Source organism: Python bivittatus, unplaced genomic scaffold (genome assembly GCF_059951505.1).
Source record: "Python bivittatus isolate LINGU-HERP-01145 unplaced genomic scaffold, Pbiv_v1 ctg000080_np1212, whole genome shotgun sequence".
NCBI lineage: Eukaryota > Metazoa > Chordata > Lepidosauria > Squamata > Pythonidae > Python > Python bivittatus.
In genome coordinates, this window is record NW_028277035.1 from 6,904,296 (window position 1) to 7,481,011 (window position 576,716).

At 37.8% G+C, this 576,716-nt stretch overlaps 5 protein-coding genes and 1 long non-coding RNA gene across 13 annotated transcripts; 3 read left to right on the forward strand and 3 right to left on the reverse strand.

Annotated features, from left to right (window-relative positions):
• Positions 1-34,076: 34,076 nt before the first annotated feature.
• LOC148216613 (uncharacterized) lies at positions 34,077-52,948 on the reverse strand. Its single transcript, XR_015795041.1, has 3 exons — positions 52,722-52,948; positions 37,787-37,851; positions 34,077-34,995 (listed from the first exon to the last, which is right to left on the reverse strand). It is a non-coding gene; the product is annotated as an uncharacterized LOC148216613 (long non-coding RNA).
• A 39,039-nt stretch (positions 52,949-91,987) lies between these two features.
• FN3K (fructosamine 3 kinase) lies at positions 91,988-100,792 on the forward strand. The gene is made up of 6 exons (XM_007441914.3): positions 91,988-92,369; positions 93,989-94,140; positions 95,484-95,575; positions 96,501-96,577; positions 96,987-97,109; positions 98,336-100,792. Exons 1-6 carry the CDS (start codon positions 92,229-92,231, stop codon positions 98,672-98,674), a joined length of 924 nt encoding a protein of 307 aa, XP_007441976.1. The 5' UTR covers positions 91,988-92,228; the 3' UTR covers positions 98,675-100,792.
• A 5,324-nt stretch (positions 100,793-106,116) lies between these two features.
• Positions 106,117-289,650, forward strand: TBCD (tubulin folding cofactor D). 3 transcript variants are annotated; one of them, XM_088133455.1, is made up of 40 exons: positions 106,117-106,236; positions 108,774-108,990; positions 119,209-119,259; positions 120,771-120,868; positions 125,884-125,985; positions 127,264-127,410; positions 128,071-128,126; positions 132,048-132,180; positions 146,279-146,324; positions 148,647-148,779; positions 151,553-151,701; positions 154,273-154,333; positions 155,525-155,599; positions 161,772-161,866; positions 198,439-198,595; positions 206,353-206,410; positions 211,637-211,666; positions 226,070-226,155; positions 231,424-231,504; positions 232,577-232,650; positions 234,048-234,165; positions 237,334-237,394; positions 237,751-237,773; positions 244,848-244,879; positions 246,875-246,937; positions 247,894-247,964; positions 249,264-249,345; positions 251,835-251,950; positions 256,081-256,169; positions 258,540-258,680; positions 264,212-264,295; positions 264,794-264,952; positions 265,503-265,641; positions 273,296-273,417; positions 277,736-277,813; positions 280,230-280,319; positions 284,325-284,412; positions 285,157-285,266; positions 287,113-287,197; positions 289,223-289,650. In XM_088133455.1, exons 2-40 carry the CDS (start codon positions 108,798-108,800, stop codon positions 289,229-289,231), a joined length of 3,585 nt encoding a protein of 1,194 aa, XP_087989581.1. In that variant the 5' UTR covers positions 106,117-106,236; positions 108,774-108,797; the 3' UTR covers positions 289,232-289,650. The 3 variants fall into 3 exon arrangements, with proteins under 3 accessions (XP_087989581.1, XP_087989579.1, XP_087989580.1); XM_088133453.1 differs by having other exon boundaries at positions 247,894-247,970; positions 289,223-289,649; XM_088133454.1 differs by lacking the exon at positions 106,117-106,236 and adding an exon at positions 106,309-106,531 and having other exon boundaries at positions 247,894-247,970; positions 289,223-289,649.
• ZNF750 (zinc finger protein 750) lies at positions 164,247-177,055 on the reverse strand. The gene is made up of 3 exons (XM_007432396.4): positions 176,656-177,055; positions 168,651-170,243; positions 164,247-166,523 (listed from the first exon to the last, which is right to left on the reverse strand). Exons 2-3 carry the CDS (start codon positions 170,057-170,059, stop codon positions 165,815-165,817), a joined length of 2,118 nt encoding a protein of 705 aa, XP_007432458.1. The 5' UTR covers positions 170,060-170,243; positions 176,656-177,055; the 3' UTR covers positions 164,247-165,814.
• QTGAL (queuosine-tRNA galactosyltransferase) lies at positions 284,411-470,389 on the reverse strand. Of its 6 annotated transcripts, XR_015794688.1 has the most exons (14): positions 469,397-470,385; positions 466,970-467,086; positions 466,750-466,849; positions 458,947-459,011; positions 441,086-441,151; positions 416,485-416,580; positions 347,849-347,944; positions 337,322-337,446; positions 321,177-321,312; positions 306,341-306,409; positions 304,805-304,879; positions 294,835-294,889; positions 285,037-285,152; positions 284,411-284,635 (listed from the first exon to the last, which is right to left on the reverse strand). XR_015794688.1 is itself a non-coding variant. In XM_088133457.1 (13 exons), exons 1-13 carry the CDS (start codon positions 469,592-469,594, stop codon positions 284,604-284,606), a joined length of 1,230 nt encoding a protein of 409 aa, XP_087989583.1. In that variant the 5' UTR covers positions 469,595-470,385; the 3' UTR covers positions 284,411-284,603. The 6 variants fall into 6 exon arrangements, 3 of the variants coding, with proteins under 3 accessions (XP_087989583.1, XP_087989582.1, XP_087989584.1); XR_015794690.1 differs by lacking the exon at positions 416,485-416,580 and having other exon boundaries at positions 469,397-470,389; XM_088133457.1 differs by lacking the exon at positions 285,037-285,152.
• A 24,646-nt stretch (positions 470,390-495,035) lies between these two features.
• Positions 495,036-532,129, forward strand: METRNL (meteorin like, glial cell differentiation regulator). The gene is made up of 4 exons (XM_007431193.3): positions 495,036-495,355; positions 502,302-502,687; positions 524,424-524,483; positions 527,340-532,129. Exons 1-4 carry the CDS (start codon positions 495,225-495,227, stop codon positions 527,654-527,656), a joined length of 894 nt encoding a protein of 297 aa, XP_007431255.1. The 5' UTR covers positions 495,036-495,224; the 3' UTR covers positions 527,657-532,129.
• Positions 532,130-576,716: the final 44,587 nt, after the last annotated feature.

The window sequence follows — 576,716 nt, forward strand, 5'->3', positions numbered from 1 at the left end:
TGTGGGCAAGAAACCCTTAGAAGAAATGGAGTTGCAATCATAGTCAATAAGAGAGTGGGAAAGGCAGTAATGGGGTACAACCTCAAAAACGACAGAATGATCTCAGTGCGTATCCAAGGCAAACCATTCAATATCACAGTCATCCAAGTCTATGCCCCAACCACTGATGCTGAAGAAGCTGAGGTTGACCGCTTCTATGAAGACCTACAACATCTTCTAGAACTAGCACCAAAAAAAGATGTCCTTTTCATCATAGGGGATTGGAATGCTAAAGTAGGAAGTCAAGGAGTAATCGGAATAACAGGCAAGTTTGGCCTTGGAGTACAAAATGAAGCAGGGCAAAGGCTAATAGAGTTCTGTCAAGAGAACAAGCTAGTCATAGCAAACACTCTTTTCCAACAACACAAGAGACGACTCTACACATGGACATCACCAGATGGTCAATACCGAAACCAGATTGATTACATACTTTGCAGCCAAAGATGGAGAAGCTCTATACAGACAGCAAAAACAAGACCAGGAGCTGACTGTGGCTCAGATCATGAGCTTCTTACTGCAAAATTTAGGCTTAAATTGAAGAATGTAGGGAAAACCACTAGACCACTCAGGTATGACTTAGATCATATTCCTTGTGAGTACACAGTGAAGGTGATGAATAGATTTAGAGGATTAGATTTGGTAGACAGAGTGCCTGAAGAACTATGGACGGAGGTCCGTAACATTGTACAGGAGGCAGCAACTAAAACCATCCCAAAGAAAAAGAAATGCAAGAAAGCAAAATGGCTGTCTGATGAGGCTTTACAAATAGCTGTGGAAAGAAGGAATGCGAAAAGCAAGGGTGAAAGGGAAAGATATAAGCAACTGAATGCAGATTTCCAGAGAATAGCAAGGAGAGATAAGAAAGCCTTCTTAAATGAACAATGCAAAGAAATTGAGGAAAACAATAGAATGGGGAAGACTAGAGATCTCTTCAAGAAAATTGGAGATATGAAAGGAACGTTTAGTGCAAAGATGGGCATGATAAAGGACAAAAAAGGCAGGGACCTAACAGAAGCAGAAGAGATTAAGAAGAGGTGGCAAGAATACACAGAAGAACTATACAAGAAAGATCTTAATGTCCCTGATGTCCACGCTGGTGTGATCGCTGACCTTGAGCCAGACATCCTAGAGAGTGAAGTCAAGTGGGCCTTAGGAAGCATTGCTAACAACAAAGCTAGTGGAGATGACAGTATTCCAGCTGAGTTATTTAAAATACTAAAAGACGATGGTGTTAAAGTGCTGCACTCAATATGCCAGCAAGTTTGGAAAACGCAACAGTGGCCACGGGATTGGAAAAGGTCAGTTTACGTTCCAATTCCAAAGAAGGGCAATGCCAAAGAATGCTCAAACTATCGCACAATTGCACTCATTTCACATGCTAGCAAGGTTATGCTCAAAATCCTACAAGCTAGGCTTCAGCAATACATGAACCGAGAACTACCGGATGTACAAGCTGGGTTTCGAAGAGGCAGAGGAACTAGAGATCAAATCGCCAACATTCGCTGGATCATGGAGAAAGCACGAGAGTTCCAGAAAAATATCTACTTCTGCTTCATTGACTATGCAAAAGCCTTTGATTGTGTGGATCACAACAAACTGTGGCAAATTCTTAAAGAGATGGGAGTACCAGACCACCTTACCTGTCTCCTGAGAAATCTGTATGCAGGCCAAGAAGCAACAGTTAGAACCAGTCACGGAACAACCGATTGGTTCAAAATAGGGAAAGGTGTACGACAAGGCTGTATACTGTCACCCTGCTTATTTAACCTATATGCAGAGTACATCATGAGAAATGCCAGGCTGGAAGAATCACAAGCCGGAATTAAGATTGCAGGGAGAATCATCAACAACCTCAGATATGCAGACGATACCACCCTAATGGCAGAAAGTGAAGAAGAACTAAAGAGCCTCTTGATGAGGGTGAAAGAGGAGAGTGCGAAAGCTGGTTTGAAACTCAACATTAAAAAAACTAAGATCATGGCATCTGGACCCATCAATTCCTGGCAAATAGAAGGGGTAGAAATGGAAGCAGTAACAGACTTCATTTATTTGGGCTCCAAGATCACCGCAGATGGAGACTGCAGCCATGAAATTAAAAGACGCTTGCTCCTTGGGAGGAAAGCTATGGCAAGCCTAGATAGCATATTAAAAAGCAGAGACGTCACCTTGCCGACAAAGATCCGCATAGTCAAAGCTATGGTTTTTCCAGTAGTAATGTATGGCTGTGAGAGCTGGACCATAAAGAAGGCGGAGCGCCGAAGAATTGATGCCTTTGAACTGTGGTGCTGGAGAAGACTCTTGAGAGTCCCCTGGACTGCTAGGAGGTCAAACCAGTCAATCTTAAAGGAAATCAACCATGATTGCTCATTGGAAGGATCGATAATGAAGCTCAAGCTCAGATACTTTGGTCACCTAATGCGAAGAGAGGACTCTTTGGAAAAGACCCTGATGCTGGGAAAGATTGAAGGCAAAAGGAGAAGAGGACGGCAGAGGATGAGATGGTTAGATAGCATCACTGAAGCAATGAGCATGAAACTGAGCAAACTCAGGGAGGCAGTGAAGGACCGGAAGGCCTGGCGCAGTATGGTTCATGGGGTCACGGAGAGTCGGACACGACTTAACGACTAAACAACAACAAAACCAGGATGGAGGTACAAGGGAAAGCACTTTTTCACTGATGGCGCCAAAGGTCAATTTCCACCTGGGATTTAATATTCCCTCTGTTTACACACTTTTAAGAAGGCCTTAAAAACTCTTCACCGCCTTATTTACTGGGATCTGAGATTGCAGTGAATGGTCATAAAAGAGCTCTTCAAATCACAGTGTTTACTCAAGGAAAATGCCAAGTGTTGGGCTGTTTTTTTTTATTTTTATTTTTTTTAAAAAGGCAATTTCCATGCTTTGAATCATTTGGAAGGGAGTAGAAAAAAAAATAACCAGTGGGATAATGTACTTATATAGATCCACAGTAATGTCACTTTTCAAATGTGACATTCTAGGACTGTGCAGCAGATTCAAAAGGAGAACAGAGGATGCAGAGCACTGGGGTACCTCAAGGGACTGTCCTGGGCCCAGTGCTCTTCAATATTTTTATAAATTACTTAGACATGGGGATAGAAGGGATATGCTTATCAAATCTGCAAATGACACGGAGCTGGGGGGATTTCAAAGACAGACTCAAGGTTCAAAAGGATTTTGTTAGTCTTGAACAGCAGTCTTCAAATACTTGAGGGGCTCTCACAAGGAAGATGGTGTGGATTTGTTCTCCACAGTGCTCAAGGGTAACACAAGTACAAATGGGTGAAACATTACATGAACAGATCAAAAATCAAAATAAGGAGGAGCTTTTTGACCATGACAGCTATTAAGCAGTGGAACAGCCTGCCTCCAGGGCTTGTGGGTGTTCCACCATTGGAAGATTATAAACAAAGACTGGACAGCCGTTTTTCAGGGGTGGTTTGAGAACTTCTGCCCTGGGCAGGGTGTCAGGCTAGAACACTTCCAATGTCCCTTCCAAGCCTATGATTCTATGATTTTCAAGGACTATTAGTCTTGATGGCTATTTACTGTTTTCAAAATCCCAGGCAACCTACCCTAAAAACCAGCTGCTAGGAACAAGAGTGGAAGAAGGCTTCCACTATCCCATCCACATTTGTGAACTTCCTGGATGCATTTGATTGACAGAATGCTGGGCTAGATAAGATGTTGGCTTGATATAACAAGGTTCCTTTAAGGTCACATTTCTGAGCTTCCTTTAGATTGTTTTATCTGCATTTTTATGGGGGAGTACGATTTTTGTGGGTCTGAGAATTTTATATTTTCTGTTCTAGGGCTGGTTGTGTTCCATGTTTGGTGGGGCGGCGGGGGGGGGGGGGGTGAGTTAGTTGTTGTTGCTTAAAAGGCATTGCTCCATAACTGGAATTTCTCTGGAACTGAAATCATTCCATAATCCGTAGATTGCGTCACCAGAATCAGCAAAAGGGTGCTAAGCTATACTGGCCACAATTCCTTCCAGTTCTACAGACTGTTCTGATGTTCTTTCCTGACATTGCTTCCATCTATGTTGAACTTTGCCTGTTAAAACTAAATTTCCATGACCCAACGTTCTCATCATCAAATAAAACCACCCCCAATGATACAAAAATACATGTCTGCCTAATAAACAGTTATTTTCTAAAGCAGTGAGATTTTCACACAGCCTCAGCCATTTCCCTCTTGCAACAGATTCCCAAGCCCCTCTCCGATTTTAAACTATGCCAGAAATGGGGATTCCTCTCCGTCCCTTGGGAGATTACTCTGCAGACTCATAGACTGCATTGCCAGGAAGATATGAGGATTTCCCCATATCCAACCTCTGTTTGGCATTGCTGGATTCAGAATTATTCCATGATTCCTAAGCAATATCTCTCTGGGTTGGTTCCTCTTATCTAGGTTGTAATCTGTTGTAATAGCTTCAAATTATAAGTATGAGAAAAAAGTAACCTTGTTGCTGATCGTTGAGCATTTTTGACACTCTTAAAAATTCCCATCAGTCTACTGACAACATAACCATTCAGCATTCTTTCTAAACTCTCACAGTGCATGCTGTTAACGGAATCAGAAACTCCCAAATACATTCTTTTCCCCATAGCCAGTTATCTTGTTAAATTGTTTCATCATATTCAATTCAGGCTCAGCAAAGCTTGTTTAATTTAATCATCTCTCAGGTTCCACTAGAACTCGTTACATTAAGGAAATAAGGGTCAATTAGGGGAATGTGCATAAAAATATGTACACATTTTCATGCAAACTTATGGGGGAGGCAAAGAGCAAAGCAATGCTAAAATGGGCTGAAAGTAACATATGGCTCTAAATTAACCAGATAGATTTTCCATTCACAGTAGATGCATGTCATGCTTTTGACCCTTCAAGTAAAACCCTAGAATATCTGCAAGCACAAAAACCCTTTAGATATTAAAATGACACATCCACAATGTGCCAGCACCAATACCAACATTTATGTTGATACAAAATAGCCTTCTCTGCTTCTTTCCTTAAATGTTCTTTCTACCATGAAGCTCTAGAGGTCGCTAACTTGCTGTTTTATTTCCAGATGTGCATTTTGTCCCCTGATGCTCTGCAAGTCACCCAGGATCATCCCCTAGCATACAACAAAAACGATGACTCTCTAAGGCCAACCCTAATAGTAACAACTGGCAGAGTACAAAAGAAGGTCTGAAGTAAGAAGTTCTACTTGGAAAAGGAATTATCAGCCAATACCAATACCAATGAACCCCTTCATAGGTGGACCTGGCTTTAATCACTGAACTGTTGCTTCCGTGGAAGTAAAACTGTGGAAATGAAAACATAACATCTTCATTCCAAAGAGTCCAAAAGGTACGCTGTTCTTCATATCAGCTCAAAACAGGGGTATGCTAACTCTGGTTCCAAGACCAGAGTCCCCCAAAGAAGCAAGGATATAATGTCCATACAAGTCTAGTGGAAAAAGAGGATAGAGCTACAATGTCTTTAACGGATGTGTAAAAGAGGCTATTTTAAGTGCTGATTGTCTCAATTCTGCCCAAATTCCCACCGCATAACTGAAGAATAAACTTGCCCTTGTTTGCATCTGGTCGCCTTAAAGAAACCAGTTATCACTTTCCAACCAGGACCGTGCCTACTCACAAAATTCATCACAGCCCTTCTCCTTGGATGCTGCACCCTACTGCTCTGGCGGATGTTGACTTGATTTAAGGCACATATCCTATCTTTCGTATATCACAAAACTCAAAGCAGCACAGATGGAGTTTCTTATTTTCTGGCAGCAGCTAACATAGACCTGCTTAGCTTCAGCAAGGTGTCAGCATCATCTGTTTTCAGCCTTGCATCCTGATGGTCCCAGGATCCCATTCACAGCATAGCCTGTTCCTGGAAGTTTGAAAATCCTCTTCTCTCCCATTAAGCTTACCTTGCATATTTAATTTTAAATGTTATGGTTTAATTGCATGCCACCCATCAAAACCAAATTTTCCCAAATGAAATTCCAGGTTCTGTTTTGTGTTGTATTCTGCACTAACTTGGAGCTGTTTAAAGCCCTTACATAAACACACACACACACACACACAGCCCTCTTCAAGTGCAAAAGCTAATGGTTTCTAGCTCTGTGCTCATTTCTTCACCAACACAACATGTTGTTAGTTTGACCAGAGGACCTCACTGAATGGCCTGAACTGTGTTATCCAATGCCAACAACTCTTGCGTCTTGTAGGGTTGGTTTTAACTAAGAAGACGCCTTGGGGTACAGCTTCTCAATCTCCATGGCAAGGCTGTGGGGAGCCAGAGCAACATTGCCGTGCTCCGCTGGGCTGAGGCAGAGGCCTCCCAGCACAACTCTGCCAAGAATCCATTATCTTCTCCAGATGCTGCTTTTCCTTTGCACAAAGGGCAGCATTTGACACAATAAGCCAACTCTTTGTGACATTCTTCTGGAGGGGCAAAAGAGCCCACAATAAATAGAAACATCTTTACCCCCTGAACATGTACAATGCAAGGCAGAGGGGAAGTATTCTCTGGACCTGATGTTATACCAGCGGGTAGGGGCATGGAAATGCACACAAGAACACATTTTCTGGATAGAAGTTTCATCCTCCATTAACTCAGAGCAAAATGTATCCTGAGCAATAAAAAGCACAGGTGCTGTATGATATATTAACACTTTCTTGAATAGGATCAGGAAGGTGTTGCATCTTACATCTCTGTGCCATCTGCCATAATGATTATAAATAGAGGTTAGAGAAACAGAACATAATGAAATTTCATGGAGATAAATGTGAAGTTCTTCGCTTAGAAAAAAGAAATCAAATACATCAAGTACACATGTATAGGATGGGGATACCTGGCTTTTAATAGTATGTGTGAAAAGGATCTTTGCACTGTAAATGATCACAAGTGAACCGTGAGTCAGCAATAGGGTGGCATTACAAGAAAGGTGAATGTAATTTTTGGCTGCATTTTTTATTTATCTATTTATCCACATTTACAGGCTGCCCAGCTCCTTAGCAACTCTGGGAGGCTTACAAGTAAAAATAATACAAAGAGACACAAATTAAAAAGGACCCTGGCCAACTGGAAGAACAATATTCCCAGCCATTTGGCAGATACAACAAATGTAAGAAGTCATGTGGGGGCGGGGGGACACATCTCTATCCCAAGGCCTGGGAGAACAACGAGGTTTTTAACAGTTTCCCAAACATCACAAGGGTAGGAGCTGTGCAAATCTCTGCGGGGGACATCATTCCAGAGGGAAGGTGCTGCAACAGAGAGGGATGGCTTTAAAGGTCCCATGGATGGCTTTAAAGGTGATAACCAGCCCCTCAAACTGCACTGAGAAGCCAATTGGTAACCATTGCAATTCACAAAGCAGTGGGGTCACCTGAGCATAATGTGATGCTCCTAACACTGCCTGAGCAACCACATTCTGGTGCAACTGTAGCTTCTAGATGGTCTTCAAGCACAGACCCATGTAGAACTAATTACAGTAATCCAATTGTGAGGTAACCAGGGTCTGAGTGGCTGTCTGAATGGCATTCCTTCCTGAAAGGCTACAACTGGTACACAGACATACCTGTGGAAAGGCCTTCTTGACCACAACTGCTACCTGCTCTTTGAGCAGGAGCTGAGAGTCCAAGATCATCCTCAGATTGCACACCACTCTTGAGTAGAAATGCAACCCCACTGAGAATTAAGGATGTAATATGCCCAGAACTGGGGGTCCCAAATAAGCATGGGCACTTGATCTTGTCATGACTGAGCCTGTGTCTGTTTCTCCCATCCAGACGTGCACAGTCTCCAGGCCCTGGGCTAAGATCACAGCATCACTTGGCTGGCCTGGGGTCAAGTTGCATAACATATATTCAGCACACTGGCCCCAAACATATCCAGTTCTTTCAAAACTTTCTGCATGGAAGGTTGTTTCTGGTAGCTCTTGACTATCTTTTGCTCTTATTCTGTGCCTATTCCAATATGTCTATATGTAGCAATAAGAATTGGAGTGGAAAGAAACAATCAGTTTATGACTGAGAAGGCTTCTATCAATATTTCAGCCACCGTAGCCATTGCTGAAAAGCCTGGAAGTTGAAATCCACATTTGGTATGTCCCCAAGTTGGAAGACAGTGTTCTAGATGAGCCTTGCTTCATTAATGGAACTTTATAAGAGGTCCAGACATTTTCTATTTGTAATTCCTCTTGTGATTTCCAATCACTTGTTTTGTTTTTCCTTACCAATAGAACTTCTATATCTAGCATTTTCTGTATCACTTTGCTGCCATCTAGTGTTTGTCTGGAGCTTTGCAGCTGAGATCTGGAAGCCTTGCAGTGAACCATGCTGGTTGGGTTGACATCATGTATCCACTAACTAGCCAACTACTTTTTACAGCAGAGAACCCAGGTAGTAGAATCTCAAGTAGCCTATAGGTGAAGTATTTTTGCCTAAGAAACTGAGCTTCTTATGAATGATAGTAAACTCCTAGCCAAGCCTTCCTTATGAGCCTAGGAAGCTGGGGGGACTCTAGAAGTTTAGGTTAAAAAGCTGCCAGTTAGTGGAAAACCTATGTACCGGCTCAATCCAGTGACTTTGCCTTATTTTCTGCCTGAGTTGGTTTTCCTGCATTTTACTTCCTTTGCCTATCACTATCTGGGATTCAGAAAGATAGTGGGAAGTAGCACTGTTTCGGTGGACCCTATGCAGTTTTGTCCCAAGCAAACTGCCTGGTCTATGTAAGATTCAGAATATAGTGAGGAAATAATAGGATGGGAACTGTTCTAAGATGATACACTACAATGCTTCAAAGCAGGTGGGAGAAGACTGCCATTTTATCACTCCTCTGAAAACTCCTGGCAGCCAGGTCAAGCTAATTTTTTTTCTTAACTTTATTAATAATTTGGAGAGGGTTCAGTGGGAAAACATTTCTAAAAACATCTCCTACCTGTGGCTATAATCTGTTCCACTATCTCAGGATATTTCCTACCCCTCTTCCATTCTCATGCATGTGTAGACCAGAGCTAAACTGCACACACACACACACACACACCCAACACATATTGCAGAGATAGTAACAATTGGGCAACAAAGCACTGGAAAGCAATTGCTGTGGTAACTGATCTAATGGATGTATATTTATGTTCTGTACCAGCAAGAACATGCTGTCCAAAGAAGAGCTTAAAATCAAGGACTGGAAAGGATAAATGCCCATCATATGTTACATTGTGAGCCACCCAGAGTCAGTTTGGACTCAGGCAGAGCATAAATTGAAATAAATAAATACATACATACATAAATAAATCAATCCTTTAAAATCTGCTGGATAATGACTGTCACTTTAAAGAGGAGAACGTTATCTGTAGCTCTGAGATAAATGTAGAGTTGTGTGTCTTTGCTTCCTAGACTGCTAGGCATTTTCAGAGCTGCAGAAATGAAGTTTTCCTTTCAGTGGATATGCTAATTTTAAGCTTGTTTGAAGCAGTTGTCACATGTTGGCAATTTTCCATATTTGATCCTACTCAGAAATATAAGATGCCACTCCCCAGACTTTTCCTGTTAGTAGGTCTTAATTGGTCCAAAGTCTACCCACTTCTTAGTTTTGAATGCCAGGACTTGTTATTCTAACAATATGTTAGAATATATCTATGTACAATATGTACATTATGTATCTATCATACACCAGTGAATAATTAAAGAATCTTTGGAATAAGTATGTTTTCCTCACTGTCTGGTCATCATGACCAACTTCCAACATTTAGAAAGTGTGTTTTGAACAGAGGATTTGAATTCCAGGTAGGCTGAGACCTAGACTTTCTTAGCATGTAAGCATTAGACTACTGTGTAATTTTTGTCATGACTATAGTAGGTGAAAATCAGTGAAATTCAAGTTACTATATATCCTGTATTTTTGCACTGAAAGCCAATTATTTTGCAAACATGGACATCATACTTCATGTGCACTGGAGTTTATGCTAAATACTAATGTGCAAACCTTACTTTTTAGGCATTAAGTCTTCTTATTTTTTTTAATTCCTACACAGGAAAGAACAAAGGTCAAGTAGAAGGAGTTTAGCCTAGCCTTTTTCTTGATATTTTAACTTTTCTACATAATTTCTTTTTTTTTTTCTACAAAAGCATTCCAATATGTAACTCTCCACCAACAACTTGCTGCAGAAACTATCTTGCCACAGGATGAACAATTTATCTAGACTGGGATTTATAAGAACATTCAGTAAAAAAAGATGGGAACATTAGTTCAATGAGAAATAACCACATGATCTAATCTGGTAGATTTATCATCCCAAAGATTTAGAACTGAAGAGCCAGAGCCCTAGAGTCATACCAGGTATTATTGCAAATAAACTATTACAACACACTTTATGTAAAGTGCATTGCAATAGTCTATTTGCAATAAGACCTGGTATTATTTTGAAGACCACTATTTTGAAAAGAATTCAGCTGCTAAAGCTGATCCAGAATGCAGCAGCATGAGCCATGATGGTCAGATCTCATTATGCCCACTTCTTCAATACTGGTTGCCAGGAAGCTTCTGGGTGCACTTCAAGGTGTTGGCTATTACTTATAAATCCCTACATGGCATAAGGTCTAGTTATATGAGGGAATAGCTGTCTCTCATAATATTTACCCATCCTGTACAATTAGACAATGTCATTTATTGGGACACAGAAAGCAGACCTTCTCTGTGGTAGCACCCGCCTCTGGAATTGCATCCCCAAGGGAGATCTGCTTGCCTTCTACCCTACCAGCCCTCAAGAGAGCTCCAAAAAGGGGGTTCTTCCCTTGGCCCTTTGATTGGGGAGTCTGGCAAGTCCCTCTAGGTAGTGGGTGATATGGGGAATTGTTTCTTTTTTCACTGTTTCCTCAGGCCGATTGTGCTTTTTCATATCATGGTTTTGGTTCCCCCCACCCGAGTTTTTAATTTTGTGAAACCACCCAGAGTTGTTTTTGGAGTTGGGCGGTCTAGAATTGGATAAGTAAATAAATGAATAAATATTAGCTTTAATGCTTCAGCTGCTTAACCGAAGCATTCTAGATTTGCGCTACCCAAGTTGCAAAGTTTACAGTATCTCTTTGCTGTCACCTAGTGGTCCTCTGGAATTTTGCACCCCAGATATGGTGGCAGTCATTCTAGAGGAAATTCAAAGAGTAAGGGTTCTGCAACATTTCATTATTTGGGATTAGAGCATCCCACCGTTATAAAGGAAAAGAGGAGTATGCATTCAAAGTGAACAGCATAATTTGGAAAAGCACATTGTTATTTCTGGAAAGGATTCTGTGGTTTGCAATTTACAACCTCTGTGAAAAGCTTCAGCTATTTACACAATCCCAGCCTTGAATTGGCAGCTGGAATATGCCTGTTCTTGTTTGGCTTGCAGGCTTGTTAAGCAAAATGTGCAAATGCTCAACTATCTGTCTTTTGCTGTATAGTATGTATTAGTTAATGTACCCTGGATAAATGATTTGTGATTGAAATTATAAAAGCCTGTTACAGCTTTGAAAACAGTAAAGAAATATCTATTTCTGCGTGATTTAATGCAAGATTTGAATCAAAACCCTAAGTTCCTTGTAATTTTCTTGAAACAAGTAACGTTAAAACATAATAGATGGGGGATTCTTGAACAATCTTTCTGGAATAACAAGGTTAGTGAGCATGAGAAGCTTGAAAACCAAAGAATGATGCAGGAATTTTCACCTTGCCTTAGAAACATCTTATGAAATGACATGTTTGATTTTTTGTCTTCAAGAGAAATAGTTTTTCTTTCAGGGTCAAAAGTTTGTTTTGACTTTTCTCCTCATCAGAAGGACTTCTGACCAATGAGATTCTCACTTTTCACTTTCTTCTGTTGGTCAGCCAGAACCAGTGCTAGGACACTCAGATGCATTTGATACAACCTAGAAGCCTGTATTTGACAGACCACTGGAAGCCCCTCGAAATAGCTTCTGTGGGGAGACTAGTGGTACCTCACGGATAACATCCATCACCTGAAGCACATCCATAACATTACCAGACACTTCCAGGAAGTGGAAGGAGTAGAAGACTGCTTTCCAGGACATGTTTGGACTAGCACCAGAAACAGGCAAGTACAGGAGCAGCTTCTGTTGGCTTTTACGTGGTAGATGGCCCTTTGAAGAACCAGGAATTCCAACTGCCACCTCCACGTGGAATGCTTACCAGGGAATGCTCACCCAATGGTTGCAGCTCTTTCTGCCTCTGTTGGACAATATTTTCATACTAAAAAGGATGAACTGAGCTAGGCCCACCAGCAACTCTCTTTTTCTCCTAAGGAAAGAGCCTTTTTAAATAAAATACTTTGCAAGCCATAAAGGAATTGAGATGTGTACTATTTAGGGTCTCTGCAAAAACAAATAAAACGGTTGTTACAGAACAAGTACTTAGAAGAAAATGCAATGGAAAACTCTTGGGAGAACACTGTGTTTTAATAGGGTATGTGTATAGAGCATCACTGTTGGTCTGCTGAAGACTGTGCTCTAACAGAGCAAAAATGCATCCGCATTCCTTCAGGGTAAAAATATTCATGGGCAGACTTCATAACACAATCACAATCATTTTTCCTCCTCTCTTTTTTCCCATTGTAGTTTCTAGAAGTTCCCCTCACTTGTTTAAACTACTGATTGTTCTATCACAGAATCATAGAATTATAAGGGGCCTGAGAGGATACCTAGACCAGCCCCTAATTTCATGCAGAATCTGCTGAAGAACCTACTGGTATTAGCTTGAAAAAGAACAATTATGACCATAACCTTTTTATTCCTTCATGCACAGGAATCTACTTTAGATCAAATCACACTACTGAGTGTCATCTCTGCACTGACTGGCAGCTGCTATTGAAGCCATACATAAGGGTCTTTTTCAGCCCTGGGGACTGAACTTGGGAGATACCTTACCTATGGAGAGCATGCACTCTGCCACTGATCTGTGACCCTTTCCCAAAGTATGGGAGGCAACACTTTCTCCACAATGAGCTCCTCAATAGGAAAGCAACCATAGTTTATGATAGAGGCAAATGCTTTCATGCAGAAAGTCTTAGGTTCAGCCTCAGCATCTCCAGTTAGAAGAATCAGATAACAGGTGATGGGAAAGGACTTCTGAAAATCCAGATAGAGTTGCTGCTGATATCACCTGATAACCCTGGGCTGGATGAACTAATAGACTGATATTCCAGAGGCTTCCTGACAGCTAACTTAAGGTTAAACTCAGCATGGCTTTATTCCACCTTTGATTGGGACAACTGCAGAAGGGCAAATTGACAGGTACACGATGGCCCAAAGCAGATCCAATGTGTGATATGGGGATTGTCAAGGATTTCTACCAGGAATAGCAATTAAACTCTCTCTTCACTCTGCCTTCCCAAGCAGACACTAGAAGGTTAAATAAGTAATTTACTGCAGAGAATTAGGAAGTCATACGTATAAAGACATTCTCCATCTAACAACACACAGGAACTCTGCTGTCTCTGTTAGGTCCCAGGTTTAAATCTTAAATCTTGGGCCTTCCTCTCCTCTCTTTTCCAATCAATGGTCATGTAGCTGCTTGTTTTTCTTCCATCTGTCCCTTATTTACAAAGTAGCTTTCACTGATGTGAGAAAACAGATATTTCTGGCTCACCAGCAGCAACTCTTAACAGTCTGGATGATTTAACACTTTGTCCCCTGTTACAGCCATAATTTAAATAACCAGTGTCAGCTATTTGTTCAGAAACAAAGCAAACAAAAACAGCTACACAGGAGTTTGCCCATTCTGCATCTATTTTACTCTCAGAAGGCTTCATAGAAGCTTCCTCACAAATGGCAAGAAGTACTTGGACTTTGGAACTTCCTTTTCCTAATACAGTGTTAATATTTTGAGCATTTATTATCTGGAACAGCATGCCCCCCGTCCCTTTAAGCCCCTTTTTATAATATTGAAATATAATGAAAGTGTCAGAACGTTTATGATTTGTTTGGGGGGAAAAACCCACTTTATTTGGCATTGTTTGTATGGTCACGCTATTTTCTTGTAAACGACTCTGTATATTTTTTGTGTAAAAAAGTAGTATAAATATTTCAAAACCAGTAAAGAAGCATTAAAGATACATTTTAAAGGCACAAAAAGGATAAACAGCAAAGAGGCTTACAGAGTAGAAAGCGCAAGTCCTTAATTCGTCCCCTTTCCCAGCCCCCCCAATATCTGAAGCCTCTTTATGAGTAATGACGGGGGATAGTAGCGGTTCTGATAGGTAGTTGAAGAGCGACTGGTACAAAATGATTCCTTCTTTTCAGAGAACCGGTTACTATTGGACTGGGCACATAAACGTAATCAGTGGCTTACCACCTCTTTGTTCCCTGCAGCAACAACAAAAACATTGGATTATATCTTTATTACAAGGCATTTGACTTGTTTTAATAATGACAGCATCTTCTCCCCCTTTCAAATATGTTTAACATTCAAATACAATGAGCCAATACAACATTTCTTAATTCCAGGAATATGCTAAGCTGAGAATTGCTAAACATTGCACAGCAAAACAAGACACCAGAAAGTTAGGATTTTAGATTGCCACAAGTGTTTCAGTTTAAACAGAAACAGATTTGCAGCATTAAATATTTCACAAACCATGATGAAGATGGCAGACTGGGTCCAGTGAGGCCTCTGCTGCTGCCTGACTGTCACCAGATTGCAAAACCTCTGGCCTACAAGGCTGAGCAGTATCTTTGGCATAAAAGTTGTTGTAAAGATTTCCAGCTTAACTGACTAGAAGAGTTAGGATACAGATTCTTCCAAATATTATTCTAAATCATTCAGATACTCATATTGCCTTATTGTGGTAACAGAGCATTAGTGATAAAGCCCATAGACTAAAGAATAGCATTGCTTATAGGAGCATACTGAGGGACAGGAGATAACGGGGACGTGATGAAATATTACAGCAAGAAATGAACCGTTTCTTCTACGTCAGTCCTCCCCAACCAGGTCCTCCAGTGGTATGAAGACTCCAGGGCCCTACATTCTGGGAGCTACCATCCCAACGCATTTAGAGGACATCCCAGGTTGGGAACGGCTGTGACTGTACACATTCCTGCCCAGACACACCCATGCGGCCCCACCCTCCTTTACTCTGTGCCTGCTGTGCTGTGCCCAGTGTTGCAAAGTGACCCTGTGCTGGATGGATAGTGAGGTTCTTGACGGCTTATCACATGGCACGATGCCACAGAGCCCTGGCTTGGCAGAATCAGAGACCCAGGGTCAAGTGAGGTGATGAGAACAGGGCCCTGGGAGCCTCCAGCCAAAGTAGAAGATGAGTTGTTGTTCAGTCTTGTGCAGAATGCAGGCCCTACCAAACAATTAATGGGAAAAGCCATCACATTTATTGCGAGGAAACAAAATTTGTGATTGCTACGGCAATGACATCATTGCCTGCACTGCCAGTATAAATAGCATTTGGAAGACTCGTTTGTTTTGTGCTATTTAAAATTATTTAGTGTGGGAGTCTGTTTCAACTGGTGGGGGGGGGGAGAATGCACACAGGCACATACACACAGTGAGGTAGCCATGTTCATGTTTATCTTAAATGTTTATTTATAAAATTGGTGTCCCCTGTACCTAAAATGGACATATTCTACTCTAAAACACAGTATAATGATGGGAAAACAGTATTTTATGGACTGTCATTTCTCTCCCTATTTTTATAAAATCATTTATAAACATGCACACAAATAAATGTTCATAGACAGAACAGAGTTCCAAGCAAAGAGCTGATATTGTGATATACAAAAGGCTATACAGTGTGCGTGTGTGTATGTATGTATATGTATGTATATATATCAGATATATGTATATATATATATATCAGGAACAGCACACAATCAGCATGATTCCGAGCATATTTACTGAATAGCCAGTCTTAAGGAATTCAGTGGGAGTTATTCTTCCTAAGTAAGTGTGCTTACACTTTCAAGTATCTTAAATGAGAAATGCATATTTTAAAAGGGAGGGGTTAGTTCACTGCAAACATCATGCCCCTACTCTTGAAGTAAGCATTATGTTTTGGAAATACTCAGCAACAAATGAAAAATACTAGCTATCACCCTTGAGGGCCAAGCTATGCTTATGGGCGATGTGCTGATGAGGAATGATATTCTGCACAATCTTGGATTGCATGCTTTTTGTAAATTTCCATGCATGTTCTAGGAAACCTTTAGTAGGGACAAGACTCTCTAGGGCTAGTCCAGATGGATCTTGGAATATACCTAAATCCTCTTCATGACACCTGCTTCCACAAGAATACCCATGTTCGTCCCTGTTGTGCAATCAATCTTTCCTTTCTTCTTAAGCCTTAGCTTTTTGTTGTTGATGTTGTTGTTGTTGTAAATGTTGTTTCTAGTGCATGTGTCCAAAACAAACAGCTCAAGGACAGCAAACAATGGCAGGAGAGAGAGGAGGGAATAGCACACAGACCTACATCAGCTTCTGCTCCTTTGGCTGCTCACCTAATCCTGTGGCCACAAGGGACTAGAGAAATCCAGCAGTTCTGTGGCCAAGAATGTAGCATTACCTTGATCTCTGCACAGGCTGAAAAGCTGGTCAGCGACTGAAGTATCACAACAAAGATCTGGAGGCCTCATGCTTCTCTGAGCTGAAAAGCCTGGGCAGGAATAGCAGAATCAGAAAGATGTGTCTTCACCAGTTTAACTGGTCAGAGACAAAGGAAATCATTTTCTTTGCCATTAGAAGCACATACCTTAATTTCTAGTGGTATGTCTATCCTGGGATTTTTTCATGGAAACTGATGGATATTTTTATGCTACTATTCTTTATTGTTCCGTTTTAAAATTATCTTTCAGGAAGGATTTATTCATATAATCTAGCTTCTTTGATGGGTATTGTCATGATGAGGATAGAGGCAGGAACATGTAGATTTGTAACCACCAACTCTACTGTCTGCAACATTGCTAATCCCAGGAAGCAAGACAGGAGTAGAGATTTAGACAAAATATGGACAGTTATCATACACCATAAATATCCTTAAATATTAAGCTGATATAGGTAGTCCTCACTTAGCAGCCACAATTGGGACAGGCAGCTTACAACCTTACTTCCCGTTTGGTCATTAAGTGAAGCACTGTGGTCACTAAGCTAAAAATCATGCAACTGGAACTTACGATTTTACTTCCACTTTCTCTATTAACCCTGCTTGTCACAAGCAGGTTGCAAAGCATGCAAATACCGATCATGTGATCATGGGATGCTGCAATGGTCATACATGCAAAGATGGGTCACAAAGTTTTTTTTAGCACCAGTGTAACTTTGAACAGTCTCTGCACGAAGGAGTAGGTAAGCGAGGATTACCTGTATCACATTTACAAGTTATATATTATATATTTAGCCCAGGTTGGTTCCTTTCATGTGAATAATGTGGCACAACTGACCACAGATCCTGATCATGGGGAGAGGAAGAAGCAAATCACTTTAAAAGTTTCTGTCTGTCTGTCTGTTGTGGGAGAGAGAGAGAGGGTTTTGGTCAGCCCCAAAACCTATATATGCTCAGATGTGTAAGATAGTTGCCGAGACCGAAGAGGTGGCAAGGACAACCATTGATGAATGATTTTGCAGAACCACCATAACAATTAGTGCTTTGGCTGTTGTGGACTGCAAACACCTCTCCTTTCCCACCTATAGAAGAGGGCAGAACCCAGCAGTATGAATGGCACAGTAGTAATGAAAGGACAGGCAATGCAATGCGAATTCAGACATGTGGTATACTGCAACAGCATAGCTTGGACGACAGTGTGCACTGGCTGTCTGGTAGGGCTCATAGAAGTGTCAGAAAAAGAAAGAACAGATGTTATGAGATTAAAACAAAGATTTATTTAAACTAAGCCTTAACATGCAGATCAGAAAAACATTTGACATCACTGTTAAATCATCAAAAGTTGTTTGGCATTGGATTCATTAATGTATTCGTTTTCCTTATCCTTTTAAAAAATTTTCTTACTCTGTTGTACTGTTTTCTGTGCTAAGTTATATCACAAAAGCACAGTCTTTAAGGACTGATCAGTCTGGAAACTGATTCCTCGACTGCTTCTCATTATACTTGTAAATCCCTGGTGTTCTTTAGAATACAGACACTGAGACTTATATCTGCCTAATCACACCCTATAGGAAGAACTCTCAGTAGGAAAAATGAACAGGAACTCTTACCCAGCCTAGGAAAGTAATATAAAACCCACGCTTTAAAATACTTTAAAATGTCTATAAATGTTGACATCCGTGTTGCTGAACACAACACAACACAACACAACACAAATCAACTGGGAATTGTGGAATCAGGGCAAAATATATCCACTTTTGGCTGGTGTGGGTCTTCCGGGTTGTGTGACCGTGAACACGGCCACACAGCCCGGAAGACCCACACCAGCCATCGGATGCCGGCCGTGAAAGCCTTCGACAATACATATCCACTTTTCATCAATTCAATGATAAAAATCATTTTAATACGTGAACTTTGAGATTTTGCTGTCTTCAAGAGTTCTCAGCTTCTCAAGTTTTTTTTACTGTATGAAAAAAAAATCTTATTTATTTATTTGATTTTTTTCCCCGCCCTTAGTTTTAGTCAACAAAAGGAGGTGTATGTAGCTAATGCTCCTGCCTGCTGTTTACCCCACAACAACATCCCTTTGATATTCCAGGAAACTGATACTCTATTTAGCACTGTGGTATACTAAATGGTTACAAAGCATGGGAGAAAAATTCTGCCCCCTCTTTGTTTGCCCATACTATCCATATTCTTCTATCTTTAACCCTAATTATTTTGTTTTGTTTTGTTGTGTTTTGTTCTTGTACAATATAAATACTGAAGCTACTTATATCTTCCCCAAACGGTCAGGTTCCCAGACCTTTTGAGAAGGACAATGGAATTATAACTACACAGTAGACGAATTAAAAAAGAGCTATAAACAATATTTCCCTGATTCAAGTTTCATGTTTGTCATAAATGTAATATAAAGTTAACTTGTAGTATACATTTAGTAAATGTGGATGTTACTGACCTACCTGCAAGGTTATAGTAAGAAGTACTGAGAACAAATGTAAACTGAATATACTAAAGTGTAGCATTGTGATTTCTAGGTAGAAAAATGACAGAATTTATGAGATGAAGGTCAATAAACAGCTCCCAGACTGAAACTCAGTTGGCCTAATATTTGAATAGTGCCTTAGTGGGCTGAGTTGTCACATTCAGATCTGGCTCTAAACTTTCCTCTGGTTCAGGATTCTGTGGAACTGAGATTTCAGTTTCAACAGTTCCATATATTTACAGACTAGAGATGAGCAGGACACAGCTGGAGGGCTTCACAGACAGCTCTCTGGCTGCAATGTGTGGAAGGATTTCTAAAACACGAAGCAGCTGTGTACAGAAGCCCAGGGAGCTGTCCCAATTCAGAGTCTTCTTTTCCAGGGCTAGTAAAGAACAGAGCACTGTGTGGCATTGCAGCCTGGGTAGAGGAAAGTTAGGCCCACAGACCCCTTCAGCCTGTTGGATGATCTCTGAATATTTACTATCACTTTTGCAAACCTACCTCAAGTAGATACAGTGAGGAAAGAAAGGCAATGGTTTCATACTGGCTGCATGAAGCTCTTTGGAAGAAAATCAGGATGGAACTGAGAGAAATCTATCCTCTCATTCTGAGAAACACTGGACACAAATGGATATTGGTTATGTTTAGGTTCAGATTCTCTCTTCAAAAAAAGAGAAGGAACATAATGAGCTCATTTATAACACAGCAAGCAAAAACATGGGTTTAGATTGAAGCTAATTGTTTGAGGGGACAAAAGATGATCCTGTGCAAGGTAATGACAGGTAGCATCACATATATGGGTGGGCCTGGGATTTTGGTTTGTTGGAGGGAAGTCTGGGATGCGGGAATCCTCTGCATTTTTATGTATGGTAGCCAATTTTCAGACTTATATATGAGCATCTGTAGGGAAAGGGTATGGGGAAAATTATGAAATGTGTGTGATGTCATCATACAAATGCTGTAACTTACTTGTATCAGATGTCAGGATGCCAGTACATAATCATGACAGGGTCATCTTTTGACATAATGGTTGTTTGCTGCCGACACTGCTAAGGCCCGTTTTTTGCTCCTGTGCTTGGAAGTAAATGTGTTTCTAAACACAGTCCCCTGGGCATTCCCGAATACTCCCCAAAGTCTTGGAACCAGTTTGCTACAGGCCATGATTGTCTTGACCACATCTGCCAAGATCTCTGGATGAGCTAAACAATGCTCTCACCAGCTGACCAACAGGAGAGTGCAAAACTCAGTATCCAGATTGCAGCCTGCTTTCCATTCTTTTCCTTGCTGCATGCTTCATTTCTTTTGCTCAGTGAGTTTTAAAAAATGGTCACTCTACTACACTTCTGCTTAGTTCAACTACCCAAAAGGGACAACAATGTGTACTTATGTGGGTACATAGGCTCTTTGGGCTGATACAAGTGCCCTGTATGGAAGGCTCTTACTTCATTCAACAGAGTGCACTTCAAGATATGGAAGACTGCAGTCCTCATCTCTGAATCTTCAAATATACTCCCAAGAAATTGGAGGCTATCTAATATTCCTAGCAAAAAGTATACCTTAAATCAGTGTTTCTTGAACTTTTTTCTCTCTTTCTCCCTTCCCACTTTTAAAAATTATGGAGGATCCCAAAATAGCTTTTGTTTGTACAGGTTATACTTATCAATATTTGCCATATTAAAAATTAAAATTGACTTATTCGCTGCCCCTACTGCTTCTCACAATTGTTTGATGGGATTTTAATATTGTATTATTTTTCAACATAGACTGGGAAATAATTTTGATTCTGTGGACACTGAGAGGGTCTTGGGGGACCCCAAGGAGTCCTAGGACCACACTTTAAGAAACACTGCTTTAAATCATTTAAATTAAAAGATTTAAATCATCATCACATAACTACTCTTCCTAGCCTAGTGTAGATAGTGGGCACAAATGACTATACCCATGAACACTATAGGTTGCACAAACTAGTTGCAGAATCAACATGTAGCAGCCTGTGCATTTGATTCATGAATATGCACTTTTGCAGAACTATTAAGAACCACCATGTAGGCATTCCATAAAGATGAAGGGATACATGCAATAAAGTATATCAGATTATTGAAGTCAATCCTGGTTGCATGATATATGAAATGCTGTTTCTATTCCAGGTCTTTCTGGCTAAACGGATTATCCCAGTTAGGAGGGAAAATGGATGAAAGAGAGATAAAACATTGGCTGATGACTAAGTGATGACGACAGCTGGATGCCCTGTGAAATTACCACAATGAACCATTGCCAGTGCACATAAAAAGATCCATCTGGAAGCAGCAATAATTATAAGCACATTTATTACATTTACTCCTATGGAGGCATTTCCATGTCACCTTTCAGTTTTTCATCTGAATCCAATATTCAGATAGTATTAAACCTCTATCTTTTTCATCCAGTTTGATCCTTGACACCCCCAAGATTTTGAAAATTCATGCAAGTCCAATAAATATGAGAACTGTGGTATGGAAACTATAAAGCACATTCCTCTATAAAAGATTAGAAAATAGCTTAGGGAATTTTATCAGAGACATTGTTGCTCCTGTCTTGCCTTTTTTTCCAGGTACCAAATATTTACCATTTCATATAAGACTGCAAAATGTCCCACATAAGATTTAATAGTGTAAACCCACATATGAGTGCTACCAGTTGCTCTTTAATGGTGCATGAGAAGTTTTGAGTTTGATGACAGGTAATTTACCTGCTACAGGTTGTGAACAGTTATGGCCCTTCTATCCAATAATTTTTGACAGTGTTTAGAACTGGGCATGCGGCTACTTTGTTGCTTGGCTTACTGTACGACATGCATGCAATAATGATAAAATTGATAAAATTCCCTAAGCTATTTTCTAATCTTTTATAGAGGAATGTGCTTTAAAGTTTCCATCCCACATTTCTCATATTTATTGGACTTGCATGAATATATATCTTCTTTGTCACTGAGAAGAAAAATTGGCAACTTTTTTCTAGGAAAGCCAGACCTACATATTGATCTACAGACTTGGGGACCTCTTTCCACACAGACGCTGCACTCATCTTCTTGCCTCAGCAAAGCAGATAGACAGGAGAGAATGAATTAGTCTTTAAATAAGCATTTTAATCAAAGGTTTGTGTCAAGCAGATGAAAGGCGAACCTACTTTAGTGGTGAAATGACAGGTGATGTGAAAGTACCGTCTGTACACTCTACTCACATGGGCAAGTGCTGGGTTCTAAAAAGGTAAGTGTGCATACATGAACTAGCCTTACTAAAATGTCAACCAAATGAATGGATTTCTGGGAAGCATTTAAAATCTGAAAGATTTAGATCAGTGTTTCTCAACCTTGGCAACTTTCAGTTGTGTGGACTTCAACTCCCAGAATTCCCCAGCCAGCAAGTTGTGGAGTTGAAGTCCACACATCTGAAAGTTGCCAAGGTTGAGAAACACTGATTTAGATCAACTGCCCTCAGTCTGGTTCCTCCAGGCTATAATTCTCAACCAGAATGATCAAGATTCTATTACTCCCAGTACATAATTCCACCAATTTGGAAAAATAACACACATAATCAGCCCAGTCACTTGCATTTTTGTATTTCCTTGACTTACATTATAGGATTTTACAGCATTTGGCTTTGTAGAGTTTATCTGCCTAGGAAGAGAGAACAGCATTCTGTACTGCTGGAAACATCACTAGCAAATAACCATTTTTTTTAAGTAAAAGATTCTGGAGATATGAATAATAGAAATAGGGTTTGAGCTTTGTATATTAAAGGGATGGAAATAGGTAACTGTAACTCTTCCAAACTAGAATTATTTGATCTGGTGTTTCTGGACATAATTAAAACAATTGAACTGGGTAACATTATAGAAAATTTTAACTACAGTAATTTTGTCTCTTTTTATGAGTTGTTCATATTTCTCTCTGCACTGCCATTCCAGGGAACATCTCATGTCTCTTTACAATTATGGGTGGTGTCCATTAGTTTCAGTAGATCACCTAATTCTTCCAAACCACAAATTATCTCAGTTTGCTAATAGTGAAAATTGTTGCTCCAATTACTTGCAAAGATTACAGGAGCTTATTATGTTATTTAATCAAGCAATTTTTCTTTGTAAAATAACATTCTGTCAGGGGTTTAGAAAGTAAAATTTCTGGTGTTTTCTGAGACTTGTTCCATTCTTTGTTTTTTTTTAAATCTAGCTGATTGGATTGGAACTGGACTCTACACTCAAGCACAAAGCATAGCAGCTGAGTTCACTGGCTCTGCTAAACCACAGCAAGGCTTGTTCAGTTCTGGCTTTGGAAGAGAAGCGTCAGACGGGGCACAGAAAAGCCTCCCACTGCCTTTCTAATTAGCACAATGATCAGACCAGTCTGCCTGAGAAGGCCCATGAGTAGAAAACATTCTCACACTCCTCATAAGGTAAACCAAGCTTTAATAAGGGAGAGAAGCAATAGCTAAGGAGAGTCATCCCCAACCAAGACAATTCCCATAAGGGTCATAGGAAAATCCAGGGGAGAATGAGGAGCACAAACATCTGTGAGGGGACAGTGGGGCAAGCAATGTTAGGTACATCATGACTCCATTGCACAAATTATGAGAATTACATACTATATGTTCTTTGCCTTATCATGTGACTATTGTAAATTATGTAACTCATTTCACTGGTGGGATGGTGTCACAACATATATGATATCATCATGAGAACACCAAAAAGGGCATACAAAAAGAATCTAGGGCACATCCCTGGCCTCAAGATCATGCAATCAGGCACTGGAAAACAGGGCAGCTCTCCCCCCCTCCGTCATCTTCTATGCTGGACACTCCACTGGTGATTATTCCCTATTTGATTTCATCACCAGTTAAAGGAATTGCAGGAGATATGCAACCAATGGACTTGTGAGATATTTAGGCTGCCAAGATTCCAGCTGTAGACTTCAAAATGGCAACCAGGGCTTTTTTAGGCACTCTTTTTCTTGGAGCATTAGGTAAGTAAAATGGGATAAGTGGTTTGTTTTTGATGTTCCCACCATACAGCTTACCTGAGTGGAGTTAGTCTAACCCTGTTTAAGCCTGGGTCTCTGTTTAGTTGACTGGATCAATTGAAGTAGAGAGCCAAGGAGATAGCCTTGAAGCAATATTCAGAAGCCATTATGTAAACAAAGAGGATAGAAGCATTCTTTAAGTCTTGGGAAAGGACAGAGTATTAAGAGAGTAAGGATGACTCCTCCCTGATTCACTGGGGTATAAGAGGGAGGGAAGGAAAAGGATAATCAGACTTGCAAGGTTCTGTTGTTATAACCTATCTCAATCAAGTGTAATTCTGATCTTCCTGTGGAGTGTGTTTCCTGATCTGCTGTCCCTCAAAAAGGTGACATCTGATTCCCTTTTCATGTTCCCATGACACCTTCATTCTTCTGTTAAGTGTTTTGTGGGAACAGGGGCAATGTATAAACCTGTTATGATAAGCTGAGATTCCTAGTTTATTCTAGTTTACTTTGAATTGCCACTTTCTATCAGCTCTATTACTGCTTGTAAAACCTCTCATATTCTATTTGTGTTGCCTAATCAAACTCAGTGCTTCTACATTATTTCTCCTCATTGCCCAGATTCTTCTGATTACAGACAGTCCCATCCTTCTCCATAATTTAGTTTCTGGCTGGCTTTCCTGAGGCAAAGTTCAAATCTCCTTGTCAATACAAAGGAGGTCTGAGTTTATGGAAATCCTCATGAACTGGGCAAGACACTGTATAGCCTGCACTGCCAGGACTTGCTGTCCTACATGCTAACTACAAGAGCAATTCTTAGCCACCAAAATCAGGGATGTTATGCAGGCCCTTCCAGATAAACCCAACTTGCTTAGCTGATAGTGTATAAACTGTTTATCAGCTTTTGTGCATTCTCTGTGCAACAGGATGGCTGTTGTTCTTGGAATCCTGTTTGGTCATAATATTTAGAAGAGGGCTCTGATAATAAGATAAGCTGCTCACCCACCACAGATGGCTCTGGAGACACACAGCTTAGCCAACATTCTAAAGGGAGTGAATAAACTTGTAAGTAATGCAAGTGGTTGTAAGTGGTTTGGGTGAAATGTCACATGGAAGGCTGCACAGGCATGTCTGTTCCAAGGCGTTTGAATTTATAGAATTCAATGATAAAAAAGCCAACTTCAGCTTTAAGTTTCCTTAAACAAATGTGCACCATATCCAGTACCATTCTGCCACCTGACCTGAAAACCAAGGATGCTTTTTTTCTGCCAGCAAAGATCCTCCACTTGGCAGGCATGCTGCATTACTAACCTGGGACTAAAAATACAGTGGCAGCTGGATAAGACCTTTGTTATCACCATTCCTCTCTAATAGGCTATGTTTATACATGTTTATTTAAAAAAACATCTCACTGACTTCAGCAGGACTTCCTGACAGCAAGTGTGGCTTGGATTACAGACCAGTGCTAACAAGGCTTTTTCAAGAGGCCATTGATTTTCTTTAGGATCAAAACTAAATACATAAAGCTAATACATAAATGCAGAGCAGAAATGTCCTCCCACTTCCTTGTTTTGCCTGGCCTAGAGCCATCATACCTATGCCCATATTGAAGTGTTCTTAGCTGATTTATCTCTAACTATGGTGCACAGTGATCTGCTTATAAGGATACCTGTCCTTTAGAAGCAGTCCAATCTAAATTTCTCAGATCTCCTGCTCTATTACAACTGCACTTCTCTGCCTAGAGCTCGAAGGCATCTCTGTCAAAGCCAGCTTATGACTTTGTTGGTAGAAGGTACCGGCTTAAGCAGACCTTTGAGGAAGAATCTTTAGCTGAATTAGTATTGACAGACAAGCACCAGTCTCCTTGGAAGAAACAAATAACAGCAGCTGACCTGGTTTACTGTGGGCTCACCCCCCAATGCGTGGCCTGGACAAACCTTGGAAAGAACTTAAGTAGAGACTCTTTGACCTTGATATACCAAGAAGCAGAACTAATATCTCACATCACCATGACAACAAACCCTCATACCCTCCATTTACCATCCCTCAGTATTTTCATCAAGTACCTCTCCTATCACATAGTAGGGCTTTCACTTTGGCACCTTTTGACATACCTTATCTGGAGGATCCATATATCTGTTCCAATCCCAAAGTCAAGACAGTACTGCATATACTTCTGAAATGCCCTATTTATGATCCTGGAAGGTAGAATTCATTTCCTCTGTAATCATCTCACATGGCAATTGTGCACTGCTTTCCAAACAATGAGGACTGGTAGCCAAATTTTGTCCTGCTGCAATGACAGTCAGGAGTTACTAGAGCTGAGTATAGCTGAGTCTCAGGTAGGAATAGGCTTTTTAGTGGATATCTGCATTCTGTATTCTTTTCTGATCCTTTTGTCTTTGTCTATGACTACATATTTTAATAAATTTAAATTTTATCTGTATCTGTTGAGAGAGATACATGCTTGTGTAAAACACTATGAACCCTATGAGACAAACAGGTTTTGATTCTTCAAGATGCTAAATACACATTCAGTTATTCCATTCAATATAATTCAAACTGTGTGGAGAGAAAAAGCAGGGCTGTGTATTTACTTATTTAAATTTGTTATAGCCTCCCAGCTCCAATGAACTCTGGGTAGCATGCAAGACCCAAAAATCCATATAAACAGATAAAATATAAAGCCACACAGAGGACTCGGACTAAAATGATCTTAAAAGCAACACAAATCAAACAAAACAAAACAGAGCCCCCCAAACTACAATCATATACTAACTAATTCAGCCAGCCCAGGAGAGTAATGAATAAAGATTACTATAGGCCAGAAACACAGAATATCAGTTGTGTCAATTGATTCCTCTGATGTGTCTTACTCTATAAGATATTGCATGTGTACTAATGTGAACTACGCTATAATGTAGGTTGTTCTGATGGAAAATAATTATTTTGTAGCTTTTTTTTTTAATGTGTTCCCCCCTTAAGCTAACTTTTGTCTGCTTATGCAAGTGCTGAGAAAAAGAAAAAGCCCAAAGAATTGCTGATAAAGAGAGAAGTTATTCATAGTGTTCTTTTACATGTAACCATACCAGTGAACTTTCATTTTTTATTAAAAAGTTCATTTTTTATACAATCAAAACCAAGGGTCTATTAAATAGTGTATCACCATGCTTTGGTGATGATGGCAGCAACAAAAGAAACATGGTTACCAGAAAGTCCAACATTTTGCCCCCTCCCAAATAAAAATGCTAAAATCTTATGGAGGTGAAATCTCAGAAGACCGCATGCGATCAATGTTTCTTTCTGAGTGACAACACCCCGTTATAACCTCCGATCATCCAATGGATTTGCTCTCATCACTTTTAGGTTATCCAGATCTATTTGTTCCAGATGTCTTACGCTTTTGAAAACTTGTTAAGTTTTGCCTGCCATTTTCTGTCTGTTCCCTTAAACTTTAAGCCTATCTTGCTGCCAAAGTCATATGGCTGTCCAAAAGTGGCAGATTTGTTTGAGAGTTCTGAGAGCAAGTTGTGTTTCTTTTGCTCCAGCCTCATATCCAAACACATTTGGGTTGGGCCTCTTTATTGCATCTCCTAATTGTTTAGATTTATGAGGCATCTACCGTAACTTCTAAGACAGCATTTAAAATCCCTTGTTCTGTTTAATTCATTCCTTTTTTCCTGGTGTTTATGGTTCCAACTCAGCAAGTATAACTGTGCTATTGCCAACATTCTGTTTCTTCTCCACGTTGCAAGGCAGGTCTATGGAATGTATCCCCTCCTTTTTTTTAAAAACCAAAAAAAAAAAGAATGTCTGCACTCACCTCCCTACTTCCTAATCCTTTCACGCAGACCAAGGTGAAGCAAGCAAACATGCATTGTTTTTGTACAGATCCCCAGACAAAAAGGTGCTTTTTCAAGGATTAATGAAAACATTCCCTAGTTTGGATCTCAACTGAGTAAGATCATTACTTTTTTGTAGTTGTATAGCTCTTTATGTAGTATGATGGCTGGTCGGTAAAACATGGATTTATGTTCAAATCTTCAAATCAAATCTTGCCCATAGAATATCAGAATAGCTTTGTACACACCATTATATTGCAAAAGTAATACCAAGACTAATGTAATCAAAGCAAGGGCAGTCGATCAATCAACTGTGGTCCTTGACACTACTCAGTAATCAGTACTACCTCCTTATTTTGCACATGCTGACTGTTGACAAAACAGAGATTGCGGGTAATGCTTTGTAACAGCATCTAGAAGGCTACAGGTTGTCCATGACCAATGATGTAATGTTGTCACCAGTGTGGGCAGTATTAAAACTAAAGATACTTGATGCACCCGGTTTGTTCCATATTTTAGCTGAAAAGCAGGAAAAATAGCACCCCCAAGAACTGGCATTTTTGCCACTGAATCTGATGAAACAAACACATGTTGACTTTGTGCAGTTGTGTGGTCTAGTGTGGTTGTCTGGTGGTGTCCTCCAGCTTAGAAAATGACATGCAGCCTATGAACTTACAGCCCTGGTCTATTTTAACTGGAAGAAGTTCTCTAGCTTTTCAGATTAGACATATTCCCAGTCCTATCTAGAGTTATCACAAAGTGTACCTAAGAATTTCTATTTGCAAAGTGCTCTTGGGTGGACCTATGACACTTCCTCTAAACTCTGATATTTCTGTTTTTCTCATATTGATTCCCCAGTTCATTTTCTAAGCTGATTGAACAGAGCAGAACCAGAACAAAAGCAATGGCGACACTATGTACATTCCTACCCCTCATCAAAGAACCAGAGGAGACTTTCACCTTCTGCCCTTTCTCTCCTTGCCTAGCAAATTTCTCCCTTCGCTTTAGTTAAAGGGTGATCCAATACTGGCAGAGTTTTAGATGTGTAAAAGATGTCATAAAAGGCAAATACTATCTTGAGTTTATTTTATTCCCCCATCGCCCATTAAAGTAAAGGGAATAGACGATGCAGAAGAGCTAGCATGGAGATCCAGGAAAGGGGGCCATTTCTTTTCAATCTTTCAACACTTGGGATTAATTTCAGTCTTCTGATTATTTGGGTTAATCATTTCCCCCCTCTTGTTTATGCCTCTTAGTTCTATCACATCCTTTCAACAATTAAATAATTTGAATTGTTCCTGGAACCAAAGTGCCACACAGCATATGATAGTTTTATAAAAATTTCCGGAGCAATGTTCTTTCTGTCTTGTAATAGTTTTTTCATGCTGATAAGTGCCTTTTGGTCAACTACAGCATGCTGTGCAGAGTGATTTCTCCTTTGAAAATCTGGCAAGTCAAATTAGCTGGGCAAGGGCATGAGATGCATGTTGGTGTGGACATGTGGGTAACAACACTAAGCTCTTATCTTAGAAATCACTATTCTCAGCCAAGGTGACACACAGTGCGAGTATTGTGTTTGGGGAGAGAGAGAGAGAGAAAGTATCAGACCCTTTGATAATTTTCACTATAAATGGTAAAGACTCCAAACTCCAGCTTTCTTGGGAAGTTTTTAGTCAACTTCAATTTTTATTTGGCTGAGAAAACATTCTTTTATTTTGACATCACATGCATCCCCTTTTATCATAGGGATAAAAAGTATCTTTTATCTAGACAGAATGCATCAAGTTGCAGAATGACTCATCAAATGAATCTATTCTATAAATTAAGCCAGAAAACAAGCGTCTCTGAGCCTTGGCAGTGTCTAAATGTCAGGCCCAGGGTGCAGAGCAATAAACAAGGATCTGCACTTTCTCAGTGTCAGGGCAGCCAACAGGAGAGATGGAGGTTAGCAGTCTTGGTCCCTCCAGTCAGGTTGCCATATTGCAACTTGGAGATCATGCTGGTCTCTGCTTAACAGGAAGATGCAGCCCCAGTTTCTCCAGCCAAGTTTTCTACTAGCTACACACCATCATTGCCTTTCTTCTGTTCTGCTTTAGAGCAAAATAAAAGCTCTGTTTCACTGGCAGGGTGGCACAAAACAAGGCAGTACTGGGGGGAAAGAGGGAAGATCCTCTTTGTTAGGCATGTTCCATGCTTTGTGTCATGTTTCAGGAAATACTATACAATGTTAAACCAAAGGACAGAATCTAGATTAGCTGATGTTGTCAGTTCTCTACAGCTGGAAGAGAAGAATGGTAATTCCTTATTTGTTTTGAACTCATGCCTTTTGCTAAGTTTAAGACTGGAAAAATATCATCTCTAAGTGTGGTCTTGTGAGCCTTGCAGCTTGTAGAGATCTTGTAGGCAGAACAGCTGCTGTGGCCACAAAGGGAATGAATCAATTTCTGTGCATTTGTAATGGGATTTTCCAGAGATTAAGATTTGGGGGATCATGAACATGAGTGATCATAGGGTGATGCCTCTGAATATAGGTTTCAAGAAAGCTTTGGTGATTTAGGCATATGTGCAAAGAGGGAGGGGAACTGAGTAACCAGGAAGACAGCACAGTCAAGAGGGAAGTGATTGAACGGTAGGGAATATGATGCAAGGCACATGTTGGACTTGGAGCTAACAGGACTGGATTCAAATCCTGGATGAAACACAAATTTGCTTAATTGCCTTGAACAAGACATCATTTTTCAATCTCACTAGATTGTTTTGAGGACTAGAGGCTATAAAAACTTAGGCTTTAAAAATGTTTTATATAAAACAGCCAATAATTATAATAATGAATGACGGTTTCGAGACTTGACTCAAAGCCTGCAGACACTGACAGGCCTTGCCTCTGGAACATTATTTACTGATCGGGAAATCCAGTATATTTAAGGCAGCTTTCCACAACCTGTCACCCATTAGAAGTGCTGGAACAACTACTAGAACTCTAGAAGTCATTGCCTCAATACATCTTGAAGTCAACAGGTTGGAGTAGGCTAATCTGACCTTAGACTTCACTAGAAAGGGTCATGCACTTTGCATCTTCATGTACTTTGCATATATATTTAATAATCAACCTAGCTGGCACCACATGCTAATTACAATTGTCCTGAAATAGTTTTAATGCACAAAAAGAATAGGCTAGCTGGATTTATAGATAATTCTGCATAGCTGTTACTAGACATTGTCACAGTCTTCACAGCTTGCAACAAACTTCTGCATGCCACATAGGGAAACTGTAACTGCCCTTTATCAATACCCACATCTATGCCCAAATTTCCTTTACATTCTTGGTCTTTTACCAAGTAGGAAAACAACAGCAGATAATATATCTTGGTCACAGAGAAATACCTCCATATAAGTTAAAATGGGAACTAACTAAATATTAAAGTTTGCCAAGTGACAGAAAATGGGGCAGTTAAACTGGAGTTAAACTGCTTTCCATCCTGTAGTCTAATGCCTGGCCAAGCAATGGATCCTGAACTTCAAAGCAAAACGAAGCAGCTAATTGACATCCTTTGCAAATTTATTTACCTTAAAGCTAGAAGACAGATACTCTCCTTTAGCCCCCTTGCAAAGTCTATTGCAAGTTCCAGGGGGAAACATACAGAAGATGCATCTTTTTTCAGTCCAGCAATAGCATGGTATATGGCAACACAGTGGAGAAAATTTCTTCCTCCCCCCCCCCTTTTCTTTCTACGTGACTGAAAGAGGAATGCTCTTTAAAGTACCAGTAATGCATAGTAAGGGGAAGGGCTGGAAATGAACAGATGCAGTTAAGGAACACTGAAGGCCGCAGGTACAGGTATGTCTGTACTGATCCTGATAACATACCCTTGGAACCACACATTCTAACTATTGGAGTTCTCCAGAGACTGAGGCAGACTGTACCAAACAGACTCCTCCATGAGAGATAACTCCATAACCCACAGATTCCACAGGCAAGACTTTGCCGTCCAAAGCCCAGAACACATACACCCACACCCCACACTTCTCCAGTCCATCCTAGAGAATTCCTGTAAAGCTATTGGATTAAGATTCAAAGATGAAGGCAATAGGGGCAATGCTTTGATAGTGCTGTTTGGGACAACTGTGGAATGTTATGGGCTTTTTCCATAGCTGTTTCTTCTCAAGATTGCTTGCAACAGCAGAATGATGCAATAGCTTAAACCAAAGCCCTTAGTTGCTCCAGGCAAGGACAGGTAGACTGGGGAGCAATTATGAAATGTTTAGCCATAAATCATGCTTAAGACATTTAGCCTTCTGTTGGCTACATCTAAGCCAAAACAAAGTAAAGAAAGTCCACTGTATTGGAGTTAGGCTCCTTGGTTGTTCTAGCTATCTATCTATCTTCTTAACTTCAGATTCCAAATATTCCATTTATAAACGTAATGGGATAGCAGGAAAGTGGAAGTTGCTTTAACATGCAGGCTGGCTGGGAATTCTGGGAATTGAAGTCCAACATATCTGAAGATCACCAGTTAGAGAAGGTTGTCATAGATGTAACACCTACAAGACATAGACCATGAATAAATCCCTCTAATTCAACCCTGAGTTTGAGGATTGAGTTGCTTTAGCTGCTTACCTCATAAGTATTGGATCCTGCAGCATAGGTCAAAAACTGCTGGTGCTAGTATATTTTCCTGGGGTTTAGTGGCTGCATGCAGGCAACCCTTGGAAATGTGATTTGGTGAATCATTTGGAAACAGCCATTGATAATTGGATGTCTGTTAGCAATTAGTTCTGCCATAATGGTTGTAGCTTAGCAAAGTGAGCTATGAGCCAGGAGACCTTTGGTTCATATCTTTCCCCAGCCATGAATACACTTGTTGCCTAGGCAACCTAGTTTATCTTAGTCTTCAATCTACAATAGAAGAGGATAATAGTACTGATCTTCCTTACAGCCTCTGCTGTTAAGATGAATGATTATATACATGTGTGTGTGTTCAAATGCTTGAAATGCACTATATTATTACTGCAACGTCTTGTGGGGTTGAACCCTTAGGACACAAGTCCATGCAAGAGTCTTACTGAGTTTCCAATTGACATTGTAGTGCTGCACCAAAACCACTGCAGAGAATCCCCTCAAAATTACCATGCTATGATGAATGAGAACATCATGCCAACATGAAGCCATGCTCTTAATCCAATTCAGAGTTTTATAAAATATGTCAGTTTTAGATAATAAACAAAAACAGCTGTAGTTTTATTTTCATGGATGCTTCTGAAGACACAAGTTAAGAAAGGAGCATAGCAGCAGCACAACTTTGGAGTTTCTTGGGTACTTCTTTAAAAAGGCAAGACAAATATTATCAACAGAGTTCAAATGTTTTTAATGACATTGTCCTATGATTTCCATAACAGCCTAATATGCAAATGCTTAAACTTGAAACTTTTGCAGATAAGACAAAGTGGTATAAAAGCTTTATAGCTTAATTTTATATATCAGGTTGCTGTTAAAAGCTTCAGCCACAGGATTAGTAAAATGATAGTAACCCAAAGGAACCTTCAGAGTTAGGAAAGAAATTTGTAATTGACCCAATTGATGGAGATGCCAGCCTTCCCAGCCATATTGCCCTCCAGTTATGCTGAGGTTACAAGTGCCCAAATATTCTTATAGTTGAAATCCAAAGGCTGGAGAAGGCTGTTTTAGACAATGGCAATTCTCTGACAAAGCAAAGGAGATAAATGGGTGCATCACCCTTACAACCACAAGAAATAAACATTAGAAGAGTTCTGATCATGTAGTTCTACTCATTCAACAAGCTCCTAAACTGAATATCACATTAACTCCTGATATTTCTGCTAGTCAAAAATACATGATGGCTCACAATTTTGCTTTCAAGGAGCTAACAGGCTGCACAGTCCTGACAGCCGCATGCAGCTGTTCCATATCACTAGGAAAACAGCTAGCCAGCTGCTGCCTTTGATAGGGATGTAGTGTTCAGAAACCCTATGGGATATGAACCATGCTGGTAGCATAAAAGAGCATACCCAGAACCTATAATATCTAACACAAATACATGAGTAGATGATGGGGAATGAGGGTGGGCAGAACCATGAGATTTGACCAAATGAATATCTTTTATAAATCAGATTGCTGAGTTAAGGTCACAAATTCACTTTAGCAAAAGTATGATTACTTCTTTGACTCTTTCAGCTTCTTTTCAAGGCATTGAGGAGATGTGACGTCTTAGTTTTGCCGTATCAGCAGGCATGGATGAGCAATGCAGATGAACATGCTTAGATGGTTTAACTGATTGCTAAAATTGCCAAGGCAAAAATATTAGCTCCAGAAAGGTCTTGCTCCCCACTCCCCCAATGCTTTTTTTGCCAATTCAGATCATGCTGTGTATTCCATCATGGCATGACATAATGAAGTATAAGACATGGGCATAACTTATCTTTACATGATGTCACATTATTGTAACTTACACATCTGTACTATATGCCTGCTGCGGAGGGAGGCTAGAAGAGTCTAATAAACAATGACCAGAGTGCAAAAGCCAGACTTTTCCTGCAGGAAACTCAAAACATTTATTCTGGATGACTCTAGAGGCTGGCAGTTAAAGGCAATAAATACAGATTGGATTTCATAGTGTGCAGAGTAAAATTCTCATTTATTAATAATATCACTGCTTGTGATCTGACATTACCAAAAGAGATGTTGCAACACAATATCTGAGTAATGGAGGCCTAATAGTATTTTCTTCATCCCTGGCTGGAAGAGAGCTGGCTGCATTAATCAGTCTTGGGGATAAAAGAAAGAAAAATGCTAGATGGGTTCCTAAAGAGTGTGGAAGGCCTATGCTCCACCAGAAAATGAATGATCAATTCATGGTGCAAGTATGGAAGAACCTTAGTAAGATGCTTGAATTCATTATAGTTCTTCCAGACAGCCACGTTCCTCCCTTCTGCCTTATCAGTCCTGTGCTGCATCATAGACCAGATGCAGAGAAAGAAGAAATTCCTAGAGAAAAGCAATGGCAATGTTAAGAACGAAACATGAAAAAAGCATGAAGAATGCTAGCATATGTCAAGAATTTTGCTGACCCAAAGTATGTTGACAGCCTGAGCAACAGAACAGAACTGTAATCTAGGAGGGCAGACTGGCTGAAGTTAGCTGCACAACTGCGGCTGGGCCACTATCTTTATTGGAACCACCTGAAGTTAGAAAGTCTACCATCATGTGCTTTAAAAGACTAGTGTAAATGAGAGCAATTTTGAAGACAGTAATGACCAAATATTGCCCTTGCCGTAGACATAATTAAGCTTCCTCCTGCTTGTTATCTTTTTTATTCTGCCTCAACCCTATCTGTGATTTTTATTTCTCCAGGAACACCACTTTTTGCAATCCAAACATTTCCTCCTTTGCCATCACTTATATTTAATATGAACCGGGATGCTCATCACCCCGTTGTTATTGCTTATTTTCTTACATTAATGCAAACAAAAGATCAACAGTCTTTTTTAAGCTGAATTACCTTTTGTGATTGGCCATTACTTTTTCATATGGGCATTTTCTACCCCTAATTATAATGAAGAAAAAAACAATCTTGATTTAAAAACAGCAACAAACATAGGTAGAATGAACCATGATTCAAGCATGAGATGGACAGAAAGAAAGTCTGCTAAAAAAATATTATTCAAGTGGAAGCCAACTGGTTTACACTGAGCTTTCACACTAGGCCCCATGATTATTGTGTATCATTAGAGCAAAATGTAAGGCACTCTTGTCTGCAGCATATAATTAATTTTGCTTCCTATCAGCTTCAGAGCTTCCCTGCAGAGATCACAATGTTCTCTTTATCTCCACCAGTGATGAGGAAGATCATGGGTTGTTCTGACACCTCATAAGCATGGCTTCCTTTAACAGGTTACAGGCTATTCTATAAAACACTGCCATGTACTGTACAAGAAGAAAGATTTGCTTGGATTTGCAAGAAGTGCTTCTGTGCCAACTTCCTCCAACATGTTTTACAACTGACCTGCAAAGAATGTGTGTCATTGAATAGGATATACAGCCCTAGAGAACATAAAATATAGCTCCATTGTTTAATAATCTCCCATCAGCAAGATCGGCGAGACAAAGTGAAGGTGATCTTACTGAGATAACTCCATCTAGTGTGTTAGAAAGAACAGCTTTGCTACTTTCACCAGCGGAATATTCTTATAAATTCGCTCAGTTTGTCAGAACAGTGCACAAGGGGTCATTTAATGTACTGACAACAGCAGCGTGCAAATTCTTCAGCATTTGGCCACACGCTAAGCGAACACTCTGGATAGCTTCACAGTCAGATTAAAATGCCAGAGCAATCACTGATGGTGCACTTGAAATGTGCTCACTAATTTATTAAGTTTATTCTCCGCAAGCTTGGAGACATCAGAAAGTTGAATTTCTAAATGACACCGTTAAGAAGATGTGGCTACACATAGTTTCAAATCAGGTTAGATTTGCCAGATAATTTACTAAGATGATGTCAAAATAGCTACCCTGGAATTAGAAAACAATCTAAAAGATCTTCTGGACACATTTGACAATGGACACAATCAGACACAACACAATCTCAATCTAGAGCTCCTGGTATACTGCTTTTTGCATTGCCCATTCCATTCCAGATTTATAATCATGTATTTTCTACTTGGTAACTGACAATCATAGAAAGAATGACAGAACTAGATAGTTTGAATGGACCTTAGACACCATCAATATTATATTCCACTACATTGCTTTATGGTGAACATCTTTGCATCCCCATCTACAAGGCAGTAATTATCTAGGCTGCTTTGACATCATGGAATAGTTATTAATTAATGCATTTCTCAGAAACAGATTGTTATTTAAACAGTCCAATTTATACCCCAGTTTGCTGTATCTAACTTGTAACCTGCTTGTGACGTGTAACAATTCCATACTTACAGGAATTAGAAGGAAGTTGCAGTTTAGAAACATGCTATAAATAAATTGGTTGATTGTGAATAGAATTTTTACTATTGTAACAGAGATAATTCTGACACTATTCACACTCCTTACCAGATTAAGAGGGTAAAGATTTTATACTGCATGTATGGATCTATTAATGTATCTGTAAGCAGGTAAACAACAATAAAAAGTATCATCAATAAATAGAAAATAAAATAAGAAAAAAATCTAGCATCAACAAATACAAAAGCCAATAACTGGGGGGGGGGGGACCAACTAATAAGCAGAACTAATTAACTAGATAATTACTGCCTTGTAAGTGAGGATGCAGAGATGTTCACCATAAAGCAATGTAGTGGAATATAATATTAATGGTGTCTAATAATTAAATAAATGTCATACCAAAACCACTTTAACTTCTCAGTTAAAGGCTATTAGGATCACAGCAAGAAAATTCTCCCATTTTACTACAGTTCCCAAAGCCCTTGTCCATAAAGCAATCCAGCCCATAACTGATGAGAAGAACACGTTCCCCCTCAACAAAATATTTATCATTTTCACAAAATCAACTCAGCCATAACTGCCACTAACCATGGCTAAGACGTTTATCCATCAGGCCAGAGTCAGCCAGCACAGAAAATCAAGGCCAGCCCTAGTTTGCTGGATAATAGCCATCCTGTTGTCATCCTGATGGTTGTCTAGCTGACCAATTCCTATTCATTTGCCTGTTTTACGATTTTACAAAAGTATTGATAAAAAACCTCACTGCAACCTACTGGCTGTGCATATAAAATGAATGGGGGCAGAACAGATGGTATAATCAGGGAGGAAACAATACCTTAGTCAAGGAACCATCAGTAAGGAAGCCATACCCCCATTAAGACTGGCAGGGCAAGCTATTATCTGTAAAAAAAAAAAAAAAAAAAAAACAGCAAATCTGATGGTGTTATCTAGCTGGGTAATGAAATGTCTGCAAGAAAACAACCAAGCTCAGAGAACACCAAGAATCTGACAGAGATGATATAGCTAGAGTTGCTCAATTGTTATGTTCATTTTAATTGGCTGCATTTGTGCCTGGAAGGAAGGAAGAACCATGCATAAACTTTTTGTTCTGAGACTAGGTAATATGAGGAGCTTAGGCTGAAGAAAGTAAATGTACTACACCATAACTACTGTTGCTTCTGATTTGAATGGCATGCTAACTTGGTGTATTATGCAAATGATTAACCTACCAAGTGACGTGGGGTACTTACTCCAAATAATCTGAGCTAATTTACATTGTGAAATGGATTTGGTTTCAATGCAGTCTCCCTTTTATTAACTTTTATTTTCTTGCTCATCTTCTTTTCTGCTGGGAACTGAAATTCCAGTAAGCAGTTCATCCTGCAACATGCTTCCACCCACTTAGGATCCCACTGAAAGCCAAGCTTTTTGCGTGCACCTGACAAGCAACAGGGCTTTCCTTTGTGCAGCAGACTTCTCCAATCTGGTGCTCTCCAGATACGTTGGATTAAAACTGTCATTGTGCGTATTGTTCTATAGGCAATGGATCACTCAACCCCCCAACAGTAGAGCAAACTAAGTAGGGTTAACTCCTCACAGGAAACAGGAACATTTTGCTGTTCAAGATAAGCCTGTGTATACAGCTTTAAGTAAGGCAACAACACAATATATTTTTGTCCTTGGTTGCCAGATAAATCATCAAAAGACACAGTATTAATGGGGTTTCACCAGACCCAAGGAAATGCAGTAGCCCCACATGAACTAGTGCATCATGAACTACAACCTGTAGCAAAAGTGATGGAAAGAAAGAGGAAGTTGGGTAAACTTCCCCCTGCCACCAACCTCTCCTCCCATTTGCAGTGGCACTAACCCTGATTAGGCTTCTGAAGATTTTTAAAATAGTTGTTTCTTCTCTCCGAGGGGAGGGGGAAGAAAAGGAAGCAATAGTCTTCCCACCTTCTTTGCAGGGGCTGGCAACACTTTGAAGTGGCTCCTCCTCATTTTCACTGAGTCATTGGAGATTGTGTGGCACCAGAGCATAATACTAAGTCAAGGGCTCAGGCAAGCAAGCAGCTGACTTGGTCAACCATGTTGTGTAAATGTGGCCAATGACAGCAGGTTGCCCAAGGGCCCCCACAAAAATTGGAGCTCATTCTATGTAACAGTCACAAGTTTTTCCTTTAAAGGTAACGAGAATTTCTGATAAGCAAAAGAGGGTTTTGATCTGTGATCTCTGATTTTAGTATGAAAAATTCTAGGGCAGTGTTTCTCAACCTTGGCCACTTTAAGATGTGTGGGCTTCAACTCCCAGAATTCCCCAGCCAGCATGCTGGCTGGGGAATTCTGGGAGTTGAAGCCCACACATCTTAAAGTGGCCAAATTTGGACAACACTGTTCTAGAAGGATGGACTCCGAAGAGCTGTTCCAGCCTGAATTCTGCAGTTAGGGGTAACCTGTTACAAACATGATGACTGGTTGTATGCCTGCCCCAAGGTCCAGTATTAGCTTATGAGTCCAGACAGCAAGATTCTATGCTACGAAGGCTAAAAGACTGATACTGCAGCATTGGAAAGCTAAAGGTATGGCCCTATCTATTCAATGACTGGATTGTACTTGCTACTTATGAGCAGATTGCCTATAGACGTAGACTTTGTACGGACAAGTATAATGAAGTAAGGGACTCATTTATACAAAATACAGTGGGTTAACATTATATGTATATATGTATGTATGTATGTATGAGAAATAAATATGCACTTGAATAATATTTGCATTAGATAAGTATACAGTATATAGAATTGTAACTGTTTAGTGTTATAATGACAATGACGTATCATACTATGTTTTTTTTCTTTGTTGTACTTTTCCCTTTTGTTGTAAAGCACTTTTAATGTGTTTTTTTTCCTTTTACTATATATGTATCTCCATGATTATTATCATTGTTTTGCTATTTTTTCTTGTCTTTTTTTGTTATTAATTACAAAGCAATAAAAAATAAAGATTCTATGCTATGAAAACTTTCTGCTAACTTTTCTGTTTTTCCCTTTATTTTTAGCTAATCAAACTTGCCTTTTGATTTTATTTTTAGTTTAGAATGTCTGGATAGAAGTGAGGTAGGGATAATAAGATATATCTTGGTTAAATAGAGAAACTTGGGAAAGGAACAGTATGACCCCTAACCAATGATTTCCTGTCTTTTTAGGCAAAGCTGCCAACTGAGATATCTTGATGGAAACATGAATGGAGAAGATTTTTTTCCTCTTCTGCTTGAAGAAAGTTTTTACATAAGTATGAGAATTGCTATAATGACATGGAAGGTCTACAATCTGCTTTGGCTGACTTTGCAGAAACTTTATATAATCAAGAAACATTCTTTCTATAAGCAAATGAACCATTGTGCAAATGCCTTGAAAGATGTGCTTCATAATCTGTGGGAGAGTGTAGGAGGACCTCTCTCCAAATCAGTAAAGCAGCTTGCAAGCTGGAAAAAGATTGGCTGTGCAGGTGCATTCATGAGGAGACAGCCACAAGCAATTTCCAAGCAACCTGAAAAGAGGACATGACTGCTTTGATGATTCCAAGAGTTACTCTGTACACATGCCTGCATGTTGTGATACACCTCTCAAAGCCTTTGAACAGTTCTAATGAAGAAACATTCACACAAACCTTTCCAATTTAGCATACCAGAAAGAACATATGATAAAGTGAACGGGCTTGAATTATGGAATGTTTTGTGTGAATATGGAATCAAAATTTGGTTGCAGAATATATATGAAGTAAAGCATGTATTTGAATAAATTGAATACTGAGCAAATAGTTCAATACTGAGCAGGGAATAAGAAAAAGATGTGTGATGTCCTCTTGGTTGTTTCATAATATTTTTGGGTAAATGTGCAAGGAATGCTGTAAGAAGCATGTTGGTTAAGAATATAAATATACTATGTACTTTCGTATGCAGAGGATGTTACATTGTGAAAGCCAGAATAATCTGCAGCAAATGTCAGATACATTACAAGATGCAACAACGAGAATGAATCGGAAAATGAATATCTCAAAGACCAAGGTAGTTGTGCTTGACATGGAAAAAGGAATAAACAATCCCAAGTTGACCATAAATGGTGAAAAACTAGAACAAGTAGATGAATTTGTGTAACTTGATAAAAATGTTTCCTAAAGAACAGAAAATGGATGGAGAATTTTTAAGAAGTACAAATGCTGGTAGAAAGATAGATAGTAGTATGTGAACTGTAGTGAGGAATGAATGTTTGTCAAAAAAAATAAAAAATGGCTGTGTATAAAAGCATGTACAAGAGAAGATTTCCACACTAACTGGTAACTGTTCTGAAAACAAAATGCAAGAGAAGCCTGGTCTGCCTTCTCAAAGAATCAGTGTCCTCCTGATTATATCAAAAGCACAGAATTGCCTATAAGTCAGTTCTGCATTTCAAAGTCAAGATACTGCTAGAATTCTTGTGTATCACTGCAACATCCTATTAACTCAAGCTCAGAGAGAATTGTTCCTTGCTATCTTTCTCTAGGTCTGTTTCTAAGGAGATCTGACATTGATTCTAGCAAGTCCTCTAATTTCTCTTCTATGGAGGCAATGTTGTATTGCCCTTTTAGATGTAGACCACGATTACTGGCTCTCTTGGAACACTGCTGAGTGCTGAACAGGTCATCAATGACTTATTCCACTATAAGACTCAAGTGGACTTGCCCCAAAAGCAAGTAAATGCAGTATCTAAAATAAATATTTACCTTAAGCCATCTCCCAGAAGATAGCAATTGGGGCAAATTCAATTGTCTGCTACTAGTGGCTCCAGTTCCTGCAATAATACTGCTTCCTACTCCTGGTTTCTTACCTGATAAATATGATGAAACTCCAGAACAATTTACAGCTTTCATCCATCACAATGAGCTATAAATCTGCTTCAGACCTAGTGAATTTCCACAAAATATTTTCAGGTGGGATTTATACTTGGATTCTTGACAGATGGAACTGCCAAATGGCAATTACAATTATAGACAATGATAGCCCTGTGTTGGACAATTATGCAAACTTCATGATTAAATCAAGATTGGCTTTTGATGATTCTTCCAGAAGAGTAACAACTAAGCATAAAATATGCAGATTATGTCAAGTTAAACTTAGAATGCAGGTGTATATAGCTGATGTTCAACTTAACACAATGTTAACTTAATTAAAGTTAACTTAACACATGTTGAACTAGTTAACTTTAATTGATCAATTTAAAAAGGGCTTTTCTAGTGAATTCAGGGATAAGCTAATATGACAAAGAACACCAGACAACTTAGAGGTGCTATTCCAACATGCTGGCAATTATAGATGGGAAGTTAGAAAACTATCCTATCTACCCCATTTCCATCTTCTATCCCTGGCTTTTTGAATTGTTCAGGTATTGTACCAGTGCAGCTAGGGGTAGGCAAAATACCACCATCCCAATGAGATATAGAAAAAAAATGCAGAAGCCTACTTAGTCTCTGTCTGTATTGAATATTTTTGCTCCTTATGAACAATCTGGATTTCTGATTTTGAAACCAGAGAATGACCCTTTTCCCACTCTATGCCAAATTTGAATGCTGAACCTTTGGAGTAGGCAGGCACATTCCTGACTTTTAGGAATAAGCATGCACGTAACAGCAATAAGAGTTGGATATATGTGTTCAGATAGAACACTCTCAAAGTTCCTCTCCCAATTTTTCCTCCCCCATTTCTTGGGACGGGAGAACTGCCTTACAATAACTGCCTGCATAGTTCTCCTTCCCTTAGAGAAGAAGTCTTGAAATTTTGTCATGATAACAAGCCTGCAAGGCATTTTGGAGTTTTAAAGCAACATACCTATTGATGCAGAATTTTTGTTGATAGACCCCTTGGTGCTCTCTGAGCTTGGTTGTTTGCTTACAGATATTTCATTACCCAACCAGGTAACATCATCATTCTCTTCTATTGGATTTTTGTTGGTATCATGTCAGACCTGATGCTAAAGCCTATATTCTACTTGTCACCATGCAAAACCTTTCACAATTAAACTCTAACCATTACACCCCCTTCCTTATCTGAAAGGATGTAGGAATACTATCACTTAGTTTAGATTCTACCATATGTCAAGGAACTAGACACTATATTGGTAGTTATAGATCTTTTCTCAAGGATGGCGCATTTCATACCCTGTAGGGGCCTCCTCCTTCATTGGAAACTGTGTGTTAAGCTTCATTTGTCCTAAGCACATCACTCACAATTTGATGAGATACAGAGAACAAATGGAGCAATACTAAGCAATGCAATATATGCATTGCTATGTGAATTACAAACAAGATAACTGGCCTGAACTTTTGCCTCTAGCTGAATTTGCATATAATTGCATTAATTCCATTCTTGCGTGTCACCTTTTCAGACTTCTTATGGTGACACCTGTCTCTATTGTCTACTCTTCCCATCCCCATTCTAGAGGCCTCAAACTTCCTACAAAAACTTCAGGGAGTGTAGTAAAATCTCAAGAAACGTCTAGATCTCACCAAGGCTTCTTACAAATGTACTATTGATTGCCATCACCAAGAATGCCCTCGTATTGATGCTGGGGATCATATATAGCTCTCAACCAGATTTTTACCTTTCACATGTCCCTCTAAAAGTTACATGCTAAATTCCTCTCTAGTCCTGAATCTATTGCTAGGAACATCTGATACAGTGTTCCCATCCACTTTGCTATAATGAAATGAGAATTGGGTATTTCAGGAGAAATGTAAAGATAAGTTGAATGCAGTAGGAATGGGATATTTAAGAAATATATGTAGTAAAACCAAAGACAATAAAGAATTAATGGATGCAGAATCATTGTGTGTTGAATACAAAAGTGAATGGTCTGCATGACAAAAGTGTAAAGAGGTGGTTTTGTCAGGCAGAAAGAATGAAAGAGGACTGAATTGCAGGCCAAAGATATGAAGGAAGAGTGAATGGGTCAATACAAATGGGAAAACTGAGAATGTGTATAAGTATGAGCATTCTTTCCACTCTGCTATACAGAAGTGAAATTTGAGTGCGTCTGGAGAAACATAAAAGTTGAAGTATTAAAGTATTTAATAAGTGCATGGTGAAACAAGAGTCATTCAGGTGCTGAATGAATGTGGATTCACTATAAAAGTGAGGGGCTAGTAGAAAAGAAGTGTGTTAAAGTGGTTTGGTCATGTGGAGAGAATGAATGAAATCTGATAATTGGATTAGGTGGCAGGCCTATATATCATTACCGGGAAGGAAGCTTCATTAAACTCAGTGGCACTTACTTCAGAATAGGCCAATAGGGTTGCAATGCAATTTTTTTGCACCAATCATTATGCAGAAGATGTGAGACATGTGAATGGGGCAACCGAGAAGCCAGGTAATGTCTTGTTTACATTCTGAGTTTTTGGCAAGCGCTAAAGGATGTAGTTTCAGGCTTTAGGAATGAACTTCCTCCCTCAGAGTGTTTCTCAGATAAATGTCCAAGAGGGCACACATCTGTATTCTATGTGCATGCAAATATGTGCACATAAAAAGATACCATTCCACTATTTTACATGCCAAAGAGGCTTATTCTGAACCATTAATATGATAGTGTACAAAAATATGTTTTTCCAACTAGTGCTGCCTCTTTATTTTTATATTGATTGATTGATCAATTTTTAATTTTAATCTGACTCTTCTGTAGCAGGTGATGGGCTTCCCATCTTTATTCTCACATTTCAGTCAGCTAAATTAGGCTGAGACATAGCAAGTGGCCCAAAGACCTCTAGCAAGGCATGGGGAGGAGAGAATTTGGTGTTCCACCTTAGACAGTCAAGGGCCTTGGGCTGGCCTCTTTCCTATCCTATTCAATTGTTGTGTCTAAAGCAATAAGTCAGTGCGTGTCTTTCTATGGTGTGCATTTGAGAAACTTTCTCTGTGTTTATATTTCCTGTGCCAGCATGCTGCATGCTGTAAAAAGTGAAGTGATAATTGTGAGCTTATGTTTGTGTTTTAGTTTTCTACCATGGACAAAATATTTGCCTTTTGTTTCAGGAATGCGTGGAAGATGCTTTCCACTAAAATATGTAATAAATGTTTCTTCGTTGTTGTCCATCAAATAGTGTTCGCTGTCCTACCATCCTGGGTCTGTGTGTGTGTAGTATTGGAGGTAAAGAAATGGTACAGCAGCTTGCTAAGCAAGCACCACCCTGTCCTTGATACAGCCCTGAGAGCAGGACAGTTCTTATTTCTTAGGTTTAGAACCTAGAGCAGTGTTTCTCAACCTTGTCAACTTTAAGATGTGTGGGCTTCAACTCCCAGAATTCCCCAGCCAGCATTCTGGGAGTTGAAGCCCACACATCTTAAAGTTGACAAGGTTGAGAAACTGACCTAGAGTATATATTTTCCTTGCTGTTTCACTGATTTATTTTTCTGTGTGGCAAAAAAAAAAAAAAAAAGGAAGACTATGATTACTTCTTTAGAGAAAGACATTTCTAAAATCTCATCCTGGTATTTTGAATCTGTTGCTGGGATGGGGAGATACAAGGTAGGTACAAAGGGTTCCCAATGAGGAGGACACATCTGACATCATATTGATGATTTACATTTAATTCTCCCCTTTCTAACAAAAACATGGCAGCTATGGGAAGTTCTTATATTTTAAGTTTGGTACTGTAGCACAAATGATCTGAGATCCAGATTAAGGAATGTATAAGACCCTGTGTAATTACGTATTTGAGAGAAAATTTGTCTAGGATTTTCATGGAAGAATGAATGAATGAATGAATGGTCTATACTTCCACTTTTCAGGTGGGAAATGGATTGCATATTTGCTGGGGCTCGGGGGCGGGGAACACCCCAATTCAGCAAATGTTGCAAATTTGATCCAGTAATTACAGGAGAAGTTGCTTTGTGGCTGGCTACTGTTCCAACTTTATTTTAGTAAACCACTGTGCTTACCTATTAGCATGTATACTATAGAGTGAGTCCCATTTAACTAAATCATGCTTACTTCTCATACTCAGACACATGACAATAGTATTCCTTATATTTTTCACTGCAGGGTCAGTGAATATAGTTTATGTGAAATTAGAGAGTTCTAGGAAGCTGAGCAGGCAAATATAAACAATACTTTTTTCTAGTACAAGTTTTTACAAATAGGGTTATACAATAAGAATAGGTTAATACACTATGACTTTATATTTTTCCCAAGCTACTTTAATCACTGTCTCTAGTTTGGAGAGGTACATTTAACACTGTTTCCTTGAATATGAGCTGATGGAAGAATGATCTTCTCATGTCGTAAGGGGTTGTCCAACTAATGCATTAGTTAATGTTAGCAGCAGAACTCTGTGAGGGGCAAGGAAGAAATTAGTGATTTTTTTTTAATGGCAACAGAAGTGTACATGTGTCTGTGTGTGGACCAGATACATGGCAGAACCTAGCTAATCTCGAATGATCTCAAAAAGCAACTGAGGTCTGGACCTGGTTAGTACTTGGATGGGAGACCACCAGGGCTTAGCCTAGACTAGGAAGCTGGTGGGTGGGTGGGAGGTGGGTAAATAGAAAGGAACACAATGGTAAACTATTTCTGTATTGCAAAGAAAACTACAACGCTGTGTCCATGAAGTCACCAGGAATCAATCTTGATTCTACAACTATGCAGTGTGTGGGTACATTTCTGGAAAACCCAAAACCAACTAGTTGCTATCCCAATTCACTTCAACATAAAATATTTTTTTCTGTCTCCTTTTCCCCAAATTAATACAGCCAGTTTTCAGTTGCTTAAGAAGTTAATAAACGGTTCTTGCAAATGGAGTTCTACTTAATGGAGCATCTAGTCATGCATTCTCCAGCACCACTTCTATATCACAAATTGTTTTGCCAGGAATCTGTGTCTTTATTTATAATTTTACTGGATGGCTTTAACAGAAATCAACTTCCCTCAACCTTTGTCTATAACCTAGATGTAACAACAAGAATATTAGCCTACCCTTACAGCAGGATGATCTTTCACACCCATTCAAACACAAAACACTTCCCAGCTGCATGGATTGACCAGTGTTGTAACCATGGCTCAATCTGTGGAATGCCCTGTTTCCACGGTCCACTAACCATGGATTCTCTTCAGTGCCTAAGCTAGTGTGACAGATGCTGGGTGGTATCAGAATGGCAATGCAGGGCCTTGCAGAAATATGGCCTTTCAAGAAATATCAATAATGGCAGCATTAGGACAAACAGGAGTAGATGGTTAAAGAAGGAGTCAGGGAGGCCATGGACATTTATGGAAGCCCATAATATATACCCTGGAGGGATGTCAGAAAAACTGTGAAATAATGCATATGAAATACTTTGGGAAACATGCTGTACAAATCCTAAATATTACTGTTTACTCTTCTTTAATTGGAACATCTCAGGTTGCATGATATTATTTTATTATTATATTATATTATTATACACTCTTGAATTTTTGAAGGTCTCTCAAGACCTGGTTATGTCAGCAAGCCTGGGGACCCCAGGGGACAGGTGAACTAGTGAAGTGGCTGTATTATTAACATCCCTTTGCCTATTATTTTCTTTTTCTGTTTTAGTCCTGTTTTTATAGTTTTTAATGTTTTTAATAATTACAATATAATGGTTTTACATAATTGTCTATATATTTATTGCTTTATTGGATTGTTATATGCTGCCCAGAGTCACTTTTTGTGGCCATATAAATGTGATAAATAAATAAATAAACTTTAATGGATGGAGGGGAAATCTAACTTTATGGTTCCTAACATGGTACTTCCAACCTCTTGTCCCATCCTCACCCACCTTCTAAATATTACTTTAAATGTTGATATGTTCCATAGCAAAAAGGTCAATCTGTGGCTGCATCTTCATTTCTCAGAACACTTTTGGCCTTCATAATTTTAAATAAAACCCAAGGCATTGTCTGGCAATATGCCCACCTGTTCAGGAAAAAAAAAATGAAGCCAAGTCTGAGATGTGGAGGATGTTCTGCTTGCATTATGTATGCTGCCTACATATTGTTTCTGCCTAGGTACACAAGTAACCTTTTGCTTATTTATTTGTGTCTTTCTCTGACCATTACCAATCTGCCCTCTATGTGAAAGAGTTGGTTTGAAACATTTGATAGCTACCTAATTGGGCATATGAAATTATCCAAACCCATCCCTGGTTTAAAATAGACAGCAAGCTCAAATGGGTTTCACAGTGTCAAAATAGGGTTGACAAACTGAGGGGTGACAAACTGAGTCACTGACCAAAAATCAAAAGAAACAGAGAATCTGGACATAAATCTAAAAAGGAGAGGGACAGAACAATAGTTTGGGGGCCTGAGCAAGATCTGTGTATCACCTGAGTAGTCTTACAGTAGTGATACAACTATTTTTTGCTTGCCAGAGGTTCAGTAGATAAATAAGCATCTGCTTTCATTTCGGTATCCCTTGTGACATCAGAAATCCCTACATAATGACTTGCTTGCTAGTCTTGAGAACATTTGTGATGTGCATTGCATAAAATTTCAGTAATAATAATGCAGAAGTTGCTTTTACATTTAATAAGCCATTTGCCATAGGCTACCCTCATCTGACACCTTCCTTGTATGCTGACCACACTAGCTGGATATTTTAAGAGTTGTAGTCCAATATGACTGATTGGCAGAAGATTTGGGAAGACTGGCTGACAATAAGCCTTCTGACTTTTTTCTGGTGAGCAACTGAACAGAGTAAGCGGGATGGCTTTGAAAGATCACTTAGGAACCCAAGAGAAATCTGGAATGGAATCAGGTATGCATGGATAAAAATGAGAAGATACATGAATCAAGAAACAGTCATCTGATCTTGGAAAAGGGAATGAGTAAATGCATGAGATCCATGCTGAACACTTGGTTTATATTCCCTGTTAGCTATCATTTCAGGGTTTATGGTCAGATCTTGTTAGTGAATTCCTAGAGTGAGATACGCAAAGGCATGTCCAAATGAGGCCCGACATCTCCAAGTTGGATTAGAACATAAAAGATGTGTACGTGGGTCTTTTTCTGCCTGTCTAGTGGGCTGAGGCCTAGTGGCAATAGGCAGCCTTGAATGCAATGAGGGAATGCTCTGGCATGGTCTAGAGCACAGCCCCAACGTCCAGAACAGTATGTTTTATCCTCATTACATGTTTTATGAAATGTTGTTGGCACAAATGTGAAATTATTTGGCTGTGTATTCATGGATCTGGCAAATCAAAACTGTAAGTTTAGCATCTCCTCTTTAAAAAGGAAAATGAAGTTGGATATTTTTAGCTACTCATTGTTAGCTGGAGAACAAAGCCATAGCTATGTTATTTCGTCTTTTGGTATTTGACTGTCAAATCCTTCTATAGTTAAGACATGGCTGTTTGTTAGCCCAGTAATCCCTGGAGGGTAAGAACATTATGCCTATAGGCAGCACACCAAAAACTAATAGCATCAAATACAACCAGCCCAGTTTCCATACACAATAGCTCTTGGGTCAGGCAGTAGCTGTACTTAACTGTCAGCAGGCAACTCTCATATAGACTTGTAAACACTAGTTACTCTCAACGCCTATTAATGCAAATTACAGTGATGAGGAATTGATTTAACTCTGGGGAGGAAAACATCTGATTTTGATAGATCATCGCAAGCAGTCAAGCCTGAGATGATCTAAACACTATCAGCTAATTATGTTGCACGATTCACTGGAGCCAGAGAATCTTTCTGAAGAAAAAATGCATTACTTAGGGCACATTCTCATGAACCCTTAATATAGATTAGAAATCCTTAAAACACGACAACACTTTAGTTCACACAGCTATAGTGGCCCAAACCCTTTAAGTTCCAGGCTCATCAATTTTAATTTCTTTCACTATTCAATTAATTTCCTAAACTTCTAGTAGATTGTGAGAGAGGGGTTCAAATTAAAACATTCATTTGTTTGCTTTAGTGGTTTGATTTGATTCTGGAGTGTTTTCTTTTGTTTTACTTATATGCATCAGCATTTCTTCATCACATTTCAAGCTCAAGGTCTGTAATTAAAAACAAAAAGCAGCTAAACTAAAATAAATAGAAGTAGCATTAAAAAAAGATAATTTACATTATATAATGACAACAGCAAGAAAGCTAGGCTTACCGACTAATGCAGAAGAAAAGGATAAGCACCATAAAAGGTCTATCAAAGGATGATTTTCTTTTGCTTTCTGGAAGAGATGGGGGCAATTAGCTTGACAAGCAAGGAAATTCAAGGAGCTAAATGCCATCACCGAGAAGGCTCTGTCATGTACATTTGAGTATGCTAAGACAGTGGCAGGAAAATCTCTTTAATTGTCCCAGCTTTTTCCAAAGAGCTGTGGACAGTGTAGTATAAAATTTGTACTGGAAATTTTGTATTATAAGATGTCAGTGCACTAGCATCTCTGAATTGTTTCAACGAGATGGGTGGTGACAAATTTGATAGATAGATAGATAGATAGATAGATAGATAGATAGATAGATAGATAGATAGATAGATAGATAGATAAATCTCCACCAGTTCAAAGTACAAATGTTCAGGGGTTTTGACTGAGTGCTAGTGTTGATTAATAGGAAATGATTGACAAAAATTTGAAAAAGCGAAAAACAATATTTTTGATCCCAACATTTATACAAGCAAAAAGGTAATTTAGGCACATTTAGGTATGCTACAAAAACTTTTGTCTCTGAAAATAGTAATGAAGAGCTGCTCAGAATGGGGGGGAAAACATATTTTTGAGATATTATTTTCTACAGAGGGGACTACAAAGCATTCTGCATATAATTCTAGGAAAACAGTGCAGTCAACCTGGTAATTTAACAGTAGACTTTCTGTAAGGGGAGAAGAGTACAACCATTTGTCAACTGCATAACCCCCCCCCCCGAAAGAAAACAGGACAGGGTATGTAGCTGAAAAGGATGATATGTGCAGGACTCTGATCTTAGGAGCGTAGCTCCTCATCCTGACATTTCCTTAAGCATACAACTGAACTCTTTGTAACATATAAATATTTAGCTGCTGCTAGAAGAGTGCTTTTAAAGGTATTAACCCAGGCCACCAACCCATCTCCCCTCCCCAGGGTGTTAACAGTATCCTCATCTTTGTAGGTGTATCTCTTTAATCAGGGACAGCATGAAGTTATTCTGACAAGCCTTGGGCAAAACAAGAAATTATATGAGAACAAAGCAACAAGGGTTCCTAAGCACCGTGGATTTGAGAATGGTGTAAGATGCGGCTTGTTTTCTGTGAGTAATAAGCAGGGAATTGTTAGGACTGCACAGAATTCTTCATACACTGATGGTCATGATGCAGAAGGCAAGTAACAAATAACACAATTCTGTTTTCAGACTTTGAATATAACAAATAAAAGAGTGTGACTTGATCGTATTTAGATTTTCAAAATTGCCAATGTTGGGGAAAGTCATTATTTTTCTAAACCACTGACTCAGCCTAAGAAAGCAAAAATGAAAAAAAAAGTTTTCCAACAGATAGAACTATTCTTCACCCTTCATTAAATATTCTTTCACACAGATTTGCCTTAAAATTCCCAAACGTTTTTACTAAAGGTCAATGCCTTTTAGTGTGAAAAGTTGACACTTCAGAACATTTGATCTGAAAGAACTCTGATTTCTACAGAAAGTTAATAACATGCACACTGGTTCTTATTTTAATGCTTTTTGCAGTGCAGGAATTGAGAAGTCACTGATGAGAATATCCTCAGGCCTCAGCAGAATACTGAGACGTATATTTTAATTTCAGATTCTCAAAAAACATATACTGTATCCATGGTTCAATATCCTTACAATATGTCAGCACACTCTGCATGTATACTTGTGGGGTGTGTGTGTGTGTGTGTGGTTATAATTAATTATAAAAATGATGTTCACATTCTCCAAGTATGTGTTTATCCCATCACGTACCTCTCTAATATGTACATTTCTTGTGTAGTCTCCACATCCTTAGCCAACAGTTAAAATACCACTACTTTCTATGCATCTATAGATACATATATAATCCTGTATGCTAATTCAAACTAAAACTTTCAACTGTGCAACTATATATGCACAGAATATATAATTAATAATTCATGTTGATATATATCTATATCTATATCTCTGTGTGTGTGTGTGTGTGTGTATACACATATACATACACATACATACAATGCACAGTCTGGAAGCAGAGATAGATATGACTCTGACTGTACACAGTGTTCAATGTACCAGGTAGAGCTAGAGCTATTATTATTATTATTATTATTATTATTATTATTATTATTATTCCTGAGACTTTTGGGAAGGAGAGGGGAAAGCAACCAATAAATACCCAGTATAAGTGTCCTATTCCCTCAGTGCATAAAACTCAGAGATTTGTGCATACTGCGAATATATGATTACATTACAGTATGGAAGAGAAAACAGCATGTGGGAGAGAAAAATAAGCTATTAGGAAGCATAAATTACCTGCAAGGACTTTCAGCTGTACTACAGGTTTTCGGCAAAGCTCTTGAAACTGACTTCTTGGTTTCGCTGAGAAGTATGCCCACATTTAATAAAGAACAATGATGTTTGCTTTTGAATTTGAGGCACGGCAAGATCTGGTTTAAAACAGAGTGAAAGGAGCTGGTGCAGATGGAATTAGGCAAACTCTGGGAGCTGCTTTTCCAAAAATAACTTAACTTCTTGTAACCCAGATCTGAACAGAGACAAAATGAGTATCTGGAGGTCTTCCTTGCAGGCACTCCTTACCTGTGACAGAAGATGGCAATGGGGTAGTTGAATTGCTTTCCCCTCGCTTGGTTATGTCACTAGGAGATGGGGAATGTATCCAAGCTCATGAAGAGGAAGCAGTTTGTTTATTGCACGTATGCCACACTCATCGAGGTTGCAGAATCTGAATGAATCTCCCACACCTTCATGTATGAGAAAGGCTAATCAGGAAAGTCAGTGGGAATAGAATACTTTGCCCTGCTTGGGTGGAAAGCCTACCAGAGCCTTTGGGGCAGATCCCCAAGCTGTAGCTGTCTTGCATTTGGAAGAGTTAAAGAGAAGAAAAAGGAGGAGCTTCTTTTCCCACAGCTCAGATAACAGCAAAACCCACTCTGTTTTGTTTCAGTCGTGCTCCGGATCTTACCCGAATGCTTGAATGTTTTACATTCAAGAATTAGGGTGAGACCCAGAGCACAACTGAATTTTGTCAGGCCTAGACGTTGCAATGAGTATTGTTTCCATTGATTCAAACAGGAGCTCAGATTAAACAATTGCAAGATTGCACTGCAAAACTTACTAAAGCTGTTGACTATAGGAGGACCTTACAAGAAGTGAGGCTTTAGTGAGCGAGGAAACTGCTGGCAGGTGTTCAGTGATAAGTAGAGGAGAGAAGTAGGCAAGGAGATGGAACATGTGAGGGACATCTCAGTGATTTTTTTTTTTAGATTTTTTAAGTCCTGCCTTTATTATTTTTATAAATAACTCAAGGTGGTAAACATACCTAATACTGTGGAGTCCTTGGGGTTCTCTGAACTTGGTTGTTTTCTTGCAAACACCAACAGACTATTACAACCACATGGCATCTCTGTAGCACACAAACCACAGCCCTCCAAAACATCTTAAGTAAACCAAAAGACCCAGTAGCCCAAGAAGAAAAAACAGGAGTCATCTACAACATACAGTGTAAGGACTGTAACAACCACTATGTAGGACAGACAGGCAGAAAGCTAGCAAAGCACATCCATGAACAGTCATGGACATGACAACTCTTTAATCTCACAACACATGGACAGACATAACCATAGTTTCAACTGGGAAACTGTCAGCATCTTAGGCCAAGCTAAATCCAAAAATGTGAGGGAATTCCTGGAAGCTTGGCTTTCAGGCAGGGCAGCCATCAACAGGCAAATAAACAACATCTACCCACTATTCAAAAGAGACAATAAAAAGGAAACAAAAGACCAGAACATCTCCTCACCAGCAATCATCACCCAGATAAACAGAGATTAACACCAAGATTATCACCAGACATACAATCAAGCAGTAAACAATACCAGAATCAAGGAACTACCGGGGGGGGGGGGGACACCAACACAGGCAGGGCAAGCCACTGCATATAAACAGAGAGCAAACTCCACTCCATTCTAGCACTGAAGATGTTACTTAGATGGGTAACGAAATGTTCACAAGAAAACAACCAAGAGAGGCGAATATGTGTAGCTCAGGGTTCAGCTGTGGAGTCCTTGGGGTTCTCTGAGCTTGGTTCTTTTCTTGCAAACATTTCATTACCCAGCTAGGGTATGGTGAAGATGTTAATCTTCAGTGCTAGAATGGGATGGGCACACCACCAGGCACACAATCAAGCAGTGAACAATATACTAATCAAGGAACTACCAGAGGAACAAAACAAAACCTCTATCCCCACCAACACTGGCAGGGCATGCTACAGTATATAAACAGAGGGCAAACCCCATCTCATTCTAGCACTGAAGATGTTACCTAGCCGGGTAATGAAACATTTACAAGAAAAGAACCAAGCTCAGAGAACCCTAAGGACTCTACAGTTCAACCCTGAGCTACACACATTCTCTTCTATTGATATACCTAATAATCCTTCCTCCTCCTATTTTCCCCACAACAACAGCAACCCTGTGAGGTGAGCTGGGCTGAGAGAGAGTGACTGCCCCAAAGTCACCCAGCTGGCTTTCATGCCTCAGGTGGGACTCCTGGTTTCTAGACTGGAGCCTTAATCACTAGACCAAACTGGCTCTCCAGTTTTGGGGGATTTGGGGACTGAAGTAAATTCTTTCAAGCCAGTATTAAGCTATGAGGTTAGTGAAGTAAGAGACAAAGACAATGTCATGAGAATATATATAGGTAACTGGGATATTATGCCTTATAGTAATGCACTATGCATTATTTTTATGACATTGTCTTTGTCTCATTCACAGCCCATGTCTATGGTAGCTTAATGTTGTGTTTAGCTGCTTTTCTCTTTTCTCCCAACACAATTTTGGCTGTGTAGATAATCTGGCGAGTTTCATTGATGATGTGGTTGCTGACATGGCCATGGGTTGGATCTGCCCAGCTCTCCTTTGGGTTGTTGTCAGGATCCTTCCTTCCCTCCAGTTGCTGGGAACTGTTTTTCATAGCCATTTTGGCTTGATCTCCAGGGCAAACTGGAGACTTTGCATATGCAGAGGTATCTGCACAGGCTACACACAAGCACAACTTTAGTGCTACATATACACAAGCTAGATATAAGCACAGGTTTAGTGCTTTTTTTAAAAAAATAAAAATAAAAAGCACTAGATCTGTGTTTAAAAAACAGAATGCTAGTCTTATGTTGCAGAGAAATCAATATACACTGGTTCCATTGTGTATTGCTGGTTTTATCACAAATGAGATATCACAAATCACATTTCAGGGTTTTGTTTTTTTCTGCTTCTATATTAAGAGTTTTTGTACAGCCATACTTTTTGCTGTTTTTGTTACTCTGGGGGAATAGTGCCACCTTGGCCACCAAACAGCTATAGCTGCTTAATGTCGGCACTACTGTTCCCTTATAGCACTAGTCAAGGATGGAGTTTACTTGTGAGGTGCTCCTTTGCACTTCACCCTTTACCCTTCTTCCACATCTATATCCTGTCAGCTGAACTATTTTTGAACATGAGTTTAACACTAGAGTGCTACAGTTGTATTGGTCTTGCAATCTCAGAGCAATTTTACTGGTCCAACAAGTCCAGATATTTGTCTATACTTACCCAACTGTGTCTCACTCCACATTAGGGAGAGGGATTGATGGTTGTTTTCCCCCCAGAAGATGATGGTTAGTGGCAGGGGAAACAAAGCTGGGCGGATTCACCAATCCTTTTCCTCAACTTGTCTCCCATTAAAAGCTGTAAGGACAGCAATACAGGTAGTCCTTGCTTAATAATGGTAATTGGGACTGGCAACTCCATCACTAAGCAACACAGTCGTAAAGTGTGATGTCATGTGATTGCGCTGACATACAACAGAAGTTGCGGTAGTTCTGGTTGTGGTCATCAAGTGCGATGTCACATGATCGCCATTTGCGACCTCCTGCCAGCTTCCCCATTGACTTTGCTTGTCGGGAGCTGGCAGTGAAGGTTGCAAATGGTGATTACATGACCGGAGGATGCTGTAATCATCGTAATTACTGCCAGTTGCCAAGTTGCTAGCTAAAACTGATTGCAATATTTGGCCATATTGCTGAAATCTACAATTCCAAATATTTTTTCATACTTCAACTGTGCCTACCTATGTCATAGAAAATTTAGAAGTACAACACTGAAGTGAAGAACCATGTTTATTACAACGATTGTTGGGTGCCTGCTTTACCAGAAAGAGGGACCCCAAACAATGGGAAAGATTTTTTATAGAAGTTGAGGGCTACAAGGCGGGAAATCCTAAGGATCTGATTGGCTAGGCAAGTCCTTGCCTGTGTACCTGTGATGAGTTTTATTGTTAGGCAAAATGGGCCTTTCCGGAGGGCAGCAGAGCTGGGGAATGCCATTGTTAAAGGAGATGGATACTGAGGTCTTCAGCTGATGGAGGATGGAGGTTGGGGTTTCTCTAGGTTGCAATTTCCTTGTAAGGGCTGTACTATGGGCTGTACTGTGAACTGGTGAGGAGGCTTCTATTCTTTGATTTAGATGGGATTGCAGGGGGGCTTTGTCTGGGGGCAGGGAGGGTCAGTTTGGGTCTGATAGGATTAGGCAAAGAAATAGGAATAGTTTGGGTCTGATGGGGTCAGGCAAAGAGAGCAGTTGGGTTTGACCCTGGTCATTGCTAAAATACAGGGAGGAAAAGGGATGCAGCCTCCATTTTGTTTGTCAGATTTATTTTTTCCACTACACCTAGAACTAGTGTCTTTTCAATTGAAACATTCTGGATGGTACTGCACTGCACAAATCACTTTCAATTACTGTAGCAAATATCTAGTATCATTTAGTATCTCCAGCTCAATAAGCTAGTAGTTTGGGGGACAGAATGGTTTTACTGCCTGCCTAAAAATTTGCTTACAAAGTGAGCCCTACTTTATGTAACATTGGAGAAACACCTTTGCAGCAAGCACTGCCCCCAAATAGCTTAACAGATCCCTTCTACACATCAAAAAGTGTTGCTGTGTATGTCTATGTGCATGTTTTGGGGGGCATCAAGTAGGCTTGATTACAATCATATACATTAGAAAGAAAGGTTGTTCTGAAAGTAATTGGAACTTCATGATATAAATACGTTTAACATCATGAAAGGAATATTGAAGGAACAGAAACATTTGGAAATGCAACTCAGAGTTTGGAGCACTATTTAAAAAATTGGAGCAAACATCTGTCTGGAATTCCTGACCAAGTTTGTGGAAGATACAGTGGGAGCCTCCCCTGCTCGCTTTCCTAGTGACAAAATGCAGAACCTACTGAATTTCTAAAATTACTTTATCAGAGTGGGAGCAATTCTGAATCCACAAAAATGAAAAGAGACTTGTGCCCTTAAGTTGTTAATTAAAGTAGGTGCTCAGAAACACATTTCAAACAAACCCACACACTTCAGCTATCCAAACTAAAATAGGACATATATTTTTTATTAAAAAGTATGGAAGGAACTTTTGTTTGATCAAAGGGGGCTTCTATACTTTTTGGAGACTACTATAACAGCTTATTCTGGAATCCCATTACATGTGTTGCATCCTTAATTAATAGTTAATATGGGGGTTGAGGAATCTATGGAGGCCTCAGTACTGTTTCCAAGTTCAACCTACTGCAGAATATGTTTTACATTTTTTGTTTATTTTTGTCATTCTACTTTACTGGTCTGGATTCCTTCCTTGCAAATTTTCTTCAAGTAGCCCTATAAGTGGGCACTTACTGAAAACTAGGTTATTTTCAGGCAGGAATAGAAACATGCCCCAATTAATGCAGGTCATAACTTCTGAAACATTCCTGTTTGTATTCTGTCTTAGGGCATCACCAATAGAAGGTGTTTATTTCTTCTTGTTCTCTTTTCAGGGTCTCGGGTAAACTGAGTACTAGCTATCTACTTAGAGGGAAAATATGTTAAAGTTTCCCCCTTAAACTCTGTTAGCTATATCTGGTTGTTTACTGAGTCTGCTCCCTGAAAACTGGCTGCCTTATATTCTTCTTGCTGTCTCTACAGCAGTCCCTGCTTGTTTAGCAGTAAGAGATCACTCAATCATCCACCATGGGCAATTACAGTAATACAATACATCTATTTTGGTCTTTGACTGGCAAAAAAAAAGCATTAACAGTGTACCATATGAAAAGGCAGTGATTGCGCAGGTAAAAGGTAGGAGCAATAAAAGCGACCTATTAGCTCTAAAGCTACAGTTCATACTATTCTATGTAGAAAGCTGAAAGAGTAAGAATAAACAGCAGCATCAAAGCTGTAAAATGGAATAACTAGAACATGACAGCATGAGGGCATTAGAGTCAATGTTAAGTAGGGGAATGTAAATTAGTCTGTGTGTCCTGGTAACTAGTGAGAAACAAGGGATGTTGATGGCAATGGGATTAACTCCATGCGAAATAGGTGCAAAATGGGTAGCCCATCAGCAACCCTTGTGCTCCTCACACTAGGTGGGGCCCAAAGGCTCAAGGATCATTTTATCTCTCAACCTTAAGCCTCACAAATGAGTCTTGGAGCCTTTGCACATTCTCAGTGAAAATGTCTTCTCTTCCCTTAGCACTATTAATTTCAGGAAGGAGTTAAAGCCCGATTCTGGTAACTTTTTGATTGTTTCCAATCTGATTAAGGGCCCTTTCTATTTTCAAAGAAAAAAAATTAGCATGTTCTAAATGACTAACTACATCATGCAAAGACAGAGGATGATGAATAAGCATATTACTTCTGCCTCTGCTTTTTAAAAATTTTCTTCATGCACATAGTGAAGTAGGGAACAGACTTCTACATCTCCACTTCAGAGATTTTAGGCTCAAAGAAAGGAAAAGAAATGTCTCCTCTCTGTCATCTAGTGGTCATCCAGGTTTCTGCAGTTCAGATCTAGTAGCCCTACTTCCTGTTGTTCTATGGGGGAGGGGGCTATTGCAACTGTTTCTATCATTCCAATTAATTATAATAAGATAATGAAGTGATTATGTAATACAGCAGCCTTCCCCAACTTGAAGTTGGGACTACTCCAGAATTTCAGAGATCACCTACATACACAAATTACACTTCAGACCTGATCCATTCTGCAAATGAGCAGGGTTTTTAAAAATTGTTTTTAGGTATTGCATATTAAACATATATCGTGCTTTTAGTACTGTACAGACAGCAAGTAACTAACACCATTGAATTAAACACATTTCCATAAAAAAGAGAAAGGGATTCCACTGTGTGTAGTAAAGATGTAAATAGCCCCCACTTTCATCTGTACAGATCTATAGAAGAAAATTGGGTTTCTTTTTCCTGTCCTCTTCTTAATTTTAATCATGTTGAAAGTTTATTCAGTAACTAATCAGCAGCCATAGTTTTTAATTTTTGTCTGTGGAAAGAGTCTTCTCAGGAAAGTTACTTTCTCCTGGTTAAAGTTCTGTTGATTTTTGCAGAAGATTGCAAATTATTTGGTAAAGGAATTAAGTACAGGACAGCGTGCATCTTTTTCCAGGCCCTTGAATACTTGGGCAAAAGTAGCAAATGGGATTAGAACATTTGCAATTAGAAATTCCCCTTCATGGATCACTGCCTTGTCGTGGCGAAGGGGCTTGCGTAACTCAGTGAAGCCATGAGCTATATCGTGCAGGGCCACCCAAGACGGACAGGTCATGACAGAGAGTTCTGACAAAATGTGGTCCACTGGAGAAGGAAATGGCAACCCACTCCAGTATCCTTGCCAAGAAAACCCCATGGACAATGTTAAAAGGCTAAAAGATATGACGCCGGAAGATGAGCCCCTCAGGTCGGAAGGTGTCCAATATGCTACTGGGGAAGAGCGGAGGGCAATTCCAAGTAGCTCCAGAAAGAGTGAAGCGGCTGGGCCAAAGCCGAAAGGACGTTCAGCTGTGGATGTATCTGGAAGCGAAAAGAAGGTCCGATGCTGTAAAGATCAATATTGTATAGGTACCTGGAATGTAAGATCTATGAACCAAGGCAAGCTGGATGTGGTCAAACATGAGATGACAAGATTGAACATCGACATCTTGGGAATCAGCGAACTGAAATGGATGGGAATAGGTGAATTTAATTCGGGTGACCATTATATCTACTACTGTGGGCAAGAAACCCTTAGAAGAAATGGAGTTGCACTCACAGTCAATAAGAAAGTGGGAAAGGCAGTAATGGGGTACAACCTCAAAAACGACAGAATGATCTCAGTGCGTATCCAAGGCAAACCATTCAATATCACAGTCATCCAAGTCTGTGCCCCAACCACTGATGCTGAAGAAGCTGAAGTTGACCGCTTCTATGAAGACCTACAACACCTTCTAGAACTAGCACCAAAAAAAGATGTCCTTTTCATCATAGGGATTGGAATGCTAAAGTAGGAAGTCAAGGAGTAATCGGAATAACAGGCAAGTTTGGCCTTGGAGTACAAAATGAAGCAGGGCAAAGGCTAATAGAGTTCTGTCAAGAGAACAAGCTAGTCATAGCAAACACTCTTTTCCAACAACACAAGAGACGACTCTACACATGGACATCACCAGATGGTCAATACCGAAACCAGATTGATTATATACTTTGCAGCCAAAGATGGAGAAGCTCTATACAGACAGCAAAAACAAGACCAGGAGCTGACTGTGGCTCAGATCATGAGCTTCTTACTGCAAAATTTAGGCTTAAATTGAAGAATGTAGGGAAAACCACTAGACCACTCAGGTATGACTTAGATCATATTCCTTGTGAGTACACAGTGAAGGTGATGAATAGATTTAGAGGATTAGATTTGGTAGACAGAGTGCCTGAAGAACTATGGACGGAGGTCCGTAACATTGTACAGGAGGCAGCAACTAAAACCATCCCAAAGAAAAAGAAATTCAAGAAAGCAAAATGGCTGTCTGATGAGGCTTTACAAATAGCTGTGGAAAGAAGGAATGCGAAAAGCAAGGGTGAAAGGGAAAGATATAAACAACTGAATGCAGATTTCCAGAGAATAGCAAGGAGAGATAAGAAGGCCTTCTTAAATGAACAATGCAAAGAAATTGAGGAAAACAATAGAATGGGGAAGACTAGAGATCTCTACAAGAAAATTGGAGATATGAAAGGAACGTTTAGTGCAAAGATGGGCATGATAAAGGACAAAAAGGCAGGGACCTAACAGAAGCAGAAGAGATTAAGAAGCGGTGGCAAGAATACACAGAAGAACTATACAAGAAAGATCTTAATGTCCCTGATGTCCACGCTGGTGTGATCACTGACCTTGAGCCAGACATCCTAGAGAGTGAAGTCAAGTGGGCCTTAGGAAGCATTGCTAACAACAAAGCTAGTGGAGATGACAGTATTCCAGCTGAGTTATTTAAAATACTAAAAGATGATGGTGTTAAAGTGCTGCACTCAATATGCCAGCAAGTTTGGAAAACGCAACAGTGGCCACGGGATTGGAAAAGGTCAGTTTATGTTCCAATTCCAAAGAAGGGCAACGCCAAAGAATGCTCAAACTATCGCACAATTGCACTCATTTCACATGCTAGCAAGGTTATGCTCAAAATCCTACAAGCTAGGCTTCAGCAATATATGAACCGAGAACTACTGGATGTACAAGCTGGGTTTCGAAGAGGCAGAGGAACTAGAGATCAAATCGCCAACATTCGCTGGATCATGGAGAAAGCACGAGAGTTCCAGAAAAATATCTACTTCTGCTTCATTGACTATGCAAAAGCCTTTGATTGTGTGGATCACAACAAACTGTGGCAAATTCTTAAAGAGATGGGAGTACCAGACCACCTTACCTGTCTCCTGAGAAATCTGTATGCGGGCCAAGAAGCAACAGTTAGAACCGGTCATGGAACAACCGATTGGTTCAAAATAGGGAAAGGTGTACGACAAGGCTGTATACTGTCACCCTGCTTATTTAACCTATATGCAGAGTACATCATGAGAAATGCCAGGCTGGAAGAATCACAAGCCGGAATCAAGATTGCAGGGAGAATCATCAACAACCTCAGATATGCAGACGATACCACCCTAATGGCAGAAAGTGAAGAAGAACTAAAGAGCCTCTTGATGAGGGTGAAAGAGGAGAGTGCAAAAGCTGGCTTGAAACTCAACATTAAAAAAACTAAGATCATGGCATCTGGACCCATCAATTCCTGGCAAATAGAAGGGGTAGAAATGGAAGCAGTAACAGGCTTCATTTATTTGGGCTCCAAGATCACCGCAGACGGAGACTGCAGCCATGAAATTAAAAGACGCTTGCTTCTTGGGAGGAAAGCTATGGCAAGCCTAGATAGCATATTAAAAAGCAGAGACGTCACCTTGCCGACAAAGATCTGCATAGTCAAAGCTATGTTTTTTCCAGTAGTAATGTATGGCTGTGAGAGCTGGACCATAAAAAAGGCCGAGCGCCGAAGAATTGATGCCTTTGAACTGTGGTGCTGGAGAAGACTCTTGAGAGTCCCCTGGACTGCTAGGAGGTCAAACCAGTCAATCTTAAAGGAAATCAACCCTGATTGCTCATTGGAAGGATCGATAATGAAGCTCAAGCTCAGATATTTTGGTCACCTAATGCGAAGAGAGATCTCTTTGGAGAAGACCCTGATGCTGGGAAAGATTGAAGGCAAAAGGAGAAGAGGACGGCAGAGGATGAGATGGTTAGATAGCATCACTGAAGCAATGAGCATGAAACTGAGCAAACTCAGGGAGGCAGTGAAGGACAGGAAGGCCTGGCGCAATATGGTTCATGGGGTCACGAAGAGTCGGACACGACTTAACGACTAAACAACAACAACAAATTAGAAATTGATTTCTTCTTATTTAAAGTTAATTGAATGTAATTATAGTGAATATGATTGCTTCCCAGTCACATATTTACTAACTTTCCTCTTCTGTCAAATTAAGAATTACAGTTAGGTAACAACCACCATAGCTAAGGCTTCAGAGGTGTCACATGGTTCTAACCTGGGGCTTCCAGGCATGCATTTATAGTGTGCAAAAATCCAAGGAGTGAACTGGGTCAGCTCCAGCACACATTTTTTACATCCACTTCATGGCTGTATGGCTGAATTGTAAGGACTGTTAAGGTTGTGGCAAACTTGAAATAAACCTCAATATTTGCAGGAATTGGCTCCATCTCATTGCCTTTAGAAATATTTCTTTTCCTGCTATACAATTTGTAGAGCTCTTAGTTTTGATGTAAATACTTCCTCTTTCTCCAGCTTCAGTCTGCCACCTGCATCCTTTTTACCAACAGAGATTATCCTCATGCTGGAAAAGTCATGGATGGAGCTGTAGCTAAATGCAACAAGTCAATCAACAAGACAAAAGACAAAACAGGTATACTGCAATCACATTGCTCTGTATCTACTTAAATCATTTTCATGTGTGTCAAGTTCATTTTATGTTCTTTTCAGAATTGTTTCAAACAAATATTTCTATCACAATTTATTATTATTAATATTAAAAAGTTTATTCAATAGAGTTATTTCCGTAATTGGCTCAGCTGTAGGCAATAATATTTACTGCTCACTTTCCCAAAATGAATATACCTCTTAGCAGATCAAAGGGATTTTCTGCTAGACAGAGTTGCCACATCTATGCTGCAAAATTCTGGATGTCTTTCAATGAGTGCAATTTGAATGTTTACAGCCTAGTTGCAAGCTTCTCATGGAAGGTTGGGAATGCCTGTCAGGACTGCCATTTTGTTTCTTCAGATGCTTAATCCTTATGTTAAACTCTCTTCAGGTATTTAGGATAGCCATCTGAGTAGTGTAAATCCCCCAGTTATAACTGGGGTGCTTGGAGCTGGGAGAGTTTTGACTCCTGTACATCCAAAATTCTTCCACAGCTCTGAACTGCCCCCTTTTTACCTTTCTTGTCATCAGAGGTCCAACTCTGAAAAACTAAGTGAGGCAGAACTTTCTATGAGTAGTAAGGGGAGAATTTGAAATCAAATCCCCTACATGGATGGATGTTTCATTCTCATATATATATTCAACAGATGAACCTCTGTTCTCAGAGGATTTATAGATGTTATCTGATATATTCTATGGCCTTGGGATGTCTTCCCAACATTCATATCATTGGATTGGTAAGTGTATACATTTGTATAGTACAGCATTGGTAAGTGTATACATTTAGTTTAAATAGCCAACTTTTCTTTTTCCCTTGTCAAGTTATTATTATATGGTGTGAAAGCTATGATTAATTAGTATTAAAAATACTGAGTTTCTACACTCTATGATCTCAGGCCAACCATAGTATCTCAGATATTGTTACACTAATTAACAGTATCTTGCGTTAGTGTGACCAGTAGGTAAGGATGATGGGAGTTGTAAATTAGTAAAATTTAAGATCATTGTTTTTAGTAACTATAATTATCTAAATTATAATTTGCCTATTTGCTTCTAACCATAGTTTCAACATGTGATTTGGCATAAAATACAAGGGTTGAATGACAAGTAATGGCTCCAATGTTTTAACTCATCAACAGATGTCAGTACTGATGTTCCTGTAATGGAAGGCATGTGTGAGGAGGATCCTGGAATGGAAGATCAAGGCTATCAGGAGGGAGGGAGTACATTCCAGGAGAGGGTACAGGCAAGTGCTTTCTCAGCCCCCAGCAAGACCGTGAGAAGAAGAAGAGGCTTAGGCTAGCCCTTCCCTAGAGTCTCACGGGATATATCCACTAGTTGCTTTAGCATAGATTTAGTCGGGTGAGATTCTGTCTTTATGGTATAGGCTAATAAAAGAACTGGACTGGACTGGACTGGACTGGACTGCCTCATTATTGTTCTTGGGCTGGGCCTGACAGTTCTAGAAGCTCTAATATAACTTTTAGCATCTGTTGGTAGGAGGTTGCTGTGAGAAAAGGTTAGGTTACTATTGTTCATGAAATGGAGGTCTGCAGTGAGTACTTGTCAGTGCTCTTTAAGCAATGTATCATGATTGAATTTTTTATTGCTGAAGGAGTCATCATTATGAGCTAGAAATGAAGCATTAGTTCATGGATTATAATAAGGCTTCATCAGCAATGGAAAAAAAATTAAAACTCAGGCCACAGCAGGAAAACTCATGGTTACATTTTGGGGACATAGATGGTATAATTCACATGGAGTTCCTTGAACCTGGCACCCTATCAACTGAAAGCTACATTTTAACACTCAAAACTTTGAAACAATGATTATACAGAGTTCAAAAGCCAAAGAATGAAATTTTGCTGCAACATGACAATGCTAAACTTCATTGCAAGCCACCCAAGATGCAGTTGTGAAGTTGGATTTCACCATCTTGCCCATACACCATACAGTCCATTTTCTCCCAAAATTAAAAGAATACCTTTGTGGACATCTGTTTGATTTAGATTAAGAGATGGAAAAGACTGTCAGGGCCTGGTTAAGAAGACAAAGTGTGGAATTCTTTCATGATGGCTTTAAGAAGCTTGCCCATTGTTGGCAGAAGTGTATAGCGAATGGTGGTGATTATGTGGAGAAGTAAATGCAGGTAACAAAAGAACTCATTTCAAGGATTATTTTCCTATTTCATTTATCAAAATATCCCTATTAAAGCTAAAGTTTTGGCAGTGGAGGCATTTCTTTTCATTCAACTCTCATATGTTTTGTCTATCTAATATTTGTACTAGATGGTTATTGGCCAAAACTATTACAGAAGTAATAATTTTTCAAAATATAAAGAAAGAGGATGGAATATATAAGCTTATGAGGTGTATCCATTCATCAAAACTAACTTTGAGTATTAGACAATATTTTACATTTGTGCTGATGTAATTAGTTGTAAGTCTAGGTTGTCTAAAACACATCCATATTGCACTAGCTGAGAAAATCCATGTGGGCATTAATTAAAATGTGACTCTTGCCTAATCAATAGTTCTATTTATAAAGGATAAGCAATTTGTAGAATCCTTCCTTTTTTCAACAAGCTTGATTTGCAGTTAGATAATCTGTGCTAGAGTGTGAAATATTGCCCTGGCAGCATGTGTGCTCAGTTCAGTTAACTGATCCTACTTCTTGTAAGTTTGCACCCATATATTTGCTTTCCAGTTGCTGTGCAGTTATAGACGGGAGCATATCTGCTCTACTAAGTTGCTGTGTGGTATGAGCCACCAATAGTAGTTTCTGGAGCGCAGGAACAGATGACAATGTCTTCTATTGCCCCCAACCCACCATGAATTTGACCTCTGCCTGTATCTTCTTGCTTCATGTTGAAAGTAGTATTCTGTACTGTTGCTGTCCAGTTTGTCTGCTGTACTTTACGCAAATCTATGTGCTTTGATCCCCAGTTCAAACCCAGCAGAATCTTTAAAAAAAAATTACTATTTTTCTTTCCCTGAGCAACTTACTTTTCCTGTAGCCTTTAAAAAAATAGTAAGTCCACTTCTGCACTGTTTCACTGTTTTTCCAATCAGCTGTGGTAGAAGGAACTCCCCCCCCCCCCCCAGCTATTTGAGAACTGAAGGGAAATCCTCTACCTTAAGTGACTGGAAAGACAATGAAATAGTACACTGGTAGATGTTTTTTAAAAAGCAGTAAAGTGGATATCTCTGGGGAAAAATAATCTAAAAAACCATCATTCTAGTTTTGCCTATCATATAAGTATTATAAACACTATACTACAGGTAATCCCCAGTTTGAGAACAAGTTCCTTTCCCAGGGTCTGTCCTTAAGTTGAATTTGTATGTAAGCTGGTACAGTATTATTGTATAATACTGTATAAGTAGTATTGTGTAATTAATTTGAACTATTGTGTATTTAACTCAAATCATTGTGTATTTAACTCAAATTTTGCTACAATAGGCTCTGTTCTTAACTATGAGTCCTCCTTAAACTGGGCGTTCTTAACCTGGGGACTACCTGTACTGAGAAAGACCTGTAACATAAGCAGTAGCAGACCCTACTATAATTTTTATTTGAAAGATGATTGTTGTGGCTGCATATGTGTGCATTTTGGTGCTTTGACTTTGTATATATACATGTAATTTAATTGTGTGTAGATATATTTTATGTGTGTGTTTACACATACAGTATATCTCTAGTAAGACTCACCCACAGAAAGGAAAAGATCCCCAATTTCTTTGCTGGCACTGAACATTTGGAAGGCATAGCAGCAGAGGAATTATCCAGTTACCCAATTCATTGTGGACTGAACACTTGGCAACTCACTTCCAATCGAGGTTTAGAGTTCAGGCAGCATCAGCACAGAATAGGAGCAGCTTAAGGATATGATGCAGATATGCCATGAGCATGAACATACAGTTTATCTAGGCTCATGAATCTCTCCCATGTGTCACCATTCCTATTCAAAGAGCAAAAACTCCCCTTGCTTTGATGTCTACATGCTTAAAACAGGAATACAGAGAGATTGTATACAAATTGAGAACAGAGGACAATTTAGTTAAAGAAGACATGTGGAAGAAACGATCTATTCTAGTTCTTCCATTATCTCCTAGACATTTTGAATTATAGATTACTTCATTCTGTCCAGTGACAACTGAATTGTAATTAAATCTGCTCCAATCTGTTTCATCCAAAAGTTTAGAACCCAGATAGCAAGGCCAATTACAGGCCACTTCCTTGAACCCTATAGCAGAGGACACATTTTCTTAGTGCAGTGAGCATCACTTACCAGTATCCTCCTTTTTCCCCTGGCCAGGGTCTATAAATAGCACCCCCCCAAAAAAAGTCAGGCAACAGAAAGATAAGTATGCAGGGCATATGTAGTCAGAAGCAAGCCTAGTTTTATATACATTATTAGGCAACCTCTTTCTCCCAGTGTGACAGCATAGGACCATTTGTATGAAAAAGCAAAATAGCCACCTCATTGCTTTTTCAAAACATATACAAAAGTGAATTTTGCTTGTAGGAGGGCTGGAGCACCTCTGGAAATCAAGATAAATCTGCTTATACACACATGGCATAATTTGTAGAGAAGGCAAGGTTTATACAAGAAATTGAAGCTTTAAACCTCAAGTACCATAAATAGTATATTTTAAGGCTTCAAGTCAGTTGTAGGCTGGGGGCCAGATCCCTTATTTGGCAGCTGTCGTCATTTTATGATTTATTAAAATGAAGTAACAAAGCGAGACATAACTATTAACAAGGGTGTTTGCAGCATCAGTGGAATATTCCAAAAGCTGGTTTCTTTGCCTTTAATCTTCAAATATCTTGATAGGAAAAGTCTTTCTTCTGCAGGGTGAAGAGGAACAAGATGCAGCCCCCATTCCTTCTGGTAGCGCGAGACAAGTGACCCGGGGTTCAGCTTTATCTTTATTGTTTCTGTTACTTTAAACAAAAAGGAAATGTTCAATAAAAAAATTAGCAACTTTTTTTTAATGCAGAAGGTTTTGCTAAAATGCACGTGTGCTTTGATGCATCAGGTCTGCAGGCAGAAAATGACAGGGTTCATAGGACTTACTGGAAACAGGCCCAGCAAGACCTGGTTAGAGGACAGCAGAATGAACCATATACAGATACTGTTACATTTGCATAATAATGGCTTATGAATAAGTCACCATTTGTTGGATTCACACAGCACACTAAGCCACAAACTTTCAAACTACCATATGGCTTAGCATGTGATATGAACTTGGCCACTGAATGGAGTACAAAATAGGCTACAGTTTTACTGGTTGTTGATACAGGCTATATTCCCAAAATACAATCGTATTTTTTACACCTTAGTTACACCTTAGTTACAGTGCATTTGGTGTAATTTTAGCTAACTGCACACAACTCTTTATCTTTGGATTTACCAAGCTGTCAAATGCTAGATAGCTGCTCAGGATGTTTGATGGTACAGCATCTGGGTCAAAGTGATTCAATGGCCATACAGAGAATTTGAATGCACAGATTAAAGATGGTGAGTAAAGGATTAAAAATGGCATGTTCACTCATTTAAGTTTGTAGCCAAATGTATTACGCAAGCAAGGTCATTGAGATCAACATGATATAGATTATGAATATGATCATGGATCAACCTGCCTGCTGACTAGATTTACCATCCAGCCTCCTTGCTAGATTAGCATGAGTAGTGGCAAGGATGTTATAGGTTCATCCTGATGTAAATGATCACATCCTGATCATGTATGTTGATCCTGCAGCTTGGATGCACCAATGTGCAAAATGGACTGAAGCCTGGGACTTCATCCTCCATCTCCCAGACAGTTCCTTTATGAGAATGGGGTACCAAAACTCTGCTTATCCATATGATTGTTTGAGCCCCAGGGCCTCAATGCTTTGTTTGGAACTTACAATATGCCTCAAAAAATAGTACCACGCTGAGTATAACTGTGCAGAAGCATTATATCACGCTGAGTATAACTGTGCAGAAGCATAAGATAGCTGACAGCCATTTTATATGGCATGTATACATTTTGCCAAGAAATGTCCTATTCCTAAGACCCCATTTAGAAGCATACTTGGAACAAGACATCGTTAAAATTGTAGTACTATGCCTGCAGATAAAATTATGGGAGAAGAAGTTTGTGCCTGTAGGTAAAATTCCTTCAGTCCCCTTGAATGAAAAGCTGGCTGATATCTGTAGCAATCACGATAGATTGCTGATGGATGGATAGAGAGGTTGGTCCTTGGGGTCTTTGGATGCTGGCAAGTGATTCCCAAGGCTTTCCCTGGGCTGATGGTCATACAACAGAATGAGGAGCAGAAATTGCTGCTCACCCCTTCTCTTGCATCCAATGTGCCACACAAAATGGTGTCTTAGGAATAGGACATTTCTTCTATAATTAACTAGATTGCTTCAGACTAGATTGCTTTTTCTGAACAATGAAAAATGCAAATCATTTAGCATTGCTAGATATGGTGGCAAGGGGCAAGGAGAATGAAAATGCTTGAAAACAAATAGGATAATTTCCCAAGTTCATAGCAATATCTTTTCTTATTTTCACCAATCATATGTATGTAAGTTAGGCTTAAGTTAGAAACAATGCCTGCTTCCTTGATATGTATACTAATGCACTGTGTTCTAGGCATTATCTGCCTATACTTATCTTGATGACACAGTATTGTCCAACTGCCTTCAGCATCAGATCTCTTAACTTTCTAGTATATGTCAAGTTTTAACATTCTAAATTTCAAGAGCAGAAAGTACAGAATTTTCAAACAGCAAGATGTCCATACATGTGAAAGCCAGGTATTTTTCTTGGTTATAAGAAAATGTGTAATTTAAAGTTAAGTTGACAAATACTAAACAACTGGATGTCAAGGAAATAGCCAATTTCAGAAATCCTTGTTGCTTAGACAAGTGCTGAAATGCTTTGTTTGAAGAAGAAATGAACATTCCAAAAAGAAATTGTAATTTGTATTATGGGATTTTACAAGAATAAGGTCCATATTAGGGAGAACTGAAGAGGAAGAAAAGCTGAGGTAAAGGAAAGATATATAGGTAACAGTATGCTCCACCAGGTAGACATTTTTCTGCCCAGCTTGAGGCTGAAATGATTTCATTTTACTTTTATAAGAATTGTTGGACACAGAAATGTGTGTAGTGTTTGGCATATGTTTTATGAAAAATTTCTTTGCATCTAACCTCTCAGAATAGAGGACATACCTTTTAGAAAGAAATCTGGGTATGTTGGATTAAATCCTTCAATTTCATCCCAGCATGAATTTTCTTTGACTATGTTATTGAGAATTATAGGAACTGGAGTCCAAAATATCTGGATTGCAGATATATTGACTCACACACATTTTGTCTTAAACTTTCTTCACTGTTGATATTTAAGCAGTAACCTTTATATCTATCTATCTATCTATCTATCTATCTATCTATCTATCTATCTATCTATCTATCTATCTATCTATCTTACTCTGAAAAACATCATGGATATTGGTGGCAATTTTTGATAGGATATATTTTCCATATTTAATCAGTTTTTAAATTTATTTTATCTGTAAACAGCAAGAATGTTTATCTTTAAATTCCAGAGCATTTCCATACATACATACATACATACATACATACATACATACATACATACATACATTTAATATTGTGGACTATACTGGAAAATGATATAAAACAAGCTCGTCTTTGTCAGCCAAGCTCACAGTTTCTTCCTTGGGAAGGTTTCAATTCAAGGAATAGTCACTTTTTTAAAAAAACAGACAAGGAACTACTTATTATTCCAGGAAGCAATGCTACAAGTTATGTGGAAAGTCTCATATCCACTAAACTCCCCACAAAATTCAGTGACAACTTGAGTTCCTATATAATATAATAGAAGGATGGCACATCTCCCAAGCTCACAAGAAGAAGCATTTATTTTGAACAATCAAGTACAATGTCAAGCTGGCTTAAGATAGGGAAAATGTCCATCTGAAAGTTAATAAACCAAGCTTCCAATATATATGAAGACAGGTTCACCCTCCCTGTGGCTCCAGAGAGTTAGCCACTTGGGAAAACACCCAATTCTGAGGAAAAATGAAAAGCAGATTAGAATAGTTTAGTCTTATTCTAGTCTGTTTTTTCATTATTTCTTCTCCCCTCACAGAGGCTTCCAGACAGGGTGGGAGTCTTTGGTTGTGTCTGAACAAAAATTACAGTAAATAGAATAATGGCTGGAGAGACCTATGTTTGGGATAAGTACAAATTACAGAAGAGCAGAAAAGGAGTAAATCAGGGATAAAAGGTCCATAAGGAAAACTTCAGAGGCCCCAGAAATGTCTGGACCAAATACCCTTTTCTTGTCCTGGGTTATGCACTGAGAGTTTCAATGGATTGGAGGAAGCTTCTAGGAGGTGTTTGGGACATTTATTAAGCCACAGCTAGCTTGATGGTTGGAAGGGAAGGGAACATCAGGATGAGTCAAAGGAGGGAGAAGAAAATGTCAGCGTTATTTATAATTTTGAATTCTAGGAGACTATTTTTCAAATTTAAGATTAATAAATTGGGAGGGGGGTTCTAGTCACACACTTTTTTAAAAAAAATTGAATGAACCATCTTTACAGTAAATATACAAGCAATTAGCTGGACCTGGGACTTAAAAGAATTGCTTCCCTGACGGTTGCTTTGGGGTCCATATGAGGAGGTAGTTCCTTCTGGAGCCCTTTAGAGAGACCTTTGAGCTAAAGGCATCCCACTTTTATTTTTTAAGCAAGTGTGGGTTCTAGAAGGGGCAAAGAGAGGAGAAGGGTTGTGGCTTGGTGTTAAGAGATGTGTCAGGATAGAGTAAGGCATGGAAAATGGTTAAATGTTGATGGCAGAGCAAGACACAGTTGGAGGCTGAAGGGTGGTAACCTAACCAAGTTGACAGTGATAGTAGCTCCTTCAACTTGAAAGCCCTGCTCTTTAATGCTAGAATGGTTGCTAAGTAAAACATAAATTATTTCAGGACTTAATCCCAGAGGAATGCACTGACTTGACATTCATTTCTCCCAGCTTTGTTTATCAGGCTACTCTGTGGTTCAGCAGGCAAAGACCAGCAGGTGAGGAGGTGGAGGGATTGTGATCTATAGAAATTCTGTCTTGTTCACTATATGCTCCATCTGGCAATCTGTCAGTTTTGGGTGCACGTTGGTGAAAGTGGGTGGCCAGGGCAGTGGAGGGCTACCATTATGCTGTACAAGCTATTACCTAACAGGTTCTTTTCCTGAGCTGAGGTGATCTCAGGCATGGCATGGGGTTATCCTATATCCCTTGTCTTGTGGGATTTCTATTGGCCAGAGTAGCTCAGGATTTTATGTAATTCATTATGAGAATGGGCCTGTCCCAGGTGATATCTGGTCTTATATATCACAGACAGCATATTTGGATCTGGTTTTGTTTTGAAGGAAGTTGGTATCGTGCATATGGAGGATACCTGTATGATTCCACTGTCATAGGCAGATCACACACTAGTCAGTTTTAGGGCTCATGCTTGTGTTCCCCTAAACACACCACATACTCCAGTAACCTCCTTTTCTTTTTAGTAAAATTGGCTTCATAATAGTACTGTTCTCACTGCCCCAGCCCACAGCTGTAAAAGCTTAGACTTGTCCATCACCATTCCAGTAATTAATTAATTAATTGGATTTGTTAAGGCTGCCTAGCTCCAAGAAGAATCTAGGCAACATACAATAAGTCCGATACCTAAATTAAAAACACGACTAAAAATTACATGAATACCCAGACCAAAACAGCACTCCCCAGCATGCAGTGTAGTGCTTTCCCTCTTCTTCTGATGCAATTTTGGCTATGGATGTCATCTAGAATGTCATTTTGTCAGTAATGTGGTTGCTGAAGCAATCAGGAGTAGGATGAGGATGCAGTTAAATTATATACTGGGACTATCCTTGAAAAATGTTTGGAAGTTGCATCTGGTGGAAAATGTGGCAAGTAGGATACTAATTAGTACAAGTTAGAGGGATGCTTGTACTGAAAGATTCAAACAGATTGCCAGTTGCTTACCAGGCACAATTTAAGGTTTTGGTCTCACAGGATAATTATCTAACAGAGTGCCTGTTTGGGCATTTACGGCTGTGAAGGAGACACCTCTTTATGCCTTTATGCCCACTGTCCAACACTCTTATTTCTATGGGACAGGACTGCCTCCTGCATTCTTCCCAGTTCATGGAATGCACTCCCTTTGGGGTTGCATTTGGCCATTTAGAAAATCTGTAAAGATGCACCTGTTTGGCTAGGCTTTTTAATTGTTGATTTTAGGATGTAGTTTATTGTTCATCTGTGTGATTTAAGTTTTATATTCTGCGTTCATTTTAAAGATTTGTTTGCCGCTTTGAGAGCTTGCCAGAGCAGAAGCATAGAGTGTAAATCAAACACAGCATAAAAACATGTTGTTCTCATGTTTACATATAAGACATTGTGATAAACTGCCATAATCTTTATTTAAGATAATTTTCAGTATTTTTAGTGGCTGTTTCTCAACTCCAGAATCTCCTCATTGAAGAAACCTGAAAACCCATACTTTTGTTAGCCTCTAAAATGTAACCTTGATTTCTAGTGAGGTCCATTTTGATATACCTAACCTGTTTATTTCACATGCTTCCACTAAATGAGATTCTCTGCTGATCAATTTTTCTTAACATAACTGCCAAAGCCCTTGCAAAAATATCACTGCTGCCTACAGCAATGGTATATTCTCCAATTAGAAGAGCTCAGCTCCTAGGTGACTATATGATCACATCCATGTACAGTAGTTCTCCTGGCAGTAATACAGAAGTTGCCTTTTATTGCCTTTTTTCCAGTTTTTTTTTTTTTTTTAACTTCCCAGACCAGCTTCCCAGCCTTCAATTCCCAGATAGTCCTTGATCCAAATACTAACCAACCTGGCCTGGCCCAGCCCAGCCCTACTTAGGCTTTGAGCTCAGACAAGTTTAGCCAGGTGCTGCCACCTGCTGAGAACCTCAGAAATTAGAAGTGCACTAACTGGTAACCTGAATGTTACTAGGAAAATCTGCCTACTAAGGGATGAATTAGTTTTAAAAGTTTTGTTTTAGCTAGGAAATTAGGCTTAATAGTTACACCATTCTACGAAAGTATATTTCTGAAACTAGCTGAGACTATGGAAGGTCACAGTACTTAACACACTGGGGCTAATCGTACTTCAAATAAAAATATACTTTGAAGATGTTTGTATATTTTCTTGATTGCCCGATGCTATCTACGCTGTATTCTTGAGAGTGAGGTCAGAATGTAATCAGATCGTGTTCCTAGGATTTCTGGATCTTGACTAAATACGACCTTATAACTTTTTTACAATTTGTGTGCCTTCACCTAAAGCATCTCACCATTTATAATTTAGCTAACATTCAGTGTTTTGTTTTTATGCCTAACACTGTGTCTTTCATTCTGTTTTCTGAGTTGTTTAAGGAGGCAATGATCTAATACTTTAAGCTGTAAGTCTTTTTATATTAATAGTAAGATTCCATGTTGACACAGGACCAAGTCACAAGCCAACATAATTACAGGACTTTGAATTATTATTAACTGTTTCTATTAAATGAAGGCATGGAAAAAGAGGATTGGGATCAGGGGCGGAAAAAAAAAACCTAACCAGGAAGAGGAAAGGACAGTGGCAATATAAATGTTCAGCAGTATCTGCAGAAGCAGAAATATGGGCCATGGTGTTCTCCCCCAGTAGAGGAAGAAACAGTGATGCCTTACTAGCCAGACATCAGAACCTCCTAACTGTAGTAGCAACCAATGTTTCTGCTGAGATAAGAATGAATGTCACTTCTCAGTGATTGGGTTTGCATATTGCATTAAGTCATGTGGTTTGTCTGATATTGGCTTGGTATGCTATTTGAACCCAGCCACAATGGTTTATCAACCATAGTTTAGCATAATATATAGAATTAAGCCATCAGTCAGATGCCTTGGGAATTGATCAGGTCTGAAGTGATTTGCTCCTTATTCTACATAAAAAGACCCACTTAACCATTAAAACACTGTACTTTCTTTTTTATTGTAGCAGGCTTGTGACTAGCAATAATGGTATATTCTAAATCTTACAGCTGATGAAGAGACAAGCTGATCCATGCAGTTTTTGCAATCATTTTTAAAAGCAGTCAGATCTGGTAGAGTAGTAAGTTAAATATTTGGGGAGGGGGGAGAAATGGAGCCAGAGGTTTTGGCTCAACTAATCTATTGAACAATAATGGCAAACTGAATGTTCTAGCAAGGATCAGCTTTTATGTTTTAAGGGTAAGGCTTTGGAGTTGCATTACTTGACATCAGCACTTTGTGCTAGAGAACACGCAGCCAGGAGACACTTCTAATGTAGTTTGGGATACAAGATAAAAGTAAAGGCCTGACTCCAGGTGACTACATGGATACTTCTGTGTAGTCTTCCTCACAATGATATGGAAGTATTTGCCGTGGTCTCTTTTGGCATGTTTTTCTTTTCCCACTTTCCAGTCCAGCCTATAGCTCAGAGGTTTTCTGCTGGACTCTTATTCAAGTTTTAACCAAATTGAATCCTGTTTATTTTTTCTGAGGTCAATCAAGGTTAGCTAGATGCTGCTACCTATTTTGATGAAGCATGAGAACTGCTATGCATATATAAGGGATAAGGCCCCTTCCTCATCAGAAAATTAGTACAGGATTAAAGTGTTAAGTAGCTCTGAGATATCATGCCCTTCTGTTAACATGACATTCAATCACCTAAATATACCCAAGAATTCTCCTGAACAGGAAACTAAGGAAGCCTACCTCAATCCATGGTCTTCCTTTTTCCTGCCTGCAATTTTTATGTGCATATTTTGTGACTAAGACTCACCTATTTAACCCTGCATGGTTCTGTGTTTTCTTCTAATGCTTATACACTCACAATTTCCCTAAAACTTCATTTCCTAGAGAATTTAAACGATGCTCTTACCCCTCCTGCTCTGCACCTCCCCCTTTTTGTTGACTATTTTATATTTCACCATCCAGAAATGCATTCAACAGAATGTAACTAAAAGTGTTCCCCTATGTGAAAAGTAAAATTTTATTATGGGGGAGTGAAGTTGCTATTAACCAGTAATGTCATTATGGCTACCAGATCTGGATTGCAAAAATCCAGACAATAGCAAAAAGAGTTACCAAAAACTAACTCTTTGCTACCACTTAGTAGTCAGCCAGATTTTTGCAGCCCATATCTTATTCTGCACAGAAATATTTGAACCTAACATCAGGCTGTGATCCAGAAGAATTAGTGTCATGGTCTCAGAAACAGTATCATGATTGAGTCCCCTTTCCCCTAATACCAATCACAAATTTTTTGCTCCTTTCCTTTTGCCTGGCTCTGCACAGCTAGTGCAGGTGAACTGCAACTACTGCCTGCTAGACCAAGAGGAATTTTCAAGTTAGAGGACAGGAAGCTGCCAGTAGTTGCAAGTAGTTAGAGGACAGGTTTTAACTCAACAGATAGTAAATGCTGCCACCTGGAGGAAGACTGCACTATCCCAACAGCATCACCGTAGAAGGGAAAGGGTTTTCACAGAAGGCAAGCTCTCTTTTGGGATGAAGCAAAGCACAAATCTGCAGATTTGAAATAGTTTAACAGCTGTTCTTACTCCCTAGAGAACCCTGAGAATTGTAGTGCTATGAGGGGGAAGGCTAAGCATTCTGCATCTTTCCCAAACTATAATTCTAGGAATCTTTGGAGGAAGTTATGACACTTAAACTAATATAAAACCAATAGGCTGCATCTACGCGACACATTAAATTTGTAAACAAGATTAACTAACTATAAGTAATGTGTTCATACACCTTACACAATATTACTCTAATAGGTAATATTACAAATAGCCAAGCTCATTTCTGCAGGGATGAGGTGTGTCCTACATGTTACATTTTTCAAAGAAAGAACCAAGCAAAAACTTTATTTCATATTAATATCAAACAATTCATTAGTGGAGGGAACAGAGAATAGCTTACCTTGAAGTTCTGGCCTGCCACTTTGGAGCAACCTAAGTGCACAGCCTCACTTGATGAGATGCCCTTAATATGGAAAACATTTTTCAATAGTGAGAAAACTCATTTTATTCTCAGGGGAGAAGGGGAAAGATTCTTAGAGTTGTTGCTTATTCTTTTTGCACATGGTACAGAATTTAAAGGAGGCATTTAAAGGAAGTTGCAAGGCTCTGCGTAAAAGTCCGAAAAGGAACTGTTGTGTAATATTTACCTTCTCTGCTTCGTACTAACACTGTAGGGACCTTCCTTGTGGTTCATTTCCCCTCAGCAGTTTAGACCAAATCCAGGACATCCTTAAAATATTAAGTAGAAGCTGTGGATGTAGAATCAGCTTTCCATAAGGGTATGGTAGTCCCTGGGTTAAGAACGCCTGGGTTACAGACAACCCATAGTTAAGAATGGAGCCTATTGTAGCAAAATTTGAGCTAAATACACAATGATTCAAGCTAAAAACACAATGGTTTGAGTTCATTATACAATACTACTTATACAATATTATACAGTAATACTATTCTGGCTTACGTAATTCAACTTAAGGACAGACCTTGGGAACGGAACTCATTCTTAAACTGGGGACTACCTGTATTGTAATTGTCCATTGCAATACATACAGATATTATCTCTGGGTTGTGAAAATTTAGTGGTTGTATAAATTTTTTCAGCCCAGATATGTTAGCCATACAATAAATAATAATTTAATGCATTTGTGAACCAGGCAGTGAACCAAGGTTTATGGTATAATGAATGAGATAAACCCAGGCAATGGCTCATGCTAAGCCATCACCAAGCAAGCCATGTGATGGCTTAGAATGACGTGTAAAGTCAGCCAGGTTCTTTGCGTGTACACACTGCTCTTTTTTGTGAAAAGAAGGGCAATGAAGAAAAAGAAGATGATGTCAGAGGAAGAAAGAGATAGTTTAGGACATCCAGTTGGGATATGTTATTGTCTGTTAGGATACAGAACCAATTTGGAGTTCATACATTTTCAGTTTTCTAGCTTGTCTTAATGACTAAAGTACTAGGTGACGTATCTGTGATAACAGAATCATCACAGTAAAACTATTAAGTAATAGCTTTGATTGCCAAATGAAAAATCTGCCCTGTGAAGCATAATGACACAACTATTTGTGAGATCAGTAGTTTGTTGCTTTGTTTTTATGGTGATTGTCTGGCTGCTATGCAAACAGTTTCCATCATCCATATTGCTCTGGCTTGGACTGCCCTTGATTGCCTTGTTCTTTTACACTCACACACGTTTGATTCACATTCACTGATTTCTCAGTTTCCAATTACGGGAAGGAGAGAGAGCCCTGGCATTTTGGAAACAACAATCCAAGGAAAACCCTATGTGAGACGTTATCTAGAATCTCAGTAGTCGTTATGAGCAATAGCATATGGGCTAGGTTAAAGTTGGGAAGAAGAGGGATCAATCCCCTTCACTCTGCGTACTTGGCAGGGTGATGTCTCTGAAATCAGATGCTGTCTCTGCATCCATCCAGTTTTGAAAGATTATTTTGAGTTTCACATATTTCTTTGCAAACAAAAATGTCTATTTCTAGATTTGTTGTCCCTGACTTGGTTAGGATTCAGACTGGGGAATGTAAGGCTGCCTGCCAGCACTAGAATTAAGCAATACTAGCTTTGGTTGACATGGCAGGACACAGACTGGTGGATGATAGTTGTTGTTGGTTTTTTTCCTTGTCCAAAATGAGAGTGTACCCAAGAAACCTCTGTAGTGCAGAAACAAAGGAGGGGATGCATTTTTAGTTTCAACTGAACCAATAGTATTGCTAAAATGGCCTAGCTGTCCTTTTATTGGCCTGGTAGAAGAACTGGGACAGGTCTGCTGCTTCCAGAACAACGAATATCTTTTCAGTTGTGCCACTGTGGGTGATTGTTTAACCTGCCATTATGATCAAATCAGGTAATTGGGAATGGCTGAACCAGGGTCTCCACAGATATCTACAACTCAAAGTCGAAAATACTTTCACTCTGGATCTTTCCCCTTTCAGTCAGTATATCAGTATGACAGATGCCCAGGAATTCTATCCTTTCTAGGATAACTGAAAGTCTGTAGAATAATATTATACCTAAAAGCAGAGCAAGACTGTGCTCTCAACCAATCCCTGCAAAATCTTGCAGGGAAAAACATGTTTAAATTCTGCAAGGGCAGATTCTGTGAACTTTTTGCCAGTGTCAAATTCTGCAGGGAGAAATTTGAGATTTTGTGATCAGGCTATGATTGATAAATAAATGCTGTTCTCTTTACTTTACATTTGAAAAATCTGCTTACCTTACCATGGCCTTTCTTTGTTTCCTTATAAACAGTAAGAGAAATGAAGTACTAGAAGACATAAAGAGATGGAACTAGCAGAAGCAGTAGTAGTAGGTACTGGATCTGAGTGTTTAATTAATTTTCTGTTTGAACGTACTACCTTAATTGCCAAACTTATTTAAGATATCTGGAAATAATATGTTGCAAATAGTCAGTCTATTTAAACAATCTACAGATTATAACAAATTACAATATTATTTTAAAATCCAAAATTATATGACTTTCTTAATCAGTCTCAACATCCCCATATGAATTAACATCAATTTGCTTCCTTAATGTAATAGCACCAGTTAAGAACTTTGCCACTGCAAACAGTTCCATAATCATGAATAACGTAGATAACAAAAGAAGGTGATGAACGTGAAACATGGTGTAATAGTGGTAACAAGGGCATTTACAGATGACTCTCACAATGTCTTTTCAGGTTCTATTTTTAAATGCAATGCATTCAAATATTCCAGTCTTTTTCATTTTAACATGGAAGCTACAGTGATATTTTCAGTTAAGATTTATATTACATGCTTGTTGCATGAGTATAAACACTGAGTAAACAAAGACTATACACTAGGGACATAGAACTCAGTGAGGCTTATTATAAATGAATATTTATGTATTTATTTAACTATTTTTATAGTTTACCCTAACTCCAAAGGACTCTGGGTGACATACAAGTATCAAAAATTGATCATAAAACAAAAATATACATTTCCAAGTAAATTACCACAATAGGCATCACCACTCAAATGAACTGGTCCCAAATGCATGTTGCACGCTGAAATAGAACAGTTTGTTTCTGGAAAGCTAACAAAGTAGGGACCATACGTATTTTGAGAGGGTGGAGGCTCCCAAATGGAGAAGGCCTGCTACATAATCTACCTCCCATGTTCTTCTCTTGGGGTAAAATATGCTCTGCAGGCCCTCCCTATGTGACCAGATCAGGTGGGCAGATTCAGTTCAGACAAGATGTTACCTGATGTATTCTGATGCTGCACTAGAAAAAACTTTAAAGCTAATAACCAGCACTATGAATTGGACCTAGAAGCTTCCTGGTAGTCAATACAGAAGCTTTAAAACTGGTGTTATTTGAGATTGGCAGGACTGACCTGCCAGTACCTTAGCCACTGCATTTTCAACCAGTTGCTGCTTCTGGGTTGTCTCCCAAGGCAGCCTCACATAAAGCCTGTGGCAGTAGTCTAATTGGACAGCAATCAAGGTGTGAGAGACTGACATCAGAGCATGCTGGTCTGGGAAGGCTGTTAAGTGGTGCATCAGCCAGAGCTGAATGAACTGGCTATGGCTCTGTTTGCTGCTTATGTAGGAGCCAAGAGTCCAGGGGGACCTCCAAGTCGTGAACCCCCTCTTCAGCAGGGAGCATGGATCCGGTCCAGATTAACTACTGGAGCTGATGTCATTGGATTACTGAAATGTTTACAGATGACAAGTGGCTCCATTCTTGGAAGGATTTAATCTGAGCTTGCTTTGCCCCATCCAGATTGTAAACATTCTTGAAGTATTTCTAGTCCAGTCTAATCTACTGCCAAAGATTTTTAGATAATCTTTTATGGTGGGTTCGCACAATATACTAGGCTAAAATGTCCTTGGCTAGCTAATGGTTTAGTGTATTGTACATATCCAGCTCATGCAAGCATGTTAATTATTAAACCATAATTCAGTGTTATTATGAGTATAGTCTTTTAAAGCAACCTAGTAAATAGCATTATTGGAGATGGGTACCTTAAGAAGACTTCAAAATCTGCATTAGATGACAAAATTTTAGCAGATGCACTATAGCTACAGGGTTTAGCTGCTTGACTTTGTAATATGTGAGAAGGATACATAATTTGCTTGTCTGAATGTATACTCTGCTAAAACTAGTTTCCAGAAAAACTAGGCATTTATGCAGTATGTGTTTTAAAATAAACCAGCAACTCTGTAGCACGTTCCTCTCAAAAGAAGAACTCTGTAGAACGTGAAGAACTCATCAACCACTTTAGTCTTGGGAGCACATAGGCACGTAGGCACACACAGTGCACTTTTCATTGTGTTTTTTATTGATCTTGAAAGGGCTCCAGTGTACTAATGATAACACAGGCTAATCCAGAGTGGGAGGAAAACTGAAGGAATGCGTCTGGAGAGAGAAGTCTAGACGTTCCATTAAAGCAGAAACCCCGTCCCTATATGCCCCCATGTCTCAGTCACTACAGACTCTGGCAGCAGTTAGAGACAGAAGACCAAACTTAAGAGTCACAGGGACTATTGAGGAAAAGGAATGACGTTTAGAGATATCACTTGGGTTAGGACATGGAGGCCGCAGCCCTGTCTGCACTCACCTGAGAGTAAATCCCATTGAGCTTAGTGGCACTTACTTCTAAGCAGATATGCATAAGACTGCATTCCTAACATGCTGTTATTTAAATAAATAGAAGAAACAAATCCCTTAAAAACTACACCATTTTGTTTTAGGATGAACAAGAACCACATACTCCCACCAACTAAAAAGGAATTGGACATTGAGGTAACTGGAAGAAGGTGCTCACTGCTTTCATGTACGGAGAAAGCTGAAAACAACAAAATATTAAGTCAGGTTTTTTTTAACCATGGCTTGTTGAACAAACTATTGGATCTTTACCCATAATGGATGGGTTAACATAGCATGCTACACTAAAACTAAGAAATCAGATCATGCCTTAGTATTATTGTGATCAGGCCACCATCAAAACCTGCACTGTAATTAAGGCTATTGGTTGAAAGTTCAGGGACAGGACAGCTATGTGATGGAAAAGGCTACCTAAATAGTCTATTAGCCTTTGAGTAAGAAACCTCCTTTTAGCCTTTTCTGTGTTTTCATAGAATACATATTTCTTTGCCGGACCTGCCACATACTGTGTAAACAGACCTTTGGGTAATTCTTTACAGCTGACACGTTTTTGCTAACAAATCTTAAAGTCCATTTGTCTCATAAGAAAGGTTCATTCCATGCAAAAATGAGTACTCTGCTCAGCCTAAGCAGTGACCTCTGACAGTGCAAATATAAAAAGAATAAAGTCTGGCCTATGCTGGATTTCAGCTATGGTTGCCTCAGAGAAGTCACAGTATGTACGGTGGATTTTGTTTTGTTTTTAATGCTAGCTACAGTATACATTAAATTTAAATTAACTAGATGCCAGTTGAGAGTCAGTTTGGTGTAGTGGTTAAGGCACCATGTTAGAAACTGGGAGACTGTGAGTTCTAGTCCTGCCTTAGGCTCAAAGCCAGCTGGGTGACCTTGGGCCAGCCACTCTCTCTCAGCCCCAGGAAGCAGGCAAGGGCAAACCACTTCTGTAATCTTGCCAAGAAAATTGCAGGGATGTGTCCAGGCAGTCACCAGGAGTCAACACGGATTCAAAGGCACCAAAAAAAAAAAAAAAAGTCAATTAGCACTGGCTTTTTATCTATTATTATTAAGTGCCATCAAGTTGGTCCTGACTTTTAATGACCGCTAATTATCCGTTTTTTTCCCCCTTGGCTACCCATGGTATTCTCGGGAATCTTCTCCAACACCAAAGCTCAAAAGTATTGATACTCTTTCTATCCTGCTTCTTCAAAGTCCAAGTTTTGCTTCTATAGAGTGTCACAAGGAAAACCATTGCTTGAATGATTCCGATCTTTGTAGATGCATGTCACAGCAACTGAATATTTTTTCCAAGGCCTTCATTGTTATCCTACCAAGTGTACCATATTACTTGACTGCTGGTTCCTTTACTGTTGATTAATTATTTGACTTTTTGCCATCAAGGTGATGTTGATTCTTAGCAACCAGTTAGGCAGACCTTCTCCAGGAAGATCTGCCCCCAACCTGGCTCTTCAGGTCTTCCAATGCTTCACCCATTGCCACTATAATTAAGTCCATCCACCTTGTTACAGGCTATCCTCTTTTTGTTTGTTCCACTTTTCTCCATGTTATGGACTTATCAAGAGAACTAGTTTTTCACATAATATATCCACAATATGATAACTTGAGCCCAGTCATTTGTGACTTGAGTGAGAACTCTGGATTGATTTTATGATTCATTCCCCTCCCCCCCAGCTATCCACAGGTTTCTCAGGAATATTCTCTGGCACCAAACTATGTTGCTTCTTCCAACTCCAACTTTCACTGATACAGAGTGTCACAGGGAAAACCATTACCTGTATGATTCTGATCTTTGTAGGTCTAAACATATCACAATACAATAATATCTTTTCCAAGGGCTTCATTGCTATCCTACCAAGTAGTAACCTGAGGCAAGGAACTCACCAAGTTTGTGAATACATTGCTAATTTCCAGTTGTATGTACACAGGAATAATTTTGTCCTGATCAATCAATTTCAGGAAGGATTTTCCAATGAACTGAGGGATGAATTAGTAAGACTGGGAATGCCAGAGAATTTGGAAGAGTTACTTCAGCTTTTGTGGTAAATGATGGCAGACTGGAGGAGGGGAAGCATGAAGGGAAGAACAGAGGGAGGCAGTTTTACATATTTTCACCACCTCTTCTTGACTCCAACAGCATGGACCCTTTGCAAATAGGAGTGATGAAGAGATCCCTCTCTGCAGTAGAGGCACAATGAAGGCAAGAGCTTGGTCTGTGTTTTTACTGTGGACACTGGAGCATGTAGTGGTTTGTCCTCCTGTCTGGAGTGGTGGTTTGTCCTGCTTTGCTTCCTTGCTCTGAACTGACTGGAAAGTATCACACTTGTGGAGATTTAGGGCACCTTATGTGGGAACCCCACCAACTGATTCTTCTTCTTTCTCTGTGACTGAAGGACAACTGTTTCATAACATTTATATGTTCCTTTCCCTCTGCAGGACATGATGGAGTGTTCAAAACATTGCATTGTTTGCTCAGAGACTTCTGCTGGCCAAGGATGAAAGTGGATATGTAAGATTATGTATCATCCTGTAATCTCTGTCATTGGGCCAAGGCCATCACTGCAAAGCCAGCTGGTTTGCTCTAGATACTCTCCTTTCCTACTGGATCAATGGACACAGTTTTTCTGGATTTTATTACCAGTCTTCCAGATGCACAAGGTTATATGGCAATTTTGGTGGTAGTGGACCTGTTTACAAGATGACTTATTTTATTCTATGCAAGGGGCTACCATCTGCTTTGGAGATTCATCATGTTTTTCAGTAACGGGGCTTAGTCATGATCTCAGATTGGGGCTCTCAATTTACATCCAGGTTTGGAAAAGCCCCATTCACTTGCTGGATATTTATATTAAATTGTCATCATATTATCTTCCACAAATGGCTGGGAAATGAACGGGAAATCAGAGAGGACTACTGCTATGGTAGAAGAATCTTTGTGTTGTTACATTTCCCATCAGCAGAACAATTGCCCTAATGGCAGCCTTGTGAGATAGTCCAGACAAGGAAGCATGCCCAGATGAACTTATTTTACTTTATTGTAAGGTTCCATTAACAGAATCTTGCAAGTCTGAAATCACATTTCTCCCCTGTCGCCTTTACAGCCCCAGAAACTAGGTAGGGTCCCTTCTGAGATGTTTGCCATGCCCACATTCCTTTTGCAGGCTAAGCTGCCTCTTATCCGACCATTCTCCTGGCTGTGGCTCTTCCCTGTGTCTCCCAAGGTCATTCCCACACACCATTACACCTAATTGGTTGATATTTGCAGAATTTGCATATAACAACTCTTTGAATTCCTCAGCCAGCACGCCTCCCTCTCAAACAGTTTATGGCTATAATCCCCACCATTTGCCCTCTAAAACTCTGGCTTGTATGGTTTTGCAAGCCCCTAATTTTCTCCAAGAGAAACAAAGCAGTACAACTCATCTTAAAAGAAGGGTTAACTTTGTCCAAGGCTACTTACTTACAAATGTTCAACAGATGAGTATAGGTGTCAGCCCCGCTAGGTAGATTAGACCACAAAACCAACTCCACAAGAAGGCTTAAACTACTTGAGACTGGATATCATAAGAGATTTTTGCAGGTCTGATTGTGCTGTTTCTCCTCCCCTTTTCTCCAGTGAATCAGGGAGGCATTTGCCTGAGTCACTTCTGAATGTTATTTCTCTGGACTTAAAAATTGTTTTAGCCCCTTTTGCCTAGGTAACAGTTCTTGCATATTTTTGTCAAGGTCATCTTCCTTTCTCTTTTCATCAGGCATGAAAGGGTCAAGACTGCTATGGGGATTTGGTAATGCTTTCCACTAAGATTTTACCCTCTTCCTGTCTATCAAAGAAAATAGACTTGGAACTTATTTCCCTTTTCCATGTAATTAGATTGGATCAACTTAGTGGCCTGTTTGCAATTGCCCGACTTAATGAAAGGACACCTGGTGTTTCATCAGTCTTTCTTGTGCAGCCCCTTACATTCAGCATCGTTCCCTCCTCTACCAGTTCTCACAGGTGGGGAAGAGCAATGTGTATGGTGGAGTGTATTTTGGATTCTAAACGCAGGAGGGGGAAGTTTGAATATTCGATTCACTGGAAGGGCTAACCCGGACATGGAACAATCCTAGAACATGGCACAGGATGTTCACACAGCACAACTTGTCTGCCAGGTCCATCTGAAATAACCATGCAAGCCCTGTTTCCCTGAACAGCCTCCAGACTCACCAGGCTGATGACCAGGAAGGGAAAATTCCTGCCACTTCAATCTCTCCAGTTCATCTAAATCTTCCGTCTCAGACTTGTCTGTTGATCATGATGAGTTACCTGGCTCGTTGTCATGCATGGGGGGAAGATTGGGCTGAAGTAGAAAGGGGCTTTGACAGTCTTTCAAGAGTCCTAACCACATTCAAGTACTTTCCTAGAGACTCCTGTTTCCTGACCTTGTTTACCTTGAACTCCTTATCTCTTGTAATGGCTCTTTGAAATTCTTTATTAAGTTCCTTCCTGCATTCTTTATCTTTCTTGACTTTGGCTCCTCTTCTCTTTATTTATTTATTTGATTTATATGGCTGCCCATCTAATACAATATAACCCTGGACTGCTCAAAACAGCAAAATACCCAGAAAAATAAAACAAGAGCCCCACAGAATTAAAACCACCACACATAACCAAGACACCATAGCACTCCCATCCAAGTACACATGTGTATGGCTCAACTGGTCCATCCTGGTCTAGTATCTGGAGGAAGAGCCAGGTCTTCATGGCCTTCTGGAAGGCCAAGAGGATAGGGTCCCTCCGGATTTTGGTGGGAGGCTGATCCAAAGGGCAAGCACTGCCATTTCATATGTTTGCTTAAATTTCTCACTGTTCTCTTTTTGATGATATCATCAGCTTCATCCAACTATTATTTTCTTGGTATTCCCTTTCCTTTTGACCCATCCAGTCTTCCTTTATTTTGTAATTAAATCCTCAGTAATTTTTTTCTGACACATTATTATACATTTTGAAAGAATAAAAGAAATAGGTGATACAGGTAAGAAACTACCAGTTTGTTTCTGGGTCCAATTCAAAGTGTTGGTCATCACCTTTAAAGCCCTTCTTGGCACAGGACCAGGTTATCTCAGTCCAGCAGAAGGGGCAGGTTGCAGACCCCACCAGTCAAGGAATTTTGATCGGTGGGGTCTAGGCAGAGAGCCTTTTCTGCTGCAGCTCCCGCCCTATGGAACATCCTGCATCCTGAGATCTGGTGTGCCCCCTCCCTCATGGCCTTCAGGAAAGGGATTAAATCCTGGCTCTGCCAGAAGGCCTGGGGGCTGGAGGGGGGCCCGCACCTGTGGAGATGGCTGGTGGGGTGATGGGTTTGTCCCCCCCCCAACATCTTGCAGGTTTTTAGGGCTAAAAATTATAGGAGGTTTTTAGGGCATTTTAATATATGTTTTTTAATTATTTATAGATTTTATCCATGGTTGGAGGGACTTGTGTTTTTTCTTTTTTATTATTGTGAGCTGCCCAGAGTCACCCGTTGGGGGAGATGGGCGGCATATGGGGGAGATGGGCGGCATACAAATTTGATAATAAATAAATAAATAAAATCAGGTACAGGTACAGAAATACAGGCAGATAAGTAACAAATCTGAACTATATAAAACTGATATATTTTAATACCTCATTGGAAGCTTATAGTATTATGTTTCATATCCATTTTCTAATCAAAACCCATATGTCCCTTATAGCTATATTGGAGATAGCCAGAAGTCACTTTCTGTTTCATTTTTCTATCTATTTTCACTATTTTAGTTTTCGTCTTTTTTGTTACAGTTCTATCCTCTTTCTTTGCTGTACTCTCTGTTTTGTATTTTAATTGTACTTTCTATATAATACAATAAAGTTTTTATTTAAAAAAACCCATATGTCCCTGTTGAACTTTAAACTAAAAATATTTGGTTAACACAGTTCAAATCATTAAAACAAGAGATAGGGAATAATGCATGAAATCAGTACTATAAATTATACATCAAGTTAAGGTACTCATCCGTTCTTTCTATGTCATCATAGAATTCTATGTCACCTTAGTATATTTTTTTCATACTGGTGACTGACTTTGGTTTTAAATCTGCATTCATTCAGCACCCATTCATTCTTCATCGTATCTCTTCTGTTCTTAAACCTAATTAATACATACTGACACTATACAGTATTTATGCTGTAATTTTTTTCTTCTTGGGTTCTTGAGGTTCTCTAAGTTTTTCTTCTTCCTTCCTTCCTTCCTTCCTTCCTTCCTTCCTTCCTTCCTTCCTTCCTTCCTTCCTTCCTTCCTTCCTTCCTTTCTTTGCAGTTGTTTCATTATCAGTTTGCTGGCTGTTTATATGTGGTAGCTTGTCCTTCCAGCCTTGACTGAGGCATTGTTTCTCCTTTCATTGGTCTTTGAATGGGAAGCTATTATGGAACTTTCAATATGTAGTACTTGTATACTGGATAAGTCACAGCAACAGCATCAACTTCAGGTATGCCTGACTGAGCAGCTCATAATACAAGGCAATATAAAAATAACAATCTCTATAAAACAGTAAAGAGATGCCCTATCTTGTCAACACAAAACAAATATCATACACTGAGCAGGGAATCCAACATTAAGCAATAACAAAAGTACTGAGCATTTGTACATCACTTTCTGCCCACTGATCACCCCACGGTCCATCAGTACGGCAATTTCCAGACCTTATAGAAGTCACTAATATGGAGAGCCATCCGCTTGGAAGGGCACAGTTGTGCTCAAGAGAATGAGATAAGAACTAACTATGAGACCCTTTATATTGACTTGAGCTATCTAGTCCAACACTATTATCTTCAGTGGGTGAAGGCTGATTATCCTTATTTCTGCAGTGATTCTCATGAGGAAGCACACTCATTGCTAATATAGATCCAACTACATGTGTAAATTCTTCTTGAGGATTGGGGGTCTATAAGTCAAGAATTAATCTAATTGACTTTGACAATAGCCCAGGTCGTGTATTAACAATAAAGTTTCTAATTTCTTATTCAGCCTTTTCAGCTTGATTGCAGACTGCACTAAGCAGCTGAATTTGCACATCAGTGCTTGGTTTGGGTTTAGTATTAGTTTGGGTTTAGCACTGGTTTATCATGATGTATGAATCCAGCCATAGTTGTAGGTAAATCTGATTCATGTCTCAGTGCCTTGTGTGAACCACATCTCCATGTTTTATTCAACAAAACATGATTAAAACAAACTGTTCTGATCTTATGCAAAGATATCTGTGAATTGGGTGGCCATACAAATTACTTAAACGAATACATAAACAAATTTAACAGATGGTTCAATGGTCACATTCCCCCATGGACAATTCTCCACAGAGTACTGGTCTTTCAGGGACCCCTTTGGATCAGCTCCCAGATTTGGTTAAGCACCAGAGGAGATTAGGATTTAGGTGGCTGTCATGTGGATGGTTATAGCCATTAAATGAATGGGGCAATTAATGCTAGGCATAGATTAAAAAGGCTAGAGCGACACATGCCAAATGACACAAGGCACTTGGGACAGAACATGTACCATGACTTAGTGTGATATACAAGCCCATCCTAACTGGCTGTTGGATCAGTCAGTATCAAAGATATCTCCCTTCCCCTTTTAGAAGGAAGATTAAAAGAGGAAGTAGACATGTGGTTGGTACACCTCTTTTTTTTCTTTTTTTTTCAGAATTTCTGTTTCAGCGAGCCTTTAGCATGCAAATGATTTTGGATATTTTCCAACAGAGAAAACTACACTGTAGAGATAATATTTCTTTCTTAACATTTATCCAATTTTTTCACATTCCATCACATTCTCCTACTATTCTGGCATGTTCTAGTGTGACAGGAATAAAAACTAAAAAGCAGCTACTGTATGCAGATAAGGGCAGGCTGGTTCTGAATGGGAGAGGTTGCAAAGGAAAGAGATTACATTACCCCCCCACCCCACCCCACCCCACCCCAGTAGACCCATTTGTTTTCTGTGCATTTGAATGGCTTTTCCCATGGAGAAAAGTCAGCTGCAGCACTCAATGACAATATATCCATTGATGTGATCTCCAGATGGGCAGTTCTGAGACTTTATGTGCTACTGTGATTTTAGTTTTCCATCCCAAACTAATACTGAGTTTGGAAAATGAAGGTGGAAAGGATGCAGTGAAGAATATTGCTGCTGCTTTCTTGTTCCCTCCCAATCAGAACACTGCATCTTGGCTTGGAGACAAGAAGTAACGCTTACCCCTTCCTTCCTTCCTTCTCTCTCTCTTCTTTCAAAATTGTGATTTCCTAAAGCAATAGATACTGGATCTGTCTCCTTTTGTGGAAATGAATCCAATACATATGCTAAGGAAATGATTATAACCCACAGTGTTCACTCAAACATGAATTCTTATCAACCCACAACACTGTCTGAATTTAAGATGCTATTTTTTTCATCTCTGCATGTGCCTGCCTTCAAGACAGTCTTGACTTGTCCATGCAGTTTGTCTTGGCAACACTTTTCAGAAGTGGATTGCCACTGCCTGCTTCCTAGGACTGAGAGACAGTGACTTGCCAAAGTCACCCAGCTGGGTTTGTGCCCAAGGTAGGACTAGAACTCACAGTATCCAGTTTCTAGCCCAGTGCCTTTAACCACTTAATCCAACTGGCTCTCCTTAGTGCCACATTAAATTCAAGGTATTTATATGATTTACCATATTTGTTAAAGACCCCACTCTTACATTTCTGGGTGTAACACCTGTGTGTGTTGAAGCTGCAATGACTTGCAAAAAGGCTCTGGTCACAATGGAGGTCATGAATTTACAAGCTACACTGGACCCTTCCACCAAGACATGGAGGTTGAAATCACCCCAAACCCCAGAGCTCAGAAACTCCAACACCAGCCCACAAATAACATTCAAGAACTCTCAAAGGGCCTCTGCTGGGCAGGCAGGTGGACAGTACACCACCAGCTGTCCCAGCTTGCCGAAATTGCACACAGTGACACTTGCAATCAGTTACTTCAAAGCAGCATCCCTTGCTATGGCTAGAGACTCACAAATTACCCAGGTACCCACCTGTTCAACTTTGGTGTTGTGGCTGATGCAGGAACTGAAACCCAGGAGAGGCGATATCTGATGGATGATGAGTCTTCATCCATTTCACTCCCCAACCAGGTCTCAGTAATACGTACCAGGTCACCATACTTGACCATCAATATATCATAAATGGACAATCTTATTTCAAAGAGACCTCCGGCATCAGCCATCAGGGGCCAGATTGCTTGTCCCCCTTCTGTAATGGCAGTCCTATAATCTAAAATACAATACGTCTAGTATTGCAAAGGAAAGTCATTTTAACTTAAAATTCAATAAAACCAGTTTCAGCTTTTATGAATTATAGATGCAGGAAGTTGCAGAAAGACAACCTATAAGATCGGCATCTTTCTTATTCTGTTGACATACAATTGTCCATCTGCAACCCCCTATTCCGTAAAACTTTTGCTGTACTTGAAATTGAAGGGTGCTCCCCCTAGGAACTAGCTGGCTATTACCATGTAATCTAGCTCCAAATAAAATAGGGAGGAGCTACAGAAGAGTCCACAGCAAAACCGTAAAATTGGCGAATTACAATGACCAGGCGCCCTCGGAGGACTTTCAGGAGCCCTCCCAACCCCACCCGACAGCGGCGTAAGAGCCCATTTTATTGCAAAGAATGACTGGTTTTTATTTGCTTTTTAGTCTACAGTAACGCTGCTTTCCTTTGGACGAGAAGCGCGCTATTTTGCACAGCGATCTCCAGACCTCCGGCGCTCGCTGACCGCGCTCCTCCCTCCTCCCTCCCCTCGGCCGCCCGCAAAGCCGCAGTACAGTATTTGATTTCTTGCGTTTCAGTTTACGTTTGGCCGCAAAGAGATGAGTGACAGAGCCCTAGTACAAATATGCCGTGGTGGCTGAAGGCGAGGGATCCTAAAGGGACAGGCGGCATTTAACAGCCATGGAAAACCTGTTGAAATCTGAACTGAAAACCAGCGTTTTGAAGCTCTTGGCTTGCTCGAGAGGAGGGTACATATGCCAAGGACAAGCCTATGAGACCGACAGAGGACGAGTGTTTGTTAAAAGCAGCACCAAGCCCCAGGTTATCGATAGGGACAGCTCTGTTAGCTACTGAAATACTGCCGTTGGGAAGGCTTGGGGACGAGGGGGGCAGTCAGCTGGTAGCGGCCGCGATAGTCGTCCTGTGACACAACTGTTCGTTTTGGTTTTGCGCTTGCAGAAAAGGGTGCAGAGGGTGGGCGAGGCGAGTTGCGTTTAGGGGTGTTTCGATTTTCTCCGCAGCTTGATCAGGGCCTGTTTTGCGGGGGGGGGGAGGGGGGAATACATGTTCCGCGATTCGACCGTGGGGTGAAATCAGTGGAGGTAGTCCTGGACATTTGCAGTCATCATATAATTAGCCCTTCTGCTCTAGTCCTCATGAACTCTCCCACTATGCAAACATTTGATTAAATTTTGGAACCTGCACAGATTTATTGTGATGGAGACCTGTCTCCTGGTTTGTCATTCTTTCAAAGCACTTTCAGTACTGGGAATTTGGACGTCAATGAATAATAATAATTTGTCTGAGATGGGTGGCTATATACATGGGATATATTCATGAATATAATAAATGAATTAAACTTGTATGCTGTCTGACTCTCAGTGACTCTAGGCAGCTCACAACAATCAAAGAAATTACAATAAAAACAATAAAAACAAATACAATCAAATACTAATTATTTTCTCTGAGAAAAGAAGTTTTATTTTCTATATGAAGCAAATAGAAAAATACATTTGATTTTTTTTTACAGAGTTTGATAGTTATTAAGATGTATGTTTTTTAAGGATTTTTAAAAGTTAATGCTGACCATGGATGTTTTAATGGTGGTTGTATTCTTTGCATGCTCTCATATCCATTCCTAAGAACATTCTTGTTGATAACCAGTATATCGAAATTTATTTATATGCCAGCAAATGTTTTCTCTATTTTTTTAATACAAGTTGATAATTTTGCCATTAGTTTATTGCAGGAGTAAAAAAACATGGGTTGATGGACATATTAGGAATTATAAGAGCATGTTGTTAGTACTTTCATAAAATGGTCACAAATCACCCTTTTATGAAAGGGCAGATTCAGGATCTCTCCTCATCCTATACTCTCTAAAGATGTGCTCCAGCTTCCTTTTGTGAGCCACTTCCAAACAAAAAACTGAGTTACATTTATCCACCATTTTTATTTTCTAAGAATGCCTATTTGGGCCCAGAGACATTTTCTGAAATAAAGAGACTGGAGCTTTCTTTAGCAGTATGTTCTAACTTCTTGTTTATTGATTTTGTTAATGTTTGTGAATTGGAAGGATCTAAAACAACCAGGAAGAGCAGAGTGCTTGGCATGGGTCAAAGAAGGGCCTATGGGCAACTGAGTGCCTATTTCTGACATACGTGTTTACTGTGCAAGGCTTCCTTCACCTGCTCCTGGATTTTATTCCAATGTTTGGGGTATATTTATTTTTGTTTTGGGGAGATGATAAGTTCAGGTTTAAAGAAATGCTATTCCTGTATAACAGTTCTGTTGAAATGTTACTAAACTGGACTGTATTTATATTTTAAAGAATTGACTGAATTCTTCAAACACAAATCAAAGAAACAACTCTTTTTCTGTCCTGTGGAATCCTAATGTGCAACCAATTTTCATTAAGTTATATTCTTCTTTCTGACCAGGCTAGGACTATGTTTGAGGGTGAAATGGCAAGTTTAACAGCAATTCAGCAAACCAACAGTATACGGGTTCCTCAGCCAATTAAAGTGATGGATCTTCCTGGAGGTGGAGCAGCATTTGCTATGGAGTATCTAAAAATGAAAAGCCTCAACAAGTATGTTAAAGGCCTCATTTTAGGATGTTGCTTCTCCAAATTAACGTCCCTGTTCTTTTCTTTTGCAATGGCAGTTCTGAAAAGAGCCTATATGTTACTGCCATGAAACAGTGTCTCACTGGGAGTAAAATAAATTCTAGGATGGGGATTTTCAGGTTTTCTTGGGCTGTGGAAAGCTAAGTTTCCTGAAACCCCTGATCAAGAGGCAAACCTCTACGGACAGAAAATTTGTAATAAAACAACTTGTACTGATTGCTGCTAATTGTCATCTGTCTGTAACAAAAAGACTGATTAGGAGATTCCTGCCATGTCCATCAGAAACTTTCCATTTGACCTTGCTTCAAGTTCTAGCAGGGCTGGGTCAGAACATAGTTTGAAAAATCCTGTTCTGGGTATTAACAAACTCACATTCATAACAGATCATAGGATGATTTCAGTGAAGTTATGCCAGCATGGAATTCCTCCCTTTACTCACATATGTACCCTGTATGATGACAATCATATATATGGTATCTGTCAGGGTCGGAGAATCTACTTTGTCTGGAATATCTTGGCTGGATTGGCCAAGTGGAAGCATTCAAACATCCCAAGGTTCATTTCATCTGTTAACTCTCCACATCATGTCTGGTATTATGTCCACATCATGGCTGGTATGATGTCTTGCTCCAGTGTGGACACACAATCATTTGGAGGGGCCAGTCATAGCAGTATGAGAGCTTCCTTATGGTATTGCTACTGACATTTTGATAAGGTACCTTGAAACCAGGCAGGATGAATGTAATACCTACAGAAATTTCTCATAAGGAAGATGTGGGCAACTTGCCCCCCTTAATGGTATTTCAGTTATCTTTTGTCAAGTGATGAAATGAAAAAGAAATTTGCCCCTCTTCTGGAAGCTCACAGCAAAGGGAGCAGGAAGGGGGGAGACCGGGGAGGTAAAGAATGGGATGTCAGAAATAAAGAGAGTATATCCAGATCAAGAACTTACCATGGTGATTCAATTTCCCCGACAGATTATCTTCTGAGAAAATATGGCGCTCAATGAAAGAGAAAAATAAATACTCAAGGATCTTCCTCCATTGTGCAGTGTTTCAACCATATTTGAATGGGTTCACATCCATGTTAAGCTAAAAGAGTAACCTTGTGTGAAATGGGTGGCTATATAAATATATATATATAAATAAATAAATAAATAAATAAATATCTTATTGAATGTGTTGTGCAAATACAGTAATTGTTTTCTAAATTATATATGTGTGTGCATGCATTTATATAAAATCTGTTCAGGCTGGTTTGAAACTGCATGATCCACAACTTTGGAATTTGTTTTCCTGTCCTTCTAGATACTCAGCAAAACTTGGAGAACAAATAGCAGATCTTCATCTTTACAATAAAAAAAATGGAGAAAAACTAAGGAAAGAAGAACAAACAATTGGTATCATATAGATGTTATGAACTATGAGTTACTTATAATTAACAAGATTTGGGCATAACTTCTAGATGGAGGCTGATGTGTTAAAGATATTAAATTGTATATATAAGATATTGAATTGTATTTATTGTATTAAAGATATTGAAATGTATACGTAAGCAATTAATATTATGCCCCATTTTCCTTTCTTTTGCACAAAGAATTCTTTCTTTCCTATAATACTGCTGCTTGCTTCTGTTCTATCAGAAAATGGACATTATTGCTGACCCTGCAAAAGTATATACACAGAACAACCTGGATGCCAGATCAGGCATAAGTACTGTATTCTGCAATACTTATTCCAAGAATTTTAACTCCCACATTATACAGGTAGTCCTCACCAACCGCAGTTGGGACTGGCAACTTAAGTGATGCAGTCATAAAATGAAATGTCATGTGATCGCACCTGACTTATGACATCAGTTCTGGTTGTGGTCATTACGCGAATCACTGTGGGTTATTAAGCGTGATGTCACATGATTGTGACTTGCAACTTCCTGCCAGCTTCCCCATTGACTTGTCGGAAGCTGGCTGTGAAGGTCACAAATGGCAATCACATGACCATGGGATGCTGCAACCGTTGTAAATGTGCACCAGTTGCCAAGTGCTCGAATTGCGATCATGTGAATGTGAGGATGTTGTGACAGCCACAACTTCGAGGACCAGTCATAAGTCTCCCTTTTCAGTGCCATTGTAACTTCGAATGGGTACTGAACGAGTGGTCAATAAGCAAGGACTACTTGTGTACTATTTAAGGCTGCATTCTGAGAACTATTTCTTGATATGGAATTCAGTAGAATTCATTTATGAGTTGCTTAATAAGTAGAGAAAACATGCGTTTCTCATTTTCCTGTTTGCAACCTAACTTTTGTCAGTTTATTTTGATTAGGTGTAGGCCAGACAGAACCTTACTATGTGGATAAATTTGGATTTTATGTAGTTACCTGCTGTGGCTATATAACTCAGGTAAGTTCTTTGTACAAACTATATGACATAAGATGCAGAGTGTTAATTGCAAAGCTGTCCTCTCCTTCTAGACTACTGAACTTAAATTATTTAGGTATTTTTATACCTGGTAGGTATAAGGAAGCAAGGGAGTAAGTCTTTTCTTAAACAGTTATAATCATTCTGCCTTGTGACCTGCGTCTAAAGCCCAACATTATTTCTACCATTGTAACTGGCCATACAAAAATGGTTTTTGTAGAGAGTGTATACAGTTTTTGTACTGATTTTTTGCTAAGGGACATTGTGGCTGGAATTTTGCACAGGATTTATTGAAGGTGATTGCCACAAAAATCAAGTGTTCAAAGAAGGCAATCTTATGCTCTGGTTGATAACTTCATAGCATTATTTTTCCACTATTTTTATTTTGCAGGTCAATGACTGGCAAAATGACTGGCCTACTTTTTTTATTCGACACCGCCTCCAAGCCCAAATGGATTTAATTGAAAGAGATTATGGAGACAGAGAAGCAAGACAGTTGTGGGAACAGCTAAAGGTAGGAGGAAAATGCTAGAATGCCATATTAAAGCAGCAGAAAATGTCAGAATGCCTGCCTCTGACAAGATCCAAGTATGCATTTCTGTCTCTGCATCACTCTACCAGCTTTTATTACAGCTATGAGATTTTCTTCCCAAGTAGTTCACTTCTCTGGCAGATTGGTCGATTTATTCGTTTTATTTGTCCACTGCTCTTCAACGTATTTTTTTCCAGCTATGATTTGATTGCCCTACAGTCTTTTTGGGATGACTTGGATATCATTTTTTCCCTCCAAGCCTGTCTTACAAGTGAAATGTAAGAAAATGGGTATACAAATCAGAACTGAAACCTGTTTACTGAAAGGATGAGCCCAAACTTGGTCTGTCCTATTGCATTCATAATACAGGACTGCATTTCATATAACTGTACTAACTCTTGTATTATTTGCATCTTTTTTTTATCTATATTAAATCTGGTTTAATGAAGTTGGTAGACATCTTACTGTTTAAGTCACATATCTAGATCTGCTCATTCCAAACATTCAAGGTGAATAACTAAAGTTCTGGATTTGTGTTCATGAATTGAATGCTATCCACCTTTAGCTCCTGTCTGTCATAACTCCTTGCCAGACTAACATGTGATGAAACAATTTGGTGAGGCTCTCTTCTGCAAAAGTGTTCATTTCACACAGCATATCTCTAGAACCAAGCTTTCATTTTGTACTTTTCATTTTTCTAGATGAAAAGTACACAGAGTATTTAAAAAGCAAATAGGCCTTCTACAGGACAGCTGCTGATCCTGAATCAGTTTCCCAAGGAGACAAAGATTTTGCATCCTTGTAATCCTCCTTCCCATTGCTTCCAGTCTGTCTCTCAGCCTCTGCCTCTGTCAAACTTTCTATAGTACATTTATCTCTCTCTCAACAGCCTGTGATCTAAAATCATTCTAAAATCGGAAAAAAACACTCAAAAGCAATTACAAAGATTGTCCCAGAAGTTAAGAAAGTCTCACACTACCCTTTTCATCTTATCAGGCTAAGCCATAGTGTGAAGCCCAACAGTGCCAGTAAAAGCAACAAAATTTGTAATATATCCAGTTTACAAACTGGGATTAAAAATAAAAACATAAGATTTAGAATTTTATGAATGTTCTGCTATATGCCTTGTAGTTTCCTCAGTAAAAAAAAATGTTCTTATTTCCTTTGGCCACTTTTTAAGGTATGTGTTTTTGTAATGCTTTTTACAGCCAAAGATTCCAGAGATGTTTTGTGACCTGGAAATCATTCCTGCACTCATTCATGGGGACCTGTGGTCAGGAAATGTAGCTGAAGACGACTCTGGACCAATTGTCTTTGACCCAACTTGTTTCTATGGCCATTCAGAATTTGAACTTGCAAGTGCTATAATGTTTGGTGGATTTAGTAGCTCTTTCTTCTCTGCTTATCACAGCAAAATCCCTAAGGCTCCAGGCTTTGAAAAACGCAATAGCCTTTATAAGTTATTTAACTACATAAACCACTGGAACCATTTTGGTACAGAATTTCGGGGACCTTCTCTTAATGTAATGCAAAGACTTTTAAAATAAGTGTTATGCGCAGTCATTTTAGTAAGTGATTCTTGGTTTGGTACCTGTTGCTTCAAATATGATGCATCAGAATAGTTACCTAGAAGATAGAAAGAGTTAAATTGTTGTCGTATACATCTGCTTCCTCACAAATTCTTGCAGTGGGCTTATAATAATTGCATGCTATAATTATCAATTGGTATAAAGATAATTATTTCAAAAACAGCTCATCCTCATGTCCCCTTAAATAAACATGCCCCAGTAACAGTTTTGTGACAGATCTTCATGATATTGCCTTCATTGTATCCCCAGCCTACATCTGAGGCAGCTTAAAGTTGTCTCCAGCTGTTCTAGTTTTAAAGTAATGTTTTCCCTCTTCTCCCAACCCAGCTTTTGCCACAAATATATTGCATGCTTCATTAGTTGAGGTGGTTGCTGTGGGCATTTCCCTCCCACCAGTCACTGTACTCTGCTCTCCGTGATCATTTGGGCTTTCACTGCAGGAGAGACCAGACATCTGGGTTCTGCAGAAGCATCTCCATTAGTCTGACTGACACTTTTCAAACTGTTTTTTGGGTCTAATGCAGGATCCTTACAAACACGGGTTTAGTGCTCTCTTGAGGGAGTGGCAGTCCTGTGTCAATTTAAGGTCAGTTTAAATGAGGAAACAGAGCCAGGTTCTCTTAGTTATGCTTTGCTTGTTCTGTCACCAGGGAATGTCTTACAGGTTTTCTGCTGTTCTGCTAACAAGGGGTTTCACATGGCTGATTCTTACTGTTTTTATTACTTTGGGGGGGAAGTTCCCAGTTTTCATACTCCATTCTGGCTTCATGGCAACCCACAAGCCACTTCTGCTGAACTGAACTGGACTCACTGCTAGCACTCTCTTTGCCTAGCAGCATTAGTCAAGGATGAATCTTGTTCATACTTGATCCTTCTCTCCCATTTCACCTGACACCCCTCTCCCATGCCTGGGATCTGTTAGTTCAGCAACTAGACTGGTGGCTAAATATGCTATTCTAACCCATCTATAGTCATCTCACCCCATAAGGGAAGATTGGTATTTATCTGCTGGCAGGCAGTGCTCAGTGGGATTGGGAGAATTCACTAGACACTTTCCTTAACTTGTCCCCATTAAAAGAGTAAGGGCAGCACCAGTTGCTGGCTTCATTACTGTGCCAGAATAGGGTTCAGTAATTGGGGCATACTTTTCTGCTGGTTCAAGGACTGATGGATAGCATTTTAAGACAGCCATCTATTTCTGCCTTGAGTTAAAGAGAGAACCTTGCTGGCTAAGAATTCAGGGTATTACAATCTACACATATCCAGAATGTACCAGATTGGAAATGACTATATTATGCTACATCTGCACTGACTATGCTATTCCTTTCAGGCAACTTTGTTATTGCTTACCTTGTGCCAACATGTCAAAAACTGTATTGGCTGCTGGGACATATGGATAGTCAAGTGGAAAAGACTTGTGGAAGATGTACATGGTAACTGCAGCGAGATTACTATATGCATAAAGGTGGAATGGTTGAAGATGACAGAACTTGCATAAATGGCAAAACATACTTGTTTGATTAGGGAAAATACAACAAATACATTTTATTAGTGACCAGAAACCCTTTATGGACTTTTTGCTGAAAAGGGAAAGAAATGAACTAGTGATTTATGGATTTGATGATTAGAAAGGGGAAAATATGGGAAGAAGGGAATTATGATGTAATGTTAAAGAGGGAGGATAGATGATAAATTTATTTGTAACTGCTGTAAAGAAGATTGGAAGTCAATCCCTTATATATTTTCTTTTCTTTCTTCGGTGTATCTTTTTTTACTTATTCACTTGCTCTGCTTTTTTTCTTTTTTTCTTTACTTCTTTTACTTTTCTTTAAAAGTATAAAAATTTAGAACTAGTATAAACATTTAGTACTAGGATATATGCTGTTAATCCTTCAAGGACTCATGCAACGCTGATAGAAGTAGCCAATCCTGCTAATATTTTAATTCTTAGTGATTCTGTTCCAAGATAGTAATCCAAAACAAATAATGAAGTTCCAGTGTTCATATCTTCCCATTTTTTCTCCATCTAAGAAGAATTACTTTAAAATACAGAAATGCAGAGAAAATTATGTATTTCTCTAGTCACTGATTCCCATACTACTTCAGGATTCATTTGATCACTGTGCTGCATTTACTTATTATATCTTATTTGAAAAATTATTCTAATGTCTCCTTTCCGCTAGAAAAAAAGTTGCATTGTTATTTTATAAGATTATTGCACTTTAGTAGTCCTAGCATCTCTAAGAAAATTTATAGAATAGGATGTTGAAAATAATTAACAATCTTTGAAATGTATATTAGAAATGCATATATGGTAAATCAAATAAAAATGATTTGAGGGAAAATTCTTTATAGTGGTTGATGGCCTCAGAATTATGCAGGAACATAGATTAACTATTTATTGAAAGAAAACATTTAATATTTATGATTGCTCTTTTTCTAAAAATATATTGTTATTATATTTTTAAGAGGGCATGCTGGCGAAATTCCTCAGTAATATTCATTGACCCCAATCAGTGAATTCCCAGATAAATCAGTATAGGTCCTTGGTTCTAATATTTTACTTTTTTTTTTCTTTTACAAAGTTCTTGTATCACAAGAGTAACGCTATGGATAAGCTCACAATATGTAATAATACAGAGTTTGAATGAAAGTTCCTGTACATATAATGTGGAATCTAAATAAAGCACAGCTTTATTTACATCATTTGAAACTAGAGTTCTTATAACTATAAACTTAGGCATCTAACTTCTTATGAGTTTGAAATCAAAATTGTAGTTTCTCCGCATTTGGGGTACTTTCTCCTCTTTCAAGCTTAATTGCCAGGCAAGTGAGGGGGAAGAAATCGGCTGCAGTCCAAATGGAAAAACCTCACAGCTTACATGGGGCTTACAGGCTAAATATTCACCACCATCGTTTTAAGAGTTTATAATAAATGGGATTAAATATGACTTTCATACAGTATACAGGAATGTTTAAAGAAGGAAAAAAAGGGGGAAAAAGAATCTTTTCCCCATTTTCTGCTACACTGAACAGGAAACAGGGATTTGATGGTCTCAATTACACCTTCCAGCTCTGGTTCTGTGAATCTATGAATCTACATTTTGTCCTATTGACATGATAATCTCAAGGGGATAGATAACAAGCAAGAAACTGCTTATTCTCTCTTAAAACCTATAGCTAACCAAGGTTTCACCTTACAATTAACACTAATATAGTGGTGCTGCATTTTGAAGACTTGTTGAACTGTAGAGGAGTAGCTGAGTCACATGAAGTGAAGATGAGATGGCAGTGTACAGATTCTGTAACTCACACAAAGATAAATGTGTTGTATGATTAACGCCTGCCTGCCAATCTCAGTATATTTTTACTTGGAAAGACAGTTACTTTTTGGGATTTCAGAAAGAGGTCCTTTACATCAGCTGCTCCCTGATCTTTTTGGCACAGCAGGTGAAGACCTAAGGGGAGTGAGAAGGAAAAAGGCCCATTATTTCTTTCTGGACAGGACTATAAGATTCTATCAAACTAGATGGAACACTTATGACCAAATCACTTACGAGGCTAAAATCATAATTAGGCAAACTTTTTTTTTAATCGAAAGAGATGAAGGTGGAGTATGATTTTCATTTGGATGACAATGAATAGGAAGAGGAAGTTTAACATCTTCCTCCTTGATATACTTCAGTTGAAGCTGCCACCCCCATTACTCCCCAGCACACTCCTTTCAGTAGTGTCAATGGGACCTTTCCCCCCCTCCTGGAATCAACAGCAATTACAGAGAACAGTGAATTTCCTTTTACGTTCCCTTGAAACATCCTGTTTAGATCTCTCAAACTTCTGTAACCTTAATGTGAAGATACTGAGCTCAACTCCTAGTGACTACATGCCTAAAATGGAAACTTGGAAGTGCTTGTCAAGCTTTGTAAGCAATTTGTCACAGATCAAATCACTATGATATGAACTTAAAGCAATTCCCCTATGTTTCTATTCCACAGAAATATCCAGGATAAATTAAAAATCTTCAAAGCCACGCTATCTTAAGAAATCTTGGCAAACAAGATTTTAAGCTGCAACAATTACTTAAATATGGCCATGCTAGATCAAAGAAAAGTCCCAACACTGATTATTATCTTGCTGTACCCTCATTTCATTCCTCCATTTGGTGGATGACCTAATACTGCCAGAGTTACTGAAAGGACATGTCTATGGGTGGGCCTCTTTCTTTGCCCTCTTTTTCACCCATATCAACCATACACTCTTAATGCCAGGTGACTGGACCTGATCTAAGAATAGTGACAACTGTTACACTATTGTCTAGTTACTCTATTAAGCATACCTAGTAAATTATATGCCCCCTTCTTGTATTATAAGCTATTGGATTGGCTGGAGTAGGGAGGGCAGATCCACAATGGATCAGTGTGCCATCTTACCATTTCTAATAGAGAAACATGCATATGGCCAACACCCTCCCCCATCCCCATATGTTGCCTTCATTAGCTTAAAATTGCCCTTCAGTTCTATTCCAAGGGACAAACTATGGTGGAAGCTGTCCCTCACATCTATAGGTTGGTAGCTACTCTCCTTAATTAGGCTGCTGTATAAAAATACAGTGACCCAAAGTTAGATGGGACAGAGCTGAAAACCTTACTGTGGACATTCCAATCCACTGAGGAGTGAAGCAGTGTTGTATTCTAACTCCCTTGTTGAATATGTACGTGAATTCAGTGGTAGCTGCCTTAACCGGAAAGGAATTCCATGATCCTAAACTCAGTGACATGCATTTGGCAGTACTGCAGATAATGTGGCAGTTCTTTTGCTTACACAGGTGGCCCTGAGAGGAATTTTGTAAGGGGAAAGGACTTACAGTCTGGAAGACCTAATCACTACAAACATCAATGGCAAATTGGAAATAATAAAACTGAACAAGTTCCAGCTTGTAAATATCTTGGCATAATTTTTCAAGCCTTCAGAGCTTGGTGGGAACAAATTACAGCCATTTCTCCCAGAAGCACCAAGGCAATTCTACACTTTTTCATTCCAAAGGAGGAAGATGCATGCCTGCCTCCATCAAGATTTTTAATGCTAAAACTATATCCCAAATCTGTACAGTGCACAGTATTGTGCCTACAATAATTCAAAGCCCTTAGATGTTGTTTAATCTAGGTTTTTTATGAGCACTCTTCTGCATCCCATGCTGTGTTTCAGATGTATGGAAATTGGTAATGATTCCACTGGAGATGAGAGTCCACTTTGCCCACTTTCTTACTGGCTTAAATTTCTGTTTTCCAGTGGCTCACTGGACCATTAATTCTCTTTGATGGATTTTTATCAAGGTGGAAAAAAAAATCTCAGCTGACTTGTATTACTGTGGCCTTTCTATATGCTAGTTTAGAGGGAGCTAAAGCTGAAATCTGTCAAAGAGTCTTTGACTGCACAGCAGATGGATTTTGGGTGTTACAGGGCAGTGGGTTCCAATATGGAAATCTTGTATACCCACAAACTACTTATTCAGCTTTGTTTGCACAGCGTACTACAGAGCATTTTCTGCAGCTCATTTCAACACCTTACCCCTAGTAGTACTAAATGGGAGGGGCACAGTAGGACCTCATTCACTGAGAGATGCTGCCCTTGTGGTCAGAATGAACCTAAGAATCTGTCACATGTATTTTCCCACTGCCTTTTTTACATCATTTTACATACAGAGATACCTTAACTGCCTCACAAAAAAACCCCACATCTGTTATGGGAGGCGGTTCATTTCCTACTTATAGATTAGAACTCTACCATCATCTATAGATTTGCTAAGTTTCTATGTGCAGTGATTTCCATAAGAAGGCACAAGATGTCCTAATCCTGGAGTGATGACATTATGAAGTTTTTCTTTTCTTTTTTATCATATTTTATTCTATTTCTATTTTATCTTGTATTTTATACTGTTTTATTGTATCTTACTCATTTTTTTTTCTTTTCTCCGTTTTTTAATTCTTCAGTTTTAGGTTTTATATGACTGTTTTGTTATATTTGGTGTTGCTTCTGTATATTTATGCTTGCTGGTCATTGACCATAATGAAATAAATTTGATTTGGTTCACAGAAATATCCAATATAAATAAAAAAATCTTCAAAGACTGAAGTGATATTTTAAGAAATCTTGGCAAGATTTTAAGCTACAATTATTTAAATACTGCCATATTAAAGCAGACAAAAGTCCCACTACAGTGTCTTCAATAACATTCAGAAGTTGCCCCAGAAAACCTTGCAGGCCATATCTGGATCTCATATTGTGAATAATAAGTGTAATTTACAAACCTAGCCTTTAGGACAAAGTGTATCAGGAAATTTCTAGTACATGTGAACAGGCGGCGTTGGGTGAAATATGACATTCTTTTCCATTCAAAGAGAGAATGACCTTGGCTTTGGTGTTAACATCTATCTGGTACTATTAAGTATGGAGTTCCACTGGGTCCCATCTTTGTTTAAAATCTCTTTAATTTTTTTAAAGGAACACTGTATATAAAAATACCTCTTAACATTTGCCTTTACTTCACCACTGACATCCATGTATATGCTTCCCATTCAAAGGTTCTAATGCAGATATCATGACTCTAATGCAGTTATGTATGTAGAGTTAGCTTGCTTGATCTTTTAGAATTTAATTATGCCTTTTCTCCATTATTATTATTAATTAAATTTATTATGGCCACCCACTCCAAAAGACTATGTTATTAACATATATTGTTAGACTGTTCTTTAATTGAATAAGAGTATGTTCTTATTCTGGATATGAATTCACTTATGACTCTGGACCAGCCAGTTTGTAAGTTACCTCTCAAGGTAGTCTCAGTATAACATGGGTATGTGAGAAGGGAATCATTAATTTATTTTTTCTATTTTTAGAAAATAGATATATGTACGTGTGTGCGCGCATCTATCCATCCATCCATCCATCCATCCATCCATCCATCCATCCATCCATCTTTTTTGTTTCCTGGGCCGATTCTATAATAGAAAAAACAAATATAACATCCTTTCTAAAAAACAAAACAAAACCCACAGTACAATCACGAGGTGCACCGTCCTGACTTCCCTCCTTGGAAGAAAGGGATAACTATTCTCCGTCGTTCTTGTCTGAGTTGCCTACCGTCCTCATCCTTTAACCTTTACTGGCGCTGGGTCTGGGTCTGTACCATTTCTATAAAATGCATTTGATGAGAAGCTGGTGTTGCCGCCCGGCCTGGCGTGGGGCAAAACAGCTGCTTTGCTACTTCGGGACTGAGAGAAAGCTGGGGAGAAGCGCTAGGAAAGGACGCATCACCAACAACCCCCTCCGAGCTCATCGGCAACCGTGCGCCACTGCCGGCTCCTTCCTTTTCGCTCCCTCCCTTTCGCTAGGCTCCTCCTCCTCCTCCTCCTGAAGGCGGAACTCCCTGACGTTTTCAGCCTTTCTGTCCCACCCGAGGAGCCGTACTGCGGAGGTCTGGCCTTGATAGGCACCAACGACAAGCCGCGTGGGTTGTTAAGGTAATGAAAGCTTCGCTGGGGCGGGAAGAGGGCCTGGTCCCTTGATGGCCCTCAGGGGGTCGTCCGGCCTCTGCGACAGGCGCGGTGGGAAGGCGGGCTGGCTGGAAGGAGACTGGGGCGTTGGGAGGCGCGGAGCGTTGTCTGGAAGGGGAAGGGATGTGGGCCGGTCCGCCCAGGGAACATTCCCTGGAGGAAGGATGCAGGGCGTCCCCAGGAAGGCAGTTCGCTGCCTGAGTCTAAAACCGTCCTATTCCACAGCTGCTGCTTCAGGAACCGCATTTAAGTCTCTGCCAAGGTGTGGCGAGAAATAAAATCGAGGGAGTGTGTCTAAGCGTGGGTAGAGTGCGTTTTACTTTTGGATATCTGTGCTTCCGTACCCAGCCCTTGGAAACATCGGCATCACAAGAAAGATCGTTTAGTGCAACTGGGTGACATTTAGAAGGTGTAGGCCTGCTGTAATTCAAATTTTATTTGAAAAGCACACTGATTTTCAGAGCCATCCGATTTCTGCAGATTGAGGATGGGGGAAGCTGCTTTATACAGTTTCCATCTAGCAAACAGTAACAAATGCTAGGATTTTAGGCAGCTTTTCCATGGGTGATGCTGAAAAGATAGACAAGAATATCCACAAGAAGGAATTGGGGCTCACTTAAGGTTCATTGGAAATTATGGATGCTGCAAATAAGTATTGACTAGATTGGACCCTATTGAAATTAAGGGAACCTAAACATGAGTTATAAATAAAACATGGAATGGATAGTGAAAGGAAAATCAAGGGGCCAAAGAAACAGATGAGATGGGTAATATTGCTTATTTAGTATACTTCCTGGAGACTTTCTTATTTGTTAGATTTAGATCCTAGCTTGCCTTCAGTAGCTGGAGTGATGTATGTAGTGCTTCCTCCTCCCTTGTTTCCCCACAACAACCCTGTGTGTTTGGTTGGAGCTGAAAGTGAGTGAATGACCCAAAGTTACATACTGAAAAGATTACATATATGTGTGGACATATATATGTGTTTGTACCAGTGCTTGTGTGTCTATATGTGCAGCCTTCATCCCACACATTGCATACGGCCTTTGGGATTAAGGTTAGCCTTTTGTATTCTAAAGATAGTACTTAAATAAAGTTCATGGTACAAAATGAAATGGGGCTGAAGAGGTATAGAGCTATATAATTAAAGATCATAAGTGTAGTTTTTTTTCATCAGTTAATCTTATGTGAGGGATAAAATGGAAATTTGACATACTAGCGTGTAGAAAAAAATAACATAGAGTAGTAAGTTTTTAATTAAGAGGTGTATTCTCAAAAATATATTTGAGAGTTAAGGCACTTAGGTTACCCAGATATAAATGACTGAATTTGATTTTTGTCTTAACCAAATATTCAGTCATAAAAAAAAACAAAAAACAAAAAGTGTGCATGAAGTCCATTAGTGGAGGAGGGGGCATTAAACATTAACTTTTAAGTTTGTCTATAAGCATGAACCATACAAACCATACAACAGCTTCATGACTGTTGCTTACGTTTATGTTATTGTGTTGTTTTTAAATGTAAGCCATCCAGAATCACTATTGTGAGATGGGGAGGTATATAAATTGAAAAACAAACAAAAAAAAATTGTCTGCAAAGACATAGCCTATCCGTATTACATAATAAATGCTGTAACAGAAAAAATGCCATTGATATATTGGCCTACATAGATATTCTCTGCATTATTCTTTGTATCTTATTAAGCTTTTAAATTGTAATGCCACCCAGAATCATTTGCAGTTGGGTGGCCTAGAAATGTGACAAATAGCTTTCAGAACTTGTTATGATATACCCATGGCCCAGTGCTTCAGTCCTACCCATCTTGAGGCAGTGTAATTTATCTGATTTCCACTTCTTTTTTGGGGCATTCCATATTTTTCAAAATAAATTCAGTGCTTTATTTATAATAATCTTCACCATGTACGGATTTTAGTGGATCTCAGTCATGTCAGTATCCATTCTTAATTCCTGTTAATTTTCTGAATAGTATATTACAACAAAACCAAGAAAAAAGTCTCACACTTCATTAAAGTTTCAGTTATTTGCTATGGACAGTCTTAATTCTTGTCTCATTATGACCATTTCCTAGGTCTACCTTGGGGATTAAATCTGTACCCTCTGGATACAAAGCAGATGTTCTTCACCATAGTTAAAGGATTTCCAAAGTTATTTATACTCAAAACCAGTGATAACTAGGTATTTTACATAGCAATCTTGTAGTTCCATAGTACAGTATAGGTATTTGACGAATTTGGGAGAAGAGGTGGGAGGGGGGATTGTCATACATTTTAAGAGAAATAACTTTTCTTTGTGCATTACTGTTAATTGTTTTTATTTTGAAGAAGGAATAGTCACAGTCCAGTTTGGATCAAAGAGTCTTAGACACTCACTGAAATAAATGAATTTTAAGTGTACTTCTGTTATGGATTATTATTGTGAAACACATTAATAGTATTTAATTATTTATTTAACTAACATTAAATGTTAATTTGTTTTCATTTTACTAGGAAAATAATTTATCAGGAAAGGAGATGGTTTTAAAAGAGATGAACAATGATGGGTTTGAACAAGAGGACAACAAATGCATGGAGCCTGATGTCATTGCCAAGGGAAACATACTTGAGAGTTTTACAGAGAGTCAAGAAACTCAGGAGTTGATTAATCATCTTAGATTGGCATATGAAGATTTGACACTGCGAGAAAAAGTTCTTGAAAAATTTAAAGGTATGAGATAATATTTGTAAATAAATCAAAGTAAACCATATGGTCCATAGAAAAATTCATCTTGGTCAGGATCTTATATATGTACACACGTGTATATTTGTCTACAAGATTGGAATTGTTATTTCCATCTTTTGCCAAGTGCGGTTCAAGAGTAACAAGTATTATTAACAATTATTCATCTCCCCTTATTTACTAACTCAGTAGGACTACAATCCTAAATATATTTTCCAGATCATCAATAAAGAAGAACTTAAATCTGAATAAATATGTATAAAATTGTTCTCTCAGCCTCAGCCTGCTTTTTTCAACTGAAATAAGCTCTTAAATTTCCATTAGGAAGACTAATGACTTTCTACATATACTATTATTGCTTCAGCTTTATTAATAGCAGACATACTATTTGTTTTTGAAGAGTTAATTAATGTTTGATACAAAGCAACATTGCAATAGATTCCTGATCACTGCAAGATTGCAATTGTATTCTTGCAATTGTGCGTCTACATAAAGAGTTATTTTCAGAAAACATTTTGGCGCTGAAATAATTATTGCTTCTTGCATTTTCTGTCTTTAGACTGTAGTCTATGTATCATTTATATGGGACTGAATCCAGCAGTATTTTTTAAAGTAAACCTTCATAGGCTTAGCCTTAAAGTTTCTAATTTTCCTTTATTTGATGTCTGCTAGGTAATTATTTGCAAACATGTTCTTAAATTATTGCATTTAAGAGCTGATGAGGTTTATTAAAAATTGATGGGCTTCCAACAAATTTAATTTAAAAAAAATAACATTTAAGATCCTAGTTTGTTAAATATATAGTCCCATAATGATATCCTAAATTACTTTGAAAATTGTTTGAACCCATAGGAACAGATATTTGAGAGAACTGAGTGAGGGCCTGTAGAGAAATTGGGGAAGTAGGAAAGTCCTGTTCTATAAAATTTATTTCATTCATAGAAGAATAATGAAGATCTTAGCCATTACTTTTTTGTTAGCTTTGTTACATCATAATCTTTTTTATGGTATCATAGTAAATCTTTACAAATAGTACAGGTAGTCTTTGCTTACTGACTGCTCGTTCAGCAACCATTCAAAGTTACAACGGTGCTGAAAAAGGAGATTTACAACTGGTCCTCAAACTTGCAGCTGTCACACCATACCCACAGTCATGTGATTGCAATTTGGGTGCTTGGCAACTGGCACACGTTTATGATGGTCACAGCGTCCCACACTCATGTGACTACCATTTGCGACTTCCACAGCCAGTGTCTGACAAGCAAAGTCAGTGGGGAAGCTGGCAGGAACTTGGAAATTGCAGTCATGTGACATCACACTTAATGTCTGGGGGTGATTCGCTTAACAACCACAGCTGGAACCGACATCATAAGTCAGGTGCTGTCACATGATGTTTCATTTTACGATCATGTCACTTAGTGATGGAATTGATAGTCCCAATTGCAGCCAGTAAGTGAGGACTGCCTATACATGTTTTAGTGATTGATTTTTAAAAAATTGATCCAATACATTATTAACTTGATTAGAGGGAAGATTTCTATCTGGGTCATTACATTCCTATAGGTAATTAATATCATCTAGGAATAAGCCAGCGTTGTAGACTCCATCAACCCTTTGCTATTTTAAACCTGTTTTAGAAAACCTCATTCATTCATTCATTCATTCATTCCTTTCTTTCTTTCTTTCTTTCTTTCTTTCTTTCTTTCTTTCTTTCTTTCTTTCTTTCTTTCTTTCTTTCTTTCTTTCTTTTCATTCATTCATTCATTCAATTAATATGTTGGCCATCTCCCCCAGAGGGTGCCTCTGGGCGGTTCACAGTTAAAATAAAACCCCAAATAGTTAAAAATAGAAATATCCTCATTAATTTAGTTAAAAAGTCGAACTATATAAAAAGACCATATACATAAAAAGGCTAAAAACATTCAAGATGGTGGGGGGGGGTTAGAATCATTTACCCCACGAGCTAATTCCAATGGTGTGAGCCCCCATCTGGCCCCCAGGCCATCTGGCATAGCCAAGATTTCACATTTTGCCTGAAGGCCACGAGAGTGGGCGCACACTGCACCTTGGGTAGTAAGTTGTTTCATAGAGCGGGGGCCACGGCAGAAAAGGCGCTCTTCCTAGACCCCCCCAGTTGAAATTCCTTGACTGATGGGGTCCGCAACATGCCCCTTCTGCCAGACCGAGTGGGGTGGGCTGATATAATGGAAGCGAGATGGCTCCTCAGATAACCTGGTCCTGTGCCGTGAAGGGCTTTAAAGGTAATAACCAACACCCTGAATTGGACCTGGAAGCAAACCGGCAACCGATGCACCTCGCGTAGCAGAGGTGTTATATGGACCCCCCTGGGGTCATTCATTTTGCGCCAGCTGTAGCTTCTGGATATTCTTCAAGGGAAGCCCCATGTAGAGTGCATTGCAGTAATCCAACCAGAAGGTGATCAGGGCATGAATGACTGAGCGGAGAGCCTCCCGATCCAGGAAGGGGTATAACTGATGCACAACATGAACTTGTGCAAAGGCCTTCCTAGCTACAACTGCCACTTGCTCTTCGAGCAGGAGTTGTGTATCTAGGAGGACCCCCAGATTACGCACCAGGTCTGTCTGGGCTAGTGCAACCCCATCAAGAACCAAAGATGATAAACTTCTAGATTTTGAGGCTCCCTGTACCCACAGCCACTCCATCTTATCAGGGTTCAGTTGAAGCCTGTTGTCCCCCATCGAGGCCCTTATAGCCTTCAGGCACCGCAAAATGGTAGCCACAGCATCACTTAGGTCACCAGGGATGGAGATATATAATTGACCTGGCGCCAGATGATCTCACCCAATGGTTTCATGTAGATGTTAAGTAGGAGCAGCGAGAGCACTGAACCCCCAGGCACCCCACAAAGTAGGGGCCACGGGTTGGACCTCTCACTCCAGTTGGGATCAGCCTTGGAGAAAGGAGCCGAACCAGTACAGAACTGTGCCACCCAGCCCCAGCTCCAGCACCCAACCCAAAAGGATACCATGATCAATGGTATCGAAAGCCACTGAGAGGTCAAGAAGAGCAAGGATGGATACACTACCCCCATCCCCTTCTTGCCAGAGATCATCTAAAAGTGTGACCAATGCTGTTTCTGTGCCATAACCAGGCTTGAAACCTGACTGATAGGGGTCAAGATAATCCGTTTCCTCTAGGATCCTCTGAAGCTGTTGCATGACCACCTTTTCCACCACCTTTCCTAAGAAGGGAAGGTGGGAAACTGGGCAAAAATTGTCCAGAAGAGTGGAATCTAGTGATGGTTTCTTGAGGAGGGGGCAGACCAGGGCTTCCTTAAAAGACTTCAGGAACACCCTCTCCTGCAAGGATGAATTGACCACCGCCAGTACCCACCCAAATGTCACCTCCCTGGTGGCTTTAACAACCAGGAGGGACAAGGATCTAAAATACAAGTAGCCACGCTAACACCCCCGAGGACCATGTCCGCTTCCTCAGGTCCAACAGGATCAAACCGTACCCAGATAACTGGGTAAGTCTGCTCCCCAGGCATCTCCACTGGGCCTGCCTCATGCTTGGCTTCCAACTGAGAATGGATCTGAGTGATTTTATCCATCAGATGTTCAGCAAATTCCTCTGCATGACCCTGTAGGTGGTCCTTCGAGCCGTCCCTACCCAGGAGGGACTGGAGCTGCCGGGTGACACTCTGCGGATGCAATAAGAGTGGAGAAATAAATAAACTTGATATCCTATATATTTCAATAGCCATTGAACCAGTTGTCCTGTTTGATCTTCCCTTTTTTTCAAGAATGTACATATAACTTCCTTTTGTCTGAGTTACTACTATTGAAATTAATTAGAAGATAAGCTACCAAATTCTTAATGTAACTGGGGTCCTTTAGGTCATTAACCACTTTTCAAAAGAAGAGTAAAATAATAATTTAGCACTTTGTATGCATCGTAATTATTTCTTCCCTTCATTTTTTGGATAAGTTATATGGCTTCAAGAGTACCAGAGTAGGGTTTCTTTTCCTGTACATTCTTTTACGATAGATAGATAGATAGATAGATAGATAGATAGATAGATAGATAGATAGATAGATAGATTGATTACAACTAACTCTAATGGCTTAATTACACTTAATTTGAATGATTAATTCTGCTCCAAGCTGGGTTTATCATGGATTTTAATAAGCTCTGACCTGGAATTCATCAGGAAGCTGTACTCTCAGTGTAAAAAGTTGCAATGCTCATTTTTTATTTGTAATGCTCTTTTGAAAACAAATCAACTTTTGGTTACTTTGCATATACTTCTATAATTATTATAAGCATTTTTTTCCCTAGCATATTACATTTGTTTTGCTTTTTTTTGGTCAGTTTTTGTCCTTCGAGCTTTCCTAAATTTTATTTCTGCAGTCACACATGCTACAGATTTCTTCTTAACACAACAAAATCTTTCTATATTTTGTAGCACTGGTGACTCACAGTTGCTCAGGATATGCTGCTCTCTATGCAAACAAAACTGAGAAGAACTTAGAAAATGATTGATGGAAGAAAATTCAGAAGCTAATTTTTTTGGGATATAGTGATGATGTCATTGTTAAAATTGTGTTAAACTACATGCCAATAGTTTCCTATTATAGTATGTTTTTGAATGTGAACCAATAAAAACTTTTTTTTTAAATTTTAAACAATAATCATACTGACATCAGAAGATCTTTATTTCCAAATTAGGGCTTTCAAATAATCCTTTGGATATAGCACTGAGACAGCATTGATCATAATTGTTTATGATCTTTGGCAGGATTGGGGTGGTGTCCTTTAATACCATTGATCATAGTACCCTTCTGAGCTGACTTAAGGGGTTTGGAGTGTGGGGCACAATGTTGTGGTGGCTCTCTTCCTTCCTCTGGGCCGGTTCCAGGCAGTGTTAGTAGAAGGGGAGAGATCTAGCCCTATACCCACAGTTTGTGGAGCCCTTCAGGCTCTACACTTTCCTTGCTCCAATTTAACATGTACATAAACCACTTGGTGAGGTCATCTGTCAGCATGAGGTTAGGTATCTGGGGATTTTCCATTTTTAGATCTGGATACAGTAGTACTCCCCCAAACAGAACTGGTGTGCAATTTAGGAGTCTTCTTAGACTCTTGGCTCTTGCTTGAAGAGCAGATGATAGTTGGGAGGCCCTTGCACAAAACAATCTTGTGTGCCAGTTGTGCCCATTCCTGATTCAGGAGGCCCACTCATCATCACTGATGTCTTGGTTAACTCCCAGTTGGATTGTTGCAACACACTCTATGTGAAACTTTTCTTTGAAGACCATCTGGAAGCTGCCACTGGTTCAGAATGAAGTGGTGCAGGTAATTATGGGAACACCATGGTTATGCAAGTACCATCACTTTGTGAACTGCACTAGCTCCTACTAGGCTTCTGGATGCAATTCAAGATGTTAGTTACTACCTATAGAGTTGTTCATGCACAAGGCTAGGTTACTTGTGGGACTACCTATCTCCAATTGTTTGCGTCTGCCTTTGAGATCTGAAGCATACTCCAGGTTCTTTCTATAAAAACGTCATGTGGTTGGATCCAGGATTCTTTTGCATACCCCCTCAAGATTCAGGTGACCTAACACTTCTGGCTTTCTATAAGGCTTTGAAGACCTGGGTTTTCCTCCAGGCAATGGGCCAAGATGCTGGATGAGCACATCTGTAATGGTTGGAATATTGAATGAATGTGGGTTGACCTTGAGTTATATTGTTTTCTTCTATGTTACTTTTATCTTGCTGGCTTTGTCTTTGGTTTTAATCCTATGTTAGCCACCTAGAGTTGCAATTTGCAAGTTGAGTAGCCATATAAATTGACTAAATGAATGAATAAATAAATAGATTGACACTGTCCAAATATATTGTATATGAGGGTTAAAAAGCATATTTTGTTGGCTTGTTTATTCAGCATTGTTATTCAATTATTTAATTGATCTTGGATTGCCATCTAGTGATGACTTACCATATTACAGTAGTTGCTGCAACAGTATATACAATCATGGGAGGCATTCAGGGTGCTGCTTCTCAGATTGCTGGGTGAGAGACCCTGTTTATTAAGTTGGGCACTAAGAGGGATCAGTTGGGACTGTTGTTGTTGTACCTGCTGCATAGCAACCTCCCTGCCTGAGCTTCTTGACTCTATAGCCGGGTTGGTGGTAGAGTTCCCCAAGCTCTTGATTGAGGTCTTGGGAGTTCCCCAAGCTCTTGATTGAGGTCTTGGGAGACCTCAATTTACCTTCTTTGGGCTGGGGTCTGAGGTAGCTTAGGAGTTCATGGCCACCATAACAGCCATGGGCCTTGGAGGGAGTAATAGTTGGCTAGCCCCCTAAAGGCCTGGTGTTGCCGCCTTGAACCATCGGCCTCCTGGATTTTTTTTTTCCTTTTATTTCTGTAAACGTGTACTGGTATAGATTTTAATTGTACATCTATTTATTGTTTTAATATGTTGTGAGCCGCCCAGAGTCCCCCATTGGGGGGAGATGGGTGGGGACAAGTTTAATAAATAAATTGAATAAATAAATACTGAGATTCACCTACAGGGTCGCTGTGAGGAATATGCTGTGCATCTAGCTTTAGGGGAGAACCTGTGGAGGGTATGGGGACTAAGTCCTACATGGTTATCTGGGGAGAGTTCAATCCTGTTGCACCTGAGGAAGTGAACAGGGCTCTTGCAGCTGCTAGTTTGGCCACTTCTGTGTTAGATTTGTGCCCCTCCTGTCTGGTTAAGGCTGCCTAGGAGGGGATGCGTGATTGGGTCTGGGTGGTGGTTAATTCTTCTTTGAGGGAGGAGGTACAGTATTTCCTTTGGCTCTTAAGAAGGCAGTGGTGTGCCCTTTCCTCAGGGCCATCACTTGATCCAACCAGTCTGGACAGTTTTTGTCCAGTTTCCAACCTCTCCTTTTTAGGAAAGGTTGTGGAGAAAGCAATCACGTGGCAGCTTCAAAGGACCCTGGATGAAGTGGATTATCTGGACCCTTTTCAGTCAGGGTTCGGGCCAGGCTACAGGACTGAGACAGCATTGGTTGCGCTGGTAGAAGTGGGATGGGGGTAGTGCATCCATCCTTGCTTTTCTTGACCTCTTAGTGGCTTTCTGTGATGGAATGGACTTATGAAGGCCATGCTCAGGGAGATAAGCATGTTCTTAGCCCCCAGCAGGAGCGTGGGAAGTTCAAGAAGATGAGGCTGGCACCTCCCTAAGGAATTCACGGTGTTGTGGCTGGCTGGCTTGGGTTCAGTCTGGTGAGATTCTGTCCTGAGGTGGAAGCTAATAAACGCAACAGAACTGTATTTGCATTGTCTTGTGGAGTTCTTTGGGCTGAACCTGACACTTTCAGAGCCGTTGATCATGGTATCTTTCTGGACTGGTTTCAGGAGTTGGGGGTAGGCAGCATTGGGTTGTGCTGGTTCTCCTCCTTCCTCCAGGGTTGGTTCCAGTTGGTGTTGATGAGGGGGAGAGATCTAGCCCATGGCTCCTAATTTGTGGAGTACCCCTGGGCTTGGTTCTCTCTCCTCTCCTATTTAGCATCTACATGAGGCTGCTTGGTGAGGTGATCCGATGGTTTGGGGTGTATTATCAATATGTTGATGATACCCAGCTTTATCTCCACCCTGGACCACCTGAGTGATGCTGTGGGTGTCCTGTCCAGTGCCTGGAGGCTGTAGGGGCCTGGATGGGGCGCACTGGGCTTCAAGTCAACCCAAGCAAGACTGAGTGGCTTTGGGTATTTGGGCCTTCTGGTGACAAGGTTTTTCCATCTTTGGTCCTGGGTGAGGTGGCACTGCCCCAGATGGACCCAGTGTGCATTCTGGGGGTCCTCTTGGACTCATGGTTCCTGCTAGAAGACCAGGTGGCAACCAAGGCTGCGAGGACCTTTGCATGCCTTTGGCTTGTGTGCCGGCTGTGCCCATTCCTGGACCTGGAGGCTTTGCTCAAAGTCACTCATGCCTCCGTGATCTCTCATCTGGATTACTGCAATGTGCTCTACGTGGGGTTGCCCTTGAATAGCATTGAGAAGCTTCAGCTGGTGCAGAATGTGGCTGCATGGGTAGTAAATGGTGTTGGATATTCAACACATGTAACACCACTGCTGTGTGAGCTGCATTAACTGCCGGTGTGTTTCTGGGTACAATTCAAGGTGCTGGTTATTATCTTTAAAGCCGTTCATGATTTGGCATCAGGTTACATAAGGGACTGTCTTCTCCCAGTTGTTTCTGCCTGTCCAATTAGGTCCAGTGGGTTGGGCATGTTACAGGCCCTGTCAGCCAAGGTATGATGGCTGGCAGGGACTAGGAGATGTGCCTTCTCCGCTGTAGCCCCTGCCCTGTGGAACATTATCCCTTCAGAGATTAGGATGACCCTGACCCTGTTGGCCTTTCGTAAAGCCTCAAAGACCTGGTTATGTGCCTCTTGGACCCCAAGTGTGTTAAAGGCCCCATTTCCTGACTATATTGACATCTATGGCAATAATTTTACTCAGCAACCATACATATTTATTTTGTATTGGCTGTAACTGTTTTTAATTGTTTTATGTTTTTACGATTTTTCGTCACCCAGAATCACTTGCTGAGATGGGTAGCTATAGAAATCAAATAAACAAACAAACAAAACAAAACAAAACAAAACTAATTTCCCTTAAGCTGTCAGAGTAGAGAAATACAGATGTTATATCATGGCCCCGTGTATGGGATTTTATATGACTTCCACTGCCCCTTAGGGGGAATTCCTCTATTTTTATGCAGTGTATATCCTGTGTGGTGTTTTCAGTTACATTGACCACCAGGAGGCAGGCACTATATCTGGCAAGTTCCAGACAGAACAAAAGTGGTCACATAGTGCTTGCCTCCTGTGGTTAGTGTAACATAATACAGGGAAAGTGCACTGACCATAAATGGATGAATATAATTCTATACAAGATTAGCACATTAGCACATTTTTTGTAATAACGGTACTTTGCCATTTAAGAATGGCATTCATTGGTACGTACAAATATTTACAGGTAAATGAAATGGAGTAAAGCATGTTAGGGAAAGGAAATCCTCTTTCTAGCCCAATTTTATAGAATGACTCTAGGGAATTTATTGAAGGGGTAGGCAAACTATTTGTGGGTGAGGGCCTACACCTATTTTTAATCATTTTTGGGGCAGCCAGGATTCTCAATGGCCACAAATCTGATATGCCATCACTGGAGGATCAGGGCTAGAATTTTTGGCCTGTTTCCCCTGTTTTTGGGAAAGTAAGAGGTTATGTTTTAATGTTCATATTGTGTTAAGCTTGCTGGAGCTTGCTATCTTCACCAAAAATAAGTAAGAAACTGCAGTATCATAACTGATTTTGTAGGATTCTAGAGGATGCAGGAAAAGGGCTGTAGGGTGATTAGTGTTCTGTAGGCAATGCTCTGCCCATTCTGGGTTTACTGGAACAGCTTTGCAAACTTTGGGATTTTAAAGCTTCAGAAAAGGAGGAGAAAATGAAATAGCCTAGTATGGTCTAGCTATCCAGAGTTAGCCTTTGCCACAAATCCCAAGGGTCCTGTTTACATAACCTCCTTGATCCCCTTCTTTTTCTAACACATGCTGTAAACAAGATCCAGAACAAAAGGTCTCATTGGGATATATATCATTAGTTTGTACCCTTGAGTTATTCATTTTAAATTTTTAATATAAAATGTGTATCATTTTGCTTTGATCATTATTAGAATGCTATTTATAACATATTTAAACAATAGCTCTCATGTAGGAATGTTTACACTGCCTGTTGTTCAGCAAGTGTAGTTTATTTAAGTTATATGCTAATTTTTGTACAATGAACCATGCCCATAATAAACATAAACGTCAAGTATCACGGCTGGAAAACAATTTATTATAAAACATAACAAATTCAAAAAGACAAAAAATTCTGTACATGTAATTCAAGTTAATTATTAAACTACTTAGACATAATGTATAAGAAATTCAAAGGAAGAACAAAGTTAAAAATAGCATGAGAAATCAAAATGAAAGAATGTATCCCAACCCTTAGTACTGTCTATTAATTTGCTGTACTTTAAAAAGTCACAGCAAGTTTACTTAATTAGAATTCAGAAATCTTAGGGAAGACTTTTCTCAGCAAAGCCAAACCATTAATATGTCATTTTTATGTAACAAATTGGTTGATAACTGAGTATGTTTTTTGTTTGTTTTCAGTTATAATGGATAAATATCAGGAACAACCTCATCTTTTGGATCCTCATTTAGGTAAATACTGAGATTTTGTAAACTTTTCATAAAAATCTCAATTTTCTATTAGCATGTATGATGCTGATTTTTTTTTTCTACTATGGATAGTAGAATATTCTTTCTGATCCGGTGTTTGGAACTTTTCTGTCTAGAAATACACTTGCCTCTGACAGCAGCTTTTCTAAAAAGAATTGATACAGCTCCATTTTCATATCATTAATAGAAATTAAGACAGAAAGGAATAGGAGAGAGCAGTTTCATTTTACAGTAAATATCCATCTAGAAAACAAGAGCTCGTCCCAGAGGCTTTCTGGGAACCTTTTGTTTCCAAAAGTGAAAAAGGAGTGTGTGTGTATGTGTGTGTAGAAATTGTGATTACTTTGTTGAAAACTTGGTGCAATTCTCTTGTTTCTTTGTAAGGCAAGTCCTTACAGAAAAAGAAGTAGTGCATGTCTCTCTGTTAGCCCTTTCCTTCACCATGTTGAATTTTGACTAAGACAATGGCAAGTGCTTCTTACCAAGCAAGTACCCCATTTGAGTTGTAGGCCAGCTCTACTATTCCTGTTGAAAGTGTATCAGGAGTGTGAGATAGAACATTTCTTTCTATCTTGTGGACACTTACTTGACAAATGAGGAAGCTCATATCAGGTAAGAATTAATCATTCACCTCTCACCTAATCTGAAAAGGAGAAGATAGGATTTGGAAAAACCAAATTCAGATCTAGAAATGACTATCAATTGATTATGTGCTATCAAGTGTTTTCCAACTCCTAGCAACCACATAGATTTTCTCCTTGTCAGCCTACCATTATCCAATATTAAGACTACAGTATTAGGACTGAAATAGGATAGTGAAACATTGTGATACCACATTTATCTTCCTTTGCCTGTTTTCCCTTGTCTTACAAAATCTGATAAGTAAAGTTTGACCATTGTTTTCTCATATCTTTTTTTATTATATTACATTTGCTTTTTCAGAGCATCACTGATGGATTAAAAGATATCGTAATACGTTTTGCTTTAAACAAACGATACTCAAGACTACAGTTAAAATGTGATAGAATCACAAAATCACAAAACTAGAATGGTCCTTAGAACTCATCTAGTCCAATCTCCTGCTTAGTGCAGGACCCTCTAGAGATCTCTGACAGATGATCATTGGCCTTTCTCTGAAGACCTCCAGCAAAGAAAAACTCACCCCTTTGTGTGGTAGCCTCTTCCACTGGCTCACCATTCATGCAGTTAGAAGGTTTCTGCTGGTATCTGTTCTCTTCAGCCCATTGGTTCTGGTTCTCCCCTTTGGGCAATAGGGAATAAGTCCACTCCCTCCCTCTTCTTTGTGACTACCCTTCAGATACTTGAAGACTGTCACTGTATCAGTAACAGCTACACGTGTTTTCCATGAAATTTGTTCTCATATGTATTTGTGAGGCTGTTCAGTGGGAGACAGAAAGCCAAGGAGTGACAAAAAAAAGTGACAAACTAATGCTTCCCTCATTGCCTCACCCATTTGCCTCTGATTTTTCTAGAGTGGATGTTGAATTTGCTGCTAGATATTATCCAAGATGAAGCATCTCCTCCTCCTTTAATCCATCTGGCCTTTCAGTTTCTCTACATTATTTCAAAGGTAAAACTAAATTATAATATATTAGTAATACAGTTTTACTGCTACTCTCAAATCAGATAAAAGAGTGACAGTAAGTCGTAACATAATTAAAGTTATATGAATAGTTTGGAACGCTGAAAGTCTGTATTTCTGCAATGTCTCATGGAGAGGATATATCCATAAAGCACTAGGCTTTATAGGGTTGCTTTTTCACAGTTTGTAATTGAAAAGTTAGTAGTTTATTAGAAAGTTGCAATCTTTCCTATAAAATTCTTCCTAATATTTATGTCCAGTGTTCTTTGCAAGCATGTTACTGATAACAGTTACATAGTTATGGATCATTCCTTAGCCCTTTGCCTCAGGATTACCTCCCCATATTTTATCCCTTTGTATGTGGATTGCAAATATGTAAAATGAGTATGTTGAATGTCTTGGAGAATGACACACCAATAGGATAGTAAAAAGAAAAGTTAGATGATGGGCATTCATGCCCTATTTACCTGCCTATCTATGTAGTCAGTTAGGTTGGCAGGCATGAATGAGGAAGCTTTTTTGCCAATGGCTCCATATTACTCCCCTTCATGGATCACTGCCTTGTCGTGGCGAAGGGGCTTGCATAACTCAGTGAGCTATACCGTGCAGGGCTACTGGACAGGTCATGACAGAGAGTTCTGACAAAATGTGGTCCACTGGAGAAGGAAATGGCAATCCACTCCAGTATCCTTGCCAAGAAAACCCCATGGACAATGTTAAAAGGCTAAAAGATATGACGCCGGAAGATGAGCCCCTCAGGTCGGAAGGTGTCCAATATGCTACTGGGGAAGAGCGGAGGGCAGTTCCAAGTAGCTCCATAAAGAGTGAAGCGGCTGAGCCAAAGCCGAAAGGATGTTCAGCTGTGGATGTATCTCGAAGTGAAAAGAAGGTCCGATGCTGTAAAGAACAATATTGTATAGGTAACTGGAATGTAAGATCTATGAACCAAGGCAAGCTGGATGTGGTCAAACATCAGATGACAAGATTGAACCTCGACATCTTGGGAATCAGCGAATTGAAATGGACGGGAATGGGTGAATTTAATTCGGGTGACCATTATATCTACTACTGTGGCCAAGAAACCCTTAGAAGAAATGGAGTTGCACTCATAGTCAATAAGAGAGTGGGAAAGGCAGTAATGGGGTACAACCTCAAAAACGACAGAATGTTCTCAATGCGTATCCAAGGCAAACCATTCAACATCACAGTAATCCAAGTCTATGCCCCAACCACTGATGCCGAAGAAGCTGAAGTTGACCGGTTCTATGAAGAACTACAATACCTTCTAGAACTAGCACCAAAAAAAGATGTCCTTTTCATCATAGGGGATTGGAATGCTAAAGTAGGAAGTCAAGGAGTAATCGGAATAACAGGCAAGTTTGGCCTTGGAGTACAAAATGAAGCAGGGCAAAGGCTAATAGAGTTCTGTCAAGAGAACAAGCTAGTCATAGCAAACACTCTTTTCCAACAACACAAGAGACGACTCTACACATGGACATCACCAGATGGTCAATACCGAAACCAGATTGATTACATACTTTGCAGCCAAAGATGGAGAAGCTCTATACAGACAGCAAAAACAAGACCAGGAGCTGACTGTGGCTCAGATCATGAGCTTCTTACTGCAAAATTTAGGCTTAAATTGAAGAATGTAGGGAAAACCACTAGACCACTCAGGTATGACTTAGATCATATTCCTTGTGAGTACACAGTGAAGGTGATGAACAGATTTAGAGGATTAGATTTGGTAGACAGAGTGCCTGAAGAACTATGGACGGAGGTCTGTAACATTGTACAGGAGGCAGCAACTAAAACCATCCCAAAGAAAAAGAAATGCAAGAAAGCAAAATGGCTGTCTGATGAGGCTTTACAAATAGCTGTGGAAAGAAGGAATGTGAAAAGCAAGGGTGAAAGGGAAAGATATAAGCAACTGAATGCAGACTTCCAGAGAATAGCAAGGAGAGATAAGAAGGCCTTCTTAAATGAACAATGCAAAGAAATTGAGGAAAACAATAGAATGAGGAAGACTAGAGATCTCTTCAAGGAAATTGGAGATATCAAAGGAACGTTTAGTGCAAAGATGGGCATGATAAAGGACAAAAAAGGCAGGGACCTAACAGAAGCAGAAGAGATTAAGAAGAGGTGGCAAGAATACACAGAAGAACTATACAAGAAAGATCTTAATGTCCCTGATGTCCATGCTGGTGTGGTCACTGACCTTGAGCCAGACATCCTAGAGAGTGAAGTCAAGTGGGCCTTAGGAAGCATTGCTAACAACAAAGCTAGTGGAGATGACAGTATTCCAGCTGAGTTATTTAAAATACTAAAAGATGATGCTGTTAAAGTGCTGCACTCAATATGCCAGCAAGTTTGGAAGACGCAACAGTGGCCACGGGATTGAAAAAGGTCAGTTTATGTTCCAATTCCAAAGAAGGGCAATGCCAAAGAATGCTTAAACTATTGCACAATTGCACTCATTTCACATGCTAGCAAGGTTATGCTCAAAATCCTACAAGCTAGGCTTCAGCAGTACGTGAACCGAGAACTACCGGATGTACAAGCTGGGTTTCGAAGAGGCAGAGGAACTAGAGATCAAATCGCCAACATTCGCTGGATCATGGAGAAAGCACGAGAGTTCCAGAAAAACATCTACTTCTGCTTCATTGACTATGCAAAAGCCTTTGATTGTGTGGATCACAACAAACTGTGGCAAATTCTTAAAGAGATGGGGGTACCAGACCATCTTACCTGTCTCCTGAGAAATCTGTATGCGGGCCAAGAAGCAACAGTTAGAACCGGTCACGGAACAACCGATTGGTTCAAAATAGGGAAAGGAGTATGACAAGGCTGTATACTGTCACCCTGCTTATTTAACCTATATGCAGAGTACATCATGAGAAATGCCAGGCTGGAAGAATCACAAGCCGGAATTAAGATTGCAGGGAGAATCATCAATAACCTCAGATATGCAGACAATACCACCCTGATGGCAGAAAGTGAAGAAGAACTAAAGAGCCTCTTGATGAGGGTGAAAGAGGAGAGTGCGAAAGCTGGCTTGAAACTCAACATTAAAAAAACCTAAGATCATGGCATCTGGACCCATCAATTCCTGGCAAATAGAAGGGGTGGAAACGGAAGCAGTAACAGGCTTCATTTATTTGGGCTCCAAGATCACCGCAGACAGAGACTGCAGCCATGAAATTAAAAGACGGTTGCTCCTTGGGAGGAAAGCTATGGCAAACCTAGATAGCATATTAAAAAGCAGAGACGTCACCTTGCCGACAAAGATCCGCATAGTCAAAGCTATGGTTTTTCCAGTAGTAATGTATGGCTGTGAGAGCTGGACCATAAAGAAGGCGGAGCGCCGAAGAATTGATGCCTTTGAACTGTGGTGCTGGAGAAGACTCTTGAGAGTCCCCTGGACTGCTAGGAGGTCAAACCAGTCAATCTTAAAGGAAATCAACCATGATTGCTCATTGGAAGGATCGATAATGAAGCTCAAGCTCAGATACTTTGGTCACCTAATGCGAAGAGAGGACTCTTTGGAAAAGACCCTGATGCTGGGAAAGATTGAAGGCAAAAGGAGAAGAGGACGGCAGAGGATGAGATGGTTAGATTGCATCACTGAAGTGATGAGCATGAAACTGAGCAAACTCAGGGAGGCAGTGAAGGACAGGAAGGCCTGGTGCAATATGGTTCATGTCAGGATTTTCATTCTCATGGGAAAGGATTCATCCCGTTATGTTTACAACAATAACAAATAATTTTTTGGCTACAGAGATCATGTGAAAAACACCTGTTATTGTGTGTTGTGTATTGTGCTATTTACTGCCACCTATTGGCGTGTGTATACTAGTTACCCAGTGGGGGTGGCATAGAGCTATAATACAAGGAGAGGAAAATGTGCAGCCTCTCTGAGTAGTTGTTAGTTGTTTTAGTGTTAGCCACTATGTAGGTTTTATGGGCTACGTAGTTGTAACAAAGTACCAAGTAGTGTACCTCTTCTCTAAGAGTTTGTAGCTAGAGATTTTGTTAAGCTTGTGTTGCTAATAAGTCTTGGATGCTACATTACATGAGAAGATGTGTTTTTCTTTGTATTTTGTATGATATTTGCATTTTATGGATTTTTGCATTTGTATCAATAAACACCAGTTAGTATATCTTTTCTGACTGGATTTCTTTGTGAAACAAGAAATGGACATTGCATTGTGTTTGCTTTCATGGCTAATATTTTCCTGGAGTTTTTGCTGCGCTCTGCACAAACAGGAGTGTTTGTGATTATCACTCTGCCCGACAGTTCATGGGGTCATGAAGAGTCGGACACGACTTAACGACTGAACAACAACAACAACCATATTACTGCGAGCCCTTAAATTGGTTCTACAGACCTATTTGTTTACTATTACTTTTTATTTGACTCTTACATATATGTAATTTCAACTGTAATCTTTTTATATTTTTTACTATTGTTATTGATACTTTGCGACTCTTATCACTGTGTTGGTTATATTTAACACAATAATAGTGAACCTATGACATGCCACAGTATTTTGGGTGACACACCAGTGTTCCCCAACACCTGACAACAACTGTTCTCCCTGTTTGAGTTACCAAAGAAACTGAGTTTCTCTTACTCGTACATCATTTTTGTAATTATTTGACGTTTCTTTATATAATACATAGCACCACACATGATTGGACTGTATTTTTTTAAATAAATGAATATGTAAAGAATTGTTTATCTTTGTTCGGGGTGGGGTGACGCATCAGCAGAGTCAAGTTAGGCATTTTCCAAATTTTTGACATGCCGAGCCCAAAAAGTTCGCCATCACTGATCTAACATAAACAGTTTGCATATTGCAAATGTATAACTTGAAAGCTCCCTTGAGAGACTGTTACTTTAAAGAACGATGTAAAAATATTAGATAAACAATTAAACTTATTTTTACATTTCCTTAATTGGAGATTAATCATTAAATAGGAAATCCTTTTTTTTCACCTAGGTACGAGGATATAAAACTTTCCTGCGACTATTTCCTCATGAAGTAGCAGACGTACAGCCTGTTGTAGATATGCTTGTATGTCAGAATCCAAAAGAATATGAGGTATGTTCTTGTTACTTAAGGCACTCTCTATGAATGAGCTCATCCCATTATAGCTGTCACTGTCCTCACTAAAAGCAGACCCTGGCTGCTGAAAGGTTTCCCAAGACTTGGTATATTCAAGCCTCTTGCTGTCAGTGTGACTACAGAGATGATGAACGAATTGCTTTGTGTAAGCAGTTTTTTGCATGTTTATTTATATAGCTTCCCATTTTGTGGATGGGTCTTTTCAATTGTGGTGTAGACTTGCCTAGTATCTTTGCTAGCTTTTCTTTCTTGTCTTCATCTCCCAGCCACTTAAAGCTCAGTTGCTGAATTTTGACATCATATATGCTTGTATTTGTATAGAGATTTTAAAGAATATTTTGTTGATGCTATGTATTGATTTTTAAAATATTTTATGTACTTATCTTTGTATTTCTTTGTACCTTGTGCAGAGAATTATTGTTAGAATTATATTAGTGTAATTGGTGTATTAGAATATAAAAAATATCTTTGCCTTCATTTATACTGTTTGAATGCAAGCCTATTATATTTCCATATTATGATGCCTTTTTGATGGTTCAACCTAACCAAAAAGAGAGATACAGTATAAGGGTGGTGTTAGGATGAGACACAATCTTCGTTACTTCACCTCCCACCCTCCTCCACTTCATGAACTAGGTTTGGATTCAATACTTGTTCAATAAAATGTTAAGAAAACCAAGCCTTGGCCATTTTGGCTACTTAGGTGTAGTTTAGCTTTGATGAATGCTAATCATTCTGCCTGAAGACATAAATACATTGTCACAATTCATATTTGTTTCTGAGTTGCAATTTGAAAATTACTAGCTATTAACTTGGTAAAATGACCTGGGAATGGCAAACTCGTTTCAGAACCGTTTATGGGTTTTTGCAAGAGATACACAAAATATATTGAATGCAAAATGTTTTGATCTTAAAATATTTTTTTCAAGTTTGAAATAGGTTGATCTAGTCTCCATGGAAATGTTCAAGCTAGGACCACTTCACACGTCAGAACCCGTTTTGAGATTGAAATGTTTTGCATTCAAAATATTTTTGCATACCTCCAGTGTTTATATTGATATTGACTTAATTTTTTTTGTTCAATAAGACCCAAATCCTTCTAGAACCAAACATGCCTCATTTTTTCTTATATTTGCCTTAATTTGTCATCTAGATTTTGCAAGTAGAAATAGTTTTTGCACTGCACGTTTTCTGAGAACATTCATTATGTATTTTATTGTTGTTTTTCTGATTCTGTTTCTTTTGTCTTGTTAGACCTGGGAGACTCGTTACATGCTCTTGTTGTGGTTATCTGTAACATGTTTGATCCCATTTGATTTGGTACGGCTAGATGGAAATATCTCTTCCCTAGAAGGATGCCCTCGTGTATCAACAATGGATCGAATCCTGACAATAGCAAAAGTGAGTATTTATTTATAGTTGCATAAAGTCATGATTTATAGAACCGTTTCTTTTGCTTGGAAAAAGTGATTGTATCTTATACATAAAGGCAGTTGCTTTTCTGCTGGTTCTGGATACCCCTATGCAGTCTTGTTATACAAACTATCATAATCATTCAAGATAATTGTGTACTACTTGATTTACTGTTGAACTTGATCTGGAGAAATCTCATTTATATGATCAGTTTTGATAAAGAAGGTTTGTGTCCTTTAAAAAGTCACTGTGTCTTTGTTCAGTGTTGCATACTGTACTTTATTTTATATTTCTAACATCGTAGTAGAAATATGTATGTTCTGATTCTTTGCATATATAGTCTTGAAAAAGAAAATGCAGTGGGCAATTAAAATAAACCATTCATAAGACACTTTTGAAGACAGGCTTGTTTACAAGTGCCTATCCTTCACATCTTTGTCTTTTGCAAATTTATTGGTACTTCATTTAAATGCCAGCTTAACACTGTGTATACAATTACATCCTTGAATTTTCCTTCTGAGATTTCAACTTATCATCCATTCTGACTTGCATACTGTATATATATTAAGTGAAGCTTTTTCATATAAATACTTTGTATAATCAATTTTAATGTAGTAAATTTCAACTCAGATTCCTTTTTACTTTTAGTCATACCTTATTGTAAGTGATAAGTCTCGTGATGCAGCAGCGGTCTTGGTCTCAAAGTAAGTTTCTTTCTTTTTTAAGTTACATTCTAAACAGAATGTAAGAATTTTTAAAAGAATGATTACACATATTAATGTACTATTACCAATAAGCCTAGAGTTATTTGTTCCAATGGGCAGTCATATACATTTGTGAAATAAATAAATAAACAAACCAACCAACCAACCAACCAACCAACAAACAAGCACTCAAGCCAATACAGGTATTCCCCAGTTTAAGAACGTGTTCCTTTCCCAAGGTCTGTCCTCAAGTCAAATTTGTATTTAAGCTGGAACAGTATTATAGTATAATACTATATAAGTAGTATTGTGTAATGAACTCAAATGACTATGTATTTAACTTGAATCTTTGTATATTTAACTTGAATTTTGCTACAATAAGTTCCATTCTTAACTATGGGTCTGTAAGCTGGGCGGTCTTAACCCAGGGACTACCTGTATACATAATAGAAGCGTGACAATTTGCTTCAGAGTAAGAAGTAAACTTACTGATGGTGACAACTGTGTGGTGATTTCCCTTATTATAAGGAAGGGGTAAGCCTTGAGACTTTTCTTGTAGCAAAAATTGCTCAAAAGTATTTTTCTACTGCTACCCCTCCCAATGGCAGTGGCAATATGACAAACCAATGTGGGTGTGTAGTGGAGTGCTGGTGGGTCTCTGTATGTGTAAATGCTGTCTATATGTGACAGAGTGTATCTGTAATGAAAGATGGGGAAATCAGGGTGTGGTCACCAGTTTTGGTAACAAAATGTGTAGAAATATGGAGCCCCCAGACCTGTTTTTTTTTCTTAGTGAAGGGAGTGGAAATTGTGTCTTAGTGATCTGGAGTCACTCTGCTTCCAAGAAAGATTACTATAAATTTTCATTTCTCTCCACCTCTGCTGTAAGAAGTCAGAATGGGAGACAGGGCCTGCCAGCCACAAACATGCCTTTGGCTGCAACATTATTAAGCTTTGTTATAACTAATAGAGGGCCTAAGGAAGATAACTTATATCTCAACATTATCTTTTCTCTTAACATTTCCTGGTTAACTCCCAACATTCCATGGCTTCTGGAGACCACTAAGTACACTCAATCCACATATGACTGATTCTTTATCCCCTCCTCACCACCCCACAAATGTTTGAGCACCCCTGGAGCATGATGATAACTTTCTACCTTCCTAGTGATCTTGTTCGGCTGCAGTCTTCACAGTGTTGAACTACTTCAGATCATTATTATAAGAAATGATTGTACATATAAATGACATTCAAGTATTTCAGTATCATGGAAATTTAATGAATTATTCCAAATTAAATACAGTATTTTTCATAACTGTGCTAAAGAGAGAGATGTGATAATTGGGTTATTAAGGATTTCTATCAAATCATCTGACTTAATGGGATTTGTTTTTTTAACATTTTAACAATCAGTAAAAATAATAATAATATGATGATGATAATGATGAGCCATTAAGTTGGTGTCAACTCTAAGCAACTGCACAGATAAATTTCCTCCATGACAATCTGTCCCTAACCTGGTCTTTCAGGCCTTTTAACAGTATGCCCATCACCATCATAACTGAGTCCATCCCCCTTGCTGCCGGTCATCCTCTTCTTCCCTTTGCTTCTACCTTTCCCAGCATTAGAGCCTTCTCTAGAGAGCTCTGCCTTTGCATAATGTGTCCAGAGTAGGATAATTTGAGATTAAAATAAAAGATATAATAGTCTACAAATGAAATGCATTTGTCTTTTGTATTAAGGGTATGCAAGGAAAACTAATAGGGTTTAAGATACTATCCCAATATTTGTTAAAAACCTCCCAATGGCTCAATTCTCCCTCTTCTGTCCACATTGATTTTTCTTATATTAACAAGAAAATTGTGACAAAGATACATGATGTAGGTTGTTCTCTCCAGGTGAATGATTGCTTTTTCTTTGACTAATTATTTTTTATATTTTATTTTTATTGTGGTTTGCTACCCAGAATTGTTTGAAATCAAATGGCCTTACAAATAAATGCATTTATAAATTATTTTAATAATGCTTTGTTTGGTCTAGTGGTTAAGGCGTCAGGCTAGAAACTAGGAGACTGTGAGTTCTAGTCCCACTTTAGGCATGAACGATGGCTGGGTGACTTTGGGCCAGTCACTCTCTCTCACCCCACAACCTTGGGGTCGGGCAACAAGCTGCTCAATCAATTCCTGTTGCAACCAATGGATCAACATTTGGTTGACCTGAAAAAAGTGGACCCTGCATCTGTGGGAACAACACTAGGAAGAAAAAAAAAATGCTTTACAACTACATCTAATAATGCTTTACATTTTCTACAGGCTTTACACTGACAAAATTGTTCAGAACTTACAACTTAGCTCCAGTATATAGTGAGGATATATTAAAATGTGATTTTTAAAAATATTTCATGTAGCAAATGAATCTAACTTCACTGAATATGAGTATGTAATCTAGGGCCACGTATGCTCTGAAAATGGTTCAAAAGTCTTTGGACCTCATATAATTACAGTATCTCCCTGCTTTTCTTTAAAGCATCCCATTTTTTTCAGGCTTCTGGGCAAGGCTGAAAAAAGATGTACATGTTTCAATGAATAAATGAGAGGTGCTGTGCTTATGTGAGATTTGAAGCAATTCTTCCAAATCATTTTTGAAATATGCAGTTTATGTTAAGTGCCATGGAGTATTGGAATGGCTTTAGTGACATCTAGTGACAAGAAGTTTGAGCAAATCCAACTTTATATATTGCTTTGGATTTGCAGGAAGTATTGCAAATCCATTTAAAATATATTTGATAAAACAATGCAGTATTATAGATATGAAGATTCCACATTAGGATTGCTTTTGTGAAAGAAAGTCAGAAATCAGAGATTGATCCTACAGTTTCCTGTAACATTCATTTCGAAGAACCACGGAAATTACCTTTTGCTCCTGGGGCTGTTTGTTTTTATTTTTTCTGTTAGCTTTATATCTCACCTTTCAAAGAGGATCCCAAGAGATTGTACATAGTATTCCTTTCTCCTGTTTTTCCCCACAAAGCATTTGAGGTAGGTTGAACTGAGAGAGTGTGACTGGCCCAAAGTCATCCAGTGAGCTTCTGTGGTTGTGAATGAACTAGAACCTGGGTGTTCTTGGTGCCAGACCAATACCATAACAATACTGGCTTTCTAACCTATCCTTAGCAATCCTTGAACTGGAAAAAAAGTCTCAAAACAAGTCTTCCTTGTTTTGCTGCTAGCTTTTATATAATGTCACACCAGGTGGCAGGTCCATGCAAATGTAGCTACTCTCAAACAAACAAACAACCCCTCCCCCCCCCCAAAGGGTTGGAGCTTGTAAAGATTTGAATGGGAAATCATCAGGAAATTTCTGGTCTGTAGGCTAGGTGGGGAAGGTAAAAAAACAAAACAAAACAAAAAAAACAGGAAGAAGATAATGACAAATTACTTCCATGTTGTTACCAAGAAAACTACATGAATGTGTCCATGTAATCACTCTGCACTGAGATGAGCTTGAGGGAGATTTACCTTCCCAAGTAGTAGGAAAAGAAGATTTACAGAAAGTTAACTCCTTTTCTGAAAATTCTGTGTTATGAGAAAACAGGAAATACACTTTTTAAAGCATGTTTTCAAAAAGTGATCATATTATAATTGAATGTGTTTTTATTTTCCTTTCCTTTGCCCCACCATTTCAAGACCATTTCAGTGTGAATTATGACAATTCATATTTCTGGGTTATGACCTTCTTTAGAAAAGATAGAGTTAAAGAACTGACAGCTGGAATGTTCCCAACTGAAATATGTTGGAAAGCATCCATTGGACAATTGCCTTCAGGAACAAAAACCAGTTTGGCTAACAGGAAAAATGTGTTACCAGTTGAATTGCCCTGAATAGGTAACTTGCAACGTGTGTGTTTTTTCTTTCTGTGTAGGTTTATTACCCGCCCTGATGTCAGACAAAAAAGAATGGCAGACTTCCTGGACTGGACCCTTTCAACATTGTCTAAATCCTCTTTTCAGACTATTGAGGGGACTATTGTAATGGATGGCATGCTTCAGGCCCTGGTAAACAATTGCCTTCAAAGTTACTGTAATCCCGTTTTTTCTTTTTAAAGTTATTTTTAACTGCCAACTCCCTTAACCTTTGGAGGCACTTCAGAGTATAGCTATATGAATTGTATGTGGCTGCCAGGCACAACATAGAACAAAATTCCTCTGCTATCCTAAGTTGCATGGGAGAAGGCTTCAGCATATGTGGCAAGAGAAATCTGCAAAGTTCTCTCCCTTATATAATGATAAAAGGTATTGGAGCACTTTGGGCCAGTATGAGATGCATCATCCCTGAAGAATATTTACTTTTGCTGCAAAGACAAAGGGTTGCATTTTTCATATCAATTGACAAAAAACGGTTTAGATAATGATAATCATTCATAGGCATTATTAATTACTTATTTAGTTTTGAATGATGTGAAACTCTTTACAAAACAGCTGAGGTAAACAGACATCTCAATATAATATAATGGATTACTAGTCTGAGAATGAGAGGTATTCCTATGCACTTTCTTCTTCTTTCCTGCTATATGTAGCTTTAACACTTCTAACTTGGCTTATTCAACTACCAATCTGTGACAACTGAGCTGTAAAACTGTGGTTTATGTGCTACTAATTAACCTTAATGTATCCATATCCATAATGTATGTTTTTTATATAATATATTGGCATAAATGTGTGAAATTTTTATGGCCAGTTGCCTTATATGTATACTCATCACATCAATTTTGTGTGTGTTACAGTGCATTCAGTGATGAAGAAGACACTTAAGAAAACAATATTCTTTTATTCATCCTCTACCTTGTTGTTCATTATTAAAACCATTGACTCATAGAGTTCTTTTAAAAATAGGAACAAATTAACTAGAGAAAGAGCTATTGGAGTAGTGGGCTTTGTCTGCTCGTGATGTCCTAGTATGTGGTTGAACATGCTGGGACATATCTCAACAAGTAGGGTCTCAGACTGAAGTATTGGATATTCGTTTGCTTTCTAAACTCAAGGGTAGAAATTAAGAATAAAGTCTGTTTCTATCTGCTCCATCCTTCAACTGTAGAAATCTACTGTGATTATGTGAAAGTGTAATACTAGTGAAACTAATTTTTCTGTTAGTAGAAAGAAAACTCACTCACATGCTTTTCTTTGTTCTTTAAAGGAAGAGGAAAGAGAAACGTGTTAGATTTCAGGTTGGCAAAGTTTAAGAGTTAAAAGTTTTCCTCCTTTATTTAACAAAGCCTGCTACTGCTTGATGAAACTTGTAGGCTGTATATTACTTTAATGTTAGTCATAAGTCCTTTGTTGTATGTGGTTTTATTCCACCTGTTATTAGTGTGTGTTAAGTGAAACAGGTGAAAACTTAACAAGTTGAATCGAAACTCAAATGAGATATAATTTTCTTGAAACTAGAAACTTGCTCATAAAGATATTTTCCTTTCTTTACAGAAATGGCTCAAGTATTGAGCAACTTTATTGATTTGGTTGCTCACTTAGCTTTTTTTTTTTTGAAGCACATTGATTGTGCTGTTACTGGTTTTTGAATGTCTTCAGTATCTTTTTCCCTTTCATGATTAAAGGTTAAGTTATAAGCAATAGCCAACTGGTATTGCAGTCAATATTAGAAAAATATTTTAGAAAAAAACAACAACTTATAAATGTAAATCAAATTAATCTTGATTACTATATTTACTCAACTAGCATTTATATAATTGTATAATTTTGTATTAGTTATCCTTTTCATAGATAACAGTGTTTTGGTTATTAGGCTAATTTTGAATGAAATTCCCTTCCTAAAATAATTGGTTTAAGTAGGATGTTAATCTGGCTCTTCCATTTTTGAATGGTCCAGTTTTTGTGGCTTTAAAATGCTAAATGGTAACAGAAATTGAGGTTTGTCTGTGGTTTTGGCTATCCTTTCATGATCTTTCATGGGTCTGTTCTTCTCAGTTGCAACAAAATTGGTTTGTGATCCCAGCATACTTTGGACAAGTATAGATAGCAGGCAATGGCTACTTTCCAGTATTTCTTTTTCCTGAGTTACAACATAGAGTACTCCAACCTTGGCATATCTGAGAAGGAAATAGAAATCAGTGCTCTGGATCAAAGAATGTGAAAATAAATATTTAGAAATTTCTTTTTAAAAAATAAAGCAAACTTATTTGTCTTAATCCATCCATGAAGTTACAGATATTTTACTATTAGTAGTAAGTAGTAGTTGGAAAAAAATAGTCTTCTCCCAAATGCTCATTTTTTTCCTCAGAGCATTTTTTTCAGTACCATTTACGATGACTATGGAATAAAGGTAATTGTTGGTGGAGAGTAGGAGGAAGATGACACTGAAGCTGAGGAAAACCTTATTTAGTTAAGATTATCCTGTGAGTCTAGGTTCAATATGTGATATCTCCAGCTAAACAATATTTTTGATATCAGGTTGGTAGAAAATTTCTGAGATCTTGAAATATAGATTGCCAGATGCATAATGGTATAATAGTACTGGACTAAATATATAATTATTGGCATGAAATAAGTTTTGAATAATAAATGTCCTGGGCCAGATGCCACATAATAATTTCACATTTCAGAATTTAGCTGCTCCTTAAATGTTTGAAGTAAAAAATAGTTTTAATATATATTGAAGGTGATTATGGAATAGACATTAAAATAGCATACCAAAATGGAATCAGGCATTATATACAGAATTGGCCTTATTAAAAAAAATGTGATGGTCAAATGCATTATAATGATTTCATCTCAGAAAATCAATTTGCTCAGCTATTTAGGCAGTAGTTTTATATCCAAGTGATTCATCCTCAGCTAAAATATGTAAACTCTTAGAGAGCGTTTATATTTTTTTCTGCTGTGGATCTACATATTTCAAATTTGACATCATTGTGCTTATGTGAGCTTTCTTCAATACCTTACAACATGTACAACAGGGATCAAGATATCCATGGCCCTCCAGATGTTGTTAAGCTAAAATTCGAAACAGCTCCAACTAGGCTGGCCAGGAATGAAATTTAGCAAATTTGGGGAGCCTCTGTTTTCCAATCCTGATGTTACCAAAAAAAAAAAAAGAAAGAAAGAAAGAAAGAAAGAAAATCATTTCACTGAGATTCCATGTTTATTTGTAGAGTTTATTATAGAAAGTATTAGCAAAGCTGATTCTACCTCATAGAATTAAAGTACCAGTGCATTTAAATCAATGCAAGATGTCCCATTTTGATTGTTATGTTTTCTTAGTGAGGACAAGAGACTTGAATAGGCAAACATAAGAGCCACTCTAGAAATATTTCTTCCTGAATTAGTTGAGACAAGATTGTATACTACTGTTTAATTCATCTTTTTAAGACATACTGCTAAATACTGACAGTTCTTGTTGAAACATGCACTATGTGTTTCACAACATGATTCTACTTATGGGCTTGTTCTTTTGCACCTGTTGATAGGACACCTGTTGTGAAAGAATGTATTACTAACAGGTAGCACAACTTTATCTCTTTCAAGTATAGGTTTGAAATATGTCACGTCTGTGTTATAATTAAAAGGGAGCATTATTTGTGGAGTGTATGCTCTATATGTTTACTGGTGATGCTTACCTTCGGTAACTATATCAGTGATTCACAACTGCCTGGTGGGTGGGTGCCTATGATAAGGCAAATACTGATTTTAAAAATACAAAACCAAACTCCAGACTGCAGCAAGGGAGGGAAATGTTAATAGCCCTTAATCTTTCATATGTGCATGTTCAGTATATGAATGTTAGAACATTACATTTGACCTGTAATATGTAATATTGTGTGTAGTTTAGCCATGAGATTTTGGTATAGATGCTGTGTGTGTGCATGTATATACAACTGGTTTCAAACCTACCATTTATCTAATTGTAAGAAACATCTGTTTTAAATTATAAGGTCTTCAGATCGGTAGACTTGTTTTTAAACCTGCCCCATATACTAGCAAATGTTTTGCTAGCCCTGCAGGGTGTAGCACTCTAGCTTGCATGACAGGGATGTCCTCATCTTGGAGTAGCCTGGGGCATAGAAACTTATTAAGTTATAGTTAATTTCTTTTATTAGAGATACATTATACAAATATGAGTAATAGCTTTAAAATAAAGCATCCTAGCCAGTAAGTAAGTAAAATGGCATGTATTAAGAGCTATTTTTATTTGCGTCAAAGAAAAGACATTTTCTCTGCGAGCTTTTCAGGCTTTAACCATTGTTTGGTAATAACTGTGTGCTCTTGTAGATTATGCCCCAGGTAAGAGATAGCCCTGCTATGCAGTCTTTAGTCTTAGAGGCACAAAAACAAATCTGTAGCTCTGAGTATTGAACATAACCTTTGATAGCTTTTAACTCATTGTAAATATCTAGATTTCAAACCATGATCTGAAGTTTTGTTGCCTTCATTTACTTAGAATTAGCAAACGTATCTGTCAATTAGGAAAGTGCAGCATAGGGTTCTAAGCTGCTTCCCTCCTTCTCCCTTTTCAATTTGCCATTAAAATAGAGGCTCAAATAGCGTGCAATTTTCCCTTTTTACCACCAGTGCATTTCCAAGCTACAATCACAATTTGGATGTCATCCATTTTAGAGTCTTTTTATATGGGATTACATTTATTTCACTCAAATCTCTGTGAATTGATGTGAATGCTCATTTCAGTTAGGAATATAGGAATGTGTTATTTTGAGTCAGACAATAGATCCATCTAGCTTAGTAATGCCTGCTCTGACTGAAAACACTGTCCAGGATGTTTGACAGACAACTTTAATCTCTGCCTATAAATTGTATCAAGCTACTGTTCATAGAAATGTTCTGTATATTTTTGTAGTATTTTAACTTAATTTTTATAGCGTTCAATTTGGAAAAGCTATTGTGGTGTAGCAGTTGGAATGTTGGATTAGAAGCGAAGAGTTGCTGGTTAAAATTCCTGCTCAATCATGAAACTCACTGGGTGATTTGGACCAGTTACTGAGGAACACAGAATATGAAACCATAATGTGGTTTGCTTACTTTTTGGATTAGCTTTGTTGATTATGGTGTATTATGGTTTGTTCAACAAACATAGTTTAGAATTATTGTCCTATCTGTAAGAATATATTCCCAGCCCAACCTATGTCATAGAATTCTAGTGATTTTTTGCTGGGGGAAAGAGCAAGGAATCCTGAGTACGTGCCTCGAGTATCTGGTAGAAGGGCAGAATGTAAATACAATACATAAATATATTTAGGTAGACAACTTGAATCATGATTTAGACTCTGAAGGCCATGGACTTAAGGAAATTACTAGAAGGGGGTTTTCTCATCCCTTATGCTCCTTTTGCCCCCTGTAGCCCCTCTGGAAGGTCAGTGGCCCTTCAGTCAAGTAGACTGGAAGATTGGAAGAAGCAGAGAGAAGAAAAAAAATAAATTGAAAAAAAAAGGTCCCTTGCTTTTGTTCAACCTAACCTATCTCCTTTCCCAGCCGGTACCTTGTATTGTGTCTACATTTCTTGGCAATCTTCTGGCAATTGTAGAAGGAAAATGCTAGGATAATGCTAGAATGGGCTGTGTTCACAGTCACTCATGCCCTAGTCACCTCCAGATTGGACTACTGTAATGCACTCTACATGGGGCTGCCATGAAGAATATCTGGAAGCTTCAATTGGTGCAGAATGCGGTGGCACAACAGTTACGTGTGCTCCTAGAAGAGCACGTATTACACCTCTGTTTCGCGAGTTGCATTGGCTGCCAGTATGCTTCCAGGTCCTATTCAAGGGGCTGGTGTTTACCTTTAAAACACTTCATGGCATGGGGACGGGTTATCTGAGGGACCGCCTTTCCCCGATTACATCAGCCTGTCTCATTAGATCTGGCAGGGAAGGTATGCTACAGGTTCCATTGGCCAGGTATGTGCATTTGGTGGGTCCCAGGAGGCAGGCCTTCTCTGCCTTGGCTCCCTCCTTCTGGAATCTTCGCCCCACTGAAATTAGGCTTGCCCCTTCCCTGCTTTCATTTCAGAAGTCCTTCAAGATCTGGTTATATCATCAGGTCTGGGGGTCTTTGGGAACCAGAGACATTCTTAGATATCTCTACTATGATTGATATTCTGTTCTCTCTGTGGGGATTGTATATTTTAAATTTTTTGATGATATTTCCATTTTAATAATTTTTATTTTTTATAATTATTGTTTTTTAAAAATTTATTTGCTGTTTTCTTAATTCTTGTTCACCACCCAGAGTTGCTTTTTATGAGATGGGCGGTTATATAAATGTGACAAATAAATAAAATAAATAATGATTTTCTATAAGTTTCCTTGCATTCACAATTTGGATGTTTTTATCCTTTCCTCTTCCTAACACATTCTGTATCTCTTACACAGAGTTTCCAGAGTATATGAGAATAGGAAATATTTTGTTGATAGTGAAAGCCTTAGAATGCTAATGATAACCAGATTAAATGAAGCCTTTAGAGTGAAATGTTCCTTTTCCAAAACAGTATGGACTTCATTTCTTTGAGACGGGACTTTCTTTTACAATAGTTTACCACTTGATAATTTCTTGTTGTTTAGTTGTGCTTCTGGTAAAGTAAGTTGAACAAATAATCCTAGGAACAGTGACTTGTCTGCTTGACCTCTTAGAGGTGCTGAAGAGTAATTATGGCATTTTCAATCCTCCCTTAAGGTTGGGCATATCTGTTGCTCATAGTTTATTGGAGCCAGAGGGTAACTACAGATTCTCATCTGTGTGGCAGCAAGATGTGCCTGCTGCCAAGTAATCATGCCACTTTTAATAGTGATGATTTGTATAGCTTGGGGAAGATGTCCCAGAGGTAATGCTGATTCTTACATCTTACAAAGACAAAGTCTACGTGGGTTATACAGACAATTAGGAGGTGTGTCAGGTTTTTCCCTGATTACTAAGAAACTAGTTTTTGTTTGTATCTTGCATCATGTTATTTCAAAAGCAACAGAACCAGATCTGATATTTCTATTGCTAGGATACGCCAATGGTTTTCTCTAATTTGTAGGTAGTATAATTATTTAAAGGAGAGGTAGCTGGATTCCTCTCAACAGGTTGGTTAGTATTACATGTCCCCACAAATGCTGAAGAAATGTGATGTAACTTAGAAATGCCCAAGGCATATAGTTGGCACTTTAACATCTTTGCATGAAGTGCTGTGGACGTGAAAGGTTCTAAACAGGTGGCAAAATCAACTTATTGACTTCCTAAAAATAGTTTTGATGTTGCTTGTGTTATAAAAGGAATTTTAGTTTAATGGATATCTTTGAATCTTTTTATCACCTCCAGAAACAAGCCACAGATGTGTAAATTCAATACTTCTTAATAATTTCAGATAATTCAGATAATATTACTGAATCTCTGTGTATGATATTTGGCTATTATTTGATATATACAGTCCACAGTTTAAGAATGAGTTCTGTTCCCAAGGTCTGTCCTTAAGTCGAATTTGTTTGTAAGCTGGAGCAGTATTATTGTATAATACTGTATGAGTAGTATTGAGTAATTAATTCGAACCATTGTGTATTTAATGCAAATCATTGTGTATTTAACTCGAATTTTGCTACAGTGGGCTCTGTTCTTAACTATGGTTTGTCCTTAAACCGGGTGTTTTCAACCTGGGGACTACCTGTACAACATTTATTTAAATAATTTAACTATTATGAAATTAAACATGTTTGCTTGAGCATCTTTCACAAAGAAGTTCATGAGTTGAAATTTAAGTAAACCTTTATATTGAGTTTGATGATAAATAAGTAGCTTTGATGATGAATAAGTAGGTCATCCCTGCTTAATGTCATTGTAGGTAGTCCTTGAGTTATGACCATTTGTTCAGCAACTGTTAGAAGTTGTGGCAGCACTGAACGAATGGTACTTATGCCTGGTCCCTGAAGTTACAGATGTAGCAGCGCCCCTGCAGTCACATGATCAAAATTTGGGCACTTGGCGCCCACTTGCACTTACAACCGCAGGGGCACTTCAACTCTCCCCACCTGCCTATTTCCCTCCCATCTCTGTCCTTTTGGCTTTCCTGCACAGCAGCACTTCTCAGTGGTGCTGAGGCTGAAGTAAAGGCCTGGGGCCTTTAGCAGTCTCTGCTGGCTGCCATTGCCCCTGGGCCTCTACTTCAGCCCCAGTGCTGCTGCTGCTGCCGCCGAGGAGTGCTGCCTAAAGCCCTGTGCCACACCCAGTGCCACAGCGCAACCTCCCTGCCACCCTGTGCTCCACAGGCCCTGCCATGCCCAGCTGACCTTAGCCATCTTCCTCCTGCTGCTGTTGAGGTATGTCCAGCCTGGCCCTACGCAGGGCAGCTGCTGGCTACGCATGAGGCTTTCTTCCTGAGGCTGCTTGCGCCATTCTCCAAATAGCACGCCCCATTATTGCGATGCTTCGGACGGCCTTCTGAAGCATTGTGAAAATAGGGCACGCTATTTGGAGAATGGTGGTTACGCTGTTCTCACAATGCTTCAGAAGGCCTCAGAAGCTTTCTGAAGGCTTTCCAAAGCATCATGGGAACGGGGTGCGATGAAATGAAGAGAAATGGGGTGTGAAGAAATGAAGAGAAATAAAATACTATGACAATATTTGAATGAACTAAAGATTAAGACCGTTAGAAGTAAAAGGAAGGAATATAAAGTTGTTTATTTCATCAAGGTTAAAATGAGAGATGTTACTTCTGGTTACCTTTTATGGACTTTCTGCTGACATCAGGACTGAAAAGATGATGTTTTATGCATGTGTTTATAGGTAAAAGATGGGATATGGGATGAAGAGATAAATGTTTGTAACTTTAGAGAGGGTGAAAAGTTACTAAATTTATTTATACTTGTGATGAAGGTTGGAAGTCACTTCTTTATATATTCCTTTTTTTCTTTCTTTATTATATTCTTACTTTTCTCTTTTTTCTTTCTTTTTCCTTGCACTTTTTACTCTTTCTCTCTATTCTGTTTTCTTTCTTTAAGTTTGTATTTGATTTTACTATTATAATCAAAATTCTTAATTTAAAAAGTATGTGTGTGTGTATGTGTGTATGTGTGTGTGTGTGTGTGTATAAAAATTAAAAGTGTGTTTTGAGTTAAACTTCTCCAGTGTTAACAGTGAATAATCAAGATCTGTTAACCTAGCATATGCTTTATTTAAAAATCATAAACTGCTCCTAATCCTCAGTGTTCCCCATGCTTCGTAATGTTGTGTTCATTCATGCTACATTTAAGATCACAAAATGCAGTTCATTAAAAACTAAAACAAAGCAGGTGCATAGCCTCAGGGACTTTTTGTTGCATTTACACCATAGCTGACATTACTTAAATCCATAAATAGCTGTTACATATGTGGAAATATTTTTGGGGTTGGGCTATACTCCTTTAACTTTAACTCCTGGCCATATTTATCTGAAAGCGTTCCTTCCGATTACAGTGATGAAACACAACATTCAGATAAAGTATTTAGTTTAGTGTCTGGATGAATGTTTAGACAATTCTAAACATTTAGTTATTTCAAGCCCTATTTTAAATATTTTCACTGAGTTAAATAAAAGATTCAGAAAAATTATATTGCATGGCTCTATTAAACTTTGTTTTTGTGTCATGGGTTGATTCACAGAATGAGTTAGTGAATACTATATTTACAGATAGCAAATCTATAGCAAGACAATTCCATCCCCCAGTAAATACCTATGAATTGGGGAGGAGGGTATCTTAAACTTACTAAATAGAAGACTGTTGTTGAAAACAAAGGAATGGGGTGGAGGTTCAAATGACTGCAAAGATGGGTGTCTTAAGTTTAACCTTAGCTTGGGAGGGTCTCCTTGCCACCTGAATTTAGGTGTTACATCCCTTCCTTTCCTTGTGCAGCTACCCTTTTCCTTACCCTACCTCCATCTTGTTATACATATCATTAATTGGCAGATTTCTTTTCTAGAAATCATATGGTAATGATCACTAACTTTTTTTTTAAGAGGAATTGGATAAATTCATGGGTAACAGGTCTATTGGAGATGTTATTCTTGCAAATTCTGTTATCTCCAGCTTGGGGAAACAACTGTGCAAGTGCGATACGTCTCCATCTCTGTGAACACCCCAGAGTCATTTGGATCAGTACTGTGAGAAAATGCTGGACCAGGATGGGTCTTGAGCCAATTTAGCAGGGTTCTTTTTGTTTTATGTTCTTATGTTTTACTTACTTGCTAGAAGAAGGGATGCATATGAGTGCATGTGAGTATATTTATGTTTCTCTCTGTGTTAGAGAATGTTTAGTATATGGAGATCAATTAATGTTATAAATGGGCACCTTTTTTACAGGCACTTTTAATAAGTATTAATGAAGTTACTAAAAAGTTTGGTTTTTGTCCTTCCTCTGTCCTTTTATGGAGTGTGACTTCTGCCAGGTATATATTTATGGGTGGGAAGAATCTTCAGGATTAATTTCAGTTGGAGTTGTAGTCCTAGGATGACAAGGTGTGAAGTGAAACATTGTGTTTATCATATTTTCTCTAGTCTTCATTTATGTGGAGACCATTTTAAATTTAGGATTGTGTTCCTTTTAGGTAAATATGGTAGATTGGAGATGTCTTGACAAGTACTTTGAAAAAAAAAAGTGGAATGTTTACTTGCAGCTTCTCATGTTTATGCTTGTTTAATTACTGTAATCCTGGTTTCAGTCAATTTAGACAGTGTAGAAGTATGTAATATTTCCAAGAAATATACATGTAATTCCTTCCAGATCCAAGGATTTATTTCCAAGTAATAATTTCAAAGATGATAAATAAATAAGCTTTTATTAATACAGAGATTCTGAAACTGGTTTTAAGTTGCCCTGTGTCCTCATTGGATTTGGTTAAACAGATGTTAAACATCACCAGCCCAATATTGCAAATAGTAGCCATAATTATTTTGAGTTGATGCATGTTGTGCAAGATCCTTGGGTGTAACTAGAAATGTGCAGTTTGGGTGGACATCAGTTACTGTGTCTCATAGCATCACAGTCATGAGATTTACATTTAATTATAGTTTAACTAGATAAAATAAGGGAAGATTGTTAAGTAACTTAAATAGTACAATGTGTTGTGGACTCATTGCATCTTGCCCTTGGAAGTACAAAATAAAACCTAAGGAGGAGGAGGAGGAGGAGAAACAACAACAACAACAACAACAACAACAACAACAACAACAACAGTGGACTACCTAGTTAGCTGCTGCAAGAAGATTGCACAGACTGACTACAAACAATGACATGACAAATGGAATATCTGCAGGAAATACCATTTGCCTGTAAGCAAGAACTGCTGGGACCACAAAACAGACAAAGTAATAGAAAATGAAGAAGCTAAAGTACTCTGGGACTTTAGAATTCAACCAGACAAGCACCTGCCACACAACACCCCAACCTTAACAATTGTTGATAAGAAAGACAAAAAAATCTGGACAGTGGATATTGCAATACCTGAAACAGCTGAATAGAAGAGAAAGAACGGGAGAATATCACAAAATACAAAGACCTGCAAATAGAAGTAGAATGACTACAGCAAAAGAAAGCAAAGATAGTACCAATATTTATAGGCACCTTAGGTACAATCCCAAAACATCTGGAGCACCTTTTTAAGACCATCGGCATTGACAAAATCACCATCAGACAATTGCAAAAGGCAACTTTACTTGGAACAGTTTATATCCTGTGACAATGCCTTTAACCCCATCAAACAACAACATCTGCCTATCCATGGTCCTTGGGAAGGACTCGATAGGTGTTACATGGGCATACTGGGGCATGCCCATTACTGCTTCCACAGGTGGCCTTCAAGAGTAGCCCCATGTAGAGAGCATTGCAGTAGCCAAGCTGCAAGGTGACTAGGGCACGAGTGACTGTCTGAAGAACCCCCCGATCTAGGAAAGGGGACAACTGGCACACCAGATGAAGTTGTGCAGAGGCCTTCCTAGCCACAGTTGACACCTGCTCTCCCCCCCCCCCCCATGTTCTAGGCTAATGCAGAACCCGAATCCCAGGTGGGCACATTTCCAAGAGGGGACCCCCCTATGCCCAACCACATCTTCGTAAGACATGCCAGGTTGGCTCCCTCTTCCAAGAAACTATCATGGATGAGGCAGTTTTATTATACATAGACCTGGCATTCAAAAGCAACAACTGAAGTCCAGGGCCACCAAGGATCCCTTTCCAGGCAGTCAGAGCAGAAACTAGGGTCAGACTGCAGGATTGCTTTCAAGCAGTGGGCCCAGTGTCCCCAAGTGAGGTACCCTTGGATTTCTGCCATATCTTCCTCTGCCGATCACTCTTGAAATGGCCCTGCCTGCACCTCAGCTCCCCCTTCCAGGTCTGGAAGACATATCCAATCCTCCCTCCACCAGATAATTCTCCTATAACTCACCCTGACCCACTAGGAACTCAGTCACCCCTAACCACACTTGCCTCAAGGTACTCAGCAGTCCAAGCCTGAGCGGGAAAACAAAACAAAACCACATGGAAAGGTTCCACACACATCCTCCCTAACCCCCCTGAACAGAGTAGGCACCCTAATGATGACACAGGCTGAAAGGCCTAGGGCAGCCAGAACCACAAGGCCAATGGGGTGTGTGTGTGTGTGCAAAAGACCAAAAGCCACCAAATCTATGAAGAAGAATTGGAATGTTAAGATCCTGTTCTTCCATTTTCTTTGAACATTTGTATTCTGCTGCAAAGTATTTTGCATTCCATTTTGAAGAGCTTCCTATAATATTTTCTACTCCATTTTATCAAATGTCCTATTATATAGGGGGTTCTTGTTCTCACATCCTAGAATAGCCATTACTGATAACGTGTATGTTGAATGTTAGTTATGTCTAACTTTGTGTTGTTTCCTCTGTTACCTTCCTTTCATATGAAAGAAGTGAATTGCAAAATCATGCAAAACCAATAGAATTTTAAAGTTTGTGCTATTAGGGAGACACTAAACCTAGAATATAATATTCTGTTTCAGCTATGATGAATTTTAAATATTTGATGGTTTATTCTGGAAGAGATAAGTCAATAGTAAACAGGATAGGCAGGTTTTCATCATATATTAGGCATTGGGCTAATGATAATATATTCATTTTCATAATCAACCAGAAGACCACCAGATTATGAATAATTAATATAGACCACAAAGTGTTTCTGTTTATTTCATGTTTATTTACAGAATGTTAGTTCCATTTTCAACAAGGACCACCAGTGTTTTTACTCCTATTCTACTGTACCCTATCCTATAAACTGATTTTCTTTTTCTTTTTCTCTGTCAGTTGCTTTTGTCCCACTCTCCTCTTGTCTTCTAACCCATCTTCCTATAAGGAAGTGTTCAGTTAACGATTTAGTTGCATTCCACTAAAGCAGTTGTCTACCATTTCACTTCACTTCACTTCACTTCACTTCACTTCACTTCACTTCACTTCACTTCACTTCACTTCACTTCACTTCACTTCACTGCAACTGCAACTGCAACTGCAACTTCAACTTCAACTTCAACTTCAACTTCAACTTCAACTTCAACTTCAACTTCTATTTTATTTTGTTTTGTTTTGTTTTGTTTTGTTTTGTTTTGTTTTGTTTTGTTTTGTTTTGTTTTGTTTTGTTTTGTTTTATTTTATTTTATTTTATTTTACCTAGAGCTGTAACCTTTGATAGAACTTCGCAGTGGAATTTTGGTTATTGAGCAGCTTACAAATGTAATATATTTAAGTTGTATATCCTGCTTTTTCTCAGGATGCTCAAGGTAGTGGGTGTCTCTGATTTCAGTCTATAATCACATCATTATACCACACCACACTACACTACTCTGGCTCTCGAGTTTTAAACTTTAAGCAAAGAAACCTTTGCTTTCTCTTTATTCTATTGTGCAAGTCTTTGCATTTGAGCTAATAGCTGTTCTTGGTTGATGTATTCATCATTAAGTGTCAGCCTGACCCTAATTTAGCCTCCCAGAAGCTTTAATGTGATCATAAATACATATTAAAGTTATGTACTGTGGTTAAGATTATTATAGTATGACAGAAAATCTTGGAACATTACTTCTTGATACTCATATTTCAAAATTTCGGTTAATATTTGTATTTCGTTTGTTCAGTAATATATTTTTCTTTTACCTTTCTTAGGCACAACTTTTTAAACATGGCAAAAGGGAAGATTGTTTACCATATGGTAAGACTCTTCATGGTACCATGAACATAAAGATCAGAACAGAATAAACATGATACAGAGTTCCGATAGTTATAGTGTTAAGATTTTATACTTCTCTTGACTCTCCTGTTTAAAATCAATGACTGGAATCCTGAAAACCACAGCTAGAAATAAGCTCATACAAGGGGGCTTTCTTGTCTCCTCCTTCCCTCTGTATCTTCAAAAACCTTCTGTGGAACTTCTTGTATAGTGTGGAGTGCACTGCATGAGTAGTTAACTAATACTTGGTAGAAGTGTCTTATACAAGAGCGCCAATCAGGAACTGTTTTTCCCAGTCATTTGTGCCCTGTCCTAAACTTTTAGAATGTTACTGTAATCATCTGAAGATAATTTGCATATTAATACAGGAAGTCTGAGGCAAAGCTTATTTGGAGATCAGGTTTGAGAACTCAGTCTAGTAGACAGACACATAAGGATAAAATCCTGCCAAATGCTCTTCTATCTGAACACTTTTCGGTTTAATGTATACAGGGACTCATTTATTTATTTAGATTTTTTTATCCTGCCTTTCCTATTTTTATAAATAACTCAAAGTGGCGAACATACCTAATACTGCTTCCTCCTCCTATTTTCCCCACAACAATAACAACCCTGTGAGATGAGTTGGGCTGAGAGTGAGTGTCAGGCCCAAAGTCACCCAGCTGGCTTTCATGCCTAAGGCAGGACTAGAACTCCTGCTTTTTTTTTTTTTTTTAATTTATTTGAAAACAAAAAAATCTTATCTGCATCTATTGACTTTTCAAAATGGATACAATTAGACGGAAGGGGATTGTGGTGTTCCTTTCTATGGAGATGGCTGATTTGGACAGAGCTCAGTAGAATTGATCAATTTATATTGGAATTACAAAGGAGCTTCTCAAGTTTAAGAATATCAGATCTTGGAAGTATGCCCGAGGTGTCCAGAAGTATTCTACCAATCCCAAATTAACATGGATTGATCTTTACAGTTATACTCATCATTGAATTCTGTTTTAGTATAAATATAGGAAAACATCTGTACCTATTCTTAGTTCTTGATATTAACATTTTTTACTCTGCTTATGCCAATAATAATTCCATTTACTGCTGTTAAATGGGAATGTGATTATGTTCTAATAGTGTATCTTGAGCTCTAAGCTAGGTTTAAATACATTAGGTATCATAGCAACTTTTAAAATCAGTACATTTTATTCTGTATGGTGGAAAAATGATTGTTATCAGCCTTTTCCCCTTTCTCTTTGACCTTTAGTAATACCTTAATCTCAAGCATCTTTTAACTCCCCAATTTTGCTGTAGGACTATTCAGATATAAAAGAGAATTATTTTTCCTTCATTTTCTATCAGTTTATAATATATCCAGTTTTTGGCAGTGAAACATAGTCTGAAGCCTAAGGTCATTTCTTGGAGTAAGTAATTTGTGTATTGAATAATAAAAAAAATATTACTTAGTTAGACAAGCATTCCCAATTCTTTTGGCCTACAGATGGCTATATTGGAGGCTGATTAACAGCTGAGGGATATAAACAATCGGAATGCACCCATTCACCAGAATGCTAATTGAGACCCACCCTCTCCTACCCTTTTAACTTAATTTTTTTTTTTCCTGTGTAGGGGGGCACACTTAGGGTATTGTGTATAATAGCCATCTATCAAGCTTTGGAGGGATCTATTTGAGGCTCAAAGGCATTCTTAAAATAACATGGAGACTGACACTTCACTATCAGCATTCTAGATTCCTCTTTTTGAAAGATTAATAGTTAAGAAAGGAATAAGGTGAGGAGGAGACCATTGTGTATCCCCAGATGGCAAGCTGAAGTCCTGGAATTCTGGACTCTGGACATCCTAAAGTACATTATTATGTTAGATTATATTAATAAGTTTATCAATAATAAAAAGGGGAGTGTGAGTCCAGGTAATTAACTGAAAGATAGGTTGTGGCTGTACCTGCTATAAAATGTGGACTCAGTTGAAACTATAGGCTGCTTAATGCAATAGGTTTTCTGGAAAACGTTGCCTAAATATTTTATTTTATACCGTGCACTGATTTTGTTTTCCTAATAAGTCAAGCCAGTCTTTGTGGGGAACTATGGAACTGGGACCAAATGCTTACCTTCAGTGCAGTGTGAATGTCTTAAGTGTCAGAACTAATTTTCTTTTTATAAAGAACTTACTTTTGTATTGGTACTAAAAGCTGAGCATATGTTTCATAGTCTTCTGCTGAAAATGTTTTAATGTGTCTCTTACACATTATACAGTGGACAAAAAATGGAGAAATTTATTGATAGAGAAATTTATTCATTATAGCTTCTACCGTGCTTGAATGTCTTGATAACTGCAAGCTGTTTGAAAGTAACCAAACGATTCTTCGCAAGCTGGGAGTGAAACTTGTTCAGCGACTTGGTCTTACATTTCTTAAGCCAAAGGTGGCAAAGTGGAGGTTTGTTCTTTTCATAGTCATGTTTTTACTTGCCTTCTTTCCTTTTATTAGGCTAACCTGAGTTGTAAGATCTATCATTAATAGGAGTAGATAAGTAATAAATCATCTCTCATTCATTTGATGACGAGAAATTCTGGTTTAGTAATATTTGTGTAGGAACTTTGGCATTCCGTAGGTATAAGCAACTTCTTCCTCTATAGAGTTAATTTATATTACTTCACATTTTCCACAGTTTATTTTACAGTTAAATCTTCCTTTCAAAGTTAAATTTAGGATTATGGAGAAAAACAAATCCTAGGTGGTTTATTGTTTTAAAAAGATGCTATAAAGCTATGATATAAATGCCCCTTCCCTTCTATATTTCCCTTTGCCTTACTCTCCTTGAACAAAGGTACCACTGCTGAAAAACATAATCAGGCTGCTAAATTTTTCTTCCCGCTAAAGCACTCATTGTAACACTAGGAATAGCAAGAATAAAGGGCATGTAAAGAAAGGGAAGAGGGAGGGAAGGGAGGGCAGAGAGAGATTAAACAGCATAGAAAATAAACAGAGCACAAAAAGTAGAAATACAGGTAATCTTTGGTTAACGATGGCAATTGGGACCAGAATTTCTGTTGCTAAGCAACGTGATCATAAAGTGTGACATCACATGACCACACTGCTTAATGGCAGCAGTTCTGGTACTTCCGACTGCCATTGTTAAGTGAATCCTGCACCGTCATTAAGCATAATGTCATGTAGTTGCCATTTGCAACCTTCTGCCAGCTTCCCCATTGACTTTGCTTGTTGGAAGCTGGCACTGAAGGTTGCAAATGGCAATTACGTGACCCCTCTTCCAAAGCCATAAAACATTCACATCTATCTCCTTAATTAAAAACCACTATGCTATGATCTACCCTTACTGTGATAATTTCTTGTCCTTCTCTCCTTATGCTTTGGTTGTTGCTATCTGTGGCTTGTTGCAGGCTTTATTGCTTCAGTCCGTTTGCACCTCTGCTGTGCCCCATTTGTTTGGGCCAGATTAGGTCCTCCAACTTGCTGTTCAGTCAGAACTGAATACTGCCAGATGGAGGTCAGTAACTCTCTAGCGAAATGGCAGTCAGGGTCTTGAAAAGGCTGCACTTGTTGCCCCCACAAATAATTTGCACTTACAACGGTTGCAGCAATCATGTGATTGCCATTTGCGACCTTTCCTGCTGGCTTCCTACAAGCAAAGTCAATGGGGAAGCTGGCAGGGAAGGTCACAAGTCGCTCCTGTAAATTGCTCCTGCTCCTGCCACTTTTTCTCTCAAGAAGCCCTGCTACAGAGTATGAGATCCCTGGGATCTCATACTCTGTAGCATGCACCTGCCCACAGTACCCCCTTCCTGCCCTCCATAGTACATGCCTGCATGCCTGGCTGCCCTTGCACCAGGCTGTAGCATCCCCCTGCCTAGCTGCGCTTATACAAGGATGCAGCACCCCCTACCCCCCACCCACTCATCCCATGCTTCAATATCCACCTGCTTATCCATCCAAACTCCATAGTGCTCACTCCCCTGCCTGGCCGTGCTCATGCCAGGCTGCAGCATCCACCTGGATGCCCACCCACCCCTCCCCCCGTCCTGGCTGCACTCTGTAGCACTCACCCACTCGCTGGCCTGCTTGTGAGCTGCCTCAAGAAAGGCTTGTTGTGACCAGGACTTGCAACTTCCTGCCGGCTTCCCCATTGACTTTGCTTGTTGGAAGCTGGCAGGAAGTCACATGTCCTCACTTAATAATGGCAACTGGTAGTGCCAGGATTAAGTGATGCAGTCACATGACATTGCACTTTATGACCATATCGCTTAGCGATGGAAATTCCGGCCCCAATTACCATTGTTAAGGGAGGACTACCTGTATATATTTCTGAAAAGATTATCAATGCTTTTATTATCAAATTATCAAAATTGTACTTATTGCTTAAAACAGGGGCTGGCCAACTTTTTCTTTAATAGACTAGATCCTATCCCTCCTCCACCTCTGCGAGTGTGGCTGACAGGTCTTCAGGTGAAGGAATGCAGTAGCCAGCAAGAATGGCACCGGTCTGTCACTTCTGGGACGCCCTGCCCCTCAGCTTTGCCCCTCAGCCCTTGGAGCTCAGCTGAGGCTTGGACCTGGTTATCTGGTGTCCACCTGCCAATTCTTGTGGGCCATACAAAAACAGGCAGTGTGCCAGATTTTGCTTATGGGCCATGGTTTTTTACCTCTGGCTTAAAGAAGTAACAAGTACCAAAGTGAACTAATATGGATTATATATTAGTTACTAAAAGGAAATATATTAATGCTTTTTATTAATAAAACAAAAAATAAATATGTGATAAAACAGATACCAACAGATTTTTAAACATTAGGCAGTTTGCTTCAGTAATAATGGAAAAAAAGAGTGATTCTTAAGTTATAAACTGTGTCCACAAAGCCTGAGTTTATATTGCACATTCTTCTGTATTTAACTATATTCATATTTAAATATAAATATTTGCATTATATTTAAGAAATAAATTATATGTTAATGTATAGGTATTTTATTGGTGAAATGACTTCTAGATAGTTCTATGTGAGACGTGGATAACAAAATGTTAGCACAAATTTTCCTCACAAGTTATTTAACCAATAAGTGACAGTTATGAAAACCTGCACTCTGTAAATACTTGATATTCATTTTTAAAATATACTTTATGGATATTTTGAAGGTAATGCATAGAAAATTCCATGCTGTACTAAAAATATAACCGTGGTAAAATTGTGTTTCTAGGTATCAACGGGGATTCCGATCATTAGCTGCAAATCTGCAGTTTTCTGCTGGAGGTCCCATTCCACATAAAACAGAAAATGTAGCAGTTATCACAGGAGATGAGGAAGAAGAGGAATATGATATTCCAGGAGAGGTTGAAAATGTTATAGGTATGTTTGATCAAAAATAGATCTGATATCCTGACCAATGTGGTTTATGAATATGATTTACTCATTCGTATATTTATTCCTTAAGTTATCTGGGAGGTAAGAATGTAAACAATTTTGGGTTATTTCTGTTTAATAGCTTAGAAAAATATTGTTTATATCTAGGTGTCATACTTTTGATTCTTTCTCTTCTCCCATCTTTAATTAATGGTAGAATCTGTCATTGTGTTGGTATTAATATGAAATTTAAAAAAGGGCAACTTTATAATCTTTTTCATCCTATGGAGATTTTGCCAAAAAGTCATCAACTGTGTTCTAAATTCATTTGATGATTTGTTGATAGGACTGAGCTATTTATTTGGTTTATGGCAGACCATTTTTTGGATTTTATTTAGGTATAATTTGAAGACTTTATTACACTGATATATATATGATACAATTGACAGTAGCATTAACCTTGTGATTTTCATTGTAGGAGATAGATGTAATATGCATAGTCTTTCTTCTTTTGGTTAAAAGAGCAGTATAAAAATTAAAAATTGAAGTTGCTTTACTTGTGAATTTCCACTTGCCATTTTTAGAGAAACTATATTTGCTTGACCACTCAATTGCTGCACAGTGTTATAATTTCTGAGGTATTACAGAATGATAGCTTGAAAACTTTCATGAACTAATTCTGTAGGACAGGCATAGTTAATCTGTACGAAGCCATGCCAGTAAAAACTTGCATATCTATACTTTTTTTTAAAAAAAAAAGGTTAAAGAAAGGTTTAAAGGACTACCTTTAAATGTGATCAAAAAGAAAAAAGCTACCATTTTTGTACCACCTCTTTCATCAAGGGACACTCTGGGTAAGCTTGGCTTCTGATAACTAAAGGAGCTGTCAGGCCCAGCCCAAGAACAGTGATGAGGCAGTCTAGTCCAATATAGTTCTTTTATTAGCTTGCTTCTAATAGACAGAATCTTGCCAGACTAAACCTAGTGGATATACCCCGTGAGACTCTAGGGAGGGGTTGTCCTAATTCAAAACAATGTCAAGAACAATAACCAAAAAGCGCAAATAACACCAATACAATAAAATACACAAAATATTGTTAGCTATCTTTAATTCAGATATAAATCAAGTTAATAACAACTTCAATAACAAACCAGCTGAATAAACCACGTGGATTAAGCTATCAAAGACCCAACCCTTTGATTTGTAAAATATGTTTCCAACTCTTAGTCTATGATATTACGTAAGATTAAAATATCCATTTTTCCCAGTATAAATTTGCTGACAATATTTGTTTATTTCTGAACATTATACTTCAGTTTCTAACTTGATTCACCTGATTAATGTGTTCAGGCAAGTTTGGATGCTCTGTTAATTGATTTAAGTCAGAACTGATGACAATAGGCAAAGACTTGTTTTAATACATTAATTATTATTTTCATATATGAACTGAATTTATTTATTTAGGTGTTCTTATTCCATGTGATATTTATCAAACAATTACATTAAATATGAATAAGATAGATAGAAGAGGGTTCTTTGAATATTCCTTAAGCATATAGCCCACCTTTCATTCAGAAGCTTAAGTTAATTAAACCCTTTTTCTATGGGGTAAGTTAACACTCATAATAAATGTAATTCCCAGGATATTTTATATTTTGCCTTGAATTCATTTTTATCTGTCTATGCGTAGAACATTTTCAAAAATTCAGTATGTTGCTATTAAATTTTTATCAAGTTCTTCAGATCCAAAAAGTTTGGTTTTCCAAATCCTGAATTATACCATTATGCGTATCTTCTGACAGATTTTAGACAATTTCACTCAGTGTAAATTCTCCTTCCTGAGCACTCTGTTTATTCACACACAGCATTGCCCTGCTTTGAATTCAAAAGATAATAGAGTTAGACATAATTCCTGCCATTTTACATCAAATTGAATATTTCTGTATACTATCTTGAAAAAAATTTAGGCTGGATTGAGAATTAAAAAAAAAAAAATCCTGGCAGAAGGAAATGACAGATCACTTTCATGATACTGCCAAGACAGCTATATAGTTGTGCTGATGTAATGGATGGCATGAGCAAGGAAGATACTGGAATGGAGGATCAAGGTTATCAGGAGGGAGGGGGAACATTCCAGACCAAGCACTTTTTCAGTCCATAGCAGGAACGTGGGAAGACAAAGAGGATGAGTGCCTCCCCACTTTCATGCGCCATTTTGAATGTTCCGGCATAATTAATTTTGTCTTCATTCTTTTTAAGGACATGTGCTTAGACTCCTTTGTGCCTTGTTCAGCTAAATAAACAAACAAACAAACAAACAAACCAGCAAACAAACTATATTTTCTTTGCAAAATCATGTTTAGAAACAAGACATGATCCTCCATCACTCCAGTAAGATTTGTCTCCTAATGATGCTAGAGATGATGAAGTGCTAAGAGAAAGCAACAAGTTCCTCCCCCCTCACTGGAAAGAGGCTTGGGCTGGAAAAGAATGTGACAAATATATGTTGGATGGCAATAGTATAAATGTTTGGTTGCCTTTAATTCATGTTATGATTTTAAAACATTTTTTCACAGAGCAATTATTGATTGGATTGAAAGACAAAGATACTGTTGTCAGATGGTCTGCGGCAAAAGGGTATGTGCCCTTGAGTTAAACTAATTTACACAACTTAATCTGTAAATATTGGTAACTAGAAAGATACAGAACACAGTGCTATTAAATGCCCTGTTTAGTACAGCAAAACAACATGGGCTAATTTATGGACTTGCTTGCTTGCTGTCAATATTTACTTTTTTTCGTTTTGGGATTGTATTATATTCGAAATTATGAAGTCTTTTTCCTGTCCTTTATTTATTTATTTAGCATTTGAGTATGTATATACAATTTCCTATTTTAAAAATCTTGAACCCATTTTCAGTCATTATAAAAATACATGAAAATAAATAAATAAATTCAGTGCTCATTTTATCTCCACTTCTGTTTTCCAAAGCCTCTTGAGTTACTCTTGAACAATGAAAAGCAATTGCAAATAATGTAAGGATTTACTGGGGCTTGGTGTGTATCTTCCCTTCTTCTGCTAAATGCACCAAAGACTATCATAGGAACATATCTGAAATGTACTTATAGGGGTTTGATCTGGGTATTATCTAGTGATGGGAGAATTAGTTCCATCAAGTTTCCTATTTCCTTGCTGGATGATTTGTCCAGTATTATAAACACAGAAAAAACTTACCTGTCTGTAAGAGATTTTGATCTTTTTCTGAATCTTTCTGTGACAGAGAAGTGCATTTTAGGGATATGGCATATGAAATACAGTGTTTTTTTTCATCCTGAAATAGGAAAAAAAGTAGCAAAAGCTCCCCCCAAAATTTCACGTCTCAGAAATTATAACAATTAAAAACCTCCTAACACAAAATGATGCTTCGTTTATTAAGGGATAAGGCATACAGCCTTCACAGGTAGTGAGTCCAAACTTTTAAACTGCTATCTTTGGAAAAGAGTAAGTGAAAATCTAAAATAAAATAATTAGGTATATCTGCATTGCAAATGGTGCTTACTTTCTTACAGAATATAAAGATTTAAATGCAGTAGAATATTAGAGGTTATCTGCTTAGGCTTGCCTGTGCTATAGAGAATGCAGACATAGAAATCTGAACTATTTAAACTTCAGTTTAAATTAAATTTGTTAGACCAATATATTCCAGAATTATAGATTTAAGTTTCAAAATTACAAATTTCAAATTTCAGCAGCATAGGTATTGATATGTTGAATATGACAGACATAGACTGTTGAAAGTCTTAATGAAGTGCTATTGCTTTTTTTAGGATTGGCAGGCTGACTGGAAGGCTGCCGAAAGAGTTAGCTGATGATGTTGTTGGGTCTGTATTAGACTGCTTCAGGTAATATTTTATTGATTGATTGATTGATTGATTGATTGAATTTGTCAGCGCCCATCTCATTAAATAACTCTGGGCAGTTAACAAAACAATTAAAATCAATTAAAATTACAATATTACAATAAGAAATACAAAATAAAAAGATACAAAGTAATTGGTGATCACTCAGGGAGTGTCATCGAGGTGCTAGCCATCCACAGGATTGGGTAGAGTTGTTATCTCCCCATGCAAGCTGGCAGAGCCAGGTCTTCAATTTTTTCTGGAAGGCCGGTAGGGTAGGGGCCTGCCTCACCTCTCGGGGGAGAATGTTCCAAAGGGTGGGAGCAACAGCAGAGAAGGTTCTCCTCCTGGGCCCCACCAGTCGACATTCTCTTGCTGACAGGACCTGCAACATGCCCTCTCTGCCTTACTGGGTGGAACGGGTTGATGTGATGGGGGTAAGACGGTCCCTCGGGTAACCTGGACCCATGCCATGTACGACTTTAAAGGCGATAACCAACACTTTGAATTGGACCCAGAAGCAGACTGGGACACAATGCAGCTCACATAGTAAAGGTGTTATATCCGCCGTTCTTGGGGCACTCAAAATTATCCGCATGGCCACATTTTGGACCAGCTGTAGCTTCCAGATACTCTTCAAAGGTAGCCCCATGTAGAGCACATTGCAATAGTCTAGCTGAAAGATGACCAGGGCATGAGTGACTGACTGGAGAGCCTCCTGATCCAGGAAGGGGCGTAACTGGTGTACCACACAAAGGTGGGCAAAGGCTCTCCTGGCCACGACTGCCACCTGCTCCTCAAGCAGCAGTTGTGAGTCCAGGAGGACCCCCAGATTACACACCGGGTCCATCCAGGGCAGTGCAACTCTGTCCAAAACAGAAGATGGTAAATCCTTGGATACAGAGGGGCCTCCAATCCCTCTTACCAGGGTTCAGCTGAAGCCTGTTGCACCCCATCCAGATCCCCACAGCCTCCAGGCACCACGAAAGGGTGGTCACGCCATCACTCACCTCACCCGGGATGGAGATGTATAACAGGGTATCATCAGCATATTGATGATAACTCATCCCATGGTGATGCAGGTATCACCCAGTGGTTTCATGTAGATGTTAAAAAGGAGTGGAGAGAGTACCGAACCCTGGGGCACCCCAGAAAGGAGCGGCTGCGAGCTGGACCTCTTGCCCCCAATCAATACCAATTGGGATCGACATTGTAGGAAGGAAGACAATCAGCGCAAAACTGTGCTGTCCACTCCCAATTCCCCAAGTCGACCCAAAAACATACCATGGTTGAAATGGTATCGAAAGCTGAGAGGTCAAGAAGAGCAAGGATGGATGCACTACCCCCATCCCACTCCCGCCAGAGATCATCTGTGAGTGCGACCAGTGCTATTTCCATCCTGTATCTGGGCCTGAAACCTGACTGAAAAGGGTCCAGATAATCTGATTCCTCCAGGATCCTCTGGAGCTGCAACAGTACCACCTTCTCAACCACCTTCTGTAAAAAGGGGAGGTGGGAGACTGGATGAAAATTGTCCAGTATGATGGGATCCAGTGATGGCTTCTTGAGGAGGGGGTGCATCAGCGCCTCCTTAAAGGCAGCTGGAAATACCCCCTCCCTCAAGGATGAATTCACCATTGCGTGGACCCACCCACATGTCACCTCCCAGGAAGCTTTAACTAGCCAGGAGGGACATGGATTTAGTTGACAAATGGTGGCATTGACTGTCTGAAGGACCCTGTTTACTTCCTTAGGTTCAACAGGATCAAACTGTTCCCAGATAACAGGGTAAGAACATACCCTGGCCATCTCTATAGACCATGCCTCATGCTTGGTATCTAACTGGAACTGGATCTGAGCGATTTTATCCTCTGGATGCCTAGAAAACTCCTGTGTGCAGCCCTGTAAATGGGCTACTGAGTCCCCCTTTCCCAAAAGAGATCGGGTGATCTTGAACAGGGCCACTGGGCGGCATTCTGCAGATGCAAGAGTGGAGAAATATTGACATTTCACCACTCTTACCGCCACAAGGTAGGCCTTAATAGCGGCTCTAGCTTGTGTTTGGTTAGGTTTGGTCCTTGTTTTCCTCCAGCGGCGCTCTAGACTTCTTTTAACCCTTTTCAAAACCCTCAACTCCTCCGTAAGCCATGGGGAGTGTCGCGTTCAATGGATCAAGAGAGGTCACATGAGCGCGATCTTGTCCAAGGTATTGGCTGCTTTCCTATTCCAGGTAGCAGCCAAGGCCTCCACTGGACGGTGCAGCAGACTCTTGGGTATAACCCCCAGCTCCCTTTGGAACCCAATTGGGTCCATCAGTTGCTGGGGGTGGACTGATTGAATGGGTCTTACCTCCCTGCAAATTTTGCATTGTGTTGAACATTCTTTAGATCTCAGAAAACTGGTACAACATTACTGTAGAAATGCAAATTTTATCCACAAAATATTTCTCAAGCAGAAGCATAAAAGTTAGATTGCAAAGAATGGAAAGATATCTTTAAAAACTCAACCCCTTGTACCCCAGTATGTAATTTAGTGATTGGATTTGATATCTACATATAGATGTAGGAAAGAACGTACATTTTTGGTCTCCCATCTAATAAAATGCTACAATAGAGTTAGGAATTGTGCAAAATAAAAAAAAAAAGATGAATAGAGTTTCCAAAGTTAGGCTACATGAGTTATGCTCCAGGGCCACATGATGCCCCCAAAACCCATTTTTGCAGCTCCTGGTGTCTTCTTCTGCCAAAGTCAGTCATGTAATTTCTCCCCATTTTGGGACAAGATGTAGAGAAAGCCCTTTAATAGGCAAACATGGTTAACAAGATGTACTTGTCCAAACTCAGGAAAAAGATTTGAAAACAAGTATTGAATATTTGATGTTGTCCAGTGTTGATTGAGAGGGTTTTTTTGTCCTTGGTTACTAATTGGCTGACAAACAATGGAGGAGAAATGTTGCAGAAATGTTGTTTGTTTTTTGAGAACACTACATTTCTTTAAACAGTGAGCCCATTATATAGCACAAATACTTCTTTAAAAATAGACAAATTTCATGTATATAAGCCACGCATAAATCAGTGGTGGGCAACTTTTTTTGATCAGTGGGCAGATTTTTCAGTTTGTGGGGGGGTTCATGCCAAAAGCTGTCGAGAGGCAGTAGTATGTTGGGGATGTCACTGGAATGGGCAGAGACCCTGACCTATTGTTTCTAAACCCCGACATAGCGGCCTATTTAATTGTAAAAATAAAGAAGCAAGAAAAATGGCACTACTAAAAATTGCCATTTTGCAGTTTAATTTCAGTGCTATGGGGTAAAGAGAGAAGGGTGCATGTAGGCAGCAGATTCATCATCCTTGGCATAAATGATCAACCATAAACATTTATAAATATCCATCTTGCTTTCTAACTGAAGACATTAGGATTTAATAATTGATTTATTTTGAATTTTGTTAGCTTTTAATAACCTTTAGTATGGTTATTAAAGTATAACAATTTTTTAAAAAATCAATCATTAAATCCTAATGTCTTCAATAGAATTTTCATTAATTTTATTGTGGTGAATTAATTAACAATATGAAAAAGTGACATACAGTGGGGCAAAAAAGTATTTAGTCAGCCACCAATTGTGCAAGTTCTCCCACTTAAAAAGATGAGAGGCCTGTAATTTTCATCATAGGTATACCTCAACTATGAGAGACAAAATGGGGAAAAAAAAATCCAGAAAACCACATTGTCTGATTTTTAAAGAATTTATTTGCAAATCATGGTGGAAAATCAGTATTTGGTCACCTACAAACAAGCAAGATGTCTGGCTCTCACAGACCTGTAACTACTTCTTTAAGAGGCTCCTCTGTCCTCCACTCATTACCTGTAGTAATGGCACCTGTTTGACCTTGTTATCAGTATAAAAGACACCTGTCCACAACCTCAAACAGTCACACTCCAAACTCCACTATGGCCAAGACCAAAGAGCCATTGAAGGACACCAGAAACAAAATTGTAGACCTGCACCAGGCTGGGAAGACTGAATCTGCAATAGGCAAGCAGCTTGGTGTGAAGAAATCAACTGTGGGAGCAATAATTAGAAAATGGAAGACATACAAGACCACTGATAATCTCCCTTGATCTGGGGCTCCATGCAAGATCTCACCCCATGGGGTCAAAATGATCACAAGAACAGTGAGCAAAAATCCCAGAACCACACGGGGGGACCTAGTGAATGACCTGCAGAGAGCTGGGACCAAAGTAACAAAGGCTACCATCAGTAACACACTACGCTGCCAGGGACTCAAATCCTGCAGTGCCAGATGTGTCCCCCTGCTTAAGCCAGTACATGTCCGGGCCCGTCTGAAGTTTGCTAGAGAGCATTTGGATGATCCAGAAGAGGACTGGGAGAATGTCATATGGTCAGATGAAACCAAAGTAGAATGTTTTGGTCTAAACTCAACTCGTGTTTGGAGGAGAGAGAATGCTGAGTTGCATCCAAAGACACCATACCTACTGTGAAGCATGGGGGTGGAAACATCATGCTTTGGGGCTGTTTTTCTGCAAAGGGACCAGGACGACTGATCCGTGTAAAGGAAAGAATGAATGGGGCCATGTATCGTGAAATTTTGAGTGAACACCTCCTTCCATCAGCAAGGGCATTGAAGATGAAACGTGGCTGGGTCTTTCAGCATGACAATGATCCCAAACACACCGCCCCGGCAAGGAAGGAGTGGCTTCGTAAGAAGCATTTCAAGGTCCTGGAGTGGCCTAGCCAGTCTCCAGATCTCAACCCCATGGAAAACCTTTGGAGGGAGTTGAAAGTCCGTGTTGCCCAGCGACAGCCCCAAAACATCACTGCTCTAGAGGAGATCTGCATGGAGGAATGGGCCAAAATACCAGCAACAGTGTGTGACAACCTTGTGAAGACTTACAGAAAACGTTTGACCTCTGTCATTGCCAACAAAGGATATATAAGAAAGTATTGAGATGAACTTTTGATATTGACCAAATACTTATTTTCCACCATGATTTGCAAATAAATTCTTTAAAAATCAGACAATGTGGTTTTCTGGATTTTTTCCCCCATTTTGTCTCTCATAGTTGAGGTATACCTATGATGAAAATTACAGGCCTCTCTCATCTTTTTAAGTGGGAGAACTTGCACAATTGGTGGCTGACTAAATACTTTTTTGCCCCACTGTATGTATATGTATATACTAAATTAAAGTAATATAACTTCACATTTTATAATCATAATTTAAAAAGGAAAAAAAATGGGTCTAGCAAATTATGTTATACACAAAACAGTTCCTCAGAAATGTTGCCAATATTGCTTGAAACTCTTCCTTTCTCCTTTGTCAGCATCTAAATGATTTTTTTTTCCTTGACAAACAGCACAGATCAGCAATTCATTGCTACAAATGAGATGTAGATTTCATCTTTCAATGCTGTGTAATTCTTTTCACCATTCTCTGTACCTGGAAAATCTACTATTCTCGATAGATAACCTGCTTTTTCTTGACTGAGAAACAGTTGATTATTGACATCTGAACAGGCCAAAATATTAAACCATATTTTCAAATTGGTTAAATATTTTGTTTTATTCTAAAAATGATACTTACTTTCTTGGTGCCTTTTTGATTTGAATCTTATTTTTTTTCCCTATTCCAAACTAGTTACAGTGCTTCAGAAAACAACCTCAATTTAAGTGTGTCTTTTTGTGGGCTAAGAGGTTTCAAATTCTTATAGTGTCTGTTTTCTGTAGAGCCGTGGTTCCCAAATTGTGTGTTGTGGCTCCAGGGCACCTCAGCAAACTCACATGAGCGCCGCAGGATTGCAAATTATCAGTTTAGGCCTAGGGTCATGAAAAAATGACTGAGACATCAAGGGCACCATGAACCGACAAAGTTTGGGAAACTCTGCTATTGATCATAAAAAGACAATTGTTTTTAATAACAGGATTTAAAAAAAAAATTTACAACAATGCAACTTGCAAAAAAGAAGAAAAGTACAGTGTCACTGTAATTTTTGTCTGATTGACTCATACTGCATTATATTTAAGGAAAATTTAATCTGATTTTGTGTTGTGCTGCACAATTACACAGCACCGTGTAAGACCCTTTCTTTGGCAAGCACATTAAAATAAGAACTAAGATAAATCATCTTAAAATCCTGTTTTCTAAAACTCTAGTTTTCAGGAAACTGATAATGCTTGGCATGGTGGATGTTTGGCACTGGCTGAATTGGGAAGAAGAGGATTGTTACTACCTTCCCGACTATCAGATGGTAAGTGTTTTGTAACCTGAGTTAAGCACAAACACACACACACACACACACACACACACAGACACCCAAAAACGAAACAAAACAAAAGCTTTTGGTTTGGTAGAATTATATGTTAGTAAACAGAGCCAGCTTTAGGCTATGGCCAGGTAGGCACTAGCCTAGGTTTCCAAAGCTTAGGGGTTACCATTGCTGACCCTCCTTCTGAATAGTTCTAAATGTGCACATTTTCTCATCAGTGGGAGGTGGTACCATCAGTCACTGTGGCCTAGGGGTGCCATATACCCTTGAGCTGGTGCTGTTTGTATGTTCAAACTCTGAGAGAGATTTACATCATGGCCACTTGGACATTCCTCTCTTATCATTTAAGATAATGACCTCCTTGCCAGTGTACTCCCTTAGTAAAAGACTTCTGTAGATTTCTGTAATATTATTCTGGTCTCTTCAGTAAAAGAAACCTAGAGAGAGTCCTGCTTTCTGTTGAAGTGGGATGCCAAGAGTGTTGTGGCTCCAGGGCATCTCAGAAAACTCACATGAGTGCTGCAGGTTTGTAAATTATCACTTTAGGCCTAGGGTCGTTGACAATGTCTTATATGATAGCTATAGCACTTTTCTACTCCAATGCTTTTTATACTCTCTATAAAATATTTAAGTGGTATTTCTTACTGCTGACTCATGTTTGGTAGGCTTGCAGATTTACCATCTTTTTTGAATCTTCAGTTTTCTTTGCCCATATTGTGACATATGTCAACTTTTGCTATTACTTCTTTTTTAACTTCCTTCAGGCATGAGGTGTTGCATTGTGCTATCCCTTGAAATGTTTTGAAAAGTGTTTGAAACATGTATTTGCTTCACCCAGCTGTACCAGAATAGAAAAGAAATGAGAGTTCACATGCTTCTCATTACATTTACTTTTGGTTTCAGTTCTTTATGTAAGCAGCCTACATCTAAGATTTTCTAATGTGGGATTATGGGAGAATGCTTTTCAGTGACTAAACTCAGATTTCCGAAGCGTCTGTCATGAGTTTTACTCCTTCCTTCCTTCCTTCCTTCCTTCCTTCCTTCCTTCCTTCCTTCCTTCCTTCCTTCCTTCCTTCCTTCCTTCCTTCCTACCTTCCTACCTTCCTACCTTCCTACCTTCCTACCTTCACTTTTTTTTTTGGGCTGGCTCAGGCTCTTTTCGTCAGAGTCAGATACGTCTATGAGGCTGATAGAGTGGATGGGGTGAAAGTTAGTACACTGAGACAGAATCCCAGTGGGATAAAATTCTCTGTAAATTAGTAGTTCCCTGGTCGAAATTTGGCACATATCTTGCCTTGTATGGGTTGTTCTCTTTCTGTTCATTATGGTGTTCCCCTTGAAGATAATGTGGAAGCTACAGTTATGCAAATGCAGCAGCTAAATTGTTTGGACACTATTTAGAGAAACTATTTTACTTTTCTTAAAGTATTGTGCTAGTTGCCAGTAAACCTCTGGCCCAAATTCAAGATATTAGTGATGACATTGATTGGGATTTTAGTATTTGGGAAAATTGGGAAATATTTGGGAAATATGGATTAACTGTGATTTCAATTTCATATTGAAAGCCATGCTGTAAGCACCTGCAGGTTGCTTGTGCCTTGGTCCTGACAAAATTGTGTCCCCAAAACTGGGCTTACATGGAACTGGAAGTCTCCACTGTCTGTCCTGAATGTCTAGCTTGACCCTTACCGTCCTCCAATGTTTTAAAACTTGTCCTAAAATACTATTGTGGTAGTACTTACTGTTTTTTAATAACCCCCATTTACTATGTTTTTTGTTAACTTTAAAGTTGGCCTCAAGATCTGTTATTGAAAGGTTTTGTTCTTCAAGCACCAGGCCTCATAATCAAAGAAGCCAAAAAAGAATTTGAACCCACATTTTCCCATACCAAGTCTAGCACTGTCTTTGCTGCTGACAATTTTTTTTATCAAACTGCCCTAGTTTCATCTGAGTTATTCATGTAGTCCTCAGTTAACAACCATTCAGCAACTGTACGAAGTTACGATGAGAATGAATGAGAAGACTTACAGCTGGTCCTTGCAGCATCCCTGTGGTCATGTGATTGGGATTGGGCACTTGGCAAGTGGCTTGCAATTATGACATCGCAGCATCCCATGATCCCATGATTGTCATTTGCAACCTTCCCTGCTGGCTTCCAACAAGCAAACTCAATGGGGAAGCCAGCGGGAGGTTGCAATGGTGATCACATTATGACACGCTTAACAACCATGCAAGATTCGCTTAATGACCACAACTGGAACTCCCACTGTAAGTCGGCGTGGTCAAGTGATGTTGTGCTTTACAACCGCATCCCTTAGCAATGAAGTTGCCAGTCCCAAATACTGTCATTAACTGAGGACTACCTGTACTATCTTCACTAATCACTTATCATAGCTGGCCAATTCTCTATTGGTTTGAGATTTTAAGTCCTCTGGTTAATTTTCATACTATTTTTAGATTCTGTATAGAACCCTTGTAAATATTGGGATACTTGAGCAATTTGACCTTTCTGAATTCTGGTCAAAAGAAAGAGAAGGAGCTGTTATGATCTACACTTTTCAGCACTTCTCTGAATTTTGTAGATTTTGGTGCTAAAAATATAACAAGAAAGAAAGATGTATTTTAGGATGAAATATACTAAAAATGCATATACTTAGGTAAATTATACTTATAAAGGTATATTTTGCTGGAAAATATTCAATATTATGTACATAAATAACATTTAAATACAGATTTTAATAGACATTTGATTTTTGTGCAAAATGTAAAATGTACTTTATAGCAGAAATGGAATGGAATATACTGAACAAATGCAATATTGGTATGAACCAGAAATAGAATGATCTATTTATCCCTAGCTAAACATTGTTACAGCTGATATTTGCAAAGATACATGATTTGTAACTTTCTGAGGAATATTCTCAATGATACTGAAGATTTATCTGCTTCAGCTTTTATGGTTTGTTTCTTTGCAAGCTATTTTTTTGCAACTACAATATACATCGTTTTATTGTAAACAGGAAAAATGACTATTGTGTAACTTGTGAAATGGAAAATTGTTACCAACAAGTTTATGAAACATTCTCTGATCCCAATAGACTGAGCATACTGTTACTTTAATGTTACAGACTCGTATCGATGCAAAATATAGAATTAACACCACAGGATTCTTTCTAATATGGATTGAAATAAATAATTTCTTGGTTGTATTTGTCCGGGTACTTGGTACTTTAGTTACAGTTAACTAAACATGTAAGCACTTGTGTGGGAAACCTCTACATTGTTAGATTTAGGTCCTAAATTTTAATTAATTTGATTAATTTAGGACGTAAAATTTATACCATAACGTCTTTACATTGGGTCATTTGATGTGGGAAAAACACAATACCAAATCTGTATTTTAGTAAGGTTTAATATGAGTGCTCCAATATATTATCAACCAGAATTCAATAACATTAAGCTTAAGCAATTGGAAATTTTCATTCTTCAAATGTTGATAACACAACAAAAATATACTGAACAACAACATAAAATAAAAAGATTTGAAAATGAAGTAAGTCAGAGACAGAATAGAACACTCTTATATCAGGAATCAGATATCTGTGCTTCTACAAGCTGTATCTTTACAATAAAATGTTTTCCCAATAGTGCATTTAACAAGCAAGTTTCTACAATAGTGCATTTAAGAAATTGTCATTTAGCTTCAGTTTTACATTTAAATGTTTACTTAAAAAAAAGATAATTATAAGACATTTCAGTTACTTTAAAACATATATACAATTTTAAAGACATTTTAATATTTACATAGTTCAACTGAATGGAATAAATGAGTCTGCAAACTAAAAAATAAAAATTGATACTGAAAAGAATGTCTAGCTTTCTGCTGGATAACGTACATATGAACTCTATTATGTATTTGGTGGAACAATATTATGATATCCTTGTTCTCTTTCTCAGAGTGAATACTCGACTGCATTCGTTCGTTCGTATTCTTTTGGTTCCTTGCTGTGGTTTTGTTGCTTCTCTGTGATTGGTCCTTTTATGTCCTTTTGTTTTCTGACTACAGTGATTATTCTGGGTTTCTGATGGTTCAGGGATGGAATCTGCATACTGAGAATTGCTGTCTTGATTACTTTTCTCTGCACTCTCTTTTTGAACTGTACTTGGACTGTAGGCAGCTAACTGACAGAGAGCAACAGCTGCAGTTTGTTTCTGTTCATCACAACTCTCAATTGTCCTTGGTTCCTGCACTTCTTTTATAGGCATCACAGTAAGAGACTTACTGAAGGAACCTTTGTCTGTTTGATTCTTAGGGTTACATATATCTGTCCCCAAATCTTTATTTTCAGCTTTTAGAGAGTTATGATCTTTAGTTTCATATGATGAGCCCTGGAGAGATAAATTTACATGATAGTTGTCCTTCACTGAAAGATTCAAAGGCATTTCCTGCAGTTCCATGCAGTTCTGTTTTTCTATTTGGAGAGTGCTTGTGTATGTATGTACATCAGTAAGATTTGCATCTGGTTTCTTGGAAAGATTAAGCGGTGTTATCCCTGAATCGTCTTCAGAACTGGACAAAGGATCCTCATTACTATCACTTCCATGCTGTAGATTTTCATTTTCATTAGTGATGTCACTACTAAGAGGAAAAATGGAAAATTTTATTGTGTAATTAGGCAAAATACCTAAATAGGAATAATAGACATTTTGAATTAGAAATGAAACAAATTGCTTTTACATAAGCTATTAGAAAAATTCTATCATTTGTTACACACACACACACACACACACAGAGTTGCAAATGCATTTGTTTATCTGGTTAATGTTTTTGCATGTGGGAGACCTAGTTTTAAATCTCAGTTGAGATCTGAACGATTCATACATTTTGGCTAATCTTCATGAGAAGATTGTTAAGATGATTAAATTAAAAAAAAATGTTGAAGCCAAACTGAACATGTGGGATATACTGAGAAAGATATTTTCAATTACAGCAATTAAGTGTTATGGTTATATGATCAATGTGCATTCCAGGTACTGTGCATTGCATATAAATGTTGCAAGGGCTTTCAGATAATTGTGTAGAAAATAAGTAACTGTCCACCTTGGAGAGGCCTACTATGGGCATATAAGGATTTTTTAAAAATGTAAAATAATAAACGTTAGTATTTATTGAACGTGAGGCAAGTTAGAAGCACAGAATGGGAAAGAGCCATTTGGACCATTGATATATACTGTCTGTTCTAAAACGTTTTATATTTATATATGTCTGTCTGTCTATCTATTCCTATCTTCTAGTTTTTAAGCAAGAAACAACAATTTTACATAAAAAAATTTTTTACAGGTGAACTACTATGTATCCTGTGGTATTGGAGATTAGGAGTTACTGAAATCACAAGTCTGGTTCTTTTCTGTTGCCATTTTCATAGTCTAGAACAGCCTTCCTCAGCTAGAGTTCCACATAATCCTGCGGTTCCACAAGAGGTTGCTAGGGGTTCCACAAGTTTTTTGTTTTTTGTTTAATTTGCATGGCACGCAGTGCTATTCCTTGGAGTGATGGGAACTTATATGCACTATGACTCAATAGCCAGCCTGCTGGTTTGCTGTTATAAATGTTGTAAAACATGGATTGTGTAGGTTAGAAGTGAATTGAATTGAGAAGTTTTTGTATTTTTTGTGAGTTTTATGCAGGCGTTCCCCTGAGACCTGAAACTTATTTCAAGGGTTCCTCCAAGATAAAAAGCTTGAAAAAGGCTAGTCTAGAATCTGCTTTCATGAGAAGGAATATTTCATGCCTAATCCTAATTTTATTAGTATTTTCAATAAAAAATGTTACATTATTCCAAAGGTTCTCTTGGTCTGTTGCTTATATTGACTGGACTTTGCATCATATTACTATTTTTGCATAATTTATTATCATACACTGGTTAGGGTAGAAAAATGATATATAAGTATAAATTCAGTAAATGTCTTTGTATGTATAAATAACTGGATAAATGGCAGCATTTAAGTTAACAATCCTGTGCATGCTTAAACATTTGATTCACTATTTACATGGTGCTTGTATCTGAGTAAATATGCATAAGGCTAGGCTATGAAGCAAAGAATAAAATTAAGACAAAAAAAGGGACTTGATAATTTTATACTGTTGTTGGAATGTTTACTTTAGCACAACAACATTATTTACTAGAATCCCTAGTAACTTTCATGTTTTATCCTGTCTTTTGCCATGCATACCCCATTCACTTGTTATTTATTTTAGGATAATAAAATAATTATAGAATAAACTGTGCTGAGACATTTCTTTGAAAGGCAAAGGTAGGAAGTCAATTGACCTGCATTCCAGTGCCTCCCCATTCTCCCCCCAAAAACCCTGCTGTCCTCACTCTGTTTCTTTACTGGATAGGGAGAAGAGAAATGTTTTTCTCCCCATTCAGCACTCAGAACAGCAAGTTATTAGAGTAGGACCAAGCAAAGAAGAGGTGATGATGATCTTAAGAGGAAAAAAGTCTGAATTGGGATAGCTCTGGCCTTGCTCACTGGTATGTAACCCTTGCCAGAATATCCCCCCCCCCTTTAAAATAAACTCTCCCACCCAGCTATATATAGTTGCAGCCCATGTATTTCCTACTTGCTATGTGTTTTCCAGTTTGACAAGTAATGAAGTATGTCCTAAGAGGCCCTATGTAATGTATCTTGAGGGCATGTTTGCTTTCACCATAGAATTTAGCAGGAAAAAAAAGGTTTAAAAGATCATTTGACATTTTACCTTCTAGGAGAATTTCCTCTGTCTTCCTTTGATACAGACAGAGGAGGTTGGTCTGTACTTTTCCTCACAGGCCTGAATGCTGTAAAGCTTTCTTCAGGTTGATCACATTTGTTAATAATTGAAGATGACTTATTAGAAAGATCAAATAAGACTTCACAACTATGGCTAGTCTGAGTGAAGTTTGTTGGGCTGGGTCTTCCTGGAGATCCAGTTGCCGCACTTCCAGCACGAGGGCTCATTTTCGCATTTTCTCTTTCATTTTGATCTTCTTTGGGATTACCTTTGGCATGCAGCATAGGAATTTCTTTTTCATAGTCAGCTGTTTTTTTATGAGAATTTTGTGACGATAACCTGGCTGGACTTGAAGAATGTGGATAGAGCAACGTTGTTTCGTCCATTAAATGAGAATTTGTGTCTCTGTTAATATCTGCAATATGTGGTAACCTGTAAAATGCTGATTCTGTTGGTCTACAAAATCCGTATGGCACTGAAAGATTTGGATGATACTGTTGGAATAAGCGGTAGTGTTCATATGTTGCTGGATTTACTGGTTTAGGAAGTGGTCCTGGATGAGGAAGAAAAGGTCTTTGATCTTGAGAGCTGTAGACAGACAACACTGAACTTTCACACTCATGAGAATTTCCTGATAGGAAGTAAGGTGCATAGATAGCTAATCCATGTTCATACAACGAAGGTGAATACTCTGGAATCATGGGTTGTACATAAGATGGAATGGAACTGAAGCCTTTTGCAGGTGTAATTTTATGAGTAAACTCTGGAGAAATAATTGTGGTACCTGTTTTCCACAGATTGTTTGGAGCATGAAAGGCTGACTTCATTTGAAAAGAAGAGCCTTTATTTGAATCGGAAAGAGAAGTTAATTGAGATATATCATTATTGTCCTTATTGTGCCGATGCTCTCCCACTGGAACAAATGCAGAAGGTCTTATGATGCCTTCCAGACCAGACTGCACATTGATTGTACTTTCTTCTTCATTACAGATAAGAGTTAATTCCTTTTCAGTGGATGGTTTTGGCCCATGCACTGATATATTTGTCACTTGGTTTTGAATTTCCATATTTTCCTTGGAATCATCTTTGGCAAATGCATATTGAGGTTTAGAATCAAAATTTGAGAGGGCTTTAGAAGAAGTTGGTTTGGCTGCAGTGTCTGCCTGACTGATCTGCTTAGGCTCCAAAGAATTTGACTTTGAACATTTGATAACGCGATCTTGTTCTGTCACCAACGTAATTGAGTTTTTGCACAGCCCATACTTCATATGGTTAAAAAGATGTGATTTCTCATTGCAGGTAAAGGGGCACTGAAAGCACTTGTATTTAAATGGTTTTCCTGGGGGTCTGGGGATATAATGAGGTTTTTTTGGTTTACGCTCTTTGAGGAGGCTCATCTTCTATTCTGATGTTTATGTTTAGGATTTGCCTTATGCCAATTAGTTAACAGAGCTTTAGTTCATTTAAAGTTAGTCTCTGCTTTTTAGACTTTCTTCCAGCAAAAGGAAGACCTTTCCAAAGGATTTGATATGAAGCCAGTTTTGGAAGTGTCAGGAAATAACAGCACTTGCAAACAGGAAACTGTAATACAAAAATTAGCATTAGAAATATTAGAGCCTTTTTTTCCTATAAGGATCAAGGATATGTACAAATCTGTCTTCTGGTCCTGGAACATTCTGGTGTCATTTATTTATTTAGAATATATTCATTATGTAAATATTCCACCTTTCCTCCTGAGCTGAAGCTGAATACATAGCATTTCCATTTTTTTTCTCCACAGCAACAACCCTGTGGATTAGGTTGGACTGAGAGAGAGTGACTGGCCCAAAGTCACCCAGTGAGTTTCTATGGCTGAGAGTGGTCTTAAACCTGGATCTTCCTGCTTCTAGTCTAAAACCTTAAGCATTCCATCATCCTGGCTCTGAATGTTTCATTTTTCTCTGGAATGTACCTGAATACTATGAATCACTTTCTGTTCTGGAAGATTCACTTCTTGAAAATGACATGGTATTTATGCAATGGCTAAATTTGTATGTTCTGGGAGAAAAATTGAAATATTCAGGAAAACAGCAGAATTTCTGGAACTGAACAAAACTGAACAACCCTACGGGGAAATAGAGTCTTCTGAGAAAGGGTATAAGTAGGTCATGAGGATGAAGTTTGTTCCCAGTATACTGTCTTTGAGTGGAGATGTGATTTAGCTGTCTTGTTTAATAGCCACTTACTGAACTATTTTTTTTCCTGAATGCTTTTCAAAAGCCACATTAGTGACATTAATGTGTAGTGTAAAGTAATACATCACAATTTTGCTGATAATTCTCAATTTACTATTTCTTTTTCTCCTAAATTCAGAGAAACAGTTACTCAGAATCATTGTCTGATACTGTACTAGTATTAGCAATAAACTGGCAAAGGGAAAACAAATGGAAGCTTAATGCACATAAGACAAAGGTGTTAAAACATGAGGAATCAGCCCATCTTGAGTGAAGCTACACTTTTTTTAGAAAACTCAGGTCTATAGTTAGTACTCCAGGATTCATTTTCAAACCTTTATGCCTTGTTGTTCATTGCTAGAAGTATATTGATACAAATAAGGCCAGGGTACCAACTATCTATTTCCTCAAAAATTTTAAATCTAATCATATCTCATTCAGATCTGGCTTGGAAAAACAAAGATTTCAGCTCTAGAATGCTGCATCTAATTTATTGATTGAATCTGGTTACAAGCAGCATGCAATACAAATATAAAAATAGTCTTAAGATTTCCAAGCATAATTTAAAATGCTGGGTATAACCTGTAATTTTATATATGATTTGGTATAAGAAAACACATTCATTATAAAGGTCTACCTGGATTTTTAAGAAGCTTGAGGGGGATTTTTTTTCTTTTATCACCATCATCATCGTAACAGGGATCTTTGGTGGAAATGTGAAAGAGGATGTATGAAGACAAGCTTTTGACCCTTTAGTTAACATCAGTAGAGGTGAAATAGATTTTAAGTGGCTGGTATGGTTTATTTATTTTATTTATTTGCCCTTTTCATTTCTGTGAAGTATATATATTTTGAAATGTTTTATATATTATTATTAGCCATCTTTATCCCATTTGTCATGGAAAGATATAAAATTAATGAATTCTAAATATTGCTTTTTGTTGTTTCTGAATGTAGTACTTATTAGTTTCATTGGATGACTCTGCCAGTATTATGAGGAAAAGTTTTGTATTTATTCATTCTCAGATCACATACAGGTCTGTTATGTTTCTTTTTAATCTTTTTTTCTGAATTTAAAATTCCAAATATTTTAATTTTTGTTTGTAGAGAGGGTACTTTATTCCTTAGAATATTGTAGTTGCTTTACCTTATCCAAGACCGTACTTGTTTTGATAGGGTATTTCAAAAGTTACCCTATAGATTTATGTAAAGGAATTTATCAGAGGTAGCTTCTAATTTCCATAACTTATTCCAGTATTCTACAGTATAGTATTGATCCCCCCACCCCCCGGTATACATTGCATTTACATTTTAGTGAGTTATCACCACAGTTCTAAAAATATCTTTCCTGGGGAAGACATAGTTCTATAAGATAAGATACAGCCATTTATATGTGAAATTGTAATTCTGTGCTTTAGTATGGAACACTGAATCTCATTTGCCTTTTTGCCACACATTCCTCACTGTAAAGAGTTCTTCATCATTTGGTGTGGATTTCACCATCCTGAATAACTTGATGCCATGTTCAGACTTAACTGTCTCAGTGTTTATCCCTGAAACTGAACGAATTACAAGAAATGTGAAGCTAATTCAGAAGAACCTTAGCCTTTACAAACAAGATTGCCCTAAGGGGAAGCTCCTATGTCTGGAGTAGCACCCTAATTAACTGACCTGAGGTTCAGGGGTGTCTCCTACCTGAAATTCCTGTTGAATTAATTAAAGAAAATTCATACAAACAGCAGTGGAAGAATATCCTCTCAGGATGTGACAAGGAAAAGATGAAAGCAGAGGGAGAGGGAACTGTAGGTGGATGAGACTATGTGAAGAGAAGGCAGGTCCTGGTAACAAAAGTAGAAGCTTGAGCATAATCCAGTTCAGCCAGTTAGGGAAAGAGGAAGAGATTCCATACTGGGGAGAAGTAGGGTGGAGTGGGATTGACTGCATCCTGAGAGCTGACCCAGCGCTACTAGAGAGCAAACAAGCTTTTTAAGCAGCCTAAGCAAATATTTAAGGACCAGCTAGTATGCATAATTTGCAACATCCCACAGTGAGTCTAATGTTAAGTTCTTAAAATGACATCTTGTTGCAATTTCTTTGTTGGTTTCTAATTATGTTACTAATGAACTCACTTGTGTAGCATGGCTGGTCTATAAGGTATAAAAGAGAGTCTAGCATCCATTGATTTATAGAGGCATAATCTACTTGCTTTCTCTTAGAAATAAAACAAATGGATACTTTTAATACAGGCTGGTGATTTGCTCGGCAGATAAGTCAGACGGGCTTGTATTAACTTGTTCCATTATGTGTGCTGAGTCTGAAGGCGTGAGAATCTCTCAGAGTCATGTTCTCATGATTTTATAGATGTGTTATGGCAGAGATCTAAAAAGTGATGATTTCATCATGAACTGTAAGCACTATTATCAAAATGATGACTGTTGCAAAACCACATACTGTATCTGTGTTACCCGAAACTACAATAATACAGGGAAGTTGATGGCTTTATAATTTCTTGAAAACTTGAAATCACATTTATAATATTTTTACATTGAAAATATTAGATATTTCATATTCATTTTAGTTTGTAATTTAAATTACAAACTAAAATGAATATGAAATATCTAATATTTTCAATGTAAAATATTATAAATGTGATTACAAATAAAAGATAAATATGAGATTTGTGATTCCTTGAAACAAATATATCTCAACAAAACTTTATGTGGGTCTTATTGGATTTTTAAACTGGCTTCACACGTGTGAAGGAAAATTCACACCTACACACACATACACACATATTTTACAATATCACATCTCTTGTTATTTTTAAGCTTGCGGCTTTTCTGTCAGGTATAAGAGGTTGACACTTCATTTACAATATCAAAGTGTGTATCATTCTAAATGAGTTTTGCCTCCATTTAGTTCATTACATACTGGTTTATTAATGATATTGCTAGAAACACTTTTCCATAAAACATGAAAACGTTAATTCTGTTTTCTCCTGATATAGGTTAGAATCTAAAGAAATATTGAAAGGATGCTAAAGAAGAGTGTGGCATTTTTTTCCCAACAGCTCTTTCCAAATTTAGAGTGCTTCAAGTGGGTGCCATTTAGTATAGGGGCTATTTGAAAATCATAAGCCCTAGGATGAGTGGCTCTTTGGATCCCAACTATAGAAATTATATAAAATAGAACTGCAGTTTGGAAGACACTTAAAATAGTCACTGAATGTTAGTATATTAGCTTTGTGACATAGTTCTTTGAATTAATTTCTACGTGCTCATTTATTTGGACAATATTAACAGAAAATAAATGCACATCATAAACTGACAAAATAGTGCCCAATCAATGCAATTTTAATTTTAGATAATGGTGTGCAACCAAAATGAAAGATTTGGGGAGTTCAGCTTATACCTGATGTACCTTTGTGCTAGCTTTGCATGAGGAGAGCTATGTTAGTCTATAGTAGCCAAAAATGAGGAGTCTGATAGCAACTTTTCAGACTAATACATTTTATTAAATGGCATAAGCTTTCATGAACTGAAGCTAGTAGCATTATCAGAGGCATAAAATAGCATCTGATGACATGAACTGCACTTCACAAAAGCTTATGCCTTTTAATAAAATTTGTTAGTCTGAAAAGGTACTACCAGATTCCTTCTCACTTTTGTGCTAACTTGCAAGTCTCTATACAAATAATACTTCAAGTTACTGTTGCCACAACAAACTGTCCCCCAGGTTTACAAAGCCAATAAGCATCAGCAAATTGAATTTGTATTCTGATATAAGGGTATAATACAGTAGATTATTACTCAATATGCACCATTAATTCTTGAAGAACCAAAAAGGGGGGAAGAAAAGCAGTATGTGTTTCCTTGCTATAACTAAATTGCTATTAATTTAACGCACAGTTAAAGCAAACTTGGAATTTTCTGTGCTTAACTAATATGTTTATGGGTAACTTGCATCTCAGTTTCTGAGAGGTATATCTTTCTAGTAACAGACAACTTAATAATCAAACTCTTTTGAAATGATCAACCTCTTTAGTTATTTCAAGTAGAGAAAGACAAATACTGGGCACAAAATAATCTTTACAGCAGAGTCTATGTAAATAATAATATGTGTTTTATTAAATTTATTTCCCTTTGAATAAATATAGGATTTCAGCCTTAAGCATTCCATAATATACTTAATTGGATATAAACACTTCTGAACTTGGAGAACTTAACCAAGGTGAAGAAAAATAGGTATTGCTAAATCTGAATTATGCCTAGTATATAAAATCATTAATTGCCATTCTTATCTTTAAAAAAGGAATATTATCTGAAGATGGTAATAATAGAGCTAAAATGAAATACATACTGCTATTTTTGTGAAGCAAAACAGTGTAAGCTGAAATAGTACTAGTGCTAGATAGTTAGATATATGCGGACAAATATTTTCAGATTCCACCACTCTTTCCCTGCTTCTCGGGTTAAACTCAGGTTGAACTTGTAAAGGTGTAAGCCTTTATAGATTTATGAGTAAATCTGAAGTCTTGCTTGGCCTTACACATCTTAAAAAAAGTCAAAAGCTGTGTTAATTTCTATTAGCCTTTATTAATATAGGGGCAAATATTTTGAATTAAGCACTGAAAAATAATAAACATCATACTTTCCCAATATGCAATATTTCATTTTTTTAAATATTCAAAAGCACTGTTTCAAAATATTCTTTATAGCACATTGGTGTAATGATCTTGCTTAATAGATCATAACTACGGCTGGCTATGCAACCATTTTTAAGGAACATTAATATGCATATGCTCAGCTGCTGTTGCAGCTTTCTTTTTTATGATATTGATCTAGCTGACGAGTCCTTGCTGGGGTGGAGCATTTAGAAGGGCATGCTATGATTAAAATATTGTGATGTGGCATTATTGCATAACTTAAAATCATGCCACTGTCACTTATCCAGCATTTTGCAAGAACAAGATTTCTGGGTTTTATTCCAGCCCAGATTTTCTAATAATTAACTGCTCCACCCTTCTGGATTGCTAATGTTTAAAACTAAAGTGAGTGATTTTATAAAAATAAAACTGTTTTGCATGCTTGACGATGGAGATAAAATGAGAGAAAGGACAAAGTCTATAGAAGTCAGCGTGAACTGTAACAAAAAGGAATTAATATCTATAAGTTGCATGCATAGGAAGTATTTGGTTCCACAATTTTAAAACAACTTCAGACCATTTTATATTAATCACAATAGTTCTTCATTTTTTTATTTTCCAAAGTATAATATGTAAATTAGCAATGCAACAATATATTCTTCTCTCATATACTTCATACATATAATATACACATTTATTAACGAAGTCTCAACTATGACAGGCATAGCAGCCAATACTAAACTCATTTTGAGTAAATCAGAAAACTTGGCTTCTTAAGTTAAATATTTAAACAGGTCAGAATGCTTCACTTGACTAGACTGTAATGTGTTAAATAGGGGAGTTTTAAAGTTTATTTTACACTGAACATTAAACAATGAGTTCAGCTTACCAATAGCTATAGTAGCATCTTAACTTGGACAAAGAAATACAGTAAATAGACAAGCTTTTGTACAGATTTAAACAACAAATTACAACTATATCATAAATATCTTTTTAGGAATAATGCACCTGTGCTGGAAAAACCCTCTCTTGGCAGAAAGGCAGAAATACATCTAACTAACATTACTTTAGTTAGCTGATTGCTTTTTCTTTTAAATCATTTTGTAAATCGTTTGGTGATTCAAAGTTAGCTTACCTGTGAGTTTGGGAACTCAGATCCAAGTTGTTCTGGGCTATTAAACTGCTGCTGTCAGTGTTGAGAGAGAAGTACCTGTTTGCTGCCTGATTAAGTGAAACTGAAGGAGGCTGTTTCAATGGGAGGGACTTAAAAGTGTAGGAGTTAAGCCCTGAGGGTGTAGAGATGCACCTGATATTATTTCAGCCTGAAGCTACAGTTCATGTGTTTCCCTCTATTGCTTTCATTCAATGTTACCTCAGCATTTGAGCTCTGAAGCAGAACTTTTGTCATGCTTGTTGCCTACTACAAGCAGTGTTTGTGTTGCTCACTGTCAAGGGGAATGGAACCTGACCCAGACTGTTTCTCAGTTTAAAATCTTTGAAACCATTTCTAAGTGAAAGGCAATTCATAATTAAGACTAAAGGATCATTGCAGGCTGCAACCCAGGATGTTACTTGGTTTGCATTTTCTTATCCTGATCTTTCAGGGAGAATACTTGTATTCTGCAACACAGCTTCTTTTTCTTCGCCACTCTTTCCCTTTCCCCTCCCCAATAAGTTTGTCCTCATGATAACTTCTGTCCAGAAATGGCAAGACTGTGTGTTGTAGAAACCTGCCAAAGCTTGTCAGTAGCTGGCAGCCGTATGGCTGTAAATGGAACAGAGTCATTTCAGTAGGACATTGATTAAGTTAATTTTTTCTTTCACAGTCACTAAGCATACTGTATGACAATTGTACTATTATTACTTGATTATTGTGTGCTATTGTATATGTGAATAAACAGCAATTCAGCCTGGCAAAAAGGGAAAAAATCAATTTAATGCCTGAGCGTCCAGTTTACAGGAGGGCCATTTGTTGTCAGAACCCATTTCTACTTGTCCTGTGTTTTCCTGGCACTTTTCTTAGCACAGAAATCCATTAAGGAGGCAAAGATGGAGTAGTTGCATAATATAGCTTGATTCTTAGTGCTAGGAGTTAGTGCCAGGATGCTGCTTGAGAGGGATAGAATTACGTGCAAAGACTTAATATAGTAATACAACTTTCTGTTAAGGGTGGAGACTTCAGGCAAAATTCTCTTTGTCTTTTTTCTAACTGATGGAAGCCTATCATTCATGGATGGATGGATGGATGGATGGATGGATGGATGGATGGAAGGAAGGAAGGAAGGAAGGAAGGAAGGAAGGAAGGAAGGAAGGAAGGAAGGAAGGAAGGAGAAAAAAGAAAGAATGAATTATGTTCTGCAGTCAGTGTGTTTTGTATTTTCAAATCTACATGCAAGATGCTGATTCCATTGAATTAATTATATGTTCTATGTTTTTTTTCTTTTGTGCAATTATTGTTTGACCATAACAATAATTGCACATCTTTAAATAGAAAGGTTTTAGTTCTAATGGTTTGTTTTCTGATTGTTCTATGGTAGTGTTCTCCATAATAATGACCTCTAGATATGATACACTCTTTGATTCCCATCATCCCAGATCAGCACTGGTATAAGACAACTTGTCTGGTAGATACTGGAATTGTAGTCCATTATATCTGGAACATTATAGGGAAGGCTGGGCTAGAGCCCAGAGTGAATATTAAATTTGAAAAAAGTATGCTTTTAAATGAAAAAAAAAAAAGGAATCTGCCCCATATTTTCAAAAAGCATATTCCTTAATGGTATTTTTTACAATTTCCACATGATCCTGTGACCTGAAAGGAACTCCTCTCACTAGTGCTTTACAAGAAATGGATGTGCTTAAGCAATTGTGCCAATCCTTCCTGACTGACTGATTTGCAGATATTTAGTTGTAATGGAGTGTGGTTTTGTAATATGTACCTGGCAGTAATTTAAATGCCCCTCCAGCTGAAAATAATGTTGCATATTGGGTAATTGAATTCAGTGTCAACCCTCATAGCTTTCATGGGCTATGAAATTATCAATACAGTATGCTAAACTAAGAAGTGTATCTTGAAGGCCTTGCCAATGGGGCATGCTCCCTTTACTCTTTCCATTCTAAAGTGAAGACAAAATAGGTGGCATAATTTTTCCTTATTTACATAGAACATGCTTTCAGACATAGCTGCCGCTAACCACAGTTTAGCTGCTTACACACCCAATAGCTCTTTTCTTCAAATTGTCCTTGGTTTGTTTTCTAATGAATATGTCATTCAAACCTAGAGTGATGACTATTCTGCTTCAGAAGAAGACTAAAATGGAAATCATAAAGAAGCTTACAGAAACCTGGATTCCTCTGGCTTCTTTTGACAATGAATAATTATAGAAAATTATAAAGCACATGAAATAGTTTGCAGACCAATATCTGGGAATGGGGAGAGAGCCACCAGGCCTATACATTGTTAAAATGTGGTTGGCAGCTGTGCTTTGTAAATGTGTTTATCTTGCTATCAGAAGAAAAGATCTACAAATAGTGATAGTTTGTTTTTCAGATTGATGCAAAAATAAGAGAAGTATTGAAAGCCATTTCTTTCTTTCTGTTTAAGTCATTTATGTGGAGAAATCTGTTGAGGACTTGTAAGATGGCATATACAAGCCTTTACCTCAACTTACTTTATTTCATTGTGTTGTGTTACAGATGAAGCCCAGACAGCATATGTTCTATAATTTAAATCCCCCTCAAAATTCTGCATCAATCTGGTATAATTTAAGCAAAGTTGTCTATATTTACAAATTCTTGCAGTCACAGAGAGGGACAAACTGCTATGCTCTGTTGCTTTTCATCCCTAACACCAAAGAAGTAACTGATATTGTTTGCTGAATGAGGGTGAGCATGATCAGATTAAATACAGATAGAACAGAGGCACTGTTAATCAGTAGAAAATCAGGCTTGGTGATTAAGATTCAGCCTGTTCTGGAAGGGCTTGCACTTCTCTTGTCAGGTTGCCACCTAGGAGTATTTCTTGATTCAGCACTACTTTGGGGTGGCGGTGGTTCCAGGTGGCAGTGCTAACAAACAGCATGTTTACACAGTCACATTCAGAGTGTCAGCTACAACTTTTCCTGAGCTAGGCTATTGCAGTGTGTGCTATGTGGAGCTATCTTTGAAGAGAGCTTAACTGTCAGTGCACAGTACTGTGATCACATCACTCCTACACTGAAAGACCTGTGGTGGTTGCTAAAATCAATTAATGCTAGGTTTAACTGTTAATGCCTTCAGTGCCACCCGCCTCGTCATTAACCTGGCAGGCCATTACAGTCTATAGGAGTAGCCCTTCTAAGGATGCACAAGCTTGTAGAAAACCAAATGTTATATAAGTGGAAAGGAGCCTTCTCCTTTGTCAGTGCCAAGGTATGAAATGTACTTCCTTTGCTGTCCCTGCTTTGAGAAAGTGTGTCAAGACGAAAGCTTTAAATTTAGTGTTTTAAGTTAAGAACGTTTTGATTATAATATTTTGTTTCATATTAGCAATTATTATATGTTCTACCTTTAATTATATGCAATTTATTCTGTATTTTATTTACTATTAGTTATTTGATGTGCTATTCTTTCTTTTAAAAGGAGAGATATAAATTCAGTAAATAATAGTAGAAATAATGATGCATTGCTCAGATGTATCAGCTTCTGCCTACAATCTTTAAAAATTTCACCATACCTAGCCTACAGCTTTCAAATCTATAATCATCTGCTGCAATTTGGTGTGTGTACTTTAAAGTAAACTTTTTTAGGAAGCTGATCCTAAATTCAGCCCCTTGCTCAATTTTTTATTTTGTGTTTACAAGGAATGGACAGAATATCTCAAGTATTCTTTCCTAATGTGGGATCTCATTGTTATATTGAACAGGGCAGATTTAAGGGGCTGTCTGCTTTAGGTCTCCTTGAATCTATTCCTCTCTATGCTCTGTATGTCAGAACAATCCCCTGCTGTTGCTAGTTTCTTGTGCCCATTCTGCTTGCTATGTTGATGGCTAAAGCAGCTACTGTCTGTACTACTGCTTTTTCTCTGCACAGTCTGAATGGATGAGACAGATAAACAATGGAGGAAAGGCAGGGCTGGGCATAATGAGCAATGATGGCTGCTGCAGAGACTGCAGAGAGGAATTCTGCCCTGCCACTCTGGGCTTCCTACCATTGCTTGTGGGTGGGAGGCAGTGGAGAGTGAACAGCAACTAGGGAGAGGTGATCAAATTAACACTGTTTATTTGGACTTCCAAAAAGCTTTTGACAAAGTCCCTCACCAAAGTCTCTTGAAAAAACTTAGTAGTTATGAGTTAAGAAGGAAGATTCTCACACAGATAGGTAACTGGCTAGAACTCAGGAAACAGAGGGTAGAAATACATGGAGATCAAGATATAACTTCTAGAAGGAGGAGAAGGACTCTCATGATGATGGACTTTGTTCTCAGTTTCTGTGTGTGCTGTGCGTATTTGAAATGGAAACAATTACTGCAGAAATCTTGTAGCATGACATTAAAAAGGATAATAGCTGTTTGTCGTTCTCTGCCAAGGGAAGCATAGGTTTCTCTGAAGAAGAATTTTAAAAAATAAAGTATGTTTCCAGTCATCTATCATGTTTTATCTAGATGCATCATTAGCGTTTGGTGTAGGTTCTGTGGGTTCTGTATTTCATGTTGAACAGTTTTAATCTCTAATTTTGCAGGAATCTTTCTTCAATATTAATCTAGGGCTCTGAGTATTAGGATAGGGAGGGTCCTCCAAACTTGGCATACCAAATTCCTTAAACTTGCTCTGCTGAACCCTGTAGGTGAGATACTGACATGCCTCTGCAACACATTACAGAGTTCCAAAAACATGTTACCCATTTCTACTGATGGGAGGCACATGTGTTCCACACTAGAGCCTGCTGCCTTTCCTTAGTATTGTGCTCACTTTTAATTATTAAAACTGGTCCTGCATTAATCTTGTTTTTGTAAGTATATTATTTAGTTCAATTTATATTACAATTGTATGAAAGAACCAACTAGCAGAAGGCTTTTGTGTTGCCACACATGACATTTTATGATGTCTTTTCTCAAGTGAGATTCTTAGTTCTGTTGTTTGTTACTCTTCAATAAATGGTTCAAGGGCTTAGACTTTTTTGTACCACTACATATCCTTTTTCAAAAAAAATGGGCATTTGGGCTTAGATCTTAGAAGTCTTGTGGATTCTGAGGTTGCCATTGAAATACATAACTTTTTCAATATATTTATTATGACTGAAAAAGGAACATGTATTTCAGATTAGATAATTTTACCTTGAGTGCTAAATCTTTCCCCAGATAGGTGGATGGTGGTGGAAAAGACAGTAAGATTACAGAGAAGCTTGAGATCAAGCACTAGATCATATAGATGAGAATTCAAAGATAAATGCAAATATAAAAACATAGGCAAAAGGTTAAGTTTCAAGGCATTAATAGAAGATTGAAGGAACTAGAAGCAGATGAAAGGTGAAGAGCAGGTATCTTCTATTTATTTAATAAATATAATTTATTAAATTTATATAATTTATTAAATTTATATAATTTATATAAATTTATAAAATTTATATAAATTTAATAAATAAATAAATATCTATTTATTATATATACGTAAACCGTCTCTTAAGGCAACCTGTAAAATGCTGTTGGTACAAAATGTAGCTGTCAGGTTGTTAGCATGTGAGAACAACTATTGCAATATTACATCAATTCTCCAGGTGCTGAACTGGCTACCAGTAGGTTTCCAATTCCAGTTCAAAGTGCTACTGACCTATGAAACCCAGTGTGGCTTGGCTCAGGCACATCTCCTCCAGGTATAATCTGTCTATCCCAGGCATGCAAGCTGAGAGGAGGTGCTTAGTTTCCTACTCCCTGCCAGGGATCAAAAGAATATTGCCTCAAAGGCTGTCCTCTGCAGAGGCCCCCTCAGTCTGGAACACTTTATTCTCACAGGTATGCCAAGTACCCTCCTTTTTTCCCTTCTTAAAATAGGCAGTCAGCTAAAATAATTGAAGCTAAGAGTCAGTTAACTCTCTTCAGAAGTGAACAGCAATTTAGTGAGGATCTTTTTCTACAAGGCCTAGTCAGGTCAGGACAAACACGTATTGCTCATAATCAAAAGCCTTTATTTTTTTTAAAAGTCAAAGACTCAAAGTTATAAAATGCTTCAAAGTCACATTTACCAATGCAGAAAATAATTGTTACGTACTGTTCGTCAGTTATAAGTGAGCAAAAATTATCAGCATCCCCTTGTGAATGGTGTTTGAGAAAGAGACAGCCATGTGGTGACAAGTGGAGAAATGAAGTGTGCCATGTGACTGACTGACTGCTTTGCTGCTTATGAAAAACAAATTCCACACAGGATCATATATTTATTTGTGTGATCCCTGTAGAGGTCATTTGCCCTAGATTCCGTCATCTTAAAATAAATACTACTCCTAGTCAATAAGGTCATCACTAAGGAGATTGCTTTAGAAGAGCTGAGAGCACTCCACTTTGTTTTCTTTTTGAACCAGAAGCAGGTGGGTTTTTTAAATGTTGTAGAAATCCAGACTACGGGTTGTACTGGGACTTAGTGTTAAGAGACATATCAGAGAGACAGGGTATGTGAGATCCAGAAAATAGCCTGGAAGTAAACACTGAAGTAATAAATAGCAGGGGAGATATGGTATGATGATGCAACTTGGATGTTGCAAAGAAGTGCATGCTGCTGGCTGGTCTGCCTTGCTTTCCTATTGTAGTCTAACCAAGGAAGTCAGGGTGACACTAAAAATGATCTAAAAGGTGGCCAACCTAAAAGTCCTGCTCTTCAAGAGGTAAAACATCTGCTACCTGCATGTACTCCATGACAACAATACACGTGTCCCAATTGATATCTGGCTCCATGCATGCTACAGAGTGCGCATTCAATTTGATGTTCTATTTGTGTGAAGCTTGTAATGGATACTAAATATTACTTCCAGGTCAGTTTTAGATTTATAGCTGATCCAGATCTTTGCATGGATAGAAGATTGTTAAAGCGGAAGAATTTCTGGAACAAACTAGGCTGAGCATATATTCAGGTCTATTTAATGCAGCAGTCAGTGTTTGCTTCTTTGCCTTTACCAGTATTACTTTTCCCTATTCTGAGGCATTTCTTCCACTAAGATGTTGGGGGAGGAGGGAGCAGGAACTGTTGGGTTAGTTTGCAACATTCTCTGCAGATAAAGTTGATCAGATCTATATCAAGCTGAGCTTTGGTATTAGGACTATTTTCTTATTATGTCAGAGAGTAAGAAATGGACTGTTATTGATTTTTTTCCTTTTAATTTGTATCTTTGTAAGCCACTCTGATAAATTTTGGATTGAGCAGCATATACATTTTAAAGAAAGAATTATAGTAAATATGAAGGTAACTTAAAATAAACCATGAATCTTTACTTTTCAGATGTTGCTAATTTGAAGTGGACTGGTGAAGAGACCAGTGTACAGGTACATGGAATCAATAGATTTAGGCCATTGGTGAGCCATGTTTGAGAGTCCCTAAGGACTGGCTATGGTTTCTTTAAGAAAGTTAATTTGTTCTCTTTTTTATGTTTGTCAGTCTGAAGAAAGCTAGGGAAGTGATGCTGGCCCCTGGGCATGATCCCAGTGCATCTAAGAGGTTATTAAAAGCCAGCCACTCCCTGGAAGTGGTAGCTTCTGGGCAGACCTGCTCAACTGGGCTGTAGCTGAAGTAGAGCAAAACGTGCAGGTGCAGTAGGTATTGTATTAAACTGGAGGCAATAGAATAAAATACCTGGATATGCAAGTTCAGGGAGCACAGCCTCAGAGACAGGATGCTTCTTGTTTTCTTCATTAATAGATATAACTGGTCCTGGAAAATTGACCTAGAAAAGCTGGTAGCTGTTTTCCACTGTTGAGGTGAACTTATTGTACTTTCATCTAGTATTGTATAATTATTACATACATATGGACCAATCACCTAATAGGTGACACCCTTCAAAAGAGGATGAGTGCAATAATCATATTGGAGGCGATATAATTCTAGGTTTTATGCAGTGTTGATTGTTATCATTGTTAACAACATTTTGTACATTGCAATTGGTGCAAAATAATGCCAGTGTGTCTTGGAATGTCATTAAAAAAAAGAGTGTCACTTATTTCTCTTTCAACTGGCTCAAAATGCATAGGTTTGTATAATGTACTAAAGGGCCTGCATCTCTTAAAGCAGGCTATAACTTCTGACATTAGATTTGTCTGTGGAATTCTAATTTAACAGAAAAATATTTTCATTACTAATAAATTATAGGGATTTATAAATATATCATTATGTCATTCCTAACAGAAAAGAGATAAGTGAGATTGGGCAGAATTGGGTGTGCTTTGGGTTCATCTAGTGGAATCCAGGAAGCAGGCCTTCTCTGTTGTAAGGCCTGGAATGATATCCCCCGCCAGAGATCCAGATGGCTCCACCCTCATGATGTTCAGGAAACTATTGAAGAACTGGCTATTCTCCCAGGCTTTGGGTGGGGTGATGATTGTGCCTCAGTTGGATTTTTTGTTTGGTGAAGTGGTTAAGGCACCAGGCTAGACACCAGGAAACTGAGTTCTAGTCCTGCCATAGGCACAAAGCCATATATATTAGGCTGCTTAAGATTTCTTTTTGTATTTTTCCTTTTTAATTGTAAGCCACTCAGAGTCATTGGGAATCAGACAGCCTCTAAATTATAAATCTTATATATTATATAAGTCTTAATATTGTACTATTTCACATAATGTAACCAGGTTTCTACATATTTTTAGTTATTGTTAATCCAGTGCATCTCCACTTGCATATCTCATTTTAAATTACATTTCATGAAGTCACTGAGCTTTAATGGAAAGAGACTTTACCTTATAACATCCCGATAAACAGCAAAAACTATTTTAAGACTAGCTGTACCCCAAACTTGTGAAGATTTTACACAATCCCTTCCTGTGTGCTTTTCCAGTTCCGCTTGCACAATGGTTGACTTACATTTAACACCTTTTGAAGCACTCTTTTGTCCTCCTTAATGACTTGTAATCTCCTACTTTGGTGGGATATTACAAGTCTGAGCAAGTTAGCTAGTCTAGGCAATTTTGGGGGCAAAAATACAGCAGTTTGATGCTTGATGGGTCTTAAACTTATGATTCATAGAAAATAAGAATTACCATATTCTGGATCACTTTGGTATATGTTTAGGGGGTCATGCTGTCGAGAGCTAGAATGTTAATCTACTCTTGAACATAATTTAACAGCTAATGTGCTACGTGGTATAGGTGAACAAAACAGGAGCATGTGGTTATTCTTCCTGTATAACAGATGCAGATAGTTTGGTCAGTGGTTCATTTTGCCCAGTATTCTCAACAGTTTTCCTCATCACATTAGGAGAATATGCATTTACAAGATACAAAAGCAGAGTATGAGAAAACCTGCTCACTTGTACATCCTTTGCTCTCTGCTGTTTTTTTGAGCACCCCCAATATTAGGAGTCTTATATTCTTATGTTTTTATTCTACAGTTGATTTTTTGTTTTCTTTCCATGTTTTGGAGTCCTTAGAGTCTGATTTGGCTTGATTCAATAGCATTGAAAGAAGGAATGACTTCCATTTGTTTCCATGACGATTTTATAGAAGTCAACAGGAATACAATAGATATTTGAGGAAAGGAGTTAAAGAACACTCACCAGGGTTTCTCTCTGTCTTCTCTTCTCTTCTCTTCTCTTCTCTTCTCTTCTCTTCTCTTCTCTTCTCTTCTCTTCTCTTCTCTTCTCTTCTCTTCTCTTCTCTTCTCTTCTCTTCTCTTCTCTTCTCTTCTCTTCTCTTCTCTTCTCTTCTCTTCTCTTCCTTCCCTTCCCTTCCCTTCCCTTCCCTTCCCTTCCCTTCCCTTCCCTTCCCTTCCCTTCCCTTCTCTTTCCTCTCCCCTCATTCTCCTCCAGTATTAATTAATATTACTTCAGTTATATGAACTAATTGTTTTATTCAGGAACCTGCCCGTCTTTTGGAGTGAGGCTTTTGGCAGATACACATCTCTCTCTCTCTCTCTCTCTCTCACACACACACACACACACACGCACGCACATGCACACACTCATGCATGATATGATATGCTTACACATATACAATTACACATATACAATTATTACACATTATTGGATGATGGTTCTCCAAAATTAATTTCAGCTGGCGTTGGCTACTCTACTTGAAAAAGATGGGGAAGCTGGCCATTGCACATAATTCTTCTACTTGTTTATACTTTTTCTTTCTATTCTTCCTTGGGGGCAGACTTGATTTCAAGGTTGCTTCCCTTCCAGGTATTTGTATCATGCCTCTCATTTATTTATATGACCATTTGATCATAAACAATTAAATGTTATTTAATAACAATAATATATGAACAAATAGTAGAGGACATGATAAGATGTTTCTCTCTAAACAGATATAACAACAAAATTCCTTCCCCTGCTTAATTATAGAATGATTGGATTGTTGCAAGGGATGTCATTTTTTCTTCTTCTCCCCTTTTTGTTTTCTTTGACTTCTTTTTATCTGGTCCAACTGTCAACTGCCTTTCTCATTTCCCTGCCACCTTTTTCAATTATCTCAGTTTTATTGTTCTCTTCCTAAAAAGAAAGTGGTCGATTAATCCCTTACTCACATTCCAACAGAACAACAAAATACTCTTTCATCATAGCTTTCCAGATGAATTGCCATAACTTTAAAATCCATAGTTGTGTAATATTTTTATCAGCAACAACCAAAATAGTGCAAATGAACCTACAAACTTTTAGCTTTTTCAGAAGTCATCAAGCAAAATGTTATAAAAACAGGGGAAAGCAAAACAAGAATGAGGAGTGTCTCCAAATTAAGCCAAATGTTGAACCTTGAACTTTTAGTTTAGAGTCTAGATGTTAGGGACTGAATACTTCATTAGCATTAAGTATTATTAGTATATGATTACATTAAATATCAAGTCATATAGCTGTAAAATTATTTTAAAATAGTACTGGGTATTTCTAGAATATCTTTCTTCTTTGTTTATCCATTTCCTTATTCTACTGTTAATTACATTGAAAAACTACCCTGATCAAAATTGTATAAGATCCATCATTTTTGTCCTCTTGCTCTTTCCTTGCTATTTTTGGAAGTGATAATACAACAGATAATGCTAGATTGAAGTGGGCCCCATTTCCTTTCTTTACTACAAGTATATTATATTAATTGTTCCAGTGTTTAAACCACACAATCTTGTTCCATATTTGTTGATATAGAACAGTTAAGTAAATAAAATAAAAGTTATTTTAACTTTCTCTAGTCCTGCAGATATACAGTGAGCATTTCATCTGCATCTGTTCTTTTTTGACAACTTTCTAGTTGTCTTAAATATATTGTCTCTCTACAAATGTTCCTATCATTCTGAAAAAATTTACAATAGTTTCAGTATAGCCTTTCCATGCTCCTTTAATCTCATTTGCCTATTAAGTCTCTTCTGTCATTCTCAAGAGTAATTCTCATCTTAGCTATACATTTTCCAGTGAATGCTCTGACTTTAAAAAGATCTCTCATTTTTCTTTTTTTGTTTTATTCCCCTACTCCTTAACATTTTTGATTGAAATGTAAGAACACTTATCTTTTCCCATAGGTCCTTGAATGGGTTTTTTTCACATATGCTAAGCATTTTCAACTGATTCCTTACACTGATCTTAAATTTGACTGTATGTCCCCCAGAACATATTTTGCTGGTACATTTTTGTCTCTTTAATTTTCTAAGTCTACCTTGCATATTTGCTACCAGTAATTCAGTATTTTCCACAATTTATACCCAGAAATGTCTGAGAGATTAAATTGGACTTCTCCATCATCTGTTTCCTATTATAGAATCAATTTGTTTCTGTCCATCCAGTGATGTCCATTTGTAGTCTGAGTATGTTGCTTGAGGCAAGTATTAGTAATAAATAATTCTTTTCACAAAACTTGATTAACTTTTCTCTTGCATTGTTGCATTCACCATATCAAATTCTTGCTTTGATTACTCTTCTTTGATTTCTTCACTTTTTGCATTCTAATCACTCATTAGTAATGATATACCCTTTATTAATGTTGCATCTAGCATCTCTTGCAATTTACCTTCAGTGACCTGCTCCATTGCAACTGTAGTAGTAAGAATTCTTTACTAGTTAGTACATGTTCTGATGCATTTGACGCTAATGAGTAGAAGTACATTGGAATTCTCCTCAGTTCTTATTTCTTTCTCCTTTTTTCTCTGATTTTAGGTCTTATCAATTTCCCAGAACAGAGCATTCTTGCAATTAATAGGAACCAGTTTATATGGAGTAGTAATCCTCATTTTAAATGTTCAAGAAGTCTCATGAATACCAAATGGTTGCTATATTGGATATAGTAATTTGATCTAAAATTATAAAGCAGAAATGGTTTCTGAGTAGGAAAAAACAATTTCATGTAGGACAGACCTGTGAGACTAAAAGCAATTCACCTTCTTAAGATCATGAACACATAGCAGATAGAGTCTTTCCCTGCCCAGTCATTCTGTCCATGCTCCATACTCCCAGTGCACACACTTCAGCTTGCCCCATTCTCCTCCTGGATCATTTCATAGCAGATATGTTCTTCCCCTTTCGTCATACCAGTTTAACCTCTAGTCTTCCCTACCCCAATCCGAATATCCCCAGTAGTCTCTTTGGGTTGTTGCTCTCTAATGATAGTCTTGGATCACAAACCATCCCAAACTTTTCTCTCACTGCCCCATTGCCATACCTAAACCTCTCTTTCTAAAAGTCAGTAGTAGTTAAGACTACCTATTCCATCTCTTTTGTTTGTTGGGTGATCAGTTTTGCTTCATGATCTGCCAACCTTGATCCCAAGAATGTGCTTGGGTTCCACTGGGTCCAGTGGTATTCTGTGGAATAAAATAACAGGACACTGGAGGCCTGCTCTTAAGTTTGAAGTGCTCATTGACATGTGTTGTTGTTTGTTTTAATCAATAATACAAAATCATAGGTCACTTCACAGATACAGAAGAAGATGTCTACAGGTAGAATGTTATCCACAAAGACAGTATTGCTAAGCCCTATTATAAACCTTTCTTGGTATCGGATGCTGATTCTGACTAAACAAATAGTAAACTCAGAAACTCATGTCTACAAACCAATTTTTCTTGCGTGGACTGAACCAAGGAAGAAAAAACAATGACGTCTATAAGTTTAGAATAACAATTAATCCTAAAATGAATTGCCAAAAGTTAAATTTCCCTATAAAATGGCTCCATTCTTTGTGGAGAGGAATTTCATATACACATTGTTCATTAGTCAGTTTGGGAGTGGTGGTCAAAGGTTCCCTTGGTGTAAGTCCTTCTAATTAAATACCTAGGAAATCTCACAGTCAGCTGTCTGGAGTCACTGATGGTTTTTGACTGAATTTTTATGTTTTATTGAAGAAATTTGTAAGACTGCCCAACTCATAGTTTATGACTCTGGGAGGCATACATCAATAAAATGCAGACAAGTTATGCTGGATTGGACCTAAAATATAGTAGTATTCTTCCATAATTGCTGGTCAGATGCCTCTGGGACATCCACAAGCAAAAGTTAAGTTCAGTAGTACTTTCCTACTCACAAAACCAAGCAGTTGATACTGAAAGTACTTTTGCCTTCATTGAGGTAATATTTATCCATTGTGATGAGCAGATAAAATAGACACATAGTGTCTGAAATGCCTTCTGCTTTTCTTTCTCAGCTCATGAAAGTTGACCAAAGAAATGTTCGTATACTATTTGACACTTGTGGTCAAATTGATATTATGAAGTATTTTCAATCTTGACTTATATTTTCTTAAGTACAGACCAATATAGTGAATTAAGCTGCACTATCATAATGAACAAGTTTTAATTTGTAATTGCTATTGCATAAGCTCTAATATTGGTAGTAGGAATGTTTAATCTTCACAAGAGGTAGTATGATACTTCTCAAAAAATGCCTGCGGGAACTTTTTCCATGTTCCTGCATAACCAGTTAAATTCATTTTTTTAACAATTTATTCAACATGTTGAAGAACCTGTTAAACTACATTTTTCAGGATAGTGCTATTGCTGTTATTTTTTTTTTTTTCCCAAAAAACGTAGAGGAGAATACCAAGCTATTAGTTCTGCTGTGTGGCTTTCCCATGGAGAGTAATCTGTGTGGGTGGTTTTTTGTTTTTTTGCATTTCTTTAATTGTTGTGTTAATGGGTATTTTCAGGTGTCTAAAAAAGGTTGCTTTTTTTTCCCATTTCTTTTTTGCTAGATCTCTTTTATCTCTATTTTGTGGTAATAGTGCATATTTTTCCTAGTGCAAAAGATGGAGCTTTTAAGATAATTTATGGTAATTGCCATTCTGTTCTTCTCCAGAGGAGCAATCCGTAGCAAACCAGGAAATTTGATCTGTCCATTCATTTTCCTTCTTGCTGTTGAATTTGCTGTTGGTGAGAGAGATTGGGAGAGAGATTTGTTTGTCAATAAAATGAATTCCACCTCAGTTAAAGATTTTGGAGGCATTGTTTATGGCTTATAAGGAAGTTCATTAAATTCATATTATCTCTGTGTTGGACTAATGAGCTTGAATGTCCTGTCCAGATAATTTTAACATAAAACTGGCTAAAAAAATAATAATTAAAATTTATTAAATTAAATAAATACATTTTGTCACACAAGGAAAAAAAAATGACATTTCATGTTTTGTATTTGTTATTAATGGAGAAGCATGGAGGTTTGGGGCTGCAAATCAAATTTAAAATTTGAGACTGGTGAAAGTGGCCAGAAACCAGGACCAGCTCCTTTGGGACATGCAGGAATAGGGTTAAAATTAATTCTAGAAAGCAAATAGGCCAGTGATGTGCTAGGGCCTGCCAATCAAGTGCAGGCCCTGGGCAATGGACAAGGAAGATCCCTGGAGGGAGAGCTCAGCAGAGAATGCAGCATTGTCTTTTCCCTAGCCCCAAGTGGCAGAGTACAGCCAGAAGTGCGTCCTTGTTCTTGCCAGTTGGGTAGGAATGGCCTTCCATCCTCCTTCACATCAGAAGATAGGCTGCCCTCTCAGCCAAGTGTATCTGGATTGCTGAGAAATGCTGCCATTTCTGCTACTTGCTGCCTCTGACCACCTTTCTCAAAGTTGCCATTCACTTGCAACTGACTAATGGGTATGGAGCACATGGAGGCCCCTGAAGGACACTGGCTGGGGCTGGCAGAGGGAAGACACTAGGAAGTAATTAGAAGGCTATGGCAGGAAGGCAAGTGGGGATGCCCGCTTCCCCTACCATTGCCACTGCCACAGCTCCTTGCACCCAGTGGTGAGCCAACAAGCACCAACCTGAGCTGTGACAAGAACCTGGATACTGAGCTAGGAATGTAGCAGCCCCTCAGCTTATCTGCTTAAGCCCAGAGCTGTGCTGTCTTCTTAGCAAGGCTCCATAGTGCCTAACTGAGATCAGCAAATGGTCATCCTATTTCAGGCTGTTGCTCGCCTGCTGTGTGTGTTAATATGGTTCAGGCCACACAGAAAAATCTGGAAGGCAATGTATGAAGGACTGTAGGTTTGGGACCCCTGCATTTGACATGGTCTAAGTAAATCCTTTTGGCCTTAAAATGAGGCTAATACAACAATAAAAATGCATTACATATATTTGATCCCTCAGAGAATGATCAGTAGAAGTTGATTACAACCATCCTGCTGTTGGGTACCTAACAACATTGGAAGGAGAGATCTATCCTTGATTGGCAGCAAAGGTCGCTAATATGTGCTGTTCATCAACATTCTTTTTTAGAGAAAGGAAGGGACAAGGAAGCAGACTTTTTTAGAGACAAGGAAGAAGGTTGTAAGCAACTTTTTTTGGTGGTGTTGGTGTTCTATTTATAACACAATTTATAGGCCTTTTTAAAAAAAACAGTACTTATTGATGTTGGGATTCTGTGGATTCTTTAATTTTGTGGTGTGTATTTGTGTTTTTTCTTTAGCATAATACACTAAAATAAAGTATAAAGCAGAGGTTCTTTTTGTATTTGTGTTTATTTTATTTATTTATTTATTTAATTTGTCCCCGCCCATCTCCCCACAATGGGGGACTCTGGGCGGCTTACAACACACTAAAAAACATAAATACCATTAAAAGTTATAAAAACCAAGCATTAAAAAATAAAAAAACTAAAAAATCCAAGAGGCCGATGGGGGCCACACCAGGCCGCTAAGGGGCCAGCCAACCCCATTTCTGATATCCTCCCTCCCTGCCCCAGGCCAGATGGCAGAGCCAGGTCTTCAAAGCCCTCCGAAAGGCCTGGAGTGAGGGAGCCTGTCTCACCTCCGGGGGCAAGATGTTCCAAAGGGCGGGGGCCACAGCAGAGAAGGCCCGCCTTCTGGACCCCGCTAATCGAAGTTCTTTTACCGCGGGGATCCGAAGCATGCCCTCTCTGTGAGATCGGGTGGGACGGGTAGAGATCGTGGGGGCGAGGCGGTCCTTCAGGTAGCCTGGCCCCATGCCATGTAGGGCTTTAAAGGTGATAACCAACACCTTGAATTGGACCCGGAAGCAAACTGGTACCCAGTGCAGCTCACGGAGCAGAGGTGTTATATGGGTCCTTTTTCAGGCCCCAAAAATTGCTCGCGCGGCCACATTCTGGACCAGCTGAAGCTTCCGGATATTCTTCAAGGGTAGCCCCATGTAGAGCGCATTGCAGTAGTCTATCTGGGAGATAACGAGGGCATGAGTGACTGTCCGCAAGGCATCCCGATCCAGGAAAGGGCGTAACTGGTGCACAACCCGAAGCTGTGCAAAAGCCCTCCTGGCCACGGCTGCCACCTGCTCTTCAAGCAGGAGTCATGAGTCCAGGAGGACCCCCAAATTACACACTGGGTCTGTCTGGGGCAGTGCTACCCCATCCAGAACCAAGGATGACAACATCCCGGATACAGAGGAGCCATTAACCCACAGCCACTCTGTCTTGCCAGGGTTCAGCCGGAGCCTGTTGTTCCCCATCCAGACCCTCACAGCCTCCAGGCACCGCGAGAGGGCGGAAACGGCATCACTTACCTCACCAGGGATGGAAATGTATAATTGAATATCATCAGCATACTGATGATATCTCATCCATGATGACGGATGATCTCACCCAGCGGCTTCATATAGATGTTGAAAAGGAGCAGAGAGAGAACCGAACCCTGCGGCACCCCACAAAGGTGGGGCCGAGGATGGGACCTCTCGCTCCCTATCACCACCGATTGGGATCGGCCCCGGAGAAAGGAGGTGAACCAGCACAGAACTGTGCCGCCCACCCCCATATCCCTGAGCCGTCCCAATAGGATACCATGGTCGACGGTATCGAACGCTGCTGAGAGATCAAGGAGAGCAAGGATGGTCGCACTACCACCATCCCGCTCCCTCCAGAGATCATCCATAAGTGCGACCAATGCCGTTTCCATTCCATAGCCGGGCCTGAAACCTGACTGATAAGGGTCCAGATAATCCGTTTCCTCCAGGACCCTTTGGAGCTGCGAAGCCACCACTTTCTCAACCACCTTCCCCAAGAAGGGGAGGTGGGAGACTGGACAAAAATTGTCCAGTACAGTGGGATCCAGGGAAGGCCTCTTGAGGAGGGGGTGCACCAACGCCTCTTTGAAGGGTGCTGGAAACACTCCCTCCTGCAAGGATGCCTTAACCATTGCCTGGATCCAACCACATGTCCCCTCCCGAGCTGCTTTCACCAGCCAGGAGGGGCATGGGTCCAGATGATGGCCCTCACAGACCGAAGGATCCTGTCCACTTCCTCAGGAACAACAGGATCAAACCGTTCCCAGCTAACTGGGCAAGGACGATCCCCCGGTATCTCCCCAGACCCTGCACCACACTCGGAGTCCAACATGGAATGAATCCAAGTGATTTTATCCTGCAGGTGCTCTGCAAATTCCTCCGTGCGGCCCTGCAACTGCACCACCACATCCCCCTTACCCAGGAGGGACCTGGTGATGCCAAACAGGACCACCGGGTGGCACTCTGCAGATGCAATAAGGGCGAAGTATTGGCGCTTCGCCGCCCTTATTGCCACAATGTAGGCCTTAATAGCGGCTCTAACATGTGTTCGGTTGGATTCAGTCCGTGTCTTCCTCCAGCGGCGCTCTAGATGTCTCTTAACCCTCTTCAGCACCCTCAATTCCTCCATAAACCACGGGGAGTGTCGGGGCCGACGTGGCAAGAGAGGTCGCAAAGGTGCGATCCTGTCCAAGGCCCCGGCCGCCTCTCTAAGTATATTGTAATATTTCAGCATTTTAAAATAGTGCTATTAGTATCACAGACTACGTGTCCACACCAACTGAGAAATAGACATTTCTCATTTCAGACTTGAAAGTTGATGAGTATTACGAGGGATTCTAAACACTGCTACAGACACAATAGGGGAACCACAAGAATGCTAGGGCTTGATAAGAGAACTTTCTGTGTTCTCCATTCCATCATAGCAGAAAGAAAAATTAATAATAATAGTAATAATTCATAAAATGCTTTTAACTGTTAAGATGCTTTGCATGTATTATCTTAAAGTAGTTCATTTCCCTTATTTCAAGTACTGAAATTGAGAGAATGTATTTCCTCAGTCTTTTAACTGTTAAACCATAGAACCTCTAATGAAAACAGGGAGAGTGGAACTCTTTTCAGGGCTGTATTTATTACTAAACATGTGACGTGTGAAATGCATATATCTCTTCCTTCCCCACCTTTACCCTGTATTCACTCATTCAGTGAGATTTGGATGGCAAATCATGACCAAGTGAGGAATATACAAAAATTAAGTGACTTCTTTCCCTTTCAAGCTGTTGTTTCTGTAGGCTATAGCAGTTGATTAAATTACAGTTCAGTAAGCATTGTGTTTAAACTATATAACCTGACTGGCAGATGCCAAGAGGAAGCTTTTTAGGGAAACCCGTGCAGTTGGTAGACTTTGGCAGCATACCATTAGAACTGTGTGAAAGATTTAATTCAAAAATTTGTTCAACTGAAAAAAAAAAATCACAAGCTGCTGGGTGGTTATTGAATTGCTAAGACTTTTTTTTATAGTATAATAGAAAGGTTTTAAATTTTGGAGAATGTGTCTAAACTAATCTGTTGCTGGTTATGTTTTGGAACTAAAATATGCCCCTCCCCACTTTATTTTTAATTGCTATGTTAAAGAATCATTTGACTCATCAAATGTGCAACTACTTTTATCGGAGGGGCCCCATTTTCTTGAACTATCATTTGAAATATTGGTTGTGGTTATGCAAAATGGTAACAGAATTCCAAAGAACCCTGGCATAAGCCTTTAGAAGTGTGTATGCTGATACATAGCATTCAGTGATTAGCTCCTTACCTCTTCTCACTTATGAAAATGCCTTTGTTAAAAACACTTAGGGTTATATCAAATTCTATCTTGTCACTCGTTACTGTAAGCTTGTAAATCTTCAAGCGCTTGCCTTCAGATCCTTATTGTTAGGAAGGGTGCTCATGAAACAAATAGAAGTTGTCTTCTGATCTTGGAACAAAACATTCCTACTCAGAGTATTCTGTTGAATCCTCTTCAAGCTTTTTGTGTTCCAGGAGAACAAAATTTAAAATAATGTCATTGTTCCACCATAGGAAATAATATGAACTTAGTAAGTCCCTTATGTCCTCGTTTTTCATCTTAGGGCCACCAGAACAGGTGAAATGGTAGTCTATGGTTAATGTTGATGACCATTTCACCTGCTGGTTAATTAGTCAGAAATTGAGCTTTAAAAATACTATTTTTTAAAGTCCTCTTAATCGTGAAAACAGCAGTTAACGCAGTTTTATAGCTTGCCTGCACTGTCACAGAAATGATTGCAGCAACAGATTCAGTACAATGCAACTCATAAACAACATGGTGACAACAAAAATACGTATCTCTGGCTGGCAGCTGGAGGCTTCTTCCTAATCCACGTGCACGATATACACTTTTCACATTTAGAAACCTATGCAGAAAGGTCAATAATAACAAAAGCAACATAGAATTTTTTTTCAATATAACTTCCTGAAAGCTGAACAGCATAGCAGCATTATCTAAAGTGATTATTTACAATATTCACTTTTGCATTTGGCAGCTTCCCTGAAAAACAAAGAACAAAACATATGGAACATACAAGAACAACAACATTACATTACTTCCCATAACTTCTAACCTGCTGTAAAGACTACAGAATAGTATTAAACTCACCAGTAGATAGGCAGCAATAAGTGCTTAACTGACTCTGTCATCAACACCCTTTCCTGCACCTACTGACACCAGCGAGTGGTTGTAGGGATGGAACCTGTGATTGTGGTGTACTGATTAATGTATTCTTCAAATCCCATGGATTGAAGGGGCAAAACAAGGTAATACGTTAGGGAAAGCAACCAGAGTGTAAGTTCTTGAATTCTTTCCAATTCTTTTACCAGTGATGGCCTTAGAAGGTGTCTGCTTTCTTCTGAATAATAATAATATAACGTGTTCAGTCAGAGTGTGTGTGTATTTCTACTCACTCCTTGTGTTGAGTCTCTGTGTCTGTGTGTGCATGGCATGGCCTCAGTACACTCAGATCTGGAGCAGGGGGAAGAGGGAGGGGCTTAGAACGGAGCAGTCACCAACATTCCAAACTGCTGTGCTATAGTGATGTTTCTGCCGTAGCTGTATTGGCTGTTTTTTAAAGAATTCTCCTCATAAGCAGCTTCAAACTTTATTTATTTATTTTGCTGGTTTCCGTCCAGTATTTGGTCCCATTCTGTTGGTGGGCAGACAGATGGACAGAATCCTGATTCCTTTTACATAACACCTTTCCAACCCTGATTTCAGTGGGAAACAATAGAAAACTATCAGCCAATTGGTGGGCATCAGAATTTAAAAACATTTATTTATTTATCAAATTGACACAAGGCGTTTTGTTCTGAAGTTGAAACATTTAGGGCAGTTTCAAGCTCAGGACACTTTGCATACTACTTTGTTTGTTAAGAACAGCTCACCAGGACTTTATGTATCGATTTATGTAATGGGCTCCACCACAATTCTTAGAAAATAAGAAAGACAGATAGCTACAACTCAGAGTTTTATTTGAAAGCATGCTGATCTATCATAGAAAGACAAAGCTGCTTGGAGCAGCCTGGGCTACGAGGAATTAATCTCATCCACTGTGTGCTTACTCAGTTCCTTTGTGCCCAGTGGCCCAAAAAGGTTGTCAACAACTGTGCTTAGAAAGAACAACAACAACAACAAAGTCTGCTTCTTTGTTAAATTTTAGTTTTACTAGGTGAAATTCAACTGTTTCTATCAGCATAACATGTAATTGCAAAAAGGATTTGTCTGAAATGTACAGTTTCTCTGTTTCTTCAAACTCTGCTGTAGAGGACTGGGGACAATATAGATTTGTGGGGTGCCTAAAAACAAGCAGCCCAGTTGATTAATGCCAAAGGGCATTTGAGACGGCATTTGAGTCACACGGTAGTCAACCAGTTGTACTCAGAAAGCTAGCAGTCATGAAGCGTTCTGTTATTCCAGAGCAGCTACTGTATACCTAAAATATGCTGCTTGTGACGCAGGATATATATAATCTGTACCCATCAGGGTTACTGGCCATTGGCATCCTGTTCTTTAATTAACAGCGGATAGAAAAGCTTGCAGTGCGAAAGATACACTATCCTGAAGTCCCCATTGTATCTTTAAAGTGTCTTATCTGTTAGGATATTGTAAACTTGACTTACATCCATAAATTGAATAATTAGTAAAAAGATAACTAGTTCAATCCACTGTGAATTTTCTCAGAATCAAGTTCTACAACTGTTTCGTGTATGTTTCATGTACCTTCTTTTAAAATTTCCAGTTGTTCCTGTGATTTTGAAAGGACTGACTTACGATGAGAAGCGGGGAGCTTGCAGTGTTGGCTCCAACGTACGGGATTCTGCTTGTTATGTATGCTGGGCTTTTGCTCGTGCCTATGACCCTTTAGAACTGAGGCCTTTTGTTAATCAGATTGCCAGGTAAGTTATTAAAATGAAATATCAGTTTCTTTAAATAAAAGAGTTCTCAGGAAATGAATAATGTAACAACATTTCATATTAATGGTACTTAAAAGTCAGACAGTTAGCACAAAGCACACGAGAATTTCCCCCTTTCTTCTACCTACGGAATATTTTGTTCTTAATAATGAGACATGTTGGTGGATTTCTGGAACATCTACAGCTTTACTTCCGTTTTGTTCAAGAAACAATGATAGGCTTCTTAAACTATCAAATTATCCTTGAGAAAGCCATTTTACTTTTTACCAGAATTGTGCATAATATGCTGTTTTTAGCAAAATAAATACCATTTGTTTTTCAAGTCTAAACAGTTACATTAGCTGTACATTAAATAACACTTTCTAGCATCTGCCTAAGGTTTAGCTTTTAAAGTTACAATGTTATCAGCAAAATATTGAATAAGAAAAAAGATTGCTTATAAGTATAATAAATGTACTGTTTACTTTTTTCTCCCGTCAAAGATTCTTTATTTTAAATTTAAATTTTATTTCTTACATTAATACTGTAACTTTTTTTGGCTTACCATCTCAGTGGAAACTTCAGATTAGATTAGGTTAAACTCCTGACCTATCAGCCTTATCTGAAAGGAATTTTAAAAAGAATAAAATATAATTTAATAAGTACAGGTATTACTATAATGTGACTCAATTTCAGATATTATCCTTTGTTTGCAGAAAAGGCACGGAAGCCTCTGCAAGTTGTGCTTCATTTAGAGGTCTCATGACATATTTAAAAGACCTTAAATTGTTATTTGGTGTTGAATATAAAAGAACTGGAAAAATGTTGATAACCATATCTTGATATATTAAATCTCAATTTAAATCTTTGCTTAGGTAGGCCTTATACTTGCTGATATAAAGCAGACATTTTATCTTAGGAAAACTGTTTAAAGGTAAACTTTTCTCTACAGAGAAAAGTTGTTTACTAGTATAATAGATGAATATATAAGCTACTGTCTTATTATATCCCTGTTAGAACGGCTGCAATAGCATTAAGTAGCCATCAGACCAAACTTAGGATGTTGGTATTATTTAAAATATCTGAAGTACTTGGGTTCAGGATATATAAGAGAACATCTCCAAGAATATCTCCAATATAGATCTGCCTAACTTCTGCAATTATCAGCGGAGGTCCTCTTGATTGTGCTACATCCTATCGTTTCTTATTTGAAAACACCACTCTCTGGAGATAGACCAAGTGCCAACATAGTTACAATTTAGGCATATGCTTAAACTCTAGATTCTCCTTGGCACCGAGTAGCGCATGACAGTATTTTCACTACATTTGGGCATCAATTATATTTATCTGTCTTATTTTGTGCATTTCATGTTCTTTTATACTCTCTAATAAATGTTTCAGTGTATTACCTGGAGATACATGGTATGAGAGGCAGTTTATACATTGATTTTGGACAAATCCTGCCTCCTGTACTCAGGAATTTATTATTTCCTATAAAATAGGCAATATTGTTTTTCTTTTCTGCCTTTTTTGCCAAGAGTTTAAAAAAAAATCCTTAAAAATTCTTGGGAGAGGCAGGAGAAGTTGTTCTGTCTGCCAAGAGAGTGGGTTAGTCTGTTTGATTTCCTTTTCTGTCTTTCCCTTCTCTTTAAAGCCCCACATGCCTGCTCACAGGGGTTCAAAACCTTCCTCCATCTTACAGCTTTAGGTGCAATTCTGGAATAAACCGGGTGACCATGCAGCACCAGTCAGGTAACTAAACAACATTTCCTGGTCATTGGCTTAGCCCTGCAAGTGTAGCTATAAGGAGCTGCAAGAAGAAAAGCTCCCATACCACTGCAGATATAAAAACACAGCGGATTGTTTGAAAGTTACAGAGAAGGGAAAAAAGAAAAGAAAGGACAACATTTCTAAAGTTTAAAGAAGAGAAGAAATACACACAAGATGTCTTTCCCATTCTTCCCATTGAAAATTTCAAAATAAATTTTAACATTTGCCCATTTTTGTTCATTTGTCTTTTAATTTACCTCTAAATTTCACAAAGAAGGCAAATCAACAGTGAGGCACAAAGCAACATAAAATTTTAAAATAAATAGTGAGAAAATTTTGAAGTCAAATATATTTAAATCATATTATAGAAAATCAGTCCTGTAGTTCAGATTGTATCAGCTGCATTAAGCCAGTTTGATAACTTATGTTATCACAGAAACTTTAGATTTTACAAAAACTCTATAGGTGGAATCAAATATCTTATGGTAGTCTTGCTGGAGAACGCAGTGTCTTTACCCCCTTAGTAATCACACAATAATTTGTACACTTTTATATGATTTTTATGACAAATCCTTTTTGTTTTAATTGAGTCTGTAACAAGAACATCATTGCAAATAATCTTATCTCAATAATATTTTTTAATTAAAACATGTGGTATAGCTGCCAGATCAATTTTTTAACCTAAAGTCTAAAGGTTTTGTTGACTGTCTGAAATTTACCCAAAGAAGTTTCATTATGTGCTTATGAAGCTAACTGGAACTGTGCCTATGAAAAAAGTTCTTCTGCTAAAGTGGCTCTACACTGAGAAAAGTTTTGGTTTTTTTGTTTTGGGGTTGTTGTTGTTTTTTTGCTTTTCCAGTTGTAATAATTTAGTGTGGGAGCTCAGCAATAAAGCTCTGTGTTGAGAATCAGGAACTTTTGCAGCATGACGCACAGTTTCAGCTGTATTAGTATACCTTGGTTTACAGCCAGTAACAGTAATCACATATCTTTTCTTTCTTGTCTCTTAGTTCTAGCCTTAGGTGTGTCACTCTTTCTGTCTGAGAAGAGTCATCTGTTTAGCCACAAACAAATTGTTGCTATCTTTTTAGAAAAGAACAGTTCACTGCTCTGAACAAATCTTCTGAGAATTCATAGTTGCACTGCGTTTGTGTTCAGGTTTAGCCAAGTGATCTCAGATAATGATATTATTCAAAATATTTGTAATTATTTTATCTAACGTGTATGTAGTACTGCTGCTGTAATCCTATTAAGTTTACATTTTAAACTTTGTTGCAGTTCTACTAGAGCTTACAAAATTTAAAAACTCACCTAGGCATTGGCTCCTAATGATTGGAAATGCCCTGCTCAAATGTAGAGCAGTTAGCAATGACAGACCTAGTTGTCTCAAGGATGGCTAGAAAGCTGGGATTTTCTGCTTCTCATTTAACTTTTTGAAACCAAAAAATTAAAAAAAAGGGAGAGAGAAGTCTAGTCAGTATCTGTGTACTTGGAATAGAATTTGGGGTGGTTTATCCCCTCCAATCCACTTTTTCAAGTTCACTCACCATGTAGCTCCATTAGTTTGGACTAAAAGTAATTTCTTCTAATACCTCTAATACATCCATACATTAATTGGATTTAGCTGTTTGCATGGTATGATAATCAGTTAAGCATATTCTATGGACACATCAAATGTAACGAAAAAAAAAGGCAGTTCAAAAAATTGAATATGTCAAAGTAAATTCCAGCACATAACATTCCCTGATTGTGGTAGGGAAATCCATAAAAGCAGAATTAAGTGGATTGTTATTAGTGAGTGTGGATAAGAAAACGATCAGAAAAATCATTAAAGAATGCTGATAGGGGTGACTGTTATGGCTATTTTGTAATGTAGTAAAAATCTTGTTTTAAAAATATAGGTAACTGCCAAATAATATAATATTTTTATGGTTTACCCAAAAGCTTCTTTGCAGGAGGTTACTGTATAATGCTGAGTTTCTGTAATTATTAAAGAGACTTAAGATATCATTTACTTAAAAGTTCTGTTTAGTTTAATTGCTGGATAATTTTGTTGCTTTGGCAGTGGTGAGGGAGCTGACAGATAAAAATAATTAGAACTGAAGTTTACTCTTGAGAAGATGGGAAAACTCCTTTATCTGTGCTTCAGAATAGGACCATATTTCATCTCAGAAAAATTGGTCGAAGTGTGGGAGTGCAGGCAATTTAGTCTTCCCTGGAGTACTGCGTGGTGAGAAGAAAAGAGAGGTGTGTCTCTCATGTAAATGGAGCCACTTGGCCCTAGGGCAAGATTAGCCTGCAGAATCAGGAAATATGAATATTGCTCAAAGCTACATCTTGTGCTCTGATGAAATGCTGAGAATCATTTCTACAGAAATATGTTTGTTGCCTGACAAGTTCATTCTCAAGAGCAATTTCTGTTACATATTAAGTGAATTTGCACTCCATAACTGCATTTTCTACATCAGCATGTTTGGATTTTGTGGTTAAAGATGTTTTCAAAATAGACTAATGAGATTCTTCAAAATGCAAGCTTATTAGCTTATTCCTAAAGTTCTCAGAATGGCTCTGGCATTGATTCTGTCCCTTTGGTTCATTTCTGACTTTCCCCACTTATTTCCCTTTTTGTCCATGCCCAGTGCAATAGTATGTGCTTTAGCAGCCTGCAAGAAACTTCTCAGTGGACTGCTGGGAAACACTGTCACATGGGGGTGGGGGGTGGGGGTGGGATCTTTCCACAGTCAAATAAGCAGACCCCAGAAGAGCAGAGAGCAGATCACAGGGCAGTTTCCTTTGGAGGAAGAGTATTCCTCACACTTCCAGGATGCTGGAGGAGAAGGGAAGCCTCATCATTCTCTCTACCAGTGAAGCCTCATCAGAAAGTTTGGGAGGAAAGGAGATTGAGGCTCCCCTGTCCCTTCAGAGAACCCAGCGAGGAGTTGTACCTATAGCATATGTGTATGTATGTGAATGAATATGTCTTCATGTTCATGTGTAGAACAACAGTCCTCCAGCCTAGTCAATGCCAGAGGGTTGGCCATCTTTGGCTTATATACTTTTTGAAGGGCAAATCATATCGTACATTTACACCTCTGTTGAGTAACAATCTAGAGACAGTCCACTTTATTACGTGTGAATAAAAGAATCTGGTTTGTTCTGAAAGGAAGAAGCCAAAAAAAGAAACAGTAGTGATTTTAGAGTTTATCCTTTATTGTCCTTGGACCAGACTAGAGACTCATTTCTTGATATGCTGAATAAAACACAAAGGAATGTATTTATATTTGTTAGGTTTTCATGGTCATTAAAGAAGCTGGTGAACAGAGTTGTGGTAATGTATGGCTAATAATAAGTCCTGTATGATTTATCAATAGAGATAGTTTCATTTTAAGTGTATGTCTCATCTTACAACGGTAAGAAAATGTACTGCTGAGATTTGGCAGTTGAGCTGCCAGATTTTGTTGGTTGAGACAGAAAAGGCTCCATGCCATAAAAATGTGATTCAAGATTTGCCAGTGTCCGTACTGACTTGTAAGTATGGGCAATCTGTCATCTTTTGTGCAGCAGGATTGCCTGCAGAGATCAAGTTAATTTTTTTCTTCCTCTAACATTCCTAATCGAGATGAGAAATAATGATCCTTCTTCCTAGCTAAGCTAACAAAAATAAAGTACAGAATACCGAAAATGAAACCTAGTTCTTATTGTTACTAAATGTAATTAACAGTTAAAAACCTGATGAAAAAGGTGTGTCTTTTAAGGAGTTTCTGGTGAGATTGCATAGAGTTCCCAAGGTAGTACATGGCATATTCAGGGAATGATACAGATGAAGGCCCTTTCCTGTGTGCCAGATGCAGGGGCATTTTCAGCAAGCCTTTTCTGGAAGTATTACCTTATAATGAGAGCAATAGTCTGCTGGGTTAATTAAGACCTAAGCCATCTGGGACTAAAAGCAGAGTTGTTTACAATGTTTTGAATGTGAATCAGTTGTTTTAACTTTGGAATGGGCTGCTGTGACCATTCTGGGGGTGGTCTGAGTTTGAAACAGGAGTTTCAGGCTCAGAATTGGGGTTGGGTATTGTTTGAGCATGAAACACATTTGGGATGGTTTTCTATTAATTAGCAGCTTAAGTGCCACATTTTTTACGAGTTGCAACTTCAGTTTTAAAGGAAGCCTTACACTGAATTTATTTTTTAATTACATCTTTAATATACCACTATATCCCAAGATTCTGTGTGGTTTACCAGTAGGAAATGCAATACAGTCTTAATAAAAATGGCAGCTCAGTGTCACTACTAAAATCCCACCTAAACCAAATTGTTTTCCCTTTCTTGAAGAAGGGTAGTAATGAGGGGGCCAGGCTCAGCTCTGAGAGCAAAGTGTTCTAGAGTGTCAGGGCCACCACTGGTCATGTCAAGATATAACCATGGTGTGAGTAACCTAGTTCCAGGTATATACATGTGTGGTATGGATAGAGTTAGGATCAGAGTTGGTGGATATTCTATTTTGCCAGATCGACTGCCAAGGCACTGGCTTTCAGGGTTTGAATTATTCTGATTATTAGGCTACTGTGCTTTCAAAAAGTCATATGACTACTAATCTTTAAATCGAAACCTTGGTACTAGTCCCTTATAGTTCATAGTTGGATTTTAATACAACAAGATTTGAAATTCTTAAAATCAAATCGCATTAGCTTTTTTAGTTTTATCTCCAGAGCCATGAAAAGTACAGATTTGTTTAAAATACTGTCTTAGTGTTTTGTTATGTATTCACATGACACATTTATTACCTATCCTCTCCTTATCTATCTATCTATCTATCTATCTATCTATCTATCTATCTATCTATCATATTTATATAGCCACCCATCTCACACAAGGTTGTGATAAAATGTTTAATAAATTTTAAAACACTACAGAAATGTATCTTGTATATTTCTGAAGGGAAGACATTGTTTGCTATAAATCAGGTACAATTTACTATGTCTACGTTGTAAAAATAATGTGGAATAAGATAAATAAATAAATAAATAAATAAATAAGGTAATTACAAATGTTTTGCGGTTTATGAAAGAAATTCCATTTTCATTTACATGGGGGAATCCTGGTGGAATGTAGTAAAAATAAACAGTAGGGGATATCCTAGGTGCCATAGTGTTAAATGGACATATATGCTCAATTGTGTATCACAGTGCCTTGCTCTAGACCAGTCTACAACATTCACTGTTGTGACCTGGTCTTTCTGCAGAACATGCTCTTACTTATCTCCAGTTATACTGTACACATTTCTGATGTAATGAAAACAGCCTGATGATTACTTCATATTTTCACATTGGCTTTGCTGTAAGGAAGGCAAAAACCTATCCTCACATCCCCATTCAGAAGTCTGGTAAGCTCTTTTTCTAATATACAAACTGAGGGACTAAAACCTAGCATACAAATCAACCCTCTTGTGGATCTGCTCTTCTTTTTATGATGCACTAGAGTTGCTCAGCTGTAGCTCACAAAACCTCATGCCTCATCATAAAATGTGTGAGTCTGAAAAGATGCTACCAGACTCCTGATTTTTGCTATAGACTAACATGGCTTTCCTCCTACAATGTTTAAAGTTTTCCCTTTTTAAGCCTGTGCTGCAATTAGCTAGTATTGAATGATGGAGTATCCTATCTTATAAATGAAGATCATCTTAAGATAATTATTTGGAAAAAATGCAAATCAGGAGCAGAAATAATGTGCATGTGTTGATGTAATGGATTTAAATCGAGTGCTTTCTTTCACTATTACTATAGTGAGCTGTAAACCAAATACAGATTTTGAAATTTACCAACATGTCTTAGCCAATAGTGACTGCAGCTAGTATGGTCCATTAGACAAAGATGATAGCTCTTCTCTTTTACTCTTCAAAAGACAAATTTTGTCAAATTGTTCATTGTTTATACACACATGCACACACACACAACATACACAAAGTTTTTTCTTTTCCTTTCTCTTTTCAGTGCCCTGATTATAGCTGCTATATATGACCGTGATGTTAACTGCAGAAGAGCAGCCTCGGTAAGTTAAATTGTAATCTGTGGGACAATAATAACGTATTGAGATGATCTTCCTTGGCAGTACATTATGTTGTTCAATAGCTTTTTCCTACTGCTACCTCAATTTGTCATATTTTTTTTAATAATTTCATTCTTGCAATACAGATTTGAATGAAATTTGTAGGAGGAGGCCTTTGAAGTTCGGCATTCATTATGAGAAAACCATTTCTCTTCAATATTTTATTTCCAAGATTTACCTAAAAATTAGAAAATTATATCTCATGACTCATTTTTCATATGCAAAGTGTTGTCTTGGTATTATTGTCTTTATAACAGGTCAGTATGCCAATTGTATAAAGGAACTGCCAAGACTGAAAGATCAGAGTGACCTTTCTATTATGCCACTGGGTAGTTTTGATTTCAGTCTAAGTTTTTAACATATGTAGAAGAGGATCTTTAAATGGTTTTGCGAGTACAGTAGCTTCTTCATTGTCAATCTGTCAGTGGGACTTACAGGAAACATAAGGATCAACAGATTGTATTAACACAGTAATGGACTTGGCAGGATAGGGTGACAAGGCAGAGTGAAGAAAAACTTCATTTCTTTTCTCCCACATGCTCTGCTGGGAGGAATCTCCCTTTCTTCTTCTCCCTGGCTCTGTTTTCTGAGAGAAAGTCAGCAGGCTCAATTCAATCCTGGATTTGGAACTGACCTTTAAAGAAAGTGTTAGGCCTTCTGTAGATACTACTGTCAGACCCTCTATTCCTTACCTTCATTTTAACATAAACACATTTCTGTTGTCTATTATATTATCAAATGTAAAGTCTAAAAATCTGAAGCTAGTCAATTTAGCAGTCTGGTTCTTTAATAGCTGTCTCCTGTATATTTTTAGTTAATTTACCAATTTCTGCTGTGGTCATTATTCATTCAAGCTGGAAATCTTAGATGAGTTGTTTTTTCTTTTTCTACAGAAGTTTAAATAGCATTAGCTTCTCTGTTGGATCTCTTACTTTTCCATATAGAGTATCTCAAATCTCCTGCCAACTTTTCAGTTTACAATAATCAATCAGTTGACACACCACTATAATTTTGATTGTAGATGCCCAGGCTGATAATGGTGAATTAATTTTTTTTCTCATCTTCTATATAAACTACTTCTTGGATTAAAAAAAAAGATCATTTACTATTTTCCTATTGTCAGCTAGCACTTCAGTTTTCATGTAGATTTGTTTAAGAAATCAATTACATTGTAATGCCATATGTATTTCTTCTTGAAGGGTAATGTTTATTGTGAAATACTGAGTTACGTATTATAATTGTTATCCTTTTTTCTCAGTTTTTCCATAATCTGAAACAATTTCATGGTAATTATTTGTATACTCTGAAACAAATATCACTTTGTCATATGATCACTTTCAGATGCATGTAACTATTTAATATAAATGTTAAATACAAATTAAATATTTCTTGTAATATCTACAATATTGATTGGGAGTTAAATCAGGAATTAGTAAATTAAAAGGTTGCTATTATTTCAGTTTATTAGAATGAAAATTGTGTTTTCCCATGACAAAACAAAAGATAGAGGTAGAAATAAGTAGCCAATAGCATTTTGGATATTTACCAACAGTTCAAGCTTAGACAGATATAATATGACTCAACACCAAAAAGAAGAATTAATTAACTAGTTCCTTCTCTCACTCTTCCAACAAAGTCATAGTTTCATTCAAATTTAGTCTACATATGGTTTTATATGCCTGCTGAATTCATTTTTCCCCAAATTATTGGTTTCAGAGAGTAAAACAAATTGATGAGAATAATTTACATAATATAAGACTTCTTAATTTGAAAAGATGGGCAGGCTATATTGTGAAATTAAAAATACACTAAACTGCTCCAAGATATGTGCTCAGTTCTCTTTTGATGTCTGTGAGAATTATGTGCAGTTTTAGGAATAGGCTGAGTTGCCATCTTTGCAGTATATCCTAATGGTAGAAGAAGCTTATGTGAAGGCAGTTTCTGCTAATTACTGAAATTCACTGTGTATCTATCACTTATACTGTTTTATTGATTTAAATTAGATGATCATAGATGAACTGTCTGGAAACATCATCTATTTTTTACAAACCCACTCCATCATAGCAAATGAGATACAGGTAGTTCTTGCTTAACGACCACAACAGGGACTGGAAAAATGATTGCTAAGTGGGGTGGTCGTTAAGTGAGTCACCACATGACTGCACCTGATTTTACGAACATTTTTATGACAGTCATTAAACAGATCACCATGGTTGTTAAGTGAATTGCATGGTTGTTAAGTGAATCCAGCTTCCCCAATGGACGTTTTGCTAGAATTCGCTTAATGACCACGTGATTTGCTTAACTGTGGTGATTCACTTAATGACTGTATAAAAAAGGTAGCAAATCACAATCATGTGACCACGGAGGATGGTGCAATAGTTTGCGATGGTCATAAGTGCAAGTACAAGTCATAAAGCACTTTTTCTGAGGCAGTTGTAACTTTGAACAAATGGTTGTTAAACAAGGACTACCTGTATATTTTATTATTTAATTGTTATTTTAAAAGTATATGCAAAAATATTTCACTTTTAGCTAATATATATATATATATATATATATATATATATATATATATATATATATATATATATATATATACACACATACATACATACATACACATACATACATACAGTGGTACCTCGGGATATGAACACCTCTACTAACGAACTTTTTGGGTTACGACCAGCTCCGGCCGCAAAAATTTACCTCGATGTGCGAACTCCGCCTCGGGGTATGGTCATTTTTCCGCCCTGACACATGGTCCGCGGCCATTTTTCCGCCCCTGACACGTGGTCTGCAGCCATTTTCCCACTGCACTGCGCGGCGCCCGGCCGTTCTCCTGCCACGCCGCGCCGCGCCTGGCCGTTCTCCCGCCGCGCGGCGCCCGGCCGTTCTCCCGCCGTGCCGCGTGTCGCCCGGCCTTTTTCCCGCCGTGCCGCGCGGCGCCCGGCCGTTCTCCCGCCCCTGATGCGTGGTCCGCGGACACCAGAACGGATTAACGGTAATTACATTGAACCTTATGGGAAAATTTGCTTCGGGGTGCGACCAAATTCGGAGGGCGGAACGGATTAACCAGATTTACATTGAACCCTATGGGGAAATTTGCATCAGGTTACGACCAACTTGGGATATGCCCAGAGCCACAGAACGCATTAAGTTCGTATCCCGAGGTACCACTGTATATATATGTGTGTGTGTGTGTGTGTGTGTGTGTGTGTATGTATGTATGTATGTGTATATATATATATATATATATATATATATATATATATATATGGTGGAATGTGTGCATGTATGTGTGTATGTATGTGTATAGAGAGAGAGAGTGAGTATGTGCAGAGACATGTTTTGATATAGGTCAGATGGACATGGAAACCCATTGAAATCAATTGGTTTATTCATGAATACAGTAAACTGATTCTATAATAAACAGCATATTTAATTTAGTATATTTAAATAAATTTACTCAAGAAATTGAATATGGCATTGTGTGAACTAAATAGATAGCAAGGCTTTGCTAAAGTTGAGTAGAGGCCTTGAGATTGTTTTAATCCCACAAAGCTCTGTGCTGTGGATTTAGCAAGGCATAGGACAGAGGAGTTATAAACAGAATGTAACCCCTAAAAAGAAAAAAATGCTCCTCTGTTTCCTCTGTTACAGTGGAGGAGGAAGACTGAAATAGCTCTGTGGAAACATGTTGGGCCACTTGGATCGCCCTTATTGTTGGCATGTTTCACCTTCATTGTTCTTACACAGAAACTCTACCATACTCACCCCTTTCTCCTTTCCCTCAGTTCCCTCAGACATACAGTAACCACCTAGACTGTCAGAAAAATTAGTTTTTGATGACAGATACAGATATATAAACACACACACAAAACACACATATACGAACACACACCTACACATACACACACTTTTTTTTTCAGAAGAAAGAGCCAGCAGAAACCTAGAATTTATTTGAGTTTCAGCAGCTTTTTCCCCCCTATAGTATTTGAAAGCTTATTCACTTTGGAGTATTTTTTATTCAGGATGTACCTTATTGATTCATTAAAATGCTTTTCTGAAAAATGAGTAAGTATTATGTGGGTTGCTTTGGAATTACCAGAGAAATCAAGGACAAGATCAAAAGTTTAGGGAACAGAAGATTTCTTCTTGATTTCATGAGATTCATTATTGCATTCTTGGGCTTTTAAGTCCATCTCTTGAGCACCCTCACTGGGAGATCTGTGACATTACATTGGGTGATATAGATAATGTTACCATCATGGATTGAATTTCTGACACAATATGTAGTAAAACTATCATCTGTTTGGGCTCATAGTTAGAAAGTTTCATGGCAAAAGTCAATTGGCAAAGTCATACCAGCCTATTAAATTAAGGGTGAAGTTGTCTGTCAATATTGTCATGTTAAATTTGTACAATATGTTATCAGATGGGCAAAAAGTTTGTAAGCAAACATTTGTGTCAACTAAGTATGTATTTTGAGCTCAGTTATTTAGAGAAAATAAGAGTTCAACATTTCACTTCTGCCAAATACTTGAACCTTAGCATAATTTGTTGGGATCAGTCAAGTTGGCTTATCTCCTTTTTCCCTCTGATACAGTATTGAAATTTAAGATTTGAGTTAAAAAAAATGGCAAAAAGAATAATGATCGATCCAAAGTTTATGTCTGAATATTTTGAATTTCAGAACTTATTTATGAAGTTTATAAATGAATGATAAATAACTCCAAGCAAGTTAGTGCTATCTGTCATGTCATATAAATGCAAAAATTAGAAATGCAAAAACATTAAATTTACAAGACATAGGCTTTATGGAAATAGTCTGGAAAATCTGTCTCAGTAGCTGTATTCTAAGGGCATTGCCTTTTCATTTCTACTGGGAGCATTGTATCAGCAATGAAGGCCACTGTTCCAGGTGTGCCTGATCTTAATAAACACCCGTTCTTAAACTGTTCGCATACAGTATATAAATTTTAAAGAGCATTAGCACACAGCAACTGCCTAAGGGCATATTCAGCCAACAAAGTTGACTTTTCATTTTAAAATAAAGCCCATGGGTCATTTATATTGCAGCATGTTTGTTTTGAATTCATGAACTGGTATTTATCTGCAAGCAAACCTGACTCATTTTTGTATGTTTGTTCTCTCTGTTCTTAGGCTGCCTTCCAGGAGAATGTTGGTAGACAGGTAAGGTAACTTAGAAAAGACACAAACCCTTTCATTTAATTTCTTGTAAACCCACTGTAGCATAAAATTAAGCATAGGTGCTTTGTCACTTCTAGCAGCTTATAGGAGGTTTGGTGAATTTGGATAAATTTAAAATTTTAAAATTATCTTCCATTCTTAAAAATGAAATTATGTTTCAGAAATTATGATGTTTCAGAATATTTTTCTGAACTGAATCTTCAGCTTTTCAGAAATCAGCATGCCCAAATACTATTTCTTATAGTTTAGCACTATTCTAAAGTTTCTACTGGATTCATCTATATATCTGTATCTACACACACACACACGTACACACACACATGTATATGTATAAGTATATGTATGTATGTTAGGACATATCTATGGCATGATAGCTTTTTTCCAGTTCTCAAGAATAGTCATTTTCCCCAACTTTCATATAAGTCTTTGTTGCTCCAAAAATGACTAGCATTATCCAGACAGAAACATCATCCAATCTAAGTGATTTGACTCTATAGGGAATATCTATGAGAAGAGAAGGGGAATGTATTTTGCTCAAATAAATATGAATTTTTAAAACAGGAAAACAATATTGTGGCATGCTATATGAAACTATTTCCTTTTTGCATATGGAAGGCTATATGATAAAGAGTGAATATTTACACAATATTCACTATTAAATAAAATAAAAGTATAGATTTCAGGAACAACTTTTAACATTTGTTGATAAAAATGAGATTTCCTGGTGGGTATATTATAGAATATTTCCTCCCTCCCTCCCTCCCTCTTCTATATATTCTGTGTGCCTGCCTGCAACAGTTATATAAATATATGACTAGCAATTTGGGTTATACAGTTAGGACTAGGGATGTGCAGAATATTTTGGTCTCAGAGTTTCCAACATCAAAATGTCTGTTTTGAGTGGCCTATGCATGGAAGAAAACACAAATTTGTTTTGACACTAGAACAAAGCTTCTCTATTTTAAGAGACATTGTTTTGAATTTTCCAACTTTTCGAAGCATTACAGTTGAGTTGGGCTGTTTTGTACCTTGTGATTGGACTGCTTTTTTCCAAAATTTTTCTAGTTTAACCAGTACAGCACCATGTCCCTGTTCCTATTGGTTTACCTTGGATGGTGTGGGGTGGGAGCAGAGCATTTAAAAAAAATCACATGGCCAGATAGAAAAAGAAGACTTTTTACAGCAGTTAGCCTCCCACTCTGCCTGAGAAATTACTGCTCTTCTTCTTCTTCTTCTTCTTCTTCTTCTTCTTCTTCTTCTTCTTCTTCTTCTTCTTCTTCTTCTTCTTCTTCTTCTTCTTCTTCTTCTTCTTCTTCTTCTTCTTCTTCTTCTTCTTCTTCTTCTTCTTCCTGAAAACAAAAACAAAAACAAAAAACTTTGCTATGGAGAACCTAGACTTCATAGGAATATAAACGATAGGTTGCATCTGTGGTTAATGCTCTACTGCTGAGGTTGAATAATTGAAACAACAAATAGTTGTTTGAAACCTTGCTTGCTTATCAGTAGTTACCCTTATGAAGAACCAAAAATATTAGTTACTTTTCCTGGGCTGGCATCTGGCAGGCAGTTTGCAAAGATAATACAGAAAATTCAACACAGAGATTATTTAAAAGAAAAATTAAGGGAGTTACCTTAATTGATGATATGAAAGAATTTAACTGTGCTCTTTGTCCCGTAAACTGAGATATGCTATTTTGCTCTGAGTTTAAAGTACTTTTCTGATTCAATAAGATGTAACTGTAAGCCTTCCTATATATATTTGAAGCATTCCAGAAAATATAAAAAGAATAAACATGTATATTCCAATTATACAATACCATCTCTCTCTCTCTCTCTCTCTCTCTCTCTCTCAAAAAGTGAGTGAGATATACAGTACAATAATAAATTAATAAAAAGCTATTAATCTGTAAAATGTTTTTAAAATATCCAGAAGAAAGTTGTATCCAAACTTGAAAGATAGTATTTTTTGCTTTACCCCATGGTTGATAAATCCATAGTTCTTCATATAGGTATAAATCCCAAATTGCTGGTATTACGTTAAAAAGTACATCCATAGTTTAAATTGTATTGAACTTGGTAATACCATATCCACTTACGAATATAGTGGAGAAAGCCCATATCATAGGAGTAAGTGTCCCTTCACCCATTTTATATTTCCAGTATAATGAGGTTGATAGCCAACTCTTTTTAAGCATTCTCTGATGTGTTCGATAAACATGACGGGGGAAAAAAGGTTGTTGCATTAATCTCATCTTAAAATCATGAGAAACATACTTTCTGTTCTTTAAAACCTGTAAACCATTGATTTGTTAATATGAATATTCCAACTTTTCAGAGTTCTTTCAAATAAATATTATCTATATTAATGATATTCTTAGTTTATTAAAAAATAAACATTTTTTTAAATTGTTAAAATAAAAATAATTCAAACAGATAACAGTATTGACAATAATTCAGGAGTTTTAAATGATACTTGTGCACGGAACCAAACTGTAAAATGAAAAGAATTTTCAATTTATACTGCCATTTCACAGTTCCTAAATTCTTAAGACTGCTTCCAAGCAATTTATTGATGACATTCTACAATACAGTTTGTTTCCAGACTTCAACAGCAAGTTGCATTGCTAAATTTTGATGTCATAGTTTGCTGATTCCTTACTTAGGAATCCTACCATCAAACTATAGGTATGAGAAGCTCCTTAATGTAGAAACCCTCTTAATCTACATCTCTGTGTTTCCTTCTTTTTAACCTCTGGAGACTCAGAGTTATAATCTTAATTAATTTCTAAATTACCTTTGTTTCTCTGCAGTTTATCTTGTTGGTCTTTTTGGCTGCAGGGTAATGTAAGAGCCTTTTGATGATTACTGAAGCAACTCAGCATTTCTCCCTCTTAGAGAGCTGTGCATGCCTGTAATGGCAGCTACTTGAGCATTTGGCCCCTTTAGTTCTGACTAAACATCCATAGGGCTGGGATTTGAAGCTCTAATTGATAGATTTGAAGCTTTGACTCTTATACACATAAAGTTTTATGAATGCTGAAAGTACTACTTTTCAGAAAATCTTCATATCTAACTTTGCCTTACATTCTGCTGTTCTATTGATTCTGCTTTGAATATTTGGAGAAATTATTGTTACCCTTCCTTGTCTGAAACCTCCCTTTTCTTATCAGGGAATAAACCTTTCAAGAACATAAATAACTAGGTAGAATATAACTTAATAGAGGGACAGAGCTTTGTCCCTCTGAGATACTCCATTACTTTTGTTGGAAGACAAATTGCCATTTATTAAGTAGAGCTCTTAGAAGCTAGCACATTTACCAATATTCATAATAATGTAGTTTATGTAACGTTAAGCAGAAGACTGCCCTTGTAAGGCAGTTGGGAAGAAGGAACAATAATAAGACTGGGACTGTCCCAGAAAAATAAAGTAGAAGAAAATTGTCCCATTCTTTATCATCTGTCTGAAAATATATTGCAGAGGGACCTCGTTCAGCTATTCTTTACCCAGCCTTTTGAATTATTATTTTGCACCTCTCTGGATTCTAGAGAAAAACAAAATAGTTCCTGTTGGTTCAGAATTTATCCATGTTGAATTTTTTACAAATCTTCAGAGAAGAATAAAAACAGAGTAATGGTAGTATTAAGATTTTCATGTCATTTAATTTGTATAGAAATTATCCCCCCCTCCCTCCCTCCCTTCCTTCCTTCCTTCCTTCCTAAGCTGCATGTGGATTTTTTTTTATAGATGACTAGGGAAAAGAAGAGTCTAGTTTTGCTCCATTAGCCTCTGATTATATTGTGGATCCTAAAAATGCAGTTTGTTGAATAAACCCTTTATTAGAATGCCCCGTTGCATTATGTGTTATGGCTGGTTTAAATGATCTGCCACCTTATTATGGGCACCTGTTCCTTGGTAAATTATTTATTTAATATTATAGTTTTACTCTTTCAGCATATGTACTGAATTGCCTAGGATTATTTTAATTAAAAATGCACCCAAATTCTTCCCTCAAAGGATAGTTCCAGATTGATTCCTTTTAAATTGCTCTTTTCTGTTCTATACTTGCTTTGTTGTTCACTGCACAGAGTCTTGATTGGGCAATCTACAAATATGTAAATTAATAAATAAAATGTACTTCCCTTCACAACAGAAGCTAGCGCCTTACTTAAAAGTAAAATTATGTATCATATTCCATGCAATGTAAGATCACATATTTACCATTTTAAATGTTGTCACTCCTGTCTCTGGATTAAGACCATGAGTCTTATAGGCTGCAAGAAAATTATATTCTTTCCTTTTGCCTATCAGTGCAAGAAAGAGCTAACATGGCCTTAATTTTCAATGAAGATGGCCAGATTGAAAGAATTATTTTGTTGGATCTACAGTAGTAAAAACCAGAAGAGTTTAAGCTCTTCCCTGCCTAACACAGGCTTAGTCTTGATTATGCTATCCTGCAGCAACAATTTATAATTGAAATGATAGATGCTTAAACCTTTAGTTTAACATAATTTAGACCAACTCTCATAATTAATATTCAGTGTGACAAAATACCAAATGAAAAGAGAAAAAGACATAAATGCAACGTAGGTGAAATATGCCTTTTCTTCTCAAGAGGCCCCATGATATCCTCTATAGGCCTTTAGCATATTTTTTTTCTGGATAGCTCTGGGCTGCCAAGTGACCTTCAGGATGAAGCCCTGGATTGTAGCTACCATTTCTATTTAAGAATGGGACATGACTCACAAAGCATTCTTTGATACAAAGATGATGTTAGAATCTATTTACTTTGTAGCTCACCATCTTCCTTTGAAAAACTAAGGAGGACAAACACTTTAATTACATCCTCACTGAAGTCTCCATGGCAATGAGCTTAGAAATCTGGGTTGTTTGTACCCACATTTGGTTTTCTTTTTGTTTTTAATATCTAGTACATGTCCATGCTTGGTATATTCAATCTTTGCTGCCTTAGGAATTTGCCAACTTTTGTATTTAATGTTAGTACTGACTCCTACCTGTTCTGAAATCCAAGCCACTCCTTTAGACGTCTCTACACCCTGAGGTGGCTGTTACCACACCCTCCATTGACTATTTCTCACTGAGATGGCAAAATAGTCTGGTTCACCTGGTGAGTATGGTAGTGGTAGAGAGAGGGATGCTTAAAAGTGCAATTTAGCTTAGTTCTTTATTCTATCAATACAATTTCAGTTCTAGTCATTTGGCTATTGTTTGGAGATATGTCTTATTTTTTGATTACAGCTGAATGTGAGGTTGTTTTTTTTTCAGCCAGATTGCCTTTCATAAATTATCAAGCTATGCTTGAAGCCCCAGCTTATGATCTCTTGTACCCAGCTTCTTATCTTGCTCAGATGTTGATACTTAGCACATATATAGGTCATATGTCTTGAACCTCAACAACAACAAAAATTTCGGTTGGTTTTTCAAAGAAAGTAAAGGGAATTTTTAAATGCAAGAGTGAACATAGACTGTGGTGTGTCCCAAACAGAAGTGTGGCAAACGTGTAGGATGTTCAGTTCTGTATGTTGTCATCCCAACAGTTTTTATAATGGCAAAACTACCTGTCTCATTATCAAGAAATGGTATGAGTAAACACCCTACTCTGACTTCATCTTTTTTCAAGTGGGTGGTGTTCTCAGCTTCCCAACTTGAAATGTTGACATAGTTGAGGTAATTTAAATTTATTAGAGTCTATGTCCAAATCGTCAAGAGCTGCTGCAAATTTATGTGGTTATGCTATTTCAAAATAAAGTACACAATAATCATAAGAACATAAAAACATAAGATCCTTCCTGGATCAGGCCATAGATCCATCTAGTTCATCATTCTGGGTTACACAGTGTCCAGCTGGATGGATTTGAGAAGTTTACAAGCATAGACTAAAGGGCAATAGCCTCTTTCCACTGTTACTTCCAAGTAGCCAATGATAGCCTGATCCTCTATGGACTTGTTCAGTCTCCTTTTAGAACCATAGTTGCTGGAAGGAAATTTCATAGTTTAACTATGTATTGGGTGAAAAAAAAATTTTTTTTGTCAGTTCTAAATTTCCCTCCATTTAGTTTCAATGGATGACCTTGGTTGTAGAAGTGGTTGTAAAATAGGGAGAAAAACCCTTTCTTTCCACATCACTTATGCAAGGCAGGATTTCATATATTTCTGTCTCCCCTTATTGTCTTTTATTCCAAGCTAAAGAGACAGAATTGCTGGAATCTTTGTTCATAAGAAGGTTGGTCCACCCTTTAAGAATTTTGGCTACCTTTTTTTTTGCAATGTTTTTAGATCTATATTATCCAATATAAGGCATGGTGACCAGAAATGTGCACATTATTCAAAGTGTGTTCTCAGTATGCTTTCCCCCCGCTTTATTAATTGGCAGCTTGGTTTTCAGTTCACTTCAAAACCCTGCACATTGGTTTGATATTTTCACAAAGTTATCCAGCATGACTCCAAAGTCTGTCAGCTGTCAGTCAGCTTAGAATGTCTTAATGTATACAGTTAAATAATTTTTTTATTTGCTATATAAGTAGTTGGGATTTTTGGTATGAACAAAATAATTTTATACTGTTCACATTGAAAGGCATTGGCCATTTTGAAGCCCATTTGCCCAGTTTGAAGAGATCCTTTTGGAGTTCTTCATAGTTCTACATTGATTTTCTTATGTTCCACACTTTGCAGCTGTAGATCATTGCTTCTCTTAATTTTGCTTGTTGAATTGCATGGAGAACCTCATCTGGTTCGATTTTTGGTAATGTTGAATATACATTGGAATAATGGTATTTTGGAAACCCTATTTATTTTTAGTTATTCCAAATAAATTAGTAAACCAGAAAGCTAGGGGGATATCTAGAATGTTGAGATAAAATAATTTTGAAAATAAATTTTTCACAGTAAGTTGGCTGGTCAAGTGGGAAATCCCTTAAAGAATTTGATTTACTGTGAAATTTCTCCACTTGGCATATCTTACATTGTGCATAGCTCTGTGGTTACAAGAGCTTTCTTAAAGAAAGCAGTTAGCCTCCCTCTAGGGCCGCTCTTTGAGTGAGAAGGGTGGTGACTAAATTTGAAATATAAATAAATAAAATATTTTAAAAACCTTAAAATAGCTTCTGTAATCATTGAAAGATGATTCATCTTTCAAGAATGTTCATTGGTCCACTTCTTTTTCATATTGCTGAAGTTCTGGGCTACCTTCAAATGCTCTATGAAAAAATGGTATCTTCTCTATCTCCAATTTAGCTCAAGTTTGTTTCAGAGTCCTTCAGAGAAGATATTTGAATCACAAATATAGCTAAAATACCTGCTCTGTATACTTTTTATCTTACAGTTATGAAATCTTAGGCTATTATATAAATTAGAATGGAAGACCTAATCAGGCATCACATATAAGCTGGTTGCTAAAATCCCCTTTGTGGGCAAGGTGCTTGAAGCTGTGGTTTCTGATCACTTCCAGGTATATTTGGATGAGACTCATTTTACTGATCCATTTAAATCTGGTTTCAAACACAATTTTATTTTTTTATAATTTTTATTAGAAATTTTCATAGAAATAAGATAAACAAAACAATATAAAGTAAAATTAAAGAAAAAGAAAAGTATGAAGTGAGAAATGAAGAAAAGTGATTAAGAAATACAAATAGAAAAAAAGAAGAGATATATAAAGAAGTTACTTCTGACTTTCTTTACAGCAGTTACAAACTTATCTTCTCTCCTCCCTCATTAAAGTTACATCATAATTGACTTCATCCCGTATTCAACCCTTTTTAATCAGCAAATCCATAAATCACAATTTCATTTTCTTTCATTTTCAGCAGAAAGTCCATAAGAGGTTTTTTGTCTTTAGTAAAACTACTTCTTGTCTTGTCCCTGATCAAACAGGTCAATTTTGCCATTCCATCATCTTCACTATCCATTCCTCCATTGTGGGTATTTCTGTATTTTTCCATCTTTGTGCATATAATAGTCTTGCTGCAGTTAGCATATACAAACCCAATCTTCTGTAGGGCTTTTCTAATTGGTTATCCATAAGTCCCAGTAAGAAAAGTTCTGGTTTCATCTGTATATTAGTCTTTAAAATTCTTTGCATCATTGCCATGCACGGTAAAATGTCTCTTCATGTTTTCCATATTTCCAACACTGATTAGAAGTACCTATACACATCTTAGATAATTTCTCTGGTGTCATATACCAGCAGTACATAATTTTATAAAAATTCTCAAATTGTAACACGATGTGAATTTCAGTCCTTTTAACCATATTCTTTCCCATTGGTCCATCTGTATATTATAATCAAAATTCTTAGTCAATTTTATCATGCACTCTTTAACTTGTTCTTCTTCCATTTCAAATCTCAACAAAAGTTTATACATTTTAGCAATTACATGTTCATCATTTGTGCACAATTCAATTTCTAATTCTGTTTTGCATTTCTTGATTCCAATTACTTTCTTATCTATATTAAATCTCTTAATTATGCATATGAAAACCACTGAAAACTAAATCCCTCTGTGGTCAGTTGTTCTCTTGACTTCATTTTAAGTTCCCTCTGTTCCTGTAACAGCAAATCTTGATACATTAGCTAGTGACTTTCCTGTGCAAAAGTATTTCCTATGTAGATGTTACTGCATATACTTGAGACACTTTTCTCTCTATGTGACTAATCGTGTTCTGGAAAAAAAGCCATAAAAGGATTTGAAGAATCTCCAGGTCAGTGATGAAGATTGCAGCCTAGAACATTAACAGTTTATGCAAAATAGAAAAACTTGTGAAGTCTGCCAAGGAGTTGGAGAGATTACAAATTGATATCCTAGGGATAAATGAGATGTGTTGGAAAAGATCTGGGTAACTTGATACAATAAATGAAGGAATATTTTATTCTGGAATTAGTAATATGCATTATGCTTAAGTTAGTAAAAGAATAGGAACTAATCACCTTAATGGGCCATTTAAATGGGGAGGGATAATTATGAAGATCTGATAGTTGAATATGGCCTGGGTATTAGAAATGAATCTGGTGATCATCTGGTACAGTTGATGAAGAACAACAATATACAGTTACCAGTATTTCTGTAAATTAATATTTAGGGGATTATATACTTGGGAATCATCTACAGATATACAAGAACATATGGTCAGAAATCAAATAGATTTTATTTTCATTAATAAAAGATTTAAGATGAAAAAACATGCAGGAGCAAATATAGATTCTAATAATAATCCAGTAGTGGCTGAAATGAGAGAAGATTGAAAATCATCAAACAGATAAAGGAAAGTGGTAGAATTTATAGGAATAAACTGTAGCATCACAGAAATTATTGCAGAAATAAAACAAAGTATAGATATTATTAACAACAATAACAGGTATAATGTAAAAGAAAACCAAAAAGTGGTTAATACTCAATACAAATACATAAGAAAAATCTCAAGTAAAAACAGATAAAAGGGAAATGGATTGCAAACACAATCTTAGAGCTAATAGAAGAATGGCATAAAATTAAAAACCTAAATAAGGAAAAATACAAATAAATGCACCAGAAGATCAGGAGACATCTTCAAAAGAAAAATGGGTAAATAGTAGATGCAGTGAAATTGAATATATAATACTGGAAGCTACTGTATGTGTGAAACTTTTAACATACCAAAAAAAAAAAAATGATATTACAGGTGCACACAGAACTCCAAAAGCCAATCTTTTAGATGAAGAATGGAGAAAAATAATTGATATTGGAAAAACAATATGCATGGCAATGGAGCACCTCATCATAATTACATAAACATAGATGCAGGATGTTATATATGTAGAGAAGAAGTAAAATAGGCAATTAAAAGATTGAAAATGGCAAGGTGATAGGACTTGCTAGTGTCTGTGCAGAAATATTAAAATTAATGGACAAAAATGGCATGGATCTTCTAACAAAATTGTTCAGTGTAATCTATATACAAAGATTATTCCAGTTGATTAGCTATTATCTACCTTAATGTGATGGAATGGAATTATGAAGGCCAAGCTCAGGGAGACAAACATTTTCTTAGCTCGCCAGAACCGTGTGGGAGGATCAAGACTGGCATCTCCCTGAGGAATTCACACTGTTGTGGTTGGAGGACTTTGGGAACTGGGGTTTTAGTCTGGAAGATCCTTGCTAGAGGTTGTAGCTAATAAACATAGCTGAACTGAATTAGCATTGTCTCTTGGAGTTCCTTGGGCTAGGCCTGACACTTAATTACATTTCCTACAATTCTTAACATGATCAAATACAATGAATATCATACAGTAGGTTTGATGGGTCATGTTTTAAAAATATTTCTTAAAATAATAATACAATAGGATTATTGGAAACATGTAGCTGTGAACCCAGTTTAGACTCAGGAATGGATCTGGTACCAGAGATGCCCTTTTTAATATTAAAAAAACTAGTAGAACATTGTAAAGATATGAAAGTGGATATTTGCCCATGTATCATTGACTATGAAAAGAAATCATTGAGTGGAACAAGGCAAATTGTGAGATATATTGAAAACTATAAGGTTGCATATGCATTACTATGAATTTATACTGGAAGCAAATTGGAAGTATTAAAGTAAAAAGAAAATCAACAAAACAATTTCAGATATTACATGGAGTATGACTAAAATGTGCATTATCACCCTTGCCATTTAATAAGCATTTTGAAGGTCCTTACAAATAATCTTTAAAAGAATGTTATGAGTTATAAATATTACTGGGACAATAATAAATTATGTCATGCAAGTAAATCTTAGGGGATGGATGGATGGATGGATGGATGGATGGATGGATGGATGGATGGATGGACGCTTTTTGAAAAATAAACTTCTTTGTTGTTAGTACTTAAAGCTGGAACTTCGTTGGCAGATTATATGCTGTATGTGTTTTGTATGAAGTAGATGCATGGACAGTGACTCAAATGACAGTTAAGAGAATAGAAGCCTTTTCAATGTGGACTTTATATTATTACTTAAAATATCATGGATTGAACATATACAGAATGAGATTGCACTTCAGAGAATAGGCAAAGGTAGAGAAATTGTGAATACTATCAAGAGAAGGGAATATCAATATTTAGGACATGTGACACAATGAGATATAACTAATAATACAAGGAAAGATTCAATAGAAATACAGAGCTGGAAGGTGATGCATATCCTGGCTAAAAAATCTATGTACTATATTTGACAAAAATAAAATGTCCTTGTTTTGGACAATAACATTAAAAGAACAAATGGCATTGATAGTTTCCAACGTCCAGTAGGAGAAGTCACTAAAAAAGAGAGAGAGTGAGAGAAAGAGAGAGATAAATTTTTGGGGGCAATTTATTTCCAGTGCCTGGTGGATCTCTCTTTTTTGCAACCACAACTCTGTTTTAGCAGAGGATCTTCTCTGGATGGTTATCCTGTTGAATAATATAAGAGGTGCATTAAATTTTTGCCCGAGTATTTTTGGAAGTTTATAATGAAGCCTTTTTAAACTCTGTTTTTCTATGTAACTCTTCTCTGATTTTGAAGCCTGGTAAAAACCTTTCTGACTCTACAAGATACCATTTGATTCCTTTGATAAAACATTGAGATAAAATACTAACAACAACACTGATGTGTAGACTATGGGATATTCAGAAAAATTGCAGTCAGAAGTAGTAGTCTTATTGAATGTGAAAAAGACCATTAATATGGTACCATAGACATTTTTGAAGCATGTTTTGGTAGGATATGGATTGCCTCTATATTTTTAATTAAACGGGTCAACATATGGTTTCTATTTCTTCTGCTAGGAGTATTACAAAGGAAATTAATTCATCCATTAAAATATCAAGGAGAAATCCATTACAATATCATGCAGAAATATCCTTACTTTGGCTTTAGAATTTTTAGGCAAATGGAAGACATTTTGGATGTAACCGTGGCTGGAATTGAGCATAAAACATTATGATAATATAGTCTATCTAATTGATAATTACTGTATGTGCAGCTTGAAACAAAAAATGTCATTGTTCTGTATTTAGACTAAACACCTTGTGGCTTAGAAGAACAACCAGAACATTCTGGACAGGTCATGATCCAAACTGAAGTCATTTAGGTTCATCTGGAATCTGGCCAAGACAAATCTGGAGAGGTCATAAGGGGCAAATTATGGCAAGGCTGGTATGTCTTGTCCTCTCTCCCTTCTGTCCACTTCCCATTCTTCCCAACATATTATTTCCTCTTAATCTCCCCTTAGCCACTGTCACTCTTGAATTCAAGTGTAGCACACCTGCCAAGCCCACCCAGGCCCATCCAGCATTTCATGTTTTTTCTTTACCTGTTGCTGCTGCCCTGCCTGTACTAACCCCTCCCACCAGCCCTATCTCTCCACTACCACATACCACTGTCCTTCCTTTTTCTCACTAACTCCCATCCTTGAAGACTTTTGCCAAAGTACACATGCTTTAGATTCAGGTATGGACCAAACATGCATGCTCTAGTTCCATGCATAAATAAATTGTGTATGGTTTGGCCTGCTCAGAGACTGATGCATACATAGAACACTCTGTGCACTGAATGTTTTGCACATCCCTAGTTATACAGTATTGCCTCATTTAGATAGCTGGGTTGGTCTTTATCCATATTATTACTAGATACAGCAAACACTAAAAATGTTTCTACATAACTGTTTACATATGCTGGCTAACCTTGGCAAATAGAATAGGAATTCTTGAGTCTAAATGATACTGCAATGGAAGTGAGTAGGTGCTCTTTTGCAACATTTAAGAACCCAAAATGTCTGCTTTGCTTTGAAGGATTTATTTGGGAAATATAGTTGCTGTGATAAATACATTTTATACTTTGATCATTTAAAAAAAAATCTTATTACATGTGGCACGCATGTAATGTCTATTACATAATAGTACAAATTATACCATAATTATAACAAAATTATTTATAACAAAATTATTTATAAATAAAACTGAAAGCAACTTTTGGTTGTATGGAGACAAATGAAATATCAGAGTTAACATATGGAATAAGTAGATTTCCCAATATTCTAGCGGCAGTGTATAATTTGTAATAAGGAGGAGTACAGAGAATTAAGTAGGCCTTCTCAGTTTTTGGTTTGGGATGACTTTTCCCTTGGTGCTGACATTATCATTATTTTTTACCAAGTTAATACCTGGCTATTTATTCTAGTGGTGTGTTTAGTTGATTGTAAAATAGAATGGGTTTTCTTTGTTTGTTTCATACTATATGAGTTTTTTAAAAAAATTATTATTTTATTTCTTGGCTGTGGTATGCTTAAAGTGTGTATCTAAAGCACATTTTTATCCATGAAGGATGTACTGATTTACCTTCCTGAATACTTCTGGTTTTTATATACTTTACATTTTTTCTATATTGATTTGTCTTATGGTTAGTATTTATATTGATCTGCATAATTTTACTTTTAATATGAATTTATGGAGATGAGGAATTATATGCCACTCAGTTGGCTTTGACTGGAACAGCTTATAAGCATTGTCAATAAATAAACAAATAATCACATAGAATAAGGTCATTAACTATCAGCAATGTCTTTTCGGATAGTGCTCTTCGAGGGCTGCAGAGAAGTATAAAAAGTTCACAATTGTTCTCAAGTATTCTTAAATTCTGAGTATAGTTAGTAAGGGTGTATAAGCCATCCCTTTCTCCCTACATCCATGCATTTTACTCGTCCTTTTATCCCTTCTTCTCTCTGGTCTTGTTATGAGATCTGAAGGAGGCTTGTTCTCACATTCACTGAATGCAAATACTATGCTTTATCTGGAATGGAGCCTTGATAAAGTGTGGAGAGCTATATTGTTATTCAGGTAAACACAAATCTACTTCCTTTTTCTTTTTTTCTCAGAATGAGCTCAGGGAAATGTAGGAGAAGATGGGATGTGGGGATGTTGAAGACAGGGTCACCATATATCCAGTACACAGTTTAGCTTTCAGATATTCATTAAAATGCATGAAGAAGGCTGTACTCTGAACTATTTGTAGTCTTCTGGTTTATTGAGATTTCAGTAGGAATTACTGAAAACTAAGCTAGATTGTAGTTGCACCCGAATTCTGTTACCTATTTGGCTACCTTTTTATTCATATCCAAGCAGCTGAAGAATACTGAATATGCTTCACAATTTTGTCTTAGCAATTTTAATACTTGTCTTCTGCTAGCCAGTACTTTTTGGAAATGAAGTTGCAATAATTACCATCAACAATTTCATTCTATGGTTGAATTTATAAAGCAGAATACTGTATATTTTATTTTTTCAGAGGAGTGTTATTCTAATTGTGTGGTAGCAACGTTTCAAAGTACAAATTTGGAATCATGTATAATCTGTATTTTTCTCTACTAACTTTCATAGGGTACTTTTCCACATGGAATTGACATTGTAACTACAGCTGATTATTTTGCTGTTGGTAACAGAGCTAATTGTTTTCTTAATATAAGGTAAGAATAACTTAAATGTAAAGCAAACGCAGAAACATAAAAGTGTTGTTCTTTAAAATTTATCTTCATGCTTCTACTTGTGGCCATGTTAATTTATAACGCTGGGAGAAGATGAGCATGGTTCTACAGTACTCTTTGTTGAGTGAACTGTGAAATGCTAGCATTTTATCGTTTTTAGATTAGAACAGTCTAATCAGAAGAAATTTCAGAGTCCACATAATCAAATTCTTGATTTAGAAGAAAGACTGGGTATAAGAGAAGATCTATCTGTTAGGCAGGATTTCATGGTAGTGAGGTCATGAGGTAGTAAGTTATCTTTGCTAGCATTGAAGTATGTCATATCCAAAGGCTCAGGAGCCCAACAGGAATCTGATGTAGACTGAATGTGAACAAACCCTAATTCAAAAGAGACCCTCTACACCCCTTTTATGACTTTCCAGCCTGAGAATGTAAGCCTCAGATTATCTGAATGCTCAGATTCAAATATTTTCTTAGTTTTTACTGTTTCCCAGACATGCAAATGTTTCATACTTCAGAAAGGGCCAGGGACTTTTAAACTACAGCAAACAAGGGGAGCTAAGAAATTCAGCCTTCTTAAGACCTCTGTTGTGCACAGGCAAGTGCTTAAAGAACGCCAAAATGTCCCTTAAAACTCACTGCTCAAAGCAACACTTTGTTTTGGCAGTACACATAACAGAAGTGTTGTCTGTACATGTACCTACATGCTCAGACAGCATGGAGAAGCTCTTGAAATATCCGCACTGCATTTCTGAGAGGATGCGGTGCTTGGACACTTCAAGCTCTAGTTTAGATGGCCCTTCACAGAGCAACTGTCTTTACAGTTCTTAAAGTGTTGTGTTCTGACAGAGCTCAGATCTGCCTCTAGCACTCATTATGAGTATCTGTCCTTATCCAGCTTTCCTGCCTTTTCTGACTGGATTGAGACAGAATGCAGCCTTTAGTTTTGACTGTTTCCATAGTTGGGAGAGAGGATGATTTAATATAGCTCTTTTCTGGAAATATTTAAATGTTACACGTCAGATTTTTTTTTTCTGACATAGCAGAGTATTCAAAACTATAATACCATACTCTGAAATGATTTGGCCAAACTCTTACCAATTCAGCCTGTGTAACTATAGATCAGGTCTAAACCAAAATGTACCCTGACCATCAGGTTGAATTCTCAAATCTGTGGAATAAAATCCACATAGCCACTTGAATATGAGTGGACTAATGGTGAGGTGAATGATCCTGGTTGAAGATTTTGCAAGCTTCTGTTTTGTGGGAGGACCCATGTCCAAGAAAGGAGGCCTTTAGGAAAGAAGATCTCTCTGTTCTAGGTAGGTGGCACATTCTTCATAAATATAGTCTGACTTCTTGCCTGGGCTTTGTGAGAACTCCTGCTTTAGGAAGAAAGTATCTTAACATATTAAAAAGTTGAAGAGTGTGCTCTCTTATTTCTGTTACATAGGTCCTAAGTTACAGTATTTCTGATCCTTTAATCTGTAAGGATTAACACTTTTCCATGGTACTCCACCCTTCTTTCCTACACCTTCTTCCTACACACAGCCAGTTTCTCAACTCCTTTTTCCGTGGCTAAAGAAAAACAAGAGAATGCCAGTGGGGCAGGCGGCAGTTCTTTCCAGTTTTTCTTAAACTGCTGGCTAAGAATAATGATAATTATGGGTTATTTAATATGACCTGAAATACAAAGTTTCCATTCTTTGGAAAAGGTGATGATCAGATTTGATAGTAATATGCTCAAAGATTTGATGGTAACCCTCATGATTCTTACTGATTGCTGACTTAGAGGCTTGGCCTTCTGTAGGATTGACAAATTCTTTTAGGATGGCTTTTTAAGTGATGCACACATAAATGAAAAGGTCTGACTCCATGATAGGGGATTTTTATTAAGGAATTTCCTGGCTTTTTTCCTTTTACTCTGTTCTCTCCCCAGTCTTCCTCAATGCATTCCTTCCTCTTTTGGAAGGAATAGAAAAATTTGGGACCTTTGGGTTCTAGTTTTCCACAGGGGCTCTTCCATCTTCCTTAATGCTGGCCTGTTTGCCAGTGTTTTAGGGCTCTGCTTTTCAGACCCCAGCATGATTCAAGGTTACAGACTGCTTGTCCAGAGACATGGCTGTAATTATTCCCTTTCCTTTTGCTGTTTGGGGTTGGCCATTGGTCTCCTTTGGTTGGCCAAGGTTGCTTTGCTTTGTGCCAGGAACTATAACTGACCTTGGTTACTGGTGGCTGCTTCTGCATGTCTGTTTATCCAGGTGAGCTGCTCTTCTGCTCGTTCAAACAGCTGTTTTCAACTTTCTTTTTCCAAATCGTAGCATATACGATATGAGAAAAGACAACGAGGGAGGTATGCCAGCAGTCTTCAAATACTTGAAAGGATGTCATGTAAAAAGGTCAAGGCCTATTATCTCCTGTTTTAGAGTAAATGATACAAAATAACAGATTTAAGTTACAGGAAGGAAGATTCCAGTTGATTGTTAAAAAAGAACTTCCTAACAGGAAGTTAAGAGTAATTTGTTAGTAGAACTAATTACGCAGAGAATGGAAGCTTCCCCTTCACCTGGTGTGTTCATCTCTCTGAGATGCTTTAATTAGGGTTTCTATATTCAGCAGGAATTGATGGCCTAAATGGTCTCTTTGAACTTTATAGTTCTATCCTATGATTTTGTGCATATAGCACTAATCAAAGAATTGAAGAAGAGAAAGGTCAGGAATCAACAGTTAATTCTAAAGTTGTTTTATTTGCTTCTAAAGTTAATTTTATATATGGATTTAAGGCAGCATCTATTAATTCTTATGGTTGGAGGAATGGTACTGTCTCAGTCAACTGGTAATCCAGTGACAACTCAGTTTGTATCCAATACTGAATATTATTTGTTTTCCTAATGCTGTGAATTCTTAGTTGGAAAGTAGAGTTGATATATGTAAGCTTCTCTGTTTTGGTTCATGCTGCACAGTTACCCTAATTCTGCATTTTTATAATTTATTTATATTTATTTATACATCACATTTATATAGCCGCCCATGTCACAAAGTGACTCTGGGTGGCATACAACAATTAAAATAAAATACCAAATAAATAAAAACAGGCATTACCTGTTATTATTCTGTTATTATCAGAATAAAAGTTCTTATCAGAATAAGATAAAAAGTTATTATCAGAATAAAAATGTAATCACAAATAATGTATAAGTAAAAAAAATGCCACAGATGAAACTAATGGGCAATGGAATTTGATGTGCTTGAAAGAAAAATAGGATTTTAAGAAGCAACTTCATTTTAACTGCAGTTATTCTAGCAAACAACAGTAAGGAAAAGGTACTGCAATAATTTATGTCCCATTTAATCTTGTGCAGAAGATCACAGTTATATGTTTTTAAACTAGATTTGAGTGTTCATAATCATTGCTCCTAAATATTTAAATCTCCCTAGACTAATATTGTATAACTTAAAATCCTATAAGTTAAAAACCTGTAAATTCTTGAAGCTGCTTCTATGATTTTATCAATAGCAGAAAATTTATCAAATTTTATTTCTAAACCTGCTACTGGATAAAATTTAGATATGTAATCAAATTTCAATTGACATGCATCTCTCTGGATTTTAAGAAAACATGAATTTATAATCTGCAATAATTGATTACAAAATATTCTGTTTTCTATATTTTGAATAGTTTTTATAATCTATAATAGAACAAAATTGGTTAGAGAGGGCATTCTTGTGAAATACATGGATGTCTAATCTACTGATTCTAATCACTACTTGAGCTCGTAAATATAACTGATTTAATTATAAAGACGAACATGTGTCTTATCTTGATAGCAGTATACCCTCTTATGAATCACAAGCACTATACTTTAAATATTGGAGGTGTAACAGATGGTTATTGCCCTCCAGTTTCTTGCTTGTGAGTTTCCAGAGTATGCTCTATGAAGCAAATTTTGCACCATATGGGCCTTTTTATAGTCTAGTGAAAAAAATGGGAAAAAAATATTTCTTTTAAAATTGATGGTATACAAATCTTTGACAGAACTACTGGTAGTCCTTGACTTACGACCATTCATTTAGTGACCATACGAAGTTACGATGGCACTGAAAAAAGTGACTTATGACCGATCCTTGCACTTACGACCATTGCAGCATATCTGTGCTCACCTGATCAAAATTTGGGTGCTTGGCAACTGGCGTGTATTTATGACAGTTCTAGTGTCCCAGGGTCATGTGATTGCCATTTGTGACCTTCCCAGCTGGCTTCTGACAAGGAAAATCAATGAGGAACTACATGATTTGATTAACAACCGTGTGATTTGCTTAACGACTGCCACAAAAAATGTCATAACTGCCCTACGAACAGTCACTCATGCCCTCGTTATCTCCCAGATAGACTACTGCAATGCGCTCTACATGGGGCTACCCTTGAAGAATATTCGGAAGCTCCAGCTGGTCCAGAATGCGGCCGCGCGAGCAATTTTTGGGGCCCGAAGAAGGACCCATATAACACCTTTGCTCCGTGAGCTGCATTGGGTACCGGTTTGCTTCCGGGTCCAATTCAAGGTGTTGGTTATCACCTTTAAAGCCCTACATGGCATGGGGCCAGGCTACCTGAAGGACCGCCTCGCCCCCACGATCTCAACCCGTCCCACCCGAACTCACAGAGAGAGCATGCTTCAGATCCCCACGGTAAAAGAACTTCATTTAGCGGGATCCAGAAGGCAGGCCTTCTCCGCCGTGGCCCCCGCCCTCTGGAACATCTTGCCCCCGGAGGTGAGACAGGCTCCCTCACTCCAGGCCTTTCGGAGGGATTTGAAGACCTGGCTCTGCCATCTGGCCTGGGGCAGGGAGGGAGGATATCAGAAATGGGGTTGGCTGGCCCCTTAGCGGCCTGGTGTGGCCCCCATCGGCCTCTTGGATTTTTTAGTTTTTTTATTTTTTAATGCTTGGTTTTTATAACTTTTAATTGTATTTATGTTTTTAGTGTGTTGTAAGCCGCCCAGAGTCCCCCATTGTGGGGAGATGGGCGGGGACAAGTTAAATAAATAAATAAAATAAAATAAATAAAATCAGGTGCAGTTAACTTAACAAGTTTTCTGGTCCCTATTGTGGTCATAAGTCGAGGACTATCTGTATTAAGAAAATAAATCAGTTTCTTTGCTGAAGATAGGAATATGGCCTCAATATTATTTGAAACAAGTTTTGAACAACCTTCCTGGTTGTGATTTTTGTGCATTTCTTCAATCTCCTCAGTGTATATGTTGCTGGGTTTCCTGAGTATACACAGCCAATGATTGATCATCTGATTAACATGAAGATCAACCACTGGGATAGGTATGTTTAATTGTGCTAATGTGTTGTGATTCGTAATTTGATCATAAAAAGTCATTTTCTAAAATGTGTTATCAATATAATTTTTATTTCTTCTTTGAACTGGAAATTCACATTTCTAACAAATTGCTAACATTAGTTCACTTATTTCTGAAGTTTGTGACATCATTCAAATCAAGTTTGCTAATGAAATGAATTAATACCAATTTTTTTTTTTGATTCTGTAATTTTGAGATTCTATCATGTCTTCATTGTTTTGACTGAGATGCTTTTATGAACTTAGTTAATATGATTATCTGTATATTAATTAATAATGGTGAATCCTTAGCTTATATGCTCTTATTTCATTTTTTTTGTTTTTGTCCCTTCAAATTATTATTGACTCCTGACAACTGCCTAGATTAATCCCTGCAGTCTTCTTGGCAAGGTTTTTTGGAAATGGTTTGCCATTGCCTCCTTCCTAGGGCTGAGAGAGTGACTGGCCCAAGGTCATCCATCTGGCTTTGTGCCTAAGGCAGGACTAGAATTCACAGTCTCCTGGTTTCTAGCCTGATGCTTTAACCACCATGAAGAAATCAGGCAGTACAGGCATCTAGAGGAGGAAGAAATAGAAGGGGCAGTACAAAGTGAACACTAGTTTGCTTTCTGATAAAATAGTGGTAACTATTTTATGAGAGTACATATTGTGTCAGCATTTCAAATGTGCTCACCGCTCCAAAAAATGAACTCATGGTTCATTCTGTTTTTCTCCTGGAACACAGTGATCTGGACATACTGAGGGGTGGTTCACTGGGTTCTGAAAGTGATTATTCCAGAAAAGAAAGTGCATAGCAGAGTTACAGACCACAGCTTCTATGAAAAAGTTACTGGATCCCTACTTTAGCAGCTTCAATTTTATTGATAAGAGACTTTGGACAATCTCTTTCCAGGAAGCCCAACAGTAGTTTCATTTAGTCACTAACACTGTGTCTTCATTTGTGTGTTTTTAAGTACTCGTCCATGAGTGAGTGGCATAGAAATATGTAAAATAAATTACATGTATATATTGGTTCCCTCTCTTTTCCCAATTTTCTAGTGTTATTCGGGAGTTTTCATCCAAAGCTCTGCATAATCTCACTCCACTGGCTCCTGAATATATGACCAGGGAAGGTGAGTACAAACACTCTTACATTCTAAAGTGCCTAGAATGAGTGCAGTAAGAAACCAACACTTTATCTTATGTTGCAGACTTACAAACTATATAGGGACCTTGATCAAAAAAGTTACTTAGCAGTATATATTTAGATATGAATTTATGCAGAATTAAATTCCATTGCATTCAACAGGCCTTGGTCCAGTTAGGTGGATGTAAGATTGCATCCTGAGTGTCTGTGGTTCACAGATTAATTCCAATTCTCAAGACTTTATTATTGATTAAATGTATAAATGTATAAAGCCATCATTTTAAAAATAAAATTTCTGTGCTTAATTCCAACCAATATTAGAGAGACTATTATACTGTGTTAAATGCTGAGAACTGTTCCAATCTTTCTTTTGCTTAACATGTGACAGACTTTCCAGTAATCTCTATTATGCTAATTATTCATTTTTTAAACATCTTGTATGTATTTAAAATTAATTAACAATAAATCATGAATAGAAGTCAGGAACAAAGATTGTGATTATCATTATCATTATTATTAATTTTTAACAAACAAGTTTCTGTACTTCAAGCAGAAATGTAAGTTTAACGTAACAAGTGTAAAGTGGACATAGGTGGATGTTATTTTTGCCCTAAGCTTGCAGTTAGTAATTAGGTAGCTCAAATGTCAGCCTAACTGAAGAGTGCTGTAAAAGGGATGAATCCTAGGCTAGGAATCATTAGGAAGGTTATTTAAAAAGCTGCTAATAGTGCTTTTATAAATTTGGGGTGTGACCACACTTGGAACGCTGAACAGTTCTAGTCTCTGAGTTTAAAAGAGGATATTGTAAGGTAGGAAATGGTGCAGGAAATGGTGCAGGAAATAATAACCAAAATGAGTATGAGGACTGAAGCAAAGACTAGGGTATTTGGGATTTTTTAGCTTAAAATAAAGATGGATAGACAAGTATGAATTACCTGTCTCCATTTACTTTGTTAGAATTTGGGGTGATCCACTCAAACTTAATGCAGTAACAAGAAATATTGTAGAGCATGCTGCCATCAGATAAGCAACTTAGATGGATTTTAAGACAAGACTGATAAATTCAGGCAATCAAATTATACTAGCCTTGATGTCACTGTATTGCCAACTATGGTGGGAGAGGGCTAATGCCCTCCTGTCCATACTTGCAAGTTTCCTAAATGCACAAAATGCTAAAATAGAATGGTCCTTTCCTGATCCAGCAAGGCTTATCTTGCATTCTTATGTTTGTAGTCTCTGTGGCTTCTTTGCCCTTTTAAAAACCCTGCTAGTCTTCCATTTTCCAATTTACCTTGAGAAAACATGTTCTCTCTAGAAAATCTCTGTACAGAATTATGTGTGTAATCATTTACCTTATCCCTTTTCATATTGTTTGTCATACAGTTTTACCAAAACTGCTGCCACTAGCAGTTGGCATAGATCTCCATACTCGTCATGGAGCAATTCTGGCCTGTGCTGAGATCACCCATGCTTTGAGTCTTCTAGCAGAAGAAAATAAGAGGTAACATCAATAATATTGATTTAGGTGTCTTTTTATCCTTAACCTGTTTCACCATTTCATGTAAAAGTCTTAGAAAATGATAACTTCATAGAAATATATTTTTTCAGAGTATCGTAAAGCAATTAATATTTTCCTGATTCCTATATGAAGAAAGTTTAAACGTACAACTCAACTACAAATATGGTTGTTCGATTACTGTTTATTTAATATGAAATACATAAATCTTAGAAGTATGTATTTATTGCTGTCGCTTAGCGGTAACTTTCATACACTAGTGAAAGATCACTGTGTTAATTCAGGTAGATGCTAAATTAAATCATTGTGTTGATGTAAATTTGTTTCCAAAGGTATCATTTCTTTAATTTCCAGGCCTGTTGAACATATTTAGTGAATTGTTTTCTCTTAAATATAAACTTACGGCGAATGTCTGACTTGGTCATGTACTCTAGAAGTTTCTAACACATTTTGTAAAGTTGGTTTAGTTTAACAAGAAAAGCAGCTTTTTGAAAAGTATAAGCCAGAAAGAAAAAAAGTACATGAAGGAACTATAACTATCATTTCCCAAAGAACAATAGAATGCATAACGGAGGACTTGCTGAAGAGTTGCTGTGATGAAAAAACAGTTTGCAATAGCAAATAGTTAAAAAAAATCCTTACCATGGATTTTTATTTTGTGAATGTCACAGAGGGCATTTGTAATGTTGGGGTGGTGTCTCATCCACAAGCAAGTAGGCAGAGTTCATCTTCTCATTTTCACTTTCCAGCTGGAAGAGCCATCTCAGACCCCAGATTGGCCAGGTGGGCATGATAGTCCCTATAGGGATTGAAATGCACATTTGGAATAGGTATAACTAAGTACTGAAAATCTAAACAAACAAAACAGGTCAAATGGGTAACACAGAAGAAAAGAGTAAAGAAAGAGAATCTCCTCTAACTCTGTCAACTTCCCTAATGTGTAGTGATGGTAATACTGCTGCTCTTGTTTTAGAGAGCTTTGCTATATTTTTATTTAGTCCTAGAAAAAAGGAGTGGGTCACATGCCCTCCATGATACTCACAAAATAGAAATTCACAGTAAGATAATTTCTCCTTACAGAGGGCATTTGTAACCTTGGGATGTTACAGAACAGTATTGGAAAGAGGACAAGAGTCAGAAACTTGCACTGTCGGAAGAAAACCCATAGCTAAAAGGAGCTGCTTCAGGCTGGGTAGGTCAGTAGATTAAAAGGCATAGTTAGGTCTAAGTGCTGTTCTGCATATTTATTATCAGATATGTCTGAACCAGGCCATGCTTCAAACATCTAGAAGTGGTAGATGCAGACATGAATGTCCCCTAAAGAGCTAAAAAAGCTTCAGAAAAATAATTTTCTACAGTCCTTTCTGAAGAACCAAAGTGCTCTCTGCAAAATGAAGAAAGAAAATACTGCTATGAAGTACGGAGGGATTACATTAGGGGGAAAAAACCCTGCTCTGATACCAGACAGGACAGATTTGGGGATTGAGACTGTTTCTCACTCTCTGGAGTCAAAGTGAAAAGTTGTACCTGCATCGTCTCTCCAAGAAGAGACTTCATACTGAGATTGCAAAAGCTGTCTTTGAGAACAGTAAAAGAAAAATTCTTACTGTTATCAGGGATTTCTTTCACTGTTGCTGTCATCTATCAGCTTTTTGTAGTTTGCCTCTGTAGATCAGAAAAGTGGTCACAGAAGTTGTCGTATAACAGTGTTTAAATTGTCTTACTATTTTTTCACCCATTAGTTAGGTAAATCCCCTCATGAGTGCAATTTTTAAAATTATTTTGAATTATTTATTTCCTATATTCTGTTATTAAATGTGAACTCCTATCTAGGAGTCCACATTCATCAGATACAAAAGGGTATTATTAATGAGAAGTATATGCTTAGTGTACTTTGACTGTGAGTATATGCCCAGCATAGTTCAATTCTTTTTCTTTACATCTGACTTCTACTCATAGTGAAAATCTGTAGAGATTTCTCCTTATCAGTCTTCTAAAAGCCACTACAAAGGGACCAAGGCTCAGATATTATTCCAATAACCGATGGATATAGGATGCAAACCATTATCTGCATTTTCCTCTGTTTCTTTATCATAGTTACTAGAGAACTAGAAAATTTAATCATTTGTGAATCAATATTTTTTCAGGTTTTTTGGGTAATATTTTAAACTTAAAGGATTAGAATTATGGGTTGTTGTAGAGTAATGCATGGTATTTTTTTTACCTAAGTAAGGGTAGGTAGATAGTTTATTGCATTGAAGGGAATGTGAGGGTAGGTGGAAGAATACGTATTTTCAGAATAGAGGGCAGCAGTTGGCTTGAAATCATGCTTCATGTAGTTTAATCTGTTGGTCTTCCATTCTTTATTTTGTATTGAGTGAAGACAGTGTTTTTTCTATATCCCATTCAGAACTATGATGGGTTAGTTGCACTATATAAGGTGCTAAAATTACTAGAGAGAGCCAGTTTTGTGTAGTGATTAAGGACACCAAGCTACAAACGGGGAGACTGTGAGTTCTAGTCCTGCCTTAGGAACAAAACCAGCTGGGTGACTTTGTGCCAGTCACTCTCTCAGCCCTAGGAAGGAGGCAAGGGCAAATCACTTCCAAAACGCTTGCCAAGAAAACTGCAGGGACTTGTCCAGGCAGCCTCCAGGAGTCAATGCTGACTCAAAGGCACCAAAAAACAAACAACAAAACAAAAAAATCCTCGGCTTTGTGTTTTGATTATTTATCTACACTTGCCATGGCAAAGATTTTTTGTTAAGATTTTGGAAATTTATGTATGTGGTAATTTTCCTGTTCTTTTGAAGTGCTCCTTTGGGGTTGTGTGTGTATGTGTGTGTGTTTATCTTATATATTGTTAAAATCAGGTTTTAGAAAGGAGATATTGAACATGAATCTATGAAACATAATTTTAGAATAAATTAAATGAACCTAGCAAAAAAATTGCTTTTATCACAACCAAGAATTAAAAATACTGGGAGGAAAATCTGATGTTCATGTGTGGGGAGGGGATGCTGATAATAGCCACAGAATTTTCACAATGTTTACATTTAAAAAAGAATCAAATAGCTACTTGGAGAAAAAATTGCTACAACTATTTAATGTCAAATAATACTACATTGATTTAAAATGCTTTTAAATTTTGCAGGCTTATTTCATTTTATTTGGATGAAAAAACTTTGGAAGGACTTAAGCAAATTCATGTGGAGGTTAGTATATATTATGTCTACTGAAAAGTTATTTTTGCAGATGTACCTTTTAAATAGGAAAAAATGCCTTTCTATTTAACAAATAATACAAACAATGTTTAAAGCAGTGGACTTAATTTGAAGCCATGCCACATTTATCATATTATCATTGTTAATTGATAATTTATCTCTTTTCTTTTACCGTGGCCTAGTGAAAGAAAAAAGGTTGTTAGGTGAAACGGAAGTGTTTGTTATTATTAAACTCATCCAGTAATACATTTTCTTTTCACCCCTTTCCCCAAACAAACTCATGATCCACAGTTTGAAAAGCACTGGAATCAATGAAAATTCTTAATGTAAAATCCATTCTTTTACAGCTTTGTCGTCGTCAGTTGTATAGGTAAGATAATTAATGTCAAATCGACTGTTATAATTTTGAGAATGAGTTTTTGAGGAATAAATAAACATGCTTCTGAAATATGTAATCCTTTTTGTGTAAGAATTTACAGTTTTTGTTTTTAAATTAAAAAAAAAAGCTTCCTCCCTCCCTCCCTCCCTCCCTCCCTCCCTCCCTTTATACTGTGTACACACACACACACACACACGCACATACTTAGATGAATGAATGAATGAATGAATGAATGAATGAATGAATGAAGGAATCTTTTTTTAAAAATAATTTTTAAAAATATGTAATTTGTCACCACCCATCTCATTAAAAAATTGCTCTGGGCGGTTTACAGAGAAGCTAAAATCAATTAAAAATACAATATAAAATAGTCCTGAATAAATAAGAAATAAATATAATCCAAGAATTCTATATGAAAGTGCTTCTAGTGATAGAGACCATGACTGTGATAAAGAAGATTTGTTTGTCAGGAATGGAGCAGGCTCATCTTAGAAGTTCATTCATGTTGGATACCTATCCTGTGAAGTATGTGGCGAAGTATTACAAGGATATGCATAGACTTTATAGTACCAATGAGCTATTTAAAAAGTAGACAGCATTTTGTCATCCTAGACAAGAAAAAAAAAATCACTATTAGCGTTCACTGAAACACATAACATTGGTTCATGAAAGAACCAAGAGCTTTTAGATAGTTGGGAAATTAAACTTTTGTTCTTAGCCTTCAATAATAAAAACGGTTTGCCTCTAGTAGTTCCTCAAGCAATTGCATAGAGAACATCCTTCCTTTTAACAGCACAGAATATAGATTGCTGTGTATGAGTATACAAATGTACACACTATATTCTGCACACCACCCCAAATACATAAGGCTAAAGTTTTTTCTTTTTTCCACCTGATTCTTACTTACCTGAATATCTTATTTACTAGCTTGTAGCTACTTCTAAGAAATCATCATGAATGGATGTGTGCTTTACTAGGCAGCAGTGCATTATTTGGTGTGCAAATTACAAAAAATGTATCTTTTAAAGGGGATGCATTATGCAGTTGCCTCCAAATATATGCTACATGTAACCAGGAAAAAAAGGAAAGAAGTGTCTGGCAGAATTACAGTAGTAGCAAGTGGAGTCTGTTGCAATTTTTCAGCGTTATTATGGGGCTGTCCTTGGATGAGCTTACAAGCTTGCACATGTTGAAATCCTGAACTGTTCAGATCCAAAGGCTGCCACATTTGTTGCTATTCATACCCAATCTCCAAAGGGAGAAGAAAGAATATATTAGATACATATTCAGACATGACCTTGTATAGGTTTGCCATCCTGTATAATATTACGTATTTGGGGAAAATAAAAATTTTCTTGTTTGTCTGAGAGCAATAACTATTTTAAATATGAACCGTATGTAACATACAGAGTTATTAATTGTTCCATATTTATACAGATGATTTGAATTTGTGTTATAGTGGAATTTGTGTTATAGTGTTAATTTTACACTGTTTGCAGAATTACAGTACAGTTATTGATGACATGAGGTGCCTAATATTGAATCCTTAAACAATAATATTGTGTTCTTCTTCAAAATAATGTGAATCCAGAAAAATTATTCACTTGTAGGCATTTTACAGATTTTCAAGATGTAAATGTATAAATTTATATATTTAAATAATATATAAAGCATTAGTCTTTTGGTCATTTTATAATAAAGAGCTCCTTTGCTTTTAATAGGACAGCATTGCTAAACAAGTTCAACTAGTTTTATGGAGTATAATAAAGGCACAGTGCCATGAAGATTCCTATCTGAGAAGTAATTTCTTGAAATTTTAACAAAATAACAGTAATCATTTGACATAGCATATCAGTAATCAAATTTTCCCAGTCGCATTTACTGATTTCTGGAATGAGGATTTCTGTTACAAAAATAAGAAACACATTCCCAGAGGACCAAATAATTATACTAGCCTGTGCTTGATTTCTGTTTGTTAGGTAAATAAATGACTCTGGCAAAAGTCACTTATTTTATGTATTCTTTTATATATCATAGAAGAAAGCAGTCTCACTGGAAACTGTAGAGCACAAGATCATTAAATGATTTGCAAGATAAACCGAAGGATTATTTAATAAAATCCAGTAATAGTGGAATTGATTGACTAGCCGAGTTAATGTTAATGTATGTATTGGGTTCCGTAAAATCCTGGTGCCAATGAAGAATGTTGTATTTCAGATTATATTCAATTTCCCCAGGGTAAAGTAGTTAGGAATTTTCTGTGTTCTAAATTGGGAATCCCACAAAGTTCCAGTCCCATATAGTTTATCCAGAGTTCTAAATGCTGCAAAGTATAATAGCCTTGCAGATGTGAGGTGGGGGAACAGGGGGAACCCATTGAGAGTTAATATAAAATGCTGTGATAGGAAAAGAATATTGCATTTAGTACCTGGGAATTTTGCCCTTAAATCTAAACAGTGATCACATCACTATTTAGTGATTGCAATCATAATAGCCTGGAGGCTGAAGAGTAGGGTCTATACTGAACACCTTAAAATTGAAATTATTCAAATCTAAAATATTCCTGGATTGAGATCACAGTGCTTCTCAAATGATGAGACCATCTTGTGTTTATTTGAAAGTTTTGCCCTTGAAATGAGGCACTTCAAGACTGAAATGAGCCATTGCTTCAAGCTTGAAGTAAATGGCTTCGAAGTGATATGAGTTCAGAATGTTTTGCATATCCCTAGTGGAGAGATAATCTTATTTTACCATGTGCTGCACAGTGTGACTCTGCCTCAATGTTCACATGAACTGCTGTGTCATGGTCTTGTTTAAATTGCATTAACTAGTGATTGACTGCTTTTATTATTTGGAAAACAGTAACAGATTCATCCTTTATATATTTTACCAACACCCATAAAATGAAATATAATTCTTATTAAACACATTCCCTTTATGCAAAGAACTTCACTCTGTCCATCTGAAAGTGGGGATGGGTATTCCCACCACAATGTTATTTTCACTGAAATGTAATCAGATTCTGTTCCACAACAACTAAGTTGCAGCACCTTTTTTCCTTTTAAAATCAGATATATAAAGACACATAACATACTAGATGTGTATGGGATCTGGTATTCTGCTTCTATGCATAATTTTCTATTTTACTTGCAATATTCATTCCATTTTGTTGAAGAGCAAAGTTGAAGACATTTGAGTTTTCCCCATGAGAGAACAGAGGTACAGTTTTACAAATTATATTTCAGATCTGCTAGCAACCACCAAAACAAGTTAAACTTGGTTACACCATTTCCAGAGTCCAGAATAGGCTACCAAACTGGATGGAGGTAGTCCATGCACCCCCCTAATATAAAGTCATGAGACATGAAAGATTTTAAAGAGTAACTTATTCTTTTCTTTCTTTTTTTACCTCTCAGTGCAATACTAGCTTCTTCTTTTTTTCTTTTCATCTATTATTAGTTATCTCCACATAATCTTTTTATGCTCTTTTTTTCCCTTAGTACTTGCTGTCATGTTAAATTTAAAAATGCAAGGCAAGCCCTCTGGATCAGATTAAAGATCTATCTATGCTAAGATTATGATTCTTATATTGGCCAACCAGATGTTTATGAAAATCCAACAAGCAGGTTCTATGTAAAACCAGCTAGCAACAGCCCTCTTCCATTGTTGTTCTTTTGTAACTGGTATCCTTGATATCTCTGATTTTGGAGATACGATTTAGTCACCATGACTAATAGTTATTGATACCTTATTCTCCATAAATTTGTTTAATCCCTCTTAAAGCAATCTAAACAGATAGTTATTTGTACTACTTGAAGTGAATTCCAGAATTTCAAAATGCATAATTGCTATTCTAGAAAATTGTACTTTGCTTGATTTAAGTTGTTTACTAGTGGAATTCTTTCTACCAGTTCCATCATACAGCTATGAATTTAAGAAGAGAAAAACAATGCAAGTATAATATGCTAGCATTTTCTAACCCTTATACATGCTTTTAGTAGCTTTAGGTTGGCTTTAGATATTACCACTAATATGGGAAGGGGCTTTAAGCAGTGGTATTTCACAGCCAGTGATAATATATGTATGTATGTATGTATGTATGTATGTATGTATGAATGAATGAATGAATGAATGAATGAATGAATGAATGAATGAATGAATGAATGAATGAAATGCAAAAGGAAGGATTCAGGTTAAAATCAGTCATTCTTGAAGTTCTTACTAGCTGTTATTGAACTATTACAATCATCCAGCTTACATTATGTCACAAATTAGATAGAAGGAGGCTACAGCAAACATATAAATTTCTTTTAGAGGATGGATGGATGGATGGATGGAAGGAAGGAAGGAAGGAAGGAAGGAAGGAAGGAAGGAAGGAAGGAAGGAAGGAAGGAGGAGATAAATGGATTAGTAATTGATCATTGTTTTTTCAAGAAAAACTTCCAAGTGTCCAGAGGTCTCAGATACATTTGTAGAATAGAAGGCTGGAGGTCTCACACCTCCTGTTCTGGAAGCCCTCTGGGTCTTCACATTCTGGCTTCATCTTCTGCTTGGTAGTTCCTGCTGCCACCATCTAACTTCTAGAGGGCACCTCACCTGGCATATGTCCTCCTAATCCTAGGGTTTAAGATGTAGGGCTCTCACACCTTATGCTTGTCTTTTTGTCAATTGAAAGAGTCGAAATGCAAAAAAATGAAAATAACTTAAGTACTGCCACCTCCTGGCTGTGTAGCACAAAGACAGTGACTAGAGGTTTGAGCCGTTCCCTTCCCCTTTTGAGAGACACATCAATCTCACTGAAGATGAACCAAATCAAACTTTGTTTTTTCCTTAAACAGAGAAAATATATACAGTAAAAGCCCTTTTCAACTTTGAATATTAAAATGTATTGGAGTGTTTAGTATTCTTTCCAGTATTCAAGGATATATATTGTGGAGCTGCCTAGAATATCTGGCAGTTTAAGTAAAAGAAAAGTTCTAGAAGAACAGTGCTCCTGGCAGACAAGAAGATAGTTCTGATGAAGGAAGCCGCAGAGATGACCTTGGAGAAACTCTTCAGAGAAAGTTGCAGGAGTGTGTGGAAAAACATATGTTGAGTCCCAGAAACAGGAAAAGCATTAGGAAGAGACTCAAATTGATTCCTCCCTGACTTTCTGCGTTTACGAGGGAAGAAAAAGAAAACCAGGCCTGCAAGATTCTGTTACAGTGACATATCTCAATAGTTCAAATAATCTAGTGGAATTTGTTTCTAGATCTAGTCAACCTCAAGGGGCTGGCAGCTGGTCTGCTACAAATAATTAGGTTTCTGGCAGAAATCTCTGCACTGGAGAGATTTTCAAATTATTATTGCTGGAAGCTTTTACAGAAATAATATACATTCATGAACAAGCCTGAGATTTGAATGGAAGATGCACACAATTCTTGAATTTACAAAGGGAAACAGGAACATTTAAATTTTAGCATAACACAGAAATCTTAAGCATGTAGCACAAACTCCTGGCTAGAACATTTTTATTGATTAGTACAGAAATAGAAAACTTGAAATGATGTTCTCTTTGCTTCAGATACCTGGACTTCCCCCAGTTTCTTGGCTATTCCAGTTATTTGTCAGAGGTTGTTAGAGAGTAATCCCCACTTCATCCCAGCATTGGTCCAGCAATTTCTATTGTTTTAAAAATACCAAAACCTTTTCTCTTTCCAGCTGAGGGAAGGGCTGTGTTAATCTCGCTTGTATATGACCTGGTCGGTCGGTCGGTCTCTCTCTCTCTCTGGGATTGTGACTGAATCTGTAGCCTGTAATCTGGCTACATTCACAGCAGTCTCCTTTGAATGTGCCCCTCATTTCTCCAAAAACTCATTTCAAGAGTGTTAGGGATTTGTTAACTATGATGTCTCTTCCTTCCTGCTGTTGTCTGTCTAGTTAACCTGACTTGGTGAACATTAATTAATGTTGTGTTCTAGTTGATCATGTTTTATTTCTCTAATCCTTTGACAAACAATTCAGGGGTAAAGTGTGTATCATAGCAGACACCCACAGTCTTAGCATCTCCTTTCCATGCCTATCACAGGTATTTTCAAATGTGATGTGATTCTCTGCCCAACTTAATTGGATCAGTGCTGATGAGAAAAAGCATGAAGCTGAAACATAATACAATATATATAAATTGAACTGTACATTAGGGGGAAAGGAGGATGCAAATGCAATAAGCCCCTTTTGGCATATGTCATGGTTTTTAGTTGTTGCCTTCAATGGCATAAAATATTGGAATATAATACTGTACTTTAAAGTTTTGGATAAATCACAGATGGACAAGAAATAATGAAGTCAAATTTTAAAATTGAAAATTGAGTTTGTTAAGGAAGTAAAAGTTATTTTTCAAAAATAATACAATAGCCATCTTGTGGGATCAGCTTCATACCAGCACATTTCAGCTAATGCTTTCCATAGAATAGTCCAAAAGAGTTGCCAGAAAGCTGACTTTAAAAGACTTTTTATAAACATGTAATGAAATGAGGGTACAATTGGATTTGGTTGTTGGATAACTCTAAAATTGCATTTGCACATCAGATAAATTTTTGTGAACACAAATCCTACCTTAATAAATTTTGGTTTGCAGAACTATTCCCATTCCACATAGCCTGGTTAGCTTCTCTTCTCCTCTTTCTGAGAACTGTGCAGTTCACTTGTAAGCTTAGTTCAGGATACATCTGAATCAAGATGTGTACCATTTTGATCCAGGTTTGAAAACTGACTCCTAAATCTGAGTTATTTGCAAGCTCTTAACCACAGATTGCAATTAATGGGAAGCAACAGTGAAATTTCAATTTCTGACTTGGTTTGTGACTCATGCAAAGGAAGGAGTAGAGTAGGTGGAGAAGTGTTGGGTATGGGGTATTTGCTGTGTATGCATATGCTGTATATTAAGCCTTGATGCGTTGAATCTTGGCAAAACAGGCAAGTTTAGATTCATATATCAGTTTTCACTTCCTTTTTCTGTCATGTCAGTGCAAAATACAGTGATGTTGTTTCTTAAATCAGTGTTTTGTTTTGTTTTGTTTTCCCCAGAGGTTTAGGTGGAGAACTAATGAGGCCAGCTGGTATGTTACATGACATAGAACATTCTACTTACAAATATAATTTGGAAAGAAATATTATGTTCTGAGATTATGTAATGTAAACTTGGCTATCCTTCTGATTCACTGAATATCTTGCTAACCTTTCTTTAATTTGTGCCCAATGCATAGCTCTCTCTTAAAGTATACCTCAGCCATTCTCCTTAATCTAAAATTCTTGTACCAAATATATATTTTTCTTAACAATTGAGAAAACGTATAATTAAAACATGATAAAACCCCAGACTGATAGTTTTTTAGTACCATTTTAGTGATCATCAATTGTTCTTTTTTCTGCAGAACATAAGGTAGAGCTGAAGGCAGAGCTCAGTTGGTAGATTATTGCTGATTGATAGGATTTGATCTTAGGGGCAAACATTCTGCTCCTCTTTAGTGGACCAACAGCCACCTTGTCCCATTTCTAGTACATAGAATAGAATTTTAATATGCCATTAAAGCTCTTTTTACCATCCATAAAAGTGAGATTTAGTGTTAATTGCATCTTGGATAATTCTCATTTTTTTCATATTCCTGCTTTTAATCCATAGTACAACAAAATGTAGATACAATAACCTGTTTTCTTGCCAGTTTGATGTCAAAATCAACTACTTCTCTTTGAACACCACTTTAAGGGGCTTGTTCATGTGTGTGGTGGGGCTCTAGTTAAAAAGGAACTCTATGCAAGCAGGAATTCTCCCCTGCCTTCAAATAAAGGAATGCTTGGGTATTAGGAAATATGATTTTTTGTTGGAATTTCTGCATGCCATATCTATATATGAAGATGTAATGAGTAATTCTTGATATGAGTAGTATGTAGTCCTCTCCCCCAACTGATGCCTTTTAGATGTGCTGGCCTACAATTCGGTAGTCAGATTGGCCATTGTGCTGCCTTCAGGGTGATGTATCCAGCATATTTGAGGACATCAAATTAGGGAGAGGGAGAGGGAGAGAAGGGCAGAGGGTGTCCTGATCTTGGGAGCCAAACAATTCCACAGTGAGGAGGTGCTACTAAGAACATTCTTATGATTTCATAAGGTGCCTGGAGCAGACCATCTTGATAGATCTGTCCCCTCCTAGTGCTCAGTGGTAGCCTTGTACTTTAAGTCTGATCTGATCCACCCTCAAGTCACAAACTAATTGCTCCAAGGTAAGGACCAGATTTAATGTGTCCGGCCCATGTGAGTTGGGACCATGGTGACTGGGACAAGGTCATGGTTATCACAGTATCCGTGAATTCCCAGACATCCCCCATTATCTGAAGCTTGAGGAAATCTATCACTGGCCCAGTGATGAGGTTGAAGAGCTCAAGAAAGAAGCTTAGTAGACTGTGGAAACTGAGGAGATGTAGCAGCAACACCCCCAGCTTGACTCTGGCTCAGAACTTCACATACAGTATAGGAGCTCAATCTGATCACCTGCAGAACAATAGGTCAGGCCACCATAAAGTTATCACAGAACAAATATGGGCACCATCAAATTCTCATGGAATATCATTGCACCCTTCCTATTCTACCCTAGTATTGAAGGTACTACTACCTGAAGCCCAGCCAGGCAAATTTCAGATCAAGGAACCCCTCTATTCTCTCCCAGCTAAATATGGGTGATAAATGCCAGGTCCACTTTCTCCTCTAAAATCAAATTACAAAAAGACATTTCATTACAAATGGACCTGACAATCAATAGAACCAGCTTGAGATAAAGGCCTCTAGTGATCTAGCACTCAGAACCTTGTGTTAAGGGTGGTGGATCAGAATTGCAGTAAAGAATAAAATTTCCTACCACCCTTCCTCTGTAGTAGTCATCTTTCCCTGTCATACAGTATCTCCCTCTGCTGACACATTTGCCATACAATGCTATTTACTATGTAGTAATAACAGTATGACTTCTTGAACTATGACCCTGTGTGAAAATGTTTATAAATACCATTTAATTCAGTGAATGCAGCTCTGATTGCTCTTTTTTTCCCTTCTTGTTTTCTAGTCTGCACTTTGATTGAACAGTTATCACTTTCAAAAATGCCTTTTAGAAAAGATCCTATAATTAGTAAGTGATGTTTGTCATGTTGTAGAATTACTGTGTCTGTTTATTGATGATTATAACTTTAGCCAAATAGACAGTGTTATTGAATTCACTTAACAAGAGTATGGTCATGTAAATTCCTTTATTTTCTGCTGTCACAAGATGTAATTCAGAGTGGTTCAAGTTTTGATATGTTTCTTTTTGTCCCTGTCATCTTGATGCTGTGGCCATGTTTGCTATATTCAGTTTTATTCATCACAGTAATGTCAGAATGATTCAATATGTGAAAGTTAGGGGCATTGATGCCAGTTGGAGATGTTATAGAATGATGGCAATAACAGGAAAATATGGAACATATTTTAAACTAAACAAACATTTCCAGTTTTTCTGTATCCTGTATGCCTGCTATTCAGGCAGCTTTTTATGCAGATATTTTTATTTGTGGAACATCTTTTAAAAACATAATACAGGTAGTCCTCACTTAACAATCACAATGGGGACTAAAAATTGGTCATTAAGCAGGGCGGTCATTAAGCAAGTCATGTGACCAGACCCGATTTTATAACCATTTTTACAATGGTTGTTAAGTGAATCATGTGATTGTTAAGTGAATCCAGCTTCGCTAATGGACATTTTTTGCTGGAATTCACTTAATGACTATGTGATTTGCTTAATGACCATGGTGATTTGCTTAACAACATCATAAAAAAAAGCAAATGGCGATCATGTGACCGTGGTGGGTGGTGCTATGGTTTCCAATGGTTGTAACTACGAGTACAGGTCATAAATAACTTTTTCCGAGACCGTTGTAACTTCAAACCGTCATTAAATGAATGGTTGTTAAGCAAGGACTACCTGTATTGAAAAGAAATTGAAACAAATTTCAATTGGAATTTGAATCTGTATGGATTTGTAAAAAGATTATATGCTAAAAAGCAATGCAATCAGTATACTACTAAATATATTTTCTTTCTCTTCAGATGGCTGGCAGTGGCTGATAAATGATAGTTTACAAAGCCTTCATCTTATTTCAAGCAATGCAAGACAGCAAGTAAAAGTACAATAATTTTATCTGTATTGATCATCATCAGCATCATCATATTTATTTCAGTCATTGACCAATAAAAATACATACAATAAAACAGACAACAATATTACCCCTTTCATCAATAACTATTAGCAACCATTTCCGGGCGAAGCTTACACATTATGTAGCAAAATTTTGCAGCTTTTAAAGAAATAGAATTGTCTTGATTATTTAACAAATAATGCAAGTAAAAATTATCGGAATGCCCGGGGAGTTTAATTAAAAGAGGGGTAATCAGTTGAAAGCGAATGTCCCTATAATACTGACAATACAAGTTGTATTGATCTAAATAAGTCTAAATATCATGTTTTGCTTGTTGCTGTATTACAGTTTAAATTTCTAGGTTTTCTAAAACAAAGCAGAGAGTAGATGTAAATCAACATTCCTTGCAGTGAAAAGATGTAAACAGAACTTTTCCCCTACTCCCATAGTGTGTACCATGATTTATGCTTTATAACTTGCAAATACATGATCTGGAGTTAGAGGTGAACAGTAAAGTGGCCACTTTTGCTGATGACAGTATTATGAAACATCTATGTTAGACAACATTCTGTGCCTTCTCAAAATGTTATATCCCTTCATGGGTTATCAGTAGGATCACTTCATGGATATACATTCATGCCAAAAGTTTAAATTGCTTCTGTTAATGCAGGATGTCTAGGTATTATTTTTGTCTGTTTTAAAGGTATAGGCAATGTATATAGCATACCAACTTGAAATAAATCAGATAAATTATTGACAGAATGTAAAATACTTTATTATAGTCACTGGCCCAAATTTTATACAGTTAGAGAACAAAGGTATTGATTAAATATTAAAAAAACAAAACAAAACACTAAACAAAGGTAACACTGTTTTGTTTAGGCTATAACTGGAGTGTACTGAAATGTAATTCATTGGTATCCCTTCGGAGCCATCAGGGTAATACTAAAACTAATTGCAATATCTTCCCATCCTCCTACTAAATGGAGGTTTTGGTTCAGGATAATTTGTAATGTAGCATTGTTTGACTAGCCTGACTTGCTTCTGGCTCCTAAACTGGAACAATTGAATACGGTTAGGTGTTACTCAACTATGTGAAATCTCAGATGAATGGGTTATTTGACATAGTCATAATGATTGCATGAATAGACGCTGGACACATTACAATAGGACTTTTGCAGAGGGCCTGCAAGGTGTTTCTATGGTAGAATTGTTTGTTCCTTTAGAGTGCATTTGAAAGATAAGGCATTTTATATTTTTGTGGTTTTGTTTTTGTTTTAGGAGTCAGCAGTGTCTGCATTAGCTGCTCTATGTAATGAATATTACTGCAATGAAGAGGGAGGAGCAAATCCAGCTGTGCAAGGTAACGATTCACAAGATTCACTTCTATCTTTATTAAGGGACAACTTACGATATCTTGCTAACTAAAAAGAATTCCAGCAGAAGCCAAACTAGCCTGAACTAAATCAACATCTCAGTGGTTAGTAGCTTTTCAGGATCAACCCAGTTATGTAGACTTTTATGTTCAACTTTAATTAAGTAACAGAAGTTAACATGTATTAATTGAAAGGAGACATACTTTGCAGAATTGAAATAATTTTGAGTTTCAGATATATAGGACAATATCATTTAACTTTAAACAGTTGCCAGTTAAATGATTATGTAGGCAGTTCTGAATTATCAACCCTTCCTTTTACCTTCTACATTGTGAAAATCAGTTATTTTAATAATAATAATATTTAAAGTAATCCTATAAATTGTTTGCTAATAGCAAAAAGAGGCCTAAATTAGGCACAGATTTTAATGAAAGTACAACTGACGGGAAAGGAGTAGAAAGATGAAGGCTTTTATGTGTGAGCTAGAAAGATATGGTCCATCTACCAGCAAATGCCACCAGCTGGACAGACTAGAACACTGCTGGAGGATGTTTATCTGCTGCCTTTCTATGCTTCTGATCGACAGATAACAGGTATTGGAGAGGACAAGCGTAATGGCTAAAATGTCATTGTAGGGAGATACTAATATCCCAACTATTGTCCTTTAATTTCAAAGGAGCTACAATATCTGATCAAAAGGCTGTATCTTCGCAGCATGAAACTATCAAAACAAGTATAATTTCTGTGTATAGTTAGGCGCGCACTTCATCAACAGAACCTGCTGCCTTGAGATTTAGATGTAAGTTCTGGCCTACAGGATGAAAGTGCACTTATTGGAAAGGAAAATACCCAATTTCTCTCTTACATTTAGTAATAGTTAAGTATAGTTTCTTGATCCCTCCAGCCTAAAGTTTCATTTTTTGTTTCTCTTAAATTTGCTTCAGAGCTTGCCTCTTCTTTCCCTTCCTTCTTCAAAAAGCTTCACTTAGCTTGTTGCTATTAATTTTATTTATTTAGTTGTTAAATTTATATGCCACCCATCTCCCCCAGAGGGTTTAATTTTGTTAAATTAATACTGCAGACTTTGTATTTGTTACCACTTTTACATTAACAGAGCTATGATTGGATAGTATCAAAATGTAGCTTCTGGCGGGAGCATCCTTAAAGGGGTCAACAGTGTCAAAATGATGGGCACAACTGGGTGGTTGAAGCCCTGCCCCTTTTTAACATGCATTGCATGCATCATGCACATGTAAAAAGGGTCTGAGCTTCAGTCACTCCTGTTAAGCCTGCCATTTTGACACTGTTGATCCCTCTCATACATATCTGCGGCTTCTAATCAATTTTCTGCTGTTCTCTCTTTTTTTTTTAACTGACGTCTTAAGATTGTTTTTGAAATTAAAATGGGCATTGGTCAGTTTAATTATTTATGTATTTCCCCCAACATATAAGTAAAACAGAGGTGGGGTGCTTAAGAATTTTATTTTGGGGAAATTTTGACATGAACTGACCTGATCAGTAATTTCTAGGCTAATAACATGGATTAAAACATGGTTATCTTTTAATTTTGCAGTCCTTTGATTTTGCAAAGCATTTCAGTGCTCAAAAAAGTTGATAAAGTTTAAGATACACGTTTTAGGATAAATGTATGTTTTGTGAGAACATAAACTAAAATATGTATTTAAATATAAACTTTTGTGCATTTAAAATGTATAAACATACAGGTGAAACTCGAAAAATTAGAATATCATGCAAATGTTCATTTATATCAGTAAGGCAACTCAAAAGGTGAAACCAATATATGAGATAGACGCATTACATGCAAAGCGAGATATGTCAAGCCTTACTTTGGTATAATTGTGATGATTAAAACATCAAGTAAATAAAAGCTAAAAGCAAACAGAAACACCAAAAGAGTACATGGTACACATATTCCATACCAAACTACTGTTGGGGACAGACCACTTCATGTTACCCCCATGGCTTGGTGAAAGAGTCAGGTTTTGAATGGCTCTCTGGAAGCCCTGGAGGATGAAAAACGAATATTTTTTTTCCAAAAAGAACGCTACCCAAAGGCAACAGAATTTAAATATATATGAATTCTTGGAATTGCTTTCCTGACAGTGTTTTTTAAAAATGTTTTCCCCATTTTCAGATTCAGTATTAATGCTTTAGAACATATCTTGCAATGAGGTTATAAAATGAGGTCACTGAAGAAAAAATGGACCTGTGCCATCTTGTGGAGTTTACTGTCATGCTTTGCTATCAAAACATTGTCATAATAAAACTTTTGAATATTTCTGGGCAGTACAAATATATCAGTAGTACATTATATACTGAATATTATATAAACAAAATTTGCAATTGTTTGTTCAGCAACCACCATCCCTCAAGAATAATCAGTGGTTATTTTAATGCTGTAAACCATTGTTTCTGGAGTTTTAATTACTTACATAATGAGTATTATGTTTTCCAGATTTGCTGGTGCAATACATTTCAGGCCTTCAAAACCACGAGGAAATGATTCGCTGTGGTTTTTCACTAGCCTTGGGTGCCCTTCCGAAGTTTCTTCTAAAAGGCAAACTCCAGGAGGTGAGCTAGGATGCAGGCTAGAATATTTAATAAAAATGTTCAAGTATTTAAAAATGTATTTTAATGGTACATGATTGGTTCGTTAAACATAAAATAGATAATATTGTCTTCAGTGTTTGATTTCTATAATCAAATTTCTGCTACTTTTTCTTTGGTCTCCATTGGCAATTAAGACTAACAATGAAATCTCAACAACTCCTCACTTTTACATCTGGATATCTAGAAATCACTTATTTATTTATTAGATTTATATGGCCACCCAATTTGGGCAACTGACAATTTGAAGAAACATGAAAGCAAGGAATATAAAATAAAATAAAATAAACCTTCATAACATAAAATACAACAGGATAACTGAATAACAAAAATAACAGTAATAACAGAAGCAACCAAGGCTAACCAACACATATCTCATTCAAGGGTCTTACATTCTCTTCAGGCTCATTCCATGGTCTGGTCCAATGCTCAGCAAAAAAAAAAAAAAAAAATTAGGACCACGTGGAAGAACAGACAGGTCAGGACTGTCCAAATCTTTGAAGGGAATCATGTTCCATGGGCATGTGCTGCAACAGAGAAAACCTGATCCCTGGGTCCTACTAGAACACATTGTTCTGTAGAAGGGATCCAAAGCATGAATACTCTGCTGGATCTCACGGTTTCAGCAGATGCAGTTGGAGATAAATAGTCTTGCAAGTACCCAGTCCTGTGCCATGAAAAGCTTTATAGATAGCACCTTGATTGTCCTGGAAGTTTATAGGGACCCAGTGCTATTCATGAAGCAGTGATGTTACATAGGCACACCAAGGTTATCCATAATTACTCATGCCACTGTGTAATTGGATCACTTGCAGCTCCCAGGTGGTTTTCAAGGACAGCCTTGAGTAGAGCCTCCTGCTCCAGGAATGGGCTCAATTGGCAGGTAAGATGATTTGTGCAAAGGCTCCCTACCATGGCTGCCACCTGCTGTTCCAGCAGGACCTGAGAATCCAAGTTCAAGAATGGCTAGGGTGGATGTACTACCTCCATCCTGGTCCTGCCAGAAGTCATCTGTAAGTTTAATCAATGCTATCTGAGTATTATATCTCAGTGTGTAACCCAACTGGAAGAGATCCAGATAATCTGTTTTCATCCAGACCTGCCTGTAGCTGTATAGCCACTTTCTTGACAATCTTACCCCAAAAAGGAAAGTTGGAAACCAGACAAAAATAGTTCACTCTTGTTTATCCAGGAAAGATTTATTGAGAAGAATATTGTCCACAGTTTCTTTAAGAACTGGAGGTGCTACTCTCTCCCTCGAGGGATGTTTACATTAGTCTTCACAGCCTTGTAGATGTTCCTCTGGTTCCTCCCTTCTTAGGAGGTTTGGGTTACTCTAAACTAGGCCACTGGATGGCTATCTGTGGATGGATGAGAGCAGAAAAATAATTATGCTTTGCCACTCTATCACCATGAGGTAATCTTAAAACTCTTACCTGTGTTTCAGTAGATTTACTTCTAGTTTACTTTCAGTAGCACTCTAGGCATCTTGGGGATCTCTGGGATTTACCAACGGAGAGGCTGCAAAGGTGCAGTTTGATCCAAGGCGCCATGCCCCTGCCCTCCCCTGCCCTTCTGTCCCAGCCAGTCATGAGGGCCTCAGATGAACCATGCATCAGTGCCTCAGGAATATCCTCAAGTTCCTGTTCAAACCCAACAAGGTCCAACAGGTATCTGGAGCAGACCAGTCAAATAAGCCCTTCTTCCCTGCAGTGAAGGGTTATTGCAGAGAACTAGGGTTAACAGAAAGTGATCTGAGCATGACAAAGGATTTATATTTTTATCCCTTATCCCCCCAGACATACCAGCCTCCCCAACACCTGTCCATCCTCTCCCAGAACAAAAGGCCTGAGTTCACACTCCAAGATTGTAGCACTCTTTCTAGTTAATTGATCAGGTCTTTGGGATGCTTCTCCTTTAGCACTCAGCATTCCTACACTCTAACAGTTAGTTCATCTGACATCAGTCATGCAAACAAACACACCACCCTCTGCCCTAAATCACCCCGCCGGGCACACCACCCTCTACCCGCAACCACCTATTCCACTCTCTACCTCTCAGTTCCACCACTCTCAACCTCCACTGTTCTCACTGTGGATGCTAAATGCCCAGACTGTGACTATAAGCCAAAGTGGTTCGGAAAAACTGGAGAGTTACTATCAGCTCCCTGCGGAGGGAGCCAAACAGTTATGTCCCTGCAACACTAGCCCTCTGGCACACACAGCCAAAATCCATAATTTACACTGTTCAAAAAGTCTTAAGTAGAGTCCTTTCTTATTAATTGAATTCACTAGATAGTACAGGCTGAAGCAATGGGAAGATACAAATGGTGCATATACTGATCCTTCTAAAAGTTCAGTAGTGAGTGTGAGGCCAGAGTGTGAGGCAGTACTCTGTGAGGTAGTCCACATGAGAGCTGCTGGATATAGATTGGATTTCCTGTAGGATCACCGGCCTGCTCCTGTTCCCACTGTTGCTCAGCACTATGTGGAGGCTGGGCAGTTGAAGTTCAGTGTCACTTTTTCTGCAAGGGCAGTTTCACAGGAGAAGCCACCACTGCCATTTAAGAAAAGAGAGAACTGCATAAGTTACCCATATGTGGCTGGTGGATTGATTCAAAGAATGTACAGATAGTGCATCCTGATCTAAATGGGTGAAGCATATCAGATTTCATAGAAATTGAGGGTATATGTCCAGCAGAAGGGGCAGGTTGCAGACCCCACCGGTCAAGGAATTCCGATTGGTGGGATCTAGGCAGAGGGCCTTTTCTACTGTGCCTCCTGCCCTATGGAACATCTTGCCTCCCGAGGTCTGGTGTGCCCCCTCCCTCATGGCCTTCAGAAAAGGGGTTAAATCCTGGCTCTGCCAGAAGGCCTGGGGGCCGGATGGGGGCCCGCACCTGTGGAGCTGGCTGGTGGGGTGATGGGTTTTGGCTCCCCCCCCCAGCATCTTGAAGGTTTTAGCGCTAAAATATACGGGGGGGGGAGGGTTAGGACATTTTAAATGTATGTTTGTATTTTAATTATTTATGGATTTTAGTCACTGTTGGAGGGACTGTGTTTGTTCTTTTTTGTTATTGTCCACAGACAAACACTGTGTTTGTTCTTTTTTGTTATTGTGAGCCACCCAGAGTCACCCGTTGGGGGAGATGGGCGGCATACAAGTTTAATAATAAATAATAAATAAAATAAATATGGCTTAAAAACATGATGGTGACAATGGCGATGATGGTGATGATTACTGTCAATAGAAAATCCTGAAATTTGGAGGTTTCAAGGTAAAATGTGATGGATTTTTGAGAAAAACAATGTGTAGTTTAAAATAGATTAGTTATATGATTTTGCACATAAAAAAGCTGTTTGTAAGGAATTATCATGCCATTCTTGAACATAATGCAGCTGATTGCCAGTGATTGAGGTTGAGGTAATAAAAGGTTAACTTTTAAAAAATAGATTATATGGCCAAGACTACCAGCCAAAACAGATAACAAAATATTATTGTACAGTCACTCAGAAGGACAGGCTAGGCAGCAGCAAGGTGGAGCAAAACATAAATAAGACTCTCTTTCTTTCAGGTTCCTTTGAGAGAGGCAGCCAATGGGGCCTGATTACTAAGATCACTTTGATTCAATGGCAGGCTTGCTGGATACTGAATCCAGTAATCCTCCCTCGCTCTTTCCCTGAATGACTTGTCTGTGTGTGGGTATGTGCGCGCACATGTGTGCGTATGTGTGCAAGTGCTGTTAAGACATCTTTTGCAATGTGCTGGAGCTTTAGGGAAGCCAAACTTCATGGAGATGCAGAATTGAAGTGGAACAGGTTTAGGCTTGTCTTGTCACCCTGGTAAATGAAAATCAGCCTTGATATCTGGCTGAATCTAATGCGCATCTTTAATAGAAACCACATGAAAAGTCCACTTTGTGTGTAATATGCCAAATTACTACGTATTTACATTTCTTCCTTCTTGTATCTACCACTTTTCCTCTGTGATCCACTTCAATGTAGCTGCTTCATCTCCCTTGTTTTTGCATAATACTTTATGAGAAACATAATCAAGTACTGGTATAGTGTTTGGGTTTCCTTTTATTCTTTGAGGTTTTAGAAGCTTTGAAAAAAGTCACTTCGATTTCTGGAGGTGTGAGGTTTGCTGAATCCAGAAGAGATGGCCTAAAAGCTGTTGGAAAGTATGTAAACCTTTTTGCTTCCCATACCTTTTTATTTAATTTTGGTGGTGAGTGTAGTTAAGAATATGAATGCTATGAATTTATATGAATGTATTTACATGAATAAATATATAAATATATCTCCTGCCATGGTCTTTTTTTGGGGGGGGGTTCAACAAAACTTAATAAGAATGATAAGAACATAATAATTGTAGAAATAATAGAAGAAACTGGAACATTTTTGTTGCTCTGGACTTTAAATTACATAAAATCCAGAGAGATTTGGAGTGATTTTTATGGAATAAGTAAGGCAAGGCCAGTGCATGTTGCCCCTTCCTCCCTTCAGCAGCTCCCAGTGCAGAATATCTTGCTGGCCCACCTCCTCCCGTTCCTCCCTGCATTTTCCCTCCTTCCCTCTCCTCAGCCACAGACATTGCCACTACTGTTTTCTCAGTACAGCACCTCCCACAGGCTCACCTGCCCCCAATATTTCCAATGCCATTTCTTCCACTGCTGTTTTGGTCCCAGCATAGGATATTCAGCTGGCTCACTGCCCCTGATCTTCCCCATGGACCTTCCCTTCTCTCCCTCCCTCAGCTGCTGTCAGTGGACTGTGTGCCAGCTCCTTAACTGTGATCGACTCTGAAGTGAAGAACAGGCTCCCAGTTCTGCCTATCTCTCTAGCCCCTTCCACTAGCCCTTCCCACTGCCCCTTTCTTTCTCTTTTGTCCTTTGTTGTCCCCAGCTGCTGCCAGTATCCTTAACTCTTTCCTGCTTTTGCTATCCCAGACCACTTCTACCCAGGGCAGCCTCATTCCATTCTGTACAAACCCAAACATCCAAAACACTCATGCTTTAATTAGGCCACTGACTACCTGGTTCCATGAATGGAACAGTTTATATGTCCCTATTATTAATATTTTCAGGGGAACTTATGAAGACAAGTATCTTCATAAGGTTATAATTTTGAAGAGAAGCAATGGTGCTATTAATGGTAAATTCTGTATCCTCAAGTCTATTTTGAAATCTATAAAAATATTAACCAGGCTTTATGAAGCAATAATTTTTATGTGAGCAGGTCTGTACTATTTCATCAAAAATAAACAGGCTAAATAAATTGTATTTGAGTAATAATCTCTCCATCAGAAATATAGTGCTTTTAGTAGTTTAAATTGTAGAAATCCAAGAAAGATCAATTTCATAATAAAAATATAATTTTCATTGTAATTTCAGCTCATTATCCAGACATTTCTTTTACATTTACTTCTGAAAATATGAGCACTTAAAGATTCATGTTGGTAATTCATTTCAAGACATTCTTATGTTTATCATTTGTTTAAGATGCCAGGTAGCTGTCCTGCACAAGTATCTACCATAAATATGTGGGCTTTAACCATTTTTCCCAATTTAACTATGTAGTTGTCACAATTTTTAAGGCATTAAATCTGAAAACAAGATAGAATGTAACTAAAGTATGTTCTTTAGTTACATTCTAACACCAAAATGAACACAAATGAACAATGAACACAATACAATGAAACCTTGAGAAAGGTAACTTTATTGTAACAATGTACAACTAAAAGGTTCTTCACACCTCCCCTGAATTCTGTCTGCATCCCCCCAAGGGAGGTACCCCTCGCAGTTTGGGAAACCCTGGTATAGACTAGAATGAATTCTGTAATGTGCAGGACAGCCCTGTATCATGAAAGCAGGCTCCGTAACATGACACGTAAGGAATGACGATGAAAATCAGGCATCTTAAACAAGCCATAAACTTTGCCAGTGGGATTTTCTCCAGCACTCCTTGCTTTGCTTCCAGTGACAACTTGTTAGCAGAAGGAATGGCTTGTTGCTTTGTTAAATATCCACTGCAAATGGCAAGAGTACTGTATGTATTATAACTTTTAACCCATTAGATATCATAAGACATAAGGGAATAGTAAGACATCACCTTTGTATGTAAAAGATCTGACACTGTCTGAACAACTAGTCACTCAGGAGGAAGCTGAATTGCTCATAGAATAATTCCTCTTGGATTTCCTCTGGTCTTTCTCTGTATCCTTAGGCATGAGAAAACCTTTGCTAGGAGAATATTAAAATCAGATGAATAGTATGCCTTCCCCTCCCCAATCTATAGTTAATTCTACATAACAAGGATATAATATCAAAACCAATTCTAGATACGTATAGACTTGACTTTCCAGTAACACAAACTTTTGTAATATCAAGTAAGGTACATTACTTACTCATTTTGATTAGTAGATGGTATTGAGATATTTATTTGTTTATTGGGTTAAGCAGAGATTTGTTAATGAACAAATGCTACATTTCTTAACATTATATGGTTATATTAGTCATCTTTCTTCTTTCTTTCCTTCCTTCTTCCTTTAGAGTTTGCTTGACAGTAGGGGTGAATGGAGAAGGTTCACCAAATGAATTTGTGTGTAAAAGTAATGTTACACAGATATACAACGTATTGTTGGATGGTCTGAATGATTACACAACAGACAGTCGAGGTGATGTTGGAGCATGGTAAGATGTTTGCTCTTGGTTCTGTAATGCAAAGCAAAAATGATAGATTCAGAGGAAGGATCCAATGTGTGTGTGCATGAAAAAGTAATATAGTTAAATTGAGCAGGGACATTGCCGTATTGGAATGTCCCTGCTCATTTATGGAGGTGTAATTAAGCTCTGTAAAAATAAAGACAAACTACAGATTTCAGAGCAATTGTTTAGCAGAATTTCTCTTGGGTCAGTATAAGGGCTTTTGTTAAAGATGTAACATACTAAATTAAAATGTGAAACTGTGGCATCTTGCTAAGGCTGTTACTTACTTTTGAGGCTTTCTTCCATGGGTGAGAAACCTTCCAAACTTTTATGTTTAATTGTCACTTATTTTAGTTTGATTCAAAATTTTCCTTAGTTTTATTTCACTCTGAAAGAACAGATTGGCTGTTCTGATACTCCATTATGGTGATTAAACAGCAGAGGGTGTAGTTGTATCAAGAGTTGGAGTCTCCTTCTCTTATGTTGTTCCCACCTACAAGCCACATTTTGCAGACATTATTTTAAAGAGCAACTGCTTTTCATTATCTCTATTATCTACAAACCACAAAGTTTTATTTTGACATAAATAAAGAACATGAATGTGTAACCATTTGTCCTCAAAGCTTAACAAAAAGTTAATTTGTTTTACATGAAAATTTGAATTTTTCTATTATTAAATTGCACAACTTTGCCTGGTTGCACAAAACTAAGCAAGGTCAGGCCTGGTCAGTGCTTTGATGGGAGGCTCCAAGGCTATAGGCTAGCTTGGGAAATCAAAATTATAACCCGAAAGAAGGCAGTGGCAAACCATTTCTATAGTGCTGCCAAGAAAACTACTTGGATGTGGCCAGGAAATCACCAAAGGTTGAGCTCAACTTGAAGGAGACAGTGTATTATTTTTATTGTTAAGTTATAGAGAGCCAGAATTTTTAAATTAAGGAGTTTTAAAATGAAACAAATAGGTTTTGTACACTGGAACTTTTCATTGAAGCACAAAATAAAATATCTGAACAGTTGTTTCTTTTAAATTTGGTACATGCATCTTTAAGCCAGTCTATAAAAAAAATCTTTCTGAACATATTTCATACTTACATGCTAAAGAAATCTTCTGCAAAAGAGTGGAGAAAGAATTTAGCATGTAATTTGTAGCTTCAGAATGTAACTCAATTCAAAGATAGCATAGCATAAACATGCAATGAGTGATTGGAGACTTGGTGGTGGTGGAAAAATTCATACTTAGATTTCATTTTTTGCTTATTTTTTTAAATATATGTTTAGTTTTGGGGGCCCAAATCATATTAGGGCAGTTATAGCTTACTACTGTCAATGTTACCTTCTGGTACTATTTGACCAGAAAGGAAAAACCTACAGACATTAGGTGTAGGTAGAAGGGTAGTATTAAGTAAGAATGTGGAGTTAGCAGAAAAAGAATATTTTCTCTCCGTCCCTTTCCAGAAAGTTATATTTAACTTTTGGGGGAAAATATAACAGAAATTCCAGTCATGGATTCACAAATTTGTATCCATTTTTATCCTAGAATTTATGCTTAACCCTCAGGAATGAAATATTGAATTTGAATGTTTCAGAGTTAGCATTTTTGTTTATATGCTAAATAATATATTTTTTACCTCTGACCAGATAGTCAAACCCCATTAGCTCAAAGCTTCATATTTAAGCGCCAGAATTTTTGTAGGAGTCACAATGTTAGGTACACAGAGGGTTGGAAGGGGAAACTGAGTGTGTGGGTACCCTTGGGAAATGCTTTCTGAGGTGTCTGCTCTGGTAAAAAAAAGTCCAAAAGATATAGGAATGTACATGAAGTTTTGATTTTTTTAAAAGGATTCGTGGGAAAGCTAACAAACTGTATTTTCCATATGCAAACTTAACAATCCTTTTGACAGATTGTTTGCTGGGACTTGTCCAAATTCTGTCTACAGGTGTTAAATATAAAAAACCTTAATAGTAAGATGCTGTGTGAAAAAAAGAAAAAGTGCTCTTTGATTAAAAATTACCTAATTGTTCTCTGTGTGGGTGTATGAGTGTGCACACGTGTGCATGCATGTGAAGGGAGATAGACACAGAAATCTAGTAGGCTAATTCTCATTTACATATTCATCCATTATTTTAAATTTTCCATCAGAAAAATAGAAAATACATAACATATTTTACTGTGTTGTGATATAGTTAGATTTCTTTGGAATAAGCTATAAAACTGCCAGTGTAACAGCAGTTCAAATGACGTGTTCACTAGGTCATTTTGCAGAAAAATGCATACATTCACTGTTCAAATGCACCTTTTTTTGGTTCTTCAGTACATATTTCTGAGTGTACTTTTGCTGTCTTTTCTGTGTCTTTCATTATCTGGAATAATCCATTTTGACTGTTCTCGCTGGTACTAAAACAGATTAGAATTACCTTTAAATAGTCACTGAATACCCAGAAGTAAAACCAGCTAATGCCAGACTTTGAATACATAGGAGGTTAATCTGCATGAAGAAGCAACCAAATCTTCACCTAGATTTTGTCTGAGCCCTTGAGAAGGATTTCTTCTGAAGAAGATGCCTTCTCTCATTTGATTTAGATAAGCAAGGGAACCTTTTTAGATTTGCTCGAAGGTGTACTTTTGCTCTTGATGTCCTATTTCACTGCAGAAAAATAGCATGCGGAGAAGGACTGATGATTAATATAACAATATAGTCCTGCAGCTGTGATTTTTCCTAGTTAATGACAATTTGGCTACTATTATTCATAGCTGGGAACACTTTGGACAGCCTGTAATAATTGTTGTTGGAATATTTTAATGCCTGTCATTTGATAGGAAGGATATACAGAGATTATATTAATACATTTGATTGGTTGCACTGATCTCTTGTTTGGGCTATTGATCATTTCCCATAAATAACATAAACCCTAGAATATGTGAAAAACACTTTTTCCCATATGAGGTTATATAGGTTTTGAGCATGCAAATGAGATTGGCTCTCAGATGCATCATTAATTTAACAGAGTGAGTGTGTATCCATTTGGAAGAAGCAGGGTCTGGAAGAAGCAGGGTCATCTAAAAATAACTGATTGGTCTCAAACTCCTCCCTAACTCAGCAAAAAATAGATGTTCCTCTGATGGAAGAAAAAGAAAATCTAAAAAATGCTATAAAATGATTCAACTAGGACAATACATGCTTTGAAAATTATTGGGAAGAAGTGCTTTGGACCTTGTCTGAGCACAGCACATCTCTGCTATTCATTAAAAGAGCTGTGTCTTTTTTCAGATTTTATGAAAGTCTGAAAAAAGGACATGACAGCCTTAAATATTTGCAGGAAAGTGTTGCACTTGTGCAAGGTCCAAAGTGTTTCCTTTGAATCATTTTTGAAGCATTATACAGCCCTATAGTCCTATCCATAAGGGCCACCAAGCTCGCAGAATGAATAAGTATATATTTTGCCCTTTCAACCTAAATTCTTGGGATAGCTAATAAAGCATTAAGAAATTTTAAAAGTGCAGTACAAATTATAAAAAAGCATACAAATTAATGTAAGAACTAGATCTATAATAATCTGTTCAAATAGATACATTTGACAAAAATAAAAATGTTAGCATTCTCAATTTTAGAAATCTGGGAAACAAAATGCTTTTTCCAGGTGGCTGAACATAGTAACAAGTGTACCCACTAAGTATTCCAGAAATGGGAATCTACTATTTAAAAACACTGGTCATTCTCTTCACGCTTCAGATGGTAGGAACACCTAGAGAAAAGCTCAGGTTATGTAGGGCTATGATACCTGATCATTACTCGCAGGAACAACCTTATGGCAAGGAAAACACTCGTTGGTACTCTATTTCAGCAAAGAAGGGGCAGGTGGAAAGAGCTTGCTTTGTTTTCCCTTGCCAGAACAACCTAGCTCCAGTAGACATAAGGATATCATAACTGGACTGCAAACATCTGGATGACTGCTAAATGGCAGCAGTGTATTAAACTTTTCTTTACCTTTTCTTCCATCTAATGGTTGTCTGAATGTTGCAGCCCACATATGGTGGTCCTAATTGTTAGTTACTCCACATCTAGAATGGCTGAATGCAGTACATTCTTGTTTCATAAGTCAGTGACAGTTATGATCCTTGTTCCTCCCATCAATTGTTCAAAGGAACAAGTACCACAGACTGATGTTGCAGTGAGCATTTCACAGGAAGATATAATCGTCCCAGACTTAACTGCATGTAAATGCCAGTATGTTGCTTTCCAGTTCTTTCTGTCCCTAATGAACTGTTCTCTTTTCCCTCCATTCCTTATTCTGTGTCTTGTCATGTAGAATGTGTGCTGATGGCAGGGCCTGTTTCCTTCTTTTAAATTGCTGTTTCCTACTTGTCTGAAAAGCAAGATAAAAATGACTAAGTAAAGACCTGATCACAAATTTACTACATTTAGTTACATTAAACCTATATATTTATTAAAAAATAACAGAGTGGTTTCAGAGCAGGTGAGATGTGATTTCTGTGCACTGACCCTGTACTACAGACTAGCACAAAGTTCTAGTTTACCTGTAGAAAGGTCTAATGCATTGTGGTTAAGTCTGCCAAAAAATCTTTCTCTAGTAGGAGCTGTGGCCAGTACCTCAGCCCTATACAATAGGGCAAATGCAGCAGGAAGCATGATGGTGAAGCAGTGTCACCAAATAGGTGGAGTTGAAATTCTTGCCCTGCCTTTTGGAAGTTGGGATGAAAGATACTTCACACACCTATTTGGGGAAGTTTTAAAAAGCAAAACATAACAGCACCAGAATTAGTGATGTGACATCAAATTTCAGATGTGCTTCGGAAGCTCTAGGGAAAAAAAACAAAATCAGAGCTGGCTATATTTTGTGCCTTTGAAACTCCATAATTAATAAAGATGACCAACGATAGTAAAGACTGTATGCTTGAACTTTAAGGTTGGGGTAAGCGATATTTTAGGACCTGAGAATCTCGTTGCCCAGTTGCACGTGGTAGTATAAATCAGTGTGAATCCCTATGTTCTTCTCTAAACAAGAAATCAGCAGTTTTCCTGTGTACCTAGCATTCTACTGACTGGAAAGCAACTCAAGTTTTCTTGCGTCTGCTTTAACTCTGTCTTTCTTCACTTATTGCTTATTTTTAAACTCTGTATCTTACCTGCCTTTTATTAGTGTGTGTGTACATATATACACATATGTACATACACACACACACACACACACACACACAAGTTCTTTGAAAATTGGTCCCTAGAGTTAGAATAAATTAGGTGAACATTAATAGAGATATAGCAAGTAGAATGTACCCTAGAGGTTTGGTTGCAAAATTTGTGTGCCTGATTGACTCTGGTTTGCTTTGCTTCAGTCCTCAACCTCCCCAGACAAAAACATCTTGGAGCCATTACTTGAGTATGTGCATGACTAAAGCATTTTATTCTGATCACAGAAGCATTGTGGATTTATAAATTTATATGAAGCTTGCTAGAAATTAACATTATCAAATTATGTCTGGATGCTTACTTCAACAGGGTGAGAGAAGCTGCTATGACGAGTTTGATGGAAATAACCCTGTTGTTAGCAAGGACTGAGCCAGCCTTAATTGATGCAAATGTGTATGTACTTCGCAAACGTTTTATGTCAGCCTTCTGCATGGTTAAGTAATCAGACTTTTCTGGAAAAGACTTGTGCCAGAGTCACTCTGACTGATTGCCATCACTACTGTTAATGAAAGATCTAAGCAGATCCTGTCTTGCTTCTGTCTGGGCTCAAGGAATGCAGATTTTAACTTCTCAAAGAGGTTGAACTGGGAAGCAGTGATGCTCAGTTACCCATTTAAGCTTGGGTCTTCCTATTCCAAATCTTACCCACTACAACTACTATAAGACCTGTGATCCCATCATCCCAATGGGTTGTTTCTCAGCCTTGTGACAAAATAAGGATACTGCTTTTTTACAGCTGTTCTTGTTTCCTTTCTGGAAAGATTTCTTAGCAGGGAATCTGAAATATTATAAGGGGAGAGGCATTGGTGGGGGGAGTGTTATTCAGGGCAAAGCAAGAAACTCTCAATGGATGATGTGGGTTTTTCTTGTAAATGGTGTTTTAAATTTCAGTTCCAAGCGGATTATGTGCTCTGTGGCTCAACAGTCAGCTGAAAAAATTGACCGATTTCGAGCTCATGCAGGGTCTGTGTTCCTCATGCTTCTTTACTTTGATAATCCTCCAGTCCCACACATACCCCATCGGGAAGACTTGGAGAGGATATTTCCAAGGTAATCAGCCTTGAATGGATAAGAAACCTTTGGGCATACATGTGAAAATAAATCCATCTATTTAAGTCGTGGTTATAGGCAAATATCTGTAACAGTAGACTGGAAGCCTGTTTTGAAAAGACAAACTACCTCAAGTGGGTGTGGTCAGAAGCAGAGATATTAGCATTTAAATCTTTCTCCACTGCTCTCCTGCTGTTCCACATCCCTCCCTAGCTCCCTCCAAGGAAGGGTTTAAAATGCTCATTTGTATGAGGGATGGTATTCAGACTTCAGTGGAACTGCCCCATCCAGATTATTTTGCAACTCAAAGCATGATTTGTCTTGTACTATAGCGAAAATCATCAATGTATTAATTTTAGTTATACATTTAAAGAAATGTCCTGAGATAGTGAAGTAATAGAATATTGTACAGTTTAAAATACATTCTATTGAATGGCAAAAATAGTTTCCTAATTTTATCATCCAAGATTTTCAGTATTTAGGTAAAAAAAAGGACCATACCAGATTGTTACGTTTGTGTGACCTACTTTCTTTTCAATGTTTTTCACAGGTCAGAGGCAGTAACTTTCAACTGGAATGCTCCATCACAGGCCTTCCCCAGAGTCACACAGCTTTTGGGATTAGCATCCTATCGCTACCACGTTCTGACAGGTCTGACTGTATCAATTGGTGGCTTAACTGAATCAACAGTAAGTGAATAAAAACTTATTTGAAACAGTTTTATCACTTAATATGCGAAAGGAATATTTTAAAAATATTACTTAAGAGTTAATATAGTTGGCTTCCAATTTCTGGAAGCAAGTTGTTGATAATTAGGAATATAGGTTTATTAATACAAATATGAATATGTAGGATGTAGTAATCTATTATGATTTAATATGATTGAAGTGGTCTTACCACTTTGCTTACAGACCTCTTTTTCATTCTGAAGTGCCACACTCTTCAGTAATAATAAGAGAAACTTGAAACCATTTGGAAAAAAATACACACGCACACAAACACACACATTGTACCTCTGGCTTTTTTCCCCCTTCTTTCCTGTGAGGCCATGTGATTCTGTCCTGCCTGGGCAACAATTTAGATGAATCAGCCTCTCATAGCACAAAGTGCTTCTTTAGTACTTAAAAAATATTTTTATATCAAACAAACCATAAAACATATCTATGCTAAGAATGTGGTATATAATTGGGGGGGGGGGGAAACAGGAAAAAAGGACTTGGAAATCTCTATTATAAACAAAACAATTTTTTAAAAATGACAAATTGCTCAAAAGTCCTCTTGCTTGCTCTTTGTGGGAAAAGGACTAATTCAAATGTTGATAAACAATGCATAGCAATCTATTGTTGTAATTCAGGTGTGATTTTTCCCCCCCTTCCCAGTGTTATATAATCATCTTTTGGCTTTTCCCTGTGCATGAAGCTTCTGCTATTTTTGATTTCAAATACTGGGAATATAGCCAAGAAGAAGATGTGCATCCTCAGTTTAGCAATTGGTTTATAATCTATGAATTTTAGCACAAAATATGGCAGTACTATGACCAATGCATGTAAGTTAATATTCCAGTTCTTGAACTGCTTTTTCAAAGCAAGGTAATTGCAACCAACCTTTATTATTCCCTGAGGTGTACAATATACTTGATTTTCAGTTATATTAACCTTCAATCAAAAGAAATATGTTTTAAAGCAACCTTCACTGATTTACAAGACGACAAAAAGCCAGGGATGGGATTTGAACTGCACATCACAAATCCATACCTTTTAATTCATTTAAAATATTAAAATAAAGGCAATTTGCAGATACAGGTAAACATATTCATTCATTCATTTGATTTATATAGCCACCCATCTCACCTTTACATGACTTTAGGGGATTACAATAAAATACATAAAATGTACAATATACAAATAAAACACATAGCATTATCCAACGAGTCATCCACACAGCCAGGAGATGGGCTCTATCCCATGCCCAAGGCCCCAGGTTCAAGCACAAAGCCAAGTTTTCAAGGCCTTACAAAAGGCCAGTAGGGACAGGGCCAATCTAATTTCAGAGCAGATGATGTTCCAAAGGGCGGGTGCCACGGCAGAAAAGGCTCTCCTTCTGGGCCCTGCCAGACGACACTCCTTAGCCAACAGTACCCAGAGCATGTCCCTCCTGCCAGATCAGGTAGAATGGGTAGAGACAATTGGGGAGAGACAGTTCCATAATTAACCCGGTCCCAAGACATGAAGGGCTTTAGGGGTGATAACCAGCACCTTGAATTACACCCAGAAGCACACCAGAAGCCAATGCAGCAGTTGAAGCTTCTAAATAGTCTTCAAGGGCAGCCCCATGTAAAACACATTGCAGTAGTCCAGTCTGGAGCTCCCAAGGGCAGGAGTGACTGTGAGGAGGGCCCCCAGTCCAAGAATGAAGTTGCGCAAAGGCTCTCCTAGCCACAGCTGCCGCCTGCTCTTTGAGCAGGAGTCACAAGTCTAGGAGGACATCCAGAAACAAAGATGGAGGGTCCCTAGAACTAGGAGGTCCAAAAAGCCAGAGCCACTCAGTCTTGCTTGGGTTGAGCTGAAGCCTGTTGTGCCCCATCCAGGTCCCCACATGCACTGAAACAGAACCTCCACAGCATCACTCAGGCGGCCTGGGGTAGAGATTTAAAACTGAGTATCAGCTATTGCTGCAGCTATTTAAAAAAATATCAAAATAGGTGCACAAATTATATCAGATATGTAGGACATGATAAAGAGGTAATGAAAAAATTATTAGCATTTCATGAGTTCTTTTCTGGAATCCTGAATTTACATTAAGGTATAATACAGTGTCCTATTTATATATGCATCAGTCAATAAATAGCAGTTTCCAATTGAGAACATTTGCTTCATTGTTTTAATATGGCACTCAGCATCAGCATATTAACAAAGGACCTCTGGATTCAAGTTGGCCTCTTTGCTTGTTACATTTATAGATAAACGTTTAAAGATATTTCAAAGATAAAGGGATAGCCAAAAAACAAACATACAAAACCCCTGTCAGGAGTAGAAAATGTATTACAAAGTTCAGTGGGTTGGATCTATAGCAAATTATTATAATTTAGGTCACTAAGATCAGTGGGAGCTATTTGTTAGTAAGTCTTTTGTTGGTTTTAATGATATCAGCATGTGACTGATTTGCTCAGATTCTAGCTTAGCCTCCATACAAAAAAAGGCTACTATTGTATTTATTGAAATAATACATTTATAGCATGTTCTCTCTCTCTAAGCTTTATTGTGGGGCTTTGGTTTCCAGCAAGATTTTTAAAACAATTTTTTGGAATCCTTTGGAATTTATTTTAGTTATTTGAGGCAGCACCTAACCAAACTTGGCTGATCTCAATGGTCACATCCTTGTCACTAGGAATCAAGTTTGACTCAAGCAAGATTGTAATGTACAACTTTAGGACAGTATTAGCATTTGAAATACAGGTAATCCCCAATTTAAGAACGAGTTCTGTTCTCAGGGTCTGTCCTTAAGTCAAATGTGTCTGTAAGCTGAAACAGTATTATTATATAATACTGTATAAGTAGTGTTGTGTAATGAATTCAAACCATTATGTATTTAACTCAAATTTTGTTACAGTAGGCTCCATTCTTAACTATGGGTCGTCTGTAACTGGGGACTACTTATAATCTAGAAACAGTGTGGTGCTGTAGTGCACAAAAATTTATATATCCACTGGATCAAAACATATTCCACACAAAGACCAAAGCACCTGAATCACACATATTTCAGTTGGGGGACATACCACCCCAAATCAGCTGTTCCTCACACAGAATGGTTTGCACATCCTTAATGATCAGCGTATAACTGAAATTAAAATGTCTTTTCTCCTGAGTCTCACAAAGAACGTTCATTACTTTGGGATGGCACTAAATGGAGCAGACAGTGACCAGTTCCTGTTTTTAATTCTTGGGATAGGAAGGAGGGACAGGAAGGCAAGTAGATCAATCCAGGAGAAACTGGACTTCTTTAAGAGCTCAGTCTTCTCAAAATTTTCTCCTACATTAATTCTCTCTACTCCCTCTACCTTCTCCTCTGACCAGGAGGAAAAGCTGTAGGGGATGTAAAAAGCATTTCTCTCCCCCTTTCTGTCTTGCTACTCTTTTAATTTGGTCAGGGCCACAAATAGTTGAAGTTGGGCATGGCATTGTTGGGTGATTCACACTACCACTGTGAAAACCACTGTGGCAGAGGCACAATAACAGAATGATAACATAAATAAAGGGCCTTCCCTAATGTCTCCAAATGTGCCCTTTCTTGTCACCAGTGTACTTTCCCAGCTTGTTCTTCTTATCCACACAACAGGGAGGGGAATGTGAGGTGCCCTGTTTAGACTCCAGCAGCATTGATAGACCTCTGATAACAGGAGAAGAGAGGAGGGAGGGCGCTGAGAACAAGCTTACTGTAAAGCAAGAGGTGCTTCTTAAGTACTCCACACCATCTGATTACTCTCTCATCTCCCTCGAGAATGGGACTGGATATCACTGTTCTGGAAGAGTTTTAATGGGAGTCATGGCCTGGGAGAAAAAACAGAGTGTAAAATGTCTCCCAGTCCAAGGGTACTTCAGTTTTCACACATAGATATCAAAACAAGAGGAAGTTGGCCTATTCCTCCAAGGCCGACCTCGGTCTAAAGATTGAAAACTTTCTCTTCCTTTTCTAAATGACCATTTATTGACTCACTTTTCTTTAATTCCTTGCACTACGAAAGCAGAATGTTTGCCGCAAAAAGAATTTTAAATCAGTGAAGCAGGGGAAAGCCAACTGCAAGCTAGTAACCGCAACATGCACTTCAGATATTCCTACTCTTGACAGTGGGCCTTCCCAACCAACACCTCCTCTTTCCCACCAGATAGGAGAGAGATAGAAATATGAAGGGCTCCCACTTACCATCCATTGCTATGGAAAATGAAGCTGACTGAGAAAGCAGGGTCTTGGAGCCAACAGCCAGCACCCTCCCACATTCTCAGAGCACTGGTGAGGGACGTAGGCCAAAAGCCTCAGGGGCTTGAACAGCTCCTATCTGTATAGCCAGAGGTGGCATGGGAGGAATGGGAGACCTTTCTTTTAGAAGCTTTCCTTATGCTGCTGTCAACGCCTGTCAGAATTGTGCAATTAAGAGGAAGAAGCTAATTCAGCAAAAATGCTGTTTTTGGTGGGAGCCAAAATTAGACTTCCTGTCAGAATCTCCCACTATGTTTTCAAGTGACCTAATAAATTTTAGGTTAATAAATAAGCTTTATTCTGCTGACTACACTTTGGAGCCCAGTGATGTGAATGGCTGGCTTTATAAAGTTGCAGAATTGTGAGTTCAAATTCTTCCCTCAAATTCTTCCTTTCAAATTTTAATTTATTTTTTATTATTATTGCTACTGCTTTTATATTGCATATTGTTTAATTTAAGCCTTTGAATCAGTGTTGACTCCTAGCGACTGCCTGGACTAGTTTCTGAAGTTTTCTTGGCAAGATTTTCAGAAGTGGGTTCACCATGGGCTTTTTCTTAGGTCAGAGAGAGAGAGAGAGTGGCTGGGCCAAAGTCACCCCACTGGTTTTGTGCCTAACGCAGGACTAGAAGTCACAGTCTCTTGGTTCCTAGCCTGCTGCCTTAACCACTACACCAAACTGACTCTCTCTCTATTGTATATCTACCTTTTTATTGTAAATACTTGTTTGTTATTTCCCTATTTCTTTAGAATTAGAGCTGCTGCCTAGGTTTGTAACGTCCATTTTGTAATTTTGTGTATTTTAATTCATTGATACTCCTTTGTTTCTGGTCTGTACCTAGTTTCTGAGTACAATATAAATTATTGTTCTTATTGTTGTTGTTATTACAGATCCAACCTTGAATTTCAGGTTTGGCATCAGTAATCTCCTGATTCTTCAGGGTTCTTTTCCCTCATCTTATGCAGACTTTATAATGATATGGACATCAGTAAAGCCATTATGCTTCTACAGCATAATGAACATTCCATGTACCTTCATGCCTCATGAATTCATTGCCAACAAGAAAAAGCATTTTTTCCAGCCCACTCAATATTTTTTTTTCTTGTTTTAGGTGTGGAAATTAGATGTAATCTAATTAACACCATTCAGCTAAGTCATTTCCCCCATTCTAGCAATTAATCAAGCTCCTGGGTATGACAATACCTTGCCAATTCTTAGTTTTTGATAGTATAGTCTACCTCCTTCAGTCCAGGTTGCATTCTGTTTTCCTTTCTGTAGTCAGCTGTTTTACAAATCTGGAAGGTGGAGGCTAAACTATTTTGCCTGCCAACAAGGATGAGCCTGAAGCAATCCAAGTTTTCTAGGCAGTTTCTTTATTCAGCTGGGGAGCTGATCCTCAAAACATCTGTCTTATTGGAAGAAGTACAGAATATCAATTAACTGCAGTTTCAGTCAAATCAAGATGACACTGAGATATGCCCTTTAAAATAAGAATGCTTTATTAATAGCCAGGCTGCAACTAAGTATGCCTCTACAAAGAGGCATCAAAATTATTTGAATAGTTATCTTTTTATCTTCTAGACATTATGGTGAAATCTTGTTTGAGAAGGTGTATCAGACAGAAGATGGGTCAGATGCATTGCTGGTTAGAATATTAAAACAGGACAAAAACCTCAAGGTTTTCAGATAATTATTCAGAGGGGTGGCAGTCCTAATATGTACGTTTTACATCTAAAGAAAACAGCCAGTTATCTCATCTCACAACTTTTTTGGGGGGAGTTTCTTAGATCAAATTCTATTCTATTTCTGCTCCTGTATTCCCTTTCAGAAGGAGATACTCTTGGTAGGACCAAGAGTTTTCTTGAGTCTAGAAATCCAGTTTGAAAATTGAAAAAAAGCTTCCTAAATCTGGATTTTGTTATACTTAAGAAAAGGTTCTACATTTGGGAAGTATAAAATTTTTCATTGAAAGATATCTTCCCATTGTGTTCAGAAAGGAAGTATCTGAACAGAGAGATAGATTGGCCATGTATTGTTATCTTTGCAGGATTACATGGGTATATTGAAGGCTACTGTTCTAATTCCCCAGAACTCCAGATGGGTGCTTTTCCCACTTAGCCTTGGCAACCTGTTTTTTAAGAAGTAACTTTTCTCTCCTAGTCTACAGTTATCTGTTTTTTAAACTTGTTATAATACAGAAGATTTTTTTCCATGCCCTTGGCTAGATATGATTCAGATTGGAGTCCCTCGATCTTTTCCTCAGATACATATTTCTTCACTTAAGTGTGTTTCCAGCTCAAATCCAGCCATTTCCTTCTAGTTTAATTCCTCTTTAATTCATGGGGTACCTCTCCCTTCACTTTATTCACCTCTTTCTCATTCTCAGGAAAAATGTGACATTGGCAGCATGCACACAGAACACGTAAGGTATTTTGGAGGAACGTTAGAAGTTATTTGTGAGAAGTTCTCTTGACTCTTCAGCAGAAGTCTTTGGACACTAAGGTTCTGCAACCACGTTTTCTAGATAGACACAATTTGGTTCAGTCAGTTTTGGTAATGAATACGAAGAGAAGCACTTCAGCTTTACTTCATCGCACATAGTGATTCTGTCTAGCAATCTACCAAGAATGGCAAAGAAATTATTATTTCTGGAATCCCTCCCTCTGTTGTTCTGTTACACCCCAAGATAATTAATGGCCTCTGTGAGGTTTGCCATGAATTTCTATTATATTCTGCTTTATTTCTACATATATTTGTATAAGACTCCAGCAACTCCAAACTAAATATTAAGTGCAATATGAGGGCTATTACCATCACTAACCTTGGGGTTGGGGGGAGGGAAGGGCCTGGCAGATCCTCTCAAGAGTAGGATAATTGTTCCTTCTCTCTGTTTCTCTCTTTGTGACTTGTTTATAATTTATTGATGTATTTATTAAATGCATATGTTTACTTGTTTAGTTCTATTTTCCAGTAGTTAGAACTACCTGTTCTAAAATATTGTTTTGTGTTGAGCTGAAGGACAGTCTTGTGCATCCAGTCTGATCTGGGGATTAAGATAGCTCATCCCCTGGAGAGTCAAATGAGAATGTGAACCTTGTCCATTCACTCAAGGAAGCAGTATCATCCTAAGATAAAGAACTTCCTCTATAATGCTCAGAGAATGGAAATTCACTGCAGCTTAATTTCTGGTTCCTTTTATCCATTTAGCATAGATTTTTTATTCCTTTAGTGGAATAGCAAGGTAAGATTAAATGTTAAGGTACCAGACACAAAGTGAAGCTTTAGCCTTTGCAGCCTAAAAAATGCTTTCACACATTGATGCTCTTGCATAGGCCAGGCTCTTTTTTTAATTGGGAATTTTCTTCACAGGTACGGTGCTCATCCCAAAGTCTGTTCAATTATCTGAAAAGTATTCAGAATGACAGGGATGCAATGAGCAGCTTCTGTGAGACTTTGCTGAAGGTCTTTGAGGACAATCTGCTGAATGACAGGTAATCTGTGCCATTTCAGTCAATGTGGGGGTAGAGGGTAAGAATAGAAATGGAACAATTTGCCTTCTAAAGACTTCCCACAACATTCCAATCCTTAGATCCCTAAAAGGGCCAGAAAAATTCAGCCCCACACCATCAATTGACCTCAAATCACCAGATGTTTCTTGTAGCCCTCCAAAAAGTTAGGAGGCAGAGTTGCAGTTCTCAGTTCCTCAAAACATGCCCACATGCGAAGTAGTCTTTGGTCAGATTTCTTATGGTGATTTTGGTACTCTTGTTCCTGAATATTAGAGTTATATTTTCCATCTATGACTTTTGAGTTAGAGCCACAGTTATTAAATCATTTTCTAAATGGGAAGTCATCAGTTCAATTAGATCTTGTAAGATAGTCAGAAACAGAGTTAGAAGATAGGACTTCGAAAGTAGTGAATTGTGACTCCTGTTCGCTTTCAAAAGCAACAAGAGAAAGAAGTATGCCTCTGGAATTTGGACTTTGAGAGATGACAAATATTACTTGTCCCAATTTCTCATGAAGTCACAGACTGGCACAAGCAGAAGGAACCAGTAGGGAATGGCAGTCAGCTGGCAGGAGGGAATGGACAAATATCAGAATTATTAAAACTCAGAGGGCTAATAGAATTTAAAGAACATAGGCAAGCAAAATAGACAGACTTTTCTGTTCTTGATGGCATTTGGAAGGTCTTCTCTTGGATTCTCAAAAAAAAAAAAAAAAATGTAATGGCTGTATCTCACAATGGCTATCATGATGATCAGTCACAAATCACTGATTTCCCAGAAACTGGAATGGCTAAAAAGCAAATAACTGATACAGATGCTAAATTAAGTGATAGAGTAGAGAGTAACTGCTCAACTTCAAAGCCCTTTTTGAATTTATAATCATCTTGCTCATTTAGGATAACCTCCTGAATGACAAAATTTACTCACTCTAGTCATCAATTTGTCTGTCAGGGTCTGACTTTTCAAACAGACAGAAATCCTCTCTCATACAGTCTAATTTCCCATCTTTGGTTGCCTCCAGGCCTCCTTTATCTCCCATTAATAGCTTTTCAATAAAACTTTAAAAGAGCAGATACTATAGTAAAAAATAGAGTTTCAGTGAACAGTTACTTGGGTTAAAAAGAAGCTGTGATATCCAGTCAAGCTCCTAATTGTTCAGAATTTTCCATACTGACATATATACAGTGGGGCAAAAAAGTATTTAGTCAGCCACCAATTGTGCAAGTTCTCCCACTTAAAAAGATGAGAGAGGCCTGTAATTTTCATCATAGGTATACCTCAACTATGAGAGACAAAATGGGGAAAAAAATCCAGAAAATCACATTGTCTGATTTTTAAAGAATTTATTTGCAAATCATGGTGGAAAATAAGTATTTGGTCAATATCAAAAGTTCATCTCAATACTTTGTTATATATCCTTTGTTGGCAATGACAGAGGTCAAACGTTTTCTGTAAGTCTTCACAAGGTTTTCACACATAGTTGCTGGTATTTTGGCCCATTCCTCCATGCAGATCTCCTCTAGAGCAGTGATGTTTTGGGGCTGTCGCTGGGCAACACGGACTTTCAACTCCCTCCCAAGGTTTTCCATGGGGTTGAGATCTGGAGACTGGCTAGGCCACTCCAGGACCTTGAAATGCTTCTTACGAAGCCACTCCTTCGTTGCCCGGGCGGTGTGTTTGGGATCATTGTCATGCTGAAAGACCCAGCCACGTTTCATCTTCAATGCCCTTGCTGATGGAAGGAGGTGTTCACTCAAAATCTCATGATACATGGCCCCATTCATTCTTTCCTTTACACAGATCAGTCGTCCTGGTCCCTTTGCAGAAAAACAGCCCCAAAGCATGATGTTTCCACCCCCATGCTTCCCAGTAGGTATGGTGTTCTTTGGATGCAACTCAGCATTCTCTCTCCTCCAAACACGACGAGTTGAGTTTAGACCAAAACGTTCTACTTTGGTTTCATCTGACCATATGACATTCTCCCAATCCTCTTCTGGATCATCCAAATGCTCTCTAACAAACTTCAGACGGGCCTGGACATGTACTGGCTTAAGCAGGGGGACACGTCTGGCACTGCAGGATTTGAGTCCCTGGCGGCGTAGTGTGTTACTGATGGTAGCCTTTGTTACTTTGGTCCCAGCTCTCTGCAGGTCATTCACTAGGTCCCCCCGTGTGGTTCTGGGATTTTTGCTCACTGTTCTTGTGATCATTTTGACCCCACAGGGTGAGATCTTGCGTGGAGTCCCAGATCGAAGGAGATTATCAGTGGTCTTGTATGTTTTCCATTTTCTAATTATTGCTCCCACAGTTGATTTCTTCACACCAAGCTGCTTGCCTATTGCAGATTCAGTCTTCCCAGCCTGGTGCAGGTCTACAATTTTGTTTCTGGTGTCCTTCAACGGCTCTTTGGTCTTGGCCATAGTGGAGTTTGGAGTGTGACTGTTTGAGGTTGTGGACAGGTGTCTTTTATACTGATAACAAGGTCAAACAGGTGCCATTACTACAGGTAATGAGTGGAGGACAGAGGAGCCTCTTAGAGAAGTAGTTACAGGTTTGTGAGACCCAGACATCTTGCTTGTTTGTAGGTGACCAAATACTTATTTTCCACCATAATTTGCAAATAAATTCTTTAAAAATCAGACAATGTGATTTTCTGGATTTTTTCCCCTCATTTTGTCTCTCATAGTTGAGGTATACCTATGATGAAAATTACAGGCCTCTCTCATCTTTTTAAGTGGGAGAACTTGCACAACTGGTGGCTGACTAAATACTTTTTTGCCCCACTGTACATATATAGTACATACATACATTTATTTATTTATATTTCAAATTTAGTCACTGCCTATCTCACTCAAGGAGCGACTGGATGGTTTCAATTTCAAACAGATTGCATAATTTTATTTTATTTTTTAATCTGTGCTCAGTCGTTACCGACTCTGCAGTGAGTGCTTGGATGAGTCCTTTGCAGTTTTCAAGGCAAGGTGTTTCAGAAGTGGTTTGCCAGTGTCTCCTTCCTAGAGCAGAGCCCAGCTGGCGAGCGCAGGAGGCGGGGTTTCCGTTGCTTCGCGCCCTTTTCGGGCGCGTGTGGTTTTTCGCGCTTACCAGCAACTGCTCCTGACTCCTTTTTGCAAGGCGCCACCAGCATTTTTCCTCCCACCAGAGTGAGAGTACCCATTTATCTACTCACGTGAGTTTTCGAACTGTTGGGTTTACAGGAACTGGGGAGGAAACAGGAGCTCACCCTGCTAACGCGAAGGCTGGACTCAAACCACTGAAGCGTCGACCATTTCTGGCCAGCAACTTTCAGCGTCATTAAGCCGCTGCGCCACCGCATCCCCCTTTGCATAAATTACAGTGATCTAAATTGTGTCCCATGTCCAATTTAACTGCATTTAATTAGAGTTGCCTCCTAGACAACAATAATGTCCCCTCATGCCGTTACCCTGTTCTGAAAACCAAATGTACAATGTTTACATTTGCAACAGTAAAACGTGAATGGTGTGGGGGAGACCACCTGTAAGAGAATTTAGGCAGATGTGCAGGAGCAATGCTTAGCTTCCACATACCTGCTTCTTCTTCTCTGCAAATGCTCCTTGGAGCCCACTTCTACTTTCAGAACCCAGTTTGGCGAAGAAAATGAACAACTCCTCAGATTAGCCAAATTAGTTGATAATGAAAATTAAACATTCCATTTTCCTTTGTACCATGAAAAGAGGAGAGTAGTGTTGGGGTCTCCAGTCTTCATACATACGAAAAAAATTTCTTTGAAGTGAGCAGGATCATAGAATCAGGTTAGAAGGAGGCATCTAGGCCATTGAGTTCAGTTCCCTCTTCAGTGCAGAAATCCAAAACAAAGCATCCCCAGTGAATGGCCGTGTAGATTCTGCTTGAATCGATATAATGAAGGGGAACCCGCCATTTCTCTAAGTAGGTGATTCCATGTTGAATTGCTCTTATTGTTAGTTTTTTTTCTTTTTCTTTCTAGCATTCAGTCAACATTCACCTTCCTGTAACTTCCTGTATCTTCTATTTTATATACTTCTTTCTGGAGTTCCCAGTTTCTAAAATTATTCTTTGTAAATCATAAAGGCATCAGGAATTTATGCTAATGGATTGCATACATTTGGCATATTACTCACAATATAAGATGTCAAATTAACTCTTGATTATTCCAAGATTGATTGGCCTCAGATTATATACCTACTCTAATGTCAGATAATTAAACCTAAAATGTTTATTATATGTGAGCTGCATCAATGTGAGGTGTGTCAAACTTGGTATTCTGTGCTTTCCTCATTAGGGTATCTGTGCCACTGCTAAAGATGCTGGATCAGATATTAGCCAATGGCTGCTTTGATGTATTTGTAACTGAAGAAAAGTAAGTGGCAAATTAGTAGATGTCTCCTCCTCCTTCAAAATTGCTGGAAAATCTTCAAAGAGCAATGTTCCATTCTCCCTAGTTTCTAATAACAGGGAAAATAGAACCCAGATTATTTTTACTGTATCTTAACGAAAGGATTATTTGGAAAACTATTTTGTTTTGAAAAGTTGATTGCTGATACTGAAAGCTGAGTTATAAACCTTGTGTTCCCCAGGAGATAAGGACTGTCCCTCCTTCTTGAGTAGGTGGGCACATTTCCAACCAAAACACTGCTTCGAGTTCCTTCAACAAAGCTAAGGAGGTGATCAAAAAGAGGAGCGCTTCAGCATAAATTAGGTCAAGCCACAAACCTCTTATCTTTCTGTAAGAGCCCATTTAAGTCACTTTCTAGTGAAGTGCTACCTTCATTTGTCAATCTAAGTTATAGATGGGCATTTGCTAAAACCCATTTTGCTACCCTCCCTTCAGCAGTTCTGGAGGGCAGGTATAACAGTATACCAACCACCCAAGAGACTCTGCTTATATGACTGAGGTAGAATCAGTTGAACAGATTATGTAGAAATTTGGACAAGACTATTTCAGCCCTTACTTACCAAAATGCCACTGGGGGAGATGGGCGGCATACAAATTTGAAAAATAAATAAAATAAATAAATAAATAAATAAAATGCCAGGACAGATTTTATATTTCTTATCTGCTGTGTGATAAAAACTTAGAAGAAATATACATAGCTTCAAAATGTTGTTATATAGCAACAATGGTTCACAGTAGCATGATACTCTCTAAAGGAACAGGCTAGATGCATATGAGATATATTGTACATTAAAGCCAATCGCTGTTATATTTTATGGATACTTTTTATGTACATTTATTCTGGTCTAATGCCAGAATAAGATAAAGTAACACTAGATTGCAATAATCCATGTTTATTTTATAATAAACGCTATAGGGCTTAGAAGTGATGTTAGAGGTTGGTATTTTGCATTGCAACATACCAGTGTCCCATTAAAAAAAATAGATAGAAATAAATGGAAAATGATCAGTTGGGATGGTTAGTCTAGATGGGCATCAACAGAAGTGTTCCCTTTAAGCACCAACTCAGATTTTACACATAGGTAAGTGATTGACAGCAGTAATTTTATTCTTTTGAAGACTAGCAGCTGGAGGGCACTTCATGTCTTGCTCTTGATTTAAGGACTGCCTTGTTTTTCCTAACTGGTTTGTCATAACTGATATGGTTAAAATGCAGCTCCCCTTTTTGAAAAACTCAATTTTGAGAAACTGTGGGCCCAACTTGCATAACACAGAACCTTTGGACAGACCCCTTTTCCCTAGACCAGTGTTGTCCAAACTTGGCCACTTTAAGATGAGTGGACTTCAACTCCTAGAATTCCCCAGCCACCCATGCTGGCTGGGGAATTCTGGGAGTTGAAGTCCACTCATCTTAAAGTGGCCAAGTTTGGACAACACTGCCCTAGACGCTGATTTTCTTTCTGCTGCAGTACTGCCTGCACAGGAGCAGGATTCTTGCTATTTCCTCCAGAGGGGCTGCACTATTTGAATTCACCTACTGGGTAGAGTTCATTATTACCCGTGTGGAATTAACAGATGACAGAAAGGCAAGGAGGTCTGTTTCAAATGTGGAGACTTATTCATAAGAATACATGCCCTAAATTTTTTCCAGATGCTTGACTGGTATCTGCTGAATGCCTGCATTGTCGTTTCCTTTCTAAATCTCACCTCTTTCCCTATTTTGCCATTGTACTTCAATGAAATGAATGAATCTCCACTAAATTCTATCCAGTCTTCAAACAACCCTGTACAATTTTTGTACAAATTAATTAGTTTACACAAATGGACTTTTGCTTAAATGTGGAAATTATAAGCAAGCCTTCACAACAGAATATACAGGAAAAAATAATTCTGTGGCATCAATTTTTGTTGGGTAAAAATTAAACAACTTTTGAATTACATGAATATTTTTTTCAGTTGTGCCTTGCCTTTCTGCTCAGTCTGAACTTGAGGCAGCTAAATATAATGTGAATACAAAAAATTAAAATTCAAAAAAGTAAATTTAGATTAACTGAAATATTAACAATTAAAATCTATTGGCAGAGAAGAATGCAATAATGATTATTTTTAAATGATATAGTCTATCATATAGCATTATAGTTTCTGTCACACTGATCAGCATAGAATTTGAGGGTTATATTTGTGACCAAAATTACAATTCATCCTCCTGTTTTCACTAGACCTAATTAATGGGAGCCTTTTAGGAGAAGTCCACGGTAATGCTGATGTAGTTTGTTAGCTTAATTGCTAATATGTAAGTTTATAATTTCACAGCTGTCAAGATAATTTGTTCATCTTTGAAAAACAGATAGTTAAAAATTGTTTTGTCAATTTTTTTTAGCCACCCATTTCCTATTAAGTTGCTCACTCTTTGTAAAGAAGAAAGCAAGAGATCTAAAGATATCCAGAAACTTCGCTCCAGCATTGCTGTGTAAGTTTGGAAAACATAGTGTAAAAACTTGAAGAATGAAAAATAAATGGTCTGTATAAATTAGCCAGTCCATATAGTTTAAAGAGAGAAGACGAATGGAAAATGAGTTTTCTACAGTACTGTCATCTATGCAGAGGTTTCATTTGGGTGCTCTGTAAAAGTGTTCTAAGTATTATCATAGTGAATTTTGAGCAGCTGTGTGTATAAATTCTAGTTCAAAACCAAATGTTGCTAGCAATGAAATTCAAAAAGCAGTGCTAAGATAGTTCAAATCTGAGTGGTGGCACAGAAAGTAATGGATGGTTTGTCATTTTGAAAACCATGACAATTCATACCAGACAGAACTAAAACTGGGGGAGAAGGACAGTCGACTCTTGTCAATTACATCACCAGCTGTTCATTACTTTTTACCATTCTCCTCACATTGGTTTCAGTGTGGGGCTGGGGGGGGGAGGGGAGGGCGAATTAACTATACCAGCTCTGGGCTACTTAGTTAAAGATAGAGATTTGGCAGCAATAAGAAAATAAGTTTTCTTTATTTTCCTTTTTTTTTTTTTTTGAAAACATCTAGAAAGATTAACTACCTTCACTGCATAATTTTATCAGATATATTTTGTTATTTTATAAAATGTAGAACTTGGTTTGCTTATAAAAAGATTTTGGCATATAAAATTTAAAAACATTTCATTCAAACAGTGATTAAAATTACTTTAATGTGTACTTATTGTTTGCTATAAATGGAACTACAAGCAACTGAACTAAAAATGTGAAACATTTGTTAATTTTTGCCTGTTTTAAGAAAAAAAAAATGCTGAAAATAGAAGGAACCAAACACTATATAACATCCCCCTCCCCACCAGTTACAGATTCTAGGCATTGTTCTCCATGCTAACAATCAAACAGATATAGAAATCTTCATTTTCTGGAACACCCACAAAAGTGGATGTATTTGGGAGTGGGGGGAACATGATTTGAAATACACATGTCAACATATTTTAATACAATCTAGTCATTCTCATTTTCTGAATCCAAAGAACTAACATCATCAATTTGTACTTTCTCTCACAGTTTGAAACAAGCTTTTCTCCTATCTCATGGTAGTTTATGCCTTGATTTGATGTCAGGATTTTCAAGCCTGGACCATTTTTTTGGTATCTTAAACATTTTATATACAGTCATGTGAAAAAAAAAAAGTGTACCCTCTTTGAATTCGTTTTATGTATCAGGACATAATAAAAATCATCTGGTCCTTAGCAGTTCTCAGAAGTAGGTAAATGCAACCTCAGATGAACAACACATGACATATTACACCATGTCATCATTTATTTTACAAAAAGAAAGCAAACATGGAGAAGCCAAGTGTGAAAAACTAAGTACACCTTATGATTCAGTAGCTTGTAGAACCACCTTTAGCAGCAATAACTTGAAGTAATCGTTTTCTGTAAGACTTTATCAGTCTCTCACATCATTGTGGAGGAATTTTGGCCCACTCTTCTTTACAACATTGCTTCAGTTCATTGAGGTTTGCAGGCATTTGTTTATGCACTGCTCTCTTGAGGTCCCGCCACAGCATTTCAATCAGGTTGAAGTCTGGACTTTGACTGGGCCATTGCAACACCTTGATTCTTTTCTTTTTCAGCCATTCTGTTGTAGATTTGCTGGTGTGCTTGGGATCATTGTCCTGTTGCACGACCCAGTGTCGGCCAAGCTTTAGCTGTCGGACAGATGGCCTCACATTTGACTCTGGAATACTTTGGTATACAGAGGAGTTCATGGTTGACTCAATGACTACAAGGTGCCCAGGTCCTGTGGCTGCAAAACAAGCCCAAATCATCACCCCTCCACCACTGTGCTTGACAGTTGGTATGAGATGTTTGTGCTGATATGCTGTGTTTGGTTTTCGCCAAACATGGCACTGTGTATTATGGCCAAACATCTCCACTTTGGTCTCGTCTCTCCAAAGGACAGCGTTCCAGAAGCCTCGTGATTTGTTCAAATGTAACTTTGCAAACCTAAGTCGTGCTGCCGTATTCTTTTTAGAGAGAAGAGGCTTTCTCCTGGCAACCCTTCCAAACAAACCATACTTGTTCAGTCTTTTTCTAATTGTACTGTCATGAACTTTAACATTTAACATGCTGAGGCCTGTGGAGTCTGAGCTGTAACTCTTGGATTTTTGGCAATTTCTCTGAGCATTGCACAGTCTGACCTTGGGGTGAATTTGCTGGGATATCCACTCCTGGGAAGATTGGCAACTGTCTTGATTGTTTTCCACTTGTGAATAATGTTCCTCACTGTAGAATGATGGACTTTCAATTGTTTGGAAAAATAACCCTTCCCAGATTGAAGGGCAGCAACTATTGCTTCTCTAAGATCATTGCTCTTTGACATTGTGTTAACACACACCTCAATGCACGAGACCAGCAAACTCCTCAAACTTCGGCTTTTATAGAGGTAGTCACACTTGCTGATGATCAGTTGATCAAGGGCATTTGATTAGCAGCACCTGGCTGCTACTTAGCCTCTTCATACCTATGGAAGCAGTAAAGGTGTACTTAGTTTTCCACACATGGCTTCTCCATTTTGGCTTTCTTTTTGTAAAATAAATGATGACCTGGTGTAATATGTCATGTGGTATTGTTCATCTGAGGTTGTATTTACCTACTTTTGAGAACTGCTAAGGACCAGATGATTTTTATTATGTCCTGATATGTAAAACCATAGAACTCAAAGAGGGTGTACTTCCTTTTTCACACGACTGTAGCAATTAAAAGAAACTATTAGACAATATATTATAATCAATAGTAGAGAATATATGTACCTCAGGGTTGAACTGGTGGGTTCTTGGTGCTCTCTGAGGTTGGTTGTTTTCCTGCAGGCATTTCATTACCAGCCTAGGTAACATCATCAGTGCAAGGGAGAGTGGGATTTGCTGGCGGTTTAGATATAGTAGCCCTGCCAGTCTTGATAGTGGTTTGGTTTCTTCCTTGATGATTCCTTCGTTAGGGTATTATTTCTTCCCTGATGTTTATCTAGTGCTACTTCCTGCTTATATGGGTGTTGGCTGCTCTGGGCTCTTTGTTTCCTTCCTTTTTGTTCTCTCTCTCTCTCTCTCTCAGTAAATAACACAAGGCGGGGAACATACCTAATATTTCTTCTTCCTTCTATTTTCCCCACAACAACAACCCTGTGAGGTGGGTTGGGCTGAGAGAGAGTGACTGGCCCAAGGTCACCCAGCAGGCTTTCATGCCAAAGGCGGGACTGGAACTCACAGTCTCCTAGTTGTGAGGCCAGCACCCTAACCACTACACCAAACTGGCTCTCTTTGTCTTATCGATGGTCAACTTGTCAGAATGGCAACCTTCCAGGAATTCCCTAACACTTTTTATTTGGCTTGTCAATATTTCTCAGTTGATCACAATCAGCTTTTCCAAGTTTTGGCAGCGGGGGGCAGGGGGGGAATAAAGAAACTTCCCACCCACACCCACCCTGTATTATGCTTCTCTAGTCAAGGGTCAAATCAAGGACTAGAAATGAGTTTTGGAGACAGTGAATCCAAACAAACCTCAATCATGAAATTGGCGCTGTTGAGGTCTTTTCCGGCACATTGTATCTATGCTCCCAGAACAGATTTGCCACCCCTGCCAAGGGAGCTTCTATCCTACTACATAATCCAAACCCTCCATCCATCAGATCTATGACTTTGAATTGCACTGCCCAATATTTACATTTGTAACATATTCATATATGTTGACTCTGTGTTTCAGTACCATAGAATAATACAAAGCTTGATATTGCAGTCAGTCTCCTCAGCTTAATATCAGTAAAACAAAAATGCTAGTCTCTTCATTTTGTGATTTAAAGTTTCTTAACTATTTTTAATTTTTAACCCTTTATATTTAACACATCACATTGAAGTTTTTTTTTTTAAAAAAACCCTCTTTTGATATATTATGTGCTTTGCTAGATCAATGATAAAATATATCGTTGTAATACTTACTTTTCTAGGTTTTGTGGCTTGATTCAGTTTCCAGGTGACATGAGAAAGAAAGTTCTGTTTCAGCTCTTCCTCCTTCTTTGCCATCCATTTCCTGTTGTAAGTACTTGAGAAGTTGGTTGAGGTTTTTGAATTATACCTATTAAAACATGTATGTGCATTTCTTTTCCCCTTGAAAATGTATCTAGGCAATTATTGGGTTACTTCTGTCCTAGTTGGCTCCATACTGCATGTGTGCAGCACGGAGGTACACACAGTGAGAGACGTTGGTAGAAAGTAATACGTTCAAATCATTCCCTAGTCCATGGGAAGGTCTGCTTTCCTAAACCAAAAAAAAAGAAAAAAAAAGTGTAATAGCTCTGCTGAATCTGACCAAAGGCTTATCTACCCAGTACCTGTTTTCCTCAGTGGACAACCAAGTGCTTTCATAAGCTTATAAACTGGGTGCAAGGATAGTATTGTCCCAATTGTATTTTCCAGTAACTGGTATTTTAGGATACTTCCTTTAATGCTGGAGATGGCTATATGATTAGAAACTGTGAATAGCATTATCTTCAATGTATTTATAGAATACCTTTAATAGCTGTCCAAATCAAGAGTGATCTTTGTATTTTTGAAAAGTAGATTCCGTGCCCTCCCCCCGCCTCAGGAAATAGACACTGGGGTAGGGATTAAGGGGAGAATTTATTAGAAGTTCTTGGGGAATGAAAGGAATTGACTCACCATAGACCTTGGCTTATGTGCAGTTTTCTTGATTTAGGCTCTGAATACTCTTTTACCCACTTTTTGATTTCCCAAATATAGTCACCTTCTTTTGAGCAATTTTCTGTTTTTGCTCTCTAGATAAGAAAAACAACTGCTAGTGAGGTTTATGAAATGCTGATAACCTACAGTGATATCGCTGAACCTGATGTTATAGAAAATGCCATGACTATTCTGAGTGACACTAACTGGTGAGTTAACCTTAAATGTACTTGTGAGCTTCAGCTGTCTTCCAGCCTATAGCGTTTAAGAATATACCAGAAATATGTATTGCATTGGAGACTTACGAAGTTTTATGTGAATCAAAACTGACACAAACTTGAAACAATGAATTGAGACAGGATTTGTTTATAAACCTCATGTTGTAGTTTAGCTGATACCTGAAGCAGCTTACAAAATAGTATGCAATTCAGTATAAAGCTTTTTTTTTTTTTTTGGGTAGTGGGCAGCTGAGACTAACATTGTAGTAGCTGATTCTTCCTCCATTGTCTTGGCATTTCTTTCACCATTGAAGCAGTTTGTAGGGTCACATATCTAGCCCAGGACAAATAGTCCCTCTTCTGGAAATGCTGCACACGTCTCAAAGACTAACAGATTTTATTACGTAAGGCGGTTTTATAGATGAAGCCACAACTATTTGATGTAGAACTTTTCCTCATAGAGGCCAGATGGAATGTAACTTATGAAAATGTTGAGGGTAGGTGAGATTAAAGTCTCTTTTCCTCGATTTGGGGGGCAGAAGACAGATTTTTTTTTTTTTTTTTTAGTTTTGGGTTGATACCTCCTCCTGGATCTCACAGTTGAGCTTGAGTAACTGAGTGAGCATCTCCAGAGCACTACTTCTATGTATAGAAGAATTAGCAGGAGCTGAAACCATATACAGGCCACTGAAAGATGATTTTAAAATATTGCTCTTTCATTTCTTTTATTGTCCAGTTCAGTTCTAGAATCTTCCCTCCCAGCTTACTAGCTCACAGAAAAATCTGGCTCAGAAATTGGGATGTGAACTCAGGATTTCAGGCAAAACTTGGACAGCCTTTAAGTCCTTCAAAAGCCCCCCCCCCAAAAAAAAAATTTAAAAAATGAGTTGAATTCTTTGGCCCTCCCCCAACATATGTCATTAAAAGAGGCAGCCAGATTGTACCCTCTGACTAGAAAATGGTGCATGGGGTATTCTGAGAATTAAAATTGTCAGATCCAAGGAAACAGAATTCACATCAATGCTCCAGCTGTTAGAATGAAAGTACTGCTTAAGAAGTAGATACAAATCTGAGATAGATTAAGATTGAAGAACCAAGTGAGAGTTGAAGACAATGGGACAAACACAAAAAGAAATACAACTCTTGTGGGTTTTTACTTAACAACTATTCTTTGAGACAGGAACATGCACAGTAAAGGTAGAAAATAGGTGTCAGGATACAAGGATATCCACAGCTCAGATAGTCTATAAACTAAACCAACAAAAGGTTGTAATCTATATCTAGCTTCATTTTTATCTATAGCTCATCTGATTCGACTCTTCTCTAGGTATAAGTGGTTTTCTTATCTGGTGCCAGTGCAAGAAGAAATGCCTTTTACTCCCATGATGGAAGTAAAAAGAGCAAAGGCAAAATTATTCGTGTCTGAATTTTTGAAAATGGAATTTTTCTCCCTTCACTATATGTGGCCGTTCTTGTCTGTTCTTTGTATGCACATTTTGATTTATTTCTGTTTATTCTCTTATAATTTGGAGCAGAACTTGCAAACTTGCTCCTCATATGGGAACGGAATTAGCTGATTCTGCCTACGCGTTCTAGAAGGCAATATTGTTCTAAATACAGTAAATGCCATTCAGGAGGTTCAGAGAACAGAAATTCACTTTAAAAAAGATCATCTTCCTTTCTCCTGCAATTCTGATGGAGATACCAATTTTCTTACTATCAATAGCAATCACAATTAATTGATGGCTGATTAGTTTTGCAGTGACAAAATGGGTGGGATGCTAGAAGCAGTGAAGAATTGGTTGCTTATACCTGCTTTTCCCCCCTCTCCAAACAGGGATGCAGACTTGCCATTTCTGAGGAAGCAGAGGAATGATCTCTGTGACTTAATGAAAGTGCCCAAGCCCCAACTGGTAGTGAAGGTAATGTTTTTTAAATATCAATTAAATCCTGATAAATGTTTCTGGGGAACAGTTTAGTGAAACTCAAGATTTCTGCAAACCTGTTTAACACATGCATATACAGAACTGTCAAAAACAAGCATTTTATCACTCTCCCCTATTCTGTTATTTGAAAAGTTTTCACATTTCTCATGTTGAGCTGTTAGCCAGTGAGTATGACTTGAAGTAGTGCAGCTGGTTATAAAAATATGCTTAAGGCAATGCAGTGATCACAATGTCAGTCAATTTTACAGAATATAAAGAAATCTAAGTATGTTAAAGATGTCATAAGTATTTGTTTCTAATACATGTATACATAGCCATCATATTTCCTTTTGTGATAGCAACTTTATTCAAAGTGCAGGAAAGGAGTAAGAAACAGTAAGCTGAATAAACAAGATAGAAGAGAATGAAATATTGCTAAATGTTGCTTACACTAACACCACTTACTGTATCTCCCCATATATTGCTATCCTTGCAAACCAACCTTCCTTCTACCATGTGGAAATTTTGTTCTTTAAATATATTGAGTATATTGAAGTAACTCTGCACTGGTGGGATGCAGGCAACAATGCGATGGTTTGCAAGGGAGGTCTAGATAGAGATCCTAGCTTCCATACAAGTGTGTTAGTATGCTTGAAGTAAAACTGGGCTTTGCTTGTGCTTTGACATACTAACCAACATGTGCTAAAACTGACCAGTATTATCCCAACTGTTAGCAGGGAATGCTATATGTGGTAGGAATATGACTAAGGCTGTTGTGCCTGCCTAGTCTCCACTTTCTCTGTATTATGAAAAAGCATGTGGAAGTATCTATTTCTTCCTAGGCAATTGCTGAAACATCATTATAAGGAGGTTTTCAGCTGACCTAGGAAAATGAAGATATTCCATAAATGTGTTGTCCTGCTTGTTGATGTGTGTGTGTGTGTTAGTTTTAGTTTGTGTGTGATATTACAGTTTTAGAGATATACCCATCTGTGCCTTTTTGTAAATCATCTTGTTAAAGGAAGGCAGGATACATTGTTGTATTAATGTTCTTGACTTTGAGCACAAGGATCTGTACTCAGGCAGAAGCATCAATAGAAGCATGTAGCAGTAAGTTGGTTCCTAAGCTGGGCTCTGAGATAGAACTGGGAATGATAGTTTCAAGTATTACTCTGTTTGATGGCATATGAATGTGGTAGCTTGTCTGTCTGTCTTTTTATTCCTTGCTAAGTGACAGTGTAATAGTAATGAAAATAAACCTGGTAGGTAAGGTTTATTGGAACATAAATATTTAGTCCTGAAACTGTACTGTGTTTCTTTGGAATCAAAAGATCTGAAAACCTTTCATGGCTTTCTGATCTAAGAGTGACAGGCACATCTGTATGCCTTTATGCTCTAGCTGGAGATTTCATTCTCTACAAGTTGGAAGAATTTTCACAGCAGTTTGATTTCCCATTACTCTGTTTTTCAGAAGGGATATTTGAAAATATGCAGCAGTATCCAGCTTGGAAGGTTCACATTTCACAAGGGCATGTGGAGAAACATATGATTCCTTGTTTAAAAAAAAAAGGAAAAAGCATTGAAAATAGATCTTTTCACCTTTTGGAGTATATAGTTGCATCCATGAAATAAATTTACAGTCATGAACACCATTCCTGATTCAATAATAATGGACAGAAGTGTCAGAATGAATGGCTTAAATACTGAGCAGTTCAAAAACAAGCCCTTCATTAAATGGATTTCTGAGCACACAAGTTGCATATACTGCATCCATTAACACAAGTATAAACACAGTGCAGTACTCGGTAACACAAGTCAATATAGAAAGCTGCTCTAAACTGTGGACTGGACAATGCCTGAAGGAAACTTCAGTTATAGATCTACATTTTAAATCTGTGAGTAACAGGTTAACTACAATATTCTGGGAATCTTACGAGTAAGAGTTACTTTTATTTATTTTAAAATGTACCTTTTAACAATGCCATGAAATTAATCCCACTTTTTTCCCCTTCTTTTCTGCAGAGCACATAATTGAAAATCAATTAATATTGAAAATTACAGTGCTTTGGATCTGTAGCACAAAGGAGTAACCAGTTTTTCAACAACTTGGGCAACAGTATTTACTGATCAGATTAAAAAGAAAAGGCTAAAAAATGCAAACCTGATTTTGGAAGTTGTATATGTTTTTTTTTTTTAATTCCTTTTTTTAAAAGAATATCTTTTGATTTTCAAATTCAGTATAGATGTTGATGTTTTATGTTCGTTTCTGAAAACTGAATTAAAATAAGTTCAAATAACTAGTTTATTGTGTATTCTATCTTTCTGTTGTCGGACTTTATTAAATTACAGCATTCCAAATTTCATTATAACCAAAATTATCTTGTCAAATAAAATTATAGTGCATTCGGAAAATATTCAGATCCCCTTCACTTTTTTCAGTTTTGTTATGTTGCAGCCTGATACTATAATCGTTCAAATTCATCTTTTTTCTCATTAATCTACACTCAGTACCGTATAATGACAAAGTGAAAACAGAATTTTAGAAATGTTTGCAAATGTATGAAAAAGGAAAAACTGAAATATCACATTGGCATAAGTATTTAGTCCCTTTGCAACAATACTTGAAATTTAACTCAGGTGCCTCCCATTTCTCTTGATCCTTGCTGAGTTGTTTCTATATCTTGACTGGAGTCCACCTGTGGTAAATTAAATTGTTTGGATATGATTTGGAAAGGTACACACCTCTCTATAGAAGGCCTCACAGCTGACAACGCATACTATATCAGCAAAAGCGAGGAGGTCAAAGGAACTGCCTGCAGAGCTTAGAGACAAGATTATTGCAAGGCACAGATCTGGGAAAGGCTACAAAACAATTTCTGCTGCACTGAAGGTTCCCAAGAGCACAGTGGCCTCCATAATTTTCACATGGAAGAAGTTTGGCACAACCAGGACTTCCAAGAGCTGGTTGCCCGGCCAAGCTGAGCAATCGGGGGAGAAGAGCCTTAGGAAGAGACGTGACCAAGAACCCGATGGTCACTCTGACTGAGCTCCAGAGTTCCTGTGTGGAGATGGGACAAAGTTCCAGAAGGACAACCATCACTGCAGCCCTCCACCAATCTGGGCTTTCTGGCAGAGTGGCTAGATGAAAGCCCACTTGGAGCATAATGGTGGCAGCATCATGCTGTGGGGGTGTTTTTCAGCAACAGGGACTGGGAGATTGGTCAGGGTTGAGGGAAAGCTGAATGGAGCAAAGTACAGAGATGTCCTCAATGAAAACCTGTTTGACAGCACTCAGGACCTGACTGGGCCAAAGGTTCACCTTCCAACATGACAACGATCCTAAGCACACAGCCGAGACAACACAGGAATGGCTTAGGGACAACTCTGAATGTCTTGGAGTGGCCCAGCCAGAGTCCTGACTTGAACCCTATTGAACATCTCTACAGAGACCTGAAAATGGCTGTCCACCGATGGTCCCCATCCAACCTGGTTGAGCTTGAAAGTATTTGCAAAGAATGACGGAAAATCCCCAATCCAGGTGTGCAAAGCTTGTCATATCATACTGAAAAAGACTTGAGGCTGTAATTGCTGCCAAAGGTGCTTCAACAAAGTACTGAGTAAAGGGTCTGAATACTTAAGTACATGTGATATTTCAGTTTTTTCTTTTTAATAAATTTACAGACATTTCTAAAATTCTGTTTTCACTTTGTCATTATGGGGTATTGAGTGTAGATTAATGAGGAAAAAAATGAATTTGAACGATTGTAGTATCAGGCTGCAACATAACAAAATTGAAAAAAGTGAAGGGGGTCTCAATACTTTCCGAATGCACTGTAAGTAACCCCAATCCACTATTTCAAATGCTATCTACGGAAGGGTAGCAGCTTCACTCTTTAGAAAACAAAGAAAGGTATTTGAGAATAAGTTATCCAGTTGACATGGTATCAATCAAAATGGTATAATGATGTTTAGGAAAGATCTGTTGGTATTCTTGGCACATGAGAAGAGCATAAAAAGGATGGGATTTCTACCACAATACATTGTTTGATTCCTGCTGAAAAGTTGACTGCTTGCCACCTTTCTAAACAGACATATAATTTATCATTCAAACTTGATATAATATCCAGCTTTTTGGATGTTGACAATATTTTTTTAAAAATGTATCTAAATAATTCTGATGGTAGGTAAAAAATAAAATTGCATTTAAAAACCTTGAAGGTTTTTTGTTTTTGTTTTGTCTTACAGTGAATGGAAAATCAGATATAAGTGGTAGGAATATGCAACATGTTGGATTTGATTCCCAAGAGGTGCTTTAGACGATGAATGTAAAAACTCTGTACAGCTTTTTAAAGCAGTTGTGTCTTTCGAATCACTTAGCAATGGCAGAGGGCAGCTATGCAATCCCAGAAAAGACTTAGCTACTTTAAAAAGTTACAGATAAAATGAGCATCCTCTTACATATTACACACCATCTTTTTTGAATTATTTCCAAAACAGCGCATAACTCTAGTAAACAGCATTCTGTTAAAGAAGTTGACATAAGTATTTTCCCCTTTTCATAGTTCCCTGTACAAATAAAAAATTGTTAAGATACAAAATAAATTTGTGTGGAAGTCAATGCATTTTTCCCCCCTTCTGTAGGAATCTCATTTTAGTAAAAATGAGGATTTAATGTTCTTTTGGATGTTCATAACAATAATGAACTGATGGAGAGGAAGCATAAATAAAAGTTATTCATGTTACCACAGCTGGTCTCAGCCCTGTGGAAGAGTATCTTAAATGACTAGTTAATTTCCTGACCATGATGGAGACTGGTTTCAAACCTCTTTATATAAACTATATTCTAAATGTAAACCTTGTTTATCTCATGCTGAACTTTTAGATGTGCCTCAGGATATTGTAACATGGAGCTTTTTAATCCCTTCATTTGAACCACTGGCATCACAAAGCATTACAGACTGTATATGAGGAAAAGTCCAATTATTCCTGCCAGTGGTGGGTAAAGTACGGAGCATTTCTTGAAGGCTGTTAAATTACCATATGAAATGTATAGGGGTTCATTTTGCTCCGAAAAATACCACAAAGAGAATTAGATGTGTTTCCAACATAGCAAGCATTTACTGGGGTTAAAGTTGAAAAAATTATTTCAATTGTCGATAACGTGAGGTATGAGGAGAGGGAATCGCAGCTGGATCTGATGCTGTGAAGAGAGGAGCCCTCTCCTTTTCCCAGCAAACCTCAATAACACTCTGGGTCACGTCTTCCTTCCATGGCACACTAAAAGGGTCTGTTTTTTGAAGGCAGGACCGTGCCATTTAGTGGGGGGAGGGGGAGGCTTCTTCTAAAAGCAAAAATGGCAGCCGTGGGATCAGTGGAAGGCTGTGCAGCAATGGGAATGCCTGTGTTCCCCCCTCATTTCCCTTTAAGATGCCCCCTACCTTTCTCAGCAAGGTGGCCTTTTTTTAAAAAAAAAGGTGCAGCATAGTGTCAGTGGACCTTTTCCAAACAAGCGGGCCCTAGCTGAACAAGGCAGCTTGGAAGGAAATTTCACTGGAGTCAGGGAATGATGGCAGATTTCTTGAAGACTGTTAAATTACCATATGAAATGTATAGGGGTTCATTTTGCTTTGAAAGGCCAGGCCCTGGCAATGTGAAGCAGTTCAAGGCGGGCAAATACAGTGAGATTAGGCCTGGGCCTCTTTGAGGCTTAAGTCTGGTGACACTGAAGTAGACCTAGAAGCAGACCAGAGGAGCAGCCACCAGCACGTCTTTGGCCAGAGGAAGCTGCAGGCTTCCAGGGAGAGTCAACGCCACCTCAGCCTTTGTGACTGTGGGGGGAGGGGGGGTGGGGAGGGCCAAGAATAGGGCCTGGAATTCCAAAAAGCCACAATTGCGAAAAGGTACAGATACAGTACAAGTACAGAATTACAGATGAAATAAAAGACAAAAGGTAAGAATTTGAAAACAAAATAGTAACAATTTCTAGAAGAGAAGAGATGAAGCTCCTTGATTTGTAAAAGCTTTGTTTTAAACAATAATCCCAATCAAAACAGAATTCTGTGTCTTGTCTCTGGCTGGTGCTACCTTATAAACCATACTCTTTACACAAGGGTTATCTAATACTGGCAGATAACTCTGAGATGACCTGGAAAACAGCTATCCAAAAGAAACTGAGTCTCTATGGGTTTTCCAACGATGCCATTTTGACTTTAGAGTTTGACCGAGCCAGGTCACTATTAAGGCAAAGGATCTTAGATACAGAAGGCCAAGCAGAAACTGCTGTTTTTACCCATAATATAATTGCAAATAACCAAATTCTAGTGAACAAACCAGTCTCATACTTGTATCATATTACAGTCCCAAAATTCAGGAGAGCTTTATCCTTAGTTCGATTTAACGCTCTCCCTACAGCTGTTTTAGAAGGAAAATAAAGGAAAATCCCTTATGATATTCGATACTGCCCCTGTGGTACAGGTGCCATTGAAACCACAGTCCATGTTCTTTTGTACTGTCAGTATTATAGGGACATTCGCTTTCAGCTGATTACCCCTCTTTTATTTAAATTCCCCGGGCATTCTGATAATTTTTACTTGCATTATTTGTTAAATAATCAAAACACATCTATTTCTTTAAAAGTTGCAAAATTTTGCCACATAATGTGTAAGCTTCGCCCACAAATGGTTGCTAGTGGTTATTGATGAAAGGGGTAATATTGTTGTCTGTTTTATTGTATCTATTTTTATTGGTCAATGACCGAATAAAGATGATAAGGGTTACGGTGGATGTTATTAAGACATGATGTTAAGCGAGGGCAAGGCAGATGCTTGGGGTGTGTTTGAAGAAGAGCATCTTTTTTTTTGCAGGTGTATTAAGCATCATGCACACACAGCGTTTATTTTTAATTTGAACATTCTTGTTCTGCTACATTGTAACTAAAATTCTGCTGCAGCATTTTGAGAAGTTTTGTGGGTTGCAAAAAAAGATGGATTGACTACTCTAAGGAACTACTCCAGATACTAACAGGCAAAGTAGAAAACAATTCAAATAGGTGCCATTAGTTGAATTTGTCTCCATGTTGATTTGCCTCTTGTAATCATGTGTAGCTCTTCCACCATTCTCATCCCTTAATCCATTTGTGCAAGCTTGATGCTCTTCCCAGTAACCAAAGGTGTGCTTTCCGAGTCTCGCCAAGTGGCATCTAAACTTGTCAAAATGTTAAATGCACATCAATATCGTTTTCTTGGGAATAATACTGAAGTGGTTTGCCAGTGCTGCCTTCTGGATTTGATTTCGGAAGGACTTTTCTTAGATGAGCTGGTTGCTTTCATGTTGGCAGAGCCCTATCTGCCATCTCCCTGCTGTGGAGATGACTCTTAACTATCTAATCTTCGATTCAATTAGCTTTACTGTTGTACTACCTGACTTTTATGACTGGAGATAACATTTTAACATTTGCATGTATTAATATTTGTTTTATTAATATTTCTTTTGAGAGAGGAATTATGGAGAAAACAAACTGTTGAGAGTCATGAGTCTTAGTATTTAGAATAGTATTGTATCTCCTCTAATATGTTTCATGATGAAAGGCTTGCCAATATACCACACTCATCAATTAAAATGATAGTAATCCACACCTTCCTTCAAGTTCAACAGGCTCAAATTTTCCTCAAATTGTCCATCTGTGAGATCCTGCAGAAATGAAGAAATAGATCACAATCAAAATGTTTAACTAAAGTACAACATCATACATTTGAAGACTTCTGCAACCATAGTGCCTACTATGGTCAATATAGAAATAAGCCATATTTAGGCTTTGTAACTGAACCCAGACTTGACCTACAACAGAAATTCTTGAACATCAATAATATACAGTGTTTTATTTATGCCACTGCACCAAAAGAGGCAATTAATATTTGCTTTTATCTCTTATCTACTCTTTCTTTCTCCATCCTACAATTTTGTGACTGTTTTGCACAATACACACAATTGGGTTGGTTAAAGACCTAATGGCTGCATTTGTGCTAGTGAAGCTTGCTTAGTTTTCACCTTGATTAGGGTTTATTTTGGTAACTTAGCATGTTGTGCAAATCCAACCTGTTTGGTTAGTTTATGGTTTAATGTATTTCACAAGGCCACAAAACATGTTAATTCAACAGTCAAATCCAAGCTGTAAATTCTTTGGTTTAACACACACACACAAATATTGGATTAATTTTTAGTTTCATCAAATGCTTTCATTCTATTATCTGATGATGCATGGTTGCCTGGGAATTTATTACCTATGCAAAAAGTTTAGCAGAAATTTGTGTCTGAAAAGCAAATTGACTAATACAAGTATTGTGCTATTTGTTAATGTATGTTACAACAACAGTGCTATTTATTAATATTTAGTTTAATAGTTCAAGAGCGTCAACCCTTTGATAGCAGAGGGTTGCATGTGATTTTGGGGGATGAAATCAAGCTCACCATGGGCAGATGTATTTCACATACAATTAGTCCTCACTTAACTATGGTAATTTGGACCAGCAACTCCATCGCTAAGTGCTGTGGTCATAAAGCACAATGTTACGTGACTGCAGCAACTTATGATGGCAGTTGCGGCAGTTCCAGTTGCCATTGTTAGGTGAATACCACATGGTTGCAGCATCCCATTTGTGACCTCCTGCCAGTTCCCCCACTGACTATGTTTGTTGGAAGCCAGCAGTGAAGATCGTAAATGGCGTTTATGTGACTGTGGGACACTGCAACTGTCATAATTGCAAGCCAGTTGCCAAGCGCCCAAATTGGGATCACATGACCATGGGGATGCTGCAACAGCCACAACTGCAAGTAACAGTCCTAAGTCCCCTCATTTAGCACCATCGTAATTTCGCTGAAGAGTGGTCACTGAATGAGGACTACCTGTATATCAGTACAGCTGAATTTTTCTATTTTTTCCTGTCCACTACCCTGTTTCAGATTTTTAAAACATGAATACTAGTTTTCATATATTTCCCGTTCAAAATGGCAAGAAACTACCACCAGGTTTCAGTAATCATTCTCAAAGGTCTTTGGGAGTCACAGAACGATGGATCTGGAGACACTTATGACCTTGGGCAGCAGAGGTCCACTCCTTTCCCATTTTACCTAAGAACTACTCGTGGACAGATGTTTCAAAAGTCAGTTCTAGAGTCTGATAATGACTTATTCCCACATTACAAGTAACAGTGGAAGCAGACTGTGGACTTTCCCCTGTCCATATAGGTTCCTATTCAGCTCATTCATACAAAACATGTACATGTAAACAGTTGTTCATAAGTAAATTGTTTTATGAAGTCTTTCACATTCAACCCTAGAAGTCAAGGGTAGAGCTAGTGTCAAAGTATCATTGTGGGGTCAAGGCCAAGAACACAGAACTACTTTTGTTGCTATACCTGATTACTCTACCCTACACAAAAGGAACTCTAGAAGTTGCAGGTTTCTTATTTCTGCTGCCCCTGGTATAAGATGTTAATGCTAGAGGAAAGGTAATTTTATATTCATTCTGTGATTAGGTCCTCTGTGAGAGGAGTGCAAGGTTGTTGTTGATGTTGTTTTTCCAAAGCTTTGCAAACTTAGACTCACAGTGCAAGCATGACCAGAAACAGGTGAGAACTTAGAATCTGCTAAGTTCTGTATTCTTCTTTCCCTTTTCCTGAATGATTCAGGAGGCTCCCATCTATGCAGACAGTCAACTAGAAATGCTAATGCCTTTAGATTCTACCAATCCGTAGGTACACCGAATACATTCAAGGGGCATCATAATCCAAACAATAAAGAAAGCAGCAGGTAGACTGAGGTTTACAAGCCCTTAATTTTAGCAAGGAAGAGCTCCACAGAAAACCTGATGAGTATGACAGTGATTTATTGCAGTCACATGCCTCAAATAGCTGTAATAGCCCTGCTAGGACAGGCTGCCAGAACCCCATTTGTTACTTGCTGCTCTGGGAGATCCGCTGCCACCACTCCTGTGATTTAAAACAACTGCTAAACCTCAGTCTAAGCACGTGATGATTCAGCCTTTCGATTGCATCTTCTGAGGAAGGCTGGCTCTGTTTCAAAGAATTCCTTTTCTTTTAAAAATTAGGTAAACATGTACATCCAGTCTGGGACATGTGTACAAAGACCACTCACCAAGCTGGAGAGGGTGGGGAAATCAATTCCAGTTTCTAATTTGTGTTGCCACCCATGACCAGATGGGAACCACTCGATTATTTAGAACTCAGAGATAATAGGCTTAATCTAGGGTGAAATACCAAGAAGGATATTGAATCAATATTAAGAAAGTTATAGAGAAACAAAGATATACCAATCCCCTTCACCTTGCCATGAACCCCAAGAATGGAAGATGGACCCCTGAACCTTCTTAGGATTTTGGGTCTCTACAGAGAGTCAAGCTGTCTGGAAGCTTTTGCCAACTTTTTATACTTAAGAGTCAGGGAATATACACAATAACACCTGGAGAGAGCTTGGTAGCACATCTTACTGATGATTTGGTTGTAACTTCAGAAAGGGGACCCTCTGCCAAAGATGCTTTTAACAAAGACTGGGTTCCTAGCAGACAGCAGCTGGAGATAGTCTAATGACATCTCTGGTCAATAACTGGGAAACCCAGATAACTGATTCCGCCAAAAACAAGGCACTGTTTCTGATGCCATCTTTGATCAGTAACTGGGAAATCAAGTAAGTGATCCTTTGGTTAGAATAATTTTATGGGATTTAAGCTCCCCCTCACCTTAGCAAGTGTAACATTAGGGAACTCATGCTACCCTTGTTATCTTGTTACTGGTAGGAACAGAAAGAAAAGACTTACATGTGAGGGTGATACAATGATGGCAATCTACAAAGTTTGCTAAGTAACTTTTTCTATGTGCACACTAGAAGTATTTACACATATCTTGTCTCAGCTGGCTAAATAACTCTTTCCACAGAGGTATTTCTTATATGGGCAGAAGAGAAAAGAGGTCCACACCACTATCTTATCAATCTACTATGGTTCCATTTCAATACTCAATTCAATACACTTATTAAAGAATCCAGCAGAGAGCCTTCAGAAATTGTCAGCTGAAGTTTAAAATAAAACAAAGTATAGACTGTACTAACTCAAACTGATCAGAGTGAGTTATTTTAACATATTAGGAACCTTAATGTTTGAGGGTATTCACAAAGGAATTCCCTCAGTTTCTCACAGCTAGATATGACCTTGGCTCTTCATCATTACCTTAGAGACAAAGAATGGTCATCAAATGGGGGGGGGGATTCAAGGGGAGAAGGTGCAAGTAGCATCAAAGGAGAGCCTACTGACCATTTAATGTCTTAGCTAACTTGATTAAGTGTCTTCTCGTGATTCCCATAGGACCTGCTGAGCATAAGGGTGAGTCATACAGCAAAGTCTGAGACTTGGATTCAGGTGGAGTCTGGTTGGGCATGCCTGGATATAGACTTTGTTTAGAGAAATGGTCTAGCAAGTGGGGAAGGGAAGACTGAACCATCAAAGAAGGATTCATGTGTGGGAAATACAACAAATAGATGGAGAATTTGATCCTGGAAATGACACACAGAGGTGGCAAGATGAGAGGAAAGCCTTTTACCCAGTCTAGGTATTACCCACTAGTAACAGCCAACTGATATTTTGCTATTTAGCAATATATATGAAAGACTGACCTGCTTGAAGAAAAATCCTGAAAGCCCTGTTATAACACTTCATTTTTAATCACAGGAACTGCATTTTTTCAAGCAGCTTAGCCAGCATAATAGCAGTGACAGCTTAACATATTAGTCTGATGGATTTTGCCTAATGAATGGCTTCTTCATTGAAAGAAACCTTTCAACAAGCAATTGGACTATTAACTCTGGTTAAAGGTGACTCCTCCAGTTTACTGTATGAAGAGGAACCTTGTGTCTACTTGCCTCTCTTTTGCCATATAAGGTTATGATAACATATCTCTCACATCTATACTTCATCAGCAAGTAAATCAGGTGACATCATTCTCAACTTCAGCATTTATTTTGAGCTCTTAATTTCAGAGCACTTGTAATTCATGTTTGCAGCAGCATTAGCCTCAAAGAATACATCATTCAGATTAGTGAGAACAAAGACGCTATTGCTTTTGTGTATGAACAGCAAAGCACATGTAACATTTAGTATTTATGCAGGTTTTTCAAAGTGTTCAAAACACATCAACCCTCAGTAATCTCATAGCACTCCCTGTGGAAAGCCATCATTATTCTCATGTTCGAAATGGCAAGTTAAAGCTAAGAGAGAACTCATAATTGCACTAAAGCTTGAACAAGGGATTTCTCACTCTTGCTAGCAAAGCCTCTAATTGTAAAGGAAGAAAGGAAATGATGTAAAAACAGGCAGATAGTAAGTCAGGAAGCTAAACTGAGCTCTGGCATAACTGGAAGACCTTTGGGGTAAAATATATGCCACCTATCAGTTCATTTGTTAATGAATGCAAGTGTTTTAAAACATGATTAGCCTCCAGTAACCTCTTTCAAAGAAAACTGAACCCAGGTTAAGTTCTGGAACCTCTAATCTAACTGCAGAAACCTGGGATATGAATAGCAATATGTAAAGTATGTTCAACTGCATGGACAAAGAAATGAATATAATGGTTAGTCAGGAAGTGTGTATTTCTCTTCCTGAATACAAGCAATACAAAGGATATTAAAACTCAGTGGTTGGGCAAAGTTACACCGGATTAAAAATTTTCAACTGCAGATGATTTCTTTTCTTCTCAAGGCTTTACAGAAATCTAAACAATGAAATATGGAGAGCAACATTCTTTCCTTGACTAGCTGATACCTTTTTCCTCATATGCTGTATATTTTTATTGAAACACCCAGTAAGAACACACTGAGCAGTTATTTTTTCTTACCAGTAGGACTTTTAAGAGAATGCCAGAACAAGCTAACTTGCAGGATGGAAGGTGTGCTGCACAGTTGGTGACTGGTCTACCCAAAGGTTTAAAGTGTTTCCAAAACAAATAGCCAACCCTTCCAACCGCATTAGCTAAAGAAAGCCTATCTCCTGCTTTCAGGCACATTTTCTAGGATAGGTCAATGATTCCTGAAAGGGGTGATGGATTTTGCCGAGCAGCCAAAGCACAGGACAGCTTGTTTTAGTCAGACTCCTCAAAGCCGTGCTCTTACTGAAGTCTCCACTCCAATTTTAGATTTTACAATTTAGTGAGCTACTTCCTGCGTTCCAGCTTGGCTTTAGGTCATCCAAGATGGCATCATATCCTTCAGACTGTCCTTGTGAGCTGCACTTTCATAAGGGTGATTGCTCTATGGCAACGAGAGACTCCATATAATTAGCAGAAACATGTAAACAGCAACCCACACTCACCACAAAACCATATTTAACAACCTCAACAGAACAAGTTCAATTTAACATTGAACTCAATCCTGGAGTTTGCAAGCGCAGGTACATATTCTTAATAGAACCATTATACAGTTTTACTATTTTCATTCATCTCAGTGGACTGCATTAACTTATTTCTATTCACACATTTCTTACTAAGCGACAATCAGATAAGCAAGAGTTATGTCCCCACCTCACCCCTCTAGGGTTGATGTAGCCTACAGAGACCCATCACATGCAATTAAATTAATTCAACCTAGTCAGTCATATCATGCGAACACTAAAACCCAGTTTTTGCCTACATAGTCCTCCAAAAGGTGTTGCAGAAGGAAATGAGAAGTTGGAAAAACCCAAGTTGTCATTCTGGAGTCCTGGTAGCTACTGAACCACCCTCCCTAATATACATTGGCTACAGGAGCAACTGAACCTACTTGCAGACACTCCATGAAATCAAAAGGAAAGTAACTATTAACTTGTTCCTCCTTCTTGGCTACCTTTCTGAAGCTTGTTGTAGTTGGGGATTGCTCAGTCCTCTGCCTTTGCTTTTCTCCCTCATAAATGCTTTGTTTTCCTTGCAATTATTGTATCTTTTTCTTTTGGGGGATTGTTTTGCGGAGAGTGGACTGACAGACAAGACAATCAAGCATTTCCACTGGCTGCTTGTCTTCTCCCTCTGTCTGGAATAGGAGCTGTGGTTGGATGGGAATGGCAAAGTGGTTAGAGGTAAAGGGGAGGGACTGCTTGGGCGGTTACTAGCACAAGTGGCCAAAATGAACGACAGTTGAACATTCTTCAAGGAACTGCGACCAGGAACAAAAATGCTTTCCTTCCTTCACTTATTTTCCATCCCCTTCCACTCCTACTGCTGCCTGTGTGACTGGCAGTGGAGGGACTGGTGATGTAATGATGGCTTGCCCTTCTGCAAGGGTGCAAAGGACACCAGGCACTTCTTAGAGAAAGTAAGCAAGGACTCTGTGTTCCTAAAATGGTGACATCTGATTCAGTTAACATGATCACAGAATGGCTGACCAGATTGAATGTGTTGTGGGAATGGAGTCTTAATGTTAACAGTAGTTTCAATATCTTTTACATCTTATAGTTCTGAAGGAAATGGGGACCTGAGCCATAATTCATTTTACAGATGATAACTGGCATCTTGAATTGGGGAATGGGGAAAAGATCAAGCTCTAGGGCATGCCACATTGAAGGGTCCAAAGACTCAACTTTTCTGATGAAAGAGTGATTACAACTGACCAGTCAGGAAGGAGTGGAACCATTGCAGAACAGTGCCCTCAGTTCCCCATCTTCAGAGGTTATCCAAAAGGATACCATGGTTGATGGTATCAAATGCTATTTAAAGATCTAACTGGACAAGGAGGGGTGCACCACCTCCATCCAAGTCCTGCTACAATATGGAAAGGAACCCTTGCTAATACCTGTTTAGCATTTTACTTTAAGAACACCAAGAAGAAAAGGAGATTGCACAACATCCCCACATAACTTGTTCTCTTACATTTCATTTCCTAACATTAAACCTGCCTTCCTGTAATTTAAATCCACATGTTCTCACATGATCCTCAAGGAATTCAGTGAACAATTCTTTTCCTGCCTCTGCTTTCTGTCAGTTTTAAATACATAGAAATTGCTTTCTTATTTATTTTTTATTCTAGAAGTTTATTACTGATGCCTTTTATTTGCATGTCCTGGTCTTCTTTTATTTTTATTAGCAAACTTAACTAAGTCTTATTCTAAAATTCCTTATAAGATATTGCATTAGCAATAAATAAATCAATGCAAATCTAAAATAACCATTAAGGTGATACCGTGTAGATGAAAGGTGTTTTAAAACAACTATTAATGATGAAACCACATGAGCCTGAGGGGAAGAAGTCAATTCTATAAATGAAGGGCTATCATTGAGAATATCCTATTTCTGGCATTCACCAATATAATAACTAGCTAGAGAACAGATACTAATGCTAAAAATAGAGAAGCTATAAGTGCAGGTGGGCAGGTGGTTCTTCTTTTTTTAGGGCTATGGCAAAAACAAGCATTCTAAATTGTTTGTGCTCTTTTTTTCATAATTTTTTGAATTCCTCTTTGTTAGGATGTTTCTTGAATTGTGGATCTGAAATGGGACATAGTTTTGAAACATCGTCCTATTTATCACTTGTAGGCTGCCTACAAGGTATTTTCTTCCTCACCATCTTCCTGCATCCCTCATTATTGTCATTCATCTGCTGGGTTTCATACAATTCATCTCCTTTCATCTCCTTCAAAACTTTTAGCACAGACTAGAGGGGAAGTGGGATTTCATATCTGAAGGAAATTAAATACCCTGCAACAAAGTAGATTTGTTTTTCATCTTCATTTGTGTCCTCTGCAGAAACAAAAATTCCAGAGGCCCTGAAATACATCTCAGTTGGAATTGGTATCCTTAGTCTGTATAATATCATCATATTAAAAGTTCAATTCCTTTGAACAAGTTTTAACTAATTTAGAAAACATTTCCCATACCATCTGGCTTGCAATGAAATGACTTAGCCAATCATTAGAAAGCACAGTCAGTTTTACTTGATAGTAGAGAACTGGTGAAAAGAGCTGTCTGTCTGTCTGTCTATCATCTATCTCAATTTTGCATGAAACAGTATATGCAAAGTGAAAATGGAGGGCAAATAAAAGGACACACTTCCAGCTGGCATGTCATGTAGCTGTGCTGGAGTGTTTCTGAATGGGGTGTGGAAGGGAATGGAAAAAAAAAAAAAACTCTTAGTACTTCAGAAATTTAACTAAGTTCTATATATGGAGAGGGGGGTTATTATTACACTACTGATATTACAAAGCAACTTTACAATAGACAAAAGACAGTATTTTATGCCCAATATATATGACAGTGAGAAGAAATTGGTATTTTTTAAAAGAAATAATTGAAACTGGGGTATGGCTGGAGAGGAGAAGCCTGATAGGATACTAAAAGAATCCTATCCTGTGAATCAATTCAGGCTTTGGGAACCAATATTTGCCTTCTTCCTTTTTAGTTATTCATTCAAGTATATTTTGTAATTAATTGCATTACTTAACACTGATACAGTATTTTAAGAATGCAAAATACACCACATACACTTACATTATCCTAAACAACCCTGGAAACCAGGTCAGCGTTACCCCAGAACTACTGAGGGAGAGGAACCAACGCTTGGGACAGCGACTTGCCTAAAACATTTCCTATCTGACATGGCATCAGATCTCAGTGGAAGAGAGTCATTTTGATGCCATCTGTTCCCTGTCTATTCCTAGAGTTGGTGAAATTATGTTTGCCAAAATCAGTTGAAAAATACATTCATCTCTTGTAGGTACAATATCCAGGAGTCAACCCTATTTATAATTAGTGTTGAGGCACAGCCTGGCCAGACTTCATACTGATTTCTTCTGTTGGTGAAAAGAGCCCTGTCTTTCAGCTCCAGATAGAAGAATGGCTTAGGCAGAGCAGAAAAGATTATTCTCTCTGACATACATGCAGTGAAATAACGAAAGTGTTTCTAGTTAGATAAGTAACTGAAAAGAAAATGAAGATACCATGTGCTTGATTAATTCGTCCACATAATCATATCCAATTTTGATTCCACAAAAAGAAACAGCACAGGTTAAATCACACATTTAGTCAATCTTTTTCTGACTTGGACATTTTCTTTTTTAGCATCTTTAACATATGTAGAAACTCGATACATCTCTTCATAAAGATCAGGAATGTATTAAAATAAGCTTGATCCTCTGGGTTCATTTTAATATAGAGCAAGAGCTAGCATGGTTAGGAAACAAAACCTGGAATCATGGGTTCTTTGCTAAAGTGAGCACCAAACACCTTGAAAATACCTTGAATATATATAATGAATGAGTCAGAATTTTTAATATGCATTGATAGATGCAGTTTTAAATAAATCATTACACAATTACATACATTAAAACTCTACTGTGTGTTTTGACTTCAGTGAACACAATTTTAACACAAGGCTGAGGGTAGGCCAAATCACCAAGAAGATTGGTGTGTGTCTGGCCACCCCCAAATCAGCCCAAATTTCATTCCTTTCTTTGAAAAATTGTTCTAATCTTGGATGAGAAAAGCCATGGTCTAAATAATCATTTAAAATATGCTTTATTACAAATGGGAAAAAAGTGTAGATTTCACATACTTGGTTTAAACTCAAAATTATACTCACCAATTTCACACAAATAATTAAAGGTGGGGAAGCTTCTTTGAAATGCAGAATTGGAATTCTGGGTTTGGAAGTTTCCTGAATAGAGATCAGCATATTTCTTGGTCAGTTGATATACTATAGCTGTCCCTTCGAGCTTATGACAACAAATAGCATAGTTTCTGAAATAGTCTTCATTCTGCGGTTGCAAATTTTCCTTTATACTGCTTCCTTGTCTTTTTTTTCCCCCCGTGGCTTATATATCACTCTCTTGTTGCAAAATACCTAGTTTGGAAATTGCATCTGGGGTGTGTGTGCGTGTGTGTGTGCGTGTGTGTGTAAATGCAAAAATACTAACTTGATCAATGCATGGCTTGGACTCAGAAGGTAATCCTTTTCCCTGTTTTGTCTCTAGAAAAGACAAGTGAAAGGAAAAGATCGTCTGCTTTCTTTCTGTTCCTGTGATATTGTCTCCTAACTGCCTAAGATCAGGAGACGGGCTTCCGTGAAGAAATTCCCTTGCTTCACAACACCTCTTTTAGAACTCCTTTCATCCCCACTCTACACTATTTCTCAAATCCAGTGGCAACCCAATTTCCTTTAATGTTCCTTTGGCCTCTGAATAGGATCATAGGCCTAGACTCTCATAAGTGAGCAGCAAGTGAGTCAGCAGGAGCAGGATTCAGACTTTAGTCTCTGGGGCATCACTTTTTTTATTGACATATTTTCTTAGTATAGGAGAATCTAATTTACAATGCCCGGTTCCATTCTATTCTATTGTATTCATTGTACATTGTTATATTCCACCACACAGACACTTTTTGGGGGAGAAAGGAAAAAGAAAAATAGTAGGATGGAATTTCCAAGTAGCTAATGTTCTATTTTGAAATTTGAGTTTTGTTTTTCATTTGTTCTGAAGACTCCTTTCTCTTCTGTTTTATTTACTTTCATTCACGATGATAGTTGTTTATAAGGAGAATAAAGAGTGCCAGCTAGTGGCCAAAACCTTCTATGGTCAACTCATTTGGTGCCATACCAAAATCACAGGGATTTTTGTGAACCTATGCAGTAAATTGCATTAAGCCAATTGTTAACCTCAAACCAATTTTTATATTACAAAGATGAACTATCCATTGGCATAAAGACATGCTGTATAAAATGTGGTATAAAATATATTCTGATCACCTGGTAGTTTTCTGAATCTGACTCACTTCTGGAGGCTCATGGGGTTGAGAATTACTATTCAATAGAATACAAACTTCTGTTTATTTAAAGGTAAATATTTCCTGGGCCCAAAAGGACAGCTTGTAAAATATAAGGAGATTCCACTGAAGAACCCTGTATTTAATAATACACCCTGAATTTGGCATATTTAATTCCAGTTTATATAGCAGTTGTATTTCTGATTGAAATATATTTCCATTAGGAATGTGTAATTCCTCATATAAGTTCAACTCCAATATATTAAAAGTTTGTGCAGCTTTGTGTGCACTATGCCCCCATAATGATAAAAACATTGTTTGCACAAATAATGATAGTTAAACCAAAAGTATTACCAACCTTAGCATCTTCATACGTGTAAAATCCTTTAGTGATTTTATTTTTATCCACATCACAAAATGCAGTTACCTAAAGGGGAGAGGTAGAGAAAAAAGAAATGGTATGTTCCTCTATTGTTAAGGAGATAGAGGGCCTATTTGTTGGACTGTGTGCTGTATACATGCAATACAGCAGATGGGCTATTTAATGCAGAGCTGTGGTTTCCTTATTTTATTTGTTCAATTTATTTGTTCAATTTATATACCCACTCATCTCACATACATCACTGTGGGCCGGCTCACAGAGTGAAAAATAACAAGAAGCAAATACAAATAAGTAACCAAAACACTAACAGCAAAAAGCCATTAAAATAAATAAAACCATAATGGAGATCAATGAACCACAACTGACATGATTATAAAAATTATATAATAAAGGATATTTGTTGTTCAGTCATTAAGTCGTGTCTGACTCTTCGTGACCCCATGAACCATATCATACCAGGCCTTCCTGTCCTTCACTGCCTCCCTGAGTTTGCTCAGTTTCATGCTCATTGTTTTAGTGATGCTATCTAACCATCTCATCCTCTGCCACCCTCTTCTCCTTTTGCCTTCAATCCTTCCCAGCATCAGGGTCTTTTTCAAAGAGTCCTCTCTTCGCATTAGGTGACCAAAGTATCTGAGCTTGAGCTTCATTATCAATCCTTCAGTAAAGGATATATTAACATATAATGTCATCAAATCTTGTTACATGCACACACACACACACACACACACACATGTACATATAATCGTCGTTTAGAGGCCACAGTAGGGACCGGTAACTTGGTTGTTAAGTGAAGCAGTCACTAAGTAAAACCACAACTATGCTTATGATCTTACTTCAGCTTTCCTTTGTTTTACAGACCTGTGAAGCTCATAAATGTGAGGATTGGTTGTAAAGTTATTTTTTCATCACCATCGTAACTGTGAACAGTCCTTAAATGAGGTGTATTATATATATAAAATATACATTGTATCTAAAACAAACAAGTAAGTCTAGGATGGCTCATTATTCATAGTTAGTATAAAAATCATAATCAACAACTGCATGTTAAAATAAAAAATTATTGATGAGCTCCCAAGTAATAAATATTGTCTTTCAGATTTGTTTTTTGCTGCAATAGACAATCTAGAGCTTGGAAAACTGAACAAGTTTTAATTTCTAAGCTGTAAATTAGACTAAAATGCATACATAAAAATAGAAAATGCAGAAAATGCAGAAATCAACATAAGGACCCAAGCTTTAGTTACCCTACAGCTGTCATCAGTATTCCAGAGAAGCTAAAAATATCTTGAGTTTTTAGCAAAACAGCATCCATAGACAAAGCTACATTAACAGCACACTGAAGCCACTTATTTCTATGTTGATGTAAACTACTGAATTGTGAACTCTGTCTCCTTATTATATGATAAGACTATTTTAAGAGTATAGAAAAAACACATTTTAGTTATTTACACCCAGATCTCACGCAGCACACATATGGCATGCACCTGATGCATCTGAAATAGAAAATGTTCTTGTACAGAGTTACACTGTTTTTCCAGAATGACAGAATTATCTACAACTTCTCATGGAATACAATATTGATACAAATTTCAATCACATCAATTCTCTTGTTCATAGAACATGTTGCAAAAGCATTTCAATAAAGGGCACAAGAAATACATTTGGAAGCCCTGCTTTATGACCTGTTCTTTACCTGTATATTCACATAAGGACAGGTACAACAAAAAGCATGACAGAATGAATACAAATGTGGCAACTGCACAAACTGGGAGCTAAATAGAAGCAAGTTTTATTTATCTATCTATCTATCTATCTATCTATCTATCTATCTATCTATCTATCTATCTATCTATCTATCTATCTATCTATTTTAAAGAGACCTCTATTTTCTATATCCAGTTTTTACTGTGTTTACAGGGAAGCATCAGGCAAGGCCTGATGCTTCCCTCCATATAGCAATCTGAGGTCTATATTTTGCGTAATTCAGTATAATAAAGATCAGTTATCATGTAACATTTTCACAGTGCTATTAAATACCAGTTTTAAAAGAAGAAATGGGCAGCTAAGATGACCTTCATGTCTTCGGTGACCCTGCTAGGCGTATATGCTTGTGGCATAAACTCCCAGTGTTCTTCACTCATCTTTTCCAGGAAGTCACCCCTCTGCTCCTGATGAGGCAGCATAGCAGGACTGGAGGGAGTATTATTTTATTAAAACCAACTAATATGACACAAAAAGGGAGTAACATTTTTGAGCTCATACAGTGGGGCAAAAAAGTATTTAGTCAGCCACCAATTGTGCAAGTTCTCCCACTTAAAAAGATCAGAGAGGCCTGTAATTTTCATCATAGGTATACCTCAACTATGAGAGATAAAATGGGGGGAAAAATCCAGAAAATCACATTGTCTGATTTTTAAAAAAATTATTTGCAAATCATGGTGGAAAATAAGTATTTGGTCACCTACAAACAAGCAAGATGTCTGGCTCTCACAGACCTGTAACTACTTCTCTAAGAGGCTCCTCTGTCCTCCACTCGTTACCTGTGGTAATGGCACCTGTTTGACCTTGTTATCAGTATAAAAGACACCTGTCCACAACCTCAAACAGTCACACTCCAAACTCCACTATGGCCAAGACCAAAGAGCTGTCGAAGGACACCAGAAACAAAACTGTAGACCTGCACCAGGCTGGGAAGACTGAATCTCAATAGGCAAGCAGCTTGGTGTGAAGAAATCAACTGTGGGAGCAATAATTAGAAAATGGAAGACATTCAAGACCACTGATAATCTCCCTCGATCTGGGGCTCCATGCAAGATCTCACCCCGTGGGGTCAAAATGACCACAAGAATGGTGAGCAAAAATCCCAGAACCACACGGGGGGACCTAGTGAATGACCTGCAGAGAGCTGGGACCAAAGTAACAAAGGCTACCATCAGTAACACACTATGCTGCCAGAGACTCAAATCCTGCAGTGCCAGATGTGCCCCCTGCTTAAGCCAGTACATGTCCGGGCCTGTCTGAAGTTTGTTAGAGAGCATTTGGATGATCCGGAAGAGGATTGGGAGAATGTCATATGGTCAGATGAAACCAAAGTAGAACGTTTTGGTCTAAACTCAACTCGTCGTGTTTGGAGGAGAGAGAATGCTGAGTTGCATCCAAAGAACACCATACCTACTGTGAAGCATGGGGGTGGAAACATCATACTTTGGGGCTGTTTTTCTGCAAAGGGACCAGGACGACTGATCTGTGTAAAGGAAAGAATGAATGGGGCCATGTATCGTGAGATTTTGAGTGAACACCTCCTTCCATCAGCAAGGGCATTGAAGATGAAACGTGGCTGGGTCTTTCAGCATGACAATGATCCCAAACACACCGCCCGGGCAACGAAGGAGTGGCTTCGTAAGAAGCATTTCAAGGTCCTGGAGTGGCCTAGCCAGTCTCCAGATCTCAACCCCATGGAAAACCTTGGGAGGGAGTTGAAAGTCCGTGTTGCCCAGCGACAGCCCCAAAACATCACTGCTCTAGAGGAGATCTGCATGGAGGAATGGGCCAAAATACCAGCAACAGTGTGTGACAACCTTGTGAAGACTTACAGAAAACGTTTGACCTCTGTCATTGCCAACAAAGGATATATAACAAAGTATTGAGATGAACGTTTGATATTGACCAAATACTTATTTTCCACCATGATTTGCAAATAAATTCTTTAAAAATCAGACAATGTGATTTTCTGGATTTTCCCCCCCATTTTGTCTCTCATAGTTGAGGTATACTTATGATGAAAATTACAGGCCTCTCTCATCTTTTTAAGTGGGAGAACTTGCACAATTGGTGGCTGACTAAATACTTTTTTGCCCCACTGTATATCAACATGGCAAAGAAGCAGAGTAAAAGCAACATGGATTTTACTACTAGAAATACTACAGTCTAATGCATATTTTGAAAGGTTTTCTTCTTACTTCAAATCACTCACAGTGCTGAAGAAACAGATCAGTAGTGCAGATACCATTACAGCAACAACAAGCAATCTCAGATACTTCCTACACTAACCTATATTCACATGGGTGGTCCTCAACTTAATTCGCTTATTTTTGTGCCATCACTATTTACTTTTTAATGAAATAATACAAAGGAGAAGTAGCATGCATCCAGAAGCAGGAAAGAAATGTGTGCCTAATTGTTTATGCAATCAGAAGAGATCTGGGTAGGATGCTCATATGAACTGCGTTCCTTAGAATGTCACAATCAAACTCATTTTTAGAATACCACAATTAACCAATGTTTAAAATTCCCCCCCCCCCCAGCAATAGGCCCTCATGCCTATGTTTGTATGACCTATGTAAAATTTCTCAGAGAACAAAGACCTAAAGAAAATGTCTGCAAAATGTCCACAAGTGATTACTTATTATTAGAGATACTATTAAGGAAAATACAAACTAACTTCATCATAAACTCATCCCTTAAAATAAGTATTCCTTGTATTGAGGGGAAAAAAATAAACAGTGCAAATTTTGCTCTTCTGGTAACTTCTGCAATATTTTCTTTTTTCCCAGTCACTTTACACTCATTCTAAACCGGCATTTCTTTCATTCATGCTATACATTTTTAGTGTATTTTTAAAAATCTTATCTGCAAATCTGATGTTTGAAGTAAGTATTTTTTTTTTTACTTTTTATTTCTAAATAGCCCATAAAATTCCTTTCTGGTGGTAGCATTTCTCACAAGTTGATTGATTTTGAAATAATTTATTTTGATTATTCTGACTTCTGCACATGTATATGCTTTTATTTCATTTATTCCTTGCTCAAGGAATAGCTAACAAAATTTTAAAATACAATACAAAAGATTAAAAATGTAGCATGAATGTTAATAAAAATGACCAATTAAAAAACTGAAGAAAGAGTTGTATATTTAGAGACTTCCTAAATGCTGAGAGAGGAGGGACCATGTGAATTATTAAGGGAGTGTATTCCATAGCTGGGAGCAATGTGCAGGAGAGCTGTTTCCCATGGGGCAGATAGAAGAGTCTTTGACAGCAAGCCCAATTCAAAGGGACCTGTCCTGTAAATCTTAAAGGCAGGCAGCTTCATAACAGAAGTGGTTTATCAGCTGGTTAGGTCTTGAGGCATTTTTATGTCTAGTAAACAACTGGCAACCAGTTCAAAATTTTGCACTGTGCCTTGCACTGAGTAGCGACCTAGCTGCCACTTTCTGTATCAACTGCAAACTTCTAGCACTTCTGACAGATTGTCCCACATAGAGTCCATTGCAATAGTCATGATATACAGTAATTAAGGACTGTTGACAAATCTATCAGGAATATCACAGTTGGCACATTATCATTAATTCTGTGAAAATGTTCCTCACTATAGTCACCACCTACAAATCTAATGATAACTGAAGATCAAAGAACATTCCTAAGCTATGGATCTCATTTAGAGGCAGGTACAACCCCATCCAAGACAAACTCAAACTTAGTGTCTGAGGAGTTCAGTTTTCTACTTATCATCAGATGTTCATCTTAGCTGAGTTAATTTCAGCTTTTTCACTTTTGTTCAATCCAGTATTAAGCATATGCAGTGTACTGATTGCTTACTTGGAGCTATATATTAAAAAGCAATAAAATATAGACGTCTTCCCTCAATGGTTTCATGCAGATGTTAATAGGGGGGTAAGAAGTTTGTGGAGCACCACAGGTCAATAGAAACATGTGGTCCCTTTCCTCCAGAAAAGAAACAGTAGTCTGTTAAACTATCTTCTGGACAGGATCCAATAAAAAGAACTGAAAACACTACAGGTGGTCCTTGTTTAACAGCCATTCATTCAGTGACCATTGGAACTTATGACAGTGCTGAATAAGTGGTAGTTATGACTAGTCCTCATACTTATGTTAGTCACAGTGTCCCACGGTCATGTGATCACCATCTGAGACCTTCTTTGTTGACTACCTACAAGCAAAGTCAATGGGGAAGCTGGCAGGAGGTTGCAAATGGCGACCACGTGACATCCTCGCTTAATGACCTGTGGTGATTCGCTTAACAGCAGCAACCAAAAGTGCCAGAATTTCCGTTGCTAAGTGGCGCAATCATATGACATTGCACTTTATGACTGTGTCACTTAGTGATAGAAATTTTGATCCCAATTGCTGTTGTTAACCAAGGATTACCTATACAAGACAATGTGCAAGACACAATCTCACCAGCCAATAAGAAATTCAGGAGAACTAGTGTATTTAGTTTCTGGCATATGTAATCCACCAAGGTGACCAAAGCAGTTTTAGTAGCATTTGCTGGCTAAATTGTGAACTGAAATAGGTCCAGATAATCAGTATTATTGATCATCAGGCAAATCACTGACTTGCAACCGCATATCTTTTCCCAATAAGAATTTTTCCAAAAAGTGCATAGTGACTCTAGAGCTGAAAGGCCAGCACCTTCCTGATTATGTTTCCCAGCAACAGAATGTTTCAGACTGGAATATAGTTGCAGATCTCTTGAATAATAGAAGAGTCTCTTCTGGAACTACAAGGCCGTCATCTTTCAGTTACTTTCCCAGAAATGTTATATGAGTCTGACTACGTGCAGAGATTTCCAGGATCAAGGGAAGTTTCTTCAATAGAGAACTTTAGGCATAGGAAACTCTTCCTACTTGCAGGGTGACACTGAACACCCCGCTTAAACATGTGGCCAGTTCTGTCCTGGTGGACTGAATTAGCCAGCAAGAAAAAAAGGATTAGGAAAAGAAAAGTAAAAAGAAAAGAAAAGTGGTAACCCTAATTTCTGTATATACCCAGCCCATATCATTGAGCTCTACAAGCCAAAAGGAATCCAAAATAACAGGACAAATAATTAATGATGCAAATGTAACACAGTAAGCCACTACTCTCTGTTCTGAATCAATGCAATTGACCTTGGAGCTGGACTTCAAGCGGGTCTTTGGATAAGCCTCACTCCATGCTCAATCTTGAGAGTTCCTCCATTTTTCTAATCCAGTGTGTGTCATTGGATTGCACACATGTAGCCATATACTGAAATCTCTCAGGACAATAAGCACAAAGGAGAGAATCCAAAACATACATGAGTTCTGACTGGGTCAGGAAGAGATTCTTTCTTCTGCTTTATCACTTTCTACTTTAACTTCCAAACACAGAAAAGCAAGAAAGAAATACCATAATATTGAAGTGAATCAATAACATTTTTAAGGCTAAGGCATTTGAAATCTGGAAATATAATGTGTACGATTGAGGGCAGAAGACTACATGTTCTTTCATTATGTCAGCAATATATTAAGGAATATGATGATGCTTTATTTTGCAAGGGCAATTTCCTGAATTTCCACATCTTTATATCACTCCTTCCCCTTTTCATCTGAAGTAGAATAAAATATGGGCACATACATGAGGGTGTTTGTATAAATGTGTGTATTTCAACATGTAACGTATAGGCGAATGGTGATAGAGCAGCAGTCTTCCTGCTGTGCATTATGGCATTTGAACCAGAATAGCTTATATTTATTATTTATTTAAACTCAAAGCTTTAACTATTTAGTTGTGCAGGATTTCCAGAATAAAAAACTTTATGAACTTGCACATTTTCACATGTGATTGTGGCAGCAGCATTTGTTCAACTAAAGAGTAGGATTTGTTTTTGTTTTGTTTTTTTCCTTTTCTCATTAAAATTGCTTTTGCGACTTGAATGGCAGAATGAAGTCATAAAAGTAACTCTAACATTCATGATGCCGAAGCTGGATAGACAAGCATAAAGCAGACCTTTAAGCATCCCATAAAAGATTGGTTTCTTTCTACAGCTGCAAGCTCAAAATGAATTGGATGCTTTTTTTAAACAAAAAAGGTCTGTTCAGCTTCAGTCTTGCAGAAATACTACAACCAGGCTCTGTCAATCCCTTGAATCTGAAAAAGATACAGTTAGGAACTGGGTTTCTTAAAACTATTCAGAATGGCAACCATAACAGAATGGCTGTTGTTACAACAGGGCGGTCCTTGAAATGTTATCAACTTTCTAACAAAATCATTAGATTCCTAAATCTTGTCCAAACTCTAATACATTTGAGAAGAAAACAAAGCATCTAACTCAATGAGTCAGAAACGGCTGTTTTCCCAGTAATGAAAACAATAGCACATAACCCTGTCACATATATGATGGATCTTAGCAGACAAACCTTTTCAGTTGGCTCCTTACTGTACATACAAGTTCACATGCAATGTGGGAGATATTCTGGAATATGCTGGGAAAGTTTGTGCAAACTTGGATAAATTTGAAAAAAGAGAAGGTCTTTTTCTCAGGTGAGTGGGGGCAGGGTCTGGCAAAGCACTGCTGCTACTCACTCAGAACTATGGGAGAAACGTATGCAAAATCCCTATCTGAGAGCCAGCACGGGGCCAACTGAAGGCAGAAAAAGCTGTAAAAAGGAGGGAGGGAGGGAGGGAGGAAGGAGGAGATTGGAAGAGATTATGAAAATACAAATGCAAATACAAAAATATTTGTTCAGCAAATACATATGCATAATACTCATTTACTTTACAAAAACAGAGTCCACTTAAACCAAATTCCTTGGATTTTCATATCACAGAATCACAGGGAGGAATCACTCAGGCCATCAACCCCTTGCTAAATACATCAATCTCGATTAAAGCATTCCTGGACAGCTTTCCCTAAAGACATCCAGTGAAGAGGAGAATCCTTCATCTCCCCAGATAACTGATGCCACTGCTGAATCATCTTCCTCTGTATCCAGGAATTTACCATCTTTGGTTCTGGATGGGGTTGCACTGCCCCAGACAGACCCAGTGTGTAATCTGGGGGTCTTCCTGGACTCACAACTGCTCGAGAAGGTGGCAGTCATGGCCAGGACAGCCTTTGCCCACCTTCGTGTGGTGCACCAGTTATGCCCCTTCCTGGATCGGGAGGCTCTCCGGTCAGTCACTCACACCCTGGTCATCTCTCGGTTAGACTACTGTAATGCACTGTACACGGGGCTACCCTTGAAGAGTATCCAGAAGCTACAGCTGGTTCAAAATGCAGCCACGCGGACAATCTTGGCTGCCCCAAGAATGGTACATATAACACCTGTGCTGCAGGAGCTGCATTTGGTACCAGTTTGCTTCTGGGTCCAATTCAAGGTGTTGGTTATCACCTTTAAATCCCTACATGGCATGGGTCCAGGTTACCTGAGGGACCGTCTCACCCCCATTACATCAACCCGTCCCATCTGGTCAGGCATAGAGGACATGTTATGGAGCCCATCAGCGAGAGAATGTCGGCTGGCAGGGCCCAGGAGGAGAGCCTTCTCTGCCATTGCCCCTGCCCTTTGGAATATGCTCGCCCAGAGGTGAGGCGGGCCTCTATCCCCCTGGTTTTCCAGAAAGGACTTAAGACCTGGCTCTATCAGCTTGCACAGGGTGACAAGAGTTGTAATCAATTCTGGGGGTGGTTGGCACCCTGATGACAATCCCCGAGCTGTTTCCCAATTTTATCATCCCTTGGAATTTATTAATTATTTAAGATTGTTTTATATTGTATTTTAATAGATTTTCTCTCTTCTGTAAATCGCCCAGAGTCGTTTTTTAATGAGATGGCCAGTGACAGATTTGAGACAGACAGACAGACAGACAGACAGACAGACAGACAGACAGACAGACAGACAGATAGATAGATAGATAGATAGATAGATAGATAGATAGATAGATAGATAGAAAAAATCTTGCTGTTAGGAAGTTTTTCCTAGCACTCCCCTGGAAACCTTCTTCCCAAGCATGTGACAATATTCCTGCATTTTGGGATAAGAGAACAGGTTGTAAATTCTAGGTTATATGCCTTCAGGTATTTGGAGAACCTTAATATATCCTTCTTCAGTCTTCTCTTCTAGAGGGTAAACACACCCAGTTCCTTCAACTATTCATTACAGGACTTCGTTTTTAGCCCTGCGATCATCCTCACTGCTCATCTCTTTCAATTTGCCTAAATTCTTCTTAAAGCATGCTCTGACCAAAAGACAAGGTTCAAAACAGAACAGGGTAAAGGTTTTATTTCTTGTTATTTGGAAGCTACTGGTGACACCTACAATTAATTTTTCCTTTTTTTAAAGCCACTGTTGATTCATATTCAGCCTGTAACCAAGTAGAACTCCAAGATCCTTTCCATGCCTGATATTGCCAGGCCAGGTATCTCTCATCTTATATCTGTGCATTTGATTTTTTTCCCACTAACAAAATTACTAAATACACAATTGCTGGTGATGCCAGATGATAGCCAGTTGATAGGTAAGATTTATTAGTTTATGAAAATCATTCCCAATAAACCAACTGTGTGAGAAATAAGTTTTGGCTGCCAAGAGCACTGTTGCTAGAAGTTCTACTTCTCCATGCTTCCAGTGATACATGTTTTAGTATGCTCCAGATGTTTTGTCCTCCAAATGTCATAAGCCATTGCTACTGGCTATACTAGTTAAGGCTAAGGGGAGGTGAAATCAAAATCATTTCAAAGGCATCTAGTTGCTTATCCTTCCCTAGCCAATGAAAAATAGGCAATTCCCTTGTCCAGTAACATATGCTAAGGAAGAACACCATGAAACTCTACAAAACAAAGAAAGAAAGCAGAAAATCCCCACCCCATCTAATTTATAGTCTAAATTCCAACAAATGGCAATAAGAGTAAGAATGATAAAACATGATACCTAGACGCTCTAAGGAATAGAAGGTTTGGGTGAAAAAAAAGGTAAGTTTAGTAGTCTCTTCATCTCTTGGACAAAAAAGAAAAAAGAAAAAGAAAGTGGTTTAGTGCAGCTATTCCAAGAGGAAATTTTAGGCATAAAGCTGCAGCATATATGGTTGAACGAGAGGCTTGCTTGGATTGGCAACAGATAATTTCTAGTATGTGCTGGATTTTTCTGACAATTCAGTATCCTGCTGATATTCTAGCTAAAAAGCTACAACAAAAGCATTCTTTTAATAACAATCTAGTGAATCTTGAGAAAATGCACTCTCTTGAAATCAGCCACAACTGAGGGGAGCGGCGGAGTCATAAACATATTTTCTGAGATTGTTACAAAATAACACTCAGCACTGAATGGGTTAATATTTCCAGCTGTTTTTTCAATTGCATAGCAAAGCAAAAATGAAATAACTTTAATTGCAACCTTGATATTCTGGCCCACAGTGTTGCCAAAGCAAATGTTATGCAAAGGTCAGCTTAGAAGAATCTGAGCATCTCAGCTAATCAGAGCCACACCAGCAATAGGAAGGGTTTTGCCACTCTGCAATTCAGTAAAGGAAAAGCTGACTTGGCTGATGGTGAAACTCCATAGAATTATTCTGTTCTTATAACACTACTTCTCTTAGTGTATGGCAATTTTGGGTTTCTGGTCTGCACTGCTATAAAACACGCAACAACTGATCAGGAATCACCACATCTGCTGCAAACCAGGTTAAGAAAACTGTACCTCACTCACACTAGTGGGCGCTTTCCACTATCAGTGAAAAGCTTCACAAACAATGAACTGCAAAAGAAGTTTCAGGGGCTGACTGCTGTTTTTCATTTCTGAGTCTCTTTCCTTGACTAAAGTCTGAAACCCTACTCTATTGCCCACCACTCTGAAATGATTTCATCATGTGGAAACCATGATAAATGAAAGCATTCAGGGGATTTTACAAAGCACATTGCACAACAATGGAAGAAAATGATGAAATTTCCATAGCAACAAACAATTTTGCAAACTGCACTCCAGTGATTAAGATGACTCAACATTTTGGAGTGGAAAAGTCTGTCAGCTGTAAAAGAAATAATCATCTGCATGTGTCCAGCAGTTCAGCTTCTCCTACGGACAATAATCTGTTCGCTGTTCTATTTACAGTCAAAGAAGGTGGTCTCAACATACTCAACAAGATTCACCCAATCTGAGTTCGTATGCCACCCTTGAAGAATGTAAGACAAAATGCTAATCAAACCACAATCTTTCTCTTCCTGTACTAAGATAAAGGCCTTTCCTGTGCAAAAGCATGGTATCTCATAATCTGAATAGTAATGATTTTGAACCACCTTGGATATATATTAAGGTAGAAGAGAAATATGTCTCTGTGTCTGTTTATTTCTTAACAAACCACCTGTTCCATACACTTCCTCGGGACACACCAGTATTTTGGTTTAATTATTTTTACTATAGGCTTCCGAGGGCTATTACTTATAATTAAACATCTATAGCATATAGCTAACACAATAAAGTACAGAATAAAAAAATCTAGTAACAGCCCTGTTTCTCAATTCACAAGACATCAGTATTTTTCTCATGGAAGATGAAGTAATCAGTGAAACAAATGATGAATTATGTATAACGTTACAGCATTTAGAGTTTTCACATGCTCTACAGGTGTTCTTCTTAAACTATCTTCTGGACAATATTAGTGTTCCCCAAATAACCTAGCCCTAAGATCCAACAGAATTTGGATCTTAGGGCCAGGTGTGTGTGAGTTTGGATGGGTTCAATTTCACCAGACAAACAAGTTATCTATCCTTGAATAAATAGCTCTTGGGAGATTCCACCTCAGATATGATCTTGAAACAACTGAAAAAAATATAAATCACTAGAAGACTTTTGGATGAAACATCACATAGAAGGTGAGCTTTTAAATGAAAAAAACATTGAAGGAAAATGGAAAAAAACCCAAACATTGAAGGACTACTACCTTTCCCGACAACATATCTTTTGCAAAAGTGGAATTTCAACAACACCTAGACCAATAATGGAAACAGACTGAATGTTTCCCTAACTGTACGATAATCTTTATGCCAACTCTAAGATACTCTTTAACAAACCTAACTCCAGACATTGAGGAAATATGCTATTATATGCAGATGTTTTTTATGCTCTGTTTTATTTTTAAAAATGTATACAGTATTTTTATGAGGAATACCAATGATCTATTTTATTTCAAAATACATCACAGGTATTCCTCATAAAAATATCATTTGCTATTTTGAGGTCTTAAAAAATTTAAGAAATATTGGTGTAATACATATTAAACTAAGATAGATTCTGTCCAGAGTTAGATACGTTGTTCTCCTTTTGCGACATTAGGAATAGGTAAATAACAAGGCACTGGAAATTGGTAAGAAAACATAGAGATTCACAAGTAAAAGAAAAATCTGATCAAGAGAAGATAACAGACTAATTTCTTATTCATATAAGTTTAAATAAATATACACTGATTTTGATTTTTTTAGTATAATTTTCATAAAGGAAGCTTATAAAGATACCATGTTTCATGTTGTGTGCGAGTTACGCCCCTTCCTGGATCAGGAGTCCCTTCGGTCTGTCACTCACGCCCTGGTCATCTCTTGTTTAGACTACTGCAATGTGATCTACACAGGGCTATCCTTGAAGAGTATCCAGAAGCTACAGCTGGTTCAAAATGCGGCCGCGCAGGCAATCTTGGGTACCCCAAGAATGGCACATGTAACACCTTTGCTGCAGGAGCTGCATTGGGTTCCAGTTTGTTTCCAGGTCCAATTCAAGGTGTTGATTATCACCTTTAAAGCCCTACATGGCATGGCTCCAGGTTACCTGAGAGACCATCTCACCCCTATTACTTTGACTCGTCCCACCCAGTCTGGTAGAGAAGGCATGTTGCGGATCCTGTCGGTAAGAGAATGTCGACTGGTGGGTCCTAGGAGGACAGCCTTCTTTGCCGTTGCCCCTGCCCTATGGAATACTCTCCCCCAGAGGTGTTGCGGGCCCCTACCCTCCCAATTTTTCAGAGGGAATTGAAGACTTGGCTCTGCCAACTTGCGTGGGGCAGGGAAAGATACAACTGACCCTGGGGATGGTTGGCGCCTTGACGACACTCCCTGAGTTTATTAACACCTAATTAACATCAGCCTCTTGGAAGTATCATAAAGGAAGTTTGTTTTTAGCATACTTTAATTAATTAATTAATATTTATCTATTTTAATTAATGTTTATTCTGTTTTTACGCCCAGAATTACTCTGTGGTGAGATGGGCAGTGACAAGTTTGAAATATAAATAAATAAATAAAAATGATGCTGAATGAACTTAAAGAAGTTGTTAAGGATGAATGTGAAAAGAGACTGTCAGAGATAAAGAAACAGAAGAAAGCAACCTGGATGTCAGAACAAACCACAGAAATTATCAAGAAGAGAAGTTAAAGCCAAGAAAGACAAAAATCTCAAGAAGGAACTTAACATTTCATTTTCTCAAGGGGTGAGCTCAGAATTGCTGAATAAACAGGCTGAAATGCCTCTTCTCTCTTGTTTTCTCTATGCATTTGCTTCTAGCCAGAAAAGTGCAATACATCAATATTCATTAATTATCTATTCCTTTATTACATTAACATTTCAACACTAGTTACAGGAAAAAGCTAGTGGATGCTTTTCAGAAGGTCAAGAATTGTTATCAATTTAATCAACATTTTAAATGGATTGTAAAAGCTTAGCAACTGTTGTTGGTTGAATAGTTTTTTTAAAAACATCTATTTTATTATTATATAACATTTTGACATCATTTTAATATTATACCTAACACTATACTTGCTTAGTAATAACCAGCCAACATATTCAGTAAACTAATTTACTGTCAGCATAAATTTTGTGTTCACCACTCTGAAATTCATTTTGGGGTAAATGGGCAAAATGGAACATTTTGAAATAAAAATGAATAAAAATAATAATCCATGCTTTGTACTGAATACATTGAGAGAATGGTCTAGAAAATACATGCTAGCAAGAATGAATATTTACTGAAGTGATGCCCACTTGTAAATTATTTGTGCCAACTTACCTTGTTTTGATTAGCTGGAGATAAACTTCTAAAGAGTTTTCTGCCCTGTTTGCCAGCATTCCAAATGGTAAAGGATGTCCAGTGACTGAGAATTCTCTCCTCTAGAAACAAGACACGGTGAGTCCAGATGGTTCTCCTGAGAAGTTGTACAACACAAGCAAAAGAACAAGATTCAATATCATTTAGACACAGTGCATTCCAAAAAAAGACTCAAACAGAAATCAGGCTAGAATCATTGTATAGTTGGACGGCCTTATACATTTCTAATATATAATGTTGTCAGAAGAATTGAAATCTGCCATAGAGGAAATATTCCTCTGCTTTGATATTAAATGTAGTATCATTGGATGGTAAACACTTCCAAAATGTTTCTCGGGAAATTTTCAGCCCATGCTGTTTAAAATCCTATTTTGCAGTAAATGTCTTCTACTGTGGCAAAGGTTGTGGTTTTAAAGAGGCAATATTATATATGACCTTGGGAGTCATATATAATACTGGCCACCATATTCTGTCTAGAAAACCTCTAAGAACGTATTTCTTTAGTCAGGTCTTTAAAGGTAAAATATTCATATTATTTGTATTGCATTTACTTGCTTTTATCTTTTGTATTTTTCTGTGCATGTGTGCTGTCTGAAACTGCAAAATGTCTTCAGTATTCAATTTGAGCAGAAAAATGGCAAATACATCAAATGAAAAAAATAAATAAACCTGCCCCACCCCATAATTTACACGTTTTGGGAAGACAAAGGTTAAGTTGTTTCACTTGTTGCAGGGAACCAGCTTGTTGGGCATTAGAAGGCCCTCCTCTTTTATATATAAAATAATGCAGAAAAGGAAAGATCACCTAGCATAGACTGGAGTTGACTGTAGGGGTGATTAAATGATTTTACCTATATTGATATTGATTACGGTTTTAATTGCATTTTCTTTCTTTGTTGGTATTTTATTGTTTGATGATCGGAAGAATAATCAATGAAGTGTTTTACATTTACACTACTTTATAGGGTTATCAATTAAAATATAAATAGGCACAACTCTGTTAGATATGTAAAGAACACTCTGCACAAAGTCTTGCTGCTGGGCATCACCACTATTATTGTCACTTGAGTAGCTGAGTTATACAACTTCACGCTTCCCTTAATGTTCACGGACAGCACTTCTTGGTATTTGAAAAACTGTTTGCAACATTCAATAAACAAAGCAGCATACTTTTTCACATCTGACAATCTGAAATCTCAGTAGCATAGTGACACTATTTATAATTAATATGCTCCGCACACACTTTTGCACAATTGAAATTAGTTTCTCTTTCTTGCTGCACACACTCGCAAGATGCACAGCGGCCTCTTGACCATAAATAAAATACTGACAATGTAAAGGCCAGAGAAGAACATGTAGTAGAAAGTTCATTAATGATGTTGTAAATTTGACACTATTGCTAAATTCCAAGTTTAATAGTAAATTCAGCAAGCAAGCAGATGTCTTTTTGTTCAAGTGTGTTTTTATATCTGAACTTTCAAAATAAAATTCCATTATGTCATATATAAACATAAGATAACATAAGCAAATGCTTAGACCTATCTGAAATGTTGAATCCATATGGCTTTGGAACTGTAACAAGGAAACATCTGCAAAGGCAGAGAATAGGTTAGGATTATCAATTTTAACTGCCCTCAACAAATTCAGGGGGAGAGTTCTTTTTCTGCATTCAGTTCCTTTCATCTAAAAAAAATAAGTTCTGTTTGGCTTTCAATAACTTTTGCTCATTTTGTTTGGGCTCATTTCACACCATCTTCTATAATGTGTTGTTTATTTTCTTAAGTAATCATTCCCATAATAAAAGTAATATTTCAAAATGATATTGCCTAGGGTGACAAAGAAAAACGACCTAATCAAAGAACAATAGTTTACACCAAAGATTCCTTCATTAAGTCCCAACTTAGATTCCAAACCAAACTTAAAAATGACTACTAATTGGTAGATATAATAAATTAACTTCCAATCAAGTTAAAGGTTACATACCAAAACGTCATGTTGGCTCCAGGTATATGGGTTACGTAAACCTATTTTAATAGCCTTAGCTTCATTCCTAATGAATAATGAAGGGCAAGATACATTAATACATTTTTGTTCAATAAGGTTTAATTTCTGGAACCTCAAAAGCTAAGTTGTTTGCAGCAGACATCCAACTTTTCCCATCCTTGCACCCTCCAGATAAATTCCCAGGCAACATGGCTGCTGATTGTGCTAAACTGGAAACATGGGGGTGTTCTCTGGAGAGTGACAGATTAGTAGAAACTACTTTATAATCTTTAGCTTTAAGAGTTGATATACTCTAATCAACAGTTTTCTGAATTGGGTTTTTAGTGTAATTCATTATTTCTTTGGGCCACAACTTTATGCCTACTGATTGAAATGGGAGATGGTGTCATTGGGCAGAGCTCTTCTGTTCTATGCTACAATCCTATGAAGATTTGCCTAGCAGTAAGTCTCATTGTGCTGCTTTTCCAAATTGATTGGATCCAGGCTACAAAAGCCTTAACTGGCAGTGAAGGAGACTTGCAGATATGGCTGGTGCACTATCCACACTATCACCCCAGTCTCCCTGACCAAACTAGCTGAGATGATCTCTAATTTGTTGTGGGAGAACTCTAAGACTGTAGAATTGAAGCTGCCTGAACAGAAACAGCCTAGGATTTCATGATCTCTATGAAAACCAAAGATCTCCCCCAAATTGTCATCAAGCTAACACATAGGGCAGAATACATACAATTAAATTTTTTGCCTCAGACTATGAGGGGAATAGCCTGGACAATGGGGTAGAATTATAGTTTGGGGAGGGTTCTTTGTGTTTTTTGACCCTGAGAATGGGTGTTTTTTCATTATTAAGTACAAAGTAATGTTTATTTACTGTCATCTTTAAACCTATATCTATCTTCTTTTAAACCTCTATCTAAAATGCTATATATTTAATCTTACAACCTAGTCCTATAACTATATACCTATTAGCTACTGTATATTTATCAACCATACCCATGCTTCGTGAACCATGAACTGTATTTTAAGTTCCTTCCCCTTCCCTTTTTTCTGCAGAATCTTTTCTCAGTTCCTTACTGACCCATCCCTGACTTTAGGAGTGGGAAGGAACTGAATCTATTCCCTTCCTGTCCCAGTCCCAGCCTCTTTCTGCCAACTTTTCTCTGACTGCTTCTGTTGCCTATTGGTACCACTAGGCTAGTATGGCTGGGCTTTTCTGGCCTTTGCCGAGTGTTTATTGCCACTTTGTGTCTATCCATTGTTGGGGAGTTTCTGATGCTGGGCTGGCGCTGCTGGACTGGTTCTATCCCTTTCACTGATGGGCTTATGTGGCTGTCCCTGGTACTGCCACCTATGCTGCTGGGTTGGCTTTGTCAGCTTGGCAGGGTTGGTTTTGTGGCAGTGGCTGCTACTTGTCAGATGAGTGACAAGTATGAGTGTTGCTGATATACCATCCCAAGTTCTTTTGCCCATTCTCTATCCAGCCACCTCTTTTCCCTGACTTTTATCTCCATTCTTGCCTCCACCACTGTTCTTCTGTAGTCTATCCATACTGTTGCTGATACTCTCCTGTCCACTCCTCTTCCCCTCTCTCTAGCCTACCACCACCACTCTCCAGAATCTTCTTTGGTGATGTGTCATGTTGTCACCAAGCCCCCAGAGTCTCACCTATGCTCCAGAATGTCCTCTCCGCTGAAATGTGTGGGGGGGTGGGGGGTGGCTATGATTATATCTTCTTTCCAACACGTCCTTCCTTGTATAAATGTTGGATGAGCTTTGTTTTGGTTTTTCACTTTCCCTTTTTAATGAATATTTTAAAATATTGTTCTTATTATTGTACTTAATTTATATTTATTGCAAAACTTTTCAAGATGTGCTTGTATAGGAACTTGTATTCAATTATATTAAATAAATACAGTAACATTCAAATTAAAAAAAAAAACTAAGAAAGAGGGGGTTTGGTGTTGCAAAACATTCAGAGAGACTAGAAGAAATTTCACAGAGTTTACATTATAGATACAAAGCAGCAGAAGGCTGCAGTGATACTTTCTAAATAAAACTTCAAATAAGCAGAAGCAACAAGCTGGCTATTCACAGTCAGAAAAAAGGGATAGCAGCAAACTGCTGTAGCTTATTGGGGCTCCATCAGCACCAAAATGTTCTTTATTAGTTAAAAAAAAAAAACTAACAATTTGTTAATGACTTTCTACACCTTATAAGTGTATGAAAATTGATTCACAACTAAAAACCATAATATCTTTTGAAGATTCACACTCCCTGCACCATTAAGTAACATCAAATACTTCTACTCAGCTTTATTTTGAAGACAGTCTTCTGTATAACTTGATGTAGAACTATACTATGTGTGCAGATGATCTAGAGCAAATAACTCTCTTCTGATTGAATCCAATTACAGTATTAAGCATGATGTGTTGAAAAAACACATACAATATTATTTCTTCGACTGTAAGTCATTTTAGAAATTCAAGGAATTCAGAGTAATTTTTAAAGTAAGATAAAAAACAGAATACATAGGAAAGAAGAATACATATGGAAAGGAGAAAGAAGAGTAGCTATGTAGAAATATACCATGTTTCATGAAAGAACATCTCTAAATGCCAGAAAGTTGGGATAAACAGCAAAAGACCATTTTTCTGATGCTCTAGCTTGAAATCTTTCCAAAAGTATCTGGCTGCTCCCAATTGGAATCAAATTCTGGAAGGATGTAACGGAATTCTTATGTCCCTACATTATAAAGCTGAATCTTGTCTAGGGTTATGAAATATGGACTCTGCTGGAAGCATCTGTAAGGAGTGGAGAGGACAATATTTCTATCACTACAAGATCAACAAAGCTAGCAAGATAAAGGAATAACATGTCTAAGCTAGCTTACATACTCTTGTCAAGATTCTTTGATTCTGAACAGAAATTTCCTCACTGTTTAAAATTTGGTTCTCCCGTAACAAAAGATTGTGGCTTTTGCCAAATTGCTTGATGTGGGAAAATGGGAACTGGGACAAGACCAAGTAATCAAATTCTTCAACTTTTCACCTAGAATAAGATTTGTAGCACTCTCCTCTCCAGAGACAAAAGACTAAGTATTATACTATTAGCTAGCCAACCCCATTAAAAATTACTTCTACAGAGCTCAAAAGAAAAAAAGATGATTTACTAAAACAGGATTTCTACTCTTATATTTGACAGTTAAGATCTCCTCTCCTTGAGATCTAAATCTGATAGGATAGAATATCTAAGTTATCAGTCACAGTTAAAAGGAAAAAAAACCTGAATAAAATGGCATAATACTTATTTATGAAGTATATGAGTTTACAAATTATTACAAATATTAATATATAATCCACTGAAATACAATCTCAGGTGAATGAATTTACAAAGCACAATCGTTCAAGATTGCATTCAGTGTGAAGCTACTTTTAAGGCTGGGTTTGTGTTCTTGAAAATTCATGCCCAAAGTAGGAACTAGTCAAGCACTGGCAAAACATAGTATCTGATCAGTGTCCACACAGATCTGCCCACTTCATGACCAGCAGGTTGCCATGTGACTAATTAGTATAGCATAAATCCAGATCAAACACATGCCCCAAAGTGAGGGAATATGAAGCAACAATAAATAACAATTCTGTGTGGTGTATGTTAGAAGGCGCCAAGATAGAAAACTGCCTTGGCCAAACCATGATTTAAAGCCTGTTCAGTTACTGCTACTGTGATCTGCCTTTGGGTGAAGGCAGAACCACACAATAAAGAAGTATCTGGTAGTGAAATGTGTGACAAATCTAGATGGAATGAAGTCAAATAAAGCTGCATTAGTCTTATCTCTCAGTGGATGCCCTGGATAATATTTGGTAGGGATCCAGATTTTTTTTTTCTTTCTAACTAATATCTGGCTGCATTTGTTTTATCTCCTATATACAACAAGGAATAGGGTGTGAAGAGTTGAAAGATGCACAATGAACACCCACCACATATCTAATAAAAATTTAAAAATCAGTGGATAATTTACTCAAAGAAGCAACTGGTCATAAACTAGATCTATGGAAATGAAATATTTATATGTGCCAAATTATTCTCATTAGTGTCTGGACCATAACTCTACATCCAACTTTTGTCATTTCAATTTTAGTTAAGCACACACACATCACAGAAATGCTATTATAACATAGCATAATAAACTACACTTATTATTATGTTTTGCAGTAAGGCAAAGAAAGAGCATATTAGGCTATCAACCTTAAGCGAATCCATGTCACACATTGCACTCCCTAACAGTAATGACATGGTACTATTTTGGCCAATATACCACAAATACAACTAAAGCCCAGTCTTACTCCAAGCATGCTCATACTATCTTATGCAAGTTAAGGTCTCAAACCTAGAAACAACCTTGTAAGCCAGTTTACTGTTGCCTGGATCCCATCATCTAAGACAGTAAATGCAGTGTACTGACAAACACTGAGGACAGAATTGGGTACGGGAGGAGAAACATAGAGGTAAGCTGAATGGGTTACTAAGGAAGTGTGTGTGATAAAACAAGATGAGAGATCAGAGTCAAGAATGAAGAGTGATGATGAAAGTGGTTTGAACGCAAAGGTGAGTGAGCAATACAAAAGAAGAATTTTGGTTATATAGAGAGAATTAATGAGAACTGAACCACAAAACAAATATGAAGGAAGAGTGAACGGCTTGAGAGAAAGGATAAGACCGAGAAAGTCATGGTCAAAAGGATCTTTAAAAAGAAGAAGTCATGACATTTAAAAGATAAAGAGCAGCATATGAAGTAGTATACGAATAAGATGGAAGCAAGGGTAGAAAGATATGAAGAAGCATAGTGAATTGTGAGTGTATAAACTGAATTTAGTTTAGTCATGCCCAAAGCTATTTAATATTTAAGGAATATTTTTTTTAATTCAAATTGCAGGTAACAATTCTCTATTGTCCAACAATAACATTTTCTCTCTGAGGGTTTTGAAAGCTTTGGTAAAAGCATAATGTTCTTGAAATGAAGACACTGAAAAAAGCTGTAATTTTTTTTATGAGCTACGATTTCACAACATCTAACTATGACAAGATAATTATAAAAGCAAAATAAAATGTGGAACTTGGTGATATCCAGTAGGAATTATTAAATGAATCTCAGGAATTGAGGGAACATTCATTTCTTTGCATCCAAGGATAGCCAATCTCTTTATGGCAGTTTAATGCTTCATCATCACAGTGGGCATCATAACTTGGACATTTTTTCATAAATATATGCAGCCAAATGGAACAGCCAGTATGCATGAAATTTCAGCCCGAAGACCAGGGCATGTAACATTACTACTCTTCCAGCTAACAATGGAATTTGGATTTGAGGCAAAAAGTAAAACCACAGAAGAGCAAAATTTAATTTGCAGCATAAATGCTGCTGGTATCTTTTGACATGTATGTTAATCCATTTTTATAAGCTATAGTATTCCCAAATAAATGTTAATACAGGATGTTATAAATGCTGCACAACATTTCAAAATTATATATTACTAGAAATTCTAGAACATTCTTCTAGGGTCCTATAGGGAGGCAAATAATTTCCTTCAAAACATATAAAGAAATAAATATGTATAGAGACATTGGGGCATTCTGTCCCCAATTTAAGATCGAAGAGGGCATTACAAAATTGTTCTGCACTCGGCAAAAGTGTTCCTTCTCACCGTGAAAAATTAAAGTTGGTTTTCCTAAGCAGAAGAACAGATGTAGTGACCTTTGCACAAAATGTAATGAATCAACCTTGAGAACTACAAGTTGCTTTTCTTATGGCAAAGTATAAGAAATCCATCTCCAAATGCTTAATAATCATCTTTTTATCATCCTGCACAACATTTTTAGACTGTACAAGAGATCTATCAAACAAAACTTATCCACCTTTATAAAATAGCCTTGTTTTAAAAGAATATTTGATGTGGCACTATAAGCCTCCTTAATTCTAATATCCTTTCTCAAAACTGATGGCAAGATACATTTAGGTTTATCTGTACATAATATTCTACCTTCTATGCTACCTTTATAACATGGTTCCCAAAATATTAACAATTACAGAAAATATGAGCAAGTGGAAACCTACCCATACTATACATCTGAATCAATTTGAAACCAGATTCACTCTAAATTTCTAGTTATGAAAACTTAATTCTCCTGGTATGTAAAAATCAATATAAAGAACTGAAACTGCTCACAAAAGAAATTCCAACATATTCCCAAAACTGAAAGCACCATTATATCAAGGGGAAAACAATCAACATTAAACATCAACACTAATAGATCAAACATCCCACAAGAGGTCTATCATCTGCTCTAGTCCAAGGCCTGGGGGAATAATCAAGTTTGAAGGACCTGTTTGAATAGGGTCAAGATGGGGGCCATATAAATCTCTGGGTGGGGGACATCATTCCAGACGGTAGGTGCTGCAATAGGGAAGACCAACGTCATCAGTCTCATCAATGATGTGAAGCATGCCAACTCTGCCTGATCACATAGGATAGACAAAAACTATGAAAGTTAGATGATCTCTCAAATAACCAGGCCCTATGCCATGAAGGACTTTATAGGTTATAACCTGGAAGCCTACTTCCTGGTAACCGGTGCAGCTCACAAAGCATACAGTGGCATACCCGTAACTGCCCATGCCTTTGTACTCTAGACCAGCTGCAGCTTCCAATGGTCTTTAAAGGCAGCCCCATACAGAGCACACTGCAATAGTCTAAATGCAAAATGGCCAAAGCATGAGTGACTGTTCTAAAAGCCCCCAGCCCAGGAGTACAATTGGGGCACTAGATTAATTTGTAAAGAGGCCCTCCTGGCCACAGCTGCTACCTACTCCTCACAGCTGTAAGTTCAAGACCCAAAACTGTGTGCCAGTCCTGAAGGGAAAATAAACTATTCAGGACTAAAGGAGGAACATCTCCAGACTTGGGTGCTTCAAATACCCATAGCCACTAAGCCTTATCAGGGTTGAATGTCAGCCTGTTCTTTCCCATCCTTGCACAGCCTCCTGGCACTGGGACAAGACTTTGACAACTTCACCTGGTTGGCCCAGGGTTGAGATGTACAGCTGGGTATCATCGGCAAACTGATGATTTTTTTTTTTAATCCACTTTCAGTTGTGACCGACTCTACGGAGACTGCCTGGACGAGTCCCTGCAGTTTTCCTGGAAAGGTTTTTTTGGAAGTGGTTTGCCATTGCCTCCTTCCTAGGATGGAGCCCAGCTGGCAGTCGCAGGAAATTGAGTCTCTTCTGTTGCACTGCATCCAGCAACCAGCAACCAATTCCTGTTTTCCCATGCAAGGCGTCGCCAGCAGTTTTCCTCCCACCGGGGTGAGAGTACCTATTAATCTACTTGCTTATGCTTTCAAGCTGCTAGGTGGGCAGGAGCTAAGGGTGCAAGATGGGAGCTTACCCCGCTGCGCGGAGCTTGGGCTCAAACCACTGAAGTGTCGACCATTTCTGGCTAGCAACTTCCAGTGTCATTAAGCCGCTGCGCCTGAACCCAAACTGAAAATGTCCTCATGTAGCAGCCTGATATAGGTGTTAAACATGAGGGGTAAGAGTGTTGAGCCCTGAGGCACTACATGTAGCAGGGGTGTCTGGCTTGAACTCTCCCCCATCCCTTGCCAACACTGGACCAAGCCACAAAGAAGAGAAGAGAGCCACCATAATCCCATGCCTCCTACTCCTAATCCCTGTAGGTAGTCCAAAAAGATACCATGATTGATGGTATAGAAAGTTGTTGAGTACCATGATAGTTGCACTAGCCCTGTCTGGGTTCCGCCAGAGGTCATCAGCAACATCAATACTGAGATGTGACCAATGACATCTCAGTATTATGTCCTGGTCTGGAACCTGACTGGAGGAGGTCTAGGGCCCTCTGAAACCTTAACCTGACCACCTTCTCAACCAACATCTCTAAAAAGGGAAGGTTGGAGACTGGACAAAAATTCATTAGGACTGTCAGGTCCAGCAAAGGCTTCTTGAGCAGGGGACACACCACTACCTCCTGTTACTTCTGCTATACTTTACTTTTAATTACATTTTTACAATTTACCAAAATATTATCATTACCTGCCTCAAACAGTATTTTAAGTGTAAGATACAAATATAATAAATAGATGTAGATACCTTAATAAGGCAAGATTTCAAATTGTGGGGACACTTCTAAACCCATTCAACCAATGGTACTTAGAAACATTACCAGAATTTTACAATGCATACATGACAAAATAAAGAGAAACGCCTGTGCAGTAGAAAATGGGGTATGCATGGCTCCAACTGTATTTAGTTTTCACCATCATCTGTTCAAGTGAATACCTGAGCAAGTGAGTACCTTTCAAGGTACTATCAGCAGCAAGCATCACTACTGCAAGCAAAAAGCAGCTGGGGGAAGGCAGCACAGACCGAATGAAAAGGCTTAACCCTCTTCTCTCTGTGCCACAGTCCTAATCTGGATGGGAGCAGCCTGTGATTGCCTATTGTCATGAAAGTATGGTTTGCGTTCTGACTAAAGTGTAAACTCACTGTTCCCACAGAGTGTAGTTTGGCCCTTAAGGAAGTCTAAATGAACTGAGGTGAGGAAGAAACATGCATCTAAATTTGCACTCCAGCCCCCACATGCTCTTTTCTGCAAGGGTTAAGCCAGAAAGTCTGTACCATGGAGCTTTATCTTGGGAATATTTTCGTAGCTTCAGGTTGTGTCGTAAGGACAAACCGTATAGGTGGGTCTTGGGTTCATACAGACAAATGTGTGACTGAGCCTTCAAGCTAATTACATGATAATTACAGATGTGAGTTCTGTGAAAACCTGTAATGAGCACAGCTTAATGTTACTAATACTGGTAAAATATGTAGCTTAAGGAGTGTCAGAGGTGGTTTAGGGTTTTCCCCTTAGGGTTTCCGGTTCACCTAGGTTGTCTTGTACATTGCGTGGTTCCCAAGGCCAGTAGCTGGGATTCCTGGCTTGGGGGATAAGGGAATGCCATTTTCCCAGACTCCCAGAGCCAACCCAGGTGCAAGGGAAAGTAACTGCAGCAACTTGCAAGCCGCAATTAGGAAACTGTTCAAAACAAATGAAACTAAAAGCAGTTCTTAGGAGTTACATAAACCACCTCCAAAGAAGATTCTCACTGGTTAATTTCAATTTTCACACAAATTTCATAGCCAGAAGCAATATCAATGTGTCATAAGGATCAGAGAGTACCAAACTGGGGCTCCATAGCCCATAATCCTTTTAAAAAGCAACTTTAAATTGTCCTAAAAGAATAGGATATTCTTTGCCATCCCCTGAAATTCTTGTGTTCTTTTAATAATTTTGATGATCAGAACCTAACCAATCAGATTGGAACACATTCTTTTGACACACAGGTAGTTCCCAGTTTAAGAATAAGTTCTGTTCCTAAGGTCTCTCCTTAAATCGAATTTGTATGTAAGCCAGAACAGTATTATTGTATAATACTGTATAAGTGGTATTGTGTAAAGAAATCAAACCACTGTGTATTTAACTTGAATTTTGCTACAATAGGCTCCATTCTTAACTATGGGTCATCTGTAACCCGGGCATTCTTAACCCGGGGATTACCTGCATTTTTCGGCTCATCATAGCGACTTTTTTTGTAGTGAAACTACATTAAAAATATGACTGTCACTCCCCCACACCCCGCCTTTCTTATCTTATGAGTGGAACTGGAAAAATAAGGCTGCATGTCCCATCAAGTCTTTTGGCTAACAAAACCAAACAAAACAAAAACCTGGGGAATGGCATGCAAAAAAGAGAATCAAATCAAATAACTTTTCTTGTGGTTACTGATCAATACTGAAGAAATAAAAATGATAATCCAACCTTTACCTTGGCAACACCTTGGGTCTTAAGCTACCAGCCCTGCAATTAAAAGCCTAGAAAAATATAGATATTTTTAATAACTTTATTCTGGAATCAAATTCTTCTTCGGTGTAATTTCATCATGTCCTCCATAACATTTAGGAGACATAGGATAAGTTCTGAACATTTAAAATCTGCAATCCAATAAACACCAGCACTGATCTACAATGTGGAAAACACAATTATACAGTTTTTTTTCTTTAAAGTTCAAGGGTTTCATTCCTCAGGACATAACAATTTGTTATTAAAATAACCACAGTTGTAGGGAAGCAAAATAAGGTTCGGAAAAGGCCCTAGAACTACATTTCTCTGAAAACAACAAAATGCCAATCTGTTTTACACTACTGTGCCTGGTCAGCCTCAAAGTCCAAATAAGTTATTGGGTAGGCTAAAATATAGTTTCAATATTGTTAGGTGACAATACTAAAATATTTAGGCAGCTAAATTTATGATTGAATTGTTTCTATTAATCATACTTATACTACATCAGTTAGATTCTGTCATGACAAAGACCATGCCATTCAACGGGTTATTCCTATGCCTCTAGCACAGGCAACTATGAGAGTGAGGCTTTTTCCTTCTTCACATATCCCTTTTGCCTTCCAGTAATCTATTCTGTAGGACAAATTAATCATGGGAATTCCCAGAGGGAAAAAAACAATAATTAATTCCTACATTTAAACGTCACCAAATGTATAAAACTTAACTCCCCCACTAGCCAATCACACATTAACTTCTTCCTTTTCTCCTGTAATGGGAATTGCAAAATTAGATAAATACTGCTTCATTTCTGCCTGTGAGGCATGTCGGCCCTGACAAACTATGATTAGAACACTGATAATTTAGGGTGATTGCTATCTTTGCTGAAAATACTAGATGGCACACCTTTCTTTGAACAACTTATATTATTTAGTCATCGTCATAAAGATTAGTTTCTGAAGCGATATGTTCTAAAAGGCAGATTATTTAAGTATGGCTTCAGAGAACTAAAATTATATACCTACATTTCAATCTTAATTCATGTATTCTGAATACTTGATTTCAAATATTAAGTTCCTCTTTCCAATTCCAGATCTTACCTTAATTAGCCACAAAGCAGTTTTAATTTTATTTGGAATACTTGCACAAGAGTCAATGTTGGTGGTAAGTGATTTCATATGAATACTATCAAGAAAAGAAATGAGCTGAACATTAGCTGTGCGAATCTGCCTTCAGAGACATAAAGGCAGAGCAATTCAGCTCCACACCTATTATGAAATCTGGAAATTTCTATACAAGGCTGCCTTCAGGCATTCGTAAGAATTCCTTGGGAAAACTGCTTGGCTGTAGATAGAACTGGGTAAACTAAGTGCAGTACAGTAAAGCTCCATATTATTCTTGATGAAGGAGAAATTTAACATTAATATCACTATACAAAGTTTATTTCCAACTCAGTTATTTCATTCATTCTATTGGGAGAGAACTGCTTTAAACATTTTGGAGCTAGGAAATGGTCAGAAGGGAGATGCCCTCCTTGCTTTCAGCCAAACCACTAACTCTAAAATAGAAGCAGACTTTATAAGTGTAAACAGCCACTGACTGTCTCCAGCTTTTTTTGACCAGCATTTTTCAATGCAACTATTCTCTTAAGGAAAACCTGGTAATGATTCTAATTTCCACCCTTCAAGTATCACGAATCCTGACTCTTCTAGAAGACAGTGAAAATGGTGAACTTCAATGAATTCTTGACAAGATATTTCTCTTCAGAGCAGACAGAGAAAAACCAGGCAACACCCTCAAATTCTATGTTATCAGTGAGATATTGAAAATAATCAGTCAATCACAAGGAAGAACTAATGCCATAATCTCTAATCTCTACCAGATGTTTATTGGCTCAAGATAGCAGTTCAATGGCCTTTCTGTTCAGCTTTCCTGAATTCTTACCCCCATGTTTGCTGATGTATACCTTTGAGAACCAGTCAATCCTTCTGATTATGTGGAGATACCCTTTTCTGTTTTTTTTAGGTGTCTGACAGCTAGATGTATGATCCTCGACTCCATGAGGCATCTGAGAGTCATGATCTCGACATACCCTTTGCATAATTAGACCTCTAGATGAGCTCCCTAATCTAGTAGATTAGTATTAGCATTTCCCTCACAGGCTTGTTGTGAGGAGAAAAATGTTATGTATGTTGATACAAACTCCTGAGAAAAGGTAGGATATAAATCTTGCAGATAAAATAAATAGGCCTCTGACCAGTCCAAAAAATAATTTTATCCTGAAATGAGTTACTCAATGGAAATATTTATCCTGAAATGCTTATGAAGGAAAAATTTGCTGAGATAGTTGAAACTCATATGGGGCTAATAGGAAAGCATTAAATAGCCATCAGTCAACACCGTGGTCAAGGAGTATATAATCATTTGATTTTAGGTTTCACCATCCTTATCACCTTATTGTTGTTATCAGTGAACAACAATACATCTAGGCATATTTGGGTCTTGGCTCTTTTCATTATAGGAACCCAGTTAGGAAGAAGGAACAATCTGAATCACAATGTAACACTGGCTTGCATGGCTTTCCCCCCAAGCAATTAGAAGGGAAAAGTTTCTCACTCAGAACAGAGACTGCAATAAAAGGCATAACTTTAAAGTTCTCCCATGCTAGCATTCTTTTTCAGATCAACAGCTCCATAGCTAAAATATGCACAATTGTCATCTTACATAGATCAGACCTGAGTGTTTCAAGAACTATATTATTTATACAAAACAATCAAAATTCAATATTTGCCTTAAACTGGGGAATGTTTTTTTTTTCCCCCCCAAAGTTGAAATATGTTATTCATCCCAGAACTGATAAACATGGGAGGGACAAAAGGAGGGAGAGGGAGAGGGAGAAAGAGAGAGACAATGGAAGCTTCGTATTTGTCTGTGTACACAACCCATCTGAAATTGCTTTATGCCATTTTCACATTCTCCAAGTATGCTGTAATCGAGGAGTCTGTGCCACACAGTCTTGTAAAATGGACTTAACAGCTTGCTGTTAATTCATAACAAATCAATTTCCAATAAAACATTTTTCCCAGAGAAGGAAAAACCGTCTTCCAAATAGTTTGAAATATCATCAGAAAAGCTTGCAAAAATTCTAATGATATTATCAAATACTGAACAATATGATGCCATTTAATAATAGGAAGCCAATTTTCTACTTTCCTCTCTATACATTCCTTCCTTGTATTCTATTATGTGATCAAACTCTTTCTAATAAATCCTTTCATTGTTTGACAAACAACATCCCAGTCAATAACATATGGATACAAACAACTGCAAAAAAAATCACTGATACTGGACAACAGCTGTTGGGCAAACATTCAATTTTCCCTTTTTCTTATGTGAAATATTACATATCAAGTATGTTGCTCAGCACCTTTGAAACTAAACAGATTATACATTGAATACTTCTACAGATGTTTATTATGCAACTAATGTAATAGAAAAGCTATATAAAAAGCATTTTTCACTGTACAATGGCTCACATTTAATGAGTCTATACTTACACTGAGTAACATTTTGTGGGCTCCTATTTTTCTGTCAAAATGTACATGCGTGGTAGGGAAAACCTTTTTTTGTTAAAAATCTAAAGTATGTCTCTGTTTTTGCTAAAATTTGGAACAGTAATTATGGAATTCCCATATCCTCTGCAAAGATGGGCTTTTAAGGCTTCAAACTCTAAACAACTCTGCATGGTCTCTGGGCTTCTGTGAACGAATACTGGTGAGTTGTACAATTGAGTTAAAGATCAGTATCCTGTGTATGACTTTACTTAGTTGATATAATATAAACAGATCTATCCTAAAGTCAGTTCTAGTTTGGAATCACATGGACAGCTTATAAAATAGATAACTAAAATGATCAAAGCCAGGAAGCAATCACTTCAAAAAATGTTATAGGATCAACTCATAGCTGCATTCATTATAACCAACTTCAGGGCTATCAGATCTGTGCTGTAAAAATTCAAATAACATATCCCTAAAAATAACTTGAGATAAGAGTTGTTGAGAATCGGGCAGCATGCAAGGGTAAATAAATTATTGTTGTTATTCTTACAGACAAATTCTCAAAAGAAATGTATCTATTGTTAGGAGGTAAATGTCCTATTTATAAACCCCTACCTAACATCTAAGACATTTGATACAAAACATGACTTACTCTAAAACTGAGTTAGTGGCTGCCTGTGCATGGTAACGATAGAGGAGGAGGCACTGGTCAACTCGAAACACTCTACCACCTTTTCGAAGATGTTCATAAAAGAAGAGCAGATCTTCTGGGGTTCCCTGCAATAGACCATATTTTGTTCAGTTCAAAAAAGGCTCATAAAGTAAACTATTATCTTCAAAGACTTATAAAATCGTACGTCTAGTATAACTTATATTAAAGCCTATGAATAAACTTATGTAATGGATCTTCAGAAATATTTCCGACAGCTAATCTGTAGTGAAGGTGATGAGAAAACTTTTATCTGGAAACATTTTCACACTGTTTGATTTGTGATAACAGAAATAAAAACAAGTTATTTAAAGAACCTTCATCTTTGGCTTCCAGTCACATGAAGATTCAATGCTAAAATCACAACTGTTTAAAAAAAAAAAACTTAATTTGTTAATATCTGAAAAGAGATGAGTCACTTGTTACCCCCTCCCCAATGGATCTTTATGCATCGTGTATAATTAAAGGCAGAAATTAGAATTTTTGTACAAAGGAAGCAAACTATATGATCCAGTGACCATAAAACTAATTTCCTTCATTCAAAGATATTGCTTATATGAAAATATGGAAACAGCAGTCTGTGTTCCAAACCGAATGGTTGTCATGGTAGAAGATTAATTGTAACTGAATCTAGAAAAATGAAATTGATCATAGTTTTGAACTTGTATTCCCTAAACCAAAATTTAGAATCTAGTTTTGGGGATGGGGGAAATGAACTAATGTTCCCAAGATCATCTCATCTTTCTATTACCACTGAAACTACAAGCATCAGAGAAGGAAGAGCTGAACCAGTTTTGATTTTCCAGGTCCAACCTTATTTTATGTTAGCCACAATACAGAAGAATGGGCCAGGTACACAAAAAAGAATTTGGTGGTATTGGGATGCTGAATAGGGAATTAGAAATGAATGAAGGAGAATAAGATTAGGAAAATTGACTGACAATGGAAATTACTACAGAAATATTTTTAACCAAATCAGATTATTTGTATCTTTTTAATCCAGTTTTTCTCCAAACTGGTATCATCCATATGTAGTTTGGATTAAACTTTTTTAGCCTGATCATCTGTATGCTGGCTGGGGCAATAAAGAGTTATAATACAAGACATCTAGAAGGCCTTGTGCTGGAAGTTGGTCTACTATACTAGAGAAGAGTAGGCCTACTGTACTGTATGATACTCCTTAGAATTTCAGAAATAGTTTACTATCAATTGGTGCCTGATCCTTTTAACTGGATGTGCTAGTTACTGAACCTGAGATTTTTTACATTTGAAGCTTGTATTCTACTACAGGGTTACTATCACCCTTTATGTGCTTTCTCAATAATGTCAATTAAGGGCATATAATAAAAAAAAATCAATCTTAAATTTTGGTCATGCCACAGACCGTTCATTTCTGCCAGGCTGGAAAATAAAATTTAAATAACTCCAGGAGAAGATTATTTGAAATAACAGGAAAACTAGGTAAATTGGTGCCCAAGATACCAAAGGAAAGACACCATCACCAGGAACTTACTGCTACCTTAAAGAAAATAAATCAGCCATTTATTTGCAATCCACTAAAATTTTTCTCAGTACAGACTTAAAAAAAAAATTGTAATTAGATATATCTGATCATATTGACTTCATTTCCTTGATTTTTTTTCTACCATCATTATCCCATAAAGCAATTCAGATAACAAAATTGGTAAATTAAACAGTCAATACAGATTCCCGTAAACATAAGGGTGTCTCCACAAAGCATCCACGGATCCAGTCCTATAGACCTTGTTACATTTTGTCAATATCATTCACACCCTGCCCGCTTCCTGTAACGTACCATGTGCGGTACATATTTCAGATTTCCAACTACAGTTTGCAAGACAGCCAAGAAGCAAATGACGTATCTTATTCTCCAAGGCATCAACACAATATAACTGTACACTATGAAACAATGCAATTCTTGAGATGAATTATGAGAAATTGATGCTTTGGCAAAAATATCATAAGGGTCACCTCACCTTGTCAAGAAGAAAAAATTGAGTAGTCTAGATTTCCATGATCATTTCAGGATGTGAGATAAAATGTCAATAAGCAGCCATGTGTACCACCTTTTTTCATACCAGACACACAAAAATTCCAAAATCCTATTCTCAAATTCTGTCCCTTACTATAAATGAAGATGATGAATGAACTTCTGTTTGAATATAGCAATACCGTAGTCATCTGACAATATAAAACAACTCATATAATCCTCAAATGTTCTCAAAATATTGTTCATTTTTCAACCCACTCTCTGTTACCAAGCTGTCATGGGACCATGCAATGTAAACAAATTTGGTTTATAGAAAAAACATCCAAGATTAGTGGCATCACAATGAAAATGAATCATAAGACCAACATACATGCTAGGTGGCTAGAGAAATAGTGGGCAGAATATGCTATTTATTTATAACAGATGATGTCAGAAGGAGGAGATAGAAAGCAGGGCATTCATTTGTTTTGTCAAATTCTCAGCTGTACTGGATACTTCCTTGTCCTGAAGTGTTTCACAATAATCCAACAACAATTAGTTAACTTACAAATTACTGCTTAACTTCATGTTTTCCCACCTCTTTCTCCATCTTCTATTATGCTTTATTTTTATTGCTCATAAGTAAGCAGCTCCTTTCCAGCTAAAGAGTAAAGTTAAATGAATTTAAATGAACAATTTCTGAACAATATGTATGAAAATATAATACTTTGTATGTTGTTGTTGTTGTTTTCCCTTAGGCATTATATACCGAAGACAAAATAATTACGTCAAATGAGCCAAGTCTCCCTCCTCTTCAATATTTACTACATGGGACTTTATTTAATTTCAGATGGATGGATGGATCCCCAATATAGAACAAATAAAGATGTTCAGAATTATTAAAAAAAAAAAAATCTCCCACCAGGAAACTGTCATTATACCTTAACAACAGATCCTGAACTTTTCCTTATTTTTGAAACTAAATTGCGAACAGTTTTCGCACTCCAAATCCTCTTGTGTGAATACTTAAAGGCTCTGTAAACTACTAAACTAAACTTAAAGGTTCAGTTCCACCTTTATTCTCTCTTAGTGTCATATTTGCCAAGAGGCAAAGATAGAAGCAAGAGAAGCTGGAAAAACTGACACGACCTAGTTTAAAACCAAAGAAGCAGCTTAACGGGAAGCTTTTGTATAAATCAGGCCTAACTATATTGCCCGGCTTTTTATCATTCAAGAGCTTTCTGGGCTAGTTACCCTGCAAATACTCTACTATGGATGAATGTGGTAACAGGGCATATCCCCACTAGAAAGTCTTCATGATTCAGGTGCAAGATTCTTTCTGAGACACAATTTTGAGGTGTGATTCTGAGTGATTCTTATAAATGAATTAAGTACTGAAATCCTGGGGTGCCATTCTCTCAGCACTGTATACAGATGAACATCTAGTAAATATGAAAGGATATACAAGACTTGTTTTCTATAGGGGCCATATATCCCGGATGCAGCAGTAATGATTCAAAATGTTTGCTTATTTTCTGCCATTGGGTAGGTAGATCTGTGTAACGACTCAGCTGCAGTTTTCCATTAGCCACTGCAATATTTTGATGCTGAAAAGAAGTATCTTACATAAGTTTCTATCAGGTATATAATAGAGGTATTAGAGAATTTGGCAGGGAATAATGAATACTTGCAGTGGGAATGTGAAAAACAACATAACCACCAGAAAAAGAAAACAGTAATTTCTTCAACCTACATTCTAGTGAGATTTATTCTTCCCTTGTGCTCAACATTGTGGTGATGCTGTGTCAGTGGCAAAATTTAACCTGGCTTCTGTTCTTCATGTCATGCTCCAAGTCAAGTCAAGTTAGCCACATGGTTCTAATTACTGAGCAGCCTGCTGCCCAAGTGTGTGTGTGTGTCTGTGTATGCGTGTGTTGCCACATGCATATTTATAGAATTTATTACCCCATATACCATTCCCAGGGCTTACATATTTTAAATATTTCCCCATTTAAACTACTACTTTCATCGGATTCCATAATTAAGAATACTGTGATTTAAATGTTCTATGACTTATTTCAGCACCAATGGATAGAAGTGTTACTTTAAAATATGTATATATTACTGTGCCAAAATGGAAAGGGGCCCACTTCAGATAAAAAGGGATACATATTTGAAAAGCAGGGTTGCTGTAATAAGGAAGCGCCAGTGAACAGCTTGGCGGTCGCTCTCCACAGAAACAGAAAAAAATCTATATTGTACTGCTACTGATATGTTACTTGTGATTAGGATAAGCACTTATTCAGAAAGAAGCATAAAACATTAAAGCAATTTCAATCCAATGCACATTTACTAAGGAAATGTGCTTATTGGGAGTTAAATCAGAATGAAGATAGATAAAATTGGACTGCTGAATTATAAATATCAGCCTAATATTGACTTTCAGAACAAGACACAGCCTCTTCTATGTAGAATCCTTGAAAACAGCATTACAGTCAAGGAGCACAGGTCAAGGTATGTGTGTATCTTAACAGCTATCACCACAATGCCCACATATCTATAACTTCAATTCATTTATCTGTGTTATTCCTTAACAGTTCACAGGAAACTACTTTTCTCTTTGCTTGCAGATGCATGCATGCATAAGGAGGCCAATGGCCAATGTATAGTTTTCATACAGGTTTCCAAACAGATGGTTCTTCCTAGAGCCACCACCAGAGACATGTCTAAAAACCTGTTAGAACAATACACTGATGTAATGCTTAGCCTAGACTTTCCCCAAACCATACAAATCCAGTTAAGTTTCTTCCTAGATGTGTGACTGAGCCCAAGAGCCATGCCCTGATAGGCCTTTAAATCATATTGACCCAATCCCAAAACAGGAAACTGGTGTTGAAGTTATAATTCCTCACTTGTTTTGAAAAATAAAGTTAAAGGATTAACCTCCTGAAACAGAAATGCATGAGCAGCCACAGTACACTTGGAAAGGAGTAAAGATCAAGTAATGAATTGGATTAATTACCCCGGCATGCTTAGCTACATACTATTAAGGTAGGTTGTTAAGAGGGCTTGTTTTAAAGAAGTTTATAAGCATAATTTATTTGGCTTAAACACTCTTTCTTGGACACAGCTCAAGATCTGATCTCTGTTCAGTTTTACCCATAATGTGCCAAAAATATCAGAGTCTGCATTTTGTCTTTATTTTTCCCCAGTGCACCTAGACAAATCCTTGGACAACCTTACAATATTTTAATTCAGCTACTAAAAAAAAGTGGATCTAATATCTTTGCATTCCACCCTGCCCCCCAAAAAACCCTACTTTCACTTTAAGTGTGAATATTCATTTTCTAACTTCTAATGTTTTTACTGTGACCCCTACTTAAGTATATTCTACATAGTTTTCTCTTTTCAATTTTCCTCCTTAACACTGTCAGCAGGTGAAACAAAATTAAGGACAAAACACATCTGAAGTGTTTTGATGTGAAGCCTCCATTAAACTTTCTCTTCTGGGATTGTGGTATACTTTCTGATATACAATAAAATTTATACTTATGTTAATAAATTTCAGGAAATCAGTAGCGGTGAGACCAAAGCTCACTTTTCTTTGATGTAAAAAAAATGATGTGGGGGGGGATGTTGAAAAAGAAATTATTCTGAAATTTTTAGAAACACGCATTATAAATGAACAGAGAACCATTCCTATCCCTCAGATTTCTGCCTGAGACACTGATCCTGCCATGCCTTTAGAGAGAAAGGAGATTAGCTCAGAGAAATAACATGTGTGGAAACACCACATACCCTTCTCTGTCTGGGCCTCTGCATCCAGAACAATTTAATAATTCAATTTCCAATTTCTCAGTAGTAGCTAAGAGGAAGAAGAGTATATTTGTACATAATTTATAGAAGTGGTACCTTCTGTGCCGAGATATTTTACACACACAATAACTTTTATTTCTTGGGGCACATTAATATTTATATCATGGCATATGCTTATGTCCTTTATTATAAAGAACAGCCCTTTATTTCAGAAAGCTGTCCTTTAGATTTATTTAATTATTTATTTTCTTGCTTCTGCTCTTGAATTTCCCTTTGTAAAGCAAAATTATAAAAACTATATTATTTTTTTAATCTTTCAAATGTGCCTCTCTTTCAGGTTTGTCCATTATTTTTTCCAAGAAAATATGGTCACTGTACATATACTGCAATAAAAAAATAAAAAAAATAAATAAATACCCCACATAAATCATTTTTTGTGACTTCCTGAGCCTCTCAAAATTATGATGCCAGAATTCAATGGCAAACTGATGAACAATAACAGAGTGATTTCACCCGGTTTGGGGGCACAATAATACATTTTAAAAAGTTGCATTAAGCTTTAAATAAGCTTTATATTACTTTTTTGGGTGCAAAATAAATAGTCTTTAAAGACTACCCCAAAAATCTTTAATAATCTTTAACGACTACCTCAAAAATCTACCTCAGCCCTCTCTGTTGATGCTATCAAATCTTCTAGGGATCTTCACTACATATAAAATCATTTTTTAAAACCTGTACTTTACTACAGGTAATAAAAAAATTCACTCAGGTTTAGTAAAAATATTTAAATAATTCTGCTCCAAAAAGCTCTGAATGTTACAAAACAGCAGAAATGGTTAAAAAAAGTGAAACATACACACTGTGTAGTTTACAAGCAGTGAAATCTTGTGTCTTCTTAATAAGGTTCATCATGCAAAGCTCAACTCTTTCATTTAGTAAATTCCCACAGGAAAATTAGAAAAAGACCTCTATTGCTCTTTCAAAAAAAGCTCCCTTAATTGCTATGAGAACATTGAAAAAACATCAGTTGAAGTATTGTCTATTTGTTTATTTTAAAAGATATGGTGAAACTTTATTATACTGCCAGAAATCTTGGACCTCAAATAACAGCTTTGTGAACACTTAAACAATTTTACTGTAGCCTTACTTTGTGAATTACATTCTGCTTTATCCATACAGTACCACAAGATTACTGCAGCAATGTTAGGAAAGTTCCTAATTCCCTTTTGCAACTTTGAGCCACACTGCAGCTTTTAAAAAAGAAGAGATGCCACTGAAGACTTGTGCAAAAATTTTAACTAAACATTCATTCCTGCCCCTGGTATATACCTTATATTTCAGCATTTGAAGAACAGGTGTACAGATTAACCATAAATCAGAAAAGCAAGCTGCTACTATGGAAATTATTTGGAGGATGGAAATCTTGGAAAATAGACATGATAGTTTATTATATTTATTGGCAATATGATACCAGCAAGTTACTCTGCTAGGTAGTATGAAAAGAGAGGAGGAAAACTTCTCTTTAGAAAAGTTGGTCTGAGAACACAACACAGCCCTCCTTGGATCCAGAGAATGGAGTGCCTTCAATGAAACAGATTGCGTATGTTGGTGAAATACATTATCTTTTTCAGCATACATTCATACAGACCCATGAAGCTCAGGGTAAGTAACCTTACAGAGGGCGCAGAAAAGGAGTAAGAGATAATAAGTCAAAGCAATTAAAGGCATGAAATAAGAAAAGGAAACATAGCTAAAACTAGTTCACACCAATGTAATTCATAATGCCTATCCATGCCTTTATATCCCTGAAAACCATCCTTGCTTCCTTCATATCCATAAAATGCTTCATACATTGCCTTTTGTTCTTTAACATGCTCATCTTTTCCTTTTTTGCAGAACTTATCAACTCAATCCAACCACAATTTTCTTACTCTTCCACTTCCTCTCAGATCATTCACTTTTCTTCATACCATTTCTCTTTCATATATTGGTCCTGCAATTTAATCCTCATTCTCTCTACTACCATGTACTCCTTTTATACTCTCCACTCACTTTTGAATTCAGTATCCATACATTCTTAAACCTATCTCCCCCCCCATTTTTTTACAACAGATAGTTCTACACCAGTGCCATTCAACTTACTTTTATGTTTCTCTTGGCATATTCAACTCTCACTTTCGTTTAACAAAGAGGACAGAAGCATGCTCTTATACACATTTTTTCCTCTTTTTGACAAACATCTGTTCCTTGCAAAAGATCATATACTACCCACTACATTTCTTTCAGCATTTGCATGTCTTAATATTTCTCCAGCCATTTCCCCACCTTTAGTAAATATTCTGTAATAACTCACACACAAATATTTGTTGCTTAGTTCTTTGCTATTTATGTATAACTTGTAATTGTGCATGGCATTATCCCTGTCAAATCCTGGTCCCTGATACATTAACGTTCAAATCTATTAATCTTAAATCTCTCACTGCAAATTATTCATATCCTCAGCCAACAATATAGATAAGCGATTCAGCTGTGTTAGGAAGTACACATACATGCATTTCTCCAAACAGCATACCTCTAATTGCATTGCTTTTACACTTATCCACAAATATATTAAACAACCGATGTGACATCACACATTTTTGTCTTGTTCCCTATTCAGTGCTGAACCATTTGCTTGGCATACGTAAAGGTTATGTAAACTTTACTTTCATCATAAGATATTCTTATTGGATTCAGCAACCAACTTTGAACTCCAAATTCATATGAAACATTTCATGTTATCATATGTTTTCTGTAACTAACAAATGTACAATATAACTTTCTTTTTCACATTCATGAATTTCTCAGTGATATGTTGAAGAGCAAAAATATGTTGTATCCCATCAAAGTGCCACAGTGCCCAAATTTTACTCACTGTTATGTCTTCTAGTCTTTCAAACTGAATTCTGCCAAATATATCTTAGGCTCATTTAACAAACTATTCTCCTCCTTTTGAATTCACATTTCTTTGTAATTCCATTCATTCTGCTGGGGGCTCCTTATTCAGCTGTCTTCACCTACTTCCGAAACATTATTTTCGTTTCCATCAAAAACCATCTTTATAGTCTCTGCCTCTTTTAATCTTAACAGTTCCTTGTTCTCTTTGACTACATTCTTTGCCACTATCATCTTCTCTATATACACGTTATGCATTATATGTCTCTTAACCATGGGTTTTGCAGCCAACATTCTTTTCTATCCATAGCCTCTTTCACTTCAGCCTCTTTTACTTCATCATCCCATTAAACATCCTTCAATACTCCCTATTAGTATAACTCGATACAATTTTGCATTAGTATATTTTTTTCACTCTGTTTCAAGCAGTTTCCATACTTTCCTTGCATTTGCTTCCCATTTATTCTGTTGGGAAATTTATCTTCTAATTCTTCTTCATACAGAATTCATACTTACAATCATTCTACTTTCAATTCTTTCCTTTTCTTCTATGTCAATTATTTCCCAAGATTCATTCAACACTACCAAATAATATGTCCCTTATTCAGAACTAGAAATTCTTGTCACCTTTGTGCCATTCACTAATTATCTCAATCTTTCATCAGAAATAATCAAATCAGTCTATATTTCATTGCCATGTATAGGAATGAATAGATTTATGCTTAAACCACACTTTTAAACAACTGGAACTTTTTCTAAAGAGGTAGACACAAAACAGTCACCATTTTTACTCATTTTTGAGTCTGTAACTGGTCCAATCACTCTTTCTATACCCAGTTGTCTTGTTCCATTCCATTCATTTATGTCACCAAACAGAATAATTTTTCCCCTGTATGTCTCTTTCAAATGCTGTTCAGGGCCTTGTATTTCAGAATAAATGACACTGTTCTGTGCTAGGTGAAATATTTTAAATGCTGCATTAACACTAGGAACATTCTAGAGCTAATTTCTGTGAAAAAGCTGATGTTCCTTGTATGCTTGCAGAATGTCAATACAAAATGACAACAATGTCATCATCAATAACAGAACAAATAGCATCACATTGGCACTTCTATTTTGTGCTTTCCCAGTGGTAGTGCTACTGCTGATTGTATTACCATTTGTTATACCATGGAATTACAGTTGTGATGGCTGCTCCATTGGAAGACCTGAAAGAACAGGTTGGGGACAGATTGTCTTGGAGAAAATATATCTATCTGATTGCTAAGAGTTGACATCAATTTGATGGCACATTATCAATCAATCAATCAATCAATCAATCAAATCTATAGAAATAGATCAATCTATAGAAATCAATCAATCAATCAATCAAATCAAATCAATCTATAGAAATAGATCTGTGCTGCTCAGTTCCTCTATCAATTGCACTTTGAAAAACTGGCTGATTTCTTAATTAAATATAAGTCAATCAACTGTTTGATGAGGAACTTCAACAGTGATTAGGATCCACATGGTGCAAGCATCTCTGAGACATTATTACAGATTTCCCAACCTAGAGCCCTCTAGATATGTTAGGAGTGTAATTCACAGAATTTCTAGCCAAAAGCCATGCTGGGTGGAGATTCTCATAACTGTACTTCCAACACATCTGGAGGGCATCCAACTGGAAAAGAGTGCCATCAATCTTTCCCATAACTAAGCTATGCTTCTCTCCTCTGCATATTACGTACCTTTCCTCCTTCATTAAATCTTCCTACAAGACAAAACCATTCCCGAGAACAGAACCAAGTTGGCATAATTACTGTTGGTCCATGGGATGTGAAAACCTAGAAACAGAATGAGAAAACATCCTATTATTATCAAAGAAGCACAGTTCTTAAGAAATAAATTTTCTGAACTAATACCTCTTTTCTTCTAAGGTTCAAAGCCAGGTAAGTATTTCTTTTGAGGGAAAGAGGTTGTTTTGTTAAGAAAATTAGGCAATATTTAAGGACAAATAAAAGATTCTATGAGCACTATGATGAATTCTAAACATTTTATTACAAAGCTGCAGTGAGGAAGAGTACTGTTAAAATTGATAGAGTGATGTTAAGGAAGGCAAGAAACACTTTCCCATGAACTAAGCCTCCCTCTATCACTCTCTCCTTAGAAAACAACAACTTTAAGGATGGGCTACATATGATAAAATAGCATTTAAACCACAAAATCAGCACAGGACAGGAATGGAACATACTCCCCAGATAATCATTTTTCTACTCTTTCACACTAAAGCAAAACAGAACTTGAGAGCACTGATTACAAATCTGTGATCATGCATTTTGCAACATCTCATCTAATTTGGTTCTCAAAAATTCATGCATTTGCAGCAGAAAAATAAGGAGCCAATATACAGTCTGTAATTCAAATATGATATTTTACAATGAGATTAATGCATTCCCTACACAAAGTGTTGTTGCCATTTTCAGCCATTCATTTAGAAGTAGCCCTGAGGCTTGCCAATATTTCTCAGATTCAAATAAATAAAATTTAGCAGCACTCTACATCTTGTTCTATGGCATGTAGTAAGTTTCCCATAAGACCTAAAGTTCACAAACATGAAATGAAGTAGTTGGGAACCAAGGACACCTGGAATTTTACTGTTTACATATTACATGCCAAAATTAACAACCAATGGAAAGTTGTCTTAGAACAAATCAAGTGGAAAGTATTTGAATGACTCCATAACACAGCCTTAGGCAACTAGTATTTAGAAAAATTTATTCCATTTCTAAGTAACATCTATAAAATAAGAACAAAAATAACACATGTGAATAGAGATATTGGCAAATTTAATAATCATAAACATTTACACAGATACTCTTTTTTGATACTTGTTAAGAATAAATGTGAATAAAACTAGTATCTGGGAAAATAAATGAATGTGACCCTTGATTTGTATATTTCTGAATGACAGTTTCAGTGAATTATACCAACAAAGCCAGGAAGGTTTATAATCACCCTTTTTTGCTTTAAACAAGTACGTCTTAAACTTAGCACTGAAATAAACCAGAATATCCGGATTATGTAAGGTAAATCTATTTTTTCCATTAATATAAGACAAAATGTCTAACATGTCTGCAGACTAATCTTCTTGTCAAGAACTTAAAGGAGCGAAGTGCATCCTGCCTTAGGTACTATATTTAAAGCTACTTTTATGAGCTGGCTAAGCAAACCAAGCAGATATAAGTTATTTCCAGCTGCTTCTTGTGGACTTAATTTTAATTAATTTGGCTCATTCACAGTGTACAGGCAATTTATACAATATCACCATTCATTTATTATTCTGCCATATTTTTCCAGTGTTGATTCTTTCACTGGTTCCCTTGTTCTATTATATCTTCCCTACATTACATATTCTCAAAATGCTTTTTAAAATTAAAAAAAAAAGAGGTTATCCTGAAATCCATCATCTAGAATGCCAGATCTACACAGTACAGATCATCTATAAATTAGCTTTGTAGGTTTTGTAAGTTAATTTAAAAATATATGATTGCTCCTCATTCCCTAATTCTTGAAACCCCATTCACTGCATATCTTTTGGCTGCCAGAAAAATAATCATATTCCATAGCTAGTGGAAACGAACTGGTAAGACAAAACTTCGTAAGAAGAAAATGGCCTAATTCTGAGGCAATTCTACAACTTAATAACATAGTTAAACCATTTATCCCTAACAATATTACATATTGCTTTCTTATTATCGTGTTTTGGGGATTTAATATAGTCTGTCTTCAAAAATCATTCCTAATGGAATTAGTATAAAGGCCAAAAGGACAATATCAAGACTATAGCATGAGTAATTATCCTAAAAGATCACTGAGGAAAAGTACCCTTAAGACCATATACATAACAACACTGTAGAGAGATCTCAAATTTAGTGTACCTCCAATGTTGATTCCATCCATCATCTCTTCCAATTTTGCCATTCTTATAATACATTTGCTGTAGGACAGATGTGGGGGCAATATACACCCTTGCTTCACCTCACACCTATACTGTTTCTCCATGTTCAGCTCCTACAGTAGCGTTCTGTTCATAGTAAAGATTCCTCAGAAGAATAATCAGGTGTTATAGCATGCCTATTAACCTTAATATGCTCCACATCCTGGCACAATCCATGACCTTCATGCAGTCAATGAAGCAAAGATACATCTCCTTCTTAGATATTCTTGATTTATCCATTATCCACATATTAGTGATATGACCTTATGTCCCTCTACTTTGGCATGCTTTCTCCCCATTTGGCACTATTCTTCTTTCTAGGTTCTTAAGCAAAACGTTATTTATGTGAGGAATCTGTGAAATGATTTTGTAACATGTGTATTCTCTTCCATCTCCCCTTCTTCAGTATAGGTATATTTAGTAATCTTTTCTACTGCTTCAGCCACACAGACTTATTCTAGATTTATAACACAGAGTTGTTGGCATTTTGACTGCTTGTCTTCCTGCAGTTTTAAAAAGTTCAATGGAAATTCCATCTGCATCTGCTTCTTTCCTGTTTAATGGCTGATGCTCATTTTCTATTGGAGTTGGTTTCTGAATATATTCTCTCTCAATATATACTCCTGTCATTTTAAAACCCCTATTGTATACAGTTTCACTTTTGTCTTCCTATCTTCTTTTAAATTCATTTGTTTCTGTAAACCTCATTTGCTTCCACTAATACTCTTAGGTAGTTGTACCCAAGCCATAAATTTTCCAACAATCTCTCTGATCTTCTGAAAGTTCTTTTATTTTCCTTTTCTTGTTATTTTCCTTTATTTGTTGACATTCTTGACTGAGATATCTTTTCTTCTACTTTCTTTGCTTGATATTGAAAGTCTGTATTCAGTTGTCATGTACTTGTTATCCAAGGCTTTTGTCCTTCGGCTATCAGTTTTGAAAGTTGTTTGGATCTTTTCCTCTTTGTAATTTTGAGAACATTTTTTTCTGCTTTACAATATTTATCTCTTCCCATAGCTTTTCAGGTTCTCCTTTGCATAAGTTAAGGGCAGTGAACCTGTTCTTTATACTCATCATTTATTCTGCTGTACACCCTTCAAGACAAATCTTGCTAGCACACTTTTGTCTCTTTAATGAGTTTAATAAGTTTAACTTTGGTCACCTAATGCAAAGAGAGGACTCTTTGGAAAAGACCCTGATGCTAGGAAAGATTGAAGGCAAAAGGAGAAGAGGACAGCAGAGGATGAGATGGTTAGATAGCATCACTGAAGCAATGAGCATGAAACTGAGCAAACTCAGGGAGGCAGTGAAGGACAGGAAGGCCTGGCACGATATGGTTCATGGGGTCACGAAGAGTTGGACACGACTTAACAACTGAACAACAACAACATTTGAAACCAAAAAAATGATGATCTGTTCCACAATCCTAAGAAGTGTTCTGACATCTTCTGTTTCCTGTTTTATCATCTGTTGATTTTGATGTTGTCCATCCAGTAATGTCTAGATGTAGAGCTGAATCTGTATTTGTTGCTTGCAGCATATGTTAGCAATGAACAAAGAATTCTCTTTGCAAAATTTTATTAACCAGCTTGCTTAATTATTGCATTTATCTAATACAAAGATTCCTGTAATTTCAGGTCCCTCCACTTCTTCAGTTTTAGCATTCCAATTATTCATTAGTAGTAATACATCCTTTCTAAATACAGTTTTTACCACCTCTTGCAATTTGTCATAGAATTCTTCCTTGTCTTTCACCATACTGCCTGTAAGTAGGAACAGTAACTAATGTCCCACTGAGGTTCAATGAATATCCATTTCTGATAGATATGCTCATTTTTGTTTATTAGGTTATAGCTAAGGACATACTTAGCAATGTCCATTTTGAGTATCACTGCCATTCCATTCCTTCATATGGTCTATGCCCTCAATACTATATTATGGATTAAGGTTAAAATGACTTGTTCTGGTCCAAATAAACTCACTTACTCCAAAAATACACAGCTTACTATGCTTCATTTCTGTTTTGACAATTTTAAGTTTTCTTTGGTTCATGCTTCTCATATCCCATGTTCCAATTCTATGTATCCTTATATAAAAAAAGAAGGAAATATTCTTTCAAAACTGGGACCATTAGCTATCAGTCTCCCTTGCAGCTTTAGTTTGACCATGTCATTCATCTCAAGATCAGAAGACTTGTAAAACTTTGACCTTCTTTCAAATAACTAAACAAGTGCCTTCCGACCTTGAAGTTTCAGCATCTGTCATTCAAATATTTCAGCCATATTTATTTATGGCTTTCCTTTTTATGGAATTGAATTCTGAGTTCCTTCTCCTCACCTAATTAGCGTCCCTCATTCTTGTAGAACTCCACCTGACCTCACAACCATTATAGGTTATCCTTAGCTTCACCCCATCCCTTCCAACCTTAACAGCAAGAGTGGCCCTACTAAGATTATTAATAAATGGCCCTACTATATTATTAATAAATCCAAAGTTTGGGGGGGGGGGTCCCAACTGTTCCTGAAAATGATGAGATATATCAGGTTTAACAGAAGTTTATTAGCTCGGAAATGTAAGTGTATGAAACAATATATATATAAAAAAACCCACCAAAACAGATAGGCAAATCTTCAGATATGTTTTAAAACAAAAATAAAATCCCTTTAATAAAATACTTGGAAATCATTACCATATTGTTTATGAGACCTCATATCTTAGATTTGCATACCACTTGGAGGAAAAAGGCAGTAGGCACTGGGAACACACAAAGCACCATTCTGAATCCTCCATGCACTATGATTATTCAAGGTTTCAGCATGTCATCTGGATCTCTTTAACACAGACATTGTAACCAACCATAAGCCTAAAATGCAAGAATCGAAGAGCTGTTTTGAGTTTGTATGAAATGTTAAGTCTAAAATCTTGGATAAAATATGCCATGTACTAGAAGGGAAGGTATGTGCTCTTTCATTACCTACAGTTTTTCCCGTAGCATATCATGATAATGTAGTCCTGATCTGATGATCCATTATTTCAGATAGAAATCTATACTGTAACAATGAAATTCCAAGGCAACATATAAATTATGTTATTTAAATGTATGTTACATACTCTTCTAATCAAGAGTCCACAAATGTTGGCTAGACTTTATCTTTATTGGACTCTTATTATAGCAGTACAGTATGTAAATTCCTGGTAATATGCAGCAGTGAAAATGCTACCTCTCCCCAAGACGATAGGATCTCATTCTCAATCTCATACTTGGAACAAAATGCAGAACGTTATCAGAAATAATTCTCTGCTCCTCTTCCCAGTTTCAAACCTTGGGCTGCAGCAAAGGTTAGGGAATCATTCTTGGAATCAGATTGCAGAAAAATAACATGAAAACAAAATCAGAGTTGGAAAGGAATTGTTATGTAGCTCTGTCTTTTAAAATACACAGTATTCCTTCGAACTCTGAATCCAACAACCCAGGTTTCCTTCCAATCTTGAGATCAGAGAAAAGCAACATGAAAGGGGCAGAAGGTATCCAAAGGTATGCACAGGGGCACCCAAAGCTTAGCAGAATCAAGGATATTAATCCTATCATTATCTTCAACATCAAGAAAAAATCCTACAGCTAATAATGTTCTCCAAAAGACTGTAGAACACTTGTCGTAGTAAGCAGAAATGTTGGGCTCTCTTTTCTAAAGCTATTTATTGTCTTTGTGGCCTCAAATCAGTTTATCAGTATTGAACTGATCAACGCATCTGAACATTTGCAGGTTAAAATTAAATCTTTTATTTCAGTATCTTCATTTACAGAATCAAAAAAATATATGCAAAGAAGTAGGCAGAAAAAGAAAAATGAATAATGAGTTTAGACATAGAAATGTACAGGTAGCTAAACAGACAACCAGAAACTAAAAGAGGGAACCGAAGAGAATATTAGAGAAACTATATTTTTGAAGTCTTCAAAAACAAAACACCACAGTATTGTAATAGCACACTCTGATTAAATTATTATTGATGTATTTGACTAATGTATTTCATCATATTTCTTTTAGCCTTCATTACAGAATCGTCTACAATAGTCTGAATAACAAAGTCCCAAAATATTTCATTATGAATAATCATTATAGCCCTAAAAATCCTTGTGACTGAACAGAAGGGATGGGGGGTAGTTCTACTAGCTAGGCATACTGTGAACCATGAATAAGAGGATAAGTTATTAATAAAGTCTCTCCAACAGACATGCTGACCGAGAATTCTGAGAGAGGTATCCCCCATACGAGCTTTTCTCAACCTTTTGACCTGGTAGGAACCCTTGGAATATTTTTCAGGCCTCAGGGAACCCCTGCACATTCAGGCTCAAATACAGGCCAGAAATTACAAAATTATTATATTTGTTTCATGTATAGGCCTGTATATATGCATTAACAGTGTTCTTAAGCTAAAAACAATGAAACTTACCTCTTTAATATGAAACCTGTGCTTGTTTTTTGCTGCACAAATACTCAGTTCTGGGCCGAACTCGAGTTTTGGAGATCAGTTGTGGGAAATTTTTGGCCTTTGTGGGTTGTGGTTTTTTGGGGCTATTTTGGGCTACTTTTAAGGGTGTATACAGTTTTTGAGCGATATATCAAACTGTCATGAATGATAACTGCAAAATGCATCACAGGGATGCAGATGACACCGGCATGCTGAGTCGGATTGGCTGACCTTCTCCCCGCTCCCTGCATCACCAGCATCTCATTTCCCAAATCCAGCTTCTCCTTTCTCACCCGCCACTTTCCACCTCCTCTCCCAAGGACCCCTTTGCAAAACTAGAGAGGGGTTGATGTCTTGCAACCTCTAACACCCCTCCTCATAATATTTGGACTCCTCAACCTCTCCTGAAATCTTGGCACCCTGATGCCAAAGCCTTCACCACCACCACCACTTTTTCCTTTCCCCTGCCTCCTTCCCCCCCGACACCTTTGTGGGTGGCTCCTGCTGCTGCTGGTGCCTGGGGCAGTCCAGCCCTAGATCTCCTGCACCCACCCTAAGACAGAGCCCCCCAGACCACAGCACCCACAGAAAGGCAGGCAGGCACTTGTAGAAAGGCAGAAAGTGTGCCTGCAGAAAGGCAGTGGCAGGTTCAGCCCAAGAACAATGAAGCAATCCAGTCCAATCCAGTTCTTTTATTAGCTTGCACCTAATAGACAGAAACTCGCCAGATTAAACCTATGCTAAAGCAACTAATGGATATACTCCATGAGACTCTAGGGAAGGGCTATCCTCATCCTCTTTCTCTTCCCACAGTCTTGTGGACTGAGAAAGTGGTTGCTCTGGAATGTTCCCCCTCCCTCCTGATAACCTTGATCCTCCATTCCAGTATCTTCCTTGCTCAAGCCTTCCATTACAGGCAGGCAGGTGCCAGCAAGGAGAGCATGGGGTCACTCCTCACCTCCCCACTTGCACATTTGTGCGCAATCCCCACCCCCACCCAGGATCTGTGCATATTCCGGGTGGGCCAGCCCAGTGTTGGAGGTTGGAAGGCTTTTGTTTGGTTTTTGTCTCTGCTTTTTTTTTTACATAAATCATGATCTCCCAGGAAGATGAGTGACCTCTTGTGGAACCCTAGGATTCTAATGGAACCCCAGTTGAGAAACCCTGCCCTATACATTTGGAAGCATCAGAATGGGAAAGGACTGGTTTAGGTTTATTGTATTTAGCTTATAATAAGATAGAGAAATGACTACTATATACCAGGCCATTCAGTGATGAAAGCACCTTGGGAAATGTATAAATTAAGAAGACAAATGAACAGACCAAAAGACATTTAAATACACTGATTCAATAGAAAAGACCATACCTTCTTCTGCCTGGATTGCAAAGTCTTAACATCCAGCTTCCCTTTATAATCAAGAAATTTATGGTATTACTGCAAAAATCTAATGAAAAAAGAGGACTGCATCCATTCAATTACATATTTGTTTAATATATTTGTATTCCAGCTTAAATGGGCATAACTCTTGCAAAAGAGCATATAATTACTAATAGATGAAATATACTGAAATCTATTAAAGAATACAAAGTTTAAACACACATCTATAATCTAAATTACTAAAATAACAGCAGCTAAAATATGAAACCAAATAAAACTACCTATAAACAGACTTGACAGAACAAATGTTTTAAACTTTTTTTTGCCTACTGTAAGTCTACTATCACAACCACTTGCAATCATATTAGCACCCGTCCCACCCAAGCATTTTGGAACAAAACCTGCACAGCTCTTTCTTTTTTTCAATGGCTGGGAATTACACCTCCCCCAGCATCTCAAACTTCCACATATTTCTTGACAGTTACTGCCAAACCCTAGAGCAATGGGAACTCTCTAGCTTTGTGTGATGATCATGAGAAGTGCCTAAGACAGTCATACACACGTAAATTATGCCAACTTTTGAAGACAGCAAGACAAACTGGTAGAACAGCATTATGAAAATTTATGAATTAATCCGTAGGTGTAGATTTGGTAAGATAATGAGTTCATTCTACATTTTCTGCCTTGCCTTAGGGAAGATGAAGTCATATTTTTTAACAAATTGTCTCTTGGTCAGCTTTTTCTAGCTTCAGAGAAAACTTATCAAATGACTGTGTTTCAGTGCATTTTATACCAAAATGAATAAACTGACTTGAGTTTTTGAAAGCAGTATCTGGGTGTCTTTATGCAGTGGCACTATTCAGCATGTACTGGTTTAAGTTTTCATCCTATGCAGAAATTACTGTGTAACTAAACATTTTTCTGTTATTGGTGTACTGGCTTCCTGCTAATCATGTTGAAAACAACACATTGTACTGACATATGCACAGAATTCTGAACTGGAACTGAAACTGGAAGGAAAACCATTCCATTGCCACTCACAAGAGGTTGGTTTGTCTGTTTTTTTTTAAGAATTGCGTATCTAAAATTGATTTCACCAATAATTTCCATATGAGAGCAAGAGCATAATGTAAGAAACTGAAGCTAATTAACACTTCTAAGCCTGAGCAATGTGTTTCTCTCTCCTAAACAAGGAGGGTGTCTCAGACCTAAAACAATAAACACAGCTCCCTATCAGCATATGATCTAGGGCCAACTCTATGATTTCTAACCTTTTAAGGAAAAGAACATAATCTCTGGAAGTGGGAAACTATACAGGTGGTCTTTGCTTAACAACCACTCATTCAGCGACTGTTTCAATGTACAATGGCACTGAACGAGTGGTACTTACAAGAGTCACAGCATCCCCACAGTCACATGATCCCCATTTGCAACTTTCACTGCTGGTTTCCAACAAGCAAAGTCAATGGAGAAGCTGGCAGAAGGTTGTAAATGGGGATCACATGACATTATGCTTAACGACAGCACAGGATTCACTTAACAATGGCAACCAGAAGTGCTTTATGACTGCATTGCTTAGCGATGAAAATTCCAGTCCCAATTACCATTGTTAAGTGAGGACTACCTGTAATTTTAACAGACATTTTTTTAATTAAATATGTCTATTTAAAAATTCTTAAAGACTTCAAATATGAAATTGCTAATGTTTAATAATAGTGTATAACTTGTTCTAAAATTGCTTCAATGTACCTGGGCATTGGAAAAAGGCTGGAAAGTGACAGAAAATACAGCCACTCTCTGTGTAGTGGCTACCTCATTTAGTGACCATCTGCAAATATGATGGTTAAAAAAATTCATTTTCTGACCAATGTGCCATTTATAACCAAATTTTATGTGCCTGACAACAAAAGCCTTCAGTGTGAAACTGATTAAGGTCTAGTCAATTTCAGGCAGCAGTGCCTGAAGGGTTTTAATTAACTAATTAAGGTCACAAAGCTGAACTTGTTAACTTGAGGTTAGCACTTTTTAGGGAAGTGCTAAACTGCTGAGAAAAAGAAGCTCAGGAAGATATAGTTTGTTTAAGCAATCTCTCTGCCCTGCCAGGGGGCAAAAAAAAAAAGGAAAAAAATGGGTCAGGCATAGGACACTGTACAATGGAACTTTATCTAAATTAGACATCAGCAGCATCTCTGTCTCTGTGTAATGTGTTTGCTTAGAGACCATTTCACTTGGCGACCATTTTGCTTCTGATTTAAGGAATGGATTGAGGTCGCTAAATGAGGAGCGGATTTCAAAATATCTACCAATCCTTCTTGCTGAACAAAAATTAACCTAGCTCCTGCAAAGGTAAGCCATGGAACCTTAGATTTTTGAGGAACTGTTAGCAATCATGTAGATAGGAATAATATGGCAGATGTTTCTACTTGGCCTTTTAAAATTGTTGTTACTATTATTACATTTTTAAAAAACACAAGAAACAGAGAAAACAGAAACTGGGTGACATTCAATGTTCATAGATCAAAATGACCCAAGAGTTGGAGTTCTAACTGACCATTTCACACTGTTGTCATGATAATAAAAACAACTATAATAATGGTATTCAAACTCTAAAATATTTGGCTTAAGACTCATTTAAACTCTCACTGTGACCAACGTTTAATACGATTAAGAGGGAAAATGAAAAGGGCTGCATGGAAAACAAAGGCTAGAATTAGCAAAGATGGATGATAACAGTGGATAGAAAAGCACATTTCTATATATGCTCCTAAGAATTATCTCCAATCATCTTCTTCCTCTTCTTCCAACTATTGCTACTACAATTACTATCGCTATCATCATCTAGAAGCTAACAGAAATAATATATAGGAAAATATGTGTTAAATGGAAATACAACAGGAACCTGAAGTAGGAGAGGCAGCATAGTTTTCATAGATTTATTCAGATGGATTCAATACATGATAAACTGTTGGATAATGTTTTAATAAAACCTTTAAGGATAAGTGGGAGAAAAGTCAATTAAGAACTTACATACAAAGTTAACAAAATGAATGAAACTGCACTATGTTTACAGTAAAGAACAAGTTTAACATATTTAGACTAAGCAAGTAAAAAAATGATAAACCTTGCCTAATGTTAAAAAGAACATACAGTCAGTTTTATGCCAACATATTTTACTGCTTCTTAAAAATAATCCCAAAAAGTTATTGTTCAGTTTAGATCTTCTTCATTATCATTCTCTTTTATCATTCCCACCTTTTATTCTTTCACTTCCATTATGCATATTAAGGAAGTTCTTCCTAGCTCTTTGGATTTAAATTGCAGCAAAATAAAAATGAAACAATACAAGCTGTCAATCTGCTACCTCCCAAACAAACCCTATTCTTCACAAGATTACCCATTTTATTACATCACATGTAAACCATTAATCTGCTTTGGAGGCTGCAAAGCTGTATAACAATAACTTTCATTTTAAGAAACCCACAATATTACAAACTTATGAACTGTGCTCATAAAATCTACAGATTCAATCAATTTTATCAGTGACTTATTATTTGCAAATTAATAAAACCTTCACAGAAATAAATAGTGCACTAGAAATTGAGCTCCGTAACATAAGACAATTTTCAAAAACCATTACACCAAATACACAATGTAACAAGCTATTTCTGCTGATCTAACCAAGTCTCAGATTTGAAAAGTAAACAAGATGAAATGTGAAGTCTGGAGTTAATGCTCATCTGTACATTTGAGAACATAAGGAAGCTTTGGCTAGTCTTCAGGAAAAACTGCTCAAAAGTTATGGAGGCTGTCTCTGTAATTTCCATACTACTAACTATCAAAATGTATTAAAGCATACTCTGGCTTAGTCACCCTAAGTCAGTACACATCACATCACATCACATCACATCACATCACATCAGAGGAAATAAATATTGGACAGACTTTTACAATAACAACCTGCATTAAAAAGGCTGGTACACATCTACAGTTTTTGAAATAAATATATATGCATCTTCTGGTCTAGAATAACTTTCTAGGGCCCAAAAGTTTTGCATTCCTTCCACTGCCTCTCAAACATGGAGAATTATAATTAGGCATGTTGTTGGGCCAAATCCTTGTCCTATGCTCACAACATCCTTTACACCCTGGGAAAAAGGTACAGAATAAAAGAATTCCTGCAAAAAACATAGGATAGGGAGAAGGGAACTTTGTTTTATTTTGGAGATGGCTGAGGGAGTCCATCTTTAATAGAACCCCAGGAACACTTGATAACAGGAGTTACGTCTTGAAGACTTTTTTTTTTTTTTGCCCGAGAACAATTGTGTAATATTGTTGGGTTGATTATGAGGTGACCCTCTCTTTGGAGGAGTAAGCATTATGTACATCACCTTGAATTGCTCAAAATAAACGTAGGATATAAATAAAATAAATAAAGCAAACGGGTGAAAGATACTATAAATGGAGTTCCCACACTCCTCTGCCCAAGCAATTTGTTAGCGTTAACAGGTAGAGCCAGACCCATTCACAAAGGTAAACTGCTCAGAGTTGCATGTGATTGGAATGGCATTTAAGCCTTGCCTAGTAAATAAATAAATATATTTTTAAGGTGGCCATTCCTGCCAACCTTGGAATTCTGAAAATAACTGATATATAGTATTTAGGTTCAAAGGAGAAAAGACAACCAGCAATCCCAAGAAACTATTGGTTACCATGATTTAATTTTGTGGTTGAAAGGATTTTCATACATTTTAAAGAAATTTCTACAAACACATGGTATTTAGGTGTAACTCCCTGAGAAGGATGTATCATTCCTTTGTTGGGCAGAACCACATGTTACATGACAATGAGAAAAGCATTCATGCCACTCAGACAAGGGACAATTGGGAATATGTAAGCAGCACTTTAAATCCCAATCTCATAGTTTTCTTTTTTGCATGATTTAAATATGTCTTTGCCACTGATACTGTCACGTGTAACTGCCTAGGTTTATTATTTATGGCAATCTGTGCATGTTTCATTAGGTGCAGAATACATACAAAAATATATAATGGACTTTAAAACATTTAATCCTCAGTTTGGAATCCCAAAGACCACCACTAAAATCTGGATATATGCCACCTCAATTATGTTATTCTTAGGCAAAGTCCAGCCAACAGGAGTCAGCGTTTCCCTGTGTGGTTAAGCTAATTTTTATTCCTAAAGAATAGAGCACTGTTTTTCTCCTGCCCCAAACTGCAGCGTTGCTATTAGCTTCCTACAAACTCTTCAAAAACTTTTACTTCAGACCACAAAGTTTTGTCAACAGGCTATTTTGAAGATGAAAATCTCTATTCTCTCCCACAGTAGAAAATTATATTATAGTAAGTTCCCTTCTACGGAGTGCCATTCACATTCTTAGCAGCTTACACCTCTTTCTTAGATTTCCACAGATCCTTGAATAACTGAATTCATAAAAATGTGAGTGTTGTTTGCAGAACATGTAAATAATCTCTTAATTCCTTTTGGAAGCGCCCTATCTCTCCACAGATAAAATTCTAACTGAGGAAATAAAATCCGTCACCCTTCAAAGGTTGTTGAATTACACATCCCAGAACACTTCACAACAATCCACTGTTAGCTATCTGGAATTATACATTCAACATCCCCACCACAGCAGGGTACATACATTGACTTTCAAAATACCTATGAATGAAATCATAATCTGAAAGCCTTCTCCTGCCCTATATACCTCTGATGCTGCAGAACACGGTTTATGGCACAGGGTCTTGCACTTTTTGGCAGAATGAATGCAACAGGAATTTAGACATCATACCAGGACATTCTTACAAAATGGATGTTTCAGAAAGCATGGCTGGTTGCAAAACATGCTGAGTTCTCTTTAGGTAGTTCTTAACCCTAGACTACAGAGACACAACATGGTATCATCTCCCTCCCACCGCTTACTATATATACTTTTAAGAAAGTTTGCTACAAACCAAAATACCACCCTCAGTTATAATTTCTATATACAACAATGCTTCTGGAACCCACAGAACCTTATAAAAAATAAAAATGGTACATGAGTAATGTTAACTCCTTGTTTAGCAGGGACATCTATGTGAGCCAGATCATCAAACTAAAAATCATTTAGTAACTACACACCTCATAGCAAATAATGGTCCTAAAATGGCAACCAGAGGATACATTTTATTAAGGAACAACACAATAAAAGCATGCCAGTGGAAAACAGCAATGAAGGAAAAAGAAAAATTACTTGAGATACAGCACTCAATAAGGAATCACCCTTTAGAACAACAAACAGCTTTGATGGCATGGCAATGAAAACATGAAAAAGCAATCACAAAGCATTCAGTGGGAGATGTAGTAGTCAATGGGGAATGACAATAAAGGGGAAAGTAGTAATTATGGGAAAACAGAATTTTAAGTTGTACTAATGCTGGTGGGTTCTGGTTATAAATTATTTTTATATACTGCTGATATCTTAGGAACTCTAGATAATGATGTTAATTCACTGCCAAATTTTATACAGGTGATTCAACATTTTGGTAAGTATTCAGGATACATGACCAGTTGGGATAAGTCTTTTTTACTTTAGGCATTGAAGTTTCAATAGCACAATGCAAAGACTTAGATTTTGTACTTGCCACAGATTATATTAAGTATCTAGGACTTTATATTTTAAAAAATATTTCTAAATATGTGGAATTAAATCTGTTAAAAGTTGTAGAGAACATTGCCTTAGATATTAACAGCTGGTGGGGTAAAATTAATGTTATTAGAATGAATATCACAATTTATATATTACAAGATATTCCAAAATTAATCCCAATTTTCTTTTGATACAGTAAATTATTACAGAAATTTATATGGGAAACTAGACTAGGATTTCATTAGCTAAACTGAGATTACCGATTGAGGATGGTGGCTTTAATTTACCAGAGTTTCAAAAATACAATTGGGATTATATCTAGTAAATGTATATTACCGTATTTTTCCATCTATAAGATGATACTTTTTTCTAAAATCGTTACACTAAAAATTGAAGGGCATCTTATGCAAGGAAGTAAGCCGAGGAGAGAACCGCGCGGTTGCAAAACTGCCCATGTCTCTGCAAACAGGCTTCCTCCAACCACGAGCCTCCAATCACGAGTGAAACTGCCCATACTGTCTCTGCAAACAGACCTCCTCCAATCACGAGCCTTATGTAACTGACGTCAGCTGATGCTGAACAAACCAATTGGAGGAAATCTGTTTGCAGAGACAAGCTATCAACAGTTTCACTCGTGACTGAATGTAATCAGTTATGCAAAAGAGCATGGAAACAGAGCTGCAGAGACACAGTTTGGACCTCCTCCCACCGAGTGTATCAGGTAAATGTTACCTAATTACTAAATAAAAATGTGTTCTGCGCTATCTTTAAAATATTGATTTCTTACTTTTGGGTTGGAAAAGTGGGGATCGTCTTATACGTGGGGGCGTCTTACTGATGGAAAAATATGGTATATCATCTACATTTATGTGGAATGAACATTTACTAGAACATAAACTTTTGTGGGCTCTGTTAAAAAGTTTTTATGTATTTCCATTAAGGTCCTATCAATTGTTAGGGTTAACATACAGTAGAAAGGGTATTTTGTCCTTGGGTTTATGAGCAGCCAGACATGTTTGAGCCTTGCTGGGTGATAAGGCTCATCAATATTTAACTTTATAGAAAAACTATACCCTAAAAATAGGGGGCAAAATTTGCTATTGCAAGTTATGGGCAGAATCTGGAATATATACAGTGGGGCAAAAAAGTATTTAATCAGCCACCAATTATGCAAGTTCTCCCACTTAAAAAGATGAGAGGCCTGTAATTTTCATCATAGGTATACCTCACCTATGAGAGACAAAATGGGGGAAAAAATCCAGAAAATCACATTGTCTGATTTTTAAAGAATTTATTTGCAAATCATGGTGGAAAATAAGTATTTGGCCACCTACAAACAAGCAAGATGTCTGGCTCTCACAGACCTGTAACTACTTCTTTAAGAGGCTCCTCTGTCCTCCACTTGTTACCTGTAGTAATGGCACCTGTTTGACCTTGTTATCAGTATAAAAGACACCTGTCCACAACCTCAAACAGTCACACTCCAAACTCCACTATGGCCAAGACCAAAGAGCTGTCGAAGGACACCAGAAATAAAATTGTAGACCTGCACCAGGCTGGGAAGACTGAATCTGCAATAGGCAAGCAGCTTGGTGTGAAGAAATCAACTGTGGGAGCAATAATTAGAAAATGGAAGACATACAAGACCACTGATAATCTCCCTTGATCTGGGGCTCCACGCAAGATCTCACCCCGTGGGGTCAAAATGATCACAAGAACAGTGAGCAAAAATCCAAGAACCACACAGGGGGACCTAGTGAATGACCTGCAGAGAGCTGGGACCAAAGTAACAAAGGCTACCATCAGTAACACACTACGCTGCCAGGGACTCAAATCCTGCAGTGCCAGATGTGTCCCCCTGCTTAAGCCAGTACATGTCTGGGCCCGTCTGAAGTTTGCTAGAGAGCATTTGGATGATCCAGAAGAGGATTGGGAGAATGTCATATGGTCAGATGAAAACAAAGTAGAACATTTTGGTCTAAACTCAACTCGTTGTGTTTGGAGGAGAGAGAATGCTGAGTTGCATCCAAAGAACACCATACCTACTGTGAAGCATGGGGGTGGAAACATCATGCTTTGGGGCTGTTTTTCTGCAAAGGGACCAGGACGACTTTCCATGTAAAGGAAAGAATGAATGGGGCCATGTATCGTGAGATTTTGAGTGAACACCTCCTTCCGTCAGCAAGGGCATTGAAGATGAAACGTGGCTGGGTCTTTCAGCATGACAATGATCCCAAACACACTGCCCGGGCAACGAAGGAGTGGCTTCGTAAGAAGCATTTCAAAGTCCTGGAGTGGCCTAGCCAGTCTCCAGATCTCAACCCCATGGAAAACCTTTGGAGGGAGTTGAAAGTCCGTGCTGCCCAGTGACAGCCCCAAAACATCACTCCTCTAGAGGAGATGTGCATGGAGGAATGGGCCAAAATACCAGCAACAGTGTGTGAAAACCTTGTGAAGACTTACAGAAAACGTTTGACCTCTGTCATTGCCAACAAAGGATATATAACAAAGTATTGAGATGAACTTTTGATATTGACCAAATACTTATTTTCCACCATGACTTGCAAATAAATTCTTTAAAAATCAGACAATGTGATTTTCTGGATTTTTTCCCCCCATTTTGTCTCTCATAGTTGAGGTATACTTATGATGAAAATTACAGGCCTCTCTCATCTTTTTAAGTGGGAGAACTTGCACAATTGGTGGCTGACTAAATTTTAAATATTTTTTTTTCAACTACAAGTGGAATTTTATCTCCATAAATCCCAACAGTGGTGATATAATCAACTCAAGCTTTCCAGTGCATATCTTTTGGAAATCTGCAACAGCATTACAACATTATCTTGCAAGGATCACTTCAGCAGTAGATTTGATGATCCAATTAAGTAAATTGGATTATTTAACTCTCCTTTTCTTATGAGATCTTCTGCACAGGGATACAAGGTACAGTGAGCTTGGGCTGCAGAATTTATCTTCGCTCACTATGATGGTTTCCTTTGTTTAATTAAAAATGATAGCTATTGTGGATTGGCTTGATCTCCAGTTAGGTTTGGAAGAGCTAAACCCATCACTGGAGGAGAAAGAACAAGAGACGGTGAAAGATGGATGTGCTTGGATCCAATTAGGTATATAAAAAAATGTGCAATATCATTGTCCCATTTACCATGATAACAAGAACAAATGAAGTAGTAGTGAGCAGTAAGAGCGGTGGTTACAGTGCCTAAGGCCGTGTTGCTGGAGATTTAGTAATGTGGTATATTTAGGAACAGAACTTACTTCAATTGCTGATCCACTGAACAGTCTCTCCTAGAGATGAAATGAGATGACAGGGAAACATGTGCCCTCTGATTTTTTTTTGTCACTGGGCTATGTTTCCCTAAATTCAGCAAAAAATGCAAATTGTTGCCACTATCCAGGGATCTATGAAGCAGAAAGGAAAGTTTTTCACTTGGAGCAGTAAGCAAAACTATTTCATCCTGCCTCTTATACAAAGGAAGAGACTCTCCTGAAGAATGCCCTTCACAGTCAGGGGACTATCATTATTTTTGTGAAAACACCCCAAGTGTTAGCTTGATACAAAGAGTTTAACATTTTTTGGAGGTGGTACTGAAATCTACTGCTCTACAGAAGCAATGGAGTGCCAGGAATTTCTTGATACTTGTTCCTGGCAAGCTGCCAGTTCTGATTTTTTTTCAATAATCTGCAAATCTACAGTTTGAACTGAACTACAATTTGTCAAGATGGTACAAGGTTGGGAAAATCTAGGCTTACTAAACCAAATCTGAAAGCCTAATATGCCATCTGAAATGATTTCCTGGCTGGTTACTCCCAAACAAATCAGGACTGGTTAAACAGAAACAAACCTTGGCTCATAAGTATGGTGCAGCAACGCAAGACAACAATGGTCATCCAAGATACTCTGATGTCTTTCAGAGGCACTGCCCCACAGATTTCCAGATATCAGACCCTGCATGAAAACTATGGTCATCCGAGATACTCTGATGTCTTTCAGATGTACTGCTCCCACAGATTTCTGGATCTGAGAACCTATTTGTGACTTTGGTTTTTGGGATCAATTGGGATTGTGGCTGCTGTTCTAGCCTCCTTGCTCTGTAGCAACTTCCCTGCCTGAGCTAGTCAACTCTGTGGCCAAATTGGCAGTGGAATTCCCCAGGCTTATGTCCTGGGTACTTTCAGCTTGCCTTCCTTAGGTGTGGATTCTGATGTGGCTCAGGAGTTCAAGGCCACCATTGCAACCATGGACACTGAGGATTTGATGCACTTAATCTGAGAAAGTGTCTCAGACAGGACCCTCCCTAGTCCTCATGAAGATAAACAGGCAGGGGGAAGCGTACTCAGACTTGCAAGATTCTGCTACTGTAACCTTAAAATAAAAATAGGAATAGCATTCATTACTTTGATTTCCTAGTCTGGTCTACCTTGAAAGGCTGACAGCAGGGAGAAGCCATATAGATACAAATCATTTCAAAATCAACCTTTCAAAGACAAATTTAGTCAAGACCAATCACCATTTTGGGTGATGCCTGGTTCAGATGAAAATAAACTGTTATAACACTTCAGACACATGTATTTCACCCGCCCCACCCACTCCTTCTCTTATTGTGATTAAAGATGTATTTGTCCTACAAATCTGATTTCTAATTCTAGTTGGCAGGGCAAGTACAAGCATCAGTTTGCCTGATTCATAAGAAATAGCAAATGTGCCAATGTATAGAAGGGGAGAAGAGGGAAGGCTATAATGGTATGCATGAGGAGAAAGACTAGGAAAGTAGGACTAAGAAAAAGCATCCTTAAAGGCTTGTCAATCTATGGATTGTTATATCTAGCCCACAATGATTTCAAATGCTTTGATCTTCTGCAAAAGCAAAAAAGTCACCTCTTATCTCTGCATTAGTGACACTGATAGAGGGAAGAATCCCATTTATAGAATGCCATTTATAAAACACCATTTTTAGTTTTGTATCTAATACAACATCTAAAAATTCCACATCTCAACTGTTTTCAGTATCCGTTTTCCCCCTGTTCTTATTTTGACACAAGGGCATATTCTTTTTCTTTAAGTAATTGGGAATCACTTTGCTATAGTGTAAAAATTAGAAACCACACATTAATATTTCTAATTATAGATAGTCCTCGACTTACGGCCATTCATTCAACGACTGTTCAAAGTTACACTGGCGTTGAACAAATGGTGATTATGACTGGTCCTTGGAGTACCAGCCATCCCACCACCCCCATGGTCATGTGATCATGATCTTGACACTTGGCAACCAGCTCACATTTACAACCAGTTGCAGTGCCCCACGATCACGTGATTGCCATTTGCAACCTTCCCTGCCAGCTTCCCCAGAAAGTCAATGAGGAAGTCAGCAGGGAAGGTTGCAAGTCACTGTGGTAAGTCTCCCCCACCCATGCACCATCCCCCAGGCCTTCTGAGCTCATATTGCATCGGCCATTCATGCACTCTCCCTGAACTTCACTACACCTCCCTCACACCCTCGTGCACCCTCCCCGAGCCTCCCTCACACCCTCCCCAAGCCTCCCTCGCACCGTGTACCCTCCCAAGCCTTGCCACCTTTGCACCACACATTCTCCCCGACCCTCACTGCACCTCCCTTGCACCCTCACATACTCCCATGCACCCTCACACATCCTCCCTGACCCTCACCATGCCTCCCTTGCACCCTTGTGCACCCCCTTGCACCCTCCTTGAGCCTCCCTCGCACCCTCCCTGAGCCTCACCATGCCTCCCTCACACCCTTGCATCCTCCCTCCAAGCCTTGCCACACCTCTCTGAGCCTCACTGCACCTCCCTCACACCCTCCCTGAGCCTCGCTGTGACTCCCATGCACCCTCGTGCAACCTCATGCATCCTCCTTGACCTGACCATGCCTCCTTCACACCAACATACACCCCCTCGCACCTCCCCCAAGCCTCACCGCCCCCCTTGTGCCCTCCCCCACCCAGCAGCAGCCACTTACCTGCCTACCAACCTGCTTGCAAAGCCACCTGGGACTTGCAACTTCCTGCCAGCTTCTCCACTGACTTGGTTGTGGGAAGCTGGCATGAAGTTGCCTTGCTTAACGACCATAGGATTCAGTTAACAATGGCAACTAGGACTTCAGGGATTGCCATCAGTAACCAATGTGGTTGCACTTTATGACTGTATTGCTTAGCAATGGAAATTCCGGTCCCAACTGCTGTCATAAGTCGAGGACTACCTTTATACACTTCCACAAAGCATGCTTAAAGTAATAAGTCAACAATAAAACAGGCTTTCCACAAAGTATAAGGAAAAGGTATCTCTAACCCCAAACTTTGATAGAAATTTGACACAAAACTAAAATTAATTAATACTAATTGTCAAGAAGACCACTGCAAGAAAACACAGTAGTTCATTATACAAGACCAATTGGCTTAGGATCAATTCAGACATCAGGAAAAAAACAGGCAAGAATTAGATCTCAAGCCACAGATCAGATAAAATTTGTTCCTGTTTTTCATCTGCTCACCTTCATGTACCAAACTGCAGTAGCATCTGAAGGCAGAACAGTTAACTATAATTTTGTCAATCCAGACTACATAAACCCATCATGAAAGTAAACCATGGTTTGAAATATCCCTTTCAAATGATTTCTAATTCTTGTTTGCAGATTAATTATAGATCTTGATTTATCAGTTGAAGTGCAACATGAAAGCATCAACTATGCTTTTGTTTATTTCACTGAACCATGGTTTGCTATGATATTGAATCTGCTGTTTATAAAAACTGAATGTTCTCATATTTGTTCTCTAGAATAAAGCACCATGTTGTCTAGTGTTAAGATCACCCAGCAAAAAATGCTAGATTTATTAACATATATAGTTGCATGCAAAAGTTTAGGTACTCCTTGCCAAACCGTATGCTCAATGAATCCCCAAGTGAACAAAAGCTGGCACATCCTCTACATGGCACAACATCTTTCTGAAAATCTGAGGCATACTTACTATTTCTGTGCAGTTGTTTACAGAGTCAAAATAAGAAAACAATAAATATGTTAAGTGCAGAAGTTTGGACTTCTCTTCAGTTGATTCACTGTACTTTTTTTTATTGTGAAATTGTTAATAAGGCCCCAAAGGGTGACTGAATGAACTCCACAATTAGCCAAGAAGATGACAATTCCACAGGTGAACAAATAGTCTGATCCTTCTAACCCCTCAGGTTGTGATTATTGCTCTCTTGGCAGTCAAGGGCTTCTCTAAGCAGCTGTCTGAGCATATGAAAATGAAGATAAGTCACTCTTACAAAGCAAGGGAAGCTATAATTTCAACTGTAAGAAACAATGTTAAGAAAATGGAAATTGCACTGACTTCCATAGAATATTGGAAAACAAACAAACAAAAAAAAACCTCTGCTAAAATTCCCCCCAAACTGGTCAAATTTGCAACTCAGAACATACAGATCATTATAAATAACCTGCTAAAAATTTGGTTGGAGTAGTTGTCCACAGTACAGCATTGCTTATACAATAAAGAACTGCATGAGAGAGTTTTCAAAAGGAAACCTTTCTTCCAACCTTATCATAAAAGTAATTGTGTAATGTGCGCAAAAGAAAACCTTGATAAGCCTGTAACATTTTTGACAAAGTGTTTTGGACAGATGAAACAAAATTTTAACTATTCAGCTGCAACTATACAAGATACATTTGGAGAAAAAAGGACGAAGCATTTGGGGAAAATAATGTCTTGCCAACTGTTACGCACAGGGGTAACTTTTATGCTTTGTAGTTGTGTGGCAGTAAGTGGCACAGTACATACTGTCTGGGTGAAACAAAGAAAGGATTCAGCTAACTATCCTTGAAGCTAATATCCCACAGTCAGTGAAGAAATTGAAGCTGAAAAGAGATTTGACACTTCAATAAGACAACAGTCTAAAACATACCTCCAAATCAGCTATAAAGTACTTACATGAAAGAAACAAAGGTTTTGGAATGGCCTTCAGAGTCCTTAGAACATGATTATTATTAAAATTCTGGGGGAAGTTCTCAATGTGAAACAGCCATAACTGTGAAAGCTACAATTTTCTTCTGATTACCAAACTAGCTTTTCTGAAATTATATAAAGAATATCATAGTAAAAAAATCTTCACAAGGAAACCAAACATTGTAACAAAGGGGATTTTTTGTGAATGCAGAGAAGCCATAATTTATGCCAAGAACATGCTGATCTGTTACAAAAACTTGTTCTTTAATGGGGCAAGAGGTGAACGTTTACAAGTCTTTTTTCATGACTCTGAATGAACAGGAAATAAATATAAAGTACCCATTAGTTTGCAATGGAATAAGAAAAGCCAAGGCTGAGAGGAAGAAAAAAACATCAATGCTCCCTGGGTCAGCTTCTACAATAACTGTAGGTGGGTTTATTTTCACATCGCAGTTTCATTTACTATTTGCTCAAAAATATGGCTGAAAAGGTTTTGTTTCTTTCTTTTTTTAAATTTGGTCTACCAAAATAAAAATCTTCCCAGCACCAAAATTTGAAAATACTATCTAGCGCAGAATAAAAAGGATTTAACTTTTAAAAAGTTACTAGCAATGTTTGCTTCACTTCCAAATACCACTTTCACTTAATACTCCCCATTGCTGCCTTGGATTTATTAACCAAGCATTTGTCGAGAGTACACTGAAACACTTTTCAGTTCACAGAAAGATGATAAAAGAGATTATGCATGTTCATCAACAGAAAACTAGACTTCCAAATAAATCCAGCCGCTATACAGGTACAGCTTTTCTTCCACTGAAGACACAATGAATTTACACAATGGAACTACCTATGTACCTTTCACTACCGCTGCAGATAACTGAAAAATGAGACTACTTTAAGTTGGGATCAAATAGCGTGGACCTCAGGGGTGTCCGCAGGGATAATAAAAAAGGACACAGTGGTGGCCATAACAGCATGGTCGAAGCCTCGCCCCCTTCTTACATGCATTGTGATGCACATTAAAAAGGGGTAGAATTGTGATCGTGCATTTGCAGACATCATCTTGACTTTCCCTACCTCCTCCTGCAGATGTCCCTGGTTGGTTCACAACTAGGAATCATTTGCACTGAAGGAAAAGAACAGTAGCCTAAATATGGTACATATACTGTCTCAATGAATTGCTTTAAGTGGACTATGATAATTTATCTACCTATCGCTGTATCTCTATTCAATAGAGAGATCACTCAGCTTACTTCAAGATCTGAGACAGAGACCGAAACGAGCATGGCTGGACTATAACAGTAAACACTGGGGATGTACAAACTATGTATTTTGTTGTTGAATTATGGGTTCTTCCTGACGTGAAATTCTCATTCAAGTCAAAACAAAATGCTACAAATTACTACAATAGCCATTTGTGTGAATGTTCAGTCTATAACAAATGTTGAAGTACAAAGAGAGTTTAGGAAGGTGGTGCTGTCAAACACCATGCCCCTGCAATGAAAATACCAAGTTTGGCTAGAGTTTTCTGTTTGCAGATTACCACAATTACAATGCTATAACAGCTTTGAGAATGCCACTAAAAATAGTGTTGTTTTTTTTAAAAAAAACACTTTACATCAAATCCTGGTGATTTAATGGACATGCTTGGTAGCAATACAGAAGGAATTAACCACTGCCTTCCTCACTGATTGGGTTGACTTCACAGTCAAGCCTACAGCCCTAGTATTCCCTGGCAATCTCCCATCCAAATACTAATCAGGCTCACCACTGCTTAGCTTCTAAGCCCAGACCAATTATGTTATGACAGGCATTGCTTATTTTACTAAATCAGCCTTTTCCAGGCTTGGGTGCCCTCCAGATGTGAGACTTCAAGTTACAGAATTCCTCAACCAGCATGGAGAAAACTGCACAAGGCTGCACTAAATGGTTGTTCTGACTCAGGTTGCAGACACACACAGGCAGGCACAGTTGCTAAGGAGTTATTTACTACATCATACTGCATATACTGCAGATAACAGTAGACTAGATTGTAAATCAGGCTCTTTGCAAAGAGTGCTTGCCTGAATAATTCCATTTGAAGTTCAAGTAGCAAGAGAATGGTCCAAATTTGTTCCAGGAGTCAGAGAGCTGAGTCAGGTAATCAGCCAGTCCAATAGTCAAGGATTCAAGAGGATTCAACACAGGGACAAGAGTCATAAACTGGAATTCCAAACAGTTGATTCCAACAAAGGCTGAAGCCAAAGAAGCTACATAAATCTATCTGCAGGCAGCTGGCTGCAATTACTTAGGCCTTGCCCTTTGCCTAGCAAGGAGCCTCACTGAATAGTGTTGCTCTGCTCACTGGTGCATGTATCAAGACCTGGGGCTTGGGGGTTGTGCCTCATCATCCAACTGCTCCAGCTGATCAGGAGATGCCTGTGGTTGATCAGCCTCAGATGAATCATGGCTTCATGATTCCTGAATCATGAATTGACAATCCACAGGCTCAGCTGGAGCAACATCAGACTCAAAGTCTGATTCTGAATATTGTAAGATACACTTGCAATATCTGGAGAGGAAAAGGTAAAAGACACCAGTTTTTACAGAAATAGACTTATTTTGATCTTGCTTGTGTGTTACCATAACAATGGTAGAAATGTCCACATCAGAAACAAAAGACAAGTTAAGCTAGTAGTTGTTTGTTGTATATTTACTATCTAGAAGCTCTAAGACAGAAGGGGGAACTCCTCTGAGTTGGAGGCCACACCTCATTCTCCTGACCTTCCAGGTATAGGAGATCTTATAGTGAAACCGTGATGTCACCAAAAGGCATGGAACTGAACTTTTCTTTTTAGTTCTTTGGGAATGTTAGGGGTGGGAAGAGGAGTATTCAGTCTTCCAGAGATCTTGCCCTATCATTTCCACCTTTATTCTCATATTTAAAGCAAAGAAATATTATCACTGAAATCTGGTTATTTTGCTACTGAATTTGAGAAATGCTATCTAGGGGTTCTGGGGAAACCGCAAATGAGATACTGGCAGTCTGCAGGTCACCCATTCTTGTTTTAAGACAAATACACTTACAATATCTGGAGACGAAAAGGTAAAAGATACCAGTTTTACAGAAATAGACTTATTTTGATCTTGCTTGTGTGTTACCAGCTCTTCTATTCCTGGAGAGCTAACCATTTGAAATAGATTTGTATGAATTCTATCCTGATAAGAGAGCAAAGAGATTCCTTTGTTGGTCCTTTTCAGCAACTTGCAAAACTACTATTTCATGAAAAACAAATTGCATTTTCTCTACTTCTTTTAATCTTAACTATCCCTTGCTTTCATTTATTACATTATTTGCAACTATCTTTATACACACACACACACACACACATATATATATATACACATACACACACACACATACACTGTATATTTTGTTTATTTATATATCCTCATTTTTGCAGTGATTATTCTAACAATTTCTTATCTTATTCACAGCCTCTTTAGGTTAATTATTCCAACAAGAATCCTTCTTTATACTTCATATTAGTGGAATTCTACACACTTTTGTGGCACTCTGTAACATAATTCTTTTCACTCTGGTTTTCCTGATCCTCTTTCTACACATCCATTTTCTATTTGTTCTGTTGGAAAAGTAATCTCTCCTCTAAATACTTTTTCATATAGGACTTGTTCTTTCCATTTCTGCACTCTTTCTACTTCTACTTTCACTGCAGATTTTTTTCCCTTTTTGACTTCTTTCCTTTTCTTTCATATACATTTTTTTCAAAGAGCCACTTTTGACGAATAATAGTCTTGTTTCATATTCAGAACTTTTCATCACACTTGCATCCTACACAAATTTTCTTATCAGCTTCTCTGCCAGTAACCAGGACAGGAAACGATCAGTCTAAGGAACAAGTTTCCTTGAGTTCAGATTCATAAGTTTGATTAGGAAAAAATCTACAGTAACAACATAATTATGAAGAAGAGTTTTCTTTCCAAATATTATATACATATACACACACACACACATACATATAGAGATATCAAGGCAATTAGAGTCTCATTCTCTTTCATGTACTATTTTGTACTCTTTCTGAAACAAGGGGAGGAAGCCAGTCTCTTTTGAGAAGGCAAGTTAATCTGCGCCTATAGATGGGTTTGGAAATGACTTTCAATCTTATTAATGTCCCACATCTCTGTCTTTCACATGAACTACCAACTTTATCATGCTTTTAGACTTACGTTCATTCTTTTCCATGTGTACACATAAATTAACTTGTATCTGAAACAACAGACTTCTTTTCTGTTTTCCTCACCAGTCAGTATTCTCTTTTTTTATAGGGTTTCCAAATAGCCCACACAGCAAATCTATTTTTATTTATTTCATTTCGTTTGTTAATTCACCCTTTTTCTATTTACTCCTCTTACATTTCAAGTCACAGTCTTCCACAAGTCTCAATCTTTAGATGGTCCCACAACTATTGACCTTTGCTGCCCATTATGGCTTTGGTCAATCAAGGATTTCACATGGTGCTTTTTAATAATACAGAGATGTACAATAAGTTACTCGGCTTAGTTTTTCCCATGCCACATGCAGCATTCCTTGCTAGCAGGAAGGAGTTTGGGTATATTTTGACCGGCACACTACAAATGTAACAAAAGCACACCTTTACTCCAAGCATGATCACACTATACTCTGCAAGCTAGGATCTCTAACTAGAGACTATCTTGCAAACCAACAACTGCATCCCACCAACCAGGAGGCACATGCAGTACATAAGCCAACATATAAGGTGGTAGAACTGTGCTTGTGCTTTAAATGAAATCAACCCAGCAATGGCTCTGGGAGACTTGGATTGAAAATCTCCAAGTGTCCACAGTTTTTCTACGGATAAGAATGGACCCCACACAAGAACTGAATTATGTTAGCTTTAAAACCTTTAGCACAGCTACCCAGCGTAAAGAAATTTTTTTAAAATGTGCTCTCTTTCTGAATAAATATTTCTTGTGTTTTCTGGCAGGCAAGGTGTGATAGAAATCAGTTCAGCTATGTGTGCACAGTTACCCTTAATATGCAGGCCTAGCCTCAATATCTTGCCTTGCAGAAGCTCCATTTCTAATGAATTATTATTGGGGCTTCTACATTTCATTCATTCTTTCAGGACTTTCAAAGATATAGGGAAAACTGTGCAATATTATTTGAACACCACCAAATAACGACACTGATATCTTTCTCTTTATATGATGGGAAAAACAAAGATTTTATATGTTCAAAAGATTTTCCTGTACTTTTTGAAAAGACGAATCAGCAGGAATCCTTGACACTGCTGTTCATAAATATCAGTGAAGAGTAAACATCTTAAATTTGCTTGGCATGGCAAAGTTCTCAAATTTGGGTGGTCCTTTGGCCACAATATTAAGCAGCAGATTTTCATTTAGTTGCAAGTTCCTCTTCAGGAACAATGAAAAAAAAGGGGGGGAATTCTACATACATAGGAAATCAGAATATTTTACATATGGCAACAACATCTTTTTTTCTTGAATTCGTACTTTAATGTTATTAATAGATTAGACAACAGAAATGGTATTGCTCCATTCCTATTAGCTGAAAGGCAGTCAGTATCCATCTTCTATTGTCTTTTACAATTTTTAAAAGAGAAGCATCCCCTTCTTACCTGACATCTAGATTAATAAAATGAAAGGTATGAGTGGTTGTCTGTAAAGGTGTGATTGTGAAACTTTTCCAGATGTCCTTGTTGTAACATTCTTGTTCATGCCGGAACATATTTAATCACACCAATCTAAAATCCATGCCGTATATGCTCTAAACTACACTTTGAATATTTTAATCCCATTGCAGAAACCAGATATAGACAATTCAATGTATGACATACATTCTGGATGTGATAGTTATGTTATTTTGGGGACGAATTCAAATCTGAAGAGATATGCAAATAGTAGAGGGATGGGCAATGTTTTTCTGCTTAGGGCCATATTTAATCAGGGACAATGAAAGTCAAAACTGAATGCAGCTACACTTTTTTTCTGACATGCTTCCTCTCTCCCCCTCTACAAATGTGGAAGAACTACCCCACCTTCCTTAAGTTGGTCTTTGACCACAATGAAGATTTTAATTTGAACGTGGAAGAACTGACTGAACTTCCTAGAGGTCTGGATTTCTCATAGGCAAAGGCCTTCAGAAACTGGCCTGAGGTCCATACATGACTTAGGGCTGCAGGCTGCCCATCCCAGTGTAACAGAAGACAGATTCTGAATAACTGTATGGTTAAAAAGCAGAACTTTTTCATCTCCATCCTTTAAAACATGGGTCATGAATTCTACTTTATTACTCAGCTAAGACAATTCAAATATGGGACAGAATACTGGGCTAAAGAAGTTCCTTTAATATACTTCTAGGAGCCTGGAAGAAGGGATTTCTCTAGTAGATAAGAAAACTATCACACTAGGTTTTCCTTATTTCACGTTTTTAAGGATATTTGGACTGGAGCAAAGGGAAATGTTTTATCTGTACAAAATAAATTAAATCTTATTTTTGTAATACGTGACATAGATATTAGATAGGATGCCTACTTTCACATTTTAGTTTTCTTTTATTATAAAGTGTATTATAAACAGATGGAAAACAGCAAATTTACAATTTCAATTATTTTGGCTGAAGGTTGCTAACACATATTGAACAAATGTAATGCCTAATCACATTGCAACTATTTTACTGCTAGCATATTTCTTGCAAATGGCCAATAGGAATATATTGTCCCAAATATGAAAATACCCACATGATAATATTAAAGCATTGACAAATTCTAATTCTCTGATGTGACATTGAAACCATTATTATCAAAATAACCTAAAAGTAGAGTTTCTTAAACAAATTCAGAACTTTATTTTCTTTTCTTTTTATTTTGCTTTCTTTCATCTGAAACTAAAGTTAGTTAGAATCAGATGGCTGCAAAGGCCTATAAAGTTTTCCAGTATCAATATTTAAAGGTGTTGTTGAAGTTTAGAAAAAAATATCAATTTCTTTAGGGTCATTGCCTGGGGAAAATAGCATTTGGTTTAAAATATCCAATTTTGTTTCATATAAACAGATCTGTCAGCAGAGATATAAATAACTTAACAGCAACTGCTTACAAAGGAACAGAAAGCTTTTGTGCCTTTTGTCGTAAAGACACCAAGAGAGCTTAAGTCCACAAACAAATCTTTACAGAACGGATCTGTCTACTTGGCCCACCCAAGAAAGTAAGCAGATCTACTTTTGTTGATTTCAACTTAGGTAGGAATTTAAGATTGAAAAACAGAAATGGGTGACAAGGTGCAGTAGTTCGTTCCAGATAGAATTAGTGTGCTTCCTATGTTCATCTGAACCAGTTATAAACAAACCACAGAAATATGTTCTGGTAGCTCCGCCACTTTGGGAGCAAAGCCAGGAAATGTGTCTGAACTAACCAAGCCTTAGTGCTCACCACATCATGCTTACTTCAGAGCAGATATAGATGCTGAACACATAAAATCCCATTGTTATGAAGTGTTTTGGTAGAAGGAAAAACGGCTCCAAATTCTTCATTCTCATGATCTGCTAAAATTATTAAGTCCTTTAGTACTCAAGCTAAGTGCAACTGCTAAGAGCACACCCTGTAATTGTAGCTCTAGCCAACTTTACAATCTACTTTACTAGCAATACGGGTCTAGTATAGAATCTTAAGATTAGAAAAATAATGCGTACATAAGATAAATATTGTTTCTCATTGTAAAAATAAGTAAAAATATTTACTGTCAGGGTAATGTGCTTCATTTTAATTATTTGGTTAAAAACTAAAACAACTGAAATCATGTAGTATACATATTTTTCATGGAATCATGCCAACTCACACAGAACTTTATAACACCCCTTATCTTTCAGAATTTGCCAGTAATTTTATCAGGATTCATTCACAGAGATGTTGTCCAATACATCTGATACCTTGGGCTCACTAAATCTGCTATTAATAATTCAGATTTTACTCAAAAAAAAATTATTCATCCAGGATGAACTCTTTTAAAGGTTCTACTCAAGCTACAACAGCTCTGTTTGGATGTAGATAATACTGCTAAGGGAAAAATCGGGATTCAGAATACCAAACAAACGGATATCCACAAAGAATGTGGAAAAAAAAACATACGCCTCCTAAAATACAAAACAAAATTAAAGGGGACAGAAATCTTTACCAAAAGTTGGGCTTCTTAAATTATTTTATCCAGCTGGCAATGTGTAAGATATGCCAGGGAGTAAAAAAAAATAAAATAAAAAATTGTTATGCTGCTACTGATGCTTCAACAGGAGATTAAAAAGAACTATAGAATTTGGATTCACTGCCTGCAAAATTCCTTACAAGGGGCATAATCATTGTTTCATAAAATTTTGTACAAAACAAATAGCACAGAAGAACATGATTCACAGTGCCCAACTGGACTCACATGGATCAGAAGAAAGAAATGTGGGCTCACATAGTCTTTGGAGTCTGTGAGTAATGTGTTTAATTCAAGGGTTGTGAGAAGGTGCCCAAACAAAAGAGAGTAGTGCATTTCCATGAAAAGATTCCTTTGATGTTCTGACATCTAGATGACAATGCTAGATACAGCTCAAAGACTGTGGCTAAGTGCCAGCTCTGCACAGATCAAGCAAGAGAATACCCAATACAAAAACTACTAAAGAGGTGGTGGCTCTGACCGAATGTGGCCAGATTCTGTTGAGATACTGTAGTTCTTGTTCTCAAGCCAGGAGGCGAGATTTCTTAGAACCAAATATCTACTTAAAATATCTTGAAGTGAGACTGAGAGACTGTTCCTCTGATCTTTGTTAAAAAGAGATGCTAAGTTTGGTACACAATCCACAGATAAAGCCGTTTACAAAACGTCTACGGTAGGAATAAAGGATTCCAATGGTACTGAGGTAAACAAGACTAATTGTTAAGTTGGAAATCAGAAATGAGAAGCAGCATTATTTTAGGTAAATATTGCCTTGTGCCTGTGAAGAAACAAATAAGGTACTGAACTCTAAAGGTACTCCCCTATTGCTCAGAAGTAATGGCCAACAGAAAGGCAACCTTAAATGTGGGGGTAAATAGTGAGTTATAGCTAGAGTTTCAAAAGACTTATTATTGGTCAAACAAGAGAGGACAAGGAAGAACTTGATTAATATTGCTGGTCTCATAGGGGTAACAGGCTGAAAAGAATTTCTGTTATATGACAGCGGGAAAGAATCCATAAAAATCCACATGGTGGGCCAAAACAGGTGCCAAATGCACCAAAGAGAAGATAGGGCAAGACTCCCAGATATAGATAAAAATTAACTGATCCATACCTACAGCAGACACAAAAGTGAAGTACAGGTAATCTTCGATTTATGACCACAATTGGGACCAGATGTTAAGTGAGTCGCACCTGATTTTATGACCTGTGGTCATTAAGCAGTCATTAAGCGAATCACCACGGTTATTAAGCAAATCACATGCTTGTTAAGCAAATCTGGCTTCTCCCATTTACTTTGTTTTGTCAGAAGCCCCCTGGGAAGGTCGCAAATGGCTATCACATGACCCTGGGATGCTGCAACTGTCATAAATATATGCCGGTTGCCAAGTTCCTGAATTCTGATCATGTGACTATGGGGATGTTGCAAAGGTCATAAGTGTGAGGACCAGTCATAAATCACTTTTTTCAGTGCTGTTGTAACTTCAAAAGGTCATTAAACAAATGGTCATAACTCAAGGACTACCTGTAATGGATCCCTTTCACTATATATAAATAGTATGCTGATTCTTAGAATGTCTGTCTCAATCCACAGTCTAAGAAGGCCACTGACAAACTGCAGAAGATGGCTACCAAGATGATGAAAGAATTGGAAACCAAGTACTGCAAAAAATTGTTAAATAAATTTGGTATGTTTAGCCTGCAGAAGGGAAGACTAAGGAGAGATGATATAGGTAGTCCCCAGTTTAAGAACAAGTTCCATTCCCAAGGTCTGTCCTTAAGTTAAATTTGTATGTAAGCCAGAACAGTATTATTGTATAATACTGTATAAGTAGTATTGTGTAATTAACTTGAACCATTGTGTATTTAATTTGAATCATTATGTCTTTAACTCAAATTTTGCTACAACAGTCTCTGTTCTTAACTTTGGGTCATCCTTAACCTGGGCATTCTTAACCCGGGGACTACCTGTATAACAGTCTTTAAATATCTAAAATATTGTCATATAGAGAAGAAAATGGACTTGTTTTCTGTTGTTCCGGAGGGCACAACCAGAATCAGTGTGTTAAAATTGCAGAGACAAAGATTCAGGTTACAGGCTTTTCCAATTTATGACCCCTATGAGAAGAAATCAAAAGTATCATAATATGGAATTACTCATCCTAAAGATCAATCAAGGTAAACCAGTCCTCTTGACAAAGTAATTGCTGAAAATTAAACAAGGTAATTACAAAATTTTCTGGCACTGAGTTAATTTTTAACTCAGGTCTTGGGACCAAGGATAGCTCTTCTTCCTATCTCCTGCTAGGCTGATAAATACTGGGAGATCAAACCTTCAGATTGCCATTTTGGCACTTTCAAGGTAGTGCGCCAGCAAATTTGATAGTTCTCTTTGAAGGCTACCTGTTTTCAAAAGCAAGATGAAAAGCAAGAAAAACCTGGTTTCCTCTGAATCTCTAGAAAAGAAGCAACTATGCGGGTATGATAGTGAGAAAGGAATCCCAGCTACTTAGCTGTGCTTTATTTTTCTGAGCCTTACCCAAGGTATCCCTCTATCTGTTAAAGAGATCCTAACCCTCAAAAGGAAAACATATGCACAACCTAACTCATGCAACAGATCTATACACTGTAGAGCCAACTGAATCAATGATAAAACTGGCAGTACATCTCTATAGTGATTGATGATCTGCAACTGCTGTTTCAAATACACATACACTTCTGAGATGAATACATTGGCAACATCATGCGTATCTTTAGCGAACTGAGAAAATAAGAAAACAGTTTCTCCCAGATAAAACGTTGCTAGGATGCAAAGGAGGCCTGGTGGTTCAAGGTATGGAAAAAAGAGAATTGCCCTAAGCACAAGATGACTTTTCAAGTTTCTATTTTGAATTGTTTCTTGGTCATTTAGGATCCAGTATGGATGTTATGTACCTCTTCTTTTGGCACATTAAAAATAAAAAAGAATATAATAGGGTACATGCTTGATCAATGGAATCTTCTTTTGTTTTCTACTACTAGGCAGAACTAGTCTGGTAGGCAAATTTCAGATTATATTTCTGAACACCATGGATTATTTTAGGATTTTCAACATTACAGTTTTATGTTCCTGCATTACAAATCACTGTAAACTTACTAAATTATATTAACACAACGAACCGCTATCTGATACACATGCTGGAAGTTTAATTTATTACTGTTCATTTAGTTACATTTATCTGAGTACAGTCCAGCCTTGTGAGGAGATAGCTTGCCAAGGTATGTTAATCCTAAAATTTTAGGAAATTATTTATAAATTGCAGGTACTACTGAACCGAATATATTTTTATTACTTTGATATTCAGTCTTCAGAAAATGAGATCTTTACTATTTCTTAAATACTATGAACATTAAAAAAATACATGCTTGATAGCATTTCTATTTTCAATATTCATTCTTGTTAATGATTCTTTCCAGCAACAGACACTCAGACTACCTTTTTACTTTCAAAAATAAGACCTTAAAACGTTGAAACAATTATGACTTAACTCTCCTCTTATATATTAATTCATGCAACACCACAGCAAGAAGTGAATGTTTTGGTACAGATTTATCTATAAATCTGAGTCAGCTGTACCCTACTATTCTGATATTTATCTCAGTATCAGCATCCCTCATTCTCATCAACTTAATGATGAGATTAAGTTTCCTTAACTTAAGGAAAGTTGTAAAAAAAAAAAAAAGATGATTGTAAAAAAGGAGAACCACTACATCTGAAGTATTTCCAAGGACTCATTTGCATACTTGGTGGTCGTGCCCTTTGGTCAAATTAATGAGGGAAGATTGATAAATTAGTTTCTTACACGTTTCAGACTCCATTTACTTCTCTTTACAGGTTATCCTGCTAAGTCAAGGATCACAGCCACATATACTGAGCCACAAATGACAAGAAATAATTTGAGATGGCAATGTCAATGAATACCTTGAAGGCCACTTACCCATATCTCACAGACTCTGCCTTGTCTGAAGCAGAAAGGCGTTTATTCTGCTAAAAGAAAGTCTAAACTCAAAGCAGATATGAAATGTAAATCTCTGGCGTAATCCATTGGGAGCCACGGCTATACAATTCATGTTTAGATCAAAAAGGGAAAGGCAGTGAAGAAAAACAAACTCATATTCACAAATGAAGTCCTATCCAACCCAAGAAAATGCATAATTAGAAACATTAGGTATAAAATTGATTGATTAAATAGAGTAAATTCCAGTTGGGTTCTTGCTTTGTAAGCCACAAAAAACTGACCAAAGTTAAACCTAGGAAAGTGCACAATGTGGTAAAAATATATCTAGGTCTTTATCTGATCTGGTCAAATATGTTGTGTGAACAGAGTCAAACAGTATATTATTTGACAATCCACTACAGTATATTATGAAGAAAATTAAAAATAATTTAATTGAAAAGATAAATAGTGTAAAAGAACTGATGTACAAACAATATATCATTTCATACAGATATTCATAAAATCCACTGTGAACAGTGACTCAAAATCTACAGTGTCCCATTCAGTCCTGTATTAAGTTAAAGAGGATAGAATTATATTTAGGTACTTTATTATAACAATAAAAATTCTTGAGCCATGTGAATGTGTTGAGTGAAGGTCTCACTTAATAACTGCCCTATTTAACAACTGTTCAAAGTTACAATGGCACTGAAAAAAAGTAACTTTATGATCAGTCCTTGCACTTATGACCATCACAGTGTTCCCATAGTCATGTGACTGAGATTTGGGTGCTTCACAATCAGTGGGCATTTACAACCATTGCAGCATCCTGCAGTCACATGATCACCACTTGTGTGCTTCATAGCTGGCTTCTGACAAGCAGAGTCAATGGAGAAGCTGGCAGTAAAATTGCAAGTCAGACTCATGTGACATCTCACTTAATGACCATGGGTGATTCACTTAGCAACTGCGATGGAAGTGAGGTTGTAAGTCCATCACAGTCACATGATGTCTTGTTTAATTATGTCACTTAGCGACAGATTTGCCAGTTCCAATTGTAGTCACTAAACGAGGACTACAGTGGTACCTCTAGTTACGAACTTAATCCGTTCCATGACTCTGGTTGCAACTCGAGTTGGTTGCAAGTCGAGGTAAAGTTTCCCATAAGGTTCAATGTAAATACGGTTAATCCGTTCCGCCCTCCGAATTTGGTCGCACCACGAGGCAAATTTCCCCATAAGGTTCAATGTAAATACAGCTAATCCGCCCTCCAAATTTGGTCGCACCCCAAGGTAAATTTCCCCCATAAGGTTCAATGTAAATACGGCTAAACAGTTCTGAAACATATGCATTTTATTTTTAAACCTAAAAAACATGAAAAAAAGTACAGCACAGTATGAAGAGGGAGAATGGGGTGGGGAGGCAGTTATTGTTTGGAGGGAGAGTCCCCCTCCAAAGGGACATCGGGGAGATCTCCTTCAGGGGTTTCCTCTCTTCTTTGCCTCTTAGCTGCAGGCTCAGTTCTGGGGAAAAACCTGTCTAAAGTCAGTTGCCAGCCTGCTCTGCATTTTCTTTGGAGCCATGCTGACAAGCATACCAAAAACCTTCCAAACGCCACAAAACACACCACAAGCCTCACCGAACATCTCCTTGCTACCGCGATCTCGCCCACAGGAAGCCGCGACCGCATGGCAGCAGGGAAAATGGCCGCGGATCCAGTTCGTAACTCGAGGCGGAGTTCGCATGTCGAGGTAAATTTTTGGGGCCGGAGCTGGTTGTATCTTGAAAAATTCATAAAGAGGGGCGTTCGTAACTAGAGGTACCACTGTACTTGTACTTGGTATGCAAAAGTTTGAGAGTGAACCCATGGTATCTCTAGGTAAAGGAAAAGCATCTGTTGGAAATCCTCAGGGTAGGTAGTGAGTTATGCGTAAAAGGAAATGAATTGTGAAATTGTATTCAATTTCTTAACCATGGTTAAAGATTAGACATGGTTAAGAGTAAAGTCTACAATGGCCCTATAAAAGTAAATCAAAGTACTCTAGATAGTGTAACATATCTCACAAGAGTTATTCTAATACTTCTTTAGTATTTAGGTTTAGAACATAGTCTTCCATTTCAAAAATTGAATCAATGTTAAAACCCCAAATTCAATTACAGGAATCTCACTATTTCTTTAGGCAACTTAGTTTCAAAGTAACACTGTTACATAATATGTAATATTTGTGGATATGCACATTTACCAGGTTCCCCTAAATGCACTAAATCCTGAATTTCACAAAGGCATCACTTCTTTTAGCAATCCATGTAATGTCACTGTGTTCTATATACTTCATCAAGTTCTCCATATGTCACACTGTTGTTAAGTAACATTTGAAAGTATTGCTTGCAAGTTTCAGGCTAAGAGAAGCAAAAAAATTAGAAATAACATTTTGCAAAGTTAGTATTTATGCCAGATTTACCAAGAAGCTTTTAAAAACAGCAATATTCTTTTTCTAAACAAGTTGTGATTTATTTTTTTTAGGAAATTGCAATGTTCTGCTTATAATTCCCCAAATAATTTCAAGATCCAAACTCTCGTGTTCTGCAATATCTATTTTTTCCTGAAGTAATATTACATATAATACAGCATGTATTTCTTTCTCCCTTTTTTTTTTTTTTTTAAAACCGCAGAGGCTCCACCACTTCATTTGCCTGCCATGGAACCTGGGCATTGCTGATCTCACTAAAGTTAGTAATTTCTTGACTTATAATATAAAAAGGGGTAAGAAGATTATAATGCATAGGTTCTTCTTCAACCAAGAATGTAATTTAAGAACTTCTATACACCTTGCTGTTTATATTTATGGTAATAGCAGGCAGACCTTGCTCTATATGTCTAAAATGCTTGCTGGAATGCCTTTCTTATTTCCACCAGAAATGCTCATAGCTTAATTTTTTGGATGACCTTGCATGGCTCCAGGTATTTGTATTTTATATATTTCATATGTCTTTATAATTTAAAATTATGCACATATATTTGGTTTATCTGATTTAATCCTGACCAATAGTTTGTAAATGGAATGCATTTGCTATTTCAACCAAAGTCTCTACAGGTTTTAGTTTTCTACTGCAAAACAATTTATAATGTACAATTCTATTTATAAATATTATTATCCACATAAGTTCTAATCATCAATAATGCACATGCCCTCTCTAATTTCTCTAATGACTCATTACAAAGCTTACTGTTCCACAACTAGGGTATTCTGGAGCATGATGATCTAGCCATTTCATTTAGAAGCCAAACCATCACAATCTTCTTTCTATTATGGAGGATTTACTTCCAAACCACCTCTTGGGTGCCTGGATCAATATGGTTCAGAAAAAGAAGGAAATGCTCTGGTATTCTCTAAATCTGGAGAACCTGTAAAGTCAAATGATTCAAATGATGGACTGAGCAGCATTCTAAGCACTAATGTTTCTTTCTCTAACCAGGAGTCTCCCTAATTACCAGTCACTTTCTCTTATTTCACAAGGTGGTTGTTGCAAGAACAGAATGTGGACTGATTTTATGTACACCATTTTCAACTCTTTAGAAAAAGGTAGAATACAAATGGAATAAATATTGTTCAGCAGATATTTCTTTAGACAAATCCTGTAACTATTACCCTACAATTAAACACTGCTACAACACCTAGAGATATAAATTTTAACATCATCTAGAGATATGGTGAGTAAAGTTAACTGTACTTCAAATCATGCAGATCTTCCAGAATTCCTCAAAATACAACTGCACCATATATGTGGAAAAGCTACTCTTCTTACATCTACAAAAAACTGGCGGACACTGGCAGAATTCTAAATAATCTTACAGACATTTAGTACTACATGCTGTCTATATAAGTCAGTTTCCTTAGGTTGTATATTTAAGAATTTTGAGAGAATTTAAATGTACACCTCCTCTCCCCAATTTCATCTGCCCGTCCTACCAGATCTGGCAGAATGGGCATGTTATGGGTTCTGACACCTAGGGAATACATTTGGTGGGCTCTAGATGGTGGGCCTTTTCTGCTGTGGTACCTGCACTGTGGAATCTTCTTCCCCCTGAGGTGAGGTTGGCCTCGTCACTGTTGGGTTTCTGGAGATCCCTCGAGACTTGGTTGTGCCAGCAGGCCTGGGGACGCCAGGGGGTGGATGATCTAATGAGGTGGGTCCGTTATTTTTAACATCTCCTCACTTATTTTTTTATTTTTCTTTAATATTTTTAATACTTTTTAATGTATTTATTGGTTGTTTTTTAACCTTGTTGTACGCTGCCCAGAGTCACTTGGAAAAAGTGAGATGGGCAGCTAATACATTGTATAGATAGATAGACAGACAGACAGACAAAGTTCATTGTACATCCAAAATTAATCTAACCAATTTTCACTTCCAGATTAGAAATCGAACCACTTATGATTCACAGAAGTTACAAATACATAGAATTAAATTACTGAAATGACCATCAAATCCAAATTCCTGAATGCATATATTATAAAATATCAACATTTGTTAGATTTACATCCCACCTTTCATACAGAAACTCAAGGCAAGAAAGTTATGTGCATTAATAGATTTAATGATAAAGATAAAATCTTTTCAGTAAATTTAAAGGGAAATTTATTTGAGACTATATAACAAATGAATTCCTGTTCAGATAGTTGAGACTACACCTCCCATGTTATTTTTGTTTAGCCCTGAGGCATTTGAGTTACAGTATCTCACTGTGTCCTATGATTTCTTCTCTGAAGTTTAATAACCATATAAAGTTAATAGGGACAGACTCAGGTTACAAATTATGCATTAAGATTCCAAAAAGCAGATTTAGATTGACCATTAAAAAAAACAAACCCTCCTCACAGTAAGGGCAATTTTACCAACTGTCCAGAGGTAAAATGGCTCCCTCTCACTGTATTTTTTCAAGCAGATGCTAGACAGCCAGCTTTAATTTGCATTACCATGCAAAAAAAGAGCTAAATTTCTTTCCAATTCTATGATTCTATGAGTTTTTCTTAAGTTTACTGTAATCAGCTGATTCCTAAACAAGGCTCTGAATGCATCTGTTAAGAATTATTAACCACTAAAGGAATATTTTTAAAATATTTTAAAAATCTAATTCCTTTCTTGTAAACTCTATTTAAAATCATATTCCATTTCATTACCACTTCAATTAACTTTTTTTTTTTCAAAATAACCTGATCATTTCACTGGAATATAATTTCCTTGGCCCTATTTTCAATTATCTGTCTCTTATTCAGCAAACATTGTACCATGAAAATATCCTGTGCCTTTAAAACAAATTATATACATATTATTTTCAGAATGCTGTCTTTTCTGCAAATCTTTTAAAGATAAAATCTCTATTTCAAAAATAGCAATAAACCAAACAAGAATATTGATATATTATGTACATCTTGAGGTATTTGACTGAAAACAGAATTGAAATATTTTGCTAAAATGACTACGTCTTCACTCAGTAAGTAAGCTGATGTCAGATTTCTATAAAACTAGGCTTGCCTGGTATATATGGGGATATTTACCAATTATACTTTATTTAATTCCCTCTAAATATATTTTGCAAAAATATAAAAAAAATCAAATTTGAATTTAAATAAAGAGTAATTTTCCCCTATAAGTAGCCATTATTGCTCTGTATTTAGCATGAGTACCAACCTAGCACATAGCTCTGCTAAATACTGTTCCAAGCGTTTCTTTTTTTCATATTTATTTCAGCAGGTCTCCTGAAAGTAATATAGATCCTAAGCCTTTACACCATTTCCTCCCTGTTACAAATTATTTCATTTCCCAAAACAGCACAGTGATGAAGTTAGGGAGAGGAAAGAGAAAGAGAAGGAAGGAACAGAAATGGAAAAAGGGGAAAAACCAACAACAGATAATTCAGTAATCAGATGAAATGAAGTACACAGACTTGAACAAGGGAAAAAAATCCTACTTATATCCAGCCTGAATTTGTACAAATATTTATACTCAAGTTGAATTTTCAGAAGAGAACAGAGAAATGAAATGTTATTGCAGAACTTCATGCTTGAGTAAATTACTGGGGCCATGCATCTTAGAAATACAATTCAAACCACTGGTATGCAAATCAGTGATTGACTGATTAAGTGCCATCAACTTAGCAACTACATGCAAATCAAGACAGCTCATTTTTCCATGGCTGTCACTGAGTCCCATGGAAGAGAATAAAGAGTTACAATCTCATAGGGAAGAGGAACTGTCTCATCTTGCTTTTCAGATCAAAACTTTATTAGTCAGAACTGTAAAAAGATAGTGTTCTGTTTTCAGTGTTTTCACTGGTCATCATGATCAGAGTGTATAACACAACCATAACCTTTAGGGAAGTATCATCATATCTGCTTGCTCTCTTATTCTGTATTTACTAAAGCAGAAACTCTTGTTTTTATCTTGGAGAACACTTCTGAATTAAGGCTTCCAGAAAGCAATGCCTGCCTGCCTGCCTCTGATGCTGTCTTTCTTTAACTGTACACATTTATTCCATGATACAATACAGGTTTTACCACCTGTCTGCCTCATTCTACGCAAATAAGCATGACTGTATCACCAGCACTTACAAAGAGTTTGGAGAATAAAGGACTGTTGATAGAGTTCATTCAATAAGAATGACGTTAACTTTCAACAAAATGAAGGCCAAGAATGAATTGTGGATTCCTTGACTAGATTAAAAGCCTTTAATTACACAATTATTACTTGTTCGAACAAGTCTTCCATACAGCTTCTGTCATCACCCAACAATCAGTTGTGCCCACCTGAACATTGGGATGCCCTGGTTGTAATAAGAAGAAAGTGTCTTCTTTGTCTGCTATAATGTTTTAACTTCTAGGTTAAATGAAATGCACGGACCTCTCTAAATAACCAGCTCTTCCTCATCAATCACTTTTCTGCATGTGTCTTGCTCTTTTGAAAATGAAAATAAATAGAAGTATTGCCTGCAAACATTAACAAGAATAAAATAGAAACTTACCATCTAATTTTATCTGGGGGGAGGAGGTGGAGACCACAGATGTGAATAATTTACAGGTTCCCTGCCTTACCCTGATTGTTTAATCAACATCTCATCCAATATACATGTCTACAACCCCTATGAAATAAAGTGTTAACTGAGTTGTCTTATCTGTTGCCAAACTTTTAAATCATTACTGTATGTAACTATGTCACTGTCATGGCCACTATACAGTACAGGTAGTCCTTGCTTACCAACTGCCTTGTTTAGTGACCATTCAAACTTACAATGATTGGGGGAAAAAAACAGCTTTACAACTAATCCTTGCATTTATGGCCATTGCACTGTCCTGGTGCTTCGCAATCAGCAGACATTTACGACCGTCACAATGTCCCACAGTCATGTGATCGCCATTTGCGAGCTTCACAAATGGCTTCCAACAAGCAGAATTAATGGAAAACATGGAAGTGAAATTGCAAGTTGCAATCATGTGATGTCTCACTTAACAACTGCAGTGATTTACTTAATGGTGGAAGCAGATGTGACACTGTAAATCTGGCACGGTCACATGATTTTTTGCTTAGCAACTGTGGTGCTTAGCAACTGAGTTGCCAGTCCCAAATGTGAGGACTACCTGTAGTTACATCATTCTTTTTCAGTGAGAATATTTTACAAATATTCAGTTTTGTATTATTTACAAAATCTCAGACTTCATAACATGAATGCCTGTAAGATTTCATTGTACAGTAATAAAAACTATTTAAAAAAATCCTCAGGTTGAAAAATAAAAGTACACTGTAGTAATGAACAACTCCAAATAAAAGTACTAATGTAATTCAGAGTTTGTAGGATTAAAATTCACTATGATATGAAGAAACGAGGAATTAGCAGCCTGGGTAGATTTAAAAGAATATTATGTTAGAATTCTATGAAGCAAGAACATGAAATATAATGAAATATACATATACATGTCTACTGCGATTCCTAGTACGCAAACAATTCAAATCTCTTCAAGTACTTTCTCTGCACCTCTCCTTTAACAATAACTTGCATTTCTTCTCTCTAGCTACTGGCATTACAATCCTTTTCTATAGGTGTATGATGCATTCTGAATAGGGAAGTATTCTAGCTAGCCTCATTCAAGTGATACCTTTTTATGTAGATCTTAATATTAATAATATGAGTGGTAAGCAATCATTCCCATCCTGAAGCCAAGCCAATGATGTCACTGAACAGCTGGTGTCCATGGGTTAGGCAGTAGAGAGCTTTCATGTGTACAATCATACTGCACGCGTGGATGGGTTTCATGCTGGTCTGTACTTTGTCTTCCAGACACGAAGAGAATTTTACCTGTGCGTGAACACATACGTGTTTTAGGGAAGTTACCTTTTTGTCACTCCACTAGGAATCCTGACAGAATAGTGACAGTCCTCATCTAATCCAAATTAAAATGCCCAGCTGCAGCAACTGAGATCCAAGGTTCCAGATGTCAGTCTCTAGGCAGTAGAAGCAAATCAGGTCAGGCCAGTTTATCACAAAATTCTTAATACACTAAGAATAAAGTACTGCAGGAATGCAATCACCCACACAAAAATGAAGTATATTAATCAAACCCTAAGATATTCAGGCTTCATTTTCATATGAAATTTATCATCTTCCTAGAACTTTTTTAAGGTACTGAAAACACAGGGAGGTTGATAGTAATTTCCAGGATTATAGAAAATAAAGCAAAACTTCAGCAATTTACTACTTTGTTCTGCCTACAGGTTTTAAGCCTAAAACCAAGTGCCTAACCAAACTGTTCCTTTAAATAAAGCATAATCTAATAATCATAGAATGCTTGCATGATCCCTTTAATGTGTATAATTTATTACACTGGTTAGCATTTCAAGTTTTTGAGACATAGAACATTTGATAATAATGGGGGTGGTAAAGAACTCAAAGTAAGAGTATTTTTCATACAGATTTTGCAATTCATTTTTGTTGCACAGTTTCCATCTGTATTTTTTTTCCCAAAAACTATGGAACAACTTCACCCTAGCCAAGTCAAGTGAACCCTATTTGTGCTTCATGACTCCTTTAAATGTTTTAAGAGAGTGATAAAACCTTATTTCTAATTGTTTTCAATTTATTTCTTGATTAGATTTATATTCCGCCTTACTTTATATAACTCAAGGCAGCATATATAATGCTCCCTCTTTTTATCTTCCCAAAAATAACCTTTTGAGGTGGATTGGGCTGAGAGAGATAATGGCCCAAAGATACCCAGTCAGGTTCTGTGCCTAAAAGAGGATTAAAACTCATGGTCACCAACTTTCTAATCCAGCATCAGCTTAATTTAGTTTAATTAAATCTAAATTAATTTAGATTAGATAATTTAGAGACTTCCAAGCCCAATCTCTTAACGTTCCATACTATAAGGGAAGTTGCCTTAAAAAGTAAGTATAAATATTAAGCAGAAAAGGAATTATGAATATTAGAAACAGAAAAAGAATAAAAGAAAAGGTGTTTTTTTTCAAGGGCAGAACAAGAGAATCATCAATCATAACCACATCAATATTTACATTTCTAGGTTACTTATAGCCAAGTTCGTTGCAAAGTACCCTGTCACTCTCTCACAAACTAATCAGCAAAGTTAAAAAACAACAAAACAGTGGTGTCTAATCTGGTGTCCAATTTGAAACTCAAAATAAAATAATTTGGTATTATGAAGGGGAAAGCAGGCACAGTAGCAAAATACAGAAGATATTCAGTCATTTGAAGAGGCTTCAGAGCCTTTAGTAATGAAGCCTAAGGAAGCATTAACATCTTCTGCAGCTGTGGGAATATGCAAATATTTTTGCTTATCATCACATATCTTGACAGGAGAGCTGAGAATGGGATAAAAATACTAAAGAGTCCCTGGACCACATTCCTGGCCTGGAGAAACCGGGGAGCAGGGAGCCTTCCTCTTTTCTAATGCATCTTTCCATTGTATTTAGAAGAATTCAAGGACCAAGTAAAGCCCTAATTTTTATGGATTTCCAGAGATCCATTAGAGCCCATAGAATATATGCTGCCAAACTGTTGTACTTCCTGCCACCTGCTATGCTAAATGTTTTAATATTTATTTATTTATTTATTTATTTATTTATTTATTTATTTGACTTGTCCCCGCCCATGTCCCCCCAATGGGGGACTCTGGGTGGCTTACAACACATTAAATAATAAATATACAGTTAAAATTTAAAGAGGACACATTTACAAAGAATAAAAGGAAAAGGAAAAATCCAAGAGGCCGATGGAAGCAACACCAGGCCTCTAGAGGGCTAGCCAACCCCATATCTGATGAATATTAGGGATCTTTTATTCATTTATTTTATATTTTAGTTTAATTTTTTATAAAACTAATTATTGATTCGTTTTATGAATAAGAGTACTTAAATTCAAACAATTCTAATGTTTAGAAAGAAGCATTTTGCCTTCAGTTACCAAGTGTTCACAAACAAAATGGGCAATGCAAAAATAGGTCAGGTACACAGCAGCTCATAGCTGAGTTTGACTCATGTCCAAAAACTAAGCAGCATCAGACTCATTCGATAGAAGTAAATTAAGAAATAACAGGCTATAGCTTAGATTAGGAATTTGAAAGGGCACCCCAGAAAAAGACAAATCACTTTCATGGATGTGTCCTCAAAGATACCAAGAGTTGAGCTCAGAGACTCTACAATATCTAACAAAGTGAGTTTAAAATTTAGAATATTATGTTCCTTTTTTTTGCGAAACAATCCATGCACAATATTCTTTTAGGAATATAAATAAAGCTTTTAACATCTTTCAGGAATAAAGGTGGTAAGCAGCATAGGCCCCCATTGCTTGTTGGTATTCATCTCTGTGGTCACAAATGTACAAAATAATTTGGAAGATGGATGGATGGATGGATGGATGGATGGATGGATGGATGGATGGATGGTACTGGACATGATTTGAACCTTTTCCTTATCTCCCCTGCTTTATTTTTTTTCCCCCCAGAAAGATTACAGAGCAGATATCTGGAGGAAATAATACAGTCTTGACTAGAAATTACAGAATTAATATGTATCCTATATTATGGCATTCTAAGCAAGCAAGATACAAATACTTTTTTTATCATGTGTTACTAATTTAAAAGATACATAATCTCATCTGCTCATTTTAAAGCAATGCTAATGCAGGCTGTAACAACATATGCAATGTTTTCTATGTCAGACTATAGCTTTTTGGATCATATCCCCCATACATTAACTTTTGCACTCAGAAAAACTATGGGCAGACAAGCTATTCCATGAACTCCTTAAAAATTACTGGATTCACAGAGAGTCTAAGCACTAAATGTGGTTTATTTAGTTTTATTTGTTTAGCATTCTGTGCGATCCAAACCATTACAATTTGAAACCTAAGTTTATGATAACCATGATTAACTATACCCTGACATACCATGATATAAAGCCAATCATTATGCACTTCAATTGACACAATTCTAAAATGTGAGTAGTTAGTAACCAAAATAAGTGATAGAACAGAGGCTGATAATTCAATACATTTCACTTTTTTGTGCAATTAAAATATAAAATCCTGTTCCATAAAGAAAAAATATGCTACTCATTAAAAATGCCAAGCAATATTACTATAGCAATTAAGGCAGGACTTGGATATCTCAAATGTTGTTCTAAAATGTATGCTATATCTCAACATACTTAGATATTAGCATACTCGGATGCTAATATACTTCAATACTTAACTATTAAACTAAAAGCATACTGTGTTCATTTCCTACTACAGAAGTAGGAATTATTTAAGTCAAAGGAAAACAGTATAAATCATACCACTCAGGAAAACAAGTCAGCTGGGAACAAAATCTATTTTTATTAATGGGGGAAGATACTTTTTTCTCAGTAGCATTACGAGTAACAAGTCCCCACACCTTCAGCAACAAAAGGAAATGATTATTATTAATTTATATAAGAGAACATAAAGCAGGTGCTGCTTTCTTCCCCAAATTAAACCATATAATTATTGCCTCTAGGCCACAGTTTTCAGTCAATGCCAATCAGTTGAGCTTTTCAATGAATAGTTCACTGACTACAAACAAATGACAATTATTGCTTATTGTTTAGAGTATGCAGATTGGTTCAACTGCAGCTACACGCTCAACCAATTTACACTATGTTATGAGATGGCAGTATACCAGTTGAGTGCTCCTTAATGATTAAGATGGTAATCTAGAGCCAAGCACATCCTGTATGGATACTGCAAGGATAAAACTCAAGCATGTCAAGTCCTGCTATGAACCCCATGGACTTTCACAATTATGCTGGGCCATTTCTTGTACTTTATAAACCACCCAAATTACAAAGATACAAAGCCAGTCAAATGACAATGAATTGTGAATCTGAATCTTTTTGTTCATTCTAGGTTTGTTGCACTTGCCTCTAAAGGGGAAAGACAAGACATGGCAAGACTACAGTAGTTTGTAATTTTGCCTACTTCAGTTACAGATTGTCATCTTAAATTGAATTTGTTAATGTTGTTTCAGTAATCTACTGTGCTGTCCCAGGGTGGTTTTGTTTTTCTCTATCTTAACTATTATTAGTAAAATTAGTAATGAATACAAATCATAATCAACTATTATAGATCAACCAACAATTTATTATAAACTTTTAGAATGGTCTAAAACCTCTACTATTTTATTAAATTATGCTTTGACTTTTCCCAAATAATTTTTTTCTAGCTTGGCTGGACAGGAGCAGGGTATATCCAGATAAGAGCAGATATCTATCTATCTATCTATCTATCTATCTATCTATCTATCTATCTATCTATCTATCTATCTACCTACCTACCCACCCACCCACCCACCCACCTAATTTATACGGCCACCCATCTCACATGACTGTGCGTGCTATGCAATAAAACCAGCAATTTACACATAAAGCCAATTAAAATAATTACATTATTAAGATATGCTAGCAGATGCTTAAATAACACTGATTTATTTGTAAAATTACATTTATTTGTAAAATTAATGATTCAAATTAAAATGATTTCTCTAGTAGTCTTTACTGATGGAACCCAGCCACTCCTTTTCTTATGATGGAATTAAAAAAAACAAACACAAGACTGACTTCAGGTAGGAAGTAGACTACCTCAGAAGACTCCTGCCATAAAATCAATAGGAAAATCTTTAATGCTCATGAAGTTTCAATTAGAAAATTATTTGAGAATAAATATAATTAACAAAATAGGATAACAATTCAAATTAAAATATTCAACTGTTATCAAACATAAGGAAGAAAAACTATCCAACTGTTATCGACCATGAGGGAAGACATCCAAAAATGCTAAAAATATTCCAGAGAAATCAGTGAATAACTAAATGAACATATTAATGGCCTGCCTTTTCTATGAAAATAAGCAGCTGTCCCATTCCCCCTTTTCCAATGCTCTTTTCATGAATGGAGGCAACTGCTACTGTAGTTTCTCAAAATACTCTACCCCAGCATTCTACTGCTATAGTACACAACAGGAGTTTAGAATGGCTGTACAGCAATCGAAAGAGCATCAGTGTCTCTCTGTCCTTTCTCTCTGACTACAGAATGTCTGCTCATTTGTTCACACTGATAACTATCCACCTATCACTGTGAAAAGAAGGGTAGGCAGCTTGTGGCTCTGAGCTTCTTCCCGTGGCTCATGGAGCTCTGTTCAACTGCAACAGCCACAAATTGGTGGTGTGATTTTGCGTCATTCTAAGAGAGAAAACATACACAAACTGTAGTTAAGTCTTAAAATAAAATTGCTTTTAAAAAGAAAACAGGAAGAACCCAACAAAAATGGTAAAATCCCACCCTTATCCATATCCTGGCCCTGCTGCGCTCCATTCTGATGCTAACTATTTCAGATGTTGGCCTCTTAAAATATCAAGTGTAACCCCAAGTCATCAAGTGGTAGCTCACCCTCTATTAGAACTGGCAATGAGAACAACCGTAGCTTTTATATTAGCAAATATAACAAATTAGTGCACACTATTTAATGAAGGATAAAACTAAACGTGACAGATAAGTTACATTGTACCAATGTATCCATATATAAAAAAGAGAATTCAAAGACTTTAATTGTAAGAGAGGGCTGAATATCCTGCTTTCGTCACTTTTCTTCTTTCCTGGCTCACTGCCACTGTTGGAAACTAAAATAACTATCTGCAGAGATGTAAGAATCTGGGGAAGGGGGAAACAGCATCTTTCTCTGACACTGTCCTTTTACCATTAAAGAAGATTACCCCCCCACTTAATATGTAAATAAGTTATATATGTCAATAATTAAACCACCATGTCTGATTTGGCTGTAGTCTCTGAATGGAGACACTTTCTGGGAGGGTGGGAGAGACAGACATATTAGCCATGCATATCCATTATCCAACCTAAGCAAACCTAGGAGGAAAAATGGGGTGGGGAGAGAGATGTTCTGCTTATAATATGGTATGTACCCTGCAGTTTCTTGGCAAATAAGCATAATAGAAATCAAAACCATCAGGAAGAGGATGTTGGCAAACCATAACTCTAAAGAAAACCATTTTTCCCCCATCATAATATTAGGGAGTTTAAAACTTAGAAGTACAGATTTGAGGGAAAGTTCATTGATTTGAGAAATTATTCAGTATTCAATTTTACACAGACAAGAAGCTGCTAGTTGGAAGCTAAAAGAGGCATTAAAAGTTTTTTTAGAATGTTATCTCCTGCCTTTCTAGAAGCAGACTCCAATTGTCTCACATCGCTGCTCTCTGCTTTTAGTTCCTTATGGAAGACGAAGTCAACTTCAAACAGGATTAAAAGTTTATTATAGTATGCCATTGCTAGGTTTTCTGTAAACATGAATCCATGCAGGCATTTTTTCTTAGTAGCATTTTGGTTTCCTATCATAACAAGATCCATGGTTATATTGGCTTTCTGGCAGGTAAACCAAAGACAGGAAATATCTTTGTGTATCTCTGTATTTCTTACATAATGTTCAATAATTGCCTTGATGCCTGTGCCACAAACAAAATCTTAATTAATCTACCTCACAATAAGTACTGTGCATGAATGTACCCAAATCCAAGAGCTGAACTCTGGGTTAATACAAACTGCTCTATTTTGTTCCTTTACTGCCAGTGGAAGAGGAATTAAGCAGCATGCCCACTTCCCCAAACAACTGTATCACAAAATAGAACAATTCCCCCGCAGTCTTAAAATTCATTGTAGCCTGAAGTTGGCCTTGAATTCTCTGCAGCTGGCAGAAAAACGAACAAACATTATTACATGCAGAGTGCTGACACCCCACATCACTGAGCAGGAGGGTCTCATCTGCTTGTCTAATACTGCATTCCCTGGTGGCATTTTCATCTTGGAAAACCTAAAGACATTTAAGAACAGGGAGTCTTATCTGTAAGTGATGTTCAGTTGTATTTTTCCAATGGAAATAACTTTTAATCTTCAACAGATTTATTACATACATGTACATTATTAAATACATTCAAACTCTACATAAAAGCCAGGAACAAAATGTACATATTTCTATAATCTGAATCTGGTAGGGTTTCTCCTTTTTTCTCTCTTTTTCATTCATACATAATCGCACACACAGACACACTACCGTAGTTCACACACACTTCAAGACTTAAAATAAACAGGAGAGGAGTCAACAGATAACCCTGTCTTGCCCCTTTTTGTATCTGACAGGATTTTGTTAGATCCCTATTGACAATTATTTGTGCTTTCTGTGAAGTGTAAATCAATCTTACCCATTTAATAAAATTCTCTCCAAAATTCATATCTTCCAAAACTTTAAACAGGAAGGCCAGTTCAAATTGTCAAAGGCCTTCTCTGCATCTAAGAAAATCAATGCTGTTTTTCATTATGTTGCTCCAAATATTCCAAAATGTCCAACACATTTTGTATATTATCCTTTAACTGTCTTTTAGGTAAAAACCCACATCGATCCTCATGAATAAATTCTTGCAAAATTATCTTCAACCTCTCAGCCAAAATTGTTGTAAACGACTTATAGTCATTATTCAATAACGATATCAGTCAACAGTTTCTTGTTAAAGTCACATCTTGTCCCTTCTTAGGTATTAATACTATATACAGTAATTGACAAAGTTTAAAGAATAAATGCAAGATCTGCAAAATTAAGACAAGTTAATTTTGAGGATGAACTTTTTCAACCTTTTCATCTATTTACAACTTCTGGCTTACCTTCCAAAATTTCCACTTTGTCATTAATTTGTTTTACATCTCCAGTCGTTTGTTTTACAGAGTTTTCCATTTTTTTAACTTCTTCTTTCGTCTCCTCTTTCATCTTTCCAAGTCTTTCATCAATTCTGTCTTCAAAAGCTGTCAATTTATTATTAAATGATTCAGACACCTTTTGGCCTAATCGCTCATTTTCTGAATCAGCTCTGGTCCTCTTTCTGCAGATTGCTCTAACAATCCTCTCCTCCTTTCTCCTATTTTTGATGCTTTTCTGGTAGTTGCCATTCTAATATTGTAATCCAAAAGTGAAAGGGTCTCAATTACAAGAGGGAAAGTAAGAGGCAGGCTTCCCTTTATTTTTCTGTTTTGTCTTTCTGTGTCCTTATACTTTCATCTCAAATGACACTCCATAGTTACAGTCACCATCACAGTCTGGCTCATTTTAGCTTTATCTTTATTTTGTAACTCCACCAATTGTCCATGCTTTTTAACGCTAAACAAATAACATTCCCACGAAGGTCAGGTCCATTTGTCTGTTTAATTCCAATATTTTCAAAAGCACTTTCACCAAAATTTAATCTTTCAAAATTACTATCCTCTTTATCCATTTTAAACTTTCTTACATCCAATTCTTGTTAAACTTTTTGCTGAAAATTTAAATCCTTTAAAGTCTTTTCCCCCCTCCTTTAATTCAGAAAGAATATTGACTCACCAAGTGGAATTCTGTTAACCTGCTGCTCAGAAAATCTCTCTTTAGCTGTAAATTACATCCAAAAGTGTTTAAGAAATGAGGCTTGTGTAAACCTTGTGTCCATATAGGCTGCAACATGGCTGTGAACTTGGTTGAAATCCCTCAACTCCCAGCCACTCAACTCAGAAGTTGACCACAAAAACCTCAGTTCCTGCAGTCTATTCATGAGGAGCATCTGTCCGGAATACAAGTGGGCAATCTCATGATCTCTCCTTTATCCAGAAAGACAGTGCAGGCCAGAATTCAGAGTCTGGCTGCTGATCTCCACCACAATGCTGTCCCTGCTCCTTTAGGGACATCTAATCCACCATAGAACCTCACTCAGAAGCTATAGAACCTCACTTGGAAGCCAGTTTTCTCAATTTCCTAATTTCAAATAAGATCAATTTCTTTTAATGATTTGCCTTGGATCTTCAAATTGAGACAGAAATCCACCTGCCTAAGTGTGCACAACCATGGTATTATATTGAGAAATGTAACAGGTAGTCCCTGACTTACAACTGTTCATTCGGCAAATGTTTGAAGTTATGAACAGGCTGAAAAAAGTTACAGCTTTGGCCAGTGGCCAAAGTTACAGCTGTTGCAGTGTCCCCGCAGTCATATGATCAAAATGTGGGTGCTTGACAGCCCACCTGCACTTACAACTGCAGGGGCACTTCCACTGACGCCACCCACCTATCTCTCCCCCTTCTATGGCCTCTTGGCCCCGTCCCCTGTGCTCTGCGACCTCAGCTGACTTTTGCTGACTTCTTGCTCCAAAAAGCCCCTTTGCAAAAAGCTCCTGGCTGGGGCTAGGCTGGGCTGGGCTGGGCTTTTGCTTTGCACTGCAAAAAAAAAAAAAGTAGCAGCCCCTTCTCCCCCCTTTTTTTTCTTCCCCGCGGGTAGACTGGCCCACACCCAGGAATTCCAACCATGATAAGCAAGTAGACCCGGCCCTCATGGCCCCCTTTGACCCACTCCCTTGTTTTCTACGGGTAGACCAGTCCTCCTCCTTGGGAAGGCAGGTAGATTGGTCCCACCTTTGGCCACCAGGTAGATTAGGCCATGCTTTCCAGTGGGGCTGGGCTGGGCTTTTGTTTTTTGTCAACACAAAGCAGAAGCTCAGCCCAGCAAAGCCCAGGAGCTTTTTGCAAAGGGACATTTTGACACATCGTGCTCCAGGAGCTTTTTGCAAAGGGGCTTTTTGGAGCAAGAAGATGGCAAAGGCCAATTGGGGCAGCAGAGCACAGGGGTCTGAGTTGCAGGGTAGCAAGGGCGACTGTGGCTGGGACAACTGTGGCTTCACAGGGCATGGCAAGCAGCCCCAGAGCCATGTGGTTCTGGGGCTGGTTGCCACCCCGCAAGGCAGAGTGCAAGGAGGCCAGAACAGCAGAAATGCGGGGCAGACAGGTGGGGGGGGGATTTGGAGGCAGGGGCCTTACCTTATTGAGGCTTGGTGGCTGGGAGGGATCAACCCCAGAATGGCTTGGATTGAGGTGGGTACTCACTTAACAACACATAATTCTTGGTTAACAATGGCAACCAGGACTGCCAGGATTGTGGTCACTAAGTGATGCAGTCACATGACATCTTGCTTTATGACTGCATCACTTAGCAATAGAAATTCCAGTCCCAATTGTGGTCATAAGTTGAGGACTACCTATACATCACTTTCATTCCTCTCTCTTCCAATATTATTAAGCCAATTATGATAACAAGCTTAATAATGAAGATTTTATTGATTTCCTTCAGCAGAGACTTTGCAAAACTTTGCAATATGAAATCCTAACATTAACAGAAATAATTTCATCATGTATTTTCTGTCAGAAGCCACTGGAAATGGCTTTACCATTTTTGTCTAATGCATCAACACTTTGACAAGGACAGTTTTGTCTCCTTTTCCTCCCACCAATCCTGTCCATTCAAACTTCTGATTTGCCAACTGGTAGAGCTAGAAAAAGAGCAGCACATAGAAAGTCAATATCCCATGTAAATTCTGGATCACATGTTAATGACATTGTTTAAACTGGATCTCATTTTATATTTATATGTCAGATTTAACAATGGTTTGCAGATCCATAATGCTACTTGCAGTGCTTAACCTCTGAAGAGCATTTGTGGCTGATTCAATATATCCTTTCTCTTTTTCTCTTTCCTGCTTCATTGAATTCTTTCTGTTTGGAGTAACAGAGAAATTTACCAAGGGAATGTAATGTTTACTGGAGGAAGAGATGAGAGACTGTTGTAGGAACATGCATTGATCCCCTCACATAATTCTGGCCTTAAACTTCCACTAGTAGAACTCCTTTATTATCACATTTGTTAATCTGCCATAAATATTACTCAAACTTTTAGTATAATTGATCTAAAATATTTTATAAGCAACCGTTAGCGTTTGCTCAGGAAAGACTCAATGGGTGATGGCCTGTTCACTTATTTTTAAAACAAAACATTCCAAAAAAGAAAAGTTTAGTTGTTTTTGGAGGAAATAGTTTGCTTTAACTTCCAACTCAGAGCTATTTTTCAGACTTTAAAATTATCTGGCTTTTATGAGCTCCAAATGGGAAAACATGCCCTTTGCCAATGACATATATTCTCAGTTAAGCATTTTGGCAACAGGAGGAAGCCCAAAGAAAAATAAAGTACTAGATTTCATTATTATTTAGCAGTTCAATCTACAGAACTATTTTAGCATTATAAAGTGAAAGTTTAAGTAGGACTGTTCAGTATTAGTCCATAGAAGTCAACTGGAAATCCTATTTAGCTTCCTAGAACTGAATAACTGAAAAGGCAATTATGGCAACACCATAGCAAGAAAAAGTATTATTAAATATATAAATAATATTTTATCTAATAACAACATATTAAATATTAATAAAATTGTTTTCTGCAATGGAACATTTGAAATTAAAATGGAAAGAAAAGTAAGAAGCATAGCAATCCTCATAATGAAAGCAGGATTCCAGAGGCAATAGATTCAAAAATATAAATCTTGACATAGTAGATTAGATAAATTAAATATAAACCACCATTTGGAGTCCAGTAATAATTCCTATTTTGATGAAATGACAATATATTCTAATAAGATTAATGATATGTAATTCATTACCAGAATAATTACCAGAGTATTAGTAGAAATATAGTACACTGGCATACTAAACCATTTATAACTTTCCCCAAAGAAGGTCAAGAAGCTCAAGACAATGTACAAATTTTGCTTCTCCTTTTCCACACATTTGGGCAAAACTACAATTCTTTGAAATAGATTACATGAAGACTAGCATGAAATCACCCAGTGAAGTTACAATCAAGCATGAATTTGAATCTGAGTCCTATTTTGGACCAAGATTACATTTATTTTTAACACTACCACCATACTAGCTGTTTCAATCTGGAATGTGACAACCAGTTCAAATGAAAATCCAGATATGACTAAAGTTCACAAATCTGTGACCAGGTGGTGGTAGTTTTTGACCATCATCCTCATTATTAAAAGGAAGCAGTTGGTGTACCTATCTAAATGGGCAAAAAGTGAAAGCCATCAGTTAAGCATTCAAGAGCAGCACTGTATCAAGAGCATACCCAAACTACAAGGCTGAGTTTTCAAAGAAAACATATCTGCCTTATATAAGCCCAGAAAAATGCAAACTAGAAAAAAATGGCTAACCTCTTAGGAGGGTACTAAAATGCTCTTTTACAAAGGAAACTGGAGAAGAAGCCATCCATTTATCCATCTTTCATTTGGCAGCCTGTCTGACTTCTTTATTCATCACTGAGTAAGGGACCTACCTTCATGAAAATAACCTGGGTGTGTGCATCCCTTTTGAGTAGATTTCTGTATGTCTATTTTGTCTTCATCTATCTGGTGAAGAAAGGAAATTGCTGACAGTACAGCCATCAGCTAGAGGAGAGAGAGATTCCTTTGTTACATACCCAGGAGCATATTTGATTATTATCTGCCTCAAAAAAGGGGCAAAAAAACAGGAAGGAAAAGGACAAAGCAAGGAAAGAACAGAACTTCAATCAGTTTTGCATCCAACTCAGAATCAATGATTTAGCCCTACTCTGAATAATTGCTGACTAGTAGATGACCACTACCCCTTGATGTGATTATTTCTCCTGTTTATTGCTGTGGCTAGGGTTAGAGAGCAGCTTTAAGTGGGTGGATTCTAGTCTTGCCCCCTTTTGTACTTTAACAGTCTAGATAAGTAATATTGGCAAGCCTACAAAGGTAAATCTGATCTTAATTGTACACTGCCCCTGAAATACCAAGGATAACTTCACATCTGCAAGCTATATTTATTATATTATGAAAAACTGAAACCTAAATCTGATAAGGTATAGTCCTTTTACTCTTCTTTTTCATTCTTGGGCCAGCAAAATCCAACTTCTTGAAAAATAAATGCATACAAAATGTATGAGTGCATCAACTCCTCAGTTACTAAGAATGTCAAGGGACATAAAAGTTATCTAAAGGGTTGAACAAACTTCAACCATTTCTAGACTATAAATTAAAGAATCCCAAATACATGTTTCTAAGATCACCACCATATTATCACTCTTAAATATGTCATGCAAATTGTTCACTCCTGCAAAATCTTCAGTAGACGCCTTTCACTATTTATTATCTCATCCTGGCGTCAGGCAGTCTCTCCACTGTCTGATGGGCATACTGTGTCTTTTTCTTCAAATTTATCATGTTGTAGGAGTTCTATTACAACCATCCAAATGTTCCATATCTGAACCTTAATAAATTAATTTTGAACATAAAAACCTTACAATGTAAAGGATAACAGAAGAAATAAGGTAGAACTTTTTCCAGTCTAGGTGTTCTGTTTAGTTCTAAGTCAGTATATATTCATAACTAATGTATTCACAGAAGCTAGGTTGCAGTGAGATTACAGTCACAAAGTATAGTCATGCTATCCATCCTTTGGTTTACTTTATTGTTTTCTGATGAAGCTCTAACTGTAATATCAGTGAAATGTAGAATTACTAATTAATAGCTAAATTGTTTAGATCAAACATGAACAAATCACCACCAGCACCAACACTGCTAAGAAAAACCTACAGTGGAGGTAGATGTTAGGAAACACAACCAGTTAAAACCAAAACTAACACTGAAAAATGAAAGGATCAGCAAAACTAGCAATTCAAAATGGGGAAATAGATATTTTTCAGAATTTCTCAAAATCAAAAAAGAAATTTGTTAGATATCTTTTGAAGTGGATGTTCTCAGAAAAAAGTAGAGAAAAACTAACAAGATGTAACAGATTTTTAAAAGCTGTGATTTAGTCCCCTTTTTCTCAGGAAAATTAGCCACGTTTAATAGATACTCATATCCTTAAGCTTCTTTTAAAATCATTTACTAGCTATGGATAATGTCATTAAACTACAGCTAAGGTTGGCAGAAGAAGAGAAGGAAAAAGTCATGCTGAGTTAAGAGACAGGTCAAATTGGTACACAGATAAGCCTGTCTCCTTAACCATGGTTAACATATCTGGAGTATTGTCTGATTTGGTCCTATGAGACACAAAGGTAGACAAGTACTAGTCCAAAAACAAATGGGCAAAACAATTCCAGAAAATTAGATGCATTCGTATCCATTTCTACTCCAAGTGATTGGTTATCCATTGCTATTCCAACCACTGGTAGGCATATCCTGGCCAAACATATAAGGATCCCTGATCTGTGACCTCAGAAGATAGAGCAGAGCTTCAGTTCAGTTCAATAAGTAAGACTATAAACCACTTATCCACACTGGTCACTACCATTCTCTTGCATACTCTAAAAACAGTTCTGTTCTCTTGCTAAGGAGTTCTCCTTCACTGATTGTCATATTATTACATCAGTATTGTACAGTCCCTTTTCTTGCTCTTTCATATTTTACAGTTATCAATGCAATGGTTTTCTCAGAAATGGTGTACTCTGTACCTCCTCTAGGACTGATCATCTTGACAATTCACATTTAAACTACCTTTCTAATTTGACCTATAAATAACAGTAATAAAGCAAAAGAACAGGGTACAAATGCTTCAAAATAGTATAGGTGGGAAGACACAGCAGAACTTTAGGCTAAACGTTATAAATCTTCTAACAAAGCTATACAGTTGCAAAAGTATACACTATTATATAATTTGTCCTAATATAAAGTTTTTAGCAGTAAAGTCTCGGGAATTTCATTGATTTTTTTTCCTAATATTATTCATGGCATTTCTGTAAGGTGAGATTTTCTAATAAGCTTCAGTGTGAAGAAAAATAAGAAAAAAATCTAAATTATTTTTACAGGTGTTGTGATAAAGATCATATATCTCAAGTTGTTTCAAGGAATTGAAAAAAACAAGCCTTCTGATGTCAGTGTTAGGCTTTGTATTAAAAATAATTTCACATAGCACTTTTCATTCTCTTTAGTCGGGCTTTTTTTTAACCAATTCCAAATCAAGACTAGGAATGATTTGCCCATTATTATATAATGTTAAATACAAAGTGTTACCAGAATAGGCTTTCTAAATTTATCTCTCTTCCTAATTGATAAACAGAATAAAGATTAAAGTGAACTACATGGGGAAATAGTTCATTATTTGCTACTGGAACTGACTTCTCACAACACAAATATTTATTTTGGAGATTCTCACAGCAATCTTGAGTCCTTACAAGAAAAACAATTGAACAAAAATTAATGATCTATTATTATTAAAGTGATATAAGGAAAGAAAACACAGAGATGCTAGTACAAAGTCTCTGACATATCCAAATGGGACTTGCATTGGTTTCTCAAAGAACAGATCATCATATTATACTGCATTTCATTTGAAATCTGGAACACGGGAGCAAACTTTTAACTAGTAGTTCGTATATGGCATGTCAGTTTGATTAATCCCAAAATTTATTGTGAAGTCCCAAGGCATATGTACAATTCTGAGAGCATCTGTGTAGCCCTTCAGCAAAGCTGTTTTGCAAATGCTACTGAAAATATTTCAACAATATTTAAAGAATTTCTAGTTGTTTTTAAAAACCATTACTATAATCATGCTTGGCAACAGCATAGAAATTTTACTGCTCTAACAATAATCGGTTAAGTGGCATCTCTTGACATTCAGGATCTCTATATTTCAATACTGATGTTTCATGTCACATTAAAGTTTCCTTGATGGAAATACCCAGGAAGCATGAATTCTATATCAGAAGAACCTATTGAAAGAGAAAGTATCTGAAAAGTCCAGAATAGCACAACAACTGCATTCAGTGCTGTCATATTCCAGAACTGCAACCTACCTGGAGTACCCAGAAATACATGGTGTTCAGGGCTCAGAGACATAGCCAAGGTAAGGAAGGCTGAAACTCGACCACTACTGAACAAGACACATAAGTTGAAACAGCAAGACTGGGCCAAGAAATATCTGAAGACAGGTTTTTCAAAGGTTTTATGGACTGATGAGATGAAAGTGACTCTTGATGGACCAGACGGATGGGCCCGTGGCTGGATCAGTAACGGGCACAGAGCTCCACTTCAACTCAGATGCCAGCAAGGTGGAGGTGGGGTACTGATATGGGCTGGTATTATTACAGATGAGCTAGTTGGACCTTTTTGGGTTGAAGATGGACTCAAAATCAACTCCCAAACCTACTGCCAGTTTTTAGAAGACACTTTCTTCAAGCAGTAGTACAGGAAAAAGTCTGCATCTTTCAAGAAGACCATGCTGTTTATCCAGGACAATGCTCCATCGCATGCATCGAAGTACTCCACTGTGTGGCTAACCAGTAAAGGCCTCAAAGATGAAAGAAGAATGACATGGCCCCCTTCTTCACCTGACATAAACCCTATTGAGAACTTGTGGGCCCTTCTCAAACAGGAGATGTACGGTGAAGGAAAACAGTACACCTCTCTGAACAGTGTCTGGGAGGCTGTGGTTGCTGCTGCACAAAAAGTTGATCGTCAACAGATCAAGAAACTGACAGACTCCATGAATGGAAGGTTTATGACTGTTATTGCAAAGAAGGGTGGCTATATTGGTCACTGATTTTTTGTTTGAAATGTCAGAAATGTTTATTTGTAAATTTTGAGTTGTTTGCTTATTATTCTCATTTTAACAGATGAAAATAAATGAGTGAGATGGGGGAATTTTCGTTTTTCATTTAGTTGCATAATAATTCTGCACACTAATAGTTGCCCAATAATTGTGCACACATAGATATGCTCCTAAGAAAGCTGAAACCTCACTTTTGCTTTCTTAAATATTCAGGTTTGAGGTTTATTAACATTTTGGATTGACCAAGAACACTGTAGTTGTTCAATAATGAAATTCATCCTCAAAAATATAACTTGCCTAATAATTGGGCACGCAGTATAGAAAGAAAGATTATATAGAGAACATTAGGTAAGATGAGCATTATTTTAAATAAATATCCAAAATATTTAATTTAAACTGTAACAAAATGTTTGCATTTTGTATATGCTTCTGTTTACATAATGAATTACTCCACAAACTTTGTATCCAACAGGTGAGCCCTAATGTTAAGCTAATGGTCATGATCACAAGTGAAATAATATAACCTCAACTTAAACAAAAGATGAAGAGCAACTGCAGCAGCAATATAAAACACTGAAGAAAACATGAAGCATTGATTCTACTAAATAAATACTAAGACTATTATTCTATCTCAGAAAACAATAGCATTATTAGCCTATATCTTTCAATGCGTATTTTCCCTAGTATAAGAAATACATCACACAACTTGATTAACGTTCATGAAAGGTTACAATCATTCATGAACTGCTGGATAATTCAAATTTAACAATACAAATAATGATCAGAATACAATCCAAAAATATCTCAGTCCAATAAGTTAGACATTTTAACACTTCCTGACTGCTCCACCTCAGCATATGGTGGTCAAATATTAGAATAACTTCCTCCCCCTTTCTAAAGCACCTTCCTGTAAATAGAACATGGCACAGAAAGTCTTTCCCCTTGGTTTCTCACTAGTTTTCCATAAATAAGAAGTTTCACTTGGAGGAGCATTCAAATACGCAATAATAAGCTATGAGCAATTACCACAGTCAAAGATTTGCAACAAAGTTTGCATATTTCCTTCCATTTTTTCTTCAGTTCTGGATACAACAAATCATTATGTTATAGGAAACACTTTATGTTATTAAATGGGATTAATACAGTCAACTGCAGAATCCTTAAAAATACTGATTAAGAAAAGCACACAATCTTTCACTTCACAGTGTATCTGTGCATCTAAAAATTCTTTAGAGAAACAATTCACTCAGTCCCAAGTTATAATCCTTGGACCTCCACCACTATAAACTATACTATAAACTTTTAAGAATTTAAAAATAATTTTATAGGCCAATTCTACAAAGATTTTCTATGCATCACATTTAACTCAGTGGGTTTGCTTTTAAGAAAACATTTCAAGAATTAAACTGTTGCTCTTTCAAATTCCAGTTCTATTCAAAACATGGAACACTTGCCTCATACAGCCAATTATTATTCCATGTTAAAAGAATGCTTTTGTATCATTAGGTAGAAAAATCATTTTTCAAATGCAGTAATTATTTATGGTTAAAATCACATTTTTATTGAACGGTAGACAGGAATTGTTAATTTAAAAGAAAAAAAAAAGGGAGATTAATTATAAAAATGAGTTTGTAGGAGTGAACTGGGCTGTTGCCCACACAGGCTGCTCATACTGTCACCCAGCGTGCTAAGAGGAAATAGTTGCTGCTTTGAGCCTTGATCTGCCCACGTGAAATGAAGCATGCTGGCTGACCACAGAATGGCCTCTGTTCCCTTTTGCAATTGCCAACATCTGCTGGGCAGATCCATGAATAATTTTATAACCAAAAGCTCTCTCCTACCTTCTCCAAACCAAAGTGTGTATGTTTTTGAATGTATACACAATCCAAAGCAGACTTCACTCAGTGTCTTATATTGTCCATTGATGGGGTCTTTTGAATACTACAAAAATGGGAAGGTAGGCAGGAAGATTCTGTTTGTCCAAGAGGGTGAATAAGCTTGACACTTGCTGTTGTATATGATTTCTAAATGTGAAATGTCCACCAAATAAGGAGAAATCCCTGAAATATGAACTATGGCACAGCTTTTCAGTTTGGATTTTTTCAAACTCGCCAACATAAGATGGAAAGGATTGGTTTATTGTTGACTGATAAGTGAACAGCCCACAACTGTGTATAGAAAAATCACCTTTGTAGCTGAACGTTCACTTGCAAAATGGTGTTGTATGTAATAGATATCATTATACACTAATCTTCATAAAAAATATCATTAATTCCCACACTTTTAAATCAGTAGTAAACACATCAAAAGGAATGAAAACCTTGGTAAAGTAGTGTTTCCAAAACAACCACAAGAATTAACATACTAAAGATGTCTCACAGAGCTCCAAAGGTAGAATTCCAATATAAAAAGTGCCCTGTCAAAGGATGTCCTAATTTTAGTAAATTACCCCTAGCTGTTGCTCACCAGCAATACTATTAGTAGTGCCATTACCAAAAATGTCAATGTCTATGCTGGGAAATATTACTATTTATGCTTTAAATGGAACATTTCAAAGGACTTCACTGCTAGAATAATAGTAACTTACTTTTATATACAGCACACGGCTATGCCACATATCAAAGAGTTATATAAAATGGGCTCAGTAAAAACAATTCTTTTACTGATACAGTAGGAATAAGTTCCAGTGCAATTCACTGACTTTGGGAATAATTGGCTTGGTTTTATATAAAAGTTATTTAATTCAATTTTTTTTTTTAACCTGGTAACAAGAATGCCATCCAGTCGCATGTACTCAGCATTAATTTGGATTTAGCCCTTGCATTTGCACTGAGATTAAGTACTGCTAGTTTTAAATCAACTAGCCTCTGGCACCGAAGGTTAAATTCAGGAAAAATAATGCTGTAAACTACAAATGAGTCTGAAAGAAAAAACCTTTTATAATCTGTTAAATTTCAACACCAGGGATTAAGTATTATGAAGACTATGCATAGGACAAAAGTAAAGACCATAATGTTCCAAGAAATCCACTCCCCCGTGACAACATACTAGGCACAAATTTATCAGAGCAATGCAAAACCCGCACTGTGGTTTTGACATGAAAAATAGAACATTTCAGGCCTTCTTGACCACACTAAGGAAGTCTTAAATATTACTTGAAGATAAAATTTAGAGAAACAAATAGTTTCATTTATTTATACAATTAAAACCTACCCTTTCCATGAGGGCTCAGGACAGTTACATATTACAATGAATACACGTAGTTAATTTATGTTTATGAAATTGCCTATGAGCTATGTGTTGCACAATTATTTTAAAATAGAACAATATGTAAAAATACAGTAACAAAACACAAAAACAAAATAGAAAACCAACACAAAAGTATAATTGCAAATATAGAAATAAAACAGTAAATCATGCTTATCACAAACTATTGCAACCTAAAATGTAAAACGCATCTGCAAGAATTACCAGTCAATGTCATTTGGCCAATAAGAGTGCTCTATTAAATTGGTAGATGTATGAGAAAGAATACACATAGGATGCGCTGTCTACTTCCTTTGAGTGTAACGCTGAAGAAATTCAACATTCAGCCCATATTTTGCATATGGAATAAGCAGGAGGATCATTTTAAGGAAAGGAAAGGAAAGGAAAAGGAACAATTTTATTCAGGTATATAATTACATAATTAGCAGCATAACTAATAGCAAACAAAAAGGAGGATGCTTTTCCCTTGGGTTTTTTTTGTTTTGTTTTGTTTTGGTTGGTTGGTTGGTTAGTTAGCTTTTTAAAAAATATATATTCCATCACAGGATCATTCACACACTCACTCCTCCTTCAGAGTAGCCATTAAAAGATCCTCTCCTAAAATAAACTTTAAGCTACTACTGGTAGAAGCAAAACTTTGAAGCCAACAGTGCTATAGATCCCGAAAGTGTTTTACATGCATGATTTCCTTCTGATAACAGGTACTAGTTATAAGTGTGAAGTAATTTAAATGTGGGCTAGCATGAAAAATTGAAGAAAATTCCCCGTAAATAACAAAAGCTAAACCATTTTACAGAGTTTCTGTTTCAATAAACACATTTAAAACAGTAGCAACTCCTACACAGCATTTCATTTTGCTTTGTCCAATAGCCATGTGCATATGATAGATTTTGAAGTGTGCATGCTGCTTGCTTCTCTGCAAGATCAGATATCAAAGCTACATTTGCCCACATCAGAAAAGCCAGTTCATCCACAGGGCAATGCCCAACAGCTCCGCAGCAGCCTGATGCAGACCACTTCCTCCTTCTTCATATTCCGGATGCCTTACAACCACTCACATTTCCTTTGGGGCTAGGGCATGGCTAACATTTTGCCTCACCACAGAAGCCATGTGTGCCCTTCCTCCCCTCACTTGTGATCACACTACTTCTCAAACTGTGAGGCAGCTAAACAAACTGTACTTTTAGAATAACCACTGATTAATAAGCAAAGGAAGGCAGACGATAAAAGAATAATCTGTCACTGAAGATAGTTTGCCCCAAATATTTTAAAACGCCATAGTATCATACATAGTTCTGTGCTTTGGTATAAATTTAGAAACTGAGAAAAGTTTTCTCTAAACCAGTAACTGATTAATAACTTGTAAAGATGTAGACAGCACCTTAAACATTCTATAAGTTTGTCCCTAAACAGACAGAAATTTTATTTTTAACATTTTAAAAGAAAAATATATCTCAAGCAGGTGAACTGGAAATTAGTATCGTAGCATCACAGAGTTAGACTGAATTCTCCACTTGTAGAATGATATTTATCAAAGAGCTATCACAATTAAATAATAAAGGGACAGTCAATGTAACCTACCTATCTTCCTGAATAAACCAGGTATCCATCTAGGTCAGTGGTTCTTAAACTGTTTGACACAATTAACCCTTTTCCTGATATCAAATAATGTCAATATCCCCACAAAAACAAAACAAAACAAAAAACCAGACTGTTGTTTTACAGAAGCATCTCAGCAGTGGCAGTCCCAAACTGGATCCCCAACTCATAAATGAGCAATTACAAATTGTTCCATTGCCCCCAGGATATCTGCTTGGGGATAATTACCCCCCTGTTTACAGGGCAAAATGGCTACCACTGCTTCCACAATGATTTTGGAGATGCAATCAGCAGCATGTTAAGTTGTGTTTATCTTCTGCTTAGAAAATAAATATTGTGCAGAATATCATCTCTTCTGGGAGATGTCAAAAAAGAGAAAAGACTATTTCCCAGAGAAAATATTGGAATTGAGTCACATATGCATACCTGAAGATCCAAAATTCAAGGGCCAAAGTCAAGTAGAAACACTGACGAAAAGAAGCATAGACCAGACTGAGGTTGTTGCTTGAATATTAGTCCAAAAACCATTTTCAGGATTTGCTCTGCTAGAGATGAACATCTTCCAGCTGAAGTGAAAGCTTCCTGACTGCCCTACAGTTGCATCGAGGAAAGATGAAGATAGTAATTCATAAATAATGGACTCAGATGCATAGTCTTTTGGGCCTGATCTTGACACTAGGCCTCATTTCTATTGAAGCTCCAAGAAGTGAGAAATGTGCACTACAAATGCATTAGAGCCACCAGGAACAGTAGACCAAGTAAGGTGTCTAATACTGGGAAGAGATCCAACACTGAGAAGGAAGCTGGACCTGGTGCTGAGCTAAGGTGATGGGAAGTTTAATAGAAGCAGTATTAGACATCAGTGCAGTGGTGATTGGTACTAAAGCTGGGGGTCAAGTTCAACAGCACTATCAGCAAGGACAGAAATAGTTGGTGGAGCAGCCATTGCCTACATTAGGTCCATTAATGGTCTAGATAAAGTAGATATTCTAAATGCCTGTCTGCAAGGACAAAGTGAATGGTTCTGGACCCTTCAAGATGAGAAGGCCCTAAGAAATGGACCTATAGGATACTGGTAATATTCATAGTAGTGTGATAAGAATGGAAATGAATTGTAAGCCATGTAATCTGAATCAGTGGGGGACTGAAAGCACCACAATGTCAGGAACAATCTCAGTATTTAGATTAAACTGAAATGTTGAATGCCAAGATGCACAAATTTACAGAGTGTGAGTTCAAATATCAAAAGAGCTTTAAGGTGCAGATGGCCTTATTTATGAGCCTATCAGAGAGGCATCTCAGACTGTTTTTTAGAAAGACCAAGATGTTCACACTGGGTGAAAATCAGAACAGGAGAGGACCGGAGCGTCATAAGTGTGTAGCATGGCTAACTTTGAAAGTGAAATCTCTCTTCATGGAGCGATATATAATCTCTATAATAATAGAATTGAACTAGCTATGATTACCTAGACCAGGGCTCTCTGTGGTCAATATCGACTCCCAAGAGTCGATGGGACTATCCAAGGGGTCAATGTTGTTACTATTATTATTATTTGTAGTATTATTAAAGTAGTGTTTATTAAATTATTTTCATATAATAAATGTTTGGGGGTTGATGACCAATCTGAAACTTCATGAAGGGGTCAATAAGCTGAAGTATTTGGGGACCCCTGACCTAGACCTTTAGCACCAAGAATTCTACATGGCAATGAACCTTATGTCAGGTTATTACCTTATTGTCCTCACAGCATTTAACCTTTGCTTTATTAATATCCAAGGCTGCGGTAAGAATTTATTTGGTGTGGACAGTACTGGGAGCTCTTGAGAAACAGAGCAAACTGCAGTTTAAGATAGGGAACAATTGCTAGGCTCGGGAGGAAGGATCAAATTAGACTTTCAGTGCTTCAACATCTTATACTTCCTGGATACAAATAGTATAGTCAAAAGGAGTTCTATTTCACTTGAAAGTGAAGGTTACGTTAGCTACTTTTATGGCCCCTGAGGGAGGTAGAGAGGTGAGAGGACTGGTACTTATGGCTGAACAAATAGTTTTGACTGCCTGCCTGTTCTCACTGCCAGAACATTTTGAAAATAATATACTTAAGGCCATAAGCCTCAGGAAAGAAAATGAGATACAGATAAGTAATAAAAGAAATCTAGGTTACTAACAAGAATAACTCTTTTGGGGACAAAGGAAGGGAGGTGAAGAGGAGGGAGGAAGGGAAGTTAAGATCAAAACAGACAAACACTCCCCCTTCAAAAAAAAAAAAAAAAAAAGAGGTGGATTACAATTTGTAGGTGAAACACCTTTCAGCAAAGCTATAGAAGGTTCCAGAATATTATGCGGATAAAAACTGTGACAAAAGAGAAAAAGAATAACTAATAATAAAGAAAAATGGCAGAAAAGCTTTTATCATTTTAACAGACCAAACAGTTGGTAATCAAAGAGAAGAATAGATGCTGCTATTAGTAACATCACTTATTTTTCTATACAATTGTTTCTTTGAAAATCCGCTATTATTTTACCATGCTGGCTTTTTATTATATTTTGTTTTCATTTTAAAATTTGCATAAAGCCTCAAGAAACTGTTTTATAAATGATCCCATACTTCTAAATAATAAATATCTACATAAACCTGAATAAATGGACACTGCTATCGATTTCTAAATGGTATTTTCTTGTCTTTTTGTGGTAAGACTGTCACTTGACTTTGGTGCCAACAGTCTGGAGACAATAAGATAACACTTAAAGATAAAGAAAACATCAGTTCTGCTAACTGGTTATTGGAAGCAACCTCAAAAGGATACAGAAAAGGAATTTAGATTTTTCTTCTGTTTGCTCACTTTGCATTTTGTAAATTGATAAACATACAATTACAATATATATTTTTGAAAGCATTCTTACTTTACAGCATTTTTTCACACCTGCCTAAACCTTTTGCACAGTACCGTATGTGTGTGTGTGTGTGTGTGTGTGTGTGTGTGTATATAACCAACCACAACTCTATTCTGTATTCTCATATCCTAAAGCAAATTAAAGATAGGGTGAAATGGGAAAATACAGACCTCCTTAGTATAAGCTAAAAAACCCTTTAAAGAATCCAAAGTCAAAGAAGAATAACTGATGCAGAGTCACACAATGAGCATTATGGTTTAGTATAGACCTAAACTTATGTCTCCTTAGCCAACATTCAGCATTTTAATTGCTACTACATATTGGCTTTCCCATAAGATCTTATAAAATGTATAGCTATACATTTGCAATTATGTTAGTATGTTAACTATGGTTGTACATGATTTTAAAGAACAGCTGAGAAGATACTTAACAAATTGTTTATCTACTTACAGTTTTTATTAAGAAATATGAAAAAGAATCAGCAACTTTAATTCATATCTGGCTACTCATCATCTCCTGAAATGCTGCTTTAATCCAATTACTTATATATGCACGCCTTTGTATTATTCTGAGCAGAATCCAACTCAGATTTTCTGCTGACGGAACATCAGTGGATCAGGAAGAAAGAGATTATCTCATTTCATCGTTTCCTCCCCAACACACACACACACCCGCCGCCACCAAATGTATCCTGGAGATGTACATACCTTGCAAGGCATTTGGAAGAGGGATGCAGAGGAAGAAATATTATGTGAGCAGAATTCTGTTTAGTAACATGGGATTATGCCCTGCTCTCTGGTGGTTTTTAATATTCTGCTTCCATGTTCAAAGCAGTCAAATATCTAAATTGTAGGTAACTTAAGAACAACATAAATAGGAAAAGCAACTCTCTGTAATCTCAAGGTGTATCAATATACCCAAATACCTGAGTAAGAAGCTGATCATGTGTTAAATTATTGATCCACCTAGTATAGCGCTCAGTTGCTTCTGCTGGTTCTCTCTTAATTTGGCAACCTATAATCTGAAAATAGAAACAAAAAGGTATTTAAGAGGTTTGCTGAAGATTTTTTAAAAAACTCTCTTTGAACTACAGAAGATCGCATTAACATTCTGGCAAATCAGATTCATGGCATTGGTTTTTATCTTAATAAAGTCAAAATCAATATTACTTTAACAGTATCTAACTTTGTAACATCGCTATTTCTGTTACAATGATAACTGTCATGTTAGCTGGAGAAAAGGAAGGATATGTTTTCAATATATAAAAATACATAATTAAAATTGTTCTTCATACCATATACAATTAATGTCTGTTTTGTATTCTTTTCCATGATTTACAAGTTACTGCACATAATAATTTATTAGCCAATGACACAAAATCCTTTCTTTCCAAAATTAAAAACAAACTATATGGCAGATTCAGCTTAAAAATACAGTAGTAGCTGAAACAAACAAGAAATTGTTTTTTTCATATAAACATAGAATTGAAAGGGACTATTCACACCATTGCGTCCAGCTCACTCCTCAGTATAGGAAATACAAATCAGATTTCACCTATTCAACATCTGTGCACTTGATCTGGTTTCTAAGTAAATAACTTTGCTTCTGTCTTTGTTAATTTTCACTGTTATTTTCAACATTTTACTCTGTACATCAAGATAGTTTTGAATTTAATTATAGTTCTATGATATTACTATCCCACTCAATGTTGTGTCATTTGCAAATCTGATAAGCTTTTACTTCACTTCATAATCCCAGTAATAAATGCAAATGTTAAGGTGTACCAAGTCCAGGATTTAACCTTGTGGTACCCTTCTTGAAACCTCACTTGTTTCAGCCAGCTACTAGATAAGTACTTAACTGTTAACAGCCCACGTTTAATTAGTACACTTATTAAAATGTTGTGGAATATTCTGTTAAATGTATCTATTGTAGATTCTCAGAACCCAAGAAAATAGATAATGATTTGCAAAACAATACTAGCTCAGAACGCCTGCACATTCCTCCAGTATTAGTAAAACCATTAGTCAATTCTCTCGTTCTTCAAACAGTTTTTACCAAGAGAATGAAGAAGTCCCTGCCCTAACAAACTTAAAAATAAATTGGGTGCTAAAGCGAAAGTATCCAGTTGCTGAGATTTCTGTACATTAATCCCTCTTCTAACTATAAAGCACTTTGTGAAAATGTTTTCTGTTGCAAAGAGCTTGAGAAAACCCCTCTTCTGATATCAAGGTGTTACATCTACCACTTTCCACAACTGATTCAGAATGAATAATAAAATGAGGTGATTATACATACATACATATGTATGTACATGAGATAAAACTGGTTTGGCATGATGATTTTTGGTAATTACTGCATTGTTTCATCTTGTTCATCACAATTGTTGTGGGACAACAACCTCTCTTACTGGTTTGTCTTGTATGCTGCCACAACCAACAACGACTCCCAGCAGTTAACGTAATAAAAATATAAAACATATGCCAGTAATAATCATCATCATCATCATCATCATCATCATCATCTGCAATAACAACCAAAGACAACATTGACATCATGCTCCAGAAAAGTTTCATTCTAATAAATTTCCTAGAATACCATCAGGGGATGCCAGCCTAATTTCAGGAGGGAGATTGTTCCATAAAATAGGGGCAAATTCCAAAAATTATTGTTTCTAGGCCTCATCTCCTTTCTGGGCATATTTCTGAAGGATACTGACCAGACCCAGGATGTACCCAGGCATTTTGCTCTTGGTCCCCCTTCTCTTGCATCACCTCTCCCAATACTTTCCACCATACCTACATTGACCTGTCACTACCAGGATTTGTTCCCTCTATTATTGGAGAAGACTAAGCCAAGTTAGGAGTTGAGTACCTCAGTTTTTCCTTTGTTACCTGTTAGCATTCCTGTATCTTCACTGAGCAATTAACACATTGATTCTTTTTTCTTTTATTTTGAACACATCAAAAAATCCCCTTTTATACTTAAAAAGTTAGTTTAGCATGGCACAATATTCACACAATCAAATCATTAACACATTTCTATCGCAAAATTTGTAAAATAATTTGCATAACCATATGCAAACAAGAAAAAACTGGAGTTGTCCATTTGGTTAGTTGAAATGGGTTTCCCCCCCCCCCACCCAGCATCCTCTTCTACAATGTTTTGAATCTCACATTTAAAGCTAATGTCTTACATTTGACAGATGTTTATGAACAGATAATAGTCTACTTTCTCCCTGGTCCTCTCAACCCCTACATGACCACTGGAGGGGTTGTGAACCAAACCGTATAGCTTTCTACGACACTGGGCAGGAACAATCAAGTCTGTGTGGCTCATATTCTTTTCTATGACTCTTAATCAAACAATGGAAGCTCTCCTTCCTGAGACACCTAATAGTGCCAAGGTTTCCCCACTGTCCCCTAGATTTTACCTAGGGATGAGTCAACCTCCTGGACTTTTTGGAAGGCAGAAAAATTGGCACTGCTATACTTGATTATTATGCCCTTTACCTCCACTAGGCTGCAGAGATCTATGAGCCATGATCTTCTTCAAACAAACTGCTTCAGTCATCTCCTCTATCCTGGAGCATCTCTTAGGGAACAATCTCCAAAGTACCTTCTGGAACCTCACCTTCAACTGGTGATTCACCCTTCTTCTTTTTAGGGAGGGTAGTTTCATGAGACATTGTATCTTTCTCAACATATCTCTAACCAGCTTCTGAGGATGACAAAGAGCTGAGTTGTCTCTAATTGTAGCATATAGAATGCTTGTAAATCCATATGCCTAAGCAGTTTTTTTCTCTCTTTATGGGCTGAAGAGCATCCCAAGTATGCTGTGTCAGATCATTTCCAAACAGCACTGAAATGTGCTGGCAACCTGAAACAGCAAAGTCCCAAACTCCTTTCTAATCCTCAGTCCAGACATGAAGCTTAACTATGAGCAGCATTTTTGCTGAATTAGCCCGTTACATGTGTTAGTGGTGCACTCTTCAAGGGACAACCTGGGATGAGCGCTTTATGTAGTAGCAATTTTTTTTTTCCCATTTACCACACTATCTCTATATACCACATTGGCTGTCCCTTAATATGGACTGGCCCCTCCAATCCTCTGTGACGGCTATGGCATTCAACTAGGTGGGGTGAATACTAACCTTGAAGTGGGTTCCTCTGAGCAATAACCCTGCCACTTAATTTAGGACAGTTGTTTTTCATGTACCCCATTTCCCTATATTTGAATCAACATGTAGTAGCAGATTTGTCTTCTGGCTGACCCCTACTGATGGAGTTTTAGCACTGAATTGAGTAAGGCAAAAACCACCAGTACTCTGGTCAGTCAGAATGGCTGTGTACAGACGCAGCCAAAAGTATTGGTACCTTTGAATAGCCAAAAGTCCATTGACTTGAACAGGCAGGAGAAAAAAAGTTTAGGATTTGAACCCTGGGGTTGACTAAAACTTGATTCCTGTGTTTTGAAGTAGGTAGATCTTCTATAAATATATGGCTTCCTTCTTGTCTGTAGTAAAGCAACTTAATTAGCCATGTCATATCTGTGAAGCTTCTGCTACTAGCTACTTACTGAATGCAGGATTGAACTTCTAAACAGCAGAGATTTATTGCCATATCTGTGTGAAATATGAGAGGAATCAGGCCACTTGTTTTAGCTAGGCCGTGCATTTGCCCCTGGGCTTACTACATCTAGTTGGTATTCTTCGTAGTGTGTCAACATACTCTTGCACATCTGGGGTGGCTATCCCCAAAAATTTGTCTTGGGTAGTCCTGGAGTCTTTGCAACTTCTTTACCAGTCCATCTGGTTCCAAACTAGTCTCAGGAGCTTGACTGAACACAAGTTTGTGTTTAGCCTCTGGCAGCTACTGTAGGTACTTTTACTAGTATCAAATTCCACACGATCTTCAATTTTGTTTTAAATTTTATCTCTCAACACACTTTACATGCATACCACATCTAGGAAACAAAATCCAGAATATTTCACAAGATTTTTTTCCAAATGCTTGTCAAACATTTTTTGGAGTAAAGTCAGCCTGGTATTCACCCTGTCTCAAAACAGCTTATAGTCCTCCATGTCCTGTGCCTAATTTATGCTGTTACAGCAATGCTCCTTTAAGGTTAGGCTAGAAACAGCACACTAGATAGTCATAGTAAATTTGTTAGTTGATACCTACTCAAGATTTGTCAGAAGGAATTAGCATCAATCCATCTCTGTAATCACCAAGTTTCTATGGGAGCTGGCATTGATTTGGGATGTTTGGATTTGATGGTCATCTCAGCTTTGTGGGTAAATAGGATTTTCCTCCTCAGTTAGTACTAGGGTTACAAATTACAGACCACCAAATCTAATGAACTTACATTATTTGCACTGCCATATAAGTACTCTGATACCTGAGCATATCAGTTGGTATTAATCCAATCAACTATTAAGTAGAAATGCTGAGACACTGAAGGAAGGTGGGAGGGCTCGCTGGACAAGAACTGACATATATTAAATATTTATAGCAAGGACTGCTTGCTCATATTCCATCAGAATAAGGCCTCCATGTTATCTTAATAGTTTAGAGAAGGATTATTTTAAAGCATAGACCATTCTAAACTAATTGCAGATGAGATGTTTTCATTTAAGAATGAGATACTGCTCATACTTAGAAGTAAGTCTTTTTTCTTTTACTTTTTCTCTTATTTCATGAGTTTTACAAAATAAATTTGAACATGAGAATTATACATGGGGAAATTCAGAGAAGTAGGTGAAAACAAATACGAAGTACTGGGCAAACACAATTCTGCTGATCTGAAAGGCATTTCTTTAGAAAAAGATAAGAAAGCTTAGCTTCTGTACACAAAGCAGACTGACCCGGCCAAAGCTACACAAATACAAATTAATGAACAGCTGCCAGGAGGTGACAGATTAGTCTTAGTTCTGGCTTTTTAAAAGCCAGATTTCCAATTAGAGTAGAATGCATAAGCTAGTCCACTCCAAACTGTGAAAGACATTAATGAAAAGCAACCAGGTTTTAGCCATGTTCATATCTTTGAAATATCAAGACACAACATTAAGGCTTCTAAAAAGTACAAGGCATTGTTATCCACTAGCTGTTTGTGAGCCAGTTGAACTAAAGTAGCTGGGTTTTAGGAGAAGCTAATGTCAATTACTTCTATCCAAGAATTCTAGAAGGCAACATATTCAGAAGAAAAACCATTTATGAAGCATCCTGTTTCAGCTCAGAACTAAAAGATTATAAAAAGTTCCTGAATTGTCAACAAACAAGATTTACTAAGCCACAGTACACAACTCAGAAGTATTAAACTCCTTAGTTTTCCCAAAAGTAATTTATGCGTTTATGTGTGTACATGCACGGATCTGAATAAATGAATGAATGATCTCGCAGTGAACACTAATTTCTCTCCTCCTCTAACTGAGGAGACCTGTGAGTAGGTCCTATATATCCAATCAATCTTTTCTCTCATCTAATTATGGCCATTTTCAGCATGGCAACCAATTCATATGATACGATGTTTACATCATAATATAGACATTACTACAGCTTGTCCAAGAACATAGTCCTTACCGTTTAAAACCCAAGGATATTATAGCTCAAAAGACTTCCAGATTGGATGTGTTATACAAATTGCTCAGACTACAGCTTTAAAATCCTATTTATTTAAAATATTTTAAGCCTCTTTTCAAAATAGCACAGTACAATTTAAGGGGGTTATTTGGGGAAGCTGATCTGCTGATATTAGTTACAATATTCAAGGGAGTTTTGAAGAGATCAATATTTAGTGTCCTTTTAAATGTTAAAGTAAATCATGCAGAACTACTGAAAATTATTCTACTTGGGGCCACAACTGAAAAAGCCCTGTTACTTAAGCATCCCATAACTACTGTTACTGTATTATTTAATAGAAGGACCTCAACATCTTAGTAGATAGTCAGGATTTTATGGGCTTTTTCTATCAGAGGATGTGGACAAACTTATACCTACCACCTGTTCCCTGTATTGATAAAAAATCCAGAGGAAATCTGAAGACTTGTTCATAGGTAATAAACAACTTTTGAGAGACAGTGTAGTTCCTTGTTCTCTTTAAAAAAAACAATAGTATGGTCCATATAGGAGCAATGTTTATACATTCAGAGCTTCAATGATTTTTCTTTGTTTCCTGGGCTTTGCTTTTTGAATAAGATATAAGAAAAGCCTTCATCAAATTATCATTCCATCCTAAGTTCCATTTTGAGTTTGAAAGCAAAACATCCTTGGTCATGTTGCTGGTTATTGACTACAGAATTACTTGTTTTGACCACCCACATTTGAAGCCTAGATGTGTTGACCATCCTTGGGAATAGTAGGGTCTCATCTTCTGCCAGAAAATATTGGAAAAAAATTATGTCATAACAAACTGCTAAATCAACAGTTTTAAGGACTGTGTAAAAACAGGGACCCTAACATCTATAAATCCCATTAGGTTCTTATCATCCATTGGTGAAAATAATGAGGAGTGACAACCCCTTGAGAATGAACATTAACCACTATATTCTACTACACATGCTTTGACATATATACATCTAGTTCTTCCTCTTTCAGGATCAGAAACATGATACAGGAGTACTACAATCAATAATTGCACAAAGTTCCGACATAAGTTTCCAACAAGCTGTAGTAACTGTTGCAACTTGTAAATGTACAGTACTGAACAAAAGTTTTAGGCAGGTGTGAAAAATGCTATAAAGTAAGTATGTTTCAAACATATATATTGTACTTGTTTATGTTTATCAATTTACAAAATGCAAAGTGAGCAAACAGAAGAGAAATCCAAATCAAAATTTGGTGTGATCACCCTTTGCCTCCAAAACAGCATCAATTCTTCCAGACAGTACACTTCCACACAGTTTTTGAAGGAACTCGGAAGGTAGGTTGCTCCAAACATCTTGGAGAACTACCCACAGATCTCCTGTGGATGTATGCTGCCTCAAATCCTTCTGTCTCTTCATGTAATCCCAGGCAGACTTGATGATGTTGAGATCAGGGTTCTGTGGGGGCCAAACATCACTTCCAGGACTCCTTGTTCTTCTTTACACTGAAGATAGTTCTTAATGACATTGGCTGCATGTTTGGGGTCATTGTCCTGCTGCAGAATAAATTTGGGGCCAATCACATGCCTCCCTGATGGTGGATAAGTATCTGCCTATATTTCTCAGCATTGAGGACTCCATTGATCCTGACCAAATCTCCAACTCCATTTGCAGAAATGCAGCCCCAAACATGCAAGGAACCTCTACCATGATTCACTGTTGCCTGCAGACACTCACTATTGTACCGCTCTCCAGCCCTTCGGCAAACAAACTGCCTCCTGCTACAGCCAAATATTTCAAATTTTGACTCATCAGTCCAGAGCACCTGCTGCCATTTTCTGCCCCCCAGTTCCTATGTTTTCGTGCATAGTTGAGTCACTTAGCCTTTTTTCCACGTCAGAGGTATGGCTTTTTAGCCACAATTCTTCCATGAAGACCACTTCTGGCCAGACTTCTCCGGACAGTAGATAGGTGTACCTGGGTCCCAGTGGTTTCTGCCAGTTCTGTGCTGATGGCACTGCTGGACATCTTCCAATGTCAAAGGGAAGTAAGCATGATGTGTCTTCCATCTGCTGCATTAAGTTTCCTTGGCCAACCAGTGCATCTATGGTCCTCAATCTCACCCACTTCTTTGTGCTTTTTCAAAAGAGCATGAGCAGCACATCTTGAAACCCCAGTCTGCTTTGAAATTTTTGCCTGGGAGAGACCTTGTTGATGCAGTAGAACTACCTTGTGTCTTGTTGCAGTGCTCAGTCTTGCCATGGTGTATGACCTGTGACATGAAACTATCTTCCACAACCTCACCTTAGTAGCAGAGTTTGGCTGTTCCTCACCCAGTTTTAAGCCTCCTACACAGCTGTTTCTGTTTCAGTTAATAACTGGGTTTCAACCTACATATGAATTTGATGATCATTAGCACCTGTACAGTATAATTGGTTCATCATACACCTGACTCTAATCCTACAAGATCCCTGACTTTGTCCAAGTGTACAAAGTGTATAAATGTAAGAATTGATGCTGGTTTGAAGCCAAAGGGTAGTCAGACCAAATATTGATTTGATTTAGATTTCTCTTGTGTTCACTCACTTTGCATTTTGTAAATTGATAAACATAAACAATTACAATATATATTTTTGAAAGCATTCTTACTTTACAGCATTTTTTCACACCTGTCTAAAACTTTTGCACAGTACTGTATAATATTTATTTCTATTAAGTTTTATAAAGAGCAGAATTTATTCACTTAAAAGTAAATTATATCACCTTTATGCCTTCAACCAAAGAGATATTCTTAAACAAGATAAGCACAATTGTTTGAATTTGAAAACCTCTTATAACATGCATTGTTTCATCTATTTTTAACTCCCTACATCTTATTATTTTCCTTTCTGTATTTACCACTACTGGAAAAGGAAGAAAGCAAAACAAGCAACTGAGATAATCTAAAAATCAGTTTTAAAGAAAAGTAATAAGACCCCATGACTGAATTTAGACTACTTTATTATTTATTTATCATATTTATATAGCCGTCCATCTCACACAAGGTGACTCTTTAAGTGTTTTAAGAAAACAGTACTGTACAACCAAACCCTAACAATCTCTTTTTCATCTCCTTTGTAGTAAAACCTATATTGGAAAGGAATGAACTGAAGAAGCTACAGGACAAAGAAATGCTAATCCTTTTCCTATAAACTATTATACTTTCTAAATGTTCCAGAAGCTGCTTTTCTTGTATAGGGTTTGAAACATGTGGCTGGGCATGCTCAATGTCTTGTTATGCAACTAGTACTTTTGTTATGAATAAAAAGTATCTCTGGAACAACTATAAACAGTATCAAGTAAATTTGCTTGATAAAAAGCACTGGAGATCAGGCTATAATTTTATAGGGAATTCTGTGTTAAGAATATCTTGGGACTTTATTTGGTATTTGAAAGCCCATTATTTAGGCGGGGGGAAATCCCAAAATAAGTTTGGGGAAAAAAAAGTGTCAAAGGAAAAAAAAAGTCAAAGCAAATACACAATGCACATCACATGTGGTCAGGAAGCTTCCTCAAGGATACAGAGTATGAGATTAATGAAATGTCAATGACTGTCTCCAAACCCCAGATTTCTCATTCACTTTCAAATCAGCTCCTAAAGGTAGAATGCAAGTTTATCAAGAATGAACAGCTAAACTAAATCCCTAAATGAAGAGCAGATTATTAGATATGCTCCTGACCCATAAATAAATACTGAGTTTCTTTGAAGTCTGGCCTATTCTCTTTGATGTTCCAAGGGATCCAAGACCTTTTGAAATTCTGACCTTCAACTGTGGGTGTTGAACTCCTTTGAAATCACAGTCCTTGCTGCCCAAGTCATGAACATACAAAAAGCCTAAAGATGGAAGAAAGAGGGCAACTCTTGTTGCATTTCCAGAAAATCATCATCCTCATCATTCATCATTTCCATAACATGCAAAGTCTGGTATACTGTATGAATTTCAAATAGTCACACAGAGGGACCAAAGAATAACAAAAACATCTTTTACCTCCTCAAAACAATACTGTTCATTTTATGGTGACCATAAACTTCAGTGGGCCTCACAGGCTAAATGGAATGGACAAATGCAAAATCTTATCCCTGAAACTCATGTAAAGCTACATCATGGAATGCAGCATGCATCAAGCATCTGATAAGGAGATAGAAGCACCAAAAATTGGACTGAACACAAGTTCATATGCAATTTTTTGTTATTCTAACATCCTTAAGAAGTTATGTATCCACACTGTAAATATGTGGAAATAAATTTAGTTCGATCTTCATTTAATATGAATCACCCTTATTCACTCCTGAACAAACAAGAATGCAATTATTTTTTGGTTTCACATATTCTCTGACTACTGTTATACCATTATCAGATTTTTAAAAATACATGAATGTTATAAAAATTGTGTAACAAAAATAAGTTAGAAAAAATTGCGTGCAAACATCTTTATATTAGGAATATGAATAAAACTGTATATAAATTTCCATACATTCTATAAAATACATGACAAACATCAGAAATAAGATAGGCACTCTTAAAAAATTGGAAAGTTTTAGAAAGGGAGGCAGATTTTTCCATCTACATTATATTTAGCATTGCCAAAATTGCTATATTTTAATGAGTTAGCTCTAAATATAATATATGTACCACAGCAATATCTAATATTACTTCTATATTTTGCTTTGCTTGCTTTAATAAGAAATGATCTTTTGTGACTATGAGATAGAGATATTTTGGCAATGGAAGGCAGAGATATTAACTAATGTGGCATCTTGTATCTTTGGCTCCCCTTCAGGCTTTGTAAGACTGATGCTATAATTGCAACAATCTCTGCACTGGCAATATTGCTGCTGAACTCCACATATGTCAATTTGAAGATGCTATTCATGCAGACCTGAGAACCTGGAGCAATGATTACAATGCAACAGCAATAAATTATTATGACAATAAGAAAGAAAAAGTAAGAAACCACAAAAGAATTTGTTCCATGGTGGTGATGACCACAATAAATAAATCACCATCCATACTGCATCTAGAAAATATTGGCCAGCTCAACTTTTCTTCCCTCATTAATTATCTTTTTTAAAAATACCTTTATTTCTTCAATTAAACAGAAGAAAAAAGAAAGAAAAAGAGCAGATTATATATATAAGGGCATCTGACATGTGTACATTTTTATTATTATTGTTAGATATATATACCTCTTTTATTTTGTACAACTCAAGGAGGTATACATAATGTTCTTGTCTATTTTCCCTACAACAACCCAGCGAGGAGAGTTGGGTTCAGACAAGAGTAAATGTCTCAAAGTCATCCAGTTGGCTTTCATGCCCAAGGGACAACTAGAACTCATGGTCTCTCAGTTTCTAGTCCAGCGCCTTAACCACTACACAAAACTGGCTGTCATTCATATAGATGCAGATACACATGCAGCCCTAAATTATTAAAACTGACCACCAAATCTTACGGAGCTAAAAACATGTAGTCTTTATAAGTACTTATTTTGATAAATCGATTTGATATGCAAATATCAACATGGAATGAAATAAGGAATTCAAGATTCTTTTTGTTTGAACAATGGGATACTGCCTTAATATTTGAATCAAAATTTCAACAGATTTTAGACTATGACTAAAATATCCTAAAACTGTTATATCCGTGGAAGAAATCCCTAGATGTATTAACCTGACTTTGAGACAGATTTTATTATTTTGGATGTCCATAGTCTTTCAAATGACATACCTACTACATGGAAATTGATGGCTGGTCAATGGAAATGGATTCTTTCTGCGATTCCTATTGCTAAGAGACTTGTCCTTCAACACTGAAAAGATAATTTTATTGCCCTAATTACTTAATGGATTGAAGACATGAAGTTGCTGAACAAATTGCTTACAGGTATAAACTAAGTATGGATTATAATTAAATATAATTCAATATGAGTCATCCTTTATTGATATACATGTATCAGTTGCCCTTTTAATAATATTTTAAATTAAGAGGGGCTTTTCAAAGAGTATTTGAAAGCACACTACAACTACTAATGTATTGCATTTTGCAGCTAAAGTATAAACATTTATGCTGACATGGATGCTATAACGCTGACCATCTGAAATGGGGGTATTATAATAATATCTGATTGCTGTTTTGCATAGAGTATCAGTTTTTGAAATACGATTACAGGACCAAGACCTACTAGTATTGTCTTGCCACTCTGAAATAAACTCCCACAGAAAAACAATAGTAAATGCCTAATTGTTCTCCTTCTTCATTTATTATGCATAAACTTCTTCATAAACAGCTAAGTGCAAATATTAAACAGGACACTATTAAACAAAAAGAGATAAGAGCTGTACCCAAAAGCAAATTTTGAGATATCACCTCTACTGCAACTAATTATGCAAGAAGAACTGAAGAAACCACATTTAAAATACAAAGAACAAAGCAAAGCTTTTAACAGCAATTATGCACATGCAGAGTACATTTTTAGGGATAGGAGGCAACTGATATTAGCTTTCGCAAAGTGGTAAACAGAGACTTGTAAGCCTGAAAAAAATTAAATAATTCTTAGACAAACATTTAAGCATTCAAAGATATTAAAAAGGTATACCCATTCTCAAGTCAAGCTCAACTCCTAATGACTACATTAGCACTTCTGCGCAATTGTCTTGGCAATGATATGTGATTAGCCTCTGGCTTTTTTTTCAGGGTTGTTTTTTTTTTTACTTCCAATCTAGTCAACAGCCTTTAGATTCTCTCAGATGTTATCAACTAAGATAGATAGATAGATAGATAGATAGATAGATAGATAGATAGATAGATAGATAGATAGATAGACAGACAGACAGACAGACAGACAGACAGACAGATTAAATCTATCTATCTGATAGATTTAACACATGAAATACTTAAGGACAAATCAACACTGAATACAAGAGTTCTTTTTCCCATCACTTGCAATAAATCTTAGTATAATAATTACAAATAAAAAAGTTCAGGTACTTCATATTATTAAGCAGAACTACGGAACACTTCTCCCTTTCATAACTTAATACATCACATACATGTAGCACAAAAGGGTACAATTCAATGAAAGTCAAAAGGAACCTGGAACAACTAATTTTCAAAAACTCAACATAAAATAACATGTAAAAAGCATTCCACAGTGACTTGGAATGAAGAAGTAGCAAGCTGTATTAGATTATGATGGAATGCAAATTAAATGAGTTTCAGAAGTGCTGCCGCAGGTAAAAACAAAAGGAAAATTAGAAGGAAGTTCTAAGATTTCACCAATAAGCTGCCCTCTCTTATTTTGCTTTGAAGAAAAGTCATGTTTTCATGTGTTCGTGATTATAGTTAATGACTGCTGTAGAGATGGTCCGGAGCCAAAGCCATATACCCGATCAGCTCTAAAACTCCAGGAGAGATTTGGCTTTGAAATGATTTCCTATGCCTCAGGTCTACATAGAGAACACTGCAAAGCTATCACAGCAGCTGCCACTGAAGATATGACCTCAAAAGTTTTAAACAGATAAGAAATCTTGCTTTCACAAATGGCTTTATATGTATGTATGTATGTGTTATTCTTAATACAGGACACTTCACCTTCATTTTATGGAAATGAACTTAATTTGCAGTCATTATAATGTATACAATAATGGTAAGAGTTATATGAATAATGTGCACAAGAGAATATGAGTGAGGTCATAATCCTCAGAAGAAGAGCAAATTACTGTATGTACTCTATGAGTACATTCCCATTTACATTCTGTGACCCAGCAGCAAAATATTTTACTTCTGTACTATCAAAACATGAAAGCAAATAGCCTTCTGTTAATTATGGTACATCCACAGCTAAAAAAAAGACCCCATTTTTTGAAATACCAGGTGTAAGTGAAAAACAAAAGACATATTAACTAGGTAATCTTTAAATTAAGAAAGGTTTACTATTTTAATTTCTTTCTGACTTCCAGTTAGTATAGTAAGATTACCCTATGTCATCTATCTACCAATCAGTTCTACTCAAACTTTCCTTCACTATAATCTATCTGTGATTATCTTTTCAGCCTCAGAAATACACAAGAAAATGCAGGTGAACCAGAACAGGTATATTTTGTCTCCAGCATCAGCAAAAATACATTTTTAATTTTCTATATGATGGTGAGCAGCTAACTGGGAAATGGATTAACATTAAAACATGAAACTTTCACTTGTATAGATTAACTGCAATCTTCAAGACTCTGGCATCATATTAATGTAGTCGCTTAATATTAAAAATCTTAAAAGCACTGAAACAAAAAACCCAACCCATGAACAAATACTATAATAAGCAATTATTTGGCTAGAAAGTTGGAATAAGGTTTGTTTATGTATTTATTCTGAAAGTCTCCAAGTGAAAATACATAGATGAGTCCTATAAAAGATGTCACACCTCATGCAATGCCCATGATTAGCTATTTGACACATTAAAAAAATGTTCTTTTAGTGCCTTCACTTGTGGTTTTAGCATGTGAATAAAATATGATCATCTATTTAGTAACCATTTTATAATATTGCAATAATAGCATCATTGTTAGATGTGGTTGCTGGCATGTGGAGACCATACTGGATTTAAAATTTAATTACTAAGTTGTATCAGAGAGAATGGTTTAGATTTGTACTGTTTCATTAAAATGTAGAACAGACGTGAACTAACAGTTGCTTTGAAAATCCACTGTGGTTTTTCAGAAACACCAAACTGAAAAAAAATCTGAAAGCCCAGTTTAATGAAAAGCAAACACACAGCTGAATTTAAGCATGTTTCAAGCAAACTATGTTCCAACATTGGGAACCTTCTCTTTTTTTCTGTGATAAAATGTAGTGAAACTTTTTTATTCACACCATTACATTTTTTTGTTTTTTAAATGCCTACCGTTCTAGTTCAAGATCTCTAAAAATCAATGGAAACATACTGGGCTACTTTTCCAAACCTTATCAGTCAGCAAAGCAGATAGTGCAGTAAACCACACAGGGTGAAGACATGAATACTTTTTTAAAAAAGAATCACACCAGAATGACATAAAGTGAAGATAATACAGCACCAGAACGTTTGTTCAATCCTAATACAACCTTGCGCATTCAGGATGAAAAATCCTATTCAGATTATAATGCTTCCTAATTTCCAGAATCATTTTATTTTACGCTGTTAGTGTAGCCACCTCAGAAGATGAGCACTCTGAAGAGAAAGCAGAATACGATATAAAAACATGACACAGTTGGCAGTTTTTCCAACTTCTTCAAATTAACAGATTTTAAGAATATTTATCTGAAATAAAATTATTTTTAAAATTATTGCAACTAAAAGTTTTACATTATTTAAAATATATATTTCATGCATATTAATCTATGTGAAAGTTTCATGATGGAAACAGGATTGCAGCAAACTGTTGCAATGTGGAATACTCCTGCTCCTGTATCCAGCCTCCTAGCCAATATCTCCTTCTAAAGTACTCACTTCTATTCACCTCCTTTCTCTTGGATATACATAGTAAGTGAACTTAGTTAGCTGAATGTTTTGGGGTCTTCTGTTACTGGGGAGGTGGGGATGGCACTTTATTCCTAAAACCTTGATTATACTTTTGAAAAATCTAGGGAATTTGCAGACCTGCTAAAGCTTTTTCCTTGAAAATAAGTCTGCTGCTTTAGAATCCATGATCACAGAAGACTGCAATTAATACAGAGGTCTCCAACATTCTGATTGTGGGTCAGTACACTGCATGTACCTTCTAGTAGATAAGCTGCGGGCAACAATATGTTGTTTTCGATAGTAGATCCTAGCATACACAGGAAAGGAACTAAAGTAAATAAAAGTAAGCCTCATAAACATGTGTAATGAGAAGATGCTTCAAATGTCACACAAAGAGGAAAAAAGTGTGCAAGCTGGCTATAATCAACATGATGATACCTAAATCTCTATTAATAGTGGCCAATAGCTTTAAACTAGAATCGTGGAGTTAGAAGGGGAATTTTCTCTGACGGATGACCATCCTGCCTCTGTCTGAAGACTTCTAGTGAAGAAGAACTCACAAGTTATGTGGCAGCCTGTTCCACTGACTAAAGTTCATAAAGTAAAAAGAAAGTTCTTCCTAAACCTAATTCCTTGTAGTTTTAATAAACTGATTCTGGTCGTGCCCTCTAGGGCAATAAAGAGTAAGCCCATTCTCCCTTCCATGTGACAACACTTCAGATACTTGAACACTTCTCCTCTTAGAAGCCTTTTCTGTAGGCTAAACATACCCAGATCATCCCTCAAAGGGTTTCATTTCCAGACCCCTTTCAGAGGTAATCATCCTCTGAACTTGCTCCAATTTGTTACTGTCCTTTTTGAACTAGAACTAGACACTATATTTTAAATGGGGTCTGACCAGGGCAGAGTAGAGTAGAACAATTACTTCCTGTAATTTGGACTCTATGCTCCTGTTAATGCACTCCAAGATAGCTTCAATCTTTTTAGACACTGCCTCACAGTGCTAAGTGTTGGGTATGCTTGCCCTTGTGTGGTTGACAAAGCCACCCAAATCCCTTTTATATATATCAGGTTTCCCCCATCCTATGCTTGTGCCTTACACTTTTCTTACCCAATGCAGAGCTTCATTTCTCAGTGTTAAGTTTCATTCTATTCATTTCAGCCCATGGCTCAAATCTATCCAGATATTTTTGAATCTTGTCTCTTATCTAAAGTATTAGCCACTCCTCAATGCAAACTTTCTGAGTACCCTTTAACTTCCTCATTCAAACTACAGTACTGATAAAAATGTTGAACAGGACAGAGCCAAGACAGAGCCCTGTGATATTCTACATTTTACTTCCCACCAAGCTGAAGTGGACCTATTAATGAGCACTCTTTGGGTGTAGTTATTCAGCCAACTAATTATGAATCCTTTGAACAGTACTATCATCTAGCCCTATTTTCCATTTTATTAAAGAGTACATCATGAGGCACTCTGACAAAGACTTTGCCAAATCAACTGGCAAAGACACAGTCCAGGTAAACTATTCTATGACATTCCCTTGAGTAACTAAGTAACTAAGAAGGAGATAAGCTTAGTCTTTCACAATTTTTTCATGACAATCCCATGTTGGCTCATGTTAATCGCTGTGTGCGTATCCAACTGCTCATGAACATGCTGCCTGACAATCTGTTCGAAGACCTTGACTAACATAGATTTTAAACAGAAAGATCTACAGTTTCCTTCTCCTTGTTCCTCATTTTGAAGATGGCGAAGACATCTGCAGGGACTTTACCAGTCCTCCAGGAGTTCTCAAAGATTACTGAAAGCAGTTCTGTGATCACTCCTACTAGTTTCTTTAGTATCCAGGGAGGTAATCATCTAGCCCAGGATACTTGAATGTGTCTTAATTAGCTACGTTCTTTCTTACCCTCTTCTTGTGTTCCCTATGGTACAGTTTCCTTTTTCTCCCAGAGCCATAATGGTGACAAGCTATGACTCTATTTCCATTCTGTGAAAAGACAGATGCAGACTAGGAATTAAGAAATTCTGCCTTCTCACCATTATCAAATCACCACTTTTTCCTGGCAATGGACTATATGCTCTTTGTATTTCCCTTTATTTTTAAAATACCCAAAGACCCCTTTTAACTGTTTTTGGAATCTCTTAAAAGCCTCAGCTCATTCTGAATTTTAGCCTTTCTGTAGTGGACAGAAGGAATGACCTTGAGGGACAGGAGGAAGAGCAGCTACCAAAACAACAGTCAGATAAAAGAAACCTGAGTTTGGGGCAGAACTGTAATGTAAGAAAATGTCTCAGAGAAGACTGCCCCCAGTTCTCATGAAAATAAAGGGAGGGAGGGGAGAAGCGTATTCAGACTTGCAAGATTCTGCTACTATATCTTTATAATAAAAGTAGTATTAGCCTACTAATACTATAATATAATATAATAATATATAATTATATGATATATAATATAAATAGTATAATAATATATTATATATTATATTATATATTAAAATAATAATATAATATCATATCATATCATATCATATCCTAGGGGACCCGGTGGCGCAGCAGCTTAATGACGCTGAAAGTTGCTGGCCAGAAATGGTCGACACTTCAGCGGTTCGAGCTCAGCTTTCACGCAGCAGAGTAAGCTCCTGTTTCCTCCCCAGCTCCTGTCAACCCAACAGATTGAAAACTTACGTGAGTAGACAAATGGGTACTCTCACTCCAGTGGGAGGAAAAATGCTGGTGGCGCCTTGCAAAAGGAGTTGGGAGCAGTTACCGGTAGTGCAAAACCCGCGCACGCCCAAAAAAGGCGCGAAGCAACAGAAACCCCGCCTCCTGCGCTCGCCAGCTGGGCTCTGCTCTAGGAAGGAGGCACTGGCAAACCACTTCCGAAAACACACTGCCTTGAAAACTGCAAGGACTCGTCCAAGCAGTCACCGTAAAGTCAGTAACGACTGAGTGAGGATAAAAAAAAAAAAGTATTAGCCTACATGAATTTGGTTTCCTAGTCTGGTCTACCTTGAAGGGCTGACATCAATCTTGCAAGTCTAAGTCAAAGGACTCCTTTGCCCAACTTCTGTCTACTTTTCCTGTTTGCTTGCTAGCTTTATATAAATAACATTGGAAACAATACAGGATCTGGCGGCAGCTCTCAAGTGTTATTTTCTGGAACCCACTGAAATGGAATTACTGAAGACAATGCTCCCAGTGAGTGTATCCAATTGAAAAGGATTGATATTAGAAGCCGTTGAGAGACCAGGTAAGAGTAACAGACTCTCTCAAAACAGGTTATCCATCAGAGTGATCAAGGCAATTCTTTCCAAAAGTAGGGCAGAAGTAAGGCTGAAATGTGTCTAAGATAATCAGTATCTCCCAGAATACCTATAGTTGGATTGTCATCATCCTCTCATTTACTCTACAAAGGAAGATATTCACCATAATCACAACTTTTTGAATATAGGGAGATTCCCCCTCCCTGTGAGGTACTGCCTCTTTTAACATAGAAAACCACCCTGTAATGCAATGATGTGCTCACCACTCCTTGGACCCAGAGAACCAAGACCATGTGGGTAATTTAAAATACCCTGGGCCAAGACAACATGCAATGGAATAAACCACTATAAGCATCTCGTTCACATTCTCAGGTTGCAAAAGATGAAACTAATCTCCTGAAACTTGGACAAGAAGGTGAATGTTACACTTAATTTCCAGCAGTAACAATAATAACATTAAGCTAGCTATTTGTCAGGCAACTTAGTCATCCTTCATTACCCACTATGGGAACAAGGCAGAATAAAGAAGATGGCAGAAACAGACATCAAAAGCAAAGTGATCTTGCTTATAATATAACACTGCATGTAAAACAGAAAGCTCTACTGTAAAACTTTTGTATTTCAGTCCGCTGTGTAATGTTGCCTCTAAATAGACAATATCTGGCAATTCCTTGGATTTGCCACATAGGAAAGTGATAGGAGGTTGCCTATTTTGCAGCCCAAACAAGTCAAGATAGAAACATACTTTCATTGTATACGTTCCTATACCACTCTTATGCTAATAAAATGGATGTAAAAGTAGACAACAGCGAGAATGGGGCAACAAATAGGGCAAAGACAAACACAATACTTCTAGTACAAAAAAGCAAAGGCACTACAAAGGACTGCCTACCCAAGCCAAGCATACACAAGGCTAATTTAGCAACTGCCAGAGTTGTGGACACCTGCAAGTCATGAATGAGCCATGTATTTGTTCAATCCCATCTTTTTCTGTCTTCTGTCTATTATGCAACATGTTCAGACCAGTGAAATGAGACCTGGCAGAATATGAGCTCATATGTGTCTACATGCGTATCTTTTACTTACAAGAAATAAATACACACATTCAACTCATTTTAGAACACAGTCATCTGTGTGCCTCTTTGACTATGATGCCTGCCAAGTTTTGCATGGCAATGTTGTGGTACAAATTAAGGCCCAAAAATTAAACTCAAACCAGTTTGTTTCTGTTGTTTTCATTCTAGTTCAAAGAAAAAGGGAATTATTATTATCCATCTGCCCTTATCCTCTTTCTGCCTCCCAAAAGGTTCTTTCCCATTACTTTTTTTTTCAAAGGGCACCATCCCAAGCAGAAAACAAGTGCCAAGCACTTTTAATTAGTACATATTGTGAAGGTATGAAACTGAAAATGAGAATTAATCACAATGAAATATTTTCTCACATAATCTATTCTTATACCTTTGTTATAGGAAAGTTCATTCACTTCTAAAGGGTATCTTCTCATATCTGCAAACATAAACAACTGCTTGAAAGCTGCAGCAGAATGAGAGTAGTACAATAACTAAATTTTAGATGACCTTTTGTTTATAATAAGAAATAATATTGCCTATTAAAAGTAATCCATCTGTAGTGGCTGCATGTTTGGCAGATTTTTGTCTATTAAACAACACCCCAACCTTCTCTTTCACGAAAAAAAATATATTTTGTTTTATTTTCTCCTTATCCAGCTGTTATACCCCGTCCACCAGAGTGCCCAATTTTCTAAATCTAAAACAATCCAATGTAAACAATAGTATTCAGGGGGCTGCTTAAAGATGCATCAAGAATTCAACCTTCTTTTGCAGAGTGTCTTTTAAAACTAAATGCCGCGCCCCCCCATATACCCACATGCAGAATAAAACCTTTTTTTTTTTTTTTTGTCTGCGCTCCGTCATTGCTGACCCTGCAGTGACTGCTTGGACGAGTCCTTGCAGTTTTCAAGGCAATTGTTTTTCGGAAGTGGTTTGCCAGAGCCTCCTTCCTAGAGCAGAGCCCAGCTGGCGAACGCAGGAGGCGGGGTTTCCATTGCTTCGCGCCCTTTTCAGGCGCGCACGGTTTTTCACGCTTACCAGCAACTGCTCCCGACTCCTTTTTGCAAGGCGCCGCCAGCATTTTTCCTCCCACCGGAGTGAGAGTACCCATTTGTCTACTCATGTGAGTTTTCGACCTGTTGGGTTGACAGGAACTGGGGAGGAAACAGGAGCTCACCCTGTTTAACGCGAAGGCTGGACTCGAACCGCTGAAGCATCGACCATTTCTGGCCGGCAACTTTCAGCGTCATTAAGCCGCTGTGCCACCGCGTCCCCCCTCCTAGAATAAAACCTACTGGAACCAAAATAGTTATACTTTCATCTAGATTCATTATATGTTCTTTTATCAATGCAACTCTGATAAGTGTTCTACTTTACTTAAGGATTCTGTAATAAAACAAATCTGTAATGTCGCATGTTGAATGTCATCAACTAACCAGTTATTTAACTAACCCAAAAGAATCCTCAAATATGTATGGCAAGCAGCAGAGCAGTAAAACGTTTTACAGCTATCCCATGTTGCTCTGTTATAATCCGCAACCATCTTAAACCAGGACTGCTACTGTTTTCTTTTTCTGCACCCCATTCACTGAGGGTAAAGTTCAAGATAATTTTACTATGCAGCCTAGTTCAAACCTGAGCTCAGCCATGCATTCACTGGGAACAATCTGTACACTACTACTACCACATAGTCCTCGCTTAACAACAGTAATTGGGACTGGAACTTCTGTCACTAAGCAATGCTGTCATAAAGCGTGATGTCACATGAACCATCATTAAGCGAGATTCGTGGGTCATTAAGTGAGGACCTCACATGACTGTGACTTGCAACTTCCTGCCAGCTTCCAACAAGCAAAGTCAATGGGAAAGCGGGCAGGAAGTTGCAAGTCACGGTCACAAACCTTTCCTTAGGTGGCTTGCAAGCAGGCTGGCAGGCAGGCGAGTGCTACGGAGGGTGGGATGCTGCAGCCTAACACAGGCATGGCTGGGCAGGGGGTTGCTGTGGAATGAGTGGAGGGGGGCAGGATGGTGGGCACTACAGAGTGCAGATGGGGATGCAGGTGGGTGCTGCAGCCTGGTACGAGTGTGGCCGGGTAGGGGGGTTGCTATGGACATGCAGGTGGGTGCTGTGGCCCAGCACGAGCACAGCCAGGCAGGAGGGTGCTACGGAGTGTGGGTGGCTGGGTGGGCAGATGGTGTTGCGGCCCAGCGCAAAGACGGCCAAGCGGGGGGCTGCTGTGGTGCACTGCGAGTGCGGGTAGGCAGGAGGGTGAGCACTACAGAGTACAGACTGCTGCAACCCAATGCAAGCACGGGCAGCCATTATGGAGTGCAAGTGGGGGCAGGATGCTGTGAGCAGGCTGTCAGGCCCAGCCCAGGAACAACAGTGAAACAGTCCAGTCAAGTATAGTTCCTTTATTTGCTTACACCTTATAGACAGAATCTTGCCAAACTAAATCTATACTACAGCAACTAGTGGATATACCCTGGGAGATTCTAGGGAGTGGCTATCCTGAATCTCTTTTGCTTCTCACACTCCCCTTGAGGACTGTATTGCCTCTTGTTCCCCTCCTGGAATGCAACTCCTCCCTCCTGATAGCCTTGATCTCCCACATCACTCTCCTCCTCATAGATACATTCCATCACATGGGTACATGTTACAGAATACAAGATCCCTAGGATCTCATACTCTGTAGCGGGGCTCCTCAGGAGAAAAAACAATGGGGGCGGGAGTGACTTGCAACTTTATCCACCAGCTTCCGCATTGTACGAAACTCTGGGTGGCTTACAACCAAGAGATAAGGCCCACAGATGACTATGTTTTAAAATATTAAAACCAAAAATATTAAAACCAAAAAAACCTGGCCTATCCCAGCACTTGGGGGGAAAGCCAAGCCTTGAGTGCTTTTCAGAAGGTTAAAAGGGTCAAATTTCAGGGGGAAGGGTGTTCCATAGGGCAGGGGCTGCCACGGAAAAGGCAAGCTTCCTAGGTCCCATAAGATGGCAACGTTTAAGGGAGGGGACTAGGAGTGTGCCTACCCTACCCAATCTGGTAGGAAGGGCAGATGTCCTTAGGGAGAGGCAGTCCCGCAAATAACCTGGTCCCATGACATATAGGGCTTTAAAGGTAATAACCAGCACCTTCAATTGGAAGGAAACTGAGAGCCAGTGTAGCTCGCCAACAGGGGTGTAACATGGGTGAACCTAGGGGCACCCATCATTGCGCACAACGCCACATTCTGGACCAGTTTCCTGGTGGTCTTCAAGGGCAGCCCCATGTAGAGCGCACTGCAGCAATCCAAGCAGGAAGTGACCATGAGTAAGGCCACCTGGTCCAGGAAAGGGTGCAACTGACACACAAGACGAATCTGTGCAAAGTCCCCCCTAGCCACAGCTGCCACCTGCTCCTCGAGCAGAAGCCATGAGTGCAGGAGGACCCCCAAATTGCACACCAGCTCAATCCAGAGTCAAAGATGATATATCACCTGGGCCTGGGGGGGGGGGGGGCAAAGTCCCAGAGCCACTCTGTCTTGCCAGGGTTGAGCCAAAGCCGGTTTCTCCCCATCCAGACCCTTACCACCTCCAGGTACTCAGCCAGCACTGCAACAGCATCACCTGTCCGGCAAAGGTAGAGATATATAGCTGGGTTTCATCAGCATACTGATGATACCACACTTTATGCCATCGGATGACCTCCCTCAGTGGTTTCATGTAGATTTTAAAGAGGAGAGATGAAAGACTTGGCTTGTATGATGATTTGTATGTTCTGGAGGGTTCTGACTTAGACAGACCTTGGCAGCATGGTTGCTGTCATTATATTGGTTGTTATTATTACTGTTCTATTTATTTGTGTCATTGCTCTTCTTTTAAATTGTTGTTAGTCGCCCAGAGCTATGCAATGAGATTTAAAGCCATATAAGCCCTATAAATAAATAAACTTGGATGTTAGAGAAAACTTCTGAAAATACCATGGACAGCCAAGAAAACAAACAAATGGATTATAGAACAAATCAGTCCAGAATTCTTGTTTGAGGCATGTTATCATATTTTGGACACATTACACAAAGACCTAGCTCTCTTGAGAATTATATAATGCTGGGAAAGGTGGAAGGAAAGAGATGACTAGCAGCAAGGTGGATAGACTCAGTTACAGTGGTGATGGGTGTACCATTGGAAGCCCTGAAGGGCCAGATTAAAGGCAGTTCATCCTCGAAAAGGCACATCCATGTGGTCACTAAAAGTCAATAATGACTTGATGGCACATAATTAATCTATCACTATTTTAATGCTTTTTTTTTTTTTTAATCTGCGCTCAGTCGTTACGGACTCTGCAGTGACTGCTTGGACGAGTCCTTGCAGTTTTCAAGGCAATTGTTTCGGAAGTGGTTTGCCAGAGCCTCCTTCCTAGAGCAGAGCCCATGTGGCGAGCGCAGGAGGCGGGGTTTCCGTTGCTTCGCGCCCTTTTCGGGCGCGCACGGTTTTTCGCGCTTACCGGCAACTGCTCCCGACTCCTTTTTTGCAAGGCGCCGCCAGCATTTTTCCTCCCACCGGAGTGAGAGTACCCATTTATCTACTCACGTGAGTTTTCGAACTGTTGGGTTTACAGGAACTGGGGAGGAAACAGGAGCTCACCCTGTTAACGCAAAGGCTGGACTCGAACCGCTGAAGCGTCGACCATTTCTGGCTGGCAACTTTCAGCGTCAGTAAGCCGCTGCGCCACCGCGTCCCCCTATTTTAATGCTTAGAACAGGCTAATAGAGTGATGAGAAGTGACTTCTTTTCTTCAGCAGTGTACTGATGCTTTCCTTTTATATACTATTTTTTAATAGTTTTATATGTTAACTTTACATACTGTTTTGTAACTTGGATTTTAAAAAGCATTCAGAGCAAAATGCACCAACAAACCAATACAATGGGCCGCTTTAGTCACTTTTCTTTCAAAATTCAGTTGCTAGCCTCAGGCATAGGAAAACAACAACTACATTCCAATACAGTCAATATTATCACAACATTTTCCAAGCTTTTCTGTTAAAACACATTGCATGTTTTACTAACAACAGAAAAATACTCACGCTCCTTGGATACTTAATAATAGCTTCCCATTGCAGTCTTATTCTCTGGGGCATCATCACATCATCCTGTAATAAATGGCATTCATTACTGAATGAGAAAGAGAGTTCACCACCACTCTGAAACAATAACTAGAAAAGACTGTCTGATCAAATGGTCAATTTTCTACCCTAAAGTCAAAATTACATGGACACAGTGGGGTGCAAGTACTGGAAAGACTCCAGCTACTGAACTATTTGAAAGCTGTTGCATGGCCATGACAATACTAAGTTTCAAATCTGATGAAAATTGGAAGACAAAAATCAACACTTCACATTAGACATGAAGTGCAGTGCCTTTTTAACATTGTATTCTTTAAAAATACATTCAGGTATAAGCACATAAAGAAGATTTTATTTGAAACCATGAAAAACAATAGAAAATGAGAGAGGAACAACATTGGTGCCTAAATTACTAGCATTTTTCTATACCACTCTTAATCTAATGATAGCAGAGCAGTTTATACCAACAGAATACAGACATAAAAGCATTAATTCAAATAAATTAATTCAAATGTAATTAATAAATACATCATGAGAAACAAAGATTAGATAAAGAGGTATACAGTTATGAAACTAGACAGCTGAAAATCCCTGAAACACTTCCATGAGCAGAACCTCATGAACATAGGTTAGCATTTCCCAAATCTAGCAACTCCCAATATAACTTCAATTCCTATCATACTCAGCAATGGTCATTATGAGGGCACCCAGGTTGGAAAACTGGGAGGTACCTCCTCTCAAGCTTTCTTCTTCAGTTATATTAGATGGGTCCTCAAAAGTTCTCAACAGGAGGGCCAGTACATACCAGGAGTGGCATTCCAATAAATACCTGGGACCTAAACTGTGACAAAATCCTATTGTCAATATGGCACAACGTATTATAGAGCAGCTGATCTGGCTCCAAGTTAACAGGCCTTAAGAAATGGTATACAGCTTTTGCTTCCCCAAAATGCTTCTCCCATATAATCCCATTAATTACTCAACTGGCAAAAATTAGTTTGCATCTTTATCATTCTTCCAAGATCAAAGAAGGTGGATAATTTCTGATTTTCTGGCTAAATCCAGGACATAAGAAATCAAATACAGTGGTACCTCAGGTCACGAACGCTTCTGTTCACGACCAATTCGGGTCACAAACATCTCCGTTAGCAAAATTTTGCTTCCATTCGCGAACGCCGGATCGGGTGATGAACAGGATCCGTGGCCATTTTCCCTCCCGTGACACGTGGTCGTGGCTTCCTGTAGGGAGGGGGACTCCCTCCAAGCAATAACCGCCTCCCCACCCGCCTTCCTGTCCTCCACACCAGAAGTCGCGTCGAGCAAGGTTAGCATTCTCTCTCTTCGTACTGTACTTTGTGTCATATTTTTGTGATTTAAAAAAACAACAACATTTGGTTCAGAACAGATTAACTGTAATTACATTGAACCTTATGGGAAAATTTGATTCGGGTCGCGACCAATTTGGGTCGCGACCAGAGTTGCAGAACGAATTAAGTTCGTGAACCGAGGTACCACTGTATTTTGCTTTCTTAGGCAAAATAAGGGTCCAATAAATACCTGGGACCTAAACTGTGACAAAATCCCAAAGAATCTGGCTTTCAACTGTCCTCCATATTCTATAAAAAGGAGAAGAAAGAGGATGGACTCTGCCTTCAACATCCAAACAGGAGGCCCAGATGAATCTCTTCTAATCATCCTCTTCACAATAAACTTCCAACCCTGTACTAAAACACAAGAGCTTATTCAAGATAGGAATAAATAACTAGTTCAGCTAGGCTGACTATATTCATTCCATTTTTTTCTGGAATTCTGTATTTTTTCCTTTGTTTATTGTTGTATTTCCCTATTTCTGGACATTGTCCAGAATATCCAAAGCATCCTCTTATTTATTTATTTATTTACTTATCCATCCATCCACCAGTCCATCTATCCATCCATCCTGAGGCTGGACTAAATGAAGAAATCTTTTGTATAATGCCTAAAACTCCCTAGCTGGATAGACTAGAGTGTGTCAGAAATTCAGCCTATCTGGGAACAGTCAACCATAATTATTTTTAGTGGGGAATCCTCAGCAGAAGAGTTCTACAGTAAAATTTCAGATTCCTCCACCCTCCCAGTTTGTACCCCAAGCCTTAAACTGTCTGACTGTTAGATAAAGAACAGCATGCATAAGTTGAAGAAGACAAAAACAAAAATGATGTCAATAGGATAAAAATAAGCAGGCAATGCAGGCTATGAAAACAGGTGTTCTATAGCACTAATCTTGCAATCTGTATGCTAACTGGACAATGGCAAGACACTTCCACAAAAACCTTACGACAGTAATTTGGATGCATGGTTGCTACGGCAAACATTACTGCAGTCAGGAAAAATTAAAACTAGTAAACCAGCTAGAACTGAAGATAGGCATTCTTAGCCACTGTGCAGAACAGGGCAACTAAGCACCTGCATGCCTGATCTTTGCAAACCTTGGTGGAATTATAAAAAGGCAAACTCATTTTCACTAGTTTTGCCACTGTTTAAGTGTACACCAATGTTATATAAATAGGATTACATGGGAGAGGCATTTTGGGGAATCAAAGCCTCTTCAAGCTTTTCCCCAAAACTCTACATCACACATATATATGACTCCATCCATGTTGAGTATATTTCTTGTCCACCAAAATGTTAACAAACCTGCACTACAGCCATTTTGGTTCCACTGACAGGAGATTATCCCCTCAGGTCTTAATTTCAGCTTGTGAACTCAGGATATTCCTCCTAACAGTGCCTCCCCCATGTAATGTGCAGGATATATTGTAGTCTCAATTTACTGAGTTTCATCTAGTCCATTTTTGCCAATGTCCAAAAGTTGACAAAATAAAACAAATCTCACAATATTTCTCTGTTCTCACATGAGAACTCATGGGATTATGTTATTTGTTTTAATTTAAAAAATGATGGAGTAGGATTGGAATATCATATAAAATTATGCAATTGGTAGGCAACACCTGAAGGTTATCCTGAGTCTGTCCTATACTCTCTTTCCTGATTCCTATAGAATGGAGAGACAGAGCTGGGTTTCAGCTATACAGTAACAGCAACTGGTTCAAAATCTATAAAGACGTCCTCTAGCAGTTTCACTGGGATATATAAATATGGAATGCTGTAGAACCAAGGAACTCTCTGAAGCAGTCCTGCAAAGAAGGGAGTGGGGAAACAGTCCCAACTCCTGCTTGATGGAATATCTCAAGGAGGAAATCACAATCAATAGTATGAAACCAGCCCAGTCATCCAGATGAATAGGGATCCACTCCCTATCTCTCTCAAGGAACTGGCCATCCAACAGATAAGCCAAGGTAGTTACCAACTTACTTCTGAATGTCTCTCAACTGCTGTAAAATGCAAGGGACCGGGGAAGACCATGTGGTCAGTATCACTGTGCCCCAGCAGTAAAGGGACAAGATATGGTGGAGTTCCACAGGAGCCCAATCTTTTACTTTTGTTTCCTGAGCCATTTTTTCTCATTTCCCCATTTCTAAGGCTCTTCTTACTAGATCTAGGATGTAAGGCTTCCTTACATTTCGTATTTGGGCATGAGCAGGGCCCACAAAGCAGAGTGGTATTGGCCACAGTGGTCTTCTACTGAGTCCACAGACATTGTAGCAATCAGGAAGTCACAGAAAAAATCTCAGGAATGCAATAAAACATAGCTTTAATAAATGTGTCCTGATTTATTTTTCCTCCATGGGGAAAAAGCGGGCAATGTTGTCCCACTGCTTCATCACATCAGAAAAATTTTCTGACTGTAGCAAATTTAATACTGTATGGAAGATTCTGACAGGAAGCAAGCTACCCACAGTGCCAATCTGGTACAATCAGGGAATGTTTCAAAGAAACATTTCAGTTTAGGCCTGCCCACATACTACAAGAAGGAGGCACTGTTCCAAAGATGATTAATGTCTTCAAAAGACTCAGAACCCTTATCCTAGCAACTCTTGCAAGAGTTATGTCAGGAATGTTTTTCTGAGTTTTCACTCGTAAGCCTGTTTAACATTTGAACAAAATTCTGAATTCATTCAAACTAAGATCAACCAATATTCCACCTGTCTGATCTTATTAGAATTTGCAACTCTTTTTTTAAGTAAGAGTTAAATTGCTGCCAGTATTAATATACCTCTGTACTAATGACCACCAAATTTAAACAAGTCATAGTTTTAACTGAGCAATACTGAAGAGCTAAGAGCACTGGCAAAGATAAAAGAGCACTTTTACCTCTCTCTTCAGCTATATAAAAAGCAGCAGAGATGTTGAGTCTCAGCTTTGCATACTTGGATATAAAAGTTCTAAAAACATGATAGCAGACCATTATTTTTGAATTCTGGACCAAATTACTACAAGTGGAAGATTTCCAAATGCACACATGTAAAAATAAATAAATAAATAAGTGTTTTATTTAGTAAATGTAAATATTGGGCAGTAATAAGTAATACAGCCCAGAATTTTACCATTTCAGCCTATTACCTGATCCTGCAAAATTTCTAGAACTTCTAAAGACTTATTAACACATATCTGTCCTATTCCCACATGATACCAATAAAAGCTTTCCCAGTGGCCTTCTAAGTACTTCTGCTGTTCATTCTCATTTCTTATGCTTTGGCTGGTACATGTGAATAATTATTTTGAGATGCTTTAATGGTGGAAATTCTGACAAAGCCTCTGTTCGTATATATGCTAGAGAAAGGAGGATTTAAGCCTTCTGTAACGTGTTGAACAAAGCAACCAAGAAAGTTTGCCCAGCTAGAGAATCCTTAGAATCAGCCACTAATTTAAGTGGAAGAGATGAAAAGACTTTGAAGCCAAACTAACAGTTGTTTTTCCTTGTTCTAGGGAGTGAATGACCTTGAAACTAACTCAGTACCTCTGAATACCAAACACAGAGAAAGAGAGAGAATAATAAGACAAGGAAAATAATCTGTGCCAGTAGCTCTGTGTACTTATTTCAAGGTTAAAGATAAACAAAAAATAAAACAGGTTATCAATTGTAGAAAAGCTGGTTATATAGTCACAAGTCTTTCTCCATTCAATTATGTTGCTAACACAATGCATAAAGACATTCCCAAAGGTGTTTCAAGGAGATTATCTATTTACCTGAGCATTTAATTAGAAGATTATGGTTAGGCAGAATATTAATACAGAAGCAGATAACATGAGCCTCACTAGCATGTATTTAGTGGACATACATCAAGCAATAATTTAAAGTTTTGTAGAACTCATTCTGAAATTGAGAAGAACTGGAATACTCCAGACCTACTTTAACAGGACTGTGCTAACAATCTAAAGAAACATTAATCAGGTTATTCTTAATTATACTAAGAATTGTAATTAACAATCAATACACATTGACTACAGGATTTAAAATACATCTCACAGCCTTTAAATTATCCCAACATATTTATTGTGCTTTTCAACCCACTTTTAAATATACCAGTATACTATCAAGATTCCACCCTCAATATTCCATCTCCATTTTCAATCTCTGATTTCAATCAGTACAGTTTTCAATACAAAAAAAAAAGAGATGCAGTAAAGTTACTGAGATAGAACTTAATATGCTTTAATAAATATTTCACAATAATTCTTCCCTACATAGTCGCACAAGTTATGAATTTTAGCTATTAAACATTGACAAAATATGAGGTTGACAAAAAAGCATGACACTGGAAAATAAGTGTCCTAGCCTACCATGGACCTAGGAGATCTAAGCCATAAGTTGAGCAAAGCTTCATGTGAAAGGAATTCATACTTTCGAAGAATGTTTCTCTATAAAATGCAACTAAAACTGTGGCATAAGAATTTGACTTGAATTATTATAAGTGAGCACTAAATCATTAAAAAAAATCAGATATGCACAAAAATAATGGGCTTTGTTTTGAAAACATTCTGTTTTCTCCCAAATGGGCCACTCCAAGCATTTGAAGGCTGGTTTGTATCTTTCCACAACCACTTCCTGTCCTGGAAGTCTCATGTTCAGAAATGTAAGAACCTCCATTGGAATGTACAGGGCAGCCCATTCCAACGGAAACACTGAACATATCAGGTGAAAATAGAACATCCAGAGACAAATCACTCAATTTTGCTTATAATTATTATGCAAAATCATTCACAACACGTATTTATTGAACACATGTTTTGTGTTCTCCACTTTTAGCAGGTAAGAATTTGCTGAAAGAAGGAAAACAGATAGGATTTTTATTTCACATCAGGGATTTCTAAAAAGCTAAGATATACATTTGTAAGGCAGTGAACAAGAGGCAAAAGCCTTATTACCTCTCATAATCTTTTAAAAAGATATGCAGCCCACTTCCTGTTGCTACTTTCACAAAAATTGTGTTCATAGAATTGTGTTATCCATACAATTCAGTGCACAACACAAAGACTCAGCTATCAGCTGAGATACTACCTTTACAAAGTACAGCACCCTGTAAAGTATCAATTAACTATGCTAAGATAATTAACAGAGAATTGTCTATTTTACTTCAATTATTGTAGAAAGAAAAAGTATAGAATCTGAAAACTTAGTTTATACTCCAAAAAAATTATGCCACCAAAAGTAAAGAAGTGCTTAAACTAGTTGAACATTGTTTCTGTTAAAACTGAGTTCATTCAATGGAGGGAAATTATCATAAAAATTCTAATAAGCCAAAATGATCCAAGACTGATTACCAATTTCTATCAAGCAGTCAATATTTCAGAATGGTAGTCAAGTTAGGTAAAAAAAAAAAAAGCCAACACATTTACAAATTATTGACACACATGCCAAAACCACAATACTCTAAAAAGCAATATAGTTCCCTCTTACACATTTAACAGCTACAGTTCCTAAGATCCTGTTTTAGCCATATTCAGACACATTCCATGTGAGTGACACCAGCATTATATTCTGGATAATTCATTACCAACTTGGAGAACTGAAACTGAGAACTAAGAAAGGTATATAAAAGCAGTCATAGATAAAGTTAAATTTCACAGCTGGTAACATCTGTTTTTCAGAAATTATTGTACAGTATTAAGAAACTGTTTGCAACCAGAATAGAAAGTAATTCCTAGATGCATATCAATTTCAGGAATGTTTCTCTTCTTTCTGTACTATTAAACACAGAAAGTAATGGAAAGAACATCCATTTGTTTATCAACACATCAGATGTTTAAGTTATTTTGGGAAAATAAATCTTAAAACACTCTGATAATTCAAAATTCTTCTACTAAGCAAACAGAAAAGGAGAATGCCAGGGGAGGGAGAACGTGGTATAACACTAGTTAACTGATGAGATCTTGTGCCAAAGCAGATCATAAGCATTTTATTGAGAATAGTTTGAAATGGTTAAATGATAAAGCATACACCATACAGAAAATTGACTCCACCTTCATATTCAGGCGCACCAGCAATCAAATATACAGTGCATTCGGAAAGTATTCAGACCCCCTTCACTTTTTTCAATTTTGTTATGTTGCAGCCTGATACAATTGTTCAACTTCATTTGTTTTTCCCTCATTAATCTACACTCAGTACCCCATAATGACAAAGTGAAAACAGAATTTTAGAAATGTGTGTAAATTTATTAAAAAGGAAAAACTGAAATATCACATGAACTTAAGTATTCAGACCCTTTACTCAGTACTTTGTTGAAGCACCTTTGGCAGCAATTACAGCCTCAAGTCTTTTTCGGTATGGTGCGACAAGCTTTGGACACCTGGATTGGGGGATATTCTGCCATTCTTCTTTGCAAATCCTCTCAAGCTCAATCAGGTTGGATGGCGACCATCGGTGGACAGCCATTTTCAGGTCTCTCCAGAGATGTTCAATAGGGTTCAAGTCAGAGCTCTGGCTGAGCCACTCTAGGACATTCACAGAGTTGTCCCTAAGCCATTCCTGTATTGTCTCAGCTGTGTGCTTAGGATCGTTGTCATGTTGGAAGATGAACCTTCGGCCCAGGCTGAGGTCCTAAGCACTGTGGAACAGGTTTTCATTGAGGATGTCTCTGTACTTTGCTCCATTCAGCTTTCCCTCAACCCTGATCAGTCTCCCAGTCCCTACTGCTGAAAAACAGCCCCACAGCATGATGCTGCCACCACCATGCTTCACTGTTGGGATGGTATTGGGCAGGTGATGAGCGATGCCTGGTTTCCTCCAGACATAATCTGTAGAATTGAGGCCAAACAGTTCAATCTTGGTTTCATCAGACCAGAGAATCTTGTTTCTCACAGTCTGAGAGCCTTCAGGTGCTTTTTTGCAAAGTCCAAGCAGGCTTTCATGTGTTTTGCACTGAGGAGAGGCTTCTGTCTAGCCACTCTACCATAAAGCCCAGATCGGTGGAGGGCTGCAGTGATCCTTCTGGAACTTTGTCCCATCTCCACACAGGATCTCTGGAGCTCAGTCAGAGTGACCATCGGGTTCTTGATCACCTCACTTCCTAAGGCTCTTCTCTGATTGCTCAGTTTAGCCAGGCAACCAGCTCTTGGAAGAGTCCTGGTTGTGCCAAACTTCTTCCATGTGAAAATTATGGAGGCCACTGTGCTCTTGGGAACCTTCAGTGCAGCAGAAATTTTTTTGTAGCCTTTCCCAGATCTGTGCCTTACAATAATCCTGTCTCTGAGCTCTGCAGGCAGTTCCTTTGACCTCATGGCTTTTGTTCTGATACAGTATGCGTTGTCAGCTGTGAGGCCTTCTATAGAGAGGTGTGTGCCTTTCCAAACCATGTCCAAGCAATTTAATTTACCACAGGTGGGCTCCAATCAAGGTATAGAAACAGCTCAGCAACTATCAAGAGAAATGGGAGGCATCTGAGCTAAATTTCAAGTGTTGTTGCAAAGGGTCTGAATACTTATGCCAATGTGATATTTCAGTTTTTCCTTTTTAATAAATTTACAGACATTTCTAAAATTCTGTTTTCACTTTGTCATTATGGGGTACTGAGTGTAGATTAATGAGAAAAAAATGAATTTGAATGATTGTAGTATCAGGCTGCAACATAACAAAATTGAAAAAAGTGAAGGGGGTCTGAATACTTTCCAAATGCATTGTATTTCATTGTAACAAAAGTAGCACTGTAGTACAGGTTGCAAGGTTTGGCCCCTTTGGCCATGTGTACAACATCACAATACTGTACATGTAGAAAGGGAGTAGGGTTTCCATCACAACACTGCAATGCTGCTTTTGTCAGTCTGACATCCCCTTGTCTCACCATGGATTGCTGCTGTGCAGATAAAATTTTCAAAGGAATAAAATTTTTTAAAAAACTTAAATCTGTTCTCAGTTACTGAAAGGAAATGAATACGCTTTTTAGATGAATATGGGTGTTGTTGCATCAGAAATGCTACACACAGGCGCATGAGCAGAGATTCTGCATGTTGATCAGATGACACCCTTTCTCATCGAATACTTTAATTACTTGTAAAACATTTCTATAGCTGTTAGTTCATTATTATATCTGCATGGAGAAAAAATATAGCTTTTTAAAGAGATTCCATCCATTCCATCTCCATTTTAACATAAATTGAGATGCTTGTTTATTTCCCATGACAGAGGTATCCATGATCAGATGGGACATTAAGAATGTGAAAATGAGAATGTTTTAAACTGTTCAGTAAGAAATCAGAACATAGTTAGTCTAACCATGGAACAATTGCACTATTTTTGGCTACCAGTAGCAATTTACAAAATAAGTAGAAGCCAATGAAGTAATTGCCTCATTACATAAATATGATTATATCTGTGCATGCTGAAGTTTTCTGTATTTCCACTTAAAAAACTAAAATAGCTTGTAGAAGTTTTTGGCTCCTACAAAATATCATTTCAAACATCTACAAAACTGCCTCCAAAGAACAGGGAAATGAGCAGATCAGATCTGTATTCTTCTGTATGCTTCCTAAGCTATAAATTTCATCTAACACAATTACTGTTGCCATAGTATAGAACAATTAATACTGTTCGGGCATTTGTTATAAAGATAGTTTGCTTTAGCTAGTTTGAAATCCTTTAAAACACACACAGGTTTCTGAAAAGGACATTCATGGATAAAGCCAGTATTCTTTCCACTAAGAGCATAGGGACAGCTTCTGATTGAACATCCTGGATATTTCTTGCTTCGTCAGAAATTTGTTAGATTTTCCTTCCGCCTTTCCTTCAATTCAATGACCAACACTTTCTCTTTCAATTTTCCCCATATCAACAATTCTGTGAAGCTGGCTGAAACACAAAGACTGACCTGAAATCACACAGTGAGCTTTCACGGCTTAGGTTGGACTTGAACCTGGGTTTTCTTGGCCTAGTTCAGCATTTTAACCATTATACCATATTGAGTCATTTTTCTCTGCCTCAGGGGATCAGAATTCAAGTCACTCATTGGACTGGTACAATTAACACTGTGTTTCCTGATATTAGTCCTGATTCACCAATTGCCTCGTAAATTTAGAATGGCCTCTTCCTTATTCACATTTTGAAAATTAGTAAAAACATTGTTTTTCCAGAGAACATTCAGAGGAAGGACAACAGGACTGGTAGTAAAATACAAATCTGCCACAGGTACAATTATATTTGTTTGTGATACAATAACATTTATGTTTTTATTTTGTGAATTCATTTTTTTCTAACCCACCTAGAGTCATTTGATGAGGTGGCATACAAATATAGTAAACAAAGAAATTAAAATTCTTGGTGAGTTTTATGGCTGAGGCAATACTGTTCGGCCACTAGCAGCTATATAATGAACACTACCAGATTAAACATATCACACAACTACTTTGGTGGGTTAGCAAACCATTGTCTTCTGTGTATCATCGTTTTAGTTACTTGGACAGTATTCAATATTTTCCTTTCAAAGCTAAACACTTCCAGTTCCTTCAGTTTCTTTTCATAGGACTTCATATCTTTTAAGGCTACTGATCATTACTTTCTTTCATATTATTACAGGTAGCCTCCGGGTTAAGAACGCCTGGGTTGCAGACAACCCATAGTTAGGAACGGAGCCTATTGTAACAAAACTGGAGCTAAATACACAGTGATTCAAGTTAAATACACAAGGTTCGAGTTGATTACACAATAATACTGTTCCAGCTTACATACAAATTCAACTTAAGGTCAGACTTTAGGAACGGAACTCGTTCTTAAACTGGGGACTACCTGTATAAAGCCAGAGTTTCATAAGTTAAAACCAGAATTTAACTGTCATGCCATCTAGCTTGCTAGATTAATTAGCCTGCTAATCAAAATATGATGCCCTTAAAATATTTTGCAGAAATTAATACATATTATATCTACAGCATTTCCACAATCTACTAAATAAATTACATAATCCAAAAATGAGGCAGGGTTCATATGGAATTATTTGTCCTTAACAAATCTATACTGACTTCTACTAATTACTACATTGGTCTGTAAGCAATCTGAGATCATTTTATGAATTGTTCTAGAATATTCCTAGACATCACCATGTCAGCCCTAGATAGACCAGACTAAGAAACCAATGCCATATAGGTCAGGACAACTTTTATCATAACACCTGTAGTATCAGAATAGAAGAGTGCTTCCCCCCGTCCTCATTTTACCTTCATGTGAACTAGGGAGGGCCCTGTCTGAGACATTTACTCAAATTAGTTTCTTGGAATGGGCTCAAATCATGCTTGTCTGATCACTGCCTTGGTAGCGACTCTTCTTCCTGTCCTTCAAGGGCATTCCCCATGCCCTGTACAGTCAGACTGATTTGATTTCTAATTCCTTCTTTCTCCCCTTTCTGAAAATAGGAAGAATATTCATCATCCTCTACTCATCCAGCATTTATCTATCTATCTATCTATCAATCAATCAATCAATCAATCATATTTGTAGGCTGCCTTCTCAGAATGACTCTGAGCATATTGGTAATTCTTCAGGGTTTTCCAAACATAATACACAGATTTACCTAAACTATCAGCAAGTTCATTCAATAATCCAAGATACATTTAATCTAGTTCTAGAGATTTTAACTCATTCAGAATAAATATACTTATAAATATGTTGTCTCAATCTATCAGATAATTATGATCTTCACATTACCAGTTCTTTTTATTATTGCAGGCCATCATCACATGTCATAAAGAGTGGAGCCAAGGGGGTTCCCCTTTCTGAGATGTGCCAGCTGGGTTTCAGATGTGGCATCAGCCAACACCCCAGGATAGGGATGGTGGGGTAGCAGTGGTCATCCGAGATACTTGGGAGGCATCTAGGGGTGCTGCCCCACAGATTGCCAGGTACAAGATCCTATTTATTAAGTTGGGCTCTAAGGATCAGTTGGGACTGTTGCTACTGTACCAGCTCCCTTGCTGCATAGCAACCTCCCTGCCTGAGCTCTTTGACTCCATGTCAGGGTTGGTAGTGGCCGTCTCCAGGCTTATGGTCTAGGGGACTTCAACATGCCTTCCAAGGTTTACTTACAGGGCCATTACGAGGAATATGCTAGGCATCTGATGGATAAAGTTGCTGAGATTGATTTGGATGCCCAGGAGAGGATGTGTGATTGGGTTCAGGCAGTGGTTAATTCTTCTGTGAGGGAGGGGGTGGTTCTGCCAGCTCTAAAGGAGATGGTGGTGTGCCCCCTGCTCAAGGGGCCATTGCTCAACCCAACCAGACTGGACAGCTTTCGTCCAGTTTCCAACCTTCCCTTTTAGGGAACGTTGTTAAGAAGGTGGCCACACTGCAACTTCAATGGGCTCTGGATGAAACAGATTATCTAGATCCCTTGTAGTTGGGATTCAGGCCAGGGTATGGGACAGAGATGGCATTGGCACTCTTGGATGACCTCTGGCAGGAGCAGGACGGGAATAATGCATCTATCCTTGCTCTTCTGGACCTCTCAGCAGCTTTTGATACCATTGATCATGGTATCCTTCTGGACCAGCTCCAGGAGTTGGATGTAGGCAGCATGGTGTTGTGTTGGTTCTCCTCCTTCCTCCAGGGCCAGTTCTGGTCAATATTGATGGGGGAAAGTAGTTCGGTTGCAGACCCTATTTTGTGGGGTGCCATAGGGCTTGGTCCTTTCTCCCCTCCTGTTTAACAGCTACATGAGGCCGCTGAGTGAGGTGATCTGACAAACTGGGGTGAGGTATTACCAATATGCTGATGACACCAAGCTTTATATCTCCACCCCAGGCTGCCTAAGTGATGCTGTGGATGTCCTGCCCCAGTGTATGGAGGCTGTGGGGGCCTGGATGGGGCACAACAGGCTTCGGCTCAACATAAGCAAGACTGAGCGGCTTTGGTTGTTTGGACCTTCTGGTGCTGGGAACCTTCCATCATTGGCCTTGGATGGGGTGGCACTGCCTCAGACCAACCTGGTGTGTAATCTGGAGGTCCTCCTGGACTCATGGCTCCTCCTTGAAGGGCCAGTGGCAGCCATGACTAGGAAGGCCTTTGCACACCTTTGGGTTGTGCACCAGCTGCGGCCTTTCCTAGACCAAGAGGCCCTACTCTCATGCCCTCGTGACCTGTTGTCTGGATTACTGCAATACGCTCTACATAGGGCTGCCCTTGAAGAGCATTCAGAAGCTTCAGCTGGTGCAGAACACAGCAGCATAGGTAGTAAATGGAGCCATTTACCTGGCAAATGTAACACCACTACTTCGTTGAGCTGCATTGGTTGTCAGTGTGCTTCTGGGTGCAACTCAAGGTGCTGGTTGTCACCTTCATGGCATTAGGACTGGGTTACTTGAGGCACCATCTCTCCCCAGTTGTTTCTACCTATCCAGTCCAGTCAGGCAGGATGAGCATGCTTTGGGTCCCATCGGCCAAAGAATGCTGGTTGGAGGGGCCTAGAAGACGTACCTTTTCTGCTGTAGTACCCACCTTATGGAACATTCTCCCTCCGGAGAGCAGGGTGGCCCCAACTCTGGTGGCCTTTCATAAAGCCCTAAAGACCTGGTTCTCTGCAGGGACCCACTTCTTGACTGTGTTAGTGATTTGGGTTCTTGTTTCTCGGCTGCCTTTAATTTTAATTTTAATGTTTATGTTTATTATTGCTTTTAATATATTTTAATTCTGGATGCCCAGAGTCACTCATTGAGATGGGCAGCCATATAAATTGTATGTATGTATGCATGTATGTATGTATTAATTAATTAATTAATTAAAAAACTGACGATCAACAAGGAAAATCAAGGACAAGGAGAGACTAAGCATTACTGCTTTAAGATTGTCACTCTCTTGACAGGTTCAGGTACTTTAAGAAAAATCATACTAATTGGCTTCTCTAAGGGAGATATAGTCACTACAAACCAGGAACTGCACCCTCTTTACACCTAGGAAAGAATATGAAGAGTCAAAGATTTAGAACAATTGACCCCAAATTTTTCAAAATATATTTGTTTGCTAATGTGCTCTACAATTAAATGTACTATACCGTTAACATGTTTACTTTTGTGCAATTGTAATATTTTATTTTCCCTTTCTTCCTTGTTACTGGTGCATTTTCTCCACAGTTCAGGATGATTAATAAATATAGTCTCACTGTCAAACACACTTTGCTCTAGTTAACTTGTTATACTAACTTGATAGCCATGAGAGAAGAAAAATAGTCAAATTTGTGGTTCAGATAAAGCAAGGATCATAGGACCTAAGTACATCAAATATCTCTTGCTGTATTTGCAGAAGCAAAATGGCATATGGCTACGGATAAATTAACAGAAGAATCATTCTCCACTAAAGGAGAAAACAGAAATATTTAAAGAGCATTCATCACCTGATGGATGGCATCTCCTTTTGGAACAAGTAGGCAAGACCCAACTTCTCAATTTAATCGCCCAGGAGGACAGATGTCAAAGAGATCATCTAAAAAACCTCAGAACAACACTATAGGTAACGCAGATAACAAACCGAAGAAATGAGTAAAGAAAAAGACAACCCTCATACTCTTGGGAGGATCTGCCAATCTCCTGATGTATGATGATGACCACAGACCCCATCCTGCTGTTGTTTAGTTTAGTTTTCTTTTATGATCTTGGAAGAAAATGTTCTCCATGATATTCAGGAAACAGACACTTGCAGAGAGATAATTTATGTTTTCTCCTGAGCCTTATGGAGAGCATTTGTGAAGGCAGAGTTTCCAGGAAGCAAACATTTCAATATTGTCGCTCTCAAAAGAACTCTACAGCCAAAAGCAGCCATAGACAGGGAATAAAATTCAGATTATGAATACCAGTAAATGGGGTATCGTAAAGCCCATATGCTCCTTTATATCTCCCAAAGTGGCTATTGTTGCTGTTACCCAGTCAGAGATGGGCAACACAGAATCTATCTCCTGGCACTCTATTTGTGCTACACAAGCAATCTGAGATTACACTGTTGAAATTAAGTGGCAAAACCAGGATTTGGCAGGGTACCAGCATTTGATAGGATACCCCCAAACTAAGTAGCACTGCTAGCTAATGCAAGGGAGAATAATCACTCCATTGACAAAATATAGAAAAGTTTAAAAATATAGAAGGTCCTCAAACTTGACTTTCAGTTCTGAAGTTGTACTGGAGAAAAAGAGTGAAATGGGGAAATAAATAAGTAAATAAATAAATACATGCCTGTTGTCCTGGATTAACATCCCAGTTTCTTAGCCAAACAATTCAGCTAGCTCCTAGTAAGCAGCCTAGATTAACAGGTATTTACTGATGAACTGGCAAGAGGACTGCAGAAAATATTATTTCTTCATGATTTGCTAAATAAGCTTACTATAGGAAACTTTACTAGGTAACTCTTGAGAGGTGGCATTAGCAAAGCCAAAAACTAATAGTTGAAGGGCATCTGCCAAAGTACTGAACTGTTTAAATATGTCTACCTCTATGCATTTATCACATAGATGAGCCATCCCTACAACTGTAACAGTAACTGCTCATGATAACATTACTACAATAGAAGCGTCTACAGAGGGATCCTTGAAGAGACGCAAAATGCCTGATGCAAATTTATATTTGATAAGGAGGGATTTGAAGTTAGAACTATACAGAACTGACTAACCATTCATACAGTAGGCTAATCCAACAGCCAGTTCAATAAAATTTGTTTGTTAACTTATAGTAGAAATTAATTTTCTCTAGTTTTGTTCTTTCCATTGTTATGGCTGCTTTAAGGTAAAAGAAGGAAAAGCACACTGGGAGGTCTAGATGATTCTGGCAAGACAACCAGTGCAGATCTCTGCCAAAAACAGCATTTCTGCTAGATTAGCCTCCTCCTCCTAATTGCCAAATTCTTACATGCTTCTGGCAGCAACACAGAGAAGGTCTCTGGAGGAAAAGAAAAGGTATCCTTTGTTGCTGTAGTTAAAGCACTCATCCTCCTAGGAAATGTGAGCTCATTAATTCTGGGTCCACTTGTAGGAGCTCTTACCTGCAGTGTTGAATATTTAAACAGAAATATTCATACAGACCCATTTAAGCCCCCCTCTGCTGCTCTGAGAATCTGAGAGAGGATTAGGTAGCAATGTTGTTGCTGGCCCCATGGGCCACAACCAAGCTTGCTCACAGTGCTAGTAGTTATATTTTTATCCAAGATACTGGACTCTGAGTGGAGGGACCCCATATTTAAATCCTACATTGTATGGATAAGGAGGAGGGGTTGGAAAAGTTCAAACAGTTGGATAATCAACCATGGGAATTATGGTAATCAAAACAGTAATCAAAATCATTTGGAGAGCACCTTTTGAGTAAATTGTCTTACAGACTATAGTACATGATGCCTGAAGCAATGGCATAGTTCATAACATGCAGCAGCTCTGTTCCAAATTAATGGAGTGGTCACTTACATTTTGAGCATTAAGTCAGAGACCAAAAACGTGTGGCTCACCAGCTAGCTAGCTAGCTATTTATTTATTTATGCAATTTCTACAGCTGCCCCTCTCAATCCAAGTGACTTTAGGTGACAAACAATTTCAATAATTAAAACCTTTAAAACAATTAAAAATTATACATACAGGCAGCCAAGAATTATCTAAAAATTACATAAAAATCAACAGTGCAATCAGGTAATGGGGCCCTTAACGCTTTCGGGACCCCAGCCTCAGGCACATAGCCAGGTTTTAAAGCCTCATGAAAGGCTAGCAGGGTTGGGGCTAGCTCCAAAGGAAGAATGTTCCAAAGGGCAGAGGCTACTGCTGAGAAGACACGTCTTCTGGTCCCCGCCAGTCGACATTCCTTGGCTGACGGGATCCGCAGTATCCCCAATCTACTAGACTGAACTGAATGGGTAGAAACTATTGGGAGAAGATGGTCCCTTAGTTAACCCAGTCCCAAGCCATGCAGAGCTTTAAAGATGACAACCAGCATCTTGAATTGCACCCAGAAACATACCAGTAACCAATGCAGCTCCCGTAATAGTGGTATTACATGTGCTGTATATCGGGCACCATTTACTACCCAAGCAGCCGTATTTTGCGCCAGTTGAAGCTTCCAAATGCTCTTCAAGGGCAGCCCCATGTAGAACATGTTGCAGTAATCCAAACGTGAGGTAACGAGGTCATGAGTGACTGTGAGGCATGCCTCCTGGTCTAGCAATGGACGCAACTTGCACATAACCCAAAGGTTTATGGTAATCTCAGCAACTTTCGCCTCTAGTTACACTATACAGCCTTTATAACCCTATTTTAATAACTAAGGGACTATGTAGAAATAGCTGTAAAATGTATCAAATAATACTTCTAAATGAAACACATAAAGCTATCAAAAACCATCAACCACAATCATATGATAATAAAAAAGGGAGGAACAAGACAGCTGAAAATATACATTTTTATAATACATATAACAAACGATTCCTAGAAAAAACTTACCGAGTCCAGAAAGCAGAGGTATTCTCCCGAGCTCTGATCAATTGCACAATTTTTAGCAAAGCCCACTGTTGACAAAATATAAAGTCAATGCAGTATATGAAAATAGCTGCAATTTATGTTTTTATATTTGAAATTGGGTAATTTTAAATTAAATTCTAAAAGGTAAGTCCAAATACCTATACAAATTAGCATTCTCTCCAACATAGATCTGAAGTATATACTCATTAAGCAATTACAGTTTGGATTGAGCACCCTAAATAAATCCTGATTTGCATACATATGAAGTAAAAATCCTTTCCCTCCCTTTCTGTGTTTTGAAGGAAGCATTATAATAAAGTTTTGATTCTACAGAAATCCATTCAGACTTCAGATGCAAAAGGAAAAAAATTACTTCAGACCTCACTTCCAAACAGTGGGCAAAGCCAATGATCTCCAAAGCAGTTTATACAATTGACATAATTCACATGATTTACATCAACGCACATAATTTGTGTAACTATGGAATTGGCATTTTACACTAATTCCACTAATTTATATATGCAAGTAACATCATGTTAATTGCATAGATTCAGATTGAATGGACACCCCTGCCACTCAAATGTTCCATTAAATCAAGGTTTAACTGTACCTGGTTCAGATGCCATGGGAAGCCAGCAATTCCCAATCTATTTATATAGACTGTTGCATTATTATCCAAAGCATTTACAAATCAGTTTATATCCAGGGTTTGGCAACATAGGCTTGTGAGCACCCAGTGACCCAAAATGATTTCCCCAATGGCATCAGCACAAGCTATTTATTTATTTATATGAGGAGGATGGGGAGAAAGACAGACAGGCATCTGAAATCTTGAGATAACCAAATCTCAGAAGATTTTTGTGTTCCATCTGAAATCTTTCAAAATATTGGGCAAGAATGTCAAAATCTTGCAAAATTCAATAATGTATAGGTTAGAATCTATTAGTTTAAGACACAGATGTCTACAAAGATTTTTGTCTCCTGATGGCTTTTGATATGAAAATTTTAAAAAAAAATTATTTGACTCAAAAATCAAAAAGGTGGGAATAAAAACAGATTTATCTGAGAAAAGATGGTGTAAGTTCCAGTTCTGGTACTAAAAATGGACAAAGCATATATTCAGAGGAACCATTTTTCTTAGTTCTATGTCTGCTGTCATATACTTGTCTACAGCTAATAAACTGTTGGATTTTACTTTTTTTAAAAGGCAGATAGTGCTGGTTTGTGGTTTGCCTACCTTGAGTTTAAATCTTTTCTGCAGGCTAGGATAAAAAAAGAAACACAGGAAGCAAGATGGCTTGGTGGAGCAGGCTCTGTAGCTGCTTCCTGGTTTGAAATTTAATTTTATAGGTTTTAGAATAAATAAATTATGAGTTTTAATATCCTTTTTTATTCTGTATGCCTGTATTACAAAGATCTTTGGCAAAAATAAAATTGTCACTTGAATAAAGTAAAATTATGAAAGCATGTATCCTATGGAAGAAATAGTTCATTGTCTCTCCCAAAATGCTCTGCGAAGATGGAGAAAAGAAGAAATGAGAAGAGTGAAGGGGTAACGGGAAAACAAAAATACACAGAGTTCAGAATTAAGATTTTTAAAAAGGGACATGATGATATAAAAGAATATAAGGAGCAAAGGTGGTAAAAAGTTTTATTTTACTCTTAGGAATCTAATGAATCTGATATAGTAAGCCCAAATAACTCATATATGAACTAACCTAAACTTCGTATCAAGTACAGTACAAGACCCCTCAGCTTGTGATTTTATGTGTAGCTAAGGAATTGAAGCATTCATTTAGTTCAATATTTTAACAACAAAAGTCCACCAAATGCATTACAAAACAAGCACAAAAGGTATAGTTCAAGCACTAAGCATAACAATTGCAGTTTTTGAAATTGTAAAGTAAAAATTCAAATATCCTATTTGATAGCTATTAGTGTTTATTTGCCACTTCATTGTGATTTTATCCTATACCTAGTGTACTGTTCTGCATTCAGGTTTTTTTATGCTGTTCTATGCTGTTTTACATAGTTTGTTTGGGTTTTTTTACAATATGTTTTAACTCATACATTGCCCAGAGAACTCTTTATTATCTACAGTAAAAAAATACACTAGATCAATGAAAAATAATTCTTCAATCAATTCAACACATGTATCTTAAAACACATTTAAAAAGAGAATGAAATTATATTTCCTTCCTGAAATTCTATATACGTAAGAGGAAAAAAGAAGTAGTTGTGACAATAGAATCATAGAATCATAGGATTGGAAGAGATCTTGGAGGTTTTTAGTCCAACCCCCAAAACATGTGTAGCTCAAAGCTGACATGCTGTGTTCTACAAACTAACTTTGGGGTTGTAAATATTTCATTATCACACTGGGTAAAATCCTCAGTGCAGGAGACGTGGGAAAATGACTATAAGTGGTGCATTCTTTTTTTACACTGCACAGGGTCCTGTTCAATATACTTTATTTGATTTTCTCATCCCGTGAAATGGTATGTGTCCTTTCCCACCCTGCATTCCATGGCCATTGAGCATGCTCACTTCAGTATTCATTGGATTATTACATAGGAGGGAAAACAAGTTTTTTTCCCCTAAAAATATTTATTTTGTGTTTCTATAAATACTGGGGCTCCCCTAAGCCTGATATTACTTCTTTCTTGTGTACATACAGCAATTTAGACAACTTAAGAGGGAAATTCATAGAACTGAGATCATAGTTGAACTTTATAATGAAGCGGACTCTAAATCAAAGCTATCTGAGCAATTCAGTGGCTGCCACAACTAGCATTACCATATCCTCTGCAGATTTCAGCAGGTTCACCAAAAGAATCCATAATTTGAATAATTATCTCCTAAAAAATAAAATGAAGAGACTAGAGTTGAACAACTAATCCTACCATGGAGTAGTCACTGTTCCAGAAGATTATTCTGCAGTAGTATAATCCAATCTCTTTCTTTCCATCCTCATTATATAATATTTCAATATTCACCTATATAGTAAGTAAATATCCTCTATAGCTAATAAGTAAAATAAAGCTGGGTTTAAGCACAATTTAGCCACAGATCATTCCTACAGGTCAGCATATCCTAAGATGAAAGGGGGGAATAATTAAATTATTTTAAATCTTTTTGTCTAACACTTAATAGCTAACCTGATCCCTATTTGATTGCATTATAAATCAGTCAAAAATGCTTATCATATTGAGTTGTCCTGAGTTCATAATGTAATGTCAGAAAGTAATGCTGCTTAAATGATAACCATGGTTTAAGGACGGAGAATAGAATTCTTAAACAAATTTTTGTTAATGAAAATAAACACTGAAATGAAAATAAAGAGGCAAGACAGTGATGAGATATTTGGGCCAAAAAAGAAACAACCTGTTCAAGTGAAATAGTTACAGATTAAGATATTGAAGAATAAGATATTTCGGGCAAAGGAAGAACAACCTGTTCAAGTGCAGATAGCTGTAGAATAAGATATTAAGTTGTAGAAAAAGATGCTTAAGTTACTAAACGATTTAGCCATCAGCTGCTCACAGCAACCTTTTTTGATATCAAGGCAACAATGATTCCAGATATTTCATTCTGTACGAAAACTTTAAAACGGGACTTGTACTATGAATCTTGCATTTGGCATGAGCAAGGAATGCATTGTGATATTGCTGTACTGAGGAGAGTCAAATGTCTGTGCCAGGCCTTTGCAATTTTGTAAGGCCTGCTCCGTTACTGAAAAGAACATGTTGCCATGGCCACAGGAGTAAAAACCTAAGACCCCATGAGATATTAACATTCCTCACTCTTGGAAAGAAGTAGTTTTGTGGTAGTTTCTTTAAAAGCACTGACCCTCTCTTTTGTGGGGAGTTTTCCCCTTTGTTTTTCTTGTTCCTTTTCCATGACAGAAAAGAACCAGAAATGAATCTTAATCCAGTGTAAACACGGGATGTGAAGACTGTCACATTGTTTCATCCCCAGGGGCTGGAGAGGGGCTTGTTTCAAAGGAAATACCCTCTACACATGCTAACTACTCATAACTACAGCAAAGTAAATCACTAAGGATATAGGGATCAACAACGTTTCCAGCTAAACAGGCTCTTCAAATGCACATATTCTTCATTGAAAAGGATTCATTTGCAGCAATCTCTTTTCAAATACACCCTTCCTCAACTTACTTACCAAAGACTGAGAAAATTCAGAGTAAAGTAAATAGAAAAAAAAATCATAGGTTTCTATTTTGCAGAAATACATTTTAGAATTTTTCTAAAAAAATATGCCACTGTGACAAAAGTTTAAGGAGGATTTAAAAATTAATTTCTAAGCCTAGTAACATAGAAATCACAAAACATTTTTTTTTCTGAAGATGTATAAATAGTCAACTTTAAAAAGTGTTAAACTGGTTTTAAGAGAAGTTCCATTTTTAGAACATCTCTAAAGAATTGGGTTCCAAGCTTATGAAGCAGTAAATATGGAATAACCCAGAGGGAATTTAAAGAATCATCGACCAATTCAAGGAAGTTACAGTTAATCTGAATTCCCTTAAGTATTTAACATATCTAATAATCTGTGTTCTTAATCACATTAGAATTGGACAGAATGTTTGAACAGGCTAGTGTATGGATAAACTGGGAAATTTCTCACAATTTGTTCATATTATGTTATAAAGAATGGCTAAAAATCTTTTTTTAGTATTAAAAAACTTCCACCATCACTGTTTTATAATCCCATGACAGAATTAAAAATATATGTTATAAAATCCCAAATGTCATTTCTCATAAAGCAACATGACTTTGGAAGAGGGGAGTTTTGAGAGAAGTGGCTGGTGCACTTTTAATGCTAAGCTACATTATTTGTTGCTATTTTATAACAGTAGCTTGCTGGACAAGCTTCACTAGTAGCACTCAAGTAATGCTAGAAGATTAGTAATGATAATCATGCTAAGCCAAAAGACGCCACAAACAATTATGGCTGTTATGAATGATCCAGGCCCAACTTTGTGGGGCACTGTATGTACTTAAAATCGAATAGTGAAACCGTAGTGTCAATTCTCCTTAAAATTTCTGGGCTCCAAACCCACAACAGAAAAGGTCCTGGGATTGTTACCTCTATTTCCACAAGGGAGTACTGAATGTGCCAAGATAGGGGCACACTTTGGGGATGTAGTGAGACCAGTATGTGGTGGGTGTCTTTTGTTTCCTTGTGGCTTTGTTTCACTTTTTTAACTCTATTATTGTAGGCATACGGTAAAGCACTCAAGTGTCTTCTGACTGGAGCAGTGCAGAAAGTAAAAAAATGAAATGAAATGAAATGAACGATGTGCTATGTGAAGTGCAATTATCCCTGCAGGCTTGGGAGCACATACACATTACACAGAGTGTTTACAAGTAGGAAAACAAGGTTTTTTACATAAGGTGGGGGTGTCAAGTGATTAGATTGCTGAAAAACAATGGATCCATTAGATTAGGTATTCCCTGGGATGAGTTATTTGCCTACTACATGTTAACCCTTACTGTTATGCCTAAATAGATCTTCTCTCACTTTTCTTTCATTCCCTGCTCCATTCTCTTTCCCTTGCCTCATCTTCATCCACTTTTATTCCCACTTTTGTGTCCCCTTCTCTTCCTTACACAGCTACCCATTATCCTATCCCATCCCATCCTATCCCATCCCACCCCATCCCACCTTGACCCTTTTGTTCTTGTTTTGGTTTGTTGTTGTTGTTTTGGCTTGGATGGATGGATGAAAATTAGTGCGTGTGTGTGTATATGTATGTGTATGCATACACACTCATGCACGTTTGAATGTTCCTATCTATGAGAGTGAGTTGTGAGAGAAAGAATGGTTGGAATACGCAGATGGGAAGTGAATTAATTTTATAATTGGGGTACCTTATTTTACAGGCAAGTTATTTTATTCAGTAGATATTAACTTCAGTCGATGTTATTTTTTTCTGGCCCTGCCAGTTTCTGGAGTGTGGCTCCAGCAGTACACATATGTACATAATTATTAGGAAAAAAAATACCTACAGGACTGAGTTAAAGAGTTGAATAGCCAGGCTGACACATTGAGAAAACAGGGCACCGCACAATATGTTTGTCTATGTTTATAAATAATTTTCTTCTACCTGTTCTTCATCTGTGGGGAGTGGATCATCTTAAAGTCAGGTTTTCCTTTCTCATAAATAGAATATATACAAACTGTGAAGATATATACATAGTTATACAAAGATATGTGTGCGGGAGAGAAAGAGAGAAATGATAAGCGAAGCACATTTTCAGGCTTTTCTTTTACCTGCAATTTCCAAATAATCTTAATGGAAAAAGGCAATCCAGATTGTATTATATATCACATAAAGTGTTTATAAACTTACTGAAATTGAAAGGGGAAACAAATTAAAACTTTCTTAATAAAGGTGCCTAGGAATTTATTATGGAAAACAAATGAGGCATTTCCTAAATGCAATTTATTCTTTCTCTTGTCTTTTTTGTTTTAGCAATCTCTCCAAAAAGTACACCAATTTTAAAACTCAATACAAACCATTCACAGTTCATACCCCAGTGAACTGCTCTCCATTCTAGAGTGGTTAGACTTGGCAATTCAACTTGAATTCGTTACTTTCCAGCCTATTCCAACAACACCAGAGCTATTTGTTTTGGCTGGGATCACAAATTTAACATTATTCATACTTTTCAGTCTAGCATACAACCAGGCTGGCTTCTTCCCAGTCTGCCACAAAGGCAGTGGCTTTTTCTTTTCTGGTCATTTCAACCAAGCTATACCTTATACAGTACTTGATAAAGAATAGACATTATTTGTTTCTGAAATGCATATTGAAAACTGACAAGAAAACAAAAAAACAGGGATAAATTTCCAGAAATTTAAGATACAAAATATTCAATTTTTTGCCAGGCAAGTCAGAGTGATTTACAGTGGATTTCTAAATGCATCAAACTGATACTAATTGGTTTTCAATTTTTATTTGGAAATATACCTAGTCAATTGAATTTAATAAAACTTGTTAATACAGCAGCCATAAAATGCTTAGTATGTCAAATTCTGAGAAGAGATTTATTTTGATAAACAGGTAGGCTTCAATCACACTGCCACAACAGGCTCTCTTCCTGAATCCTACCAGATCACTTTCTTTAACTGACATGACCCATAACATGCCTCTTCTGCCAGATCTAATGGGATGGATAGAAATGATCAAGGAGAAGCAATCCTGCAGATAACTGAGTCCTATGCCGTGAAGCACAACCAGCACCTGAACTACACTTAGAAGCATACTGGCAACCAATGCAGCTAATGGTGCAGAGGTGCAACTTGCACACATTAAAGGGTGCTCACATGCCACCATATTTTGAACCAGCTGCACCTTCTGGATGCTCTTTGAGGGCAGTCTCATGTAAAGTGCATTGCAGCAGTCCACTCAGGAGGTGACTAAACCATGGTAACCGTAAGAAGAGCTTTCTGGTCCAGGTAAGGGCACAACTGGCACACAACACAAAGCTGTGCAAAAGCCCTCCTAGCTACCCGACCACCAATTCCTTGAATAGGAACTGCAAGTCCAGGAGGACCCTCAAATGGTCCTACTTAACAAGCCCTAGTTTCTTCAACAGCCATTATATTAGGGAAGACCAAAGAAAGAGCCAGGAGGCTGATTTCCCAGCACATAGCTCATGTATAATATATTTGTACTGTGTAACTATACTCATATATCTAAATTATCTCTTAATTTGCCATGCTAAGGAAAATACGTTACACCTGTATTTTTAAAGTTCCTACCTCCACGTGGCTGAGATGAATAATTTTCTCCAAGCACTACCCGAATGCCTGCTTCTTCCAACAAAATCTTCCATTTTTTAATTATATTTATAGAATTGTCCTGGTAAGAAAAAGCACCAAAAAAGTTTAACTTTTAAACATTAAACAAATTAACCATAACTGGTATTCAAATTATAGTAGTACAGTAAAACTAGAAACAGATTATTATAAATCTACATACCTTGCTAGCATCATTAAAGACAGAGAGTTCAATAGAACCTTGGAAGTCTTGATCCAGAACAGACTTGAGACATTCATCCAGCCAGGACTCAGCATTGTAGACTGGCAGAATTACAGACTACAGTGAATAAAAATACATTAATGTAACATCAATATGCTGCATTATCACTCTTGTTGCCTGATTTAAACAAACACATTTTTATTATATTTGCTTAAGAGCTATGATCTCTGAGCAGAGATGGCTCCTTTTCCCTTATTAAAATTGGTGAAAGCAAGATTAATGTTCCTCCAGTGTTACTGTCGTTCCCTTATTCTAGTCTCTTCTATCTCCCCAAGCATGTCTTGGTTCCCTATTACTTCAATTTATTATCAGAGTTGATTTGGGGACACACTTGCCTACCTGAGATCAACAAAGAGCAGCACTATCTGAATCTAATCCCATATATAGCTGCAGTATTCAAAAGACTTAATATATTCATATACGTATATATTTACTAGATTTATATCCCACCTTCCATTCAAGAGCTGAAGATAGTGAACCCTCCCCAAAAGTTACTTTGTGCAAAGTACAGTGTGCAGAACTTGACTATCCCACCCCAAATCAAAATAAATCTGGAGCAAATAATTAAAAGGCTCAAGCAGGTTTTTTTAATTTTAATGTCCCCAACCTGCATCAATCAAAATCAGAGATTGTTCTGCAAAAGCTAATAACAACACAGGTCATTATAAATTAATTCCAAATTTTGTAACTCTCCAGTTACAGTCAGAGCTCCTGTGTTAAAACTACAATAGCACTACATTCAAGTACAAAGACATCTTCCACTCATGTGTAACATTGCTGGTAGCATTATCAACATTTAACATGTAGTTTAATTACCATCACACTTTGATTAAAAAAAAAAGCTTTTGAAGGACATAAGCAACTATATTATTCTGAGCTAAATTATACTTATTCTAGTAAATAAGTACTTACAGACTTTGAGAAAATGCAATATGAACATGCATGTCTTAAGAGATAAGAATCTATCTCATAAGAAAAGCAGTGGATATGTAAGGAGTCAATCAATCTGCATCCCAAAATGCCATGGTGTACACACTTTTCCCTTCTAGCAAGTGTGATTAACTCTTTTGTTCCACTGAACTTGGACCTCAGAACAGAAGATTATGCTTATAATTGCCCTGGGTTTTAGAGGCACTCGGCATCCACAATTTAGCATAACACAGACAAGCTCCATCATCCTTGTAGTCTGAACTGGAGAGAGGTCACGAGGATGGCCTTTGACCTCATGCTGTGCTTTCAAGATGTTTCAAGGACCTTTAAAGCTAAGCGCATCAAAAGGGAAGGCTCTACCCTCCCAACATGTCAAAAGAAGCATAGGGTCACAGCAGGCAAGCATTTTGGCAGGTTACCAAGGCTCTCAGGAAGTTTAGCAAATATTAAGAACCTCCATAGACTGGTATCCTCCAGATCCCTTTCCCTACAGCTCCCACCACCACAGGTAAGATTAGTCAGCTTAAGAGTTTGGATTCCCAAGCAATACACATTTTAAAAACAACCACACGGAAGTTTTAAATGAATGTATTATTTTAAAACAATATTTAATGCATGGGGAAAATACAGATTCCCAATGAGTAGTTCCTAGGCGTCTACAGTATTCTACACATGGTTCTCACACCATGGTTTAAGGCACAAAAGACAAATCATTTGTGTCATGGCACAGATATAAATGGAAAAAAGTCTGTCTTAAGTTGAGCTCAGCTCCTGGTTACTACATGGACACATCCATATTGTTTTCTTGGCAAAAATACAAAGCTAGTTGCAGGATCTTTCCTTCCTTCCTTCCTTCCTTCCTTCCTTGTAGTCTCAAAACTCTCTGGTTTGCTTTTTCTAATTCTAATTCTAGGTGCTTCCACTTACAGTAGAAAGAAGGTGAACACTAAGTCTTAACAAGTAGAAATTTTGAAGTTACTTTAAGAAGCTGATTAGGAACTAATTAAACATTATATAAATATGCATATGACAAAATTACAAATGCTGTACTCTACAGTACTGTAAAAAAATAGGCAGGGAAAAGATTAAGCACACTCTTCTCTATTTTGAAGTGGCTTTGAGCCTGAAAATACACACACAAAATGTATCCCATTGTTGTCAGTATAACACACATTTGTAGCTAATACTTAGTTCTGTTCTTAGTATACATCTTGCTCCATTAGCATGCCTAAAAGAAAGGACTAAAGTAATGACTGCAACCACTTCTACATCCTTCTTGATTAGCCTGCCAGTAAGGCCCTGCAGCTAGGGATGTAACTTTTTCTTGATCAATGGTAGTTCACAATCCTACATATACTTGAAGTCATATATATATATATTGATATTTCCGCACAAAACCAGTCATTAACAGCCAATATGGAAGATAATAGAACATACCACCTGAATCCTACTGCTTCCTCCTACTTTCCTATTTAAAGGAACAACAGACTTCAATTGAGTGCCGCTGAAGAAAGGAGGTGATGGACTGTGTGAATGGTCTTGCTTGGCAAGTCCAGGATCATTTGCACAGACATTGTCTTGTAAAAGGGGAGGCAATTTACCAGCTTCCTGACAGACTGTTTCAGAGCAATCCATTTGTAATTATAAATTCAGAAAAAAATAAACCAACACAGGACAGATATAAAAGCAGAAATGCAAACTAACAGAATGTGACATCTCACAAGCGAGAATTAGCATCGGGGTGGTAAAACGTTTTTTTTTTTCCCTCTCTCTCTCTCAGGGTCTGCTATAAATTGAGATTATATAGGTGCACATTAATATCCTGATGAAAAAGAAGCCCTAGAAAAGATCAAGTGAAGCTCAGAAGAGAGGGTGAAACCAATACTGTAAACCGAAGAAAGGGGAGGGGGGACAGAAAGAGGAAGAGGCCCACACAGCAGGAAACAGAGGGCGGGCAGAAGAAAGGTCGGTGGGTGCAGTGGTTTAAGTTAGCCTTTCCTTCCTGGTGCGTGTCTTTTGCTCTTGGAGCTGCCCGGTCCCCCCTCTTTTGCGGGCGCCAGAACGGAGCAGCCACGCGCTCGGCTACGCGATTCCACGGAAGAATAGAGAGAGCAGGCTAGAGCGGCAGCAGGGAGGGGCCAAGCGCGGCCGCATCGTTCCGTCGCCGCTCCAAAGGCAGCGAGCGCGCTTTCGGAAGAGCCAGAGTCGGGGGAGGTGGGGCGAGGGGACGTGATGCGGGTTACCGGAACGTGGAAAGTTGCTGGGAGGGAATTGCTATCCGGCAAAGGTGGTATGCTTCTTAGATGTGTGCCCCTTCACTGCTCTCGTTATTACTTGTTTCCCGTAGGAATCTCTTCAAAAGAAAAGCAGCCCTTCGCACGTGATCATTCTCTTCCCAAAGACAGGTCAGCGGCGTCGAGCACCGCGCCTATATCCAGAGGCACTTTGCTGGGAGCGTGCATGTGTTGCTGTAGTCATGGTTATTTAACAGGGATTGTTAAATAAACCCCAGAGGTTAATCACAGAACACGCTATACCAAAGAAACCCCAATATGTAGCGCAATGTGCGACTTCAGCCAGATCCTAACTCTCCGAGAGATCACGCCATATATATGCCAAGGTTTTGACTGATATAATAAACTAAACAATTGCCTCATCTCCCATTCGGCATTTTTAAAAGCCTTCTCTTCCTCCCTCGGACAGATCCATGTTCCTTCCTACTCTTTCGATCACCACCCGCCACTGTTTTTTCCTTCTAGTCCATCAATTAAAACTCTTTCCCCAACCAGGTGCCCTCCAGATATATTGGACTTCATTAGTATTTGAAGTTTTTGTTTTCAATCTCAAAGCTAACATATATGTCTAGGAATGTTGGTGTGGGTAAGCCAGTTCCTTGGTTTATTAATTGTTGTGAATGATTACTGTTACTGTTGGTTATCTTTTCCTGGCTGCTGTTTATGTTATTTATAATTTTGTTACATTGTCTTTATTTTGTTCTTAATGATTGTTCGTCACCCAGAGTAATGTACTTGAGATGGGCGGCTATTATAAATTCAATAAATAAATAACCAAAATGTTGTTTTAATAAATCCATGTTAAAATTTAGGTATTTTTTATTAATGCATGGAGTAAGATTATTTTAAAATACTTATTGATATGCATGTGGTGGTGGTGGTGGTGGTTTATACTGGATGCCTGGTAACTTGTTGTACATTGCCCAGAGTCACTTTGTGTGAGATGGGCCGCTATATAAATTCAGTCAATCAATAAACAAACAAACTTTATCTGCCTTACTGATTTTCCACGTTTTGTTGGATGTTTCAGTATGCATTTATTTATTTATTTATTTATTTATGTCAAATTTATATCACCACCCAACTCCCCCACAAGGAGAGACTCTGGGCGGTTCACAACAAAACAATTTAAAATCAATTAAAAACATAAATAATAAAAAAATAAAATACAAGTATTAAATACAATAAAAAAATATAATGTGTATGGTCACATGCACGGAAGTTTTCACATTAGTTATCAGAAAGAAACCCTAACATTTCTTGTTATGACCTTTGTTTTCAGTATTGGCTACTCTCATGATGTTTCTGCCGTTTTAGATATTAGTCACAAGTTGTGTTATCTTCAGGAGAAAATCCTGAAGTAAATCTATTTCAGAATCACTTTTTCCCCTTCCTCTCTGAAGCTGCCTAATTTGTTTGTGATGACTGTGTTCATGGTAAAAATGTGAACAACCATAAACCAGTTCTATGAACCCACAGGAGCTTTAAAATGATTTCTCTGAAACCAGTCCCCACCTCAACACCCCATGGTTACGCTCCATACTCCATAGCAACTTGCTTCATGAAACTACACAGTTGAATTTGCAATTGTTTAATATGAGATTTTGGAACTGACTACCAAAAGATGTGCTGGCTTCCAACCTGGCTGACTTCAAAAAAGGGGTTGGATCAATTCATGGAAGTCATGGGGATCAATGACCATTAGCCATGATGGCAGTGTGACTGCCTCTGAAGACCATCTGCTGGGAGACTAGTGGGCTTCTTTGTGTAGTTGGTTGGCCACTGTGAGAACAAACTGCTGAACTAGATGGGGCAAGGGTCCGATCCAGCAGGGCACTGCTTGTATTATGTTTTACATGTAACTTTTCTATATATACATAAGTTTATATTTGGAAGAATTTCAATTTGAAGTTTGTTCCCAGCACTTAAAATTGTGTTTCAGATTTATACATGCATACAATCTTCATTTGACTATATATTTATTATTTTGGAAGGAGAAAGAATTCTTACTAATCTGTGCATCTGTAAGGTAGACCCTAGAGTCAACTCATACACTAAAGGAAAAGACTACACACATTTATCACTCCGTACATGTTTATTTTTCCCTTCGTTTTTTCTTGGAAATGTTTTCAAATGATGTTTAAAAGTTACCAGTCAAGCATTTTGTCAGACTGAGTAAAAGGGCAAAGATTACATAGAAGACAGAGGTGTTACTAACTGAATAAAAGCATACAAGAAAAATATATTTTTTCCTTTTGGTTATGCTGTATCTCTGATATTTTAAATATGCTAAACATTTTTTGGGTTTTTAGATTTGTTCTTTTGTTCCAGAATTTGTCCTAGTCACCACCTCAGATCCTGCCCACAAGGAGTCAACATTCTGATGAATTTGAGCGATTCCATCAGCAAAGTGTTGTGCAAAAGCATAGCGGAAGTAGTAGGCAGTAGTTCTTGCTCATCTCTGCCCAGGAAGAATTGAATGATCTTAAACAGGGCTGTTGGACAACAACTGCTGATACAGTAATGGAGAAGTCAGAATACTTCTTGGCGCTGATTACCAGAGTGTAAGCTCAAATATGAGCTTTTATTTTAACAATGGCAGTTGCTAGATTTCTCAATTCTAATTCTTCTTTAAAGCTTTTCTAATTCTAACTCTATTCAAAGAGCTGCATCCTTGAATCACTGCCTGTATGACTTTCAGTATCACCCAGAAGAAGACTGACAGATGATGCCAAAAGAGAACAAAGGCTAGATGATACCACCCACTTTTGGCTTTGTTTCTAATCCCCACTTGTTTCAGTCATGTCCACTGTTGGCATGCAGCCCCCAACAGATTATCTTTGAGGGAATATGGCCCTTGATAGAAAAAAAAAAAAGACATACCCCAATGTACATGAAGTTGCTGACCATATTGTTTTGCTACATTTGCTTGACTATGTAAATTTGTTATGACTTGCATGACATTGTTATTCTGAAAAGAGCAATAGGACAGGATAGATAGTATTTTCATTAAAGATGCTTTTTTTAGTAAGCCCTATTGAATCTAGTAGGATTTATTTCTGAACAAATATGGGCTGTGATTACATACACATAAGCTAAAATATAATGGTACCTTATAACGGATGTCTTTAGGAGGTAATGGACAGAGAGCACTGAAGGCAACAGGATAGGGTCATGCATTGAATTAACCTTTAATTCCATACCTTGGTTTATGAGAGCATTCTGCAATGAAAAAAAAAGGTATAATAGAATAAATGTATTGATATTATTTTCTCCTCCTGGGCATATGGCTTCTTTGATCCTTACACCATACAGTATAAAGTATAAGCCATTTATTATACAGTAGAAAGTACTTGGAATTTCATATGTGCCTTCTAAACATCAGGATCGTGAGATCTTAGAAAGACTGTTCATAGATTCTGTCTCTACTTGTGAAAGAATCATTGACTTCAGTTGGGCAGCCATGTGTAAATGAATTCAGTATTACAGTGTTAGAATTTTGCTTTCCACAGTATATTTGAGAGGTTAAACATTCTGTTGTATAAGTACAGGAAACATCTGACAACTTAAAATGGGAAAGTGCTTATAGAAATAAATCATAATCTGACAAAGGAATGTACACACAACTGGAAAAAATCCATACCACAAGTCACGCAAGATAAATTGCACATGCAGTGTTATATTATTCAAGAAGAAAAGAAGATATGTTATAAAGAGTCTTCAAAGAATAAGACTCACAAATAGACATTCTCACTGGGCTTGACACTGATGTATGCCACAAGGACTAGAAAGTCAGTCAGTCACTAACATTGGTTCTAACTCTGCCTAAGAGGAAATAAATTGTTGGCTAGCTTGTTTAAAATATAGTTGATTTCTACCCTGGTAATAAATAAAGAGTATATTGGCTGTTATGCATATTGGCTTTCACTGAATTAAGTTCTTAATTTTATCTCTTCATATAGTTATAGAGATAAGTATTTCTGGCTTCTGTGTAGTAATCAATTTCAGCTGTAGCCAAAATCACTTTCTGTGTAATTAAAATACTTTAAACATCAAATAATTCTGCATGATTATGAATTTTAAAAAATGCCAATAAAGTATCTAAAGAACATGAGGTATTGTGCTGGATTAGATCAAAGGCCAAACTAGTATGGCATTCAAAGCACCAGTCAAATGCCTGTGGAAAGCCCACAAACAGAACATGAAATAAATAGCACCTTCCTACTCATATTTCTGACCGACTGATATTGAGACACCCCATTTATCTATTTATTAAATTTATATATTACCTTTGATGCCAATTATTACCCAATAATCAGATATTACAGCTATCATCTAACCACAGCTCTACCATAATTTAAGCAACATTATTTTCCCAACCGCAAAAAGGTCTTCAGAAAAGTGCCATTTTAAACTTCAGGAGATCAGGCTCCAGGTGTATTTAGTAGGGGGTTCAATACCAAATAAGAGGTGTTAGATGAGAGAAGACTTTGAAACATGAAGTAGCCATTCTAACCTATGGAAAAACTAACTGACCCTGATTCAACAGTCAAACTGAAAACAGAAACATGAAGTGCAATCACATTATTCAAATAACTAGGTGTTGCTGTGTTCAGTGCCAGCAATTAAAAGTGGTATACCTCTCAGAGACTCACCCACTGTAAAGAACGATAAAAGGAAGGCATAGCAGAAGCTTGGGAGAGATCCAGAATAGCATGATTTACACAGTTCTGAACCTGCACCAAAGGTTGGAAAGTGACCTCAGGAAGATCTACCAAGAAACTGCTACAACAATCCATGCAAAACACAACTAAACCATAAACTAGCTGCTTAGCCATCTCAACAAGAAATGATTGAATTATCTGAATAATCAGGAGATGGAAGGTAAAGATTCTGCTATTACTGATGAAAAGCATTAAGGAACATTTCTCATGAAGAACAACTCCCAGATTTCACACTACCACCAAAACTGGCATGAAACAAACCTGAAAACTAAGAAAAAAAGCCAACAGGAAGAACAGTCAGAATGAAAAACAGTAAATTCAATCTTGTATAGATTTAATTTAAAGTGATAGGAACAATCCAACTGAAGACTTCAGCAAAACAATCAGAGAAGGAAGTCAACACCACATCATCCAAGACAGGAGCAGAAGAATACAGCTTGATATTGTCAGCTTAAATATGATCGTTAATTGAAAAGAAGAAATCAAAGAACCCAAAGACAGATTTAATTCACTCACTGTTCTGCAATACAAAAAGCAATGGACATACTCGTTAATATCTGAGAGTTAACATTTGAGCAAAGGGTTAGGGCAGTAGGCTGTTCCTAACAAGGTAGATCACATACAGGTAGTCCTTGCTTAACACCGTTCATTTAATGACAGTTCAAAGTTACGACGGCCTCAGAAAGGGTGCTTTATGGCCCATAAAGCACTTCTGGCTGTTGTAAAATGTCATGCCCCCCCCCCCAGTCATGTGGCTGCATTTCAGGCGCTTGGCAACTGGCTTGCATTTATGACCAGTTGCCAAGCACCCCGCAATCATGTGATTGCTATTTGCAATCTTCTATGCCAGCTTCCCCATTGGGAAAGTTGCAAGCAGAGGGTATGTAGCAGATTTGAGCTCCATTTCTCCACCCCCACCAAGGATTTCCCCTCTGTTTCTGGAGGGAAGGGGAAACCTCTCAGTGGTGTGAAGGAACGGAGCTCAAATCCTGAAGATTTGAGCTCTGTTCCTCCAGCCTCAGGAAGGATTTCCCCTCCATCCATGGAAGGGAGGGCAAACCCTTTAGCAGGCTTTAGGAACATTTGAGAGCAAAAGGGCTACCTGCTGGGAGGATTTCAGCTAAATCCTTCAGCAGACAGCTCTTTCGCTCTGTCTACTTTACAACCCAGGAGATCGCTTACTGACAGCAGCTGGGAGTACCCAAATTGCGGTTGTTGAGCAAAGCAATTGCGTGGGCATCTTGCTTAATGACCACTTCACTCAATGACCAAGATTCCATCCTAATTGAGGTTGTTAGGCAAGGACTACCTGTATGAACAAGTAAGAATCCTCAGCTACCATTATGTATGTACAGTACATATCAGTTAATTAATAAACAATTGGCTAATTCCCCCTTGGGAAGAAGGAACAAGATTATATGTAAAATATGAATGAAGCGATGAAGTCTTTCATTTACAATTAATCTCTACTGAGATAGGTAACAATATCAACATTTCCCACTTACGATATTAAATGTGCAACACTATGCAGTGTGTATGTATATGTACTGTATATTTATATACAGTATGTGTCTGTGTGTGTGTGTGTGTGTGTTTATACACAAAATGCTAAGGCAGTGAGACTGCAATGTCCTCACTTCCATTATCATAAGTGGGATGTTCTCAAAACTTGAAGTCATTTTTGCCAGTACAAATTCAACTTGAGGACAGACCTGGCGAATGGAACTTGTTGTTAAACTGGGGACTACCTGTACTGCTAATACTATCTCTTAGTCCAGAATGTCATTTGTGAATGTTCATAAATTGTAAGAGGCAGAAGGGGTATTTTTAAAAAAGAGATTGTGTCGTTTCTATGCAATTCAGGTTTTAAATATATGGATACAGGGAATATATAACTGGTTTAAGAACTGCCTTTACCCAAAAATCAGACAGCCAGCTGAAAAACTGCAATCTATGAATGTTATATATGTCAAATAGAACTTAATTTCAGACTGGACAGAACTACATCTTGTGCCTTTACATTTTGTTGCTCTATATGATGTCATTCTCTTTAAAGCCTGAGAAGATAACATTCTAAGTCTGGGTTCATACCATACATACTTTATTTAGCCATGTTTTACTAAATGCTAAGAGTGGGTTCACACAACATACTAAGTAAGAACCAAATCATGTGAAAGCTTAATGCAATGTACACATCCAAACTATATATTCCCAACCTAAAAAAAATGAGAAATTTGTATACAGTACAAGTGTGACGTTTTAACACCTCCACTTATAATGCTAGACAATGACCATGCTTGACAAACCTGAGCTCAAAAGCCATATAAAATAATCTGGACCAGTCACTATATGTTAAAGACACATTCATTCTTAGCTCTATCCCCAGTATTTGGAATCTATCCACATATCAAGAATTGTGTATTTTTCAGACACGAGGTTTAGCTGAAAGAGTCATTGTACAAATCAGATCAAACCTTTATTATGGTCATAGACCAGCATAAGAGTAATTATACAATACTGGAAGGAGAAATCTATTCCCGGTTTGCATCAACATTGATATGTGTTGTTGGCATTTGCATTCCTTTTGCTCTGATACAGGGGCAGGCAAGCAACATGGTCAAAGGTCTTAGAGTTGTTCTGTTTATTACATAATTTCCAGGCCTTTCCTCCCCCTTTCCTTTTTTCTTTAAACTGATTTGTTTATCACTTCAAAGGTTGCATTAGCCCTTTAATGCTATTGTATGTATTTAATTTTTTTTGGTTAGTTTAGGATGATGAAATAAAAAATAAAATGCAATAATCCAAATGAAACTAACTCTCTCCATGGACATGTTGAACAAATCTAAAGCAGTGCAGTATTAATGTCTTAATAGTCTAAATTTAACATTACTGTTTGAATTCTCTGATTCAGTAAAAATATTGTGTTTGTGTACCTGTATGTGTGTGTACACACACACAGGAACACACACACACACACACAAAATGTCTGTCTGTCTATCTCCCTCTTATATATTTTGAAACTTCCTATATAGCCATTTTCATTTATTCAGCAACTGTTGGAGAAGGAAGGAATCATACAGAAGAAAGAATAGTCAACTGTGTACTGTTTAAATATTATGATTTCAGATGGTCAGACATTACAACAAAGGCACATTTTTCTAATACCCAGCTGAGCCAACATCCAATGAATGAGCAAACCATAGTCAATAGAGCAAGTTCAGGATATCACTGAGAATGAATCAAAGTGTGTAGAGACTAGAAATATGGGAATGAGATGTGAAATACCACAGACCTGGCAAGGGATATTGAAAAAAAGAAAGAAATCCCAAAGAAAATTAATGTTTGCTAGCAAATATTACAGCAGGGAGAGAGAGAGACATTTGAGCCTAACAGACTGTTTGAGTCTGTCCATCTCAGTCCAAATAGAACACAAAGTGTACCTCAAGGAAATCAAACTATTTCCACTCCACCTACAAATTAATGAATGAATTAATTAATTAATTAAAAATCAGTATATGTGAGGTCAAAAGCAGTTATATTATTAGGGGTTCTGTTTGAGTACAATTTAGCACTTCTGAGAAGAGCCTGATCTAAATCAGATCAAGCCAAAGGCTGCCCATTGTAACACTTGTCAAACCCATCATGAGACTTCTGGGCACCCCACAGATTCACAGAAACTAGACGAGAGTCTACAGTTTCCTGTTTTTCATTGAGAAAACACAACTTACAGATTATTTAGCAAAAATGGGATGAAATTTGTGAGTTCAGACTCTCATGAGGATGGAACCTGGCTAATCTGAAAGAAAGGTAAAGGAGCTGAAATCTCAGAACATTCTGTTTAATGTTCTCATTACAGACAGCTATTCTCTGCTTTTACAAGGGTATAAAAACTCCAGTTGAATCTCCTGGCCAGTAATAAACTATTTATTTGTAGTTGGCATTTCTTTCCTCATCATATTCCCCAACATTGCAATTTTCTTAGAATTCATAGTGAGGCAAACTAGGTAGAGGCTTTTTTTAAAAAAATAAAATTCTGATTGAGCTTTGCCAATAGTATGCTTTACTGTATTATAAAAGCAGTTAAAAAATAAAGCTTAATACTAAACATGGTGGAAATTTACAATTGTTTTCGTAAGTTATTTTTAAAAGTATGTGTGTGTAGGTGAAAAACCACAATCCCACTGTTATAATTCTAGGCCAACCAACAGCATGGTTGACTCATGCTTAGGGCTCTTATTTGACACATGCATTTGTTCTGAAATAAATAACTTGCTTTTCCTGGCCATGTTCTTATCTGACTAGTTGTGTATAATCCTCAACTTACACATTCTTACCTTAGTAAGAGGCTGCTGGAACTAAGCAATTTTTTTCTCTCATTTACCAAGGCATGTTCCTTGTCCCAGCTCAGAGCCAATAGCTTCTACCACCCATTGGATAGGTCATGGAGATAAATGGCAGTCCAGCAATTGTCAAAACACACCTGAAGTATGTTACATTGGCTGTTTTATCATTTAGGAAATTACTGATGTACAATGTCTCTCCTATGACTAACTGATATAGGATGAAGAAGGTATCAAAAGAAACAGGGTTTCAGCAAAAAAAGAGAGAAAATGAGAGCGGGAGGGGTGGTGGTGAAGAGGCATTAGCATCCATTAGAAGTAGAGTGGGCTTTTAAAGTTCTTTTAAATTGTAAGCAAAAGTGCTTGAATTAAATCAATAAAGATTGCATTCAGTTAATAATAACTCTGGGAAGGAACAGGGAAAAGGGCTTGTGAGTATCATTCCTTGAGTTAATGTTTGAAAGCTAGATGTTTCCCCATTATAGTTGCAGATGATTGGTCACTTGAAGAAGTGCAGGTAAAGTGCAGCTAAAACTAATTAAATTGACACTTGCTATTAATTTTAAAAGTGTTGCATAGATAATCCGACAGACCAATAAATATAATCATCAGGAATATCCCCAGCATGACTCTCAACCTGGCAGCATGTAGCAAGGTGATTTGAGATGACATGATATTTGTCTTAAATTACTTCTCTTGCCTAAGTGACTAATTCCAAAACTGATGACAGGATAAAATTATGAATTGAAGGTATATGCACTGACCAATTAAGTTATCCTGTATGCACATATGAGATAAATTAATTACTTTAGGCATATGTGATTGGACAGAAATATTTATTAAGCAATATTTTAGAGCCTCACCAGCATAGTTTCATTAGACAGTCTGTAACCATATTCTGTCAACATCCCATTTCTCAATTTAATTAAGAGCTAATTACATTTTGTGTAACACATATCAGTGGGGGATCCTCCTGATTTTGATGACTGATTCAGACTGTAATCTCTCCTTTGAAATGCATTTGATCTCTGTTTCTCAGTGGAACATGATTGAATAGGTCATGTACCATGGCGCTACCAACCTCCATTCACCCTTTCTGCCTTGCTTGGTAAATAGCTTTGAATGAGTCATCTAGATGAAGATTAAATTAAAGCACAAATGTAGTTGATAGTGTACTGAGTTCACTTTAAAAATGATTATGAGTTTCTTAAGGACATGTTCAAAGAAAGGTGTTCCATTTATTATCATAAAGTTGGAAGGGGGCATTTAAGTAATCAAACCCAACCTCCTGCACGGTGTAGAACTTACATTAATTCTACTTCTTTGACAGCTTTGATATTCAATACTTTGCTTCTCTATACATAGATGGTTCCATTGGCACTGAATTACAGTTCCCAGCTTTGCACTATGGGCACACTTCATGCTGAGAAGGATTTACTCCATTATAAGGAGTATATGATAAAGGATATGATAAAGGTAAAGGATAATATGAAGGGTAATATATGTGAAGTCTGATTCATCTAGATGGAATGATGGACAAGAGACTTTGTCAAAGCCATGATCTCTCAAAGCAAGAGGAAGCAATCTTTTGGGACTGTTGGATATAGGGGCTGTTCCATATTTGGAACATTGATAACATAATGCAGGTACTCACAAAAAGGCTGCCATTAACAGGGGATTTTGGCATTCATAAATTAACTGACACTAGTTGCAGTCAGTAATAAATATCCATTTATGAAAGACAAAAGTTGAAGATATTGCCATTATCTTTACAGGATGCTTTACTTTACTAGCTTACTTGTGCCTTTTTTTCTAGGCAGATTGATGTGGAAGAGACGGAGGGAGCTGAAGGTGTCAATGGGTGCAGTGTTTCAGATATGAAGGCAAATACTGCTTTGGAGTATATGAGGGAATTGTGTAGTGTAAGACATAACCCAATACCTTGAGGTTTTCAGGGCAGAGATGTCAGTTATGTCAACTACCAACAACCAGTCTGTTTCAAGGTGAAACACAGAGTGAAGAGTCTGTTGAAAGGTGAAAAAGATGGGAAGACCATGGGCATCAGAGGAGAACTACACCCTCATGCTGACACAGGGCAATCAACCATTCAATGTTGCTTCATTCCTCTTTGCTATAATGATACTTATCTATGTGTCTGTGTCTGGGAGACATCAGCCAAGTCTAAGCTTAGCAGCCATGTTAAGCCATCTGAAGTTGGGAGACTGAAATATACTGTCCCATCCTGATCTGAGGAGCCTAACATGTATGCTCTTTCTTCAACTCCTTAAAGTAGCATCACATTGTTGCATTCTATAGCAGTAAGCAGCATAATTCCTGGAAATGTTACGTTTGGTTCAAAGAGTTGCTGAAAATTACAAGGGCATACCACACCTTTGCATGTTCCAGAGCATCATTTCACCTTTGTTTCTGAAGGGCTGCATGCATACTACTGGCTTAAACCTATTCATTGATTTCAATTTTGCATATTACAACATACAAAGATATCTTTCTATCATGCACAAGAATTCTTTTCATGAACACTGCATGCAATAATTCAGTAATTACATGCAGAGTAATAAAGAATTCTAGAATTCTAGAGTTGGAAAGGACTACAAGTATCAGCTGGTCCAACCCTCTGCAATGTGCTGAAGAACCACTTAAACCATGAGGGGTGGCTGTCCAGTCTCTCCTTAAAAACCCTGTATGACTTTCTAACTTGGAGGTCTGAGTGCATAAAACAAAACAAGCAGCGCAGCCAAATGGAAAGGAATGCAGCAGAGAGCAATGGCCATGACAGAAAAGCTCAGAGTTGGATAAAATTATAGTATTACTTAATTACCTTTATAGCAGTGAACGTTGGAAAAAGGAAACAAAATCTGACAATGTTTAGCAAACAAAGATGAGCAATATTTCTGGTTTCTAGAAATTAATCTTCAGTTGACTTGCAGGCTGAAATGTTCCCCATGGTGAAAAACAACCCTTCATTATGACAGCTAAACAATGCATTACAGATAATCATCATATTGTAACTTCTGTTTCAAAGATTTTGTGCAAGTGATTATGGCTTATGGGATGTTTGTCATTGATAAAGTGGATTATGTAACATTTACAATGGTAAAACTTCACAGACTGTAGACATTTACTTTTTTTTCCATCTATAAACTCTGAAAAAGAGGATCTGAAAAAGAAAATGGGAAATGGAAGCAATGTATTTTGTTTTAAAAAGGAATAAGCTATAGACTGGGTTCACACAACACGGTAAATCGTTGTTTGTTTAAACATAATTTATTGAATCCAAGTTCAATAAACCATAATAGCTGGGGCACTACAGCCTGATGAGCCATAAAGCTTACTTCACAATGGCAGGATTCACACTAAGGGAAAACTATCGATGTGCAGATACTTTGTACTCAGAACTCTTTAAGCTCAGTAGACAGATTTCACTCAACAGCAGACCAGGGCAGTCCACAAGGCATCTTCTGAAGACTATAAGGACCAGACAGGCTCGTACTGGAAGAAAGCAGTTTTTCCAATGAGCCAGTGCCAAGCTGTTTAATCAAAAATTATACCTTGAAAATGGCTTGGTGCCTAACCGGCAGCCTGGGCAAAACCTTCTGTTACAGGTTGCATTGAGCAATCTAGTGGCTACATTCTACATCAATTATCTGTAGCACCACCTATCTCTGTCCCCAAAATACAACTATAGGCAGATCCATATTCTATCAGCAATTGTCCAGGCCAGGTTAAAGACAATAATCCCTAACCCTGCCCTCACTTCCAAATTTGGTTCCAGACTGTTCAGATATCTACTTTGGCTTTCCCCCAACTGGGGGCCCCTCCTGAAATGTTGGGGTTTTAACTTCCAAACGTCCCAGCCAACATCACCAGCACATTTGGAGCAGGGAGCACTAGGTAAATGAAACTGCAAAGAGGTAATCTTTGCATCCTGCTTTCTCCATGATTGAAGTCTCCAGCTGTGCAAATGACGCTTTTGAAGAGTAAAAAGATCTGAAAGACTCTAGCAGAGGATGTTGAAGAAAGACAGCCTTGACAGTAAGTTTAGGGACAGTCTTTTAGGCCTAGATTAAAAGTAATCTTGCTGTGTAAACAGATTCACCTGTAACTCAGCCATGATGTCAAAGCAGATGGTCAAAAATAAAAGGGGTTGAAGGCCTAGAAATAATCCCTGGTGGCAATGCTAAAATACTTAGTTCCTTGAGTCCAGCCAACATCTATAGCACAAACATCTGGATTTGGCTGGTACTTTTCAGCCATGCTTTGAAAAGAGAACTAGAAAATTGCAAAACCATTGAACAAATTTATAACCCTTCTTAGACACAAAAATATTTTTTTTCCAGTCTGGTAACATAGCAACGGTTACAATTCAGGGTTGTTTTTTCCCCAGTTGTGACTGTCTATTTTGGTTAAGTATCAGATTTGTTTAGCTTACTCTTGCTTTTGTTTTGCCAAAATCCTGCCTAAGATTGTTGAATCGCTGCTATCAGTGTAACTTCATGTGCTGGCTTTTGGCTTTGGCTATAAAAGCTTCCTGCTCCTATCTGGAATTGCAATACCTTGTTTATTTGCCACACTTCTGAACTCTTATGCTGAAGTCTGCCGGTTGTATTGCCAATGTCTGTCCAGGCTGGATATTTTGGAGCGAATGAAAAACTAAGTCTGCTGAGAGGATGTGCATCAAAATAAATATCTGTTTTAATGGCCACATAAATGGTTTGTAAAACAGGAAATTAATGTTTATTAGATGCAAGGTTAACTATGGGTTATCTTCTTTTTAATATACAGGTCATCTTTGCTAAAAGAGAGGTTCCAAGGGAAGGAATATTTTTATACACACAATATATACACAAACATACATGCATAACTAAATCATTAACATTTCTATAGAGACTAATACAGATCTTTCTTACAAACAACACATTTGAAATACATGCATATTTGTTCAGATGCAAGTTGGAATTCAATGTGTCTTATTCCCAAGTATGCATGTCTAGTAACTCCCAAGTAAGCATCCCACACACACCCTTCAGGCACCCTCGCTGATCTCTATAAATACCCATGACAGGGTCACATCATCCTGGGCACAGAGAGAACTGCTCCTGTCTGTGCTCCTGCCCTCTGAAGATCCCGGTCACAGATGCTGGCAAAATGTTAGGAACCAAAACTTCCAGAACATGGCCACACAGCCCGGAAGACCCACACCAGCCATCGTATTCCGGCCGTGAAAGCCTTCGACAAAGTATGTCTAGTGTTCACAGGCGTCTTGTAGATGCCAAAATGACATAATTAGAACCACTGCAATGCCAATTATGTCCATTATGTAATTTTCATTATTGTCACAATTATGTCATATGATCTGAAGAGAAATCAGAATATTTTTATTGGCAGCTCTGGCCATAAGAAGGCTCAAGGTGTCTTATGTGCAGTTTTTATTGTTGTGGCTACTTTGCTGGTCACTTATTGTACAATTTCATTTCATTTCAACAATTATGTTATGATACATATGATGTTACTTGCTCCCCTCTCTCCTGCACATACCTAGAAAATACTTTTTTTCTGATTCTTCCTTTCAATAAAATTCTATACATCTATGGCTTTTTTCTTAAATTTCTTTTTTATACTTAAATGCTTAGTCCTTACTTCTAGTATGGGATTAACTTGAGAATGTCAGTTCTTAAACGCCTGTCCCTAATTTCACACCTTGATGTAGGTACATCAAGGAAAGACAAAAACCTGCATTTGGGCTGGTTTCACAATTTGTACTAAGTCAAAATGTGGTTACTTTGATTTTGGCATACCATGTTGTATGAATCATGCTTGTTGTGGTTTGTTCAATGAATCATAATTAAACAAACCATATCTTAGCATGATGTGTGAACCCAGATACTGAGTATACTTTCTGCTCAGTTCTAGATAACCTATAATCTTTTGTCCCAACTAGCAGTTTTGTTCAGCATTGTACTTTGTGAACTGCAAAACAGAATTCCAAAAGTGAATCAGAAACATTTACTATATAGCACCGCTTCACTAGTACCACTCATTTCTCACTAGTACCACTCATTTCTCACTCCAGTACAGATTATAACTTACTTTGCTTTCAATAAATTCACTGCCTGAAGAATCCAACTGTTGTCTCAGATTGTTTTACTCACCTGGTAATAGCTCTGAATCACAATAAACTAATCTGAGCCAAATGCTAGCAAAATCAAATTAGGTTTGGAGCAAACCACTAGCCTACACATTACACATTTGTTTAAAACCCTAAAAGATCAGACTCCACATATTCCAGGACCCCTTTTCCAACAATGGTTAACTACTTTCTAGACTAGATGGGGCTTTGAGTTCATCCAGCATAATTATTAATGGTTAACAAGCTAGTTTTAATTCAGTCAGAACCCTATGATTTTTCAGAACAATCCTATTCCCTAAAATCAAGGTATTGACCAAGTTCATGCAACACATTAAGTATGGCATAGAGCACATTTAAACATCTTCTTAATTCTTACCTATGGTTTTCTTGACTGTGCTACTCAGCTATGAACAACTCCATTTCTATCTGGGCTAATGAAAATCAAAACCAGATTTATCCCTATTTACAAAAAAAACCACAGATGACTGACTGACGGACTATCTGTCCATCCATCCATCCATCCATCCATCCATCCATCCATCCATCCATCCATGGAACCATGAGCCCTTATCTTTTTTAGTTAATACATCAGCAAATTGAATGCTAGCTGGACTTACTGGTCAGCCAGTATTTATTTATTTATTTATTTATTTATTTATTATGCAACAAAAACAAAACAAAAACCCCCATATAGCAGCTGGAAAGGCTAATCCTTTCTTTCCTCCCTTTGGCATACTTCTAAGTATGAAAGACAAAAGTGAAGCAGTGAAGAAGTAGTTGCATTTTAGTACCATTCCTGCATTAATATTTTCCCATCATCATAAACTAACTATTTATTTAAGAACAGATAAAACACCAGACCACATTAAGTTCTGCTTAACCAATAAACCAAAGTTACCACTTACAGTTAATGGCTTCTCCATCATAATGCCTAGATTTAGACAGAGGATCCCAATCTGCAAACATTCATGGTATTTCAAACCAGCCTCTCTCCTTGCACCCACCAGGTCTCTGAGCTGATCTCTGTCTTTAAGACCTGATTTAAAAAGAGGAATTGGCCCAACTAATAGTTGGTAAGTGCTGGGGGCAGTGGCATATTACAAATAATGGCACACACACAATGACATTGTCATGCAAATGCCACCATTACATATTTGTATCCAAATGTTTAACACAAGTATGTAAGTCGCAGCAATTGTATGATGACATTCCGTTGCATGTACTGTCATTTGCCTCTGTAGGTACCCATACATGATGAAGAAACAGGACTTCTGCAACACTGTGCAATCCCCTAGGCACTTGTCTGCTGGTAGTCAAGCTTTTCTAAAACAGGTATTTGCACATTTCCAAATCACAAAAACAGCACCAAATCTCTGTTTAAAAATAGGCCGGTTAAGAAGCACTGGAAAAGTGTTGCTGGTGGGCTGCTAGTGGATGTATTTTTAAAATGTTCAGAACTTTGACTGACTAACCCATTTCTCCTGCCACTTCTCCCAAGTTGGGGATCAGCTAGTGTAGCTCGGAGAAATGGTAGGTAAAGTGGGGGAGACAACTCTTTGAAAGACACCAGATCTCCAATCTTATGGAGCAGCTGATCTACCAACCCATTACATGGAAAATGACAGACAACAGAAATGGATTCTCCATGCCCTTCTTATCATCAAGAGAGTTGTCCTTCAACTGTGGAAAGATAAAATTTATGGCCCCAATTACCCAGTGGGCTGAAGTTCTGCTGTTACTCACCATGTACAAATGAGTTGCTTCCAGCTGTAGACTAAGTAGGGATGATTGCAATGAAATATAGTCATGCTTTATTAAAACTGTTGTGTAAAATTTCATACATGTATATAAATGTACAGAAAGATCTTATAATACATACTGGTGGTGATGGTATTTTATTTTTTCTTTTTCTGTTCTGTTTAATTAATTAAGCCAAAGTACATCTGCCCACCCACCCCCCAAAAAATCAGATAAAATTGAGTGGGGAGGACTTGGACAAATGGTCTTGCTTAAGATTCTGACATCTATCAAAACCATTGCCAGTATAGTTGGTGACATAGAGGAATAGAGACCAGTCTTCCCTGCATGGAAGAGGTTGCACTTCCCCATTCAAATGTGGTATACAATCTAGGAGTCTTACTGGATTCACAGCTCCTGCTCAATGAGCAGCTGGAAGAACCTTTGCAAAAGCCTGAAAAACCTTTGCACAGCTTCATTTGCTGTACCAGTTTCACCATTTCCTGGATCGGGAGGTCCTTCAGATAGCCACTCCTGCCCTAATCACCTCACAGCTTGATTACTGCAACATGTTCTACATGGGGCTGCTCTTGAAGACCACTCAGAAGGTTCAACTGAGCTAGAATGCAATGAGGCAAGCAGTGATGGGCATGCCTTGGTATGTTCATATGAACCCCTGCTTTGTGAGCTGCACTGGTTGCAAGCTTGCTTCCAGGTATGATTCAAGGTACTGGTTATAATCTATAAAGCCTTACATGGCATAGGGCCTGGTTACTTGAGGAACTGCCTATCTCCTGTGTTTTCTATCTGGCCAGTTCAAACCAACAGGGTTGGCGCATTCCAGGTTCCTTTGATTGAACAGTGTCCTCTATCGGGACCTAGAAAGTTTCCCTTCTGTTGCAGCATCTGCCCACTGGAATGAGGTCCCCCTAAGATCCAGGTGTTTCTCACCATAACGGTGTTCCATAGGGCTTAAAGACCTAGCTCTTCTCCCAGGCTAGGGGGTTGGAACCCCTTGTTGGATGTGTTGTGGGCCAGATTCACCTTCTTGTTAACTGTGTTTTATGTAGACTGTACATTTTTTATCTCATCTGTATACTGTGAGCTGCCCAGAGTCAGTCTGGAGTTGGGCAGTGCCTAAATCAAATAGGTAGGTTGGTAGGAAGGTAGGAAGGTAGGAAGGTAGGTAGGTAGGTAAGTAGACTGACAGATGTGGATGAAGTCCCCTGGTTGCAAACTAGAAAAGAGGCAATGGGAATTGGCAATGGGTACAGCAGAATATATGCTGGTTTATTTTTCTGGTGGTTTATGAATGAGTGGAAAGCATTTTAACTGAGCTGTTAATGTGTTACAGTATGTGAATAAGGCCAATAAGACTGTTTTATCTGATCCTGAATACACGAAGGTCCTTGGCTTGTTCCATACATTGTGCTACACCATAACCTACAATTCCTTCCTTCCTTCCTTCCTTCCTTCCTTCCTTCCTTCCTTCCTTCCTTCCTTCCTTCCTTCCTTCCTTCCTATTTCAAATTTGGCCACCACCCATTTCACTAGGAAGTGACTCTGGGCAGTTTACACTAAAAATAAAAAATAAATATTAATTAAAATACAGTAAAATAATGTAAAAATACAATAAAAATACAATAAAAACCATATACATACATAAATAATAATATCTTCCAAGGTGCTGCTGGTAGAAAAGATATTAACATACAGGAGCATCTTCAAGGTGCTAGCCACCCCCAGGGTTGGTTGCCCCTTTTCTTGCCCCATGCAAGTTGGCAGAGCCAGGTCTTAACTGCTTTCCAGAAGGTCGAGAGAGTAGGGGCGTGCCTCACCTCTGGGGGGAGTGTATTCCAGAGGGCGGGGGCTACGACAGAGAAGGCTCTCCTTCTGGCCCCGCCAGTCGGCATTCTTTCGTCAACGGGGTCCACAGCTTACCCACTCTGCTCGACTGGGTGCACATTAATAATGTGCAGCTTCCACAATTATACAATGAAGACTTCAGTACTAAGTAACTCGCTCAAGACTGAAATTTTTATTGTACAACAAATACTATGATGTAATCTGCAACAGTCTTTTTTTTCCCCTAATATTATATTCAATTTCATTGGATAAAGTAAAATAATGTTATGCTTGTAATATCGATATCCTAAATTGTAATTAACGCTGATAGAATATTTCTTTCTCTTTTATTTCTAATACTAGTTAACTAATAAGTTAACTACTAATAAGTTATCTAAACAATAGAATGTCATAATTAATACTGTACAAATATTACTATATTGAATCAATATAATATATTAAGAGTCAGCACAAAATAATAAAAAGAAAAGAAAAAAAATGTGTAGCTTCCCATTCACCAAAGTCCTCTTTCTCTATGCTCATCTTCCAAAAAAGCAGCAATACACACTGGATTTCTCAGTCCCATTCAAACAAGACACAGCCAAGAGTTGGTGAAAGGGGGAGCTGTGATCACTGTGAATTTCCTAGTGATCCTAAACAACCTCAAAAGTTAAACCCTTTATGTTCAACCTCCCCAGTCTGGTTCTCTTTTAATGTACTAAACTATAACGCCAATGGTACCTTGCCAACATGGCCAAAGATGGGAATTTAACAAATCTGGAGCACAGCAGGTTGCTTTAATTATATTATTTTGGGCCTTGAAATCCAAAGTCCCTTATTTTGTTTATGCTTCTGAAAGACTGTCCCGCTGTTTCCCCAGCTTCCGATTCCTTACTGGTGAACCACAATTCCTCTTTCCTCGCTCCATCATGATTATGGCAGGTGCATGCCAGTCTATTGTTAAAGTGATGGTGGCAACATACTAACCAACCATTTTTCTTTCTGTAAATTTTTGTGGCTAAAGTAAAACTTACACTGTTCCATTTCAATATTTGCCAATGAGCTAATTTACCCTCTTTAGCTTAGTTCAGCACATAATCTAGCACGTGTATCCACACCTTAGGAAAACATCCTATTTGTTGCTTGAGCATCTGCAGGTATAAAAGGGCCATAGCTTGGATGGTGATGTGGTGCTTACAGATTTTGGAGACATGCCCCCATCCCCCGTGGATGCTACTGCTTCACTGGATATCCTTTTTATGCATTTGTTTATATGTGATTGTACATACGCTCATGAAAAAAAATGCAGGAAAAGTCCTGATAGCAAGTGCTCTTAAGCTCAAGTGATTTACTTACAGGAGTGTTATTCTATAAAACGTAAGAGGCACATAAGAGATTCTATGAAACTTTAACCAACTAGGCATCTCTCGATCTGCCTCTCTTCATTTCGTTAAATGTTTCATAGAGAACCTTGAAGAAAGAATTATGGATAAGTCAGTTGGATGTAGAAATCTTCTGAGAGTTTCTTTGCATTGTATTCAGGTGACCAGGTCTGTTTATTTAATACGTGGAATTATGACATGGGCTGATGTTTGTGATAAGCAATCTTTTAGAAGTGGAGTCTGATAACACTGCACTAAGTGTAAACATACATGTAATCTTATGTGTAACTAAAAAGCTGAGCTTACTTCTCTTCTTCTTCTTCTTCTTCTTCTTCTTCTTCTTCTTCTTCTTCTTCTTCTTCTTCTTCTTCTTCTTCTTCTTCTCCTCCTCCTCCTCCTCCTCCTCCTTCTTCTTCTTCTTCTTCTCCTCCTCCTCCTCCTCCTTCTCTTCTCCTTCTCCTTCTTCTCCTCCTTCTCTTAGTTCCTGCAGCCAGAATCTTGTGGGATATAAAGCATTCTTGAAAAGAAAATTAAGGTCCTGAGAATGCAAGTTCACATTATGGGACATGCCCAAGAAAATAAAGTATTGTGTAATATCTGATCTCAGAATGCTGCTGCTTGATACTGTTTTTGTCTGGAAATTAGATGTTTCAGCTACTGCATCATCATTTGATGTAATTAAATGTAAGCCACAATGGAACTTTGCAATCAACTGATTTGGTTTTTCAAACAAACAAAAACCCTAATTTGCAATACAAAATTGACATGGAAAAAAAAAATCCACAAATGGATGGTAATACAACTATAAGATTGAAGCCTTCTCCATCATAAGCACTATGGGAACATAATTCACAAACCAGAACAGACTAACCTATATTTCACAAGTATTAAGAATACCACCAGGACTGTAGTGGGGTGTTTACAAACCAGTACCGGTGCTGATGAACTACACTGTAGGGACTGGTTTCTGCAGTTGGCTTTCCCCACTGTGCTCATGAGCTTTGGGATGCTAATGGCGATCTTGGTGTCTCTGTGTCTAGCAAGTGAGGGGAGCGTTATATTCCCAACTACCACTTCAATACTATGAGAATAAGATATTGAGGGCAAGATTTGTTTGATTTCCATAGTTGCCTGGAAATAGCTAATTTAAGACAAGTCTTGGGAATTATTATTTGGGAGCGACATTTCTAATTTTAAACATACTAAGCCATGCATTGTTTTATTTAAATTCAGATGTGAATTTACTGACTGTAGTAAGAAGTCTTTGATTTCCCTTCAGTCTTCCTTCAGGCAGTGCCTGCCATATTTCTTGGACTACAATCCTCATTATCCACAGCCTGCAGGTCAAGTAAAAGCACTAGGTAGGGATAATGGGATTCAAAGTCTCAATAGTTGGTGGTGGTAGTGTTGTTTTTGCTACAGTTATTTAAATCCCATTTTTCACAACAATCCAGTATGATTTAAAAACAAAAACTCTTTCAGGATTCTTCCCAAAATGTCATAGGTAGTAATAGTCTGGGAAAGGAAGGGACAAAGATGAACAAGTTTATATAATGGTTGTCACTTGCACTCCTCTCTCTCTCTTCTGCTTTCTCTCTCTTTCTCATGGACAGCTTTAGTCCCATAGGCACTTGAAGGAATAAGATTTCCTTCCAAAGTCTGTTGAAGGACTCCTATACATAACGCACTCTAGCACATGTCCTTTAAAAAATGATGTGTAGTTCTCACCTCCTTTTGCCCCATTCTGAGAGCACTGTTCAGTAAAAAAGGTTAAATTTAGAGTAGCATTGTCTTTCTGCTGCTAAGCTTTATGATGGTATTGTGTACACGGCCACACTTGTTCATCTCCACCATTCTTCTATTGCCATGCGATGCCAACTCCTGTATAATATACATATTTATGTTGTATGAGGCCAGAAATGCTCAGACCTATCTGGATGTCTTTAAATAATACTTGTGCCAATCAAGTTTTTCATGTGGTGCACTGATGCACCACTTAAGACCATGTTGTTGATGCTCCTGAATTACACAACCAAGTAAACACCATAAACAAACACATCAGAATTCCAATTGCCACATCAACATTATTTTAAATGTCTCATTCAGGTTCAGAAACAGGTCTTTAACTGGGCTTGTAGTTCAACTTACATCAGAAATCTGTGTGTACAGGTGTGTACCATATACATCCACATCCACAGACATGTAGACAAATGTGTGTATATTTATAACTAAAAATATCCAGGAAGAAGCTGTACACACTTCACAAATAATACAGAATAAATAGATCTTGAATGAAAACTGTACCCCTCTGTTATTCATTAAAACTGAGTTTTCTGTTCAAGCTTGAAATAAGATGTGCCTGCTTTGATGAATCAGATTTTTTTGCAGATTGCTATTAGTAATAAATCATGCCTGCAGAGATCAGTAACTGTTCACTGATATGCATGTGCTAAGCTACAGTTTTTTAAATAAGGGTTTGCTGAGAAGACCATAGCTGGCTGGGTTTGCCCAATTAGCTGAGTTTATGAACCACAGTGGTTAGGTTCACACAATATTCTGAATGAAAATTAAACAAGAAATGTAATGTAGTTTAGTACAATGAGTGAAGCCAGCCACTTGTGGTTGATTTGATTAGCAAGCACTTTAATCTGTAAGTAGATGTGATTAGCAGGTGCTTTGTCTGTAAGTAGATGTGATTTTTAGAGTGGAATATAGTACTCTCAAGTGGAAACCAATTATTCTGATCCATTTTATTCTAGCATCAGGTTCCAATATGATATTGAACCTGTGTTGCCTTTCTTGATGGATATTTGCTGTAAGAGAGACCAGAAGATGCTGTCCTGCATATTCTTTTGGACCTCTTACCAACTTTTGATATCAATGAATATGGTATCTTGTTGAATTGACCTTCCTGGCCAATACATGAGCATACTGAGAGCCACCCAGAGTTGTGTTTCTTAAGATTAAAATCTTAATCTAAATAGGATTCAGTAAATTGGGGCTTGTCTGCCAGCCATCATTTGTGCCTCATCCAGCAATGCAATTATGTGATTCGCATCACTCATGTTATGACATTGGAGGCAAGTACCTAGGTTTATTTGTTTATTACATTTATATGCATCACTTGCATGATAATGTCCCAACAAACATGTCATTGTTTGCTCCAATATGGTCTCATCCTTCCCACTAGTTTTGTGTTCAAAATAAAACCTTTTCTCCACTTTAAGATAACTTTTTAAAAGTGCTGGTGTTTTTCAGAACGGTAACTTGCCAAGCCACCTATCCTTAACTGCATGCTGATGCCCAGATGGAATGCTGGGAGGTGCACTGAACCAGTTGTCCCCCCCAGTGAACACCTAAGACCTCCCAGTGCAAATAGGAATTCTGTACGCCCAACAAACTACAGTATGCAACTCCATAGAACAATGGAAATAGCCCTCAATGGGGTTTGATCACAGTGGTTGCAGGAGGGGTCAGTTTAATTAATAATTGGATCTGGACCCCTGTCTGGGAGTCTCCTCAGCATTACAACTACTTCTACATACCTGTGTGCAAACCTATTTTTTTTAAAGAGATTGAATGAAAGACACTGAGCAGGTGCAATTTCACATTTTATACCCATTTAAGCATGGCCCCACCATGACTTAGGAATATAAAGGAGTTTACTTTGCAGCTGCCTTGATACCTAAAACATTTGCTTGGGTATAATAAATTTAATTTTTTTTAATAAAAAGTAATAATATAAAGGGTGTATCAAACATCAGGCCCCATGGGCCAATCACAATATGTTTATTATTCTTTTTTTTCAGAGAAAATGTTACTGTACTTAAGTTAGTGTTCAAAGGTCCTGCATCAAATGAGTAAGGAAATGTTTAGAAGAAAATGGCAACCAATTTATATAATAAATTGTCTATGGAGTCTGACTTTGGGCACATCCTGTGTAGTTAAAGTAGAAATACTAAAGTGAGAAACATTGTTGATGCTTTGATGAATAGCATCATCCTAGAGGCCTGTCCTGTGTCTGCGATGGACCTGTTCGCTCTTGGCCCCTCACCTGCTGCTCTTTGGTGAACATTTGGAGGGTGTGTGATGTACAGCCCTGGATTTTGGGCCCAGTCTTGCCCTAGTTGTACCAAAAGAAGCTGTCAGTTAAATGGGGCATGCTTTCCCCCCTCAGTTCAGTCTTTACAGTTGCTTCTCGGATTATTAGTTTTGTTTAATATCGAGGCTTTTCCATGTTGCGTGTCTGACATCATTGGCTGCCTTGAATTTTCTTATTTTAAACAACGTGCAGTTTTTAAAAAAGCAACCCTCATATCAGAAATGTCAATGTTCTTAGCTTCCTGTTTGTTAAACACCAAAACTGGAGCGGTGACAGTCGCGAGGGTTCTCCCACGAGGAAAGCCGCCCGTGCTCGTGCTCGTGCTCGGCTAGCTGCTGTTCCTCTGAAAGCGGTGAGAGCTTCTTCGTGCGTAGTTAGGAAAGCAGTTTAGAAGGCCAGGAGGGCACGGAATCCGCTCCGTACAAAAATCCACTGCGCGTTTTAGCCGCAGTCTCTGGAGTGGGTGGTTTCCGAGGCGCAGCGGCTCCCCGCCCTCCACTAAGCCTGGGACGCGGAGCGAGCGCCGGGTAGGAGAGCGAGGGCACTGTTGAGCCGAGTGGCCGGGCGGCGGGGATGGGCTCGCGCTAGCGACTTGCTCCAGGGCTGGTGTCCTCTCGCCATGTAGCGCAGGCTACGGGCGCTCTCCTCTTCTCTCCTCTGGTGGACCCGTTCTAGAGCAGCCCGGCGGGGAACATGCGGAGAGCCCCGGCGCCCGGGCTGCTGCTCCCGCCGCCGTCACCGCTGCTGCTGCTGCTGGGGTTTTTGGTACTGGACAGGGGCTGCACGGCGCAGTACTCGAGCGACTTGTGCACTTGGAGAGGAAGGTAAGAGCGCGCTGGGCAGGGGCTCCGCGGGGTTCGCGGATTCGCCGCCGCTGTAAGGTGTGTTTCCAAAGGTTGGGTCTTTGTCCGGGCATATCCCCGTGCCTGGGATCTGTTTCCCAAGGTGCGCTCCAGCGGAATCTAGGACACCCCTGCTCGACCCGATCTTCCTTTCTCTGGGGTGGCGCTGCTCAGTCAGAGGCGATCAACGCTGCCTTTAAAGAGGGCAAGGACTTTTTGGGGAGCTCTCCTTCCTCTTATTGGGGGGATGGGGGAAGCCGACTTTGTTCGCAGAGGATCGCTTCTCTTTTTTCCCCAAAAGCCTCTTTCTCCCTGTTGCGGTTGGAGCGCTTGAGTGGTGTTAATAGCGAAACGAATGCGAGGCTTGGAAATCTTGGATCCAGGAGAACTAGTACTCTTCCTCCCCACCCCCGCTCGCCCGCTTCATCCTAGAGCTGCCGGGTGTGCGTGTTGCGGGGGTGGGGGGGGGGGTCTTAGCTGTTCTCGAAACCGCTCTTCAGAGAAGTTTAGTTCGGGAAGGGCAGGGAAGGGGCGCATAATTCCGTGTCGGCTTGCCTAGCCCCAGAAGCTCCAGGACACATGGATTTGATCGTTGCAAAGGGATAAAAGAAATCCCTTCTTTTTTTCTCGGCTGTTTGCTCTGATTTATTGGAAGGAAGAAGGAGAGGGACAGTTTGATTAACATTCCAGGAGTGTTCAGGATGAGTATATTGCCAAAGCAACGAGCGAAGGAGGGGCGGGGGGAAAGACGGAGAGCGCTCAGCAGACAAAGGTAGAGTTTCTCTACTGACCACCGCAGCACCCTCCACATCTGTGCAATCCAACACCAGAACAACATACTTCAGGAACTCCTCGCTTGGTAGCCTCCTACCTTTTTGCACTAACTTGAGTGTAACTCGGTAGGCTTTTTCAGCCGCCCTTGAGGAGGAAAAATGGATAAGGGTTTATCAGTATGTTTGCGTATATGTGAAGATTGTTTCGCCCTTGTCAAAGTTGCGACTCTGGGCTTTTATTTTTGCAGCGTGTAGCTTTTATTTCAGTCACTCCAATAATCCTTCCTTCCTCCGCTTGTGACGTGTTTACTTTTTCTTTAACACCTGATGAGCGCGGGGCTCGTTTATTTCCTTAAAACGCCTTGGATTCCGGAGTTTTAGGGAGTTTTCTGTTTTTGAGTTTTCTGGGGGCTGGGGAGACTCATTAAGATTGGAGACCTGAGTATTTTGCTGTCTACGTTTGGAAGCTGTTCCCTGGAAACCGTAAAACTGGCGTCCGTGCGTGTGTGTGCGTGCAAGGAGGTCTCCAAAGGGGTGTTTAACGTTCTCCTGAGTTCACCTGCTATTGTACAACACCGATCTCAGAAGAAATGTTCTGAGCTGAGTCTGGTTTCTTACACCTGTGGCATAACGTCACTGTTGTTACTTTAAATTTAAATCAGGATTGCTAATGGCAAGTTCTCTGCGAGTAATTCCTTAGCTGCCACAGCTATGCTAATCGTCATGGTTGTGAAATCTTTAAAACTCCTTGGCTCCTAAGTTCTCCTCTTGCTGCTTCTGATTCCCTCCTCCCCCCTCTTGTGCTGTACAGTAATACTTTTAATGTGTCGCTATGGTTTTCAAAATCTTCTGTAGATCACAGCTTTTGAAAAGGCTTTCATTAAGTTATGAATCCCAAACTAAATGATGAGCATCTGCAATCTGTATTTGAAGTTTTCAAAGCATTTTATTTTTAAATAAATGGAAAGCAGTGAATTATTTCATTGAATTTATGCTTACTTCAAATTGGAAGGTTTAAATGAGTGGAAATAGGCAATGTTTGGGCAATAGCAGAAGTTTTAAATGATGGGGATCAGATTTTTCAGCTCTGTGTGTGTGTGTGTTTTGTTTTGTTTTCTGGGAGAGAGGATCCTTTTTTAGAAATTACTTTGGGGGAAGGGTGAACTCTAGTTATCACAGATTATCTCACATGTTAAGAATTGTCACATGCCCTGTAGCAAAATAGTTCCATTATCTAGAAAGATAAGTCACTGAAAATAGTGGCATGGAACACTTGTTGAATACCATCAGATAGTTTTATAAGACCTGTACCTAAAACAAAGTTCACCTGATACTGGGAACCATTTACAGTTTTGCTACCACATTCCTGATAGTGTGGTTTGCTGCAATTACTTTGTGTAACAAAGCAAACACTTCTTAGGCAGCAGTCTTGGAATCGACCTAGAACCAACTTCTCTTAACATCAGTATGGTTTACTGCTTGAAAATATTTGTGGGTTCCTACATAGAAATTGCTGTGGCCACTGAATCAAAAATCTATACTTCATATTACTCACAAATTCACATAAAGTTATTTTGTATATCTATAGTTATAAATGTCAAAAGTATATTACAGACATTACTGTATCTCAGTGTCCTTTTTAGACCGAAGGATATTCCAGACAGGAGATTCATTGGAACCATTTTCTGTTTGTCATGCATTAAATGTAGCCTCTTTCACATCTTTCATACCTGATTTACCTTTTCTTTTCTTTTTTTTTAGTAAAGTTCATAAATGTGCATGCATAGCTCTAATCATGTATGTGCACCATTTTTGAAAATGGGCATTGGGTTGTAGATGTCTCCCAAGATTTCTTTAAAAAGACCAAGCATTCCTGCAGTGCTGGCATCCTAACCTACTATACCATTTGATTTAGATGTGGAGAGGATTATTAAGGAGATTGTGTGGGGATAAGGCCATATCCATATCTCTCCCTAAAATTAGTGGCAACAATACCTCTGTAACATCAAATGGCAATGTTATTTGGGGGGGGGGCAGCCGAAAGTACATGACTTGCTAAGTCACTTCATAAAATACAGGACAGAGGCAGTATTCCTGATTTATATCTGTCTCTCAGCTGCAACACTAAACCATTAATATATTACTCTACTGATGAATGAAGTCTCTCTTCTGGGCTTGTCAGTGTCCTGAATGCCAGCCACAAGGGATGTGTGTGAGCAGCATGACTCACTTCCCTGTTGTGGGGCTTACCCAACTCTCTTCCCCCCCCCCCAAATCTGTCATTAAATGTTTTAGTTTCGGGGAATGACACATGCTTGCTGACACTTGCAATTGCACAAGAAAACATCAGATGTCTGAAAAATAGATGGATCTGACCACCCAAACAGGTGGCTGTGGTTTAAGCTGGGCTGCTCTGGCCAGCAGAGTATTATGGGGTGGGCTGAAGCTTTGTGGTTTGAAGTCCCATCCCTGGCATCTCCATGTAGGATTGGGAAAATCCTGCCTGGAACCTTGGTAGAATTCCTGCCTGTCAATACAGTTGGATGCATGGAAGCTTTTCCTTACAGCTACCTGTATCTTTCTTAAATGCATTAATGACTGTGCATGATGTCCAGTAATAGGCATATGCCTCTGAGTACTGGTCAGTAGAGAGCAATAGTGGGACATGACTGTTGCCCTCATGTCTTACTCATGGGCTTTCAGTAAAATTTTTGTTGGCCACCATGGAAAGGAAGATGTTGGACTAAATAATAGTGCCTTGCAATACTTTAGAGTTGAAGGCCCAAAGGGGCTTCAGTGTTCATGGAGGGGCTCATCCCACCCCTATCAGCAGTTCCTTAAAGTAGCTGTGTTTCTCCTAATATCACACAGCTGCCTTCTATGATCCCGGGAAGAGACATGCTTGGTTGCAGGAGTTCTAGGCAAGTGCTGTGTGTGTGCTCTCCCCTGTTTCCAAAACTTTTTTTTTCCTTTGAAACACTGCACAGCCGTACTACTAAATCTTAATCTAATCCATCAGGCTGCTGCTACGAGTAAAAAAGAATGAACCCATGAGAGTGATGGGATATAGAGGTCACAGATTCAGCTTGGCCTTCTGGAAAGGCAAGTTCAGCATGGCCAGTGGTGAGAGAGACTCACAGTTTTAGTTCAGTAACATCAGGAGGAGCATAGGCTTCCGGTCTTGTTACTGATGCTGCAAAGTATCTTTCCTTTCCTCTTTCTAGCATGAATTGGTGATCTTGGCTTAGAATCTGTTGAGATTGGTGATGAATAAATACGCATTAATGCGTATGTGACAATTCTTAACAACTGGTAGCTTTCAAAATTAGGCTTTTCTGAAGCTTGGAGCAGTTGAACTTCGTATATCCTAGGACAGCTGTGTGCCCTGCAGATGTGTTGAACTACAACTCCCAGTACCCCCTGGCCAGCATAAACAAATGTGCTCTGAATTATGAAGTCTTTTTGCCCAGCCCTAATTGCCTGCCTTCAAAATTCTGGCTTTTTTTTTTTCCTAAAGATTTTTATACAGTCAGAAGTGATTATCCCATTGTTGTATGCAGGATTATAGCATATTCTTTCTGACAGTGTAACTTCAGAAGTTGTATTTGTTACTGTGGCAGCAGATGAGGTCTAAAGTACAAGCTGCCACTAATCTGTGGTATCCGGCTTTCAAAGTTAAAGATTTCAGTGATAACAGAGGTGTAAATGCCAGGCCTTCTACTTAAGTTCCTCTAAAGAAACTGGTTTTTTTCTAAGTTATCACACTGTCCCTACAGCAGGTTTGCCTTAGAAATGCTTGAAGTTCCCATTAGTAGTTATAAATAACATTGTTCTGAACAAAAAGGGGAACCACAGTTATATATTCATAAGTACTGTAGCTGTCAATACGTGTTTCACTTTATGAGAATGAATATTGTTGGCATATCTCAGTTTGGAAGTAAAGGATGCAACTTCTTGTCTGTGGGTGGGGCTAAGTCATTCTGAAGTTTTTCCGTTTAGGTTAACAGCCTTAAACTGTATTATATGGCCTTATATTCATGCATAGGTAAAACTAAATAAATACTCCATGGATATTCAGTAATAGTTTTCTATCAGCAACTGGGCTAAAATAAGCTATGACCCTTGGTCTTATCTATGTAAGAACTTTGGCCATTTATCCTTGGCTTGAAACCTAACTAACATCATTTTATATACATAAAACACAAGATAAGTGTCAATAGCCTCTTCCCACCCTGAATGTAGGTTTGCTTCAAAATATGGGGAGTTAACTTGCTTGGTATAATAAATTGAATAATCCTTTACATAAATAAGAGGAACAGCAGATGATTTGGCAGTTGGTCCTGGAACTGGCTATATGGATGTGGGATTAGAAAAGTGGCTTTGTTCTCAGTACAGGCATTTGATATCTCCATATTTGTCAGGAAAAGAAAGATTTGTTAGTCCATCAGACCTCTTAACACCTTTTGGTAATGAATCATCTCACCTCTCTCTATGCAGATGTTTTCTGTCTTCACCAAATCTTTCAAGCCATAGATAGCTCTCCATTTCCACCAATTCCAAAAGCTTTAACTAGGTCATGATCTTTTAGCCAAGTCGGCTCAAGTTGTTTTGAAGTGCATTCAGTGTTGTGAATCATCTATTCAGTAGGAACTTGGTGGATTTGTATCCTGACTTGCTTGTCTCCCTAATTCTCCTTTACTCCTCTATGGTTTCTTTGATATCATTAACTTCAATGAAAACAATGCTCCCTCTTTGCTTTTAGTCACAAGAAAAGCTTGCAGACCTGTGTTTGTGCGTAGTACCAGAGTCACTTATTGCTAAAACTTCAAAGCAATAATACTCCCTTGCTTTTCTTTCAAACTGAAAGGTCACATTTTGGTACTGGAGAAGTTTCAAATGATCCATGGTATTTTGAAGTGGGAACTTCTTCCACTCAGGAAATTACATTAAAGCCATTGATAAAGTATAGGTTATATGTGGGTTAATGAATTTCAGGGCTCAGTTTTTGGTGTTGGATTTTTTTTTTTTTGTATTTTGGAACAAACATAGTATGCCTCTGAGCCACTTGCACTGACTTTATTATGGAGAAATAGCAAATTCACACTTTCAAGTAGGACTTTCTATAAACACTGTAGTTCTCCTACCATGACCGTTATCCTGGCTGCATTCAGCCATGAAGCAGTCCTACAGGCTAGGCTGTAATTACAATTCTCGTTTGATAAATGTAGGTGATGAGGAACACAGAATTGGTAGGATCAGGCAGTTGGGGCCTTGAGAAGTGGTTTGGATTCAGCTCTGAGTTTAACTGGCTGCCACAACAATGCACTGATACTTTGAGAAGAATACTCTTGGAATCTGATACCATACACATCAGATCACCACTTAACACTAAAAACAAGCAATATTTCAAATGTCCCACTGAGAGTTGCATTTCTCAAATCTGTCAGAAGTTTCCCTATGCAAATGTATGAAGATCAAGAACTAGCCCCTTCTCCCACAAGCCTGTAAGCTCTTGCTATGGCTGCCAAGCTTACTTTGCAGCTGGTAAAGTGATGGTCCAATTATTCTAACAATTAAAAGTTAAGTTTCTCGGAGCTTCCTCATGAAACCTCTGAACAGTGTATTTTGCTGCATTCCAGTAATGTCAGGTACTTCACCTTAAATAAAAAAATGTATGTTGTCCTAGTGTCTCTCATTTTCTCCCCACCCTCCAAATCATATCTCCCACAGCTAATTTCTGCAGAAGACCTTTATATTTTATTAAATTTGTTTTGTTTACTTTTTAATAAAATCTACTGGAAATCTGATGTTGCAACATAAATGCATTCATCATTTTGGTTGGTATGATTGTCATATAGGGTTGGACTTGAGGCTGAGAGTTGTGTTGAATCCATTTTTCTCCTGAACAGCTTGGCCTTGTTGCTTAATTTGTTTTATGGAAGAACTTAATCTGAACTTCACTCCATGGGATTGGAGTGAACATGATGTTAGTAGACATGATTAATTTGACTATTTGATGGAATTGGAAACCTTTCTAAACTCTTAAAAGTTATTGCATTGCAGTTTTCTACAATCTTCTTTCAAGTTTTCACAATGGGTTTTATCTGAGTGCCTATAATATTCTGTAGAATAAATCCATCTTTCTTTTTTCCTAGTGGATTAACTCATGAGTCCCACAGAAAAGATGTTGAACAAGTCTACCTCCGTTGTTCTGAAGGAACCATAGAATGGATGTATCCCACCGGAGCACTGATAATCAACCTGCGACCCAATATTATATCCTCTTCCAAACATTGGACTGTTTGCATAAAACCTTTCAAGAACTCTGCAGGAGCAAATATTTATTTGGAAAAAACTGGAGAACTGAAACTACTGGTCCAAGATGGAGATCACAGGCCTACTAGAGTGCATTGCTTCAACTTTGACCAAGGTGGGCTTTTTGTCGAGGCTACCCCTCAGCAGGACATTAGTCGGAAGATTACAGGCTTCCAGTATGAACTGATAAGTAAGGGGATGGCATCTGATTTGCACATGATTTCTGGTGAGTTGTGATACATTATTTCTATATGGCCTTGTGTGCTTAATGCATAGAAATAACTCACTCTGATTTACAGTTTATTGATTTTTCTGTTTGTACTTGAGAGGTAGCAATGCTGTTCAGTCCCAAGGCTGTTCAGACACAGTCTTCAAAAGTAATTCTTTTTACAAAGAAAAAAGTTGAAAAATTTTAAACATAAACAACTTATATAAACAACTTATTAATGGCCCTCCTCCCAAGTCTATCTATGCAACTTTGCTTGTTCACCTCCAAATGTCTTGTTTACTTTGCACTTTTTAGCTTGAGATAGCAAGTCATATACCTGTCTATCCATGTTGTGGGGTTCCCTTTCTCCTCTTGTTATGAATACATTTAGATTGTGAGATAGGCTTCAGACCAGTTTAGTAACTTAAAAGAGAGGTACACCTATTTATAAACTTAATTTTTTTTCATATATGATTGGCTTTCTATATAGATCTTGCTTCCAAAAAAGAAGTTGCTGGTATCCAGATGTTAGAATCATGTACCCCTGTTATGTTCCATATATACTGCCCAGCAGTTCCAACAGGCTGTTGTTGCTAGTCCTTTTCCCTCTCCATTTGTTTGTTTTTGTTCTTGCACTGAACTCTTTACTCCTTGTTATGGAGGAGTGATGTTTCTTCTAGCTGTCTAATCACCTTGTGAGGGCCACGATACAGTGATATATAGTTAGTTGTGTTAGGATAGCATTTATATTAAGTTAGTTGTGTTTTTGCTGATTCAGCTCCTGTTTTTGTAGAGGGGCAAAACTGTTTCTTTAAACATGTTGTAACTGCCTTGCAGTTGAAAATCATTTTAAGTCATTCACAACAGTCCATCCACTGCTGATGTCTCTTAATGAAGGCTGGGAAAGTTAGGGCACTTGTAAGTGCTCCTTCCTTCCTAGAGACCAATCCCTGATTTGCAGACAGATGAGGGAACTGTTGACCTCAACAAACAGTCTTGCAGAGATAAAAATTGATCTCTTCAATTGTTACCTCTTGCTTCTGGTAGAATGTACTACAGATATTAATGATGATTGCAGCACTATTTTTAATTTTTTGGCATGCTTATCCTTGACTTTTAAACAGGCTCCATTTCAGCTGTTCAGCAAAAATGTTTTGTTCTGTATAGGTTTTTTTTCCTAGCTTTTTTTTTTTTACAAGTAAAGTTAACTTGGTTCAACTCAAACTATTAAAAATGTCTCTTTGTGTTGACCTTGATGTGTGGTGTCTTGACCTCTATGGTTACTACATAGCTGCAATGTCCCCTAGTAGCTGATAGGTGGCGCATTTGCCATTACAACTAAACTTAAGACATTTTGCTTTCAAAAACATTTGTAATTCATCAGCCTTGTCTATCATACTTTTAAAGTTGAATATTTTAAATATGTCTGTCACTGCAGTAAAATCCCTTACACTTCACAATTTTTAAATGTGTTCTCAGAATTTCTCCTAAAGATTTCTCTTTGTTTTGGAAATCATACCCCTTTTTTCATACTTCCCACATCACATAGGATATAAATACTGTCCCTAATATTATTTCTCATTGTCATTTGCCTCAGCTAGCTAAACTTCTCAGAACATGTTTTTATTTCTTTTCTTTAGCTGGCAATTATTCTGATAGTTGGATATTATTTGGGACATCTGAACCAAACATTAGTTCAGCAGATTATCTTATTATGAACATTGAAATGACAAAGTAATAGGAAATATTTTATCCCTTAGGATATTGCTCTTTGGACTTAAAGTTTTGTTTTTAGTCCAAACTGTAGCTTAGTTTTCCAGATTTGCATGCATTTCCTGGAATGCTTGTCTATAACTTTGGTAGGCATAGTATTTCCCCCTGTAGTCAATTCAGATTCTCTCTATATAGTGCAATCATATTAATATCCATTTAATGAGATTTTCTCTCCAGGTAAATGCAAATAGGATTGTGGCCTTATTCTGTTTTGCTGAAGAACTCAAAGTAGATTTGTTTCTTTGTCCAAGTAAGACTTGCATAGATCCTAGTTTGATATGAGAAAAATATTCACTTTGTCCCTTTTTATGGATATGCTGAAGTAGACCATGCTGTTTTTTTTTTATGATAGAAAGAAGCTGATTTTAAAGCCTTGAAAAGGTCTTAACAATGGTCAATCTACTCTTTTCCTGAAAGTTGTATTCTTACTTTAGTAGAATGACTTTTTCTTTTTTTTAAAAAAAAGAAAACTCTGGGATAATATTATTGGAATCTGCCTTTATTTTTGTTCTCCTCTTGTCCTAATCCAGCTGTGATCAAAGTTCATGTGTCATCCTACTTTAAGGGCCTGCTGTGTCCCTCGTCATGACACTGCTGTGAGCATCAACACATAAGCAAACGGTACTTGGTGGAGTATCAAGGTTTTAATTGATACATCCAGCATTTTATTACTTTACACACTCCTTTTGACTCAGTCTGAACTTTGCAAATAATGCTGTAAAAACCACTGCCCGTGCATTAGCAGCACATGAACATTGTGCTGTAAACGAATGTTTTAGCCACTTCTCTTAGATCATGAGGTGCTAGTGCTATAGCATTATTTATTCAAATTGTCTGGTTTTTGGTAAGCCCTAGGAACAGAACTGGAGCAAGAGGCATTACTCTGAATAAAGAAGTCATGGTGGATTAACTCTTAAACTTGTTGTAGGCTGGATTTGTTGTCATGGGAATGCCTGATGACAAATCCTTGTGCATATGATTGACAGAAGCAAATGCACCTTTCTTTGATTCATCACACTATATCCCAGAAATGAGTTTAAGGCAATATTGTTGTGGCCATGTCTTGAGTTCCTGTGTTGTAGATATCAACATCTTCTTGTCAGTTCAAGGGCTAGGAAATGAACTGCTAGTTCGCTGAAGTTTGCTATCTTATGGTTAGAATTACATCATTAGGGAGAACTAATGCAAGAGTTGCCGAGAAATTCTGCAAGCAAGAAGAGCATGTCATCTTTTGCTACTTCTGTCACTCTTTTCTATGAGCATGACATTATGAAAAAATGTGCTTTTCTGCATTTTCATCAATAGCTTATTATTATTATTACTGTTATGGTCCTGTAAGCAGTTGATGTGGAAAAGCAGGTGATCAGGACTCAAAATGCCCTCTAAATTGCACCAAGATATTATACAGTAGGGAAGGGAGGTTTACATCTGGAAGCTGAGCACATGAAATACAAAAGTTGCTCCTCCTAATACAGCCTGTCTTAGTCTAATTCAATGTGGACAGATTGTATTTCCAATTTCCTTAATTCCAATCAAACAGAGAAGATTACTTTATTAGTGGCATTCCTGCCAGCTGTGAAGAAAACTAGGAAAATTTAAAATGCCCCTCTGCCCCCCAATCCCACTGTGCAGTTTCATCAATCACTTTAGAATTAACAAATAAAGAGGGCTTTTGGTAAAGAATTCATCAACTGTGTACATACACACTCTAAGAGTGTTCTTCCTGAGTTTTTTTTTTAATGAAAGGAAGAAAAGTTGGGGTCCCTCACTGAGTTTGAATAATCTTCCTTTGCAGCTGTTCAGCAAGGATTCCAATCCTTTTATTCATTTAAAAAAGCACTTTACTTTGCGAGAGTTTTTTTCCATGTATTTTAAGTGCTTAAAAACTTCCATGCACTTGGTTTTCCCTGAAAACTCCTTCCTGTTCCAGAGCCAAGGTTTGCAAACTTAATTTACTGGAATTCAGAAATATAAAGTCCTGTTACCTTCAGGGTTTTTAAACTTATTTTTTACATAGGCAAGTTAAACTTTAACAAACATTTCTTCTATCTTGATGGGATCTGTTTCTTATAAGGCAGGCTCTGCTGGTTAATGGGCTTCCTATATAATGTCCAGTATGTAGTTGTAGGAATTTATAAATGCCAACATTCGACCATAATCAAGTTAAGGGATAATAACCAAGTATTTCCCATTAGAGTTTTGCTGAAGTTGAAGGAATATGCCCCTTGGGTATAGTACTTCTCAGGTGTACTGTATGGATTTATGGGAGTGGTGATGAGATGGTCTGTCTCCAAACATCTGCATGAGATAAATTAGACAGGTTCTGAGTAACAGCATTCCCGCACCAGCTGTATAGGATCTCTTTTGATCCTGTGATTCAGTTCTACTTCCTAACACAAAAGTATGACTATTTTCTCCAGCTGTATACTTGTTGAAAAAACAGTTGTATAACCATAAATGTCATACCATCATTCTCTTAAGATATGCTGAAAGGGTAATCATAAGTAGTCAATTTATCAGCTACTAAATCTGGGGATATTTAGGTTTAGTGTACCCTGCTATGTAAATAAGCTAGTTCAAACAGGGATACAAATATCATTATGAAGTTTAACCAGAATGGCTTATCTTCCTTATTTAGGAAAGAATGTATTCTGTAAGAGGCTACCTGATAGTTTTATTAGTCAATAATTTTGACTACAGGTGGCCACGTTTTATAGTTGGCATGGCATATTCAATCTTTACATGGAAGAGTTTATAGGAGAGAAAAATTTTGCCTGACTCATTGTTTTTCCATGTGCTTGCATTGTCCTTTCAAATTCCTCTGAAGTGCTGATCTTTGGATATGCTTTGCTTCCATTTTTTTTAAGTTAAGACCGTCTGTACATTTTCTTATCAGTTGGATGGCAACACCATACCTCACCAAATTTGCATCAAATTAATAGCATTGTTATGGGATCTCCAGCTAAGATATTTTCAAGTGGACTCTTTAATTCAAGTTACCAGTCAAGGTGTCATCCACTGAGCTACAAAGCAAGATCATTTTTCCAATCTGTGTCCAGCTTCTTGGATTGATTCCCTGTCAACAGATAGTCTTTGAAAACCCTGATGTAGCTGGGTTTTCACTGTAGCTTTTTAGCAAGCAAGTCAAGGTGTCTCTGATTACATGCTAAAAATAATCAAATTCGTTTTAGCTTTTCACAGGGCTCATTTTAATAATATCTTGGGCTCAGGCACACAGCAAAAAGTTAAGAGGCTTTTTGGATATGAATCAAGATATTTTATCCTTTTAGGACTGAACTGTCAGCAGTTAGTGCTGGTTACAGTGAAATGCTTCATCCTGGTGAATATCCATAACAGAGAGCACAATATTTTAGGAATGAGGAAGGACTATTTGGCCTAATTCCAACATTTTAATTAGGCTTAAGCGGGTAGCTGATATGCCTGGGCCAGGTTCTCTTGCTTTTCTCATTTTACTCTAAATGTAATCCTCTTTCCAACAGCAAAAACCTTCCAGAAAGGCAGGAGTTTTGAACAAAGAATTGCAGTTTAAACAGTTCCTAGGTGACCGTAAAAAGTCATGATTTGCCTTAGACTTGAAATAATAAGGCTGATTTTTCCACCTAGATGAAGCCCTTTTCTCAGCTGCCAAGTTGACTCTTGAGTTATTCATTCCCCTTCACCCCACAACCTGTTCTAGAGGGCTTAAATTTGGGGGACGGAAGAAGAAACGGTGGAAGGATGTGAGAGGAAAGAGTCACTTGCTGTAGCTTATTTAAAGCAACCTAGGCCCTAGAACCAGCTTTGCAGAGTTTTACTAGCCAAACATACATAATGGCCTTTTCGCAAAAAAGCTGCATTTCCAGCTTCAGAGTATGTTATACCCAAAAGCAGTGGCAGGAGGGGGGTGGGAAGCTCTCCATTTCCAGTAAGGATGGAACCTGTTCTATAAAATCAAAATATTATAATCCATAAAAGAGGCCTTTCTTTCTTTTGCTAATCTTCCACATATACTTTTTTTTTTGGGTAGCTGGTTCTGCCAGTATTTGGAATAACGTGATACAGATTATTGGAAACATAACCCCATATCCTTATTTAAGAAAGAAGCCTAGTCAGTTTTAAGCCAGCGCTAGCTTCTTGTATAATTTTTGTTCTTTTATTGATTGAATTGGATAAGATTATTCTGGTCTCAGTACAACCATCTGGGAAGGAAACTTTTAAGAAGATGAAATCCTATGGAATTATGCAGCCAAGTGGTTGAGGCTGGGCTGTTGACACTTGGAATAATAAGACATAGAATTTCTACATTAGTATTTGAGAAAGGAATTGGACACAGTCAGAATATCACACTGATTATTGCTCAGGACACAAAAACAAAGAACAACATTGCTTTCATAGTCAGGAAGAATATAGCAAAAACAGTACTTGGGTACAAGGTAGTCAATGACTGAATAATATCAACTAGACTTCATGGACAACCCATTAATATGACAGATATTTGAGTTTATGCTAATGGAAAAAGAGGAGATTGATGAGCTTTATGGTCAAGTTCAATCTGAAATCGACAGAACATGCAAACAAGTTGTGCTGCTTGTAGTTGGAGGCTGGAATGCCAAAGCTGGCAAGAGTAAAGATGAAAATGCAGTTGGACTATATGGCCTGAACAACTTATTGGTTTCTGCTAATCCAGGGATTTCTTCATTGTTAATACAATTTTCAAACAGTCAGTGCTTTTATACATGAACATCACTAGACAGAGTACACAAAAATCAAATTGACTAATTATTGGTACAAGAAGGTAGAAGAGCTCTATTATAGCAGCAAAGATGTGGTCAGGAGCTGACTGTAGAACAGATCATAAACTGTTCATGTGCAAATTCCAAATCAAGCCAAAGTGGAAGAACAAAGCCAACAATTTTCCACAATATGATCTTGAGCATATACACACCATTTTTTAAGAAGAACATCAGGGATTGCTTTGAAGTCCTGAATCTCATTAATAAAGAACCAGAGGAATGTGGAATGAAATCAAAAAAGTTGTTAAGGATGAATATGAAAAAAGATGAAGAAACAGAAGAAAGCATACTGGATGTCAGAATGGTGGAGATTGTCAAGAGGAGAAGTCCAAGCCAAATGTAAACCCAAGAAAGACAAAGATCTCAGTAAGGAACTTAACAAAGAATTTCAGAGATCTGTTAGAAGAGACAATAAACAGTATTACAACAGCATCTGTAAAGACATTGAAGATGGAAACACACACAGAAAAAGAACACAAGGATAGTGTTCCAAAAGATCTCTGAACTCAGAAGGAGATTCCAATAATACTAAAACAATGCACTGTTAGTAGCTGATTCAAAGCAGATCAAACAAACATGGAAGAATATACAGAAATTTTGTACAGTGGTAATGTCAAGATCCAAGATACCTTAGAACATATTCCTTCTTTATGAGACCCTCTAGTATTAGAAGATGAAGTTAGATCAGCATTCTGGTCATTATCAGATTAGAAGGCTACAGAAATTGGTGGAATATCAGCAAAAATATGGCAAGCAACAGATGAAGAATCAGTAAAGGTTCTAACTTGAAGTATGTCAACAAATTTGAAGTATGACACAGTGGTCAATAGACTGAAAGAAATCAGTGTATATATCAATATCAATGAATATTGAGGTAAATAGCTTCTGCCTTTTAAGATCAACTATCAACAGTAAAGGAGCATCACAGTATTTTGGACACTCAACTAGAAGGTAGATGGATTCAATCACTGTTGCAGTGGATACACCATTGGTAGACCTGAAGACCCAGTTTGGGGACTGATCCTCCTGGAAAAGGCCTATATTTGTGGTCACTAAGAGTCATGGAACATAATTACTTGAGAAAGGAAACTGCCACATTGTGTTGTGTGAAGAGGATGGGGTTATATATCCATGATGAAATGGGAAGGGGGTATAGTCTTCAAGTTGAGCATCAAGTCCCATTTTTTAGCCTGATGTATAAAGTTAACTTATAAGGCTATTAAATTTAATATCTTAGCTTTTATCTCAGTGGGGCTTAAAACTGAGTAAATCAGCCTAGGATTATATTAAAATTAAGATGATAGACTAAAGGCATTTTACCTGCACTTGAATAGAGTTGAATGGTGAGGGCCAGCGTATATACAAGCCCTGCCCCCAGAATTTGTACATACTTGGATGCTAATAGAGAACTTTGTGCACTTAATTCAAATGCTGAAAGGAATATAAGCCATTGAAAAGCTCTTACCAGCTTATCCAGGAGTCCAGATAAAATGGTGATTAAACACACAGCAGTTTCTGTTATTAGGAAAATACCGAGCAGAATTGCCAGAGGCAGACACTTCAGTGCTTATGGCAGCTTTTTCTCCAAGCTTATGTGGATATCAGTGTAAGTTTAATTGATCTTAGTTCTAGAATTTAAATTGTCAGACCTTGGGTTATATGAGTGCATACAACCAGAAGGTACAGACATACCTCATGTTATTGCTCTTTGCTTTATTGCACTTTGCAGACATTGCATTTATCAAACAGCATCACATGCTACAGAGGAAATTTCATGAAAGGAAATTCGATGTGGCAAACTTCACTGTTGTCTTATTTTAATTTTTTTAATTAAAGTATGTACATTATTTTTTTAGACATAATGCACACTTAATAGACTACAGTATAATGTAAACATAACTTTTATATGCACTGGGTAACCAAAAAATTCATGTGACTCACTTTATTGCATTATTAGCTTTACTGCGGTGGTCGGGAACCGGACCCGCAATATCTCTGAGGTATGCCTGTACCCAACCACACTCTGAAATCAGTACATAAGTGGCAGAGGCTTCTGAATTTATGTTGCAATGTATAACCCAGTGCACGGTGTCTGCTAAGGTAGCTTTCTCATGCAATTTTCATTCCATGTTGGAAGAAATTATTCTAGGAGGTTTTTTCTCTGTGATTGTGCTTTTTTAGTCAGCAGTGGCCCTGGCATACTGTACTTCGAGCTTTGATTTCAGCCTTCCTTGTCTGCAGCTCTAAATGTTGCCATAAATTGCACAAAATTAAATGACAAAAGTCTGAAATGAACCAAAATCCATGCCTTCTCACACCTATTCCCTCTTCTAGAAACAACACATAAAATATTGCTTAGCTTATTTTAAAAGGCTTCCTTTAAGGCTTCCTTACACTTTGATCTTTTTTTCACTAACTTGCTCTCCAAGTTTAAGTTTAACCAGCTTCTAGTCATTTAATTCAATTCCACTCCAATCTGGATTCCATATGGGGTTGAGACATTTTACTGGCAGGGTTCCAACCTGGGTTAATATATACCAGTGCTTGCTGTTATTGTCCTGATACCAGAGGGCAAGGGAAAGTTATTTTTGTGCTTGAGCAGAATACCAGATAAGAACTTTTATGTATAAAAGGACAGGAAACTTGTGGTGAGCTACTTTCTTGGAGCAGGTTTTTTTTTTCTTCCTCCTCCTCGTATTTTAAGACCTTCTTCCTCTCTGTTCTATCAAAAAGGATATTTAGTATAGACTAGACAACCCATGACCTGTTGGGTCATCGTTTCAGAGATATTTCCTTACCTAAACAGAGAAACAAAATGACCAAGGGCAAAAAAAGCAGTGGGAGGGTGAGCGACTTGCTGCTGGCCTCCCATTGACTTTGCTTGTGGGAAGCTGGAAGGGAGCATCAAAAATCTTCCTCCCTGCCTCCCTCCTTCCCCCTTCCCTCCCTCCCTCCCTCTTCTTCCTTCAAGGGCTCCCTCCCTCAAGGAAGGAAGAGGGCTCACCTGTCAACCCCCAGCATCCCCAGTTAGCCCTATCTTGTCAGCAGGCATCCAGGTTGCTCCTCATCCTTCCCTCAATGCCCACCACCATTAAGAGGTTTCAAATTTCTGCCTTGTTTCCAAAGAAGCCAATCACCATTCACCCGTTGGGCCTTGCCACCAGCCAGTTGGGCATAAGGGACAGAGGAAGGCGTGAAAGAGGTCAGGGATACGCCCATGACTATCATGTGACTTGGGCTGACTGCAGTGTAGCAGCACTGTAGTGCTGAAGCACCCACAAATTTCAGTCCCATGGGAGTAATGGGTCCCGGATTTTGGACGCATTCTGTAAGCCCATTTGAGGTACCTTAGTTCAAAAATTATTGCCCAATGATGCACCGTTTCACCCAGTTGAAGGTTATAGATACAAGAGTTTTAGCAATATACAGACGGAATTCCTAATTTCTGAAATGAAGGTTGGCTGAGTCGGGAAGTAATAAGATATGCCTTCAAGCTTTGGAAGGTTCACAGCACCCTAAGGAAAATGTAACCTGGGCTGGCCTCACAACTTCAGAGCCACTAGTTCATGATGGTCATGTGATTGTTCCACAGTACCAAACGTCTAGTAGAGCACAGTGCTACGTCACTGGTAGAAAATAGTATGTCATAATAGATTATCAGTGGGGATGGGGAGAGGACGGCAAACTAAGAAGAGGATTGTGCCATGAACATCCCAGATGAATTGGTTCAAAACCAGCAGAGACATTGTGTTGGTTGCATATTAGCTATTTTACAATGGGAAGGTCCCTCTGGAACTTTTCTGTTATGGACACAATTCTAATCACAATGACAGAGAGGACAGAGCGTTAAAGCCCCAGGCATTACCAAGGCCTCAGCGCTTTCTTTTCTCACCAGATGTGATTATCATTGTTTTTCTTGTTTTATCCACACAAATATTTGAACAAAGTGAAAAATGCTAGATCTGCTTTGGATCTCAGACCCAGGAGGGGTAGATGGTGGGCTGTAGCCTCAACAGTGGACTATCAGGTAGTCAGATGATGATGATTTCTACCCTATCTTTTAGAGCAATCCTCGCAAAGCAGTTTACAGGAAAAACGTTGTTGCAATCCTTGTGGGAAAAGCAAAACATTTAAAGGATCAACATATTTTACTTCATAAAAGCCTATTTCTTTTTACTGTTCAGAAGTCAAGGGTATGCAAAGAGATGTGCCAATTAAAAATAATTGGTGAGCCAAGAAGATTGTAGTAATCTCTCTATGGTGTCTAAAACTACAATTACAACAGGGACTGAAGTTATGAGAATCTGGCAGTAAGCTCTTCCAGGTCTGCACAATGTAAGTGACTCACCAACCCTGCACAGCAGCTTTTTAATTTGTTACCCAGCCCCCCTGTATTTTTACAGTGTCAGATAGGAAGCAGGAGCAGGAAGCTTATCAAGTCATGGTGGGCAAACATGAGCAGTTGTGTTTGGGTCACAGATATATCCATGCCTGGAGTACACTTTTGATGCCACAAAAATAAGCACATAAATTGTGGTGGATGGGGTTAGGGTTAGGGTTAGGGGATGAGAAAAGACCATTTAAATAGCCAGCACTTATTTTCCTGGCTTCTGTGAAAGCTTTTCGTTTAAAACTGTACCCCAAACTGGGATGCATCCCCTGGTATTTCTTGTATCTACTTGAAACTGATGGCCTAATCCTTTTCTAGAAAGAGTTTAATAGGAACTACATGAAACCAAGTTAGAAGTCAAGGATCTTTGATTCATCTTGCACTGTTAAGAGTTTACATTCACTTATAGTCCTCTAAGGAGCTGCATGTGCAGGGTTTATCCCATTTAATGTTCAAGATGGAGCAGGAGTATGCACCTTCTTCGTGGCTAGGGGTTGCAGTTGGCAGGACAGCTTTTGGGAGGGTGAGGGTTTTAGTGGGCATGGCAGCGATGGAGAGTTGATGAGATCATATCATAGACATGGTCAGGGCCAGGATTTCTGTTTTTCCCCACCTAGTTTTTTTGAGACGAGTGGTTCTGGGAGTTCTCCCCCACCCCCATGTTAACTATGTTAAGCCTATTTTAGGGCTTAATCTAGAGTTTTCTTACCAGAGAACATCAATGAGCCATGCCACTTGTCAGACTTATGCCTGGCATGGCAATACATCTTAATTTTCCAAACTCTTCAGGAACTTGCTTCCAGCAGAAGCTCATAGACACAGTATGCTTGGAAAAGTTCTAAGCTACATTCTATGCTGGCTGGGGAATTCTGGGAGTTGAAGTCCACTCATCTTAAAGTTGCTAAGGTTGAGAAACACTGGCTTATATGTTTATATATAAGTTCTAGGAATTAAATTTTGGGCCTTTTCAAGTAAGTGGAAATGTGGCCATTCTCTTCCTCACCTTGCAATTAGGAGCCACCTCTCTAGTGTTTACATAACAGTTCCCTCTAGCCTGAGAAGGGCTGGATTCCACTTTGCCAGCTTCAGCCTTTATACCACCAATGTTTTGGCAACTGTGGTTGAAGGGGCATTAGAGGAGCAATTGAGAATGGAGTGGGTCGGGTTACACACCCCAAACTAGAGCAGCCCTTTTGAGAGAGATGCCTGAATAGCACACTATGAATCAAGCTTGGGTTTCTGTATTCTCCTGTGTTTTCCCTGTGTGTGGTGATTTCTGGGTTTCTGATATCAAGGCAAATATGAGTTTGCTTGTATTTCTGAAGTAGCCAGATTATTTTTCTATAAAATTGGAAGTGCGAGAGGCTAGCTCACATAACCCTTGTTATTTTCTTGTCAGACACCTAGTTACTGCCCGTGGGATTCCTGAGTTGAGTTTTCTGAAATATAGTTTAACCTGTAAATGTTTTTAATGAAATATTGTAATCCCAGTAGGCATAGTCTGCCGGTGGAAGAGTGGGGTAGTTTTATACATTAAATGTTAAAAAAAAGAGTGTTTTTTTCCTTAATGTTTTCTTTTTATTGCAATAAACTATAAGTCCTAACAAAAATTAAAGGGAATTTGAGATTAATAAATTGAACAAATTACTAATTTAAAAAAAGACCCCACCATTGAGAACACCTAAGCTTTGTCAATATATTCTGTAGGAGGAAAGCCATGTTAGACTAATCAGAAGGAATCTGGTAGCGCCTTTAATTTTATTAAAAGCATAAGATTTTGAAAGCTTGTGCCTTTTAATAAAATTTGTTAATTGGAAAGGGCTATCCGAATTCTTCTGGTTAGTATATTCTGCTTTCTTTTGGGCTCCAGTTGTAGATCCAAATTGCTAGGTTGCTGGTAGTGAAAACTTTCCTTCAGTGTGTAGGTCTCAGGTTTTCAGTTAGTTAAGACAGTCATTGAGCACCCTCTACTTTTTATTTCATTCTTGTGTCCTCATGCAGAACTTTTGTTGTCTGACCCAGGTTTGAATGGATTAATTTGCTAAAATAATGAATATGTTGATGAAGAGTCTTTCCTGATGACAAAGAGATGACTGATGAGTCACATCAGAAATGGGGTAAAAGGGATGTGATTCACTTCTTCCCCAGGAGGATTAGTATTCTTATAATCTAATAAATTATTCTGCTGTTTTTCTCTGAGGGGATACCTTCTTCCTAATTTGGTCACTCTGGAACATTGGGAAAAGTTTGAAGTATTTGAAGTAATGTATTATTTTTGTTTTTGGAGAAAATCTAAAGTGGTGTCAGAACACCAGGAGTTAAGAGTGCTATATCTAATCCTTCATGTGATAAATACAGACCTGTAGTTTGTTTTAATTCAGTGAAGCAAATGAGCGCGGAGATTCAGCATAAACGATAGTGCATTTTTTTCCACCCAGTTTATACCAAACTACCAAATTCTGGTGATGCTTGAACATGAGTTCAGTTATTAAGCAGAGTTTTAAAAATCATGCAAATGCTCTCTCCATCAAACCTCCAGCTCAATTTATGAAGGACAGGAAGAGAAAGAAATAGGGCTAGACCATGCAGCCCCATTCTCCGAACATGTGAAGCCCTCCATATATTCAGCTGAAAACTTGAAATGGATTTAGAATTCTATTACTTTAAAAGAAGGAGGAAGCATTTCCTTACATCAGGAGTAGGCAACATGTTGCTCTTCAGCTGTCAGCGATTGCAACTTTCTTGGGTCCTTACCAGTGGCCATGCTTTCTTGGATTGATGGGAGTTGTAATCTAAAACAGATGAAAGGCACTAGGATACCTATCCTTGCTTACTTTTTTTCTAAACTAAATGTCTCAAATACAACTTCTCTTCATGGTACAGTTACTTTGTTTGCTTGATCAAAAAGTTGTCCTTTTCTGTTCCCTTTCCAGGTCTTCTAAAACCCTTGTTTGTGTTACAAGGATTAGAAATGTGACTGGTCCTTTGATTTCTGTGATGGTATGATTGGCTATGTTACTTTTGATCCTTTACCCCTAATAATCCTCAACATAGAATTCACCTTTCTTGATGTAGCATGGATCTGTTTTTCACTAAGCTCTACTGTTGTCTCAGGTTCTTCCTCTGACAGTCATTTCTAGATTTGATCCACCATTGTATGTGGCATGCCTGGATTTTTCTCCCCACAATGAACTTTTTTTTTTAATCTACATTGAATTCAGTTTGTTATTTCATTGCCCATTTTACCTGTTGAGAAGACATCTTTTGCAGAACATAAATCACACCACTCTCACTCTTTGCCCTCTGTGTGCTAGAACATTTATGAAATAATTGAAAATACTGGTCTTATTACAAACCTTTGTGGGGGACACTGTATTCCATTTGTGAGGACTGAACGTATTCATCCTCTGCTCTTTTTTTTTTTTAAGTAGTTCCTGATCATTGAGAATATTTCTAAACTTATGTTTTTGGAAGACTGTCATTGACAATGTAACTGCTCTAAATGTCTTGATATTCCAGGTCAGATTGGCAGCATTCCAATGGCAAACTATTTTGCTGTTTCTATCAGAGTGAATCAGAGTGTTTTAAAAATGAAAATATTGTATTTTAAAATAAAATTTGTGTTTTTAAAAAATAAAGTCAAAGGGTATATGCTACATATCTTAAACAAAAAGAATATGTATAAATCTGTTCTTAGATATACTGTAGTCTCATCCTCCCCATTTCCATGATCCTTGATAAAAATGGTTTGATTAGGTCTTTATGGAAGTACCTGATTTATGTGGTTATTTCTAGCAGCATGAATAACATATTTTTGTTAATAGGGGGCTGATAAGGAGGGAGTTGGTAAACTTTTGCTGCTGTTGTCTACTAAGTCTAGATTGCTGGTCTCATAAATATGTTGTACTATCCTGAGCAGTTCAATGGGACTTATTCGCAGGGAAGTGCAGGTGCAAAAGCTGTAGCACCTAATTAGTGGGCAGCTTTGTTTCCTTGTTCATCACGTTTAATTAGCTTGAAAAACAGGTATTTGATGGAACTTGTGTAGGAAATACTGGAATTACAAACAATATATTAATACAATGATTGCCTTGTTTTCCATTGATGATAAATAGTGATAAAACTGACTCAACTTGAATAATGTGTACTCCTTTTTTATATGTTAAAAGCAGTTCTCTCTCTCTTTTTTAACTACTACAAGTATCAAGGGAGTATGATTCTTCCTAGAGTAGCAGCGGCTCTTCTTCCTGCTGCTGTTGTGGTTGCTTGGCCCTTGAGGACCCCCTCACTGAAAACAATTCCCAGCTGTTCCTAGTTCCTCATCTGAAGTTTTCAGTCCAGTCAGATTTCATCATAATTGTTGTCAGCCTTGGGGAAAATTTGACTTTCAGAACCCATATATAATTATGGAAAAACTACTAGTGTTGGAACAGATTTCCTTCTGTAATGAATATAATCAAGGCCTGACCACTACTATCAAAATAGCTGCCAATAGTTCAGCAAGTAGTTTATTTTTGTCTGAATTTTGGATCAAAACGTTGCTGCATATCGGTTTAAAAAACCCCCATAGATTATGCTCTCTCATACAGTCATGGAAGTATCAAGTGATTTGATTTTAATGAAACTTGTAAACAAGTAACTAGATTCAGAATCTGCTCCAGCATTCTAAAGATGAATATTAGAATGACAGAAACACTTGTATCTCATTTCAAAGTTCCAAGTTTGACATGCTATATAATTTATATAACTTTTCCATATAAGCATATTGAGGTCATTCTCTTGGATGGATTGGATGCTTTCTTCAGTTCTATGCCTATGGCAGTGTTGTCCAAACTTGGCCACTTTAAGATGAGTGGACTTCAACTCCCAGAATTGACTGGCTGGGGAATTCTGGGAGTTGAAGTCCACTCATCTTAAAGTGGCCAAGTTTGGACAACACTGGCCTATGGCATAGACAGGTTGATATAATGAAACCAAAATGAGAATGTTCTAAGAGAAAACCAGTCCAGTCTCAGGAATTTTGGGGCTTTTTCCCTCCTAACCTCATTGATAATATTAAGAAGTGGTTAAGGGTGCAGAGAAGATCAGAGATGTCCTCAGGTTTAGAGTACCTTGGTGCTCTCCTGAAAGTATGCTATATTGGGAACTTCAGGATGTTTGGAGAATGTTAAAATGACAGTTAAAGTGGTCTATCCTCATCCTTGGTGGATCTTCCAGAACTGCTGGAGGCACAGCCCTTTTGTATACAGCCTGGTGATGATGCAAGGCACATCAAAACGAATAGGTTATGTCAGATGAACCCTTGCCGTGACTTGATAGGCACTTCTCTCACAAATAAGAACATCCTTCTGGTATTCCAAAATATTTTCTAACAAATTACTTTTGTTCCTGGAGGATTATTATGGACACCCACCAAACACATTCTGCTTTTTATCTTGGTTGCTTTTCAAGGCTATAGTGCCAGAATGCTTCCAAGTAGTAACTAGAGGTGAATTGTTATTGGCAGCTGTAACATTGCTGGAAGATAACTGAACATTCATAATCTCCTGGTTAAAAACAAACTAACAAACAACCCTCAGAGGGCAAAGCATTTCTTTTAAATACTCACTAGAAATTTTGTTCTGACAATTTTATATCCAGTTTTCCCTAGAAATTGAAGGAAAACGACTCACAACTTTTGGGGGGTTTATTTCCATGACTTCCGCAGTAACAATATAAACTAGGAAGGCAGGAACTAGAGGCACCTGGATCTCTAATCCTGTTTCACGTGACCGTGTAAAAATATACCTTTCTCCCCTCCTGCCACCCCATAAAGGTCTTCGGATGCATTAGGTAGTAAAGGTGAAGAGGTGGCAAGGCATATCTTCAGTTAGTTCAAGTCATACTACATCAGAGGAATTCCTAGTTGATTTAACAGTGAGACAGTACAATGACAGCATTATGCCATAACCTCTTTAGGAGGGTTAACATCCAGACATTTGAAAATGCACTGAAACTGCTTTTCCTCTCTTGCAGTTTGGGGTATTATTGTTGAGCATCTATGAGGTTTGTTTGTTTTGGCTTGGAACCCTGAACACTGAGATTGTCTAAACCATCACCCGAAGCAGGAAATATAATAGCGTTGTTGTTCTTAACAGCATGGTCCAACATTGAGGAAATTAGATAGCTTTGCTCGTAAATTGTAGTAGTAAGAGATGACACACTAACTAGAAAATCAGTATGGAAGTGTAGGAACATTCTGTTGATAAGATTTTCTTTCCTTATGTAGATGTCTTGATAAACTCAACAGAACACTACTGTATAACTTTGGCAGCTGCTTAACAAACAGCTAGACTTAGACAATCAAAATGTCTTTGGACTTTGAATAGCTTCCTTTAGAATATCCCTAGTTGCTATTTCTTCTCATTTCTCATGCAGTAGCACCTGTGTATTCAAGTTTTCATAAAAAGCAGTAAAGGTTTTGAGCTCTACTGTTGTCTTTTTTTCAGCAACGGCACTGAATAAAGTCAAGTATTTCTTAGGTACACTTAGTTAGGGAAAAAGTGTCACTGACAAAATAGTCTATTTCTCTTTCCTCCAGTTTTATGAATGACCTTCCCCTAAAAATAGGGGGGGGGGGGGTTTAGCTAGCAACTTGTCTGTTAAAGTGATATCACACAAATTGCTGTTGCTGTATTCTGTGACTTGGAAGTCTGTACATCAAAAAAAATCCTTTAAATATAGTCATTCATGCTTTAAATAATTACTACATAAATCCTAATGTAATCAGTGAGATTTAAATTCATGAAAGTGAGACTCTTCTAGTTCTCTGTTTCCCTAAGAGCCATCTTGTCATGACCACTGTGGAGACTGACCATAGATTCTTAGCAGAATTGATGATTTCTCATTTTTATGATGAATGTAAGTGCCCTGTTGGGATAACAAAGAAAGTTGTAGTTCACTGATTCCATTTTTGGGTCTCCAGTGAGTAGATTTAATTAGCATGCTGCTAGATAGGGCAGACCTCTGAGTCAAAAGGAATTCTATAACTGAATAGGGTATTATAGAAACATCTGCACCACCTTCTCTGTACAAGTAGCTGGCTGAGTATAAAAAGCAGCTACATTCTTGCCTTGATTAGATTAGCATAGGGTGTCTCTACTATTTCCAGACTACATAGTTCTTAGAGTTGTAACAGATCTGGTCTTGAGTTTCCACTTGATCTTCCTGTCTTCAGATGTATGTGTCAACCATTTCTCTTGTAACATACTTTAATTGGTTTTCTTACATGAAAAAATCAAGTCAGCCATCCAAGAGTTCATTCTGTGAATGTTTATGCAAGTTTATATCATAATTTTCACTGCATTTTATAATGCATTTGCTTATGCATTATATGTATATGTGAATGTTTATGCAAGTTTATATCATAATTTTCAATGCATTTTATAATGCATTTGTCTTCTGTAACAATTATCACTTCAGTAACTAGGATGTACTTATGCACAAGTTTTCAGCTAGTTTTTTTTCATGTGAACCATTTCCCAAGTACGTCAAAATCTGTGTTAGGGAAAAATGCTCAAACTAGAAAGATGCTATTTAAGCTACTGAGTCTAATCTTGTGCTCTGTGCAGAAATACAAATTAAGAATTCATGATTGATGGCTGTTCCTCCAATCTTGAATCCAAGATAACATTTGATTATATTCAGTTTTAATTTTAATTGAAAGCAAGAGCTCCAGCATTACATGGTCATTTCTCCCTGTGTTCCTGCTACTTCCATCTCATTGACTAGGTGATATCTGTGTTTTTATGAATATAAGCAGGGTTTTTTCCCCCTGGCAATAACACCAAAGTGGTTTGCTACCTCTTTGGGTTGTTTTTTTTTTTTTAAACTTTCCAATTGAGTCTATAGTCCCAGCATTTCCTGATGGACTTCCACCCAAGTATTCACTAGGTCTGATCCTGTTTGGCTTTTTGAAATCAAGCAAGTTTAGGTATAGCCAACTGCTGTGACTATTTCATTGTCTGTGCCATCCCTATTGGCTATCAAATAAAGGATAAGAGAATCCTCCTGTGCCTTCCTTCATCCTCTGAAAGAGAAAGTTTGTCAGCAAGACAAGACAGACACTCTTTGAAGGACAATGCTTGGCAAAATTTGTCTCTCAGATGATGTCATGGTAGTTTAAATCCCTATCACTGCTACTTCATGCCTCTTTGAAAGAACTGCACTTTGCTTCTGGAAAGCATCATCCGTATCTTCTCTTTGGTTGGATAAGCCACAGTAGATACTAATAGTATTGCCTGCATTCATTCCTCCATTTATTTTAACCCAGATATCTTCACCATGTTAATTCACTTGAATCCCTTAGCAGATATGATAGTTTTAATACACAGTGCAACTTCTCAGCCCTTTCTGTTACTGCTGTTTAGAGGTGTGCAATTACTTTGAGTATGAAATGTTTCAAGCTTAAAATGTCTCACCTCAGGTTGGAAGTAACTGCTTCAAGCTTAAAACAGCTGTTAAGCCAGTTGTTTTTCAAGGTCAAAAGTGTTTTGAGTTGAAACAGGGGCATTTAGAATTCAGAACTCTTGAAATAACCTGATTCACGTTCCAGACATTCTGAATATAAAATAGGTTGAATACCCTTGAAACTTCTCCTTTTGAATAAAATGTATCTTTGCTTGCTATATTCCAATCACGGGAGTCATCTCATTAGGTCTCTGTAATACCTATTAAATCATATTTGCTTTCCTGAAATAAAAGAGTTAAAGCTCATCTTTATTTCTAACACCTGGCAATTAGTGTTCAGGCAACAAAGGTGATAAATATATGAGCCAGTTCTCAACCCTGATTTTCATTAAATGGTTTAATAGACCCCATTAGAGCAGCTTTCTTCTACAGGACACAAGTCCTTACATAGTCCTTCATTTGAGGCTTTTGCTCTGAATTCCCTCCAGAGATGGTAAAACCTTTCTGATGAAGGACATTTTTATCAGCCTTTATGCAACTCATCTCATGCAGCCTGGTAATTCAGACTATGGTCACCTGTTCGCTTATAGTATACTGTGAGTTGCTGATATTCCCATAATAGTGGCAGCTGAACACCATAAAATATGACATGGATAAATTTAGGAGCTAAGTAAATAAATGCCTTTGTGATAAAACCTGGATGGTCTTCCCAGTCTTCGTATTTCTGTCGTTTTTAGCCTTTGATAAACATCTCACACTATAGGCTGTTATTTCATTACAGTTCTGTCTCTTCTATGTGAATATGCATGGAAATGGTTTTGGTGTGTCTAATGGCAGATTTTAAGAAACAAATATGTTTTGTAGGTATGTCATTGGAATAATGGGATATATCTGTCTTACATTATATATATCTATATAGATGTACATGTATGTATATGTATAATGTAAGACAGATACACACACACACACACCCCTTCCCTTTGCTGAACCACTTACAGCTTATATTTTTTCAACTCTCTGAGTTGACTGGACCACTTAATTACAGGACCACTTCCAGTATTCCTGTAATTAATAACAATGAGCCCTTTTGGAGGGAATGACAAAACCAGGTTCACACTGTAAATGGGATAGGCAGGAGGAAAAAATGTCAAGGCCTCAAAAGAATATACAGTATTTCTACCCCCCACTCCCATCCCAAATGTCCTGAAAGAAAATGGAGGAAATGGCCACAAGACCATTTAATAGAGCAGAATAAATTAAGAGCTGGAATTTATTTCCCAAAGAAGAAAAATGAGAGAACAGTAACAGCTCAGAGTTGTCTTCAAGGAATACAGTCAGTGAAGAGTGAGACAGTGTTGAGGATTCAGTCTTGAAATACATAAAATGTGTGCGTACTGGTCTTTTTTAACCAGAAAGTAAGCATGAATGGGTTCCTTAGTTACTTCACTGTGGCAGCTTTCACAGGGAAGTTGTGGTTCATGCAGGAGAGGTTAACCCCCCTGTCCAAATATGCTGTGGTGCTGAACTATATCAGGTCTACTGTCTTCACTTTCTAGTTTAAAAAAATCCAAGGAAAAACATGGAGCTACACATGGTATCTTTAATGTGTAGTGTGACCTTCAGACCTCTCCCTGGCTTCACAAGCCAGGGATGCAGGTGTAGACTGCCTCCGGCTTTGTCCCACAGCCTCATGGTGCAACCGCTGCTGAATAAAGGCTACTGTGTAAGGGCACAAAACAGCTGCTGTCTCTTCCCTAGATGGCTCTTTTTTTTTTAACTTCCTCTCTCTCTCTCTAGTCTCCTTTAGGCTCAACTACATGTTATGTTTAAGGCATGGCTACCAGCTGCATCTTTATTTATGTTCTTATTTTTAAACAGGCTGACCAGTTTTGTAGGGATAATCAGGAATAGTTTTTCCTGTTGCAAGTTCTGATACTTGGAATAAAGTCCTAGAATCAAAAGTCTTGAATTCTGAGTGCATGTCATTTGCAGTAAGTTTTGCTTGCTGGATCTTGAGGAACTAGTTAAGAAAGTACATCCTAGAGAGGTAACATCTGCCATCTTTGCCAAGGGAACTGTTCTGCAAGGGGATACAATTCCATGTAGAATATAGATCAGTTTCAGTAAAGAAGCTTACCAAAAGATTATTGCAAGAGAAAATTATATTTAATAGCATATACAGATTATGGACTATTCAGTTTTTAAGAGATGGACATTTTCATAGAGAATATTGATCTGGGGCGGTAGATTGCACATCTGCTAACTGATTTGAGTGGTGCATTAAGGCGTGTCTGTGTGGAACATTTACATTCTTGAGATACTAAAATGCCCTTATTTCTTTCATTCTCAGCTCCCTGCCGACCTTGCAGTGACACGGAAGTTCTCTTGGCTGTCTGCTCCAGTGACTTTGGTAAGTTTCCTTGATTTCTGAGTGACTGCTGAGTTCACCATTGCTCTCTAAAAATGCCATTCTTTCCTTGTGATAATCTGCTAGATTTGGCCTGCAGAAACTTCAGCAAACAGTGAACAAACTGAAAGCCCCAGATTGTAACCAACAAGGGAGCCCTTTTCTGCCCATTTTGGAGTAAACAAAGTGTGTCCGAGAAGTACAAAGGGAACAAGGGAGGAAAAGCCTTTATGGGGTTTTAGTTCTGAAGAGCTTCAATTAAACTCATTGTGTTTGGCTAGTTCTTTTCTGCCATGGACAAAGAAAGAGACGGGCTTTGGTAATAGTGGTGGAAGTTCAAAGGTTTTTAGGAGCAAGTAATAGGAATTATCCTCTCGATGTTTCTAAATAGACCCTTGATAAAAACCAAATGCCTGTTTCTGTGGAAGTTGTTTTTAAAGATGAAGTTTATCTATAATCCTGCAGGGGTATAACCAGAATAGGGTCTTTATCTTACTGGACTGTTTGCCTGTAAGAAAGGAAATCGAGTGAGACTTTGTCAGGAATAAAAAATATTCTCTTTTACACTGGTCCAAAAAAATCTGACCAATTCCTCCTTAAGGGTTACCTTTTAGTAAGCCAAAATGCCATTTGGGGAGAAGGGTCTTATAAAACCTGAACAGACCCAATTCAGAAAACTTTTCTCTGAGTCATTAAAAAAAATATTTTGATGCATCGACATCCAGTAGGATTCTTCTGTAGACTCTCTGGATAGGAAATGCTGTCCTATGGTTGGACATGATCAGTATGGTTAGCAGAGACCCAGCAGAATTATGTATTATTTTTCTCTAAGTACATTTTGCCTGCAAAGATTGCCTGTTTGAAACGCTTAGACCTCAAAAATAGATGTAGTGATCTGTGCCAGCAAAAGGTATCCCCTTTTCTGTTTTGTCTCCCTCAAAGAGACAAGTGGTTTTCCTTAGTATGACTAGTGGGGTAACTGTTTTCCTCTTTATGGTAGCGAAATAGCATTGAAACAATTTTCCCACGCTTGGAATCCAAAGTAAATGTTGTAATGAAACAGCTGGGCATGTCTGGTCTTGGACATGTGGTGCTACAGATATAAATACAGTCTGCTAGTATTGTGGATAGAAGAGGGCCATATTCTGAACAGGGAGGAGGATCCCTGTTCAGATATTGTAGTGGGATTGCTGTAGCTCTGTCTTATGGAAAATGTTGCCTAGACAGGTGGTGGCTTGCTGTTTATATTTCTCCAGGGCAGAATGCCAGAGAATTCAACTTAAATGTTACTGGGCCATTAATAGAATGTGATTTAAATTTCTCAATTGAATTTTGGTGTAGGCATTTATTTATTTTAATAGTGAGGCTTATCCTGTTTAACTAATAGGTAAACTGTGTTCTCCAGGTGTTTTTAACCTCTCCAGGTGCTTGTTTTTAGGTTCCTTGGCACATGGCTATTTGCAAGGGTTTGTCAGAGCTGTTGTCTGAAACTTTCAAAAAGCTCCACGTTGCCCCTTTCTTCATGCTAGCTTTGTAGATGAATTCCTAACTTTTTGAAAATTAAGAAAATACTTGTTTCCCTATTTTGTGATCTTTTGTAGTGAATAGAATGTTCTTAGATACAGCTGAAATCAAGAACTGCCAGGACTCTAAAACCCAATATTACCACAGTAGGCCTTTAGTAGATTAACCATGGATCATAGTCTTTCTTAACTGTAAGCCCTTCAAATACGTTAGATTAACACTGCCCAGAACTGTAGTCTGACATACTTGGTTATCAGAAGATTGGGGAAGGGTAGCTTATGATATATTTTCTGATTATGTAATAATTGACAATACATAAAAGAGTTTTTTTCCCCATTTTTTTCCTGTTTGATTTGCATTGAGGAGATAATTTGACTTACACTGGAGGATTGATGCTTACCATACATCAATATTAAGTCTTATTGGGTAGCCATAGCAGAGCATTTCCCAAACTGATGTCTCACATTTGTGCCCAATCTGGTTGACTTGAAGGGAGTGGTAGCCCAGCACATTTAGAGGTGACTACATTGAGGAAGGCTGCTATAATAGGAAAACTAGATTCCAAAAAGTGTTGAAGTTGTTTGTGAAAAATTGTGATCTGGAGAGCTGCTGGTTAAAAATCAGTTCTGATTATTTTCTTTTTCTTTTTAACTTCCTCTGAAACTTCTAATGATATTTATGTATGGATCCAGTGCAACTGTGGTTCAGTGCAGTACTGTAGGACACCTAATGTCCAGGCTGGGGATTATGGGAGTTAGGAACCAATATATCCAGAAAACAAAATTTGGGGGGAGACTTGTTTATTTTATTTTATTTTTATTTTTGAGAAATGGATTTAAAATGGACCATTCTTAATCCAGATAATGCATTATGTTTGTTTTTAGTTTTAAAAAGTTGTAGCTTGGGGAGTCACTAGTAACAAACAATGAGGTGAAGCTGGAGAGATACTCATATAACACTACAAAAACTGTGTTTTTCCTGATGTGTCTTAGGTACCTGAAACACATTGCAGGAAACAAATCTTTCAAAAATATTGCTCTATGTGCATAAACCTTGCTACAAAACTTAAGATTTCAATGCAGCAATATATAATTAAACCAACACACTGTATAAGAAATTAGTTTTAAGAACACAGTAGAGTTTTGCCTCACTTTTTTGGGAAGTTAACATCTGGTGTTGGCATCCTCCTTTTTTTTTTCTCCCCAGGATGCCATTGAGTAAATAATCTGCTATCCAAAATCCCATACATATTAAAGGGAATAATAACATGCACATACAAAAATAGATATCAGGGCATATCTCTATCTAAATTCTTTTGTCTGTGTTTCTTCCTAGTTGTCAGAGGTACCATCCAAAGTGTAATCAACAAGGAAGATCAGCAAGATTCCATTATCAACATAAACATTAATAGAATCTACAGGCAGAAAACAAGGATCTTCAGCTCTGCTGAGGAGAGTAGCCAGTGGCAAGGACAGATCAAGACTCTGCTTCAGTGTGGGGTGAAACCAGGAGAAGGAGACTTCCTCTTCACGGGCAGCATGCACTTTGGGGAGGCCAGGTTAGGCTGTGCCCCACGTTTCAAAGACTTCCAAAGGATGTATAAAGAAGCCAAGGACAAAGGACTAAATCCATGTGAAATTGGCCCAGACTGAAATGATGTTCTTCAGCTATAGGTTACTCTTAGAGCTCAGCCAAAACTAATTTTTAGTTGCTACAGATGTGCTGATTTAAATGGAACTAATAACTGAGAGAGGAACCACCTGATGTCAGGAACACAATATTCTCCTTTAAAGAGGTCTATTAGAGGAGACTAGATGAGCATCTAGTATGGAGGATCATTGAAGTCCAGAGACTCCTTATTGCTGCTGGAGGCTGGACTCTACGAATTCCAAGGTACCTTCTAACCCTATCATCTTACAACTACAAGAACCACACAAGCCAGTCCTTGTGGCCAATGGCTTGCTTATGGAATTGACTGAAGTACAAAGCTGGAATACAATCCCATCTTTAGTCCATTTGAACTAAATTATTTTTATAACTTCCCTGGGGTGGGGAGGAATGAAATGCGTCACAATCCATGTCTTAAAAATATCAGTCAACCAATGAACCTTGAATCTTTGTAATGCTAATGTTTAAAATGTGTTAAGCAGATGTAGCATTTTGCATGATATACATGGACGACAATGTGGTAGAAGCCGGTGAACCCATTTTAACATTGATGCTTTGTTTAAAAAGAAAAAAAAAGCAAAAAAAAAAAAAAGCTTGGTGTACAATTTTTTTTAAATTGTTTCTTATGACAGAAATTTATGAAATTAAACACTTGCTTTTCTTTTTAAAGAGAGAGAATGTACAATTACCACCTGCAGTTTATGTTCAGAGTGGATGAGTTGTTTCCATTCCAGAGAAATAAAATGTTCCTGGATTTGAGCCAATGTTGTTGTGATTCCCATGCTGCTGCTGCCTTCTGCACTTTTAAATTTCACTGATTGGTATCTGTACCAAGGTGGCAAAGAAGCTATTTTAAGTGCAGGTTCTGTTTGTGTACAACACTCACATCATGTTCCAGGGCCTGGAAGCTTGCCTTCTGTCAGAAGGTGTTTAAGGAGCTTCAAGGCAGTGTCTTGAATTGTAACACCCTAGCCAGCACACCATAGCAGCTTTGCTCAAAAGTTAGTAATAGAAGAATATTGCGGGGGGGAGGTGGCTGGGGACTTCTGACACCCATCTTAAAGTTGCCAAGGTTGAGAAACACTGCCCTATACATTTATCAATCTAAGTACAGTATTTTTCAGAAATGTTGTACTTTAATTTGACTTGAAGAAGTCACTTATAAATGAGGTTTGGTGTTTCAGAAAAAAGTATAACGTAGACATCAGTGACTTTAGATACCTGACGATTTCTAGCCCTGAACATCCACCGTAGAATGAGATACAGGTACAGTGCAGATGTCTAAATACAATCCAAGTGCGCTTGTTCCTGATGTATGCTTATCAATACGTGTTCATTGGGAGCTGAATTTTTTTTATTCCCAGTTTTATGATCTTCAGTATTAATCCTCCACCCCATCCTGTAACATTCTCAGCTTTATTATGCTTATTATAAGGGTTAAAAAGCTGCAATGGTAATTTAAAACAAAAATAAGAAATTGATTCTTTAATATTCCACAAGAACTTTTGGAGGTGGAGTAGCTTCTGTAAATTATAAAACCAATTTCCCTATATAATAATTCACTTCAATTATTGTTGCTGTAGAAGAACAACTCAAAGAGTTTTTCTGCATCTATTTTTCTGCATTCAGTGGTTTTTTTTGGTTTTTTTTAAACTTATAAGATGTATTGGACCCAAACTCTGGGATCTAATGTCTTTCAGCTACTTCCATTTGACACTTTCATAAATGTGTATACTCCAATTTTGTCTAAGAATGGATCTCCAAATTCACGTGTGTGTGTGTGTACGTGCACCTTCAAGTCAGTGTTGACTCCTGGTGGCTGCCTGGATAAGTCCCTGCAGTTTTCTTGGCAAGATTTTCAGAAGTGGTTTGCCATTACCTCCTTCCTAGGACTGAAGAGAGTGACTGGCCCAAGGTCCCCCAGCTGGCTTTGTGCCTAAGGCAGGACTAGAACTCATGGTCTCCCAGTTTCTAGCCTGATGCTTTAACCACTACACCCAACTGGCTCTCTCCAGATTCACTTACAACAGATTTAAATATGTCTACTGAAATAGTCACAAATTGAAAATTACAATCAAATCAACAAATAAATGCTCAATAATAGCACACTGAATTGTTGTTGGTGTTCTGCTATCCCCTGCCAAGGCAATAAAAGCTTTCACGAGGAGCGCCTAAACACTCACAGTATAGCATCTCTTCCCCTCTTGGGCCCTTATTTAAATCAGTTTCCTGAATAAGTCTTCAGGCCTTCCAGGTTTCTTCTGAAGAAGTAAAAGTTCTTCTGATTATATCCCCACATTCTAAAGTTAGGATAATGTTATGCCTTCCCAGTGTATCCATGAAGCATCTATATTTGTCCTATAAATGTGGCTGGAGCCTGGCTTTTCTCCTGAAGTTACCAGCCACGCTGATCACTCCCTTCCCAGCTCTATTCTAAGGTCTTTGTCCTCCCCGCATCTCATGCTTTGCCATATGGCAAGTTCTCTTTTGTGTGGGAAGTTTTCAAAATTGCTGACATGCATTGCTACATGCTTATTATCCCAATACTGGCAGGTGCACCCATAAAAATTAAAGACTCTATAAGGGAGGAGTTGACAGTAATTTAATACACAGCCCATTTTTGAACAACAAAAGTCTTTAAGTGGAATATCATGGTCATGATCTTGATGTTGGGCCACACCGGATGGCCAGTGATGCTACTCCCGGTCTTTATTTTGTGCTGTCAAACTTAACCTGTGGCTAAGGCTGTTTCTCTGAAAGGCTGTCAGATCAGTTGAAAAGAAGGGATGGTGAGTTGTAAATTGAAGTGGAAAGCCAACTTTCTTGCTCTGAAAGGAGACTTTAAGTATCTGTTATGAATTGCTATTTTCCTTCACACTAAAGCTAATATATAAGATTATATGGTTTTAAAATTTGGCAACATTTTAGGACCCAAGGGTTTTTTCTTAAAAATATTAAAGATCCTTTTGAAAGGTGAAGCTGATGATTTCAAAGACGTCAATACTCATTTGAATGTGTTGTTATAATGAATTAATTTAAAGCAATAATGTTAATATGTATGACCTTTCTAAACTTGTATTATAAAGTATTATAATGAATTTCAGGAAAATATAAACTACTATAGACTTTCAGCTATGGCCTTTAACAGCTTGACTTGTGCTTACATTTCCTCAGGTGGTTGGGGACTTTTGTATAGCTGGAGAGGAGCCCATCAATCACAGAAGAACATGCCTCATATTAAGTGTGACTACTTTATACCAGTTTAATTTTCATGGAAAACAAGATAACATCTTCACTTAGGATCAAAGAATTATTATCTTTGTAAATAATAACACGTTCAGTATGGCTTCCCCATAAATCATGTTTCAAAGTAAAAAACTTCTTAATTCCTAATCTCTTTGATTAGGAGTTTCAAGAGTGGGTTGCCTGGATTGGTAGAGGTGTGTACACCCTGAACTGGAATAATAAGGGTGTGGCAAATAATATCTTCCTGTGGTAAATTTGGAGCATATCATTGTAATTTTTTTCTGTTTTTGGTATTGTACCTGATTGTTAGTGTAGGTTTTCCTGTAAACAACTTGTGCAAACTGGCCTCTATCCAAAAAGAGCTCATCTACTCATTGTAGCAAAATGTTCCATACAATTTCCTAGAAAAGGATGGGGCAAGTAGATTTCCAATCCACTAAAGAGCATCAATTTGGGAGAAGAGTCCCTGTTCCCTCTGATAGTTGGTGGGCAACCTTTTCTCTTCCAGCAAGTGATGGAATAATGACCAATCACTTTGGTAATGGGTTGAAAATACGAGACTGCTGAATGGCAGAGGCTAGGAATACCTGTTTGCTATATACATGCAATCTCTGATAAACCATCCACCCAAAGTGTTGTTTCAAAGAAAATCGATATCTACAATTAGGCAAATAGATTTTACAAATAAAACCTATTCATGTTGTTTTATTAGAAGTATTTAGATTAGACTTTCGGAACCTGGGATCCTCCAGATGTATAGATTTGTAAGTCAAGTTGGGAAGAGCAGGTGTGTCCCACTGGGGAAAGTCGAGTTGGCTGGAGTATTTAAGAACAATTCCTAAGGTTGGTACCTCTATTAGAGTCCCTCTTTTAATGGCATCTAATATGCAGCTGAATCTCTGCATCGCAATCACCAAAAAGCGTCCCCTGCTTGCTTTTAAAAATTATTTATACATCTTTGTATTTCAAAACCAAATTTTCCCAGGACGGTTTGCAATACAATAATGTACTAAACTGAACTGAACTGAATTACATGTATACTCAGGATAATAGAGGTTTTTCCAAGGTAAGTGAGTATTTGATTACACACTTGTAAATCTCAAAAGTGGCCATTAACCATTAAGCAAAAGTGCTGGAACAATGATTTTTGGAGATTTTGACCCGCAAATGTATGTTTCTAATTCTAAAATAAAGTTTTGTCTTAATCCTTGGCAGCTGCCATTCTCCTGATACATTTTTAGAGTTTCTATAGAAATTGCTGCATGGAGCATCTATGTAGTTTCATCTTTGAAGCTGTAAAAGTTTATCCTTGGTTAGAAGGTAGATGAAAGGCTTTCAAGGAAGGATATATAATGTCTTTCCCAAAAGTGAACTTCTGACAATGTTATCAAATCTTTCTTTTTTATCATTCTCACTATTATGGGCTGATTATAATGAGGTTGGTACCGGGGTTTCCCCCCCCCCCTTTTAACAGAAACCTATATAAGGGAACTTGCCTGTCCAGAAAGAACATTTTAATTCATAGTAAGTAATGATAAGTGGTCCTATTCATTGGGTTCCTACTGTGTGAATGCAACAGACATTCAGACATGGGAAGACCATACTGAGATCCTTTGGGAATGGAGGCAACTGCTACATTTTGGAATCCCCATCTCTCATCTAGTCGCCAAATCTAACTTTAGTAAGGGACTGTGCCCTGGCTCATGGGTTTTCAGAGAGGTTTTGTGAGACTTGAAGCCACATTGCCTTTCTCTGTTTCTGAACCTCAATGTTTTATCCTTATTTTCTAGTCTACCTTCTCTTCTGAAACAACTCTGAGGAGGAAAACTGAGTTCTCAGCTACTGTATTCTCTTTCAGCATGATTCTTGAGTGATTTCCCCTCAAATTCTACAGAATGAGCCTGGTTGTTACCATAATTGTTAAGGAGGCAGTTCTTACTCATACTATAACTCAAGCCTATTGTGGGTATCATCTGGGGATACAAATCTAAGCTTAGAAAAACTGAAACTGGCTAAGAACTCAGGCCTGCCCAAGCTTGCTAATTTTAATGACTCTTTGACCTATTTTAGCCATTGCTTGGTGAATACCGATGGGTACAAGTGATGCAAGCTCTTTGTAACTATTCTTGCCACAGAGAAAGAGAATGAAAACTCTTTAACTCTTTAGGCCGATGCTGCCAACTTTATTCTTTTTACATGCAATTTGATCTACAGCAATTTATCATGTTTTGCTCCATTCTATATATACACTAGCTGATTTTTGTATACTAAATGAAACAGTTTGGCTTGTTCTGTTGTATCTCGGCAGCAGGTAAGTAAAAGTTGACTTTTCGAGCTGTCTCACTGTGAAGTTTACTACCTGGTTATCCAGGATGCCTGCAATGATAGCCTAGGAAATCCCACCATTCCAAACAGGGTATGTAGCACCCAAGATGAGTGAGGTGAAGTTTTAATGAGCAGCTGCTTCAGATGATTTATGGATAGACATATTTTAGTGCAGGGAGTAGCGTTGTAAGGAAAGAGACAGGGAAATAAGTTATATCTGGAGGAAAATTGTTAAGTATATTAAGCATAACTCTCATGAGTAAATATTATCACACATTAATTTATATGATGTGGCAGATTGCTTCAGCATCTAAAAGTCAGTGCAAGGTTTTTTATTTATGGGTTCATTCATCCCATTTATATTGTTACCCTCTTGATATACAACTCTGGGTGGTAAATAGCAAGTTAAAAATAACAATGACAACAAAAGGTGAAACATATCACATCTGGGGCAGCACACATATCCACATCAACACCCCCCTCCCCCCAAATGGGCTTCCTGCCCCAGGGCCTGGAGGAAAAGCCAAGTTTTTAATGTCTTATGAAAGACCACCAAGGTCAGGGTCAACCAACTCTCTGGGGGTATGCTGGTCCGGAGGGTAAGTGCAGTGACAAGAAATTTAGCACTTGAGAATGCAACATTACAATGAAAATGACTTCTCATGTTAGTTCCTAAGCGGGATTTTATAAGGATCTAGCAACAGAATTATCCAAGGCTAATCTGTGTGAATTCTTAAATATGCCTATGTGGTTGAGCATAAGCCTAGGTGGATGAGCTTAAAGGAGGAGTGCAAAGGGACTGTTTAGGAGAGCAATATTAAATATTGTCTTGTAGTTCCGTAAGTGATTTCTGGGATTAGATTACTTTCTGAGATGCTAGATTAGCAGATAAAGCCAGTGTAGTATAGTGGTTTAAGGTGCTGAACTTGGCCTGGGAAGATCTATGTTCAAGTGCCCACTTGATTACAGAGCTCACTGGGTGACTTTAGCTTATCCATTCTCTTTCATCTCAAATACTATTTCTTGTTGAGGAGAGTTTCTTGTTGCTCTCAAGAGAAAAGGTGGGGTATAGAAGCATTCATAAAGATAGGAAGGAGGCCCCACATTGCTTGTGTAACTCAACAGTCATATTCTGTAGAAGAAAGAAATGCATATATGTCTACTAAATGAACAGAGCTGCACTATATATTGCATTTTTAAATCTTTGTTATTTAAATTGCTTTTGCATATTGCTTTTAGGGGGGCAGGGAGGATCCCAGGACGTTCTCTATATCATTGCTACACTTTTCAAGCCACAGTTTGTGGTCTGTTTTAAAGAAGAACTGCAGTAGGAAAATGTTGTAAGGATCTAAAACCCTAAATGACAGGGAACAACCATAAGAGTAAGGAAATAATAAAGTGGGTCATAGTTCCTGAAAGCTTTACTGTAATAAATATGTTACCCTTTTTAGATGCTGCAACTCTTTGCTCAGAGCATCCTATATGTTGCAAAAGGCTGGCTAATAATATGATAATATTCGGTACTGCAGATAGAACAACTGTATGTAGTACAACCACCCATCCTAAAGTAACTTTAATTATTGGGCAAGTCAAGAGTGGAGCAGTATATTGAAGGAGGCAACATGCCCTAAAACAAATGGGTGAATCAGAGTACTAATACTAAAATCTCTTTGATTTTCAAGGCTTGCAGGAGCCACCCAGTTCCTTTTTGGAAAATGAGAAATGTTCTGTATGAATCACAGCAGAACTAAGGTCAGGAGGATACCTGTGTCTGACATGGCTAGTGGTGTGGACATGACAAGGCATGGACCTCTAAGGCTTGGAAAGACCAAACAGAAATAAGGGGTGGTGCAGCATTGTGAAATGGTGGATAGCACATGGGTCCAATATGGGCATGTCCCATCCAGCTAGAGGGAAGCCTTAAAGAGGGGTTTTGGTCTTCTCCAGAGTAATTTAGCTCTCTGGACTGTTAGAAAACAATTAACAAATGCTTTGCATGGGAGGAAATGGTACTGAAATCATAAAAGAAAGTTTACAGGCAAACTCTTCCACTGGGAGAGCAGGACTGGTCTATGGAAAGGAGGTAGTCAACTGACTTATCTTGTGTATATGTAGGGGGTTGTGTGAAATTTGTGGTCCTGAGAATTATAGTTCTAATTATAGCATCACTGACCATTAGTCATGCTAGCTGAGAACTCTGGAAGTTATAGTCCCGCTGAATCTGGAGGGCTACAAATTCCCCACTCCAGCATATGACGCAGAGGTAGCACAGGAAAGACAAGCTTGCACTCTATCAAATGTCATTCCAGGTTCTTGGACAGAGAAGTGAATGTTAGAAGTGGGGGTGTCTCTCTCTCTCTCTCTTTTCTTTTGGCATATACAATAAGATTTATTCCCATTTATCTGTCCAGTGTAGAATCAACCAATCACACACACCCACACACACACACAGAGGAAAAACAATCACATGTCACATGAGATCACATGAGATTCCTATTTCTGCCCTCCCCAAATAATGTCCCTATAGCAAAGTTGCTGATACTGCAAGGAAGAAATAAAAGCAAACCTTTCATTTTGAGTCAAGATTCTTTGAAGGTTACCTGCTTTTTATCACACTTTGAAGAAGAATATTATTTTTGTGATCAGGGTACTTGCAATGTGCCATCCCATCAACTGCACAAGATTTACCCTCACTTATCTCAGGGTTACAGGCCACGTGGTAGACTGTTATCTTAAGTGTCACCTTACAAGAAAAGAATAGTTGATGTTTGTTCCAGAAAACCTTTTTTCCTGCTTGGCTGGTAGGGCCCAAGACATTCATTGGTCTCCTGCAATGTTTCTATGACAAACAACATCTGGAATATGTTCTTAAGGGGGGGGATTCTGTGACATGAATGCAATTCATTGCAGTATGGCATCTACTCTTCCTGCAGCCATGTCACCAGTTCACATCTTGAGAAAATCAGACATTTTGAGCATCCCCACCAGTTTCCAAACTGGTGGTTGGGACTGTCTTTGTTTTATAAGAGACACCACAATACAACATATCCTTTTTCCAGCTGGCACAGAAGCTTCTGTTCCTTTAATACATTCATAGAAGGAAGACTTTATCAGAATATATCATATTTAGAAATGAATAAAGAGCTGTCCAACCACAGAACTCATTGTGTGTACAAAAGAGGAATATTACGTTGATATTATACTAGTGGAACACAGCCAGTAACTTGAGATGCTCCTATGCTCTGGCAAGTCAGAAGAACCAGCTTTCCTGTGCAGTCATGTCTGTTGACAGCAGTAATTAAAGTGGCAAGAAGAGGAGGTGTGTGGGTAGGTGGATCTGCCAGCAGCTGGCAGCCAATTCTGGAACAGGTCTCTCCGGTTAATGAAAAGAATGCTGACTCAGGCAAAGTCAAACCAGTTTGGACTGAGCTATTATTTGCATTTATTTAGAAAACATTTTAAAAAGTCAAGTTAACTTGGACATGGTAAGAACATATGCAAACAAAGGTGGTGGAAAAGGAATTGTTGTATATAAATTTTAAACTAACATATTTTAAATACTAATATTAATCTGCCATTCAGTTAGATACAGACAACTCTTCTTCCTCTGTTCTGCATTTCATAATACATGGGCAAAGTAACTGAAGCAGAGCTGAATAACATCACAATGCTGAGTATGTCTTCTCAGAATTTAATTGGACTTAAATAATATATGGAAATAATCTATGTAGTAGCTTTCCCCAATCTGTGTTGGATTACTACTGTCACCATTCTGCGCTGCTATGGTCAGATGATTGTAGGCTGAGGTAGGGGCTGCAGCCCCAGATGAGGTTCCAATTTTAACAAAATCAAGATTTGGTTTGGAAAAGATATTATGATTTTTTTTAAAAAAGAATCACAACTTAATTTCCCCCCTGAGAATTCATTCACAGTGGGAGGTTCTTGCTGTCATATACAGTATTTTAGAAGATAGCTTTAATCTGATTTACAGCAGAGAGAGTTAGTCTGTGCAAATGCATATGGACAAAGTAAAATAGACAATATATATAATGAATGAAATACAAAAATGTCATGCAAGAATAATAATAATTATAATTATTATTTATTAAAGGTATATGCTGCCTGACTCCCAGTAACTCTGGGTGGTTTACAAATGGTTAAAAACATTTAAAAACAAAAAACAAACATAAAAAACAAAAACAACACAACCAAAGAAACAAAGATGGTAGAGAAATCAAATCCAGATGGGAACAAGGAAAAGAAGAAAAGGGACATCAACCATCCTTGCCCAAGGCCTGGGTGAAGAGCCATGTCTTCAGGGCCCTTTGAAATTCCAGTAAGGTGGGGGCTGTTTGAGTCTTGGGAGGACCCTCATTCCAGACGGCAAGTCCTGCTACAGTGAAGGTGCGCTTCGGAATGGCGGCATTGTATAATCGAAGGAACTCAGAGTGTGCCAAGCTGGCCAGATCAGACTGACTGAGCAGATACTATGGAAGACAGACAATCCCTCAAGTAACCAGGCCCTATGCCATGTAGGGCTTTATAGGTAACAACCAGCGCCTTGAATCACATCCAGAAGCAAACTGTCAACCATTATTACCTCCATCATAGCAAGAGCCTTTTATATCTCTTAAGGGAATGATCCAACCCATCCAGAGTCATACAGACATCTATCTTTATTGAATATTGATTGCAAACGTTATATGACAATCTTAGCAAAAAGATTAAACAATCTTCTAGCACACATAATGCACTCTGTTCAGATGGGACTTGTTCTGAAGAGATATATAAACGGTAACATAAGATACATTTTGAATGATGATGATATTAATCACAATGCAAGAAGGCAAATATTATTTCTCTTGATGAAGAAAATGCTTTTGATTCATGAAGATGAACTCCAGCTGAAACTTTTTATCATGGATTCAAAATATTTATCAGGAATAAATGGCAAAGATGGTAGGAAATGGATCTATTTCAAAAACTTGTTTTATTACACAAGGGACAAGACAAGGCTGCCCTTTTTTTCTCCCTCCCTGTTTTATTGGCATTTAGAACCATTAGCAAAAAAAGATTCAGCAGGATATAAAATTTTTGGATTAAAATGGCAAGTCAAAAATGTAAATAAATATATGCTGATGATATTGTACTTACAGTAACTCATCCAAGGGATTCTTTAGAACTGATAATGGAACAAATACAACAATGCAGTATGGTAATCAGGATAGTAGATCAACAAGACACAGATGATTACATGGAATTTACTCAAAGAGGAACAACAATACCGATGATGATGATGATGATGATGATGATGATGATGATGATGATGATGATGATTTATTAAATTTATATGCCACCCTACTCCCAGTAACTCTGGGTAGTTTACAAGTTGTTAAAAACTTTTAAAAACAAGAAAGCAATACAAAACCAAAAAGAACAAAGATGGCAGAGATAACTAACCCAGATGGAAACAGAAAAAGAAGAAAAGGGGGCCTCAATCATGCTCGCCAAAGGCCTGGGTAAAGCACCAGGTCTTCAGGACCCTTCAAAACACTGCAGGTTGGTGGCCATTCAAATTGCAGGGAGAACCTTATTCCAGAGGCCAGGCGCTGCTAAAGAGAAGGCATGCTTCCGAAGGTCCCGATAAATGGCATTGTTCAAACAATGGAACCCCAAGTATGCCAACTCTGCCAGATCAGATTGGCTGGGCAGATACTATGGGAGATGAACAAAAGGGTTTAACATTAGTGTTAAACCAATTCAATCCTTAGGAATTTATTTGACTAGAAATAATTAAGTTATTCAAAAATAATTATTTGTATATTTGGAAGAGCATAGTGGCAGATATTCTTAGATGGGAAAAGCTGAACTTATCTGGGTTAGGAAGTAAATAGTAAAAATGAACATTCTTCCAAGAGTTAACTTTCTATTCCAAATGATGCCAATAAGAATTGATGAAAAGATGCTGAAAGAATGACAGAGACAAAGAAGCAATTTCACCTGGCTAAATAAACAACTGAGGATTAGATTTAAGATTTTACAAGATGTAAAAGAAAGAGGGAGACTGGCATATAAAATATGAAGTTATATTATCAGGCCAGCTGTTTGACCTGGATCACAGAGTGGATTATAGCTCCATATGGCTGGACTGCATCTATGGAAGGAACAGGATGCCCAGAAGGCCTACATAAATATTTTTGGACTGATATAAAAGGAAGTGCAGTAAGTGTAAGAAATCAGTCCATTAAAACTAGCTTATTAAAAGTATGGGATAAATACAAAAAAGGAATAAGACCAGTCTTAGGTGCTCTGTCTTTGATATTAAATATATATTTTCATGAAGAAGAATATACTAAAAAAATTGATCAGTGGAGAGGGAAATCTTATGTTCTACAAGACTTTATTATCAATAAAACAAAATGTAATCATTTAAGACTCTCTCCTTAGAATGGTCCTTAGAAACCTTTGTGGTTTCAATATGTGCAAAATTAGCAGTATAGTCCAGAAGGAATGACAAAAAACAAGGTGGTAAGCCCAGGGACTTGACTGAATTTGAAACACTTATAACAGAAAATACAGAACATCTGCTAGGGTTTATATATAAATTGTTACTGAAACATGGCTTGTAGACTGCACAAATTAAAGACCGCATTATCAAATGGATGAAAAACTTAAAGAGGACAATGGGAGTATCAATGGAACATAAAAATAAAAATTGCTGTGACTGATACATTAAGAGAAAATTGGTACAAGACATTCTTCTGTTGGTACATTGCTAAAATGGACAATACATATTCAGAAAATTGCTGAAAATGTAAAAATGAAGTTGGAACATTTTACTGTATTTGGCAGCAATGTCCTGAAGCTCAGTTATTCTGGAAGATGATCTTATAGGATGAAATAAGTCCTAATATTGATTTTCCTTTTCTACCAGTTATTTTCTATTATGTATTACTAAATCTTATGTACCTAAAATATGTTGAGTTGGCTTTATATGTGATCACTGTTGCTGGAATATTTTATACTGGAAATCACATTTAATTCCTTCATTGGAGGAATGGCAGCTTAAACTATGGGACTATGTATCAATGTCCAAAACAACTTCATACATGAAAAACAAGTCTGATGTCAGTTTCAATTTAACCTAGAAACCATTTATGGAATATAATTCTGTACATGGCCTGCTGCCATATCTGATGTTTGGATTTTCTTAAAACAATAGTTCTAAACTCTTTGATTATGACTGTTTATTCTTTATCATATGGATCTTTCAACTGATCTAATATTTGATTTTAGAAATGATTAAGTAATTTTGAAAGTGCTAAAGTGTTAAGCTGTCATGAAACTATTTTTGTATTTGTTTTAATCTAAGTTGACATATAAAGGATAAAGGGAGATGTTTTTTTCTAATGGAATAGTTTCTTTTAATTTTCTCTTACATTGCTCTGCAAACTTTTCCATGTAATATCTGTATTTTGTAATTTCTATTATTTCTTTTGATTTCTTTTTAAAATAAAGAAAAAATGGCAGAAATAAGAAGTAAGGATACTTACATAAGAGGTGGTAACAGTTGTGATATTAATGACCTATTTTTGCTAATCCTGCATATACAGCATGATTGCTGGTTCAAACCATCACTTTTTGTAAGAATCTAAAATCCAGCAGGTTAAAAATATGCCATGATCTATATTGCCACCTTCCATTTGCTTACCTCTGACATAGAGCTTTGCCATCTGCAACGTAAATAGTCCAGAACTTTGTTTTTCAAGCCTTAACAGGATTCGAATGCTCTATAAAATCAAAGAATCATAGAATTAGAAGGTGACATGTTGGCCACAGAATCACTAGATAGTCCAACAACTGTTTAAATGCTTGCACACATCTAGCAAAAGGATGTCTACCTTTTTCTGAGTAAATGAGCAAACTGTTCAAGAGGACTAGGTTCAGGATGGAACTTGTGGCATCCTCTTGATACCTTATACCAGACTGATGAGGAATGGTTGATGAACATTTTTTTAGTATGTTTAGAAAAAAACAGGTTGGATCCACTTATCAGATATATCATCCAGCCTACACTTAATTACCTTATCAGAATGTCATGGAGTTATTTATCAAACATTTTGCTGAAAGCAATATATATCATTCCGTAGAATACCCATAATCTACTAAGGTAATTATCCAGTTAAAAAATGTAATAGAAGTAGTCTGACAAGAGAACTCCAAGCTGGCTTCTGCTTGCTTACAAACTAATTCTCTATGATCTATTCTTGAATCTTCATGTGCAAATACTGATGTCAGACTAATTAGTCTGTATTTTCCAGAGTCCTTCTTTACCCTGCTTTTGAAGATAGGGACAACCTTGGTTTCTTCCTTTCATTTGATCCTTCATCCACTCTCTAGAATTTCTCAGTCAATGGACAGAGGTTTGGCCAAGCCATCAGCAAATTCATTCAGTATCTTAGGATACAGTCCTCTGGCCATGGAAATTTGAACACAATCAAATTCAGTAGGTATTCCTAGACTATTCAAGGTCAGTCGGTTGGAACAAGGCACAATATTATTAAAATGTGGCTACTCTTACCTATACGGATTCTCTGCTTGATAAAAGTATATATGTTCAAAAACATATGTAAAACTGTTTTCAATAATATTAGTAACAATGAGTGCTGCCACAATGGCTCAAAAACTGAATACAGTACAAACCATGAATATATAAATACTGAGACTGATGAAGAAGCAAAGAAGGAAGATGATAGGTCTGAAATAAAAGACTTGGAATAAGAGTGAGGCTGGTGCTAATTAACAACCAGGTGTTGGTATTACAAGATACGTGATGGTTCCATATTGAGAGGAGTAGTTATATTATAAGTGGGCAAAAAATAGTGGTTAGAGGGAACAGATTGAGGTAGTGAAGGAGGATTTGAATTAAGAACCCTATATAGTTTGAATAAGATAGAAAAAAATATGGAGAACAACATGTCACCATAGCATAACTGATAGGTCTCAAAACCACAATGATAATATAAATAAATAAAGTAGTAACATCTCAGCAGGTGGCAGTATCTAGTAGACCTTGTTTGCTTTGGGAAGCTAAGCAGGGAGAGGCCTAGTTAGTACTTGGATGGGAGAATGCAGGGAATGCAGGGCTGTACCAGGAAATACCAGTACTATTAAAAAAAAAAAACCCTGGAAGAAGACAATGACAAATTATACTGGTGTAAGCAAATATATTCCATATTCAATATAAGCTGCATCAACAAAAGCATAATTTCCAAATCACAGGAAGACATTATTCCAGTTCATTCAGATCCCACCGTAAGTACTGTGTTTGCTTTAAGAAGGATTCAGAAAAATTGGAACAAGTTCATAGAAAGCCAAGAGGATGAGCAAGAGAACTAGAAACAGAGTCCTATGAAAGGTATCTTTAGATCTGAGAAAATATGACTGATGGAAGATATGGGATTTAAATACTGGAAAGGAGAAGAAGGTTACGACTTGTCCTCTCTTGTTTCAGAATGCAGGACATGTAATAACTGCTTTAAGTCAGTGGAAGGCAGATTGCAGCTCTATGTTAGGAAAAAAAACCCCTTGCTCATAGTAAGAGCTTTGAAATGGAACCCATTGCCCCAAGAGAAGGTAGGCTCTCCTTCATCGGGCATGTTCAGATGGTGACTCAACAGCCATTTGCCTGGGATGCTATAATTTGGATACTGGCATTGAGCAAAGGATTGGACTGGGTCGCCTCAATGGTTCTTTCCAACACCAGGATTCAGTTGTTGCCAAGAAAACTACAACTCAATGTGATGTAGATAGTTAAAAACAACAAATAATAACCATAAGAGAAATTAAAATGTAGTAAAAACATATAGTGCCAGAGGCAACTTTAGATCCAAACCAATCAGAAGCAATCTAGATGGGCCCAAACCCTCCAGATCCAGTGTCTGGGGGGGGGGGGGGGGCGGGGGAAGGAAGGTATTCCAAGCCTTTCAAAAAGCAGGCAGGGTCAAGGCCATCTGAATCACAAAGGAATTTGTTTGTTTGTTTGTTTGCTTGTATCATTTATATAGCCGCTCATCTCCCTCTGGGTGGCTTATGGGATTAAAAACAAAGAAGCCCCCCAAACCTAGCACCCCTGATGCTCAATAAACAATTAACTATTAACATCCATACTAGCTCATCCCCACCCTGGCTCCAATGCCTGAGGGAGCAGCCACATCTTCAAGACCTTGCAAAAGGCTAACAGGGTTGGGGCTTCTGAATTTCTGGGATGATGCTGCCCCCCAGGGCAGGTACAGTCACTGAGAAGGCATGACTCTGAGGTCCAACAGGATTATCTTGCTTAATAGAAAGGACCCGAATCATGCTTCTTCTGCTAGATCTGGTGGGGTGGGCAGAAACAATAGGAGAAAGGTGGTCCTGCAAGTAGCCTGGCCCAGGCCATTGAAGGCTTTATAGGTGATGACCAGCACATTGAATTGCACCTGGAAGCCTACCAGGAGCCAGTGCAGGTTGCAGAGCAATGGTGTTACACAGGCGTAACAAGAAACACCAAAAACTACTTGCACCACTGCATTCTGGATCAGTGGACTTTCGAGTGCTCTTCAAGGGCAGCTCCATGTAGAGCACATTACAGCAGTCTAAATGGGAGTTGACTAAGGCATGAGTCCCCATGAGCAAAGTGAATGCTGTTCAATAGGGCAGGCTTGATGATAGAGAAGACAGGTCTCCTGGATCCTGCCGGATGACATTGCTTAAGTGACGGGACCTGGAGTATGTCCACCTTGTCAGGTCTTATCAGAACTTATGTGTCCATGAAGTAAATAGGACTGGGGCCAGACCCAAAGGAGGCTTTATTAAGGTAGAAAGGATATCTAATAGTCTTACTCAGGAGGTATGTAAACAAATCCAAAAAGGGAAGGGAAATCCTAGAAGCCTGGCATTCTGATAGATCACACATTAACAAACACATAGAAATAAATTCAGTTTACAGACTATACAAAAAGCAAACAAAGGCTCAAGAAGGAAGCAAACAGCCTGGGGGACATCCTCCCTACCCAGCAATCAACACTTAGATAAGCAAGGAACAGCACAATAGGCAGGAACAGGAAAAAAGGACCCAATACACCCAATGAAACCAGGTAAGCCAACCAGAAACAGGAAAACTACTATGACCCTGATCAAGACAGGACAAGGTGCCACCCATAAACAGCCAGCAAACCCCATTCCCCCTTATCAAAGCACTGACGAGGAATGCTGGTAATGAAGTCTGCAAGAAGAAACACAAGTTCAGAAAACACCTCAAATCCAACAAACTGGAAGGTATTTAGAGCCACATATGTCAGTTTTAATAACCTGTCTCCCAAAATGTAAAGTTAAATTTGGAATTCTGGTTGCCCATTTCTGCATGCATAAGGGATGAGGGGAGATATGATAGCAGTCCTCAAATATCTGAAGTGTTTCCAGAGTAGACTTTTTTCCTATTATCTCAGAGGGATAAGGTTAAAACTACAAGAAAATAGGTTTAGGCTAGATGCCAGGGGGAACTTCTTGAGTATATGAGCTGTCAACCAGTAGAATAGGCTGCTACAAGAAGTAATGAGTTGCCTTCGCTGGAGGTTTTCAAGGAGAAGCTAGATGGCTATTTGCCAGAGAGGCTGTGGTGGATCCTGCTTTTAGTAGGAGTTGGACTACATAACCTCTTTGTTACCTTCCAACATGTTTCTAAATATTATGGATTTTGCCAAGTATGTAACAAAGCTCCTCTATCTTTGCCTTCAATAAATGTTTATAAAATAGTTAAAAATGGAAAATAATTTAACAGAAATGGGATACAGACATAAGTTCATGTCTATAATTAGTAGCAGCAGAAGGAATAATGAGCAATAATGGTTTACATACTAATTGCATTAGTGATTTAGAAGGACACAACAACAACATCGACAAATATTCTTACATTCTCCCAAGTTCTACATATAGAGAAAATAACTAGGTGGGGAAATGAGGAAGCTGTATAGTTTTGTGACCAATAATTCTAGTTTCCAATCATAATGCATGAGGGGAACAATATTGTACTAGTTAATATATCACAGACTGTTGTAGAGTTTAGCACTGGTTGCTACATTTCTCTCTCAGAAATAGCTGGTTTTGGTGTGGTGGAGTTTTTATGAAATTTGAGAAGATGTAGCTTTGAGTGCTTCCCTGAAAAGTGCTGGATTGTTATTTATCTATGAGAAGCTCTTAGATGTATTATCTTGTTGTTCCATTGCTTTCTTTTTCCTTTTTTTGTTATTGCTTCATTCCTTTTCTTTTTATTCTCTTTTATTAAAAAAAAAAAAAGGGGGAGGGAATGGGAGAAATATCTCTAGGTTCAACATTGTCACCCTGGGTGAAAGAGTAACCAATGTTTACTTTAAAAATATATATAATTTAAAGCTACCTACCACACAAATCTTTGTACTTATTTATTTCCAATGTCTTAGCCATAACCACTTTATACAGGATCTCCTTCTGAAAGCAGCATCCCCACAAGAAAAAAAAAGTGCTTTGGATGTTGACTTTTAATAGTAGACAGTTGGAGAGACAGAAATTCAGATCTCCAGACAATATTCAACTTCAGACCCTAAGTGTGAATCAAAGGTGCAACAAACTAGTCTTCTTTATGAAGCAGCAAGTCATGCTTCAATCTTGGTCTGGTCAGATCTGCTTACATTACTGTAATTTCCAAATATTATATGATTTGTTAGATTTGTCACTCACCTTTCCACCAGAAGCTCAAGGCAACATGTATAGCAGCAGAAGTGTCTTCTGTGCATGATAAAAGAGTCAAGATGGTAGACATGATGGTGTGATTGAGCTCCATCTGTTTTTAGGTGCATTGCACATAAAAAAAACAGGCAAACTTTGATCACACCATTGTGGGCACCATCTTGATTTTTTTTTTTTTAATCAGCCCCTGCATAGCAGTTCTTCCTACAATTCCCCCCACAGGTCAACTGAGCTGAAAGAGAGAGACCAACCCTGTGAATTTCCACAGCTGAGGGTAGACCCGAACCTGGATTTCTCTGCTCCTAGTCCAGCGCCTTAATCATTCATCACACCGGTATACAACTTTTAATTGATTTGGTAGATTGCCCTTCCTATTTGAGGAGATATAGAAGAAGATGAAAGGCCACCCTGCCATGCAGAGGGTGAAGCTGTCTGCTTCCTTGGCAGCCAACCGAAGGATGGAACAGCTAAAGGAGAGAACGGGTCTCTGATGCTGTAACAGGAAAGGAAGAGCCACTTTCATTATCAGTGTTTCCAGTCTTTAATTTGGCGTATCTCCAACCAGTATTATTGCTGCTGGTGATTTGTACAAGAACCCTGCTCTCCAGCTGAGAGGTTCTCAGTGACTTTCCATAGTTTAAAGCAAGAATCAGATCCAAAAATACACAAAGCCAGGTTCTGCTTTCCTTTCAGCTGAAAAGGCAGATAAAGACTGGCTAGGGGCCAGTCACTGCTTGAGGGTGGGATTGAGACCTATCTGCTTCCAGTTGCCCAATGCTGGTGCAGCTTCTTGGTGCCAGACTGCATTAAGCGAGTGGATTTGCATTTTCAGTGCTGACGCTTGTGCTATATTTGGTTGGCCCATTTGTTGGTTGGCATTGATGCTGATGCCTCCTCGCTTCTTTTGTTCTTCTTCCTTTCCCACCGTTTCTTTTCTTTTTGATGAACCTGCTGCAGGCAGAAAGACTCTTAACTTCATGTGATGCTAATGAATCTCACCCTAACGCAGCCCTGAGTTTTGTTTTTTTTTAAGTAGCAGCCCATTGTAGCCATCACAGGAAATAGTCCACTGAACTCCTCCAGTCTTCCCCAACTTGGTTTGCAGAGCTGTTGAAGTAGGTTTAAGCATTCATACTGCATCAAAATTGCATCTCCAGATAATCAAAGCAACGCTGTCATTGATAATATCAGTACTCAATAGCAATGTAATTATTATCGCTTTAAGCAAGCAGGTATGAATTTTCGATGGAAGAAAGTAGAATTTTGGTTAGAACAAAACACTTTTCTGTTATAATTTTTTCCTAAATACCTCAACTGGCATTTCAGCATTAGATCTTGGTCATTTCATTGGGACTAGAAACTTACTTTTTGCTTTAAATTCTGAGGCTTTCAGAATAATATTAAATGCTCGAGTGGGTGAAGATGGTGACGTGCATCTCGCAAACCAGCGTATCACTTATCTTTATTGTTTCTTTGATTAATATGAATATTAAAATTAAGGGTAGACTCAGAAAGCCTATCAGAAATGAAATTGCTTGCCTTTTCAAATAGCAACCAGATTTGTTGTAAAAGCTAATTCACTTTCTCCTTTGGCACCCTATTCCAACGATTAATCACATTATGATACAGCTTTCTATCTAATTTGAATTGTAATATCTTGGCGCCTTAATAGGGCGGTTCATACTATGTAAATAATTCACAGAAGCAGATCATAGGCAAGCGTTTGTTTTCTCATCTGTGATATTTCACCTTGTAGCAATATAGGCTTGTTCATACAAGGCTTACAAATTGCTTAAGAGAGGGGGTGAGTATGTATAGTTTATGGTTGACTGGAAAAAAGAGATTACATATCCTGAAATGTAAGGCAATTTGCTTTCCTTGTGACTCTTGCCTCCCCAAATGTTTGGAGCCTGTTCAGAGCTCCCTCATTCTCCTTCCCCACCAAATACACCAACACCACTTTGCAACATTAACTCACAATCAGACCAAGAAACTGAATAATAGTGGACTTGTGTTTGATTGGCAGCCCACAGCAACTGATTTGTTTGTTTAAAGTATTTATACTGCAATCCGTAGTTAACAAGGCACCATAGTGACTTCCAGCATAATAAAAAACATGACAGCCTTTGCGTTCAGGCTTGTAATCTTTTAAAAAAGGGCCCAGAGGGAAACGGGAGAGAAGAAGGAAAAGAACACAAAATCAGTTAAAAGATAGATCTTCAAATGAAACTGCTCCCAACCAATGACATTCCAGTGGAGATGGATTGCGAAGTATTGAATAGGATAGAAAAAAATGGATTAAAAATGGGAACTGGTTCTTTTTGCGGGCTCATGAAAATCTCAGCATTTACATTTTTAGATATTTCTCCATAGTTTAAGAATATGAATATTCTGTGCAGGCTTTCCTTCCTTCTACAGAACTAACTACACAATTGATCCATGCTATGCTTGCCACATTTTCATCTCCTTCGATGTCTTGTTTCACCCTAGCTAGTTCTCTCTGTGTTAGGTTAGCAGGATACTTTTTGCCCATCACTGGACTATTCTGGCTACCATACAATACGGTTTAATATTTATTTTCTTAGGGGGAAAATTCTATTAAAAATACTTGAAATAGCAAACTCCACCATTTATTTACTTATTGTAAATCTATATCCTGCATTTCCATTTATAGAATATTCAAGTAGGCTAACAGTGGAATGCTCACAGGGTCTTGGTCATATTCCCTGCCTCCAGAAACACAAAAATAATCAAAATGAAAATGAAAATAAGCATTTAAAACCACACTAAACAATATTGTTACTGTATGAAAGCTGCTAAAACCACTAACAGCCTTAGTTGGAGAGATGTTCTTCCAAAGGCAGAAAGACTGGAGGCTAAATACCTCTATGGGATATATTGTGTATCCTGGGAGCTATATATTTAAAACATCTAACCAAGCCTTGAAAGAAGTCAGCCTTGAAAGAGCCAGTGTCACATGAGCTTCCATAATATAGAAGCAGTCACCAAAAGAGCAACTTCTTTGTGGATACCAATCTGACCTTTCTAGCGATTATAAACTAATTAATTCATCTACTTGAAGGACAATAGGTAGTCCTTCAGCACTGAGTTCTTTAAGACTGTAATGGTAATAATTAATACCATAAACTATGATAAAAAATGAAGTAGTTATGTACATAGATGATGTGCATGATTGATGTTATGTGCTCTCAAAAGCCAAGATTACAATAATAATCTGAGTACAAAGTAACAAGGACAAGCACCACCCTTACTATGTCAATGTGTTTCAGAATGCCACACTTAATATACCAGTGTAACCTGAAGGAACTTCCCTCATGCCAGAGCAAGCTTCTGAGCATCCAAGAACAAAGCTGGGCTGGAGAGTCTCCCTTACTTTTTCTTTCAGAGGGACTGCAAACCCAGCCAGAGTCAAAACAACCTATTTGAACCAGTTTTATCCCGTCTCAGAAACATTTCCATTTATCTGGAGTTATGTTCAGTTTATTGACTCTTATCTAGATTGTTATTATTTCCAGATGTTTGTTTAGGATATCTACAGCCACCCCAGATGAGGCTGGAAGTGAAAATGTAATTGGGTACCTCTGTAATGGTGGCATCCCACCTCAAGACAGATGATCTTTCAAATGGTTACAGAAAGTTGCTGTAGAATGGATTTCTGAAGGATGCCAAAGAACAATTATCATGACATCAAACAGATATTCCCAAGCACTACATTGTGGAAGCTCCCTCTGAGGCAAGATCTAAACTGCTGTGAAATGGTTCTTCCTAAGACTATCCATTCTAAGCAGCTTATGTCCAGGTCTTGGTATATATCACCAGCCATAACTGTTTCACTACCAAACATAGACATGATACAAGACTGAAATGGGTCAGATAATCTGTTTCTTTCAAGGGCTTTTATAGGTGTGGTGCCAACATATACACAATCACTTTGTCCCTCAAATTGAGAATGAAGACCACATGATAATTATCCTACCTGTCAAGATCTTAGGGATTTTTCTTCAATGTGGGACAAGCTATTGTTTCATGAGTAATTGACTGATCACTTTCCTTATCCCTTATGCCAAGGCAATTAGCCAAAAAGAATGCCAAAATACTAGAGTAGAGATAGACACTGGCATCTCATTAGATATTAAAAATATAGACTACAAGTCATATGCAAAAAGGAAAACAACCCATTCATCAACTTGGCTGGTGGCCAGAAAGTAAAAAGCTCTTACAATTTTAAAAAAAGCTCTATGAGACAAATTTCAGTAGATGCAATACTTGACAGAGAACTATTTTACATGTGCAGCCACACACGCACACACTCCAGCACTGCCACAAATTAAGACTAGCAATGGATTCTAATAGATATCTTGGAATCAATTTGAACCTTCCACCATCACTGTAGATGTACAGTATCAAAATCTTGAAAAACCAGGATTCATCCTGGCTTTATAGGTTGGCTGAAGATACTCAGGAGTGATTGAATCTATAGCCTGATTCATTCCTGATTCAGTGCCAAATATCTTTAAGAGTCTCAGTTGAATGCTTGTCATTTTGCCAGTAAAATCCCCATAAAAATTCCACCCATCTCTGAAGTTAGACCATTATGTTAGGAGACTCAATGAGTCTTCTCTGCCAAAACACTTAGTCTCTAGTCTCTTATTTTATTAGTTGTGAGAAGTTATGAAAATAGAATATTGTGGATGGTAATGGATAACAGCACAGAATGTTTACACCACAGAGTGTCTAATAAACATTCTGAGCTTAGAGTATTTTGTGGTTGTCTGAAGAAATCCTCTATGGAGTAACCACATTTTATGATCTGGTCTGTCTAAAACCTCCTCATAAGTCAAAACTGATGGGCTTCAGGATTCAAGATTAAATGCTCATAGAAGAGCATGTTCCTCCACCATTTCTATTACTTTCAAATATCTGATTATTATTTTTGTAATGTAATGATGTATTGATATTTTAGAAAAGGAATGTGACAAAGGGAAATATAGGTAAAATAGAGATGCAGCTTCTCTGAAAAAGCAAGTTTGTTGCTCCTAAAAAAATTAAGGGGACAGGTCCTTCATATGCTCATTCTATGAGCCTATAATCTGGCTTATCAGACTAGTTACAGAGAATTATTTTAATTGCAAGGATTATAACTTAGTATTAATTTCTTTTTTGTATTTAGTCATGTTTATTGTTTTGATATGATTGCTGTTGGCTTTAAATTGTAAAAGCAGGCAGGCAAACAAGAAGAAAGGGCTTCATCATCATGGAACACCAAGATCTCTTTCTTCTAGGAATGTTTTAATGTCAAAGTAATATTGTGATTCTGTTGAAGACTTGGGGACACATCTAAATATGCTTGTCTTTCCTTTAAGCTGAGTCAGATTTACAGTATCGCAGTGAAGCACTGCAAAATCAGTTTTCTTCAATTGCAGAATCCTATTGAGTTTCACTGATATTTCCGAAAGGAAATGGGCAGTTCCTTCCTTGGCAGATGTTCTCTTGCTCACAGCTGGTCAGAATCCTTGAAGTCTAAATCCAGAGGCTTCACTTGTGGTTGCTCAAGCTTTTTGAAATGACACGAGAGAGAGAGAGAGAGAGAGAGAGAGGGAGAGAGAGAGAGAAAGAAGAATGTGATATATTTGGAGACAGATGGAAAGAACTTTAACAATAAGAAACGATTTTTTGTGGAAATAAAAATGATAAGGATACACTGCTGCCCTTAAATTAAGATGTATCAATTCTATTTGGTGAGCTTTCAGGGTTGCCTTCCATGGAGGAAAACTCTTACTCTGATGTAAAGGGAAAAGAAAGTTTGTTTAGCAACATCTCGTACAGCCATATGCAGATTGTAGTATTCACAGAAAAACAATCTATTTCTACTTCAGTCATTACACAAGGCATCTTGATCTAGAACATCATAAGGGGATTCTGAGTCTCAGTAGAGGGTTGAAGTATCATAGCTAGTGAAGAAGGAGGAGGAGGAGGAGGAGGGCGAGGAGGAGGAGGAGAGGAAGAATAAGTTGTTTTCAATAGTTTGCAGTCAGAGGGTAATCTTAGATACCAGATCAAGTGACATTTTGTTATGCCAAATTAGTCATAACTAATATGTACCATACTGACAGAGATGGAAGACAGTTATGGTCATTATATACATTCATATATAATTAATCATTCATAACCTTTGTACCTGGCAAGCTTTTTAACAAATAAAACAATTTTCTAATATAAGAGAAAAGGTAACTTTAAATTTTAATTTATGTTTTGTTATTAGAAGCTAAAATATTTAATATTCCCAGTATTTGATCAAAAGTCTTAGTGTGCTTATCTTCAAACTTTCTGACTGTTATATATACATCTTTGATTGTCACATTGATTTAGGTGTGCCTGATAATAACACTATGTAGCAAATTAACATTCACGTGATTTAGTTTCCTGCAGGAGCAAACGAATGTAGTATAGATCTCCTTCCACACCCTGATCATATTGAAAGTTATTTAGCATAAGGTTTTGTTTTAGACTTCTTTCTCTGAAAGCATATTTATATCCAATTTCAGGACCATCCTATTTTGTTTGCAATGACAACTTCCACTCATGTCATTAATCCTGAACCCTTTTCCAGAAATGACTGAGCTGAAATAGCTGATATTACTGTTAAATGGTTAAATATTAAATATTACTGTTAAATTGTTAAATTAAGCAAAATATTCTTCAACAGAAATATATGACCCAAAGCTTTGGGTAGATTACAACCTAGATTTCCTTGCTATCCCTTACAAGTTTATGCTCCAGCCCTTAAAACACACACTTTAAATAAAGATCAGAATCATGCAAGCCATGCTATTTCCTGTGACACTCTATGAAAATGAAAGTTGGACTTTGAAGAAGCAGGACAGGAAGAGTATTGACACCTTTGAACTTTGGTGTTGGAGAAGTCTCCTGAGAATACTGTGGACAGCCAAGAAAACAAACAAATGGATCATCGAATACATCAACCCAGAGTTCTCACTTGAGGCACAAATGACCAGGCTCAAATTATCTTACTTCCGACACATTATATGAAGATCCAGCTCTCTGGAAAAGGCTTTAATGCTGGGAAAGGTGGAAGGAAAGAGAAAAAGAGGATGTCTAGCAGCAAGTTGGATGGACTCAGTTACACTGGCAACAGGTGCACCATTGGAAGACCTGAAGGACCAGGTTAGGGACAGATAATCATAGAGAATATTTATCTATGTGGTCACTAAGACTTGACACCAACTTGATGGCACATAATCAATCAATCAGAATCTTTTGAAATGTGAACTATGGTATGGAATATGATTTCATACAAAGAATTCATTGTAAAAAATGCCCTAGCAAAACATATGCTTTCTTATTAGGCCACATGATTTTCAGTGGTTACTTGCAATCAACCTGTGATGTGTATGTAAGTTGATGCATTTGTGTCCTATAACTGTGAACCCATTTGATTGACCCTGCACTCCTAATCCTAACCAGTCAGCTGAATAAAACAGCACAGCAGTTAAGCCCCTCTTCTAGCAGGCCCCCAAAACATATTGGCATTGAAGATTCCTGTATCAAGCTATAATATTGAAAGTATGTACTTAATCAAAGTTTGCAGTTATCATCTATTGAGTTAATCACAATTAGATGGATTTTATCTTTGTTCTTTTTTAATTATTGCTATAATATACATAAAGAACCAGTCTGCTGCAGTGGATAAGGCACTAAGCTAGAAACCAGGAGACTGTGAGTTCTAGTCCTACCTTAGGCACCAAGCCAGCTGGGTGACCTTGGGCCAGTCACTCTCTCTCAGCCCTAGGAAGGAGGCAATGGCAAGCCACTTCTGAAATCTTGCCAAGAAAACTGCAGGGACTAGCCCAGACAGTTGCCAAGAGTCAACCCTGATTCAAAGACATCAAAAACAAAAACAAGCAACCCCCCCCTCCAACAACCATAAAGAAAATCAGAACAATATACAAAAACTGTATGATCAAATAAAGAGAAAAAGAGAGCAAAAGAAACGTGTCTGTGCATACACACACATACAATGTTATGATACATATATAAAAGCAACCTGGTTTTCAGAACACAAATTAAGCCTTGACCATATGGGAGTCTCGGCATCCTTCAAAAAATTTCTCTTTCATTTATCAATCTGCTTAGCATACCTAAGAAGTATTAATGTGGGAATCCCTCTATCTATATCAATTTTTGATAAGTAGTATTCATTTTAACAACAATTAGGAAAAAAAATAGAATTCTGAGAAGGTGCTTAATTGTTTAAAACAAAGGATTGATATGAGGAGCGTTGGCATATCAAAAAAGTCCGTTGCTAAAAGATTGTACAGTGCAGATGTGGTGAATTTTGTATATACATATTTGATGTTGGTTGTGACAGAGCTGTGGTTATCCCTTTTCTCCTATATGGATGTGAGTCCTAGACTCTGTACTGAAGGCACATCAAACTACTGGAGAAATTTCACATGCGCGCTCTCTACTCCATCCTTGGCTTTTGTTGGCAAGACTGTGTCTCCAATCTGGAGGTCTTGGATCATGTGGAGCCCACCAACATTGAGTCCCTCATTATCAGAGCCCAGATGCAGTGGGTGGGACACATCATCAGAATGGATGACCACCGTATGCTTCACCAGTTGTTCTATAGTGTACTGGAGTCTGGGAAGAGACCTCGAGGTTGACCTACAAAGATGCTGTACACAGCACTAGAAAGATAATGTGAAAGAAACTCTATGCCACTGGCCAAGGGAACCCTATGCCACTGTGACATCCAGCCAAGTGTAGAAGAAGCAGCGGCTGCTGATAGGACCTGCTGGCGAGCCCTGTGCTGTGAAGCCTGCACTGGCTTTGAAGACAGGCACTGCCAAAAACTGATAGAAAACCATGAGTGATGACACAGAATAACACCCACAATTACTACAACAATGGACTTCCAGTGCCCCCATTGTGCTAGACTCTGTGCTTCCAGACTGGGGCTGCAGAGCCACCTCCATGTCCATAGATGAAATGCACAACAGCGTATCTTCTTCGAACCCAAAGGACTACCATATATTTGATGTTGGAGAGGGAACATTGCTCTCCCCACCCCTTTTATTTATTTATTCTGAGCTTGGGAGGAAGGAAGAACATGATGGCTGTCGCTTAAATGTCATCTAACAATGCTGTAGCAATGTTCATTTTAACAACATTCAGAATGTCCCCCACAGGTTCATAGGAATAGTTAATCATCTATTCATATTGATATTTAACCCAGCTAGTTCAAAATATTAATATGGACAAAGGAAGAATTTTTCCCAGAAATAATTATTCCAAGTTAATGTAAGACAAACAGCAAAACCTCATTTCCCCCCCACAAATTTCCATAGATATTGTAGATTGGAAGTATACTAGACTTATTCCTTATTGAATAACCAGATAGTTTACTAATAGGTTATATAACTTCTTTACTTTAAGCCATAAACTATGATTTACAAAGCACAATGACTGGGTTCATATATTGCTCACAATCAAAACGTAAAGTACATTATGGCTTAGTGTGATATGATGTGTGACTCCTGCTGTGATCATGTATGAGGTTCATTACTGAGTTGAGATTATGACTGGAGATTATGACTCAGCTCTCTCTTAATAATGGATTCTTACCAGTCTGGCCAAGATAAAAAGTTTACAGAAAGTCTACTGTGATGGCTGAGCAACATAGAAATGATGATGCTCTTTGAACTTGATTCCAACACTGCATTCTACCCACAAGCTGAAGGAAGATGTAGAAACAAAAGATCTAGTTGGACAATCTATTTATGTCTGTCATGGATCAGGTCCTGCTGTTCAGTTTCGGGAATGTTGCTCCAAGTGGCTCTAGATCTTGCTGTGCAGGCATAGCAAAAAAGAAAAAAGAAAAGAAACCCTGACATTTGACACAGACTGGGAAGTCCTGGAATGTGGAGAATTCGGTGACTTGACACAGGATTTATTGTACTGCCTCTGCAAGTCTAGAAGCTAGTGTAATGTAACCTAAGAAGTGTTACTTGTCTGAGCTACTGCTAATTTATATCGCGGAGCTAATTTGTAAGACAACAACAACAGCACTGATGGGAGGTTGCATAAACTTTTTTCTCTGAAATATGAGAGCAGGAACTGCTTTTTTATTGCTGCTTCCTCTTTATCTTGTTGTTGTGGAAACTCAGTCCAGCAAACTCTGTGTTTATATATTCACCATGTTTATTGACCTGGGAGTGAGGTGGGAATGAGCCAGAAGTTCAGGGGAAAAAGAGCCCTTTGTGTCTTTAGTCAGAATGCTATATTTGGGTCAAACACTCAGCCAGAAGTTCCCTGTCATAGATGCAATTCATCTGCAAAAATTTAATAACGTCTTGCAAATCCTGGAGGTCACGAACCGGTGCATGAACTGATGATTGTTTTCCTCCCCAGGAGACCGTGAAAATGAGGCTGTGCAGAAAAAGGTGCAGAAGCCAATCCAATTCCCCACAGAGTGCCAGATATGCTCCGTCTCTGAAAAAATCTCTATTGGATTATGACCGTATGGAAAGATATTTTAACATCAACATTTATATGATTACATTTTGATTGTGCTTTTTTCTCCAGAATAGGAGCAGAATTTTTTTTTTAAGCATCTTTTTAGCCTCAGACAGCTGGGGGTGGGGGGGCAAGGACAGAATGTTGGGCTTTCCCCCCCTTCCATTTGGCATGTTTGGAATTCTGTTGTTTCAATATTAAGAGGCATTATTTTGGTCTTTATATAAAATATATGCAAAAAAAAAAATCTTGGTGTCAAAAATTGGTGGTTTTTCACCAGATGTTGGCTTTTCATCAGATTTTGGTTTCAACAAGGAATCTGTGGCCATACATGGCCTGGGGAATAGCAGTTGACTATTCCTGCCCTGGGAGCCCAAGGTGGCACAGATAGGGCCTTCCTCCACTAATGCCATCTTCACAATAACAATGGGAAACTGTGACAGATCCCCATCACCCAATGGAGCTTCATGGTTAAGTCAGTATTCAGACTTAACCTCTTTATCACTGACTTTATGATTTTCCTTTATAGTAATTCAGAGCATTGAGCAATCAAACTTAGGATATTGTCCATTTGGTCTATTAATAATTCTCCAACTTCTCAGCCACAGGTCTTATTCTGCTTTGCCACCTGAGGTTCTTTTATCTGGAGATACCAGTGCCTGAGAAACGCCTAATACTCCTATGCTAGTTCCCTTATGTTCCAAGCCCATAATATTTCATGGTAGGCCAACCACCACCCAGATAGAATATAATCCCTTATTCTTGGAAATCTATGCAAGGATGATCCCAGAATTCCAAAAAGTAATATTTATAATGCTAATTCCCTTTATATTTGAGACTATGCACAACAAGAGTGAGCTAGTGTAAATATAATATAAAACAGCACATGCAGGGAGATCTTTGTATTTGTTCCTGGAAGTCTTTTACCTGGTTTGCCTAATTCTGCACAAGGGTTTTTGGATATGATAAATTGTTGATATTAATAAGGAGCAAGTTCCTTTGTGAATACTTTCATAGTTTAACAAATCCTTAGAACTGTAAATCTGGATGTTGGTCTTCATGTTTTTTCCCCTTCTATGAGTGTGCTACGTGCAATAGTAGACATGGCCTCTTGCAGTTTTCTTCTACCAGAGGGCTATTGTGAGGATAAAATGGGAACTTCCATCATCTTGAGTTTCTTGGGGGAAGAGTAAGATATGCATATGATTTTCACATTCAGACTCCAAAATGTAGAGCTTCTTGTGGAATTTTGAGCTTATAATTCTACTAACAAAATGAAAAACTGTTCCATGTGGAGGTTCAGCAGTTATTTTTCATGGTATTTTTAGAATACCATAAGTTGTCTTGAAAATGTTCTGACATGAAACATTTGGTAAAAATTTATTAAACTACTTACATAATAGAGGAAATTGTTTTCTTAACAACCAAATATGCAGACCAACTTTTTCCCCCACAAGTAGCTCTGTGCTGCACATTATATCACTAGTGCTATAAACCTTTCCCATGATTAAGGAACCTTCCCCATTCATCCTTTGATTCCATGCATTTTGCATGCTGGATCCCTATATAGTTTTATACATACCTGAGTAGTGAAATGAGCATGAAACTGAGCAAACTCAGGGAGGCAGTGAAGGACAGGAAGGCCTGGCGCAATATGGTTCATGGGGTCACGAAGAGTCGGACACGACTTAACGACTAAACAACGAGTAGTGAAACCTTCCTGGGTAGCCACACTTATTTGGATCTGCTTTGAGTTTAGAAGGAGAACATTAGAAATAAAATATAAAATAAAATAAAAATACTTGCATTTTTAGTATTTCTGGCTGTTTATGAATAAACCAGTTGGACATACATTTAGAGCCAGCCCCCACTATCTGGTCTCTCTAGCAAGACAGCCAAGTGTTTACAGAAGCCCAATTCAATCCCCTGATTCTCTGCCTGATTTGCACATCACAGTAAATTCAAGCTTGTTTAACCACAGTTTGACTAAACCAGAATTGGGCTGGGTTCAGTTATCACATTAAACCATATATCATGCTTATATAAACCACAATAAATGGTGTTTCTACAACATGTTAAGCCAAAACCAAACAAACCACATTTTAGCTTAGTGCCATTGTGCCTTTCAGTTTTGAACTTTAGTGACTGCACATTGTAGGGCTGCCCTTCGTTATAAAAGCTCTAGGTAGAAAGGGGAAGAGGAGGAGATATTCTCAGCCGTAACCATTCTGGCTGGGGAATTCTGGGAGTTGAAGTCCTCACATTTGAAGGGTGTCCAGTTGCTGTAGGATTTCAGAAGGCCAGCTACCAAAAGGAATCAGCCAGTCTTCCTAACAAAAGAGAATAGGTGTAGCTCAGGATTGAACTGTGGAGTCCTTCGGGTTCTGTGAGCTTGGTTCTTTTCTTGCAAACATTTCATTACCCAGCTAGGTAACATCTTCAGTGGTAAAATGGGATGGGGTTTGCTCTGTATTTATGTGCTGTGGCCTGCCTTGCCAGTGCTGGTAAGGGTGGGGTTTTTGCTTTGCTCCTCTGGTAGTTCCTTGATTAGGATATTGTTTACTGCTTGATTGTATGTCTGGTGATAATCTTGGTGTTAATCTCTGCTTATCTGGGTGATGATTGCTGGTGAGGAGATGTTCTGGTCTTTTGTTTTCCCTTTTATTGTCTCTTTTGAACAGAGGACTCCACAGTCTTTCTAATAAAAGGAAACTGAACAGTGTTTGAGCAAGCTGTCCCCCACAATTTTCTTTGCTCAGTTGATCAGCCACTGCCTCTCACCTGACCTTCTAGTCCAACTTGATTAGATAGTCTATTGACTATCATAACATGTCAGGACAGAAAAGCTCAACATTTTTGTCCATATTCACTCCCTCATTGTGCCCAGAGAACTGCTGGAGACTTTCATAGAGACAGAACAGTTGATAAATAGAGACATATCAGTTGACAAAGGAAGACAGAACACAGAATGATATCCAGTCCTAGGAAGACCTACCCCAATGACAGCACTAGGATAAGAAAAAGTAATTAGAAGAGAAGCAGCTAAAAGTCAGATGATAATCCCTTAAAGATTTTATGGTCAATGTTCAGCCAAATAGGGTCAGAATCACCACAGAATGATGCTGAAACTAGTCAAATATCAAAAAGGAGTGCTGTGATTGATAGTATCAAAAGCTGATGAAAAACCCAAGAGTACCATCAGGAAAACTTCCAACTCTAATTTCTGGCATCGGCCTCCCATGTTTTCTGCCCAAAATCTAGGTTGGAACTAAAACTAGAAAGGATCCAAATGTCAATCTGATCCAAGAAAGCCTGGCATTGAATTACTATTCCCCAGTTTATGACTTTACTTAAAAAAGAATTTGAACACTGAATGTTAATTATCTAGTGTAGGATTATTTACTGATGGATGCTTCCTCTGTTTGCAAATTGTATTGTGCATTTGTGCAATTATGTCCATTGAAAGATGAAACAGGATGTTTGATGCCACTGCATGATACATTTGCAACAAAGTCAAAGCATCACAGGATGACAGGGTTGTCTGTTGCATGTAACACTTTTTCTTTATCATTATCTCCAGATTTACTTGTCATCTTGAAGTAAAGTTCAGAAAAGATACAGTAAACCTTCCTTGCTGCTTTTGAGTTGCTCATTCCGTTATAGATCTCTGGGAACACTGTAGATCCCCTTTTGGACTGCATGATCTCTGCCTTAAGTAAGGAATGTATCAAATGATTCATTCTATCACCCTTCGGATGCCATGTTCTTTAGTAAGCGATGAAGCTGTGGTGTTTCAGATTCCCACCCAGTCTCAGAAGGTTTGTATTTTACTGCCAAGAGAAAAACAACATAAATCATTCTTATAATCCCAAATACGTCTGTCTGTTTTGCAGATTCAGGGTGGAGCATGAAGACACAATAGCCAGCATTACAAAGAGTAAGAAAGAACCCTTTTTTAGATCCAGTTCAGCCTGGGAGGGAAGGAGGCAGCTTCCGCTGGCCTTATCCATGGCAGATGTGCTGAGTAATTCTCAGAAATGTATGTGTGGGGGAGACAGTCTGGGGAGCTGACCCATTGCAGCAGGAGTGTCTTCTCTTGGCTTCCACTGAGATGTAAATGCATTTTGCCTAAAATTCATCATATTAGATGATGTCATGACATGATGAGACATAAGATCATAAATTCAAGAAGAAAAAGTCCCCACTGTGGGTCAGATGCTGGCAGTAAATCCAGATACGTTCACTCCAAGTTTGCCTTATTTTCTTTCTCTCCGCTCTGTTTTTTTAAAAGCAAAGAGCTGGTGAAAAGCAGATGGTTTCCATCTGCTCGCTTTGCAGATGATATGACACATCTCATCAGCTATCACTGCTCCTCCCATTCTAACAGCCTCTCAGTGTGGACTCTTTCTGCCCTCTCTTCCTCTTCTCTGTTATTAGGGTGGGAGTGTGACTCTGAACTCTGCTTTCTGGTCATACATCATTACCTTCAGATGCTGGGATGAAACAGAGCAAAGAGACTACCTTTGCATCTATGCTGAGGCAGCATTTGCATGGCAGCTGAGCCTTTTTTCTGAAATAATCACTAACGAATCAAGGTTGCGATGTCTGTATCTTGCAAGCCTGAAAGCTATAACTCAGAACAGCATTATCACTCACATTGTATGTAGCAAAGACCAATCCTCTGTTAGATAATTTCTTGGTGTGACATTCACGTTGCCCTCGGATCATAACAGGGCAACTTCTAAGCAAATGTACAAAATATCTGGATTGTTCTCAGCTGCTTCTTTTGTTGGAAAAGAATGCTATAATAGCCCTTGGTGTTATTATTATTATTTTTTTAATACAGATGCTGATGTAGCAGAGAGATCAATATTTTGGTGAATGAATGGATGGCAAAAGCAAGATTCCCCCCTTGAGATCTCTCTGATCTAGTCCTTCACCCAGATACTGTACTTCTCCTCCTTCCATCACAGATTAGCCAACCCAGTCTGGTGAATCAGGGTGTTGGCCTCTTAAAGCCCCCATCACAGAGCTGGAAGGGATCTCAAAGTTCAAAAAATCCAATTCCCCACGTTTTACAGTAACTCTGGTTTCTGTGCCTTTGTAGAAAGGAATGTCTGAGAGACGCTGCTTGAGCAGATGTGTAATTTATTTGTGGTTGCAATCTGTATATTTCAGGCAAATTGAGCCTCCCAAATATGTCACTTTGGATCAACTTATTTCCTTTGTGGTCACTTTTAAAACTAAAAGCTGCCTACTCTGCCCCAGAATGCTTGTGGGCAATTTATTCATCTTAAACATTTATTAGCTCAGAGTTTTGGTCCTGGTACATGTGCCACTTCTGAAACTCCACCTTCATCATTAAATGTGGCTCTTTTATCCAATATACCTAGGGCACCACTTGTTTTTCTCCAGAAATCTAATGAAGTAGATATCAATTACATTTATGAGCTTTGGAATATCACAGTAGAATTTTGTATTCTACTTAGTAGTAAAATGTGATTAAAACCACAAAAATATCTATTTTGAATTTCTTGGACACTTGAGCAAATGTTTAAAAAGGTTGACAATGGGGTTGTTAGATGAATAATTTGGGACTAGATTACTTAGTGGTATGGTTTGCATTTAGCCATAGTTTCTATTTGAATTGAAATTTATGGAATTGTAGTACCATTCTAACAATTACTTTTGAAGGTCAAAGATGCATAATATTGTTGACTGTGTCTTAATTACTAGTATATGGGTTTTTTTCTCATACTGAAAATTAAGGGCACTTTGAAACAGGATGTAGCTAACATAACTATTGTACAATTCTGAGAGGATAAATCCACCCCTCATTTGCAGCAATGAATAGCTGACGTGTGTTCTCTGTAAACATTTTAATTGGCACTTTTTCAACAGAAAGGCTAGAAAAAGTACTTCGAAGTGATCTGGGCTAATTTAACATTTTCTAGAAGTTTTTTCTTCTTTTTCATTTTTTCTCTCTTTTGGGTTACACAATCTGGTGTACTAGATTGCATTTAAAATTATTGTGTTATTCATTTAAATTAACAGCACATATGATATTTGTTCACATGTTTGGGTGGTTTGCCAGTTTAAAAAAGAAAAGAAAAGAAAAGAGCCACATCATCACTTATGTCAGAAAATTTTTTAACTGATAATTGATCACCATGTTATTTTTTCCTTCACAATAAATGGTAAGAATTTATTGCTATTGTAATCTCTAATTAATCAGAATGGTTGATTAATTTTCTTCCCAAAAGTAACAAAAGATTCTGAACAGTAGAGAATTCTCAAGCTGATGTGTCCTTGCAGGAGGAAACCATGGTGAATATTGTGTTCAGGGTAAGCAAGCTTTTGTGGTTTTGTCTTGAGTTTTTTCTGCTTATTGATATAGGCATAATTTGTAAGATGAATGCAACTATTTTATCTCTATTCTTTCATCATTCAAGCGGTAATTAATGTTTTGAGCAGATTATCCCTTTTAATAGACATTGTTAGTTTATTAAACTGTAAAAATCACTGCAGGGAGTGCAGTTATTTTAGTCTACATTTGCTATCATTGGCTGATGGTAATAATAAAATAAGGTCCCCCAGTTCTGAGTCCACCGAAAAAACTGTCACATCAAGTGGCAGGTGTGTTCTGAAATGTGCAAAATCTTTGAATGAATGCCAGGATTCTAGGGTCATACATCATATCACGTCACAGCAATTCAACAGGTTGGGGAGGTTCTGCCATGGCCTCTCTTAGATAACAGGAATGGGAAAATCTGTCTGAATCAATCTTTTAACAGCTACTCAGATCAGACAGGTATGCAGTAAAAACACTCCACCAAAGAGCATGTGTATCTTGGAACTAATGGGGTATCTTAAATGGAGGCTAGCCACTTAACTTAGGTACACCTGTCAATTTAGCATGGTCAGCCATTGGTCATAGGATTATATCACCAGTTGGTGTTAGGTATATACCAGTTCAGGGAAGTTTGTAACTCAGTGGTTGAGCGCTGTCAAGTTAAATGATCTTTAGGAACAGGGTCCTTACTTAGAGAATTGCTATAAATGATACTACAGAACATTGGGCCACAGCATTTACCATGTCTTTTAGAATAGTTTGGTTTCTTGGTAAAAATGCCAATGATCGTTTTAGTGAAATCCAAAATCCATTTTATGGCAATATTTTTTATTAGAACAACTTAAAGAACATTAAAAATATACAAAAGCACCAGTTTACACATATTTGTGTATATGTGTGAGATCTATCTATCTATGTCATCTATCATCAGATTAATAAAGTTATTGCCCAAAACTGGATTTTTAAAATGTTCTTATGGCCAAAAGGGCTACTTCTGCCTTTGATGTGGCAATTTCATTATGTCTCTTACGCAAGATGCTATAATTATTTATTATCTTGTCTCAGTTCCAGGGAGGGAAAGGATGAACACCTATGCATGATGGATTCAAAAACAGAAAAGCCAAATAGACAATTTTTAAGTACACATTTGTCTATCATAATATGTACTTAAAATGCTAGCTATGCTGAAGTCAGCACAATAAACTGGAAAATTATTCCCTATTCTTTTTAAAAATGGGAAGAGAAAGAACTGCTCTAACAGAAATATGGAATAAAGTAGTTTGGTAAGAGTCACTAGAATGTGTCAAAATGTTTGTTTAAGTAAGAGTGGGGATGTTGGTAAAGTGTTACAGCTGGGGAGACATTGAAGGTTACTAAGCATTGGAATGGAGTTAAGATTTAATAGCTGTCTCCCCTTGGAGGTGGGGGGAACTACCAAGATAACTAAGAAGTTAAAGCAGCAGTTGTTGGCTGAACACAATTACCCCCACCCCTTTCATTTTAGCTGTAAGTTCAACACCAGGTTAACAGCCCTGAGGATGTGGTTGCAACCATAATGGGTTCAAGAGTTAACTCTTTTCTAAACATAACTTACATTTAATTTAGAGGAGGATAACTCTGGGCTATAATGTTCCAAGAGAGCAGAATGAATGATCAAAGAAGAGGAGTGATACCTGAGTTATTAAAAAAAAACAAAAAACAGAATTTGAGGGTAGGCACCTATACCTGGATTTGAGTCTGTTAGAAAGTTGAGCATTGCTTCCCTAAAACTCACATCAGATTACAGTACTTACTCTGACTGTGGTTTTGACTATTGTATGCCTATGTTGTTCTATGTGGAAAGGAAAGAAAGAGATAAAATGTTAGCATGGCATACTTTCATCCGTATATGCATTGGACCAGGGATGGGTAGAAATTGGAATTTGCAATAGTCTCATAATGGTGTCTAACTCCCAGTTGTTTAATGAGCTATTCTTAAAATCTAAATTAGAAATTCCTGATCCAGACTAACCTAAATCTAGATTTGTATATGCAGATAGTCCCAAATTTAGTGGCGCAGTACTGCATTAACTACATTCCCTAAGCCGGTATTTTGCATTTGGAGTACCTTGGAGGTTCATTTAAAAATCAAAATAGATTCTCTAAGCCCAGGGAAAGGAATCAGGACTGTCTGTACCAGCCTCCTGGGTCTAGCAACTGCAGATGTGTTAGATTACAAAGCCCATGTCTAGACAAAACAAATGGTGACTCCCATGCTGGCAGTCGCTAATGGGTATTGTACAATGCATCTTGAGGTCTCCAGGTTGAAAAGCAGGTTGACTCTGATTGATGCAGGACCTCCAGATGCATGTCTTATATGGCGCCCTAATGGAAATGTTAGAGATTGTTTTAGAGCAAGGAGAAAATGACACAGAGAATAGCACCAGTAAGAACAGCTCTGCTTTCCTCCCAGTCATTTCTAGCTGAGACTGAATGATCAAATAGGGCTGCTGAGGTTATATTATTTGGCCCTAAGTTCTTAGTTTTTCTGATGTACACATCCTCTTAAAACATGAATGTGGTATTCTGTGAATGCCCATGTGACCTGAAATGTTTTAAGTGGTCTTAGTTGTATTTAACTGCACATGGCTCCCACACGAATGATGTTCCAAAAGTCTTTGAAAACCTGGCAGTTCACCCAAGTCTTGGGGTAAGCTGGCAGCTGTAGGTTGTTTTTTGTTGCTAAGGATTTTTTTTTTTGGACATTTCTGATCTGTTTCTTAATTTTTTTATGGTTTCTGCTATCCTCCCAGAGTTGTCTGGAGTCAGGCAGCCTCTAAATTATGAATAAATAAATATAAATAAAAAGATGGAAACAAGCACTAATTTCTGGAGAGTTTCAGAGGTTGGCTGTGCTCTGAGTTTGTAGTTCTTGGTTTATACCTGAAGAACGATACGGAAGTTGTGCTGAGACTTTTCAGAAGTACCTATCTTTAACTCTCATCACTTTCCAGCAAGTGAGGCTACAAAGAGGAATTATACCAGATCCACTGTGTTATGAGCACTACAGCAACTTCTCCAGTTTTCTAAGATGTGAGATTGAATCTTAGCTTTTGGTCCAAGTTAAAAATGGAGAATCTCTTTTCTTGACTCTTTTCAAGGAAGAGAAACTAATGTTGTAGGTTTTCACATAGTCATTTCCATTTAACATCAAAGAAATTGTATTACAACAACTTCACTATAGTTCTATGGACTCTCATAGTCTTCCCTACCCATGATGTTCAGGAAATGGTAGCTTCTCAGGCAACATTATTATTGGCCATATTGCAGGGATGTTGGAAGTTGTAATCCAACACATCTGGTCACTGGAGAAAGCAGCATGGAATAGATACACTTGGTAGACTAACTGGTGTATAGATATGTTCACTATTGCCACCATTACATAACCTAGCAGATATGTGTCTCTTAGTGCCTATGGGTAGCACTGCCCGCAGTACTACTCCCTTTCTGAGTCACTAGCTTGTAACAAACTCCAGGCATTTCAGGGCCTTGATAATTTTAAAATCTCCACTCTGTTTCAGAGTCCAAATTGCCCCTAATTTACATGTTTTTCTTCACTGTGAAATACTAGACTGCTGATGATAACATCACAAGTGACAGAAGCGGGTATCTGTTATTAATTACAGGGAAACATGATGGACAAGCCAAACCAGGGGGCCAGGATAATCTTTTTCAGACTTGCTTTCCTACCCATTCAAATATTGGCTGAATACAATAGCTTGCATGTTCTGTTTTGCTCAGGGCGATTCCTTTTAAGTAGGGTCATCAGTGAAGATTGTGAAGGACAGACCAGCTAAAAGGGAACCAGGGTTTCAGCTATGAGGAAACGGTATTTTTGTAAGCTGTCTAGACCCAGAGATGTCTTCAGGAAGGTTGGTACAAAGAGAAGTCAAGGAAGTTTGTTTCTTAGCTAGTTTCAAGGAATAAATGCATAGAGTGTACAGTTAAGGTTACCAAAGCCAGTATTGCCTTTGTACCCTTTTCCGGTCACACTCATCTTCCTTTTCCTGAACTGATGAGCTATTCTATCCTGCCTTAGTGGCTGAGAATATGAAGTAGTCATAGCTGTCCAGGACCAATTCAAACAGATTAAAATAATGTGATCTGAGTATGCAGCATATATCTGAGTATATCAGCAGACAGCCTGCAATCTCTACCCACTGAAATATGTTCAAAACCCAAAAATATGATTATACTTCTATCAGGTGTTGAAAATTTCAAGAAGGTAGTTTCCAGGAAGGATGATCTGGAGTCACAGTCCAGATCGAAGGGAAAAGAACCCATGAAAAAACACTTCTGCATTGCCCAACTTATATTTTCCTGCGGTAATCAGCCTGTATTTTGCTTCTACATGAACCTGGCCCTAGGCCTTTTCTTTTGATAATACACAACTTTTTAAAAGCTCTGGTTTATGTTCCCAGACATTAAAATGAATACTCCTCTAAAAAGAATTGGCAATCCTAGTTGGCATCCCGTAATGTGGACAGTTCACCGTTAATCTTTTACGAAGATCTCTTGGAGCTGTTGGCTCAGCCTGGAAAAGCTTCTGGTGCCTTTAGAATGCTGCGGCTGTGGCTGTACTTAAAAAAAATGGGTGGGGTTAGAACAAAACTAAATTTAGTTTCCATTTTCATTGTATTAAAATTAATACGATTCCTATGCAATCATGTCGTAAATAATTTCTCTCTCTAGTCACATTTGGTGACAACCCTAGTTGGAAGGCCTCTGAGACTGACACAAAGCTTTGGTGAAGGTTGCATGGCGAGGTCTTGCACCTTTGCTTTAGTAGCTCAGTGGCTGGGAAAGAGGACAATTTAGCTTTCTCCAACCATAAGCAGATGCTCTGATCTCATAAAGCTAAGCAGTGTGGTCTTGAGTAGTATTTGCATGGGAGACCACCAGGAGATCCTGAAGCTGTAGACTAAGCTGATAAATCAAAGGAGCATCCTGAAAGAAGGCTGTTGTAAACTTATTTCTGAATTAGTGTTTAGAGACTATTGGATGTGTCTGTGAACTCATCAGGAGTTGAGCTTAGCTTGAGGGAATGTTTATCTTTACAGCCATACCTTCTTTGGTATGTTAAAGAGGGCTATTGAGTATTTGTTCTGTTGATAGGCTTCCTGAAGGTATCTGGCATTGTGGGAAATAAACTATTGAACTAGATGAGCTTTGGTTTGATCAGTGGAGTCCTCTGATGTTATTGTCTATTGCAGAAATCTAACGGAATGGTTGGAGTATAAAGACAGTATTTATTAGACTATTAATCCAAGTGTTAAGCAGTACATATTTACTCAGTGCATTTCAAGGAATTTTGTGTCAAACACAATAAACTAACCACCTTGGTCTTCCTATAAGGTCATGCATTCATCCTTAAAGCTCTTAGTTTGCATTTCTATCTGGCAGACACATTTCTGGCATCTTCCCCTACCTACACATGTGTGTGCCTGCTCTGTGATAAGTAAAATAAACAGATGGCAACGAAACTGTCTTATCCACATAAGAACGCAGCAGGTAAAGTCCCACAAGGAAATGACACCCAAATCCTCTGTCACTACTCATCTCCTAGCACATAGCCTTGGATCGGATCTCCTGCCAAGATGGCAATGAGAGAGCATTTGGTAAAGGAACAATCACTTACATTTCAGGCAGTGCCTCTGCAAGAAATTTTCTTGAGCAACTGGTGCAAGAACTCAGCTGGTGGCCTGCTGAAGACAGTGGGATTCCCTGTATTAGCTTCAGCCCCACAGAGAAGCAATGTGGAGGTTAGAGGACGATCCAGTAAACTATCAGCTGTGTTGAAGAGAGTCTCTGGTTGTAGAAAGGAAAGGGAAAGGTGATTTATATGTCCCTTGCTCACTCCTGACACAAACTTCAATAGCCTGCTCAGCTTTCTTAATTTATGGCCTTGTCATCACAAACTTAATGGTCCTACAGGATCCTTTGCTGATTAAAGTGCCTCAGTGCAAGCTCTAAAGATGTTTTGAGTAAAAAGCCAGACCAGATTTAACTGGGATTGATTCAGTGAGTTGGAGTCCAACCTAACAACAATCCCATAATTTTTAAGCATTTTGCCATTTAATTAGATAGAAACATTTTTTTTTTAAGTGAGCCACCCCAATGTCACACTGAAATATATCCAAAAGCTTGTAATCTGTTACTAGTAGATTTATTAAGATTTTGGAGAACCACCCATCAAGCTATACCTTTTCATGGAAAGTATATCTGATGCCTCAACTTGATTTCAGCATGTAGATTGACAAATAGAATTCCACATCACATGAGAGGCCTAAATCATGTAAATTGAGGGGGGAGGAATTATGGTGGCAAGATGATGGCCTACCAATATAGTATTTCCCCTCAGTGCAATGGAAATCACACTAGTATGGATCCTCAGAGAGAGCTTCTATATGTGGGCACGTAAGTGGATGTTCCACAGATGGCACCAAAATTTAATTCAACATAAGTGTGTACTTAGACTGAACTCTTAGAATGGTCAAAGTGGATCCTATAATGGAATTAATGATCAGAATTAGAACTGAGTTTCTCTGGGAGCTAAGTATTCAGCAATTTTTTTTCTCCATTCCTCTGGAATCTACCGGAAGAGCTATATCCTGAAGACAAGACAGCGCCTCAGAATCCTGACACCCCAATCACACTGGAGAAAGGGATATTGGAGTTATTGTCCCAGGATCCAGGGAAGACAGCATCAGATTCTGACCCTGAAGATGAGCCCTTGCTGCTGCTGAAGAGGCAGTAAGAGATTGGCCACAGATAAATGCACTAAATAGTGAGCGAGGGCTCCTTGACATCAACTGGTCTTTTTACAAGGGAGGCTTTGTTAGCCAATTGTTAGCAATTTTTTGCCAGTTAACTAGTTGCTGGAGGCTACCTGCTATAGTAGGATATGGCTCTAAGGCTGGAGTATAAAATTTGCAACAGTCCATCTGCAACAGCCCATTTTTACAGCAATTCCACCTTACCAGTTTAATTCATGCTCAGTCTTCAAATCCTCACTTTACCAAGTTACAGCAGTGTGGTCAACCCTTTTTTGAAGGGGCGCACTCAATAGAATGCAATGGTCTCCAGCTGATTACCATTCTGACTTCCTAAAAATGTGTCTAGATCCATATGGAGACACTGATTTACTAATTTATTGTCCTGAAGCTAAAACAGCAATTGCTATCAACCCATATGGAAGTTGTCTCAAAGCTGGAATTATTCGAGTTGTATTTGATTATTGTTAAATTTAAATTTAAATATGCTCCTTTTCTTCATGAGCTCAGAGTGACTTATGAAGCGATCTGCTGTCATTTATCCTGATAATAAAGTCATTCACTAAGTTTCCAATGCTGAAGATAGTTTTGAAACATGGGTCTCCCCAGTCCTAGTCAAACATCTTAACCACTACACTATATTTAACTCATTTATAGTACTTGAGAGAAATTCCTATCAAATTTACTAGTTAATTCCATTTTGACCTAAAATGAAGATAACTCTAAATTTAAAAGAATCCCTTCCAATACAAGACTAAACAGAAAAAAAGTCTGTCTCTTTTGCTATATTCTCAGCAAATCTAGCACAACCCATTAACTCCCCCCCCCAAGGAAAAAAATTACTCTTTCAATAAATACAGTACTTTTATATCAACATGCTTACAACTGAACAGTGTGTCCCTCAAATCATTAAAAATGCTTAGTTTGGAACAATGCATTTTCTGCTACAGTAACAACTCAAGATTTTTTTTTAATGAAATTATTCATCCTCAAGGCAAATATTTATTGGAAACTGGACACTCAATAGAAATGATCAACTGTGGATATGAAGTGTTTATAGTTAATTGTCATGAATTTTAGAAGGTTCTTCAAAGAAGGAAAAGTAGACCTATCATTTTTATTTTTGAATATGCCCAAGAAATGTATGGCTCCACTGCTAGTTTGTTTACTTTCCCAGAAATCAGAGGAAGAGTGCAAGAGATACTATATATTCCACCAAGAACTCCAGGCTCTGCAAAGTTTTACTTCCTTTCCTATCATAATTTGTAACCCCAGAACCCCTTTGTTCCTTGAGATGATTGGTATGAACTTCTATATTTGCTATTCCCTGGACAATGTGAGGCTGTCTATAAAAAGAAAAAGAGATGGAAGACTCCCAAATCCCTTCCATATATTCTGAATCTTAATTTGTCCTATCCTCAAGCAATCACCGCTGACTTCTGGATTGGGTTTATATAAATAATAGCTTGTTTCCAGCATTAGTGTGAACTGTGGAGGAAACGTTTGAGGGAGGAAGGGATCACTTGAAAGCAGGAAGGTTGTTAAAGGATGGATAAAACTGTCTTCTGGAACAGAGCCCACTGGCTCCTTTTGCAACCTTTCATAAATGCTTGCAACGGGAAAAATGAAATGGTATGGAAAAGAAGCCTTCCCCCATGGCAAATGAGGGATAAGAGTCACTTTGTGTGAGATGGGCAGCTATATAAATATTATAAATAAATAAAAATAAATAAATAAATAAATTAGTGTTCTTATATACTTTGTTAACTCCCCTTCATTTTACCGTCATGATAACATTATGCAAATGTAGGATTTTAAAGACAGAAAATTATGTAGCCTTTGAAATGGCACAATGTATCCTATGTGTGAAATCAAAGAAGTACGCAACCGTGCAACCTATCCTACTGTAGGTTTTGTAGTAAAAAGTGATAACATACAATACATCTAAGGCTACATACAAACCATGTTAAGATTTTTGTCATAGAGAATACATCTACAAACCGCACATCAAAACAAATAGAGGTATCAAATATCATAGACATTTTTAACAAGGCTAAGATTTGCCAGTATCTGGAAATGTCTTCTGTATACTACGGCATATGACTTGGTCTGGCTCCTGTCTTTTCCAATAAGAAATGTGAGGCATGAGCAAAAATGGTTCATGGTAGCCGTGTTGTTCCACCTTCTCTGAGACAGAAGTTCCTGTCGAACCTGGACAAGGAACCGTTGATCCCTGTCCACTGGCATCATTTAGCCCTTCGAGAGGCCTGGGAAATAATTTAGCCACTAATCACGTCTTGCTCCTCACTACTTATTAAAATGCTAACATTTTAAAATGCATACAGGATACTTAAGTATGGGGTTTTATTGATCATTTTCACAGTCTTCCAGTTAGGGATGCAGAGACGTTTGTCCAGCTTCTATTTTAAATTATACTTAACTCTGTTTGAATCAATACATGAAATTCTATTATCATTCAAACATAATATTCTAACTATTGTAATGCTGTACTCTAAATAAAAGAGAAAATTCTTCACAAAAGTGCATTTATTATTGAAAATACTGCACAACTATGCTAGACAAACTTGTGGGCAAAAACATGTATGTTAAGATAAGACAAACACATACACACACACACACATATTAGTGTAATATTTTTAAAAGTAAATCTCAATGTAGGAATGAATTAGCAAATAAATTAAGATGCTGTTCAAATTATTATTATTTAGATTTTTATCCCACTTTTTTTTTTCATATACAGCTTAAGGCAGCAAACATACTAATACTCCTTCCTCCTCCTATTTTCCCCACAACAACCACCCTGTGAGGTGGGTTGGGCTGAGAGAGAGAGTGACTGGCCCAAAGTCACCCAGCTGGTTTTTCATGCCTAAAGTGGGACTGGAACTCTCAGTCTCCTGCTTTCTAGCCCAACTCCTTCACCATTACACCAAACTGGCTTTTACCACTACACCAAACTATAAATTATATGAATTCATTTCATTTAAATTATATAAATTTATTTATTTCAAATAAAATTATTTATTACAATTTAAGGCAAGGAAAATATATGGCTTTCTTCTTCACATTTTATTTTTAAAACAATTCTGTCATAAACAGGTGAAGTTGGAAGCTGATAATTGGAACCAGTGGACTTTACATATTGGGAAATGGGCATCTGAAGTTGTTAACTTCAATCTAATCTGACTCCAGACTACAGTGAAGTTCAAGTACACCACCCTGTTGGCATTTGGTTATTTAAGGTAAGATGTAGGAATTAGTTCAAGACTTAAGCTATTATCATATAACTAATATTTTGATGTGGATTGCTTCAAAATTTTCTTTTTTCTTTATGTTATACTTAACTTTAAAAATGAATGAAAAATTAAATAATGAAAAATTAAATAATCTTATGCTTGTAACATTGTAACACTGAAGTCCTAAATGGAAATGAATATTGATAGAATGTTTTACTTTTTATTTTTAATACTTTAAGCTTTCTAAATAATAGAATGTTAATGATTTTAATCATATGAGATAAATACTACTGCACTGAAATCATACAATGTATCAAGATTTATAACATTATAAGAAAAAGAAAAAAATAACCACAAAATTGGAGAAATTAAAAAAAAAAGATAAGTTGTAGGTATACTGCAACTATCCCTACCCAATGAGTACTTTTTCTTGGAAAAATGTAGTACCTTTTAAACTGCCCAGTGACAGCGAGAAGCCAGATTTCCTATCCTAATTTGAAATCATCTCTATTGGCTGGAAAGTCAGGTGAGGAATCAGGTCATCCTCAAATCCCCAGCTATTGTGGACTATGGAAGATCAGGTAGAGTTGTTTCCTTCCTGCTGCTTCAACAAACTTAGTAGAATTACTGTATGTTAACAAACCCACTGAGTTGTGCATTATTCTTCCATTTTGGCAGGAATTAGCAGAGTGATGTTTGATGAAATAGATTCTGCTTCATTCTTGGGTGGATCCGACAGATCTGTTGCAGTCCAACCATGATTGCTGTTCACAAGTAGATAGTACAGAGCACCGATGCCTCTCCTGTTTTGCTCTGAGTCTGCACACTCAACAGTGTCAATTAGGCTCTGAACTTTTGGGGATTAAACGGTATAACTTGTAATATGATTGGACAGCATACAAATGGCTTGGCAGTTGTATATCCTTCATTCCCTTAACATCAGCACATGTCTTCAGCAACACTATGGAAACCGGTAGTGACCACTGTCTGTCTCCATGGAAACCACCTCACATTTTCCATTACTGCAATGAAACTACTGGAAGGTTGATGCAGTGGTCAGCATCTTCAATGAGGAGAAGCCTCGAAGCTTAAGACTCCTGGTGTCAAAAGTAAATTAAAACTTGGTAAAGAATGAGGATAAGATTGCTGCCTTCACAGCCTGAGATTACACCCTGAATCAATGGGGACTCTCAGAACTTCTGGGACAGCTTTGTGGCAGCTCTGACAACCCACCCCCCAGTAGGCAAATAAAAAGCAAGGATCTATAAGTCAATGATTGCACTGATCCCAAAGTCAAATTAAAGCACGGAATTGTTGACTGTCTTATTAACAGAGGAGCTAAGCCTGAGAAAAGCTATCAAAAAGCAAATACAATGAACTTTGACCCTGTTAAGAAAATATAATAAAAGGTGACAGCTCCAAGTTGGGTTTCCTCACTTTGACAAATTTATATATAGAAACCCACATAGATCTACTGTCTTTTGTTGCCTTATCTTAGCAACTAAAACTCCTCAACATTTACAAGACAGGCCAATGCATCATTTGGAAACTTATGGTAAATTAATGGTCAGAAGAATGGAACTCTGTAATTTGTTTCTGGATTTTTCAGTCTGAACTTTAGACCTCTTCAGGTCTAGATTAGAAATAATGGAGGTTGATATAAATAAAATAAATAGAAATAGTGGAGGCTGAAGTGTTCTTTGTGTGTATGCAAGCATTCCTGAATCTGACCTGAGCGAGGATTAGTGAAGCAGGTTTCATAATTATTAATGGAAAGGAGATTCATTTATAGGAAATATACTATAAGCATAGGCAAAGCTTAGCACTTAGATAACCACAGCCTCCCAGGAGGAGCGTCAAAGACCATGTGCTCTGTGCTTATGTGCCTGGGAAAAAAGGCAGAAGGAAGTGATATCACATTAGCAATGTCATAGACAAAGAGCAGGCAGAGTGATCCACAAGGTGGGACATACTTTAAGAGCAGATGCTTAAAATACAATATTTCTATAAGTTTTCTACCCAGAATTTACTTAAAGGAATATGGCAGTATCCAGAGCATGATAAGGCTAATTGTATGTTGCAAATATATAACCTAGAGATAAACCTGCTTCAGGTCTTCTGCCTGAAGAATCACTTATCCGTTCAAATTCCATCCTAGCTGTTTTTTTCCTCCCATAGGACTAAATGTCTGCAGAATTATTCAGTGGACTGTGACCAACTCTAGGCATTCTGGGATGATTTCTAGAAGCATTTCAGACCAAATTTACACCCAGTTTTGGGAAAGAAATAGCTGCAGTTGCCTTGTGGATGATCTTGACTGAAAGAGTTGAGAGTGAAACCTTGTTTTTCTGTTTGATATCTCAGCAGCTTTCAGTATCTTGGTATTGCTCCTAACTGGCATTTGAGTAAGGAGAAGGTTTGTTCTTACTTGGATTGTCATTTTCAGATTATTGCTTGGTTCCAGGTAATTTCATCATCCATTCCTTCAGGAGTGAATTTTACCCCTCTGAGTTTTTTATATTTGTAAGAAACAGTTGTTATGATCCTTCAAGTCAATCCTGATTCCTGATGACCACATGGATAGTTTTCTTGGCAACATTTTCTGAAGTGGTTTGACACTACCTTCTCCTTAGGGCTGAGAGAGAAAGAGACTGAACTACCTACTGAATCAAATCAATAGACAAATCAATAGAGCAGATTGATTCCAAGGAAGGTCCTATTAAAAGACAGACCACCACCTAAACATTATTAATTAGCTACATCCCATAGTGGTCAATGACACTACACTTTCTCAGGCACTATGTGGCAGGCCCATACTTGCATACAGACAACTACCCAACCGGAAACAGATTTTCACAAGCAACAAGAAACAATAGGACAATGATGCTACCATGAGAAGCAGACCCTGCAACAAATCCAGATGTCTACTTTCCTTCACATCTACCCTAATAGCACCATCACAGGCCCCAATGAATACAAACACAAGATTAGAAGTGCCTTCACATGTTCTTCCCTTAATGTGATATATGCCATCATCTGCCAGCGATCCCATTCTGAATTCTACATAGGACAAACAGGACAAACTGTTCACAAAATAAAAAATGGACACAAATCTGACATCAGGACTCAAAACAAGGACAAAGTAGTATCAGAGCATCTCAACCTCCCAGACCTCAGAACAGACCTCAAGGTGACTGTTAAAGAAACAGGACTTTAACCCTATCATTGAGTAAGAGATTGCTGAACTCACATACATCAAAAAGTTTTAGGTAATCTCAGAAGGTCTTAACAAACACAATTAGTTTTTAGCACATTAGAATTGTTACTTGATAAGGTACTGGCAGTCTGTCTCACATGTAATCAGCATCTGCATAACCAACCTATCTTCCCTTCCCTGCCCCCCAACTCGAATTTAAATCTTACATCAGTCTAGGTATTCTGTGCATTTGATGAAGTGACCTGCAACTCATGAAAGCTTAATAAACTTTTTAATAAAAGTTGTTAGTAAGAAAACGTGCTACCAGGCTCCTCCTCATTTTTTGCTACTGTAACATAGCTCTCTTCCTACAATGATTGATCCAAAGTCACCCAGCTGGCTTCATACCTTTTTTTTTAAATAGTAATGTTATTAAAAATTACAATTGCAACAATAAAAGCCAATGCAAACTGAAAAAAAAAAGAAAAAGAAAAGAAAAAATAGAAGATGCAGAAAAGAAAAAAAGAAACAAAA

Bases quoted from the DNA above. Each gene is read 5' to 3' on its own strand.
- QTGAL (XM_088133456.1), bottom strand. From the start codon at position 469,594: ATGGATTGCTCTGAAACAGTCTGTCAGGAAGCTGGTAAATTGCCTCCC. The intron at 347,945-416,484 runs GTATTTGGGTAT...TTCTGTTTCTAG, and splicing joins ATGATCAGCTTCTTACTCAG to GTTTTCACATCCCATGGACC. The intron at 321,313-337,321 runs GTAAGTCATGTT...ACAACTTCTCAG, and splicing joins GCCACTAACTCAGTTTTAGA to GAGAACCATCTGGACTCACC.
- TBCD (XM_088133453.1), top strand. From the start codon at position 108,798: ATGGTTTTAAAAGAGATGAACAATGATGGGTTTGAACAAGAGGACAAC. The intron at 226,156-231,423 runs GTAAGAATAACT...CAATCTCCTCAG, and splicing joins AATTGTTTTCTTAATATAAG to TGTATATGTTGCTGGGTTTC. The intron at 237,774-244,847 runs GTAAGATAATTA...TGTTTTCCCCAG, and splicing joins TGTCGTCGTCAGTTGTATAG to AGGTTTAGGTGGAGAACTAA.
- METRNL (XM_007431193.3), top strand. From the start codon at position 495,225: ATGCGGAGAGCCCCGGCGCCCGGGCTGCTGCTCCCGCCGCCGTCACCG. The intron at 495,356-502,301 runs GTAAGAGCGCGC...CTTTTTTCCTAG, and splicing joins TTGTGCACTTGGAGAGGAAG to TGGATTAACTCATGAGTCCC. The intron at 502,688-524,423 runs GTGAGTTGTGAT...TTTCATTCTCAG, and splicing joins TGATTTGCACATGATTTCTG to CTCCCTGCCGACCTTGCAGT.
- FN3K (XM_007441914.3), top strand. From the start codon at position 92,229: ATGGAAAACCTGTTGAAATCTGAACTGAAAACCAGCGTTTTGAAGCTC. The intron at 95,576-96,500 runs GTATCATATAGA...TATTTTGATTAG, and splicing joins GAAAGAAGAACAAACAATTG to GTGTAGGCCAGACAGAACCT. The intron at 97,110-98,335 runs GTAGGAGGAAAA...TGCTTTTTACAG, and splicing joins AGTTGTGGGAACAGCTAAAG to CCAAAGATTCCAGAGATGTT.
- ZNF750 (XM_007432396.4), bottom strand. From the start codon at position 170,059: ATGAGCCTCCTCAAAGAGCGTAAACCAAAAAAACCTCATTATATCCCC. The intron at 166,524-168,650 runs GTAAAATGTCAA...TTTTCCTCTTAG, and splicing joins AGAGGAAATTCTCCTAGAAG to TAGTGACATCACTAATGAAA.